General features: G+C 42.2%; 8 protein-coding genes and 3 pseudogenes across 16 annotated transcripts; 7 read left to right on the top strand and 4 right to left on the bottom strand.

Moving 5' to 3' along the window:
• Window positions 1–10154: 10154 nt before the first annotated feature.
• Window positions 10155–11873, bottom strand: LOC123458656 (ATP-dependent DNA helicase DDX11-like). Its single transcript, XM_045143505.1, has 3 exons — window positions 11726–11873; window positions 10380–10532; window positions 10155–10253 (listed from the first exon to the last, which is right to left on the bottom strand). Exons 1-3 carry the CDS (start codon window positions 11846–11848, stop codon window positions 10155–10157), a joined length of 375 nt encoding a protein of 124 aa, XP_044999440.1. The 5' UTR covers window positions 11849–11873.
• Window positions 11874–12281: 408 nt separating this feature from the next.
• On the bottom strand, window positions 12282–60407 carry LOC101595332 (putative sperm motility kinase W). Its single transcript, XM_045143504.1, has 8 exons — window positions 59334–60407; window positions 19661–19909; window positions 19143–19229; window positions 18673–18827; window positions 15432–15471; window positions 14398–14575; window positions 13163–13176; window positions 12282–12389 (listed from the first exon to the last, which is right to left on the bottom strand). The coding sequence occupies exons 1-8, from the start codon at window positions 60405–60407 to the stop codon at window positions 12282–12284; spliced, it is 1905 nt and encodes a 634-aa protein (XP_044999439.1).
• A 19585-nt stretch (window positions 60408–79992) lies between these two features.
• On the top strand, window positions 79993–106217 carry Ddx11 (DEAD/H-box helicase 11). 2 transcript variants are annotated; one of them, XM_045144120.1, is made up of 27 exons: window positions 79993–80232; window positions 81481–81628; window positions 84547–84795; window positions 85228–85314; window positions 85630–85784; window positions 89000–89039; window positions 89896–90003; window positions 91071–91158; window positions 91530–91738; window positions 92932–93084; window positions 93973–94019; window positions 94347–94426; window positions 95974–96018; window positions 96108–96175; window positions 98234–98272; window positions 98455–98575; window positions 98681–98812; window positions 99272–99384; window positions 102491–102563; window positions 102869–102972; window positions 103585–103734; window positions 103982–104050; window positions 104161–104261; window positions 104656–104740; window positions 104910–104988; window positions 105151–105305; window positions 105382–106217. In XM_045144120.1, exons 2-27 carry the CDS (start codon window positions 81485–81487, stop codon window positions 105412–105414), a joined length of 2727 nt encoding a protein of 908 aa, XP_045000055.1. In that variant the 5' UTR covers window positions 79993–80232; window positions 81481–81484; the 3' UTR covers window positions 105415–106217. The 2 variants fall into 2 exon arrangements, with proteins under 2 accessions (XP_045000055.1, XP_045000056.1); XM_045144121.1 differs by lacking the exons at window positions 104656–104740; window positions 105382–106217 and having other exon boundaries at window positions 105151–105292.
• A 26496-nt stretch (window positions 106218–132713) lies between these two features.
• Window positions 132714–172769, top strand: Ndufv2 (NADH:ubiquinone oxidoreductase core subunit V2). 2 transcript variants are annotated; one of them, XM_004656844.3, is made up of 8 exons: window positions 132714–132853; window positions 150913–150978; window positions 152492–152554; window positions 152633–152749; window positions 159840–160008; window positions 163789–163898; window positions 165248–165324; window positions 172622–172769. In XM_004656844.3, the coding sequence occupies exons 1-8, from the start codon at window positions 132803–132805 to the stop codon at window positions 172713–172715; spliced, it is 747 nt and encodes a 248-aa protein (XP_004656901.1). In that variant the 5' UTR covers window positions 132714–132802; the 3' UTR covers window positions 172716–172769. The 2 variants fall into 2 exon arrangements, with proteins under 2 accessions (XP_004656901.1, XP_044999662.1); XM_045143727.1 differs by lacking the exon at window positions 150913–150978 and having other exon boundaries at window positions 132750–132853.
• A 1818-nt stretch (window positions 172770–174587) lies between these two features.
• On the top strand, window positions 174588–369156 carry Ankrd12 (ankyrin repeat domain 12). Of its 4 annotated transcripts, none has more exons than XM_045142703.1 (13): window positions 174588–174913; window positions 247179–247313; window positions 256674–256821; window positions 263118–263186; window positions 267722–267868; window positions 276956–277156; window positions 289488–289630; window positions 297806–297953; window positions 343343–347748; window positions 356672–356770; window positions 359714–359857; window positions 364054–364149; window positions 365275–369156. In XM_045142703.1, exons 2-13 carry the CDS (start codon window positions 247227–247229, stop codon window positions 365458–365460), a joined length of 5874 nt encoding a protein of 1957 aa, XP_044998638.1. In that variant the 5' UTR covers window positions 174588–174913; window positions 247179–247226; the 3' UTR covers window positions 365461–369156. The 4 variants fall into 4 exon arrangements, with proteins under 4 accessions (XP_044998638.1, XP_044998635.1, XP_044998637.1 ...); XM_045142700.1 differs by having other exon boundaries at window positions 343343–348021; XM_045142701.1 differs by lacking the exon at window positions 174588–174913 and adding an exon at window positions 175423–175443 and having other exon boundaries at window positions 343343–348021.
• LOC101594751 lies at window positions 174665–192601 on the bottom strand (annotated as a pseudogene).
• LOC105943909 lies at window positions 336117–336898 on the top strand (annotated as a pseudogene).
• On the top strand, window positions 367753–377688 carry LOC123458655 (DAZ-associated protein 2-like). The gene is made up of 3 exons (XM_045143503.1): window positions 367753–367757; window positions 377169–377390; window positions 377448–377688. Exons 1-3 carry the CDS (start codon window positions 367753–367755, stop codon window positions 377686–377688), a joined length of 468 nt encoding a protein of 155 aa, XP_044999438.1.
• A 24004-nt stretch (window positions 377689–401692) lies between these two features.
• On the top strand, window positions 401693–447720 carry Twsg1 (twisted gastrulation BMP signaling modulator 1). 2 transcript variants are annotated; one of them, XM_045143957.1, is made up of 5 exons: window positions 401693–401830; window positions 404009–404164; window positions 429074–429173; window positions 444961–445227; window positions 446913–447720. In XM_045143957.1, the coding sequence occupies exons 2-5, from the start codon at window positions 404045–404047 to the stop codon at window positions 447092–447094; spliced, it is 669 nt and encodes a 222-aa protein (XP_044999892.1). In that variant the 5' UTR covers window positions 401693–401830; window positions 404009–404044; the 3' UTR covers window positions 447095–447720. The 2 variants fall into 2 exon arrangements, with proteins under 2 accessions (XP_044999892.1, XP_044999893.1); XM_045143958.1 differs by lacking the exon at window positions 401693–401830 and adding an exon at window positions 402116–402133.
• Window positions 447721–495616: 47896 nt separating this feature from the next.
• Ralbp1 (ralA binding protein 1) lies at window positions 495617–555680 on the top strand. Of its 3 annotated transcripts, none has more exons than XM_045143943.1 (10): window positions 495617–495676; window positions 533875–534174; window positions 535288–535746; window positions 541790–542139; window positions 545893–546054; window positions 547068–547199; window positions 550625–550732; window positions 552503–552624; window positions 552840–552963; window positions 554541–555680. In XM_045143943.1, exons 2-10 carry the CDS (start codon window positions 533931–533933, stop codon window positions 554805–554807), a joined length of 1968 nt encoding a protein of 655 aa, XP_044999878.1. In that variant the 5' UTR covers window positions 495617–495676; window positions 533875–533930; the 3' UTR covers window positions 554808–555680. The 3 variants fall into 3 exon arrangements, with proteins under 3 accessions (XP_044999878.1, XP_044999879.1, XP_004656897.1); XM_045143944.1 differs by lacking the exon at window positions 495617–495676 and adding an exon at window positions 496782–496909 and having other exon boundaries at window positions 535288–535683; XM_004656840.2 differs by lacking the exon at window positions 495617–495676 and adding an exon at window positions 496782–496909.
• On the bottom strand, window positions 517862–518427 carry LOC123458654 (annotated as a pseudogene).
• Window positions 555681–566671: the final 10991 nt, after the last annotated feature.

Below are 566671 nucleotides of genomic sequence, written 5' to 3'. Positions count from 1 at the left end.
GTCACTGCTCCCTGGGTTCCCACTCACTCAGGGATGCTGACACCGGTGGAATCTCAGCACAGCTCAAGTAAGAAACCACTCAGGTGACCACTTTGGGAGGTCCCTGCTTCCTCCTGGCTGTCTCCTTGGGAGCACACTGACCCACACCCCCACAAGCCTCTCTCCTATTGGACAGTCAACAGGGATCGATGGAGTTTGAAGGATCCTATCCCACTAGCAATAAATAGTTTGGGGAATAGTTTTGGGTTTGGCAATCCTCCTACCTCTACCTCCCGAGTACTGGGATTAAAGGCATGCACCTGAAATACTGGCTGGGACTTTCCCACTTGATTCAGACATGGATGTTTCACAATTTCATCCAAAATTATTTCTCCCCTGCATCAATGGTTAATATTTGACCCATGAGGTTTAATATATATTCATGCAGAAACTCAAAAAAGTTATTTGCAAGCAGATGGGGGGGGGGAGAGAGAATAGGTTTGCCAGGGTATCTGAACACTGCAAAGGCACTCCAGATGCATGAGCCACTTTGCACAACTGGCTTTATGTGCGTACTGGAGAACCAAACCCTGGTTATTAGGCTTTATGGGAAAGTACCTTAACCACTTAGCCATCTCTCCAGCCCCAGAAAGAAAATTTTGAACCTCAGCTATTCCCTGTAAGACCTGCTGCTCCTGCAGCTCTGGAAGGCTTTCCATTTTTCAGGGGTTCTCATTACCCAGTAATCATGACATGATAGCCATGCTGCACACGTCTACCTTATCACAGGGGCTGTAGAAGAGTTCCAGGGCACTTCATATATGCTCTACAGTGTATCTCCATTTCCTAGGATTACACATTTTTTGGGGGGGGGGTTCAGGGTAGAGTCTCACTGTAGTCCAGGCTGACCTAGAATTCACTATGTAGTCTCAGGGTGGCCTCAAACTCATGGCAATCCTCCTACCTCTACCTCCCGAGTACTGGGATTAAAGGCATGCACCACTCTGCCTGGCAGATTACATGTTTTTGCAAAGCCAGAACTATTCAATTTGACATGGCCTGCTCTAGTAATTTAGTAATACATTGTGAGGCTTTAAGTCACAGTGGACAATGCCACTTTGGTGGCACTAATGAATGGCAGTGGCTGTTTGTGTGTCCAAATTGTGAGGAAGCGGCAATTTAAATATGAGTGTTAAATATGACTGATAACCTGACAATCAGCTCCAGGGATCTGGCGACAGTCACTGAAGACACCCAAAACACAGCAAAGCAGGAAATGAGAGATTGCAGAGGGCTCCCCACTAAAGTAGACTTCTAGCACACCTTCCAAGGCTTAGGGACCATTGTGGAAGAGGAGTAGAACGATTGTAAGGGCCACAGACTGGGAGGGAGTATTCTGGGGCATTGTCCACTGCCCCCCACCAAGAGATTCACCATTACATTCATGACCCCACAGTGAATATCAATAGCTTCACTGAGGAGAACCCTCAGTGGAATGGGGAAAGGTGAGGGGGATGCTCCTTAACATTACACAACTGCTACAGAGTTCAGGATGCTCCTCTACAACCTATGGGCTACATAGAGTCAAGTAAGCCATCCAGTCCCACCCAGAAGCTTCCTCCCGGATGGCGGTATAAGAGGTCTGCCCACTATTCTCTAGCAACCCAGCCAGAATATATTTTTCTCTTTTATTTGCAAGCAGAGGAGAGAAAGAGAGAGAGAAAGTGAGACCCTCAAACTCCAGACACATTAGCCACTTCGTGCATATGACTTTACATGGGTACTGGGGAATCGTATCCAGGTTGTTAGGGTTTGAAAGCAAGTGCCTTAACTGCTGAGCCATCTTGCCAGGCCCCACCAGCATTTTTTTTTTTATATATAAGCCTTTCCCCCTGCTCTGGCTACATGAGCTTACAAGCAGATATAACCTGAAGACAAAGTCTGGATGATTCGAACTTCCCCACTAATGACCACCACTCCAGCCACTCTAAGAAAAAAAATATCCTGCCGGGCATAGTGGCGCACTTCTTTAATCCCAGCACTCGGGAGGCAGAGGTAGGAGGATCGTCATGAGTTTGAGGCCAGCCACGAACTCACTATGTAGTCTGTGTGCCCCAGGATATTTTTTTTTAATATTTTTATTTATTTATTGGTTTTTTTGAGATAGGGTCCTACAGACTCTAGCTTTTTGTCATAGGTACAAACTCCAGTCACACCTTCAGGCTGTCCAGTGGAACAGCTTGTGGTCTAGGGCTATAGGCCAGAAGATTGCTTTCCATCACACATATAGGTTAGTGGTAAGGATGGAGGTGGCGGCCACAGGCGGTAGAGGAGGTGCTGGTAGTCCTGCTGGCTCTTCTGCAGGCCTGCCTCAGGCGCTAATCAGTAAGTTGAGTCTCAGAGGACAGAGGGTGAAGACAAGGAAGGGCAAGCTCAGGTATAGCCCTATGGTGAGAGAGGGATTGTGGGTGGAACTTTAGGGGATGGGCAAGCCCTAACTGCCAAAGGCAGAAGTTTAACTGCCATGATAGAGTCCAAACCCTGAAAGGTAGAGTGCTGTAGCTTGCAATTATGATCTTTACCTCAAATTTTCAACAATTCAAGCTCTTGAGGTAGAAATTCCAGTGACCATTCTCAGGGGTCAGGGCAGTGGAGAGACGATGCCACAAAAGCCAGCTCTGTTGTTCATAGACACACAGCTCCAGATAGGCAGGAGGAATGTGTTCAGAGTTCAACAGGGCAACTGTCCTCAACAAAGGTGCTTACAGTGTGCCCTGAACCCTCTTCCTGGGCCTACTGCAGCCACAGTGGAGATGCACAGATTATGCCAAGAGGCTTTTTAGATTCCCTTAACCCACAAGTGCCCCTCAGTCATCACCCATGGATATGTTAGAGTCCTTATCCTAGGAGGTTTCCTTGCTTTTCAGTCTAGCTGCCAACCTAGTGTTGTGTCTTAGGCTCTCTGTTGGGGTCAGGGCCTGCAAATAATACCTAATGTGTAGGTAGTTCCCGCCACAATCAAGAAGCTACCAACCACTTGAAAAGCATGCACTAACATGCGTACCCACTTATTTCCAGCCAAGTTTGATGTTTGTTGGGGTGACTGGTATGATTTAGAGGGTGCCCATGTGGAAGAGGAGCATTTGATCACCCACTGTTTGATTGCTGTTCCACATTGTTTATTGCAGCCATATCAGCACTTTGGTTAAGTGGGTTCTTAGGGGGCCCCATTGTCTGGGCAGCAGAGGGCAATTACATGCATGGAGTCCTTTTGCCTGTGGGGTGGCGTTTCTTAGTTAGGCAAGCATTGATTGTTGTAATGACAGGGAGATGTTGTTCAGGGCTGGCCAACCTCAGATTTTTTTTTTTAAAGAGGAATAGTGAATGTTGGGGTGGGGCATGGCATAACCCAAGGGTACACAGGCTTCAGTGGTACCTCAAGCCAGAGCCTTTCTCTTTCCAGCTGCTTTAAACATGAGGTATGGCCCTTTGTATTCAGACTACTCTCTCTTATTCAACTATTGCAAATTTGCAAGGACCTATTTTAACTGGGGACCTTTTCCTGTGGCTCTGAACACTTTTTGCCTTTAAGGGGTGTTCTCTAGTGAGCATGACATATAGCATGATGCCCATATTCCACAGGGCCCAAGAGAGAGGAGTTCTAGGAAACCGTTCATGTAGGTTTCACTCTATATCTGCAGCCACTGCCCACGATTACACTTGTATGCCAAGCCAAAACAACTCAATGGGAATTGTGGGCTGGAGAGATTGCTCAGTGGTTAAGGTGCTTGCCTGTGAAGCCTAAGGACCCATGTCCAACTCTCCAGAGCCCACAGAAGCCAGATGCACAAAGGTCAGGCAAGCACAAGGTTGCACATGCCCACTAGGTAGCGCTAGCATCTGGAATTTGATTGCAGTAACTGAGTCCCGGGTGCACCAATTCTCTCTCTCTCTTTCAAAATAAAAAAAATAAAATAAATTAAAAGGCCATTAGTGAATATTGAGGTGGGACATGGCATAACCCAAGGGTACACAGGCTTAAATAGTACCTCAAGTTAGAGCCTTTCTCTTTCCAGCTGCTTTAAACATGAGGTATGTCTCTATGTGTTCAGACTACTCTCTCTCACTCAACTATTGATGGAACTTATGGATTCATATTTCATGAGTGGTAAATATTACTGGCAGTAACTTGGGGTTTGGTTGGTTGGTCCACTTCCTTAGGAATGCAGGCTGATTGTTTTCCTCCTGTAAAGCGTGTCCTCATCTTCTCATGGACTTGTTTCTAGGCAGGGCTGGCTTTTGGTGGGGTGGCTGGTGTTATTTTCTCTCCTGGGGGCAGCCTCATCCCCACTTTGGTTGGCTAGGCTATTAGTTGGGGGGGTGCAATTATAGGAATGGAGCCACATCTGTGATATTTGTGCCTGGCTGGTGGTGCTTCTTCTTTGAACGAGCATTGTTATTGCACTGTGATGTAATACAATTGTAGTGTAATGTTATTGCATGACATTGCCAGGGTGAATTTGTAAAGGCTGGCAAAGCTAAGGTCTCTTTAAGGGAGACAGTTGAAAAGCAGTGATTATCATGTAACCCTGGTGTGCATGGGCTTCATCTCCAGCCTTAAACCCTTTTCCTGTCCCCACATACCCATTTTACCCTCTCTTCTTCAAGGATAACTGGATTTTTAAGACCATATCCCATTAGTGTTGACTAAAAAGTTGGCGTTGGGGTTGGGGTTGCTTTGGCTGGGGTCCACATTCTTGGGAATGTTAGCTGACAGCTTCCCCCTTTAGGCAGCTAGGATGGTTTACGCAGTTTCATCAAAAGTGGGTCTCTCTCCTGCTCAATGGTTAATGATTGACATATGAGATTTTGTAGGTATCCACACAGCAAAATTTCAAGGTCACGTATTTTACCTGGGGGGCTTTTTCCTATGGCTCTGAACACTTTTTGCTTTTAAGAGGTGTTCCCCAGGGATCATGACATACAGCATGATGCCCATATTCCACAGGGCTTAGGAGAGAGGAGTTCTGAAACTGTTCATGTATATCTGCAGTCTATATCTTCAGTCACTGCCCACAATTACACCTGGATGCCAAGCCAATACAATTCATTCTCGCATTACCCTCTCTACCTAATAATACGTTGTAAGGTTTCGGTCACACAGCGCCACACTGCTGGCGGTAATTGGCGGCATGATGCTTTGATGGAAGGATCTTTGTACCTCCTCCTGCAGCAACCTGCCAGCCTGCTGGATCCTGTACATGAAATGTCTCCTCCTCCCACATACTCCATAATGAGATGAAAATGCTCAGAGGTCAAAACGATTTTTGCTGTGCTTGTATGTTTCATCTCCTTCGTGACAGTCGTGGCTTTCTAAAGAAACAGGAGGATCTTCTAGACGGTTTTCAGCCCCAACATCCTCATAAGACAGTGCCTCGCTACTCAGGCACATCTGTACTAACCCCATCTGAAACTACTGAGCCCTTATTCTTTCCTTAAAGGGGAAGCTGCCCACAAGGCCGCATCACGCTGTCACCATACCACTCTTCTGACAGGAAGAGGGAAAACCCCAAACCCAACAACCAGCAAACGTCTAGGAACCTGTGAGTCCTCTGGGTCACCAGAAAGCTCGGTGCTCAATAGGGACAAAATCCACCTCAACCAGGCCATTACATACATGGCACAGGGACTCACACAAGTGGCAAGAGTCCACTTTAATAATTATTCCTAATATTGTGTGACTTTCAGACAACTGAAACTTCTTGAAATGCACACAATGGCCTGGTTTTTGTGGTTAGCTCACCCCTCACACTGAGTGCCAGGGAAAGGGAAGTTGAGGTTGCAGTCATTAACTGAGCGGACACTGGGGAACTCCAGTCACAATGTCAACAAAACTGCCATCGCCATGGAAAATGGCCCTTCACTGGCCATGGACAAAGTCCCCTGATGCCCAGTTCCTAACTGGAGGATGACAGGCTATATGTAATTAAAACCTAACTTCATTGATTAAAGATTTCTGGAAACCTTTGTTCCTCCTGCTGATGAGTGAGGGGCTAATTCTTTTGCCCTTCAATCAGGACTAGGCTTGTTACTTGCTTGACCAACAGGGTGTGGTGGAAGTGGCCTGTTGGGACATTCAAGAATGCAAGGGAAAGTCACAAGCAATGTCACATGTCCTTCCTATGTCTTTAGCACTCTCATTCAGAATCTCCGGAATACCATGTGGGAAGCCCGATTCCTCTGAATTCATCATGCAGGAAAGGGTCCAGTCAGCAGCTCCAGCTGAGCCTGGCCTTCCACACACTTCCACGCATGTCAGCTTTCTGAATGAAGGCATTCTGGACCCTCAGACAACCCATTCTCCAGTCATCTACTTCTCTTGATAAGAAAGGCACAGCAGACCCAGCCCACTAGTCCTTCCTAAGAGTGTGTGAAATGATTGTTTTAAAATTAAATTTTAACTTAACTGCACAACAGATACAATTTTAGAGTGACTGGATACTGATTGAATGATTCACGGCATCAGGTGCTAAGGCACTTACGCACATCTCTCTTTTGAGAAATCCACACTCAGGCTTGGGTATGATTTCATTCTTTCCTGGAGAGCCTCTCCATTAAGTCCTATGCTGCAACCTTTGTTAAATTTGCTCCTTATAAACCCTGAAGCTGCTGCAAACTGGCTCCGTGTGACCCCCCCTTTCTGTGGCAAAGTTAAGCACCTGCATTTACCCTCATGGATTACCTGGGAACAAGCAAACCCTTGGGCTGCACTAACGAGTTTTGCTGAAATCCTTCTTTTGGTCTTCCCTAAGTACTGTACGTGTACCACACACTGGCTCACATCTCCCCCAACCAGTTAATGTGACAGTGGGGTGCAGTGAAAGAAACAACCAGTGACCCAGCACTGGGTCTGGGACAGAATATTGAAGTGAGGGGGGAAACCTAGGATTACTGAGGACCTCATGAGTCCTCATAAATAGTGTCCTTCAACAGGGCCCTAGACAGAAGACATAGTATCCAAGTAAAGGTTCTTTTTGCTGGTCTGAAGGAGAAAGTTCCAAGAGCACCAGGTATTTCATCCATTCTGTCCATGACTCTGTCCAGGGAAGGGCATTGGTCAATCAGTGGGGTTTGATTTAAACATTGAGGGTCTCCCCAATGTACTGTGGCTGCTCTGGTTCTGGTCTATTAACCTAAGAGTCATAGTATTTCTGCAAAACCAAGTCTTTGTGCTTTCCTGGGGTCTGAGCCCACCCAGTACCTTTCCCCCCAAGTATTCCAAGATGGTGACTGCTGACCTACCACCCTCCACCTGGGAAGCTGTGGGTGGCAGAAAACAGGAACCTGGTAACTTCACGTCCTGAGCACAGTCTGCTCTCAACTGGAATCTGCTGACTCCCATCCTGAGTAGGGGCAGGTAAACAAGCTTCGACCCATGTCATAGGTGGCCCTGTCTTGGACACTAATGCATGCCCACTAATGGGGTCACATGACCTTCCAAAAGTGTTTAGTAACTCTGGCCAGCTTCCTGTCATACGCCTTAGGATATTTCCATACCCAGGAGATCACACAATCACAGGAATAAATAACATCAATGACTGCCACATGTGTTAGGCTCTACCTCCTCTTGGAACAACACCTTACTGCTTTCAAACAATTAGTTTTGTTTGGGATCCCTCGCTTCCTGGAAATAGAAGCCTGGCACTCACAAAGAGCTCATCTGAGATGAGCCTCTTTCCAATGCAAAGCTGGCATGTCACCAGGCAAACCACATGTAAGGCGCTTATTGAAAATGTGCACCCCCTGCCCTCTTGCTTTAAAACTCAAAGTTATATTTTCAGACTCCAAAACTAAAGGACACCGGAGCATCCTGCTTGGCTGTAATATCTGCTAAGTAAATTGAAGTCTCCTTGGTTCCTTGAAACAAAAGGGAGAAAGTAGGGTCCATGACTGTAAATCTAGAGGGTGTCTGAGGCCCAATGTGAGAGCACCAGGGGATTACGCTCAGCTGTGATTGCTCGGTTTGTAGCTCTGACCTCACCATGAGCCCCTGTGAGGGAACAAGAAATTTTGTGTGTATATATTGGCTTGGCCAAGCTGTCTGTTGCCCATGTTGAGCAGGGAGCTATCTGGTGACCTATTGGATCCACAGGTCCCTTGCTTGATTTGTGGTTAGAGTGTTTGGAGATATTTTGTAAATCAAAAATAAAAGTAAGTGAAAAGTACAGCCAGTCTCATGGCCACCTTTGCCCTTGTGGAAAGCCTAATGACTCAGTACCTGGTCCATCATGCCACTGGACTGAACGCCACCTGCTATGTCAAATCGGCTGATCACCGCCTCACAGGAATGCTGGTGGCTGTGAAGATTATGACAAATGAAGCAAAGAATCTCTGCAACATTTATTCCAAAGTTGGGATAATGGAGATTTTGAGACACAGCAACATATAAAAGTTTTTCAGATTCTTGTAACACCTCATTACCTCCCTATCATCGTGGAATACATGGAGGGAGGAGAGCGAGACAGTGGATCAAAGGGGCTGGCAGGATACAGGAGGAAGAGGCACAGAGGATAATTAGACAAACTGCAGATGCTATGCATTACTGCCTGCACCAGGGCATTAACCACCATGACATAAAAACAAGCAAGGGCAATGCAAAAGTCAGTGATGTTGGCTTGACCACTAAGAGCAATCCTGATAAGGGGCTTCAGAGAAGCTGTGGAATTTGCTCATTTGGTGCCCCAGAGAACTCTTCTGTCTTGGTCCCTTCAAAGGGAAAAGTTTAGGCCAGGACGTGGTGGGACATGCCTTTAATCCCAAAGGTAGGAGGATCACTGTGAGTTTGAGGCCACCCTGAGACTACATAGTGAATTCCAGCTCAGCCTGAGCTAGACTGAAACCCTACCTCCAAAAACCAGTGGTGGGGGGGAAAGTTTCACTGAGCTAAAAAGAGCTGATCTGCACGGGAACCTATGAGCTTCCACATTTTGTTGCCAAAGATGTACAAGACATCATAGGTAAACTATTAACAGTTGATGCAGGGGAAAGACCCACCTTGTGTGAAATTATCAAACATCCCATAGGACCATGTGAAACAGACCTGAACCATCCTTACCCCAGCTTATTGCTTGCTGTATTATTATCATTCATGAAATATGACCTTAATAAGATCCAGAAGTTGTTGCCAAGAAGAGAGTATCATGGGGCTAGAGAGATGGCTTAGCCGTTAAGCGCTTGCCTGTGAAGCCTAAGGACCCTGGTTCGAGGCTTGATTCCCCAGGACCCACGTTAGCCAGATGCACAAGGGGGCGTATGCATCTGGAGTTCATGTGCAGGGGTTCTGGAGGCCCTGGTGCACCCATTCTCTCTCTATCTCTCTCTGTCTCTTTCTCTCTCTGTCTATTGCTCTCAAATAAATAAATAAAACTAAACAAAAAAATTAAAAAGAAAAAAAGAGAGACTATCATGAGTTCATGGGGACAAACCTGATGATAGATCTGCAGGCAGGAGAAGCACGTAGGCATGAGGTATCAGAGATGCCCAGGTACCATGTGGTGGCATGTCCCACTTCTGGTAATCACTACCCTGATCTTCTACCCCTTAAAAGGAGAGTAAGTTTGCCATCACTGAATTTCATCATCTTGTTTTTTGAAAAAATACATACCCAAGGAAGAAATATCATCAAGCAAATGTGTAGAATTACCTCCATGCCTGACATTGCCCTAGTCTGTCCAAAGAGTACAGAGAACCCAGCCAACACAAGTGGGGCCCGGGGAGAGCACTGCTCTCAGTAGAAATAACTCTCTACACTGGGTTACCCCGCAAAGGAACAATTGCAAGCCCACCAAACTTCACCCCTTGCTAGAAGTAACTGGGGAGGCAGATTAGGGCCTTCTCAAGCCTCCGCTGCTGCTTGTCAGGCCAGTAATCTCAGCCATGATACTGCAACCAGGTCACTCCCCTGAAAGCCTCAGAGATCAGCCTAAACTAGTCTCCAAACCCTCCTAGAATGACCATGAGGAGCAGAGGTTCCTCTCCTTCCCTCCCCTTCTCTTTTTAGAGATCATCCGTTATATATGATAAAGAGTAGGTAACAGACACTCTGAGCATTTCTCCATAAGAGCCCCCAAAGAGCATCAGTAATGAGATGCCACTCTGTGAGACTACTGCTGCCCTCAGCCACTCATAGGAAAGCATTTAACAACAGCCCGGCCGGACAAGAGGCAGGAAGAAACAGGGTCCACAGTTTTCACACCGTTGAGAAGCTGGTTGATCTGACATGACATGACAGGACTGTGGCCCTGGGCATTGTCTGGAGGAGTTCCAGGCCCAGGCATTTAAAGGGATGACTTATGCTGCTTGCCCCTATGGCAGGCCCAGGTATGGAGACCCCGACCCACCTGGGAACCGCTGACCTCAGCACTGTGGATGCCTGTGATGGTGTCGATCAGGTTGTGTGCCTCATCGATGATGACCACCTGGCCCTGCAGCCGGATGCCTGCAGCCTGTCGGGTGGCTGCGTGCAGCAGCATCGGGTAGGGCAGCACAACCAGCTGCAAGAAGGAAGGACCATAAGGCAGTGGGAGGCTCTGCAAGCAGATGGCGGAGGTCTTATCCTGCAGTGACCCTGGCCAGCCCATTGAGGTCTTATTAATTCTCTTTAAATTTTACTTATTTATTTGAGAGAGAAGGAGACAGAGGGAGAGAGAATGGGTGCACCAGGGCCTCCAGCCACTGCAAACCCCAGACTCATGTGTCACCTTGTGAATCTGGCTTATGTGGGTACTGGGGAATTGAACCTGGGTCCTTAAGCTTCGCAGGCAAATACCTTAACCACTGAACCATCTCTGCAGGCCCTCACTGAGTTCTGAAGGAGCTGTTTAATTTCCTGCACAGACCTCATGCAGGGGTACAGAAGCCAGAAAGCCAAAGTCTAGTGCCAGGCTTGAAGCAACAGACTTGGGAAAACTCAGATGTTCAATGTAGGATTTCAAGCATGGAAAACCTTACTAGAGCTGACTCAACTCTTAGAGGAACTGAGGGTGGGAGGGAGTGAAGCCCCTACAGGTGAGCCTCATCTCAGTCCCCACACTGGCCCTCTGCTCCCTGGTTCTTCTTGATGGTGAAAACCAGTGGACACCAGAAAGCAGCTCTGGCCTCTGGTCCTTGTGGGACTACTTCCAAGGCTCTGAGACTTTGCGGAGGTTGACTGGCCTCTGTCTCCCTCATTACCGCAGTGTCTGCCTCTGCTAAATGGGCTTGGCCAGCTCTCAGGTGATGAGTGAGCAGGGGAGGGGTGAGGGCAATATAAGTAAATAAGATACAAAAACTACTTGAGTTATGTTATCAGGATTTTCCAACTCAAAGAATGCTGATAAACAACACAAAAATAGAAAACTAGAAACCCAAAGCCCCAGTTCTAGGATGAGCTCCATCCCACACAATGAGGAAAGAGATAAATTGTTTGTCTGGTCCCCAGTATTCTCATACGGAGAGTGTGGCTATTTGAGTGGGCTGTATAAAGGCAAAAATAAGTTGAAAGGTACTTGACGATATCAAAGTCACAATTCCAACTCCCATATACTTCTCCATCAACAGTTATAGCACTAACTCACAGGCATCGTGAGAAGCCTGTGCCCAAGGGCACCTCCTCGCTTTCTCTGTGAGCTCCCAAACAGGACAGAGAGGTGTGTCATCAGCTCGCACAGACTGCAAGAGCTACTTCCCATCTCTCCGGAGCGCTCACCTGGGCTGCAGGGATGGCAAGGCGGCTCCCAAAATAGGGGCAGGCGCACGCCTCCTTCCCAAGGGTCACGAGCTGCTCCATGTCCTTCACCTCCACCAGGATCTCATCCCGGAGAAGCTGCATCTGTTCATGGTTGTAGAAAGGGCAGGTGGCCTGCTCTCTTGCCTCCTCTTCTTTGGCCTGTCTTCCTCAGCTCTGTTTTTCTTCTCTGTGGTGGTGGGGTTTGGGTAGCAAAGACAGGAAGGAACACGGCTGTCTCTGCCTCAGGAGTAGGTGCAGTGATGCACAGACCCATTCCCATGAAGAGGGTTAGCCCCTCAACACTGTCCATGCAGGCACAGGGAACACTCATGCTCTCAAAGACCCTGTACAAGCTTGGGCCTGGGCCTGATCCCGACTCAGGAAGGAAGAAAGTTCTTTTCCAAGGAGGGGCCTGAGGGAACCTGGTCTGCTTGGACACTGCTTCTGTTTAACACACAATCTTTATGAACATATTCCTGGTCTACTTCCCCTTTGCACCTCAGTCATTTCCTCCTGCCTGGCCCTGCCCAAGGCCTCACAGGGTCTGGTGTCTACCGTGTTTGCTTCTCTGCATCTCCATGCAATGGTCTTTGATAAGCTGCACAGAGCCCAGGTTCTTCACTTGTTCATTCACACAAAGGTTCTAAAAGGCAGAAGAAAAGAAGAGGCAAAGAAATGGCTCTGCCTTTTGTGCATGTAAGGGAGGCCTTCCTCTTCTGAGCATGTCTCAGGCAAACTGTCTCTCTCTAGTTGGAATAAAACTTAGTAGCAGAGGCCAGTAAGCTAGAAAAGTGATAGAATGGAAAAAGAAAGGGAAGAAGGGGGTTTTTAATAGGATAGCATTGTATGTATATAAGTGGAAGAACAGATTAATGTGGGTGGAAAGGCCTAAGTGAGGTCAGGGAAAGAGATTGAGTAAAAGAAAGGTGGGAGGAAGGCTAATGAAATTATAAGGGAGTATGAATAAGTTATATGGAAACCTACTTTTTTGGACAATGGAAAAACCATACACCATAGATTATTATTAGAAAATATTCAATGTCAGGGATGGGATAACTTCCAGTGAGCCAGGGAGGTCCCTGATGCCACCAAATCATTACAGGCTACAGCTGAGGCTTTTGGTTTCTCACATACTTGGGCTGCAAGGTCACTTAGAAATCCTGCTGGAGCTGAGCTGAAAACCTCCTCCATATAGACCAGCTGACAGATAGCTGGAAAAAGCTACACTGCATGCAGTTTAATGGGAGAGAGAGAGATTACCAGTGAAGATACTCAGCAGTGGACATTGCAAGCCTTAAATTGGCCAGCCAGGCCAAATGAGCCAACAGGTACAATAGTGGCATGTCTGTTATGGGAGAAACTAATCACTCCCTAATTGGATTGGTGGCCCATTCCATGGGGTAGGGGAATACATACCTGATACTGAAAATCTACAACAGGGGAAGTTATGAGCCTAGGGGTGTAATGTCTGCTGGTGTCTGACTAATTGTATATGCTATGCTCACCAAACTGCCTGGTGAGCATTTCTCTTAATGTTCATACCCATATATTAATGCTACTTTCACTTTTGGTTAGAGTAGCTTCTCTTTTCAGATGGCAGTGACCTTGGGATGACTCAGAAGACACCATAGTGCTGGAAAGAAGTGACAGAGGAGTGCTCAGCACTGAAACATCCTTAAGGTTCAGGGTCTATTGCAGAAGAGGTGGTGGAAAGAATGTAAGAGCCAAAGGAAGGGTAGGATTCCTTATAACGTGCTCCTCCAGACACAAAATGGCCTGGATATTCATGACCTCACAGTGCCTAACAACACCTATGTAAGACCATCACAATAGGAAAAAAAGATCATGACATCAAAATAAAAAAGAGATTCATTAAGTGAGGAAGGGGATATGATGGAGAGTGGAGTTTCAAAAGGGAAAGTGTGAGGAGAGAATTACCATGGGTTATTGTCTATAAATATGGAACTTGTCAGTAAAAAAAGTTTTAAAAACTTGCCTTGCCCTAGTCCCTTTCCACCTGCTCACAACATGGATCCTTACGGCTGAGGCAAACTAAACTACTCTGCTGCCTTCTTCCAATTATGAAAATTGTGTGTTTGATTTACTGCATGAAACTCATCTCAGCATCCTTTCTGGTCTGAACCTGCTGTCTCTACATGAATCATCTCACTCAATTTTCTGTCAGTCAGCACTGGGTCAAGAAGGAAAGGTTCTGTATAAATCCTTTACGTATTTATTGTATTATTTTGAAATTTTTCTACATTGAGTCAAGGGGATAATCATTAACCTATTTAACCATAAGATTTTGCTAGTCTGTGGGCTGGGAGTGCAGCATTCTGCATCTTTCCTACCTAACTGCCTGCTTTAGAGGATGTGTCTATGACATCTTTCAGGTCTGACAGCCTGCAGATTACTGGTTAAAACATGTTCTCCTCTTCTGTGGTCTCTAGGGCTGGTTGAGAGAAACAATGAGATGTGCAGCTATCTTAACAGAGCATATCGACAAGCGTCTTTCTGAAATGAAGGGATAAGGTAACAGTGCTGGTTAAGCACATGCAAGTGACCCAGGGTGCAGCCTGTCTCTCCTCCTTCCACAAACTAAGACCAGAGAAGGGACTATGTTCTCAATGTCCAGCCTGCCTCCACCTCACCATGTTTAAACTCCTGGGCCAGGAGACAGGTCAGGGAGCTGGGCAGCTTAGACATGTCACCTGCACTTGCCTTCTGGGAGCCAAGGGAGACTAGCTGGGTTTCTTTGCCAAAGGGGCTCTTCAGCACTTCATGCACAAACTGGGCCAGCTGTGAGTGGGTCCAACTACAGTAATAAATCTGGTCAGAAAAATGAACGAATATTCAGACAAGAGACTCGTCTCCACACACCCTGGCATACAGTGGCCTCAGAGAGTGCGGCAGAGGGAGCATGGCCCTGTGCGCACACCCGAGATGATGAGACATCAGCTCACATCAGGCCACACATAATGAAGGCTAGGGACTGCCCATGCCATCTGTGGTGCCATACCCAAGGTCCCACTCCTCCCACAGGCACACTCGGCCTCTAGTCCAACCACACAGGAGGGCTCGGGGACTTCAGGACAGCAAGTTTCTCTGAGTGATGATTCTTAGTGTGCCAAAGACCTACAACCCTAGAGAGCAGGTGGGTGGATGCTCACTAAGGGAAAGGTGAGGCTGAGCTGGGCAGTCTCTCTACACTTGATTCAGCAGAGTGAGAAGAAAAGAGAAAACCAGGGAAGACACCTATTTCCAACAGAAAAGACAAGTCTTGAAGGAAGCCATTATTTTTCAATTTGAGAAGTGCCACAGCCATAAGAAACTTGTGACTCTCCATGCAAATGAAAATATGAGCAAGCAGAGTAGAACAGCCTCGAGGGTACAAGAACAGGGGCCCCCTGCTTGGCCCTCTCTGGCCTTCTACCACTGTCCACTGGAGATGGAAACCCCGAGTCCTTGGTCCAGAATGGCTGTCCCATGTGGGCTTCAGAACAGGCCCGGGGCGTCCCTCAGCAGCCCCAGCCCTGTCTGTGGGTCTGCGAGCAGACTTCTCAGGTGAGGACGCCTCACGGACAGGAAGCTCAGGAGCGTGTGAAGCATCTCTCGACCTCTACTGGAGGCGGCCAATCCTGCGCTGAGACCCTTGCACACAAGTTCCCCAGTGTGGCCATCTTACCTTAGTCACATGCTCCTCCTCCAAGTCATCTTCATCCCCTCTGGAGGAGAGAGACAGGACACAAAGAAGCCGTCACCCAGCGAGCTCAACGCTGGGCCCATCTGAGCTGAGCGCTGAGCACGGGCTGAAGCAGCACGGCCCATTTCCCCAGAAGCCCACAGGGCTGACGGGGTAGCTTGATCCCCAAAGGCAACAGAGGGACACCCCACAGAGGAGGCTCTGCCAACACCTCACTCCTCAGTGCTCCCCAACAAAGTCTGCGCCCCGGCCTCCACTGCTACTCAGGTCTGGGAAATGTGAGAAGAAAGGAAGAAGGGGCACAGGGTCCCCAACCTACTTCTAAAGCAGGAAGCCTGGAATGAATGGCTGGCCCTGGACTGTCAGACTCCCCTCTACCACAGCCCGTCCTACCACAAAATGGCCCCTCTCCGTTTCCTAGGGGATTCCCCCCAAAATCACCTGGGGGCCTTGACACGCTCTGTCTGCACTGTTCCCTGTCCCACTGCTTTCTCAGCACAGAATCTTTACTCTCCACAGTCACTTCTAGTTGGTCTGCAGCCATGACACGCCCACTTGTTACTGCGACACCGGCTCAGGCTCACTCACAGTGGCTCGCTCCTGCTACGTCGCCTACTATGTGCACAAGGCAGGAAGCGAGCCTGTCAGCAGAACCTCCATGCTCACTGCCTGAGCCACGCCGCCCTGCCCAAGGTAACGAGATGATGTCACTTCTGACTAAAGCTCTTTCTTCTCAGTGCCTCAGCTGGCTCTCCCAGCACAAGGCAAGAGCCCATCACTGGGCTTGGAAGGGCAAGTTCAGCTAATGGTGTGCACCAAGGATCCAAGAATAGAAAAATAAATTGTTTGCCTTCTAGTTAATTTTTTAAAAATAAATATACAAGAGCTGCAGAGGTGGCTTAGCGGTTAAGGCATTTCCCTGCAAAGACAAAGGATCCGGGTTGTGGATTCTCCAGAACCCACGTTAGCCAGATGCACAAGGAAGCACACACATCTGGAGTTCCTTTGCAGTGGAGGGAGGCCCTGGCGCATCCATCTCCTCCTTCCCTCCCTCTTTGCCTCTTTCTCTCTCTCTCTCAAATAAGTAAATAAAATATATTTAAAAATAAATAAATAAATATGCAATTGTCTTGGTGTTTACCAAGGTTAATTACAGGGTTAACTTCATGGCTAGTAAATACTTTTATGATAAAAGGCTTGGATTTTAATCATTTCTCACAAACTGGACCAAATCAGCAGGATGTAGGTGAAAGGCCAGACATGTGGAAAAAATACACAGTGAATAAACTACTTTTTTTTTTCCATTTGAAACAGACCCTCATTATGTAGTCCAAGCTGGCCTTGAGCTCACAACTCTCCAGCCTCAGCTTCCCAGTTGCTAAGATTATAGGAGGGTAGTACTACTCCTCTGTAAGAGCAAAAGTTTGTATTTGGAATATGTGGTATCCATAGAGAGGCTCATGTCTCTCTGGAAATGCCGGGGAAGCTAGACTGCAGGATTCATGGTTCTTGCCCAGGCTATATAACACACTTGATTCCTCCAGCTTTAGAAAGCCACTTGAGTGCTTCACCTTGTGTGTGACCCCTGGGGACACTAGGGAGGAAATGAACACTGCAAAGCCACCTAGGAGGCAGCAGAGTTCAGGACCCCTCCACCACCTCAGGCAGGGAAAAGTGTTCTTGTCATGCCAGTCCTGACCTCTGTACACACAGGTGCCTCCTTCCCCGCCATCCTCCCCATCCTCCCTTCAGGGACATAGGACGGGTTTGCGTGATGGAAGAAAAGGCAGAGGAAACTTTATGAGAAAGGAAAAAGAGCTAATAATGGAAAGAATACACTCATGTAGCCAGATGTTCTCATCTCGAACATTTTGAGCAAAAACAGGAAAAACCAGCCCCTTCCAGTACCCTACCAGTCCAGCCCAGTGGTTCAGAGCTCAGCTCTTGACCTTGGCTGTCACTAGCAGTACTGAAGATGACATGGACAAACGCTGAGCACATTCTGGGTGCTCTGATGGCTGAAGGACCTTCCTAATGCCAGAACTGGAACATGTCACTTCCTAGCTTAATGCTTCCTCAGGGTCCAGCTGCACCATGACATCGGTCTTCAGTCAGACCAATAGAAAACTGCCTCCTGTCTTCACCCTGGCCTCTCTCTTTTCTTCCATCCCTCCTTTTGTTTTGGCATGTGGACCTTCATCCTCTCCCTCAAGCACATACCCATTCCTATTTGCAACCTGTCCTGCACATTTTGTCCCTGACTAGAATTCTCTTTCCCTTGGCTTTCCCATGGCTCTTTCTTAACATGTCCGTTCCTTTCTGACCTGCTCTGGGGAGTTACAACCTCACACACTACACACTGCACCATTTCATTTTCTCTGCAGCAAGCATGCTGGTTTCAAAGGGGGGCTCTACGCACAGTCACACTCACATTCTCACCGTGACAAGCAGAGCCGTGAGACCTGCCTAAGCAGAGTTTCTATAGACTCATCTCTCCAGGACCCCAGCTGGGAAGAGGTCTTTCCTACTTCCCCAGAGGCCATGCAAGGACATATGTCCAATACTCTCACTAAAACCTGTGGTCACAGCGACTGTCTGGAGTGTAACTTCAAGCCACAGCACCTGACTGAGGCTCAGCTGGAGCAAACATTCACGGGCACAGGGATTCACGTGGGAATGAGTCTTGGACCTTGGGAAGGGGTTAGGTGAGCCAACAGTGGCCACACTCTGCCTGCCTCCTTTCAGGGTTGTCTGGTTCCCAGGGTGCAGCTCATGAAGGAGAAATCTGCACGTCTGGATCAGTACAGCCTCACAGCGACAGGAGAGCTCAGGTCAGGGATTCCATGAGCTTGTATCACGCGCTTCACACGTGATAGGTTTGGTGATTGGGAACATAGGATCTAGAAGCAGACTGCGGGTATAGGCCCAGCTCCTTCCCTTGTGTGCCCATGGCCTTGACCACGGGCACAGCACCTGGCTGGGCCACAGGCTCCTCAGCTGCCATCACTGAGCTTCTGTGAGCAAAGTCAGTCAACGCACTCCAGAGGAAAGGGGCTGGCACAGAGTACAGCCAACCATGGTTGTCACCAGCATTTATGACTCCATGGACGACCCTGACTTAGAGCAAGGGGCAGGCGGGTGTCAGGTCCTCCCATCATGCTTCAAGGGGTCTCTGGCTGGGGAAGAGAGCATGGCTGTGCAGCGCCCCGCACAGCAGTCTCACCTGCCGGTTCTCCGCTCCTCGTCGCTCTCATATTCGGCCAGGAGCAGCTGCTCCTCCCCAGACTCCAGCTCTTCCCGCTGCTCGGCCCCTGCTCCCTCAGCCAGCATCTCCCTGCTGAGGCGCAGCAGAGCCTCGGTCTCCTCTTCTTCCCGCCTCTGAGGAGAAGGAGGGCATGTGGAGAGAGGAAGAGGTCTCAGCCCTGGAGCCCCCAGCTGACTGTGGCACAATGGCTCCCAGCAGAGCTGGTGCCAAGGAAGAACACCAGATTCGGCTGGGAGCGTGACCTCGCTACTTGTGTCAAGGAGGAATCACTTCCAGGCTCACAGCCTCTACCACTTAAGCTTCCTCACTACTGGATGAGGATGGCATGGCCAATGGGGCAAGAGAGGGGGATCTGGCACCCTGGTCACTCCCCTCCTTCTCAGGCACCAGCGCCCTGCCTCACGTGCCCCAGCCCCCGACACACTCACCTGGCGCTTGGCTGCATGCCTGAGCCTCGTGTCATGGCTGATCTGCTGCAGACGCTCCTCTCGCTGCCTTCGCTTCACCTGCTCCTCCTGAGGGGCAGAGAGAACAATGAAGGAAACTTCCACAGACAGAGACACCTCAAGCATTTTTCAGACAGCTGCCTGCTGAGCCAGTCCATTCCAGTTCACCTCTTCAGGCCTGACTTCACTGTTCAATGTGGGAGGTTCTGACCCTCCCCTTTCCAAAGGCACACAATTAAGAGCACCCCTCAATCGAGTCTACAGCCCCTAAGCCACACCACGAATGATGATGATGGCGTTTCTTCATCAGGTGAGTGACATATGGGGCCCCCAGTGAATATGAAATGGGGCAGGATTGCATGATCTGCCCAAAAGACAGCTAAGACACCACACCCCGAACTGAAGCTGACAGACACACAGAACCAGGGACACTTCAATCTTGGAATTAACCCAAGATCATCCCTGAAGCATGTTCCTCCTCCTCGCCTCCAATATCTCACCTTCAATCTCTCCATCAGGTCCCTCTCTTCTTTCTTCTGTACATACTGGGTGACCCAGTCAGGTTCCCCAGCAGCCTGGGGGGTGTTGCAGGGTTCTTGGCAGGAAGATGAGGGAGATTGGTGCAGGTCTTTCACACCACATGAGGGGCTAGCTCCAGATGCAAGGAGACATGTCTCTGCTTGCAATTTCTTCTGTTCAAAGTCACGGAGCCAGGAGAGGGCCCCACAAATAAGACTTAAGGACTTTCCCTACGGGGAGAAGAAAGTGCAGGACAGAAAGCAAAACTTCTCAGATGACTTTTCCTCAGTTTAGTAAGGACTTCACTGAAGCACTGGCTCTGAGCACTAGAGGGCGTTCTAAGACCATACAGGAAAGAAATGAAGAAATTAGTAATAAAATAACCAGTAAAACAGGAAGATGGCAGAGGTTTTGAACATTATGAGTTCTAAGCCAGCCTGCAACTACATAATGTATTCCAGGTCTACCTAGAAAAACAAAAACAAAACCCACTGGGCTTGGTGGTGCATACCTTTAATTTCAAAACTGGGGAGGCAGAGGAGCTCAAGGCCACCCTGAGACTATGTAGAGAATTCCAGTTTAGCCTGGGCTAGAGCCAGACCTTACCTCAAAAAACTAGAAAAAAAAGTGAATTCCAGGTAAGCCTGAGATAGAGTGAAACCCTACCTCAAAAAGGGGGGGTTAAAATTACCCCCCCCCAAAAAGCCTAGCTGAGGACCAGCATTCATCTCTTTCTGTTTCCTCGCTGTGGATGCAAAGTGACCAGAAGTTTCATGCTTCTGCTGCCATGATGTCCCTACCATAATGTACTATATCTTCTTTTTTTTAATAATTATATTTTAACTTTATTTCTTTGTTTGCAAGCAGAGAGAGAGAGAGAATGGGCATGCCAGGGCCTCTAGCCACCAAAAATGACCTCCAGATGCATGTGACCCTTGTGCATCTGGCTTACATGGGTCCTGGAGAATTGAGCCTGGGTCCTTTGGCTTCGTAGGCAAATGCCTTAACCACTAAGCCATTTCTCTAGCCCTATATCTTCTTTTTTTTAAAATCATTTTTATTTAGTTATTTGAGAGCGACAGACAGAAAGAGGAAGAGAGAGAGAGAGAATGAATAGGTGTGCCAGGGCCTCCAGCCACTGCAAACGAACTTCAGACGCGTGCGCCCCCATGTGCATCTGGCTAATGTGGGTCCTGGGGAATCGAGCCTCAAACCTGGGTCCTTAGGCCTCACAGGCAAGCGCTTAACCACTAAGCCATTTTTCCAGCCCCTACATCTTTTTAAAAGAATTTAATCGCATGTGTGCTCATGTGTGTGGCCATGGGTTCCTGTTACTGCAAAGAAGACCAGACAGATGCATCACTTTTTGTATCTGCCTTTGTGTAGGTACCATCTTCCTGCCTTCACACTGTATCCTCTTGAACTGTAAGTGAAAATAAACACTTCCTTTCTTAAACTTCTTCTGTTAGGCATTTGTCAAAGAAAAAAAAAAGCACAGGGTATAATAAAGCCATCTTACCCATCACAATAGGGAAGCATCAATAATAAAAAGACTTAAATGAAGACACAGTTGCTTAAGCTAAAACATAGAAACAGGCTCCACAAGTATAAAGAGCTAATGTGGATAAATTTGATTTTACGAATTCTCCATATTTTGCTGAGGAGTAGTTTTTACAGCATGGGTTGTTTCTCCTCAGGACTGGCTCTCTGTGCAAGGCAGGCATGCCTCGCTAGGGGTCATACTTCTGATAGTGAGTCTGTTCATAGAAGAGTGAAATCGTATGCTGGGATGACAGTCAGTACACTGCAGCCAAAGCTTATCAAATTTAACTCTCTTGGGCCCTGTTCAGAGGTGGCAAGGACCTTGCTGTGAGCCAAGCCTCCTGTGAGGCAAAAGCAGCCATCTTCTTAGGCTCGGGTGGCTCAGCACAGCCATCAGGCCCCAAATGACTTTCTCAGGGTCCTTAACTCTGTCTGGCTCTACCTACCTCCTTGGAGGACATGTGCATGATCAGAGTGTGAACTGATCAAGTTCTGTGAAAAAGGTACACCTGTGTCCTAGATCCTGCAGAAAGATTGACTGACTTCAAGTTCATGCCTGTGGAGAGCAGGATTGTTATAGATTCAGATCAAAACTGGATATCATTGACTGGGGTAAGTAGAGCTGTGTCAAACTAGATTAACACTGCCTCACAGGGATGCTGGTGGCTCGGAAGGGTCTAAATAATGTAGAAAGGAACTTCCATTTTATTGTTTTTATTCTTTTTTTATTTTTTTTTTCAGTCCTATTTACTAGAAAAAATGGGGTAGGTGAACAAACGAGTTTTTTTGGGGGGGGGTAAAGGTTGGGTTTCTGTGGTGGTTTGATTCAGGTGTCCCCCATAAACTTATGTATTCTGAATACTAGATTCTTAGCTGGTGGCAGTTTGGGAACTGACGCCTCCTGGAGGTGGTGTGTTGTTGGGGACAGGCTTATGAGTTTTATAGCTTCCTCTTGCCAATGTTTGGCACACTCTCATTGCTGTTGTCCATCTGAAGTTGGCTAGGATGTGATGTCCACCCTCTGCTCATACCATCATTTTCCCCAGCCATCATGGAGCTTCCCCTCAAGTCTGTAAGCCAAAATAAACCCTTCTTTCCAACAAGCTGCTCTTGGTTAGGTGTTTTCTGCCAGCAATGTGAACCTGACTGCAACAGTATAGTTGGTACCAAGAGTGGTGTCATTGCTGCTTGAAACCTGACTGTGTGGCTTTGGCCTTTTGGAGCTGATTTTCAAGAGGAATGTGGAAGGATTTGAAATCTTGGCTTAAGAGACACCTTACAGTGCTGTAAGTACATCTTGATGGACTATTCTGGTCAGAATTGAAAGACCTGCGTATAGTAAGAGATATGGACTATGAGGTTTGGCTTACAAGGGGAAGAAAGAGCTTTGCTTGGACTGGGCTAGAAGCAGTTTGTGTGAAAGGCTTGCTGTGATGACTGTGTCCTGAGAACTTGTGCAGGGTTGCATGGTATAGAAATGGACTGGTGTGAGCAAAGGGATATGGCACTGAAAAAATGAAATCTTTGGGCCAAAACTTCTGCTCTGTCAGCTGCAATTGTATGACAGAATACAACCATTGAGATTGGGCCAGCTGACCTGCACTGGAACAACAGAAAGAATGCAGTCTTTTGAGGGAGCCTGAATGCTCAAGGAGTGTCCTGTTCTTCAAAGTCTGATTTATTTCCCCCTGGATTAACAAATTGGCAGCCTACCTGGTATTATGGAGTATAAGAAAGGAAGGAGGGAGAGGGTCATTGAATTTGAAACACAGTCTTGTGTTTTGAAAATGGCCATGGGCAGTGTAAAGCAGGATTGCCTGCATAGAGACCCAAAGAAGCTATGAGGATGCACCATGGATTGCAGTGGAGACCCAGTGGAGAGGCCAGGACAATGATTTGGCTGCTAAGGAGGGCTACCAGCCCCAAATGAAGTTTTCCAGGACTGTGAGTAGCCTAGCTGGAGGAGCAGAATTGGAACTTTTTGCTAGTTAGAATTATCAGACTTGGAGATTTGTTACTGACTAGAGTTGTTAGACTTGGAGCTACAGAGTTTAGTGTTTCCCCTAGTTGTTTTAAATCTTGTATTGGCTGAATATTTCTTGTGCCCAATGCCATCTTTTGCAGTGTGTTTATTCTGTGCTGTTATGGGCTTGGGGAGGAATTTTTTGGTATTATGGCTCAGTTAAAAGATCTTGGACTATGAGGATGTTTGAACATCATTGGGATTGCTAAAACATGTGGGGACTTTCAAAGTTGGACTGAATGAATTGCATTTTATATCATGTATGGTTATTAGTTTCTGGGGGTCAGGGGCCATATGTGGTGGTTTAATTCAGGTGTCCCCCATAAATTTAGGTGTTCTGAACACCATGTCCCTAGCTGATGGAGATTTGGAAATTAAAGCCTCCTGGAGGCAGTGGACTTATGAATGTTATAGCCAGCTTCCCCTTGCCAGTGTTTGGTACATTCTCCTGTTGCTGTTGTCCACCTAATATTGGTGAGGAGGTGATGTCCACTCTCTGCTCATGTCTTCGTTTTCCCCTGCCATCATGGAGCTACACCTTGAGTCTGTAAGCCAAAATAAACCTTTTTTCCCACAAGCTCTTGGTCAGCTGTTTCCTGCCAGCAACGCAAGCCTGACTGCAGCAGCTTCACTCTAGCCCAGGGTGATCTGGAACTCAGTCTGTAGTCCTAGGCTAGCCTTTAACTCATAGACATCCTTATACCTCAACCTCTTGAGAGCTGGGATTTAAAGCATGTGCCACCATGCCTGACCAACAAGTACTTTTTAGTGAGTCATGCATCAGAGTTTTGCTCTAAATGAATAGGACTTTAGATGGTCCTTTCCTCCCAAAGAAATTATGTACAAAGGACTAAAGATTTATTTCTATTTTTTTCTTTTTCTTTTTTTTTAATTTTTATTTATTTATTTGAGAGTGACAGACACAGAGAGAAAGACAGGTAGAGGGAGAGAGAGAGAATGGGCGCGCCAGGGCTTCCAGCCTCTGCAAACAAACTCCAGACGCGTGCGCCCCCTTGTGCATCTGGCTAACGTGGGACCTGGGGAACCGAGCCTCGAACCGGGGTCCTTAGGCTTCATAGGCAAGCGCTTAACCGCTAAGCCATCTCTCCAGCCCTATTTTTTTATTTTTTATGAGAAAGAGAGAAGGAGAAGATTGGCATACCAGCGCCTTAGCCACTGCAATAGAACTCCAGACGCATGTGCCACCTTGTATACATGCATGACCTTGTGCGCATGTGTTGCCTTGTACGTCTGACTTATGTGGGTTCTGGGGAATCAAACCTGTGCCCTTAGGCTTTGCATGCAAGCACCTTCACTGCTAAACCATCTCTCTATCCATGGACTGAAGGTTTAAGACACCCATTTTACCTTTATACTTTGTCTCTACTAGAAAATGTTATCTCTGCTATTATATTAAGTAATCACTTAGGTAATTTTTAGTGATGTGGCATTGTGCTTGTGTGTGGTTCTTTCTTTTTTTAAAAAAAAAAAAAAGGTGCACGCAATTGAAATAAATGCTGTCTGGTTGACCTAGCTGGTCTCCGCCACTCAAGCTGAAGAGCAGAGGACAGACTTGATTAGCAGACTGTCGGAGCTTAGAACTTGTCTGTGAGGAGGAGGTCACTAAAGTCATGTCAGAAAACACCACGTATTACATAAAAAGTTAACTTGATACATCTTAGAAAGAAAAATGATTTTGTCAAGATTTTCCAAACGAACAGAATTACAAAGCTTTTCCCAGGTTGGAAATCCAGCCACTGTGCTGGCTTGGTTAGAAGCTTGTTGGTGCAGTGGGGTCAGGACCCTTCCCTGGACCATGGCCTGCTCCTGCGTGCTTAGTGTTTCATCCATGTTTCCTGAGCCTTCCCCTGTGTTGCTTAGGGGTTATCTGCTTACCCTTCCCTCTTCAAAAATAAAGACAAACTGTCAGGTGTGGTGGCGCACACCTTTAATCCCAGCACTCAGGAGGCAGAGGTAGGAGGATCTTTGTGAGTTCAAAGCCATCCTGAGACTTCTGAATGAATTCCAGGTCAGCTGGACTAGAGGGAGACCCTACTTCGAAAAACCAAAAAAAAAAAAAAAAAAAAAAAGATTTTCAGCTTCCTTATTTTGACCTTTGGTTCAAAAATATTAACTTTGGGATGGAGATATGGCTTAGCAGATAAGGTGCTTGTCTGCAAAGCCAAAGGACCCAAGTTCAATTCCCCAAAACCTAGATAAAGCCAGATGCACAAGGTGGCACATTCATCTGGTGTTCATTTGCAGTGGCTTGAGGACTGGGCATGCCCATTCTCCCCCAAATCTCTCTGTCTCTCAAATAAATAAATAAATAAAATATTTTTAAAAATAAAATACATTAGATAGATAGGTAGATAGATGATAGATAGATAGATAGATAGATAGATAGATAGATAGATAGATAGATATAAAGAGTAATGCCAGGTATGGTGGCTCATAAATCAGGCATGGTGCTGCACGCCTTTAATCCCAGCATTGGGAAGGCAGAGGTAGGGGGATCGCTGTGAGTTTGAGGCCATCCTGAGACTACATAGTGAATTCCGGGTCAGCCTCAGCTAGAGCAAGACCCTACCTCAAAAAAACAAAATAAATAGATAAATAAGGAGTCAAAAAAATTAATATTGAATTTATTAACTGACTCAACATTTCTTCCCTTAGCATTTAATCTGTGTGAGAGATGAGTATAGGCCAAAAGAAAACATAATAATACTCCAGTGGCTTCATCCCATCCTTATATGTTTGTTCCATACCAAACCCTAGTTCTATACTCACATGGCTTTAAGGAGATTCATTGGACTAGGTTGTAAAATGTGATTCAGGGTTGTGTACCTGGTTAGTACTCAGTACACAGTACTGGTAGGTAGAAGGTACTTATTTACTATTTGTTGACTTTCAAAACAAAGCCCTCAGTTCAATGCATAAATGCATTTATATGCATAAAGCCAAGCAGACCTGTTTTTAATCCTTCCAGAAGTCTGATAGGGCTACTCTACTTCGTTATGCTGCTGCAACGTGTTCCTGTGTCATTCTGTACTTCTTGAGGCTCATGTAATGCCACAATGAACTTTTTTTTCTAGCTATTTTGGTCATTCTCATTACCATCTTCCTTAATTATACTGATATTTTTTTAAAAAATTTTTATTTATTTATTTGAGAGTGACAGACACAGAGAGAAAGACAGATAGAGGGAGAGAGAGAGAATGGGCGCGCCAGGGCTTCCAGCCTCTGCAAACGAACTCCAGACGCGTGCGCCCCCTTGTGCATCTGGCTAACGTGGGACCTGGGGAAGCGAGCCTCCAACCGGGGTCCTTAGGCTTCACAGGCAAGTGCTTAACCGCTAAGCCATCTCTCCAGCCCTATACTGATAATTTTCAGAAACTAGATTGACAGCCCTAAATCCTTTTGATAGTAGCACGTAACTGTTTTGTGAACAGGTGCAGGCAGCTGTGTGAGGTTGGGGTGGCTCCGGCATTAATGTTCGACTCTTGGCTCTCCTTGGAATGCAGCTCTTAATGTTATTTCCATCAGCAATCAGGAACAACACCAGCAACTAGAGAAGCCTGCAAAGGTTACCATTCTGTTGCTGATGGGATGAGAAGACAGCTGACTATAGCATGGTCTCCACCGTATTTGAAAGAAAATGACTATCATGAAGGAGCCAACGCATACAAGCATCACTGGGCTGTTGCAGATTGTTACAACCTCAAAGAGCATTTATCTCATCATGGGCTCTGATGAAAGAGGACACCTGATGCACCAGATCGAGCAGCCTGGCAGGAGGCAGCAGGAAGCATCTAGGAGATGTTCAAAACCACCCATTACTGCCACCAGTATGGCATAGTCCACCGGGACTCACAGTCTCACCACCTGTTACTAAATAGAGAAGGCAATACAAATGTGAGCAATTTTGACTTAGCACCAAATGTAATCCTGGGAAACGGTTGTACATACATTGCAGACCACACATGTAGAGCACTGTGGAACTCTTCTCTTGAGGCCCCGATGGTGGTGTAAAGGTAGATGTGTGGCACGTATGTATCATGCTGTATGTGGTGATCTTCTTCAAACAACATGTGTTCCAGAGCTGCAGGAGAAGGTTTTTCAGGAAACACATGAGGATCAATTCTTTGGTCTGAAGATGTCCAAGACCTCGTAAGTCAGTACTAACAGTTGACCCAGGGAAGAGACCCACCTCGGATGAAATTATGAAACATCCCTGTGTTACTGAAGAGGAGGAGCAGCCAGCCACCTTTCTTACGAGGGTAGACCCTAAGTAACCAAACCCCAAATTATTAGCTGTACCATCATGCTTTTCATCCCAGCACTGGGGAGGCAAAGGTAGGTGGATCACCATGAGTTCAAGGCCACCCTGAGACAACAGAGTGTATTCTAGGTCAGCCTGGGCTAGACTCAACCTCAGAAAACCAATAAATGATGATAATAATAATTGAAGAAGAGAAAGTATAATGAGTACATGGGGACATACCTTGTGCTAAAGCAACTGTCAAGAAAAGTGCTCAGTACTAATGCAGCTCATGCAACCGGATATTATGCCATGCCCCACCCCCTATAATCACGACCCTCTCATATCTCCCTTACAAAGACCTTCTCTTTGTCTATCCTGGACACCACCACCTTGGCATCACAACAAGAAACCTCATCCAACAAAGAAACCTCAACCAGATAACAGGTTTGCAAAAGGGACTCCAAGTCTGTGATTGCCCTCTGCTGCCAGACAGTTGGACCCCTTCCCCCTCCTCACTAGCCCAGCCATGCACTTTTTGACAAGGAGTTAGAGTATGTTTAGGTTTTGTGGGCATAGAAATGAACAGAAACCATACAGCTGCCCAGAGACAATACACTGTCACCAGGGAAGGAAGGAATGAACATTGGACCCAACAGGATCCCATGGACCTGGAAGCACACCCCTTTTAGAAACAGTGTGGCCTTGGGCAAGTCACCTCTTGTCAATGCCTCAGCTCCTTCCTCTAAGCACACATGATTGCAACTAATGTATCATGGTGGGGCCATGAAGATTCTATAGTCACAGATGACCAGGGTTCCTGTCCTACCTTACATGCCTAAAGCTGCAATTCACATAAGCTGGAGGAGGACAGTGTGCCACAGGCATGTAGGGTAAATCATGCACTCCTGTGGGAGGGGACAAAGCAGGAGTGGCCAGTTTTCTACTTCAGTAGAATAGGGACATTGGATGCCAACAGCTCCAGCCAGAGTTGGGGAATGAGGCTTTAAGGAACCTTCTGCCCAGAAGAGGGAGCACCAGGATTGGGGTAGGACTCTCTGTCCTCCACTTCCAGACAGAACCAGTTCTTCTCAAAATATGCTTCTCAAGAGATCAGGCCAGCCCCAGCTCCTGTAGGGCTACACTGGCCCTGAACCCTCCATATTCTACTAGACCTCATCCTTCCCAGACCTTCCCATCTCCTTTCCCTCATCTCCCCCGCAGGTCCACTGCCAACTAGCCTGGAAAGGTCTCACCAATTACCTGTGATCCAGAGCAGGCAGCTCCATGGACACACCTCTGGTGGCAACTGCAAACTGCATGGTTATCTGCATACACCTACCTGATAATATCTGACCATTGAATTCTTCCTTCTAATCACTGGTTAGTGTTCCACTCTCAGTCCCCCTATGGCCAGCCATCCTTTTCAACACAGGTCCTCCCCATGGTCATGGGAGAGAGGGAGGTTTGTTGGGAACTTTTGCTTTGTAATGACAGGTATTGCAGTCAGGTTCCCATTGCTGGTAGAAATCACCCAACCAGGAGCAGCTTGTGGGAAAAAAAAGAGGTTTATTTTGCCTACGGGCCCAAGGGGAAGCTCCACGATAGCAGGGGAAAACAATGACATGAGCAGAGGATGGACATCACCCCCTGACCAACATAAGGTGGACAACAGCAACAGGAGAGTGTGCCAAACACTGGCAAGGAGACACTGGCTAACCCATAAGCCCACCCCCAACGGGAGGAGTTAATTCCCAAATCTCCATCAGCTGGGATCCTAGCATTCAGAACACCTAAGTTTATGGGGGACACTTGAATCAAACCACCACATTCTGCCCCTGGCCCTCATAAACTGATAACCATCCATGATGTAAAATGCAATACATTCAGTCCAATTTTAAACATCCCCATAGTTTTTATCAATGATGTTCAAACATTCCCATAGTCCAAGATTTTTTAACTGAGCCATAATACCAAAAAATCCCCCCAAAACCCATAATGGAACAATAAGCATTCATACTGCAAAAGATGGCATTGGGCATAACAAAGAAATACTCAAGCAATACATGATTTAAACAGGACAAACATCAAACTCTGTAACTTCAAGTCCAACAACTCTAGCCAGTGACAAATCTCCAAGTCCGATAATTCTAACCAGCAACAAGTCTCTGGCATTCCAATTCCACCCCTCCGGCTAGGCTACGCACAGTCCTGAAAAGCTTCATCAGGGCCGGCAGCTTTCCTTGGCAGCCATCTCATGGTCCCGGCATTTCCACTGTGTCTTCACTGCAATTCACGGTTCATCCTCATGGCTTCATCAGGTCTCCATGCAGGCATCCAGCAAACCTGCTTCACACTGCCCATGGCTATCTCCAGAACACAAGACCATGTTGCAAACTCAATGACCCTCTCTTTCATGCATTTCTTATACTCCACCATACCAGGTAGGGTGCCAATTTGTTAATCCAGCAGGGAATAAAGCAGACTTTGAAGAACAGGACACTCCTTGAGTACTGAGGCCCCTTCAAAAGAGTCTACAGTCTTTTGTTGCCCCAATACAGGTCAGCTGGCCCAGTCTCAAAGGTTGTAATCTCTCAATTGCAGCTGAACAGGGAACAGTTCACCAAGAGACTTGTTTTTTTCTGTGCCATATCCCTCTGCTCGTACCAGTCCATTTCTGTGCAAAGCAACCCTGCACAACTTCTCAGGACATGGGCATAACAACAAGCCTCACATAAACTGCTAGCCCAGTCCAAGCAAAGTTCTTTCTCACCCTTATAAGCCAAACCTCACTGCATTCAGGTCTTTCAACTCTGACCAGAATAGTCCATCAAGCTGTACTTACAGCACTACAAGGCATCTCTTAGGCCAAGGTTTCAAATCCTTCCACATTCCTCTTGAAAGTCAGCTCCAAAAGGCCAAAGCCACACAGTCAGATGTCTAGCAGCAATCCCACTCCTCAGTACCTTGTCACTGTTGCAGTTGGGTTTGCATTGCTGGTAGAAATCACCCAACCAAGAGAAGCTTCTGGGAAAAGGAAGTTTATTTTGGCTTACAGGCTCGAGGGGAAACACCACGATGGCAGGGGAAAATGAAAATATGAGCAGAGGATGGACATCACCTCCTGGCCAACATAAGGTGGACAATAGCAACAGAAAAATGTACCAAACACTGGCAAGGAGACACTGGCTATAACACCCATAAGCCCACCCCCATCAATATACCACCTCCAGGAGGCGTGAATTCCCAAATCTCCATCAGCTGGGAACCTAGCATTCAGAACATCTAAGTTTATGGGAGACACCTGAATCAAACCACCACAATAGACTTTGCAGTTTGGTCACCATTGTGTCCCTAATTCACATGACCACTCGGAGCCCAGTTTTGTTGATGTAACCGCCCTCTCTCAGGTCGTCATGTTGTTGTTGGATTTCAGACTTGCGGACAGCCAGGGGGTCCACCTAGTGAAAGAAGGACAGTGGGGGCCGGTCTGTCTTGCTCTTGTGCAGGTCTGCAGGACCTGGGAGCCCTCAGAGTCAACTGTGCTGAGCGACCAGAGCCATTTCAGCGTCTGAGTCCCCTGAACCTGCTTGAACACAGGGTGCCGCATCCCAGAATCCCACAGCTGCTTGTGCCAGAGGTGACAAGATTGTTCTCCTTGCAAAGACCCCTGTAACTACTTGTGCCCCAGGATATCGGACCTGGACCTGCACCCAGACCTGCTCTCTTAGTGCTTGACTCACTTCTTCCTGGGAGGGAGACTGGACAGTCTCAGCTATGAAAGTACGTGCCGTTGCTCAGACCATCGGGTCTCTGCCTCAGTAAGCTCTCAGCTGTCCTGAAACCTGTCAAGGTGAAGAGATGTAATGCTGTCCAGCCCTCTTGGGTGGCAACTCGTTGCCATCTAAATGTCACAGTTATAGCTAAACATGACCTTCCCTCTTACCGGCAAATGTCCCGCCAGCAAGATTCTTGCCTTGTCAGTTTTTGTTGTTGTCCCATGTTAATAAATCCTTGTTTCTTCACGCTTTGTCCGTTCTATTCTTTGGTGCAAAGCTAAGGGCTCAGGAGCAGAATGGACTGCTTCACCTCTAGCTATGCATATGTCCTGGCCCTCCGGAGAAGCAGGCTGACCCTTGGCTCTTCTCTTCAATGGATCTCCTCTACTCCGTGGCAATGTAATCTAAGATACTGTTTAGGTTAACCGACTGGTTATCTTGTAACCTTCGTGCTACAAGGGGCCAATCAGCAGTGAGAAACAGCAGGTAGTGAAGTGGCTAGGAAGTGAGGACAGGGGCAGGATGGGAAGGTGAGAAGGATGGCGGGAACAGGGTGGAGAATGGAAGAGGCAGGCAGAAGTAGACAAGGGGCCGGCTGTCCTTTCCCAGCAGAAAGAACAGCGCACACGGCTGCCTCGGGAAGACTTGGCTTGGGCAGCAGCTGATCTGCAGGGACTGGCCGGCGCGCACCATCCGCACACTGCCAAGCTTCTGGCTGTCGTTCACTCCAACTTCTTCTACCTGCCACCTAGTGTTAGGAAGCAGGGGACATTTTTGTCTGCATCTGCTGGGGTGTGTCCTTCCCTGGTTATGTTTGGGAGAAAGAACAACCCCCAAAGTAGCAAGTGGAGAAGCCACAGAGCTGCTGGTCCTTGTCTCCAATCTACAGTACACCTCCCGCACTGCCCATATGGGCACTCACTTGCTTGTGCTGGGCTGGGGTCCCACTGGTGCCAGGGTCCTGAGCAGACAGAAACTTGATAGGAGTGGGGTGGTCCAAGAGCCTCTTCTCTACTCACCGGATGTTTGGCAGGAGATCCCAGCATGTAGGACACATTTATAGAAGAGAGACTGGGATGGGGCCACAACCTCCTCCCAACCTTGGGGGTTGCTATGGGGTAGAGTACCTATACATGAAGCCAGTTTCTCATTCCCAGCCTCACCCACCTCAACCTGAACACTTCTTTTCCTAACATCCTGGAGTCTATCATCATAGACTACCTCTGTCTCCTTTATAAGGGTTCTTCTCTGTCCCTCCAACGACTGAGACCTCAGCCTTGCCCCTCTCAGGATCTGACTGGGCAAAGGTATAGGACGACCTTGGATGCACTCTCTCCCCTCCTTTCTTTCCTCAGCTTCTTTCTTGCTACAAGACTCCTGTGGACATAACCTCTCAGATGCCACCTTTTCATCACAGCCCTGCTCACTTACAATCTGGCTGCTGTAAGTCACCCCATAGCATGACAGACATGATAGACAAATTCCAGGTAACCTTCCCAAGGAGCAAACCCAAGGGAGAATGCAGGACCCACAGGCACATAAAATGTCATTTTTAAAAACAAATCTGTGTTCTCCAATGAAGGGGCTGACCATCTGCACAGTGTCAGCACTTCCAGTGCCAAGCACCCTCCCCCCCTCCCCACCGACACCCAGCTCTCCCTATCCCTACTACCAATAAAACCCCCTGCTTCAGGTCAGATAGCAGCTTCCCGTGCCATCCCTATTTCTAAATACCAGATGACTGGCATGTCCATACTCTAAACCCTATCCACAGAGAGTCCTTGTTTAGGGCTGCTTCATGTCCTTCCATCCAAAGCCCTGTCTAGCCATCTAGAGCTGCTTTTCATTTTCCTACTGACTCAAGTAAGAGGTCTATTCTTTAGGAAATTGAAGTTATTAGCCACATTCTCTTGATGCACGTGGGGTGATAAAAAGAGAGGGGTATGCCTAGCGTGATGGTGTGCACCTTTAATCCCACCACTCGTGAGGCTGAGGTTAAGCGGATAGCCTGAGACTATATAGTGAATTTCAGCTCAGCCTAGGGTAGAACAAGACCTTACCTTGAAAAATAAAGGGGGTGGGGGAGAAGGGTGAAAAATAGATGATGGGGCTAGGGAGATTGCTCAGTGGTTAAAGGCAACTACTTGCAAAAATAGAAAGTAATGGAATACTTATGACACAAAAACTGGAGACATGGCTGAACTGTTAAGGCACTTTCCTACAAAGCCTAAGGACCCAGGTTTGATTCCCCAGTACCCACGTGAGCCAGATGTACAAGGGGAAGATGTGTCTGGAGTTCATTTGCAGGGGCTGAAGACCCTGGCATGCCCATCCCCCCCATAAATAAATATTTAAAAGTGGGAAACACTTGAGGGCTAAAAGAGGACTAGCAAGAAGGGAGCAGGATAGGTGAGGAGGGGGGGAAGAGTGGGGGGTTAGAATAAGTACAATAGCATGTATGTATGAATATGCCAGCATCAAACCCATTACTGTGGCTACTGATGTTAAAAACTGCTCCTCAGAAACGTAGTGTTTAATTATGTTGATATCAAAGGCTCAGAGAAGGCACGCATTTATATATGTGTGTCTGTGTGTTAATGGAACATGGTTTGTATATGTGTGAGCAGGGTGTATATGGATGTGCTTTTGTGACACCCCATAAGCTCCCCTGCTGTGGGGTGTGCTCCCTTGTGGTAGAAGGAGCCTAATGGTGGATTAACTGCTGCACACTTCTTCTGCTTGTTGTTGACTAAAACAGAGAGTCTCGCTGATCCCGGAGATCGCCCTGTTTTGTTCCCATGAACTCCAGCAGTTCTCAAGTGTCTGCTCCTGCTCTTCTAAGATACTGAGGTTACTAGTGGACATGGCCAACCCCAGTTGTTTAAGGTGGGCTCTGGAGATCCAATCTCAGGTAGTCTCAGGTCCCGTCAATCCATCCACCCTCCCCCCAAATTAATCTTTTCAAAATTACTTCAAAATCTAAAGAAGACCATGATACCATGTAGAGGTGTTGGTTTCCTTTCTCTACCATGTAAAGAATTAAAGGTAGGGCTGGAGAGATGGCGTAGCGGTTAAGTGCTTGCCTGTGAAGCCTAAGGACCCCGGTTCGAGGCTCGGTTCCCCAGGTCCCACGTTAGCCAGATGCACAAGGGGGCGCACGCGTCTGGAGTTCGTTTGCAGTGGCTGGAGGCCCTGGTGCGCCCATTCTCTCTCTCTCTCTCCCTCTATCTGTCTTTCTCTCTGTGTCTGTCGCTCTCAAATAAATAAATAAAAAATTTAAAAAAAAAAAGAAGAATTAAAGGTAGAAAAGTATTCCAAAGAATAAGTTTATTTCAAAGTAAGAGGGACATGAGGCAGAGCATACAAGCTGCTCTGGAGGGAGGCGATTTCAGAGCAGGACAAAAGACGGTCCCAGTGGGAATTGAACTCTCATTGAATGGGGAAAGAGTTCATATAGAGTTCATACTGCTTGACTGAAGGTGGAGGGTCTTCTTGGTATACGAGGAGTCCAGTACTGCTCAGGTCCCAGAAAGTCCACTGAGCCACACTGTGAAGGCAGCCCACTTGTGTGACAAGTCATCAAGGAAGTTGGCCATCTTAGGTTAGAATACAGTTGCCCACCAAGGGCACATTTTCCCTGTCTGTGTGCCTAGGCAAGGAACTAGTCTAGCTCCAGTAGTGTTAGGATCTCCCCTGTCAGAAGCCACCTAACTTCTGCTAGGGAAATAGGGTGATGACCACACTTAACTGTTTCGAGCTGATAAGGGGGTAACATTAGGTTCCAGTAGTCAGGGATCCTCTGTAGGAAGGGCTTATCCAAGAGTGCAAGGTACAACATTCTGGCCTGATGTTTACCTTTCGGCTACTGCAGTGTCTTTTCATATTTTTGGCATTTGGAACTGTCCCTGAAGTAATATGAATGAATATTTGTTACTTAAGAGATTGAAATCCATATTGTGAGGAAACGGATAGTCTGTAGCCCTGTTAGGAATGGCAAGTGATCAGCATCTTTTGGCTTCATGTTCTTGTAAACACTCAGGATTTACAAGGTGAACACACAGACACAGGTAGATGGAGTTAGATATTTGCACAACCATCTGAAAGTAGACTGACTGTAAATGAGAGCAGATAATGTTGAAGCAGCAGTTTAATATATAAGGTGCAGAGTGACAGAATTACTATAACTATTATAATAGGTATAGTTGCCTTCCATCAACTTCCAGAACTGTTCAACCAATGACACAGGTTCTGAATCTATTCTTTTAGATTGTGTACAGCAGATGAGCCACTGACTGAAGTATCCATAATATATATACAACACTCAACCTGTATAGTTGCATAGGTATCACGGTGAGCTTCCTTGCTTTGGATCCATGGGTCCTATCTAACCTATCCAGACATCTCTAGCATTGCCTTGGCACTTGTACAAAAATATGTCCTATCAATAGGGGTAGGAGGATCACTGAGAATATGAGGCCACTCTGAGACTACATAGCGAATTCCAGGTCAGCCTGGGCTAGAGTGAGACCCTACCTCAAAAAAAAAAAAGTCTGTATAGGTTGGGGACGTACTAACATTGTGGCCTTGCACAGTTGAGACATTGGATTTAAAGTCTTACCAACTGGACTCTATAGATGCTATGCATTTAAATTCTTATAATGTGGCCTTAAATTGGCCCTATGGATTGAAATTATTACCAATATAATTCTAAATATCTGCCTGTCTGTATAGGTTCTATGACTGATCTCTACAATGCATTTAGTGTACATTAGCCTGAAGTGGTACTAACAAACAGACCAAAACAAAAACCTCTGGAGTAAATAAAAAGCAAGCAAAAACCCACAGAAAGCTTTAGTGTAATTCACCAGGTGCAATATAGAAATCTGTAGGAAAGGCATCTCATTTCCTCTAAAACTAGAAAAAAGACCCACAAACATCAGATAGACAGAACCCCAAGAAAGTTTCTCTATTTATCGTGCTATCTGTTCAGCCCCCAGGTAGCTAGCTCTAGGACCAAGTGGATGAGCCTATCTGTTGAGCAAGCCACACGGTCCTGCCTGTGTGGTATGGCTGTGGCTTCTCCAAGCCCACCCTGACACAGTGATTTGCCCCCTCGATTGGTGCACGCTCCTGCAGGGCCTGGGTGCCATGTGGAATTTCCTCTCCTGTGCAGAGTTTCACCCGAGTGCACCCCAGTCTGCGCACACAGCACCAATCCTGGAACACCAGCTGAACAATCAAATGTGTTTTAGCAAGTGTGCCTGCCACAGCCTTCTGCCGAGCTAGAGCCGCAGATCTGGGGGGCACTGGCAAAGCTATCAGTTCTTCCAGAGACAGTGAGAGCCATCACTCATACGTATAGAAGGGACCCTACCAAAAAAAGGAGAAAAAGACACCAAGCCCAGGAGTTCATCCATACTAAGCCAGGCTGGGTGTGTGTGTGGGAGGGGGTGGTATCCCCAGTCAGGGAGGCAAATATGATGATGCCTAATACTCCCAATGTTCATTTTTGGGCTCTTTCATCCCAGTATAGCTTGATTCATAGTGACCTTGAGGATTGGTGTGGTGGGATGACATGGTAGATCTACTTGTAGTTTTGGGAGGAACTATCACACAAACCTCCACAGTGGTTAAATCATTTACTTCCCAGTATTGGAGATCTCAGACCTTGGGGGAAGGATGGGCTAGAGAAGAACTCTCACAAGAGAAACAGAGGTAACATATAATAGCTAACTCCTGAAGGAAAGTTCGGAAATTAATGGTTCATATACAAGTAGGAGTAGGGAAGAGAGTGATAGAGACTGTCAGTCAAGAACAAGTCCAGCACCACAAAGAAATCCACAAGGTTGGAAGGAAGAGGTGGCCCCATCCTCCCCTGGCTTGGTGTTCTATGTGCTCGGGATCCTACTGCAAGAAGTCAGCTGAGGAGAGGAGAAGCTTTCTCAAGTTTCTGCACACTCGGGGCCCTGGCACTTGAAGAATCTCAGCACAGCACAAGAAGGTGAGCGCCCAGATTACCAGTATGGGAGGTGACCTCTTCCTCCTACCTGGCTCAGGGGGTGCACTTCAGACTGTAGACAAGCTCAGCAGCTCTGGAGCCCTCGCCACGTGCTACGTCTGGGGTTCCTCTTCACAACCTGCACTGCGGAGGACACCCACCAACATATGCAGAAAAAGAAGCCACCTGCCTGCCAAAGCCTAGGTGACAGGCAGAAGAGTTTGGCATGGATGGAAAGAGAAGCTGGACAGTGTGCGGATTGTGTGCGCCAGTCATTCGCTGCAAGCCTAGTGCTGCACAAGCCACATCTTCACAGATTCAGAAGGCGAGCCCTGTCCTTTCTGCATGGAGAGAATAACATAGCCCCATCATCCACTTCTTCCTGCTTCTGTTCAACGTTGCTCTCTACCTTCTGTCCTTCTCACCTACTCATCCTCCCCGCCTTTTCCTCTCTTCCTAAGTGCTTCACTTCCTGGCAGGCAAAAGATTATAATGCCATCTGTCAATTAACCTACTTAGTATGTTATTCTAAATTATAGGAGTAGAGGCACTCCAATGCAGAGAGGAGCCAAACTTCACGGCACTTCTGTGGGGAGGTGGATAAGGATGCAGAGGCAGTGGAGAATCAGTCCATTCCACTTCTGAGTCCTTGTCTCTGAACCAAAATGGAATGGTAAAAGCATGAAAAAAGGGAAAACAAGAATTCAAAAACGTCCTAATATAAGTAGCAGTAGGCTTGCCAGCTAAGAAGGAAGGAGCCCCTGTGAGGGAACAAGAACACCGATTTCCGTCCATACAGAACAGGAAGCACTCTAGAGACCTGTGTCACTCATAGGAACTTGGGCTGGTTGATGAGGCTGGGTTTTTTTTTCCACATCCTGTAATAAGAGTGGCAAGGTGCCAGCATCAGGCGACCTCCAGACCAGCTCCCACTTTAAGGAGAGCCTAAGGTCTCAGGTTATCATCTTGGATTTCATCAACTGTGGCTAAGTGTAGCTGTGTCAAACTAGCCAGTCATGGCCTCACAGGGATGCGGGTGACTGCGAAGATCCAGGAAAAAATAGAGACAAGCACCCACATGGTTCATCAGAAATCGTGTAGGATCTGAACATAAAGCGTCATAAGACACTTGACCAAAGAGCATTGTTTTCCGGTTGTGCAATATATGAAAAGGAAGAAACATGATGCACAGATTCAAACAGACGGGCAGCTGCGGGAGGAGACTAAGGAATTGTTCATACGTACAGCCAAGTGCCGCCACAGTTGTGGCCTTGTTCACCATAACTGAAAACCTCACTGTGTTCAGCTGTATAGATGAACGTGAAAATGAGTGAGGCATTGTGGCTTGACCACAAAGTGTGATCCCAGGACATGGCTGCAGACCCAGTGTGGGACAACAAGCACATCGGAAAGCTTCTCCTGTAGCTTCCATGACGGGAGGAAGGCATATGGGTGGCACATGCGCACCATGCTCTATATTACAAGGACTGAGGACACGCCTTTGTTTCAGAGCTGCAGGGGAAGTTCCTTTAGAACACTCAGGAGGTTACACTTTTCTTTCCCCCTGCTGGGAGGATCCTGGGATGCAGAGCAGCAGGGAGAAGCTGTGGGCTCAGTTTATGGTCCAAGATTTCATCTGTGTGTCAGACTAGTCAAGCGCTGCCTCACAGGCGTGCTGGTGGCTGGGAAGATCCATAAAAATGTAGAACAAAACCTCCCTTATATGTTATCTGAAATGACAATAATGAAGAGCTGTGACAGCCAGGCATTACATGACCATACCATGTCACGATGACCTCGGAGCATTTGTATCACATGATGGACTATGTGGAAGGAACAGACTGGATGCACACAATCAAAAAGCCTGGTAGGCTGAAGGTGGAAGAGGCTCAGAGATTGTTCAGACAAACAGTCAATGCCATCCATCGCTGCCACCATGGTGATGATCTTCACCACGACTTAAAGCCTCACTGTGTTCAACGAGGTAGGACAATGCAAGAAGAGAGTGATCTGAGCTTGGAAAGAATCCAGATTATGGCTGCAGATTCCTTGTGGAAGGTACGAGAATAGTGCCCCAGAACTCCTCTCTCATAGCCCTTACAATGCTGTGAACAAAGATGGGCAGGGCATGCGTACCATGCTCTATGTTATGAGCACCGAGGAATGCTCCTTTCAAAGGGAAGTGATGCAGAGCTTACAGGGACCATCTTTTAGGAAACACATGAGGCTAAAATTTTGTTTCTGAAGAGGTACAAAACTTCCCGTGTCAGTGACGAATTGTTGATGCAGAGGAGAGACCAGCTTGGATTTAAATGTGAAACATCCCTGGCTGAATCAAGAGGGAACCAGCATTCCCAGCGACCTGCAACTGCTGACCTCGCCCTCTTGGTTCTCAGCAGCCTCTACTCTCAAGGCTGAAAGGATCTGGGCCTCCTCCAGGGAAGGGGCTAGAATGTGACATGTAGCCCTGCCTCTGTGTCCAGCTGGAAGCATCTGCAGTTGACGCTGCTGCCAGGAGGCGTTTGTGAGTGTGTGAGGGACTGCGAGCCTGAGAGCTGGGTGGTCAGGAGCTGCTGGGAGGGTCCTGGGATGCAGAGCAGCAGGGGCAATCTGGAGAAGCACAGGAAGATGCCACCACCGACTTCCAGAAGTCAGAGACCAGGTCACCAGCTCCAGGGAGAATGTAGCGACAAAATGACCACTGCATCAGAAGAGAAGCAGAAAGTCACCAGACTGACGTTGAGGCTGGATTGTCCCTGAACATAAGGCCACCTTTGCAGTTCCTTCTGTGTGTATTCACGAGCCATAGCATGACAAGGTCATAAATGACTTGAATCTGTTGACTAGGCTCACTTGACTGTGGGCAACTGGTCTTCGAAGAGTTACTTAACTAGGAGTGTGCAACTCCTGTCCCTTCAGGAAAGCTGAGCAGAACCAGGCCTGGCAAGGATGACAGGTGTCCAGAGCATCAAGGAACAAAGCAGTAAATGCCACAGGTTTGCTTTGTCCCTGGTCAGCCTCACTGACATTTTTGTGGAAACTCATGTTTTACCACAGAAAACTTGTGATGCAGCTCAGCTAGCTCTCCTTCCCAGACCGGCCCACCAGTCTCTGCCATGTGAAGGGACAGAAAGTGTGATGTGGTCCATGAAGTCCATGCCGAGGGGTGAACTACCATGCTCTAGCTCTACCAGGGGCAGGAAGCTCACCACCACCCGAGGCACCCCACAGCGGTGGAACGTTAGCTTCCCGCTGACCCAGTTCTCCTTTTGGGATGCTGACCAAATCCAGGCCTCTGATGTAGCCTGGACACGGAGAGAGGTAGTGACAGGATTCCTGACCAGCCCATCTGGCTCCTCTGGCCTTTCTCCCACTGCTGCCACCCCCAGGGTCACCAGTGAGAGTGAAGTCATGTCATCAGACTTGCTGGATTACCTTGACCATTCAAATTCCAGCACATGCCAATGTCCAGTGTTGATGTCAGTGGTGACAGTGGTGTGTGCCTGTACTTTCAGGCACTTGGGAGGCTGAGGATGAAGAGGATCACTTGACCCCATCAGACTGAGACACGCCTGGGCAACATAGTAAGAATCCCTGTCTCAAAAAAGGAAACAATGTTAATATGAAAATATTGCTAGAGAAACACATCTCTTTTTCTTACCATAGATTCAACCTTGACCACATAGCCTTCACTGAGTCAGCAGAAAGGTGACTTCCCTTTTCTTTCTTTCTTTCTTTTTTGAGGCAAGCCCAACAGACTGCCTTTAAAAAAGAAATATTTTATTTATTTATTTGAGACAGAGAGAGAGAGAATGGGTGCACCAGGGCCTCCAGCCACTGCAATTGAACTCCAGATGCATGCACCATCTTGTGTGCATATGCAACCTTGTGCTTGTGTCTGGCTTAAGTGGGACCTGGATAGTCAAACATTAGTCTTTAGGCTTCACAGGCAAGCACCTTAACTGCTAAGCCATCTCTCCAGACCTGACTTCTCTTTCCTGAGGGAGGAAAGTGAGGTACAGGTACAAAAGAGGGCTGTTTTCTGACTTCCTTTCAGAACAGCCCCTGACACCCATCACTGGACTCTTCTCCTCTAGAAACTATTTATATTCTATGATCCTGTGAGTTCTGTATTTTGGGTTGTTTTGTTTGTTTGTTTCATTTTGTTTTTGTCTTTTGAAATGGAGTCTTGCTGTAGTCCAGGCTGACCTAGAATTCACTCTGTGGTCTCACGATGACATCAAACTCACAGCAATCTTCCTATCTGTGCCTCCCAAGTGCTTGGACTAAAGGTGTGTACCACCATACCTGACACGAGTTTTGTATTTTTGAAGGGAAGGAATGGTGTTGGCATGATCAAACCACTCCATGTCTGTTTATACATGAAAGCACTATAGAGGCCGATGAATGTTGCAGCTGTCATTTGCCAACAGAAAATTGATATTTATCAACAGACATCGCCCATGCACAAAACACAGCCTGAGAGCCTTTTCTAGCCCAGAGACCCTCATTAAAGAAGAGATTTTCCTTCTGAGTCAGTGTGTCTTCACAACAGCAACTGAAAGGTACTCACAGAGTCAAGGTGTCCGTCATCCTCGGCCCTCCTAATTTCCCTGGCTCTCGGTAGGAGTATAAGCTAGAGTCAGCTCTGGAGACTGCCCAGTGGTCTGGAGATATAGCCCCGAGTGTTGCCTTACCTCCACATGCTGGCTTGCTGTGGGAATGGAGGTGGTGGTCCCAGGGTTCTGCCGAGGACTGTGCCGTCGGGGCGGGGGGGGGGGTGTTGGCAGTCCTGTGGGCTACTCTGCTGTCCCGCCTCAGGTTGTCATCAGACAGTTGAATTCAGCACACAGAGGGTGAAGACAGGAAGGACACACTCTGGTCACATCCCTGTGGAGATAGAGGGAAGGTGGGTAGGAATGCAGGGGATGGACAAGGCCTAACTGCCACTGGCAGGAGTTTAACTGCCATGGTGGAGCCCAAACCCTGGGTGGTATAGTGCTGTAGCTTAAGATTGTGGTGTTTACCTAGAGTTTTCTACAGTTCACTCTCTTGATGTGGAAAGTCCAGTGGCCATTCCGAGCCCAGGGCTACACAATGCCAGAAAAGCAGGCTTTGCTTTGTAAAGACACACAGTACCGGGTGGCAGGAGGAATGAGTTCAGAGTTCAACAGTCCTCAGTTAAGATACTTGCAGTGTGCCCTGCACCCTCTTCCTGAGCCCACTGCAGCCTTGGTGGCGTTGCACAGATAATGCCAAAAGGCTTTTCTAGACTCCCTGAACCCTAAAGTGCTCCTCACTCAACACTCACAGCTACATTAGAGTGCCTGTCCTAGGGGGTTCCCTGCTTTTCAGCCCGGCTGCTCACCTCCCGTTGTGAACTGCCGTTCTCTGTTGTGCTCAGGCCTGCACATACAGCTAACTGATAGGTAGTTGCCGCCACAGTGAGTAAGCCACTAACCAGCTGTATCCACTCTCTAATTCTCCAGTGGACTTTGGGCATCCTTGTGTAGGGGATTCGTGCTTGTACCACCCTCAGACCTGTGTGCATGCACAACCACACCCATCCAGATGCAGCAGTGAGGGAGGAATTCATGTTAGGAAGTGATAGAAAGTGCCTTCTCTTTTCCCCTCCCAGTTTCAGAAATGGGAAACCTAATGCTTGGCGTTAAGTCAGGATGGCCAGTTCATGTCGTTGAAGAAATTCTCTGGAAAGATCACTCCAGCATGAGTGAAAGTAAAGGAGTTTATTTACACGGGGGGCAAAGAGCTTGAGATAGCTCTCCTCAGAAGCTCTGCTCCTGGCTGAGATTTTTTTTATTTTGTTTTGATTTCCGAGGTAGGGTCTCACTCTACTCCAGTTGACCTGGAACTCATGAAGTAGTCTTAGGGTGGCCCTGAACTCACAGTCTTCCTCCTACCTCTGCCTCCCAAGTGCTGGGACTAAAGGTGTGCATGACCACACCTGGCCCAAGCTGAGTTTTTATTTTCATTTTATACTTTTCATAGCTGAGGGGCTGGGTAAGTGAACAAGCAAGACATGGCAATTTGCATAACAATCATTTCTGTAGCCACCTAACAATGAAGTCCATTTACTTTGTTTTAGCCTAAACTGTCTTTCCCTCTTATTGTCCCTCTGGGCCCTTTCTGGACAGTTCTGTCTTTGGAATTGTCCCATCTGCTGAAAAAGATAAGTTTAACTCCTCAGCAAATAACTCTTACAGTAAATCAGTGAATCAGTTCAACTTTTAGCTTTTTTCTACCACAGTTTGACCCATGGTCTGTACAAGGGACAGAGGGAAGTCCTTGTAAGGGTCTGTTGACTCAGAGGGCTAGTAGGGCCTGGAATGGTTGGGGAACCACTGGTTCTATCTTGGTGGATCCTGACTCTGGAGGTGCGGGGCTCCTTCCCGCTCAGGTAGTGCCGAGGGAAGGACCAGGCCTGCTGGTTCCTCCCTAGGGGTTGAGGGGATGATGAGCGTCGGACGACTCAGAAACCTCTCGTGGCCACCAGAGAAAAACCACACTGAGTCGGGAGTCTCTTCCATGCAGAAACAACTCGCTTTATTACTCTCAGCAGTTGCCTATATCATGTTGGGGACGAAGGTGGGGATTTTAGGATGGGGGAAGAGGTAAGGGCCAATGGTATACTTTTACTATTGAAATGGTAATTACAATTAACACACGGAAGTAGCAGGCCAGAAGCCATTAGGCATCCTGCTGAGTCCTAGCTGGCCAGAGACAGGTCGCCAAACTTTAGCTAGGCTCAGGAAGTTCCACTAGACCTCACGCCTGGGCCTTTCAGGGACCAACATGGAGGTCATTTGCCCTGGCAGGAAACCCTGATGGGCTCATTCATTATCTTTCTCTCTCTAACAAATATTTTAAAACATAATGATGGAGCTGGAGAGATGGCTGAGCGGTTAAGGTGCTTGCCTACAAAGCTAAAAGACCCAGGTTCAAGTCCCCAGGACCCACATAAGCTAGAAACACAAGGTGGTGCATGCCTCTGGAGTTCATTTACAGTGGTTAGAGCCCTCGGTGTGCCCTTTCTCTCCCTTTCTTTCTCTCGCTCTCTCCCTCTTTCTTTTTCAAATAAATAAATAAAGATATTTTTAATTTTTTTGTTTATTTTTATTTATTTATTTGAGAGTGACAGATGGACAGATGGACAGACAGAGAAAGAGCCAGATAGAGAGAGAATGGGCACACCAGGGCCTCCAGCCATTGCAAACAAATTCCAGATGCATGTGCCCTCTTGTGCATCTGGCTGACCTGGGTCCTGGGGAATCAAGCCTCAAACCAGGGTCCTTGGGCTTCACAGGCAAGCGTTTAACCACTAAGCAATCTCTCCAGCCTCAATTTTTTTTAACATAATGATGGAAGGCATGTAAGAAAGCAAAACTCCCACAGAACTTTTAAGACAAAGTGAATCCTCTTAGGCCTTCCTCCAACAGAAGTGCTCTTCTATTTCAACTAAAGGGCCCTATATGGTGCCTGAGAAGAGGTGTGGATTGTGGAGGACTGTGCCAGACCTGAAGAGTGCCTGCATCACTCTATCACTGTCTAACAGCCAGGGGTTAGGGAAAAAAAATTTTTTTTTTCTTTTTCACCATAAATAAGACCTGGTGCATGTCTTATCAATCAAATCAGTGTCTGCAGGGTGCTTGCTACTTAAAGGTACTAGGTAGTAGAGTCATGAAAATAAGCCCAATATAAATAGACTCAGATCTCACTTTGGGATTTGGAGGTAATCTTTCCCTTTCTCTCATCAAACCACAAGCATTCCTCCTCCTTCCTGGCCACTTGTTCGTTGGCCTGAGTGAGCAAAGTCTTAACAGTCCTGTTCCTAGAAGCACTGGCTGGTGTCCCATCTGCCTCAGGAACAGCATCTGAGGTCCTCAGAAGCCCTCGTGCCCATGCTTCCTCTCCCCTTTCAGGTGTTCAACCAAGTAGCACTGCACTTGGGTGATGCCCCACTCATCTTTCTGCCTCCAGCCTGTTTGGTGCTCTGTATCTAGGGATTCCGTGGTGCTTGTCGCTGCGCAGGAGGTTGATCTGAAATAGCGTACCTAGAAAACGCTAATATGGTAACGAGCATTTTAGGGGAAAGGATCACAAAGTACCCACCTTTTCTGGCATCTTCTGTAAATCTTGCCAATTACAGGTCCATGTTGCTGCTTTCTCACTTCCCATTCCCCATGCAGTAGGCCTCTGCACAGTCCTGTCTCCTGAGAGCCCCTCCCCTAGGCTCCCAACGGATGTCCTCAGGCCTCCATGTCCCTTAAGTGGCTGAAGCTGTATGTTGCAATCAGGTTCGCATTGCTGGTAGAAATCACCCAACAAAGAGCAGCTTGTGGGAAAAAGAGGTTCATTTTGGCTTACAGGCTCGAGGGGAAGCTCCACAATGGCAGGGGAAATCGATGGCATGAGCAGAGGGTGGACATCACCCCCTGGCCAACATAGGGTGGACAATAGGAACAGGAAAGTATGCCAAACACTGGCATGGGAAAACTGGCTATAACACCCATAAGCCTGCCCCCAACAATACACTGCCTCCAGGAGGCGTTAATTCCCAAATCTTCATCAGCTGGGAACCTAGCATTCAGAACACCTAAATTTATGAGGAACACCTGAATCAGACCACCACACAGTGCAAACCACAGGTCCTATGCTTCACACCGCCTTGCCCTGCCATTGGTAGATTGGAAGGAAGGAGCCATAGTCCTGATAAACAAGTTTCCACCCACAGAGACCATAACTGCTGTAAAGATACAGCCCTCTTTGGTAGGTCAAGGTTATCATCCAGCCAGACGTACTGTGAGAAAAGATCATCGCACAGAGGGCTGATGTCTTGTCTGTATGTACAGAGTGTCTCTAGAGACACATTCAGTGCATAGGAGCCATCACCCATTCCATCTGGTAGAGTTCCACCCCTGGCCTATGGAGGGTTTTGAGAATGGTGCAAGGGAAGGACCCACCCTTTGGAACACTTTTCTTGAGTGCCTGCCAGCTTGCCATCTACTTACTGTTGTATGTACACCCTGGGCTTCCTGTGGTCCCACTGTCCCCAGGGACTGCCCAGTGTTCCTTCCCACCAGAACCTGTTCCTTCACTGAGCCCTGAAACCAGGCAGTGTTGACTCAGCAAAGCCACATTCTCAGCTCTACTTGCAATACTGAATAAGCTGCTGTCCCCTTGCAACTAGAGCATATGACCTCAGGGACATATGTAATCATACATGAAGTATGACTACATACATGTACAATCATGTAGTTCAGCTGGCCATGTTCTGAAAAATTCAGTACTAGATTGTTTCATCCTTGTGTAGACCAGATATTGTACCACACACAGTCACATAGTTTGGTCAAGCATTGTAGGTGGTCTCTTAATAAGGTCAAGACAGGCAGTAAATACGATGTGAATGGAACTATTGTTGGTTCAACTCATCCCACTTGCTGTAGTTACCCTCTCAGTACTGGAGCAAAACACATGACTAGGGCTGGAGAGATGATTTAGTAGTTAAGGAGTTTGCCTGTGAATCCTAAAGACCCAGGTTCTGGCACGTGTGTCTAGAGTTCCTTTGCAGTTGCTAGAGACCCTGGTGTGCCTATTCTCTCTCTATCTGCTGAAAGAAAGAAAGGAAGGAAGGAAGGAAGGAAGAAGAAAGAAAGAAAAGAAGAGGAAAAAGAAAGAAAGAAATCAGCTGACAAAAAGCAACTAATAGAAGGAAAATATTCTTTTTTTTTTTTTCATTTTTGAGGGGCAGCTTCATGATGGCATTGGAAAGTATTGTACAAGCTGAGGCTAAACATCTCCTCTACCACAAGAAGTGGAAAACAGCTTCAAGAATGTGAGCAGAAAAACAAACAAACAAAACAAAAAATACGAGACGAAGGTGAGCAGACATAACACCGTTAAGCTAGAGGCCAATAACCCTCAGACTCCACCCCGGAAGCACACCCCCAGCTCTGCCTCCTAAATTACAATCAGCTGGGGGCCAAGTACCCAGGGCAGAAAAGTTAATGGGGACATCTTATTCAAACCACCACACTGTTGCTTACAGTCGGCTTCAGATGGAAGATTCTCTAAGGAAACAATAGCAAGTACACAACAGTAAAGACATAAAGCAGTAAGAGTCATTCATTGTTATTACAAAGTATATAGTGTGCAAAAGTGCATGCGCTGGACTTTATATGACTGGGTGAAGGTAGGTTTCTTCTTACCAGCATCTCCTCCAACACAGGAGTTCTGTGCATCACTATGGGGCTGTTACTATGGCTGCATGGCATCACTGGTTAATTGGAGATTTTCTGCTCTACTGAAATCTTACAGGAGCTCATCACATCTATGCTTCTTTATTGGGTAAAATATGGTCATGCACCACATGAATGTGACCAATCATATGATTACATAGCCACAGTTTTGATAGGTCATTACATTTTGGGCTTGATTTGATCTAGGTTCACTAACTCATTTACTTAGCAGTTAAGCGCTTGCCTGTGAAGCCTAAGGACCCCAGTTTGAGGCTCGATTCCCCAGGTCCCACGTTAACCAGATGCACAAGGTGGTGCATGCATCTGGAGTTCGTTTGCAGTGGCTGGAGGCACTGGTGTGCCCATTCTCTCTCTATATATATATCTGCCTTTTTCTGTCTATCGCTTTCAAATAAATAAATAAGTTAATTAATTAATTAAATTTTAAAAGGCTCCAAATACACCTAGATACTTGTATAAATGGCAAATCCAGGCTTCAATTGCAGGGCCTGTGGCTCCAGACTCTGTTGGACAATTACCACCTCTGAGAAGGGAGATGGGGGCTGAGGTCATGTACTAAGCCTCCTGGCTTGATCTAGAGGAATCACAGAAAGGATGTGCAGGAGGTGCCATTTTAAGGTAAAATCTAGGAGGGGCAGGGATGGGGAGCAGGAATAATAGCCCAGAGACAAAGGCAATACTAGAGTGTCTGAGGTACAGACAAAAGGAGGCTGGTGTCTTTTTTTTTTTTTTTTGTATTTTTATTTATTTATTTATCAGAGAGAGAGGGACAGATAAAGAGAAAGAGAGAATGGGCATGTCAGGGCCTTCAGCCACTGCAAACAAACTCCAGTCACATGCGCCCCATTGTGCATCTGGCTTTCCTGAGTACTGAGGAATCAAACCGTGGTCCTTAGGCTTCACAGACAAATGCCTTAACCGCTAAGCCATTTCCCCAGCCCAAAGCTGGTGTATCTTGATCAAAGGTAGGTTGTGAGTGAAGCAGGGCCTTGTAGGTCTGAGGTTGTTTGGCAAAGGTCTACTTTCCGTCAAGGTGACAATATACCTGCAACCAGCAACTTCCAGTAAATATAGTTTACGTGCAAGTTCATGGCTGAAAAATCGGCTCACATCACTGAGACCAGAAAGTAAAGAGAGACAGGATGGGTCCAGGATTCATACCTTACTTTGAAGGTAGTGTCCCTGGAGCATGACTTTGTCTTGCCAGGCTGCACCACATAAAATGATTCTATCTCTCAACGGCTTCATGGGTTTGTCATAAAGCTTTCAACACATGGGCCTGCGACGGACACAATGAAACCATAGCCAAGCTGGAGAAGCACAGTTTGCTGAATCTCCAGGCAGAACATGTCTGTCACAGTCCTTTGGCCTCAGTGTCTTCTCATTTGTTAGTTAACACCGTTGAATAAATGGTGTCTTCTTTTGATTGCAAAGACGCAAGGTTTGTCTGCAATCCAGCTCTGGTCTTTGGTGGTAAATGAACTGATACAAGGCTTAGTTGAACTATCTGCTTCTCCACACCGTGCCCTCATATCACTGGACATTCTCTCCCTCCCCAAGTAGTATTTGACCGCCTGACTCACTCCCTCATAATTCAACTCTCCCTGCCCCCCCTACACAAACACCTAGTTTGAAGTCAGATTGTAATCCCTTCTTCTCCTTCCTCATGCAGTCTCTTCTTCCTTCAGCAGTTGGACATCACCCACTTCATGGAAGCACAGCTGACATGTGAGGAGACATGAGCACCGTTGCCCCGTTGGACTTAAAATACATCCTAGATTCTCTCCAGTCTTTTAACCCTTCGCTCCCCACTGACTTACCTGCCAGCCCAAAGCGTATGCAGACTTGTGTCCTTGGGAGCTTAGTCTGGGGCTGGAAAGCAAAGAACTGATTGATTCACAAGTGCCTGTCATGATGTCTGTGGGCATCCAGGGGTCTACAGAAGAGAAGATGGATTGCCTGAGCATTGGTCAATCAAAATTCCACAAACCAGGTTCAACCAAAAGGTACCGGTCCATAGAGCAGGGTTCAGAATAAAGCTGTCAAATAATATCAGGGACAGGTTTCTGTACTTGTTTCCAGAGGGGTTTTTCTTTTGAAAACTATACCTATATAAAGTTTTCCATACCTTGTAATTCATAAATGTGTAGAGTACAAATAGAGGCCTTTTAATATTTTCACACAGTTGTGTATCAATCTCCATTCAATTTCAAAATTAATTGTAGAAAGATTTAAGTGCCTCTGAAGAAACCTTGATCCACCTAAATCTCCACTCCCTCCCAAACACCCATTGCTAGGCAATCACTAAGGTATTTTCCATCTGAAGAAACTTGATTTTTCTGGGCCTTTTAAAAGAATGAAATCATTCCTTCTGAAGACCATTTTTGTTAGCTTTTTTAATTAGGGCCCAAAGGAATGGGTTTCATGATGGAATTTTCATAAATAAATACATACTATTGTACATTTCTAATTTCCCTCCACTTTACATTTCTAACTTCCTTGCCCATTTCACCTGCTCTCTTCTTGGTGGTTTCCTTTCTTCCCTCAAAGTGTTTTCTAGTTCTGCTTTTGTGTCATACATATGGAATCTATTATTCCCTCTCTCTCTCTCTCTCTCTCTCTCTCTCTCTCTCTCTCTCTCTCTCTCTCTCTCTTTCTCTCTCACTTTGTGGCTTCCAGCATCTTGAACTTTTATTTATTTATTGGTTTTTTTCAAGGTAAGGTCTTATTCTAGCCCAGGCTGACCTGGAATGCACTATGTTGTCTCAGGGTGGCCTTGAACTCATGGCAATCCTCTTAACCTCTGCCTCCCGAGTGCTGGGATTAAAGATGTGCACCACCACGCCTGGCTATTATCAACTCTTTTTGGTCCCTTATTCCCAGCTTGACATTTCTTTCTCCACTCAAACAGTTCCCTTTCTTATTTCATGACCTAAACACGCACACACCAGGAAGCAGCCCCTGGGTGCTGCTTGACACAGTCACCACTCCAGTCTATGAACACCATGAGACTCCACTCCAGGGATCCTTGATCTTGTTTGGCCTGGATCCAATGCTAGACACAGCTGTCTCAGGAGTAACTGGCTCTGGGCAGCTACGGGAGGGCTGGTAAGGAGGGTCATGACAGGCCCTGGTCTCCAGCTGTGACAGGTCTGGGCTCTTGCAAGTGGAGGCACCTGAATGGAATCTAATCTGTTCCCTAGCCCTCCTCTTCCTGGAGCCCTTGTTGTCTTGAGCAGTCCTAGATGAATCCCACCCCTACCCTGTCCCCTCAGCCTGATCACCCTGGCAATGGCCAAACAAAGAAGAGCAGGACACTTGGGAAAGGAACCCCAGCTATCCTGCCCCTCACATGCCTGGAAGTTGCAGCTGCAGGCAGTTTCAATAGCATGGCCATGGTCCTCCAGGGCCAGCTACAGCTACTTGGTACTGGAGCGTGGGTGCCCACTTGAAGGGACATCAGCTTCAGGCTGTGGGCCTGAGTAGTTTTGAACTAGGGTTTCTGAACAGTAGCTCAATCTTGCCACCACAATCTGCCTTCCCCATAGTTGAGACATAAGCCAAAGTGTATGTTATCTTGAAAATAAAGGGGAGCAAACATTGACATTTATGAAAGCAGGATGGGACCACACTGTCTTAGCTCCACGGTCTAGGTGCAGCACAGCTTCCACTCACCAGGAGTCTGTGTCACGGATTCTGACGGAAGGACTGGGGCAGGAGGGAAGTCTGCAACTATGCATGCTCTGGGACATCCCATGATATCAGTCCACAGATCACTCCTTGAGGAGCAAGGCTGGGAGGAACCAGCAGTAGAGCAGGAACCAAGGGTGCTCTTGGAGGTCAAGTACACCATCCATGTTCTTCTACCTCGGATTCATTTCGGAACATTTTGAGAAAGGGAATGCAGGGAGAGGGCATGTATAGAGCTCAGAGTGTGGACATTCAGGTCATCTGGTATTTAGGAATTGATGTGGTTGGGGAAACACAAACATGGCCTGAAGCCTGGTGTTTCATACGCTGTAGTTGCAGAGTGTCAGTGTAAGGAGGGAGCTTGGCACTGGAAGTGACGCTGCTGCCGGTATGCATGGTGGGCACCTTCACTGTAGAGCACAGGTGGAAAATGTGACCAGTGCTTTGCATTTGCCTTAGACTGGATTCCCTGGAATGTTGTCCAGCCTTGTCTGTGTCCTGTTTTGCTGTGAGAAGATCAGGCCGGAGGGGTGCCAGCGAGCAGGGCTGTGAGTGGAATGTTGGGGTCTATATGTGTTTACAGAAGTCTTGGAGCAGAACAGGAGTTTGAGGTTAACCCAGGAGGTCAAGGGTTCACTTGAATTCCCTGAACATGAAAGTGACAAGACAGCAGAACTTTTCTGGAGAGAGAAGAAGAATACAGAATGCAACCCAGGCTCACCCTGCACACTTCGAAGTCAGTTCCAGATAGGGAACAAGGCTGAGCTGTCTTGCAAGTGAGGGTGTCCCGCGGGAATCTGATGTGTTCTGTGACAGCCCTTGCCCCCTGCTCCCGGGAGGCGGCACTGTCTCCAGAGCAGCCCTTGGTGAATCTCCCCAACCTCTGCCACCTCATCCCAGGATCTCTTTGGATATTTCCCACCAGGGAAGAGGTGGGGGAGGAGATAAGGCTGGAGAACAAATCACTTAAATAAGCAACGGTAGCCTACAATGACTCCAGGACAGAGGTGTTAGGTAAAGAGGGTTTAGGTTGAGGTGGTTCTGGGGTCTCTGGCCTCTGGTACCCTTAGCTCAAGCAGGTCCAGAGGACTCAGATGCAGAAATTTCTCTGACTGCTCAAGCACAGGTGGCTGGGAGTGTCCTCGGGTCTTGCAGATATGTACAAGAGCAAGTGAGTCTGCCCCCCCCCCCCGACACACACACATTTTCCTTCTTCCACTAGTCATCTCCTTTGGCAGTCCAGCAAGTCTGAAGTCCCACAACGCTGAGCCTGAGTATATGGGAGAGGGAAATTACATTGAAAAACCTGGGTTCTTTGAGATGGGGAGGTAATATGATGGAGAATGGAATTTCAAAGCGGAAAGTGGGGGTGGGGAGGGAGGGAATTACCATGGGATATTTTTTATAATCATGGAAAATGCTAATAAAAATTTAAAAAAATAAAATAGATTCTCCCCTCCTTGGCCATGTAAATTTCAAAAAGAAAAAGAAAAACCTGGGTTCTGATGAGTTGTGTGAATTAGGGAAAATGATGGGAACCAATGAAAAACACCTGTCCACCCAAGAATCCAAAAGCTCCCATCAAGCAATCCCTCTCTCCTGTTACCATGGAGAACTCCAAGAGGGCCACCTGATTTCAACAAAATGGCACAGCATGGATTGGCTGAGTATGAGACACTGCCCAGCCATTAGCACAAAGAACTCAAGTGTCAGATTGCTGCATGCAACACAGCTATGCAGACTGAAGTCTGCACTAGAGGTTTCTCTATAGCGCTTCCTGCTCTGGGTCCTAGTCAACAGAGAGGTCTTTCCAGTCTCAATGGTGATTATCCTAGTGGATGGAACAGGGAGAGGAAATGAGAGGGTATGGACTGGGGATGTGGTCCACCAGCCTTAGGGTAGGGCGTACTGAGTGCATAAGGCCAGTGTAGCACTGTGGGGACTGTGGCTAGCTTGATTTTATTGACAAGTATTCCCATAAGGGAATGCTAATCCTCTTTGCAGGTATAAGACAGAGTCCAATTACAATCCTTACACTCCCACTTCCAGGCCCCAATGGAGACTTCTCCAGTCTTATGATCTAGCCAGAGGACCTGTGGTCTCCTACTTTACTTTTCTGTTCAAACCTGCTTCTACCAGAAACTGGGTAATTCCTACCTGGTCCCTTTCTGGAAGAGTCCCCTACATGACTGTGACACACCCTCTTCCTCTTATGAATTGAGGATTTGAACATGTCAGCTGGGAAAAGACAAGCAGACACCCATAAGCACCAAACCACCATGATCTCTCCAAGATACACGAGGTGCAATGCCATGTGCTCAGAGGAAGGAGCTGAGCCATCAATAAGGGGGGACTTGCCCAGGGTCACACTGCTTCTACAGAGATGTGCACCCAAGTCCCTGGGACGCTGTGGTGGATGGTGTACTTTCCTCCATCCATGGGCAGCTGTGACTGGACATGAACCCCAGCAGGGGGCTGTGAAGGCAAAGTGGCCTTTTCTCCAGGGAAGGAGTTGGCTGGCTAAGCAGTTTGTTTTAAGGGTGTGTGTGGAGTGCAGGTCAAGGGAAGTTCCAGGTTGCTAAACTATTGTGTCATATGCCTTTCTCTGTTCTAATAACAGGGTACCCTGGTTGCTTACAGGCTCCTATGTGAGGCTCCTCTCTCCGTGGTTATGGAGAATTCTCAGTATTTTGCTAAGGAATAGATTTTAGAGTATGTGCTATTTCTTCCTGGGAAGTGCCAGCCAGCATTCCCAGGGACATGGACCCCGAAAAACCAAACCCTAAATTATTAGCCATCATATCTATCAGTGATGGGATATGGTTCCCAAATCCATCAGCAACGGAAAAAGAGAGAGTAAGACAAGTACATGGGGAAAACATTATGTTTACGGCAACTAGCAGAAGGGCTCTGAACTGAGGTACCAGTAAAGGCCAAACACCCAGATATTATGCAAGCCCCACCCCTTATGATGACTATGCAGGACACCATACATCACGAGATATCAAACTTCTGAAAATGGTTCTGTATTTGCAGAGTAGAATTGTAGAGTTGGAGAGAGATGGCTTCGTTGTTAAGGCACTTGTCTGTTCGATTCTCCACGTCCCACATAAGCCAGATGCCCAAGGTGGCTCATGCGTCCGGAGTTCATTTGCAGTAGCTAGAGACCCTGGCATGCTCATTCTCTCTCTCTCTCTCTCTCTCTCTCTCTCTCTCTCTCTCTCTCTTTCTCTCTCACCGTCTCAAATTTTAAAAATACTTTTTTTAAAAAAGAATGGAATTGAACCGGGTGTGGTGGTGCACGCCTTTAATCCCAGCATTTGGGAGGCAGAGGTAGGAGGATCGCCATAAGTTCAAGGCCACCCTGAGACTACAGAGTTAATTCCAGGTCAGCCTGGACCAGAGTGAGACCCTACCTTGAAAAACCAAAAAAAAAAAAAAAAAATGGAATTGTATACCATAATGACAGGATGCCCTAAGAAAGATCACAGCAAAAAGCTTAATAAGTTAACTCTTTTGGGTACTGTTCAGAAGTGGCAAGGGCCTTGCTATGACCCAATCCTCCTTCAACACAAAAGCAGCCATCTTCTGAGTCTAGGATGGCTCAAGATAGCCATCAGTCCCCAAATGGCCTTCCCAATGTCCTTATTCTGCCTTCTCTGCAGAAGGTCATGCGCTGTGATCAGCGTGTGAACTGATCAAGTTTCCTGAAAGAGGGAAACTTTTGTCCTAGACCTGGCAGAACAGTTGACTGACTACAAGTTCACAATTATAGAGTGCTGGTTGTTGCTGATCAAGACCCAAAAGAGTCATGGAACAATTTTAGTCCCCGTCTATCTCTTCAACACTGACTTCCGTATCCCACTTAATCTCTCTTTGACTCGGGGAAAACCTGTAGACGGTGTTCATTCAGTCTCTAGGAGGCCAGTAAAATCCTCCAAGCCAACGTTATGAATGGCATCAGATCCCATCTGACCCACAACACAAATGTCCCTGATTTGCTATAATCAGCCTACATAGTGCCCTCACTAATCTATGTGGTAAAGTTGTTGCTTTGTAAATTTCTCTGGCTTTGTGACTATAGCTCATTCATGTAATTATATGCAGGATGGAAAATGCCACCTAGACAACTGAATCTGTAATCTTGGGCCATAATTATTCATATTTGGCTCAGAATAAACTATTGCTTATTCCCATTTGAGCAACAGTCATGGCTTATGTCAGTAAGAACAAGTAAGTGGATCCAGAAAAACTGGTAGCCAATCCCATCAGTACCAACTGCAGAAAGACTTCCATTCCCTTATGTAACCATCATGAGTAAAGGTGGGATCTGCAAGCCAATGTGGGGTAATAATACACACAAAGCACTTAGTAACTTTCCTGTGTGTTGGAAGGTTTCTAAGCTGGTAAGGACGAGAGGGTATGAAGGCAGGTTTTGGATGCCTTTGGGACTGTGTGAACCCATCATGTATAAAAGCATGGCACATGGTCAGCAACATCAACAGTCAACAAGGCAAGATTGTTGGATTTGTAAAGTTTGAATAACCCAGAATTTTAAGAATTGTTTCCAATGCATGACTAAGCCATGTCTTTGAACTAAAATGAGGAAAAGATCCAAGATCAATCAAATATCAGTGACCTCCAAACCCGAAGCTATTGCCATGGCTGTTGGTTTCATATCCCACAAAGCCAAGGCAGGAATGTTTCCCGGCAGACTCCAGTGTCTATGAGCCTTCAAAATATCTTTTCTGTTAGTCTCAGCTAGCACTTTATGGTGCAAGTTTGGGACACTCAGAGACATTTCTGCCCCTCACTTTCATCGTTTCTGAAGGGCTAATGGTCTTCCCTGAAAAACAAAAGGGAACTAAAGAGTTAATGGCTATCCCCAAGGCTCAGGGTATGAGTATAGTATGTAGATGAAAGTATGAGTAAACTTCAACAAAAAATTAAAGACAACATTGATTAAATCTTAAAGTATTTGATCAGATTACAGACTCCTTAAAATATATAAAATGACTATTAACCTAGGGCTTATATCACACTAATAAAGGATGGCCCAGCTGGTAGCAGGATGCTATAATATTCAGGTGGTAAACTTAAAAACTTTAACTCATTCACATTAATCTGGTCATGATAATGATTGTAAAAGATTTGCTTTAAAGTTCTCAACCAAGTTTACTTTGTTCCTGTATTCATCAACCTTTTACTATTTAATAAGATTATTATATCTAAAAACAAAAAATAACTGTAACCTTAACATGGTTCCTGTCTTATTCATGCTGTTTTACTGAATGATTATCACTGAGATTATTGTCTAAGTCTTATAAAAGGCAATTTAATCATTTACTTTATTCTTAGAGAAACTGAAAATACTCCTATCTAGGAAAGCCTACAATATAGAAACAATGTTAATATAGTTTGTCTAGGCTTCATATGTTCTACCATTCATAAATATTGCCTTATGTTAAACTGAAAAAAATGGTTCAACGATTAAAGGTAATTGATTAAAAAATCACTTTGTGTCTATCATCATGTCTTAGTGTATGTTAAAATCAGACTAATTTAGCTTAACAATGACCAGGCTTTATTCTTAAACTATGTATATTCAGTCAGTCAAGGTTTTACTTAAGTAATTGTCTCATTTCTTGTATCTTAAGTTCATTGCTTATAGATATATTAATACTTAAGACATGTTCCCTGCTCTAAAAAAAAGATCCTAAATGCTGCTGTTCTGCTTCCAGTTTGTGGGGTAATCGGTACCCACACAGGTATCTAAACTAATCTAAGATGTTACCAAATGCAAATGCCAAAACCTTATGCTGCCTTATTCGACATGTTCTGCCTGTCCTTATAACACTTATTACACATTTAAAGAATAAGATGCGTCTACCTTATAAAAAGCTGTTTCTTTGTATTTCTCTTGCCTTAATTGTTTACATAGTCCAAACAATTCTCTATAATAAGGTGATAAATTTATCTATAATGGTATACCTCATATTATGATAAAAGAAAAGTTAAGGGCCTCTGGCACAAAGTTATGTCTTGTCTGTAGAGATCAAGTCCAGTGATCTCTTTTGCTTTTCTCTTACACTCTCCTTACATTTTCCATATGTGATTCATGACTTGGCTCTACATACACTCAAAAATGTGGATGGTTTTGAAATTATGAAATTAAACCCATCATTTTCAGTGACTACTTTAGGGATCACTTGCATCTATATCAATATTTAGAGGCTCCCAAAATACAATGCCCTTGCTTCCCCTATTCAGAGAGCTCTGCTTTGGAAGTGGGTCCCAAGTGCTTCTCTCCTGCTCTGATCAAGATTTCTCTCAGCATGGTCTGTACATGATTCTCTGCCTGGGTAACAGGCTGCCCTGTCCCAAGGGTACACATGCCACCCACAAGGAATCACAGGACCATCCAAATGTATCCAGTGAGTCTGCCCAGATTTCTAGCCTCCAGATATTTCCATAACTTGAAAATCACACAATCATACAAATAAATATTAAAGGTGACTGATGCTCATGGTGTGGGTATCCACAATCTGGACAAAGGACTTCAGTCCTTTAAAATAATTAGTATTGCAGGAGGCCTCTATATTCTGGGAAACAATCACACACAGCTGAGCTCAGGTGAAGATCTTTCTGGTATAAAGCTGACATGTAACAAGTAACAAGGCAAATCTGTGGTAGGGTGCTTGATGAAAATACAATCTTGACCTCATCATTCAAAAACAAAAATTAATTGTGATGTCCAAATAAATGACTAAACAGCAAAAAAAAAAAAAAAAAAATTAAGGCTGGGCGTGATGGCACAGGCCTTTAACCCCAGCCCTCAGGAGGCAGAGGTAGGAGGATCACTGTAAGTTCGAGGCCACCCTGAGACTACATAGTGAATTTCAGGTCAGCCTGGGCTAGAGACCCTACCTCGAAAAACCAAAAAAAATTTTAAAAATTCGATTTTCATTCTTTTAGCAATTTAGTAACTTTTATTTTCATTTATGATCATAGATTTATGAATGTATGATTATAATTACGTTGCTCTTACGTTTCCTACAGATCTTGTTGCCGGTCGGGGTACTCTTGTTCCTCTCCTGTCATTCTTGCTGCCCTGTGCCTGTACTTCCTGCCCCTCCTCCTGTTCCTGTCGCCCTTCCTGCTGTTCTTGTGCCCCCGGCTTCTCTTTCTGCCACTACTCCTACTGCAGATCCTGCTGCCCCGTTGGCAGTCTTGGTTGTCTCTTCCTGGGTGTTCGGTGCGACTCCTCATGTTCTTGTCCTTATCCGCCTCCAAAGAGGAATGTTTGTCCTGGCAATCTAGGTAATATTTTAAAAAGACATAGTAGAACTATTAGATGATAATCACCCTGCTGGCAACAAGATCTCTATGGAGATCTCCTCCTATCGAAACCTTTGTTCCCAGTGACCCACGCTAATTTCCCTCTCATCCGACCCCTGCACCTTGGCCACATGTTCCTACCATCTACAATCATGTCACATTTACATTCGACATTCTGTGGCATTCCTGTATGAGCTCCTACACTAAGCAGCAGGACTTAGTCATGCCAGTGCCAGGATGGACATATCATGTTTTGGCCTAGAAAAAGTATAGACTTAGAAGGACACTACTAGAAAACTGTGCGGAATACACCCAGCTGGCCTCCACACCTACTTTGTTCCATGTGGGGCTCTGTACTATGAGATGTTCAAGGAAGTGACCTTCTTGCAGTAGCGTGGCTAAGACTTCAGGCTTGACAGGCAGCAGTAGAGGCTTGAGAAACAGGCCCTAATCCTCCTCCCTATTCGCTTCCAGCAAGGGATGGAGTTTGGCAGGCTAGCTGGCGTTCCTATGGGGAGTGACCCAGTGCAGAGGGACATTGCTTCTGAAGATGGTTGACTGCTGTCCCCGGGGCCAGCCACAGCACCGCTTCTGTTGGCTGGGCTCTTAGTGGGGGTCTCACTGTCTGGGCAGTCTAGAGCAATGTCAGGAATGGAGACACTTATTGTCTTTTGACTGGCTGTTTTTTCTTTAGGCAAGTGATGTTTCACAGACAAGGTGATGCGGTTCAGGGATAGAGAACTTACTAAACTTTTCAGGGGCACAGGGCCACTGTACTGATCATCAGGGGTGGGGCATGGTGCCACCACAGGGCACTTGAGCATCTCTGGTTCCTCGTGCCTGGGCTCTTCTTCTGCCTGCTGTTCTAGCATCAGGTATGTCCCCATGTACTCATCATACTCTCGTTTTTGCAAGGACTTCTGGATCTTTCGAAGGTCATATCCCATGAGGGACAGTACAGCTAATAAGCTGGGGTCAGGATGGTTCGTGTCGATCTCACTTGGTCCTCTGGCAGGCAGTTCCTTTCCTTGTTTTAGCCATGGGTACTCAATAATTTCACCCAAGGTGGGTCTCTCCCCTGCATCAATTGTTAGTAGTTTACCTATGAGGTCTTGTATGTCTTTGGAAACAAAAGTTGGAATCTCATAGGTTCCCTGGCAGATCTGCTGCTTCAGCTCTTTATAGCTTTTCCCTCTGAAGGGGCAGTACCCCGTGATGATGTGAAAGAGCACAACCCCCACGCTCCACACATCCACCTTCATGCCGTCGTAGGGGCCAGCGCAGAAGATTTCCGGGGGGATAAATGAGTAAGTTCCACAGCGCCTCTGCAGCCGCTTACCAGGTTTGCACTTGGTGGCCAGGCCAAAGTCACTGAGTTTTGCATTGCCCTCTCCATCAAGTAAAATATTGCTTGTTTTGATGTCACGATGCGCAATGCCACGTTGGTGGCAGTAATGCACGGCGTCGACGATTTGCCTAAATACCCTCTGCGCCTCTTGCTCCTGCAGCCTGCCAGTCAGCCTGATCCGACGTCTCAGGTCTCCTCCCTCCGCGTACTCCAGGACGATGTGAAGATGACGGGGCGTTACCAGAATCTGGAAGACCCTGACGATGTTGCTGTGTCTCAGCCCTTCCATTATCCCCACTTCGGAATAAATGTGGCGGAGGTTCTTTGCTTCGTTTGTCATAATCTTGACAGCCACCGGCATCCCTGTGAGGCGGTGTTCGGCCAGAATGACTTGGCTGGTGGCACCCTGCCCGATGGTTTGATGGACCAGGTACTGAGCCGTCAGGCTTTCCTCAAGAGGGAAGCTGAACATGAGGCCGGCTGCGCATTCCCCTTGCTAATTTGATGTTTTGATGTGAAACAATAAAGCACAAGCACAATAGCCACAAAATGAGTTAGAGCCTGTGGGTCCAACAGGTCTCTAGACCTCTCGTTGATCAATATGGACAAAAATCTGCCCTGGCCAAGCCATTATATACAGGAGGTTTCTTGTTCCCTCACAGGAACTAATTGTGAGGTCAGAGCTACAAACTGACCAATCACAGCTGAGTGGATCCCCCAGTGCTCTCTCGCACTGGACCTTAGGGACACTTATCACTCTCCCATAATGAACTCTTATCTCCTCTGTTTTGCTTCTGGGCACAATATGTACTTAGAAGAAATTATAGGCAGTATTGCCCCTTTGTTAACAAGCAGAGACCTTTGCAAGGGGGAGTTCTCTTTATAAATCTCTGAATTGAAGTCACAGTCCCAGTCCTCCTATACCCTAAGAAATGTCCAAGAGGAATAAAGAGGCTGAGGACACAGCCAGCAATTCAGTGGGAGCAGGCACCTCCTCGTCCACCTTCTGTGTGGGGACCTGGCCAGTGCCCCTCAAACAGATCGTTAGTGTAATTCTTATTTTTGCGTATTTGTTATATCGTGTGTGTGGTTGTTAAGAATGCTTGAGGAGTATGGGGCTGAAATGGGCACTGCAATACCGAGAAAAGGACTTCTTCACTAAGATCAAGGCTTCCTGGAAGGAACCATTGCAAAAAGGCCATCAGGCAAGTTTTCAGGTTATGTGACAGAGAGCAAAGATGGCCATAGGGTGCTCTGAGTTTGGGAATGGTCACATGACACAATCCAGCACTTGAACCTGGAAAAATTAAAATCAAAGAGTTTAGAAATTTTAAAAAAAGAAAAGAACTTATAGCCAGCATGATGCTCCAGTATCCTTCAGTTTGGGAGTCTTAAAATAATGAAATAATTTTTAGCTTTTTAGGTGGGTTTTTTTGTTGTTGTTTCTCTCTTTCTTCTTTCTTTCTTCATGGAAGTGTTTTGTTCTATCCCTGGCTGACCTGGAATTCACTATGGAGTCTAAGGTAGCCTACAACTCATTCTTGCATCTCTACCTCCCAAGTGCTGGTGTTAAAGGCATGCACCATACACCCAGCTAATTTTCAACAAGCCCCTTACATATGGTTTGCCTTGTGACATGTCAGTTTTGCCGAGAGGTTCATCTGAGGTGAGCTCTTTCTGAATGTCAGGCTTCCATTTCCAGGAAGTGGGAGATCCCAAACAAAATTAATTGCTTTGAAGCAGGAAGGTGTTTCACAGAGGAGGGAGGACCTACTACACAGGTGGAAGTCACTGATGCTATTTATTCCTGTGATTGTGTGATGCACGCATATCCTGAGGTGTGTACCAAGCAGCTGACCAGTCACTAAACACTTTTGGAAGGTCATGTGACCCCATTGGGGGTGTGCATTGGCGCCCATGAAACAGGACAGTCTATTGCACAGGTTGAGGCTGATTTTCTCATGACCTACTCAGGATGGGAGCCAGCAAAGGTTCCAGTTGAAAGCAGACTGCACTCAGAACATGAAGTTACCAGGTTCCTGTTTTCTGTCAACCCCAATTCCCAGGTCGAGGGTTGTAGGTCAGCAGTCACCATCTTGGAATAAAGGTACTGGGTGAGCTCAGACCCCAGAACACCACAAAAAAAGACTTGGTCCTGCAGAAATGCTAATACTCTTGGGTTAAAAGGCCAGATCCAGAGCAGCCACAGTACACTGGGGAGACCCTCTAGGAAGAAATCAGAGTCCATGACTTGCCCTTCCCTGGACAGAGTCATGGACAGAATGGATGAAATACCTGGTGCTCTTGGAACTTTCTCCTTCAGACCAGCAAAAAGAACCTTTACTTGGATACTATGTCTTCTGTCTAGGGCCCTGTTGAAGGACACTATTTATGAGGACTCATGAGGTCCTCAGTAATCCTAGGTTTCCCCCCTCACTTCAATATTCTGTCCCAGACCCAGTGCTGGGTCACTGGTTGTTTCTTTCACTGCACCCCACTGTCACATTAACTGGTTGGGGGAGATGTGAGCCAGTGTGTGGTACACGTACAGTACTTAGGGAAGACCAAAAGAAGGATTTCAGCAAAACTCGTTAGTGCAGCCCAAGGGTTTGCTTGTTCCCAGGTAATCCATGAGGGTAAATGCAGGTGCTTAACTTTGCCACAGAAAGGGGGGTCACACGGAGCCAGTTTGCAGCAGCTTCAGGGTTTATAAGGAGCAAGTTTTTTTTTTTAATTTTATTATTTATTTATTTGAGAGCGACAGACACAGAGAGAAAGACAGATAGAGGAAGAGAGAGAGAATGGGCGCGCCAGGGCTTCCAGCCTCTGCAAACGAACTCCAGACACGTGCACCCCCTTGTGCATCTGGCTAACGTGGGACCTGGGGAACCGAGCCTCGAACTGGGGTCCTTAGGCTTCACAGGCAAGCGCTTAACCGCTAAGCCATCTCTCCAGCCCCGGAGCAAGTTTAACAAAGGTTGCAGCATAGGGCTTAATAAAGAGGTCCTCCAGGAAAGAATGAAATCATACCCAAGCCTGAGTGTGGATTTCTCAGAGAGATGTGCGTGTCTTAGCACCTGATGCAGTGAATCATTCAATCAGTATCCAGTCACTCTAAAATCATATCTGTTGTGCAGTTAAGTTAAAATTTAATTTTAAAACAATCATTTCACACACTCTTTGGAAGGACTAGTGGGCTGGGTCTGCTGTGCCTTTCTTATCAAGAGAAGTAGATGACTGGAGAATGGGCTTGTCTGAGGGTCCAGAATGCCTTCATTCAGAAAGCTGACATGCGTGGAAGTGTGTGGAAGGCCAGGCTCAGCTGGAGCTGCTGACTGGACCCTTTTCTGCATGATGAATTCAGAGGAATCGGGCTTCCCACATGGTATTCCAGAGATTCTGAATGAGAGTGCTAAAGACATAGGGAGGACATGTGACATTGCTTGTGACTTTCCCTTGCATCCTTGAATGTCCCAACAGGCCACTTCCACCACACCCTGTTGGTCATGCAAGTAACAAGCCTAGTTCTGATTGAAGAGCAAAAGAATTAGCCCCTCACTCATCAGCAGAAGGAATGAAGGTTTACAGAAATCTTTAATCAATGAAGTTAGGTTTTAATTACATATAGCCTGTCATCCCCTTTCTTTCACGTTGATGGAGGTCCCACCTGCTTGCCCAGTGTTTGTCTGTATCGGTAAGGAACACACCACCCTCTTCCCTGTTGTGGGTACCTGTCTGAGTAGGGCAATATGTTAACTCTCTGTTCCTATCACAGAATATGAGAGATCATCAACTTCAAAACAGGAAAGGATTATGGTGGCTCATAGTTTTTCTGCCTTTATTTAATTGTTTGATCTTTCTTTCTTTCTTTCTTTATTTTGAAGGCAAGCCCAACAGACTGGCCTTTTTTAATATGAGAGAGCAAGAGTGAGAGAGAGAGAGAGAGAGAATTGGCATGCCAGGGCCTCCAGCAACTGCAGTTGAACTCCAGACGCGTGTGTGTGCTCCCTTGTGCACATGTGCGACTGTGTGTACTTGTGACCTTGCGCACACTTGCGTGATTTTGTGCATCTGGCTTATGCGGGAACCTGGAGAGTCAAATATGAATTCTTAGGCTTCACAGACAAGTGTCTTAACCACTAAGCCATCTCTCCAGCCCTATTTTTGAATTTTTTTATGAGAGAAAGAGAGAATTGGTGCTCCAGGGCCTCTAGCCATTGCAATCAACCTCCAGATGTGTGCTCCACCTTGTGCGCATGTGTCACCTTGTGCGTCTGGCTTATGTGGGTTTGGGGAGTCGAACCTGGGTCCTTAGGCTTCGCAGGCAAGCACCTTAACTGCTAAGCCATCTTTCCAGCCCATTTTCTTCCTTTTCAGTCCACAGTCACTTGCCTATTTCTTTGGGCCTCTAATGAAGCAGAATGTCAAGGTGGGAGTGTGTGGTGGAGGAAGTTACTCATTTCCTGACAGCAAAAACAGTGGGTGAGGACAGAGGACTCAGTCTCCTCCGGGGGCATGCCTGCCTTGGCATACAAGACCTCTTGCTAGGCCCTCCTTCTTAAAGGCTTCACTACCCCCGGATAGACTACAGGCTGGTGACCAGGCACAGGACCTTGTGGGGATGTTCCAGGTCTAAATGATGTCATCTACTCTCTGAGAATGGCCATGTTTCTGAAGTGACCAGTAGCCATGGAACCAAGGACACTCCCCAGTCCTGAGACGTAGTCAGTGCCTAAGGGGAGCCTAGCTGGAATAGGACAACATCCCCCACTCAGGAACTCTAAGAGCATTTTTCAACTCCTGTTCACAAGTTCCTCATTACGATTTTTTTTTAACTTTTGCAAAACTATGAAAGCAGTCATAACACCCCAAAGCAGTCAGTGGTACTGTGATAGTATGAATATAAAATATCCCTCAAGACTCATGAATTTGAATACTTAATTCTCAGTTGGTGGTGATATTTGGGAAGGTTGTACAAGCTCTAAGAAGCAGAACCAGCTGGGCGTGGTGGCCCACACCTTTAATTCCAGCACTTGGGAGGCACAGGTAGGAGGATCACCATGAGTTTGAGGCCACCCTGAGACTACATAGTGAATTCCAGGTCAGTCTGGACCAGAGAGAGACCCTACCTCAAAAAAACAAAAAACAAAATTTTTTTTTAAACAAAGATTCAGAACCTTGCTAAAGTGAGTGAGTCACTGGGGAAGGTCTTGAGCTTATATGATTCAGGCCCATTTACTATTTCCTGTCTCTCTTCTTCCTTGCTGGGCATGTGATAGCATGACTCTGGCTTCCTGCTCCCACCATTCTTTCCACACTATGATGAACTCCGCATATCTGTAAACTGACAATAAACCCTTTTCATCTTTAAGCTGCTTCTGGTCATTTTTTTTTTTCCATATGTTTACTAGAGAGGTTCAGAGTAGGTGTGCCAGGACCTATTGCTCCTGCGAGTGAAACTCCAGATGCACACACTGCTTTGTAAATTTAGCTTTACGTGGGTTCTGGGGAATCAAATCACAGCCGTGAGGCTTGGTAAGCAAGTGCGTTCATCTACTAAGCCATCTCCCCAGACCCTGGCTGTGTGTTTCAACCAGCAAGCAAAAGTAATGGATACGCACTCCCATGGATCCACTATTGACAGCGCAAGCTTTGAGACTCTTGCATTTCCACTCGGCCCTTTCCTACGCAGTAAGGACAGGAGGGGAGGCATCTCAGGCTCTGGGGGACTGTGATCCTGCTGGGAGGATGGGCCGTATCACATAGCCCCTGTTCTTGTGGTATAGGTGGAAACAAGCTGGCAGTGTAGAGGATTGTATTCGTTTTTTAAAAATGTGAATTCCAGGTCAGCCAGGGCTAGAACAAGACCCTACCTTGAAAAAATAAATTTTTTAATTATAAAGCTACGTTGCAAACTTTACATACAACTCTTTTGTACACAATGTGGCGCGTGGCATGTTGAGTGTAGTGTATGTGCGTGTACGGCCCCTGGCAGCCCCCCATGTGCTTGCCTGCAGCAGGGGGTGCTCATCTTGGGGGTGGGAGGCAAACATTGAGTCCTGCTCCCTTGCTCTTCCATTTGTTCCTATTGGAACTGAAGTCTGTTTACTGATACTAAAGTTTTTCATGAGTCCTGGCAGTTCCCTGATCTCTGCTCCCCTTTGCAAAGAACTGGGGTTTGCAGGCATGAGAGCTACACCCAGCTGTTCATGTGGGATCTGGAGATTTGGACTCTGGCTGTGTCGGTCCCCTCAAGTCCTCATGCTGATGTAGGAAGCACATTACACCGCTAAGCCCCCTCGCCGGGTCACTATTCCCTACTTTAAAGTGTGGAACTTCGTCCCTTATTCCCACGGTGCACCATCACCACCAGATCCACCTCCGGAGCCTCTCCATCTTCCAAACTTCCATCATCAAACATTGACTCCCCAAGCCCGCCTCTCAGCTCCTGGTAGCTACCATGCTAGTCACAGCAAACATGAGTCTAGGACCACACGTATATGGTATCCTGCAGCATTTGTCTTTTGTGAAGGATTTCTGTCACTCAGCAGGATGCCCTTGGGGTTTACCTTCATTGTGGCATGTCAGCATTTCCATCAGTTTAAACTGAATTATACCCTATGGCATGTATATGCCAAAATTCAGCCACCATCAATGGACACTGGGTGCTCATGCCTCGGGCCATGTTGAGTGCTGCAGCTGTGCAGTGGGGTGTACTGTTCCCCTTCTGTGGCCCTGCTTCCAGGACTTCAGGCTGTGTAGCATAGTGGGAGTTCTGTGTGAGGGGCGGGTGCCAGGTGTTATAAGATGTGTGAATTCACTTGTCCTCACTTATAATGCTCAAAGTAGGGGTTGTTATCTGCATTTGTGAATGAAGAAACAGATGCAATGGTGAGTCAAAGATAGGGGTGGCCTCAGGGTAGCTATTCCATTGGTCAGTGCATGGACTCTTACCCTGAGAAGCAAGCAGCTAATTCCTTCGCTTTATCAAAGGTAAGCTAGGGCTGGAGAGATGGCTTTGTGGTCATTGCCTGAAAAGCTTAAGGACCCAGGTTCAATTCCCCAGTACCCAGGTAAGACAGATGCACAAGGTGGCACATGCATACACAGTTTGTTTGCAGTGGCTGGAAGCCCTGGCATGCCATTCTCTCTGTTTCTCTTTTCCTCTTAAATACATAAATAATATAAAAAACTTTAAATATAATCTCACTATAATTTTTATTAAGAATATTTATTTTATGATAATAACTGTTGGTGGGGATGTGGAAAAAGAGGAACCCTCCTACACTGCTGGTGGGAATACAATCTGATCTAGCCATTGTGGAAATCAGTGTGGAGGTTCCTAAAACAGCTAAAGATTGATCTACCATATGACCCAGCTATAGCACTCCTAGGCATATATCCGAAGGAATCATCTCATTTCCTTAGAAGTACGTGCGCAACCATGTTTATTGCTGCTCAATTTATAATAGCTGGGAAATGGAACCAACCTAGATGTCCCTCAACTGATGAGTAGATAATGAAGAATTTATACAATGGAGTTCTACTCAGTGGTAAAGAAAAACAAAGTTATGAAATTTGCAGAAAAATGGATGGATCTGGAAAGGATTATACTAAGTGAGGTAACCCAGGCCCAGAAAGCCAAGTGCCACATGTTCCCCCTCACATGTGGATCCTAGCTACAGATGATTGGGCTTCTGCGTGAGAAGGAAAATACTTAGTAGCAGATGCCAGTAAGTTAAAAAGGAGATATAAAAGGAAGAGAAAGGAAGGGAGGAGGGTACTTAATAGTTTGGTATTGTATATATGTAAGTACAATGATTGAGATGGGGAGGTAATATGATGGCGAATGGAATTTTAAAGGGGAAAGTGGGGGGGAGAGGGAGGGTATTACCATAGGATATATTTTTTTAATTTTTTGTTCATTTTTATTTACTTAAGAGTGACAGAGAGAGAGAGAGAGAGAGGCAGATAGAGAGAGAGAGAGACAGAATGGGCGCACCAGGGCCTCCAACCACTGCAAATGAACTCCAGGTGCATGCGCCCCCTTGTGCATCTGGCTAATGTGGGTCCTGGGGAATCGAGCCTCGAACCAGGGTCCTTAGGCTTCACAGGCAAGCGCTTAACCGCTAAGCCATCTCTCCAGTCCCACCATGGGATATTTTTTTATAATCATGGAAAATATTAATTAAAATTGTGAAAAGAAAAAGAAAGAATACACACACACACACACACACACACACACACATATATATCGAAAAAAGGAATATTTATCTTAAATATTCTATTGATTGATTTGCAAGTAAGGAGAATGGGTATAATAAGGCCTCTTACCTCTGCAAATGAACTTCAGGTGTAGCACTGCCCCGTGCATCTGTCTTTATGTGGGTACTGGGGAATCAAATCAGGACCAGCAACCTTTACAAGCAAGAACTTTAACCACTGAGATATCCCACCTGCCCCAATACAACTTATTTTCAAGTTGGATAAAATTTCTGTGATTGGGGCTGGAGAGATGGCTTAGCGGTTAAGCGCTTGCCTGTGAAGCCTAAGGACCCCGGTTCAAGGCTCGGTTCCCCAGGTCCCACGTTAGCCAGATGCACAAGGGGGCACACGCATCTGGAGTTCGTTTGCAGAGTCTGGAAGCCCTGGCGCACCCATTCTCTCTCTTTCCCTCTATCTGTCTTTCTCTCTGTGTCTGTCGCTCTCAAATAAATAAATAAAAAATTTTTAAAAAAATTTCTGTAATTGTTGGGCTGGGGAGATGGCTTAGCAGTCAAAGGCATTTGCTTGCAAAGTCCGACAGCCTAGGCCTGATTCCCCAGTGCCCACATAAGCCAGGGCACACAAGATGATGCTTCATCTGGAGTCCATTTGCAGTGCAGAAGGCCTTGGCATGCTCTCTGTTCTCTCTCAAATAAATAATTTTTTAATATCTGTAATTTGGGCTGGAGAGATGGCTTTGTGATTAAGGCTTTTGCCTGCAAAGCCAAAGGACCCCAGTTCAATTCCCTAGTACTCATGTAAAGCCAGATACACAAGGTGGTACATATGTCTGGAGTTTGTTTGCAATGGCTAGAGGCCCTGGCACACCCAAATTCTCTCTTTCTCTCTCTCTTATAAATAAATAAAATAAATATTTTTAAATTTCTATAATTGTCACCCAGGCATATCCATTACCATAACTTTACCATTCTTATTTCACCAATTCCTTCTGATTCTTCCCTGTTCCTACTTTTCTCTCTCTCTCTCTTTTTTTTGTTTTGTTTTTCTGTAGGGGGGTAGTGTATCACCCTAGCCCAAGTTGACCTGGAATTTACTATGTAGTCTCAGGCTGGTCTCAAACCCACATTGATCATCCTACCTCAGCCTTCTGAGTGCTGAGATTCGAAGTGTGCACCACCACACCCGGCTCCAGTTCCTTCTTTTCCTGGTTCTCTGTGCATATGTTGCCTTCTCTGAAGACTTTCCCAGTCACCAGCTCTCACCATAGTTCCCTCCTTCCCTTACTTTTCTTCTTAGCACAAATTCCCTGTGCTGCGTGTGGATGTCTTTCCTTATTCAGTGACCTCGCCACAGGGTATGTGCTGCATGAGCTTAGAGGGTTTTATGGTTGGTCCTGCTAAACATTGTCTCAGCAGTTGGCAATTAGTAGGCCCCCAGAACATGGAACAAACAAGTACCTGGGACCAAATATCTGTGACTGCCATTCTCTCACTTTCTTCTAGTCCTGGGTGGCCTTGGTTCCTGTGACAACAGCCTTTCCCTCATGCACCTCTATATTTTTCCTGAGACTAGCCTCAGCCCATCCAAGGGACATCCCAGACATAGAGGGGTCCTCTCCAACCCTGCCATGCTTGAGCTCAGGGTAAACTGGAGCAAAGTCCTCTCTCATTTTCCAGTTTAGGAAGTGGGCATCAGGGGGCTTTTTGTCCATAGCCCGTGCAGGACCACCTTCCGTGGTGATGGTAGTTTTGTGGACATGGTGGCTGGAGTGTCTGTTTATAGGAATTCCCCACTGTGCCCACTGTTAATGACTGTAACCTCAACTTTCCTTTCCCTGGCCCTTAATGTGGAAGAATGAGGTAACCATAGTTTTGGCCCCTGGGACAGTATCCATTGCTGCCCAGCCCCACCCCTGGCCTTTCCAAGGTCTATCTGGTCATTTTTTTCTCATGCTCATATCCACCTGCTTTGCACCCATAGACACTGAGGTTTTCTTTTCTGTTGAACCAGTGTCCTCGTTCCTTGAATCCCCGGTCAGTGAATATCGTCACTTGTGTTACTCATATAAGCTAGATCCCTTTACCCACTCTTCCTCCCAGTGGCTGCCTGACTGTGCTCTTGCCTGATGGGGCCTTTGGTGTGAACAATTTCTGAGGAGACAGGAACAAACATCTAAGACTCAAATGATTTCCCCAAGTGTAGTGTGGTGAACCAATGAGTTTAATTGCAGTTACTTATTGCATGGGTCAGGGGTTTCTGACAGTAGAACAAGCAACCTATGCACAGCTACTGCACTGAACAAAATGTCTCTCCCTGTCTCAGCAACCATTAGCCACTCAGGGGACACATGATCGTGTGCCTTTAACTGTCTATAAAACCTTGTGGATGGGTGAGACCATGAGAAAACCTCCCCTCCATAATGACCCAGTCTTGTGCAGTTATCCTTTGGGTAATCCCATGAGTTGACAATTCAAAGGCAAAGACCATGTCATGCCTACAGGTCAGTATGGTAGTTTGATTCAAGTGTACCCCATTAACTTAGGTGTTCTGAATGCTAGGTTCCCAGCTGATGGATATTTGGGAATTAATGCCTCCTGGAGGCGGTGTATTGTTGGGGGCAGGCTTATGGATGCTATAGCCAGTTTCCCCATGCCAGTGTTTGACACACTATCCTGTTGCTATTGTCCATCTTATGTTAGCCAGGGGGTGACGTCCACCCTCTTGCTCATGCCATCGTTTCCCCCTGCCATCATGGAGCCTCCCCTCGAGCCTGTAAACCAAAATGAACCTCTTTTTCCCACAAGCTGCTCTTGGTTGGGTGATTTCTACCAGCAATGCGAACCCGACTGCAACAGTCAGTGTCTCCCACCAGGCCTTGCATAGCAAGTCTGCTTCTTGCACTCTTGTTGTAAGTACAAAGGAGTCAAGATGGAGCCATGGGAAATGGAGGCTTAGCTACGAGGCAGGACACCTCTACTGACCTTCCTTTCCAGCCCTGTGGATCAGAACTGGACAGAACCTCCCCAAAGCTCCCTTTCCTCTCCTGAGGCACTTCCTCCTTCTCCCCTGTATCATGCACTCAGGTCTGTGTAAGGTCCATCCTAACATTGCTCCACTCCCAGGCTCTGCTTCTCCCCATCATAGTGCAGGGAGGGTCTGTTCCGCAATCTGCTCTTTTGGGGATGGACATCCAGGGTTGCCTCCATTGTGGGTTTTACTCAGTGTCGGCATCTTCCAGAAGGCCAACCCAGGGACCTGGAAAAGGAGCCCACTGTGGCAAATGTTGACTTCAGCTGTTGGTCACCACTAGACCAAGCAGGGCAGATCATTTTCCTGAACTGTGGCGCTGCAGCCCACTGCTTCAGAAGGTTGTCTCCATGCCTATACTTGACACTGTCACATCAGGACACACCCCATTAAAGACAAGGTCTTGGCTTCTTAGCCCTTCAGGCTTTTGGTGGATCGTCCTGCTGCAGGCAGACTCCTACTCTTCATGCCTGGGCCTCTGAGGGCCTGTGCATCAGGTCATGACACTGTTAGCCACAGACAAGTAGGCTCACAGACTAAAATCCCCTCTCCCTGCTAGTGCTGTTGAGCAGGGGGAAAGAAAGCCCAGCTGTGATTTTCCAGGACTTCAAGGACATGTGAATTAGGGTCTTGGGTCCTGTCTAGTGCTTTCCTGATTCTTAGCTCATAGGCCAAGTCACATGGCATGCAACCTTCCCTTATTCGTGGAAACCTGTAAGTGTAAGGAATGCTCATTCTTCCTTGGGACTGACCTCTTCCCTCCTACCTTCCCCCCTCACTTCAGAATCTCATCATGCTACCTGAAGCAAGAGTCTAATAACTCGCCTAATAAAGTTCTCACCTATAAGGACAAGTCGTTGTTCCTCAATATGACCACTGTAGAATGCCATCAAAGTATCCTACAAGGAGGCCTGCACCACTGCCAGGTTGAGGTTAGGCCACACTAGCTTCTACTCCTCACCCTAGCTGTCCTTCAAGATTAAGAGAATGACTATTTCAAAATAATGAACTGCATCAACTACATAGTGAGTTAGGTCTTTCGACTTCCTGACTTGCTCTGACACTCATCACCGACATGCTACCTTTGTAACTTCTGCGTCTGCCCTTTGCCTACATTGGCAATTGCCTCATGGTTTCCTTTCCATCAGTCTGTCATTAGACTTTTATATCACAAAGAAACTTGCCTTTTTTTTCTTCTTCATCATGACCATCTTGACCGTCTACCTACTCTCGCAGACAGTGAAGTAACCAAGCTATTTGGCAGAGCTTTGAAGATGAAGTCTAGTCATTTTAAATGGGTTTCAGGGGCTGGAGAGATGGCTTAGCAGTTAAGCACTTGCCTGTGAAGCCTAAGGACCCCAGTTTGAGGCTCAACTCCCCAGGACCCACTTTAGCCAGATGCACAAGGGGGCGCACATGTCTGGAGTTCGTTTGCAGTGGCTGGAGGCCCTGGCACACCCATTATCTCTCTCTCTGACTCTTTCTGTCTGTTGCTCTCAAATAAATAAATAAATAAAAACTAAAAAAAAAAAACTTTAATGGGTTTCAGGCTGGAGAGATAGCTCAGTGCTTAAGGCTCTTGTTTGCAAAGCCTAATGGCCCAGGCTCAATTCCCTCATTACCCTTGTAAAGCCAGATGCACAAAGTGGTGCATGCATCTGGAGTTCATTTGCAGTGGCCAGAGATCCTGGCATGCCCATTCATTCTGTATGTGTGTGTCTCTATAGCTCTCTGCTTGCAAATAAATGAAGATGAAGTCTAAGTTGCAGCCAGGATGTTGGAGATGCCAGGAACACAATTGCATCTGTATGCACATTTATTCAATAACCTGAAATATTCAATAAAAGCGGGTCCAAGGAAACTTATAATAAATGTTAAAAAGCACAGGGAGGTTGCTGGGTGTGGTGGCGCACGCCTTTAATCCCAGCACTCGGGAGGCAGAGGTAGGAGGATTGCCATGAGTTCGAGGACAACCTGAGGCTACAGAATGAATTCCAGGTCAGCCTGGGCTACAGTGAGACCCTACCTCGAAAAACAAAGAGAGAAAAAAAAAAAGCACAGGGAGGTTAAAACCAAATGCAGTCTTGATGTTAATTAACAGTGCCAAGCTTTCATAATGTGGCATGCAATGTGTTACAGCCTTTTGTGTTGCCAGGACTTTTCATTTTATCTCACAAGAATCCTTTTGGTGGGCTGGGGTGATGGCTCTGCAGTTAAAGGTACTGGCTTACAAAGTCTGCTGGGTTGAGTTCAATTCCCTAACTGTTCATGTAAAGCCAGACAGGAATTCATTTGCAGTGGCAAGAAAACCTGGTACACTCCTCCTCTACCCACCTTCGACACATACACTCAGAAGTAATATCTTTTAAAATGAAAAAGAATATATAGGCTGAAAGGATGGCTGAGTTAAAGGCACTTGCCTACAAAATCTGCTGGCCTGGATTTGATGCCCCAGTACCCACATAAAGCCAGATGCACAAAGTGGTTCATGTGTCTGGAGTTTGCTTGCAGTAGCAGAGGCACTGTCATGCCAAACTCACTCTCTCATTCTCTCTTAAATAAATAAAAATATTTAAAATAAATAAAAATAAATCTTTTAAGGTAGGTCCTATGAGTAAAAAGACTGAGTCTCAGAGGGTTAAGATCACCCAGCTAGTTAACAGTAGAGTAGGGATTGGAATCCGGGCAGCCTGATGTTGTTAAAATAATAAGCAAGAAGTAGTGAGAATAAAAGAGTATAAAAATAAAATAGCCGGGCATGGTGGTGCACGCCTTTAATCCCAGCACTCGGGAGGCAGAGGTAGGAGGATCACTGTGAATTCGAGGCCACCCTGAGACTCCATAGTGAATTCCAGGTCAGCCTGGGCTAGAGTGAGACCCTACCTCGAAAAAACAACAACAAAAAAACCCCTTGACATTGACAAGATGGTTCAATGGTTAAACACACGCTTGCAAAGCCTACCAGCCTGGGTTGAGTTCCCAAGACACCCATGTAAGATGGATGCAAAAAAAAAGTATTACAAGTATATGGTGTTCACTTGCAGTAGCTAAAGGCCCTGACATTTACACACACACACCATACAGATAATGAAAATATTAAAAATTTTAAATACTGGCTAATGAAAACTAAAATCAGACATAATGTTTAGCTCTGAGACCGCTAGCAGTAAAGAAAAGGAACGATAGCTAATGGGCCCAAATAGCTGTCTGTAGAACTGGAGATCGCATATTTCTAAACTAGCATTTTTCCTCTAGGCCTGCTTTTAGAGGACTAGTCTTTGAGTTAATTCAATGGATGTCATTACATGAGGCTATTTAATAAGAAATATACAGGTGGTCCTCCCTGGGGCGTATTTTTTGACTTTACCTATGAGAAACTGGCTGTAGTGTAAAACTATAGTTCTCTAGGTATAAGCCTCAGAGAATGAGGGTAGGACAGAAGGATTCAGGTTTACAACCTAGCACGAGACACCCTCATCCTCATTCCTGTGGCCAATGTCAGGTCCAAGTCTCAAGAGCCTTGTCTGGTTTGCAGCATACCCTGCTAGCTTATTTCTTATCTCTCACACATGGCAACAAGAACTACTTCTGGGGCTGGAGAGATGGCATAGTGGTTAAGCACTTGCCTCTGAAGCCTAAGGACCCCGGTTCGAGGCTGAATTCCCCAGGACCCACATTAGCCAGATGCACAAGGGGGCACACGCATCTGGAGTTCATTTGCAGTAGCTGGAAGCCCTGGCGCGCCCATTCTCTCACTCTCTATCTGCGTCTTTCTCTCTCTGTCACTCTCAAATAAATAAATAAAAATCTTAAAAAAAAAAAAAAAAGAACTACTTCTGGCTCAGTGCTTCTAAAACAATGCTTTTGTGATTTGACATCTCTGTTCCAACGGTTTCAGTAGAGGCCTGGGAGATAGCTCAGTCAGTAAAGTTTGCCTTGTAAGTATGAGTGCCTGAGTTTGACCCTCAGAACCCATGTAACAATGGTGGGCACTTTGGTGTATGCCTATATTCCTAATGCTGGGGAGACAGACAAGAGAATTTCTGGGTTTCACTGGCCAGCCTCCTAGCCTAATTTGTAAGCTCCAGGTAAATGAGAAACCTGTCTCAAAGGAGATGTATCACATTTATGAGCATGATACACAAGGTTATCCTCTGGCCTCTACGTGCACGCACACACACATGTATACATATCTATGTACACATGCATCTGTACACAAACAAAAACATTGCATACACACAATTTTTGTTTATTTTTTTTAAACAAGCATGTTGTGTTATTTATTTGAGAGGCAGACAGACAATGGGTGTGCCAGGGTCTTTAGCCGCTATAAATGAACTCCAGACACATGTTTCATCTTGTGCATCTGGCTTACATGGGTCCTGGGAAATCAAACTGGGGTTCTTTGGCTTTGCAGGCAAACACCTTAACCACTAAACTATCTCTCCAGCAGTTTTTCTTTGTTGTTGTTGTTGTTGCTGTTAGCTCAGGCTCTTCTGGAATTCACTATGTAGTCTCAGGGTGGCCTTGAACTCACGGGATCCTCCTATCTCTGCCTCCAGAGTGCTGGGATTAAAGGCGTGTGCTACCACGCCCGGCTTCATTGTTTTTTGTCTTCTTTGAGGCAGTGTCTGATCTAGAACTTACTCTTGAACTCATGGTGATCCTCCAACATCAGCCACCTAAGTGCTTGGATTACAGGCATTAGCCACCATGCCAGGCTAACACACAACATATATGTGTGTGTGTGTGTGTGTGTGTGTGTGTGTGTGTGTATAATGTATATATAATGTATATATGCATATATATATATGTGCACACACACATATACACATACATACATCATACATGTATATAGAACTGAAGGTGTGTACCACCAAGCTTGGCTGATACACAAAATTTTTTAAAAAATAGTTTATTTACTCATGAGAGAGAGACAGATAGAAACAGAGAATGGGTGCACCAGGGCCTCTAGCCACTGCATATGAACTCCAGACCCATCTGCCCCCTTGTGCATCTGGCTTACGTGGGTCCTAGGGAATTGAACCTGGGTCCTTAGGCTTTGCAGGCAAATGCTGTAACCGCTAAGCCATTTCCCCAGCCCCGATATAAAAATTTTAAAAGTGCTTTAGTGACTTGTGCACAGCTTGCTGTATGAAATCCGAGCTCATCAGCTTGTACAGCCAAGCTGTGACTGAGCTTTCTGTTCTATCACCTATTCCTCTAATGGCTGTTCTTACGCTGGAAGACTCATATATACACTGATGTATGGGATGGACTGGGAGGAAATTTGAAGCCATGGGGTAAAACAACAGAGACGTAGATAGAATCCAATATTTACAGGAATTTTGGAGTCAGAACTTGAAAGATCTTTACAGGATTTTTGTGGACTGCATCCCATGACTCTGAAGCTATTAATTCATTCCCTCTCTCATAACTCTCCATCAGTGACTTCGGAAGAAGACAAGAAAACCCAACCATGCTGTAAATTCCTATTTCCAAACATTGATAGGTTCTGTACTGACTTCTCTCTCCAGAGTCCTCTCTTTTAGATCCCAGCAACTTTTCCTAAGGTTTCTGTCCTGTTGGGGAACACACCCCAATATTCAAGATCATGCATTAATACTCTCAATAACATCTCATAGAGCCATCCTTTCAGAAAAACTAAGGGAGGTCCAGCTCCACCCTCTTTGAACATAGATATGGAGGCCAAAAGGCAGCAGCAGGTGGGTTTTGTCCTAATCTGAAGGTGAGCTCCCTGGAAATCAGAGTGTGTTTCCCCTTCTTTAGTCCTTGCAGGGACAAGCCAGACACTGAGTCGAATCTTGACATCACAGTCCTCTAAAGATTATGCTCACTAAGACCCTCTAACAGTCATGGAGAGTGGACGTGGCAGACCTCTGCTTTGTAGGCTGAATAACTGAGGTTCAGGTGGACTACTTCTCAGAGACAGAGAGCTTCCTCCCTTGGGGGGATTGGATGAATAAGCAAGGCTCATCTCTTCATACAATGGGTGCTTAACTAGCACAGAATCATTCACTCTTGCACTTGGCAGGAAACTAGATGGAGGTAGGGCACCAAGCCTAGAAGCTGAGGTCAGGATTTGTAACAAAAGCCTTTGAAGGCTGGAACATCCCTTATGTCATAGGAAGAGATAAATAAGGACTGACGGCTGTACCTGTTCTGATGTGCATGCTTTCCAAATTAATGACATAAAACCAGCTTCAACAGATGTCTGCTCCTGCATGGCTGTCAGTCTTTTTCCTTTCTTCTTTTTTTTGGGGGGGGAGGGGGGTTTCGAGGTAGAGTCTCGCTCTAGCTCAGGCTGATCTGGAATTCACTATGTAGTCTCAGGGTGGCCTTGAACTCATGGTGATCCTCCTACCTCTGCCTCCGAGTGCTGGGGTTAAAGGTATGTGCCACCATGCCCAGCTTTCTCTTTTTGGCCTCGAACTCATGGCACTCACAGCAATCATCCTATGATCTCCTACCTCAGCCTCCTGAGTGCTGGGGATTAAAGGCTTGCACCATCACGCCCAGCACTGTCAGTCTTTTGTATGATGCAAATTCCTTTGGGGGAGAAATGTCTGGTTTATAAATAACTGTACTAGATAAAAGCTTTGTGGCTTGGTTGTTGTGAAACAGGTTCAATATCTACAGTAAGAATAAAACTTTCATACATATTTGCATTGATGACAACACAGAAAAACCCTAAAGATTTGTGAAGATTTCAGATACGGCAATTTTTTGCATTGAACACATAGTGAAAAGTCCCATTTAAAGACAATTAATTGTATCTCAAAATATGAAAACTGGGACTGGAGGGATGGCTTAGGTATTAAAGCGTTTGCTTGCAAAGCCAGTGGACCCAGGTTCTATTCCCTAGGACCTAGGTAAGCCAGATGCCCAATGTGGCACATGCGTCTGCAGTTCATTTGCAGACTGAAGGTCCTAGTGCACCCATTCTATCTGCTTCTTTCTCTCTCCCTCAAATAAATAAAAATTTAAAAATATATCCAAACCTGGGCGTAGCGGTGCATGCCTTTAATCCCAGCAATAAGGAGGCAGAGGTAGGAGGATTGTTGAGTTCAAGAACAACCTACATAGACTACATAGTGAGTTCCAGATCGGCCTGGGCTAGAGCGAAGACCCTTCCTCGAAAAACTGAAAACACACACACTGTAAGACCCCCAGAACGAGGACCCCACGCTCTGCCCGGAAATGGCGACACCCCAAATCACTCACGAGAAACGGTCTTGATGCAAACAGCAAGAGGATTTTTATTCCAAGCGTACTGGGGCCCACAGTCGTACACCACGCAGGGGTAGAGGACTGCAGAGCCCCGAATGCAGGAACTGGACAGTTTTTATTTATTTATTTATTTGAGAGCGACAGACACAGAGAGAAAGACAGATAGAGGGGGAGAGAGAGAGAATGGGCGCGCCAGGGCTTCCAGCCTCTGCAAACGAATTCCAGACGCGTGCGCCCCCTTGTGCATCTGGCTAACGTGAGACCTGGGGAACCGAGCCTCGAACTGGGGTCCTTAGGCTTCACAGGCAAGCGCTTAACCGCTACACCATCTCTCCAGCCCCGGGACAGTTTTTATAGGGTTCCCAACAAAGCCTGTGCATTAGACCAATCATTTTTTTAACATCAGGAGCCTGTGGGGTGCGAGCAAATCAGTTTGGGCCACTCCATAGTTTCTAAGCCAATTAGTTTAATTTGTTCAAGCCCCTCGTGGACCAATCAGTCTCCTATGAACTTGGTGGTCAGCATTTGTGCAGGTCCTTGGGTGGGAGTAGCAGAGTGTGGTATCAGTCTCCTGTGACCTTGGTGGTCTGAGGCAGGCTGCTACGGCTTATGGTGCGGGATACTAAGGCTTAAGGTGCAGGCTATTAGGGCTTATGGTGCAGGCTATTTACAGAAACCAAAGAAGTGGTTCACTTTATTATTCATTTCCCATCCTTAAGGGCTATCTCATGCCCTTTTTACCTAGTTTTATATTAGGAGCAGGCTCTGATATAATGAGAAAAGGGATTCTTTACTTGCTTCCAACAGAGAGTAAAGCCTGGAGTTTGAGGTATGCAGGGGCCCGCTTAAGCTCTTTGGAGCGTGATAGTATTGCTGGGCTTCTGAATTCTTGGGCCTAACACACACCCACACTTTTTTTTTTTTTTTTTTGAGATAGGGTCTCATTCTAGCCCAGGCTGACCTGGAATTCACTATGGAGTCTCAGGGTGACCTGGAACTCACAGCAATCCTCCTACCTCTGCCTCCCAAGTGCTGGGATTAAAAGCGTGTGCCACCACGCCCGGCTCTACACACATTTTTGTATAGATAGATATAGATCTATATATATAGGTACATATATATATATATATGTGCGTGTGTGTGTTGTGTGTATATATATATATATATATATGTTTGCATATATATATATATATATATGCCAAAAAAAATCTAACAAACCGCCAGGTCTAGGATTGCAGGGTAAACACAACAGATACAGACAACTCACGCAAATGGCTGTGGGGGGGGGTGTTAATTTTTGGTTTTTCGAGGTAGGGTCTCACTCTGGTCCAGGCTGACCTGGAATCATCTCTGTAGTCTCAGGGTGGCCTTGAACTCACGGCGATTCTCCTACCTCCGCCTCCCCGAGTGCTGGGATTGAAGGCCAGCGCCACCAAGCCCGGCTGAAAAAAAAATTTTTTTTAAAGGGGGGGGGGCTCTCAGTTTCGCGCATGCGCGCAGGCTCGCGTTGAGTCCTGCGCAGCCTCAGCGGCGCGGGGGCGGGCGTGCGTCTCTCCGCGCTGACGTTCACCGTTGAGCGGCGATTCAAATTCAGCCATGGCTGCCTGTCCTTGATGTGTTGCGGGTCTTACTTCAGAGAGGGGCCCTTGAAGAGAGCGAGGTCGGTGCTGCTCGGTGGCGGAGCAGAGCGGAGCGCGAGGGAAGCCCGACGACAAAAGAGGTCGATCCCTGCGAAGACCCGAACTCCTCAGCCTGCCCGCGGCGCGCGCCCCGGGACGCGAGGGAGCCCGGAAGTAAGGGGCGGGGAATGCATGTGATTGACTGGCCAGCAACCAATGCCAGGCAGAGGGCGGGCCGATGGTGGCGACACCTGTAGTACGGCAGTGAGGCAGTGGATGACGTGTTGGCGCCTAAAATTGGGCGCCGCGGTCCTGATTGCTTTTCTCGAATAATTTTGTACAGCGGCTCATCTCTTTGCAAATGAATCAGTCGGGTTTATGGCTGGGATCCAAAATGCTGGCGGCCACACCCTGGCTCCATACTGTTAAGGTCCCTGCTGTGCAGTCCCTCGGGGAATAAAAGCTGAGTAGGGCACGGTAAAGATGAGGAGAGGGGCTGGAGAGAGTGCTCAGCGGTTAAAGGCGCTTGTTTACAAAGCCTGTTCGTCCGGGTTCGATTACCCAGTACCCACGTAAAACCTGATGCACAAAGTGGCACCGGCATCCAGCGGGGTTCTTTTGCAGTAACAGGAGCCCCTGGTACACTCGTACTCTCGCTTTCTTTAATAAATTTAAAGTTGCTTTTTAAAAAGAAGACCGACATGTATGTAGTTACTAGATTGCTGAAGGAAGTGTCACAAAAGTGGAAGGAAATAGGAATAAGTAGCTGGTTGTGTCTAAACCATGTGAGATGTGGGAGGATAGAGATGAGGGAGAGGAGGTCAGAATGCTGAGTTCTAGGTTTAGTGAGAGATCCTGTCTCAAAAGAAAAGGGTGGGGGAGAGCAACTGAAGAAGACCTCTGGGATTGACCTCTAGCTCCCACATATACACACATAAGTAGCTGCCCACATACATGCACCCATTTACCTATGAACGCTCATACGCGCATAAAAAAGCGTTCTGGAGTGGAGCCAAACAGAAAGCTCTTTGAATCATTTTGGTGGGGAGGAGACAGTGTCACTGATCATGTCTAGGGCCTCACCTATGCAAAGCCAGCTCACTACCACCGAGCTACATTAACTATCTCCAGAGAACTTATTTCTTGAAACCAGAAAAATGACCAGGAGGTGGCTGGACCTGTGTGGCAATGACGGGTGTGATAAAGAAAGGCAGATGTAAGCTGTATGTAAAACGTAGCTGTGTCTCCAGACAAACTGTGCTGGTCATTCTCTGCTATGCCCCATGGGTTTACCAGCCTTCACTACTACAGAGGCAAAACAGCACCTTTTTTTTTTTTTTTAAGGTTTCTCTGCAGATTTCAAGCTACTTTTTGGATCGTTAAGGAGCTAGCAGATTTTTTTCTCTCCCCACCCCCGTTTAGGACAATGAGCAATGAAGGCCAGGAGGTTGGTGGCATCCATTTCCCTTTTCCATTCCCTCCATATTCTATCCAGAAGAAATTCATGGCAGAGCTGTACCAGGTTTTGGAGGCTGGCAAGATTGGGATATTTGAGAGTCCAACTGGCACGGTGAGTGTGAAAGCTGCAGGATTATCATTAAGATAATTTAGGACTGAAGAGATGGCTTAGCAGTTAATGTGCTTGCCTGTGGAGCCTGAGGACCCATGTTCGAATCCCCAGATCCCAAGTAAGCCGGAAGCTCAAGGTGACACATGTGCCCACACATTTGGAGTTCGATTGCAGTAGCTGGAGGCCCTGTTGCAACAATTCTCTCTCTTATAAAAGATGATAACTTGGAGGCTGCCTTACTCTCTTGCTGTTTATCTGTGCAGAGATTTTTGTCTTTTTGAGGAAGTTGGGCAGAGCAGTATTTCAGTTTATTTCTGTACAGGAGTCATTTCCTCAATTATTAAGCACAGTACCCAGGTCTGAGGGGGGAAAAGCTCAAGGACACCAAGAATTCAAATGGTAATGCAAACTCTGACCCATCCCTCCAGTACTTTCCTCTGGCATGCAACTGCTTTGATACTGAGGAACATTGAAATGGCTTGGGCATTTTCATAGAGTGACCTTATTGTTGTAGTCTGTAGGACTTAGGTTAGTGAGTGCCAGCGGGAGCCAACCAAAGACCCCTGGATTTTCCTTCTTGGCCCAGAATGAAGGAGGAATGTGTTAGAAGTTGGCTATTGAAGGTGGCCTTTGGGTCCTAGTGTCTCTCCTGCACTTGCTGTATATCCTAGCAAGTATTATATGATAGTGAGCTGTGTATATTAATGTGAAGGCCCTCAAACCAAGCTTCATCCTCCTGGAGGGTAAGTATCTGTGGTCCTTGTTGACTGTGTCTCTGGCATTTAGCAGAGACCAGCAAAGTTGGCTTGCAGAAGGCTCTTCAAAGGTATGTGCTGAATGAGCAAATAAAAGAAACTCGTTTATCCCATTCTCATGTGCTGAAGAGGTGCATCTCCAGGGGTGATACTTGTGTCATTGGGGACAGGAAACATGCACATTGGGATGTTCTGCTTTCTATTGTGTTCTGTCATATACAGTCAGTGGGAAAATAAGTGCTTCCATTTAGCAGAGTGCATATTTTTTTTAAAAAAGAAAGGATTCTCTTAGCATAATAAGAAACATACTTGTGAGCACAGTCTCCCTTTCCTGTTGTCCACCTGATGTTGGCCAGAAAGTGATGTCCACCCTTTACTCATGGCATTGTTTTCCCCTGCCATCGTGGAGCTTCCCCCAAGTCTATAAGCCAAAATAAACCTTTTTTTTTTCTCAAAAAGAAAGGAAGGAACTTATGTAGCCCATTTCTATGTTTTTAGCTTAAGCTACTGTGTCTTCAGTTATGTCTTTGTATTATTGATGCTTCCCTATTGTGACAGGTTAAATGGCTTTATTATTCTCTGTGTTTTTTTTTTCTTGTTTTAACAAATGTCGAACAGAAGTTTAAGAAAAGAAGAGTTTATTTTGACTTGCAATTCAAGAGGATATAGTCCACAGGCAGGAAAATGGTGCCTACATAAAGGCAGATACAAAAAGTGATGTATCTGTCTGGTCTTTGCAGTAACAGGAACCCATGGCACACACATGAGCACACATGTGATTAAATTCTTTTAAAAAGAAGATATAGTCCATTCTGGGAGGGACATGGCAGCAGAAGCATGAAACTTCTGGTCATATTGCACCCACAGTGAGGAAGCAAAGAGAGATGATGTTGACTTTAGTACACATGTACACATACCATGACCTCTTGCTGCTGCAAACCAACACCAGACACTTGCACCACATTCTTTCTTTCTGGCTTACAGGGGTAGCTTGGAAATTGAACCTGAGCTAGCAGGTTTTGCAAGCAAGAGCACATTGAGCCATCTTATCAACCCAGCTTGTATTCTTTTTTTTGAGGTAGGGTCTCACTCTAGCTCAGGCTGACCTGGAATTCACTATGTAGTTTCAGAGTGGCCTCAAATTCACGGCGATCCTCCTATTTCTGCCTCCCAAGTGCTGGGATTAAAGGCGTGCGCCACCACGCCCGGCCCATCTTGTATTCTTTTTGGAGGCTATTAACCTAATTTCCTTACTACTATGTAGTTATGCTAACTTGTAGTTTGTGTGTAGAACCTGGAAAAAAAAAAAAAAACACATTAAATTATCTTGGAAAAATTAGCTATATATATTTTTTTTTGAAAAAAAGCTCATTTTTATTTTTATTTTTTTTTAATTTTTATTTATTTATTTGAGAGCGACAGACAGAGAGAGAAGGACAGAGAGAGGGAGAGAGAGAGAATGGGCGCACCAGGGCTTCCAGCCTCTGCAAACGAACTCCAGACGCGTGCGCCCCCTTGTGCATCTGGCTAACGTGGGACCTGGGGAAGCGAGCCTCGAACCGGGGTCCTTAGGCTTCACAGGCAAGTGCTTAACCGCTAAGCCATCTCTCCAGCCCAAAAGCTCATTTTTAAAGGGAGGGGTGCTAATTTTTAATTTGTTTCCTGTTTTTTTGTTTCTTTATTTGATTTTTAGTTTTTTGAAGCAAGGTCTTACTGTAGTCTAGGCTAACATGGAATTCGTTATGTACTCTCACGGTGGCCTTGAACTCAAGGTGGTCTTCCTACCTCTCTAGTGTTGGGATTAAAGAAGGCATTTGCCACCATGACTTGTGGGGTTTTTTTGTTGTTCTTGCTTATGTTTTTTTGTTTTGTTTTGTTTCTCAAAGTAAGCTGACCTGTAATTCTCTGTGTAGTAGCAGGCTGGTGTGGAACTCAACAATCCTCCTACCTCTGCCTCCTGTGTTCTGGGATTAAAGAAAGACACTGGCCAACACCTTCCTGTTTTACTGGTTATTTTATTACTAATGCCTTCATTTCTTTCCTGGATTGTCTTAGAACGCCCTCTAGTGCTCAGAGCCAGAGCTTCAGTTAAGTCTTTACTAAACTAAGGAAAAGTCATCTGAGAAGTTTTGCTTTCTGTCCTGCACTTTCTTCTCCCCATAGGGAAAGTCCTTAAGTCTTATTTGTGGGGCCCTCTCCTGGCTCCGTGACTTTGAACAGAAGAAATTGCAAGCAGAGACATGTCTCCTTGCATCTGGAGCTAACCCCTCATGTGGTGTGAAAGACCTGCACCGATCTCCCTCATCTTCCTGCCAAGAACCCTGCAACACCCCCCAGGCTGCTGGGGAACCTGACTGGGTCACCCAGTATGTACAGAAGAAAGAAGAGAGGGACCTGATGGAGAGATTGAAGGTGAGATATTGCAGGTGAGGAGGGGGAACACGCTTCAGGGATGATCTTGGATTGATTCCAAGATTGAAGTGTCCCTGGTTCTGTGTGACTGTCAGCCCTTCAGTCCAGGGCCTGGCCTCTTTGCTCTCTTTTGAGCAGATCATGCAATCCTGTCCCATTTATTGTTTACCTGGGTCCCGATGTGTCATTCACCTGATAAAGAAACACCATCATCGTCATTCATGGTGTGGCTGAGGGGCTGTAGACTCTATTGAGGGGTGTCCTTAATTACGTGCTTTGGAAAGGGGAGGGTCAGAACCTCCCACATTGAACAGTGAAGCCAGGCCTGAAGAGGTGAACTGGAATGGACTGGCTCAGCAGGCAGCTGTCTGAAAAATGCTTGAGGTGTCTCTGTCTGTGGAAGTTTCCTTCATTGTTCTCTCTGCCCCTCAGGAGGAGCAGGTGAAGCGAAGGCAGCGAGAGGAGCGTCTGCAGCAGATCAGCCATGACACGAGGATCAGGCATGCAGCCAAGCGCCAGGTGAGTGTGTCGGGGACTGGGGCACGTGAGGCAGGGCGCTGGTGCCTGAGAAGGAGGGGAGTGACCAGGGTGCCAGATCCCCCTCTCTTGCCCCATTGGCCATGCCATCCTCATCCAGTAGTGAGGAAGCTTAAGTGGTAGAGGCTGTGAGCCTGGAAGTGATTCCTCCTTGACACAAGTAGCGAGGTCACGCTCCCAGCCGAATCTGGTGTTCTTCCTTGGCACCAGCTCTGCTGGGAGCCATTGTGCCACAGTCAGCTGGGGGCTCCAGGGCGGAGACCTCTTCCTCTCTCCACATGCCCTCCTTCTCCTCAGAGGCGGGAAGAAGAGGAGACCGAGGCTCTGCTGCGCCTCAGCAGGGAGATGCTGGCTGAGGGAGCAGGGGCCGAGCAGCAGGAAGAGCTGGAGTCTGGGGAGGAGCAGCTGCTCCTGGCCGAATATGAAAGCGACGAGGAGCGGAGAACCGGCAGGTGAGACTGCTGTGCGGGGCGCTGCACAGCCATGCTCTCTTCCCCAGCCAGAGACCCCTTGAAGCATGATGGGAGGACCTGACACCCGCCTGCCCCTTGCTCTAAGTCAGGGTTGTCCATGGAGTCATAAATGCTGGTGACAACCATGGTTGGCTGTACTCTGTGCCAGCCCCTTTCCTCTGGAGTGCGTTGACTGACTTTGCTCACAGAAGCTCAGTGATGGCAGCTGAGGAGCCTGTGGCCCAGCCAGGTGCTGTGCCCGTGGTCAAGGCCATGGGCACACAAGGGGAGGAGCTGGGCCTATACCCGCAGTCAGCTTCTAGATCCTGTGTTCCCAACCACCAAACCTATCACGTGTGAAGCGCGTGATACAAGCTCATGGAATCCCTGACCTGAGCTCTCCTGTCGCTGTGAGGCTGTACTGATCCAGACGTGCAGATTTCTCCTTCATGAGCTGCACCCCTGGGAACCAGACAACCCTGAAAGGAGGCAGGCAGAGTGTGGCCACTGTTGGCTCACCTAACCCCTTCCCAAGGTCCAAGACTCATTCCCACCTGAATTGGTGTGCCCCTGAATGTTTGCTCCAGCTGAGCCTCAGTCAGGTGCTGTGGCTTGAAGTTACACTCCAGACAGTCGCTGTGACCACAGGTTTCAGTGAGAGTATTGGACATATGTCCTCACATGGCCTCTGGGGAAGTAGGAAAGACCTCTTCCCAGCTGGGGTCCTGGGAGAGATGAGTCTATAGAAACTCTGCTTAGGCAGGTCTCACGGCTCTGCTTGTCACGGTGAGAATGTGAGTGTGACTGTGCGTAGAGCCCCCCTTTGAAACCAGCATGCTTGCTGCAGAGAAAATGAAATGGTGCAGTGTGTAGTGTGTGAGGTTGTAACTCCCCAGAGCAGGTCAGAAAGGAACGGACATGTTAAGAAAGAGCCATGGGAAAGCCAAGGGAAAGAGAATTCTAGTCAGGGACAAAATGTGCATGACAGGTTGCAAATAGGAATGGGTATGTGCTTGAGGGAGAGGAAGAAGGTCCACATGCCAAAACAAAAGGAGGGATGGAAGAAAAGAGAGAGGCCAGGGTGAAGACAGGAGGCAGTTTTCTATTGGTCTGACTGAAGACCGATGTCATGGTGCAGCTGGACCCTGAGGAAGCATTAAGCCAGGAAGTGACATGTTCCAGTTCTGGCATTAGGAAGGTCCTTCAGCAATCAGAACACCCAGAATGTGCTCAGCGTTTGTCCATGTCATCTTCAGTACTGCTAGTGACAGCCAAGGTCAAGAGCTGAGCTCTGAACCACTGGGCTGGACTGGTAGGGTACTGGAAGGGACTGGTTTCTCCTGTTTTTGCTCAAAATGTTCGAGATGAGAACATCTGGCTACTTGAGTGTATTCTTTCCATTATTAGCTCTTTTTCCTTTCTCATAAAGTTTCCTCTGCCTTTTCTTCCATCACGCAAACCCGTCCTATGTCCCTGAAGGGAGGATGGTGGGGATGGCGGGGAAGGAGGCACCTGTGTGTACAGAGGTCAGGACTGGCATGACAAGAACACTTTTCCCTGCCTGAGGTGGTGGAGGGGTCCTGAGTTCTAAACTGCTGCCTCCTAGGTGGCTTTGCAGTGTTCATTTCCTCCCTAGTGTCCCCAGGGATCACACACAAGGTGAAGCACTCAAGTGGCTTTCTAAAGCTGGAGGAATCAAGTGTGTTATATAGCCTGGGCAAGAACCATGAATCCTGCAGCCTGGCTTCCCCAGCATTGCCAGAGAGACATGAGCCTCTCTATGGATACCACATATTCCAAATACAAACTTTTGTTCCTTAATGGGAGTAATAGACTCTGCCTATAATCCTAGCAATTGGGAAGGTGAGGCAGGATAATTGTGGGTTTAAGGCCAACCTGGGCTATGTAATGAGGTTCTGTTTCAAATGAAAAAAATAAAAGTAGTTTTTTTTACTCTGTATTTTTCACATGTCTGACCTTTCACCTAATGATTTTTCCTAATGATTTTGTCCAATTCGTGAGAAATTATAAAATCCAAGTATTTATCATAAAAGTATTTACTGGCCATGAAGTTAACCCTGTAATTGCAAATTTATTGTTTAAAATTAACTAGAGGGCTGGAGAGATGGCTTAGCAGTTAAGGCACTTGCCAGCAAAGCCAAAGGACCTAGGTTCGATTCCTCAGAACTCAAGTAAGCCAGATGCACAAGGGTTGCATGTGTCTGGAATTCATTTGTAGCAGCTAGAGGCCCTGGCGCACTCAATCTTTCTCCCCATTCCCATGCCTATTTCTCTCTCCTTCTTTCTTCAATAAATAAGTAAATATTTTGAAAAGTAAATGGAAGGTCAACAATTCATTTTTTTGTTCTGTGTAATGCTGCAATAGTTCACATGTATAGGAAATTCTGTTTGCTAAGGCTCATTTACTGAAACCACTGGCTGAACTTGCCCTCCCGAGCCCAGTGATGGGCTCTTGCCTTGTGCTGGGAGAGCCAGCTGAGGCACTCAGAAGAAAGAGCTTTAGTCAGAAGTGACATCATCTCGTTACCTTGGGCAGGGCGGCGTGGCTCAGGCAGTGAGCATGGAGGTTCTGCTGACAGGCTTGCTTCCTGCCTTGTGCACATAGTAGGCGACGTAGCAGGAGCGAGCCACTGTGAGTGAGCCTGAGCCGGTGTCACAGTAACAAGTGGGCGTGTCATGGCTGCAGACCAACTAGAAGTGACTGTGGAGAGTAAAGATTCTGTGCTGAGAAAGCAGTGGGACAGGGAACAGTGCAGATAGAGCGTGTCAAGGCCCCCAGGTGATTGGGGGGAATCCCCTAGGAAACGGAGAGGGGCCATTTTGTGGTAGGACGGGCTGTGGTAGAGGGGAGTCTGACAGTCCAGGGCCAGCCATTCATTCCAGGCTTCCTGCTTTGGAAATAGATTGGGGGCCCTGTGCCCCTTCCTTTCCTTCTCACATTTCCCAGACCTGAGTAGCAGTGGAGGCCGGGGCATAGACTTTGTTGGGGAGCACTGAGGAGTGAGGTGTTGGCAGAGCCTCCTCTGTGGGGTGTCCCTCTGTGGCCTTTGGGGATCAAGGTACCCCATCAGCCCTGTGGGCTTCTGGGGAAATGGGCCGTGCTGCTTCAGCCCGTGCTCAGCGCTCATCTCAGATGGGCCCAGCGTTGAGCTCGCTGGGTGACGGCTTCTTTGTGTCCTGTCTCTCTCCTCCAGAGGGGATGAAGGTGACTTGGAGGAGGAGCATGTGACTAAGGTAAGATGGCCACACTGGGGAACTTGTGTGCAAGGGTCTCAGCGCAGGATTGGCCGCCTCCAGTAGAGGTCGAGAGATGCTTCACACGCTCCTGAGCTTCCTGTCCGTGAGGCGTCCTCACCTGAGAAGTCTGCTCGCAGACCCACAGACAGGGCTGGGGCTGCTGAGGGACGCCCCGGGCCTGTTCTGAAGCCCACATGGGACAGCCATTCTGGACCAAGGACTCAGGGTGTCCATCTCCAGTGGACAGTGGTAGAAGGCCAGGGAGGGCCAAGCAGGGGGCCCCTGTTCTTGTACCCTCGAGGCTGTTCTACTCTGCTTGCTCATATTTTCATTTGCATGGAGAGTCACAAGTTTCTTATGGCTGTGGCACTTCTCAAATTGAAAAATAATGGCTTCCTTCAAGACTTGTCTTTTCTGTTGGAAATAGGTGTCTTCCCTGGTTTTCTCTTTTCTTCTCACTCTGCTGAATCAAGTGCAGAGAGACTTCCCAGCTCAGCCTCACCTTTCCCTTAGTGAGCATCCACCCACCTGCTCTCTAGGGTTGTAGGTCTTTGGCACACTAAGAATCATCACTCAGAGAAACTTGCTGTCCTGAAGTCCCCGAGCCCTCCTGTGTGGTTGGACTAGAGGCCGAGTGTGCCTGTGGGAGGAGTGGGACCTTGGGTATGGCACCACAGATGGCATGGGCAGTCCCTAGCCTTCATTATGTGTGGCCTGATGTGAGCTGATGTCTCATCATCTCGGGTGTGCGCACAGGGCCATGCTCCCTCTGCCGCACTCTCTGAGGCCACTGTATGCCAGGGTGTGTGGAGACGAGTCTCTTGTCTGAATCTTCATTTGTTTTTCTGACTAGATTTATTACTGTAGTCGGACCCACTCACAGCTGGCTCAGTTTGTGCATGAAGTGCAGAAGAGCCCTTTTGGCAAAGAAACCCGGCTAGTCTCCCTTGGCTCCCGGCAGGTAAGCAAAGCTGCCTGGCTCCCTACCCTGTGTCTTTGTCTCCTGGCCCAGAAGGTTAAGCTTGGTAAGGTTAAGGCCGGCTGTATATTGAGAGCATAGCCCCTTCTCTGGTCTTAGTTTGTGGAAGGAGGAGAGACAGGCTGCGCCCTGGGTCACTTGCATGTGTTTAACTAGCACTGTTACTCTTATCCCTTCATTTCAGAAAGACGCTTGTCGATATGCACTGTTAAGATAGCTGCACATCTGGTTGTTTCTCTCAGCCAGCCCTAGAGACCACAGAAGAGGAGAACACATTTTTTGTTTTTGTTTATTTTTATTTATTTGAGAGTGGCAGAGAGAGAAGGGGGCAAATAGTGTGACAGGGAGGGACAGGGAGAGAGAGAGAATGGGCACGCCAGGTCCTCCAGCCCCTGCAAACGAACTCCAGATACATGTGCCACCATGTACATCTGGCTTGCATGGGTCCTGGGAAGTCAAGCATCAAACCAGGGTCCTTAGGCTTCACAGGCAAGTTCTTAACTACTAAGCCACTTCTGTAGCCTGGAAAGCATATTTTAACCAGTAAGCTGCAGGCTGTCAGACCTGACAGATATCACAGACACATCCCTTAAAGCAGGCAGCTAGGTGGGAAAGATGCACAATGACGCACTCCCAGCCCACACACTAGCACAACCTTAGTTAAATAGGGTAATGGGAACTCCTTTGCCCCAGTGAAGAAAAGTTTCAAAATAATACAATATGTGAAGGGTTTATGTAGAGCCTTTCAACCTTGACCCAGCATAGACTGACAGAAAATTGAGTGGGATGACTCATGTAGAGGCAGCAGGTTCAGACCAGAGTGTGCTGAGATGAGTTTCATGCAGTAAATCAAGTGCACACTTTCTGTTCTTGGAAGAAGGCAAGAGAGCAATTTAGTTTCCCTCAGCCTTAAGGATCCATGCTGTGAGCAGGTGGCAAGTGGCTAGAGCAAGACAGTTTGACTGAGACATGCTCAGCGGAGGAAAGCCTCCCTTACATGCACAAAGGCAGAGCCATTTCTTTCCCACTTCTTTTCTTCTGCCTTGTAGAACCTTTGTGTGAATGAACAAGTGAAGAACCTGGGCTCCGTGCAGCTTATCAACGACCGTTGCATGGAGATGCAGAGAAGCAAACACGGTAGACGGGGACCCCGTGTGGCCTTGGGCAGGGGCGGCAGGATGGAAGTGACTGAGGTGCAGTGGGGAGAGTGGACCAGGAGCATGTTCATAAAGATGGTGTGTTAAGCAGAAGCAGTGTCCAAGCAGACCCAGGTTCCCTCAGGCCCCTCCTTGGAAAAGAACTTTCTTCCTTCCTGAGTCGGGATCAGGCCCAGGCCCAAGCTTGTACAGGGTCTTTGAGAGCATGAGTGTTCCCTGTGCCCGCATGGACAGTGTTGGGAGGGGCTAACCCTCTTCATGGGAACGGGTCTGTGCACCACTGCACACACTCCTGAGGCAGAGACAGCCGTGTTCCTTCCTGTCTTTGCTCCCCAAACCCCACCACCACAGAGAAGAAGAACAGAGCTGAGGAAGACAGGCCAAAGAAGAGGAGGCAAGAGAGCCAGGCCACCTGCCCTTTCTACAACCATGAACAGATGCAGCTTCTCCGGGATGAGATCCTGGTGGAGGTGAAGGACATGGAGCAGCTCGTGACCCTTGGGAAGGAGGCGTGCGCCTGCCCCTATTTTGGGAGCCGCCTTGCCATCCCTGCAGCCCAGGTGAGCGCTCCGGAGAGATGGGAAGTAGCTCTTGCAGTCTGTGCGAGCTGATGACACACCTCTCTGTCCTGTTTGGGGGCTCACAGAGAAAGCGAGGAGGTGCCCTTGGGCACAGGCTTCTCACGATGCCTGTGAGTTAGTGCTATAGCTGTTGATGGAGAAGTATATGGGAGTTGGAATTGTGACTTTGATATCGTCAAGTACCTTTCAACTTATTTTTGCCTTTATACAGCCCACTCAAATAGCCACACTCTCTGTATGAGAATACTGGGGACCAGACAAACAATTTATCTCTTTCCTCACTGTATGGGATGGAGCTCATCTTAGAACTGGGGCTTTGGGTTTCTAGTTTTCTATTTTTGTGTTGTTTATCGGCATTCTTTGAGTTGGAAAATCCTGACAACATAACTCAAGTAGTTTTTGTATCTTATTTACTTATATTGCCCTCACCCCTCCCCTGCTCACTCATCACCTGAGAGCTGGCCAAGCCCATTTAGCAGAGGCAGACACTGCAGTAATGAGGGAGACAGAGGCCAGTCAACCTCCACAAAGTCTCAGAGCCTTGGAAGTAGTCCCACAAGGACCAGAGGCCAGAGCTGCTTTCTGGTGTCCATTGTTTTACACCATTGAGAAGAACCAGGGAGCAGAGGGCCAGCGTGGGGACTGAGACGAGGCTCACCTGTAGGGGCTTCACTCCCTCCCACCCTCAGTTCCTCTAAGAGTTGAGTCAGCTCTAGTAAGGTTTTCCATGCTTGAAATCCTACATTGAACATCTGAGTTTTCCCAAGTCTGTTGCTTCAAGCATGGTACTAGACTTTGGCTTTCTGGCTTCTGTACCCCTGCATGAGGTCTGTGCAGGAAATTAAACAGCTCCTTCAGAACTCAGTGGGGGCCTGCAGAGATGGTTTAGTGGTTAAGGCATTTGCCTGCAAAGCCTAAGGACCCAGGTTCAATTCCCCAGTACCCACGTAAGCCAGATTCGCAAGGTGACACATGAGTTTGGAGTTTGCAGTGGCTGGAGACCCTGGTGCACCCATTCTCTCTCCCTCTGTCTCCTTCTCTCTCAAATAAATAAGTAAAATTTAAGAAGAATTAATAAGATCTCAATGGGCTGGCCAGGGTCACTGCAGGATAAGACCTCCGCCATCTGCTTGCAGAGCCTCCCACTGCCTTATGGTCCTTCCTTCTTGCAGCTGGTCGTGCTGCCCTACCCGATGCTGCTGCACGCAGCCACCCGACAGGCTGCAGGCATCCGGCTGCAGGGCCAGGTGGTCATCATCGATGAGGCACACAACCTGATCGACACCATCACGGGCATCCACAGTGCTGAGGTCAGCGGTTCCCAGGTGGGTCGGGGTCTCCATGCCTGGGCCTGCCGTAGGGACAAGCAGCATAAGTCATCCCTTTAAATGCCTGGGCCTGGAACTCCTCCAGACAATGCCCAGGGCCACTGTCCTGTCATGTCATGTCAGATCAACCAGCTTCTCAACGGTGTGAAAACTGTGGACCCTGTTTCTTCCTGCCTCTTGTCCGGCCGGGCTGTTGTTAAATGCTTTCCTGTAAGTGCCTGAGGGCAGCAGTAGTCTCACAGAGTGGCATCTCATTACTGACACTGCTTTGGGGGCTTTTATGGAGAAATGCTCAGTGTGTCTGTTACCTACTCTTTATCATCTACAAAGGATGATCTCTAAAAAGAGAAGGGGAGGGAGGGAGAGGAACCTCTGCTCCTCATGGTCATTCTAGGAGGGTTTGGAGACTAGTTTAGGCTGCAAACTCAAGAGACTTAGAGAACATGCCCCATGGCCCATAGCATCTGAGTGGGGAGTATGGATGTGACCACTGGATTCTGGCCATGAAACCTACATGACAACTGCCTCCTGCTGAGCAGTTCCTGGGTTGACCTAAGGCCAAGGTGGATGGTTGCCTTGAACATCAGTTGTCTCCCAACCCCCTGAAAATGGGCAGGGAGAGAGCGACGGCCTGAGGCTTCATCCCCACGCTTCATCCTGGTTCAAAGCAGTGTGGAGCAGTACTTCTTCCCTTCCCCCTGCAGCTGTGGTCAGCCCCCGCCCCTACAGGCTTTGCCTTTGTGCATGTCCAGCCAGTTCCCTGTCTCCATGATGGCTCCCACGAGTCCTGAGTGCATTTCCTAGACATGAACTAAGGTTTTACTGCAGAGGTCCACTTGTCCAGAGCCTGGGCTGCCTTCATGCTATTCTCTGTTCGTTCTCCAGCTGTGCCAGGCCCATTCCCAGTTGCTCCAGTACATGGAACGTTATAGGTGAGACTTCACTCTGGAGGTGGAAGGACAAGTTCTGCTCAGCCTCAGACCAGGAAGTGGGGTTACCACCACTGGCCTGGACTCAGTGGGTTAACTTGGCGTCAGGTCCTTTTGCTATCTTGGAGTGTCTGCTGCAAGCTCTGGGCCACTTGAGACCGAGCAGCTAACTCTTTAAGAGCCTTGAACCTCAGCTGGTATTTTTTGGGGGGGAGGGATTTGCAGCTCGTGGCCCAGTTTGACAAGCAGAAAGGCCAGCTGGGGGCAGATAGAGAAAAGGTGTGCTAGAGGCATCTTACAGTTAGTTACATCTCTGCTGCTTTCCTTCAGGAAGCGCTTGAAGGCCAAGAACCTGATGTATATTAAGCAGATCCTGTACCTGCTGGAGAAGTTTGTGGCTATTTTGGGAGGTAGGAGCCCCATCCCGGTCCCCATCCCAGGATGCAAAGCATGCTGGTATTGCTTCTTATTTTTTCTTGCCCCTTGGTAAAGGCTTACTTTCATTTGCAATCAACCCCTTAAAACCATGTCAGACCTTGTGGATTGTCTTCATTTGTTGATTTATTTTTAGTTGGCATACAGTGACAGGTTTCATTCATCCTGGCATTTCAAAAGCAATTTGTTTTAGATGGTTCTCATTCTCCTGTACTCTCCCCCCCCCACACACACACACCAATCTTTTCTCCCCTCTCCCACCCTGCATATCCTTTCTCCTTCTGGTCACATGTCATGTGTATTCTTTTGCCCTTTTCCCAACCCCTTCTTGCTGATCTCTTTTTAATTGCTCTCAGTTACCATTCTTTCTTTATAGGTTTTATATATAATTGCCCCTTGAATGCATACTTAAAAATATTACAAGCTGGGATCCACATATCACAGCAAACATGAAGTTTTGGTCTTCCTGAGCTTGGGTTATTTCACTTAATATAATTCTTTCCAGGCTCATCCATTTTCCTGTAAATGCCATCATTTCATTTTCAGTACTGTGTCTGTGTACCACATTTTCATTATCTATTCTTCCGTCAGTGGGTACCTAGTCTGAATTCATGTCTTAGCTATTGTCAACAGAGCCACTATCAGCATGGATGTGCGAGTATCTCTGTAGTCGAGGTCTTGTTCCTTGGACAGAGTCAGACGCCTAGATTTTCATTGTCCTTAAGAATGCATTGTTCTTTAATTTAGCATGTTCTTGTTCTTTCTAGCTTAGGTAAGATACTTGGCCTTAGATTTTTGTTATTGTTACTTTACAATCCTAGTACGTTGTCCCACATGTTGCTCCATTTATCAAACTTTACTCTCTGGATGTAATAGCACACTGAGATTCAAATATATAATGTTTTGTGACATAGCTGGAGCCTTTTCAGAGCATTTGCACATGGGTGGGTTTATTTCCCCCGTGAAGAGGTCAGTTCAGGAAGCTTTATCTTCATTCATAAAGCAGTAACTAAAGCAGGACCTGCCTGTGCTGCATGAGATGAGAAGCTGTTGGCTTCAGCATCCATTCTTGCATAATTCTGTGCTAGGTCCCTTTCCTTTATTAAATGGCAAGTGTCATTAAAGGCTTCTGAAGAATTTGGTATTCCCGGTGGTCAGCACAGCATTTCTCAGAGGGATTCTATCCTCTTTGGTGCTCTTGTCCTGTCTTGCCACTGCACTGTGACCCAGAGCAGCTCCTGTTTGCTTCCACACCTGCACACAGTAGGGAGCATGCTCTGTCCCTGCAGGAGGCTCAAAAGAAAGAAATCCCAGGGCTTAGGGTTCTACATGTGCGCATGAGTCAGTTCTCTGAGGCCCTAGGAGTCCCTCCTTTCTCTGCGTTTTCTTTCCCTGCTGCAAATGAGCAGAAACCTGTTCAAGCATGAATGCTCCTCCCATTGCTGAGGACAGAGAAGTGTGTGGGGTGACAGAAGTAGAGGCTGGGGACACCACATTGATGTGTTTGGATTCTTTTTTTCAGGGAACATTAAGCAAAATCCCAGTACACAGAGCATCTCCCGGACAGGTGAGGGTACTGTCAGAGGACACCGGTGATCTGAGCCACTTGGGAGCTCAGAGCAAAGTGCCCAGGGCCCTTTGTTTGTCTCATCTTAGGGACTGAGCTGAAGAGCATCAATGACTTCCTCTTTCAGAGCCAGGTGGACAACATCAACCTCTTCAAGGTACAGACCTCTACCTTCTGCTGTGAGCACATTGGATTTCCTTAAGGCTGTGAAAGGAGCACTAGGGATGGAGCTTAACTCTAGAGAACGTGCCTACATGACGGCAGGCCTGAGTTCTGTTCGCACCCAGCATTTGGGGGTGGTGAACCAAGGTAGAACAAATACAGTGCAGACTCCTCCCTTCAAGCAAGACCTAAAGCAGTGCCTGTGCAATTACATGACCCTATCTCCCTTTAAGCAGTTTTTCACCAGAGAGTTTTGGGGATTGAGATCCAAGGTCTTTCTGATAGGGCTGAGTGGGGTGAATACATGCTGGGCCTGCCTGACCCCAGTCCTCCTGCTGGGGCCTTGGGTTGGATGGAAGTCTCATCTTTGATTACCTCGATCTTGCCTGTTGAGTTCTCTCCAGGTGGGGTGTAGCTACTGTCATTGAATCATAGCCTGCTGTAGTTACCTGCAGCTGATGGAGGGATAAGGTTTATTTTGGTTACAGTCTTGAGGGGCAGTTTGAGGGGCAGGGGAAAAAGTATGGTATGAGCAGAGGCTGGACATCATTTCTACTGCCACAGGTAGAAAACAGCAAGAGAATGAGCTGAGAGTTCTGACAAGTGGGAGCTGGCTACAACACCCCAAGGCCCACCTCCCAACAAGATACCGCCAGCAAGGCTGCATCTTTCCAACTGCCACCAGCTGGAGCCAAGCCTTCAAAACACATGATTTTAGGAGACCTCTGATTCAAACCACCACATAGACTTATGATTCTAAATTTTGTTTTGTTTTTTTGTTTCTTGAGTTAGGGTCTTGCTGTAGCCAGGCTGACCTGGAATTCACCGTGTAGTCTCAGGGTGGCCTTGAACTCACAGTGATCCACCTACCTCTGCATCCCGAGTATTGGGATTAAAGGTGTGTGCTGCATGCCTAGAACAAGTCTAAATATTTTTATTTATTTGCAAAAGAGAGAGACCGAAAGAGTGCCAGCACACTAAGGCCTTTTGCCACTACAAATGAACCCCAAACACATGCCTCACTTTGTACATCTGGATTTACATAGGTACTGGGGAATTAAACCCAGGTCGGCAGGCTTTGCAAGCAAGCACCTTCAACTGTGGGCCATGTCCCCAGCGCAGGTTGTTGATTCTGAATGAACCATCACTCCTTCCATGGGTGGAGTACTGAGTTTCGGATGCTCTGTCAGGGTCTGTGACTCACAGGAAGGCTATACTACAGCTGTTGGAGAAAGAAGGGAAGTGAGAGTCAGGAAGGTTGCCTTGAAGTAGGCTCACCTGAGCCACATTTCAGTTAAGCAAGGGTGGATAGAGCCAACATGCAAACCCAGCTAGAACCTAGTGGTGCAATGGGATCACATCTGACCACAGCTGAAGCCACTTCCAGCCCTGCATTCTTCCCTTCTTGCCTGCCTTTTCTCTGAGATGTACCATTTGGGTCATTGTCATTTTGGGGACTGTTCTGCCTTTTGTGTTCCACATTCCAATAGTTAACATATCCTGTGGCCTACAATAGCTCTTAAGTGACCCACCTCTTCACTCTCACAGCTAGGACTTTCGTGGCAGGCAGGCTTTTCCCTCCCCCTTCACAAACCTGTATCAGTTCCAACAGACTGGAGGCTGTCAGTCTTTGTAGCAATCTTCACAGACATCATCTTCCTCCTCTCAGCATTCCAAGCTGAGCAACTGCACACAGCTCTTAAAAACGCCTTTGCTTCCCTAGAACAGGCCCAGGCCTCCCTGCCTGCTTTTTACTCTGGAGATTGTTCTTACAATTTCATGTTGTCACTGAGAAGTAGAGCAGTGTTGGGAGACCTTCTCTTGAGTAGCTTTAGAGAGATCACAGCCATCAAGACACACATGTGGAGATGCCATGTCTGTGAGGTCCCATATGTTCTTAGGGGCAGTAGATCAGTGCTGTCAGAGAGAACAGACTTTCAGGCTCCTCTAAGCAACAAGCTGCGTCCCCTGAATGGCAAAGGGGGCTTTCTGAATGTTCGATTCCAGCTTTCCTCCTCCTCACATGTGCTTGTGCTGGCTTTGCTTTTTACAGGTGCAGCGGTACTGCGAGAAGAGTATGATCAGCAGAAAGGTACCCTTTTGCTTGGGCCTGGCAAGGAGCTGCTCACCCATGCCTGCTGCCCTGGAGCCCCCCAGCTCCTTGGGTTCCTCCCTCAGCGGGGAATGTTTCCGGGTGGGAAGGGAGTGGGCTGCAAGCCGGCTGGGTACTCTAGCTCAGTGATGCTACTCATAACTTTTCTCCTCCCTATCCAGCTCTTTGGCTTCACAGAACGCTATGGGGTTGTCGTTCCAGCCTTTCCATCCCCCAAGGAACATTCCAGACTGTCTGGCTTTCAGCACTTTCTGCAAAGTCTGCAGCCCGGTGCCATTGGGGGTGAGTACAGGTGAGAGGGAGAGTAGGCTGACTTGAGAGAGACCTCCTTCCTCACCCTGATCCCTCTCTCATTCTCTCTCTTTCTCGCTTTCTCTCTCTCTGCAGCTCCTGAAGACCCTGTAGGGGAGGACCAGCCCAGTGCTCCACGGCCTGCATCCCCACTGATGCACATTGAAGGCTTCCTTGCAGCTCTCACCACTGCCAACCAGGATGGCAGGGTCGTCCTGAGCCGCCAAGGTACTCAGCCACATGGCTGGTCAAAGATCTGGCCTGGAGTGAGGGAACCCTGCCTGAAAGGACTCTTCCCAGTCCTGCTCTTGCCTGTATTGGGAGAAGCAACACATCTTCCAGGCGGGGGGCACACAGTGGCCCTGGGGACTGGGACACAGAGGTGCTTGGGCAATGTCACTATAGAGTTCTCTAGACAAGTGTTGAGGTAAGCTACAATTGGGTTAGAGTCTTAGTTTTATCATTTATGTGCTGTGTGACTTCCAGCCAGTCTGTCTTGGTGCCTTAGTTTTCTCATGTGGAAGGAAGACAGATCATAGTACTTTTGACCTCCCAGTATTATCCCACAGAGGAAATGGGGTTTTCCTTAAAGGGAAAGTGCTAGATCACAGACCTCCCCCATGGGTCAACTGGAGATTTCCTCTTCACTGCCCCATTCCCTTCCCCACATGCTCATCTGTCTTTCAGGCAGCCTTGCTCAGAGCAGCCTCAAATTTCTGCTCCTGAATCCAGCTGTGCACTTTGCCCAGGTGGTAAAGGAATGCCGCGCAGTGGTCATCGCCGGCGGCACCATGCAGCCGGTAAGGGCTCTGCCCCAGCCTTTTGTGCCCAGGTGTTAGGGTGGTACCTGGAAGGACACATGACTCAGGCCTCTTCCCTGTCCCATGGGTCCCTAAACAAATGGACAACACACATAGGCCTTGCATTGTCTACTAGATAGCAGTGCTGAGCCATCTTGCTGGAGCCAGGGAGTCCTTTGCTCTGGTGGGGTGGGAGCATTGTGTCTCTTGTATTCCCGGGGCCTGTGGATTGGGCTTTCTGCAGGGAAAGCCCTTCTCTGGTCTCAGACTCTCTCTTAAGTGCCACACTGCCAGTTTCTTACTGCACCTACCACAGAGGAACACACCTTCTTAATGCAGGATTTTTAGAAAAGTATTTTCAGTGTGGAAAGCCAAATCAAGCAAACATGGGAGAAAACACATTTTCACCAATAGAAGATCCATGTTGCTATCTCATATACAAACATATTAAAAAAAAAAAAAAGAAACCATCCTTCTACATAATTGGTAGTATATGCTTTTTCTCTCAGCAAGAACTCCTTGCCAGCAAGTATAGATGTATTGGGCCATATTCCATTGTTCCATTGCTGTATTCTAATTACATGGATATTTTTATATTTCATGTAACTGCTCCTGTTCTCTTAGTTACTTACAATGGTATTTTCAGTATTTCTCTGTTCAAATAAGAACTGTGATAATGTGCCCAAATCTCTGTGCAGAGATTATTTCCTTAGCTTTTCCACCCTGGAGAGCACTCATGGTAATAGACTGTTGGGATCCTGGCACTGGTTCTAGCCTTGGCTGCCTGTTAGAATCTGCCTTGTAACTTTTTTCCTCCTGTGCCAGGGGTGGAACCTAGAACCTTGTATGTGCAGTGCAAGTGCTATATCATGGAATCACATTCCCGTACCCCGTATCTTTAAAAACAAACAAACTCTGTTAGATTGTGTGTCGTTTGTAGTCTTCTTAAAAAATTTTTGTTTATTTTTATTTACTTGTTTGAGAGCAACAGAGAGAAAGAGGTAGATAGAGAATGGGCACACCAGAACCTCCAGCCACTGCAAATGAACTCCAGATGTGTGCGCCCCCTTGTACATCTGGCTAACGTGGGTCCTGGGGAATCGTGGGCCCTGGGGAATTGAGCCTCGAATCTGGGTCCTTAGGCTGCACAGGCAAGAGCTTAACTGCTAAGCCATCTCTCCAGCCCTCATTTGTAGTCTTTATTCACTCATTGTGTTAAAGTTGTCCATGGTCAGTCTTACTGTTGAAGCTGTCTGTGGTCAGTCATTATTGTTCTTTTTTATTTTTAATTTATTTATTTGAGAGTGACAGACAGAGAAAGAGGGAAAGAGAGAGAGAGAGAATGGGCGCGCCAGGGCTTCCAGCCAATGCAAATGAACTCCAGATGTGTGCGCCCCCTTGTGCATCTGGCTAACGTGGGACCTGGAGAATCGAGCCTTGAACCGGGGTCCTTAGGCTTCACAGGCAAGCGCTTAACCAGTAAGCCATCTCTCCTGCCCTCATTATTGTTATGTTGAAATTGTCTTAGATTCCTATGGTGGAAGCCTCTCTCTGCCATTTCTCAATTTGTGGACAGGAGAACATCCATAGCCTTGGAATGTCTTCCTTCTGACTGCAGAGCTAGGTCATTTCTTTCTCCAGGGTACTTGGTTTCATTCACTAGAGGGTGACACATAGAAACCTAGGTGCCCACATGATCTTTGACTCCTCAGTTATCACTGTAACAGCAAATTTCAGTGGACACACCTCAAAAATATTTTCAAATACTGAAAATATGAATATGAAAGTATGAATCTATATTGATATATTTAAGTCAAAATCAAAGTATTAATTTATTTGACTTGTTTTTGTATCTCTCAGCACAATAATAATGTTTACTTATAAGAAAAAAGTGTTCAGGACATGTTGCTGAGTGATTACATTAACAAAACTACATGTTTCCTGTATCTAGCAATATTTGGCCATAGACTACTGTTTGAAAGCTTCATTTCTTTGCCTTTAATATTTTGCTCTGGGGTTGGAGCGATGGTTTAGTGGCTAAAGATGCTTGCACAGCCTGTCTGCTCAGGTTCAATTCCCTGGAATCCAGGTAAACCTGGATGCAAAAAGTGACACAAGCAACTGGTGTTTGCAGTGGAAAGAGATCCTGGGGCAAATACATACACACGTGCAAATACTTTGTCCTGTCAGGACTCAAGGGAGTCTGGAATGGACAGCTTTTCTCTGCGCTGTGTCCTAGTGGGAGTGGAGACCAGGCGTGCTTGTTGCTCTGCTGCACTCCACCTCAGAGAGTTGGCTTAATACTGGTTTGTAAATATGTGAACAGTCATGTAGTTCAAAGTTAAACTATATAGAAAACAAAAGATATTCTGGACAGTCTCACTGTCCTTTTCCCTTGCCAGCTACCTTGCCCTGCAGATAATTCTGTTCAGTAGCTGGTCTCTTATCTTTTCACTGTTTCCATTCAGTTGTTATCACCCCTGTGTTCTGGTGATCCCTTTCTGTTGGCGCCTATGTCCTTTGTGCTTTGGCTGGATGCCTAGTGCTCCTTTTTGCGCCCTCTGCTGGGCTCTCTTAGTATTGCAAGCAGCTGCTAAAAATGATCCTTGGGCACATAGTAGTATTTATGGGCAGGAACTTCAGAGCAAGAGTAAAATTGCTATATTTAATCTGTTAAATGCTATAAGATTCCCCTTCTAAGGAGTTATAAGTACATTGTCATCAGCAACATCTAAGAATACTTGATTCCCTAAATAGTTCTTAAATTTAGTGTGTTTACTTAGCTCACTAAGTAAAGACTAGAAAGTCTTATACATAGGACTGGGCTAGTAGGGTTTGGCAATGTGGATTTAAAAGACAGCAAACAAAACATGCACTGTTGATTTTGATGCATAGCCAGGATTGTTTTAAAGTAGGCTGTCAACTCTGATGTCATTACCAGTTGTTTTTCTTTTGCCTAATTTCTCATCAGCCTTTTCTGCCAGCTTCCTGTCCTCTTGTATAAACTTCCTGCCTCCTGGCCCAGACTTGTTTCTCCCCTCTCTGGAGAGCTCCCCTCTTCCCCTAACTCTAGGAGCTCACAAGGCCTTGATGTTGTGGCCTGCAGGTATCTGATTTTCGGGACCAGCTGCTGGCATGTGCTGGGGTGGAAGTGGAACGAGTGGTGGAGTTTTCCTGTGGTGAGGAGCTGTGTCCGTGGGGGAACGGGGCAAGTTCTCACACTCTGGGTCCTCCAGTCTTAGTTGAGTCGTGTCCTAGGCCTAGGACAGAGAATTCTAAGGGATGGGGGCCTCATCCTGAGCTACCTTGCTCAACCACACACTGTCTGCATTGCCCACATTTGTGTGGCGGTGTACGTGGAGAGAGTATGCATTATAAATTACTGTTCCTAGTTGGGGAAGTGGTGGGGGAAGCACCCTCCCTGTACTCTGCCTTGCAGAACATGTGGGCCTCTGGTTTTCATCCCTTCCGGGGCCCTCACCAGGTCACGTGATCCCTCCAGACAACATCCTGCCCCTTATCATCTGCAGCGGACCCTCCAACCAGCAGCTGGAATTCACATATCAGAAAAGAGAATTGCCTCAAATGGTTAGTGCCAGCCACAGGCCTTCCAGAGCCTCTTTAGGCCCTGGAAGGGAGCTTGGGCCAGTCCTGCCATTGGGGAAACTGGTCATAGCAGGGACAAGACAAGTAGCTTCCACTAGAGAGCTGTGCCCACCCCTTGCATTGCTAAAGCCCTCCAGACCTACTTTAAGGACCTGGCATGGGAGAAGATTAGAAGATTGCTCATTTCCTTTGGGGTTCTTGTCCCTTCCTCTGTCGTAGGAAGGGTACAGGTCTTGGGGTACAGTGGCATACCTGGGGTGTGGCATGCCTGCTTTGTCCTGGAGGGTGCCCATTAAGACATTGGGACTCGGGGCATAGGAACCAGTGACACAGCTACTGCTCTAGCTCTGGTGTGCCAACGTTTGTCTGTATGGAAGAAAAGCAGGCAGTCATCAGGAGCAAGTTGGGCATGTTTGTTAGGAGGCAGCACATGTCAAGCTGTGGTGGGAAGCCACTTGGCTTTGTCATCTTCCCTAGGTGAGTCAGCACGTGGGCCTCTGCCCCCTTGATTTTTGAACCCCAAGGAAGGGAAGCTGTAAGTGGGCATGGCTGCAGGAGCTGCCTCTCTAGGGGCTCCTTGTCTGCTTTCTGCAGATGGATGAGGTGGGCCGAATTCTCTGTAACCTGTGCAACGTGGTTCCTGGAGGGGTGGTGTGTTTCTTCCCCTCCTATGAGTACCAGCGCCAGGTCCATGCCCACTGGGAGAAGAGTGGTCTGCTCACACGCCTTGCTGTCAAGAAGGTGGTAAGTGGAGTGACAGCCAGACCCTTCAGTGTGCAGGGAGTGCTGTCCTCCAGGGCTCCTCCTGCTTATCAACTCAAGGTGATTTGCCTTCTTCTGACTCCTCATCCCGCCACCTCCAGGCCCTGAGCACTGGGCCACAGGGTTTCCAAAAGCTTGGCTCCATGAGGATCTGACCCCAGGAGGATCTTGAATTGTCTTGAGACTCAGTCTTAAGCCCTTTCCTTGGAGGTACTATCTTCTCCCCCAGATATTCCAGGAGCCCAAGAAAGCAAGCCAGGTGGAGCAGGTGCTGATGGCGTACTCCAAGTGCATTATGGTGAGAAGTGGAAGCCCGATGTGGTGCAGACATCATGTGGACCTGGCAGTTGGGAAGTCGGGGGCCTCCCAGCATCTCCTCAGCAGCTGTGGGCTGGGTCTCTCCTACAGCGCTGCAGCCAGGCAGGAGGCGCTCTGACAGGGGCCCTGCTCCTCTCTGTTGTTGGAGGGAAGATGAGTGAGGGGATCAACTTCTCCGACGACCTGGGCCGGTAGGTAGTGTCCTCTGCTCAGGGCTGAGGCCCCTGGGCCCTGCCTACAGTGTCATACCATTGGTTCTGCACTCAGGCTTTCTGCTTGGGGTCAGTGTACATGTGAGCAGGGGTTGTGGCACCTCTGCATGTGGCCCTTTGTTACAGAAAAGCAGGCAACCGAGACTTAGTCAGGATTCAGTTCCTTTGCCTGGGCAGGACCTTGGAACTGAGAAACTCCTTTCGAGTGATAGGTGCAAGGCAGGGCACGGTGAGCTACTGGGCACAGACCTTGAGGAAGGGAGACAGCCAGAGCACCATAACAGTGGGAGGAAACAGTAGTTGATGATATGTGGGTGAGGGCCCCAGGATGGCCCAACTGCATATGCCAACTGCCCCTGTGTCCCAACCACAGCTGTGTGGTGATGGTGGGCATGCCCTACCCCAACATCAAGTCTCCAGAACTACAAGAAAAGATGGCCTACTTGGATCAGACCCTTGTGAGTACCTACCGTGCTTCAGAGGACAGGGCTGAGGAGGAAGAGCCTGTCACTCCTATGTGGGATGTCAAGACCCTATGTTGTGACTTCTACCGTCTAGGTGTCTCCTATCCTCCCCGGAGGCCTTGGGGTACACTTCTATTCCCTTGATCTTCCGTGTCTTTCACAGCCTAGGATTCCAGGTCAGGTTCCTGCAGGGAGGGCACTCGTAGAAAATCTGTGTATGAAGGCTGTCAACCAGTCCATCGGTAAGTCTGTAGCTGGCACTGGCCTTTGAGATAACATAGCAGGCCAGTAGAAGGTGGGAGGTGGAGGGATCTTACCTATCATATCTCCCATCCGAGGCCAAGGAGACATGTGCTTTGGGTAGCCAGGTTTAACTCAGAGCCCTACCTGCTGTGCCTTCTCAGGCAGGGCCATTCGGCACCAGAGGGACTTTGCCAGCATTGTGCTGTTGGATCAGCGGTATGCCCGCCCTCCTGTCCTGGCTAAATTGCCAGCCTGGATTCGAGACCGTGTGGAGGTTAAGACCACCTTTGGCTCTGCCTTTGCTGCTATGCGGAAGGTAGGCTTATCTCTTCTTCCCGTGGAGCCTCTGTGGCCTGACATGCATCTTCTCATTGCCTTTCCTGTCTCTACAGTTTCATCGAGAGAAGTCTTCTGGCCCTGTCTGATGGCTGGACCCACCTCTATCTGTCACAGGCTGAGCTTTTATCCCTCCCTTGTGACCTGCCTGTGGTCTTGTTCCTAAGAAGGTTCAAGCCACATGCAGAGTGCTGAGGCCATGGCTGCTAGGCCCAGGTTTGCAGAGAAAAGCCAACAGAATAAAATCTGGATCATAGTGAAGAAACTGTGTGTCCTGGCTAGGCCCATTCAACTTGCTGCCTGGTCTTCATGGGGCACCGGGGAAGCATTAGCCTCTGTCCTTGTCAGAGGTGAGGTCCACCCTGCCACTATCCTTTCTAGGTAAAATGTGCTGTTCTGAACAGTTTACCCTGACATCTCCATTCCCAGGTGCTTGGCATCCACAGGGATCCCTCACCCCCACCACCTCATGTTCTAATTGTAAGCCTGACCCTGTTGTGTTATTTGGCCTTCCAAGGAGTTGGGCTTCTCTACCTTGGCTCCACATCCTACCTCATACTAGTAGCACCTCATTCCCTTAGTACCTGAGCAAATGCTAATGCTAACACACCCACATGACATCAGCCATTACACCAAGGGTTATGATTCTCAGCATGACTACATTTAGAGTTCCTGTGTCTGTAACAAGAATTTATTTTGTTGTGGAAAAGTATATCTCCACCTGGAGGAGTAATCCCTAATTGGCCAGTATCCCAGAGATCGTAAAGATTCCCTTGGCCATCCTGCCTTGTTGCTTGATACCACCTGAACAGAATGGTCATACTCAGCAGGAGCTGCCCTCTGCACCTGGCAAGGCAACATCCCTTTATTAAAGGTGCACTCTCTTCTTGGACTCAGATCTTGAGCTAGTTTATTTCTTCAACCTGCCGTTTTCTCTCACAGTCTCTTTAGGCAAGGCCTACTCAGGCAGGGCCATCTGGCACCAGAGGGGGTGGGGGCAGGTACGGCAGTCACATGAGACAGTGAAGCCCCACAGAGAGCACACACTGGCCCCCGTCCGAAAAGAACAGTCAGGCACAGAAATGGAGAAGACATTCAGCCCCCTTACCCCCCACCACCAGGCCTAGGATGATATCAGGAGCTGACAAACCCAACTGGCCAAGCAGCCTCTTCCGGCTAGTCCCTGGGGTTGGGAGGAGTTCCTGAGCCTCCCTGGGACTCCCCATCTGCATCCTTGTCTCCTGGTGGCGATTGTGGGAATGACAGAAGAGGGGTGGAGACTGACATTCAGGTAAAGGCTCTGCTTGGCCCGCCACTGGCCATGGATTCCAGGTCCTTTCCTGGAGATACCTGAGGAGAGACAGTGAGTTAGGGCCAATGGAGACCCACTTCCCCTGCCTTTGGAGACTTAAAGGCAGGAAAGGGCCCAGAAGGGTGTGTAGGATCACTGATTTTGTGCTTCATGACAGGCTCGTTAGAGCTGACCTCACATCCTGGCCTTGGCTTGTGCCATTAACTGCAGTAGGAAGGACAACCACTGGGGGCAATCACATGCTCTGGTATCATTGTTCACCCTTGCAGCACTCTCATCCTGCTCCCAGCCATGTGCTAGCCACAAGCTCTTGAAGGTTTGATCTGTTCATGAGCCCAGGCGGCCCTAGCACTGCCAAGATGGTTGTTACTTGAGATCTGAACCCTCCTACGTGGATGAGGATAGTACCAGAGAGGTCAGGTATTTTGCCTGGGTCACAATCACAGGTAGTAGGATGGGTATGCAGGACTGCTAAGTGCCAGAGGACTCTAGGTTGGTGGTAGTCTTTGCTTGGTCATTGGTCCTCTCATCCTGTTTTAGCTCCAGTTTCTTAAGCATGTGGACCTTGACACTCGGCTTGCCCTTGCCAATACCAACTTGGCAGTTGACTCAGGTAAAGTCGTCTGGTCACTGCAGGGATCACCCACTTCCTTGGTTGCTCACTGGACAGCAGTTAGGAGGAGGAGATGGATGCAAGGAGAAACAGTTGCTTGGATCTAACTAGAACAGGGATACCTGCCCAGCCTGTGTTCTGGGGTTAAATTGGGATCTTGACTGTGGGAGGCCTGGATTGTAGACTATGGAGCCTGGACTGTTATTGCAACTTAACTCAGGCAGGCCTGTGGCTAATATCTAGGCATATCTGGTACCTCTGCAAGCTCCCATGTGTGTGTCACCCTGCAAAGGTACTACTGCCCAGTTTGACATGAAGAGTCTGGAGATAAACAAGGAGATACATCAGTTGAAATTCTGTAATTTCAGTTTTTAGACCCTTTTCCCACTGGTTTACCTGGGAACAGAAGACACACAGCCCCATCTTTCCAGGATCCTTCTACCAGGGAAGTCAAACTTCCACAACTGCAAACCATGCAGAAACAGCTATTGAGTGACCCCAGTGGTATAAGGTAACTGACTAGTGTAGTAGATAGCTTCAGGTTCACTGAAATGAACTTTCAGACCAGACACAGTTATGGAGGAAGGGATATTTATTGAAGCTTACAGATCCAGGGGACATTCCACAATGGCAGAAGAAACTGGTCTGCCTTCACAGGACCAAGCAGAGGGAAGCATAAGCCTAAAAATCAAAAGCCACACAGCACAGCACACTTCAGGAACTCCAGCTAGGTACACTGCATATTTTAGATTGAAATCTGAAACCCACCACCACAACTTAAGATGTACCCAGTGACACTTCCTCCAGCCAGGTGACTGCAGATGCAAATTACAAACAACTGAATATATTGGGGGCCATCTATTCCAACTACTACATTCTACCCCTGGCCCCCAATAGATTTATAACCATCACACATTGTAAATTATACTCAGTTTAATTTCAAAGGTCCCCACAATCTTGACCAATTTAAGATATTAAGACCTGTAAAATGAAACAAGTTAAACAATTCTAACATAAAGGCACAGAGTAAACATTTTTCAACTGGTATAAGATATAGCAAGGAGGGACTAAAACAATGCAAACTCAACCACCATCAAACAAACATCAAGCTTTGGCAGCTCAAGTTCAATACAACCAGGAACTGACAGTCTCCAGATTTTCCAATTCTGCCCCTCCAGCTGGGCAGAGTAGCCAGGGAACACTTCCATCTTAGGCCAACAGTGCACACTATGGTAGCCCTTGCATTGTCCTGGTATATACAAAACATCTTCAGGTCTTCAAGCAAGTCACAGTCCATCTTCCAAAGGTTCTTTCAGCCTATCAGGGCATCATGCCCTACCTAATGCCGTAGCTCAGCAGTGGCTCCTGGAACTGTGTGCAATTCACAACCACTCCATGCATTTTTCATGCTTCTGAAACCAATACCAGTTGTGCAGGACATAGCCATATTCTTAATTCAGGGACTAAATAAATCATAGCCTTGAAAAGCAGGTTCCTTCTCCAGTCAACTCTTCCCAAAAGTGTATGCATTTCTATGATAGTCTTTCCTCAGGCATCCATTCCATGGTAAAGCAATTGGACCATCTTCCTTAAGATTGCTAATGTGTTTGACAATAGCAGATTCAGTAACCTAAAACCAGTGTCAGTGCCTATAATTTTAACTTGCTTGAGGTTTTCCAGCTTACAATCTTAAATCTCTCAGTCCAATATCTTCAGCCAAGCACATCCATTATAGATTTAACCTTAATCAAATTCTCTGGGCCTGGGCAGCAGGATGCAGCCAGCCCTTATGCCAGTAGCCCAGTTCCAACAAAGTCCTCTGTAGTCTTTCCTTTCCCTTAGAAAGCTCATAAAGCAAGCCTCGAAGTTCAATGCTGTCTACACTTAGCATTCTCAGATTCCCATCAGAATAGTCCATAAAACTTGGCTTACCACTCCAGAAGGCATCTTCAGTTGCAAGCACCAAATCCATGCCTTTTCCTCCAAAAGATCAACATCCACATGGTCAGGTTCATCTCAGTCCACTCCTGGTACCAAATTCTGTAGTACACAGCTTCAGGTTCACGGAGATGAACTTTCAGACCAGACACAGTTATGGGGGAAGGGATATTTATTGAAGCTTACAGATCCAGGGGGCATTCCATAATGACAGAAGAAACTGGTCTGCCTTCACAGGACCAAGCAGAGAGAAGCACAAGCCTAAAAATCAAAAGCCACAAAGCATAGCACATTTCAGGAACTCCAGCTAGGCACACTTAGCATATCTTCAGATTGAAATCTGAAACTCACCACCACAACTTAAAATCTACCCACTAACACTACCTCCAGCCAGGTGTCTGCAGATGCAAATTACAAACAACTGAATATGTTGGGGCCATCTATTCAAACTACCACAACTAGTGTCTGTAGATCTATGACTTGTGGGCACTTACTGTGCAGAAGATTGCAGGAATACAGACATGATATAATTGGAGGCACCATCAAGAAGAGTGCACCTCACCTTCCCTGCCTGGCAAGGTCCCTCAAAAATAGCACACTGCTGCCATTGTCATCCTCCCTGAAAACCTGGCCAACTTAGGTTGTCATTTGAAGGCATCTGTGATAGAGTGGGGTATTGGAACTGTCCACAAAGGCAACAGAGGGTACAGTTGTGGGTGCTGCCCAGCACTCCATCCTCTAGGTCTAGAAGAAAACTGTGAAAGGGAGAGCCTAGGAACAGAGTGCAGGGAGCGGCTACAGACGCCATTACAAGATGGCGCTGACTTCCTGCTGAGGGTTGTGACGAACAACTCCCTACTTGGTCATATCCTGGCGACAGTCTTGCTTGATGCTGCGTGTGCACATGATGTAATGCATCCTGGGCCTATCCCGTGGCCCTGGGTGGTGGGTGAGCAGGTGGCGGCCAATCTGTAGGTGTCTTGTAGTATTACACCCTATAAAAGCAGCTACACTCCTGCGCCCCGGCCCCTTCGCCATCAACTTTCCTGTTAACCAAGAGGCTCTCCAATAAAGTGTGATCAAGAAGGATCTTCGTTTGCTGGTCGTGCTTCTCCTGCGGGTCAGGGGGTTCGCCGCAACAGAGTTAAGCAGGTCCAACTCCAGCCTACCTCCCAGCTCACCTGGCTGGAAAGGCTGAACCCCTTCTGTGGAAAGTGGATAGTTCCAGAATGGTACCAGGAACAGGGCAGTGTCAGGATCCAGGTTGGCACTACATGGTGCAATGTTGAGCAGGTCACACTGGTTATATTAGTCATCCACCTCAGACACTTGGTCCATGTTTGACACACAGATGTGAGGATAGAGGCAAGGGCACAGGGATCCTTTGACCTTGGGCAGGTAGTGGGGCCTGTGCAGACCAAGATCACTGGACAGGAAGGGGAGATGGTGGAGCATACCCTGGGAGCTGCACTCTAGGAGGGGCTGACAAGATCCACACTTTGTGTTCCAGCTGCTCTGTTGCTGATGACATGGGCCACCAATATCTCTGCCCCCATCAGTACCTGGGTCTTTGTTACAGCCCATCCATGGGGTCCAGGCTCATGTGTGTCACACCTGTGTGCAGGTGTCTTGGGTCAGGAGGCCAACACCTGGCCTGGCCTGGCCTGTAATCCTACTGTCGTCCCATATAGTACACAGGAAGGAGTACTTTTTTCCCTCTGCATTCCCAAATCTTAGATGCCAAACCAAAACTGTCAGCTCTGACTATAGCACCAGTCCAAGGCCCCTGGAAGAGGAAATCTCAAGACAGAACGGCATTCAAATTGGTGCTGAGAAGGCAATGTAATTGCTAAAGAGATGGGCACCATTGAAGAGAAACCTGTGCTGCATTGGGACAACAGAAAAGTGCCTTGAGGTCACGACCCTGCCCATGAGAGGCTCAATTTTGTGGAAATCCAAGTTCACTTGAAGGAAGAAAGCATAAACTGAGGAGGTTCCCTACTCAAAAACAATTGCCTACAGAAAGAGCTCACCAGAGTCTTCCTGGACGGCATACCAAGAGTCCTCTACAGCTATGGCTGCCAAGTATGACCGTTCTGTTCAGGTGGTACCAGGATGGGCCAAAGAATCTAGTCCTATCTGTGGAGTATAGGCCCAGATAACTATTTCAAGTGGAAGGATACTTTTCCACAGCAAAATAAATTGTTACAGACACAGGGAGTCTAAGAGTAGTCATGCTGAGAATCTACTGACCCATGGTGTAATTGCTAATGTCATGTAGGTGTTTTGTCATTGGCATTTGCTCTAGTTGCAAGGGAGCACTGGCTTATTCAGTACTGCAGCTGGAGGTCCTGCTGAGTCAATACTGTCTGGCTTCAGGAGTAAGCTAAGGAATAGGCTGTGGTGGAAAGAAGCATTGAGTAGCTACTGGGGACAGTGGAATCACAGGAAGACCAGGGGCTACATGGGACAGTAAGTAGGTGGTGAGCTGTCAGTCACTTAAGAAAAAGCTTCCAGGGCTGGAGAGATGGCTTAGTGGTTAAGGCGCTTGCCTGAAAAGACTAAGGACCCAGGTTCAATTCCCCAGTACCCACGTAAGCCAGATGCACAAGATGGTGGTGCATCCATCTGGAGTTCATTTCCAGTGACTGGAGGCTCTTGTGTGCCATTCTTACTTTCTCTTTCTTTCCTCCTTTCTTTCCCTCCCTCCCTCTCAAATAAATAAAGGAAAAAAGCTTCCAAAGCCTGGGTCCTAACATTGCATCTTTCCCAAGCCCTTCCACAGGATAGGGGTGGCACTCTACCATATGGGATGGATGATACCTACAGTCTGAACTTGTCTCTGGGGACATTCTTCTTCTTCTTCTTTTTTTTTTTTTTTTTTGTTTTTTGGTTTTTTGGTTTTTTGAGGTAGGGTCTCACTCTAGTCCAGGCTGACCTGGAATTCACTATGTAGTCTCAGGGTGGCCTTGAACTCATGGCAATCCTCCTACCTCTGCCTCCCAAGTGCTGGGATTAAAGGCGTACGCCACCATGCCCGGCTTCTGAGTACATTCTGTATAAACATCTGGGCATCAGCCACCTGCTTGATGCCCTCTTGTCTTAGCAGGTCTGGCCAGATGAGGAGCACCAAAAAGTCTCACCTGCCAGGGAGGGTTGGGTCCTCACAGCAGTTATGGTGCCTGTGGTGGAAGCCAACTCATCAGGTCTATGGCTCCTCCATCCCATGCCCACCCACTGCAGGGAAAGGCAGTGTGAAGCACTGGACCCTAGGGTTTTCACAGCTTTATCCATGGAAGGGGCACGGAGGTCTGAGGACATCCACTGGGAGCCTGGTGGGGGTGGGGGTCCCCAAGAGACAAGACTGTGCAGAGGGGATGGGAAGTGAGAAAGCAGCAACATGGGCCTGTAATTGGCAAGAATTACAGAAGGTGCCAGAAAAGGTGGGGTGTTTTGTGATCCCCCCCCAAAAAAAGTGCTTTGTACCCTCCTAGCAGCCTCTCGGCACTCCACCTGAAATCACCCTCCAGGGATAAATATCACAAAAATCCCTGGATGTAAAGTACCAAACAGGCTGGAAGCAGACAGATAAGTGTGCATCACCCACATCCATTGCCACTTGGCTGGAATGCCTGACAAAGGGTGAGAAAACATGGGTACTCGGGCTCTTGAGGACCTGATGCTGTTCCTAAGACAGGTGAGATACTGGTCGGTGTCTCTAGGAACAGGACTTAGCAGGCCTTACTCACCTAGGCCAATGACAAGGTGGCCAGAGGGAAGGAGGTATACATGTGGTTTAATGACAGAAAAAAAAAAACAAAAAACCTCCAAATCACAAGGTGAGGTCAGAGTCTATTTATATTGGGATTATTTTCATGACTCGTGTACCTAAGTAGCAACCAGTTAGAAACTGAACTGGTTGACAAGAGGGGCACCAGGTTTTATTTATGATGACGTAAACATGTGTTGTCCCCGCCCCTCACTGTACAACAGTGAGGCAGGCATATGTCTAGTCTAGCAGTGTCCCCAGACCTCCTCTCAGACACCATTTTCAGGCCCTTGGTTGCAATGTAGGAGTACCTCAGTAGTAAGTATAACAGGAAAGGGTAGGAGGCTTCACTGGGTCTTAAACATCCTGTGGGAACTTCATACTTTGCTTGCCGTCTTTCGTTATGTTTTTTAATATTTGAGAGAATGAATGGGTACACCAGGGCCTCCTGCCAGTACAAGTGAACTCCAGACACGTGCCACACATGGGTACTGGGGGCTGGAACCAGACCCTATAGACTTGCAAGCAAGCACCTGTCACTGCAGAGCCATCTCTCCAACCGGCTTGCCGTCTCTCAATCTGCACACTGCTCTCTGAGAAGTAGCTCATCTTAGTAATAAACATGTCCACACTACCATACCTTACCCTAGCAGTACCCTCACCAAGCTGGGGCCTGGCTCCTGCTGCAGTTTTGCCAAGCTCTTCTGTGCTGTTGGCTGTCTCCCACTAGACTCCTTGGGCCTGCCTTTATCCAGAGCTGAGGTGATCAAGGCATCAGGCATGAGCTCCTCTGTATCAGTGCAGTCTAGGACACTGTCACTCCCAGCTATGTACTTGTCTGACTACTCACCTGGTCCAGAGTCACACACCTATTTCCCTTCCCACTTTCAATGTCACCAAGATAGAACCAGCTTCTCCTTAACTGTTCCAGGCCTCTGACCCTCTGAGTCAACAGACCCTTATGAGGACTTCCCTTGCCCCTTGTCAAGTGGGCTGGCCATCCTAATTCCAAGCATCGTTTCCCATTTCTGAAACCGGGAGGGGAAAAGAGAAGGCACTTTCTATCACTTCCTAACATGAATTCCTCCCTCACTGCTGCATCTGGATGGGTGTGGTTGTGCATGCACACAGGTCTGAGGGTGGTACAAGCACGAATCCCCTACACAAGGATGCCCAAAGTCCACTGGAGAATTAGAGAGTGGATACAGCTGGTTAGTGGCTTACTCACTGTGGCGGCAACTACCTATCAGTTAGCTGTATGTGCAGGCCTGAGCACAACAGAGAACGGCAGTTCACAACGTGAGGTGAGCAGCCGGGCTGAAAAGCAGGGAACCCCCTAGGACAGGCACTCTAATGTAGCTGTGAGTGTTGAGTGAGGAGCACTTTAGGGTTCAGGGAGTCTAGAAAAGCCTTTTGGCATTATCTGTGCAACGCCACCAAGGCTGCAGTGGGCTCAGGAAGAGGATGCAGGGCACACTGCAAGTATCTTAACTGAGGACTGTTGAACTCTGAACTCATTCCTCCTGCCACCCGGTACTGTGTGTCTTTACAAAGCAAAGCCTGCTTTTCTGGCATTGTCCCTCCACAGCCTTGGGCTCATGAAATGGCACTAGAACCTCCACCTCAAGAACATGAACTGTTAAAAATAAAGGTCACAGTCTTTTTTAAAAAAATGTTGGCTGGAGGGATGGCTTAGCAGTTAAGATGCTTGCCTATGAAGACTAAGGACTAGGTTCAACCCCCCAGAACCCACGAAAGCCAGATGCACAAGAGGGTGCATGTGTCTGGAGTTCCTTTGCAGTGGCTGGAGGGCCCTGATGCACCCATTCTATCTGCCTCTCTCTCTCTCCCACTCTTTCATAAGTAGATAAAATTTTAGAGAGAGAGAGAGGCAGATAGAAAGGACTGGCGCACCAGGGCCTCTAGCCATTGCAAACTCCAGACACATGTGCCACCTTGTGTATCTGGCTTTATGTGGGTACTGAGGAATTGAACCTGAGTCCTTAAGCTTTGCAATCAAGTGCCTTACCCACTGAGCAATCTCTCCAGCTCAAAACCACAATCTTATGCCAGAGCTCTATACTTCCCAGGGTTTGGGCTCCACCACGACAGTTAAACTCCTGCTTGTGACAGTTAGGCCTTGCCCATCCCCCGACTTTCCATTCACCTTCCCTTTCTCTCCACAGGGTTATAAACCTGAGCCTGCCTTTCTTGCCTTCACCCTCTGTTCTCTGAACTTCAACTGCCTGATGAGGACCTGAAGCAGGCCAGTAGACAAGCCATCAGGACTCCCAGCACCCCATTCTATCACAACAAAGACACCAGCCAAAATCCTGTGGCCACCATCACCATCTCCATCTCCATCACTGACCTGTATGTGGAGGGCAAAACAACCACCTGAGCTACATCCCTAGACCACAAGCTGCTCTACTGGACAACCTGAAGGTGTGACTGAAGTTCATACCCATGCCAAAAGCTGGGGACTGCAGGAGGGCATAGTAGGCTGGCCACTTTAACTCTCTGTAGAAGCTTTCAGTTGCTGTCCTGAAGGCACACTGACTAAGAAGGAAATTTTCATTTTTAATGAATATCTGTGGACTAGACAAGGCAGTAAGGCTGTGGTTCCTGCACATGGTTGTGTCTATTGGTTGGTAAATGTCATTTTTCAGTTGGCAAATGACAACTGCATATATTCATCAGCCTCCAGAGTGATTTTGTGTATAAACAGTCATGGAGTAGTTGAATCATGCCAATAACATTCCCTCCCTCCAAAAAGACAAAACTCACAGGATCAAAGAATGTAAATAGTTAATTTCTAGAGGAGAAGAGTCGAGAGAAGGGTGGTCAGAAGGGGTCTTTGGAAAGCAAGTCAGAAAAGATCCCTCTTTTTGCAACTATACCTCACTTTCATCCCTTAGAAAACATTTATACAATGTAGTTCTATTCAGTAGTGAAGAAAAATGAAATTTGCAGGGAAATGGATGGATCTGGAAAGGATTATACTAGATGAGGTAACCCAGGCTCAGAAAGTCAACTGCTGCATGTTCTCTCTCATATGTGGATCCTAGCCACAAATGTTTAGATTTGTATGTAACTTGGAGTAAAAAATGGTAGCAGAGGCCAGTAAGCTAGAAAGGGGCTATAAGGCAGGGAGGAGAGGGGAGGACTTAAGGACTTGGTACTGTATATATGTAAGTAGATGAACATATTACTTGGGGATGCAATGGCCAAAGTAAGGTCAGGAGAAGGCATTGAGTAAAGGAAGGGTGCAAGGAGGGTTAATCAAAATTTAAGATGTTATGAATAAGCTATATGGCAACCTACTTCTTTGGATAATGGCACACCCAGAAACCATAGATTGTTACTAGAAAAATTTCAGTGCCAGAGATGGAATATCTTCCAGTGAGTTGTTGGCCAGGGAGGTCTCTGATGCCCCCAAAACATTATAAGCCATTTCCAAGGCTCTTGGTTTCCCACCAGAAAGAGATGGTAAGACCCTACTGCTGAAGACTCTATATGCTTGAGCTAAAGGTCACTGAAAATTCAAGCTGGAACTGAGCTGAGAACCTCCTATGAACCAGCTACAGAAAGCTGGAAAAAAGCTATACTATATAGAGCCCTATAGGAGAGAGAAGTCATTAATGGTAATAAATGGCAGTGGACATTGCACGCCTTAAGAATGGCCAGCCAGACCAAATGTGTCAACTGGTGCAATAGTGGCATGTCTGTTATGGGGAAACCCAACTGCTCCATGGGAAGAAATGCATGCCTGGTACTGAAAACCTAGTCAAAAGTGTATTGAAAGGGAGGTCATGAGCCCTAGGGGACTAACACCTGCTGTTGTCTGGCTAAATGCATATATTATGCCCACCAAACTGCCCTGTAAGCACCCATATATTTTATACCCATATATTAATGCTACCCTCACTTTTGGTTAGAGAAGCTTCCCTTTTCAGATGGTGGTGACTGCTAGGATGACTCAAAAGGCACCTTAGTGCTGAGAAGAAGTAACGGAGGAGTGCTCAGCACTGAAACATCTCTACCACACCGTCCAAGGCTCAGGGTCCATTGTGGAAGAGGTGGCAGAAAGAATGTAAGAGCCAAAGGAAGGGTAGGACTGCTCACAATGCACTCTTTCAGACACAAAATGGCATGGATATTCATGACCTTGCACTGCCTGGCACTACCTACACAAGACCCTCATAATAGGAGGAAAAGATGATATCAAAATAGAGACTAATGGGGGGGTATTATGGAGAGTGGATTTGTGAAGGGGAAAGTAGGGGAGGGAATTATGGTGGTTTATTGTCAGAGTTAAAAATAAGAACTGGGTGTGGTGGTGTGTGCCTTTAATCCCAGAACTCGGAGGCAGAGGTAGGAGGATCACCATGAGTTTGAGGCCACCCTGAGACTACATAGTGAATTCCAGGTCAGCTTGAGCTAGAGTGAGACCTTATCTCAAAAAAAAAAAAAAAAAAAAAAAAAAGTTAAAAACAAACAAAACAGAAGTCACCTTTCTGCTGGCTAAGTGAAGGTCATGGGGTCAAAGTTAAAGCTGTCATAAAAAAGTGAGATGTGTTTCTCTAGCAATATTTTCATATTAATATTGTTTTCTTTTTTGAGACAGGGATTCTTACTATGTTGCCCAGGCGTGTCTCAGTCTGATGGGGTCAAGTGATCCTCTTCATCCTCAGCCTCCCAAGTGCCTGAAAGTACAGGCACACACCACTGTCACCACTGACATCAACACTGGACATTGGCATGTGCTGGAATTTGAATGGTCAAGGTAATCCGGCAAGTCTGATGACATGACTTCACTCTCACTGGTGACCCTGGGGGTGGCAGCAGTGGGAGAAAGGCCAGAGGAGCCAGATGGGCTGGTCAGGAATCCTGTCACTACCTCTCTCCATGTCCAGGCTACATCAGAGGCCTGGATTTGGTCAGCATCCCAAAAGGAGAACTGGGTCAGCGGGAAGCTAACGTTCCACCGCTGTGGGGTGCCTCGGGTGGTGGTGAGCTTCCTGCCCCTGGAGGAGCTAGAGCATGGTAGTTCACCCCTCGGCATGGACTTCATGGACCACATCACACTTTCTGTCCCTTCACATGGCAGAGACTGGTGGGCCGGTCTTGGAAGGAGAGCTAGCTGAGCTGCATTACAAGTTTTCTGTGGTAAAACATGAGTTTCCACAAAAATGCCAGTGAGGCTGACCAGGGACAGAGCAAACCTGTGGTATTTACTGCTTTGTTCCCTGATGCTCTGGACACCTGTCATCCTTGCCAGGCCTGGTTCTGCTCAGCCTTCCTGAAGGGACAGGAGTTGCACACACCTAGTTAAGTAACTCTTCAAAGACCAGTTGCCCACAGTCAAGTGAGCCTAGTCAACAGATTCAAGTCATTTATGACCTTGTCATGCTATGGCTCATGAATACACACAGAAGGAACTGCAAAGGTGGCCTTATGTTCAGGGACAATCCAGCCTCAACGTCAGTCTGGTGACTTTCTGCTTTTCGTCTGATGCAGTGGTCATTTTGTCGCTACATTCTCCCTGGAGCTGGTGACCTGGTCTCTGACTTCTGGAAGTCGGTGATGGCATCTTCCTGTGCTTCTCCAGATTGCCCCTGCTGCTCTGCATCCCAGGACCCTCCCAGCAGCTCCTGACCACCCAGCTCTCAGGCTCGCAGTCCCTCACACACTCACAAACGCCTCCTGGCAGCAGCATCAACTGCAGGTGCTTCCAGCTGGACACAGAGGCAAGGCTATAGGGGAATAGCTATCCCATTTACCTAAAGGATGCCCAGACCCAGTCAGATTTGGGAGAAGAGACTGCATGGGAAAAGGTGGGTGAGGGCAGGGTCTATCCTAGCTGGAAGGGGAAAGAAACTCTTAGAGGCCATAGTTGTCTTGGCCTATCTCGCAGGTCCTGTACTGGATGAAGGGCACTAAGGATGTGACTGGAGGTGTCTGATGGTGGCCTTCATAGAGCAGATCTGGGGGTCCTGTCTCTGTTCCACAAGGCTATGTGTAGGGCCAGGATAGGAGTCTGTAGTCTTGCCTGTCTCTTTTTAAATTTATTCTAAAAAGTAATATGGTCATTTGGTAAAAACTAAGCTTCCAAGGGGAACACCCAGGAAGAGTCAACTGTAGCCACTATGTACCAAATAGTACAAGCAGGAAAAAAAAAAAAAAAAAGCTGTAAGATCTGCATCTATGGGACACTGTCATATGGGAGCTGTGTGTGAGGCTTCTCACTCAGTGGTGATGACTGTGAGCCACAGTGACCCCAGAGGATAGTGGGAGGACACAATTGCCCGAAGTCCATCTGAGATCAAATTATAGTCAGAAAGGGAGTTCCAGGAAGGCATGAGTTCAGGACTTCTTGGTGGTAGCTTAGGGAAGAAATCTTAAATGTAGACTAAAGGGAGAATGAATGTACTTGTGGGGACTGCAGGGTCTCTCCCCAGTCACTAGAAAGCAGAGATGAGACTTGGTCAAGGTCCAAAGGGGATAGGTCCTATCACATGAAGAATGGGTTGCCTGGAGCCACAGAGGTTCCAGCCCATCTCACTCATTGGTCAGCTGAACCACTCCACCTCCTTGGTCATGTGTTTGTCTCTGCTTCCACTACTCTAATTGTAGTCACTTTGTTCTGGAGTAGCTTGGTGGCTGGAAGGAAGAAGTATGTTCTTGGCATATAGATAGCAATCCATCTAGTCACTCCCTTCCAGCCCTGCCTTTTGTGAAGCAGAGATGATGTGATCACACCATGGGGTTGCTCTGTGTGGAGGAGATTTTTGTTAGGCCATAATGTATTTGTTGTTTGCTGCTCCTACAGAAGATGTAGCAAGCAACCAGTCTACATACATTTGGGGATATGCTGAGAATGAAGGTCCTCCTCTTCTCTTAGAGGACAATGGCAGGCAGGCTGGCTCTTCTGTCGAATTTTATCCTGATGGTGTGTCACCCTCAGAGAGGTGCTATTCAGAGAATAAGAAGTTGGAGGCCCTAGAATAGGCCCACTGGCTCTCTTCTTTGTGGCATGGCTAAGGTAGAGGTATCAGTGGGGGATGAACACGTCATAAGCCAAGGATATATGGTTTTCCCCAAGGTGGTGTAGCCATACTCTGTTGTCTAATCCAACATTAGATCTAAAATGAGATAGGTACCCATCACTTCTTCAAATTTCTTCTTTTGACTCTACTTTTTTAAATTTTGTTTTTTAAGAGAGAGGGTCTCACTCTAGCCATCAAACTCATGGCAATCTCCCAAGTGCTAGGATTGAAAGTGTGTACCACCATGCTTGGCTCAAATTTCTTCTTTTGGAAAGAATGGTTTCTCATAGCAATTTTATCTCATGTAAGAAAGCACTGCCAAGGTGGGGTTCATGTGATTGGGGACTATCTCCATAGAACTAATTGATGAGAAGTCCGAACCTTGAATAGGTGACTCATGATGTTCTCAAGTATAGGCCTCTTCCTGGACTGGGCAGTCACTATACAATGATGTTTTGCATTTCTGGCAGAATCAGATGGAAATTCACCTTTCATAGAATGTCATACCTTCTGTTGCTGACCTCTGCCATTATAGCTGCTTCCAGAAAGGTTATTCCTTGGAATGGGAGGAACCCTGTGACCATGAAGTACAGAAGGAATTCCTGAATCCAGACATCCCTTTTGGGTCCATTGTATTTTTGGTTCTGGAAGAGCTCTAGGGGATATGAGGAAGTGTCCCAGAATGTGGCCACCTTTGTCCTGGCCATGGACTTGGACTGCATTCCAAAGTTGCTAGTCTTAATGTTGCCTCTGATATCCATTAAGGTATCATCTAGTTTGAGACATCTTTGCATGATGCCGTTCTAGTGACAATAGCTCATGGCATGATTTGTGGAATCCTCTCCAGATTTTTTCCTACACCTATAGGACACTATGCCCAAGCTGCCTCCCACTTTCCAGGTCACAGAGTTCTTTCCACTCACTAGATCTTCCATTGCAACCTGGAGCAGCCTATATTTCTATGGAACAAATCTTTCATTATGTCCACTTTGGTCTCTTCACGCCTCCCCGAGGAATTTGGAAGTCAAGAGGAAGCTACAAGAGTAGAAAACACCAGCAAGCCTTCACAAGAAGGACTATCCTGCAACCTGTCCTCTTCAGTTCTGTTGAGACTCCAGCTGACCAGCAAGAGCAGGCAGGTAGTGTCCACACATGGAAATGACACCCAGCTTATCTTTGTCTTGACTTAGGACCAAGATTCCATTGCAGCTTGAACGGCTGAAGGGAAACATCTGTGCAGTAAGTTTCTAGGTAATCTTTAGCATTAGTTCCAGGCTCAACTGTCAGTAGTGGGTATACTTTGAGAAATTTTTGGAAGCTGAGGGTCAACAGCCTCGTGGCCAAATGGGTGTGTCTCTTGCAGTGATGTACTGTCTAGAAGCACTCTGATGAAAGCATATGTGATGTGAAGTGGGTGAGTGTGTGTACCTGTGTCTGTTTGGATAAACATCCTACAGCACATAGATATTTCCTTCCATGTTCAAATAAACTCTGCAGATTACAGGAACTTCCATATGCTTTTGATATGGGAATTTGGGGTGTCTTTGAGAGCATTGGAGTCTTATCTTGGCTCTTGGATGGGCAATAACTCAAGACTTAAGAGTCCCAGAATCTCAGTGATCACCCAAAGCTTTCACTGAGTTGATAGCTTTCTGGATTCTTGTCTTATGAATTTTGAGGAATGAAACCAGAGGGTAAGGTTTAAAAGGTTTTGTTATACACCCCAAGGAATTCATTCCTTGGTGCAGTTACTTGCAAACCTTCACTGTTGAGCTTGCCTGCTTTTCTTAGTTCTAGCTCAAAAAAACATAACTTTTCTTTTTCCTCTTTCCCTTTGGAAGCCAGCTGAAATCCGAAGCCTATTTGTCTTGACAATCTGGGACTCTTCCACCTAGTTTTCAACAAATCTTTGCTTTATTCGCTCCTTGTCATACATGTGCCTAATTTTTCATGGTCATGATAGAAAAGATTTGATGGTATGAAAATCAGCAATACTCTGGACTAATGATTTAGTGGTCCAGCTAATAAAGTGCACTTCCCCATAAAGCCTTGGATTTGATCCCTGTACTGCATATGCCTCATGGGCTGGCACACACCTATTACCCCAGCACTTGGGGTGTGGAGGCAGAAGGATCATAAGTTCAGAGACATCCTTGCCTACATACTGAGTTTGAGGTCAGTCTGGGATACATGAAATCCTGTCTCAAAACAAAAAAGAAAAAAAGTACTTGTCCTGCCTTCTCTTGAGACAGCAGAAAAAGTGAGGCACTCTCAGATGTGAATCCTAGCAACAAATGTTTGAACTTGCATGTGAGCTGGAATAAAACTCGGTAGCAGAGACCAGTAAGCTAGAAAGGGGCTATAAAGGAGGGAAGAGAGGAGAGGATTTAAGGGTATGGCATTGTATATATAAGTAGAACAGATTACCCGGTGGGGGGGGGGGTGGAAAGGCCTGAGGTCAGGGGAAGAGATTGAGTAAAAGAAGGGTGGGGGGAGGGTTCTCAAAATCTAAGAGGGTATGAATAAGTTATATGTAACCCTACTTTTTTGGAGAACAGTGCACCCAAAAGCCATATTGTTACTAGAAAATTTTCAGTGCCAATGATGGGATACCTTCCAGTAAGTTGTTAGCCAGAGAAGTCTCTGATGTCTCCAAAACATTACCGTACCATTGTCGCGGCTCTTGGTTTCCCACCAGGAATAGATGGTAAGACCCTATTGCTGAAAACATGCTTGGGCTGTTAAGTCACTGAGGAATCTTGCTGGAGCTAAGCTGAAAACCTCCTCCGTGTTGACCAGCTGACAGAAAGCTGGAAAAAGCTATGCTGCATGCAGCTCCATGGGAGAGAGAGAAGTTATCAGTGGAAATAAACATCAGTGGACCCTTCAAGCCTTATGCTTGGCCAACAAGGCCAAATGAGTCATCAGGTACAGTAGTGGAATGTCTCCTATGGGGGAAACTAACCACTCTCTAATTGGACAGGAAGCCCATTCCACAGGAGGGAAAACATGTCTGATACTGAAAAACCTATGATGGGGAAGTCATGAGCCCTAGAGGTGTAACATCTGCTGATGTCTGGCTAAATGCATATATTATGCTCACTGAACTGCCCAGTAAGCACTTCTCTTAATGTTCATGCCCATATATTAATGCTACTCTCACTTTTGGCTAGAGAAGCTTCTCTTTTCAGATGGCAGTGACCTTGGGATGACCCAAAAGGCATCATGGTGCTGAGAAGAAGTGACAGGAGTGCTCAGCACTGCAATATCTCTATCAGACCTTCCCAGGCTCAGGGTCCCTTGCGGAAGAGGTGGCGGGAAGAATGTAAGAGCCAAAGGAAGAGCAGGACTCCTTACACAAAATAGCCTCGATATCCATGGCTTCACAGTGCCTGGCACTACCTATACAAGACAAGACCATCATAATAGGAAAAGATGATGACATGAAAATAAAAGAGAGACTGAGATGTGGAGGGGATATGGTGGAGAGTGGAGTTGTGAAGGGGAAAGTAAGGGAGGGAATTACCATGGTAATTATGGAAGTTGTTGATTTTTTTAAAAAGTTAAAAAAAAAAAAAGGCCAGTCTGTTGAGCTTGCCTCAAAATAAAAATTTTTTAAAGATTTTTTTTTTTCGGTCTTTTGAGGTAGGGTCTCACTGTAGGTTAGGCTGACCTAGAATTCACTATGTAGTCTCAGGGTGGCCTTGAACTCACAGCAATCCTCCTACCTCTGCCTCCAGAGTACTGGGATTAAAGGTGTGTGCCACCACACCTGGAAAGAAATTTAATTTTTAAAAAGTGAGGCAATTAGGGTGTCTAGCCCCTACCCCCCAAAGTAGAAATGAGGAATGTCTTTTCTATAGTGGGAGAATCTAGGTCATCCTTATCTCCTCCCCCTAAAGGAGAGCGGCTCCAACCAGTGCCACAGGGGGTGCACTCTATTTAGCTGGTGCACCGATTCATTTTCTACACCAGTAGGTAGAGATTCCAAAATCCAAGACCTGGTCTGGTCACACAGGTACTGGGAGGGGGAGGGGGACATGTCAGGAGTTGGGGGGTGGATAGAAACTCGAGACCAGTATGTGGGTTGATTATGAATATTTTATTTTTGGCTCCAAGTAGAGGAGAGGGGGAGCTTGAGGGTTGTGAGGATGGTCAGGAAGGCTGGGAAAGGGGCCTGTGGCCAAGCTGCCAGTGTGTTGTGCCAGCCCACAGCTATAGGCGACACAATGGCCAAAGACACAGAGGGATGGAGGAAAACAGAGGACGAGAAAGCAGGGGGAGAAATGATAATGTAAGGGGGAGAGTGACAGAGTAACAGAATAACAGAATAGGTAGGTGTATGAGCACAAAGGCTGAGGTGGGCAGCAGGAATATACACACCAGTGATGAAGAGGGTCAGAAAAAGGACAGAGAGCAGGGAAATGGTGCCACACCTTTTATGTCCATGCCCTTGGGGTGTGGCCTGGGACAGAAAGGGAAAACATTCACGATTTTGTTTAGACCAGGTAGCACATGGCTGGGCTCCCGGTGAAGCCCTCCCTGGTTTGCAGAGGCTGCCTTCCTTCTTTTAGGCCCTCACATCCTAAGGACTTCTTACTGTTCTTAGGAAGTGCATGCTGAAATCCTTACTGTCAAGACTTCATCTACCCTCCTTCATATCAAAGGCCTATCTCCAAATGCCTTCGCCAGGGATTAGCACTTCAACATGCCAATTCAGGGGGGATACAAGTATGCAGTGTATGACACACAAGAAAACTCTTTCCCACCACTGATGCCATTATATGCTGCAACCATGGAGCCTAAGGAATGCTCTTGTTCCCCCTCAACCCAACTCTGTCAGAAGAAGAGACACAGAAGGAGGACAAGGGGCTGGAGAGATGGCTTAGCGGTTAAGGTACTTGCCTGCAAAGTCAAAGGACCCAGGTTCGATTCCCCAGGACCCACATAAGCCAGATGCACAAGGGGGCACATGCATCTGGAATTCATTTGCAGTGGTGCACCCATTCTTTTTGCCTATTTCTGTATCTCTCAAATATTTTTAAAAAATTTTAAAAAGGAGTACAGGACTGAGAAGTGTTAAGAAATAAATTAGGCGGGGGGGATGGAGAGATGGCTTAGCTGTTAAGGCGCTTTGCAAAGTCAAAAGACCTAGGTTCAATTCCCCAGGACCCACATAAGCTATATGCACAAGGGAGCACAAGCATCTGGAATTCATTTACAGTGGCTGGAGGCCCTGGCATGCCCATTCTCTCTCAAATAAAAAAAATATTTAAAAATTTTTAAAAGGAAGACAGGACTGAGACATAAGTGTTAAGAAATAAATGGGGGGGGGGCCTGGAGAGATGGCTCAGCGGTAAAGGCACTTACCGTCAAAGCCAAAGGACCCAGGTTCAGTTCCCAGCACCCACATAAAGCCAGATGCACAAGGTAGCACATGCATCTTAAGTCTGTTTGCAGTGGCTGGAGGCCCTGGTGCACCCATTCTCTCTATGTCCCCCCCATAAATAAACATTTTAAAACAAGATGCATCTTTATATATAAAAAAAAAAAATGGGGCCTTCCCATCAAGACGGTGGCCTCCTAACCACATTTCATCTCCCAGGGTAATATCAGGCGAGATCTGTGGGGCTCCGGTGTGAGTAGGTCTTAGCAGACCTCCAGTGGGTGGGCACAGAGGGACACAGTTGGAAATATGCTGATTCCCATGCTCTCAGACCACTAGACCCTCGGGTATCCTCAACTACTTTCCCCAGCTGCCGCACCCCAAGTCCCTAATCAGATTTGCCACTGTGCGCATCTCCCTGTTTTCCCCACTGCTGCTTCCATCTGAGGCCCACATGCACCACTGTCTCCCACCATGCTCCTGCATGCTCCACCAACTGAGCCCATGGCCCACTCACACTCTTGTCTCCTGCGCCCTCGAAGGCTTCTCCACTGCCTGCGCACCCCTTCCTGTCTCTCCTCCTTGGCAGGCTGGCCTGCAGCTTCCTCCCTCCTCCTGCTTGCAGACCCTCCACACCCTGTGCTTCCTATAGGTGCCCTTGTGTGCACCCCTTGGCAGTGCTCCTGTCTCCCCCACACCAGCCAGCTCCCTGATTTCACCTGGGCTGTGGAACCCAGCGACCCCAACCATCTCTCCAATGCTCTGCCCTACTCCCAGTGATTACTTGGGGTATCATCTTATCCCCAGAAGGGGAACACAGGAATATCAGGCAATCACCTGCCCAGGGGAACCAATGAGTCCTCCATAACCTGCCCATGTGGTACAGTAGGAGAGCAAGGACAAGTGCTACAGCTCCTGAGCCAAAGGCAAGACACAGCTGAGACCAGGTCAAAGGGATTACAGACCTCTAATCCCACCTTTGGTAGTAAGCACCAGCCCAGAGCTACGGGTGCACTTACACCCTCCACAACCTGTGCATCGCAAAATACAAAGCCATCACAAGCCTGGAGAGGGTGGGATAAAGCCTAACCTTAAAAAAAATTTTGGCTCTGGCCTGTAATTCCCAGTACCAGAAAGCAGTTGCCACTTACAATGGGCTGTTGGTCAGAGAGACCTGTGAAGTCCCCAAAACAAGACAGGCTTCTGTCAAGGTACTTGATTACCCACCTGAGGTAAAAGGTAAGACCCTATTGCTGAAGACACCATATGCTGCTGGCACAGAACATGGAGAGATCTGGCTGGAATCTGGAAGACAACCAGTCCCCAGACAGCCCTTCTAGTGCTGGAAAGTGCTACATGAGCTACTGGGGAAAGTTGCCAACAAAGGTGTGAGCAAGCAGGAGTCTAAGCTACTCAGAAGCAAACATTCTAGCAAGATGTACACACCAATGTAATGGTGGCACACAGCCTTGGGAGGTAGTCAATAGCTTTCTGACTGGCTAAGAGATTCACTCTGTGGAAAGGAACCCATATCTGGAATTAGGAACCAGGTCAGAATCCTATGGAGATGAAGATTATGCTCTCCAATGACAAGCTCCCACTAGTCTTTGGCAAAAAGAGGGGCTATATATATCAAATTCTCCCTAAGTAATGCTTATTCTATTTTACTTATGCTTACTCCACTCTGTTGGAGAATCTGTTCTTTTTCAGAAGGTAGTGAGACCCAAGGAAATAAACCACCCTTAGCACTTCAGCCAAGACCCAGGAGAAAGCACAGAGGAAGTAGGGAGATGAGCAAGAGTACTGCTTCCATGGTGAACCTGACAATCAGTGCCAGGGTGAAGGAGACAGATGCTGGGGATATGCAACACCTCCCAAAGCAGACATACAGAGGCTCCTAAGAGCCCGTCACTGAAGTAGACTTAAAACACACCCACCACCTCAGAGAATTTTGCAGAAGAGGGGGCAGAAAGATTGTAAGAACCATAGTTTAGGACTTCATAGCTAGAGGCATTGCTCTGCCCCAAAATATCTGACTATCGACTGCTGCTCTCACAATTCATAACCCACACCCCATGGGGAATATCAGCAACTCCACTGAGGAAGGCCCTCTGTGGAATGGGGACAGGGACAAGGGAAAGGGTGGTCCCAACACATGATGTACCCATCCTAAGTATGTCTGTGATTTAAAAAAATGAATTAATGAAAAAAAGAAAGATATAGTGGACAGATGGCATTTATTTGTGAAGCCTCCTGCCCCAGGTTTAATTCCCTAGCAACCCATGCATCCTGGCATTCATTTGCAGTAGCAAGAGACTCTAGTGTGACCATATATAATTTTTTTTAAAAAAGAAATGAACAGGTGAGGCTGGAGAAGATGGCTGAGCTGTTAAGGTGCCTGCTTGCACAGCAAAACGAACCTGGTTTGATTCCCCAAGACCCACATAAGCCAGATACACAAGGAAGAGCATGTATCTGGAGTTCGTGGGGTGGCGGTGAAGCAAACAGATGTCATGAGGTCTCCTCCATTCAGGGAGTAGCCAGTAGGACTTCTTACTTTCATCACCAGCCTTCTCTAATTCTCTTCCTAGTTCTCTTGGTGTGCCTTCTCTCAATGGGTGGGGTGGGGAGCATACAGGAGCCTTTAAATCTGCAAGACGGTGAGAGGATGAGCTCAGCACAGGCTGTAGGAAAGAGGAGAGAAATGAGAAGTAGCTGAAAGAACTTTCCAGCACAATGGACACAGGGACTATGTCTTAGTACTGTTAGATGAGTTAGAGTGGAGGTGGAAGTGGTGGTTCCTACTTGGGTGGACAACGAAATGAGCAGACTGCTCAAGCCCGGCTGTCTCTTTGAGCCCAGCTCAGACTGAAGCAGGAAGGGTGGTTATGGAAGCTTATGACTGGAAATCCCCTCTTAGAGTAGCCCATTGTAGAGCAGGTCCTTGGGGATCCAGAGGCTTAAGGCACTGAACTTGCTGGAGTTGGGGAGAAGGGTTGTAGAATCTGCCAGCCTTAAGTCCCCTCCCTACTGTAGGGTGGGTCCTGGCTGAGACTGCCTGGGAGAAATCTTAGATTGAGGGGCAGCCCCCAGACACCCTAGCAACCTAACCCTTCATGAGTCTAGCATGAAGGCTCTGGTTCTCTGGTCTATGATTTTGAATGTTTCCTCTCCTCCACCACCTCTCACGCTTTGGAAGTCTTGGGGGGCTCTGTTTTTGTCCCTGAGTGTCTGGCTATTTACCTTTGCTATCTCAAGGTTCCATGCCCTTGGTTTCTTTCCTGGACTCAGATCTCCACCTTCCTGTGCCCTTCACCAGGCTCTGTTCAGAGACAGACCCCAGTCCTAGCACTTGGCTGTGCAGGTGTGACGGGATGGGAGGGAGGGAGGGAAGGAAGAGGGTGGGGCACTTGCTTTGCCCCTCTGAGAAGTCACCCGTTTTGGGTCAGTGTGTATGTGTATGAGACATGATGGAGGGGGGGGTATTGTACCTGCATTCCACTTCTAGGAACTGATGGTGGCTGGAAGGAGCAGGGAGGAGGAGCCTGGCTAAAGGCCGTCTACCCAGGGCTGCCAGGCCTGGACACTTTTAAGCATTAGCATTGTCCCGCCAGGACCATGATCCCTGATGTCCACTGTCTAGGGCTGGCTGCAGGAGTCACTCTTTGCTGCCAGTTGCTGAGCCTCAGAAAGGGAAGTATGGGCTTCCAGGCTCTCATGCCCTACCACAAAGGCAGTCCCTGCCTTGGAGCCTGGCAGTCAGTCCTGCCTCAGCGCCCCAGCATAGTCACATCCCAAGATGAAGGGTTGTTTTCTGACTATGTGCACTGTTGCAGTCAGGTTTGCATTGCTGGCAGAGAACACCTGACCAAGGGAAGCTAGTGGGAGAAAAGGTTTACTATGGCTTACAGACTCAAGGGGAAGCTCCACGATGGCAGGGGGAAACGACAGCATGAGCAGAGGGTGGATATCACCTTCTAGCCAACCTCAAGTGGACAACAGAAGAGTGTGCCAAACACTGGCAAGAGGAAGCTGGCTATAAAACTCATAAGCCCACTCCCAACAATACACTGCCTCCAGAAGGCGTTAATTGCCAAATCTCCATAAGCTGGTAACCTAGCATTCAGAACACCTAAGTTTATGGGGGACACCCAAATCAAACCCTGACAGGCACTAGGGAGTCCAGGTTGGGAAGAGTAACAGTCAGCCTCATGTAGCTAGGATGAACCCCCAAACCAGGCACAATTTATGGGAAGAAGGGAATTTATTGAAGCTTACAGATCCAGGGGATGTTCCACAATGGCAGAAGAAGTTGGCCCCCTTTCACAGGTCCACGCAGAGAGAAAAGCCACCACCAACACCATAAGCAAATGCCCTTCCAGGAACTCCAGACAAAGCTCAGCACTTTGCGTACCTTAGGCTGGGGTTCAGATCCACCCACCCCCCCGTGACACCTCCTCCATCCAGGTGGCTGGAGATCTAAAGTGCAAGCTTTAATAAATTCTTGAATGTATTGGGAGACATCCATTTAAACTACCATAGGGAGTCAAGGCCTCGGCCCAGGGTAGGGCTTAGGGACCCTCCACTCCAGCTCTGTCCTACGTTGACCCTGGGGATGGGCTCTTGTGAACCATTTCTGGGACTGCTGTTTCTTCTGGCTGTGGTCCATTCTCCCTTCAATCAAGTGTATTTCCTAATTATAACCTTGAAATTCAGGATGGAGGCCAGGAAGCATGGGCCTCTCAGATTCTTTCCCCACCAACTGCACAGACTTCATCTCTACCTCCTTATGCTTCTAGCCCCTCCCCGCTCCAGATGGCTGAGCTGGGGGTGGATGGCTTTTGATCCTGCCCCCTTCTCAAAAGTGGCCAGCAGGCAGCACAGATCCTACCACTGGAAGCTGAGACAGGAGAATAATGAATTTGAGGGCAGCCTCAAATAAAACCTGCCTCAAAAAAAAAAAAAAAAAGTATCAAACCCTCACTGAAATTGAGATGCAACTTGAATCTCCACTATGTAACCAATCTTTTTGCCTCTTAACACAGCCCTGGCCACCTCTTCCACATGCTCACAATGTAGTTGAGGTAGATTAGAATGACAGGAAAATTACAGGGATATGGGAAAGAAAGGAGCCTCTCACTACAGAGTGTGATTAAAGCCTCTTGCCAGCTGAGAATTAAGAATTCCAACGCAAAGGGCTGGAAAGACGCTGAGAGGTCTAAAGACGCTGCACAGGCTAATGTCCAGAATTCGATTTCCCAATACCCTCGTAGAGCCAGATGCACAGATGTCCGTTTATGGTGGCTTGAAGACCCAGAACGCCCATTCTCTCTATGTGTGTCTTCCCATTTATCTCTTCCTGCTTGCAAAATAAATAAAAAAAATTTTAAAGTTGATTAAAAAGAATTCCAGCACAACAATATTTGCTGTGAAGGCTCATGACATACAGACAAGATTAACTTAAAAAAAAAAAACTTTTATGAGCCAGAAATGGTGGTACACGCCTTTAATCCTAGCACTCTGGAAGCAGAGGTAGGAGGATCACCATAAATTCAAGGCCACCCTGAGACTACATAATGAATTCCAGGTCAATCTGAGCTGCAGTGAAACCCTATACCTCAAAAAAATTTTAATTTATTTATTAGAGAGAGGGGCCAGATAAGAGACAGAATAACCACTGCTAATGAACTCCAGTCACATGTACCACCTGTGCATCTGGCATTACATGGGTCTTGGAGAATCTAACCTGGGTTCTTTAGCTTTGCAGGATAGTACCTTGACTGCTAAGCCATCTCTCCAGGCCAACAATATTAATTCTATGTAGAAATATTTTCAAATAAGAATGTTAAAATAATCATTAACTAGGCGTAAAGCCTGAATGTATATAATTTGGGCAGGGCCTAAGTACAAAACTATTTTTGTTTACAATAGAGATATACTAATTTCCCTGTGATATAGAGTTATCAATTGTAATCCTGTCAGTTGCACCGTAGGGACCATCCCGTGACTCTTTTTTTTTTTTTTAATTTTTATTTATTTATTTATTTGAGAGCGACAGACACAGAGAGAAAGACAGATAGAGGGAGAGAGAGAATGGGCGCGCCAGGGCTTCCAGCCTCTGCAAACGAACTCCAGACGCGTGCGCCCCCTTGTGCATCTGGCTAACGTGGGACCTGGGGAACCGAGCCTCGAACCGGGGTCCTTAGGCTTCACAGACAAGCGCTTAACCGCTAAGCCATCTCTCCAGCCCCCGTGACTCTTCTTTTTTTTTTTTTTTTGAGGTAGGGTTGCTCTAGCCCAGGCTGACCTGGAATTCACTACATAGTCTCAGGGCAGCCTCGAACTCACTGCAATCCTCCTACTTCTGCCTCCCAAGTGCTGGGATTAAAGGCATGTGCCACTACATCAGGCTCAATTTAAGTTTCTTTAAAAAAAACTTTTTTAAAATTTTAATTTAACTTTTTTTTTCAAGGTAGGGTCTCACTGTAGCCCAGGCTGACCTAGAATTCACTATGTAATCTCAGGGTGGCCTCGAACTCACGGCGATCCTCCTACCTCTGCCTCCCAAGTGATAGGATTAAAGGCGTGCGCCACCACACCTGGCTGCCTAGCTTTTTGAAAAGTATGGCATATTATAATTTATCTGCGGTCCACTTCCTGTGCAACAACACACCAGAACTCATAACTCCTAAGTACAACTTCCTCCCTATGGCCCAACCTTTCATCACGTCTCCCGCCTCAATGACATTTTAAAGAGTAACTGCAGGGCTGGAGAGATGGCTTAGCGGTTAAGCGCTTGCCTGTGAAGCCTAAGGACCCCGGTTCGAGGCTCGCTTCCCCAGGTCCCACGTTAGCCAGATGCACAAGGGGGCGCACGCGTCTGGAGTTCGTTTGCAGAGGCTGGAAGCCCTGGCGCGCCCATTCTCTCTCTCTCCCTCTATCTGTCTTTCTCTCTGTGTCTGTCGCTCTTAAATAAATAATGAAAAAAAAAATGAAAGAAAAAAAGAGTAACTGCAATACAAGAGGAGGTCTTTAACGCACGGAGTCCCAAGACTCTCTCCAGGAGGGAGAAGCTCACCTCAGAAGCCAAGGTCGGCGCTTCGTCTTTCAGTAGACCCTAATGGACGCCTGGGGGCGCTGCTTTCCCACCTTGAGCCGCGGGGCCTCGCCCTGCTCCCCTAGGGAGTTTCCGCCCACGCGAGTTTCCGCCCACTGGTTCCAGCAGCCTCCGCGCGCCCCCGGCGGGGGAGGCGGGGTTGGCCGCACAAGCGCTTCCGCTTAGGCCGCGGCGCGGGAGCGCGCACGCCGCGCACCCCGGGGTCGGGAGCGCGCACGCCGTGCGTCCCGGGCTTGCCCTTGGAGTGTTGCCTGCTTACCGCGGCCGGGGAAAGGCGAAGTGTTTGGCCCGCCATGTTCTCCTTGGCGCTCCGGGCCCGGGCCGCGGGCCTCGCGGTGCAGTGGGTAAGGAGGCTTGGGGTGAGCCCCGGGCACCGCGGCCACGTTCTCCCAGTCTTCACGCCTCCTTTGGGTTTTGGAACCAGGAGAAGCCCGGGTTCGGGACGGGCGGCAAGGACGCTTGGGACGCTTGGGCCTTCGTCCTTTGCTCGGGGAGCCTCTCGGGTCTATGGCGTGTGAGGAGCCCCGGGGGAGGGTCGGGTGCATGGCCTTCCTCTCTAGACGGGGGAATTTTCTCCTAATTTAGTCAAGGACAGGAAGATGGAGCCTCCCGATGTTGTTTTTTTTTTTTTTTTTTTTCCTTATAATTTGTCCTGGCGCTGGACCTCGTCGTCCTGGGTTGGCCAGCTCGTTCCAGGATGCCCTGCAGCGAAGAAAGACGTCTTGCCCACCAGACATGGTGGCTATGCTGCTGCAAACTCAGAGCATGTTGGAGAAAATCCTGACTTGTTTGCGGAAGGCTTACTGAGTTGCTTCGGGCCTACATAAGGGTGACCAGTGTTTCATTTTACTGCAGTTCTCAGCATTTGAGAAATGCTTGGTAAATAATCAGATTAATGATCTGTGAAAGACTATACCAAACATAATTGCCCTCAGCTAAAGAATCGCTGGCGTTTTATGTCTTGTGAGTTTCAGGGGCATGTCATATAGACAAGGCCATCGGATTGCAGACGTTAAAACACTCAAAAATGGAGATTCCAGAAATGGACGATTATACCCAGACGCGGGGCATGCAGTGGAAAGAAGCCCAGTTTGTGTTTGATTGGTTTTGTTTTTCCTCTAGCAATAAAATATAAAAGGTTGGGTTAGTTCCCAATAACAAAAGAGTGAAATAGTACAGTATAAAATAGCTAAGGGCTTCAAAGTTAGACCCGAGTTTGGGTTGTTAGCTTCACTTTAAAAAATTTATTTTTATTTGTTTATTTGAGAGAAAGAGAGAATGGGCATGCCAGGGCTTCCAGCCACTGCAAAACTAACTTCAGATGCGTGCACCACCTTGTCCATCTTGCTTATGTGGTTCCTGGGGAATCTAACCTGGGTCCTTTGGCTTTGCAGGCCAGCATCGTAAAGCTAAGCCCTCTCTCCAGCCCTAGCTTCACTTTTTGTAATTATGTGATACAGAGCTATTTCCTCAGCTGTGAGATGGGAAGATTCCTACTTGCAGTTTGTGAGCAAACATTTGTGGTCCTACTGTGGGTCATGAACTGTTGGGTCCAAGTAATAGTATGAATTATAATGATTTTGCCTTGGGGTTTTTAATTTTATATCTTTGTGGGGTACTGCTTTTTTATTTACTACAAATTAGGAACCAACTTACTGACTTAATCCTTGCTCTTGTGGAGTTAATGTAAAAGCATCTTTAAGGTTAACATGAGCCCATTGCACCTGTAATCACAGCACTTGAAAGGTGGCGGGGAGAGGGCAGGAGGATCAGAAGTTCTAGAATCTAGGTCAGTATGTGGTATACAGTGAGTTTGAGGTCAGTCTGGGCTACCTGAGATCCTGTCTTAAGACAAAAGGAAAAAAAAGATAAAAATGAATCTTAAGACCTAAACAGGGCTATCCAATTTGAAGGTGGAATAAAATTTTTTTCCAAGCAGAAAACAGATTGCTGAAGGGATCAGAGGTATTCTAGGTTTATAGGACAATATGAAAAAAAGGCAATAGGTGTTGGCAAGGAAAAGACTGATGTGTAAGAGCAGCCAGCTCAACTGTGGGAGCTAAGGTGTGTTCCCAAATGAAAGAAGGGGGTGGAATTAGAACTTGGCACTCATTGCATGCATGGTAAGAAATTTGATTTTATCTTGTAGGTAGTAAGGAGGCATTGAAAAGTTTGAAAGTCTAGGCATTTGGTCAGGTTTCTGTTTGGGATATTCACGCCATGGGAGTGAGGGCAGAGCAAATTTGATCAGAGCCAGAGGCAGGAAGTCTTTATAAGAGGCTCTTGCAGAAACCCTAGATGAAGGGGAAAATGATGACATCAAAATAGAAGAGAGACTAGTTGGAAAAAAGAAGGGATTGAATGGAATGGAAATGGGAGTGGGGTAAGGGAGAATGGTGGGAGGGAAGTGTGATCATAGTATATTGTCTCTATATATGGAGGTTGTTAATAAAGGGTGAAAAAAGACCTAGATGAAAAATGATGAGGGTCAGGCTTTGTCTACTAAATAGTAAGGGTAAAACGAGTGCCCATAAATTTCTTTCTTTTTTTCCTGAGGCAAGATTACTGGAGGTAGAAATTGAAAAGTAGATTTATCAATGAAAAAAAGGAACCAGAAAATTTCTAAATTTTGTTTTTGCGTTATATATTTATTTTTTTATTAATTTTTTTTTGAGATAGGGTTTCACTCTGGCCCAGGCTGACATAGAATTCACTATGTAGTCTCAGGGTGGCCTTGAACTTAAGGCGATCCTCCTACCTCTGCCTCCCAAGTGCCGGGATTAAAGACGTGCACCACTACACCTGGTGGGTCTAGTTAATTTAAGCTTTTTTTTTTTTTTATTATATAAATAATATAGGAAAAACAGAATCTTGAGAACAGGAGCTACAATAAGGTCCAAAAATGTGAATCACTTAATGATTTACACTTACAGACCTTACGTATCTTGAAAAAAAATTGGAAGGCATTATTCATATGATTTTGTAACCACTTTTTCCTTTGTTTTGTTTTTTATTTGCATTTTGTCTTATACTAGCCCTAGACTGACCCGGAACTGACTGTGTTGCCCAGGCTGGCTGCCAACTTGTAGCAGTACTCCTGCCTCAAACTTCTAAATGTTGGTATTACAGGTATAAGCCATTGTGCCTGGCTTTACAATACATTTCAGTCAGCTTACCAGTAAGCATTTCTAGCTGCCATTTTAAAAAAAATACTTATTTATTTCAGAGAGAGAGGGAGGGAGGGGGGGGCAGAGGCAGATAGGGGAGGAGAGAGAATGGGTGCACCAGGGCCTCCAGCCACTACAAATGAATATCAGATGCATGTGAGACCTTGTGCATCTGGCTTATGTGGGTACTGGGGAATTGAACCTGGGTCCTTAGGTTTCACAGGCAAGCCCATTAACTGCTAAGCCATCTCTAGCCCTCTAGCTGCCATTTTTTAAAAATATTTTTTATTTATTTGCAAGCAGAAAGAAATACAGAGAAGAGAGACAGAATGGATGTGCCAGGGCCTTCAGTCACTGCAAATGAACTCCAGATCCATGTGTACTCTGAGTATCTGCCTTTACATGGGTACTGGAGAATTGAACATGTGTTGTTAGGCTTTGCAGGCACACACCTTAACTGCTAAGCCATCTCTCCAGCCCTATAGCTGTCATTTTTAAAAAATATTTTATTTTTACTTATTTGAGGGAGAGAGAGAGAGAATGAAAACACCAGGGCCTCTGGTCACTCACTGCACATGAACTCCAAATGCATGCGCCACCTTGTGCATCTACCTGGCTTACAAGGGTCCTGGTCAATCAAACCTAGGTCCTTTAGCTTTGCAGGCGTCTTAATCGCTAAGCCATCTCCCCAGCCCTCTAGCTGTCATTTTAATGCTGCACAGCATTGTATTGTGAGGCTGTTCATGATTTGAATGACCAGGCATGCCCTTTACCCATTCACAAATAGTGGGTCACCAGAATGAACCAAAACCAGGAAATATAAGATCTAATAAAGTTCGTTTTCTATGAGAAACCTTGATCATTTCCATTGTTTTCAGTGAAATTGCCTTTCAGTTATAATCTCTGCTTTATTGACTAGCTGCAGATCTTTTCAGCCCAAAATGTCTTTCAGTTTATCTTATCCTGACAAAGTGCGTTTGACTAGAAGGTGCTCATTGGTGACGCTTCTGTGTGTGGGACCCTTTGTTTGAACCCTAGCAGTACAAACAAAACAAAGCTCAGAACTTAGTATTAGTTGGGTTTAGGGTATTAAGATTAACTAAAGGGACTGGGAAGATGGCTCAGCAGCTAAAGGTGCTTGCTGTGTAGTCTGCTGACACAGGTTCAGTTCCCAAGTTACCCACCTAAACCTAATGTGAAAAAGTGGCACGACTGGTGTCCCTCCACCCCCTGCATAAATACGTGCAAATAAACATTAAAAAGAACTAAAGGAAAGTTGTTTAAAAATTGTTCTTGAGGCTTTTAGCCATGATTGAATCAATTCCTATTTTTATTCTTTTTTTCTTTGTGTTTTTTTTTTTTTTTTTTCCAAGGTAGGGTCTCACTCTAGTCCACGCTGACCTGGAATTCATTATGTAGTCTCAGGGTGGCCTTAAACTCATGGTGATCCTCCTTCTACCTCTGCCTCTCAAGTGCTGGTATTAAAGGTGTATGCCACCACACTTGGCCTCGAGTTAATTTTTGACCAAACATGAAGACTGGGACATGGGCTTAGTTGGTAAAGTGCTTGCCAGGCAAGCCAAGCATGTATACCTGAGTTTGGTTCCCCAGCTCCCTTATAAAAACTAGATGTAGTGTTGTATACTTACTACTCCCCCTAGCCCCCCATCCCAAGCTGGGAAGTTGAGAAAGGAGGATCCCTGGGGCCTACTGGCTAGCTAGTCTAGATGATTTGGTAACCTTGCAGTTCAGTTAAGACCCCGTCTCAAAAATATGGTGGAAGGGGCTGGAGAGATGGCTTAGCAGTTAAGTGCTTGCCTGTGAAGCCTAAGGACCTCGGTTCGAGGCTCAATTCGCCAGGACTCTTGTTAGCCAGATGCACAAGGGGGCATATGCGTCTGGAGTTCATTTGCAGTGCCTGGAGGCCCTGGCGTGCCCATTCTCTCTCTGTCACTCTCAAATAAATAAATAAAAATGAACAAAAATATTAAAAAAATATGGCGGAGGCAGTTACATAATTCATGGGGACAAAGGGATGAATATACTTGCTCTGTTTCCCTTACTAAGGACTGTGATCTTAAGCTACATAACTTTCAGAGCTTTGGTATACTCTTCTATGATGTCATTAGACTAGACTTTAAATGTCTGTCAGGCAATTATAGTTAAATTACCTATCTTTTGTTTGGTTTTAGGTTTTTCAAGGTTGAGTCTCACTCTAGCTCAGGAGGACCTGAAATTAGCTATGTAGTCTCATGGTGGCCTCGAACTCATGGTAATCCTCCTACCTCTGCCTCCCAAGTGCTGGGATTAAAGGTGTGCACCACCACGCCCAATTTAAATTTCCTATACCTTCCAAATGCTACTTGTACTTTGATATTAATATTTTTACATTCAAAAAATATTGTGGAGAAAGATTAAGGAAGACATCTAACATCAACCTCTTGCTCTGCACATGTGCCACATATGTGCCTCTACATGTACAAATGCACACACAAGCAAAACTGACTAAATATGCATTGCACAGTAATAAGACTTGGAATAGGCCTAAGTCTATTTTATTTTATTTTATTATTATTTTTTAAATTTTTTGTTTATTTTTATTTATTTATTTGACAGTGACAGACAGAGAGAGAGAGAGAGAGAGAGAGAGAGAATGGGCATGGCAGGGCTTCCAGCCAGTGCAAACGAACTCCAGACATGTGCGCCCCCTTGTGTATCTGGCTAATGTGGGTCCTGGGGAACTGAGCCTCGAACCGGGGTCCTTAGGCTTCACAGGCAAGTGCTTAATCACTAAGCCATCTCTCCAGCCCCTAAGTCTGTTTTAGTAATGAAGTGGCCTATAGTTTTCTGAAACATTGCCACCACTTTCCTATTCATCACTGCCTCAGCCCTGTACTACTTAAGTTTGGTAAGTGAGAGGGCTGTGATGGAATTTTTTAGTAGTATGTATTTTTTTCATTCCCCGAGGATATTTTCCTTCATGCCTTTAAGCATGGTTTTGAAATTGGTAATCTCCCTACTTCCTTGGCAATGGGTTGTTTTGTCCTACCCTTTCATGGTGAATAATGTTGACCTATGTCCTGCACATTGTGAATGATATGTTATTGAAGCTCTTCTGCATTCTGATTTGTTGCTTTAATGAGTGTTCAGTTTTTGCTTTCTGTCCTTCTGGTCGCAAGTGGCAGATAAAGTTCTTTTGGCTGGGCTGTTTGGAATTTGTTGTTTGCATAGGGGTCATCCAGAGATCTGGGTAGTTTCTGTACAGAAAGAGGTGCTTCCTCATTTTGGCACTTCCTTTGCTAGGATTTCCCACTTGCGCATGCCTGAGGTTGTCCCAGATTCTCTTTTGATTAGTCAGGCCACAAAAACTCCATGTGTTCTTTTAGGTTTAACTGCTCAGCATCTGGCAGACTGGGGTCTGCTGACAGGCGGAAAGGTAGAAAGAAGGAAACAAAAGCCTCTGTGTGCCTGATTTTGATTGGTTGGTCTCTAGTCTTCCACAAAGGTTGTTTGGTCATTTGTTATTAGTTTGTTTTTAAATGTTTATAGTTACAACCGCTGGTTATGTCTAATTTGCTATGCTAGATGTGTGCCACCTTCAGTGATGACACTTCTTTTTCCAGTTTTTAAGTTTTGTAGACTGGAATGTTTTCTCCATTCCGAGAGACGGTGGGGGGGGGGGGGGGGGGTGAGTGAGGGAGAAGGAGAGAGGGAGGGAAAGTAAGAGGGAGACAGAGATAGTTTTGAATCAGATTGGCTTCAGTGTTTATATATAGTCAAGGATGACCTTGAATCCTGATCTTCCTGCCTTCACCTCCCATGTGCTGAAATTGCAGGCATGTATCTTGCCCAGCTTTTTTATTTTCCCTTTAATTTTTTGAGACAGGGTCCTACTCTGTAACCTAGGCTGGCCTGGAACTAACTCACTGTCGACAAGGCTAGCCTCAGACTTAAGATAATCCTCTTGCCTTGGTTCCCCAAGTATTGTGATTGCAAGTGTGAGCCACCACACCTGGCTCACTCAAGGCACCTCCTAAGTTTTCTTTTTTGAATGTGTGTGTGTGGAGTGAAACTCCCAAGCACCAAAACATTGTATATACATGCTCCTTAGTTAATGATGGACTTATAGCCACTCCCTCATTGTAAATTGGAGACTTACTAAACCTACCTATTAAACACTATAGCCTTGCAATAATAGTACCTTGTAGAATATTGCTTGTTATCTTTAATTATTTGCAAGAAGAGAGAGGGAGAGAAAATGGGCACACCAGGGCCTCTTGCCACTGCAAACGAACTCCATACACATGTGCCACCTTGTGCATCTGGCTTACGTGGGTACTGAGGAATTGAACCTGTGTCCTTAAGCTTCACAGGCAAGCACCTTAACTGCTAAGCCATCCCCCCAGCCCTGCTTGTTCAGTTTTAGTTGAATAGCTGTGTTTACAGGTTGTTTTTAAAAATTTTCCTTTCTGAAGTTGCTTAGAAGAATTGGTGTATAATGAAGATCTAAATTTCATAAATGTTATCATAACAGAAGGATGTGGCAGTGTGAACAGAGGTAATGGAAGTGATGTTTCCTTGCCTGAGAAATAGAGGTGAAGGTGAAGGTTCATGGGCTATAAAGGGTTAAGAACAGGATGTTAACCTTGTCTTGATGGATGAGTGGGAGGTATAAAGTGAGATGTTGGTAGAGGGACCTTCATGTACAAGGAGATTGAAATTATGGTAGGATGAAGAAAAGATGACCAGAGTGGAAAATTAGGCTGGAAAGGGTCAAAAAGACCTTTTATATAACATACCACAGAGTTTGGATTTTATTCTGTAAGCAGCAAATACTCTTGAGTAGACAGGCAATATTCAGCTAGTGTTTCCACCCTCAACCCTCTTCCCTCATTAAAATTTTACTGAAAATCTTGGAGATATAGAAAAGAAGGCTGGAAGTTGGTGGAACAGTTTTTTTCAGTAGTACAGAAAAGAGGATAGACATGGTGACTTACATCTTTAATCCCAGCACTTGGGAGGCTGAGGTAGGAGGATGGCTATGAGTTCAAGGCCCCCCTGAGACTCCATAGTGAATTCCAAGGCTAGAGTAAGACCCTACCTCAAAAAATAAAAAGATAATGATAATATAGAAAAGAAATTAGGAGTTGAGCTGGAATAGTAACAGCAATAATAATTTAATTATACAGCTAGAATGGATGCGACTTGGCAATGAGAGAGAGAGAAACCTATAGTTCATGGCATTAGAGTATTATCTTTCAAGACCAATGTTAGTTAGATGTGGTGGTGCATACCTATAGTCTTGACACTTGGGAAGCTGAGACAGGAGGATTGAAAAGTTTGATTCCAGACTGGGCTGCATAGTGAGATCCAGTCTCAACAACAAAAACAAAAATTCCAAAAGACTAATGTTGAATTACCATGAATATTCTGCTATATTCTTTGAAGTCATGCCTAATTATTTTTGCATGTGTGTGTGGTTTGTGTGAGCACATATGTGTACAGATATGTGTGAAGACAGGAGGATGTCATTTGTTCCTTCGGTGTGCACTTCACTCTTTAAAATGAGATGTCATTGTTCTGGAGCTCACTAATTAGGCTAGACTGCCTAGCCAGGTAGTTGCCTATGTCTGCTATTGGGATTACAGGTGTACACCACTACACCAACACTTTTACTGGATCCAAGACACCAACTCAGGTTCTCTTGCTTGTGGGGCAAGCACTTCAACCCCCTTTCACTCTGCCCACTCCACTGAATGCCTTCTTTCCAACTATTTTCTCTTCTATTTTGATGTAATTGGGGTTTCCCCCTCCTATTATGCATCAGCCACCCTGAGGTTGTGTTTACTTTATATCTGGAAGACAGTATTATAAGCAGTTCTTCCCTTCCTTTGGCTCTTACATTCTTCCTGCCACCTCTTCCGAAATGGTCCCTGAGCCTTGGAGGGTATGATAGAGATGTCTCAGTGCTGAATGCTCCATTGTCCCTTTTCTACACTTTGGTGAGTTTTTGAGTCATCCCAGTGGTCACTGCCATGTGAAAAGAGAAGCTTCTGTAACTGAAAGTGAAAGTAGCATTAATATAGTGGCATAAACATAAGTATTTAGAGAGCAGTTCAGTGTGTGTAATATATCCATTTAGCCAGACAACAGTAGTAGTTTTACCACCTAGGGCTATGACTTCCCTGTCGGCTTTTCATTAGATTTTCAGTACCAGGCAGGAATTTTCTCCCGTGGAGCAGGCCTCAAGTCCAATCAGACAGCAGTTGGTTTCCCCCATCACAGACATGCCACCATTGCACCAGTTGGCACATTTGACCTGGATGACCAGCCATGAAGTTTGCAGGATCCATTGCTGCTTAATTGATAACTTTTATCCCCCAACAGGCTACATAGGTCTTTTTTAACATACTGACAGTCAACAGGGCTTCCAGCTCAGCTCCAGCTTGATTTCTCAGTGTCCTGCCGCCCAAGCATGTGGAGTCCTCAGCAATAGTCTTACCCTCTAGTTCTGGTGGGCAACCAAGAACCTTGGCAATAGCCTATAATGATTTGGGGCATCTGTGGCCTCCATGACCCACAACTCACTGGAAGGCATCCCACTCCTATTTTCAGTTGATTCTTTTTTTTTAATGTTTTATTTATTTATTTATTGGAGAGAGAACAAGAGGAAGAAGCAGATAAAGAGAAAGAGAGAATGCGCGTCCCAGGGTTTCCAGCCACTGCAGATGAACTCCAGATGTATGCACCCCCTTGTGCATCTGGCTTACATGGGTCCTGGGGAATCAAACCAGGGTCCATTGGCTTTGCAGGCAAACTTGCCTTAACCACTAAGACATTTCCCCAGCCCTTTCAGTTAATTCTTTAGGCCAGAAACTTTTGAAATCATTTAAAATCTTTTTTTTTTTTTTTTTTTTTTTTAAATTTGAGAGCAACAGAGAGAATGAGAATGGGTGCACCAGGGCCTTCAGCCACTGCAAACGAACTCCAGATGCATGTTCCACCTTGTGCATCTGGCTTATGTGGTGTGGTGGTTTGATTCAGGTGTCCCCCATAAATTTAGGTGTTCTGAATGCTAGGTTCCCAGCTGATGGAGATTTGGGAATTAACACCTCCTGGAGGCAGTTTATTGTTGGGGGCAGGCATATGGGTGTTATGGCCAGTTTCCCCTTGCCAGTGTTTGGCACACTCTCCTGTTCCTGTTGTCCACCTTATGTGGGCCAGGAGGTGATATATACCCTCTGCTCATGCCATTGGTTTCCCTGCCATCGTGGAGCATCCCCTTGAGCCTATAAGCCAAAATAAACTTTTTTTCCCCCCCCCAAAAGCTGCTCTTAGTTGGGTGATTGCTACTAGCAGTGTGAACCTGACTGCAACACGTGGGTACTGGGGAATAGAGCCTTGAACCAGGGTCCTTAGGCTTCACAAGCAAGTGCTTACCAGCTAAGCCATCTCTCCAGCCCTCATTTTCAATCTTGACTTTATAGTCAACTCTTCATTAGAGACCCATTTATTTCGTTTATGTTTATATTTATTTATTTGAGTTAGGGTCTTGCTGCCCTGGACCTTTGCTTTGTAAACCAGGCTGGCCTTGAACTTTTGGTGATCCTCCTGCCTCTGCCTCTCAAATGCTGGGATTATAGACATGTGCCACCTTCCCCAGCTTCCCATCAGCTTTTGAGATTGTTGAGGTCATTGCTTAATGAACTAATTCCTAAAGTAGTCATGATAGTAAAAAAGGTAAAAGACTGATGACTTTTAGTTTTTAAAAGCTTCAGTATATATGTAAACAGTAAAAAGTAATGTTGTCATAAATATGACACATTACAGAGCAGGTACATAAGTATGTATGTTGTGATACAAATATCTGTGTGATAGGGATAGGTGATGTATTACAGGAAAGAGATTTCTTTCTCCCGGTCCTTGGTTCCCTCCCTGGGAAGAAGTGCTACTGCCACTGGTTTCTTCTCTCTCCCCTTCCCCTAGCTCCTTGGACCTCACTATGTAAACCAAGCTGTCTTTAAATTTCCCATGATCCTCCAGCTTCAATTTCCTTAGTGCTAGGGTTACATTAGTATTATAATGCCTGCTTTGTTTTCTTTTATAATACCTATATTCTTGGAGGTATTTAAAAAAATATTTATTTATTTATTTAAGAGACAGAAAAGAGGCAGATAGAAAGAATGGGCATGCCAGGGCCTCTAGCCACTGCAAACAAACTCCAGATGCATGTGCCTTCTTGTGCATCTGGCTTACGTGGGTACTGGGGAATTGAACCGGGGTCCTTAGGCTTCATAGGCAAACGCCTTAACCAGAAGCCATTTCCCCAGCCCCCTTGGAGGTATATTTATAAAAGAGTAAATAGTATGTGAAAACTGGTACATTTCTAGATTTTATTGACATTCTTATTAAGAACTATAAAAGGGCTAAGAGTTTGTTTGCCATGTGTGCAAATTAAATTAACTAGTTAACTTGTCTCATTTCGTGAGTGCTGGCAGAAGACTTTTTGGGCCAGGGATAAAGGGTGCAGACAGCGTGAAGTTGTCATAGTGCCCCATAACACTCCAGTCCCATGAAAGTGAAATGCAGCAGCCCAGGTGAATACTGTGCATCATAGCTGAACCTTAAGTTTAGAGACCCCTAAGTGTAAGAAAGCTCACTGAACATTTGCAGGGTTGGGGGTGGGAATGTCTAGAACAATATGATGGTCTGGAGCAAAAGCTATGAATACCTTACAAGGTGTACAAAATCCCGAAATTCATAGAGGAATTTCTACCAGTGCTACTTTTTTCTCCTTTTCCACTTCCTTTAAGTGAAAAATAAATTTATTTATATGTTCATTTCAACAGAAAGGAAATAGTATTTTCAACTATCTGAAATAAAATTTCAGAATTAATGTAGATGCATATGAAAAGTAGCTATGTGCAAATGCTAGAAACTCACTAGGTTGTTTTGGTGGAGATTCTTTGATATCATTTAATAAAGTACAGTTCAACTGGCTTTAAGAATTCAGTTTAAATCCTTCTGTTACTCTGCTTTGTACTATGTCTAAGTAGATTATAATGCTTGTATAATTTTTTTAAGAGAACTTTCATTATCTTAAAACAGTCCAAGAAGAAAATACCCCTATTTTATGTATAGAAATGAAACCTTAAAAGTATTAAATGGGGATGGAGACTTAGCAGTTACAGCATTTACCTGTGAAGCCTATGGACCCAAATTTGATTTCCCAGTACCCCTATAAGCTAGATGTATATGGTGGCACATGCATGTACAGTTTGTTTGCAGTGGCTAGAGGCCCTGCTATGTGCCCCCCTCTCTCTCTCTCTCTCTCTCTCTCTCTCTCTCTCTCTCTCTCCCTCTCCCTCTCCCTCTCCCTCTCCCTCTCCCTCTCCCTCTCCCTCTCCCTCTCCCTCTCCCTCTCTCTGCCTCTTTCTCTCAAATAAATACATAAAAATAAAATATTTGGGTTGGAGAGGTGGCTTAGCGGCTAAGCGCTTGCCTGTGAAGCCTAAGGACCCCGGTTCGAGGCTCGCTTCCCCAGGTCCCATGTTAGCCAGATGCACAAGGGGGCTCACGCGTCTGGAGTTCATTTGCAGAGGCTGGAAGCCCTGGCGCGCCCATTCTTTCTCTCTCTCCCTCTATCTGTCTTTCTCTCTGTGTCTGTCGCTGTCAAATAAATAAATAAATAATTTAAAAAAATAAAATAAAATATTTAAAAAAATATTAAGTGAACCCAGGCATGATGGAACACGCCTCAGGAGGCAGAGGTAGAAGGATAACTGGGAGTTCAAGACCAGCCTGAGACTACATAATGAATTCCAGATTAGCCTGGCCTAGAGTAAGACCCTACCTCAAAATAGGGGGGGGAAAAAAGTGACTTGTGCAAGGTCATATATTAGGAAGTGACAGTGTGTTAATCTAGAACCACATCTGAGAAAAAGCAAAAGCAGAACATCTTGGGTTTTTATGTAGCTGATCTGTTTTTTCTGACCTTTCTTCTTCTGTCTTCAGTGATTGAAATTTTAAGCATTTTATTTTGGATAGAATTATATGTATCTAAACTCAACATGCATATCTAGAGTTCAGCAAGAGTGTGCATCAACAATGGATTTTCCAATATATAGCAACATACACCCAATAAACAGGTTTCAAGATTACCTCATATATATTTCTTTTCTATTTTTTTGTTTGCTTGTTTTGTTTTTCGAGTTAGGGTCTCACTCTGGTCCAGAGTGTCCTGGAATTAACTGTGTAGTCTCAGGGTATCCTTGAATTCACGGTGGTCATTAAAGGTGTGTGCCAGCATGCCCTGCTTATTTCTTTCCTTTTAAAAAATTTTTTTTTATATATATTTGCAAGTGGAGAGAGAGAGAGAGAGAAAGGACACTCCAAGGCCTCTTGCCACTGCAAACAAAGTCCAAATGCATGTACTACTTTGTGCATATGGCTTTACATGAGTACTAGGGAATTGAATCTGGGCCAACAAACAAGTGTCTTTAACTGCTGAGCCATTCTCCAGCTCTGTCTCCTATGTATTTTAAATGAAAATACATGATAGATCCTGAATTAATGAAAAAAGGATCAAAATTTTATTTAAGTATATAGCACTATTGCATTGTATTTTAACTCAGAGTTTGGTAGTGTTTCATTTGCAATATTAGAAGGTGATGGTTCATTTCGTACCTGAATTTTACTTATTTTTTTTGAGGCAGTGTCTCATCAGGCCCAAGTTGGCCTAAAATTCACTAGTGGCCAAGGATGACTTTGAATTCTTGGCCCTCCTGTGATGCTAGGATTGAACCCAGAGCTTTGTCCTGCTAGACAAGCACTCTGTCTGCCAGCTAACCTTCATCCTAAGCTTCTCAATGTTTTATCTTAAAATTTAAAAGATTTTTTTCCTTCCAGTTTGCATAGTGGTAAGTAGGAAATTTAGAAAAGAGAGAATAATATGAGTCCTTACAGTCTTTATTTTATTTAATTAATTAATTTATTTATTTTTGCTTAATTTGAATGTGTGTGCCTGCGTGTTTTTGTGTGCCAGGGGCTCATGACTGTGCAAAGGAATACCAGATTCTTTTTTTTTTTTTTTAATATTTTTTTTTGTTCAATTTTTATTTATTTATTTGAGAGTGACAGACAGAGAGAAAGACAGATAGAGGGAGAGAGAGAGAGAATGGGCGCGCCAGGGCCTCCAGCCTCTGCAAACGAACTCCAGACGCGTGCGCCCCCTTGTGCATCTGGCTAATGTGGGACCTGGGGAACCGAGCCTAGAACCGGGGTCCTTAGGCTTCACAGGCAAGCGCTTAACCGCTAAGCCATCTCTCCAGCCCGGAATACCAGATTCTTGTATCACATTTTGGGTCTGGTTTTACATGGGTGGCTGGGGAATTGAACCCAGGCCTGCAGGATTTACAAGCAAGCACCTTTAACTGCTGAGCCATCTCCTCAGCTCCAAGAGTCTTTATAATCTTAACATCACAGTAGCAATTATGAAGTTATTTATAGTGTTCCAATTTTTCATCAGTATCTATATTTAAAGTAATTGGGATGATAGTTTATGCTGGTTTCTTTTTTTAACACTTACTTGACACTTTCTGGATGTAACTGTGGCATCAATACTTTTTTCTGTGTCATTATTTTTAGGAAGTTTAACAGCTAATATTTAATACTCCAATTTGGGATTTTTGATGTTTAGAACTTCTTTTGCTGCTTGTATTTTTATAGTAAACATAATAGAAACAAAATGTTTTTATATATTTTATCCTTTTCTTTTTTTGTTTTTTCGAGGTAGGGTCTCACTCTAGCCCAGGCTGACCTGGAATTCACTATGTAGTCTCAGGTGGCCTCGAACTCACTTCAATCGTTCTACCTCTGCCTCCTGAGTGCTGGGATTAAAGGCGTGACCACCATGCCCCAGCCTCCCCCCCTTTTTTTGAGACAGGGTCTCTGCTAGCACAGGCTGGCATTGAGGTCACAACCATCTTTGCCTTTCAGCCTCCCTGGTACTGTGATTACAGGCAGGCACCAGTACCCTTGGCCATTATAATGTTCTTTAGAATAAGTTTCTAAAAGTGTTACTAGGTTAAAATATGGAAATTATTTTAGGCTTTCCATAAATCATGCTACTTTGTTTCCCTACAAGGCTTGTATGAATGTTTATCTAATGTATTAGCAAGCCCATTTCTCCCATTCTCTCAACAAAATGGAATGTCACCCTAAAAAAATAACTGCTAACATGCTAACTGGCAGTGTTATTTTGAATTGCATGCTTTTAATTACTAGTAAGTTTTTAAATGTTTATGACCTTTTTCTTTTTTTTTTTTTTTTTTTTTTGAGGCAAGCCCAACAGACTGGCCTTTTTTGTGTTTGTTTGTTTGTTTGTTTGTTTTTCTTTGAGGTAGGGTCTCATTCTAGCTTGGGCTGACCTGGAATTCACTATGTAGTCTCAGGGTGACTTCAAATTGGTAGCGATCCTCCTACCTCTGCCTCCTGGGTACTGGGATTAAAGGCATGTGCCACCAGGCCTGGCTCTGGCCTTCCTTTTACTTTCTTTTTTTTTTAATGTAAGTGTGAGAGAAAGAGAGAATTGGTGCATCAGGGCTGCACCCTCTGCAGTAGAACTCTAGATGTGTGCGCCCCCTTGTGCACATTATGCGACTCTGTGCCAGCATCACTGTGCATCTGGCTTACTTGGGACCTGGAGAGTCGAGCGTGAGCCTTAACCACTAAGCCATCTCTCCAGTGCCTTTTTCATTTTTCATGTTGATTTTATGCATTAATAATCTCTTCAGGATATTGTCCTTTTATTACCAAGTGTGTAAGATTTAAGAATCACCAACATGGAGTAAATTGAGAATATCAGAAGAAAAGGATTTGTAGAGAAAAGAACATAGGAGAACTGAGCCTAGAGGACAACCTACAAAGAGTTATTAAAATGACAGTACAATGAGTATGTTCGGGTTCAGCAGCTTCCTCTCCCCAAAAAATAAACATTAAAAAAATGTGTGTGTGTGTGTGTGTATGTGTGTGTGTGTGTGTGTGTGTGTGGCCAGTGCCACATGTGTGTGCATGTGTGTGGAGGCCAGAGTACAACTTTGGGTGTTCCTTTCAGGTGCCATCCATCCTTTTTGTTTTCAATTTTTTTGTAAACGTTCTCAAAGTGTTTGCAGTGGCTGCATTTTAAATTTAGTTTCAGTTAATATTTCAAAGCCTTATTGATTTGTGATGTTATTTGGGAACTATGATTTTAGTTTTATTTTTATCTTTGTGCAAGTTGTAGACAGTCAAGTTAGGGGTAGAGGTTACATTAAAACTTTCAAATGATAGTTTAAACTGATACTCATTTTCTCTCTACCTCTATTTATCTCTCAAGTTAGTAAATATTTTTTAAAACTTTAAAAATATATTAAAAAATAGTTTTAAAGGATACTTTGCACCTTACAGGATAAACTAAAATTTTGTATTTAATTCAAAGATTGATCCTGAAGAAGTTTGGGAGAATTTGAATGATAGTAAGACCATAAGTCCTTGAGTTTGTCAATTCTTTTTAAAATGATATATTTGAAACACAGAAAGCTGCCTCAGGGTAGAGGTGAAAATACAGTGGAAGCAAAGCCCCCTTTCTCTGATTGTACTCACCTCTCCTGATTATCCTGAAACTAATATTTTTAGCCACTTTTTTTTTTTTTTTTTTTTTTTTGAGGTAAGGTCTCACGTTAGCCTAGGCTTACCTGGAATTCACTGTGTAGTCTCAGGGTGGCCTCAAACTCACATTGATCCTCCTGCCTCTGCCTCCCGAGTGCTGGGATTAAAGACGTGTGCCTCCATGCTCAGCCTGTAACCACTATTTTTTGTACCTATGTTTTGTAACCTTTTAAAAAAAAATGATTTTTCCCCCGACATGGTGGCACACGCCTTTAATCCCAGCACTCAGGAGGCAGAGGTAGGAGGATAATGTGAGTTTGAGGCCACCCTGAAACTACATAGTGAAATTCTAGGTCAGCCTGGGCTAGAGTGAGACTCTACCTCAAAATACTTAAAAAAAAATTTTTTTTTAAAGAGGCAGATGGAGGGAGAGAGAATGGGCATGGCAGGGGCTCTAGCCTCTACAAACTCACTCCAGATGCATGCACTAACTTGTATATCTAGCTTACACGGATTCTGGGGAATCAGACCTGGGTCCTTAGGCTTATCAGGTAAGCACCTTAACTGCTAAACAATCTCTCCAGCCCCCAAAATCTTTTAAGTAGTTTTTTTCTTAATAATTAAGGCAAGTGTTCCTTGGAAATTTATTTCTTCAGCTGAATTATTATTTGGACCTATGGACAAGTAAAATATATTGTTATGTATTATTAACTCCTTTTACTTAATGTCCTTTGGTAACCATACTTGGTTTAATCTAGTGTTTTACCATTTGTGGCTCACAGAAGTCATATAAGTGGCTGGATTTTAGAATAATAGTTGAATTGTTTGCAGTGGAGTGGGCAGGAGTATGGGGAGGAACTGCAAGGAACAGAGACATGATCAAATGTCTCCAAAGCAGTTACACAACATTAGAAGTAGCTACCTGTTTGGTTAGAGTTCCTGAACTTAATTAAGAATTCAAACGTCCTGCCAGATATAATGAGACATGTCCTGAAGTCCCAGCACTAGGAAGGCTGGGGCAGGAAGAGTTCAAGGCTACCCTGTGCTATATATATAGCAAAACCCTGTCTCAAAACAGCAATAAAACTCAAAAAAAAGAATATTACCAAATGAGGATAGTGTTGACTCACTTGGACAGAGTATATGACTCATGTACAGAATAATCATTACACATTAGAGGTCTATATATTAAAAACTGGCTTGATCCAACTTGATTCAGACAAAAGTGAAAGGCAGTACGTTAATTGTCCAAATGCATGCCAGCAGAGTGTAAACAGAAAGCATATGTGTTGGGTCTAGATTGGTGCTCACATCTGGTTTGGGCTGTGATTGTGATTCTTTCACTGACTCCCTAGGAGAGTTAATAAACTGGCCTTTGGAGCTCTGTTTTGTAAGTCTTCTGAACTAGAGATGGGAAGAGGTACAGGGTAATCTCTTAAGATCTTTTGCTTTTATAACTTCTTTCTATTATTTTAAATTATTTTAATTTTAAAATTTTAATTTATTTAAAAATATTTCCTTATGAAAAAAATTTAAGGTGTGAAGCTTAAGAAGCTTTTTTTTTTTTTTTAAATAATTTTTAACTTTAGGGACGACATACAAGGAATTTGCATAAGACAGCTGCGCAGAATGGTGCTGGAGGAGCCTTATTTGTGGTAAGCATATAGAATTCTCCATAATGGGAGACAGCAATTTGAGTGAATTCACTTTAATATCCTAAAATGTTGGTGGAGTATCACACTTGCCTATAATATTCAAGGCTCTGAGTTTAACCCCCCACCCTCACCCCCAGTATTGCAAAGAAAAGAGAGGTTGAAATTTAAATATGGGCTAAAGAGATGGCTCAGCAGTTAAGGCACTTGCCTGCAAAACCTAACCACCCAAGTTCAGCTCCCCAGTACCCACATAAAACCAGATGCACAAAGTGGCATTTATATCTGGAATAGCTGAAGGCCCTGGCTCATTCTCACCCTCCCTCTCTCTTTCTCTCTGCTTGCAAATAAATAAATAAAAATATTTTTAAAATAAACTTAAATATTAGTGTTTTGGTATATACTAGCTGATATGAGGATTTAAATAGAGCTTATACTAAATTCACAACATTTCAAAAGATGTGTGGTTCTATTCTAACCTTTCAAATATAAACTGACACCCAGAATACTTGGAATAATTTGGATTTTCTTTGATGAAATTACTGTGCCCCAATCTAAATGTCAAACTTTAAGGTCTTGAAAGTCATACTGACTTGGAAACTCTAAAATGGCATTAGTAAAATTTCGAGGTTGTAGTAATGTAGTAAACACATTTCCACATATTGAAGTTGGCTTTTATATTTTTCTTTCCACAGTTTCACTCCAGGTGCATGCCTGTGGTCTCCCCAGCTTTGCAGCATGAATCAGAAAAGTTTAGATACTGTGTCTGTTTATTCTGACATGATGCAGTTTCTAGGAATTAACCCACTGTTTGAAGGAAATTTAGTAAGCGTGACGTGCATGATGATTTAGTTATTGTTAGTTTCCTGCTTTCTCAACTTTGCCTTAAAACATCAAATTAGCCACATACTTGAAACTATTGTTCAAAGTTTCCATTCTTTTTTTTTTCTTTTGGTTGATGTCCTTTAAAACTTAGCAGTGAATGTCACTTTGTTGACTCTAGAGTTTTGCGTTTAGCCTCCCAAGTTCTGAGATTCCCGGAAAAGGAAAGCCTGGTATTAGCTAGTTTCTCTTTGTAGAAAACTAGTGGGGGAACATGGTACTTTTGTACTCTTAAAAGCAGAATTTTGAGGGACAGTGTAATACCTGCTTTGGGGAAAGTGCAAACTAAGAATTTTGTGTTTTAATACCATAATTTGTAATATTTTAGTAAGTGATCTAGAATATTATTAATGAAGTTGGACAATACCTTTTTTTATTTTGGAACTACAAATATTTAAATGTCTTTAAAGGGTTGTTCTAAAATTGTAAACTTTTTAATTCTGCTAACTTAGTTAATATAACATAGTGATCAAGTATATCTCTAGTCATTCTTGCTGGAAAGATAAACCAATGTAGATAATGTGGAGGTTAAAATAGAGAGGTTGAATGATCAGTATTAGTAATAGACCGTGTCATTTACACTTTAGTGGAAATTTTGATAATTTTGGAAAACCTTTTTTTCTTGTTTTTGTAGCACAGAGATACTCCTGAGAATAACCCAGATACACCATTTGATTTCACACCAGAAAACTACAAGGTATGGCTAAATTAACAATGTAGTTTATATTTAGTGCCTTTCTGATATGTAAAACCAGGTGGTTTTCCTTTTATACAGAGGATAGAGGCAATTGTTAAGAACTACCCAGAAGGGCATAAAGCGGCAGCTGTGCTTCCGGTCCTGGATTTAGCCCAGAGGCAGAATGGATGGCTGCCCATCTCTGCTATGAACAAGGTACTCAATTCATTTTTCTTTTAGAAGAGTAGAGTGATTGTGTGTATTCACTTCCTTAGATAGAAATCACTGTGATAATCATTAGTGTTAGAATTTATATGTTTGGAGCCCTTCAGTAATTTGTATGTTTTTTGGAATGATATTTGTTTTTGTTGGTTCCTTTATACATCTCTGATTGCAGGAAATAGTGAAAGCATTGTGGTAAAAAAGGTGTTTTTTTTCTTTTTGGCAGAAATAGTCTTGATAAAAGTATAAGATTGCAAATGTATATAATTATGTGTTGAGATATTCTGATAATTAATGCAGTGTTTCAGCACTAAAATAACATGAAAAATCCAACATTAATATTTAATATTCTTACATGTTTAGCTCTAGGCTTTAACAAAAATCTATATGATTTGTGCTATTTGTGTCATTTGATTATTTCACAGTGGAATTAACCTTCAGAAGTGCTGTGAGTTAAAAAAAGATGTAAGTGACCCACTATATTCATACATGTATGAAGATTCTTTGATTTTTTTTTTTTTGAGATAAAATCTAGTTATGTAGCTCTGATTGTCCTGATATTCATTATCTAGCCTAGGTTGTCCTTGAACTTGCTGCAATTCTCCTACCTCAGCCTCTCAACTGCTTGGATTATGGGTTAAAATGACTCATATTTTTCTAATAGATTTCAGCAGGGCTATAAATTTCAAGATTACTCATTTCCTGTTAATACAATAATTACTTTACTGTGACAACACACTGTGTTATTTATAAAGTATCTTTAAAAACCAGGCCTGGAGAGATGGCTTAGTAGTTAAAGGCTTGTTTGCAAAGCCTGATGGCCAGGGTTCAGTTCCTACCCATGTAAAGCCAAATGCACAAAGTGGTATATACTTCTGGAGTTCGCTTGCAGTGGCAGGAGGCTGGTTTGTCCATACTCACTCTGTCTTCTCTGTGTCAAACAAATAAATAAAATAATTTTATAGAAACCAGTTCATTTCCAGGCATGGTGGCACACACGTCTTCAATCCCAGCACTTGGGAGGCAGAGGTGGGAGGATCACCATGAATTCTAGATCAGCTTGGAGCTACGGAGTGCATTCCAGTTAGCCTGGGTAGAGTGAGACTCTACCTCAGAAAACAAACAAAAAAGAAAAAAATTTCATTGTCAATTCATTTTGCTTTCTATTGGCCAACTATAATAGAGAGTCTAAAGATTATCCTTAGTAAATAGGAGGTATTTTTTAATAAATTTGTACACTGTTTTTAAATTCAGTGTAGACCAGGGTTTCTAAAAGTATTGCCACTTATGACTGTTTTTACTTGCAAAGTTTTTGTTACCCTGGGTATATTACTGATACATAAAATAGGTATATAAATCAAACATTTATTGATAAACATCAAAAAAGTTTAAAGCAATTTTGTGACATATATAATTTTTGCCATTTATTAAAGACTAAAAGCAAATTTATATCTAAATGAGATGAATGTGTGTATTTTTCATAAAGAAGTAAATCTTGACTAAATATTAGATGTTGCAGGACCACATTTTCAGAGTTGATAATATTTTGATTTTACAGTCGTCAGTGTTGACAGTGCTGTTTAGTACAAAGTGGAAGAAATGTGTTTACAGCCTTTTCAGAAATTCTTGGAAATTATGTCCTAATTCCAAGCCAAAATTCATTTAACAACTTTTTATGGAACTCAAATCTTCAAACAGCAAATTTTAAAATCAAGCATTCTATCACAACACAATCCAAAGATAATACTAATTTGATACATGCTGAGTAATGACAAGAAGCAAATACTGTCTTTGTTTCCCATAATTGATTGTGTTTCTGGAAGAGCAGAAAACTTTATATAATAAAACTGTAATTCATAACATGCACGAGCTGAGGTATTTTATTTTACTTTTTATTTATTTATTTTGAGAGTGACAGACAGAGAAATAGGCAGAGAGAGAGAGAGAGAGAGAGAGAGAGAGAGAGAGAGAGAGAGAGAATGGGCATGCCAGGGCCTCTAGCCACTGCAAACGAACTTCAGACACATACACCCCCTTGTGCATCTGGCTAAAGTGGGTCCTGGGGAATCGAGCCTCGAGCTGGTGTCCTTAGGCTTCACAGGCAAGCGCTTAACCGCTAAGCCATCTCTCCAGCCCAAGCTGAGGTACTTCAGACAGTGTTTATTAATGTATTCAATACTTTCTTGTTGCTGGACAAAATACCTGAGTAGAAGTAACTTAAGAAAGGAAAGGGTTTATTTTTGGCTTATAGTTTCAGGTTTAAGTTCCACATTGAGGAACTTGAGCAAAGCAAGGAATGCTTGAATGCTTAGCTAACTTGCTCCTTTTTATACAGTCCAGGACCCCAGCCGGTGCTTGGGTTGGTGTCTCCCAAAGTTAGGGTGAGTCCTCCCACCTCAACTAATCTAATATACCAAATCCTTCATAGAGCCAGGCAAGGTGGCACAGCACCTTTAATTCCAGCATTCTGGAGGCAGAGGTAGGAGGATCACTGAGTTCCAGGTCAGCCAGCCTATTATGACAGAGTGAGTTCTCCGTCAGCCAGAGCTAAAGTGTAACTGTACCTTGAAACCTGTACCCCCCCCCCGAAAAAGATATTTTTCTTTTGCTTTTTTTGGGGGGGGTTTCGAGGTAGGGTCTCACTCTAGCCTAGGCTGTCCTGGAATTCACTATGTAGTCTCAGGGTGGCCTCGAACTCTCGGTGATCCTCCTACCTCTGCCTCCCAAGTGCTGGGATTAAAGGCATGCATCACCACGCATGGCGATTTTTTTTTTTTAATTAAACAAAACCCTTCATAGAATCTGAGAGTTTTTTTCATCTTTTTATTTTGGAGGGTGGAGGGTTCGAGGTAGAGTCTCACTCTAGCTCATAGTGAATTCAGCCTGGGCTAGAGCGAGGAGGAGGAAAACAAGCAGATAAAGAGAATGACATGTCAGGGCCTTCGTAGCCACTGCAAACAAATTCCTGATGCATGCACCACCTTGTGCATCTGGCTTATGCCGTTATTGGGGAATCAAATTTGGGCCCTTCAGCTTAGCAGGCAAGTGCCTTAAACATTAAGCCATCTCTCCAGCCCAGGATCAGAAATTGTTCCCCCCATGGTAATCCTAAGTCCTGTCTAATTGACAACCATCACGGTTAGTGTTGGGAGCAGCACAGTGCAGTGTGTGCTATGTGTTCAGACTCAAGGCTGCAGTCAAATCCCATGATGCAACATGGGCAAATACTACTACAAACACCTTGGCTTCATTATGCATTTGAATTTGAATTTGAATTAAATTTTGGTGATTGCATGTTCCAAAACCTTTTAATTTTTTTAAAAATTTATTTATTTGAGAGAGTCGAGAGAGAGAGAGAGAATGGGCGCACCGGGGCCTCCAGCCACCGCAAATGAGCTCCAGATGCATGTATCACCTTGTGCCTCTGGCTTACTTAGGTACTGGGGAATCAAGTCTTAAACTGGGGTCCTTAGGTTTCACAGGCAAGTGCTTAACCACCCACCAAGCCATCTCTCCAACCCCCTTTAGTACTTTTTATTTATTTATTATTGATATTTTAGAAATCTTTTACTGTTGCCAAAATTTTCACAACCTGTGCATTCAGTTACAACCCCATATGCGGTCACAACACACAATTTAAGAAACTGGGATACAGATTATTTCTAAATAATGATCTAGGTATATATTTCTTCTTGGTGGGATTAAAGGTGTGCACCACCACACTGGCTCCACAGTTTTGTTTTTAATAATGTAAATGTATTAGAAGTATTGAGTGATGAATTTAGTACAGCAAAATAGAAGTAATTGGTATGAGAGCTTTTAAAACATTGTCCAATTCAGAGTTGGATGCCTAGGGTGTAGGGGAGACAGAAAATACATTCCAAAGAACAGAATCAAGATTCTTTCCACTTTACATTTGAAACTTTATTTTAATGTTTTTGTCTCCCAGTCTGAGAAATACCAATAAAAAGCCAAGAAGCTCATTTACTCACTACAGCTTTTAACAGTCACTGATGTGCAGTGAAATGTCTAGCAGAATTACTTAATAATTGTTTTATGTCAGCATAGATAAATTTTTAAATGCTCTTGCTTTTTTTTTTTTTTTTTTTGGTTTTTCGAGGTAGGGTCTTACTCCAGCCCAGGCTGACCTGGAATTCACTGTGGACTCTCAGGGTGGCCTCGAACTCAAGGCAATCCTCCTACCTTTGCCTCCCGAGTGCTGGTATCAAAGGCATGCGCCACCACGCCCAGCTTGCTCTTGCATTTAAAAAAAAAATTTTAAAACAAGTATTTTCTACCAGATTCCTTGATGTGAGGAGTTAGAGATGTCTTGGCTGGCCTTTAAGATCCAGCTGTTTAAAAAAGTATTGTGATATGAAATAGTGGTAGTATTCTGGATTATTCTGGAGAGAAGTATAAGTATTCACCTATGGTTGTAGAAATAAACTGACTGCATATCTAAATGTATGGCTATAAACAAATTGGCTAATAATAATTCTCAGTTCTATCTTTTCTCTGTTAGCTTACTGTTCAAATGCACCACACATCATCATTATTATCATTTTTCCCCCTCTCTAATGCTAGGGATTGAAACCATGGTTTTGGGCATGCTAGGCAAGTGCTCTATCACTAAACTATATCCCCAACCCACTTCAGGCTTTTTGGAAAAATCAGTGAAAGGCTAAAAAATGAAAAATTCAAAATGTTTTCCTTTATTGGGATTGTGAATATGAAATGATTATTTCAATTTTTTTAATTGACAGCTTCCATAATTATAAATAAACATGATAATTCCCTCCCCACCTCAACTTTTCCCCTCACAAATCCATAGTCTGTCATATCCCCTCCAACTCACATACAAATCTAAACATTATAACTAGGATCCACATATGACAGAGAACATGCACTGTTTAGCTTTCTGGGCCTGTGTTACCTCATTAAGTATAATCCTTTCCAAATCCATCCATTTCCCTGCAAATTTCACTATTTTATTTTTCTTTACTATTGAATAGAACTCCATTGTATAAATGTACCACATGTTCATTATCCATTTATCAGTTGAGGGACATCTAGGCTGGTTCCATTTTGTAGCTATTATGATAGAGTCAGAGTAAAAATGGTTGAGGAAGTATCTCTAAGGTAGTGAGTAGAGTCTTTAGTACATATGCTAATGAGTGGTATAGCTGGTTCATATGGTGAATCTATTTAGCTGTCTCAGGAACCTCCACAGTGATTTCCACAATGGCTGTACTAGGTTACTATCCCAGCAACAGTATAGGTCTGTTTTCCACACTGTGTAGTCTTGGTGGCCTTGAACTCATGGCAATCTTCCTACCTCTGCCTCCCAAGTGCTGGGATCAAAGGCATGTGCCCCCATGCCCAGCTTTCATTTGTTTTGTTTTGTTTTCTTTTTTTTTTTTTTGGTTTTTCGAGGTAGGGTCTCACTGTAGCCAAGGCTGACCTGGAATTCACTATATAGTCTCAGGGTGGCCTGGAACTCCCTGCAATCTCATTTGTTTTCTTGATGATAGGCATTCTGACAGGAGGGAGATGGAATCTCAAAGTAGTTTTAATTTGCATTTTCCTGATGGGTAAGGAAGTAGAACATATTTTTAGATGTTTATAGGCCATCTGTATTTCTCCTTTGGAAAACTTAATTTAGTTCCATAGCCCATTTTTTGATTTGGGTTGTTTGATTTCTTATTATTTAGGTTTTTCTGAGTTCCTTGTATATCAAAATGTTATTAAAGTATTTTTATTGGGCTGGAGAGCTCAGCAGTTAAGGCACTTACCTGCAAAGCCTAACAACCCAAGTTTGATTGTCTCATATCCAAGTAAAGCCAGATGCACAAAGTGACACATGCATCTGGAGTTCATTTGTGGTGGCTAGAAGCCCTGGTGTGCCCAGTGTCTTATCTCTCTCTGTGTGTGCAAATAAATAAATATTTTAAAAACATTTGGGGGCTGGAGACATGACTCAGTGGTTAGAGCATTTGCCTGCAAAGCTTAGCATAGCGATTTGGGTCTGATTTTCCAGTGCCCATCTGGCTTTTGCCAGATGCACAAAGTGGCATTTATATCTGGAGTTCCTTTGCAGTGGTTTGAGGCTCTGTAGCACCTATTCTATTTTGTTTCTCTTCTGTCTTTCTCTGCTTGCAATCAATCAATCTTATATGTATATATTTGAGAGACAGAGAAAGAGGCAGACAGTGAGTGAGTGACTATGGGCTCACCAGAGCTTCCTTCCCCTAAAAACTCCAGATACATGCCAAGTTTGTGTATCTGGCTTTCCATGAGTACTGGGGAGTCAAACCCAGGTCATTAGGCTTTGCAGGCAAGTGCCTTTAATCACTGAGAAATCTCTCCAGTCCTCGTTATGAAAATTTTGCCATTTAGACTATTTAAATTACAACATAGATAAGCTGAAGTAAAGTAGAAATCCATTGTGCTTTGAGATTTAGAGAAAGTACTCTTCGGGAATGTGAGAAGGGTGTGTGGAAGCAGGTGCTCCGAGGTTTGCATGGCATAAGTATAAGGTGGGTGTCAAATTTGAAGGCCTTCAGATTAGGCTGCGTAGTATCTAGGCCCAGCTAAGCTACTTGTTCACAGATAGCCATACCGAAAAGAAGAAGAGCCAGGTGTGGTGGCACATACTTTTAATCCCAGCACTTGGGAGGCACAGGTAGGAGGATTGCCATGAGTTCGAGGCCACCCTGAGACTACAGAGTAAATTCCAGGTCAACCTGTGTTAGAGTGAGACCCTACCTCAAAAAACTAAATAATAATAATAATAATAATAATAATAAAAGAAGAAAAGGCCTAATGAAATAATTATCAAATACAAGAATTGTTTTCTGCTCAACTGTTTTGTTTATATCAAGTTGAGGCAATATCGAAATTATGCCTGTTTTCTTTTCATAAATTTGTTTTTAATAGTGGGAAACCTATTGGAATTCTTGTTGAATGGGAAGCTTAAAAGAGTGAGTGAGTGTGAGAGCATTTAGAATAGACTCTACTATTTAGAGTTGGATACATTAAACCTCAGTTAATAAACAGTATAATTTACAGTGTTCTACTATCTTAGGTTGCAGAAGTCTTACAAGTACCTCCAATGAGAGTGTATGAAGTAGCGACTTTTTACACAATGTATAATCGGAAGCCAGTTGGAAAGTATCACATTCAGGTCTGCACTACTACACCTTGCATGCTTCGGAACTCTGACAGTATACTGGAGACCATTCAGCAAAAGCTTGGTATGGAATACATTATGTTTAGTGCTTTTACGAAATAAAAAAGAATTAACACAGGGCTGGAGAGTTGGCTCAGTGGTTAAGGTGCTTGCCTGCAGAGCCTAAATGAACCTAGGTTTGATTCCTCAGTACCCATGTAATGCCAGATGCACAAAGTGGTGTATCCATCTGGAGTTCATTTGCAGTGCCTGGAGGCCCTGGTGTGCTCTCTTCCCCCCTCTCTCTCTGCTTGCAATTAAATAAAAATATATTTTTTAAAAAGGAATTAATATAGTGAGGTGATGCACATATGTAATCCCAGAACTCAGAAACAGGAGGATCTCCTAGTTACAATCCCACCTGGGCTACATAGTAAGAACCTGTCTGAATAGTGCCCTTCCCACCCACCCCCAGGTAGAATTGTCTTCCTAGGTTTAACATATTTTCCACCCAGGTTTTCCAAGTTCTGTTTTTTTACTGGATTTGTACTTCCCTGTTAATTTTTTGTGTTATTTGCTTAAGAATTTTTCTTGTATTTTTGCCTTTTCAATTTTATTTTATTTTTATTTTTTTGAGGTAGGATCTCGCTGTAGCCCAGGCTGACCTGGAATTCACTATGTAGTCTCAGGATAGCCTCGAACTCACAGTGATCCTACTACCTCTGCCTACTAGGTGCCGGGATTTATTGATTGATTGGTGGGGGAGAATATGAGTGGGTACCCCAAGGCCTCCTGCCACTGCAAGGAAACTCCAAATAAATGTGCCACTTTGTGCATCTAATTTTACATGGGCACTTGGGAATTAAGACCAGGCCAGCAGGCTTTGTAAGAAAGTACCTTTTACCACTGAACTATTTCCCCAATCCACCATTTTAATTTTCAGTATGTTTGTAAAGCTTTTAGGACTTTGAAGCTTTTCACTGTTTAGAAAAAATGCTTATTTCATGTTACCATGTAGTCCATTAGAAAATTTATGTATTGTTCCAAAGAAGCTGTGAAATAAATAATAGCATAGGAAAACTGTTTATAATTTTTTTTTTCGGTGATTTTGAGATTGGGTCTCACTCTAGCCCAAGCTGGCCTGAAACTCACAGTGATCCTCTTACCTCTGCCTCCCAAGTGCTGGGTTTAAAAGTATGTGCCACCATGTTCAGCCCTTGACTTTATTTTGAGACATGGTCTCACTAAGTTGTCCAGACTTCCCTTGAATTTGTAATCTTCTTGCCTCAGTCTCCTGAAAGTAGCTGGAATTATAGGACTGTATCATCAGACCTGGCTTTTAAAAAAATATTTTAGGACTGGAGAGATGGCTTAGCTGTTAAGCGCTTGCCTGTGAAGCCTAAGGATCCCTGTTCAAGGCTCGGTTCCCTAGGTCCCACGTTAGCCAGATGCACAAGGGGGCACACGCGTCTGGAGTTCGTTTGCAGAGGCTGGAAGCCCTGGCGCGCCCTTTCTCTCTCTCTCTATCTGTCTTTCTCCCTGTGTCTATCGCTCTCAAATAAATAAATAAATAAATAATTTTTTTAAAAAGTTAAAAAAAATAAAAAAATATTTTATTTTTATTTATTTATTTGAGAGAGAGAGAATGAGAATGGGTGTGCCAGCCCCTCCAGCCATTGCAGACAAACTCCAGATGTATGCAGTGTCTTGTTCATCTGGCATACATGGGTACTGGGGAATGAAACCAAGGTTCTTTGGCTTAGCAGCCAAGCTAAACCATCTTTCCAGCCTTTGTTTTAAGTGTGAGTTTTTGCATGTTGCAAATGTATGTGAGCAGTACTGAAGTGTAAAAAGCAGAAAGCTCATATTGGCTCCAAATCCCATCATCAAGGTATAAATTCTGATAACTGTTTGGTATATTAGATTTTTTTTTCTTGGTTTTTCAAAGTAGGGTCTCCCTCTAGCCCAGGGTGACCTGGAATTCAGGGGTTCCTCAAACTTATAGCCTCTGCCTCTACCTCTATCCTCTTGTCTCCCAAGTGCTAGGATTAAAGGCATGCACCATCATGCCCAGCTATTTGGTATATTAGATTTTATATGCACCATTCCTGGGTTACACATTACCATGTTTTGCCAAAATGCCTTCTCTTAAGTATATTAGACTACTATTTATTTATTTATTATTTGAGAGAGGGAGAAGAAGAGACAGAGAATGGGCATGCCAGAGCCTCTAGCCACTGCAAGCAAACTTCAGACAAATGTGCCACCTTTTGCATCTGATTTATGTGGGTACTAGGGAATTGAACCTGGGTCCTTAGACTTCGTAGGCAAGTGCCTTAACCACTAAGCCATCTCTCTAGACCAAGATAACACTCTTTTTTCCTTGCCTCTTTAATAATTTTTGACAGAATTTTCTGAATTTTTGCCAATCTGTGATGTGGTTGATATTAGTGGCCCAGTCCCCCCCCCCCACCCCCACCATCCCAGGTAGGGTCTCACTCTAGTCCAGGCTGACCTGGAATTCACTATGGAATCTCAGGGTGGCCTCAAACTCATGACGATCCCCCTACCTCTGCCTCCTGAGTGCTGGGATTAATAGTGTGTGCCACCATGCCATGGCCTTGAACTCTAGGTCATCCTCCTACCTCTGCCTCCCTAGTGCTGAGATTAAAGGTGTGAGCCACCACACCCAGCTGTTTTTATTGATTTTTAAAGGAACAAGTCCATTGAAGAAATAGTTGAAGACAGGCATAGTGGCTTTTGTTTATAATCTCAGCGTTCAGGAGGCTGAGTAAGGAAAATTGCCATGAATTTGAGGCCAAGCCTGGGCTACAGAATGGGGGTTTTTAATCCCAGCACTTGGGAGGCAGAGTTAGGAGGGTCACTGTGAATTTGAGGCCAACCTGGGACTATAGAGTGAGTTTCAGGTTAGCTTGGGCTAGAGTGAGACCCTACTACAAAAAAAAAAAACAAAACAGAAAAGGGAGAGAAGAAAAAAGGAAAGATGTTAACACTAGTCTTTTATCATGTTATATCACAATTTTTCTCGGAGACAAGGACTCACTTTTAGCTGAACTTGTCTCTGCTGCTCAAATGCTGTGGTTACAGGTGTGCACCACCGTGGCCAGCTTTTCTTTTAAAATATTTATTTATTTATTTTAGTTTATTTTTGTTGTGTTTATTTATTTGAGAGACAGAGAAAGAGGTAGATAGAGAATGGGTGTGCTAAGGCTATAGCCACTACAGATGAACCCCAAATGCATATACCAAATACCAGATGCATGTGCCACCTTGTACATCTGGTTTACATGGGTACTGGAGAATCAAACCTGAGTCCTTAGGCTTCACAGGCAAGCATCTTAACCACTAAGCCATCTCTCCAGCCCAATATTTATTTTCAAGAATATAGAAATGTGCTAGTGCCTCCAGTGGCTGCAAATGAACTCCAGATGCATACACCTTTGTATCTGGCTTTGTGTAGGTACTGAGGAATCAAACCCAAGCCATCAGGCTTTGCAAGCAAGTCTTTTGAACTACTGAGTCATCTCTCCAGCCCTTCTTGGTTTATGTTGTTGTTGTTGTTTTTGTTTTTTGAGGTAGGGTGTTGCTATAGCCTAGGCTGACCTGGAATTCACTATGTAGTCTCAGGGTGGCCTCGAACTCATGGTGATCCTCCTACCTCTGCTTCCTAAGTGCTGGGACTAAAGGCATGTGTCACCACGCCCAGTCTTTGTTTTCTTTTTAAAAGAATTTGTAGATACCTATGGAATATATTGTGGATTTTTTGTTGTTGTTGTTTGTTTCCTTAAACCAAATTGTTGTTAAGCTATAACCTTGTGCTTACAGTGACCATTTGTGTTTTTAGGAATAAAAGTTGGAGAAACTACACCTGATAAACTTTTCACACTTATAGAGGTCGAATGCTTAGGAGCCTGTGTAAATGCACCAATGGTTCAAATAAATGACAACTACTATGTGAGTACTTTAACTTCATATAAGCTAAAGTTCTGTAAAGTATCATATTTGAAATATTTGATTTCATGTCATATATGTTGGTTTCTGAATTATCCATTAAGGGGAAACATTAATATGAATGTCTTGAAGGCTTAAAAATGATTTTTAAACATTTTGTATTTTTTTCCAGAAGATGACAGATTTTAAAGACTTTAATTATGACAAATTTAATCATTTACTTATAGAGAAAATAACCCTAGTGTAGAAATCAAGACTTACTAGCAACACTTGACCACATTTCCTTAGATGTTACTGTTTTGTATTTTAGAAATTTTGAAGTTCTTTGCCTTTGACCTATAAGGGTTTTGCTTAGAGACATTCTTAATCCACTTGCCTAGTTAGCATTTTTCAATTGTTTGCCCTTAATTATATCCTGGTTTCTATTTGTGCTATTTATGTTGGTTTATATTTCTTAGAAATTTTTTTGTGGAAACTCTCTGAGGTTTGTATTTAAACAGCTTTATTCAAGAATGGATTTGCTTTACTTCTCTCTTGCTTCTGGAAGTATAATATCTCCCTCAACCCCGCCAGAAAAAAAGCCCTTATCCTTTCCTCAATGCAAAAGGTTAAAAGATTCCAGACTAGAAATTTTCCTTGGAGGGTTTCATTTCTAGTTTATTCTTATGTAAAAGTTATAACTTTTAGGGATCTTTGTGTGGTTTTAGACATTTTTATGCTGGTTATAGGGTCTTGTCCCTCTAAACCTAAAGCCAAATTTGCTTGGTGTTCCACTTGCCTCCCTGAGTTTTTAAGCCTCTGGTATTTATTTTTTGAATTGGAAATAGTCAGGGCTAATAAGGCTTGTTATTCTAGGCTATGGGCATAGGTGTCTGAAGTAGTACCCCCCCCCCACTTAGTAGTAGTTAGATCTTTTGATTAGGGATAGATATTAGATATTTACTTATAAGGTACTACAACTATTGGTGCTAGTTACTTTTAGAAGTGTTTTTTCAAAGATAACAGGTTTTTTTTTTTTTTTTTCCAAAGAGATGCATTTGTTCAGCTTGTATTTTGGTGCAAATTCAACAGATTTATAAGTAATGAAACTTCAGGAGGCTCTAACATTACTAGCTAGTAAATGAGTGGTAGGAGAGGACTCACGTGGATGTTGCACTGCAAGCACACTTTGTATTGCCTCTTCAACTAAAGCTCTTGCTGCATGTTACATTATATATTAGTTATTCAACTGTTGCCACCTTGGTAACTATCTTGAGTGGAGACTGACAAGCAACCAAATGGCTTTAGGGATTTATACAGATTTTTCAGCAGTAAGGAGTTATTTTATGGACAATTGCAATTTTTTTCCCTAGGAGGATCTAACACCAAAGGATATCGAAGAAATTATTGATGAGCTCAAAGCTGGCAAAACCCCAAAACCTGGGCCAAGGTATACTTGTATTTATATAAGTTAAATTTTAATGGCTTAACCTATATTGAATTAATATTTCATATAACCTTAATTTTTAAAACCTTATACTGTTACATTCATAGGAGCTAACTAGAATTTGGATAATATCTAAATGTGTCACTGACAGCAAGATTTTTATTGTTGTTGTTTAGAATCCATTAGATAATCACTTGTATCCTACTTGAATATTTATAGAATAGTAAAACCTACTACAAATAGAAACTTATTCTGTTCTTTAAAAATTTATGCTTTTCCTATTTCTACCTAAAGATCCAATTCTAGGGGAGGGGGAGATGGCTTAGTAGTTGGAAGCTCTTGCTTAGAAGGCTTGCAAGCTCAGGTTCAATTCCTAAGCCACCCACATAAGCCAAACACAGATAGTGGCACAAGCATCTGCTGTACATTTGCAATGGCAAGAGCCCATAGTACAAAAAAAAATTTTTTTAATCAATCCAGTTACAAATTTTGAATCATTACAAGTTAATTTTACTACTTCTTCCAAGTAATTGCTGTTCAGTTTCTCGAAATAGCTATTTTGTCTTCTCCATATCTTGTCAGATTAAATATCTACAATCTTTCATTAGTTTTCCTTATGTAACATGGATTGGTCTCCCTCTGTGGGATTTCTAGTTGGATTGTGGCTTCATTATGATACTTAAAGCTAATCACACACAGTCATACTTTACATAATGGCATTTTAATTAACACAGACTACATACACAATGGTGGTTCCATAAGATTATAATAGAGCTGAAAATTTCTTCTATTAATGCTATTACTTTTTGAGACATGATCTTACTGTATAGTCTAGTATGGCCTCAAACTTTGCATCAATGCTGCTTTAGCCTCCCCAGTGCTAGGATTACAAATATAAGCCACCATGCCTGGCTTGAAAAATACTTCTTAATACACACACACACACACACACACACACACACACACACACACACACACACCTTGAGATTTAGATACAAAAATTTGACATTTTGTTAAAATCCCCTATTGTGTTCAATGTAGCTAATGTACAATGTGTAGGCTAGGATCAGTCACTGGTACTATGTACCAAGGTATTTTAGATGATCTGTTTGTTTAAGTTCACTCTATGATGTTTGTACGATGACAGAATTTCCCAGTAGTGTATTTTGTAGAACATTTCCTCATTGTTAAGTAACACACGGCTGTACTTGAGATATTACTGAGCAATGCAAAGCATTGTGAAACTGCCTCCTTTGTTCTAGATATACTTGTAATAATGCAGCCTAATTACAAGTCTTATTTTCAGGTAAATTACATGACTAATTGCACTTACAGTCAATCTATAACTTTTTCAGTTTATTCACTCTATCCAGATTGCTCTCTTCCTATACTTGTGTTATACTACTTTTAGTTATGCACTCGAACGTTTCCTTTTTTTGTTGTTGTTTGTTTGTTTTGAGGTAGAGTTTCATCCTAGCTCAGGCTGACCTAGAATTCACTATGTAGTCTCAGGGTGGCCTTGAACTCATGCTGGTCCTCCTACCTCTGCCTCCCGAGTGCTGGGACTAAAGGCATGTGCCACCACGCCCAGGGCTGAACATTTACCTTTTTTTTTTTTGTTTGTTTGTTTTTGAGGTAGAGTCTCACTCTGGTCCAGGCTGACCTGGAATTCACTATGTAGTCTCAGGATGGCCTCAAACTCAGGGTGATCCTCCCACCTCTGCTCCTAAGTGCTGGGATTAAAGTCGTGCACCACCACGCCCGCCTTTGAACATTTATTTTTAAACAAACTGTTATTCTAAAGTTAAGTTACTTAAAAGCTCTTTATTTAAAATTAAAAAAAAAAACTATTTGCATGTGTGTGCAAACACACATGTACATACAGCAGAGTTTCTTGCCACTGCAATGAATGCCTGTGAAGATTTACTTGGATGGCTAGAGAATTAAAACTGAGCTGCCAGGCCATATTTTATTTATTTAAGAGAGAGGAGGACAGAGAAAGAGAATGGGCATACTAGGGCCTCCAGTCACTGCAAATGAACTCCAGATGTATGTGCCACCTTGTGCAGCTGGCTTAGGTAGGTACTAGAGAATTGAACCTGGGTTCTTAGGTTTCACAGGCAAGTGCCTTTACCACTAAGCCTCAGAGTTCTCTTTTAGTACAAGCTTCTGCATATATCACACACATATTCTACACATATATGCCAAACACATACAACACCGGGGGGGGGGAATTCTTCCTAGTTTTTATTATAAACAACAGTTTCCTGAAGTCAAATTGCAAACTCAGAGGGTACAGAGTGTTTCCATAATTTTGCTTTATATAAGTACACATCCATTATTCTTGCTAATAACCCAATTTGGTGAGAAAGGAGGTAATTACTAGATGTTTAGTAAACACTAGTGGCCCTTATAACTTCTTTCAAGTAACCTATACTACTTTGAACATCCAGAGCCTGTATAGTTGTACTTTCTTAAAGAAGCTTGCAGTCATTCTCTTCCTTGTTCCTATTTTTCTTAAGCCACACTTGCTGTTTCAGGGGGTAAAATGTTTTTATTGTGAAAAAAAAAAAATCATTCTCCTTCATGGAGATAATGAAGTTAAACATTTTGTATCTTTCTGAGCCAGTGGTCCTAGATGTCCTATATCATCTTCTTCCTTTTTTAAAAAAACTTTTGTTTGAACTGAGGATTGAGCTCAGGGCAACCACTGTTACCACTAGTCATTCTTACTCTTTTTTTTTTTTTTTTTTTTTTTTTGATTTTCAAGGTAAGGTCTTACTCTAGTCCAGGCTGACCTGGAGTTCACTGTGTAGTCTCAGGGTGGCCTTGAACTCACAGTGATCCTCCCACCTCTGCCTCCCAAGTGCTGGGACTAAAGGCATACGCCACCACACTCAGCTTCCTCTTACTCGTTCTTGATTCAGACATTGACTTTCAGATACCACACTATCATACCCCCTTCTGCATTTCAGTGTTACACATAAGCCTCAGATCCCTTAGGACTCTGACTGCTTTTTAAAAAAAAAATTTTTGTTAATTTTTATTTATTTATTTGAGTGTGACAGAGAGAGAAAGAGACACACACAGAGAGAGAGAGAGAGAGAGAGAATGGGTGCACCAGGGCTTCCAGCCACTGCTAACAAACTCCAGACACATGCGCCCCCTTGTGCATCTGGCTAACGTGGGTCCTGAGGAATCGAGCCTCGAACCGGGGTCCTTAGGCTTCACAGGCAAGCGTTTAAGCGCTAAGCCATCTCTCCAGCCCCTGACTGCTTCTAAATATGGTTGTGACTTCTATATTTGCTGTCTTATACTCATAACATGTGTGTGCATGTATGTATTCCCAAGAACTAAACCCAGGGTCTCCTTCATGTTAACAGGTGCTCTACCATTTAGTTATAACCCCAGCCCTCTTTATACTTTGAAAAACATACTGTTTATGAGAATGAGAAGGGGGAGAGAAAAAAGGCATACCACAGTCTTTTGCCACTGCAAACAGAACTCCAGACACATGCCACTTTGTGAGTTGTAGGTCTGGCTTTATGTGGGTACTGGGTTACCAAACTCAGGCTGGCAGATTTTGCAAGCAAGTGCCTTTAACTGCTGAGACATCTCTCCAGCCCCTCTTTACTTTTTGAGATAAGGTTTCAGTAAGTTACTTTTGCTACCCTTGAACTTGCAATCTTCTTGCCTTGGCCTATTTAGTAGTGGGGATTACAGGTCTACACCACTGAGATCAGCTTAAACCATAATTTCTTTCAAGTTTTGAGTACTTTAAAAAGTTTCCTAGCTAGGCCTTGTGCACATAGGAGGTTGAGGTAGGAGAACTAAGTTTGAGATCAGCCTGAGATACATTGATATATATCCATTGATTCATATTGATGTCTTGTCTCAACCCCAAAATCTCAAGTACCTCTTCTGATATAATTCCAAACTACTAATTATGTTTAGAACCTGCTACTTCTCATGATCCCTGATTTAGATGATTCACAACATTAATTCAAGATTTTTTTTTCTTGCCATACAATAGGCAGATACTTTGTCCATTTTCCTGTGATACATTTCTCAGCCTTTATTTTGCAATTTATTTTGAATGCTTCCTGTGTGTTTGCTAGGCATTATGTTCGGTTGTACATAGTTATGAACAAAATGAAGTTTTCATAAATCTTATATAACTAATGTCTGAATGATGGTATGAAGAAAACTGAAGCAGAACTAGGAAACAGAAGAGAATGACTGGAAGTAAGATTAAATCAGGAGAGTCCTTACTGGAGTAGTATCATCTGAGTGTCATGGCCTGACTGATGAATTAATGTAAAGATCTGGAGGTTACAGAAGGGGGAAAAGATGTATCAACATATTGAATAAAACAGTATGGTTGCATTGAAATGAGTTGAGAGGAGGTATGGAAGGTAACAGAATAAGTCTGCATTAAGTAATCTGAAATGAATCTTGTATACAGTAAAAAGCTGCAGTTGGAATAGTTTCAGTAGGGAATAAGAAAAAATGATCCTGTTAAAAATAGTGGCTTAGCTGAGCATGGTGGTGCATGCCTTTAATCCCAGAATTTGGGAAGCAGAGGTATGAGGATTGCTGAAAGTTCGAGGCCACCGTGAGACTACGTAGTGATCCAGGTCAGTCGGGGTTAGAGTGAGACCCTACATCAAAAAACCAAAAAAAAAAAAAAAAAAAAGTGGCTTAAGGTGCTAGGGGGATGGGTCAGTTATGAAAGTGCTTGTTCAATCCCTCAGAAACCATCTTTTTTTTTTTTTTTGGAGGTGGGGGCGGAGGTTGGTTAGTTTTCAAGGTAGCCCAGGCTGACCTGGAATTCATTATGTAGTCTCAGGGTGGCCTTGAACTCATGGCAATTCTCTTACCTCTTCCTCCTGGGTGCTGGGATTAAAGGCATACACCACTACTCCCAGCCATCTTTCTTTTTCTTTTTTTTTTTTTTTAAGTATTTTATTCACTTATTTGAGAGAGATATGAGGAGGGAAAGAAAGGGCATGCCAGGGCCTCTAGCCACTGCAAACACTGCAAATGAACTTCAGACGTATGGACCACCCTGTGCATGTGGCTTTTTTGGGTAATAAAAAAGTTTGGTGGGCTGGAGAGATGGCTTAGCGGTTAAGCGCTTACCTGTGAAGCCTAAGGACCCCGGTTCAAGGCTCGGTTCCCCAGGTCCCACGTTAGCCAGATGCACAAGGGGGCGCACGCGTCTGGAGTTCGTTAGCAGCGGCTGGAAGCCCTGGCGCGCCCATTCTCTCTCTCTCCCTCTATCTGTCTTTCTCTCTGTGTCTGTTGCTCTCAAACAAAATAAATTTAAAAAAAAATTTTTTTTAAAAAAGCTTGGCATGGTGGTGCATGCATCTGTATTAAGAGTGCTAAAGGAGGAGCCGGGCGGGGTCAGCCTGAGCTAGAGTTAGACCCTGCCTCGAAAACTCAAAAATAAATTAATTAATTAAATTAAAAAAAATTAAGCCGGGTATGGTGGCACATGACTTTAATCCCAGCCCTTTGAAGGCAGAGGTAGGAGGATTGCTGTGAGTTTGAAGCCACTCTGAGACTACATAGTGAATTCTTGGTCAGCCTGGGCTGAAGCGAGATCCTACCTCGAAAAGAGTGTAGGGAAGTTGAGAAAGAATACTCAAGGTTGTCCTCTGGACTCTATGCACATGCCCATGTGCAGCTGGATACATGAACATGCATGTGTGCACATAAACACACAAAATACTGTCTTGAGTTGGGTGGGTATAGTGACATAAGCTGTATTCCTAGCCACTATAGTGCAGTGACAGAAGGACAACTCAAGTTTGAGGACAGCCTGGTCACATAGCAAGTTACAGGCCAATTAAGGCTACAAGTTAGGCCCTGCCTCAAACAGATCAAACAAAGAACCATTCTTAGAATCTGGGCATGGTGCTGGGCAGTACTAAAGAGGAAGTGCTGAGCTGGGCCGCAGTATCAGAGGCCAGACAGGGCACAGGTAAGCAGTTAGCTACATAAATATATATGGGAGTGAAACAAGACAGGATTTTCCACCTAGCCTCATAATTTACATTTAGAACCTGTTTGTTTTCTTCGGTTTGTGTTACCGTGTCCAATGTCCACCATGATCTAAAGCCTTAAAAAAATACGAGTGTTATTAATATAATTTAAAATTAGCAAACACAATACATTTAAGAGTTTACTTCTATGGGGTATCTAAAGGAAATTCCAGATACAGAGTGCATGTGACTTTTTCCCCCTTAAACTGTGACAGTGAATTTCACTCTAATAAATTCACAGGGAAAAAGTAAAAAATACAGCTTTAAAGGGGCTGGGGAGATGGCTCAGCAGTTAAAGGTGCTTGCTTCCAAAGCCTGCCACTGATTCAATTCCCAAGCCACCCACATGAGCCAGTTGCAGAAATGTGGTACAAGTATCTGGTGTTCGTTTACAGTGGCGAAGGGCCTGGTGTACCCGTAACACACATGTACAAATTAATTTTTAAAAAGAACATATATAGAACAAATACATCCTCTGGAGTTGGCAAGTTTTGCTGAAATTCTCAGCTTCTAGTGCTTAGGCAGATGCTTATTTCTCACAACGCTGCTTCATTGTAGAATAAAGCCACTGTTGCTTGTCTCATGGTATTGATGTAAACATGATAACAGCTATTAAGTACACTGATTTAAAAATTATAACTATTTATTTTGTCTTGTTATTTCTACTTTTATGATTTTTAAAATATTTTATTTTTCATTTATTTATGACACAGAGAGAGAGAGAGAGAATGGGAGTGCCAGGGTCCATAGCCACTGCAAATTAACACCAGAAACATGTGCCACCATGTGCATTTGGCTTATGTGGGTTCTGGGAAACCATACTTGGGTCCTTAGGCTTTGTAAGCAAGCACCTTAACCACTAAGCCATCTCTCCAGCATGTTTTGATGCATCCTTTCACATTTAACCTTGGGAAGAGAAAATCTTGAGGTTTAGAGTATGAATTGAATACGTCATGCTGATTCTTGTGGTGGGGAGGGAATCTTTTCTTAATTGGATGTTGTGAGGAACCAATCATAAATTTTTTAATGTAAAAATTTACAAATGTGAAGCCAGGTATGGCACACCTCTTTCATCCCAGCACTCGGGAGGCAGAGGTAGGAGGATCACTGAGTTCAAGGCCACCCTGAGACTACATAGTGAATTCCAGGTCAGCTTGGGCTACAGCGAGACCCTACTTCAAAAAAAAAACAAAAAATTACAAATGTGAATCATTAGTAGTTAATTTAATGTTGCTTATTTTTCTTTTCAGGAGTGGACGTTTCTCTTGTGAGCCAGCTGGAGGTCTTACCTCCTTGACTGAACCACCCAAAGGACCCGGCTTTGGTGTGCAAGCAGGCCTTTAATTTATATACAATTGTAAACATGTTACTGGAGAAATAAAATATGAACCTTCTGTATATAGGCTTTGTATTTGCTTATTCCAATCTGTGTTTCTTGAGAGTAATTTAGCAACTTACATCTGTAAATAGTCAACAGACTATGATTGAAGACTATTATATAATCAAGTTAACAATAATTACTTCAGTGTCACCTTTTTTAAAATTTTCGTTTACTTTTATTTATTTGAGAGAGTATTATGGTTGCACCAGGGCCCCTTGTAACTGCACATGATTTTGAGACATGTGCCACTTTGATCATCTGGCTTTATGTAGGGTACTCGGTGATCAAACTCCCAGCAAACAGGCTTTGCAAAAGTGGCTTTAACTGCTCTCCATTGTTACCTGTTTTCAACTGCCAGGGTCCTGATGTTACTGTGAGTTATGCATAAGTCCAGCCAAATTTTATTTAACATATTTCTATAAGCTTTCCTTATTCAGTAAGTACTATAATTACTTATTTTTTGCTGGAGCTATAATTTCAGTGGGAGTCTTCAAGAACGGAAATGGTTTTTCAAGACCCACAAAAAGAAAAGCATTTTCCTTCCACCCTGGAGCTCTCTTGACCTTCTCATAAGCAACTGTTTCTGCATTTCCCATCACACTCAAATGTAACATTATTCCATAAAGTGCTCTTGTACTGTTCATAGGGAACTTTATTTATTTGCATGTATGTGTACCCGGTTCACCAGGGTGTCTTGTCGCTGCAATCAAATGTGTCTCGTTTTATGTAGGTGCCTGGGGAACTGAACCGGGGCCGCTTTTATCCTCTGAGCCATCTCCCCACGCCCTTGAATCTGTTTTATAGGTGGGAGAGATCAGGAGCCCAGAAAAGTAAAAATAACCTTGATTTTTTTTTTAATGCAGGTTTATGTTTCATGTAATTTGTTAGGGCTTAATTTTCCCTGTCAAGTGCAAATGTCACATCAGAACCTTCAGCTTTTTAGTTACATAAAGGACAGTCTCAAATTCTATTGATTACGGTACGAATATATATATTGAGTTTAGAGGTCCCAACGATGAAGAAGATGGTGGCCCGCAAAGTATGTTAACCTGGGTGGTTAAGGCACAAATTGTTGCAGACTAACCGCTGTAGCATTTAGAAAGAATACAGGCTGTGGCTGATGAGGTAAATGTTCCTCACACACTTCTCCAGGACCTGAGCAATTTCCCTCTGAGAATCCTCAATGCCTCCTGTGGGGCGGGGGGAGGTCACTGAAATTTTGTTTAAAATGGCCAAAGCACTGCTGATGGGCGTTCCTCGCTCCAAGAGCGTTCGGCTACGCTTTCGGGGCGGGCGCAGCGAGGGCCTCGCCAGCGCCCCGTGGCTGGCACGCGCCGCGCACACCCGCCTCTCAAAACCGTGGGACCCGCCGGCAGGCAGGTGCCACCGCCACCAGCAAGCCCCGCCCACGGCCCGCTGCAAACACCCCGCCTCAACACCCTACACGGCGCCTCTCCATCGCCGCCGCCATTTACAGAGGTTTCTCGCCAGCCACCGACACCGCAGTCATTTGCGGTAACCAGCGACGGTGGAGTCCATCGGCGCGCGGGGCTCCTCGCGGAGGCCGTGCGGTGCCGTCTCGGAGCCGGGTCTCGGCTCATCCTAACCTCCCCAGCCGAGCACTTCCGGCCCACGCCCCACAGCGCCCGGCCCGGCACGTTCCGCCTCCCCGCCCGCTCGCTCGCTCGCTCCCTCGCTCGCTGACAAGATTCTCTCCGGAGAAGCCGCGGGAGGGGCGCGCGTCGGGGGCGGGGCGGGGCGCGGCGGTCACGCCGTCCGTCCCGTGCTCGCGATGGTCACGTGCCCGCGCCGCAGCCAATCAGCGTGGACGCTGTCCGGGGGAAGCCAAGGAGGCTTGTGGTGAGAGACAGACCGAGACCGGAGATGTTTTCAAGCCCGGCCCCGGCGGCCTTTAAAGGGTTGGTGCCGCGGAGACGGAGATCCTGACGGCGACGGCCACGCGATTAGGGGACTGGTGGAGCGTATAAAGCCTTTCAGGCGCCCGCTGTGCCCCGGGTCCGAGCGGGCGAAGGGGGGCGTGGCGACCGCAGGGGAGGAAGGAGGGCGCGGTTTCGAGTGTGGTCCGGGGACGCCCGGGAAGAGGAGGAGGAGGAGAACCCCCTCTGTGCTGCGCGGCTCGCGTCTCCTTCTCCAGAACCAGGTAGGGGTTCGCGACGCCCCTCTCTCTGCCGACCCCGTCCCCGCCGGAGCCTCCGCGCGCCGCCCGGCCCCCTCGCCTTGCTGCCGCCTGAGGGGGGCCTTGACAGTGACAGGCCGTTACGCGGCCCGGCTCGGTTCTACCGGGACCGCCGCCACCCCGCCTCGGCATCCCGAAAGAGCCGCAGCGCAGGTGGAACTGTCGCCGGAGGAGGGCCGGGATGGGGAGGGGAGGACGGGAACGAGGCGCGGGCGGTGGCTGGCTGGCTGGCTGGCTGTCGCGAACCGTCTCCGGCCGCCGCCTACCGGAACATGGCGCGGCTGGCAGCGAGCGAGCGAGCGCGGCCGAGAAGGGCGCCGCCAGCGCACCGGGACGGATGGCAGGGCGGGGGCGCGCCCGGCCGCCGCGCGCTCCCGGCGCAAGCCGCGCGACGCTACGGTGCGGTGTGGTGCGGTGCGGTGCGGTGCGGTGCACGGTCGCCGAGGACTCGGTGCGGGCTGTGGGGCGTCGGAGGCTCCGCGGTCCTGGGAGAGGTGGGTGAGAACGAGAAGGCGGGAGTGGGGGGGGGGAGCTGGTGGATCGATCATCGCTCCCGGAGCTTAGTGAGAAAGGAATACAGCCGTGCGGGGCAGTTCCGTCTCGAAATGCCAGTGTGACCCTTGCATGGCCGTCGGTGGGGCCATCAGGTCCCTCATTGCTGTTCCCAGTGCGGGTTCCGGTGATGTCCTGGAGCGCGTTGCAATCCCAGATCTGATGTGGAAGAGTAATGTGGGGTGTGTATGTGTCGGGGTGGGGGGGGGGTGACGCATCCTCGAGGATGGGAAGCGTTGAATAAACGGTTGTACAAAGAGATCACCGAAGCCCAGCTGACAGCTGTTTTCATAATCACAGTGAGAAACTGTTTAGGGACAGGAAGTTAAACAATTTTTTGCACTAGTTTGAAATCGTAGGAAACATTTTTGAAGCCGTGCGGTTATGGGGGTTGTAATTTCCCCTTGGACACCCCGCAGACTGGGGTTGAAAGTATGTTGCAAATCCAGCGGATCTGTAACGCTTTGGGATTATCGCTAATCCTCTAGTTGAAATGAACTTGTTTTTTCAGTCCCCATGTTTGTTATTTTTTTAAGGGTCTGTGTAATTTATAAATTTATAATATAAACCATAAGCGAAAGATGGACTACTGAAATAGCTGTTTTTGAGTAAGCTGTTTATTAAAAACATATGCCCAAATATGCCGTTAATCTTGGGCACTGATCTTTTTCATTTTCTTCAATCCTTACACAAAGGCTTTCTTGGAGATTAGCTCAGAACTGGCAAGACATAAGCTCTGTTGGTGCCAAGTAGCTTAAAAGCAAAAGGAGATAGTGTCGACTATGTAAGATGAAGACGTTATATTCAGATTTTGAGAAGACTTTCATTTCACTGAAAAGCGAAAATATATAAAGGTTCTGAAATGCTTCCCCCAGAGATTATAGATAACCCGAGAAAGATCTTAATGCTTAAGAATCTTTTATACTTGATAGAAGCAGTAGTTAAATTTCCAATGCTCTACAAGACAGCCTGACTCAGGTCAAAATTAACAGTTCAGTGTGTGTTCTGTGTTGTTTGGGAGACTGGCAATGTTTTCTGGAAAGAGAACCAGGATTCGTGGAAGCTAAATTGAGTTCAAGTATGATGCCTTTATTAAATTCATAGTTTCTGTAGTCGTCGTTAAAATAGTTTCATGAAGTAAGCAGATCTGGAAAAGTGGAAATCTATGGGTGTATTCCATGAATATTTGAGGCGGATTTAAGAGAACAAAAATATTGAGGAAAGAACACACTGTAGCTGAAAATATGTTTTGCAGTCATTCATATTGGTTCTTTAATATCCAAAAGAAAATGTTTGAAATTTTTTTGTATGCAAGTGTCCAAGCAGTGAAGTAAACTGAAATGGAAGATGCCTTTATCAAGATGACAATGTTTCTTCCTTATAGAAGTTGCTGGAAAATGTGACTGATAGTCTCAGAGATTGGTTGAAGAAATGGTAATTGATTAGGATATTTGGAAAAGGTACTTTTATTTTTAAAATTGTGAAGAATCGTTGCAAAAATATTTCAGGCTTTCTGTGTTGCTGACTAGTTAACTTTTCTGTTAATTTTGTTTGTTTACTTAAGATAGGGTCTCTTATGTATCTTTTAGCCTTGAACTTGCTGCATAGCTTGAGGATAACCTACTGCCTCTGCCCCATACTCAAGTGCTGGGATTACAGGCATGCACTTTTTGTTGATTTCTTTTTATGTAGTACTGGGCTCGAACCCAAGGCTTCATATATGCTAAGGAAACACTCTTCCAACTGAGCATCTCCAGCCTCTTTAAACCAGACTTGAAGTTTTTTGTTTGTGGCTCTAGGATTGAATCTCGGCTATTGCGTCTGCCAGTCAAGCCCTCTGCCACTGTTCTACATCCCCGCTTCCCCCCCCCCCCTTTTTTTTTCTTGAGACTAGGTCTTAGTAAGTCGACCAGGAAGGCCATAATTTTTCCATCCTTCCTGCCCAAGTAGCTGGAGTTATAGGTCTGCGCCAGTAGTCTCAGCTTCTTATGTTATTAGGAGCATTATTTTAATCTAAAAAGAGAACAGTGAGATTAAAGCTAGTCTCCCTCTAGTTAATTTGTGATTTAGCCTAGAAGTTTATGTGAGATACTGATTTTCCTGTTTTTTTAGTAATAGCCTTATAGGGTAATAGTAATTCTTTAGTAATAGCTTTAGTGGGGAGAACATTGAAATGTAATTGAGAAGGACTTAATGTTTTTGTCATGTTCTATTTTTTGTTTGTTTGTTTGCCAAATCACATTAACACTAAGAACCTTGGCTTCTCTAATCTACAAAATTTTCTGGGGATGTAGCAATGTGGTAGAGTGCTTGGTTAGCATGTGTAAGCCTCTCACTCAAGTCTCAGCATTTTTATTTTATTTTTTAAAGGTAGGGTCTCACTCTAGCCCAGGCTGACCTGGAATTCACTCTGTAGTCTCAGGATGCCTTTGAACTCATGCAGTCCTCCTACCTCTGCCTCAGTGCTGGGATTAAAGGCATACAGCACCACGCCCGGCAAGCCTCAGCATTAAAAAAAAAAAAAAAAAAAAAAAAAAACTTTTTTTTTATTTATTTATTTGAGAGAGACAGAGAGAAAGAGGGAGAGAGAGAACAGGCACTCCAGGTCCTCCAGCTACTGCAAACAAACTTCATAAGCATGCGCCTCCTTGTGCCTCTGGCTTACATGGGTCCTGGGGAATTGAACGGGGGTCCGTAGCTTTGCAGGCAAATGCCTTAACTGCTAAGCTATCCCTCTAGCCCTTTCCTTTTTTTAGTTTTTCGAGTTAGGGTCTCACGGTAGCCCATGCTGACCTGGAATTCATTATGTAGTCTCAGGGTGGCCTCGAACTCATCGTGATCCTCCTACCTCTGCCTCCCAAGTGCTGGGATTAAAGGCGTGTGCCACTATGCCCTGCTAAGCCTCAGCATTATTACTAATGGTAATAATCATTTAATTTTTATGCATAATTTGCAGAGCTGTTGGGCGGAAAAGTGAAACATTATATAGAAAACTTTATGTGGTTGTTAATTTTTTAGATCTTTGTGTGTATTCATGAAGGTCAGAGGACAACACCAGGTGTCGGTCCTTACCATCCACCTTGTTTGAGACAGGATGTCTGGTTTGGCTGGCCTAAGAGCTTTTGAGGATTCTCCTTCCTATCTTGTGCCTTAGGAGTGCTGAGATTACAGGTGCATACCGTCAGGTCAGGTGTTATGTGGGTTCTGGGAATCTGATCTGAGGTCTTCCCGTGTACAGCATATATTTTCCCCACTGAGCCATCCCCTAAACCCTAAGAAACTTTCATACAGATAAAATGTGGTAATGCTGTTTGTAAAAAAAAATGTAATTCCTTAAGTGTAACAAGGTGTCTTTAGGTTTTTCATTAGCCTTAGCTTTATTGTTTTCCACGCCTGCTGTTTTGGCAGATTATAACTCCTTGTAGGTAGATTTTTCTGGTCCTCACTTAATTCTAATCTTAGTAAAGCAGTTTACAAATATTTAAAATATTACCTTAGCCCTCTGATTTCCCCTGGAAAATATAAAGTTACTTCATCCGACATTTGAAAACATTTTTGTAAAAAAAAAAACACTCGGGCTGCAGAGATGGCTTAGCAGTTAAGCGCTTGCCTGTGAAGCCTAAGGACCCCGGTTCGAGGCTCGGTTCCCCAGGTCCCACGATAGCTAGATACACAAGGGGGCGCACGCATCTGGAGTTCATTTGCAGTGGCTGGAGGCCCTGGGCCCATTCTGTCTCTCCACCCCCACCCCCGCCTCTTTTCCTCTGTTGCTCTCAAATAAATAAATAAAAATAAACAAAAAAATTTTTAAAAACACTCATGCATGCATAATCTGCTTCCTTGACAGTGGCTTTTTAAAAGTAATAGGGCTGGAGAGATGGCTTAGCGGTTAAGCGCTTGCCTGTGAAGCCTAAGGACCCTGGTTCGAGGCTCGATTCCCCAGGTCCCACGTTAGCCAGATGCACAAGGGGGCACACGCATCTGGAGTTCGTTTGCAGTGGCTGGAAGCCCTGGCGTGCCCATTCTCTCTCTCTCCCTCTATCTGTCTTTCTCTCTGTGTCTGTAGCTCTCAAATAAATAAATAAATAATAAAAATTAAAAAAAAAAAGTAATAGTGAAAGCATATAGTAGCGATGTTAACTTGTCTCTTGCTAGCTTCCAAGTAGGGCAGAAGCAGGAAATAATTTTCTTTATAAACTCAATTTTCAATAGTTCTTGTCTGGGTCATCTGAGTGACTGAAAATATATAGAAATGCTGAGATGTTGGTCATGTCTGTAGTTTTAGCACTTGGGAGGCTGAAGTAGGAAGAGTACCACAGACTACAAGTGAGCCTGGACTAAACTGAGAACTTGCCTCAAAAAAAAAACAAAACAAAACAAACAAAAAAACAAACAGCACTTGGGAGGCTGTTAGGAGGATCACTCTGAGTTCTAGGCCATTCTGTGCTAGAGAGTGTGTTCCAGGCCAGCCTGGAGTAGAGTGAGGCTTTCCTTTGAAAAGCCCAACTAAGCAACAACAACAAAAAATCAAGGTTGGAGAGATGGCTTAGTTGTTAAGGGGCTTACCTGCGAAGCCTAAAGACCCAGGTTCGATTCCCTAGTACCCACATAAGCCAGATGCACAAGGTGGCACATGCATCATGAGTTTGTTTACAGTGGCTAGACGCCCTGGCGCCCTTTCTTTTCCTCTTTGTCTCTCTTTTTCAAATAAATAAATAAAACATTAAAAAAAATTATATATGTGTGTGTGTGTATATATATATACGTATATATATATTTTATATACATACACACACACACACACACACACACACATACATACATACATATAGTGAGAAAGTTTTTAGGGCTGGAGAAGTGGATTTAGTGGTTAAGGTACTTGCCTGCAAAGTCTAAGGATCCAGGTTCTATTCCCTAGTATCCTCTGGAGTTCGCTTGCATTGACTAGAGGCCCTAGCACTCCCATATTCTTATCTGCACAGACCTCTCTCTCTCCAATAAATAAAACCAGGCATGGTGGAGACGCCTTTAATCCCAGCACTTGGGAGGCAGAGGTAGGTGGATTGCGTGAGTTCGAGGCCACCCTGAGACTACAGAGTGAATTCCAGGTCAGCCTGAGCTAGAGTGAGACCCTACCTCAAAAATTAAAAAAAAAAAAAAAAAAAATTCGAAGTAGCCAGGTGTGGTGGTGCACACCTTTAATCCCAGCACTCGGGATGCAGAGGTAGGAGGAGCATTGATTGCTCAAGGCTACCCTGAGACTACAGAGTGAGTTCCAGGTCAGCCTGGGCTAGAGTGTGACCCTACCTCCTACCTCAAAAGGGAAAACCATATATATAAATCAAAGTAAGAAAGATATGTGTGTGTGTATATATACACATATATAATGAAAATGTTTTTAAAAGTTTGTGTTGGTTTTTGTGTAAAGTTTAAAAACCTCTTGTACATTCATTTGATAAAAATGAAAACAAAGGAATGTTACAGCATTGCATAAATTGCCAGAGTATTTATAACCTTGAACACAAAAAGCAATAATAATCATAGGTAGCATTTGCTGAGTACTAAGAATGAGTCTGTAGTCAGAATTTTAAGTACAGTATTTCAGATAATTTTTATAATCCTATAAAACAGATAATGTTCTAACATGCATGGCAAAAGCAAACTGAAGCTGTAAACAGTTGTGAAGGTAGGTGTTCACCAGTTAAGTAGTAATAATTTCCTTTTTCTGCCGGGCACAGTGATACATACCTTTAATCCCAGCACTTGGGAGGCAAAGGTGGGAGGAGTCCCATGCGTTCCAGACCACCTTGAGACTATATAATGAATTCCAGGTCAGCCTGGGCTAGAGCAAGACCCTACTGTGAAGCCCCCCCCCCAAAAAAAAAGGAACTTCCCTTTTTCTTAACTATTTCTCTGCTCTAACTTTAAGTGGTTAGTTGTTTTTTAAAGCATTTTTTTTCTCATTTTTTATTGACAACTTCCATACTTACAGTCAATAAACCATGACAATTCCATCCCTTCCCCCACATTCCCCTTCACAAATCCACACTCCATCATATCCCCTCCCTCTTTCCATTAGTCTCTCACTTTGATGTCATCATCTTTTCCTCCTATTATGAGGGTTTTGTGAAGGTAGTGCTAGGCACTGCATGCAAAGTCATGAATATCAAGGCCAGTTTCTGTCTGGACAATTGCCTTGTAAGCATTCCTACACTTCATTAGGCTCTTATATTTTTTCCGCCACCTCTTCTGCAATAGATTGACCCTGAGCCTTGGAAGTGTGATAAAGATGTTTTGGTGCTGAACATTACTTGATCATGTCTTCTCAGTACTATGGTGCCTTTTGGGTCATCCCAGAGGTCACCACCATCTGAAAAGAGAAGCTTCTGTAACCAAAAGTGAGAATATCATTAATATATAAGTGTGAATGTTAAGTAAAATGCTTACAGGGCAGTTTGGTGGGCATAATATATGTAGTTAGCCAGATAACAGCAGGCGTTACACTCTTAATGCTCATGATCTTCTCCACCAAATGCTTTGGATTAAGTTTTCAGTACCAGGCTTGTATTCCCTCCCATAGAGTGGATCTCTAGCCCAATTAGAGAGCAGTTGGTTTCCCCCATAACAGACATGCCACTATTGCGCCCATTAGCTCATTTGGCCTGGTTGGCCTAACTTGAGGCTTGTAGTGTCCACTGTCTTCACCACTGATGGCTTCTGTCTCCCATAGGACATGCAGCTTTTTCTACCTTTCTGTCAGCTGGTCTACAGGGAGGAGATTTTTAGCTCAGCTCCAGTTTGATTTCTCAGTGACCTTGCAGCCCAGGTCTGTGGAGTCCAAAGAAATACAGTCTTATTATCTATTCCTGGTGGGAAACCAAGATCCTTGGCAATAACCTAGAATATTTTGGGGGCATCAGAGACCTCCCTGGCCAACAACTCACTAGAAGGTATCCCATCACTGGCACTGAAATTTTTTCTAGTAAAAATGCCTTCTAGGTGTGCCATTATCCAAAAAGATAGGTTATCATATGGCTTATTCATAATAGCCTGAATTTTTTTAAATTTACTTTATTTTGAGAAAATGAGGGGGGGGGAATGGGTGTGCCAGGGCCTTCAGCCACAGTAAACGAACTCCATATGCATGAGCCACCTGCATCTGGCTTACATGGGTACTGGGAAATTGAACCTGGGTCCTTTGGCTTTGTAGGCACATGTGTTAATCACTAATCTATCTCTCCAGCTCCAATATCCTGAATTTTGATTAACCCTTCCACCACCCTTCTTTTACTCAATCTCTTTCTCTGACCTCCCTTAAGCTATCCCACCTGCAGTAATGTGTTCTTCTACTTACATATATACAATACCATCCCCTTAAGTCCACCCCTGTCCTTCCTCCCTTATAGCCCTTTTCTAGCTTACTGGCCTCTGCTACCAATTTTTACTCCAAACTCACACAAAAGTTTGAACATTTGTAACTAGGATCCACATATGAGAGAGAACATGCAACATTTGGCTTTCTGGGTCTAGGTTTCCTCACTAAGCATAATCCTTTCCAGATCCATCCATTTCCCTGCAAATTTAATTTTTCTTTACTGCTGAATAGAATTCCATTGTATAAATGTACCATATCTTCACAGTTCATTTATCAGTTGAGGGACCCCTAGGCTAGTTCCATTTCCTAGCTACTGTGAAGAAAGTAATGATAAACACAGTTGTGCAAGAATCTCTAAGGTAGTGAGAAGAGTCCTTGGGATATATGCCTAGGAGTTGTATAGCTGGGTCATATGGTAAATCTAATTTTAGCTGTCTCAAGAACCTCCACACCGATTTCCACAGTGGCTCTACCAGACTGTATTCGTACCAGCAGTGTAGAAGGGTTCCTCATTTTTACATACTCGCCAATATTTATTGTCTTTTGCTGTACAAACACTTTATAATTTCACAAGGTTCCAGTGTTGATCAGTGGTTTTATTTCCTGAGTTACTGGGGTTATATTCAGAAAGCCATTGCCTATGACAAAATGTTGAAGGGTTTCACCTACTTTTTCCTCTAGCAGTTTCAGATTTTCAGGTCTAATATTAAGGTCTGTGATCCATTTGGACTTGATTCTTGCGCCTGGAGAGAGATAAGGATCTGTTTTCATTCTTGTACATCCAGATACCTAGTTTTCCCGGCACCATTTGTTAAAGAGGCTATCTTTTCTCCAGTACGTGTTTTTGGCATTTTTGTCAAAAATCAAATGGCTGTAGCAGCCTGAATTTATTTCAGGGTCCTCTGTTTTGTTCAACTGATCTATGTGTCTGTCTTTGTGCTGTTACCATGCTGGTTTTGTTACTGTGACTTTAGTATAGCTTAAAATCGGATATGGTGATAATGTAAGACTTATTTTTTGTTGTTGTCATTTGTTTTTCGAGGTAGGGTCTCAACTCTAGTCGAGGCTGACCTGGAATTCACTATATAGTCTCAGGGTGGCCTCAAACTCATGGCAATCCTCCTACCTCTGCCTACCAAGTGCTGGGATTAAAGTTAAAGGCATGCGCCACCACACCTGGCAGCCTTATTTTTCTTGGTCAAAATTGTTTTGGATATTCAATGTTTTTTGTGTTTCCAAATTAATTTTAGGATTTTTTTTGTATTTCCATGAAGAATATCATTGGAATTTTAGTAGGGATTGCATTAAATTTGTATTACTTTTGGTAAGATTAACTTTAACAATATTGGTTCTTCCAATCCAAGAATAAGGGATGTCTTTCGATTTCCTAATGACTTCTGCAGTATCTTGCTTGGTGTTTCAAAGTTTTCATTGTAGAGATTTTCACTTCCTTAGACTTATTCCAAGATAATTTTCTTATTGTTTTTGGTTTTTTGAAGTAGGGGCTCAAACTTGGTACTTTTTTTTTTTTTTGAGGCAATTGTGAATGGGAGTGATTCCCAGATTTCATCCTCTGCATTTTTGTTGTTAGTGTATAGAAGAGCTACTGATTTCTGTGTATTTATTTTGTATCCTGTTATATTGGTCTGTCTTGTTCTTCTTTTTCCAAGACCTTAAGGTGAAGCATTAAGTTGTTTACTTGTGGGAGGGAATATGATGGAGAGTGGAATTTCAAAGGGGAAAGTAGGGGGAGAGAGGGAATTACCATGGGATATTTTCACAATCATAGACGTTAATTATAAAAATAAAAAGAAATAAAAAATTGTTTACTTGTGAACTTTCTAATTTTTTTCTAATTTCTTGTTTTTTTATTTTTTAAATACCTCATTTTATTCAGATTTTACAAAGGAGTGTAAAAGGGAAGGCTGGGAGGTGAGGGGAGATAAAGTAGGGAGAAGGGAAGTACACCACGTAGAGCCCAAAAAGCCCACGTGTAGTTCAGGAGTCCACGTGACCAGATACGAATCAGAGGGGGAAAGTATGGAAAGAAAAGAAAAAAAAAAGTTCAAGGAGCAACTGTCATGTAGGGAGCTGGAGGGATAACGGAGCCCATGTAGAGAGTTCCCAAGTGATATGAGAGAAAGAGAGAACATTGAACGAACGAACTCTTAATTTCTTAATATAGGCACTTAAAGCTATAAATTTCCCTTTAGGATTGCCTTCATTGTGTCCCAATAGTTTTGATATGTTGTATTCTCATTACCATTTTGGTTCTATGAATTTATTGATTTCCTTTTTGGTTTCTTTAATGACCCATTGATCAACAGTCTACTGTTTAGTCTCCATGAATTTGTGTATGCTCTGTAATTTTTTTTTTTTGTCATTGCTTTTGTAGTCTAATTCCATTGTGATCAGATAGAGTACCAGGAATTATTTCAGTTTTCCTGTATTTGTTAAGATTTGCTTTGTATCCTAATAATATGGTCTATTTTAGAGATTGTTCTATTGCTGCTTAGAAAAATATGTATTCTGCAGCATTTGGATGGAATGTTCCTTAGAAATGTTAGGTCCATTTGTTCCATGACATCATTTTATCCAGATGTTTCTCTGTATTATCTTAATCCTTTGTGTTGTATTATAATGTAGAGATTTTTGCATCCTGAGTTAATCTTGTGCTTGGGTTTCCTAATTACCTGCAGTGTTCTTAGCTGTGTAAATCTGACTTTATATACCTTCAGGGTAGGAGTTTAAGGTGCCAAGTGTAGCTCTTGTACTTCAAGACAACAGCAGAAGTAATTCTAGGTGTTGAGTTTGCCTGCTATTCAAGTATTCTAGTGGGCTGGGTGGAGCAATTTACTGGCAAATTCTAAAATTCAATTGAATAATATACACATTCAATAAAAACCAGCAGAGATTTTATGCAAGAGTGGTGATTAAAGCAAACAGATAACCTTATAAAGCCAAAGTCCCCAAGGGTGTGTGTTGCTCAACACCCTCAATCCTGTCAGCTGGGAGGTTGAGATTTCTGTTCTGAAATGGGTTCTAGGTTAGCCTGGGTCTGAATGAGACCCTGCCCCAGTAATGACAGAAGAAAAAAGACAAAGGCCGTATAAATCTGAAAGCATCAAAGGCAACAATAGCCAGCCCCCAAATGCAGCTTAATTGAGAATGGTAAAGCCAGTACAAATATGTAACCCATAACCTGCCCTTACCTGGAAAGAGTGATTAGCACTTCCAGTGCAGGCCTGTGTACCTGCTTTTTTGTCAGTCAGCCACATTACCTTTTGGGGTGCCTTCCAACCTCACCAATGCTGAGTTCCCACCTTGATTACTTTGTGTTGCACTGTGGATCTGGTGCTCTGATCAGCTGGGCTGGATGCCATGCCACCCGGAGTTGAATGAGTTCTCCAGTGGTTTCCAGCCTTGGTGGTTGGGGGATGGCAGACTTTGTAGGAAGCCTGGAGTTGTACAGAAACTGCTCAGCTAGTCCACTTTGTATTTCTTTCAGCAGCTGTTCTTCTAGCCCCTGCTTTATACCCCCTCAGGTTTCTTGACTTTGCCAGGAGGCTGATGCAAGTGGAAAATCCCCTCGCCTGGTTCGTGCTCCTGCAGCTTGGTGCCGGGCTGGGCTTGTGTGCAGATGGGGACACAGGTGCCTTGGCAGGGTTCTGGACATTTTCCTCCTTTTCTGGAAGATCTTGGTTTCTTCTGCTTCTCTGCTGTGGCCCATAATAACTTATACATCTTCACTTTTTGGAAGAAGAGTGTTATTTTGCTGTGGTTTTGCTTAAATCCTTCCCTAGGCTGGTTTGGTGTGGCTCCTATGCCCCCATCCTACCCAGAAGTCCTGCTATTGATGAATTTTTAAGGCAGTGTTTCTTAAATCAGACTTCATGAAAAATCCTTAGGGGCTGGTAGTGATTCCACTGTCTACTGGGTGGTCAGGAAGAACAATAAAAATTATTTCATGGTAATCAAGAAGCATAAGTCAGGAAGAAAGCTTTTTGTGAGATGCTGATACATTTATGTGGGAGGGTTTTTTTGTTTTTGTTTTTTTGGCTTAGTACTAGGGATAGATGGAACCCATTGTCTTGAAGATGCTAGTCAAGCACTCTTATCACTGAGCTCTACATATCTAAATTTCTAAAGATACACTGTAATCATGGTGATAAAAGGGGTACAGATAGATAACTGGACACATGTAGCACTTTATAAAGGTGTAGATTCAGCTGTGGAAAACTTAAAATGGCATCCAAGATTAGGCTTTCATACTGGTGAGACTCTCCAAAATTCTACCAAATATAAATTTAACTTGAGTCTCTAGAAAGTTAAGTTTAAATATAGAAGTCCTTTAAAACTAAGACAAATAGAATAAATTGTAAAGGCACAAGTTGTATGGTAGAAATAATTTCATTTTCTTTGGTTTATAAAATTTCTGAAATTTTAAAAGTTGTATAATCTGTAGCTAGTTCCTGGCACCTTATTGTTTTGTTTTTCCAGGTAGAGTCTTGCCCAGGCTGCCCTGGAATTCATTATGTAGTCTCAGGGTGGCCTCCAACTCACGGTGCTCCTCTTACGTCTGCCTCCTGAGTGCTGGGATTAAAGTCATGTGCCACCATGCCTGGCCCTAGTCCTTTTTTTTTTTTTTTTTCTTTTTTCTGTTTTGTTTTTTCAAAGTAGTGTTTGGCTTTAGCCCAAGCTGACCTGGAATTCACTATGTAGTCTCAGGGTGGCCTCAAGCTCATGGCGATCCTCCTACCTGTGCCTCCCAAGTGCTGGGATTAAAGGTGTAAACCACCACGCTCGGCTAGTCCCACTTTTTTTTTTTTAAGTTTGAGACAAATTTACTTTATTTTTGTTAAATTGAATACACACATTTTTTGTACGCTAAATCACAGACTTTTACTTGTAACTTATATTAATAAAAACAGAAGATGAAAAGGAAGTTTTTGATGGTGAAGATGAGTTTACAAGAAAGATGGTTTGTTGTTGTGTGGCTTTTATGGAATAGTCATGTCTGTTAGAGCCCTAGAAGCTTGTTTTGGATTAAATCAAACATGGCTCTTGATTTCTTTTTGTTACAGAAGAGAAGTTTGCTTTGAAAATTACCTGAGAAAAAGAAAAGTTAGATTCAGTGCCTGTCAGATAATGCACACTAAGTAAATGACAAACTGTAAAATGCCCTCAACTGTTGTCTGGTTTGTTTCCTTAGCAAGCCATGTAACAAGCACTCATTATATTAAACACAGGAAAAATTACCTCTTTGTCCACTTAATTTTACTTCATAGTGTTAACTAAATACTAATGACTAGCTTATGTGTAGGGAGAGAAAACTATTTGGATGTGGATATGTTGCTACTCTTATTGTTATTTCATTTGAGCCTAACAAAACTACTCTACATTTTCTTGGGTCTTTAATGTGTTTTCTCTTTATTCCCTCCCAACTCCGCTCCCACTGCCAGTGATAGGTTAAACCAATAGCAAGGGCCACAGACGTGCCATCCATGTCTTACTGTATGCCATATTCTGGTCAGGTCTCAAACTAAGCTTTGTGAAAGGGCTCACCAATAAACACTAGACTATGCTCATAGGACTTTTCAGAAATGTAATCAGTGCTCTTGGGTTTGGATGGAGTGTCATTTCTGATCTGTAGAGAGGAATATCACTCCTCTTAGGCTTTGGTAATTTTAAAACTTCACAGTAGGGCTGGTCAATGAAAATCCTCCCTTATACACAAAAGAAATGGGATCTGTGCAACTAAAGGGCCCATACTCACCTCTTATGCACACTCTAATACCACTTGCCTTCAGATAGTATACTCAGAAGGAGGAAAAAACTCATAGTAACAATAGTGATCATGGCGCATAAACACTGTAGCTATGTAAGAACCACAGAAATGGTTAGTGAAACCATTTGAGGGTGGTTCTTTCTTCTCCTGAGACATTGTAATAAGAGTTTAGATTCTTTCCATGAACTTGTTTCTAAAGACTAGTAGAGACTGTTTACCAAATCCACAATATCCTTTGAGTTTAAAGAAATAGCATTGCTTAAAGGTGATCCATTGGTCATTGACCTTTGTGGTGTTGGTTTACAGGATCTGTTCCTGTTGTCCAAAGTAAGGTAGAGTAGATATGAATAGCATAGGGTGCCTAGATAAGGCCATGAAGAGCAGGAACAGTAAGGATCTTTTGCAGTCACGTTTGGATTGCTGTCAGAAATCACTCCATCAAGAAAAAAGGGTTTATTTTGGCTTACAGGCTTGAGGAGAAGCTCCATGATGGCAGGGGGAAATGATGGTATGAACAGAGGGTGGGCATCACCCCCTGGCCAACATAGGTAAACAATAGCAATGGGAGACTGTGCCAAACACTAGAAAGGGGATACTGGCTATAATACCCATAGGCCTGCCCCCAACAATGCAGTGCGTCCAGGAGGCATTAATTTCCAAATTGCCATTAGCTGGAGGCATGGCATTCAGAACACCTTGGTTTATGGGGGGTGCCTCATTCAAGCCACCACATCCTGTCCCAGGCACCCATAAACTGTTAACTATACATGATGTAAATTACAATGCATTCAGTCCAACTTTAAAAGTCCCCATAGTTTTTATCAGTCCTAATGATGTTCAAACATTCCCATAGCCTGAGATCTTTTAACTGAACCATAATACCAAAAAGGTCCCCCTGAAACACATAATGGCACAGAATAAACACACAACAAAAGATGGCATTGGGCATGCCAGAGAAATATTCAACCAATACCAGGTTTAAACTAGGGCAAACATCAGACTGTAGCTCCAGCTCCAACAACTCTAGTCAGTGACAAGTCTCCAAGCCCAGTAATTCTAAACAGCAACAAATCTCTGGAGTTCCAATTCTGTCCCTCTAGCCAGGCTACTCACAGTCCTATAAAACTTCATCTGGGGCAGGCAGCTTTCCTTAGCAACCTTCTTGTGGTCCCAGCAACACCACTTGATCTCTTCTGCAATCCATGGTTCATCTTCACAGCTCCATCAGGTCTCCATGCAGGCATCCAGCAAACCTGCTTCACACTGCCCATGGCCAAACATTTCCAAAACATAAGACCTTGTTGTATATTCAATGATCCTGTCTTTTCTGCATTTATTGTACACCATAATACCAGGTAGGGTGCTAATTTGTAAATCCATTGAGGAATAAAGCAAACTTTGAAGAACAGGACACTCCTTCAGCATTCAGGCCCCTTCAATACAGTCTATATTATTTCTGTTGCCCCAATACAAGTCAGCTGACCCAATCTCAAAGGTTGTAATCTCTCACATAATTGCAGCTGAACAGGCAGAAGTTTCAGCCCAAAGATTTCAGTTTTTCTGTGCCATATCCCTCTGCTCATACCAGTACATCTGTACGCAATGCAGCCCTGTACAGCTTATCAGGACAGGGGCATAACAGGAAGCCTGTCACACAAACTGCTTCTGGCAACAGTCCAAATAAGGCTCTTTCTCACCCTCATAAGCCAAACCTCACAGTCCATAGTTCTTACTGCATTCAGGTCTTTCAACTCTGACCAGAATAGTCCATCAAGCTGTACTTAACAGCACTACAAGGCATCTCGTAGGCTGAGGTTTCAAATCCTTTCACATTCCTCTTGAAAACCAGCTACAAAAGGCCAAAGCTATACAGTCAGGTTTCTAGCAACAATCCCACTCCTCTGGTACCAACTTTACTGTTGCAGTCAGGTTAACATTTCTGGCAGAAATCACCCACCAAGAGCTGCTTATGGGAAAATAGGTTTATTTTTGCTTACAGGCTCAAGGGGAAGCTCCATGATGGCCGGGGAAAACAATGGCATGAGCAGAGGGTAGACATCATCTCTTGGCCAACATCAGGTAGACAGCACGAACAGAAGAGTGTGCTAAAACTGGCAGGAAGAAACTGGCTATAATACACATAAGCCCTCCCTCAATAATGCACTGTCTCCAGGAGGCCTTAAATCCCAAATCTCCATCAACTGGGAATCTAGCATTCAGACCACCTAAGTTTATGGGGGACACCTGAATCAAACCACTACAGTATTATTTAGTCATCAAGTCTTTGATGAAGTAGTTCCACGATGAGATGGCAGGAAACTCATTTTGCAGTACCATATGCACTGGCTAAATCACAGGGTGATTCTCCTTGCTTAAGGTCACTGTCAGCGATTGCTTCCTGTGTTCTGATCATCAGTTCTGTGCTTCCTCTGTTCTGATGCATCAGTTCTGTACTTTGTTGGTCACTGAATTGAGGCCCAGAGCATGCTGAATGAATGATGTCTATAACATCAACTTCGGCTGATGAATGTCATCTGGGAACCTGTTTGCTCTGAGTGCATCAGGAGGCTCAGGAAAATCAGTAGAACTATTATCACCTGTTGGCATTTTGCTTGTCAAATGGAAGGAGGAACTTGCTCTGCAGCAACAGTCAGAATGAGGACATGGAGTGTGTGACACTGCACTGTGACATTGTCACTTGTGTTCAGCAGCTATTCTGTGGATAAAGCATGAGCAACAGTGGTCTGAGAAGAAGGAGGAGCAGCAGCTGTGGAGTTACTGAGGAGCTAGCATGAAGAGTTAGGGGAAAGTCTCTTCTGGAGCTTGTTTGAAGGAAGGAAGGTCCATGGAGTTGGCAGTGTACTATAACTGGAAGGATGGGAGAATCCTAAGTGTCTATTGCATTTCACTGCTGCGTGCTACTGGTACTAAGTCAACAGAAGCAAAAGGGAAGTCTGGTGAAGACATATCCAGGAACTGGTGTGGAATTTTCAATGTTTCTGTGGAGACTGGCCCAAGGGCTGAATGATCTTATAAGCCAGATCTGACCATGCTGTACATTGGCAGTCAAATTGCTATTTGGAACTCCAGATTTTGATTTATTCTCCAAAACACTTTTTTCTTTTTGTCCTTTTACTGTTGGATTTTTTTAAATTAACACTTCTACTTCGAAGCCTTTGGTGTGAACAGGCACTGCTCCATCCCTGAGCTAAGAGATCCCAGTGAATGTCATTTCCATCAGTGACATCAAGCTCTGCTAGCTTGAGGATGAGAGTAGCTTCATCCTTCTTGGTCTACTTAGTACATCCACTCTGTTGTCACCTGGCTCTGTGTTTGTCAAATCATTGACAACCTTTGCCAGTTTGTGTTCTTTTTTTTGTCTATTTCCCTCTGTTGGAAGTATCCACAACCATTCAGCACTGATCTTTAACAGAAAAGGCACTTCTACCTAGTGCTGCCCCTATTTTCACCCAGTCACTGACATGCTCTTTCTGGAGCTTCTTGAGTTTTTTAGATTCTTCAAGGGTATACTTTCCCATGTGGTTTCTGTCGTCATAGATGTAAAGGATTCTTCTACCAAAGGAAAACAATGTCCGCTTTATGCCCCATCCTACAGCATTGTAGAAATAGAATCTGTCACCTTTTGTCTTCTCAAAGATGAATTCTTGAGGATCTTTATTTGCTCTATGTATCTTAATATAGGATTCAATATTTTTCCTCAAGATACTGGCTTTTTCCTTGGACCACATCCCCAACTTCCATTTATGTCCTTGACTTGTTAGACATTCTTCATAAACCATCCTTGGTTGACTACTGCCACACCCTCATCATCATCTAAGGAAGGTGTTTCATCCACTTGCTCATTCTGTAGAATCTGGAACTGCATCCTGAATGCCCCAGCAAGCTCATCATCATCCCTTTCTGTGGTTGTGGCCATGGTCACTTCAAAGCTCTGATCATTTTACAGTAGTGGCAGTGAATGGACTGGCATCTGAGAATAGAACTGTCCCAAGTTCTGATCATCCTCATTGGAGAAACAAGACCTCATAAGCAGAAGCTACAAACTGCTTACATCTGCTTACACCTTCTTTTCAAGGGTAGGGGATATAATTCCCTTATTCATCCTGCATAAGCACCACAGACCTATCCAGTTCTGTTGCTGTTGTTTCAGAGTCTCCCTTAACTGTGCTCATTTTTGCAATGGGAGGATCACCTTTGTACTCCCCAAAGAATCAAGTCACCCTCACTTTGACAGATGTACCACTCCCACGTTATCTAGCTTTTTTTTTTCTCTTCCATGTTCCTTCTAATACAGCACTTGCCACTTTTGAATCTTAAAAGCAACAAAGGAGATTCAAAAGAAGAATACCAAGATGTGCCGGGTATGGGGGCGCACGCCTTTAATCCCAGCACTCGGGAAGCAGTGGTGGGAGGATCGCCATGAGTTCCAGGCCACCCTGAGACTACATAGTGAGTTCCAGGTCAGCCAGGACTAGAGTGAGACCCTACCTTGAAAAACCAAAAAATAAAAAAATAAAGAATACCAGGATGTAGGAAGCAGGTGATGAGGGCCAAGCTGAGTCAGTAGAAATGCAGTTGTCCTTAAAGATGTTAGAAATGTGATCTCCTAGTCTAGTTAGAAGTGACTGGTCAATGACAGGCATGTCTCTCAGGAAACAAACTTAGTCCAAAGAACTACAACATTTGTACTCCTGGAGTCTTCACAGAATTGTTGTGCCTCAGTATTTAAGTGACATGCTACTGTGTAATTGGAGGATGTCCAAACCACATAGGTGGTAATGGGATTTGACACCTCACAGTGAAAAGGCCACCTCAGATGGACACAAGTGCATCTTTACAGGATGGGCCAATTCCAGTTTGCAGGAATGAAGGCCACGCCTACCTGGACCCTGTAGTTGCTTCTCCAGTCAGTTCTTTCCAAAAGTGTTTGCAGTTTCTTTTCTAACAGTCTTTGCTCAGGCAGCTTCAACAACTGTTGCAGTCAGATTCATATAGCTAGTAGAAATCACCCAACCAAGAGAAGCTTGTGGGAAAAAGAAGTTTATTTTGGCTTATAGGCTTGAGGGGGAAGCTCCATTATGTCAGGGAAAGCGAGGCCATGAGCAGAGGGTGGACAATACCTCCTGGCCAACATAAGGTAGACCATAGCAACAGGAGAGAGTGCCAAGCGCTGGCTTGGGGAAACTTGCTATAATACCCATAAGCCTACCCCCAACAATGTGCTCCCTTCATGAGGCATTAATTCCCAAATCTCCATCAGCTGAGAACCTAGCATTCAGAACACCTAAAGCTTATGGGGGACACCTGAGTCAAACCACCACAGTAGCCTAAAAGCATTCTCAGTGCCAGTAATTTTAACTTGCTTAGGTTTTCCAACTTAAAATCTTAAATCTCTCAATCCAATAACTTTAGCCAAGCACATCAGTCCATTACAAATTTAACCTTGATCAACCTCTGGGCATAGGTGGATGAATGCAGCCAGCCCTTATGCCAGTAGCCTATTTCCTACAAAGTCCTCTGGCATCTTTCCTTCCCCTTAGAAAGTTCATAAGCCAAGCTTCCAAGTTCACTTCTCTCTGCACTTAGCATTCTCAAATTCTCATCAGAATAGTCCTCAATACTTGGCTTACTACTCTAGAAGATGTCTTCAGTTGCAAGCACCAAGTCCATGCCCATTTCACCAAAACAAAGGTTCCAAAAGACCAAAATCCACATGGTCAGATTCATCTCATCCCAGTACTGGTATCAATTTCTGTAGTAGACAGCTTCAGGTTTGGTAAGATGAACTTCCAGACCAGATACAGTTATGGAGAAAGGGATATTCATTGACGCTTACAGATCCAGGTGAAGTTCCGTAATGGCAGAAGCTGGCCTGCTTTCATATGACCAACCACAAAGAGAAAAGCCACAAGCCAGAACTTACACCATGCAGCACATTTAGGAACTCTAAGCAGACTAGGAATTTTGCATATCTTTGGATTGGAATGTGAAATCTATCACCACACCTTAGGGCTGGAAGTCCCAAGTTTTAATAAACTCCTTATCTATTGCAGGGCATTTATTCAAAGTACCACAGACCCAGACCTGTAGTTAAGTTCTAAATTGGACATCAGTGGTAGAGCTCTTGTTTATTAGGGATGAGCACCTTCCTGAGACAAAGCTTAAGGGCACCTGAGAGCAGAGCCAGGTCCTGTGGTCTGTGACATCTGGGAACTTCAGGGGGCTCCTGGTTGGTCAGCCTGTAGCTACAGCCAGAACTTTTGGCAAGGCCCTGTAGACATCCTGGGACTCTGGTAGCATCAAGGCCTGAGCTGATGAGAAGACCATACAGATACCCAGGGGCAATGGTAGAGTCTGTGGGGTCACCCTGCAGTCTCAGATCAGTGATGGCCACAAGACATGGCAAATTCCTGGGGACTCTGGCAGGGGTAGAGGATCAACCTTGCTGCCCAGGCCAATTATAGTGGGAAGGCCATACAGATACATGAGGACAATGGTGAGGTCTGAAGGGCATCCATGCAGGCAAGGCCAGCAGTGGTGGAAAGACCTTGCAGACAACTAGGAACTATGGCAGGGCCTGAGGGGTTGTCCTGCAGGGCTCACAGAAGGTTGCCAGAAACCCCTGCAGACACCTGGGGACTCCTTCGTGGTCTGGGGATTAGCCCTGTGGCCCAGGCCAGCGATGGCTGGAATACCTGGCCAGTAACCAGGGAATCTGGCAAACTCTGAGTGATTTCACTGCAGCCCAGGCCTATTCTAAAGGGAGGGCTGGAGAAGTGGCTTAACCATTAAAGTGCCTGACTATGAAGGTGAAGGACTCATGTTTGACTCCCCAGGTCCCATGTAAGTTAGACACATAGTGACACAAGCATGCAATAATCCCATATGCACACAAGGGAGCACACATGTCTGGAGTTGTATTGCAGTGGCTGGAGGCCCTTGCATGTCAGTATTTATATTCTCTCTCTCTCGCATAAAAAATGCCAGTCTGTTGGGCTTGTCTGAAAAAAAAAATGAATAAAGGTAAGGCTGCATAGACATCTGGGAACTCAGGCCCACACCAGCGATGGCATACTGTAACCCAGACCCACTGTAAAGGGATGGCTGCACAGACATTGGGAACTCTGGCGTGACCTGAGTGGTTTCTCTGCAGCCCAGGCCTGCTTTGAAGGGAAGACTGTGCACACACCCAGGGGCTGTGAGGGGTTTCTTTTCTGCCCAGGCCTGTGATGGCAGCAATACCTTGCAGACACTCAGGAACTCAAGCAGAAGCTCAGAGGTTTACCACCAATCCACACCAGCATTGGCAGGAAGTCTGTGCGCACACCCAGAGACTCTGGCAGGGCTCCCTAGTACCTTTATAATGCTTTAAAGTTTATTCAAATATGTAGTAGTTTACCCTTCTCGTTAATCAATTTGTATTTAGGCTCCATTGGAAGAGCTATTACTAATACTAGAAACCAATATGTTTTTCTAACTACTTCACTAAAAGTTAATAAGTACATGCTGTACCGTTTCAGATTTCAAATTGATCCTCTTAAGCCAAGCATTGTGGAGCACATCTTTACTCCCAGCACTCAGAAGGCAGAGGTAAGAAGATTGCTATGACATCAAGGCCAGAGTGAGTTCCAGGTCAACCTGGGTTACAGTGAAACTCTACCTTGGGGGAAAAAACAAGGGGAAAAAAAAGGTCAGAATGGTTCTCCTATCTAAGAGTTGCTTTTTTTGGTTGTTTTTGTTTGTTTGTTTGTTTTTTAAGGTAGAGTCTCACTGTAGCCCAGGCTGACCTGGAATTCAGTATGTAAGTCTCAGGATGGCCTTGAACTCATGACAATCCTCCAGCCTCCCAAGTGCTGAGATTAAAGGTGTGCACCACCACACCCAGATCAGAGTTGCTTTTTAAAAAATATTTGAGAGAGAAAAAGGGAGGGAGAGAGACACAGAGAGAGAATAGGCATGCCAGGGCTTCCAGCCACTGCAGATGAACTCCAGATGCATGCGCCTCCTTGTGCATCTAGCTTATGTGTGTTCTGGAGAATCAAACCAGGATTCTTTGGCTTTGCAAGAAAATGCCTTAATTACTAAGCCCCAGAGTTGCTTTTTTTTTTTTTTTTAACTTCTTTTTTTTTTTTTTTTTTAAGGTAGATTCTCACTCTAGTGATCTGGAGTTCACTACATAGTCTCAGACTGGCCTCAAACTCATGGTGATCCTCCTACCTCTGCCTCCCAAGTGCTGGGATTAAAGGTGTGTACCACCATGCCCAGATTTAACTGAGCTTTTAAATAAAAAGGTAATACTTTTATATCCTCTTTTCCCTCTCCCTATTCTTTTGAGGGTTCTCCTCTGTGGAGTTATTGGTATTCATTTTGGAGTCCTAAAGGCCTCAGTAGGTCTCTAGGGGTGGGGATAGTACTGCAGGCTAATCCCACCCACCCTGAGGCTCTTATAATTTGTTCTGCTGCTCCTTCCACAACGTTCCCAAAGCCCTGGCAGGTATATTAGAGATCTGATTTAGTGTTGAGTTCTCTGTAGCCTCTAGATGTCTGTTTTTCTGAGTTTTGAGTAACCACGTTGTCTGTTGCGCTCTCTCTTGGATTGGTTGTCAGGCTAGCAGTGATAGCAGTACTTGTGTCACTATTTCCTTACAACAACTCCTGGACCCAGGCTGATGAGGTGGAGGTGAACCATTTTGTGGTAGGCAGTCTGCTGTCTATTCTTGATGTATTGGCGTATGCTGGGTTTCCCTAGTATTTTCTACCACCTGTAAGATAGAACATATTCTCTAGCCAAAAGTGAGAGCAGTTTGAATTAAAGAGGATAAGCCTAATTGCTAGAGAAACTAACAGATATATATATATGCCCACTCTTCGTAGCCAAAACACAGTGGAGATGTCTTTTGAGTCTACCCTTGGGAATCTACTTGGTTTCCAGTACTAGATATGAGTTCTTAACTCACACTCACCTCCCCCCAAACAGGTCTCATGTCTAATCTGAGAACAGTTGGTTACCCCCATAGGCTGTGTGCCACTATTGCACAGATGTGTATTTCTAGCTCTGCTGATTGATTTTTTTTTTTTTGTCTGGCTGGATCTCCTGCTTATTCACTCTGTTGGCAACTGTTATTCTCCAGCAGCTCCCACAGCACTTTCCAGTGCTATGAGGACTAGCCAGGAAGGATCTGGTTTCCCTTTTAGATCCAGTATAGTCTCTCACTGTCCTGTGATCTTAAGCTATGGTGTCTTCAACAATAGGGTCTTAACCTTTAGCTCTGGTAGGTAAAGAAATGTTTTGGCAGTGGCCTGTATTGTTTGGGGGACTTTATATGTCTCCCTAACCAACAGTGCACTGTGGGGCGATAACCTAATTCTGGCCCTGGGATTTACCAGCCAAAGCCTGTGGTTTTAGGGTTTTCTTCACCTTCTATTCAGGTCTCCCATCACCTTTATTGAGGGTTATAGCTTGTTAGAATGCTGTTCAGGAGGAAGGTTTCTATGAAACTGACTCATATTAACAGTTTTGTGTAACTCCCCCCCCACGCCCTCCCTTCCTCCTAACCTCAAAGACCTTTCTACCCTCTGCTTGCTTGCTTGCTTGCACTCTCTCTCCCTCCTTCCTTCTTTTCTTCTGCCCTTCAACTTGTTTGTCAACTATCCCTCCCTCCCCTTTTTTCTGGCTTCATTCTACTTCCATGTCAATACCCTTGATGATTACTAATTACCACTTACTGTCGACTGAAGCTGATCCACATTACTGTGTAAGAGTTTCATCAGTATTCTGCCTTCTTTCTTTTTGTTGTTGTGTTTGTTTGTTTTTGAGACAAGGTCTCATTCTATAGTTCAAGGTGATCTGGAACTCACTTTGTAGACAAGGCTGAGCTCATACTCATGGTGATACTCTCAGCTCATCCTCCCAAGAGCTAAAGTAACAGGTGGGCACTACAACACCTGGCTTCTAAATTATAAAGAAAAGAAAAATATGGTTTCCTGTTCTGCTAAGAAACAGCTATATTGACTGAAAACAAAACAATAATGTGCCGGTCGAGGTGGCACATATCTTTAATCCCAGCACTCAGGAGGCAGAGGTAGGTGGATCACTGTGAGTTTGAGGCCACCCTGAGACTACATAGTGAATTCCAGGTCAGCCTGAGCTAGAGTGAGACCCTACCTAGAAAAAAAAAACATTAATAATGATACCTTGACAATTAATGGCTTATAGCTCACAACATGTGTTATGCATCTGATCTCTTGTTAAAATTTTACAACTCTGTGAGATAAACCAAACAAGATTTTCAGCTACCCTATGATACTGATCCCTTAGGGCTCAGGAGATGGCTCATCAGAGTTTTTGTTTAGAATTTTTTCTTTTTATTTATTTGCTTGTACATCTGGCTATCCCAGGGCTTCTTGCTGCTGCAAATAAATGCCAGGTGCTTGTGCCCCTTTTGTGACTAGTTTATGTAGATAGCTTGGGAACTGAACTCTAGCCACAAGCTTTGCATGTGAGTACTTTTAACCAGTGAGCCATCTTGCCAGCCCTAGGATCTCTTGGTGTTGTTTCTTCCTCTTCTTCTTTCTTCTTTCTTCTTCTTCACTTCCTCTTCCCCCTTCTTCCCTCCATCCCTCCTCTCCTTCCTCTTCCTCCTCCTCCTTTTCTTTTTCTTCTTCTTCTTATTACTACTAGGAACACCAGAGTAACTGGTCCACAACCTTTTCAATTCTCTTGACTTGCACAGCAAGCTCTTCTAATCACTGCATCTCTCTGCCCCATATTATAGGTTTTTTTAATACACAGAATTACTAATTAGTGGTTAAAGAAAATTAAGAATTCATAGAATTATTATTACTAGGAATGATGTCTTACTTTCTAGTGTTCAGTACTAAAGTCTTTTCTTTCTCTCTTTGATTTTTCAAGGTAGGGTCTCACTCTACCCCAGGTTGACCTGGAATTCACTTTTTGGTTCCAGGCTAACCTTGAACTCACTACCTCTGCCTCTAAGTGCTGGGATTAAAGGCATGAGCCACCCTGCCTAACAGTACTAAAATGTTTTAACCTGAGTTAAAATAGCTTCTGGCTGGCCTCAAACTCAAAGCAGTCCTCCTGCCTCTGCCTTTCACATGTTAGAGAAGTAGCTTCCTTCCCCCTCCCCATCAGAGTTTAACTCTCACTGTTTGTTTGGTGGAAACAAAGAGCTTCTGAATACTTCAAAAAGCTGTGAAACTAGGAAGGGGCTATAAAGGGAATAGAAAGAGAGGGAGGGGGCCCTTAGAGGATGATATTGTATATATGTAAGTAGAACAGATAAATGGGAGTGGAATGACCTAAGTGTAGTCAGAGGGAAAGATTGAGTAAAGGAAAGGTGGGAGGGGCTAATCAAAATCTAAGAGGGTATGAATAAATCATATGGAAACCTACTTTTTTGGACAATGGCATACCCAGAAGCCATAGATTGTTATTAGAAAATTTTCAGTGCCAGGGATGGGAAACCTTCCAGTGAGTTGTTGGCCAAGGAGGTCCCTGATAACCCCAGAACATTACTGGCCATTGCCGAGGCTCTTAGTTTCCCACCAGAAATAGATGATAAGGTCCTGTTGCTGAAGACTCCACATACTTGTGCTTCAAAGTCACTGAGAAATACTGCTGGAGCTGAGCTGAAAACCTCCTCCATGTAGACCAGCTGACAGAAAGCTGGAAAGTTACACTGCATGCAGTTCCATGGGGGAGAGAAATCACCACTGGAGATAAACAACAGTGGACATTGTGAGCCTTAAATTTGGCCAGCCAGGCCAAGTGAGCCAGCAGGTGCGATAGTGGCACATCTGTTATGGGGCAAACCATTCTTTCTCTAATTGGACTGGAGGCCTGCTTCATGGAAGTGAATACATGCCTGATACTGAAAACCTACAATAGGAAAAGTCACGAGCCCTAGGGGTGTAACATCTGCTGGTGTCTGGCTAAATGTATATACTATGCTCACCAAACTTCCAAGTAAGCACGTCTGTTAATGTTCATACCCATATATTAATGCTACTCTCACTTTTGGTTAGAGAAGTTTCTCTTTTCAGATGGTGACCTTGGGATGACTCAGAAGGCACCATAGTGCTGAGAAGAAGTGACAGGAGTGCCCAGCACTGAAACATACCTATCATACCTTCTAAGGCTTAGAGTCCTTTGCAGAAGAGGTGGCAGAAAGAATGTAAGAGCCAAAGGAAGGGTAGGACTCCTTACAACGTGCTCCTCCAGACACAAAATGGCCTGGATATCCATGACCTCACAGTGTCTGACACTTCCTACACAAGACTGTCATAATAGGAAGAAAAGATCATGACATCAAAATAAAACAGACTAAGAGGGGGAAGGGGTATGATGGAGAGTGGAGTTGGAATGGGAAAGTGGGGGAGGGAATTATCATAGTAAATTGTCTATAATTATGGAAGCTGTCAACAAAAAATCAAAAATAAATTTTAAAAAAAGCTGTCAGGGAGCTGGACAGATGGCTTAGCAGTTAAGTGCTTACCTGTGAAGCCTAAGGATCCCAATTTGAGGCTCGATTCCCTAGTACCTACGTAAGCCAGATGCACAAGGGGGCTCACGTGTCAGGAGTTTGTTTGCAGTGGCAGGTGGCCCTGATGCACCCATTCTTCCCCCCCCCTCTCGCTTGCTCTCAAATAAATAAAAATAAACAAAAAATGTTATTAAAAAGCTGTCAGGAGCAAGGCTTGGTGGTGCATGCCTTCAATCCAGGCACTTGGAGACAGAGGTCAGAGGGTTACTGAGTTTAGGCCAGCTTGGGACTATAGAGTGAGTTTCAGGTTGGGGTAAAGTGAGACTCTACCTTGAAAAAAAAAAGCCAAAGAAATTAAAGTTAAAATGTAAGATGTCATCTCTAGACCTTACTACTCAAAAACTGATTAAGTCATGGTATATCTTAAGTTCCATTCTGCTACTTTGAGAATTTCTTTTTTTTTTGCTATACTAATGATTGAACCAGGGACCTATGATATGCTAGACAAGTGCTTACTACTGAGCAACACTCTCAGCCTGAGCTATTTTTCTGGGTTAAGATCAACATTCATATATTAAACTTTGTGCAAAAGTAGTAAAATAGCCAATGAGGTTTATCTGAGACATAGTTATTGCTTTGTAGTGGAGATGATGATCCAGTTGGGATGATTCAAACTCCAGACATTACCAACTTCCAGGACTTGTAAAAGCACCTGACGCGAGAGTATTCTGTGTAAGTTATAGTTTGAACAGGACCAAAATTCCCTCTTTGTTAGGTTTCTGTTTGCCTTCATGTTATTGAAAGTAAGCAAGAATGGTTAGCAGGTGATTGGCTTATTCTTTTTTGTTTTGTCCCTTCCTCTCTTTGTGGCCTTTCCTCCTCTTCCTTCCTTTCTGGCATTAGTCCTCTCTTGCTTTACAAATATCCATTAAAATAAACCTGTACTGGGCTGGATAGATGGCTTAGTAGTCAAGGCACTTGCTTGGGAAGCCTGAGGACTCAGGTTCCATTCTGCAATACCCACATAAGCCAGATGCACCAAGGTGGCACATTCATCTGGAATTTATTTGCAGTGACTAGAGGCCCTGATGTACCCATTCTCTCTCTCTCTCTCTCCCCCCCCCCTTCTCTCTCTGCCTCGCTAAATAAATAAATTTTTTTTAACAAAAGGCCTGCACCACCATGCCAGACTCTTTCAAAAATAAATAAGTAAATCTGTACTTACAGCCCGGTGTGGTAGTGCATGCCTTTAATTCCAGCACTCGGGAGGCAGAGGTAGGATGATCATAGTGAATTCAAGGCCATCCTGAGACTGCATAGTGAATTCCAGATCAGCCTGAGTGGGAATGAGACCCTACCTCGAAAAACTAAAATTAATCAATCAATAAAAAATCTATATTTATATGGTATTTACACAGACATTTGTGTTATAAAATAGAAGTCATATCACTACTTTCATTTTATATTGTAAGGCTTTTTTTCTGTAGTGATACGTTTTTACTCAGCTGCAGGACTGAATCATTAGCTAATACAAAGGGAAATCATCATTTACATTTTTTCTTTTGTAAATTAGTACTTCCTATCTATTGCAGTCAGATTTGCATTGCTGGCAGAAATCGCCTGACCAAGAGCAGCTTTTGGAATAAAAGGGTTAATTTTGGTTTACACACTTAAGGGGATGCTCCATGATGGCATGAACAGAGTGTGGACATCACACCCTGGACAACATAAGGTGGACAATAGCAACAGAAGAGTGTGCCAAACACTGGCATGGGGAAACTGGCTATAACACCTGTTGCAGTCCGGTTCGCATTGCTGGTAGAAATCACCCAACAAAGAGCAGCTTCTGGGAAAAAGAGATTTATTTTGGCTTACAGGCTCAAGGGGAAGCTCCACGATGGCAGGGGAAAACGATGGCATGAGCAGAGGGTGGACATCACCCCCTGGCCGACAGAAGGTGGACCACAGCAACAGGAGGGTGTGCCAAACACTGGCATGGGGAAACTGGCTATAAACCCATAAGCCCGCCCCCAACAATACACTCCCTCCAGGAGGCATTAATTCCCAAATCACCATCAGCTGGGAACCTAGCATTCAGAACACCTAAGTTTATGGGGGACACCTGAATCAAACCACCACAACACCCATAAGCCCGCCCCCACCAATACACTGCCTCCAGGAGGCGTTAATTTCCAAGTCTCCATCAGCTGGAGTCATGGCATCCAGAACACCTAGGTTTATGGGGTACACCTTAATTAGACCAGCACATTCCACCCCTCACCCAATAAACTGATAACCATACGTGATTTAAAATGTAATGCATTTATCCAACATTAAAACTCCCCATAGTTTTTATCAATCCCAATAATGTTCAAACATTCCCGTAGTCCAAGGTCTTTTAACTGAGCCATAGTTCCAAAAATCTCCCCCAAACCCATAATGGTACAGAATAAACACACTTGAAAAGATGGCATTGGGCATAGCAAAGAAATATTCAACCAATACAAGAGTTAAAACAACCAGGGCAAACATTAAACTCTGTAGCTCTAAGTCCAGCAATCAGTCACAAATCTCCAAGTCCAATAATTCTAACTAGGAACAAGTCTCTAGAGTTCCAATTCTGCCCCTCTACTAGGCTACTCATAGTTCTGGAAAACTTCATCCAAGACTGGCAGCTCTCCTTAACAGCTATCTCCTGGTCCTGACATCTCTGCTGGGTCTACATTGCAATCCAAGATTCATCCTCACAGTTCCATCGGGTTTCCTTGCAGGCATCCTTCAAACCTGCTACACGCTGTCTATGGTCATTTCCAAAAAAGACCGTGTTGCAAATCCAGTGACCTTCTCTTTCCTGCATTTCTTATACTCCACAATACCAGATAGAGTGCCAATTTGTTAATGGGGGAGAGGGTATAAAACAGACTTTTTGAAGACGAGGACACTCCTTGAGCAATCAAACCCCTTTAAAAGAGTCAACATTCTTTCTTTTGCCCCAGTGCAGGTCAGCTGGCCTAATCTCAAAGGTTGTCATTTCTATGCCATATCCCTCGACTCACTCCAGTCCATTTCTATGCAAAGTGACCCTGTACAAGTTCTCAGACACAAGCATAATAGCAAGCCTGGCTTGCTTTCTCTTCTGGCTGGAGGCCAAGATCACTATCTGGTTAAACTGAGGGGAATGAATGGCATTGGCCAGGCAGGCAAATAGGTCTCCTTTCGGACTGTCACCTACCCTCTGAGGCTTCAAGACCTGGCCTGTTCCACCCGCCTTGGATTGGAGCCCAGTTGAAATGCTCTATTGCCTGAGACCAAACTGGATGGGGCCAAGCAGGGCTCTTGTAAAGGTGACAACTTTTGTGGGGAGATGCACTTGGTTGAGCTCCTCTGACCCTAAAGCTGAACTCCAGAGCTTGCAAGCTGGTTCTGTTGAGCTGAGGGGGAGGGACCTGGTGGCTACATGGAGGCTCCAGGAACCAAAGATTCTTGGTCTGAATGTCTTACTGGTTTGTTGTTTTGTTTTTTTTTTTTCCTTTTTCCATTACAAGCCACTGTGTCACAGACTCATGGCTACCTATGGGAAGCGGGGTGGAAAGATGGAGCTCGGACCCCTGCTCTGAGCTCTGCCCATCCTGCAGCATGGGCCCTTACCCAACTTAATTGGAGCCGCCAGCCAGAGACTAGGATTCTCTTGCCATCTAAATGAGGGAGAGACTGAAAATGCACCAGCCAACCCCAAGCCTAGGCACTTGGCTAGAAAGGTATTTTTCAACCGGCCTGGCTCCCAACCACATGCTCTTACCTGCTATCGAGCTGAGGCCGGCTATTAAGTCAGCTGGGTGGGGGAGGTAACCATGCTGTCTCTCAGGAAATACAGAGACAAAAGGGGAAAGACATGCCTGATGGTGTTTGCTAACTGCCATGGTTTTCTGCCAAAATGTTCTATGACAAACACATCTTTACCATTTATTCATACAGGTATTATAAAAAGTAAAGTGTGCTAGACCTGATAGCACACATCTATTATCCTAGATACTTGGGAACCTGAGACAGGAAGATCACCAATTCAAGGTTCCAGTGTGGTAGCCTGATTCCATATTTTTAAACCACGTGACTTTTAAATTGCTTGGTAAAAATAAGTACATAATTCTAACTTGAACTATGTCTGATATTTTCTCTTTTGCTTAGGCTTTAAACAAATGTTGATAGACTCCTTTTGGTTTTCTCTCTTTAAAGATTTTGTTGGCACTTGATTTATTTCAAGGTTTTGTTGGTTTTTGTCTTTAAAAGTCAGGTTTAACTAGAACCTACAGTGAGCTAAAATTTTATATAAACAGACTTTGTTACATGGTATCATAAATATAATTACTAAGTTCATGTTCTAGGTCATCTTCAGCTTATATAGGAGATTATTGAAAACTACAAAATTCTCTCAGGTGGTGGCTCATAATTTGCCAGATATTTTATTTTGTGCCACATATTTTAAAATATTGTAGTGTCCTGTTACTTAAAAGGAGGAGGCAATTAGCTTGAGTTACAAGTCAGCCTGCCTCAAGACAAAAACAACAGTTTGTCTTAGTTACTCCTAATAAAAGCATTTTCAAGTGTGTTAGAGGTATTGAACAAGATTATCCCCAGAATGGTTGTCATATTTGCCTGTATTTATAGACTTATAACTTTAAAAGTATATTTCATGGAATTTATTAATAGGAGATCTCTCAAATCAATGGGTTATATACAATCTGTAGGTATATATATTGGTATTATAAAACAAGTCTGGTTGTCTGATAGAGTTTTTTGGTGACATAAATACTAAAGAAGCTGTAAGTTTTTCTGTTAAGGCTTTTTCTTTACAAATTTCCAACTGTAAGATGGTTAACTCTGAAGCTAGACTATTTGCTTCTTTGTCAGTAGGTGTAAGAACAATCAATATGGTGTAGTTTCTCTTAATAGTCATATTAGAAAGATGTGTTGAGATGAGATGATTGAAGGAACTGGGAGGAGTTTTTTATTGCTGGACATAGAATACTTGTTAAAAATGCTGTGGGGGAGCTGGAGGGATGGCTTAGCAGTTAAGGCATTTGCCTGTAACACCGAAGGACCCAGGTTTGATTCCCTAGCACCCGTGTTAGCCAGATGCACAAGGGGGCACATGTGTCTGGAGTTAGTTTGCAGTGGCTGGAGGCCCTGGCATACCCATTCTCTCTCCCTCTTTCTCTATCAAATAAATACATAAATATAAATATTTAAAAAATGCTTTTGGGGCCCTGGAGAGATGGGTTAACAGTTAATTCATTTGCCTGCAAAGCCAAAGGACCCTGATTCAATTCCCCAGGACCCATGTAAGCCAGATGCACAAGAGAGCGCATGTGTCTGGAGTTCATTTGCAGTGGCTGGAGATCCTGGCGTGCCCATTCTTTTCTCTAACTCTCCCTCCCTCTCCCTGTCTCTCTTTCCCAAATAAATAAGTTAAAATAAAAAAAGAGGAAAATAAGACAATGCTTTTTTGAATGGAACTTAGATCAGAATGTTAAAATATGTGGATGAAGGTGTGCATATATAGAAAGGATATAGGGACTCTCTAAAAAGATCAAATTTAGCCTAAAATTAATTTCCTTTTATAGGGAACAGAAAGCTGATTTTCAGGTTAAACCTAAACACTGTGCTCAAAGTAAAGATTTTTCAGTTGTTTACAGACTCTTAAGGATACTCTAAAAATTTTATATAGGAACATAGACTCAATCTAAATTCAGCTTACATTAGACACAGGTGATGTCCTATGCTAGGTGGGTCACAAAGTCATAAGCACAGATGTAATTCATATTCTTTGGTTAGACATAAATAAGATCCTATCACATTATGTATTACAAATGGGTAAAATTAATTTCCTAGGTAAAGACAACTTCAGAGTAAGACAAGGAATATCAGGATGCTTAGCTCTCTGCTCTGTTATTTCCTTTTGCTCTTGCTTACTGTTACATACTATTTAAAGTCATGGCAAGTTTAAGCCATGTGTTCCCCAGACCCTGTTCGAGGCAAAATGGACAATTGTCTCTAACAAGGAAAAAAGAATGACAAACAGCATATAACCCTTGTTCTTTTTATAGTTCTTCTCTTTTGAACACCTAAAGTCACATCTGTTAGATGCAATTTCTCACTAAACAAAGAGGTTAAATAGGTAAACTGAGTCAAGGTATTTGAGGTTACAAACTCTTTACAGCTTCAAGCTTGTCTTATGTAAAGTGCATCTCAAGGTAAAAATGTGATAAAAAGACAAGTAAAACATCTCATCTATCTCTCCAATATCAACAAAGTGTAGGATCCCTGTATTTAAGGTAATCACACCAGATATTATAAAACACTAACAACAACCCATTAGTCCCCAGCATTCACTGACCAGTGGGGGAGACGCATATCCCAGACTCCCACAGAGCAGAGAAGGGAAAGTGGTCCCAGGGAACCCTCCTCCCCAATATGGCATCTAAGGCACGAAGACAGGAGTAAGGGCAGAAATCTCCACACTTGGCGTTTAGCATGACCAGTGGCTAACCTTCTATGGCATGATGTAAAGCACATGCTTGGGACTGGGGGAAAGTGTAGAGGAATCTGAGTTTGAAAGCCAGCCTTGTGGACGAGCATGGATACCTATCTTGGACCTTCCTTGCTCCAAGAGGTACATAGACTGCACTGTGTGTCCCCTTTTGATTGGGGAGAAATCAGAGAAAGGTTTCAGCTAGACATGCCAGTGCATGCCTTTGAAGCTCCCAGCACTCGGGAGGCTGAACTAGGAGGATGGCCATGAATTTGAGGCCACCTTGAATTCCAGATCAGCTTAGGCTAAAGCAAGACCTTACCTCAAGTGAAATTTCTTCTCCTTAATCAGCTGGAGGGATGCCCCCCTCCAACAAGAAGATTCAAATCAGGATGGAGCATAACCTGACTACAGATAATTCTTTTCACTTTCCTTCATTTCATTTCAAATGGACAGTTGGCATCCAAGATACCTCAAATGTCTCTGCTACCTGGTCTCCTTAAAAACTGGGCTCATTTAAATAATATGGGGATAACAGGAATTATTCATTACTTCGATTCAGAGACTTAAGGAAATGATTAAAAAATACTACTGTTGCCGGGCTTGATGGCGCATGCCTTTAATCCCAGCAGTCGGGAGGCAGGGGTAGGATTGTGATGAGTTAAAGACCCCGGAGACCACATAGTGAATTCAAGGTCAGCTTAAGCTAGAGTGAAACCTACGTCAAAAAATAAAATTAAAAATAAAAATAAAACTACTGTAACTCTTAAGTACCATAGTGGAGGAAATTCTTCTAAAAGATAAATTCTTAACTCAGCCAACACCTGGTATTTGTAAAAAAAAAAAAAAAAAAAAAAATTGGTAGCCAAACCAGATAAAAGCTTAAAACAGTTGTTCCTGGTGGCAACTTCTGTTTTATTATTATTGGGAAGCCAAGAGAAAGAAAAGGGGACCAGAAGGGAAGATAACAAAAAAAGTATAGACATCACTAGGACATCATAATGGTAACAGAAGTTGCTCAGGCAGGGACCTTTAGTTGGATAAAATGAAAATATGTTACTTGATGTCAAGGTTTTAACTAGTTGAGTAACTGAGTCTTATAGTTAAGTCCTCACTCATTGACAGCTCATTGGTGCTAATTTGTAATAGCTTAAGGATTATAAAAAGTGGCTTTAAGACTCAGTAAAGTAAATTAGGTCCCTCTGTTTGTCAAGGTTCCAGCTATTGGAGAACCTGAGTCTTAAAGATGAGTTACTGATACCTAAAGACATTGTGACTTTAAAGATAGCCTTTTTTTTAAAAAAAATTATGGTAATTCTATTGAATGGTCATCATTAGGTTTAATCATTTAGATTTAAGTGATTTCAGTCAATGTAACCTTTTATCCTCCTGTTAGATAAAATATGTTGGTATAGCTTGCCTAAGCTTTATCAATTTAAAGTCATAGATAAGACAAAATTGTTTTATGTTAATAAAAATTCTTATTTTACCTAAAAATCAATCACTATCAAGACTAAGCTAAAAACATTGATTGTCAGATAGTGTTTTCTGTTTCTCAACAGCTTTGTCGGTGGTTGTACTTGAGCTTAGCTGTTTTGTCTCATCATTGACCAGATTGTGCTCTATTACATATAAAGTAACTGTCTCATTTCTGGCATCTCAAGTCCAGTACTTATAACAAAATTAACTCTTGGGACATTCTCTGCTTTAGGGTACTGCCTCATGCTCAACAATGATCCTCATCTGAGAGAAATAATTTCAAGCTATGGTTCTGTTGCCAATGTTCTCTGGGTAATTTGTACCAACACCGGTGTCTGAACTAAGTAAAGATGTTTTCCCAACACAGGTGGCAAGACTTTATACTGTCTTACTTGTCCTTTTGCTGACAGTTTCTAGGTTAAATTAATTGGTTTAGATGTGTATTATTTTCAAGACTGGTAGCAGGTTCTGCCTGTATTATAGCCATTAATTATTAAAGGATAAGATATGCCTACTTTCTATGTGTCAGATATGGCCCATGCTGCCAAAAAAAACAATCAAACTTAAGTAGACTGGACAAAATAACTTTCAGCTCTTGTGCCATTCTTTAACTAGATGCATTTCAGTAATCAAATGTGCTGTATATGTACATACATACAGGTTGGTGTAACTTCCTTTCTAAGTGTATTAATAACCTATGTAGAAGCCAAAGCCAATTGGAATCATCAGACCTAAAAAGGCCAATATTTTGTCCTGTGCTCCCATGTCATGAGGCCATTGGAGAGGATGGGACACTTCTACACTGGCCCCCTGGTAAGTCACCTGTCTTCTAATCAGGGAGGATATGAAGACCCAAAAACAAAACAATCCATGTGGACTGTCTGAAACATGAGAGTCACAACTGAGGAAAAAGTAGTCCTCCTGGATTCCCAAAGAAGGGAAAACTACTTGGCCAGCATGGCCCTGACTTATCCTAACAGCCAGCAAACAGTAGTATTGGAGAAGCTATAGAGCTACTCCCAGGTCCCTAAAGTCTCCTTGGAGAGCAATTAGTGACCTACAGAATTAATCCTTGATTAAGTTTTGGCTGTCTGCTTGGTCTTAAACACTCAGAGAGAAAAGTATAACCAAAGATAAAGAGATACCTCAAATATATGAATGGCCTATTAAGTAACACAACAAGAGCTTTCAAAAAGGGGAAACAAACAGGCTTTAAGACATGTTGTCCCCATCTCTAATAGTTGTAATTCTGTAATAAGGAAAAACAACCATAGATGTCAAAAGGGTCATTTTTTAAATCTAGAATATATATATCTATATGAGTCTGACCAAAGGTTTCTTAATTCAAAAGACTTCTTTATACTGGGAACAATGGTGAATCTCTTCTAACTTATGCGAGGACATCCTTAAATAAGTCCTGAGACCAAAAATATGTTTGTACAGCCTTTAATGGCATCCAGTGGTTCTATGGTACCAACCTTTGGTTACCCTGGTTAGGTTACCCTCAGGTCAAATTTTAAAAGGTACACTATGGAAGGTTATATACAAAATATGGTATCAAAGTTACGTACCTGATAACTGTGCTAATATCTCATCTGTTTTACAAGCCACACAGAAACAGATTCAGGTCATGTCAGATACAACTGTGCCGTTCAGTGAATGGCTCTGGAAGAAAATATCAGCCACCTCATGCTCAGATGGTCCTGAGACAATCCAACTCAATCTACTTTGTTTCCCTTGAATGCTCCCCAAGGCCTACAGGTCCACAAGGCCTACAGGTCCACAAGGACAACCCTGAAGGCAACCAGTTTGCTGTGTCCTCACTCCTCATTAACTCCTTACTTTTATTCTTTTTCCCCAACATTTTCTTACAAGACTATATTCCTGCACTCCATCAACACACTTTCTAGGTCCTTTAGAGTAAGTAGTTCCCCTCTCTGGGAGAGACTCCCTAACTGCCACAAACAACTTCGTGTCCTATTCAGCAGGAAATAGTTCATGATCTGACATCATCACCCCTTATCCTTTAACAGCAGTTAGAGTGTCTTCTCATGAGAGGGGGAAATGAAAAGGGGATAGAGTTAGGGTGACTGGACCCCTAAAGGTGTAAAGTGCAGGAAGGTATGAACTTGCTAAAAATAAAAGATAATCTGACTTACCTCTTGCCTTGTTCCCCAGACCTATTTTTCCACAAACAGCCAGGACCCCTCCTGGGTGGGAGGTTTTTCATAGGATTTAAACATTGTGGTTGGTCAAGTTCAGCCCCTAGAACTTGGTGTCAGGGCTCACTTCTTCCTGAGACAGCCTTAGCAAACCAGCTGTCCTTCTAGTTCACCTGAGCTGGAAGACAGCCCACTTCCACTAAAAGGTTATAGATACCTTTGCAAGGGGCGGGGGGTGGGGGGGGTTGGGGGAGACAGGCTCTCTGATCAGTTGGGAACTTCCAGCTGTGGGTGAGTTTTTCCCTCAGCTAGGCCTGGGGTCCAGCCAAGAGGGGCTCAGACTAGGCCCTAGCCCTTACTCTCTGCATGGGTTTATCCCCTACAGCTCCCACATGGCAGGACCTCCTTGAACTTTCTTTTCTCTTTTCTGTCCACAATTTTTTCCCCAGGTCCTCCACGGGGATATCTAGCCATGTGGGAGCCTTTCCTTGGCTCTATTTCCCTCAATAAATATAATAATTTAATAATTATCCTTCTCAGTCTCTTTTTTATTCAATTCTTTAACTAAAATTAGAAATGAACATAGGGTTTGGGGTGCAAGAACTTTCTTGGACCCTTAACACCCCGTTACAATGTGTGTGTGTGTGTGTGTGTGTGTGTGCACGCGCACATGCCATGGCGTGCATGTGGAGGTCAAAGGACAACTCTGGGTGTCTCTACTCACTTCCCACCTTGTTTTAGGTACGATCTCTTGGTTGTTCACTGCTGTGAACGCCAGGCTAGCTGGCCCATGAACTTCCAGGTGTTTCTCCTATCTTTCTCCTATCTCCTTGTAGGAGGGCTGTGATTACAGAAGCTTCCTCCTTTGTGTGTGGATTAGTTCTGGGGATCCAAACTCAAGTAGTCACATTTGAGCAGCAATCATTTTCCCACTGAACCATCTTCCCAACTTGTATCTGATTATTTTCTTTTTTCATTTTTTAAAAAATTTTTATGTATTTATTTGAGAGTGACAGACAGAGAGAGAAAGAGGCAGATAGAGACAAACTGGGTGCACCAGGGCCTCCAGCCACTGCAAACAAACTCCAGAGGCATGCGCCCCTTTGTACAACTGGCTAATGTGGGTTCTGGGGAATTGAGCCTCTAACTGGGGTCCTTAGGCTTCACAGGCAAGCGCTTAACCCCTAAGCCATCTCTCCAGCCCTTATGTGCTTATTTTCAAAGAAAGCGGTAAAAGTGACAATAAGTCCTATTCGGGATTAAGGTGTGAGCAGTTCTTAGAATGTCAGCTAGCTTATTCATAATTCATGAACAGAATGATATGTTGAAAAGATGGGTCATAATAGCATGTTTGGGGGGAGATGACAAAATAAAAATACTAATTTTTGAAATATTCAAAGTTATTTACATGGTATAAGCAGTATAATGAGTTTAAGGATTTCTATTACAAATTCAGTTGAAGCTGTCCCTATACTTACCATGTATATTCTTACTACACTGTACAACTTTTCCTATCATGGCTTGTCTTCACCCAATTCTTCATGAATCTCTTGGTAAATTCATGCTAAGTATGACCTGTTCAATGAGTCCTGCCTTCTTAAGTCTAATGCACATTGTATGTAAAAGCTGAGAGTATCTGACAAGGACAGTTTAAAGATTGTTATATGAGGTGGATGTTTACTTTGAAAAAGCATTGAATGTTTGACTTCAGCTCAGAGCTAAATGTAGAACAGATTTGATAGATAAAGTATATGTGAATCACTTTGGAGGATTACTCTGGTAACAGCATGGAGTAAGGTGTCTGTCTATAAGGAAGTAGTGAATTGCTAACTCATTTTGATTGACTCTCCTGTCCCAACAATTACTCTGTGTTACTGAAATTTTGCTTGGCCTTTAATGAGTTTACCATTTTGCAAAAGGAGAAAGGAAGTGGTGACAATTATTTATTACTGTTTCTAGTTTTTAGGATTTAGGGAGTTGATACCAAACCTTATTGGAATCTTAAGTTTTCCTCATTTATTCATGAGGTTAATATAGTGCATACTAGATTTCTACTTTCAGAACTGGTTAAAAAAATTCTTTTTCTTAAGCTTCCATTGCCACAAATGCAAGAAATCTACCATTTTTTCTAAACTGTTGCAGCCCTCTACTGGTGTATGAAGGTTACAACAATTTTAGAAGCTTTTGGGGATAAGTCAGTAAAGTCAGCAACTTTACTTTTGATCTTAGCCTCTTATTAGTCATCATTGCTATTGCAGATTAATACTTTACATACTCACTGAATTTACACTAGCTGTGTATCTGAGGATGACGTCCTCATTGCTCTGTTTCTCATGTTCTGGGATTATCAGCCTGTGCCACCATGCCTAGTAGTTCCCCCCCGCCCCCGCCAGCTTGGGTATTGAATCCAGGGCCTTATGCATGCTAGGCAAGCATACTGCCAATGAACTTGATCCCTAGCTACTAAAGCTTGTGTTCTATACATTTCACTTTATATATGGTTTCTCACTTGAGTTTAATTTTCCTAACTTTTTTTTTATTAACATTGACAATGTATCATGATCCTATATCTCCTCCTCAACATTACCCTTTTCCCTCTCCAAAATTCTCCCTCCAGTGAATCCCTCTTCTTTCCAACTAGTCTCTCTTCTATTTTAATGCTCTCATTTCCCCCTCCTGTTGTGCAGGTCTTGTGTAGGTAGCATTAGCCACTGTGAGGTCATGATTATCAAGGCTACTTTATGTCTGGATGACAGTATTGTAAGCAGTCCTCCCCTTCCTTTGGCTCTTACATTCTTTCTACCACCTCTTCCATAATGGTTCCTGAGCCTTGGAGGGTGTAATAGAGACATCTCACTTAATGCTGAACACTACACTGTCACTTCTTCTCAGCACCTTGGCTATTTTTTAAATGACTTCAGTGTCAGTGGTCTCCGACATCTGAAAAGGGACTTTCTCTAACCAAAAGTGAGTGTGGCATTAGTGCATAAACATAAACATAAATGTTAAGAGAGCAGTTTGGTGGGCCTAATATATCCATTTAGTTTATGACCTCTTTAGCCATAGGCTTGTTGTTGTTTTGTTTTGTTTTCAAGGTAGGGTGTCACTTTAGCCCAGGCTGACCTGGAACTCACTGTAGTCTCAGGGTGACCTTGAACTCACAGTGATCCTACCTTGGCCTCACAAGTGCTAGGATTAAACGTGTGCACCACCATGCACATCATGCTTGAATTTTATAAATTGCTTTCACACTGAACTTAAAATTTAAATTCAAAGGGGGAACAGTGGGACTGGAGAGATGCCTTAGTGGTTAAAGCACTTGCCAGCAAAGAACTCATGTTCAAATCTCTGGGTCCCACATAGCCAGGTGCACAGTGATGGCAAGTGCACAATGCACCACAAGGGAGCACATGCATTGGGAGTTTTTTCCCCCAGCTGCCTACAAAGCCAGAGAACCCAGGTTTAATTACCCAAGACCCACATAAGCCAGATGCACGAGGTGGCACATGCATCTGGAGTTTGTTTGCAACATCTGGAGGCCCTGGCATGCCCATTCTCTCTCCCCCCCCCTCCACTCTCTCTCTCTCTCAAATAAGACATTTAAAAATATTTTTTAAAGGGGGAGGGCCCCAGATCCATATTGGTCACATGGTCTCCTGAGCTACATGTGACCCACATGGGCTTTTGGCCTCCACGTGGTGTACTTCTCCCCACTTTATTTCCTCTTACCTCCCAGCCTTCCCTTTTCTGCACTTCTTTGTAAAATCTGAATAGAATATGATATTTTAAAACTCAAAAAAGGGGGAGGAGGGATAGGGAAAAAGTTAATCAAAATTAAGATGTTATGAATAAGCCATGTGGAAACCTATCTCAGTAGCTAATAACATATATGTTTAAAAACGAGTTTAGGAGGAAGTAGTTTATAAAGATGGATGATGGTGTGCCCAATAGCCATATATTGTTATGAGAAAAATTTTAATGTTCAGTGAAAGCCTTCTTATTAACTAGCTGTCAGGATGTTAGAAAGAGCTTTGAGAAGAGAAAAAGTCATCAACAATTTTAACTAGTAGTAGACCCTGGAAGCCAGGCCAAATGTACCAACTGGTGCAATGGTGGCATTTCTGTTTGGGGGAAGCCAATTGCTTTCTGATTTTATTTGAGGCCCACTCTAAGGGAGGGAATTCCTGCTTTATACTGAAAACCTAGTCAGAAGCATATGGCTAGCCAGAGGCATATGGCACATGCTTTTAATTCTTGCACTCCCAGTAATGGGAGGCAGAGTTAGGAGGATTTCCCATGAGTTCAAGCCAGCTTGTCAACACATCCTAATCTTGTCATATTTCTTTTAATATTTATTTATTTATGAGATATAAAGAGACAGAGAGAAAGAGAATGAGTATGCCAGAGCCTCTAGCCACTGCATATGAACTCCAGACACATGCCTCCCTGTGCATCTGGCTTATGTGGGTCTTGGGGAAACAAACCCAGGTCCTTAGGCTTTGCAGGCAAATGCCATAACTGCTAAACCATTCCCCCAGTCCCTTTTGTCAGATTTTTTTAAATGTATGTTTATTTATTTGAGAGTGACGGAGAGAGAAGGAGGCAGATAGAGAGAGAATGGGCATGCCAGGGCCTCCAGCCACAGCAAACAAACTCCAGATGTGTGCGCCCCCTTGTGCATGTGGCTAATGGGGTCCTTAGGCTTCACAGGCAAGCACTTAACCACTAAGCCATCTCTCCAGCCCCCTTTGTCAGATTTTTAATTGAGAAGTTGTGTCATTATTTTATGGCTTTAAAGTTTTGAATAAGTCTGATACTTATTTATATAACATTTCAAGAGGTGGGGTTTTTGAGGTAGGGTCTCACTCTAGCCCAGACTGACTTGGAATTCAATATGTAGTTTCAGGGTGGCCTTGAACTCACTGCAGTTCTCCTACCTCTGCCTCTTGAGTACTGGGATTAAAGGTGTGCACCACCACACTTGTCTGTATACCTGTTTTGTTTTGTTTTGTTTTGTTTTCTTCGAGGTAGGGTCTCACTCTAGCTCAGGTTGACATGGAATTCACTATGTAGTCTCAGGATGGCCTCAAACTTACAGAAATCCTCCTACCTCTGCCTCCCAAGTGCTGGAATTAAAGGAATGTTGCCACTACGTCAGGCTCTGTATAACATTTTTATTTCTTGTCCTTTCAACTGCCTCTTCATTCTTTTTTTTAAAAAATATTTATTTATTTACTTGAAAGAGGGAGGGGAGGAGGGAGAGAGAAGAAATGGCAGATACACAGAGAATGTACATGCCAAGGCCTCTATCCACTGCAAATGAACTCCAGATGCATTGGGAAACATGTTTCTTCCACAGTGTCAGAGTTTGTTCAACAACAGTAAATTTGCAAGCAATATCAGTTTCACGGGCCTTATATTACTGAGTAATTAGTTTTACTTGACAATCATGACCACATAGTATTACATATTAGTAATTATTGCTAACCTATAAATACCAAAACCACATGTCATGAAAAGGCTGGGAAAGGTTTCTTAAAGTGGCCACAAGTGGCCTGAAGAAATGACCCAGAGATTACTTGCAACGCCTACTGGCCTGGGTTCAATTCCCTAGCACCCATGTAGAAACTGGATGCAAAGTGGCACTTGCATCTGGGATGTCAATGTTCTTGTGATAGTGGGGGATAGAGCCAGGAGAATCCAAAGGCAAAGGACTGGCTAATGTGATGTTCACTCTTTTGTAGTCTTGCAGTTAGCAAGAGACTCTATCTGAAAGAAGGTGGAGCAAATACCCTAAAAATGTTCTCTCACCTCTATACATGTCTGTGTACACACACTACTACTATTACTACATTTTAAAAGTCCATTTCCCCTTAAAAAGTAGCCACAGGGTTTAAAAAATCTGTACTAGCTGCTCATGATGGCTTACGCCTTTAATCCTAGCACTCAGGAGGCAGAGATAAGAGGATTTCTGTGAGTTCAAGGCCAAACTGAGACTACATAGTGAATTCCAAGTCAACCTAAGCTAGAGCAAGACCCTACCTCCAAAAAAAAAGCAACAAAAATCTACTAGAGTAAAAATAGCCTATACAAATGTAAAAGCATCTCTGTCTTGGCAGGAGGAGGTATGTCAGATAGTGAGCTCAAAAAGAATTGCTCCCTGAACTGTTATGGACCAAGCTATCTAAATGAGACTCTGGGTTTGAAGAGAGCAATAAGAAGTCTGGGATAAGGGTTGGAGAAGGAACTAAGCTGAGCTGAAAGTGGATGAACTGTCTAAAGTTAGTAGACTGGACAGAGGCCATGACATATACACTGGGTGATCTGAAAGGTGAAGGGTTGATATGTGCTTGTATGCCACAGTTTTATGTGTTCTTCTGTGTGTTTTGGTAAGGGGGTTGCATCATTTGTTTTTCTGATGGGTTTGATAAGCATATGTGCCTGGAATTTCTGATATGACTTAATGCATATGTATGATTTTTATTAGCATGAATATTTATCATTCTGTACCTTATGATTCTGCTGTGCAGCTGAGGGTTGTCATCTGGTGTTTATCTACTTGCACAGAGAAGTTACCAGATCATTCTCTTTTGCCTTAGCATTTGCATCAGTATGGAGTAGGGCAAACTGTTGCATCATAAAAATGAAATAACTCAAAAGCCAGCTTATGTGTGGTGTTCATGCCTATTATCCCAGCACCTCGGAAGCTGGGGCAGGAGCATCACTGTGAGTTCAAGGTTTGAGACCTGCCTGGGCTACAGAATGAGTTCTAGGTCAGCCTGGGCTAAAATGAGACATATGCATATGTACACATGTACATATACATACATGTACACATACATGCACACATATATGTACACAAGTGTGCACATACACATATATAAACAATGAAGTAACTCATGACAAGGTGCAGCCTGCTTTTGACATATATAGTAAAACTAGTATAGTGTTGACACAAGAACATAAAGACAAAGTACTAGTGGTGGAATAGCCTAAAAACATATCAAATATTGTTATTAAGGGGCTGGCGAGGTGGCCTGGTGCTTTCTTGCAAAACCTGCTGGCCCAAAGTTCAGTTCCCCAGTCACCTATTTGCAGCAGGCCCTGACCCACCCATAGAAATAGAAACACATAAACAAACAAACAAACAAACAAGCGCTGTTATATAAAGAAACTATATTGTGATTCTTTTAAATATTTATTTGACAGAGGTGGTCCCAGATAGAGAGAATGGATGTGCCAGGGCTCCCAGCCACTGCAAATTAGTTCTAGATGCATGTACCACCTAGGGACTTACATGAGTACTGGGGAATTGAACCTGGGTCCTTAGGCTTCCTAGGCAAGGGCCTTAACTTCTAACCCATCTCTCCAGCTCTGTGTTAGATTTTTGAAAAACAAAATGGTGTTACATACAAAGAAATTTGTGGGAAGAGATAAATATCAAAAGAAATTCAAAGTAAGATATTTTCTGATGGGGGGGAGGGAGGGTATTACTATGGGATATTTTTTATAATCATGGAAAATGTTAAAAATTGAGAAAAAAAAGATATTTTCTGATACCGAGGTGGAGAAGGTTTAAACCTAAAATCAGAAGGAAGGTTAATAAAAGAAATTATAGGCTTTGAAAATATGTTTGCAAGTGCAATTTTAACAGAGTAACCACTCTCAGCATTCCATCATGTGAGGTCTGGCCACTTGGCCAAGAGAAAGCAAACAGAAATAATGGTGAAAAATGAGGAAAGGATTTGACTCAGCATAGCTATGCTGGGAAGACCAACAAGATTATGGCCCTTAGCCCATCTTCTGGATGCTGATAAGAGTTTATGTTTAAGTAGAGGAAAAGTTAGGGCAGAATGCAAGAGGGATGCATAATTAAGTAGTCTTGGTCAAATTGCTCTAGTTGTTTATTACCTCAGCTCTGTGGCTTCTGGCATTATCCACCCATGCTGGATACTAATGTACAGACTCTTTTTAAAAATTGCATGTTTATTAATCCCAGCAATCTGGAGGCAGAGGTAGGAAGATTGCCATGAGTTCGAGGCCACCCTGAGAATACAGAGTGAATTCCAGGTCAGCCTGGACTAGAGTGAAACCCTACCTCCAAAAACAAAAAAAATTGCATTTTTAGCAGCTTATCGTGGTGCACGCCTTTAATCCCAGCATTAGGTAGGCAGATTGCTGTAAGTTCAAGGCCTCCTGAGACTACCACATCAGCCTGGACTAGAGCAAGACCCTACCTCAAAAAAACAAAAAAATTGCATTTTTATTTAACTTAAGAAGTGGGTTTCCATATGGCTTTTTTTTTCTATTTTTTTGTTTTATTTTTATTTATTTATTTGAAAGTGACAGAGAAAGTGGCGGGGGTGGGGGGTAATGGGCACACCAGGGCCTCCAGCCACTGCAAACAAACTCCAGACGCATGCGCCCCCTTGTGCATCTGGCTAATGTGGGTCCTGGGGAATTGAGCCTTGAACCGGGGTCCTTAGCCTTCATAGGCAAGCGCTTAACCGCTAAGTCATCTTCCAGCCCAGGCTTTTTTTTTTTTTTTTTTCTGGAGGTAGGGTCTAACTCTAGCTCAGGCTGTCCTGGAATTCACTCTGTAGTCTCAGGGTGGCCTCAAACTCACAGCGATTCTCCTACCTCTGCCTCCTGAGTGCTGGGATTAAAGGCGTGCACCACCATGCCCAGCTCCATATGGCTTTTTCATATGTCTTTAGTTTGGGTTAGTCCATCCCTCACCCCTCCTGCCTCCATCCCCTTGGCTCCTTCTCTCCACTGTCGCCTTTGTCCCACCCCCCAGTTCAGCCTTATTCTACCCTTTTACATTTTTGTGTTGTGTTATTCTCTCCCCTTAAGCCTTCTCCCTCTTTCTCCACTCTCATGACCCTTTCTAGCTTCTACTAACTCTCACTCTTAGATGCAAATGTAGTAATTTATAGATAGGATTTGCATATGAAAGAAAACATGGTGTTTGTCTTTCTGGGCCTGGGTTACCTCACTTAGTATATTTCAGTTTTATATTATTACATTTGTACACCCATTTTTCTGCAAATTTCAGAATTTCATTTTTCTTTACAGCTGAATAAAACTCCTTTTGTATGTATATACCACATCTTCTTTATCCATTCAGCAGTTGACAAGCATCTAAGCTGATTCCATTTCCTTGCTATTGTGAATAGGGTAGCAATAAATACTGATAAGTAAGTGTCTCTGTAGCAGGGTGTAGAGTCCTTAGGGCATATGCCCAGGACTGGTATAGCTAGGTCATATGGTAGTTGTATTTTTAGTACTTTGAAAGTCCCACACTGATGTTGGTAATGACTGCACAACTTTTCTTTCCTCTTTCTCCACAGTCTCATCTCATTTGTCATTTGATTTGTTGTTGTTGCTGCTGCTGCTGCTGCTGTTGTCACTTTTTTTTTTTTTTTTTTTTTTTTTTTTGGTGGTTGTTTTTGAGATAGAGTCTCACTCTAGCCCAGGACGACTTAGAACTCACCCTGTAGTCCCATGCTGGTCTTGAACTCATTGCAATCTTCGAAACGGGGTCCTTAGGCTTCACAGACAAGTGCTTAACCCCTAAGCCATCTCTCCAGCCCCCACCCTTTTTTTAATGACAGTGAGAGAAGTCCAGCCACTGTAATCAAACTCCAGACATGTGTGCCACCTTGTGTTTTATGTGTGACCTTGTGTATGTGTCACCATGTGCGTCTGACTTATGTGGGATCTGGAAAGTCAAACATGGGTCCTTAGACTTCATAGGCAAGCTCCTTAACTGCTAAGCCATCTCTCAAGCCCCTCAGTTGTTTTAACTTGCACTCCCTGATGGCTAAATATGTTGAATGAACCCTTTTAAAAATATTTATTGACCATTTGTGTTTCTTCTACTGAGAATTCTCTCTTCAGTTTCATAACCTATTCTTTATTGGGTTGTTTCATTCCTTATTGTTTAGTATTTTGAGTTCTTTTTATTTATTTTTATTCATTTATTTATTTATTTGACAGAGAAAGAGAATGAGCACTCAGGGCCTCCAGCCACTACAAATGAACTCCAGGACACATGTGTCCACTTGTGCATCTGGCTAATGTGGGTCCTGGGGAATTGAACCTAGGTCCTTGGGCTTTGCAGGCAAACGCCTTAACCACTAAGCCATTCCTCTGGCCCTAGTTTTTTTTCAGTTCTTTTTATGTTTTAGATATCAATCCTCTGTCAGGTGTTAGCTGGCAAAGATTTTTTTCCCCACTCTATAGACTGCTGCTTCACTAAGTTAAGGTTTTGCCATATAAGAGCTTTTTTTATTCATGAGGTTCAATTTGTTGATTATTGGCCTTATTTCTTAAGTGACTGAAGTCCTATTCAGAAAGTCTGTCTATTCCTATTTCCTGAAGTGTTTCCCTTGATTTTTTTCTCTAGAAATTTCAGAGTTTCAGGGCTTATGCTAAGGTCTTTCATTGTTCTGTTTGGAGTCGATTCTTGTGTATAGAGAGAAATAAGAATGTAGTTCATTCATCTTCATATCCATTTTTGTCAGCAGTATTTGTTAAATAGTCTGTCCTTTCTCCAGGGAGTATTTTTGGAATTTTGGTATTTTGTCAAAAATCAGAGAAAAATCAACTCCTACCAAATCAGAGAGCCAGAGCTTCAGAGGCCCCCAACACCTCAGCACTGAAACAGACCAAAAATGAACCCAACATGGCTCAGGGAAATTTTGCTGAAGAGGGGGCGGAAAGAATGTCAGAGTCACATGTTGGGTCATGATTTGCACAGACATTTATCATACCAATAACTGTGGGCTAACTCCACAATGCACGACCCATTTACATCAACAAGGAGGGTGCAATGGGAGGGGGTAGATCATAGATGAGCCTAAACAATGGTACCAAACTGCCTGTATTTGCTGAAAAGAAAACTAATAAATTAAATTTTAAAAAAATCAGCTATAGTTTATATCTGGATCTTTTATTCTGTTCCATTGAGCTAAATGTCTTTTGTTTGTTTGTTTGTTTGTTTTCCGAGTTTTCCGAGGTAGGGTCTCACTCTAACTCATGCTGACCTCAAACTCACGGCAATCCTCCTACCTCTGCCTCCCTAGTGCTGGGATTAAAGGTGTATGCTGCCATGCCCAACTAAGTGTCTGTTTTAAAAAAAATTATGTTTATTTACTTATTTGCGTAGATGTATGCCTGCAAATGAACATCAGATGTATGTGCCACTTTAAAAATATTTATTTGAGAGAGAGAGAGGATGGGCATGCCAGAGCCTCTAGTCAGTGCAACTGAACTCCAGACACATGCACCACCTTGTGCATCTGGCTTACCTGGGTATTGGGAAATTGCATCTGGGTCCTTAGGCTTCACAGGCACGCCTTAACCACTAAACCATCTGTACAATCCTTATGCACCACTTTTTTTTTTTATTGGATAAAACCTTTATTTTGATAGGTTACAGGAAACAGATATAGAACTTCCCCAGCCCCCCAGGAGCACATATAACAGTACAGGAGTAAGAAGGCCTTTCTAACAGCTTTATGTATGGTTATGTATGGTTGTGTAACTTGTCTCTTGTGAATAAGGAACATGGATGTGCAGGTGTCTGTGACATGTCACCTTCTCCCTCAGGTGTATGTCCGGAAGTACTGTAGCTGGGTCATCTGTTACGTCTATTTTTTAACTTCAGTTCTTTCACTGATTCTATAGAATAAGTAATATTAGTAGATGTGTTTATGATGAGGAAACCAAGAGATAAAGTGAGTAAAATTATAGTGCTAGTTTTCCTGAAAGGCAAAAGTGTCTTGGAAGCTGACTCCTCACCTCCGTGCTGTGCTACCCCCATGAAGTGGGACCTCCCCTCCTACAGTCATGAACCGAGTGGATGGAACGAGTATTTGCCAAAGGTCCTTCCACAAGGAAAAAGAACGGGGAGTCAACTTAGGTCTTCTTTGTTGCCAAAGGCTGATGCACCACTTTTTACATCTGGCTTTACATGGGTGCTGGGGAATAGAACCCCAATCAACAGTCTTTGCAAGCAAGCACTTTTAACCACTGAGCCATTGCTCCATTCCTGCACGTTTTGTTATTGTGGTCTGTAGTACACCTTGAAATCAGGTATGGTGATACCTCCAGCCTTGTTATGTTCTTCTATTTTAGTTTAGTTTATTTTCTTCCTCTCCTCCTCTTCCTCCTTTGTTCTTCCTTCTTCCCCCCTTTCCCTCCTCCCCCTCCTCCCTCCTTTTTTCTTCTTCTCCTTTCCCTCCTTCCCCTTCTTTCTCCTTCCTCCTCTCTCCTTCATAGGCTGTCATCTTGATCATCTGCAAAAGATTCTGACAAAGATGAGAACAGAACTAATTTATGGGCGTAAACATTATTTAAAGGGCAAGTTGATGGGCACAACATATCCATTTAGCTAAACAACAGTCATACATAGCTTCATCAGTAGTGCCTATGACTTCCTAGCTATAGAATTCTGACTAGGTTTTCAGTACTAGGCTTGGATGTATCTCAGCCTTTCTCTTCATCCCCAGTGTTCTTTCTTATGCTTGGTTTAATTTATTGACTATGCTTTCCACTTCATTTTTGTTTGATTCCTTGAAGTTTCACTTTCAACATAAATTTGCTTTTGTTTTTGTAAAATGTCAGTTTCCTTTCAGACTCATTCATGTTACTTCTCCAAATCTTGAATTTATTTCTTTACTTTATCCATCTTGTTTGTATCTTTATGAGTAAACTTGATTCATCTTCCAGAATTTTACCCATACTTCTGAATTCAGAAGTTTTAAAGTTATGATTTTTTTTTTTTTTTTTGAGGTAGGTTCTTGCTATAGCCCAAGCTGGCCTGGAATTCACTGTAGTTTCAGGCTGGCCTCAGACCTGCAGCCATCCTCCTACCTCTGCCTCTGTAGTGCTGGCTGGAGTGTGGGGTGCTGGGATTAAAGGTGTTTGCCAACATGCCTGGTTTCTTTTTTTTCTTTTCACAATTTTTATTAACATTTTCCATGATTATAAAAAATATCCCATGGTAATACCCTCTCTTCCCCGCCCCACACTTTCCCCTTTGAAATTCCATTCTCTATCATATTGCCTCCCCATCTCAATCATTGTACTTACATATATACAACACCAACCTATTAAGTTCCCTCCTTCCTTCCTTTCTCTTCCCTTTATTTTTACCTTACTGGCCTCTGCTACTAAGTATTTTCCTTGTCATGCAGAATTTTTTTATTTTTATTTATTTATTTGAGAGCAAGACAGAGTCAGAGAGAGAGAGAGAGAATGAGTGCTACAGGGCTTCCATCCACTGCAAACAAACTCCAGACATGTGTGCCCACCCCTTTGTGCATCTGGCTAACATGGGTCCTGGGGAATCGAGTCTTGAGCCAAGGTCCTTAGGCTTTACAGGCAAGCACTTAACCGCTAAGCCATCTCTCTAGCCCTCCTTTTTTTTTTTTTTTTTTTGGAAGCTATGATCTTTACTAAGAGTCATATTGTTTTGCTTTCTCATGTTTTTCTCATTCATTTTGCTATTTTAATGTTTTTAGCATATACTCATAATAAGCAATAATGGGTTTTAGTATGACATCTTCATAGTTGTGCATAATTTATTTCAGTCATATTCATCACCTATTATCCTCTCTTTTGTACTCCCACTAATTCCCTTCCTCTTCCCAAGTTGCCCTTTTCTATTGCCCCCTTCCTTTGGTGACTCAGTTGTTTTCACTGAGGTTGCTTAGAGGAACATGAGTGAGAGTTTGTTTCCAGGAACATGGGCACCTGAAAAAGTCTTTTCCTTTCCTATCAACCATTTCCTGCGTACAAATCCTCAGGTAGGAGTTGGTTCCCCTGTGACCCTTCCCCTTCTCACATTTCTTTATTTCTGTGTTAAGATTTGTACATTTGTTCATTTGGGTAGCACTTATGATTTTATTTGGTGACCTTGATAAAGAGTATATTTTTGAGGGCTCGATTGTGAGTATCACTTCCAGAGGCATAAACAGTCATGTTATAACTGCAACAGCAACAAACGAAGCAAGATATAAACATGCATTCAAACTTGATTGAAGCCAAGTAACATTCCACCAATAACCTTAGAACAGAAAGTAACAGAAATAATATAATGTGTGCTATGAAGATAAAAATTATTCAGGGTAAATATGGAAGTAAAACATGAATAATTTTAAAGACAAGAGTAAGGAAAGGAGAAAAATACAAGAGAAACTTGGTGTCATAGTTACCTTCACACTGCTGGGATGAACCTCCAAACCATAGACAGTATATGAGAGGAAGGAATTTATTTGAGACTTGCAGCAGCACTTCATGATGGTAAAAGAAGCTGGCCCCTTTCACAGATCCTTGCAGAGAGAAAAGGCCATCACCAGCACCACGAAAGGCAAGCACATACTGGGAACCCCTGGTAGAGCTCAAGCATTCTGCATACTTTCAGATTGGAAGCAAATTTACCCCAGTAACACCTTAATAGGGCTGGGCCACAGAATCCACTCACAGTGACACCTCTTCCAGCCAGGCAGCTAGAAATCCAAGTTATGAGATTTAATAAAACATTTGAGTCTATTGGGGGACATTAATTCAAACTACCACACATGGTTAAATAAAAGAAGCAAGAGGATGGCAATGAATATTATGAAGAGGAAGAAATTACAAAATGATTGCAAGCCAGGCGTGGTGGCTCATGCCTTTAATCCCAGCAATCGGGTGGCAGAGGTAGGAGGATCACCGTGAGTTCGAGGCCACCCTGAGACTACATAGTGAGTTCTCGGTCAGCCTGGGCTAGAGTGAGACCCTACTTTGAAAAAATAAAATTAAAATAATTAAAAAAGTATTGCATGATAATGAGAAATGCTATTAATAAATATAGTTAAATATCAGGCATTATGCCATACATCTGTAATCTCAGCACACTGGAGTAGTACAGGTAGGTGAATCAGAAGTTCAGCTTTTAAACCAGCCTAAGCTACATGCAGTCTTTTTTGAAAACAATAAAAATTCATATAAATGTAAGAAGAATTAAAAAACAAAACGTGGGCTACGTTAGATGACTCAAGTTAGCAAAATGTTTGTCATGAATGCATGGGGACCTGAGTTTGGGCCCTAAGTATCAGTTAAAATACTGGGCATTGGTACTGTGTGCCTGTAATCCCAAATGCTAGGGAAGTGATGACAGATACCTTGGAGCTCTCTGGTCAGCTAGTCTAGCTGAATTGGTAAACTCTAGGCTTAGCAAGAGACCCTGTCTCAAAGACTAAAGTGGAGAGTGACTGAGGAAAACACAAGACATAAGCCTCTAATCTCCACACACATACATGTGCACACACACCCATGCAGATATATTTGCCCACATGCATATGAACACATGCACTGACACTACATACACCTGCAAAAAAAAAGCATCTTTATAAAAGGAAAATAAAGTCAAAATACTACTAAAAGTAGAATAAAAAGGAGTCATAAAAGAGGAAGTTCTTGGAGTTACTTCCTGAGCCCTCTAAGATCGGGATCTGCCAGTGGGTGCAGCCAAATGGGAAATTTGTCAGTTGACTATGGAGACTCTTGTCTTTCATAAATCTAGCCTGGAGAAATGTCAGATGTCAGAGTTGTTTTCACTTTAGTAGCTTTTCTTTTTGTGCCATGAACCTCTGCTGCCCACACTTAGTGGGCACATTTATAGTTTGTGGCCTGGCAGCTTTCCCCACATTCCAAGTACTCCCCACTTCATATACCCTGGCATGACTAATGTTCTCGTCAGGGTCTGTCTCCTTGTATTTGGAGTAAGGTAATCAAAGAATAATGCCCTGCTAGAGGTATGAGGCAGTAGATGTCTGGTAGTGTGCTGAAGCTTCACAGTTGTTAGGATCACATTCCAGTTACCCTCAGGTGACAAGTCAGTTCCTAGCCAACCAGATGGAGGCTACCTTCCCCAGTACACTTTGCTACCATAGCCAAACCTCTTGAACTTTGAAGTTTGTCACTTTCTGGCCCTCCCTCTGTCTACTTTCCACAACTACTCCCACAGCTAACTTCAATCCTGGGACTGTGTCAGGTTGATTTCAGCTTCCCTGCCTTGTGATTGTTCCTTGTTCTCAAGGCTGAGTGGTAGCTCAGTTTTAAACAACAGGTTCTCTTGGAATGGCACCTGGCTTCAGCCCTCTGCGCCATATAGTATCAAAATGGACACCTTCACTATTGACCATCCACTGGAGAAATTGCTCTTCTACCAAAATCTGCAGCTGAATTTGTCTTCCTGAGTCTGGCCTCTTTCACTTACCTTGAGAATCAGTTCCATCAGTTTTTCTCCAAATGACATAATTTTTATCTTTTTTTGCTATATAAAATTCCTATGTGTGTACACATGTGCATGTGTATATATTAAATTTTCTTTTTTTTCATTCAATAAATATTTATTGTTCTGGGCAATGGAGACATGGCTGTGAACAAAATAGGCAAAAATCTCTGCTTTCATGTAACTTTGGTTCCAGAGGAGAACAATAATAAGCAAGTTAAGGCTGACTGCAAGAAAGTTAGTGCTTGGGGAAGAAATAGAAGGAAGCCTCAGGGGCGCCCATTTCAAATACAGCAGTGACCAGAACAAAGGCTTGGAGCTGGGTAAGAGCTCTGGAGGTAGGAGAATGGTTTTCCTAGCCGAGGGGACAGTTGGTACAGAGGCCCAAAGGCTCGAGAGATAAAAGGTTTGCCCAGGGTCAGTAGCCAGTTAGCATTCAGCCAGCCTGCTGCTGGCTTGGCACTTATACCTTCTCTTCCCTAAGAAAGTCCTAGTCCTGGGCACCCAAGACTAGGAGGTTGGGCTGCCCATTTTGCCTTCCCTCAAAGCTAACAGCTGCTGTATTCACATTTTCTTTATCCATTCTTACCTGTAAAAACTATTTGTATTATTTTGTTTTCCTTTTTAAAAGAACTTTGTTTTTATTTATTTGAGAGAGAGAAAGAGGCAGAGAGAGGGAGAGATAATGTGGGCTCTAGGGCCTCTAGTCATTACAAACAAGCTCCATATATGTACGCCCCCCTTGTGCATCTGGTTTACATGGGTTCAGGGGAGTTGAACCAAGGTCCTTTGGCTTTACAGGCATATGCCTTAACTGCTAAGCCATCTCTCCAGCCCGCTTATTTTCCTTTCCTTTTTTGTTTTTCAAGGTAGGGTCTTGCTCTAGCTCACACTGACCTGGAATTCGCTATGTAGTCTCAAGATGGCCTTGAACTCATGGTGGTCCTCCTATGTCTGCCTCTCAAGTTCTGGGATTAAAGGCATGTACCACCATGCCTCAGCCTTTACTTGTATTTCTTCATGGGAGATTTATCTGTTCTCTCCATTTACTTATTCATTTATATCAGTATAGACTCATAGATGTTTATGCCTTTGGTTGTAATCCAATTTTTGTTTCAAGGTAGGATTTCACTCTAGCCAAGGAATTCACTATGTAGTCTCGTGGTGATCCTCCTGCCTCTGCCTCCTGAATGCTGGAATGGGACTAAATGCATATGCCGCCACACCTGGCTTATAATCCATTTTTTATTTATTCTGTTCTAATTTTTCTAGATTTGCCCATTGAGACACCTATATGCTTCTGACATGTTGCCATTTTTATGTTTATTTATTTATGTATATCTGTTCAAATTCTTCCTTTATAGCAAGGAAGCTTTTTTGAAATAAAATTCACATAATACATGTAACTATTTAAAAGTGTAAAAATATGTTTTTGCATATTCTCAGTAATTCTAGAATATTTTTATCACCCCAAAAGAACTGCTGTACACATCAAGTAGCCACTGTGTTTTAACACAGATATATATATATATATATATATATTTTTTTTTTTTTCTGATTCTGCAACTAGAAATCTGAAATGTGTTAGAAAACATACTTGCTCTTGTAACCAGGTAAATTTGACTTATCAAGTGACATGAGCCCAACAGAACATGTTTTTTGTTTGTTTGGGGGCCTTAAATTTTTTACTTTTATTTTGAGAGCAAGATTGGGCATGCCAGGGCTTCCAGCAGCTGCAAATGAATTCCAGTTGCATGTACTACCTTGTGCCTCTGGCTTATATGGGTCATGGGAAATCGAACCTGGATCCTTTGGCTTTGCAGGCCAGTGCCTTAACCACTAATCCCTGGGCTGTTTTTGTTTTTTGTTTTTGTTTTTAATTTGAGAGTAAATGGAAATGATTCAAGGAGCACTTCTTGTACTCAAAACAATGTTGATACAGGGCTGAAGAGATGGCTTAGTAGTTAAGGTGCTTGCCTGTGAAGCCTAAGGACCTCTGTTCTACTATCCAGATCCTGCATTATCCAGACACACAAAGGTAAGGCAAGCACAAGGTCGCATATGCCCACTAAGTGGCACAAGCTTCTGGAGTTCGAATACAGTAGCATAGGCCTTGGCACACCAATTCTCTTTCTCGTGCTCTCTAAAATAAAACATAAATAAAAATAAAATCAATGTTGATATAGTATCTTTGTATCTTACTGAGTATAAAGCAAAAACAAAGATATCCAAGAAATAAGACTTGAAATTTATTATAGTAGGTAAGGAATGTGAATAATTTCCAAAGCATTCCCTCTATGAATAAAAATTCTGGGGATTTTATCCAGGGAGCCTACCTGTATTCCTGTGGAAAAGCCCTTTGGGAGCAGGCACATTTCCTAGCTTGCTCTGTTTGAGTGGTATATTACTGAGCTTGCAAAACTGAAATCATAATTAAAGAAGGAAAGATAGTGGATACATTCTTGAGCCTGTGTAGCTCATGTTCATATATGTTTGAGATATTAAAATGACTAACAGTAATATAAACAGACACTTAAAAACTATTTGGTGGGCTGGAGAGATGGCTTAGCAGTTAAGCGCTTGCCTGCAAAACCTAAGAACCCATGTTCAGCTCTCTAAATCCCACATTATCCAGACACACAAAGGTAAGGCAAGCTCAAATTCACATATGCTCACTAGAAAGCACAGGCATCTAGAGTGTGATTGCAGTGGCTGAGGCCCTAGCATGCCAATTCTCTCTCTCTAAAATTAAAAAAAAAATAGCCAGGCTTGGTGCCGCACGCCTTTAATCCCAGCACTTAAGAGGCAGAAGTAGGAGGATAACCATGAGTTCAAGGCCACCCTGAGACTACATAGTTAATTCCAGGTCATCCTGAACCAGAGTGAGACCCTACCTCAAAAAAACAAAAATAAATAAATAAACTAGTTGGCTAAAAGGTATTAATCTCTAACTTAGGACCAAAGGTAACTAAAAATAGGATGGAATTATGGTGCCTCTGCCTTCATTTTGCATCTGTCACCTTTACTTTGGGTTATTGCTTGATTTTGAATAGACATGTTAATCACTCAAAAAGTATCTGTCATCAAAACCTGTCATGTCCTTCTTCAGGGTTGAAGACATAAAGATAAGTCATTGTCTTAAAGCTACAGTTGCCCCAGGTTCCAGGAACAGCAAAGTCTCACAGAAACTTAGTGATTTTGCTAAAGTCATGACTTTGGCTTAAATTAATAATGTCAGTGAAACAGAAATGGTTATTTTGATGGCTAATCTTCATTGTTGACTGAATTTAGGATAACCTAGGGGCATCATTTCTGAGTGTGTCTGAGAGTATTTCTGAAGTAGTAGTTTAAGGAATGAAGGCCAACTCTGAAAGTGGGACTATAATACCAAATTGACTAAAAAGAGGGAAAGGAGAAAGTAGGCCTAACAACAGCATTTATCTCTCTCTGTTTCCTTGCTATGAATGTGATGTGACAAGCCATTTTATGTTCCTGCTGCTATGCCTTCCCCATCAGAATGAACTAAAATAAATAAATAAATATACTAAAAAAAAACTGTAAAAATAAATCAACCCTTCTGTCTTTATGTTACTTTTTGTCAAACATATGGTCACAAAACAAGAAGAGTAACTAATATAATCACCCATCTGTGATTTCCACTATGATAGAAACTTGTAGCTATAATTTTGACGTAAGAAACATTTCTGGGGCTGGAGAGATTGCTTAGCAGTTAAGGCACTCGACTGTGAAGCCTAAGGACCAAGGTTTGATTCCCCAGTACTCACACAAGGCCAGATGTACAGGATGGTGCATGTATTTGGAATTCTTTTCCAGTGGCTAGAGGCCTTGACATGCCCATTTTCTCTCTTTATCTGCCCCCCATTTTTCCCCCTCATAAATACATGAAATATTAAAGAAACATTTGTTCCTAAGATGTTTGGAATAGTGATAGCACTGATATGATACTCACACTGGAGTGTTCCTATTTATATGTACTTGGGTTTGATGCATTTCTCTATTAGCTTAGTATCTCACAGTACAGACCAGAATATTTTATGTCCATTATAAAAATTCAAGTGCTGGAAAGATAGCTTAGTGGTTAATGTAAGGGTCCTAAAATCGCTGAAGAAAGACCCCCGGCTCAAATAGTATGTAAAAACAAAGAGTGTTTTATTCTGCAGAATCAGCCAGCATGCAAGGTCAAACATTCATATAAAATGGTGATCCCGAAAGGAGCATGCAGTCTCTTTTAAGCACAACTAGGGGAATTCCAGGCAGGGTTAGTTAGATAATCTTCTGACGCAATTGGCTAGGCAAACAGCAATTACAGTTATACATCTCTGATTGTTTGGGGTAAAAGGGACAGTTTGGACATGTCTGGACATGTCTCCAAGAACTGACTCAGTCCCTGAGCACAAAATGGTGGCTATCTTCCCCGGCCACATGTCAGGGTCACTGTTAACAGCCCGCCCTTTGTTCATGGTTTTTCCCAGAAATCTTGTCTGCCTCTCTGGAAACTGAAACTTAGGCCTACCTGTAAACTGGAGCAAATTTGATCCTCTCATTCCCTCTTGAGATAGGTTCCATCTCAAATTCTTGAGAGGGGTCTGGGGGCTGATATTAGGACTTTAATATCAGAAGCTGAACAGTAGATGACCATTTTTTGACAAACCTTGTGAGAGTGTTAAGGATATAGGGCTCACAGATGAGGGCGAGTAGCAACAACATCAGGGGCCCTGTCACCGCTGAAAGGAGGGTAGTGAGCCAAAGGCACCAAGTTTCAATAGGGTCTGAGTGGGACGTGCAATTAATATTCCTGCAGCCGTGTTAGTAACTACCCATGTGAGGTTATATGGCTCATGAGGGTTAGGTTCAGTAAGGGCCAAATCCATAGCAGAGATCAAGATTGGGATTTGTAAAGTCTTAACATCAGTGGATCCAGTGGGTGGGGCTGAATCTTCCATCCTTCTGGAGTCAAGTCATCAGAAGGCCTCTCCCATCAGTGTTGCAACTGTTGAGTGGTCTTTTGTCCTGCAGCTTTGACATGGGAGGGATATATCCAGGATCTGACTCCATCAACCTTCTTGGCTGTGGGTGTCGTCAAGATTACCATGTGAGGGCCTTTCCAGAGTGGCTCAAGAGTCTTGTGATTATGTCTCTTAATCCAGACTTCATAACCTGCAGGAAAGTTCAATTGTCTCTGGAGAGATTCGAGGCTGTTGGTCACCAGAGGCACCCAGAGACAGGTCATGTCAAAGCCCGCCAACAGAGGGATGAAGATCTCTTTCAGTTGGTGCTTGCAGTTGGCGCAGGCGAAATTTGTAGATTTTTTTCTTGTAGAGACACCTGTGAAGCAATCAATACTGGGGAACAACAAGTGGGAGAGGAAATATTTATGCATGGGGTGATTACTCCTTTTGTACCAAAGGAGAGCAGGTGTCTTGACACAACTGGTCCTGAGTATGGAAATACTAAGCAGGTATTCAGCCCTGTTCGGCTTAGAGCTGAATGGGCAGAGAGAGATAACTTGCCTCAACGAGGGCAAGGCCTTACCTTTGCAGAGCCAGGGACTCAGCACACATGGAAAAACAGTTCTTTGGAACTGGGCAAGAGGTAAGAAAGTTTTTTTAGCCCTTTTTACGTTCAGAGGTCCAGTCACCGTAATTCTATCCCCCTTCATTTCTCCCTCTCATAAGAAGACACTCTAACTGCTATTAGATGGCAAAGGACGAAAACTCAGCTCCTTACTACTTTCTGCTGAATGGGACATGAAGTGATGACTTGTTGCAGTTAGAGAGTCTCACCCAGAGAGGGGAACTATTCTAATGGACCCCAGAGTGCTAGTCTTGGAAGAGAGCTTTAGGGAGAAAGAATAAAAGTAAGGAGTTAATGAGAAGTCAGCACAAAGCAAACTGGTCCTTTTTTGTGGTCAAGGGAATTCAGACAGATGGGCTTGGATCATCTCAGGACCATCTGAGGATGAGCTGGCTGAGATTTTCTTCCAGAACTGTACATTAAATGGCACAGTAGTATTTGACATGGCTTTAAAACAGATGAGATATTAGCAGAGTTATCAGAAACATATACACAATGTTTAATCGTGATCATAGAGAGCCATTGGGTGTCAAAGGCTGTACAAATACATTTTTTGGGGTCTCAGGACTTATTTATATATCCTAGATTTGAAAATAAAATAACCCTTTTGATATCTATAGTTATTTTTTTTAATTATTTTTGGTTCATTTTTTATTGATTTATTTGAGAGTGACAGACACAGAGAGAAAGACAGATAGAGGGAGAGAGAGAGAATGGGCGCGCCAGGGCTTCCAGCCTCTGCAAACGAACTCCAGACGCGTGCGCCCCCTTGTGCATCTGGCTAATGTGGGACCTGGGGAACCGAGCCTCGAACCGGGGTCCTTAGGCTTCACAGGCAAGCGCTTAACCGCTAAGCCATCTCTCCAGCCCAGTTGTTTTTTTTTTTATTATAGAATTAGAACTATGGGAAAAGATGTCTTACTGTTTGTTTCTCTTCTTGGAAAGCTCTTGTATTACTTAATAGGCCATTCATATATTTAATGTATTGTTATCTTTGGCTATACATTTCTGTCTGAGTGTTTAAGACCATAAAGATAGCCAAAATTTAATTAAGGATTAATTTTGGAGGTCACTAGTGGCTCTCCAAAGAGATTTTAGGGATCCAGGAGTAATCCTATAATAGCTTACTGATATTTTCAGTAGTATTCCTTTCTTTGGGAAGTTAGGAGGAGTGACTGCTCCTCAAATGTGATTCTCCTGTTTCAGACTGTACACCAGTTTTGTTTGAGCCTCCATATCCTCCCTGCTCAGGAAGACAGGTGACTTAACCCTTAATAAATATTTTTTTGAAAGAAAAAGACACCATTTGGCAACTAATGATTTTGGCTTAATCTTGATAGTTACTGGTTTTATGTACAATAGAAATTTTTATTAACATGAAGCAATTTTATGTTTTACCCATGACTTAAATTTGATAAAGCTTACACAACCTATCCCAACATATTTTAGCCTGAAATTTAGTTTTTTGTTCCTTAAAGAGTTTGTAAACAATTGAGAAATCTCTTTAGGCATGGTGTTTACGTTTAGCCTGAAAATTCATTCCTGCACACGCACATCTTTATCCACATACTTTAACATTCTGATCTGAGTACCACTCAAAAAGCATTTTTAACAAGGATTCTATGTCCCAGCATTGAAAAATTCCTTCCCAGCTCCTTGAATCAATTCATCTCACCCCATTATTAACCATCTTTCTCATAAGGCTATTAAGAAAAATTACACCAAATTGATTAAGCCTATTACTCACTGACAAGTAGTCTAAAGACAAGTTCATGTCATTAATACCAATAACACACTTGGAAAGATTTTATTAGGAGTAACTAAGGCAAATTTTGTTACTATCTTGAGGCAGGCTGGCCTAGAAGTCAGGTTAGTTGCCTCCTCCTTTTTAAGTAACAGGACATTACAATCTCTTATTATTATTATTCTTAAATACCTGACAAATTATAAGTTATCATTAGAGAGAATTCTGTTGTTTTCAATAATCCTCTATGTAAGTTGAAGTTGACCTAGAATATAAACTCAGTAATTATATTTATGATAGCATGTAACAAAGTATGGCGTTGTTATGTAAAACTTCAGTTAACCATAAGCTTTAGTTAAAAGTGCCCTTTTTTTTCTTTCTTGCTGCTTCCTGGTGCCAGCACTGTGGCGGCTGGGCAGGGCTTGCATACACCTTAGATCATCCCTGCCCAGTTTCAGCCCCACCCTGCTCCCAGGCACTAACCCAGGGTCTGGTCTAGTACATGTGGAGGTAATGGCCGAGACTGGCGGAGATGACTGCCAGAGTCCAAGTCTAGCTACGTGAAGGGAAAAGACGGGAGGGGAGCCCTGGGAACATTGGGATAAAGAGGGGATCCACAGGGGGCCACTGGGAGAGGAGGCAGAGAGGTGACGCATGCATGGGCCCAGACGTGTCACTATTGCACCCACTGGCTCATTTGGCCTAGCTGGCCAAATACAAGGCTTGTAGTGTCCACTGTTGAGTATCTTCACTGGTGATTTCTTGCTCTCCCATTGAACTGCATGAAGAATGGCTTCTTCCAGCTTTCTGTCAGTTAGTCTACATGGAGGAGGTTATCAGCTCAGTTCCAGCAGGATTTCTCAGTGGCCTTCCAGCCCAAGTATGTAGAGTCTTCAGCAGTAGGGTCTTACCATCTATTCCTGGTGGGAAACCATGGGCCTCAGCATTGGCTTATAATGTTTTAGGATCATGAGGGACCTCCCTGGCCAACAACTCACTGGAAGGTATCCCATTCCTGCCATCCAGGAACAAGGGATGTTTTTCCATTTGCTAGTGTCTTCTGCAATTTCTCACTTGAGTGTTTTAAAGTTTTCATTGTAGAGATCCTTCACTTCCTTGGTTAGATTTATTCCAAGGTACTTTATTTATATTTATTTATTTATTGATGCAGTTGTGAATGGAAGTGATTCTCTGATTTCATCCTCTGCGTGTTTGCTGTTAGCATATAGGAAGGGTACTGATTTCTCTGTATTTATTTTGTATCCTGCTGCATGGCTTTAGGTGTCTATCAGCTTTAATAGTTTGCTGGTAGAATCTTTAAGGTCCTTCATGTATAGAATCATGTCATCTGCAAATGATAACTTGATTCCTTTCTAATTTGTATCCCGTTTATGTGCATCTCTTGCCTTATTGCTATGGCTAAGACTTCCAGTAACTATATTAAATAAAAGTGGGAACAGTGGACATCTTTGTCTTGTTCCTGATTTTAGTGGAAAAGCTTCCAGTTTTCCCCCATTTAGTAATATGTTGGCTGTAGGCTTGTCATAAATAGCCTTTATTATTGTGAGATATGGTCCATCTATTCCCAGTCTCTGTAGGACTTTTATCATGAAAGATGTTGGGTTTTGTCGAATGCTTTTTCTGCATCTAATGAGATAATGTGATTTTTTTTTTCTAGTCAAATAAATCAGTGTTATTCTGAAGAAACAAACTTTGCACAGCCAAATGACAAACCTAGTTTTTTTTTAATTTAATTTTTATTAACATTTTCCATGATTATAAAAAAAAAATCCCATGGTAATACCCCCCCACACACTTTCCCCTTTGAAATTCCATTCTCCATCATATTACCTCCCCATCTCAATCATTGTACTTACATATATACAATACCAACCTATTAAGTATCCTCCTCCCTTCCTTTCTCTTCCCTGTATGTCTCCTTTTTAACTTACTGGCCTCTGCTACTAAGTATTTTCCTTCTCATGCAGAAGCCCAATCATCTGTAGCTAGGATCCACATATGAGGGAGAACATGTGGCACTTGACTTTCTGGGCCTGGGTTACCTCACTTAGTATAATCCTTTCCAGATCCATCCATTTTTCTGCAAATTTCATAACTTCATTTTTCTTTACCGCTGAGTAGAACTCCATTGTATAAATGTGCCACATCTTCATTATCCACTCATCAGTTGAGGGACATCTAGGCTGGTTTCATTTCCCAGCTAGTATAAATTGAGCAGCAATAAACATGGTTGAGCACATACTTCTAAGGAAATGAGATGATTCCTTCGGATATATGCCTAGGAGTGCTATAGCTGGGTCATATGGTAGATGAATCTTTAGCTGTTTTAGGAACCTCCACACTGATTTCCACAAGGGCTGGACCAGATTGCATTCCCACCAGCAGTGTAGAAGGGTTCCTCTTCTTCCACATCCCCGCCAACATTTATGATCATCTGTTTTCATGATGGTGGCCAATCTGACAGGAGTGAGATGGAATCTCAATGTAGTTTTAATCTGCATTTCCCTGACGACTAGTGATGTAGAACATTTTTTTAGATGCTTATATGCCATTCATATTTCTTCCTTTGAAAATGCTCTATTTAGCTCCAAAACAATCATGTGATTTTTGTCCTTCAGTCCCTTTATATAATGTATTACATTTATCAATTTGTGTATGTTGAACCATCCCTGCATCTCTGGGATAAAGCCTACTTGGTCGGGGTGAATGATCTTTCTGATATATTCTTGTATTCTGTTTGCCAATATTTTGTTGAGAATTTCTGCATCTATGTTCATGAGGGAGATTGGTCAGTTATTTCCTTTTTTTGTTCTATCTTTGCCTGGTCTTGGTATCTAGGTGATGCTGGCTTTGTACAAGGAGCTTGGTAGGGTTCCTCCTTTTTCTATTTTATGTAAGAGCTTAAGAAGCATGGTGTTAGTTCTTCTCTGAAGGTCTGGTAAAATTCACCAATGAATCCATCTGGGCCTGGACTTTTTTTTAGTTGGGAGATTTTTTTTAAATTTTTATTTATTTATTTGAGAGTGACAGACACAGAGAGAAAGACAGATAGAGGGAGAGAGAGAATGGGCGCGCCAGGGCTTCCAGCCTCTGCAAACGAACTCCAGACACATGCGCCCCCTTGTGTATCTGGCTAACGTGGGACCTGGGGAACCAAGCCTCGAACCGGGGTCCTTAGGCTTCATAGGCAAGCGCTTAACCGCTAAGCTATCTCTCCAGCCCTAGTTGGGAGATTTTTGATAACTGCTTGGATCTCTGTACTTGTTATAGGTCTATTTAAGTGATTAATCTCATCTTAGTTTAATTTAGGTAGGTTTTATGAATCAAGGAAATCATCTATTTCTTTCAGATTTTTATACTTTGTGGAATATTTGTTTTTTATAGTATGTCCCTATGATTTTTTTGAATTTCTATGGTGTTTGTTGTGATGTTGCCTTTTTCATCTCTAATTTTATTAATTTGTGTCTCTATTTCTTTTGGTCAGATTTGCTAAGAGTTTATCAGTCTTGTTTATCCTTTCAAAGAACTCTTTGTTTCATTTATTCATTGGAGATATATATATATATGTGTTTCTTGTTCATTAATTTCTGCCCTAATCTTTATTATTTCTTCCTGTCTACTGATTTTTGGTTTGCCTTGTTCTTCTTTTCCCAAGGCTTTAAGGTGAAACATTAGGTCATTTACTTGAAACCTTTCTAATTTCTTAATATAGGTACTTAAACCTATAAATTTATCTCTTAGGACTAACTTCATTGTGTCCCAGTGATTTTGGTATGTTGTGTTCTCATTATCATTTGACTCTATGAATTGTTTGATTTCCTTCTTGATTTCCTCATTGACCCACTCATCATTAAGTAGTATATTGTTTAGTTTCCATGATTTTTGTGTATGCTTTATAGCTTTTCTTTCTATTAATTTGTAGTTTGATTCCATTGTGATCAGGGAGAATGCAAGGAATTAATACAGTTTTCCTGTATTTATTAAGATTTGCTTTGTGTCCTAATATATGGTCTATTTTAGGGAATGTTCCATGTGCTGCTGAAAATAATGTATATTCTGTTATGTCCATTTCTTCTATGACATCATTTAATACAGATGCCTCTCTGTTTACTTTTTGCCAGCATGATCTGTCAATTGATGAGAGTGGGGTGTAGAAGTCACCCACTACAACTGTGTTTGGTGTTATTTGTGACCTTAGTTCTAATAGTGTTTGTTTGATGAAGTTGGGAGACCCCATGTTAGATGCATATATGTTTAGGATTTTAATGTCCTCCTTTTGGAGAGTGCGTTTAATCAACATAAAGTGACCTTCCTTATCTTTCCTAACTAATTTTGGACTGAAATCTACCTTGTCAGATATTAAGATAGCAACCCCTGCTTGTTTTCTAGGCCCATTTGCTTAAAACACTGTTTTCCTTCCAACCTTTCATTCTAAGATTGTGCCCATCCTTTGTAGAAAGGTGAGTTTCTTGGAGGCAACAGATTGAAGTATCCTGCTTTTTAACCCAGTTTGCAAACCTATGTCTTTTGGTTGGGGCCTTGAGGCCATTGATATTAAGAGATATTGAAAGTTGTGCATTTATTTTTGCCCTTTTTTAAACTTTTTTTTACTTCTACACTCCTGTATTAACCAGTATTTGAGTATTGTTTGTATGTTCTAGGTTCCTTATATGTGGGCTTTTCTTTATCTTCAGCATGGAGGATTCTTTCAAGTATTTTCTCTAGAGCTGGTTTTGTCTTCATTTACCCTGCTTTTGTTGTGGAATGTCTTTATTTCTCCTTCTACTTGAATGGATAACTTTGTAGGATAAAGTAACCTTGGTTGACAGTTTTTATCTTTCAGAACTTAGAATACATCATTCTAAGCCTTCTGTCTTTTAAAGTTTGTGTTGAGTAATCTGCTGTGATACTGATGGGCTTGCCTTTGTAGGTTACTTGATTTTTCTCTCTAACTGCTTTCAATATTTTTTCTTTGGCTTGTGTGTGGTAGTTTAATTATAATTTGGCAAGGAGAGGTTCTTTCCAGGTTTTGTCTTGTTGGTGTTCTAATGGATTCCTGTATCTGCCTTGGCACCCCTTTCACAATTTGAGGGAAGTTTTCTTTTATGATTTTTTCAAAACACCTACTGTGCCTTTGGCGTGAAATTCTTCTACTATGCCCTGAATTCTTATGTTTGATCTTTTCATAGTGTCCGAATATCTTGAAATTTCCATTCATATTTTCTTGTTTGTCTTTCTCTTTGTTGGACTGTATTAGATCTGCCACCTGGTCTTGTAGTTCAGATATTCTGCCCTCTCTTTCATCCATTCTACTGTTGAGATCTTCTACATAGTTTTTCATTTCATTAACTGTGTTCTTCATTGCTTGTAATTCTGCTGGTTTTTCTTTATTATTTCTATTTCCTTTTTTGGGGGGTGGTTTCAAGGTAGGGTCTCACTCTGGTCCAGGCTGACCTGGAATTAACTCTATCATCTCAGGGTGGCCTTGAACTCATGGCAATCCTCCTACCTCTGTCTCCCAAGTGCTGGGATTAAAGGCATGCGCCATCACGCCCGGCTCTGTTTCCTTTTTTATGTCTTGTATTGACCTCTTTATTTCATTAGTTTCCTGTGTCTTCTTTGAGTCCTTTGATTTCCTCTTTGATTTCTTTGAGCATATTTATAATTATTCTTTTGAAATCTTTCTCAGGCATTTCTTCTAACTCATACTCACTGGAGGTCATTTCTGATGCATTAATACTTTTTGTTGGATTTATATTGTCTTGATTTTGATTTTGATGTTTCTTGTGTTATAATGTATATATTTTTGCATCTTGGATTAATTTAATGCTTAGATTTTCTAGTTAGCTGCAGTATTACTAGATGTTTTAATCAATCTGATGTTATATATCTTCAGGGTAGATGCTTAAGGTGTTAGGTGTGGCTCTCAAGACTCTCAGAGTATCTACAAAAGTTATGCTAGGTGTTGGTTTTGCCTGCTATGAGAGTATTCAAGTAGGCTGAGTGGAACAAAACATAGGAAGATTCTAAAATTTAATTTAATAATGTATACATTCAATGAAAAGCAGCACAGAGTATTTATGCAAGAGTAGGTATTATGACAACCAGATCCTCTAACAAAGTCACTGTCCCTTAGGGTGTGTGGTGTCCCACACCCTTAATCCTGTCAACTAGGAGGTTATGATTGCTTGTCTGTTGAGTGTTCCAAGTCAGCTTGTGACCAAGTGAGACCCTTCCCTAATGAACAACAAAAGAGGAAACAAAGCCATTATAAATCAAGAAGCAACAAATGACAAGCCCAAAATATAGCTTATTTAAGAATGGCAAATTCCACCATCCTTCAGATTTAACATATAATTTATCCTCATATGGAAGGTGCAATTAGCACTTCCAGTTCAGGCCTGTATACCAGGCTTATTTGGTGGATACTGACCTGGTATAATCCCAATTAACTTTTGGGATGATTTTGATGTGTTATGCTGTGCTTCTGCTTGGGTCCTTCTTTGGTGCACTGTGAGTTGAAGTAGGCTGGCTGGGCAGTACTGCTCTGGTCACTGTATCGCTGTTCTGGTCACTGGTCACTGGTGCTGGGTGCTGTGAGCTCCCTTCTCCTGTTTCTGGTGCTTGCTGGCACTTGTGCTGGTGGTGGAGGAGGGTAGGCTGTGGATGGTGGCCCTAGTTCTCCCTCTGGTCCACATGATACAATATCTTGTAATCTGCTCCTCTGTTGTTTGCTGTTGTTTCTCCCTTCACGTTTCTTGAGTTTGGGAAGAACTCAGGTTTGAGTGGAAAAATCCCCTCACCTGTCTTTTCCTGTGGCTCAAGCCGAGCCTTGCAGCTGTGGCCCCATGGACCTGGTGCTGCCGCTCTTGGAGCCGTTTCTGCCTGCCTGTGTGGGCTCTGGATGCTATGGATCTCTCTTACTTCTCTGCTGCCATTGGTAATTTCTTGAACACCTCACTTTTTAGTAGAAGAGTGTATTTTGCTAGGTTTTGTGGGGTTTTTTTGTTTTTTGTTTTTTGTTTTTTTTACTTTTTATCTCCTAAGCTGCTTTGGTGTGGTTTCAATGCCACCATCTTAACCAGGAGTCCAGCTTTTTTTTTTTTTTTTTGTAATTTTGTTTTTTGTTTATTTTTATTTATTTATTGGAAAACAACAGACAGACAGAAAGAGGCAAATAGATATGAGAGAGAATAGTTGGGCCAGGGCCTCGAACTCATGACAGTTCTACCTCTGCCTCCCAAGTGGTGGGTTTAAAGGCATGCCCCAACACACCTGGCTTAAAATATACTGTTTTAAAGAGAAAATGTTTATTTTGTTGTAGGGTTTCAGGCCTGTGGCAGCATGTCATGGCAGAACCTCACAGTGTTTCAAACTACTTGGCAACAGAAGAGAAAGAAGAAATGAAAGAAGCCAGGGTCCCACAGTACCCTTCAAGGGTATATCTCCATTAACTTAAAAACCTCTCACTAGTTCTTACCTCCTAAAGGTTCCACCTTTTGCCAACAGAGTTTCTCATTTGAGAGATTGCCTTGAGACTCTAACCAGACTTTGGACTTTTGAATACTGTTGAAACTATTAAGATTGTGGACAGTTTTGAAGTTGGGTTGAATATGTTTTGCATTGTGAGATTAGTATGAACCTATGGGAGTCAGGTGGAATGCTATGGCTTAGATCTAAAATACCTTCCACAACCTCATTCATAGTTTGAACATTTGTTTCCTAGCTTGTGGAATTTTGGAGGTTGTGGAACCTTTAGGAAGTGGGACCTAACTAGATGTGGATGGCTTACAGACAGATCTTAATATCTCGGTCCTACTTCCTGTTGGGTCTGTCTGCCTCCTGACTCCTACATGATATAACCAGCTGCCTTATGCTCCTTCAGTTACAGATGCTGCATTGTGCCTTCCCTGCCATGATAGACTGCACTGAAACCATGTGCCAAAGTAAACCCCTCCTTTAAAAACATTTCTCAAGGCTGGAAAGATGCTTCAGTGGTTAAGGTTCTTGCCTACAAAGCATAATGACCCAGATTCCGTTCCCCAGTACCCCATAAACCCAGATGCACAAGATGGGCATGCATCTGCAGTTTGCAGTGGCTGGAGGCCCTGACACATCCATATTTGTTCATGCATTCAACTCTTTCTTCTCTGACTCTCTCTCTGCATGCAAATAAAGAAATAAAAAAAATTTTTTTAAATTTCCGCAGAGATATTTGTACTTCAGGTAACTATTGATATGCTTATGTTAGATCCTCCGTTTTATAGTTTTACCTTGGTATTTTATTTCTCAGATTTTCTTTGCCCCTTACTTGGCCATTTATAATTTTTCTTTCTTTTTTATTTTTCTTTATTTATTTGAGAGAGAGAAATAGGGGGAGAGAGAAAGAGAGAATGGGCTCACCAGGGCTTCCAGCCACTGCAAATGAACTCCAGATGCATGCGCCCCCTTGTGCATCTGGCTAACGTGGGTCCTGGTGAATTGAACCTGGGTCCTTTGGCTTTGTAGGCAAGCACCTTAACCACTAAGCCATTTCTCCAGCCCCATTTATACATTTTTAAATAATCCATTTTAGTTATGTAGTATACCTTTTGTTTATCTTTGTATATTCTGTGGTTACTCTAGTAATTAAAATTTACATCATGTGTGGAACTAACTATATATTAGGTATTTAATATTTGTTGAGTGAAGTAATATTTTTAGAAAATAGTGATTTTCATTAGGTTTGTGCTTTATTTTTTCTATATAAGGTATTTTAAGATACTATACAACTTTCTCTAAGACACAATCCAGTGAATATTATTATTACCCTGTAGTGTTTTCTCAAAAAATATTCATGACACTTCTTTAGGTCACTGATAACTTGCCTTGATTTATCTAAAAGAGGTGTTTTGTCTTGACAGTCTCAATTAGGCTTATGTATGTTATTCAGCTTGGGTTTTCTGTTTTGGTTTTTGGAGGTAGGGTTTCACTCTAGGCTGACCTGGAATTCACTTTGTATTCTCAGGGTGGTCTCGAACTCTCGGTAGTCCTCCTACATCTGCCTCCAGAATGCTGGGATTAAAGGCATGCACTACCACACCTGGCTAGGTTTTCTATTTTTATATGATTTGTAACTCTTAACTCTAAACTTTACATATGGCCAGCTTTTTGGAAAGTGCTATTTTAAATACTTCATTTTAAATAGTAATACTATAAGCAGTTTGATGGTCCCAAGATATACTCTCTTCTTACCTGTAATGTCAAGAAAAGAAAAAGGAGAAAAAAAGCCAGGCATGGTGGTTTATGTCTGTAATCCCTGAAGTAGGAGGATCACAGTGAGTTCAAGGCTAGCCTGAGATAGAGTGAGACCCTGCCTCAAAATTTTTTTTCCTAAAAACAAAGTAAGGGGCTGGAGAGATGCATTAGTGGTTATGGCATTTACCTGTGAAGCCTAAGAACTCAGGTTTGACTACCCAGTACCCACATAAACCAGATGCACAAAGTGGCACATGGATCTGGAGTTTGTTTGCAGTGGCTGGAGGCCCTGGCACTCCCATTTTCTTTCTCTCTATCTCTATCTCTATCTCTCAAATAATAAATAAAGCCACAGTAAGTTGATCTTCTCTCTTCTTTGAAAGGGAATATTTGAACTATGGCAGTTTTGTTTGTTTATATGTTTATTTGGATTATGATTGTTATGAGTTGTAGGTAATATATGCTAGGCAAAGGTTTTAAGTGACCAAATCCCTGGCCCTTTAAAGTTTTTTTTTTTTTTTTTTAAATTTTGTGGGGTTTTTTGTAATTGAAAAACTATACACATGCACAACATACTCTGGTCATAACAATTTTTTAATGTTTTGAATATTTCATTTTATTTATCTAGTGTACTTTTGATTTTCCTTTTTATAGTTTGTATGGTGGTTACTCTAGTGATTAGTTTACATTGGGCCAAGAACTAACTATATTCTACTTGGGCTCTATGCAGATCAATTTATTGGTGATTTTGGAAATTTAGTTCAGTTCATTAAGGATTTTTTTTCTACCAAAACCAAATGAATTTTCAGGCATCAGTAGAACAATTTGGAGAGCATAGCTGATTTTATTTCAATTGAAGGTGTCTAAGTTTTAGTAATTTACATAAGCACTAGAATGACAGGTTACTTAAGACCTGTGATGCCCATTTACAGGAAAATTGTAGCATGAAGAAACTATAAATAAGCTTGTCTGGCTGGGCATGGTAGTACATGCCATTAATCCTAGCACTCGGGAGGCAAAGGTAAGAATATCACCATGAGTTTGATGCCAGCCTGTGACTACATAGTGAGTTCCACATCAGCCTGGAGTAGAGCAAGACCCTGCCTCAAAAAAGCAAAGAAACAAACAACAAAAATAGGCAAGAGCTCAGCCTCTGAGGTTAGTGCTGCTTGGTTTTGTTTTAAATTTTTTTTTAATTTAAGAGAGAGGCTGATAGAGAGAATGGGTGCATCAGAGCCTTCAGCCACTGCAAATGGACTCCAGATGTGTACACCCCCTTGTGCTTATATAAGACCTTGCATACTTGCATCACTGTGAGTCTGGCTTAAGTAGTACTTGGCGATTTGAACATAAGTTTTTAAAGGCTTTGCAGGCAAGCACCTTAACCATTAAGCAATCCCTCCAACTCTGTTTTTTTCTTAAAAGTAAGCTTGTCCGTCATTGTGTTTCTCATTCTCTTGTAGTTTAAGTAGTGCTCCTGTTGTCCAGGAGCCTTAACCTAGCTCAGTTGTAGTCAGTAAAACTTTCTGCGATGATATAAATGTATGTCTGCACTTTATGGTATAGTAGCTACTGTAATTTTGTCTAATTTTTATTATTTTAAATAACTATTTGTGGCTCTTAGGTCATCAGACAGCAAAGCATGTCTAGACTAAGAGCTTCTTGTTTTATATGTAAAGCCTCCGTAGAAATTTTGCTAGATCTCTCAAACCCATGTTTGACACAAGCATAAGTTTATGTCCTTATTTGAGGACAGTTCAGCTTTCAGTAAGAGAGAGAAGGTTGAACAAATGGGGAAAATGATATATAAAGTGATTGTTACAGTTCAACACAAACTTCTCAGTAAATAAGCCAATAAAGTTACTAAATGACTATGTTCAGCAAAGGAAATAAAACTACTCCAAGGGGGCTGGAGAGATGGCTTAGCGGTTAAGCGCTTGCCTGTGAAGCCTAAGCACCCCGGTTCGAGGCTCGGTTCCCCAGGTCCCACATTAGCCAGATGCACAAGGGGGCACACGCGTCTGGAGTTCATTTGCAGAGGCTGGAAGCCCTGGCGCGCCCATTCTCTCTCTCCCTCTATCTGTCTTTCTCTCTGTGTCTGTCACTCTCAAATAAATAAATAAATAAAAATTAAAAAAAAAAACTACTCCAAGGATTTTACATAGGAAGAGTTTAATATAGGGAATTAGATACAAAACTACTGACCTTACTTGTTTGAGTCTATGGATTCTGTTTGAAGCTCTCATCTCTGCCTCCATCTGGAACAAGAAGCTTCTTGCTACTGACTCTGCTACTACTCTTTGTGGATATCCAGAAGCTAAAGACATTACTTGTTTACAGAAGGTGGAAAGAAGTATAAAAGTAATTCTCTTCTTTCCATTGACGTTCTGTGTGAATTTAAACAAGAGAACTTTAAAGCTTAGATTGTTAGGTGAAACTTTAGGTTGGGTTAGGAAGGCCTTTCTTGTTTGTTTTGTTTTTAGGCTCTAGCTCAGGCTGACTTGATACTCACTCTATTGCAACAGGCTGGTCTTGAACTCACAGCACTCCTCTTCCCTCAGCCTCCTAAGTACTGGGACTATAGGAATGAATACTATATCTGCTTAGAATAGCCTTTATGGTTTATTTATTTATTTATTTTTGTTTTTTCAAGGTAGGTCTCACTCTGGTCCAGGTTGACCTGGCATTAACTATGTAGTCTCAGGGTGACCTCGAACTCATGGCAGTCCTCCTATCTCTGCCTCCAGAGTGTTGGGATTAAAGGCATGCGTCATCACTCCCGGCTAAGTAGAATAGCCTTTCTAAGAAATTAAATTATTTTACAGAAACAACAAAAGAAAAAACCCAAGGTATACAAATTGTATAGCACAGAAACTTTTAAGTAGACTTTGTTTTGTGTGTATATAAATAACACTTGTCTATCTGTTCTTTACAGAACCAGGATGAGAAGACTGATAAAAGAAGCTAGCTGAACAGCTATAAAATGCCCAAATCTGGGTTCACAAAACCAGTTCAGGGTGAAAATTCTGACAGCGACAGCAATATGGTAGAGAAACCATATGGAAGAAAGGTATATGATTATAACTAAAGGGGTTTTTGATTACTCTTTTGGAACTGGAAAAAACAGACTCCCAATTTGGTATCTTTAGTAATTAATCATTAAAAAGGCAACAGGGATGTGAAATGTGTTACTCAGCTTTTCATTATCATAACAAATATTGGAGATAATTTATAAAGAAGAAACTTGGTTCATTTTGACTTAAGGTTTTGAAGCTTTTAGTCCTTAGGCACGTGAGCCTTCTGCTTTGGGTATGTGGTAAAGTAGCATGTCATATTACAAAGCACTTGCCAGAGCAAAGTCAATTGCTTCTTGGCTAACATCTGGAAAAAGATGGAAAGGACTAGATTCCTACCAGTCTCTACAAATGAACCACAGGACCCATCTTCTTAAAGGTTCTATGGCTTAGTAGTAGTATCAGTCTTGTAGCCAAGTCTTTAACATGGATTTTTAAGGGACATTCTGAATTCAAGCTAAATTATCACATAAATCCAAATCATTTATCCAAGCTTTTTATTTATTTTTAATTTTTATTTATTTATTTATTTATTTTGGGTTTTTTTGAGGGTCTCACTCTGGCCCAGGCTGACCTGGAATTAACTATGTAGTCTCAGGGTGGCCTCAAACTTGCTACAATCCTCCTACCTTTTCCTCCTAAGTGCTGGGATTAAAGGTATGTACCACCACACTTGGCTTATCCAAGCCTTTTAGAAGTAAATTAGTTTTCAGAGAATAGAATTCTTTTTCATTTCCTGATGAACACAGTTACTAAGTAAAATAGAAGATAGTACAATTAAGGGAAAATGTCCCACCCATTTGATATTTCTTCACCCATTCCCTGAGCTTTTGTGGCATGGCACCCATATATAGTAGCTGTTCTAATGCTAAACTCTTGAGTAAAATTATATATATAACTTCTCCATTCTTATTGTTTCTCATAATAGAAGGCAGTGTTATTTTAAAGAATTGTTGGGACAGAGAAATGGCACAATGCTTTGAATGTTATATGTGTAAGCAGTTTTTGACTGCTCATTGCCAGTGGCCCATGGTTTTTTCTACAATTATTCTTCTCTATTCCTTTTCAATTTAGCTACTCAAAGCCTTCATTTGGACTTCTGTGCTTGTCATATCATTGTCTATAATTTTTTTCTTTGTTTTTTTAATTACTGTCCTTTTTTATTTTAAAGGAAATCTCAGCTGTTCTCAGTTTTTAGCTAATAGATTTGTGTAGCCATTATCATAATCCAGTTTTAGGACATTTGCATCATTGTGAGAAGAACCTTGTTAACCACTTGTAGCTACAACTTTAATTTTAAAACCTAAGAAATGAATTTTCAGTGTTCTTTTAAAAATTATTTTAACTTCTCAGAGACCTTAAAATTTTCATGTAAATTTTAGATTAGCTTGTCAATTTCTGAAATCTCCTGCTGGGATTTTGGTAGGAATCTGATTGGGTCTGTACACTGGGTCTGTAGATCACATTGTGTAAGATTGCTATCTTTCAATACACAAGTATAGAATTTCCATTTATTTGAATCTTTTCAGTTTCTCTCAGTAGTAGCTTAACAGTTTTTAATGTATAAGTGTTAGGCTTTTGGAGTTACATAATTTGTAAATGTTTTATTATTTTCAATGGTATCATAGATAATTTCACTTTGGATTTTATCACTAATATAGAAATAATTGACTTTTATATAATGAACCACCTAAATAGAGCTTAAGCTGCATTCTCAAGGATAAGTATTTGGCACATAGGAAAATGGAAATAAAGGGTAGACTAAGCAAAAGAAATAGCAGTTCATTTTTTCCTTGTATTCCTTGCTAAAGATCTTGGATTTTGTCATTGAACTAGACAGTAAGGGCCTAGACTAGACCAATCATGATGCTATTTTTTTTTTTTAAATCTAAGCAAGAGGCAGCAAGGATAATGGCCTTTTGTTTGTTTGTTTGTTTGTTGTTTTTTTCAAGGTAGGATCTCCCTGTAGCCCATACTGACCTAGAATTCATTATGTAGTCTCAGGTTAGCCTTGAATTAAAGGTGTGCACCACCGTACTTGAATGAATAATGGCTTTTGAGCTGGATAGAAATGGCCAGTGTACAAGTGTTGAATGAATATAAACTTACATGTGTAGAAAAAGTGTCCTGAGTATGTTCTGAAATTTCTTTTTTTTTTTTAACCTTTTTTTTTTTTTTTTTTAATTTGAGAAAGAGGAAAATAGAATGGGTGCACTAGGGCCTATAGTCACTGCAAATGAATTCCAAACACATGTGCCACCTTGTACATCTGGCTTACATGTGTACCAGGGAATTGAACCTGGGTCCTTAGGCTTTGCAGGCAAGCACCTTAACCACTAAGCCTTCTCTCCAGCCCTGTTCCGAAATTTCTGTTTTGAACAACTAAGTTCTTAATGGGCTGTTGCTTGTGAGGGAATTCTGGAGAAAGAACAGGTTGTTTTGAAATTATTTAGCTTGTATTTGTTGAATTGAGGTGGCCACCAGAACATCAACATAGAAGTTGTTAACAGACATCAGACTGAAATCCAAACGCTCTGAACAGAAGCCTAGATTTAAAATATGAGGATTTGTGGGAAAGTAAGCTGGGGTATGGAACTCAAAGCATATATGAAATGGAACAAGAATGAAGGAAGGTACACTCAGGAATATTTTGAGAGAGGCAGGTGCTGGGAAGAAGATGACAGAGAGAACCCAGAGAGGTTTTGGATTTCAGGAGGAAAAAAATGATGGCATCAAAATAGAAGAGATTATTTTGAGGGGGAAAAAAAAAAAGAAGGATTCTGTGAAAAAGAGATTGGGAAGAAGGAAAAGGAGGGTGTCAGGAGGGGATTGTGAACATGGTTATTATATATATTTCTAAAAGCTGTTAAAAAAAAGTTTAAAAAACCTGCCTGGATCTTCTGGCTAATACCTGTTGTCATTCCTGTAGTGATCATTTGGATTTTTCTGCTCTTTCCCTTGTTTTCTTGGTTTTTCAGGTCCTGAAATATAGAACCATCATTTTTTCCCTCCTATTATGCAGGTCTTACGCAGGTAGCATCAGCCACTGTGAGGTCATGAATAATAATTATCAAGGCCACTTTATATCTGGATGACAGCATTGTAAAAAGTCCTCCCCCTCCTTTGGCTGTTATACTCTTTTAGGTTATTATTGTTGGTTTTTCAGGTCTTGCTGTAGCCCAGGCTAACCTAGAATTCACTATGTAGTGCCAGGGTGGCCTCAAACTCATCGTGATCTTCCTACCTCTGGATTAAAGGCATTTGCCACCACGCCTGGCTTCTTACATTCTTTGTGCCACCTCTTGTCCTGAGCCTTGGAAGTTATGATAGAGATAATTTCACTTAGTGCTGAACACTTCACTGTCACCACTTCTCAGCACTTTGACCATTTATAAATCACCCTAGTAGTCACCACGATCAGAAAAGAGAAGCTTCTCTAACCCAAAGTGAGAGTAGCATTAATATATGGGCATAAACCTAAGTGTTTAAAGGGCAGTTTAGTGGTCATAATATATCCATTTAGCCTGACCGCAGTTGTAATCTCTCCCCCTAGGACTTATTACCTCCTCAGCCATAGGCTTTTGACTAGGTTTTGAGTACCAGGTAGGAATTCCTTCCCCTGAAGTCATGGTAAACCAATTTTTAGCTGTCTCGGGAACCTCCACACTTATTTTCACCCTGGGTATATCAGTTTATATTCCCACCAACCATGGAAAAGGGTTCCTCTTTTCCCACACCCTCACTAGCATTTTTGTCATTTGGTTTCTTGTTTTTTTGTTTTTGTTTTTGAGGTAGGGTCCCACTCTAGCCCAGGATGACCTATAATTCACTATGTAGTCTCAGGGTGGCCTCATAGTGATCTTCCTACCTCTGCCTCCCAAGTGCTGGGATTAAAGTTACGCACCACCATGCCTGGCTCATTTGATTTTTTGATAATAGTCACTCTGACAGGAATGAGATGGAATCTCAAAGGAGTTTTGTTGTTTGTTTTTTAATTTTGGGGGGTTTTGTTTGTTTGTTTGTTGGGGGTATAGTCTTGCTCTAGTCCAGACTGACCTGGAATTCACTATGTAGTTTCAGGGTGGCCTCGAACTCTCAACAATCCTACCTCTGCCTCCCCAGTGCTGGAATTAAAGGCATGTGCCACCATGCTTGGTTCAGAGTAGTTTTAATTTTCATCTCCCTGATGACTACAGATGTAGAGCATAGTTTTACATGGTTATTGGTTTTTAAAATATATATTTTCTCTCTGTGTCTCTTTCTCTCGAATAAAATAAAACTTTAAAAATTTAATTTATTTTTAGAGGGAACAAGAGAGGCACAAAGAATTGACACACTAGGGCTTTAGCCTTGGCAATCAAATTACAGACATTTGTACCATCTAGAAGGCATGTGTGACTTTGCACTTGCCTCACATTTGTGCATCTGGCTTACATGGAATCTGGAGAGTCAAACACATTAGGCTTCGCAGCCAAGCACCTTAACTGCTAAGCCATTTCTCCAGCTTCAAAAAAAATTTTTTTTATAAAAAGGGCTGGAGAGATGGTATATTAGTCAGGGTTCTCTAGAGGAACAGAACCAATAGAACAAATTGCATTAAAAGGTAATTTATTGGATTAGTTTATAGCAGTCCAAAAATAGCAGTTTGCAGGCCTGAGAGTCAAGGAACCTGCTCAGTACATGAGGCTGGATTCCTCAGCAGTCCCAACCTGGCCCGGAGGCTTCTTGGAGTACCACTGTTCTTCAGTCCACACTGGCCTTAAGCCCACACTGGTCTTCATTCCACAGTGGAAAACAGCAAGCAGCACCTGCAGCCAGGTGTGAAGAGGGAATACTTTCCTTCCTTGAGCTTCCTTAGATAAAGCACCCCACCTCCAAGAGTATCCGCTCACTCTGGGGTAAGGGTTCATTCTGGGAGAAGGATTCCTCCTTTAGATAATCCTTCATGGAAGCAATCTCAGACACCCACTTATGAGGAATGTCTGGATTCCTAAACAGATCAAGTTGACACAAAACCATCACAGATAGCTTAGTGGTTAAGGCTCTTGACTATGAAGCTTAAGGATTCAGGTTTGATTCCCCAGTACTCATGTGAGCCAGATGCACAGGGTGGCACATGCACCTGAAGTTTGATATTAATTATATTTTTAAATTTTTATTTATAAGAGAATGAGAATGAATGTGAGTGTGCCAATACTTCTTTTTTTTCTTTCTTTTTCTTTTTTCTCAATTTTTATTAACATTTTCCATGATTATAACAATATCCCATGGTACTACCCTCTCTCCCCCCACTTTCCCCTTTGAAATTCCATTCTCCATTGTATCCCTTCCTCATCTCAATCAGTCTCTCTTTTATTTTGATGTCATGATCTTTTCCTCCTCTTGTGATGGTCTTGTTTAGGTAGTGTCGGGCACTATGAGGTCATGGATATCCAGACCATTTTATGTCTGGAGGGAGCACGTTGTAAGGAGTCCTACCCTTCCTTTGGCTCTTACATTCTTTCTGCCATCTCTTCCGCATTAGGCCCTGAGCCTTGGAAGGTGTGATCGAGATGTTAGTCAGTACTCCAGTCACTTCTTTCTAGCACTATGATACCTTCTGAGTCGTCCCAAGGTCACTGCCATCTGAGAAGAGAAGATTCTCTACCCAAAGTGAAGAGTAGCATTAATATGAGGGTATGAATATTAAGAAAAGTGCTTACTGGGCAGTTTGATAAGCATAGTATATACATTTATCCAGACATCAGCAGATGTAACACCCCTAGGGCTCATGACTACCCCTGTTTTAAGTTTTCAGTATCAGGGATATATTCCTTCCCATGGAGAGGGCCTCCAGTTCCAATTGGAGGGCAGTTGGTTTCTACCATGACAGATGTGCCACTATTGCACCCGTTGGCTCATATGTCCTAGCTGGCCAATTATAAGGCTTGCAATGTCCACTGTTGAGTATCTTCACTGGTGGTATCTCTTTCTCCCATTGAACTGTATGTAGAATGGCTTCTTCCAGCTTTCTGTCAGCTGGTCTATATGGAGGAGGTTTTCAGCTCAGTTCCAGCAGGATTTCTCAGTGGCCTTGCAGCCCAAGTATGTGGAGTCTTCAGCAATAAGGTCTTACCATCTATTCCTGATGGGAAACCAAGAGCCTCGGCAATGGCCTATAATGTTTTGGGGGCATCAGGGATCTCCCTGGCCAACAACTCACTGGAGGTATCCCATCCCATGCCAGGACTTCTTGCTGCTACAAGCAAACTCCACTTGGATGCACCATTTTGTGCATTTGGCTTTCTTTACATGGGTATTGGGGAAATTGAACCTGGGCCATGAGCCTTTATACGGAAGCAACTTTAGCCACTGAGCCATGTCTCTAGCCCAAGCTGTCTATTTCAGAAGGCTAATATAGCCCAAAATAATTTAGACTGTAGACTTGGAGCATTAATTCTTCTTAATTGCTGCAGTCATTGAAGTTCACAGGCAAGGACCTTAAAAGACCCCTCTCCAGCTCCAAAACAGATTCTTCTTTTTAAAAATATTTTATATTTATTTATTTGACAGAGTGAAAGCGGGGGAGAGAGAATGAGCACATCAGGGCCTTCTTCCACTGCAAAAGAACTCCAAACCACTAAGCCATCTGTCCAGCCCTTAAAAATATTTATTTATTTGTAAGCAGAAAAAAATAAAAGAAAGACAGAGAGAATGGTGTGCCAAGGCCTCTAGCCTCTGTAGACAATCTCCAGATGGATGTGCTACTGTGCATCTGGCTTTATGTGGGTCCTGGGAATCAAACTCAGGCCTTTAGGCTTTGCAGGCAAGTGACTTAACCACCGAGCCATTTCTGCGATAAAATCAAATATTCTAACAAAATGTAATTCAAAGCTATACTAATTTGATGCTTACATACTGAGGAATGGTGGTGGGAAAACATTAAAATTTTGTTTTCTATAATTAAACCATTATGTTTCTTTCAGGACAGAATCTTTGTATGTACAGTAAAACATCATACATGCGTTCATACATACATTAATCTCAGATTTGAGCCAAGGTGTTTCAGACAGTGTTTGTTGGCATTGCATGTTGTAAAGTGTTGCAATGCAACATGCATGCTGTTTGTTCAAAATCAAGTCAGCAGTGAAATTGCATAATGCAGCATGGGTGAGTGCTGCCAGACTGATTATATCTTTATATTGCAGCATTGTTTATATAAAGTGGGAAGTATCTGTTCCTTTAATTGTGTGTTAAAACTCTTTAGTACATTGGCCTGGAGAGATAACTTAGCAGTTAAGGAGCTTGTCTGCAAAGCCTAAGGAACCATGTTCCACTCTCCAGATTTCATGTAAGTCAGGCACACAAGATGGTGAACACATGTGGAGTTCAATTGCAGAGGTTGGAGGCCCTGGCATGCCAATTTTCTTTCCCTCCCTCCCCCCTTCATTAAAAAAAAAAAACAACTTACTAAATCATCTAGGGCCCGTGCCACCTTCTTTTTTTAAAAATTTTTTTGTTTGTTTTTATTTATTTATTTGAGAGCGACAGACAGAGAAAGAGGCAGAGAGAGGGAGAGAGAGAGAATGGGTGTGCCAAGGCCTCCAGCCACTGCAGATGAACTCCAGATGCATGTGCCCCCTTGTGCATCTGGCTAACGTGGGTCCTTAGGCTTTACAGGCAAGTACTTAACTGCTAAGCCATCTCTCCAGCCCCCATGCCTTCTTAAACCTAAAATCTTTTATTGTTATCAATGATCATGAGCTACTTGGGATTTCTCTTTCTATATATATATGTGTGTGTGTGTGTGTGTGTGTATATTTGTTGTTTTGGTTTTTTTGTTTTATTTTGTTTTTGTTTTTCAAGGCAGGGTCTCACTCTAGCCCATGCTGACCTGGAATTCACTATGTAGTCTCAGGGTGGCTTCGAACTCAAAGCAATCCTCCTACCTCTGCCTCCCAACTGCTGGGATTGAAGGCATGCGCCACCATACCTGGCTTGTTAATGTAATTTTTAGTGATGCATGTTTCATAGAAAATCTTAAATTCTTTCAAGGTTTAAATTTCTTCCATTGGTGTAAAAATGAAATGATGATCTTTTGTAATATCCTCTCTGGAGTTCTATTTAAGCTCGATTCCAATGGTTCTAATGTTCTTTTCTCCTGTATGTGAGTGATATATAGTTTTGGATGTTGAACTTAGCCTCATGTGTGCTAGTCAAGCCTTCTACTTTGAAATACATCCCTAGCCTTTCTTTCCCTTTTCTTTTTCAAAATTAGAGCATATTCATGATACAGAATATTGGGTGTTTCCTTTTGACATTTTCATGTAAGTATATAGTTCACTTTGATAATACTCATCATCCTTTATTCTCTTATCACCCTTTCCCCCATCCTTTTTCTTCCCCAATATTTCTCCTTCTACTTCTATGTCTCTCTGTGCCCCCTCCCCTTCTTTCCTTTCTGTCCTCCTTCCTCCTTCTTCTTCTCTTTTTCCTGGATTCCATATATCCCCTCTCAAGTTTTTTTTTTTTTATTTTTGAGACTCTACATAACTTCTAAAATGATATTGATATTGTTAACCCAGTTATTACCAGTTTTGAGGACCATAGAATCTTTGGCTCTGGGGAGGTGTAGCTTAGTGCCAAACACTCAATGGTCACTAAAACTCTGTCTTGAGTTCATGGCTTTGCAACTTGCAAAGACTTGACAAATTCAGACATGGCAAAAGGGCAAGTCAAGCAAGATTTATTTTAGAAAAGAAAGTAAAGCAAGAAGCCCCTGAGTTGGAAGTGGACCACAATGGCGAATCTGCATGATGACTTGGATCCAGTTTTGAGGGGACTATAAATGAAGCATTGAGTTGGGGTGAGCTTTACAGGTTAAGTTTAAATATATATGGAGGAACTTGATTGGTTGGTGGGTCAAAGAGAAGAACAGACACAGAATGAGCCCACTAGTGGCAAAGCAAAACAAGCTAGCAAACAAATCCAGCAAACAATTCCTAGGAGGAAGAACCAGGAAGTAAAACAGGGTTACCACTAATTAGCATCTTTGATGAGTCAGGTTTAGATTCAGACTGGAGGGGAGTTCTCTTAGTCACACAGGGACAAGCTGGCATCTATGTTCTTTAGGGCCTGTGTCCCTAACTACATACCTACAAAAGAAGGCTACCTTGCTTCTAATCCTTATCACAGCAATCACTTAAGTATTCCAAGTATAGATAATTGTATAATCAAGGCACCTGCAGGGGTTACTGTATTGTAAAATCCTTCTTTATTTTTGCATTTGAAATTTCCTTAAGAAAGAGGGCTTCTTATGTACCCATATACTTTAGTTAATATTGATATACTTTTATTGATATTTGACTTTTTAATAGAGTAAAGACAAGATTGCATCTTACAGCAAAACCCCCAAAATTGACAGAAGTGATCCAAGCAAGGAGATGAAAGAGAAATCATCCATGAAGCGTAAACTTCCTTTTACCATCAGCCCATCGAGAAATGAAGAACGAGATTCAGACACAGGTAGGGGACATTACATCCCAGTAAACCTTAATTATTTCCTTACTGTGATATTTTTTTCTTTTATGTGTACCACTCCTTTTGACATTAGGTTTACAGAGAAATAGTTGTATTTTAATACTTCAGATTTATCATTTGGGGACAGAAATGCATCTGTTTTTTAACCAGATATTGAAAAAACATTTTGTTTTTTCTCTAATCTTAATATTCATTAAAAATTTCTTGCCCTTTTTAGAATATAATTTTCTAGGGATCATTCCAGGGATGAAAATTTGCTCAATAACAAGTATCACTAGGATTTTGTATATTTGTGAAAAAGTTCTTGAATTTTTGTGGCACTTTGGTCACACCATAGAAGTTTAGACATTTTAAAAATATTTTTTTTTATTTATTAGAGAGAGAGGCAGGTAGAGAGAGAATGGGCACATCAGAGTTTCTAGCCACTGCAAATGAAAATATGTATGTGCAACATTGTACATTGGCTTATGTGGGTCCTAGGGAATCAAACCTGGGTCCTTTGGCTTTGCATGCAAGCACCTTAACCATTAAGCCATCTCTCCAGCCCATGTTCAGGCATTTTAGATTAACAATAAATTAGAAATACGTACTACCACCAAAAAAAAGATAACAACACCTTAGGCTATGACTTAGTGTTCCTATTCATACTACTTTTGTTTCTTAAAACTCTTTAATTTTTTTTTTTTTGTGTGTGTGTGTGCATATATGTGTTTGTATGCACACACTCATGGGTGTGCATGTACACGATATGTAAGGACCTCCGACCACTGCAAAACACCAGATACTTTTGTCATTTTTGGGGTCTGGCTTATATAGGTAGCTAGGGAATTGAATCTGGGCTGGCAAGCTTTGCAAGAAAGCACTTTAACCACTGAGCCAACTTCTCAGCCCCTTAATTAAAATTTGGTATTTAAAGTTAGCCAGTTCTGGCTATTCATAATAAGTGAGAGTCTTCTTGCCGCTATCTGATTATTTCTAGGTTGTACTTTAGCCCTGAACAAGTCATTTCTTACAACTTACATAAACTTGAATGTTTGATATAGATTTGTGACAAATTTTTTTTCTTGTACAAAATATTAATAATAGTAAGCTGTTAATAAAAATATTTGACCCAGAAAATTGTTTATTCTGAGTTTACATACAGAGATTTATATCTCACTTGTATATTTTTAGTTTGTTTTGAGGTATGGTCTCACTGTTGCCCAGGCTGACCTGGAACTCATTTTGTAGCCCATGCTGTCCTTGAACTCACACTGATCCTCCCACCTCAGCCTCTAGAGAGCTGGGACTAAAGTGTTCTTCACCACACCTGCCTTTAGCAAATTTTAATAATACCAATATGATTTTCACTCTGAAAACTTAAAATACTCAACTTTCCCCCTATACTAGTAGGGATCAAATCTAGGGCCTCACACATGCTTGGCAAATACTCTATCATAGTACATCCCCAGCCCAGTACTTATATTTGTGTGTTTCTTTGTTTTGTGTATTTTGTGTACATAGAATATGTGGTATTATGGTGTGTGTATATATCATTAAGCATGTGTATATACAGATAAACATGTACCACAAGAGTATATGTGGAAGCTAGAGGAGGACTTGTGTTCCCTTCTCTATCTTCTGCACATTTCCTTGAGACTGAGTCTCTCTCTTTCTCAACCTGCAGTTATGGGATTGTTTGCTTGGTTTTTTGTTTTTTAGTTTTTCGAGATAGGGTCTCACTCTAGTCCAGGCTGACCTGCAATTCACTGTGTCATCTCAGGGTGACCTTGAACTCACTGCAGTTCTCCTGCTCTGCCTCTCTAGTTCTGGAATTAAAGGCATGTGCTACACCCCCCACCTGCTTGTTTTTGTTTTTGTTTTTTTTTTGTGGTCAGTGAGCCCTAGATACATCAGTCTCCAACCCCACCCCCCACCCCCAAGGACTAGGTTACAGATATATGTGGCCATACCTAGCTTCTAATACGGCTTTTGAACTCAATAGGTCATCTTGCTTAAGCAGCAACCACTCTAACTGCTGAGCCATCTCCCCAGCCCCAGAACTTAAGATTCTGAAATATCCTTTGTTAATACAACCTTAGAAAAACCTCACTTCTTTTCAAGATAGGGTCTCACGCTAGCCCAGGCTGACCTGGAATTCTCAGGATAACCTTGAACTCATAGCAACCCTTCTACCTCTGCCCTCCAAGTGCTGGAATTAAAGGTGCCACCACACATGATGAAAAACCTTAGTTTATTTTAATTTTTTTTGTTGTTTATTTTTATTTATTTATTTGAGAGTGACAAACAGAGAAAGAGGCAGAGAGAGAGAGAATGGGTGCACCAGGGCTTTCAGCCACTGCAGACGATTTCCAGATGCATGTGCCCCATTGTGCATCTGGCTAACATGGGTCCTGGGGAATCAAACCTCGGACCGGGGTCCTTAGGCTTCAGAGGCAAGTGCTTAACTGCTAAGCCATCTCTCCAGCCCAAGCCTTAGTTTTTAATGTACACATTTAGTAGACCTTTTGTGCATTTTTTGTTTCAGTTTACATTAGAAAATGGTTTTAAACAAATCTGTGGTATTTTTTAAACCAAGATTATTATTTCTTGGAGTGATTAAGAAATTTTATGCTTTATTTTAAGTTATACTTTTGCTTTTCTAGAGAGTCCCTTCTAAAGCATGACTTTCCTCATCCTTAAGTGATATTCCGAAACCATTACTTAGCTGATAAGAACTGTGATTAGAGTCATGTGCTAGATAATAATAATGTAAACAAAAACAAACTACATATTCAGTGGTGGTCTCTAAGATGATATCACATAGCTAGATGTTGTGGTTTATGCCTTTAATCCCAGCACTGTGGAGGCAGAGGTAGGAGAATCACCATGAGTTTGAGGCCACCCTGTGGACACAGTAAGTTCCACATCATCCTGGGCTAGAGTGAGACCCTGCTTCAAAACAAAGGATTATAACACAGAGAGAGCTACTACTGTGACCATCTTTGTTTGTGTAAGTACACTCTCTGATGACTGCATAGCAGTGGATCAGCCAGTTGCTCAGAGCATCCTTATTGTTGAGTAATGTACAAGTACATGTGACTTTAGATACATAGCCAAGAGGCCTTTCTCGTGATTTTTTTTTTCTTGGAAGTCCCTTTACATTACCCAATTTTATTTTATAGTGACAGAAATATTTCCTTTTTTAAAAAATATATTTTATTTATTTGAGACAAAGAAAAACCGAGAGAATGGGCACGCCAGGGCCTCTAGCCACTGTAAATGAACTTCAGACACATGTGCCCCCTTGTGCATCTGGCTTACCTGGGTCCTAGAGAGTCGAACTGGGATCCTTTAGCTTTTTAGGCAAAGGCCTTAACCACTAAGCCCAACAGAAATATTTCTAATCGTAGTTTGAAGTAGAGATTTTTTTTTTTTGTCAAGGTAGGGTCTCATTCTAGTCTAGACTGACATAGAACTTACTCCGTAGCCCTGGCTGGCCTCAAGTTCGCAGTGATCCTCCAATCTCAGACTCCTGAGTGCTGGCATTAAAGGCATAAACCACCATGCCCAGCCAAGATTTTGATAAATCAAATATCGTTGACATTTTTGTTGTTGTTGTTGTTGACATTTTTTAGGAATAAAGTTTCAAAAAAGTTCATGAGGCATGGTGTCTCATGCCTGTAAACCCAGCACTCAGGAAGCTGAGGTAAGAGGATCAATGTGAGGTCCTACCCTACAGTGAGACCTGGCCTCCAAAATAAACTATAATTTGTATGTTTCTGTCTATATGTGCATGCACATGATACTAACAGATACAAACAGATAAAACTTGACAATAACAGGACTTTTTCACTGTAGGAACTACTAAACCTGGTAGATGTATTTTTGATTCATAACAAGTAAATTTTGTAAATCCTGAGCTAGGGGAAAAAAGACAGGCAGGGGAAAAAGAGAGCATGATAATAGTATTATTCTGTTTATATTCTCTCTGAGCAGGGAAGTTCTAGTACTGTCTGAGCTGAAATGTGTAGTTTTTAAAATTATTACTGTTGCATGACTTTTTCAGTTAGATGAAAAATTAACATCTCCCAAAGTGGGATTCTATAGCATGAGTGACTCATTCTTGATGAGTCAAGTCAGTTTATTAGGGGCTATTTACAGAGTTATGGACAATAACAGGCAGTTACATCTTCTTGAAGTGTCCTGTCTCCCAATACATACTAAGCTCTCTTTCATATGGCTTTAAGTCTACAGTAAAATAGATGAGTGTCTAGGTTTAAAACATTTCCTAGTACAGGTTCAGATAATACCACACACAGACAAAAACAGACTTAGAAAACCATTACTTACTACTGTTTGTTTTTTTTTTAATAAACACTATACTTTCTTAAATAAAAGTAACTGGCTCACTGTTCAGATAAGACTTGGAAATTAAAAGGCCTAATTTGAAGTGATGCTAGTGGGTCCTTGTAACTGCCTCATCAGACTGTTCATTCTGAATTTCTGTTATTTCAATGAATCATTCTTACATCATTCCAGTATCAATTCCATGTTGTCTATCCTGTCAGAAAATTTCCCAACTTATGTCCTACAAAATAGTAAGAAGCCAATATGTACACTGATGCATTGATTTCCCCCCCCCCCCCATGGAGGCATAAAAGCAACTACTTACCTAAAATACATTTCTGGGCTGGAAAGATGACTCAGCATTTAAAGGAACTTGCTTGAAAGCCTGACAGCTTAGGTTACATTCCCCAGTACCCACATAAAGCCCGATGCACAAAGTGGCACATGCATCTAAGAGTTTGTTTGCAGTGGCCAGAGGTCCTGGTATGCCCATTCTCAGTCTCTTATATTCATTCTTTGTCTCTGCTTACAAATCAATAAATAAAATTTTAAAGGGATGTCTTATACCTACTACATTAATTGTCTTTATCTCATATTTTTAGCTTTAACAATTAGCTGAGCAATAGAAGAGGACAGCTAAAGTTCTCCCATGGCCTTCTACATGAATACATAGGGTGCCTACATAACATACATGTATATACCACACAACATATACTATACACACATGCAACAACAACAACAAAAAAATCCCCCCAGGCGTGGTGGTGCACACCTTTAATCCCAACACTCAGGAGGCAGAGGCAGGAGGATTGCCGTAAGTTCAAGGCCACCCTGAGGCTACATAGTGAATTTCAGGTCAGCCTGGGCTAGAGTGAGACCCTACCACAAAAAAAAAAAAAAAAATCAAGAAAGCCAGCCAGCCAAGCATGGTAGCACACACCTTTAATCCTAGCACACTCAGGAGGCAGAGGTAGGATTGCCATGAATTGAAGGCCACCCTTAGACTACATATTGAATTCCAGATCAGCCTGGTCTAGAGCGAGACCCTACTTCAAAAAACCAAATAAATAAATAAGAACCCCTGAGCTTTTTAGACCTATCTTTAAAATATTGAGTAGTGTGTTTTGAGAGTACTTGTTCTCTAATTTGTTACTTTTTTCTCCCAAGACTTGATTACTTATAGCCAACTAAAATCATGAATATTGTATATAGTAATGTTTCTAGAGAGTAAAATTATGTGTCACTAAATTGAGACTGTGAAGATGAGAATAAATATTGTGAGTTAAAATGGCATATTGTTTAAAAGTAAAAATTGCTGATCTGACCATATTACCAAAGTGAGCTCTCCATATTCTTGTTTCTGTCATGAGTCGTTGGGTGAAAATCCATATTCTTAAGTGGTAAACTTGACTTAGGCTATTTGTTTGCTAAGATATCTTTAGTTATGATCACAGTAGTAATTCATACCACTTGAAATGTATGTAGGTTATAGAGAGGTCTGGTCTAGGATGATACTACAGTCCTAAATGGGTTCTGTGTTCAGAATTCATTCAGCCCTCATACAACAATAAGCTTGATTCAAGTTTTCAAAATAATTTTTTATGTGGAAACCAGTGATATTTCCTCTTTTAACATTATTGAGAAATTGAAAAAGAGATATATCATCAAAAGAGATGGTATATTTTAATAAGAAACATATTATCTGTTATTGAAACTACATGGTTATATTTCTCAACTTTAAGATATTCTAATTGAAGAAACAAGCATATTAAGTGTTGGCCAAACCTTTCTTTTAAATGTCCTTTGGCTTTGCTTTAAAGTTAATCTTTTGGGAAACCATTGATAGGTCATTGCCTAACTTACTAGTGATCTTTTGAAAAATGTTGATTTGTTGAATTCTGCAATTCCCTTCGTATGCCTTGTCTTTTTTCCTGTCTCTTCTCATTCTGTAGATTCAGACCCAGGACATACAAGTGAAAATTGGGGGGAGAGACTTATATCTTCTTACAGGACATACTCAGGTAATTAGATTATTGGGTGTTCCTTTTCAACCAGTGGTTTTTGTCACATTTACATTTGAGTAGCATACAAGTAACTTTTTTTTTCAAACTAGCTTATATAGGTATCTTTGGTAGAATGAATGAATTATTTGAGTTCACCAAAATGTTGAGTTACCCACTGTATCCAACATACACTGTCTGTGAACATAGTAAGAAGGATTGCTGTAAACCTCCATATAATGTTTTGTGTAGTATAATATGGGGATACTATTAAGTTAAAAAGTAACTTGAAAGTCAGCCGGGCGTGGTGGCACACGCCTTTAATCCCAGCACTTGGGAGGCAGAGGTAGGAGGATTGCTGTGAGTTCGAGGCCACCCTGAGACTCCATAGCGAATTCCAGGTCAGCCTGGGCTAGAGTGAGACCCTACCTCAAAAAACAACAACAACAACAAAAAAAGTAATTTGAAAGTCAACACCTTCTCTGGCATTGCACCTTAATATGATCCCTATAGGAAGAGTCCTCAGGTCCTTAGTCTATTTTATTGTAACTCCTTTTATACCAGATGTACTGGTTTTGACAGAGTGTCATCTTAATCCTCAGTCATGTGATTTCTTTTTTAAAACACATTTTTTTCTCACTGAATTCTTTCATCTTCATTAACTGTTGCCCAGATTTAATTTAACCATAAATAAATTACAATACCAGGTTACCTGGAAAAATGTCCTTACCATCAATTGAGACTTCATTTGGCTATGGTGCTAGTTGTTAGTAGTTCATAATTGCCTTAAGTAAAAGAATACATGAAAAGATACAAGCACTGTCCTTCTAAGACTATTTTCTAGTATATGAAAACTAGGTATTTTGATTGCACTTTTTGGAAATTGAGCTGACATTCTTATCTCTGAAGTTATGAAAATGAAAATATATATAATAATATAATATATATATATATATATATGTATATATATAGTATAGTCCTTGGATATTTGTGTCTAGTTTTCAGCATATTGCTATGAAACTATTTCAGTTTCATAGAGGTTGGGGAGATGGCTCATGGGTAAGAGCTTTTGCTATGCTAGCATTACAACCTAGGTTTTATCCTCAGCACCCACATAAAAAGCCAGGCATGACCATGCATGCCTGTAACCCCAGCACTGAGGTGAGCAGAGACAGGAGTATCACTGAGACTCACTGGTTAGCCAGTCTAACTGAAAAATGAAAACCTCCCAGTTCAGTGAGAGACTCTGTCTCAGGGAAATACAGGGCAAAAAAGCAATAGATGGATGTCCTCTGGCCTTTGCATGTATGCTCGTGGAGCACACATGTCTGCACACACATACACATATACTGCTTGTGTGCATGCATGTATGCAAACACACACGTACACCAAAAAACCCTGAAGTAACCTTCTGTTTGGGATATACTTCTTATTTACTTTATAAATTTATGGAGCTGTGTGGTAGTGATGTTTTTGGTTTTATGAGATAGGATCTAGGTCTAGCCCAGGCTGACCTGGAAATCACTGTGTAGACTCAGGCTGGCCTCCTAGGCCTGGGATTAAAGGCATGCACCATTTTTTTCATTTCTTATGTTAAACCATTTTGTTGGGAAATGTCTGTTCTTTAACTTTGAGACTCTGATAGGTTAATGAACTAAATACCCCAAGAAAAACTTTTGTCTCTTTTCTATAATATACTCTACACTTAATTGGGAAGTAACAATTTTCATTTTTGGTTTTGTGTTCTTTGAGGTAGGGTCTCACTCTAGTCCAGGCTAACCTTGAATTCAAGAGTCGCCTGAGTGCTGGTATTACAGGTGTGAGGTATCACATAGGACTGGAAAGTTACAATTTTTAGTGTTGTGTTTATTCTGGCAAGAGCTGAACAGAAAGCATTAGGTTTTCTAAATTGTAAGACTGGGACATCTGTGTTTCTGAAGCTCCAAATATTGTTTGGTTGATGTAAAGTCCATTACACTTTTTACTTTGAATAGTGTTAAATGAATCTCTTGGACTTTTCCTTAAAAATCTTTAAATAAGCTAAGTGGAGTTTAAGGTCTGTGTTAGACTGTAATCAGTGTTCATATTTGTTAGTATGTCTGTGCTTACATTGTTAGGACAAAAAAGTAGGGTTTTAGTTACTAGAAACTGGACGTTGGCTAACTTTTCCAGCTATATAGTATGTAATAAATTTTTTTAAACGGGATGGATCAGAAGAAAGTTTTTCACAGGATAGATCACAAATGTTCTTGTTGATTGCTCTAAGTTTGAAGAGTAGACAGGTTTGGTATACCTAAAGTCCTAGTGAAGACCAGAGGATTTCTACTTCAAGACAACTAGGCTACATTTCAGTTTTCAGGCCAGTCTGGGCTATCTAGCAAGACCCGGTTGTCATACCCACCCCACCCTACCTAAAGTTAAGGTAATAAATAAATAAATTTGAAGAAATAAACTTTGGAATATGGTAGTCTTTTGAAGAATGATATAATTATCTCAAACTAGCTGCTTTAAACCAGCCACTATTTATTTAACTTCATCTCATGGAAAACATGAATGGTCACTCAAAAAAAAAAAACTAAATACATATTGGGTACAGAAATACAATTTAAATTTGTTTTAAATATTTGAAATACTCCACTCCGTTCTTTTCTGAGATGTCATAACATTTTATTTGATTATTTAGCAGTATGTCTTTTTTTTTTTTTTTTTTTTTGCTTTTGCTTTTTGCTTTTTGCTTTTGCTTTTGCTTTTTCAAGATATGGTCTCACTCTAGGCCAAGCTGACCTGCAATTCACTATCTAATCTCAGGGTGGCCTCGAACACAAGGCTATCCTCCTACCTCTGCCTTCCGAATACTGGGATTACAGGTGTGTGCCACGGTGCCCAGTTTTCTTTTCTTTTTTTTTTAAATCTGTAACCAGGGTATATGTCACTTTAGAGCTTAACTTTCTTCCTTTTTAAAACATTGTATTAAAATACACTTGGAGGGGGGGTAGTAAGTTTTGTGAAAAGAAAAATAATGCATCTGGATGTTGTAGTCCATTTCTGTAATCCCAGTATTCCAAAGGCTGAGGCAGGAATATCACAAGTTTGAAGCCAGTCTACATTACAACCCTGTCTCACCCAAGAGAATGGAAGGGATATTGTTTTCTATTTACACATACTAGCAGATTTTACTTCTTTTCCTTGAAAAAATTTGTTTTTATTTTCTCTAAAATGCTCATAATGTTTAGGCTATGCTGGCTAACCAGTGAGCCCCAAAGATCTTTCTGTCTCCATCTCCCCAGTCTGGTGCTGCTCACCACCATACCCAGAATTTCTGTTTTTACACAGATACTGGTGATTAAGCTCAGATCCTCATGCTTGCAATGCCAGCACTTTACTGACTCAACTGTCTCTCCAGTCCCTATTTTTACTAATTTTTAAATGGTGCTTCTTTGCATGTATTCCTAAACCTGAACATAAAATTCGAGAAATAGATGTCTAGATTGGCAATAACCAGATCTCTGCATTTGCTTGCATTAGGTATCTTCATTGACTCCAATGGATTCCTCAAGGAAAACGAAAACGTATTTTGTATCTCTTACCTGAATAATCCAGTGTAGTCTGAGTTCTTTGGAAGTGCTCTTTGTGATAAAACAGACTTCTCTGAAAAAGGCTTTGAAAATTTTGGATCTTTTCAGGATCTCTGTTAACCCACACAGAATCTTCATCCATTTTAATGTTGATTAATATCATCCCATGTTCAAATATTTGACCAATCACTGCAATAAAAATGATTCAGAATTTTCTTTTCAGTACCTATTCTGTGTGATGAGACTTGAATTTAGCCTCTTGAAAGATTATAAACATCATTACTAGGATTAGGGGAATAATTTGAAGGAATATTAGTATTTAGGTTTCGCACTAATGCTAATAAAATAGATGTTTGAAAGTTAAAATACAGTTGGATTTATCTACAGGTTCAACCAGTCTCAGATCAAAAATACTCAGGAAAAAAATCTGCATTTGTACAAAGCAAGTGCAGAATTTTTTTCTTGTTAGCATTTCCTAAATAGTGCAACATGACAACTATTTATATAGCATTAATATTATTAACTATTGTAAGTAATCTAGAGACATTTAAAGCATAGGGGAGGATTTGCACAGGTTATATGTAAATACCATACAATTTTATCTAAGAGACTTGAACATTTGCAGATTTTGTTACCCAAGGGGGTTCTAGAACAGATCCCTTATGTATGACAAAGTACAATTGTACTAAGGAATATTTGAATTGTTATTTTAAAAGTTAACTTTTAATAAAACAAATACTTAAAACACAGATACTACTAGTAACAAGTTTCCAAGTGCCTGAAAACAGTAGAATCAGGAATCTATTTTTCTAATGCATTCAGGGAAACAATTGCTTCTATAAGTCCAGCATTCTTTTCTGGCTACTTCTAACTCATACATCATACACATTTCCCATTGAATACCTAGCATCCACCAAAATGTTGTCTTATTTTGAGTAATTACATTTGTTTTATAGTCTTCATATTTATTAATAATTTCAGAGAAAGAAGGTCCAGAAAAGAAGAAAACAAAAAAGGAAGCTGGAAATAAGAAGTCTACCCCAGTTAGCATCCTTTTTGGTTATCCACTCTCAGAGCGAAAGCAGATGGCACTTCTTATGCAGATGACAGCAAGAGACAACAGTCCAGGTGATTGGTGTCTACCATCATTGAGTCTGTGTGTAGTTTTACTTTACCTTGGCTCAGTGTAGTCTTGTGTTTAACAGTTAATGTTTGACTAGTTCCTATTACCTTTTCTTGGATCTAATCAGAATTACTCAGAGTATCTGTTTGTAACTTTCTGATTATTTGTGTGGCAGTATATTGAATACTCTATTGGGTTACAGGCTACATAGGAGCATGGCTCTTTACCCTGATTAGGAATTAAGTAAATAATTGTTTAAAAAATAAATAAAGCTGGGCATGGTGGCACACGCCTTTAATCCCAGCACTTGGAAGGCAGAAGTAGGAGAATCGCCTGTGAATTCAAGACCACTCTGAGACTACCTAGTGAATTCCAGGCCAGTCTGGCCTAGAGAGAGACCCTATCTTTAAAAAAAAAAAAAAAAAATTTAAATGAGTAGCTGGGTATGTTGTGCACACCTTTAATCCCAGCACTTGGGAGGCTGGGGTAGGAGGATGGTTGTGAGTTTGAGATCACCCTGAGACAACATAGTGAATTCCAGGTCAGCCTGGGCTAGAATAAGACCCTCCCTCCAAAAATAAAAACAAAAACAAAATATTGTTTGTTTATTCTCCCTGTCTCTATCAGTAACCTGGGCAAAGCCTGTAGTTAAATTAAAGATGTTTACAAAATAAAGATATTTCATAAGTGAAAATGTTTCTTAATCTTTCCCTATAGGTAATCACTGTTGAGAGTCTCTTGTTACTTTCAGGGATTTTCTAGGCATAGACATACTGATGTCTTTTGTTTATTTCCTTTTGCATGCTAGGCAGGTATTGTAATAGTGAGCTACATCTCCAGCCCTCTGCTTGCTTACTTTGAGACAGCTCTCATTAAGTTGCTCAGCCTAACCTTGAACTAAATAGCCCTGAACTTGCAATTCTCTTTGAGTAGCTAGGATTACAGGCCTATACTGCTGGGTCCAGCTGAGATTTATATTTGTTGTTGTTACAGGGTTTTTCCATGTAAATAAGATTATACTGTAATGTTAGTCTACAGTTGGTTCTTTTCATGTAAGAATAATTCCTAGTTAATTTATAAATATGTACAGAACTAATAAAAAAAATTAGAAATAGCAAGTCATTGTGCAGATGTAAAGTTTAGGGTTGTTTTACCCATTTCATTAGTCTTTCAATTTTTAATAAGATCAACAACCTATGTTTTCTTAAGTAATTTTACTACCAAAAATATAAAATTCATTCAATGGATATTTTTGGTTTCACTGTATATCAAGAAATCTTTTAGGGGCTGGAGAGATGGCTTAGTGGTTAAGCACTTGCCAGTGAAACCTAAGGACCCCGGTTTGAGGCTTGGTTCCCCAGGACCCACGTTAGCCAGATGCACAAGGGGCCACATGCATCTGGAATTCGTTAGCAGTGGCTGGAAGCCCTAGCGCACCCATCCTCTGTGTGTGTGTGTGTGTGTGTGTGTGTGTGTCTGTCACACTCAAATAAATAAATAAAAATGAACAAAAAATTAAAAAAAAAATCTTTTAGGCACTTCCTTGCCAAGCCTGCTGGCCCAGGTTCAATACTTACATTAGTTGGATGCACAAAGTAGTACATGCAGAGTTGTTTATCTCAACAAGCACCCATATTCCCCTCCATAAAGAAAGCTAAGCAGAGCTGGGCGTTGTGGTGCATGCCTTTAATCCCAGCACTTAGGAGGCAAAGATAGCAGGAGTGCCAAGAATTCAAGGTCAACCTGTGACTACCAAGTAAATTCTAGGACAGCCTGGGCTAGAGCAAGACCCTACCTCAAAAAAAAAAAAAAAAATCTAAGCAGTTGAGATATGGTACTGAAGAAGATAAGTCTAAGTAAAATAGAGTGTGTATTTTATTTTTTTAATGTTTTATTTTTATAGTTGAGACAGAGAAAGATACAGAACTACACAAGTAGAGAGAGAGAGTGGGTGCGCCAGGGCCTCCAGCCACTGCAAACGAACTCCAGGTGCATGTAGTGTCCCCCTGTACATCTGGATTATGTGGGTCCTGAGGAATCGAACCTGAGTCCTTTGGCTTTGCAGGGAAATGCCTTATTTGCCAAACCATTCCTCCAGCCTGAGTGTGCATTTTAAAGAGCAAATTTACTGAGATAGTATACTTGAAAATCTAAAAGGTCAACCTTTAATAATGCAATATGTCATTTTGCAAGACTGGTGACAGAAAATTACATTCCATAGGTTTATTTATTTTTCTTAGAGTAATTGTTTCCTTCATATACTTGTAAATTTTTAGAATTTATTGGCTAAGAAAAGATCCCACCTCAGTGGTTCTCAAATTAGGGAGAGGATTCTGGATAGCATCTAGTTTAACTTTCTTGGGATTTTTTTTTTTTTTGTCCCTCCCTTTATCCCTCACTCCCTTCTTTCTTCCTTACCTTCGTTTGCCTTCCTACCCTTCCTTTCTTTTCCTTTTTTTTTTTTTTTTTTTTTTTAAAGTAGGATCTCACTCTAGCCCAGGTTGATTTGGAACTCATTCTCAACCTGTAGGCTTGCCTCAAACTCAATGTACTACCATACCCAGCTACTTTTTTGGGTTTTATTTATCTTTTTTTTTGTTTGTTTGTTTGTTTGGTTTTTGTTTTTCGAGGCAGGGTCTCCGGCCCAGGCTGACCTGGAATTCACTATTTAGTCTCAGAGTGGCCTCGAACTCTTGCTGATCATCCTACTTCTGCCTCCCGAGTGCTGGGATGAAAGGCGTGCGCCACTGCGCCCAGCTGTTACTTACTTACTTACTTACTTACTGACAAGCAGACAGAGAATGGGTGTGCTGGGGCCTCTTGCCACTATAAATGAATTCCAGATGCATGTACCACTTTGTGCAAATGGCTTTACATATGAACTGGGGAATTGAACAGGGGCTACCTGGCTTTGCAAGCAAGTACCTTTAAATGCTGACCCATCTCTCCAGACCACTTTCTTGTTTTGAATGTAGAAACCAGAACAAGAATCAAAAGATGGGAATCACCACTCAGCCTACTTTTGAATACTCCCATAGCAGGGAAACTCAACCCCCAGGAACACCTTTGTAGATACTGTGAGAGTCTTAAGAGCCACACCTAACACCTCAAGCCCCTACCCTGAAAATATATAACATCAAATCAATTGATACAGCTAAGAATACCCAGCTAGCTAGAAAATCCAAGCATTAACTTAATCCAAGATGCAAAAACATATACATTATAACACAAGAAACACTAAAAAGCAAGATGATATAAATCCACCTAAAAGTATTAATGCATCAGAAATGACCTCCAGTGAGAATGAGTTAGAGGAAATGCCTGAGAAAGATTTCAAAAGAATGATTGTAAATATGTTCAAAGAGGTCAAAGAACAAATCAAAGGAATCAAAGAGGAAATCAAAAAAGAAACAGGACACCAATTTAATGAAATAAAGAAAGCAATACAAGACATAAATAAAGAAATAGAAAAACCAGTCAGAATTACTAGCAATGAAGAACACAGTTAATGAAATAAAAAACTCTGTAGAAAATCTCACCAGTAGAATGGATGGAGGACAGAATATCTAAGCTAGAAGACCAGGTGGCAGATTTAATACAGTCCAACAATGAGAAAGACAAACTTACAGAAAAGTATGAGTGGGAATTTCAAGATATTTGGGACACTATGACAAGATCAAATACAAGAATTCAGGGCATAGTAGAAGGAAAAGAATTCCACTCCAAAGGCATAGTAGGCATCCTCAACAAAATCATAGAAGAAAATTTCCCGCAAATTGGGAAAGAGGTACCAATGCAGATGTAGCAAGCCTTTAGAACCCCAGCCACACAAAACCTGGAAAGAACCTCTCCTCGCCATATGATAATCAAACTTCCAAACACAAAAACCAAAGAAAAAATATTGAAAGCAGTTAGAGAGAAAAATCAAGTTACCTACAAAAGCAAGCCCATCAGGATTACAGCAGATTATTCAACACAAACTTTTAAAGCCAGAAGGGCTTGGAGTGATATATTCCAAGTTCTGAAAGATAACAACTGTCAACCAAGGTTACTTTATCCTGCAAAGTTATCCATTCAAATAGACGGAGAAATAAGGACATTACATGACAAAAGCAGGTTAAAGGAGTATTTGAAGACAAAACCAGCTGTACAAAAAATACTTGATAGAATCCTCCATGCTGAAGAAAAGGAAAAGCACACATATAAGGAACCTAGAAAAAACAAGCAAGACTCAAATACTAGTTAACACAAGAGAGCAAAGGTAGAACCGGAACCGTAAAGAAAAAGGCAAACATAAATTCACACCTTTCAATAATATCTCTTAATATCAACGGCCTATATGCCCCAACCAAGAGACATACGTTTCCAGACTGGGTTAAAAAGCAGGATCCTACAACTTGTCGTCTCCAAGAAACTCACCTTTCTACAAAGGATAGACATTATCTTAGGGTGAAAGGTTGGAAGACGGTGTTTCAAGCAAATGGGCCTAGAAAACAAGCAGGGGTTGCTATCCTAATATCTGACAAGGTGACTTTAGTCCAACGTTAGTCAAGAAAGATAAGGAAGGGCACTTTATATTGATTAAGGGAACACTCCAACAGGAGGACATTACAATCCTAAACATATATGCACCTAACATGGGGGCTCCCAAATTCATCAAACAAACACTATTAGAATGAAGGTCACAGATAACACCAAACACAGTGGTGGTGGGTGAATTTAACATCCCACTCTCATCAATTGACAGGTCATCCCGGGAAAAAAATAAACAGAGAGGCATCTGGACTAAATGAGGTCATAGAAGGAGTGGACCTAACAGATAATATACAGGACATTTCATCCAAAGGCTGCAGAATATACATTCTTTTCAGCAGCACATGGAACATTTTCTAAAATAGACCATATATTAGGACACAAAGCAAATCTTAACAAAATCAGGAAAATTGAAATAATTTCTTGCATTCTATCTGACCACAATGGAATTAAACTACAAATCAGTAGCAAGAAAGGCTATAGAGCATACAAAGTCATGGAAACTAAACAATACACTACTAAATGATGAATGGGTCAATGAAGAAATTAAGAAGGATATCAAAAAATTTATAGAGTCAAATGACAATGAGAACACAACATATCAAAATCTCTGGGACACAATGAAGGCAGTTCTAAGAGGTAAATTTATATCCTTAAGTGCCTATATTAAGAAATTAGAAAGGTCACAAGTAAACGATCTAACACTTCACCTTAAAGCCTTGGAAAAAGAAGAACAAGGCAAACCAAAAATCAGTAGACGGGAAGGAATAATAAAGATTAGGGCAGAAATTAATGAAATAGAAACAAAAAAACATCCAAAGAATTAATGAAACAAAGAGTTGGTTCTTTAAAAGGATAAATAAGATTGATAAACCCTTAGCAAATCTGACCAAAAGAAAGAAGAGACACAAATTAATAAAATCAGAGATGAAAAAGGTAACAATACAACAGATTTCAGAGAAATTCAAAAAATCATAGGGACATACTATAAAAGCATATATTCCACAAAGTATGAAAATCTGAAAGAAATGGATGATTTCCTTGATTTATATGACCTACCTAAATTAAATCAAAATGAGATTAATCACTTAAATAGACTTATAACAAACATGGAGATCCTAACGGTTATCAATAATCTCCCAACTAACAAAAGCCCAGGCCCAGATGGATTCACTGCTGAATTTTACCAGACCTTTAAGGAAGAGCTAACACCATTTCTTCTTAAGCTTTTCCAGGAAATAGAAAAAGAAGGAATTCTATCAAACTCCTTCTATGAGGCCAGCATCACCCTGATACCAAAACCAGACAAAGACACAACAAAAAAAGAAAATTACAGACCAATCTCCCTCATGAACATAGATGCAAAAGTTCTCAACAAAATGTTGGCAAACAGAATACAAGAGTATATCAAAAAGATCATTCACCTTGACCAAGTAGGCTTTATCCTAGGGATGCAGGGATGGTTCAATATACACAAATCTATAAATGTAATACATTATATAAATGGGTTGAAGGACAAAAATCACATGATCATCTCATTAGACGCAGGGAAAGCATTTGACAAAATCCAACATCCCTTCATGATAAAAGTCCTACAGAGACTGGGAATAAAAGGAACATATCTCAATATAATAAAAGCTATTTATGACAAGCCTACAGCCAACATATTACTAAATAGGGAAAACCCGGAAGCTTTTCCACTAAAATCAGGAACAAGACAAGGGTGTCCACTGTCCCCACTTTTATTTAATATAGTTCTGGAAGTCTTAGCCATAGCAATAAGGCAAGAGACACACATAAAAGGGATACAAATTGGAAAGGAAGAGATCAAGTTATCATTATTTGCAGATGACATGATTTTATACATAAAGGACCCTAAAAACTCTACTAGCAAACTGTTAGAGCTGATCAAAACCTACAGCCATGTAGCAGGATACAAAATAAATACACAGAAATCAGTAGCCTTCATAAAAGCTAACAACAAACACACAGAGGATGAAATCAGAGAATCACTCCCATTCACAATTGCATCAAAAAAAAAAAAAGTACCTTGGAATAAACCTGACCAAGGAAGTAAAGAATCTCTACAATGAGAACTTTAAAACACTCAAGCGAGAACTTGCAGAAGACACTAGAAAGTGGAGAAACATCCCTTGTTCCTGGATTGGAAGAATCAATATCGTGAAAATGACAATCTTACCTAAAGCAATCTACACAGTTAATGCAATCCACATCAAAATTCCAAAGGCTTTCTTCACAGAAATAGAAAAAACAATCCAAAAATTCATTTGGAAGCACAAAAAACCTCAAATATCTAAAATAATACTGAGCAACAAAAATAAGGCTGGTGGTATCACCATACCTGATTTTAACCTATACTACAGAGCCATAGTAACAAAAACAGTGTGGTACTGGCACAAAGACAGACACATAGATCAGTGGAACAGAATAGAGGACCCAGATGTAAATCCCAAGAAGCTATAGCCACCTGACATTCGATAAAAATGCCAAAAATACTCATTGGAGAAAAGACAGCCTCTTCAGCCAATGGTGTTGCAAAAACTGGATATATATCTGCAGAAGGATGAAAATAGATTCTTCTCTCTTGCCATGCACAAGAATTAAGTCCAAATGGATTAAAGACCTGAAACTGAAACTGCTAGAGGAAAAAGTAGGGGAAACCCTTCAACATATTGGTCTTGGCAAAGACTTTCTGAATATAACCCCAATTGCTCAGGCAATAAAACCACAGATTCATCACTGGGACCTCATGAAATTACAAAGATTTTGCACTGCAAAGGACACATTGAAAAAGCAAAGAGGCAACCTACAGAATGGGAAAAAATCTTTGCCAGCTATATATCTGATAGAGGATTAATATCTAGGATATACAAAGAACTCAAAAAGTTAAATAATAAGGAATCAAACAAGCCAATCAAAAAATGGGCTATGGAGCTAAATAGAGAGTTCTCAAAGGAAGAAATACGAATGGCATATAAGCATCTAAAAAATGTTCTACGTCACTAGTCATCAGGGAAATGCAGATTAAAACTACATTGAGATTCCATCTCACTCCTGTCAGATTGGCCACCATCATGAAAACAAATGATCATAAATGTTGGCGGGGATGTGGAAGAAGAGGAACCCTTCTACACTGCTGGTGGGAATGCAATCTAGTCCAGCCATTGTGGAAAACAGAGTGGAGGTTCCTAAAACAGCTAGAGATTGATCTACCATATGACCCAGCTATAGCACTCCTAGGCATATATCCTAAGGAATCATCTCATTTCCTTAGAAGTATGTGCTCAACCATGTTTATTGCTGCTCAATTTATACTAGCTAGGAAATGGAACCAGCCTAGATGTCCCTCAACTGATGAGCAGATAATGAAGATGTGGCACATTTATACAATGGAGTTCTACTCAGCGGTAAAGAAAAATGAAGTTATGAAATTTGCAGAAAAATGGATGGATCTGGAAAGGATTATACTAAGTGAGGTAACCCAGGCCCAGAAAGCCAAGTGCCACATGTTCTCTCTCATATGTGGATCCTAGCTACAGATGATTGGGCTTCTGCATGAGAAGGAAAATACTTAGTAGCAGAGGCCAGTAAGTTAAAAAGGAGACATACAGGGAAGAGAAAGGAAGGGAGGAGGATACTTAATAGGTTGATATTGTATATATGTAAGTACAGTGATTGAGATGGGGAGGTAATAATGATGGAGAATGTAATTTCAAAGGGGAAATGGGGGGGGTGGAATTACCATGGGATATTTTTTTATAATCCTGGAAAATGTTAATAAAAATTTTTTTAAAAGATGAGAGTCATAACAAAGCATACTTTGATAGACCTCTCTTTAGTTGCCCTTGTTTCTCATTAGGTTAATTGTCACAGTAACATTGTCTATGAGTTGAATTTATACTTATTAATGCCTTTAATCCCAGCACTCGGGAGGCAGAGGCAGGAGGATCACTGTGAGTTCAAGGTCCCCCTGACACTACATAGTGAATTCCAGGTCAGCCTGGGCTAGAGCGAGACCCTACCTTCAGGAAAAAAAAAAAAAAAAGAAAAAATTTCAAAATAGAATTCCAGGGCTGGAGAGATGGCTTAGTAATTAAGATGCTTGTCTGCAAAGCTTAAGGACGTAGGATTAATTCGCCAGTACTCATATAAGCCAGATGCACAAAGTGATACATGCATCTGGATGCCCAATCTCCCCCCCCCTTTCTCTCTCTCTGTCCCTCTTCCTCTCAAATAAATAAATAAAATATTTTAAAAAATAGAAATCCAGTGCTTTGTCTAAATCAGAGGTGTGAACTTTGGTCTTCAGTGTGTTTTCATTTAAGTCTTAGTAAAATATTATAACATGCCCAGGAAAAAAAAAATTGTTTGCAGTTCATCAAATTAGTCATTTCTTTTTCTTATAATAGCTTGCGTTTTTTGATAATCTTAATGGAAGATGTCCATATTTTTGTGTGAAGTTATCAACCTATCATTCAAGTCAATTTTGGAGTTACTAGAATGAGAAGGTTTCTTGTTAACTGTCTTCTTTCTTGTAGATTCCACACCAAATCATCCATCACAAACAGCCCCAGCCCAAAAGAAAACTCCTAGTTCTTCATCTCGACAAAAAGATAAAGTGAATAAGAGAAATGAACGTGGTGAGACTCCTTTACACATGGCAGCGATTCGAGGAGATGTGAAGCAAGTCAAGGAATTGATAAGCATGGGGGCAAATGTGAACGTGAAAGACTTTGCAGGTGAGACTCATGACTCAATACTGATTCCTAGCAACTTAAATGAAAATATCCTGGGTACAATATTAAAACTATATTTAAAGTTTATGGAGTGTGTGTGATGCATATTGCATTTCCAGGGAAGAAACTACTCTTTTTTTTTTTTTTTTTTTTTTTGGTTTTTAAGGTAGGGTCTCGCTTTAGCTCAGGCTGACCTGGAATTCACTATGTAGTCTCAGGGTGGCTTCGAACACTTGGCAATCCTCCTACTTTTGCTTCCCAAGTACTGAGATTAAAGGCATGCACCACCACGCCCAGATGTAAATTACTCAAATTTTAAAACTAATATATACTAGTATATAATTCTTTATCCAAATGAGTTTCTAGTATAGGCAAATTTGAGTATATAACCTTTTCTTGTGTGTGTGTATGCATGGGGAATATGGTATAAGCTCACGTGTGTGTATATATGTGCATGCATGTGTGCAGGCCAGAGGAGAACATAGAAGGTCCTTCTTTATCACTCATCCACATGTTTCCATGAGGTGAAATCTCTTACTGAACCTAGGACTGCCTTTTTTGGTCAGCTCCAGTGATTATCTGATCTCAACGCCCAACAGGACTAGGGTTACAGGCATGTGTGGCCATGGCTAGCTGTTTTATGCAGATACTGGGAAATCAAACTCTGGGTGAATCAGGCCCTTTCAGGCCCTCATGCTTGCTTGGCAAGTGTTCTTACACACTGAGCCATCTCTCCAGCCCTAACATTGTTAGTTCATTCATAATTCCTTCCATAATATTTGTTAACTTGAACATTAGAATTCAGAGTGGTTTATTTTCATTTTAATTCTGCAAATAATATAACAGTACATTCGTTCTACTAGGAACGATTTAAAGGGTGGGAGTATGCAAGAACAATGTAGAAATTGCCCTTAATTTTATTATACTGTTCTTTTCCCCTTCCTGATTTTGGTTTTTTGAGGTAGGGTTTCACTCTAGTCCAGGTTGACCTGGAATTCACTATGTAGCCTCAGGGTATCCTCGAACTCATGGTGATCCTCCTACCTCTGCCTCCCAAGTGCTGGGATTGCCCTTCCTGTTTTTTATGACACACACAAACACACACATACAAAATGGGTGAGCCAGGGCATAGTGGCACACACCTTTAATCCCAACACTAAGGAGGCACTAAGAGGATCACCATGAACTCAAGGCCAGCCTGAGACTACATTGTTTTATAGGTCAGCCTAGACTAAAGTGAAAACCTACCTCCAAAAAATAAGAAATAAAGTAAAATAATAAAATAAAGAAAAGAAACTGCTCCATTTAGATAGATAGATAGATAGATAGATAGATAGATAGATAGATAGATAGATAGATAGATAGATAGATATGACTATAAGCAGAGTCTATAACTCTGCTTCCTGCCTGTGTCTGACAGCTATCTCTATCAAAATCTGTAGATTATACAGAAAAGTCTTATTTCATTTTTTTGCATGTGCATGTATCAGGTATCAGGTATCTGCCTCATTCACTATTTTACTAAGTAGAGTGTCTCACTTGAACCCAGAGTTTACCAATCCAGTTAGTTTAGCTAGACTGGCTTGCCTTGGGAGTCCTGTCTTCACCTCCTGAATGGCAGAATTGCAGGTGACTCATCATGCTCACCCAGTGTTCATGTGGGTGCTGAAGATCTCAACTCTGATCCTTGCAAGGCAGGTACTTTATCTACTGGTCTTTCTCTCTAGTCCCCAAACCTACTTCCTTTTTAAAATCTTTGTAATATTTTACAGGGTAGCTTCCTATGAATAATACTGTAGTAAATATCTTCATAGAAATGTACATGTATACAGTTATAGAAGTCTTTCAGTAGAAATAAAATTGCTATATTAAAGGAGATGCATATTAAGCAATTTTGAAACAGTGACACTCTACCAAAGATTTTTATCTAAATTTACATCACCATCAAGAGTATATAAAATCCAGGGTTGGAGGAATGGCTTAGTGGTTAAGGCATTTGCCTGCAAAGCCGAAGGACCCAGGTTTGATTCCCTAGGACCCATGTTAGCCAGACGCACAAGGGGGCCCCCATGTCTGGAGTTCATTTGCAGTGGCTGGAGGCCCTGGTATGTCCATTCTCTTAATCTTTCTCCCTCTTTCTCTGTCCAATAAATAAGTAAAAATTTTAAAAAGAAAGAGTATATGAAATCCAAACTAAGTGGCATATACCTGTAATCCCAGAGACACCAAGGCAGGAGGATTGCAATTTCAAGGCCAGCCTTTGCTACATAGTGAGTTCAAGGTCAACCTAAACTATAAAGAAGCTCTGTCTCAACAACAACAACAAAAACCCTTTCTCACATCTTCATTAGAAGTGGATACTATCAACTTAATTATTTATAGTCTTTAAATATTTATTTATTTATTTGAGAGAGAGAGAGAGAATGGGTGTGTCAGGGCCTCTTAGTCACTGCAAACAAACTCCAGACGATGTGCACCTTGTGTATACAGCTTTACGTGGGTACTGGGAAGTTGAACCTGGGTCCTTTGGATTTGCCAACAAGCATCTTAACCACTAAGCCACTCCAGCCATTTTTTTAAAAAAATTTTTTATAGAATTTTTTGTTAAAGACTATAAATAGGGCTGGAGAGATGGCTTAACAGTTAAGGCACTTACTTACAAAGCCAAAGGACCCAGGTTCAATTCAGCAGTGCCCATGTAAGCCAGATACACAAGGTGGCACATGCAGCTAGAGTTCATTTGCAATAGCTATAGACCCTGGCATGCCCATTCATTCATTCATTCTCTTTCTTTCTCTCTTCTCTATTAAATAAAAATATATTTTTAAATATTTTAATTTAGATTTCCATAATCAGTAGAAGCAGTACATATTTTTTCTTGTGCTTATAAATTTATATGTATTCTATAGATTGCAGATCCAGTCTTTGATGTAGGTGTATCTTAAACCCGAATGCTAAGACTACAGGAGGACTCCAGTATGTCTATCTCTTTGTTCATTTTCTTTTGCTTTAGAATTGCTCTGAGCAGAGTCATTTAGGTTAGATTTTATTTCTCTATTATATATGTTAGAATTGTGCTGAGGCAATGGCTCAGTTGGTAAAGTACTTGCCTTACAAACACTGTGAATTGAGTTCAGTCCCCAGAGCTTAGGTAAAAATGCTGGGGAGAGTAATGGTTTTTATAATCAATCCTAACACTGGAGCAGCAGAGATAAGTGGACATGAAACTTGTTAGCCAGCCAGTGTAGCCTAATTGGGCAAATGAGAGTCCTGCATCAAAAAGAGTTGAGTATCAACACCTGAGATGAACAACACACAAGGTTGTCTGCTGCCATTTTACACAGAGAGAGAGAGAAAGGGAGAGGGGGGAAGAGAGGGAGAGAGGGAGGGAGGGAAGGAGGGAGGGAGGGAGGGAGGGAGGGAGGGAGGGAGGGAGGGAGGGAGGGAGAGAGAGAAGGCACAAATATTTTCACTAGAGGCTAAAGAAATAGCTTAGTGGTTAAGGCACTTGCCTGCGAAGCCAAAGGACCCAGGTTCGACTCCCCAGTACCCATGTAAGCCAGATGCACAAGGAGGCACACACATCTGGAGTTCGTTAGCAGTGGCTGGAGGCCCTGGCACACACATTCTCTCTCTCACACACACACACTGCCTATTTCTGTTTCTCTCAAATAAAGAAAAATAAAATATTTTTAATTTTTTTCACTGTATCTTATACTAAAGTGTCTTTTCATATACAACTTTTAGCTTTGATATTTTACCTGAGAAAGCCATTGCTGTTTCAATTACATAAAGCTATATTCTTTTTTCTTTTTTGGTTTTTCAAGGTTAGGTCTCACTATAGCTCAGGTTGACCTGAAATTCACTTTTAGGTAGTCTCAGAGTGGCCTTGAACTGACAGCAATCCTCCTTCCTCTGCCTCCCAAGTGCTGGAGTCAAAGACATGTGCCACCATGCCCAGCTAAAGCTATATTCTTGATTTTGTTTCTTCAAATTTTTTTTTAATTTCTTAATTGTTTTATTTTTTAAATTTCTATTTTTTTATTGACAACTTCCATAATTGTAGACAGTATTCCACGGTAATTCCCTCCCCCTTCCCACTTTTTGCTTGAAACTTCACTCTCCATCATATCTCCCCCTGCTCTCAATCATTCTCTCTTTTATTTTGATGTCATGATCTTTCCTCCTATTATGATGCTCTTATGTAGGTAGTATCAGGCACTGTGAGATCATGGATACCCAGGGCATTTTGTGTCTGGAAGACCACGTTGTAAGGAGTCCTACCCTTCCTTTGGCTCTTACATTCTTTCTGCCACCTCTTCTGCAATGGACCCTGATCCTTGGAAGATGTGATAGTGATGTTTCAGTGCTGAGCACTCCTCTTTCAATTCATCTCAGCACCATGGTGTCTTCTGAGTCATCCCAAGATCACCACCATCTGAAAAGAGAAGCTTCTCTAACCAAAATTAATTAATATATGAGTATGAACATTAAGAGAAGTGCTTACTGGGCAGTTTGGTGAGCATAGTATACATTTAGCCAGACACCAGCAGATATTACACCCTAAGGGTTCATGACCACCCCTGTTGTAGGTTTTCACTATCAGGGTTGTATTCCTTCCCATGGTGAGGGTCTCCAGTAAAATTAGAGGGTGGCTGGTTTCCCCCATAACAGATGTGCTACTATTGTACCCATTGGCTCATTTGGCCTGGCTCACCAAATGTAAGGCCAGCAGTGTCTACTGTTGGGTATCTTCACTGGTGATTTCTCTCTCTTTCCCATTGAACTCCATGCAGTGTGGCTTTTTCCACCTTTCTGTCAGCTGGGCTACACAGAGGAGTTTTATCAACTCAGTTCCAGCAGGATTTCTCAGTGGCCTTGCATCCCAAGTATGTGGAGTCTTCAGCAGCAGGTTCTTACCATCTACTCCTGGTGGAAAACCAAGGGCCTCAGCAATGGCCTATAATGTTTTGGGGGCATCAGGGATCTCCCTGGCCAACAACTCACTGGAAGATATCCCATCTCTGGTACTGAAAATTTTCTAGTAGCAATCTATGGCTTCTGAGTGTTTCATTGTCCAAAAAAGTAGGTTATTAATATCTTCGTAGATATTGATTAGCCCTCCTTCCACCTTTCCTTTACTTAGTCTCTTCCCCTGACTTCACTTAGGCCTTTTTCACCACTATTAATCTGTTCTTCTACTTACGTATATATAATATCATCTTATTGAGACCCCCTCTCTCCCTCTGTATTCCCTTTATATCTCCCTTCCAGCTTACTGGCCTGTGCTACTGAGTTTTATTCCTACTCACATAGAAGTCTAATCATTTGTAGCTAGGATGTTAGAGAGAGCATGTGATGTTTGGCCTTCTGGGCCTGGGTTACCTCACTTAGTATAATCCTTTCCAGATCCATTCCATTTTCCTGCAAATTTCTTAACTTCATTTTTTTTTTTACTGCTAAGTAGAACTCCATTGTGTAAATGTGCCATATCTTCATTATCCGCTCATTAGTTGAGGGACATCTAAGCTCGTTCCATTTCCCAGCTATTGTGAATAGAGTGGCAATAAACATGGTTGTGCAAGTATTTCTAAGGTAGTGAGACAACACCTTAGGATATATGCTTAGGAGTAGTATAGCTAGGTCATATGGTAAATCTATTTTTATCTGTCTCAGGAACCTCCATGCCTGATTTCCACAATGGCTGTACCAGACTACATTCCCAGAAACAGTGTAGAAGGGTTCCTCTTTTTCCACATATTCATGAGCATTTATGGTCCTTTGTTTTCATGATGGCAGCCAATCTGAAAGGAAGGAGATGGAATCTCAACGTAGTTTTAATCAGAATTTTGCTGTTGGCTAGGGATGTACAACATTTTTTAGATGTTTATATGCTATCTGTATTTCTTCTTTTGAGAACTCTCTATTTAGTTTCATAGCCCATTTTTTAATTGGCTTGTTTGATTTCTTATTGTTCTGTTGTTTTGAGTTCTTTGTATATCCTAGATATTAGTCTTCTGTCAGACGTATAGCTGACTCATATTTTCTTCGATGCTGTAGGCTGCCTCTTTGCTCTATTCACACTGTCCTTTACTGTAGAAAAGCTTTGTAATTTCATGAGGTCCCAGGGGTTGATATGTGGTTTTATTTCCTAAGCAATTGGAGTTGTATTCAGAAAGTCTTTGCCAATACCAATATGTTGAAAGGTTTTCCCTAATTTTTCCTCTGGCAGTTTCAGAGTTTCAGGTCTGATATTAAGGTCTTTGATCCATTTGGACTTAATTCTTGTGCATGGAAAGAGAGAAGGATCTATTTTCATCCTTCTACAGATACATATCCAGTTTTCCCAGCACCATTTGCTGAAGAGGCTGTCTTTTCTTGAATGAGTATTTTTGTCAAAAATCAGGTGGCTATAGCTATCCATACTTACATCTGGGTCCTCTATTTTGTTCCATTGATCTACATGGCTGTTTTTGTGCCAGTACCATGCTGTTTTTGTTACTATGGCTCTGTAATATAGGTTAAAATCAGATATGGTGATACCACCAGTCTTATTTTTGTTGCTCAGAATTGTTTTAGATATTTGAGGGGTTTTTGTGCTTCCAAATGAATTTTTGTATTGTTTTTTTCTATTTCTGTGAAGAATGCCTTTGGAATTGTGATGGGGATAGCATTAAATTTGTAGATTGCCATTTCCACAATATTGATTCTTCTGATCCAAGAGCAAGGGATGTTTTTCCATTTCCTAGTATCTTCTACAATTTCTAGCTTGAGTGTTTTAAAGTTTTTATCATAGAGTTCCTTCACTTCCTTGCTTAGGTTTATTCCAAGGTACTGTATTTTTTTTTATGCAGTTGTGAATTGTAATGCTTCTCTGATTTCATCCTCTTGTGTGTTTGTTGTTGGCATATAGGAAGGATATTGATTTCTGTGTGTTTATTTTGTATCTTGCTACATGGCTATAAGTGTTTATCAGCTCTAACAGTTTGCTGGTAGCCTTTAGGGTTCTTTATGTAGAGAATCATGTCATCTGCAAATGATAACTTGATCTCTTCCTTTCCAATATGTATCCCTTTTATGTGCATCTCTTGCCTTATTGCTATGGCTAAGACTTCCACTACTAAATAGAAGTCGAGAGAGTGGACACCCTTGTCTTGTTCCTGATTTTAGTGGAAAATCTTCAAGTTTGTCTCCATTTAGTATTATGTTGGCTATAGGTTTGTCATAAATAACCTTTATTATGTTGAGATATGTTCCTTCTATTCCCAGTCTCTGTAGGACTTTTATCATGAAGGGGTGTTACATTTTGTCAAATGCTTTTACTGCATCTAATGAGATTATCATGTGATTTTTGTACTTCAGTCCCTTTATATAACGTATTATGTTTATTGATTTGCCGTATGTTGAACCATCTCTGCATCTCTTGGATAAAGCTTCTTGGTCAGGGCAAATGATCTTTATGTTCTTATATTCTGTTTGCCAGTATTTTGTGGAGAATTTTTCATCTGTGCTCATGAGGGAGATTGGTCAGTTATTTCCTTTTTTTGTTCTATCTTTGCCTGATTTTGGTATCAGGGTGATGCTGGCTTCATAGAAGGAGTTTGATAGGGTTCCTTTTTCTATTTTATGGAAAAGTTTAAGAAGCATTGGTGTTAGTTCTTCCATGAAGGTCTGGTAAAAATCATCAGTGAATCCATCTGGGCCTAGACTTTTTTAGTTGAGAGATTTTTGATAACTGCTTGGATCTCCATACTTGTTATACATCTATTTAATTGGTTAATCTCATCTTGTTTTAATTTAGGTAGGTCATATAAATCAAAGAAATTGTCCATTTCTTTTCAGATTTTCAAACTTAGTGGAGTATATATTCTTATAGTATGTTCCAATGGTTTTGTTTCACATTTCTCTGTTATCTGTTTTGATGCTGCCTTTTTCATCTCTGATTTTATTAATTTGTGTCTCTTCTCTCTTTCTTTTGGTCAGATTTGCTAAGGGTTTATCAATCTTGTTTATCCTTTCAAAGAACCAACTCTTTGTTTCCTTGATTCTTTGGAGTGTTTTTTTTTTTTTGGTTTCTATTTTATTAATTTCTGCCCTAATCTTTATTATTTCTTCCAATCTACTGATTTTGGTTTGCCTTGTTCTTCTTTGTCCAGGGCTTTAAGGTGAAGCATTAAGTTGTTTACTTGTGACCTCTTGAATTTCTTAATATAGGCCCTTAGAGCTACAAATTTCCCTCTTATGACTGCCTTCATTGTGTCCCAAAGGTTTTTTTTGTTTTGTTTTTTGTTTTGTTTTTCGAGGTAAGGTCTCACTCTAGCCCAGGCTGACCTGGAATTCACTATGGAGTCTCAGGGTGGCCTCGAACTCACGGTGATCCTCCTACCTCTGCCTCCCGAGTGCTGGGATTAAAGGCGTGCGCCACCACGCCCGGCTCATCCCAAAGGTTTTGATATGGTGTGTTCTCATTATCATTTGACTCTATGATTTTTTTTTCTTTTCTGAAGTAGGGTCTCTAGCTCAGGCTGACCTGTGATTCACTCTGTAGTCTCAGGGTGTCCTTGAACTCACAGCAATCCTCCTACCTGTCTCTCGAATGCTGGGATTAAAGTTGTGCACCACCATGCCCAGCCTTTGACTCTACGAAGTTTTTGATTTCCTTCTTGATTTCTTCATTGACCCATTCATCATTTAGTAGTGTATGGTTTAAATTCCATGATTTTGTATATGCTCTATAGTTTTCCTTGCTATTGATTTGTAGTTTGATTCCATTGTGATTAGATAGAGTGCAAGGAATTATTTTAATTTTGCTGTATTAAGATTTGCTTAGTGTCCTAATATATGGTGTATTTTAGAGAATGTTCCATATGCTGCTGAAAAGAATGTGTATTCTGCAGCATTTGGATGAAATGTCCTGTATATATCTGTTAGGTCCATTTGTTCCATGACCTCATTTAATCCAGATCTATCTCTGTTTATTTTTTTTGCCAGCATGACCTGTCAATTGATGAGAGTGGGGTGTAGAAGTCACCCACTACAACTGTGTTTGGTGTTATCTGTGACCTTAGTTCTAATAGTGTTTGATTGATGAAGTTTGGAGCCCCCACCTTAGGTGCATATATGTATAGGATTATAATGTCCTCCTGTTGGAGTGTTCTTTAATTAATATAAAGTGACCTTCCTTATCTTTCATAACTAATGTTGGACTGAAGTCTACCTTGTCAGATATTAGGATGGCAACACCTGCTTGTTTTCTAGGCCCTTTTGCCTAAAAGGCCATTTTCCAGCCTTTCACCCTAAGATAGTATCCATCCTTTATAGAAAGGTGGGTTTCTTGGAGGCAACAAATTGAAGGATCCTGCTTTTTAACCCAATCTGCAAACCTATGTTTTTTGGCTGGGATATTGAGGCCATTGATATTGAGAGTTATTATTGAAAGATGTGTATTTATTTTTACCATTTTTTTGTTGTGTAGTTCTTCCAGTTTTGCCTTTGCTCTCTTGTATTAACTGTATTTGAGTATGGTTTGTTTTTCCCAGGTTCCTTATATGTGTACTTTTCTTTCTCTGCAGCATGGAGTATCCTGTCAAGTACTTTCTGTAGAGTTGGTTTTGTCTTCAAATATTCCTTTAGCCTGCTTTTGTTGTGGAATGTCCTTATTTCTCCGTCTATTTGAATGGATATCTTTGCAGGATAAAGTAACCTTGGTTAACAGTTGTTATCTTTCAGAACTTGGAATACATCATTCCAAGCAAGCCCTTCTGGCTTTTAAAGTTTGTGTTGAGTGATCTGCTGTTATGCTGATAGGCTCTCCTTTGTATGTGACTTATTTTTCTCTCTAACTGCTTTCAATATATTTTCTTTGGTTTGTATGTTTGGTAGTTTAATTATAATATGATAAGGTGAAGTTCTTTCCAGGTTTTGTCTGTTTGTGTTATAAAGGCTTCCTGTATCTGCATTGGCATCTCTTTCCCAATTTGGGAGAAGTTTTCTTGAGTTTTTTGAAGATGCCTACTATGCCTTTGAAGTGAAATTCTTCTCCTTCTACTATACCCTGAGTTCTTATGTGTGATCTTTTTATAGTGTCCCAAATATCTTGAAATTCCCATTCATATCTCATGTTAGTTTGTCTTTCTCTTTGTTGGACTGTATTATATATGCCACCTGGTCTTCTAGTTTAGATATTCTGTTCTCTCCTTCATCCATTCTATTGGTGTAATTTTCTACAGAGTTTTTATTTTACTAACTGTGTTCTTCGTTGCTAGTATTTCTGACTAGTTTTTCTTTTTTATTTTTATATCCTTATTTATGTCTTATATTGACCTCCTTATTTCATTAAATTGGTTTCCTGTGTCTTCATTAATTCCTTTGATTTCCTCAGCGAAGGACAGAAGAAGCAGCAAAGGCACTATAAATCAGGAAGCAACAAATGACATGCCCAAAATATAGCTTATTTAAGAATGGCAAGCCAGGCATGGTAGCATACACCTTTAACCCTAGCACTCAGGAGGTAGGAGGATCGCCAAGAATTTGAGGCCACCCTAAAACTACATAGTGAATTCCATCAGTCAGCCTGGGCTAGCATGAGACCCTACCTTGTTAAACCAAAAATAAAGTTAAAAAAAAAATAAAGAATGGCAAATCCGACCATCTATCATAGTTAACATATAATTTACCCTGATATGGAAGCTGCAATTAGCACTTCCGATTTAAGCCTATATACCAGGCTTATTTGGCGGGTACTGACCTGGTGTAATCCCAGTAACCTTTTGGGATGGTTTTGGTCTCGATTATGCTGTGCGCCCACTTGGGTCCCTCTTTGCTGCGCTGTGGGCTCAGGTAGACTGGCTGGGACACAGTCACTGTTCTGATGTCTTGGGCTGGATGCTGTGTAGGTGAGCTCCCTACCCTCTGGTGCTTGCTGGCAGTGGGGTAGGGGAGGCTGTGAATGGTGGTTGAAGTTCTCCCACTGGTCCTTATGATCCTCTTCCTCATGAGCTACTTTGTTGGTCCTTGCCGTCCTCTCAACATTTCTTGAGTTTGCGAGGAGGCTAGTGAGAGTGGAGAATTTCCTCACCTTGGTTTTCCTGAGGCTTAGGCCAAGCCTTGTGGCTGTGGCCACTCAGACCAGGTGCTGCTGCTGCTGCTGCTGCTGCTGCTGCTGCTGCTGCTGCTTCTGCCTGCTTCTGTGGGCTCTACATGCTCTGAATCTCTCCTACTTCTCTGCTACAGTTGATAATTTCTTATACACTTCACATTTTAGTAGAAGAGTATATTTTGCTGGTTTTTTTTTTTGGCTTTTTCTCCCTTAGGCCACTTTTGTGTGGGTGGTGCCTACACAGCCATCTTAAGTGGAAGTCAGAATTTAATTATCTGTATTTTCTAATTATTTTCTGTTTTTTAATTTACATGCAATTCTATTATATTGCACTTACAAGGCAGGGAATATGTTTTTCCGTTATTTTAATATCTGGTTGATAGGATTATGAATACTACTAGTTCCTGTGTTTTTTCATGTTTCCTAATATTTCTTTTGCATACACTTTTTAAAAAGTATTTTATTATTTATTTATTTGACAAAGAAAGAGGAAGAGCGAGAGAGAAAATGGGTGCACCAGGGTCTCCAGCCATTGCAAACAAACTCCAGACATGCGCGCCCCCTTGTGTATCTGCCTAATGTGGGTCCTCGGGAATCGAACCTGGGTCCTTTGGCTTTGCAGACAAATGCCTTAACTGCTAGGCATCCCTCCATCCCTACTTTTAACTTTTTAATTATAAAAATAAGTAAAGGGCCAGGCGTAGTGGTGTATACCTTTAATCCCAGCACTTGGGAGGCAGAAGTAGGAATTTCACCGTAAGTTCAAGGCCACTCTGAGACTACATAGTGACTTACAGGTCAGCCTGAGCTAAAGCAAAACCCAACTCAGCAGAAAGAATAAAGCCTGTTTAACTTTTTTTTTTTTATTAACTAAAAGACTCTAATTAAGCTTATTTATATTTTGCCTTCTTTTTCCATAATTTAGATGATTGTTATGAATTAAACCATTTATGCTTATTAGATAAGTTTAATATCTTGTTTAATAATTTGGTCCCAGTTAAACTGATGTCTCTTTAAGTGGTCTACGAAATTTGTATCATACTTGTTTAATTTTCATACTTTCTTCCTCATTCCTCTTTTATTTTGTACTAAGTTTGGTTTAGTATATATGTTGTCGACATAAGCACCTATGCCTGATTTAAAATTGGTATGTTACACGTAAGTATGTATATAAAAAATATATATATCTTGAATTAGTTCACATGACCCATACATATGTTAATATTGTAACTTTAGGTTGGACACCACTGCATGAAGCTTGCAATGTTGGATATTATGATGTGGCTAAAATACTTATAGCTGCTGGAGCAGATGTTAACACACAAGGATTGGATGATGACACTCCACTTCATGACTCTGCTAGCAGTGGACATAGAGATGTAAGTTTAATAGAACAAGTCACTGATAATGTGTCGTCAAAATAAAAATGCAACCACCAGGCATGGTGGTGCATGCCTTTAATCCCAGCCCTTGGGAGGCAGAGGTAGGAGGATCACTGTCAGTTTGAAGCCACCCTGAGACTACGTAGTGAATTCCAGGTCAGCCTGAGCCAGAGTAAGACCCTAGCTTGAATAACCAAAAAATAAAAAATAAAATAAAAATGCAACCCAAGCTGGGCGTGGTGGCACACGCCTTTAATCCCAGCACTAGGGAGGCAGAGATAGGAGGATCACCATGAGTTTGAGGCCACCCTGAGACTACAGAGTGAATTCCAGGTCAGCCTGAGCTAGAGTGAGACCCTACTTCAAAAGAGAAAAAAAAAAATGCAACCCAGAGTAATTGAGCACACTTCTTAGTTGTATGATCTTATGTTGTATTTTATTCATGGCTTGATAAACTCGTGTATAATTTGTTTTCTTTTTTTTTTTTTTTTACTCTTTGCTAATATATATTTAGATCTAATATTAACTTTTTGTTAATTAATCCATTTAGTTGGTAATTGATTAGGAATTTACAAAAAAATTTTTCGGGGTATTCTTCTGTCAGATAACTAGATGTTATTTGGTTAAAGCATATTTTAATAATGGTAAAAAAAAATGAACAGTATTATGCTGTGCTTATCTTTTAGCTAAAACAGATGTGGAATCTGGAGTGAAAAAAGATGAGTTCACTTCTTGCATGGCCAGTTTACTATGATCTTGAACAAGTTTACTTGTCTTCTTTGAACCTCCATTCCTTCTTCTTAAAGTTATACTACCTGTAGACATGGCTCAGCGGTTAAGGCACTTGCCTGCAAAGCCTAGTGACCTGAGTTTATTTCCTGGTACCCACATGAAGCTAGATGCCTAGACTGGAACATAAGTCTGGAGTTCATTTGCAGTGACTGGACGCTCTGGCAGGCTCATTCTCTCTGTTCCTCTGCTGGGCGTGATGATGCACGCCTTGCTTTTTTTTTTTTTTTTTTTTCTTCCAATCCTAGCACTTGGGAGGCAGAGATTCACTATAAGTTCAGTGCTAGCTTGAGAGCACATAGTGAATTTCAGGTTAGCTTGTGCTAGGGTAAGACACTACCTCATAAATAAGTAGTATTAAGGCAACTACAGAATTGAAAAAAACATATACTACCTTTCTTAGAGACCTATTATGAATGAAAAAAATTTTTTACATGTAGGCATATCTTGAAATCCGGTGTTACAGAAATACCAATAAGAAAGATTAAAAACTATTTCTGGATTGCTGTTTTCTACAAACGTTGTAGTCAGCTTTACATTGCTAGGACGAACATCCAAACCACAGTTATGAGAGGAAGGGGGTTATTTCAAGCCTTACATATCCAGAGGAAGTTTCATTAGTGGTGGAAGAAGCTGCCATCCCCAGCCAGCAAACACCAAAATTTACAAACACGAAACTGGCAGCAAGCCCCAGCAGAGTTCAGACTACTCTGCATATCTTTGTACTGGAAATCAGATCTGCCCCAAAACACACCTTAGGGCTGGACCCCAGGATCTGTCCCCAGTGGCACCTCCTCCTGCCAGGCGGCTGAGAATCCAAGTTATAAGCTTAATAAAACACTTGAGTCTATGGGGGGGGACACACATTCAAACTACCACAACATATATCCACAATAGTTTAGAAACCAAAATTTAAAAATTAGGAGTGCTAAAATTTTTTTAAAAAATTTAATTTTGGTTTTGTTTTTTTTTTGAAGTAGGGTCTCACTCTGACCCAGGCTGACCTGGAATTCAGTATGTATTCTCAGGGTGGCCTTGAACTCACAGTGATCCTCCTGCCTTTGCCTCCCGAGTGCTGGGATTAAAGGTGTGTGCCACTACACCTGGCTAAATTTGTTAAAGGTCTGGAGAGATGGCTTAGTGGTTAAGGCACTTGCCTGCAAAGTCTAAGGACCCATGTTCGACTCTCCAGATCCCACATAAGCTAGACGCACAAAGGTGAAACAAATGCAAGGTCACATATGCCCACTAAGTGGCACAAGCACCTGGAATTCAACTGTAGTGGCTGAGGCCCTGGTGTGCCAATTCACTCTCTCTTACCCGCCCCCAAGATAAAAGATTATTTTTAATTATTATTTTGGGTTTTTTGTTTTGTTTTGTTTTTCGAGGTAGGGTCTCACTGTAGCCTGGACTGACCTGGAATTCACTATGGAGTCTCAGGGTGGCTTTGAACTCACAGCAATCCTCCTACCTCTGCCTCCTGAGTGCTGGGATCAAAGGCGTGCACCACCACACCCGGCTATTTTTAATTTTTTCAAAAGCGCTATTATTTCACTTATTTTCTGTAAAAGATTTGCTCATTAAAGTAGTTGTAGTGTTGAAGAGAACCTTTAAATACTATGTTTCCTAAACTGGTCTTGATTATCGTTGAACCTTCACCAATTTGCATATACGCATATGATAACAGTACATTATCTTGTACTATTTGTTTGCATACTGTTTATTTTCTGCACCAAGCTGTGAGTACCATGCTTATGGGCATTCTGAGTCATTTTCTATAATTAATACTGGAAATGCATATCACATAAGAAATACTCAGAAGTTTGACATGGATGTATTTGTGGGTGGGTATGTAGATAAATAGATACTAAGGACAGGGAGAAGAATGTCAGACTTAATCCATAAGGCCTGACAACACATAGGGTACGTTGCCTGCTCTTAATTTATTGGAAATATATTAATTTTTATGGATGCATTTTCTTAAAGTATTATTAATAGCTTACCAAAATTAATAATTTTATTTTTAATTATGATATACAATGTTTTTCTGATTTCTGAATGATCTTAAAGAATTAAACCTTATAACTAAGACATATTTCTGTAATGCAAGTTTTGGATATGCACAGAGCTGTAAAGTATTTCCAGGGCTGATCTTTGAGCTCACATGCTTACAAGGACCCAGACACTCTTTGTAGTTTCTCTCCAGGAGACTGGCATGCTATTTTCTAGACTGCTTTTCCTCTTGCCAACATGCCTAGGTCAGTAGGAGTCACACTTCAAGAGATTTGGGGGAGATATTTTCTCCTTGTTCTGTATGTGTACACACGTGTGCACATGCACAAGGAAAAGAAAAAAAAAGAGCTGCCACAAATTTTCATATCTGTATGTCTATACCATGGCTTATGAAAACTGAACTAGGAATATTGTTTCACTTAGTAATAGTCATGACATTTTCAGTAATCTTTAAAACATTTCTAAGGTGGGAGAATCTGAGAGTACTGTTATAACCAGATCCAAATTTTTTTTGAATTTTTATTATTTATTCATTTATTTGAGAGGATGAAAGAGGCAGAGAAGGAGAGAGAGAATGGGAGCTCCAGGGCCTTCAGTGCTAGAAACGAACTCCAGATGCATGCACCACCTCATGCATCTGGCTTACATGTGTTGTGGAGAACTGATCCTGGGTCCTTTGACTTTGCAAGCAGGCACCTTAACTGCTAAGCCATCTCTAGCCCCAGATAGAAATTATTAGGGTTAGGGCTGGAAAGATGGCTTAGTGGTTAAAGCACTTGCCTGCAAAGCTAATGGACCCAGGTTCAATTCCTCAGGACCCATGTAAGCCAGATGCATGAGGTGGCACATGCATCTGGAGTTTATTTGCAGCAGCTGGAGGCCCTGGCCAACCCATTCTCTCCCTCTCTCTCTTTCTCTTTTTCTCTATTTCTCTGTATCAAATAAATAAAAATTTAAAAAAAAAAAAAGCAATTATTAGGGTTAAAGAGGATTAGCATAGTTTTTCAGTCTGTGACCTGCCAGATACTTATTCTAACTCATATATTTTTATGCTGCCTTATGCCTAGTTCTATTTTAGATACCTTTTGTTTTTGGCTTATCGGTTTTCTTTTCCTTTTATTATTTTTTTCCCCCAAGGTAGAGTCTCACACTAGCCCAGGCTGACCTAGAATTCACTATGTAGTCTCAGGGTGGCCTTGAACTCGTGGCAATCCTCCTACCTCTGCCTCCACACTGCTGGGAATAAAGGTGTGCACCACCATGCCTAGCGGGCTTATCATGTCTACCTAATTCTATTTTATTGCCTACTAAGTTTTTAAGCATCTTTAAGGTACCTTTATTCCTTTTTTTGAATAAATATTTGTATATGAGGAATATCTGTAAAATGTTTATTGCTTCGGTTACAAATTTTTTGGCACTTTTCTCTCCTTTCCCCCCCTATTAAAGTGAGGGTCTCTAGTGCAGGCTGAACTGGAATTCATTCTGTAGTCCCAGACTGGTCTCAAACAAAGTGATCTTACTTCAGTCTCCTGAGAGCTGGGATTAAAGGCATGTGCCACTATGCTCAACTCTGTGAAACATTTGAATAAACCACATGTACCTACCATCATATGCAAATAATATTTATCAGTTGCTTCCTGATTAGCCTAGAAAGCTTTCTGTAGTATCAAGATCCTTTATCCTATTTTCTTACTTAGCTAAGGAAATAAGGCCAAAAATGGAAAGTGCTTCAACTCATAGAGGAATTCACTTCTGTATATTTTATAATGACTAAAACTCTTTGACTTCCACTGATCTTCTCAGGCCCCTAAAACAATAAGAGAAATTTTATGAAGTAGACCTTCTGGACAAAAAGCAACAGAAATAAAAAATTGAGATTCTTAAAGATAGAGGTCACAGGAACAAGCAGTTTCTGACCTAGAATAAGATATAGCAAGCTTTTCTCTACAGGCCAAATGGCAGATATTTTAAGCTACAGGCCACTTCTGTCTCCTTTTCCTCCTACTTGTCACCTCATTTCTTCTCCTTGTCTGTTAATAATTCTTAAAAATATAAAAGCTATTATTAGCTGGCAGGCCAGAGCTGGCCCTCAGGCCATGATTTGCCTATCTCTGATTCAGAAGAAGCAAGAAAATTAAAACCAGAGATGTTACAGCATAGAATTCCAAGAGAAATGAAACTGAAGAACTGCTGGCTATCTTAAGCCAGCTGTAACCTCTGGAAATATGTGTTATATTTGATCTATGGCAAAACATACTGATTGATTTAAAATCTTTTTTTCTCTCAGCCCCACCCTAACCCACATAACCATGTGTCTACTTCATCCACTAAGTAGGTGCCTGAGTATGTAGATGAAAATCAAGAACTTTTGTTCAGAGATGGAGAGATGGGTTAACAGCTGGCTTACTTCCTTGTGAAGCCTAAGGACCCAGGTTCAATTCTCCAGTACTAGTATAAAGCCAGATGCACAAGGTGACACATACATCTGAAGTTCGTTTGCAATGGCTAGAGGCCCTGGTATGCCCATTTAAAAAAGAAAAAGGGAAACAAAAAACGAACTGTAGTTCTTTAGTAGCAGCCCTGCAGAGCAAGTTGAGATTCTGAAATCATAAGCCTCATAATTTGGTTTTAAAAAAAAAGAATAAGGGGCTAGAGAGATGGTGGTTAAGGTGCTTGCCTGTAAATCCTAAGGATCCAGGTTTGATTCCCCAGTACCCACATAAGTCAGATGTACAAGGTGGCACATGTGTCTGGAGTTCATTTGCAGCGGCTAAAGGCCCTCGCATGCCCATTCTTTCTTTTTCTCTATGTGCCCCTCTCTCTCTTTCTGTAATAAATACAGAATAAAATATTAACAGCATCATAAGTAATTTTTTTCATTTTTACATTTCTAAATTCCTACAATAATAACATAGGAAGTTTTATTAATTATTGTGAATTTTCATTTCCAAATACTTGAATTTGTTAGGAATTTTTAATATCCCCTCTCTAGAATTGTCCTTCAGCAGTAAATGCAGTTAATATTCATGCTATTTGTTTAAATATTTGAAAGTCTTGATCCCATATGAAGCTTATAGTCTATAATAAGGGAGAATGTGTTCATTATTTAAATACTTATGTATAAGGATATACTAACACATATGTAATACACTGATGTCAGTAGGAATAAAAGAGCATAACAAAAGAGATAAAGAGGTAAAATTGGTAACACCTGGCTACTCCTCATGTGTAGAGTATGAATAGGAAAGACCATAATGACTCCCAGGATTGTGGCTTAAATGACTGGGGAGGTTTCAAAGCCAAATGGAAATGAAATGAATATTTAGACAATAGGTGAAGCTACAAGGTTAACCAACTCTGTTTAGGACCTATTGAGTTTATGCTTTTTTAAATATTTTATTTTTATTTATTTATTTGAGAAAGAGAAAGAGATGGGGGGGGGGAATGGGCACACCAGGGCCTCCAGCCATAGCAAACAAACTCCAGATGCATCCTCCACCATGTGCATCTGGCTTACATGGATCCTGGGAAACTGAACCGAGGTCCTTTGACTTTGCAGGCAAGCGCCTTAACTGCTAAGCCATCTCTTCAGTCCCGAGTTTATGCTTTTGTGTTAAAGCACACACATATTTGTCAGGCATCGTAACATCTGCCTATAATCTTGTACTTGGAAGGCAGAGGCAGGAGGATGGTGAGTTGCATTCCAGCCTAGGAAACATAGTAAAGTCCTGTCTCATAAAACCAAGAAATAAAAATTTAAAAAAAAAAAATATTCAACTCATTTGGAGCTCAAGAAAGGGGAGCAAAAAAGAGAGCATGAAAGTGAATGAATGAATGAATTACATAAGTATCACCACATTTAAATGAAGTAAGTCAGTCCTCTAAAGGTGATACATTAAAAAGCATGAAAAAAGCCACGTGTGGTGGTACATACTTTTAATCCTAGCAATCAGGAGGTGAAAATAGGAGGATTGCTGTGAGTTTGAAGCCAGCCTGTGTCAGCCTATACTAGAGTGAGACCCTACCTTGGACAAAAAAAAAAAAAAGCATGTAAAAAGTTAAATCACAGAACTATCAGAAAACAATGACTGCTTTAGATCTTTACAGACTTAGAAGAGGTATGTCCTAGGACATGGTAACATACTTAGTGGTAAAAAAGTAAAGGGGTCAGTTTAAAAAAAAAAATCAGGCTGCAAGAGTAAACATTTTTTCGGGAACTTGACTATGAAGATTTAGTGAAAGGAGAATCAATGCCTTTTTACCTTCTAAGCCCCTCCCCATCCCGACACAGCCATATTTCTTTATTGCTACTATTTTTTTTAAGTTAAAGAGCCATGAATGAACTGTAAAGATCTGTCTTTTAAATAGAAACCAGTAAAGCCGGGTGTGGTGGCATATGCCTTAAATCCCAGCACTCAGGAGGCAGAGGCTCACCATGAGACCACCCTGAGACTACATAGTGAGGCTACATAGGTCAGCCTGGACTAGAGTGAAACCCTACCTCGAGAAAAAAAGAAAAGAAAGAAACCGATGAAAAAGGAGCTTAAAATATCAAAAGGAAGATAATTCAAAATGAAATTGACAACTGACTAAGAGGATAAATCTTAGTTTGAGGGATCCTGAAGTTTTTATTAATTTTGTGCATAATAAGAGAAATGAGTAAAAATTATATTGAAGGATTTTTGAGTAGTCAATGGAAATGAGGGCCTTCATTAGTTCTGGAGGATGGAGAAGACAGTAAGATGCAAAGCATTGGTAGTGAGTAAATATTAGCCTTAATCAGAAGGTTAATGAAGAGACTAGAGATCTTGTTCTTGTATTGTGGTTTGTCAGAAGGTAGAAAAGCTTTATAATAGATATTTAGTAAATATTTGTCAACTTTATGATGAAACAAACAAAAATAGTAACATTTAAGACTGAAATATTCCAGTTTAAATTTTAAGGAAGAGAACTGGAGGGATGGCTTAATGGTTAAGGCATTTGCCTACAAAGTCAAAGGACCCCGGTTTGATTCCCCAGACCCACGTTAGCCAGATGCACAAGGTGGTGCATGTGTCTAGAGTTTGTTTACAGTGGCTGGAGGCTAGGTGCACCCATTATCTCTCTCTCTCCCTTTCTGTCTGTCAAATAAATAAAATATTTTTTAAAACTTTTAAGGAGGATATTTTTTTACAGTAGATTGAGTCATTACATGAGGTGAAATTTAATGAAAATGAAACTGGAAGATAGTAACAATGAGTTAGAGTTTACTATGTGTAATAGGGGCAGAGTGGATGAAATAGCATTGAGAAGATATGATGTTATCAGGAGAATGATTGAAATTATATGATTTATGAATGAACTAAATCTTCCTACTATTTAATGTTGCAGATAGTGAAATTGTTACTTCGTCATGGTGGGAATCCATTTCAAGCTAATAAACATGGAGAGCGTCCAGTGGATGTAGCAGAAACAGAGGAGTTGGAGTTGCTACTCAAAAGAGAGGTGCCCTTGTCTGGTGATGATGAAAGTTATACAGGTTTGTTTTGTTGGTGGTGGTTTGATTTATTTCTTTATTTGTTTTTGTAGATAGAGTCTCACTATACAACATTGGCTGCCTCAAACTTGGCAGTCTTGCCTTAGTCTCCTGAGTGCTGAGCTGTAAGTTTGTTTCAGATAACCTATACCTGACCTGAAAGTTGATAGAAATGTCTAGATTAGTATATGATTCATAAAATGGGTACCTTAGAATAAAGCAGGCTATATTAGAAAAATTCTCAGTTAGCTATGAGTGGGATGATCAGCAACCTAGGTATGTGCTGTACATGACTGTGTTATTACCCTATTTCAATATTTCTCCCCATAAATTGCTTAACTGTACCTTTATTACATTTAGTCTTACTTCAGAACCTCTCCCCATACATAGCTACCAACACTGCTCCTCTGACTCCTCTTCATCCTATGATGTGTCATGGAATTACTAATAAGAAGTTGCATGTTCTTTCCTGACATGAATAAGTTGTCTACATTTATGCTTTTGTGACTTGGGTAGTTGAGTTCTATATGTTGTTGCAAAGAAGATGGCACTTGCTTGACAGTTTATAAAAGGAGAGATCCAAATGAATATTTTATGCAGTGCTTAGCATATTTAGAACAAAAAATAAACAATTTAAATATATATCACAGAAATGATTTCTATGTTGAAGAAAATTTTTGTATAAATTGGAAGAGTTTGTTCAAAAATTTAAAAAATATGACAAATGGCCATATCCTCATAAAACCTTAATTCCGAAAGGAGTTAGGTACATGGATTATTTTTTGTTTTTTGTTTTTTTTGGCTTTTTGAGGTAGTGTCTCACTCTACCCCAGGCTAACCTGGAATTCGCTATGTAGTTCAGGGTGGCCTCAAACTCACGGCAATCCACCTACCTCTGCCTCCTGAGTGCTAGGATTAAAGGCATGCACCACCACGCCTAGCTGGTATGTGGCTTTTATGTTCTATTACATATGAAGGAATAAAACCATGCTGTACTTACTTAATTTTAACCATTTTCAGAAAGTCATAGGAAGACATCTATAGCAGAAAGTTTTATGTAACAGCCTAATTATTGTTCATGTGGAAGGACAGCTAAAAGAACACACCTTTTGAATACTATATCCCTATTGCCTAGTTGAACACAAGTAATTATAAATATATTCTTGACTTATTAAAGGTGGTGCCAAAAGATGAATAATTGAATAAAGAAATCATGGACTAAAGTCTAGCATTGATCACTGGCACTGATGTGTAAATAACTTGTAAATATTATCAACTGGCTTGTAATGAAATCATGCCTAAAAACAAAAGTAATGTAGAATTTAAGTAACAAACAAAACTAAAAAACATTTGAGAAGAGGACTGATAATACTAACATAATAAACTTGTGCTTCTAAAGGGAAAAGTTATATGATAACTGTTTTGCTTTATAACGCTTTTTTGGCACGTGTATGTGCATTTGTGATATATGCACATGTGTGCAGATGTGTGTGCTCTGTAACACATGAATGCGGAGGCCAGAGAAGGATGCTAGGTGTCCTCTTACCACTCTTCCATTTTCTGTCCTTGAGACAAGTCTCTCACTGAACCTGAAGCTCTTCATTTCTTATTTGATCAGTCATCTCAGAGATCCTCCTATTTCTACCCCCTCCATACCACCTGTCTTTTTACATGTATGCTGAGGGTCAAACTCAGGTCTTCATGTTTTTGCAGCAAGTAAACTTATCCTGTGAGCTCTCTCTCCAGCTCATTTCGATGTTTGAAACAGGGACTCACTATGTAGCCCAGGCTGACATTGAACTCAAAGCAATCCTGCTGCCTCCATCTCACAAGTACTGGGATTACAAGCTTGTGTTACTATGCCTGGCTCATGATAACTATTTTTCTGATAGTAGAAAAAACTAGCAGTTAGAGAATACTCTCAGAGCTGGGAAAGATTGCTCACCAGTTATAGACACTTGCAAAGTGTGCCAACTTGGGTTTAATTCCCTAGTCACCCAAGTAAAGCAAGATGGATATTCATTTGCAGAGACCTGTCATGCTCACTCCCCCACCCCCCATATACACACATGTGTGCCCACAAATAAATAATTTTTAAAAGAATATTTTAAAATAAAAAGAATTGCAGTACTAACAGTCAAATTTTAAAACATTGTATCACAAAAAGAATAATTTTGTAACAATAAAAGGAATATAATATGAGGTAAACATTAAATTTAGTATTGCCCTCATAAATACTAAGTTAAATTGTCCAAATACTTAAAGTAAAAAGTGTTAGAAATATATGATAACATTGATAGAAACACACTACTATTTGGAAATTTGAGCAGTTTTCGTAACATACACATTCCCTTAAGAAAATCTTAAAATTGGAGACATTATATATATGTTAGCCTGACATAATTCAAACCTTCCTGGATGCTTGGATTATACAGGTGTACAAAATATACTTTTCCTTGTATTTCTAAACAAAATTATAGTCAGAAACTGTGAGTTACTTGTCTGGTGCAATGAATTAAATAGAAAAATATCTAGCCTGTCTAATCAAGGAAAAATGGGTGAAATTCATACATATAACTGTAGAGCAAGAAAACTAATTGTAGGCTGGGAGATGGTTAAGGGTGCTTCCCTGAAGAACCTGCCTTCCCAGCCTTGATTCCGTAGCACCCACATAAAGCTGCACCCAAGGTGGCACATGTGACAGGAGTTCATTTTCAATGGCAAGAGACCCTGGATAGCTCACATGTGCACATGTCCAAATAAATAAAAATTTAAAAAAGAAAATATATTGATTGTTCCCCAAAATCTAAAAGATATTTTTAAACTTTTACAGAAGGTTATATAGAGATATTATCTAAACTAAAAACTTTTAAGAATAATAAATACAGATACAAGGCAGAAACCGAAGACATGAAGAGAATGTGTTCCCCAGGGAAATAGACACAGACTGAAAGATAAGAAAGGGTAAAGCCATAGTCCTCATCAAATGTCCTTGCTACACTAACCTGTGGAAGCCTATCAAGGCATAAACAGCTGCTTTCTTTTTCTAAGTGAGCAAAATTCTGATAATTGACTTGGGAAGGTAAGGGGGAGCTACAAAGTAGGCACAATAAAACAGTGCCCAGCATTCAGAGATGCTCATAAAAACTTTTCTGTAATTACAGTACATAAAGTTCTGTTTTGTTGTTCATACACACACACACACACACACACATATATATAATTATGTATATGTATGTATGTACCTGTGTGTGTGTGTGTATCTCACACACACACACACACACACACACACTCATTTTGTTTTCCTAGACAAGGTCTTACTGTGTAACTCAAGCTGGCAGCAAACCCATGATCTTCTTGCCCCTGCCTCTCCTGAGTGCTGGGATTCCAGGTGTGAGCCACCATGCCTATGCTATTTCTTTACTTTGCTTTTCTTTTTTTGGTTTTTGGTTTTTTTTTTTAATAGAGTTCATAGGTTGGCAAGCTTACAATGGAGCTGATATCTTACACTGTTATCAAGAGCACATTCTGGAAACTTTTGTTAATATTTATGTAAAATTTATATACATACCCAAAAATGTGTATAATATAGATGTGTAAAACTATTAGTGTAGTAATGTCTATAATAATTGTGAAAGTCCATGTAAAATACTGTTTAGAAGTTCCAGAATGACATATTGCCTTCCATATACAGTATGTATAAAAATACAAGCTTTTAATACATTTCCTCCAGAACAGTTTAAAAATAGAGTTGGGCAGTGGCTCAGCAGGTAAAAGGATACTGTTTAAAACTGGGCACATAGTAAGCCCTCTGGGCCAGAAGATCTGGGGATGGAAACCCTGAACTGGTATGTGTCAGCAGAAGACAGTCACCCACCCCCACCTTACTACAATTGGAGCAGAGCCCAGTACCTCCAGCCAATACAATAAGAGCTACTCAGGTAGGCAAAACTTTCTCATTCCTCCAGCCCACAGAATTCCCTGCCTTTGGGAGTTCTAATCTTATACCCACATAGAGCTGGATTACATCTGGTCTAGGGAGTAGGGCAGGTTAGGCTAGCGAACACTGACAGGAAAACAATTATTAATATACAACAACACTCTTTTGACATGAATGTCTGTACACAGCCTTAATCTGACTAAAGAAAATGAATTAGAGAGAGAGAGTGTGTGTGTGTGTATGTGTACACACCATACCTGTATCCCTTGAGGGTCTTTATTTTTTTATGTTAAATTATTTTATTTTATTTTATTTTTGGTTTTTTGAGGTAGGGTCTCACTGTAGCCCAGGCTGACCTGGACTTCACTGTGGAGTTTCAGGGTGGCCTGAACTCACGGTGACCCTTCTACCTCTTCCTCCCAAGTGCTGGGATGGTGGTATTTGTTTTTATTGACAACTTCTTTTTTTTTTTTAATTTTTTTTTTTAATTTATTTATTTGAGAGCGACAGACACAGAGAGAAAGACAGACAGAGGGAGAGAGAGAGAATGGGCACACCAGGGCTTCCAGCCTGTGCAAATGAACTCCAGACGCGTGCGCCCCCTTGTGCACTGGCTAACGTGGGACCTGGGGAACCGAGCCTCGAACTGGGGCCCTTAGGCTTCACAGGCAAGCGCTTAACCGCTAAGCCATCTCTCCAGCCCAACAACTTCTTTACTTACAGACAATAAGCCATGATATTTCCTCCCTCCCCCATTTTTCCCTTCACAACTCTGCTCTCCATCATATCCCCTCCTTCTCTCTGTTAGTCTCTCTTTTATTTTGATGTCATCATCTTTTTCTCCTTTTATGAGGGTCTTGTGAAAGTATTGCTAGGCACTGCGAGGTTATGGGTATCGAGACCAATTTCTGTCTGGAGAGTTGCATTGTAAAGAGTGATACCCTTCCTTTGCCTCTTACATTCGTTTGGCCACTTCTTCCACCATGGATCCTGAGCCTTGGATGGCATGACAGAGATGTTTCAGTTCTGGACACTCTTCCATCCCTTCTCCTCAGCACTATATTGCCTTTTGGGTCATCCCAGTGGTCACCACTATCTAAAAAGACAAGCTTCTCTAACAAAAGTGAGAGTAGCATTAATATATGAATATGAATATTAAATGTAGTGCTTTCAGGGAAGTTTGGTGGGAATAATATATGCATTTAGCCAGACAAGAGCAGGCTTTATACCCCTAAGGCTCATGACCTCCCCTGCCATAGGCTCTTTTGATTAGGTTTTCAGTACCAGGCATGTATTCCCTCCCATAGAGCAGGCCTCCAGTCCAATTAGAGAGCAGTTGGTTTCCCCCAGAGCAGACATGCCACTGTTGCACCCATTCGGTCATTTGGCCTGTCTGGCCAAACTTGAGGCTTCCAGTGTCCACTGTTTACACCACTGATGACTTCTCTCTCCCATAGGGCTGCATACAGTGCAGCTTTTTCCACCTAGTTGGCTAGTCTGCAGGAAGAAGGTTTTCAGCTTAGCACCAACTTAATTTTTCAGTGATCTTGCTGCCCATGCATGTGAATTCTTCAGCAATAGGGTCTTACCTTCTGTTACTCGTGGGAAACCAAGGGCCTTAGCAATAACCTATAATGTTTTGGAGGCAGTAGGACCTCCCTGGCCAACAACTCACTGGTGGGTATCCCATCCCTGGCACTGGAAATTTTCTAGTAACAGTCTATGGCTTCTATATGTACCATTATCCAAAGAAGTATGCTTTCGTATGTCTTACTCAGGAAATCTTGACTTTTGACTGACTCTGCCCCCACTCTTTTCTTACTCAGTCTTTCTCCTGGCCTCACTTAGGCTATTCCCCTCCCTGTAATCTGTTCTTCTACTTACATATATACAATGGCATCCCATAAAGTCCTTCCTTCTCCTCCCTCCCTTATAGCCTTTTTTCCAGATTACTGGCCTCTGCTACCAATCTTTTGGTTCCAGCTCACCCACAAAGCTAAACATTTGTAGCTAGGATTGACATATGAGAGAGAACATGAGACAGTTGGCTTTCTGGGCCTAGGTTACCTCACTTACTACAATCCTTTCCAGATCCATCCATTTCCCTGCAAATTTCATAATTTCATTACCACTGAACAGAATTCCATTGTGTAGCTATACCATATCTTTATTATCCATCCATATGTGGATGGACATCTAGGCTGGTCTCATTTCTGAGCTCTTATGAATAGAGCAGCAATAAACATGGTGGTGCAAGTATCTCTAAGGTAGTGAGAAGAGTCATTAGGATACATGCCTAGGAGTGCTATAGCTGGATCATATGGCAAATCTATTTTTAGCTGTCTCAAGAACCTCCACAGTGATTTCCACAATGGCTGTACCAGATTATGTTCCCACTAACAGTGTAGAAGGGTTCCCCTTTTGTCACATCCTCGCCAACATTTATTATCATTTGTTTTCTTGATGGTAGCCATTCTAACAGGAGAGAGATGGAATCTCAAAGTAGGTTTAATTTGCATTTCCCTGATGGCTAATGATGTAGAACACTTTTTTAGACATTTATATGCCATCTATATTTCTTCCCTTGAAAACTCTATTTAGTTCCATAGCCCAATTTTGTTTATTTTTATTTATTTATTTGAGAGTGGCAGAGAAAGAGACAGAGAGAGAGAGAATGGGCATGCCAGGGCCTCCAGCCACTGCAAACGAACTCCAGACGCATGCGCCCCCTTGTGCATCTGGCTAACATGGGTCCTGGGGAATCAAGCCTCGAACCGGGGTCCTTATAGGCTTCACAGGCAAGCGCTTAACCACTAAGCCATCTCTCCAGCCCCATAGCCCATTTTTTAATTGGGTTATTTGAGTTCTTATTGTTCTGTTTTTTTTGGTTCTTTGTATATTCTCGATATTAATCCTCTGTCAGATATATAGCTGGCAAAGATTTTCTCCCATTGTATAGCTTGTCTCTTTGCTCTATTCACAGTGTCCTTTGCTGTACAAAAGCTTTGTAATTTTAAGAGATCCCAGTGATTGATTAGAGTTTTTATTTCCTGAGCAATTGGGGTTATACTCAGAAAGTCATTGCCTATGCCAATATGTTGAAGGGCCCTGCCTTTTCCTCTACCAGTTACAGAGCTTCAGGTCTGATATTAAGGTCTCTGATCCATTTGGACTTCATTCTTGTGCATGGAGAGAGACAAGGATCTATTTTCACATTTCTACATATAGATACCCAGTTTTCCCAGCACCACTTGTTGAAGAGGCTGTCTTTTCTCCAGTGAATATTTTTGGAATTTTTGTCCAAAACCAGATGGTTATAGCTGTCTGGATTAACATCTGGGTCCTCTATTCTGTTCCATTGATCTGCGTGTCTGTTTTTATGCCAGTACCATGCTGCTTTTGTTACTATGGCATTGTAATATAGCAATCTGGTATGGTGATACCATCAGCCTTATTTTTGTTGCACAAAACTGTTTTGGGCCAGGAATGGTGGCACACATCTTTAATCCCAGTCCTCAGGAGGCAGAGGTAGGAGGATTGCCATGAGTTCGAGGCCACCCTGAGACTACATAGTGAATCCCGGTCAGCCTGGGCTAGAGTGAAACCCTACCTCAAAAAAAAAAAAAAAAAACCCACCTGTTTTGGATTTTTTTGTTTTTGTCTGTTTCTGTGAAGAACATCATTTGAATTTTGATGAGGATTGCATTAAATGTATAGGTTGCTTTTGGCAAGATTGACATTTTCACAATATTGATTCTTCCAATTCAAAAACATGGGAGTCTTTTCATTTCCTAGTGTCTTCTGCAATTTCTTGCTGAAGTGTTTTAAAATTCTTCTTGTAGAGATCCTTCACTTCCTTGTTTAGGTTTATTCCAAGATTTTTTTTTTTTTTGAAGCAATTGTGAATGGGAGAGATTCCCTGATTTCATCTTCTGCATGTTTGTTATTAGCATATAGGAAAGCTACTGATATCTTTGTGTTTATTTTATGTCCTGATACATTGCTAAAAGTGTTTGTCAGCTCCAATATTTTGCTGGTAGAGTCTGTAGGGTCCTTTATGTATAGAATCATTATCTGCAAATATAATTTTATCTCTTCCTATCCAATTTGTATCCCTTTTATGAGTGTCTCTTGCCTCATTCCTATAGCTAGGACTTCCAGCACTATATTAAATAAAAGTGTGGGCAGTGGACACCCTTGTCTTATTCCTGAATTTAGTGAAAAATTGTCACTTTTTTTCCATTTAGTATTATGTTGGCTGTTGGTTTGTCATAAATAGCCATTATTATGTTAAGATATGTTCCTTCTATTCCCAGTCTCTGTAGGACTTTTACCATGAAAGTATGTTGGATTTTGTCGAATGCCTTTTCTGCATCTATGTGATTTTTGTCCTCCAGTCCATTTATGTAGTGTATTACTTTCGTCAATTTGAGTATGTTGAACTATCACTGCATCTCAGGGATAAAGCCTACTTGGTTGGAGTGAATAATCTTTCTGATATACTCTTGTATTCTGTTTGCCAATATTTTGTTGAAAATTCTTGCATCTATGTTCATGAGGGAGATTGGTCTGTAATTTTCTTTTTCTTTTTTTTTTTCTGTCTTTGTCTTGTTTTAGTATCAGGGAGATGCTGGCTTCATTGGGTCGAAGTCCTTCCTTTTCTATTTTATGGAAAGGTTAGAGAAGAAGTAGTGTTAGTTTTTCCATGAAGGTCTGGTAAAATTCACCAGTGAATCCATCTGGGCCTGGACTTTCAGTTGGGAGAATTTTTATAACTGCTTGGCTCTCCATACTTGTTATAGTTCTATTTAATTGGTTTATCTCATCTTGATTTAATTTTGGTAGGTCATATGAATCAATGAAATCATCCATTTCCTTCAGATTTTCAAACTTAAGGGGCACATATATTCTTTTTTTTTTTTTTTTTTTTTTGGTTTTTCGAGGTAGGGTCTCACTCTAGCCCAGGCTGACCTGAAATTCACTATGGAGTCTCAGGGTGGCCTCGAACTCATGGCGATCCTCCTACCTCTGCCTCCTGAGTGCTGGGATTAAAGACGCACGCCACCACGCCCGGCTAAGGGGCACATATATTCTTAAAGTATGTCCTTATGATTTTCTAAATTTCTTTGGTGTCTATTGTAATGGTGCCTTTTTCATCTCTAATTTGACTGATTTATGTCTCTTCTCTCTTTCTTCTGGTCAGATTAGCTAAGGGTTTATAAATCTTATTTATCCTTTCAAAGAACCAACTCTCTGTTTCATTGATTCTTTGGATTTTTTGTTTCTATTTCATTAATTTCTGTCCTAATATTTATTATTTCTTCCAATCTACTGATTTTTGGTTTGCTTTGTTCTTCTTTTTCCAAGGCCTTAAGGTGAAGCAGTAACTTGATTACTTGTGAACTCTATCAAAATTCTTAATATAGGCACTTAGAGCTATAAATTTCCCTCTTAGGACTGCCTTCATTGTGTCCCAAAGGTTTTGGTATGCTGTATTCTATTCATCATTTGATTCTATGAATTTATTGACTTCCTTTTTTATTTCTTCGATGACTCATTCAAATTAAATAGTGTACTGTTTAGTCTCCATGAATTTGTGTATACTCTGTAGTGTTTCTTGTTGCTGATTTATAGTTATTGTGGTCAGATAGAGTACAAGGGATTATGTCAATTTTCCTGTATTTGTTAAAATTTGCTTTTTGTCCTAATATATGATCTATTTTAGAGAATGTTCCATGTGCTGCTGAGAAAAATGTATATTCTGCAGCCTTTAGAAGGACTGTTCTGTAAATTTCTGTTAGGTCCATTTCTTCCATGACATCATTTAATCTAGATGTCTCTCTGTTTATTTTTTGCTGAGATGACCTTTCAATTGATGAGAGTGGGGTATTCTGCTTACAATTGTGTTTGGTGTTATCTGTGACCTTAAGTCTAATAGTGTTTGATGAAACTGGGAGCCCCCATGTTAGATGCATATACATTTAGGATCATAATGTCCTCCTGTTGGAGTGTTCCTTTGATCAGTATAAAGTTACCTTCTTTATCTTTACTCACTAATGTTGGTTTGAAGTCTATCCTGTCAGATATTAGGATAGCAACCCCTGCTTGTTTCCTAGGCCCATTTGCTTGAAATACTGTTTTCCATCCTTTCACCCTAAGACGGTGTATCTTTTATTGAGAGATGAGTTTTCTGGAGGCAACAAGTGGCAGGATCTTCCCTTTTTTTAAATTTTTTGTTTATTTTTATTTATTTGAGAGCAACAGACAGAGAAAGAGGCAGATAGAGAGAGAGAATGGACATGTCAGGGCCTCCAGCTAACTTGCTAACAAACTCCAGATGCATGCGCCTCCTTGTGCATCTGGCTAACATGGGTCCTGGAGAATTGAGCCTCTAACCGGGGTCCTTAGGCTTCACAGGCAAGTGCTTAACCACTAAGCCATCTCTCCAACCCAGGATCTCACCTTTTAATCCAGTCTGCAAGCCTGTGTCTTTTGGTTGGGGCATTGAGACCATTGATAATAAGAATTATTATTGAAAGATACGTGCTTATTCTCATCATTCTTGTTTTGTAGTGCTTCCTATTTTCCCTTTACTTGCTTTTTTAAAACTGTTATTTGAGTGTGGTTTATGTTTTCTCATGTGTATGCTTTGCTTTCTCTTCAGCATGAAGGATTCCTTCAAGTTTTTTCTATAGAGCTGGTTTAGTTGTCATAAATTCCTTTAGCCTGTTTTTGTTCTGGAATGTCGTCATTTTTCCACCAATTTGGATAGACAACTCTGCAGGATAAAGTAATCTTGGCTGACAGTTTTGTCTTTCAGAAGTTGGAATACATCATTCCAAGCCCTTCTGGCTTTTAAAGTTTGTGTTGCGTAATCTGCTGTGATCCTGGTGGGCTTGCCTTTGTAGGTGACTTGCTTTTTCTCTCTAACTGCTTTTAATATATTTTCTTTGGTTTGTATGGTTAGTAGTTTAATTGTAACAGCGAGGAGAGGTTCTTTCCAACTTTTGTCTGTTTGGTGTTCTAAAGGCTCCCTGTATCTGCAATGGCATTTCCTTCCCAATTTGGGGAAATTTTTCTTCTATGATTTTTGATGGAAATTCCTACTAAGCCTCTGGATTGAAGTTCTTCTTGTCCTATACCCTGAATGCTTGTGATTGATCTATTCTTAGTGTCCAAGATACCTTGGAATTCTCATTCATACCTTCCTATAAGCTTGTCTTTCTCTTTTTTGGATTGTATTAGATCTGCCACCTGGTCTTCTGGTTTAGATACTCTGTTCTTTCCTTCATCTATTCTATTGATGTGACTTTCCACAGAGGTTTTTTTAGTTGACTAACTGTTTTTCAAAGCTATAATTTCTGCCTGGTTTTTCTTCAGTATTTCTATTTCCTTACTCATGTCTTGTAATGCCCTCTTTATTTCATTAAACTAGCATCCTGTGTTCTCTTGGAATTCCTTCAGGAGTATGTTTTCTTCTTTAATTCCTTTTTTGTTTTAATTCTTCTTTAGTTCCTTCTTTGTTTTCTCCGAGTCCTTTGATTTCTTTGAGTATAGATCAAATCATCTTTTTGAAACCTTTGTCAGGCATTTCACCTAAAACAGTCTCATTGGGGGCTATTTCATTTGGCGGGATTGTATTATTTTGGTTCTTTGTGCTTCTTATATTGTAATATTGTGATTTTTGCATCCTGAGTTGATTTGACGCTTGTGTTTTCTAATCTGCAGTGCTTTTAGATTTGGAAATCCAACTTTATGTACCTTCGCAATAGGAGTTTAAGGTGTCAAGTGTAGCTCTTGTACTGTAGACCAACCGTGGGAATAATCCTAGGTATTGAGTTTTCCTGCTAATCAAGTATTCTAGTGGGCTGGGTGGAACAATTTACTGGCAAATTATAAATTTCAACTGATCAATATACATATTCAATAAAAATCAGCTGAGTGTGCAAATGTGGAGAATAAAAGAAACAGATGGCCTTATAAAGCCAAAATCCCTAAGGGTATGTTTTGCTTTATACCCTTAATCTTGTCAGCTGGGAGTTTGAAATTTCTGTTCTGAACTGGGTTCCAGGTCAGCCTGGATCTGAATCAGGCCCTGCCTCCAATAATGACAGAATCAAAATACAAGGGCCCCAAGAATCTAAAAGCATCAAAGGCAACAGTAGTCAACCCCCAAATATAGCTTAATTGAAAATGGTAAAGCCAACCAAGATTGTATAACCCATAACCTGCCCTGACATGGAGAGCAAGGTTAATACTTCCAAAGCAGGCCTATGTACTTGCTTTTTTGTCAGTTGGCCTTCTTATCTTTTGGGGTGCTTTCCAAACTCACCAATACTGAGTGCCCACCTCAGTCCCTTGTGTTGTGCTATGAAGCTGGTGTTCTGATCAGCTATGCTGGATGTCCTGCCGCAGGGGCTGAGAGTGCTGGAAGCCTGTAGTTATACTGGAACTGCTCAGCTGGACCCACCTGTATCTCTTTCAACAGCTCCTTAGTTGATCTATGCTGTCTCCCATTTAGGTTTCTTGGCTTTTTAAGGAGGCTGATGAGGTTAGAGAGTCTCCTTGTTTGGTGTCTACTCCTGTAGCTAGGCGCTGAGCAGGTTTATAGGGGCCACAAGTGCCTCAGTGGAATTCTGGCCATTTTACTCCTTTCTGGGAATCTTAGTCTCTCCTGTTTCTCTGCTATGGCTAATTTAAAAAAAAAAAACCTATACACCCCTCTTCCTTTTTTTAAAATATATTTTATTTATTTATATATTTGAGAGAGAGAAAGAGGCAGAGAGAGAGGGAGAGAATGGGCATGCCAGGGCCTCCAGCCACTGCAAACGAGCTCTAGATGCATGCACCCTCTTATACATCTGGCATACGTGAGTCTTGGAGAATCAAACCAAGATCCTTTGGCTTTGCAGGCAAACACCTTAACCATCTTAAGCCATCTCTCTAGCCTCACCTTCACTTTTCAGGAGAAGAATATATTTTGCTGTGGTTTTGCTTAAATCCCTCACAAGGCTGGTTTGGTGTTGCTCCTATGCCACCATCTTACCTGGAAGTCCAAGGCTTTTGTTCTAATTTTTATTCTTTTTGTGGGTTTGCTGTCTGTTTCCTTCTTCTTTGCTTATTTATTTATTTATTTTTATTAAGCATCAACTTTGTATGTACATATAATGTGGTGGTACCACTATTTCCCTTCTCTCTACTCCCATTCTTCTGAGGGTCCTCCTCAGTGGGATTGCTAGTATTCACCATGGAATTGTGGTTTATGACTTAATAAGATTAGCCATCAGTCATTGTGGGGAGGGCAATGCCCCTGGTTATTCCCTCCTATCCTGGAGCTGTTACAATCTGTCTGCTCACTCTTTCACAAAATTTTCTCAGCCCTTGTGGATGTGTTTTAATTCTGAGCCCTAGCTGATAGTTGAGGGGTAGTTCATATCCTGCCGTGGACTCAGCTATCTTTTCTTGTCTTTTTGATAGATTTTAGTTGTCCTTTGTTCTTGCTGCCTTCTCATTTCACCCCCCAGAGCTCCAGCATGGTTAAAAGTCCACCATCTTGACCAGAAGTCCTCTTCCTTCCCTCCTTCTTTGTTCTTACTTTCTCACTTTGTTCTTAGGTTTACTGTTTTTGCCTCTGCACTTGTTCATTTTTATTATTGATGCACTGCATTTCATTTCTCTTTATTGATGTTAGCACCTTTGTAGTGTAGCCACCCTAGTTCATATTTGTATTGATGCCTGAAATTTTATACATTGTTAATCTACTGTATTTAAAAATCTCTCACTCACCAGAAGAAATCTCCATGACTTCTTTTTTATAAAAATCTACTTCTCTAGCCTGGCATGGTGGCACATGCCTTTAATCCCAGCTCTTGGGAGGCAGAGATAGGATCACCAAGAATTCGAGGCCACCCTGAGACTACATAGTTAATTCCAGGTCAGCCTGGACCAAGGTGAGACCCTACCTTGAAAAAAAAAAAAAAAGCTACTTCTCTACATTTTTATAGATATAACAGTTTCTTTGCTTCCTTGCATATCTCCAATCCATATACTTACCTACTCATTGGAATATCACCTCTTCTTTCCTTCTCCCATCCCTTATTTACTGTAGCAGTTACGTTCTTGTTGGTGGGACAGAACACCTGACCTCAAGTGGCTTATAGGAGGAAATTGTTTATTTCAGCCTACAATCTCAAGGGGAAGTTTCATCATGATGAGAAAAGCATGGCAAGAAAAGACAGCTGGGCTTCACCTCAGCAGAGTTGAAACAGCTAGCTAGTACTGGTAAGTGGGGCTGGATTATAAAATCCCAAAGCTCCTACACACATCTTCCAGCTAGACTCCATCAACTCTGGATCAACTATGAGGCCTAATTACAAATAAATGTGTCTATACTACAGAGCCATAGTAACAAAAACAGCATGGTACTGGCACAAAAACAGGCCTGTAGATCAGTGGAACAGAATAGAGGACCCAGATGTAGGCCCAAGTAGCTATAGCCACCTGATATTCAATAAAAATGCCAAAAATACTCATTGGAGAAGAGACAGCCTCTTCAGCAAATGGTGTTTTGAAAACTGGATATATATCTGCAGAAGGATGAAAATAGATTCTTCTCTCTCGCCATGCACAAGAATTAAGTCCAAATGGATTAAAGACCTTAACATCAGACCGGAAACTCTGAAACTGCTAGAGGAAAAAGTAGGGGAAACCCTTCAACATATTGGTCTTGGCAAAGACTTTCTGAATACAACCGCAACTGCTCAAGCAATAAAACCACAGATTCATCACTGGGACCTAATGAAATTACAAAGATTTTGCACCACAAAGGACACAGTGAAAAAAGCAAAGAGGCAACCTACAGAATGGGAAAAAATCTTCGCCAGCTATATATCTGATAAAGGATTAATATCTAGGATATACAAATAACTCAAAAAGTTAAATAATAAGGAATCAAACAAGCCAATCAAAAAATGGGCTATGGAGCTAAATAGAGAGTTCTCAAAGGAAGAAATACGAATGGCATATAAGCATCTAAAAAAATGTTCTACGTCACTAGTCATCAGGGAAATGCAGATTAAAACTACATTGAGATTTCATCTCACTCCTGTCAGATTGGCCACCATCATGAAAACAAATGATCATAAATGTTGGCAGGGATGTGGAAAAAAAGGAACCCTTCTGCACTGCTGGTGGGAATGCAATCTGGTCCAGCCATTGTGGAAAACAGTGTGGAGGTTCCTAAAACAGCTAGAGATTGATCTACCGTATGACCCAGCTACAGCACTCCTAGGCATATATCCAAAGGACTCATCTCATTTCCTTAGAAGTATGTGCTCAACCATGTTTATTGCTGCTCAATTTATAATAGCTGGGAAATGGAACCAGCCTAGATGTCCCTCAACAGATGAGTGAATAATGAAGATGTGGCACATTTATACAATGGAGTTCTACTCAGCGGTAAAGAAAAATGAAGTTATGAAATTTGCAGAAAAATGGATGGATCTGGAAAGGATTATACTAAGTGAGGTAACCCAGACCCAGAAAGCCAAGCGCCACATGTTCTCTCTCATGTGTGGATCCTAGCTACAGATGACTGGGCTTCTGCGTGAGAATGAAAATACTTAGTAGCAGAGGCCAGTAAGTTAAAAAGGAGACATAAAGGGTAGAGAAAGGAAGGGAGGAGGATACTTAATAGGTTGATATTGTATATATGTAATTACAATGATTGTAATGGGGAGGTAATATGATGGAGAATGGAATTTCAAATGGGAAAGTGTGGGGGTGGGGAGGGAGGGAATTATCATGGGATATATTTTATAATCATGGAAAATGTTAATAAAAATTTTTTAAAAAAGACTAAAAAGTTAAGCATGTTCTTAGTAAGTGATTTAATTCCTCTCAAGGAAATTTTATGTAAAACTCAGTTAAGGTAAATGGCATATGTATGATTTAGGATGCTGATAACTCATTTTTTATTGAGAGCCATAATATATGAACATAGAGCAATTTGATAATGTTCCCATCCCTTTAACCATTTTTTTGTCCCCTGTCCTCCACCCCCTATGCCCTGAGGACCCTCCTCTTTCAAGGTAGTTCTTCTGTGTTTTGTTGTCTTGTTCCTTTTGTCCTCTTTTGTTGTCCTTGTCAAAATTGTGAAGGGCTCAACCACTGTGAGATGATGAATTCACTAGTAGGTTTATGTCAGGACGACAATGCCCCAAAGTATATCTACACATACTGTGGCCCTACATTCTTTCTGCCTCCTTTCCACATTGATAGAAATACCCTTTAGTGTTGAATTCTCAGCAGCCACTTATTTTCTGTTTTGATGAGTTTTGGGTCTCCTCAGAGTCTACCTCCATCTCCATAGAGATGGCTAGCAGTGAGAACAGCACTCATCTTTAATCCACCATTTTCTCTGTAATGTTTTCTGAGCCTTGGCAGATGTGGTAGAGATGATTTGTCCCTTGCTAAGCCCTGGACTTTTTCTTGTCATTTGATAAGTCTTGAGTCTCCCACTGTTTGTTCCATCTGTAAAAAGAAGTTTCTCTAACCATAAGTGAGGTCAGCATTAATCTAAGGACTTAAACATATACCTTTACAAGGTTTTTTTGGTGGGCATAATGTCTCTGTTTAGCCAAAAGACATTGGAAGCTTTCCTCTGGGGTCTGTGACCTTTCAAGCCATAGGTTTTTGACTCAATTCTCATTATCAGGTGTGAAGACCCTCCCATTGAAAAGAGCCTTTTAGCCAATCAGAGAGTATTTGATTACCCCTATAACTGGATACATCTTGCCTCGCTGGTTGATCATGTAGCTTGTTCATACTGTTGATAGCTTTTCTTCTCCAGCAGCTTGCATAACACCTTCTAGTACTTCAACAGTTATGTTATTACAGGAAATAAATTGAGTCAGCAAGAGTAATCCAGCAAATCCACTTCAGAGAGAAGGAGAGAGAGTTGAAATCTTTTACACACAATCCTCTGTTAGCTAGTGCCAGGACAAAGGCCCTGATCACTGATGGTGTTGGAGTTTTATATCTTTATAATCCTTTGTTTGAATTTTCCCACACTGCAGAGGAGAGAGATTTACAGTCTGCAAGTATAGAGATAGACATTACTCTCTGTCAAATAAGATCAAGTGCAGGTTACTGCCTCCCCAAGATAAGGTAGTCATATATTGTAGTTTGGTCTAAAAGGGGTCAGGCCTATGAGCCAGTTCCTTTCTGTTCAATTTCAGCTGTATAGTCACAGAATTCTCCTTATTGGTTAGCATATTGACTTTTACAATAAATTATTTATAGGAACCTTCCCAGCTACAATTCCAAAAAGGAGAAGTACAAGATTCATTGTTTATTGAAGGTCTTAGGTGCATTTATGTAGTTTTGTTTTGTTTTGTTTCAAGGTAGGGTCTCACTCTGGTCCAGGCTGACCTGGAATTCACTATGAAGTCTCAGAGTGTCCTCGAACTCACAGTGATCCTCCTACTGCTGCTTCCCAAGTGCTGGGATTAAAGGCGTGCACCACCACACCTGGCTACATTTATGTATTTCTTACACATATGTTGATTATATTCCATTCTGACTAATATAGATTGGGAACACTAGTAATATGATATTTCCTCAATAATGTGGCTGGGAGACGGCTTCCATTCTCAGTTCCAGCTTTATTTCTCAGTGACCTGAGACCACAGCCTATGCAGTCTATAGCAGTGAGTTCTTACCGTATAATTTTAGTGGATAACAAAGCATGTTGGCAATGGCCAGCATTGTGGGGTGGGGGCATTAGTCTCCCTGACAAACAGCTCACTGGGGTGGGAGTGAACAGTTTCCAGCACTGGGATTCACCTGAAACAACCCAAAGCTTCAGAGTAAAGCTTTCTCCACCCCAGCAGGGTACTTTTGTCCATGTTATCATTCTCTCTTCTTCCTTCCTCTTTCCCTCCCTTCTTTCCCCCTCCTCCCTCCTTCCTTTCCTTCTTCTCTCCCTCATTTTCTTCCTCTTCCCCCCTCCTTTTTTTCCTCTTCCCTTCCTGCTTTTCTTCCTTCTTCCTTCCACTCCTCTTTCTTTTTTAATGTATTTCATTTGGCTAATAGAGTAGGTTTCTTTGGTGCTTAGTCATATATCCCTCCCTTTCCCCCTGAGCCCATTATCCCTTTCCACCCCTTATATTCTCTCTCATACTTGCCTGTCTACTTAATCCTTCTCCACTTCTCTCTCCATGCCTCATTCTTGCTTCCTGACCACTATTACTGATGCTTATTACAACACAGGGACAAAGCTAGGAGTCACATATGAGAGAACTTACAGTGTCTTTCTTTCTAGTCCTGAGTTATCTCACTTAGTGTAATTTTTCCTGGGTCCATCCAATTTCCTGCAAATAATTTCATTTTTCTTATCACTAAATAGAACTCCATTGTTTATATATACCACATCTTCATTATTCATTCATCAGTTGAGCATATTTCCTAGCTATTTTGAATGTAGTAACAATAAACATGGCTGAACAAGTATCTCTGTAGTAAGGTGCAGTCTTTAGGTTTATGGCCAGGAATGGTAGAGTTGGATCATAAAATAGATATATTTTTAGGTTTTTGAGAAATTTCTTGATTTCCATAGAGAGTGTAACAGTTTACAATTTGCAGTCTAGCAGTGGGTAAGTGGTCCTTTTCCCCACATCCTTGCCAGTATTTATTTAATTTTTTTGATGATAGCTATTATTACAAGAGTGAGGTGGAATCTCATAGTAGTTTAGTAGTTTTAATTTGTATTTCCCTGATGGCAAAAGATGTTGGACATAGTTTTATATGTTTATTGTCCATTTACATTTCTTCTTCTGAGAACCCTCTGTTCAGTTCTCTGCTACATTTTTGACTGGGTTGATTGGTTATTTTTTATTGCTTAGTTTTTTGAGTTCTTCATATATTTAGATATTTAACCTGTACTGTATGAAAAGCTGGTGAAGATTTTCTCCCATGCTGTATGCTGTCTATTGGCTCTGCTGACAGTTTGTTTAGCTGTACAACAGCTTTTTAGTTTCACAAAATTTCATCACTGGTTTGTCTTCCTGGGCTACAGGGGTCTTATTCAAAATCTTTCCCTATGCTTATAGCTTAGAGTGTTCTTCCTACTTTTTCTTCTAGTCAATTTAAAGTTTCAGGTCTCACATTGAGGCCCTTGGTTCATTGAGTTGATTTTTGTATAGGATTAGAAAGAAGGGTCTAGATTCATTCTTCTACATGTAGCCCTCCAGTTCTTTCAGCATTATTTGTTGGAAATGTCTTTTCTCCAGTTTGTCTTCATGTGGCTATAGTTACTTGAACTTACACTGGGATGTTTTATTCCATTGATCCCTGTGTTTGTTTTTGTGCCAGTTTTTATCACTATGGTTTTGTAATATAACTTGAAATCAGATACGGTGATTTCATCAGCAGTATTCTTTTGCTGAGGATATTGTTAGCTGAGGCCTTTTGTGCTTCCATATGAAGTTTTAGATTGTTTTTTCAGGGATGGAGAGATGGCTCAGCAGTTAAAGGCACTTGCTTGCAAAGCCTGACAGCCCAAGTTCAATTTCCCAATACCCATGTAAAGCCAAATACACAGAATAGCTCATGCATCTAGAGTTCATTTGTAGTACTTAGAAGCCCTGGCACACTCATTCATTATTTATATCTTCTCCCCTTCCCCCCCCCCACAAATAAACATACTTTAAAAGATGATTTTTTTCTGTGATGAATTACGCTTTTTTTCATTTTTTAAATTTTTTTATTAACAACTTCCATGATTGTAAACAATATCCCATGGTGATGTCCTCCCTCCCCCGACTTTGCCCTTTGAAACTCTATTCTCCATCATATCCCCACCCCCCTCAATCAGTGTCTCTTTTTATTTTGATATCATGATCTTTTCCTCCTACTATGATGGTCTTGTATAGGTAGAGGCAGTGTGAGGTCATAGATATCCAGGCCATTTTGTGTCTGACGGGAGCACGTTGTACCTACCCTTCCTTTGGCTCTTACATTCTTTCCATCACCTCTTCCACAATGGACCCTGAGCCTAGGAAGGTGTGATGCAGTTAGTGCAGTCCTGAGCACTCCTGTCACTTCTTTCCAGCAACATGATGCCTTCTGAGTCATCCTAAGGTCACTGCCATCTGAAAAGAGAAGCTTCTGTACCAAAAGTGAGAGTAACATTAATATAAGGGTATGAACATTAAGAGAAGTGCTTACTGGGCAGTTTGATGAGCATAGTATATACATTTAGCCTGATAGCAGCAAACGTTACACCCCGAGGGCTCATGACTACCCCTGTTTTAAGTTTTCAGTATCAGGGATGTATTCCCTCCAATGGAGCAGGCCTCCAGTCCAATTAGAGGGCCGTTGGTTTCCCCCATAACAGATGTGCCACTGTTGCATCCATTGGCTCATTTGGCCTGGCTGGCAAAATACAAGGCTTTTAGTGTCTGCTGTTGAGTATCTTCACTGATGATTTCTCTGTCTCCCATTGAACTGCATGCAGAATGGCTTCTTCCAGCTTTCTGTCAGCTGGTCTACATGGAGGAGGTTTTCAGCTCAGTTCCAGCAAGATTTCTCAGTGGCCTTGCAGCCCAAGTATGTGGAGTCTTCAGCAATAGGGTCTTATCATCTATTCCTGGTGGGAAACCAAGGGCCTTGGCAATGGCCTGTAATGTTTTGGGAACATCAGGGATCTCCCTGGCCAACAACTCACACTGGAAGGTATCCCATCCCTGACGCTGAAAATTTTCTAGCAACAATCTACAGCTCCTGAGTGTTCCATTGTCCAAAATGTAGGTTTCCATATGATTATATGTCATTTATTTATTTATTTATTTGAGAGAGAGAGAGAGAATGAATGGGCACATCCAGCCACTGCAAACAAACTCCAGTTGGATACGCTCCCTTGTGCATGTGACTTACATGAGTCCTGGAGAATCAAACCGGGATTCTTTGGCTTTGCAGGCAGATGCCTTAACCACTAAGCCATCTCTCCAGCCCCAAATTATGCTTTAATATTGATTGGAATTGCTTTGAATCTGTATATTGCTTTTGGTCAGATGTCTGTTTTCATTATATTAATTTTTCCAATCTATGCACATAGGAGATCTTCAGTTTTTTTCCTTCAGTGTTTTAATGTTTTCATTGTATACATCTTTCACTTTCTTGGTAAGGATATCCTGAGAAATTTAGGGGGGTTTCTGGCTATTGTAAATGGGGCTGTTTCCCTAATTTTTTTTCTCAGTATTTTTGTCATTGGTATATATGAAAGCTACTGATTTTTGTGTGTTAATTTGTATATCCTGCTACTTTGCTGAAAGAGATTATCAGCTCCAGGAGTTTTTTTAATAGTCTTTTGGGTCTCAAATACAGAATTATGTCATGCGCAGATAAGGCTAGTTTGACTTCTTCCTTTCCAATTTGAATCTCTTTTGTTTCTTCCTCTTGTCTTAGCTCTAGATAAGTCTGAAGTCTGTTGTAATATCTCTTTTTCATCTCTAAAATTATTGACCAGGGTCTTTTCTCTTTTTTGGCCAATTTGGCTATGAACTTATCTTATTTATCTTTTCAAAGAACCACCTCTTTTTTCATTATTTTTATAATTATTTTCTTCATTTCTAATCATTCATTCCTACCCTGATCCTGATTCTTTCCATCTGGAGCACTTAGGTTTAGATTGTTGTTTTTTTTCCAAGGCCTTCAAATGTATCATTAAGTTACTTGTTTGAGGTTTCTGGGGGTTTTTTGTTGTTTGTTTTTGGTGGGTTTTTGAGGTAGGGTCTTGCTCTAGCCCAGGCTGACCTGGAATTCACTGTGTAGTCTCAGGGTGGCCTCAAACTCATGGCAATCCTCCTCCCTCTGCTTCCCAAGTGCTGGGATTAAAGGTGTGCACCACCACGCCAGAGGAAAATGTAACTTAAGTGTTGGCTAAAGAGAAATTGCTCAATAATTATTTACTGAGGTACTTAAAGATTAGTCTTGCAAATTATGTTAGGGTTTTCCATCACCGTAAATCTAAGATATACCTGAACCCATATGTTGGCTATGTTAGTCCATCATAACTGGGGAAGTACAAGACTTATCAAACGACAGACAAACTTCTTCCTGCTGCTTCAGCTGCTGATTACACAAAGGTTATCTTTCCTTTCATTTCTTGCCATAGAGCTTCTACTTCTTGGACCATTCCAAATTAGGTTACAGTGAGGTAGCAAAAAAACCTATAACTAGCCTGTAAGATTTCCTGGAAATATGAGGGAATAGTCAGTTTAAAGGAATACATTGTTAACTCATCAAATAAAAGAACTGGAGGAAACCTAACTTAAACAACAAAAATGTTCATTTGCAGCAATTCAGATGCCACCTAAGAAGTCTTAGAACTTACCAGTAATCCCAGCACTTCACAGTCACAGGCCTCAGGATCACAAGTTCAAGGGCAACCTGGACTACTGGCAAGATGCATCTAAAAATGAAAATTTGGGCTAGGAATATTTATTGCCCAGCTGGCAGAGCATTATGGGGCTGTAAGTTCATTCCCAAGAGACAGAGGGGAGGAAGGGAAGGAAGGGAGAGAGAGAAAAGGGGGGAGAGAGACAGACACATACACACACACAACAACTTTCTAAAACTAAAAGACTTTTAGGAGCTAAGAAAACATGACTAGACAGCCAAACAGCTTGGAAAATGAGACTTAAACTAGTACATTGCAAATTGAAGTAAAAAAAAATAAAATAAAATAAGTTTGTTTTTATATAACACGTCAAAGTACAAAGAGAAAAAATTATGTAAGAAAAAAATTAAAGATTTAGGGAATTGTGGTCAGCTTCACAGTGCTGGGATGAACATCCAACCAGACAGTTATTAGAGCAGGAAGGGATTTATTTCACATCCTGGGGAAGTTCCATCAATGATGGAAGAAGCCGACTTCCTTTCACAGATCCAAACAGAGAGAAACCTATCAAATAGCCAACAAATACCAAAAGCAGCAAGTTCACACATGCCACAGCTCAGTCTGTTCTCTTACACTTTTGGGCTAGAATTCAGATGCACCCCCTGTGACACCTTAGGGCTGGGCTTCAGGAAACCTCCTCCAACTAGGTGGCTGGAGATCCAAGTTACAAGTTTAATTTTAACATCTGAGTCAATGGGGCCCATACATTCAGACCACCACAGGACTGGACCCAGGAAACCTAACAAACTTAACATGGAATACTAAATAGAAGGAGAAAAGAAACAAGTCATTGCTAGGCAATGAGATCCAGGTGGATTGATAAAAATGTGCATAATCAAGGGGGCGCACGCGTCTGGAGTTTGTTTGCAGAGGCTGGAAGCCCTGGCGCGCCCATTCTCTTTCTCTCCCTCTATCTGTCTTTCTCTCTGTGTCTGTCGCTCTCAAATAAATAAATTAATTAATTAATTTTTAAAAAACGTGCATAATGTACGACCTATATGACATTGACCAAATTCCTTCATTCTAAATTTTATGAAGAATTGGGGTTTTTGGTTTTTTTGGCTTTTTTTTGTTATTGTTGTTTGTTGTTGTTGTTTTGGTTTTTCGAGGTAGGGTATCACTCTAGCCCAGGCTGACCTGATAGTCACTATGGAGTCTCAGGGTGGCCTCGAACTCATGGCAATCCTCCTACCTCTGCCTCTGGAGTGCTGGGATTAAAGGCGTGTGCCACCACGCCCGGCTCAAGTTGTTGTTGTTTTTTGAGGTAGGGTCTCCCTCTAGCCCAGGCTGATCTGGAATTTACTATGTAGCTTCAGGGTGGCCTCAAACTCATGGCAGTCCTCCTACCTCTGCCTCTTAAGTGCTGGAATTAAAGATATGCACCACCACACCCAGCTCAGGAGTTAGGTTTCTAATTTACAACAGTAGAAAACAGATTACTGAGAGAAAAGAACTTAAATGTAAAAATATTGTGCCTGTCCAGGATATGATTTCACTGTAAGGTTATAAAAAGAGATCTGTAAGCATTTAAAAACCTTAAATTTACAACATATATTCATAATTTTAAAAATTTGCTGATACCATTCAGGTCAGAGATAGAATTGCCTGAACAAAATTATTAAAAATATCTAAGCTGGGCTGGAGAGATGCTTAGCAGGTAAGCACTTGCCTGTGAAGCCTAAGGACCCCGGTTCGAAGCTCAATTCCCCAGGACCACGTTAGCCAGATGCACAAGGGGGCACACACGTCTATAGTTTGTTTGCAGTGGCTAGAAGCCCTGGCGCGCCCATTCTCCCCTCTCTCTCTCTCTCTCTCCCTCTCTCTCTCTCTCTCTTTCTCTCTGTCTGTTGCTCTCAAATAAATAAATAAAAATAAACAAAAAATTTAAAAAATATATCTAAGCTAGGCGTGGTGGCACACACCTTTAATCCCAGCACTTCAGAGGCAGAGGAAGGAGGATTGCCATGAGTTCAAGGCCACTCTGAGACTGCATAGTATGTTCCAGGTCAGCCTGGGGTAGAGCAAGACCCTACTTCAAAAATCCACCCCCCAAAATAAATAAATAAGTGTGTGTGTGTGTGTGTGTGTGTGTGTCTGTGTGTGTCTGTGTGTGTGTGTGTGTGTGTGTGTATCTTAAGTGGGGTATGGTGGCATATGCCTTTTATCTCAGCACTTGGGAGGCAGAGGTAGAATGATCACTGTGAATTAGAGGCCAGCCTGGGGCTGCAGAGTGAGTTCCAGTTCAACCTGGGCTAGAGTGAGACCCTGCCTTGAACAAAAACGAACAAAAACACCTAAGACTTATCAAGCAGTCACACTTCTGGGGAATATCTTATGGCTATTACAGTGCTCTATAGTGAAAAAAAGTATATAAATGTCACTAGGAAATTGATTGAATAAGAATAGCTGGATATAGCCATACCATGTTACAATTACTTGGAAAGATTTTCATAAAGCATAGACGTAGAAAAACCAAGATAAGCAATTATAGCTTTTAATTTGATTTGTTCTTATTGAATGAACAATGCTATTTGGTATTTTGGGTTGTTTTGCAGTGCTAGGGCTCAAACCCAGAACTTCACACATGCTAAGCAATGAGCTACCTCCCCAGCCAAAACAATGCTTTGAAAACCCATATGTGTTTAAGATGTACATATAGCATGTCTGTGTAAAATTTTATCAGTACGGAGGAGAACCTAGTAAGGATATGTAACAGACTGCTAATGAGTCAGTATAGGGAGGATGGCAGAGGAGGTAATGGTTTGGAGGGAAGGAAAAGTGGTAGAAGTAGGCCGGACATAATCGTGTGATATTTTGTGTATATAAATAAATACACAAAACTTAAAAGAATCTTCTCTTGACCTGTGACCCTATTTATTTTTAATTATCTATGTCTCCTTTACCGCTAAGCTTAAGTACAGTAGAGACTAATCCTTACTAAGATCTCACATTGTCTCACTGCTAGGTTCTCTAGTAATATTTACTTTTTGTCCTTTCAAACTCTGTGTCAAATTCGACAGTGTTGACAATGTTTTTTCAAAAATGTTCTTACCTTGGTTTCTGGGACATTATTTTATTTGAATTTCTACAAGCTTCCTAGACTGTTTCTTCAAAGTTTATAGAATCTCATCTTCATTTCCTCCCTTTACACCCATGTCAGTTTTCTCAAAGATTTCACTTATTGAACACTCTTTTCTTGCTGCACATAGTCTGCAAACAAGTTTAACACACCCTCAACATTTTAACTATCATTTATTTATATGGTGAAGACTTTCAAAAATTTCTCTCAACCCCAGACTCAAAAATCAACATGCACAAATAAAACTTTTTCTCCATTTGAACTCTTTGTGGGTTTTTTTTTTTTTTTTCCCTATCTGAATAGTAACATCACACATCTGTTTGTCAGTCATATGCTTGGGAGCACCCTAAGCACCTTTCCCCTGTTTTCCTTCATCTCATTATTCTACCTTATTTTGGAGTACTTTTTATATAGTAGACATTGTTTAAGCACTGAAAGTAGAGCTGATTGAGACAATGGAGATACTAACTCCTATCAGTTTCTACTGCTAATAGATTTATAAATATATACATACATATATATATATATATATATATATATATATATATATATATATATATATATATATATAAACTAAAAGTAGTTTCAGATCTTTTGTACTGTCAGGATTTTAGTGTGTGGTCTTTCATGAGGAAGGAAGATTGAAAAACAGAACACTTTGATACTGTTATTTCTATTATGGCTGAAAACTCTTCAATTTTTATTCTTCAGAAAACTTTAGCTGCTGAAAAGTAGCTTTTGTTAAACTTTCCAATAGAACAGCTTACTGCAACAAGTTTTCTCCATGGAAGATACTTTATTTGAACTTACATGTTTCATTAGAGTAAAACAAATCCTCTGGGACCTTTTTGATTTCTCACTAATACTATCTCATGTGTATATAGCTATTTCATCAGCTATGTATTGATTTTTCAGAATATTTATTTTCCACATGGTGAATGTGCCTGAATTATTGCTTGATCAAAGTGCCTCAAGGGATGATGCAAAAATTATCAGTAAGTATCATACAAAGATTTTGGAGTTGCTGAAAAGACTGATGAAAATACCCAAATTTATTCTTTAATTCACATGAGGTCCTTATTAAACAAAACCTTATCAGACTTAAGCCAATATAAATTTGGAACATGTTAACTTCCCAGAGATGTTTACATGTGCAAATTCCCATAGAATCCATACCTATCTGATACATCATCATCTATGTGACAGATACACTTTAAGTATTGCAAAGTTAGAGATTAACTAAGACTGAATTTCATAATTTAGTAACCTTGGGGTAAATAAAACAGTATCATATATGTGTGTATGTATATGTGTATATATATTCCTATATGTGTATGTGTGTATCTATATTCCATATAGGATTTATTCCATTAGGCATGGTATTATATGTCAGTGCTGCTCAGAGAAGCTAGGCTATAAACTCTTTACCAGTCCTTAGGTTAAGGAACTCATGCCAGATTGTAAATCAGTGGACGGCTTTCTTTCTCATTAGGGAAAAAATGCTATGGAAAAATGTCAGCTGATAGAAGCTGTGTGCATAATGACATATTGATTTCTGCTTTTGGTGCAAGGTCCTCATTCATAAGACTTTAATAAACATACTGGCTTTCCTTAGTGGAGTAATACACTTTGAGTAGCACTTTTATGTCATTTTTAGCAGAAATTCATGGCATTGTTGCAGAAGTAGATACCCTACTTCCTCAGCTTATTTGTATATAAATGTGTGATTCCTCTAAATTTGCATAATTCTTTAGTGCTTATGTCTCCTAATTTCTGCCCCTTTTTCAGTCTTACTCAACATTATCATCCTATACAAAAATCTTGCCTAATTAATGATAGTGTTTGCTACAAATAATTGTTTCATGCTGTCATGCTGAGACTTCAGTCCGATTCAAAGCTAGATCTTCATAAACCATAGTTATAATATTGGAGAAGTGTGCTGCACAGGGCTCCCTCCATTCTTTCTAAGACTCACTAAATGCCAAAGTAGAGATTTTGTTAACAACTTTGTTATGTCTGGTTTTATCATTTTAGAAGAGCCATATACTGGACAAATTTTAACATACCAGCCATTGTTATAAAAGCTACTTTCTTTTATCCGGTCTTTACTGGTAATTTAGCCTTGTTTTTAAGCTACTACAAACTTTACTCACCTATATGCTTCAACTTAGCCTAAATAATGCTCTTTTGTAATAAAGTACTTTTAGAGTCTGTTATATTACAAATTAGGGAACTTTTGAAAAAATAAACTATCACTAAGTAGTTTTTACTTTAGTGCATTTTCTTTATCATTAAATATACAAAAGCAACCAGTATTTAGAATCTTTGTCTCAATGTTAGAATAGTAAATTAATATTATTATATCATAAAGATATTGTTACAATTTGTGACACTCATTCCCTCAGTTTATATTTCAAGAACTGTGCTTACATAAATTTATAACAATTAAAAATGAGATCCAAATAAATATTTAAGTCATAATGTATCAGATTTTTAATGAAATGGATTATGTGATGTTAACAGTTTAACATAAATAGGAAGAAATTTAAAAGAAAACCTTTAACCTTAAAGTATAAGAACTACTGGAAGAGTGTTTTTAGAGTATCTAAATATATATCAACATATTTGGCTAAAAGCCAAAGAAATTTTAATTCCAGATGAAGTATTTGTTAATGAAAAATTTATATAAAATTTTAAGTGAAGGTTAAAAAATTACGAATGCCTAAATTACCTAACTTTGCAAAATTTTACTATTTAGTAGTGTCTATAAAATAATGTTTTGTATTTTTAATTTGTTAATTTTATGTGCATGAACACATACATACACATATATATGAAAATAAATATGTGCTTAAATAGTTGCAAAGCAGTATAACATAAGTCTTTATTTTTTGCTATATAGAGTAATAGTCTGCAGAGTGCTCTGTTTAAAGCACATGTTAATATAGTAGTTAAGAAATTTAAAGTGCCAGGCATAGTGGTGCACACCTTTCATCCCAGCACTTGGGAGGCAGAGGTAGGAGAATTACCATGAGTTCAGGGCCACCCTGAGACTCCATAGTGAATTCCAGGTCAGCCTGAGCTAGAGGGAGACCCTACCTTGTAAAACCAAAAAAAAAAAAAAAAATTAAAGTCATATGCCTAGAAAGTGTAACATTATTGCAAATTCCAAACCTAACTAGGTTTTTTTTTTTTTTTGATGTTTAAAAATGCTATCTTGATGATTTTCTTTAGAAACTGAATTTCTGCCACTGCCTGACAACTTAAAGTGAGTCTGTCACATAATTATAGTAGTGAGATATTACTAAATGTTTAAGATTTAAACTATATAAAACATACATTTGGGCAAAACCCTATAAGAAGAATTTTCACTTAAAATATTAATTATAAGCCATGTGTGATGGTGCACGCCTTTAATCCCAGCACTCAGGAGGCAGAGTTAGGAGAATTACCATGAGTTCAAGTCCACCGGCTAAGATTACATAGTGAATTTCAGGTCCACCTGAGCTAGAGTGAGACCTTATCTCGGAAAAAAAAATTATATATGCATGCATTTAAATGAGCTCAACTTAAGTTATCTTGCCTGAAGAAAAATGTTTTATCCAGTTATCATTAAAGGACCTCCATGTAGCTGGGCATGATGGCACACATCTTTAATCCCAGCACTTGGGAGGCAGAGGTAGGAGGATTACCATGAGTTCAAGGCCACCCTGAGACTACATAGTGAATTCCAGGTCAGCCTGGGCTTAGAGTGAGACCCTACCTCGGAAAAAAATTAAAAAGGACCTCCATGTAATGTGTATATTTATGATGGAGTATTTGACACTGGGTAATTTTGTCAGTTTCCTTTAGTGACGTCAAAATTTTTGTGCTGATACTTATTTTCAGACAAAGAAATTTATAAAATCAATTTCTGTGTCACCATTTAGTAAAAAGGAATTGTATGATGATTAATTGAGGGACATATGTAAAGTTCTATGGTCCTTGATTTTATTATGATTAGAACAACTGTTATACTTGATCTTAGTCAAAAGTCCAAGAAGCAGTTGATTTCTAATATAGATTTTACTTTTAAACTTAGCATTCTTAGCAGTTGATCATATTCTTTTCCCTCTTTAGTTCACCAAAACTCTTAATAATAGTTCTGTTATCAGTATCTATTTTGTAGAAATAAAGTAAAAGAAAATAAATTCTTATTGGTGTATTTCCAAATAGATATGTGACTACTTTCCTATTACAAAGTAGAACTAAAACACTTAACATTTACTTTAGAAAACTGAGGTTTAGAAATGTGAGTTTAGAAGAGATTGTGAAGGGCTGGCTGTGTAGTTTAGTTGGTAACATGCAAGACATCCAGGTTCAATCCCCAGCACCTAGTAAACCAGGTGTGGTAGGAACACACCTGTAATCTTAGCAGTTGGCAAGTATAGGCAGGATGATTAGAAATTAAAAGTCATCTTGGCTACAAAAACAGCCTGTGATGCATGAACCCAGTTTGAAAAGAAAAAAAAAAGTGACTGCATGAAATTACCAAATACTGTAAACTACGTTTCTTGTTCAATTTAAGTTATAAAAGCCATCAAAATTTGTTTCCTAAAACAAGCATTTTTTTCCTAATGTTAGATAAATAAGTTGTATGTACATAAATAATTCTTACATACATTGGTTGTGGTTGGTAAATTATTGCAGAACAAAGGAGACACTCAAAATAGGCATTGAAGAGATCTGCCGCAGTTCTGAAACATTCTATTTAAGAAGGGCCCGGAGTGTCTCTGAATCTCAGATCCTTAGGTAGTGTTTCAGCCACAAGAATGATGTTAGAGATCTCCACAGATAATTCAGCTAGACCTCTCCACAAAACTATTCAATAAATAGCTTTTCCCTTTCTCTATCTGAAAAGGAATGTAGAGATTTGAGGAAAAACACTTGAATGAAAGAGAAGGTCCAAGATGAGCAGACAGAACAGTTGATCCTGAAGATTACTTGTAACATTGGAAGAAGGGTACTTCTCAGTGTCCTGGGAAAACAGAACAATGGCACCACCAATCATAGCAACAAAAAGTGACATTAAAGAAAAAGAAAAAAAGCTTGGGGCTGACAAAATTTCTCAGTGGTTAAAGGCCCTGACTTACAAAGCCTACCTGCCTGGGTTCAGTTACCCAGTACCCATGTAAGGGTCGATGCATAAAGTGGTGTTGCATACATCTGGAGTTCGCTTTCAATGGCAAGAGGCCCTGGCATGCCCAGACTCATTCTCTCTCTCAAGTAAATAATAATTTTTTAAAAAAATGAGCAGGACTTACATTATTGTATTGCAAAAAAAGGAAAAAAAAAGAACAACTGTGGAAAGAAAATACTCTTTAATTGAAGAAAGACTTCTGTGTTTAGGTCAAAGGGCTTTTCTCTGTTTTGTTGGTTTTCTTGGAAACAAGGTCTCAAATAGAGAATGGCTTTGAATTCCTGATCCACTTCTCAAATGCTGGAATTATAGACCTGTGCCATCATGCTCAGCTTGTAAATGCTTTGTCTATGTTTGTTTGTGTAATTATTTTTATTTCCTAGTTAGAAAGAGAGGGCTCACCAGGGCCTCTAGCCACTGCAAACGAACTCCAGACACACAAGCCACTCTGCAGCTGGCTTTATGTGGATACTGGGGAATTAAACCTGGGCTTTAAGGCTTTGTAGCAAGCACCTAAATCAATGAGTTATCTCTTAGTCCCTCTGCATGTGTTTCAACTTCTCTTTACTTCCATTAAAAAATAAATTACTAAGTTGGGTGTGGTGGCTCACGCTTGTAATTCCAGCACTTAGGACACAGGAGGATTACTGCAAATTCAAGGCTGCCTGGGCTACAGAGAGATCTGTTTCAAAAAACCATACACCAACATAAAGCCAGATGCACAAAGTGGGACTAAGAGATAGCTCAGTGATTTAGGTGCTTGCTGCAAAGCCTTAAAGCCCAGGTTTAATTCCCCAGTATCCACATAAAGCCAGCTGCAGAGTGGCTCATGTGTCTGGAGTTCGTTTGCAGTGGCAAGGGGCCCTTGCGCATCCCTTTCAGCTCTGTCTCTTTATGTCTTTCCCACTCTCTCTGTCTGCTTATAAATAAATAATTTTTACAATATTTTTCAATATTTTATTTTTATTTATTTATTTGAGAGAGGGAAAGAGGCTGAGAGAATGGGCACGCCAGGGCTTCCACCCACTGCAAATGAACTTCAGATGCATTTGCCACCTTGTGCATTTGGCTAACGTGGTTCCTAGGGAATTGAACCGAGGTCCTTTGGCTTTGCAGGCAAATACCTTAACCACTAAGCCATCTCTCCAGCCACTAAATAAGTATTTTTAAAAATAGTTGCAGAGAGAGAGAGAGAGCACGTGAACTAGACACATCACAAAATCAAGGATGAAGATTTTTTTTGTTTGTTTACTTGCTTTTGATTTCTTTTTGTTTTTTAAGGTAGGCCAGGTCTAGACCAGGTCTGCTAGTAAAGACCTGAAATTCACTATGTAGTCTCAGGCTGGCCTCAAACTCAGCAATCCTACTTCTGACTCCCGAGGGTTGGGAAGACTTTTTTTTGTTTTTTGTTTTTTGTTTTTTCAAGGTAGGGTCTCACTCTGGCCCAGGCTGACCTGGAATTAACTATGTACTCTCAGGGTGGCCTCAAACTCACGGTGATCCTCCTACCTCTGCCTCCCGAGTGCTGGAATTAAAGGCATGAGCCACCACGCCCGGCTCTTTTTTTTTTTTTTTCTAATATCCTGTAAACTTCCTGAAATAAGGAAACATCACTGGAAAATGTATGTATGTATTACGTGTTGTAGTCAGGTTCACATTGCTGGCAGAAATCACCCAACCAAGAACAGCTATTGGGGAAAAAGGGTTTATTTTGGCTTATAGACTCAAGGGAATGCTCCATGATGGCAGGGGAAAACAATGGCATGAGCAGAGGGTGGGTATCGCCTCCTGGCCAACATAAGGTGATCAATGCAACAAGAGAGTATGCCAAACACTGGCATGAGGAAACTGGCAATAACACCTGTAAGCCCGCCCCCAACAATACACCACTTCCAGGAGGCTTTAATTTCCAATTGCCATAAGTTGGGGAGACTAGCATTCAGAACATCTAAGTTTATGGGGAACACCTGAATCAAATCACCATAGTATGTATGTATGTATGTGTGTGTGCCTAAATCAGATTTTCATGGGAAAAAAAAAAAAAAACAGAATGATAGCAAGAAGCATTTGGCATATCCTAGAAGAGAACATCAGAGAATTGTTTGGGAAATGTTATCAAGAAAATTTCTGTCAGATGTGATTGCAGTCAGCTTTAATCCCAGCTCTTGGGAAACAGGAAGATTACATGTTCAAGGCCAGCCTGGGCTACATAGTAAGACCCTGTTTCACAAATGAAAACAAGGTGAGGGAATCTTGGGGCTGTGGAGATGTCTCTTAAAGGTGCTTGCTTGCAAAACCTGTTGGTCCAGGTTCAGTTTCCCAGCACCCATGTAAAGACAGATGTAAAAAGTGGCTCATGGGCTAGAGGGATGGCTTAGTGCTTAAGGCGTTTGCCTACAAAGCCAAAGGACCCTCATTCAATTCCCTAGGACCCATATAAGCCAGATGCGCAAGGGGGCACATGCGTCTGGAGCTCGTTTGCAGTAGCTGGAGGCTCTGGCATGCCCAATTATCTCTGTCTCTGTCTCTGTCTCAAATAAATAAAACTTAAAAAAAAAAAAGTAGCTCATCAGGCTGGAGAGATGGCTTAGAGGTTAAGTGCTTGCCTGTGAAGCCTAAGGACCTCGGTTCAAGGCTCAGTTCCCCAGGACCCACGATAGCCAGATGCACTAGGGGGCGCACACCTGTCTGGAATTCATTTGCAGTGGCTGGAGGCCCTGGCGTGCCTATTCATTCATTCTCTCTCTCTCTCTTTCTCCTTGTCACTCTCAAATAAATAAAAGATTTTTTTAAAAAGTAGCTCATGCATTGGGCATGGGTTTGCAGTGGCAAGAGACCCTTAAATGGATCCTAATAGGTAATATATAATTAAATTCTTACCAGAGTTTACTGTGTTGTGTTAATAATAATATGAAGGTATTTTTGTCCCAACGAACAAGGAAAAAGACAAAAATTACAGGAGTTGTTATAGATTAGGTATGCAGGAAATTAAATACAGCATGATTTTAGGCTATTCATAGAGTATATGGACATGATTTCTTAAATGATAATAATAAGTTTGTAATTTATAAGGATGGGGAGGACAGATCTGAAGTTTAGAAACTTACTTCATTAGCTTTACCTTAATTAAAATCAAATAAATAAAATTTAATGTTTTAAATTTTTTTATATAATTTATTTGAGAGAGACAGAAAAAGACAGATAGAGAGAAAATGGTATGCTAGGGCCTCTAGCCACTATAAATGAACTCCGGACACATGTGCCATCTTGTGTTTCTGGCTTTACATGGATACTGGGGAATTAAACATGGGGCCTTAGGCTTTACAGGCAAGCTCCTTAACTGCTAAGTCAATCTCTCCAGCACAATTTTAATACTTTATTAAATAAACTATAAATATGGTTCTCTTGGGTTTTGGGATTATTTTAGAGTGACTTTTTTCTCAATTTTTATTAACATTTTCCATAATTATAAAAAATATCCCATGGTAATACCCTCCCTCCCCCCCCCCCACTTTTCCCTTTGAAATTCCATTCTCCATCATATCCCCTCCCCATTAGAGTGACTTTTTATTCTCTTTACCTATCTCTCTATTTTTCTGGTTTTAATTTTTTTGGGGGAGGGATTCAAGGCAGGGTCTACCTATAGCCCAGGTTGATCTGGAGTTTACTATGTAGTTTCAGGGTGGCCTCGAACTCACAGCTGTCCTCCTACCTCTGCCTCCCAAGTGCTAGGATTAAAGGCATGTGCCACCATGCCCTGCTGTTTATTTATTTGAGAGCAACAGAGAGAGACAGGGAGAGAGAGAGAGAGAGAGAGAATGGGCACACCAGGGCTTCCAGCCACAGCAGACGAACTCCAGATGCATGTGCTACCTTGTGTATCTGGCTTATGTGGGTACTGGGGAATTGAGCCTCAAACTGGGGTCCTTAGGCTTCACAGGCAAATGCTTAACTGCTAAGCCATCTCTCCAGCCCCCCAATAAATATTTTTAAATGAAACTATTAATGACCACTAAAGTATTGCTTCATATCTTTTTTATATACCTAGTCCATCTCTGAATTTAAAAATGACTTATAGGGCTGGAGAGATGGCTTAGCGGTTAAGCGCTTGCCTGTGAAGCCTAAGGATCCCGGTTCAAGGCTCAATTCCCTAGGACCCATGTTAGCCAGATGCCCAAGGGGTCGCACACATCTGGAGTTTGTTTGCAGTGGCTAGAGGCCCTGGCGTACCCATTCTCTCTCCCTCTCCCTCTCTCCCTCTCTCCCCCTCTCTCTCCCTCTCTCTCCCTCTCCCTCCCTCCCTCTCTCTCTCTCTCTGCCTCTTTCTCTCTGTTGCTCTCAAATAAAGCACTGGGATTTCATGTGTGCACCAGTATGCCCAGCCTTGGTTCTTTTCCCTTCCCCTCCCTGCTTTGCTTGTAAATGAATTTTTAAAACATCTCATTAAAAAATACTTTCCTAGGGCTAGAGAGATGGCCAAGGCTTTTGCCTGTGAAGCCTAAGGTTTGATTCCCCAGTACCTACATAAGACAGATACACAAGGTGGGGCATGTGTATGGAATCCATTCATGGTGGCTGAAGGTCCTGGTGCACCCATACACATTCTTTCATTCATATGTGTCTCTCTGTTTTTCTCAAATAAAATAATACTTTTCTAGAGCCTAAATTTTTGTGGCAGAATTGTTTTTTTCAATACTCATCATGAAATGAAGATAAGATACTTATTGAAGTGCTTACAGAAAGGGCACAAAGTTTGACATTGATTGTTAGATACTTGTGTCTATAGCCAGTGCTTCTTATAAATAATGTAGCATGACAAGTGTGTGAGTACCAGCTTTAGAGTAACAGAAGTTTGGGTTTGAAGACTTGCTATGCCAATTACTAACTTTAAAAAACTATGTCTATTAATACATATTTTTTAAATTTATTTGAGAAAGGGAGAGAGAGAGAGAGAAAGAGGCAGAGAGAGAGAGAATGGGTGCATCAAGGCCTCCAGCCGCTCAAAACAAACTAGACACATGTGCCACCTTGTGCATCTGGGTCCTGGGGAGTTAAACCTGGTTCCTTTGGCTTTGCAAGCAAGAACCTTAATCTCTAAGCCATCTCTCCAGCCCAACAACTATATTATTTGAGAGAGAAAGAGCCAGAAAGAAAGAGAGAGAGGAAGAGAAAATGTTTGTGTCAGAGTCTCTAAGCACTGCAGATGAACTCCAGACACATGTACCACCTTGTGCATCTGGCTTTATGTGGGTAGTAGGGGAGTTGAATCTGGGTCTTTTGGCTTTGCAAGCAAGTGCCATCTCTCTGGCCCCAATTACTAACTTTTTGGTCTTGGACAAATATATTAGCATTAACATCACTATGTAGTAGTTTCCTGAACATTAAAAATGGACACAGTGATAAGGGAGATGGTTCATATACTTTCATGAATATCAATAAAAATTTCCTTATTTAGTTGTAAACTTGTCATTACATGCTAGCATTAAATTACGTTTAGCAAATGAAAGCATGTAATGTTGTTGCTCCTGCCTTCCCTTCCTTATTCTGTGAGGAGTACTAAAATAACTTTTTACACAAATGGTGGCCCATTATGATTAATATGTTAATTTTTTATTTCATTAATGTTTTCATGTATGGAAATACGAGTTTGGCTATATTGACAGTGCATTCCTATAATCCAGATACTCAGATGCCTGAGGATGGTAAATTTGAAGCCAGTATGAACTACAGTGTAGCAAGACCCTATCTCAAAACAAGAATGAAACTAACATATATTTAAGGTAGATGTGCTAGTAGCTTGGTGGTAGAGCTCGTCCTAGCATGTGAGGCCCTGGGCTCCATCTCTATCACTATAATAAATAATAATGAAAAGTCTCAATTCCTCCAAACAGTAATTCATGGGATATTGGTGTCCCCAAAATAGATTTTTTTGTTGTTCTTGTTTTTTCTGTCCTCTCACTAACTTATACTTGTGGAAGAAGTCTATATGTGCATATATTTATTATATCTAGTGGTTTCTATTGCCCCATTATATCCTTTTGTTATGCAAAATAAGTACCTGGAGGCAGCTTGTATTATTCTCCCCCCCCCCCATCTTAAAGTATAAAGTTAAACAAATATGAAGTTAGCAATTGGACTTCAGGATCTTTAAAAAAACATATTTTATTTATTTGAGTGAGAGAGACTAAAAAGCAGACACAGAGAGAATGGGTGTGCTAGGGCCTCCTGCCACTGCAAATGAACTCCAGACACATGCACCACTTTGTACATGTGGTTTTGCACAAGTACTGGGGAACTGAATCCAGGCCTTCAGGAGAATTTGCAAGCAAATGCCTTTAACCACTGGAGCTATCTCTCCAGCCCAGATTTCAGGCTTTTTAAATTAGCATATGTTTTATTCAATTCTGCACTAGGTGGTATTAAGTTTATATGATACATTATTTTTTCATGAGCAGTGAGTTAATATGACATGCATAAGTGCCAAACACTTGACATAAATTAGTTCATTTGATCCTCATAACAACCTTGTTGAGTATTACTCCCTAATAATAAGTTACTGATCTACTAAATAGCAAAGCAAACATCTGTACCTTCTGCCAGAACTTATGTACTTTATCTTTACCTAGGGTAAACTGTTAAAGAGTTTGAGAAGTTCAGAATCACTGATCTTCACGTCACTGGACTACATATATATATAATTTAACTTAGTTCTCTTAATTTTCTTTTCCTTTATAACTGAACAATCTTCAGGTTCAGTTCAGTGAGCTGCTGAAGGAGGATTAATATTTTGTTGTTGTTGTTTTTTGTTTTTTGTTTTTTGTTTCTTGTTTTTTGTTTTCCAAGGTAGGATTTCAGTTTAGCTCAGCTGACCTACAATTCACTAGGGAGTCTCAGGGTGGCCTCAAACTCACAGCGATCCTCCTGCCTCTGCCTCCCGAGTGCTGGAAATACATGCATGCACCACCATGCCCGGCTCAAGAATCAAGGTTTTATTTTATTTTTTAATATTTATTTATTTATTTGAGAGACAGACAGAATGGGCATGTCAGGGCCTTCAGTCTGCAAACAAACTCCAGACACATGTGTCACTTTGTGCATCTGGTTTTTGTAAGTCCTAGGGAATCGAACCTGGGTCCTTTGGCTTTGTAGGCAGGTGCCTTAATGGCTAAGCAATCTCTCCAGCCCAAGATTTTATTATTTTATATAAGTTTCCATTTTTATCTTAGTAATGAGTATAAGGAAATTTTCACTTTCATAAAATATAAAATATATTCAAATAATTACAAACACTACTAAATAAAAATAGTGTTGCTATATAAAATAAACTTTGACTTACTAAAAGGTTCAGCAACCTACGTGTAAAAAGGACTCAGTCTAGCATGTCTGTGGACCTGCTCTGTGGACCCTGAAGGGCAGGTTGTGAAATAACAAACATCAGCTCAGTATACTATACAACAGAAGGGCCTCACCTGCTCAGTGTTTGCTGTTGGAAAGGTTAACTCATTAAATGTGGAACATTCGGTGTAGCATTTTTACAGCAGATAGTCGTTGAAGATTTTGATGAAAGCCTTCACATAGGGAATTTGAACCAGATTATATAAAGGACCACAAAGAACTTAGAAATATTATAGATGGTATAGTATAGGTGGACTAAGATTCAGGGAAAGAGCATCTGAGATTGTGACTGGCAGCTGAGATGAAGGTATTGGACTCAAGACAAAAAGATGATCCTGTTGCTAACATGGGACACAGGGAGAAAATGAGACTGTTGGACTGTGGTATTTGGCAGTGTTAATAATCAAGAAGGGTGTGTTTTTGTGCTGGCTATGTGTATAGTGGGGATATCAAATTTCTTGATCTCAGAAACATGTCACTGCAGTAGGAAACAAATATTAAAATGGGATGTATAGCTTAGAGTTTGACAGAAAAGACTTAAGTATGAATAAGGTAGTAGTTACATCTCTGGAAGAAAAGTTCCATGTCTTTGACATGAGAACACAGCATGCAACCAAAAGTTTTGCTTCTGTTTCAAAAAAGACTTCGTAAATCTACAGTATGGCAGATCAACACCTGCCACAGAACAGAAAGCTCTTTTTAACTGCTGGAAGTAACAGCAGCTTCACTTCTGGAAGTATCAATACTCTATTCCATGGTCAAAGAAAGATTCTGAGGGAGTAGAAATGGGAGTAGCAGGTTCTGTCAGCCTTCTGCAGAATGTGATATTTCTACCCAGCCCATTTCAGGTTTGATCTGGAGTCCTGATAAAAAAAGGTTCTGTATCTGTAGTTAACTTGACCAACCCAGAGGGATACTCACAATTGAAGGTATGTTCTGGGATCCTCTGGACACAAAGTTCACTTTCTGTGGACATGTTGAGTTACCTGACTAGACATAGGCTCTGCTGCATGTGAAGGGACTTATCTCCAGGACAGCTTTGATCATCTTCCCTCCATGTCTGGAGCTAGGTAGTAGCATGTGCCCAGAGGTTCAGCTTGTTAGTGGGTTGAGAAAAGAGGATCACTGAGCTCACAAGTTCAAGACCAGCCTGGAAAACATGTTTAAAAACAAAAGTCTTTGATGGGCATGGTAGTGTACACCTTTAATCCCAGCACTTGGGAGGCAGAGGTAGGAGGATCACCATGAGTTCAAAGCCATCTTGAAACTACATACTGAATTCCAGGTCAGCCTGGGCTAGAGCAAGACCCTACCTTGAAAGCCCCCCCCCAAAAAAAAGTCTTTTTGAATTAAATTTTAAAACTAAAAAAAGTCATTAGCTGTTGATATTGGAACGTATTTTAGACTTGCTTCGTATCTACAAAGTTTCATATTTTATCTTCACATTTAACTGTTTTCAGCAATATAACTGATAAAATACCATGATTTATAATGTCTTTTTTTTTTTTTTTTTTTACTTAAAATACAAGAGTTAGACTTAGTTGTTGACTGTGATAAGTGATGACAAGATGTTAAAGGGTGTAGTGTTTTTTAACCTTTTCATCAAAACTTTATATTTTTTAAATTCTGTGTTTAAAGTCTAAAATAAATTAGGGGCTGGAGAGATGGCTTAGCGGTTAAGCGCTTGCCTGTGAAGCCTAAGGACCCCGGTTCGAGGCTCGGTTCCCCAGGTCCCACGTTAGCCAGATGCACAAGGGGGCGCACGCGTCTGGAGTTTGTTTGCAGAGGCTGGAAGCCCTGGCATGCCCATTCTCTCTCTCTCCCTCTATCTGTCTTTCTCTCTGTGTCTGTCACTCTCAAATAAAATAAAAAAAAAATCTTGTATAAAATAAATCAAACTAGTGTTATTTTATAGCTATTCGTGAACATTAACACAATTTTTAGTGACAAAAATAATAACACCTGCTGTGCTAAGAACTTAAAAAATGTAACAACATACAAACAAAATGAAAATCATCTAATTCCTTCAACAGTTACTTACAAACACTATTTTGGTATTTTCTTTGCTGTTTGTTTGTTTGTTTTTACCACACACATACACATGTTGATAACTGCTAATTCTAAGGAGTAATAGCTACCAGAATTGTTTTACATTACTAACTGTCAGTAATATTGAGTAGTCAGAAGCACTCTGAACCCTCAGGCTAGAAATTAGCTTAACTGTTTGTGTACTAAGTTCTTTCAATAAACAGCCAATAAAAATAGTAATGAAAGCTGGAGAGATGGCTTAGCTGTTAAGGCATTTGCCTGCAAAGCCAAAAGGACTCATGTTCCATTCCCCAGGACCCACGTTAGCCAGATGCACAAGGGGGCACAAGTGTCTGGAGTTCATCTGCAGTGGTTTGAAGCCCTGGCATGCCCGTATTTTCCCTCTCTCCCTCCTCCTCTCTGTCAATAAATAAATAATAAAATGTTTTTTAAAAAATAGTAATGAAGGGCTGGAAAGATGGCTTAATGGCTAAGCACTTGGCTGCAAAGCCAAAGGACCCAGGTTCGATTCCCCAGGACCCATATAAACCAGATGTACAAGGTGGCCCATGTGTCTGGAGTTCATTTGCAGCAGTTCTCATGCACACGTGCTCTCTCTCTCTCCCTCTCTCTCTCTCTCCCCCCCCACCCCTTCCCTTTCCCTCTCCCTCTCAAATAAGTTAAAATAAAATATTTTTTAACATAAGCCAGTTTAGGGCTGGAGAGATGGCCTAGCGGTTAAGCGCTTGCCTGTGAAGCCTAAGGACCCCGGTTCAACGAGGCTCGGTTCCCCAGGTCCCACGTTAGCCAGATGCACAAGGGGGCGCACGCATCTGGAGTTCGTATGCAGAGGCTGGAATCCCTGGCGCGCCCATTCTCTCTCTCTCCCTCTATCTGTCTTTCTCTCTGTGTCTGTTGCTCTCAAAATAAATAAATAAAATTAAAAAAAAATATTTAAAATAAGCCAGTTTAATCCCAGCCCTCGAGAGGCAGAAGTAGGAGGATCACTATGAATTTGAGGCCAGCCTGAGACTATAGAGTGAATTAAAGGTCAGCCTAGGCTGCAGTGAGATGCTACCTCAAAGAAAAAAAAGTAGTAATGAAGGGTTAAAGAAATGGTTTCTCAGTTAAGACACTTGCCTGCAAAGCCTAACGACCTGAATTCCATTCTCCAGTACCCAGTAAAGCCAGATACACAAAGTGGTACATATGTCTGAAGTTCATTTACAGTGGCTGGAGGCTCTGGCATACCCTATTTCTCTTTCTCTGCTTGCAAATAAATAAAAATGTATAAATAGTAATGAGGGGCTGGAGAGATGGTTTAGTGTTTAAGGCGCCTGCCTGCAAGTGTAAGGACTCAGGTTTGATTCCCCAGTACCCAAGTAAGCCAGATGCCCAAGGTAGTAACATGTGTCTGGAGTTCATTTGCAGTGGCTAGAGGTCCAGGTACTCCAATTCTCTTCTCTCTCTATCTGCCTCTTTCTCACTGTCTCTTAAATAAATAAATAGTAATGGGGCCGGAGAGTTGACTTAAGACAGTGGTTAAGGCACTTGCCTGCAAAGCCTAAGGACCCATGTTCTCTCCAGTTCCCACGTTTGCCACATGTGCAAAGGTGAGGCAAACGCAAGGTCACACATGCCCACTAGGTGGTGCAAGTGTCTGTCGTATCATTGCAGTGGCTGATGCTCTGGTGCTCCAGTTCTCTCTTGCTCACTTGCCTGCTCGCTCTGTCTGAAATAAAATAAAAATTTTTTAAAATAGTAATGAAAGGCTAAAGTGCAGTTAAATGGCAGAGCACTTTCCTAGTACACCCAAAGCTTTATGGTTGACCCCTAGCACAACCAAAACAAGGTGAAAATACAGAGTCAAATGTGAAAGAATTTGTTAAATGGGGGAAGAGGGGAGCGAAATGTAAAACACCTTGTTTGACCTGCTTGTCTATATCATATATTTTCATGGCCTTAAACTCTAACTGAAATTCTTACACACTGTTCATGTCTCACTTCTGTGCTGCTTCTCTGAGAAACCTTCATTATTTCAGTAACTCCCCCAAGGTGATACTCCTCAAGTGCACCCTGTAGTATCTCATTCACAGTTACCATGTTGTTTAACTGCTAGAGTGCGGTTGCCTTATGGGTGGGCGGGCGTGTGTGTGTGTGTGTGTTATCAAAATCTGGATTCTAAGTATAGAAGATAACACTGGGGATTTATAGGACATGTAAAAGTTCTAGTAAAACTCATAATGCAAACAAAAACAGACTATAAATAGAAGCCATTAAAAGCTGAAAACTGGGCCCAGGTGTGGTGGTGAATGCCTTTAATCCCAGCCCTGGGGAGGCAGAGGTAGGGAGATTGCTGTGAGTTTGAGGCCAGCCTGAGACTACATACTGATTTCCAGGTCAGCCTTGGCTAGCGTGAGACCCTACCTTGAACAACCAAAAGTAAATATATAACTAAGGTGTTAAGCGAGTGTCAATGGAAACAGCACCAGAAACAGAGTGGAGAATCAAAAGTAATGTTTATTTTCATACTACCATGGGCCCAACAGAATCTTTTCCAAAGCCTGAGCACTGAGCTCTAATGGCTCATAAGTTTTATAGGCAATATGGCAGGCAATTTGATATCACCTTGAGTTCTTTTCTTTACAGTATTAGTTTACAAATGGAAAATTACAGAAGTTTAGGGGAGTTTGCCTATGCTTGTACTATTCAAATAACATATTACAAGGAGGGTGCAGCTGCACAGATTGGAAGGAGACTTGGGGTCATGCTGTCTCCTGGTAAAAGCTTACACAGTAGAAACTGCTTTAGAGCATCATCTGGCTCTGGTTTTGCTTTCAAATTTCTTCTACAACAAGAGAATAGGACCTGTTGTGTAAGAATATATTCTTTGCTGGATGTGATTGGCACATACTTGTAAATCCAACACTCCAGAGATGGAAAGAAGAGAATCTGGAGTTCAGTTTGAGGCCAGTCTCAACTGTATACAAAGTTCAAGGCCAGCCTGGGCTACATGAGACCTTCTCTCAAAAATTTAATAGAATGAATTTTTTATTTTTATTTATTTATTTTGGTTTTTCAAGGTAGGGTTTCTCTAGCCCAGGCTTCTCTGGAATTCACTATGTAGTCTCAGGGTGACCTCAAAGTCACAATGATTCCTCCTACCTCTGCCTCCCGAAGTTGGGATTAAAGATGTGTGCCACCACACCCAGGTTATTTTTATTTTTTTATAATTGTTTTTACATAGGTTTGAGTTTTTTTAACCCCTCTCTCCTATCCCCATTTCCCAGAGAGTCCTCCTCAGTAGGATTATTGGTATTCACTGTAGGGTAATTAGGACCTCAAAAAGAAATGTATTTTTGTTTCATTTAATCAAGGACCAAAGCAAATATTGGCTCCAAAATAGGTATTCCTTTTGATGGCATGAAATTCTATAGTTTGATGCTGTACATAGCAATATTGGCAACTGCACATAGGATTTTTAAGCAAATTTATAGGTAGTGACAATTCCAGAATTGTTCTTCTGATATCATATTTTTGAAACTATTACCATTTAGTGGCATTTATAATGTTATTGTCTTGGGACATTGCCTTCACCTGCCTTCCCCCCAAAATTGTACCAGGTGTCTCACAGGTGTGTATGCTTCTGGAATTTGATGTTTCATATGAAGAGAATATTTGAGAGATTAGAGGATACTTGACATACTTAAATAAGTACATATTCTTTTTGTTTGTTCATTTTTGTTTTTGTTTTTTGAGGTAGGGTCTCACTGTAGTCCAAACTGACCTGGAATTCACTCTGTATTCTCAGGGTGGCCTCAAATTCATGGCAATCCTCCTACCTCTGCCTCCTGAGTGCTGGGATTAAAGGCGTGCACCACCACACCTGACAATATGCTTCATATTATTGAATAGCCAGTAAAGCATTTAATTGTTGCTGCAATTGACTTGGGGTCTTTTCCCCCCTGAGGCAGGTGCCTCAGTTTTCTTGAACAGTCTTAAGTATTCCTTTTAGTGAGAGGCCCAGAATGGTCAACATTTCACATATGAAAAAAGGTCAGCCAGGGAAGAAGAAGAACAGGTGTTTTGTTTTGTTTTGTTTCTGTTTTTGAGACAGGGTCTTGCTAGGTAGCTAAAGTCAGTAGTCTTAAACTCCTGAACCACCTCCCTCATTCTCACAAGTGCAATTACAGGAGTTATAAAAGTGTGCTACCATGCCTAGCTAAGAGCTGCTTCTTTTTTTTATCTTTAAATTTTCTGGTGGTTTCCTCTTTATTGATGTGTTGATTTAAAAAAAAAAAAAAAGGAGACCTGAAAAAGATACAGAGCTGGGAGATGTCTCAGCAGTTGAAGGCATTTACTTGCAAAGCCTGCCAGCCCAAACTCATTTTCCCATCATAAATCCAGATGCATAAAAGGGTGTGCATCTGTGATCTCATTGCTTTAGACAATGGGAAGTGGAACCAGGAGACTCTAAAGTTTGTGAGCCAGCTGGTCTGGAGTTCCTTTGTAGTCTGGCAGTTTGTTTGCAGCAAGCAGCAAAAGCCCTAGTCACAAAGAAAGTGGAGCACAGATACCTCTAAGCTGTCCTTTGACTGCTACATGTATACCATGGCACACGTACTCACATACACATGAACACTAAAACATACAGATAAATAAATGTTTAAAAGATATTGTTAACTGGAATCTAGCAAGGCTATATTTACAAAGCAGATTGGCTTTAAATATTCATGTACTGAATAATACATAGGTCTTGAGACTAAAAATATATTAGTATCAGGTCTAAATTGTAGATAACTAAAGAATATTAGGGATTCTTTGCAACTTACATACCGTCCTTATTACTATCTTATTTATGTGATTGGGGTAATACTTTATTTTTTCAGATTTTCTTCCCCATATCATCATGTTTCTTGTATAGTAAAAGCTATTCACCTTTGTTTAAATTACTGATCTTTACGTTAAATGTGTCATATCATACAATTCTGCTAATAATTTTTACATATGTGTTGTTAGAATTTTTATCATATTTCAATAGCTAATGTTTCCCCCAAATCCGGATGCCTGAGCTATAAACCACTACTCCATGCTCTCTGTTTGTGGATATATTATTATATACATGCTGTGTTTCACTGCATTCTTAGAACCATCAAGTGTTCATTATAAAGGAGAGTTTTCTGTGAAGCTATTATAGAAAGCTGGCAGAACTCATAGTCTGCTACTTTAGTAACATGTAAGTCTGAAATTATTTGAATGAATTGTTTGATATATTTACTACATAAGGCATATTTTTCTTTTCTTATTTTAGATTCAGAAGAGGCTCAGTCTGTAAATCCTTCTAGTGTTGATGAAAATATTGACTCTGAAACAGAAAAAGACTCTCTCTGTGAAAGTAAACAAATTCTTCCAAGTAAAGCACCTCTTCCATCTGCTCTTGATGAATACGAGTTCAAAGATGATGATGAGGAAGAAATAAATAAAATGATTGATGATAGACATATTCTTAGGAAAGAACAACGAAAAGAGAATGAAACTGAAGCAGAAAAGAGTGGTTTATTTGCAAAGCAAGAGAAAGCCTTCTATTCTAAGTCATTTAAGAATAAAAAACAAAAGCCTTCTAGAGTTCTGTACTCAAGTACTGAGAGTTCTGATGATGAAGTTCTTCAGAACAAAAAGGTTTCAACTTCATGTTCTGTCCCTGAAACCTCAAATTCTGATATACAAACGAAAAAGGAATATGAATATAAACAGAGAGGCAAAGTCAAAAGAAAATTAAAAAACCAGAATAAAAACAAAGAGAACCAAGAGTTGAAGCAAGAAAAAGAGGGGAAAGAAAATACTAGAATAACAAACTCAACAGTTAGTACTTCACTAGATTGTTCAGAAAAGACCAGAGAGGAGGGGACTTTTAGGAAATCTTTTAGCCCAAAAGATGATACTTCATTACATTTATTTCATATTTCCACTGGCAAATCTCCCAAACATTCTTGTGGATTAAGTGAAAAGCAGTCAACACCACTAAAGCAAGAGCATAGTAAAGTATGCTTATCACCAGGAAGCTCTGAAATGTCGTTGCAACCTGATCTTGCTCGGTATGATAACACAGAATCTGAATTCTTGCCAGAAAGTTCAAATGTGAAATCTTACAAGCATAAGGAAAAAAGTAAGCAAAAAGATTTCCACTTAGAATTTGGTGAAAAATCACATACCAAAATAAAGGATGAAGAACACAGTCCAGCTTTTGAAAACTCAGACTGCTCACTGAAAAAAATGGATAAGGAGGGAAAGACATTTAAAAAACATAAGTTGAAACATAAGGAGAGGGATAAAGAAAAACACAAAAAAGAAGCTGAAGGTGAAAAGGAGAAATACAGAAAGGATGGCACTAAGGAGCTGCAGCGGAGCATTGAGTTTGACAGAGAGTTCTGGAAAGAGAACTTTTTCAAAACCGATGAAACTGAAGATCTCTTTTTAAATATGGAACATGAGTCCCTAACATTAGAAAAAAAATCAAAATTGGAAAAAAGTATGAGAGATGATAAATCAGCTAAGGAAAAACATGTCTCAAAAGAGAAGAACTTTAAAGAAGAACGGGAAAGGTTTAAAAGAGAAAATGATAAATCGTTTAGGGAAGAAAAGCTAAGAGATGTAAAAGAAGAAAGAGAGAGTTTATCCACAGATAAAGAAACAGAGTTCAGTTCTTTGGCTATAAGCTTAAATCAGGAATCAATAGGTCTGCATTCAATGGAAAAGGAAATAGACATTGAAAAACAAGAAAAGTATTTAAAAGAAAGAGAAAAATCTGACAAACGATTTCAGACCAAAGAAAAAGAGATTGATAAGACTGAAAGAAAAATTTCTGAAAAAGAAAAGAAAAAACATGAGTATAAGTTAGAAAAGGAGAAATTAGAGTTTAGTGAATGTATTGATAGAATAAAAGAAAAAGACAAGCTATATTCACATCAATCAGAGAAATGTCATAAAGAAAATGAGAAGACAAAAAATACTATTAAAAAAACTGATGACAGAGAAAAAAACAGAGAAAAAGTAGATAGAAAGCATGACAAAGAGAAACCTGAAAAAGAGAGGTGTCTAGCAGAAAGCAAAGAAAAGCACTTTGTGGAGAAAAAGAACAAACAGTCAGAAAATAGTGAATATACTAAATCAGAAAAAGGCAGAAATAAAGAAAAAGATAGAGAAGGAGATAAGAAGGAAAAATTTAGAGATAAAGAAAGTATAAATGTAACTAGCTCCAAACAATTACAGGAAGAGAAAAGGTCAAATATAGGAGACAGTAGTGGCAAAGCACAGCATGAAAAAACAGTATCCCTTAAGGAAAAAGCAAAGGATGAACCTTTGAAAACTCCAGATGGAAAAGAGAAAGATAAAAAAGATATAGATAGATACAAAGAACGAGACAAACGTAAAGATAAAATCCAACTGAATACTTTGCTCAAACTAAAACCTGAAGCAGATAAGCCTAAACCCAAGTCCTCACCAGCACCAAAAGACACTCGGCCTAAAGAAAAGAGACTGGTGAATGATGATCTGATGCAAACGAGTTTTGAACGGATGCTCAGCTTGAAAGACCTAGAAATAGAACAGTGGCACAGAAAACATAAGGAAAAAATTAAACAAAAAGAAAAAGAACGATTAAGAAATCGTAATTGTGTAGAACTTAAAATAAAAGATAAAGAAAAAACAAAACACACACCAGCTGAATCCAAAAATAAAGAACTTACTAAGTCCAAAAGCTCAGACTTGGCTGATGCTTATACCAAGGACAAGCAATCTAAAGATGTTGGAAGTAGTAGATCACAATCTGTTGACACTAAAAATACAATGAATTTTGGGAAGTCATCCTTTATTTCAGATAATAGCTTAACCAGATCTCCTAGATCAGAAAATGAAAAGCCAGGTCTTAGCTCCAGGTCTGTATCCATGATCTCCGTTGCTAGTTCAGAAGATTCCTGCCATACTACAGTAACAACCCCAAGGCCTCTGGTTGAATATGACTCTGACTTTATGTTGGAGGGTTCAGAATCCCAGATGTCGTTTTCCCAATCACCTTTTTTATCCGTTGCCAAATCTCCAGCTCTTCATGAAAGGGAGCTGGAGAGCCTGGCTGAAATGCCAGAGCGACTGAAGCCTTCATATGCAAACAAACTCCCAGCATCCCATCTTAGGTCATCTTCTGTAGAAGACGTCAAACTAATTATTAGTGAGGTAAGACCTACTGTAGAAATTCGAAGATGTAGCATGCCATCAGTCATTTGTGAGCCCACAAAACAGTTCCAAGTATCAGAAGAAAGCAATCAAGGTAGCTTATTAACTGTGCCAAGAGATATTTGTCCTTCTCCCAAGCCTGAGGTGTCTTCATCTGTTCCTGAAAGAGACCTTTCAAATATGTCTAACATCCATCCCAGTTTTACATCCTCTCCAACTAGATCTGTAAACAGCAAATACATTTCATCTGATACAAATATAATCAAGAGTACTGCTCCAACAGGTACTTCATTGGACAGTCCTGTGCACTTAGAAGCTGCTCATCAAGTTGGAGTGATCCAAAGTAAATCATGGGAGATGCCTGTTGATAAGCTAGAGTCATTAAATACCAATGACTTTATCTGCTCAAATTCTGTTACTCCTGATCAAGATTCCAATGCTAACAACTTTTGTAATTCAGAAAACAAAGTAATGAGAGAACAGAATGTGGATTGTTTATCCCTACACCAGACTGAACTGCCAGGAAACTCTTGTGTTCAGGATCCAGCAGCCTTTCTGCCTTCACAGCAACCCTGCTCTTTCCCCAGCCAATCACTTTTAGATACTGAATCTGCCTCTAATCCTATGTCTTTGTCATATGTTGCCAATCAAGAACCAGGTGTTTTACCACAGAGAAATGTTAATATGATCAGTTCTGCTTTGGAGACTGATAATAACTTTACAAAAGACATGGAAAATACTTTTGTTCTAGCAGATATTCAGAAGACAGATACCTTTGTTCCAGTTTACACTGAGAGCACTATTCAAGAAGCACTCCCAAACTATGAGAAAGCTAACACTATGCTTGTATTACCATCAGAAAAGGACTTTAGTGGAAGTGATGCCTCCTCTCAGCTAAATGCACACTATGCATTTAACAAATTAGCTTACAAGTCTTCCAGTAACCATGAGGTTGAGAGGAGCACAACTGATACTCAGGTTCTTTTACATGAAAAAGAAAACAAACTGCAAAGTTTGGTCTTAACTCACTTGAGTAAATGTGATTCTGATTTGTATGAAATGAATGCAGGGATGCCAAAAGGAAACCTCAGTGAACAGGATAATCCCAAACATGGTCCTGAAAGTGAAAAGTGTTCACTTTCCATTGAGGATGAAGAATCTCAGCAAAGCACTTTATCAAGTCTGGAAAACCACCCACAGCAGACAGTTCAACCAGAGATGCATAAATATGACCAGTTAGTTAAAGCAGAGTTGGAAGAAAATGCTGATGACGACAAAACTGAAAGCCAAGTTCCTCAAAAAATGACCAGAAACAAAGCAAGTACAATGGCAAATCAAAACAAACAGATTCCTGCTGGCTGCACACTCTTACCAGAAAAAGACAGTGAATCTTCTCCTAGGGCAAGAATAAGACTGACTGAAGAAGATGATCCTCAGATTCACCATCCACGGAAAAGGAAAGTGTCACGAGTACCTCAGCCTGTGCAAGTGAGTCCCTCTTTACTACAAGCAAAGGAGAAAACTCAGCAATCTCTAGCAGCCATCGTAGATTCTCTGAAACTAGATGAGATTCAGCCATACAGTTCTGAGAGAGCAAATCCATATTTTGAATATTTGCACATAAGGAAAAAAATTGAAGAAAAACGCAAATTATTGTGTAGTGTTATTCCTCAAGCTCCTCAGTATTATGATGAATATGTAACATTTAATGGATCGTATCTCCTGGATGGAAACCCCTTAAGCAAGATTTGTATTCCCACAGTAAGTAAGATTGTCACTTGGTACACATCTGCAACCCTACCCAGTAGAAGTCTAATGCAGGGGCTGGGGGTGTAGCTCCATTATAGAGAACCCATGTAGAATGCACAGGCTCTGCATTCAAACCCCAGCTCTGAAGAAAGTGAAATGATGCAAACTGCACATATAATTTTGTATTTTCTAATAATTAATATTTTAAAAGTAAAAAGGAATAGGTATATTCATTGTAAAGTATTTACTATATCAGCATATTCACCAATGTAAAATGCTATTAATGAGGTATTTTACTTTATCACTGAGTCTTTGAAATCTGACTTGCTTATAACACATCGCAATATAGACTAACACCTTGTCAGAAAATGCTCCGTAGCATATTACTACTGTATTTTCTAGGTAAGAATTTCAGAGGGACATGTGGATGCCTGCTTGAACTCACAGAAGATAAATTTCACACTTGGAGAGCAAAGTTAACTATCTTTAGATAATCAGATAGATAGATAGATAGATAATCAGAGAACTCATACTTAAAGGGCTGGTAGAGGAAAGGAGTCATTAAAAGGGACAGAAGATGATTAGCCAGTAAGGTAGAGAAACCAGAAAAAAAGCATACTTATTAAAGGACAGTGGAGGACTTAATGAAGATAAAAGATGGTCACAATATCAAATGTGACCAAACAGAACAAAGGCAATGAACCTGACAAATATGAGTTTAGTGGTGACCTTTACCATGGTATAATGGTTAAGGTGATTAGATGGGGAAAGAAACCACACAGATTATTCTGCATGAGTATGGCAGTGAAGTGGACAGACGGGGTAAGCTTGCCAAGTTAGAATAGTCAAAGGAGAACATTTTCTCCCCCCAGGATAGAAGTGACCTAAATATATTCTGTGTAAGAAAGGCCAATCGAGAGAGGAGACTGACAAAATACTAGTGAGAACAGTGTTTAATAAGAGGAAGGTTCCAGATAAGACTGCTAAGAATGGGATCAAAAGCACATGGAGAGGCTAAGCCTTCAAAGAAATGAAAATGCATGCTTTAAAACAGAGGGAAAGGCAGGTACAAAAAAGCAAAGAATTGTTTATATCTTGCTTATGTTTTCCCTATAATGCCATGATTGTTAACATGTCTACCTTTGAGTTTGCATGCCACCTTTTAGTTTAATTTTATAAAGGGCTAGATCACCATCTCTTACAGAATGAATGTCAAACTTATCTTCAACCTTGAATGAACTACTGATGTCATAAACATTTTCAGCTCCCACTGTACCTCTAACCCCCAAGACCTTAGGATCATCGTGTCCATTACCAAGTCCATTTATCATTTCTCAGAAGTGCTTCTTTTTTAATTATTAAATTATTATATGTACTTAAGAAAGCACAGAGCCAAGAAAAGGCACCCATATGGCTAGAGATACCTCCTGGAGGGCCTGATCCAAACAGACATAGTTTAGGGGAAGTTTGCAGATTCAGGAGAAAGTTCCATCAGTGGGTGAAAAAGCTGTTTCTGTAATCCAAGCAGAGAGCAACAACCAAATAAATAGCCAGCAAAACCCAAAAGCAGCAAGCACAAACTGGCAGCAAGCAGCAGAGGCCCTGCCATGGCTCAGACTGCTCTGCTTACCTTTGGGCTGGAAATCAGATCTGGCCCCAAGCACACCCTGGGGCTAGACCCCAGCAGCTGCCCTCAGTGACACTTCCTCTAGTCAGGCAGCTGGAGACCCAAATTATAAGCTTTAATAAAACACCTGAGCCAGGCATGGTGGCACATGCCTTGGATCCCAGCACTTGGGAGGCATAGGTAGGAGGATCGCTGTGAGTTCAAGGCCACCCTGAGAGTACTTAGTGAGTTCCAGGTCCACCTGGACTAGAGCGAAAGAAAAGAAAAATCCCCAGTCTATGCGGAACACACATTCAAATTACCACAGAACTAGATACCAGAGATGGGCAAGATGGGCATTGCAAACTGCTGCTATAGTTCCTTCATTCTCATCTAATCTTTCATCTTTTGATGGTCTGGGTTTCATTATGAAACACATCAAAGGGCTGGGGAGATGGCTTAGAAGTTAGATACTTGCTTGCAAAGTTGGCTAGGTCAGGCATGACTCCAGTACCTATGTAAGTTGAATGCAATGCAGTACAGGTGATCCCAGTGCGCCTATGACAACAGGAGGCAGGGCCAGGAGAACCCAAAGCTGTCAGGCCAGCTAGTCTGATGTTTGTTTGCAGTCTGGCCATTTGTTTTCAGTGTCAAGAGCCTGAAACAAAGTGGAACACAAACACTTTGAAAATGTCCTCTAACTTCCACACACACATCAGCATGCATGCATGCACACACACACACACATATATATAAACAAAAATAAAGTAAATAAAAACATCTAATATGACTGCCAGACTAAACATCTCAAGTAACTCTGCTTTCTATAGGGTAAACAATCTGTTCCTTATTTTTGTATACAAAGTGCTTATACTTCTCTAGGCTTAACCAAGGTTATTACCACTAGTATACATGGGGGCTTTGTCTGGAGTTCTCACTAATGTTTTGCATCATGCCTTTTCTCATACATGTTTCATTTTTCAAATCCCAATTCATAAAAAGTCAATAAATGATAAGAGAAATGGTTTTATAGTCTCATAGCCACATGATGTTTCTGATGACAGTACCTTTTTAAAATCTTAAAAATATATTTATATTTAGTTGTCATTAGTAATAGACTGAAAGAAATGAATAGGGCTGAGAAGATGGCTTAGCAGTTAAGGTGCTTGCCTATTAAACCTAAGAACCCAGGTTCATTTCACAAGTACACATGTAAAGCCAGATGGACAAGGTGGCTCATGTGTCTGGAGTTGGTTTGCAGTGGCTAGAGGCCCTGGCATACCCATATTCATTCTCTATCTGCCTCTTTTTCTCTTTCTCAAATACATAAAAATAAACAAATAATAAATGATTTGCCATTGATACACTTTCAGCAAGATTATTGTTAATTATTAAAAGAATATTAACTTTTGTATGTTTTATTGCTCAATATTATTTCCCCTTAGAGGATAAAAAAAAATGTAACTGAGGGCTGGAGAGATGGCTTAGTGGTTAAGGCACTTGCCTATGAAACCTAAGGACCCATGTTCAACTCTCCAGATCCCACATAAGCCAGATGCACAAAAGGGAGGCAAGCACAAGGTCACACATGCCCACTAGGTGCCACAAGCATCTGGAGTTTGATTACAGTGGCTGAGGCCCTGGCATGCCAATTCCCTCCCTCCCTTCTTCCCTCCCTCCCTCTCTCTGAAATTTAAAAAAAATAAAAATTGTTTTTGTTTTTCCGAAGAAGGGTGTCACTCTAGCATAGGCTGACCTGGAATTCACTATGTAGTCTCAGGGTGGCCTTAAACTCTCAGCGATACTCCTATCTCTCCCCCCTGAGTGCTGGGATTAAAGGAGTACACCACCACACCTGGCCTAAAATAATTTTTAAAACATTTTTAAAGAAAAATAAAAGGGCTGGACAATAGCTTAGTGGTTAAGGTGTATGCCTGCAAAGCCAAAGGATCCCGGTTCATTTCTCCAGGACCCATGTAAGCCAGATGCACAAGGGGCGCATGCATCTGGAGTTCATTTGCAGTGCACCCATTCTCATTCTGTCTGTCTGTCTCTCTGCCTCTTTCTGTCTCTCAAATAAATAAATAAATAATTTTTTAAAGAAAAAATATTTAACTAAAGTGATATAGGCTTGAAGTGTAATTATAGCTATAAAGAGCATATTAGAACTTTGTGCAAGCTAAAAAATAATTTTAAATAAACTGTCAGGTTGTCTTCTGTCTGCCCATATTGAGGGAGGGCAAAGAGAGAATGTTATGATGTACACTATAATCTTATTCCTACAAAGATGATGGAATTCAAGTTGATTCCTTTGGAGCATTGCTGGAGAAGTGTCTTTGTTAGATTATAATTTAATCATATCAGATGTTTCAAATCACAGCTGAGAAACTGAATGTAGTGTGGATTTTTGTTTGATTTTTTCTTTAATGAGAATCATTAAAGAAATATAATATTACCATAGAACAAACTTACTTAGCATACATAAGCTAAAAGACAAAGTTATGCTACATACCAGCTATGTGATGATTGACTTCTTTTATCCCTAGCTTCCACGTGTGTTAAACAGGAATACTGCTTACCAACTTGCCCAAAAACAGGTTGAAATACTGTATACCAGAATCTATCAACAGCTTTTAAAGCACTGTATGGATTTAGTAGACTAAATCTGTGGTATCTAGTTATAAGTGACTTTAAGGTTTGTATTTACTAGAGCTAATATATGAACTCCAGCCTTTTTGAAGTTACTATTTATTTGCTTGTGACTATACACACATGCAGGTGCACTTGGGTTTCTTGCCATTACAAACATAAGCTGATTTTGCTTTTTATGAGTAGCTGTGGAATTGAACCTGGTCATCAGGCTTTGCAAGCATGTCCCTTTAACCACTGAGCAATCTCTCCAGCCCCCCAACCCCATCTTACTCCTCTTAAACAGCAGTACTTTCAGAAATGCTGAACTAAAGCTCATTTGATCAAAGTTTTGTTTTGTTTTGGGTTTTTTGTTGTTGTTTGGTTTTTCAAGGTAGCATCTTGATCTAGCCCAGACTGACCTGGAATTCACTGTGTAGTCTCAGGGTGGCCTCGAACTCAAGGCAGTCCTCCTACCTCTGCTTCCCAAGCGCTGGGATTAAAGGCATGTGCCACCACACCTGGCTATAAGTTTGGTTTTTAAAAATTAATAGGGCTACAGAGATGGCTTTGTGGTTAAGGCATTTGCCTGTGAAGCCTAAGGACCCAGGTTTGATTCCCCAGCACCCACATAAGTTAGATGCACAAGGGGGTGTATGCGTTGAGTTTGCTTTCAGTAGCTAGATGCTCTGGCATGCCCATTCTATCTGCCTCTCTCTCTTTATCTCTCACTCTGTCTCAAAATGGATAAATAACATAAAAAATTTAAATTAATAAAGCTGGAAGTGGTGGTGCACGCTTGTAATCCCAGCACTTGGAAGGTAGAGGTAGGAGCATCAGTAAATCTAAGTCATCCTCATCTATGTAATGAATTCAAGGCTTCCTGTCTCATAAAATCATTTTGACAGCACATTTTTTATATTTTCCAATGTTTGGGCCATTTGTTTTCCCCCAGACTATGAATTGCTGTTTTTATCAAGGTAGCCTTCACATAGATTTAATTTTTGTACTCTGGTTATAAAACCTACTAGAAAAGTATTATAAAAATCCTCAAAGTCAGTGTTTATTACTCTTCCATTAAATGTGTTCTTCACAACTTAATACTACCATTTTCCCTAGGAAATCAAGAGAGAGGGAAAAAAAAAAAAAAACACTACAGGTCAAGTTCCAAAAATCAAATGATAAAGGAGAAAAATGACACAATTTGGTATCTACAATGACCCACTGATAACAAAATTTTATAGAAATCCTACAGAAGTATTCAAAAAGTAGGTGATGGGAGAAAAGTATATCCCTGAGAACCTTTCAAGAGAATAACTATTTCCAAGGCTCTTGTCAATAGACATCTCTTAAAGGTGTATAATCAAACCAGCAAAGATAATCTTCAGAAAAATCTCCATAGGTTACCTCGATCATGTATTAATTGCCAAATTTATATATTTTACCCAAACCTCTTTCATTTCTATTTTACTAATGTCCCCTAAGCCTCAAAAACTCCTGCATATCAACACATAATTGAATTTACCTAGAAACCTTTGTCCTCTCTTCTCTATGGTTTCTGCCTCCATTATGAGCCTCCAGTTCTCATGCTGAAAACATGTGACTCCTCCTTAGCTTTTCTATCCTTTGATCTTACTCAGTCACCAGCACTTTTAGGCCCTGACCTCTCCACTCCCATACTCATCTTTTCAGCATGACAGCAATGTGCTTCCTTTATACTATTCTGTAGTCTTTTACCTGTAATATCTGTTCTGCAGACACAGCAGCAAGCTGTGATACCATTCAGTGGCTCCCCATTACAAAGTCTGTCCTGTCATGTTCTACATAACATCTGTTGCATGTTAATTAAATACTGTCTGTGTGGGTGGGAGAAGGCATTTATAGTAGAAAAGTTTGGGAAGTGCCCTGTTAGCTAAAAGTAATACGTTGCTTCACTATTGGACTTTGCAGAACTTCTAGTCTGTTGGAGACTCCTACAAAAATATACAGCGTTACACCATTTCTTAGAGATCATGGATGCATGTTCTGTGGTACATACTTAAAGAAAAACTGGGCTACAGAGATGGCTTAGTGGGGCTGGAGAGATGTCTTAGCAATTAAGGTACTTGCCTGTGAAACCTAAGGACCCAGGTTCAACTCCCCAGAACCCATGTAATCCAGATGCACAAGGTGTGGCACATGCATCTGGAGTTTGTTCATTGCAATGAATAGAGACCCTGGCAGGCCTATGCTCCTTCTTTTTCCCTCTCCCCCTCAAATATATTTATATTTGAAAAAAAAAAAAAGAAGAAAAGCTGATTCACAGTCTTGTCTGCAGCTTCCATTGCTTTGCCTGTACTGATCTTTTCACCCTCATATCCCACCCTTTTTTTGCCCAATTTTGACATTCCTGTAATTTGATTCGGTCTGCAGATACTACCATATTTCTTTGCTCAATGCCTTTAATCATTCATGCTGTTTTCCAAGTACATCTCCATTCCCCCTTTTCCTTCCCCCTTTTTCCACTACAGCTAACTTCTCTAATTTACTCAGCCTTCCTTTAAGATACAGTGCAGACACTATCCTTTTAGGAAGCTTTCTCTGGCACCATAGCCTTAGATGAACAGTCTTCCTCTGTGAGCTAACCTTGTTCCTATATGATATTACAACTTTTAAACAATTCTACCAAACTCATTCTTGTTAAACTTAAAAGAGTTCACAGGACACAAAAAGTAAATGTACTACTATAGCAGTTAGAGACCTGAAAAAATTACCCCCCCCCACCCGTAACTTATTTGTCCTGAAGAAATTTCCACATTCTGATTTGGTTGAATCCTTATGCTGTTATCTAACATGTTTTTGCTTCCACATAATTCCTGTTATAGAAACATCATCTTACTAAATCTAGCTTTGAATCTTTTGTAAGAATTTTTTATATATGTTGTCAGGTGAGTCTTGGGGCACCTACAACAAGAATCCAGTGTACTCCTTTCGATTGGAGTTGAGAAATTATCAAATATCATAAAATACCTTTATTTGCCATAATCTTAAAACCATAATCATAAACACGGATTATGTGCAGGAATTCAGATACCCTAAGAGGAAGAGAGACTATTAAGGCTCACAGTTGTTGCCAGACTTGCCTGTCTTTTTACTTTTGGAGTAGAAGTTAAGGGCATTGACTGCAAAAGACCTGCTCACAGGGTCAAAGACCCAAAGAGAGGAAAATAGTGAAACTGAAATAAACTAAGAGATAAGAATTTAGTGCAAGTTGAGGTCAAGGGACTTCATTTTCTAATGGCAGTGGAGTCCTGAGATTCTGTAGCTCTTCATATTTATTCACAGGAGGTGTAATGCTTAAGGAAGATGTTACTGTATGCACTGTGGTTTAAAAAAAAAAAAACAGCATTGGGATGGAGAGATTGCTTAGTGGTTAAGGTGCTTGCCTGCAAAGCCTAAAGACCCAGGTTTGATTCCCCAGAACCCACATAAGCCAGATGTACCAAAGTGTGGCGCATTTTGTCTATAGTTCATTTACAGTGGCTATAGGTCCTGGTATACCCATTCTCCCTCCTCCCTATCTGTGTGTCTCTGTAATAAATAAAGATAAAATCCTTTAAAAGAAAATGGAATTGGTCATGGGACATCAAGATTAGAACTGTGGTATGAAGGACTTGAAATAATATGAGGGTTAGGTCATGGAACACTGCAGTCCTGACATTTATTTTTTTGTTTTGCTTGCCAGCACATACAGCTCCATGAGTCAACAGCTTGCTGTTTCCTTGTGTTAGAAGCTAATGTCTGGCTTCAGATAGTCCCTAACAATTGACTCGTTCTTCCTTAACCTCCAGAATTTACCAGAAAGCTTAGTTCAGTATTATATCAAATTAGAAATAAATCAATAAATAGGCAAAGTCATATGGCATATCACATATAAAAAACAGTTTGAAACTGGACATAGAAGTACATGCCTTTAATACCAGCTCTCAGGAGGCTGAGGTAGGAAGAACAGTGTGAATTTGGGGACAGCCTAGTACTCCAAAGTGTGTTCCAGGTCAGCCTAAGCTAAAGTGAGACAACCTCAAAAAGAAAAAAAAAGTTTGAAAATAAGTTTATTACATGATTTCACCTACTTTCCTATAAGGTAGTTCACGGTAGAAATATTTTAAATGTTTGATTTTTATGACATCTACAAAGAAGCTTATTACACTCAAGCACCTGGACTGCTGTTTTCTTTAGGAATGTGTCCTCTTTTACACTAGCTTTTCCATTTTGGTAGCTCCTCTATTTTCTAAGAGTCTCAGTCTAATCAAGGTGACAAGATTAACCATCACAGTACTGTAATGTTTCATGGAATGTCAGAACCTAAGTTATGTACTAAAGATGTTAATTTTCAAAGAATGTTAATAATAAAAACCCAATAGGTTTAACTGTATGTTTCCTAATTAGATCACACCACCGCCTTCACTGTCAGATCCACTTAAAGAGCTTTTTCGGCAACAGGAAGTTGTAAGGATGAAACTGCGTTTGCAACACAGCATTGAAAGGGTAAGATACCCTTAAATATAAATCTATGCCAAAAAAATTTTTTAACACTATCTAAAAATGACCTACAGTTTTTTCGTTAATAGATTTTTCTTATTTACAGCCATTTTGGGAAATGATTTGAGTTTGTTACCTTATACTTACCCAATTAAAGGGAGAATTTTTACCTAATTTAGGATATCTTCTCCCATGTTACAGTTCATGTTGAAGTATATTGTGGGCAAATAAAAGTCTCTGATAATATCTCACTTATCTGTTAACTTTTTAGAATTACAGCATTAGACTCCTAATAGGACATTCAGAATTCTAAGTTCTTGAATGGTTGCTCAGTGTACCAGCTTTTAAGGATTATGTGTAAAGATTATGTTTAGTTATCCTTTTGGGTATGTCTGAGTATCTGGTTTTCAGGGGTTAGTCCTGGCATGAAGTGACAGGGGAGGAGAAAAAAGCCATCTCTTCATAGGAATCATGAAAGTCATTTTACTTAGATTTATTAAAAAATATATATATACAGTATTTTAAAGACCAGGCACGGTGACGCACACATTTAATCCCAGCACTCAGGAGGCAGACGTAGGGTCACCATGAGTTCAAGGCCACCCTGAGACTACAATAGTTAATTCCAGGTCAGCCTGAGCTAGAGTGAAACCCTACCTCAAAAAACCCAAAACTACTAATAATAATAACACTTCAATATTATGAGAGACTTTGAGGATCTCTGGAAAATTTAAGTTACGATATTTCACAAAAATATACAAGTGCTTGTTTTATATTTGGTAGGTTTCCCAGGGCAGATTTGTTTTGTGGACCAATTTGATAAATGGGGAACCTCTTCTTAAAGTTTTTAAAGGAATAAAGAGTCACAGGATTACAGAGAGAAGCAACAAATAAAAGAAAACACTTAGCACCCTCTGCTACCCCCAAAACTGAGGGACTACTACTTGGGAACACCCATGGCCTCTCCTCATGAGACATTGCTTGAGAGGCTTTGCTCTTGACCTCCTCCCTAGCCACAGGTCTCAGAGTTAGCACCACTAATCTTTAGCCCCAAAAATGTAGTTATCACCATTGGTAAACTTCTGTAGCCAGGATTAGGATGGGCTGCAATATGCAGCTGGACCACCAAAATTCCCAGGCTGCTAAAGATTGCTTACTTTATTAACTCTTAAGATTCTACCTGTAACATATTTGGAAGTTTTATGTCCCCCTTGATTTACTAAGCAGGGTATGTTTATTTCTGTGAAAAACTTCACTATAAAAGAAAAGCTGATTCCCTAAGTGCATACTATCACACATCTGGTAATATAGTTATAACTAAAAAGACAATGTGGAGCTGGGAGAAATGGCTCAACAGTTAAGGTGCTGCCTGCAAAACCTAAAGACCTGGGTTCAAATCTCAAGTACCCACGTAAAGCCTGATTCACAAAGTGGCACATGCATCTAGAGTTTGGTTGTAGTGGCTGGAGGCCCTGACATGCCCATCCTCTGTATGTCTTTCTCTCTCTTCCCCACCACTGCTTGAAAATAAATTATTTTTTAAAAACACTTAAAAATAAAGTAAAAAAGACATAATGACAAGCATTAAGAAGGATGTAAGGAATTGGGAATTTTCATACATTATTGTTCAGAATGCAAATAATACCAGTTTCTGTGGAAAACATTGACTGTTCCTCAACAAATTAAGCATCTCCTGTGACCAAGTAATTCCACTCCTGGTTTTCTCATGAAAAAATAAAATGTGGAGCTACGCATGATGGTACACGCCTTTAATCCCAGCACTCAGAAAGCAGAGGTAGGAGTGTCATTGTGAGTTCAAGGCCACCCTGAGAGTACATAATGAATTCCAAGTCAGCCTGGGCTAAAGAGAGACCCTACCACAAAAAAAAAAAAAAAAGAAAGGAAGGAAGGGAGGGAGGGAGGGAGGAAGAAAGAAAAGAAAAGAAAAGAAAAGAAAAGAAAAGAAAAGAAAAGAAAAGAAAAGAAAAGAAAAAGAAAATGTGTATGTGTTCAAACAAAAGTGCTCATAACAGCATTTTCTTAAGAGTGTAAAGGATAACAACCTATAGAATAGGCAAAACATTATCTTTGCCTTTGGAAGGCTTCTATTTGGGCTTGAGAATTAAAATGGTATAAGGCAAATAACAAAAGAAAGGCATATAAATGTATATGCTGATGTAAGTTTCAACACAAGCACCTTTACACTGTTTTTTTAATTACTTCAACTAAAAATAATCTTTTATGTCAAAAGTAGCATATTTTGAAGTAACATATTCTGCCAGCCTTCAAATTCAAATTATCTACTCAAGAGTGGGATAAATAAAAATTTGTATATCTGTACAGTAGAATATTAGTTCTCTAGAGAAAGGAATGAGATACCTGGTACATACTACAGTGTGGATGAACCTTGAAAATATGCTAAGTGAAACTGAACTAGTCAGTCCCAAGAGACCATATATCATGTAATTGTACTTAGGAATAATTAAAATGTTCAGAACAAGTAAATTCAAGAAGACAAACTTTACAATAGAAGGGGGTATGACTGCTAACGGATATAAGATCTCTTTTCAGTGTGATTTGAATTAGAAAGTGAGAAATTAGAAATTCTTGGTGAGTATAATAAAAGTTACCATATACTTCATGAAACAATTTTAAGGCCAGATGTAAGGAATAATGCCTATAATTCCAGCAGTTTGGAAGCTAAGGTAGGAGTTCAAGGTCAGCCTGGGCTATATTGAGGTTCTGCTTCGAAACAACAGAATTTTTTAAGAAAAATAAACTTCCAACTTTGGAATAAGAATTTTTACTTACACTTTTAGGACCCTAGAAATTTTTCCATTAGTGAAGAAAATTTTATTATAATATTATGTAATATATCTTAAGTGAATTCATCTACTTTCAAAAACAAATTGGTGAAGAATTGATTTTTTTAATTCTTTGTTGTGCTAGGAAAAACTTATTGTATCCAATGAACAAGAAGTCCTGCGAGTTCATTACAGAGCTGCAAGAACATTGGCAAATCAAACATTGCCATTTAGTGCTTGCACAGTCTTACTGGATGCAGAAGTGTACAATGTGCCATTGGACTCCCAGGTAAAGTGCTCATTGACTCAGAGTGTTCCCAAGAAAAACAACATGGCTCTTGTTAGACTTGGTTTCCATAGAGGAACATCATCCTTAAAGCTCAGAGAAGAAGCTGGGTGTGGTGGTGCACGCCTTTAATCCCAGCACTCAAGAGGCAAACGTAGGGGGATTGCCATGAGTTCAAGGCCACCCTGAGACTACATAATGAATACCAGGTCAGCCTGAGCTAGAATGAGACTCTACCTCAAAAAAAAAAAAAAGAATATAGGGGATATGCTAGAGAATGGTACAAAGCCCTTTCTGGGCTTTACTCTTCTCATCAGTTAAATAAAAAGGATATTGGGGGGGGGGGTGGAGAAATGGCTTAGTGTTTAAGGCACTTGCCAGCAAAACCAAGGGATCAAGGTTCAATTCCCCAGTAACCACATAAAGCCAGATGCACGAGTGACACATGCTTCTGGAGTTTTTTTGCAATGGCTAGAGGTGCTGGCATGCCCATTCTCTCTGTCTGTCTGTCTGTCTGTCTGTCTCTCTAATAAATAAATTAGTAAAAGGATACTGACTAAATTAGATGTACATGTGTGTAGAATTCGTTTGCAGAAGCAAAAGGCCCTGACATGCCTATTCTGTCTCTCTCACCCAAAAATAAATAATCAAAAATATTTTTTTAAAAATACAAACCAGTTGTGGTGGTACATACCTTTAATCTCAGCACTTAGAAGGCAGAGGTAAGAGGATCATTGTCAGAGGCCATCCTGAGACTACATAGTGAATTCCAGGTCAGCCTGTGCTAGAGTGAGACTCTACCTCAAAAAAAGAAAAGAAAAGAAAGAAAATACAAGTGGCTGGAGTGATGACTTAGTGGTTAAAGTGCTTGCCTGCAAAGTCAAAGAACTCAGGTTCACTTCCCTAGTACCTACGTAAGCCAGATGCTGAACGTGGCACATGTGTCTGAAGTTCATTTGCAGTGGCTGGAAGCCCTGGCATGCCCATTTTCTCCCTCCCCCTCCCTCCCCCTCTTTCCTCCTTCCGCTCTCTCTCTCTCTAAGAAATAAATAAAAGTTAAAAAAGAAATACAACTCCTAAAGTACTTTCAAAGCAGCTCATCCTCTGTTTTCTGATTTATATTATAAAACCAGGTAATCAGCTGAGCATGGTAGTACATGCCTATTATCCCAGTACTTGAGAGAATGTAGAGCAAGTTGCATAGCCAGTTCCAGGCTGCCCTGGCCTACAAACATAACCCTACCTCAAAATATAAACAAAACAATATATAAGACCAGAGAATCACAGTATATACATATTTTTTCCTTTTTTTGTCTTTTTTGTTTTGTTTTGTTTTGTTTGGTTGGTTGTTTGGTTTTTCAAAGGGTTTCACTCCAGCCCAGGCTGACCTGGAATTCACTATGTAGTCTCAGGGTGGCTTCAAACTCACAGTGATCCTCCTACCTTTGCCTCTGAAGTCCTGGGATTAAAGCGTGTGCCACCACACCCAGCTCACACATACATATTGAATAATTTGTTTCTAAAGTACATGTTTATATGTTTAGTTCTAACCTTTATAAAAAGCTATTTTACATTAAACACTACAGGTTTGTGGAACTTTTGGGTGTGCCAAAGCTAAGACAAGGTCAGATTCCTATTCTGATCTTCAGTGTTGGTAGAATAAATTAATTGGGAATAACTTGAGCTATATATCTTTTTGTTGGCTTTTTTTTTTTTTTTTCTTCACGGTAGGGTCTCACTCTAGCCCAGACTGACCTGATGTTTACTGGCACATACATATTACACAAGCTTAGAACCAACCATATCCATTGTCAGAACTTTCTGTGCCTAAGCCATGAAAGAAAATCTGATCTGAAGAGAAAATAATTAAAATTTAAAAATAGAAATATAGGCAATGTGAGCCAGGAGTAGTAGCACACGCCTTGAATCCCAGCACTTGGGAGGCAGAGGTTGGAGGGTCGCTTTGAGTTCAAGGCCACCCTGAGAGAATACATAGTGAATTCCTGGGCTAGAGTGAAACCCTCCCTCAAAAAAAAAAAAAAAAAAAAGAAGAAGAAGAAAGAAAGAAAGAAAACAAAACAAAACAAAAATATAGGCAATAAAAGATAACACCCCAAGTCAGAATATAAATGCTGTTTTATAATAGAGTTAAGGCTGGGGAGATAACTCAGTCAGTAAAGTGCTTGCTTCACAAACATTTAGACCTGAGTTCAATCCCCAGTACCATATAAAGAAAATCAGATGTAAAAGGAAGCTGACTACCTACCATGAGATGAATCACCTCTACCACATCTGCTGGGACAGGAAGTAGCAACGTGAGTACTGTCCTCACTGCTAACCTGACAGCCAGTCTCAGAATGATGGTTACTGACACTGTGGTCACCCAAATCTCATCAAAACAAATTCAGAGGCTACAGAGAATTCAACACTAATTCAGATTTCTAACATGCCTGCTAAGGCTTGGGGAACATTGTGGAAGAAGTGTGGAAAGAGGAGTATAAGAGCCATGGAGGGTGGGACCAGCCTGAGGCACTGCTTTCCCCCCATCACCACCGCACTGAGACTGACTTGAGGAATGTATATCTGGAGTTCGTTTGCAGTGGCTGAAGGCTCTGGTGTGCCCATTCTCTATCTGCCTCTCTACCACACATAAATAATAAAATAATTTTTTAAAAAAGCATTTCAATGGTAAATGGATTTTAATAATTTAAGTAATGTAGTAAACTTTGTCTCAAATATTCCTAATGATCCAGATCACAAGATTCTTAAGTTTTTTTTTAAATTATTTATTTATTTATTTATTTGAGAGCGACAGACACAGAGAGAAAGACAGATAGAGGGAGAGAGAGGGAATGGGTGCGCCAGGGCTTCCAGCCTCTGCAAACGAACTCCAGATGCGTGCGCCCCCTTATGCATCTGGCTAACGTGGGACCTGGGGAACCAAGCCTCGAACTGGGGTCCTTAGGCTTCACAGGCAAGCGCTTAACTGCTAAGCCATCTCTCCAGCCCTTAAGTTTTTTTTAACATTTATATACTTGAGAGAGAGTGTGAGAGTGAATATGGGCATGACAGGGCCTCTTATTACTACCAACTCCAGACACATGTGCCATTTTGTATATCTGGTTTCCCATGGCCACTGGAGAATTGAACTTGGGCTGGCACGCTTTGCAAGCAAGTATGTTCAACCGCTGAGCTGTCTCCTCAGCCCCAGATACCAGATTTTAAAATTTAAGCTTCATGCAAAACCAAAATGTGAAGCTTATTCTTTTGACAAGGAAACTTAAATAGTTCTGCATTTTTGAGGACTTAATTACAGAACCCTTTTAGAACTGGCTTTAGGGTGTGTCACCTTTCCTGGGTAGAGGCATCGTTCATTCACTAGCCTACTTTGTCATACTTCTTTTCAAAACAAACTTGTAATATTACACAATAAGATTTAAAGTAGCCAAAATGTCGTCTTTGTCACCAAAGAGAAAGTGATAGTTGCTGAGAATGTGGGTAGGGGCTGTAAGGGCTTCCTGATGCTCAAATGTCACTTCACAGTGCTTGGTAGTGGTAGTAGTGCTTTGGCAGGTAAAGTAGTGCCAGAAGTGTTAAATTGACACTATGTGTACAGTGTGTCTTGCCAGCACTTTTAACTCAAGAAAAAGCTTTTATCATATTATATGGAATAGAAAATTGAGAGTGTGTGATAATTCACAGTTACACAGAAAGATGCAGAGCTCAAATTTGAATATAGCCTACCTTAGTTCCAAAAGTAATAATCTATAAGAATTGGTGAAGAATTTCTTTATAAGTACTCCAAAAGATTGGTTCTGAAGGAAATGTTGCCTCCAGTGACAGCTGTCTTCCACTGAATACCTTTTCTCCCTATAGGCATGTGTAGTTCAACATGAGAATTATGTCTGAAACTAATTCAATAAGGTTATCACAGGCACAATACTTCACACATCTTGCCTTTTTAATCAAATCAGAGCAGTAAGGCTCTATTTTAATTAGTAACTAAGAACAGCATCTTCGGAATTCTGAGGACATCTCATTATTGAAATAAAAGCTTTACTGAATTTTGTATTTTCAGAAAGGTATTTTTGTCATTAATAAAAACAGATCATAGACAAAAATGTTGTTATAATGACATAAAGGTTTTTTTAAGTGGCTTAATGTTTCAGTATTCAGCTACTTTTAATGTTCTCTTTCAGTCTGATGACAGTAAAACCTCTGTGAGAGATCGTTTTAATGCAAGACAGTTCATGTCCTGGTTACAAGATGTGGACGATAAATTCGACAAATTAAAGGTAGGTATGTTTACTAATCTGTCTGTTTTTGAGGCAGAATCTTATACATACCAATCTGGCCTTAAGCTCACTTTGTAGCCCAGGATAACTTCAAACTTCCACTCTTCTGCCTCTACTTCCCAAGTGCTAAGGTTCCAAATGTGTACCAATAGGCTTGAGTTTATGTAATGCTGAGGATTGAATCCAATCATTTGTGTTAGGCAAGTACTCTGTCAACTGAGCTTCCTCCCAACAAGTCAGTTTGAATGTTGCCCTGTTCTTAAACAGAAATTGCCTCACTATTAGAAATAATTAGTAAATTAAATACTGATCATTAATGAATATTCTCACAGAACCACAATTGGAAAGATAAAGGGGAGGAAAAAACACATCTGGCCGGGTGTGGTGGCAAACACCCAGCAAAGGAGACAGAGGTAGAAGGATCTCTGTGAGTGTGAAGCTTCTCTGACTGAGACTACATAGCCAATTCCAGGTCAGCCTGGGCAAGACCCTACCTTGGAAACAAGCGAACAAAACCCGTAAATCTGTTTTAAGACACAACACAGTAAAAAAAGATCATGTTGCCACAGAAAAAACAGTTTCCATTCTGGGATTTATGCTTATTATTGAGTATACTTATCTGGTTATAGTGTAACATATGAGATAGAATTATAAGAAAAGGAATATATTTTGCAGATCTATCAGTATAATTATGTGCTAGGTATGGTGATACTGACTATAATCCCAGCACTTGAGTATTAGGGAGGGTAGGGAGGGAACTAAAACAAGAGGATCTCTAGATTTCTATGAGTTTGAGGCCAGCCTGGGCTTCAGAGTATAACCATGGATCAAACAAAATAAAAAATTATTTGATTTGAGATTTTGAATCATTTCTCCATACATTTCACAATACCCTTTGATATTTGGAATCTCATAAATTGAAAGCATAATATCAGATCAAAGGTTCTAAGATAAATATGAGACAGCAAACCCAGCAATATTGTTGACATGCAGATACGACAGGGTAAAACAGAAGTAGACTTGTAATTTGAATGCTTTTACTCCTACTGTATCATAGTTCAGAAGCAAACTGTGATAAGATTAATTTAAAACAAGTTTAACATAAAAATCAACTCTTTTTTTTAGACATGTCTTTTAATGAGACAACAGCATGAAGCTGCAGCTTTAAATGCCGTCCAGAGATTAGAATGGCAGCTCAAACTCCAGGAACTCGATCCTGCCACCTATAAGTCTATCAGTATTTACGAAATCCAGGAGTTTTATGTTCCCCTTGTTGATGTTAATGATGACTTTGAATTGACTCCTATATAGCAGTTGTACATCTGTGGTGTCATCTTCAATGGATAAATGCTCAAGTGTTACACATAGGATATTGCCTTCCATCACAAAGCTGATGTTTTGCCTTCACAGTTAGTAAAGTTTGATTAAAGCTGGCTAGATAGTAAACACTGTTGTTTTATTTAAAAGTGAAAAGATATTTGGATCTTAGGTCCAAAACTAGTTTCTAATAGAAAACTATTATTTATATTGGTGAACGTTAACTGTTGAATTAGAGCATGTTGGCAGACTGAGTAGCTATTTAAGAAGCTGAGACTCTGTTAACAGCGCTGGAAGTTGTTAGCATTCTAAGTAATGAGATAACCACTAGTATTCAAGTCTCTTTCAGATTTTATTAAAAATATATCAATAAACTAAAATATTCAATTCCTACAAAATAGTTTCTAATGTAGAAGAAAATCTTGGCACAAAATTCTTCAGTTTATTATATCTGTAAATTAATTGTACAGTTTTCTTTTTGAAAGTTTTAATATTGTCTTCCTTTTTAATAACTTATTTTATACATATTGTGCAGATGTACATCTTGTAATTAATGGTCAAAATGTATACAAAGGGATTGGTAGTCAAAACATGTACAAAGAATTACCTGTAAAACTGTTTTGTCTGTTCTATTGGACCAAAGTTGTTGTTTTGTCGGAGTGTATTAGCAGTGTGTTGAGGTAGCGAAATTTTTAAATAAGGCATGCATGTGTTTTTGAGTTAGCTTGTGTTCATCCCATAACTGTAAAAAGTGGCTTAGTTGTATGGCATGCTTCCTATAATTTAACTCTTCCCATAACTGATGCCTGAGACAATGTGAGGCGTTTCATACCAACTAGTCTCCTGTGAGAGAACCTGTGACTTCCTGTGTTGGACACATTATTTAAAATTAGTCATACAAAGAAACTAGCTCTTTTTTCATCTCACTGGAAAGTCTGTTTCCCTCTAAAACAACAATAACAAAAATGCCTTTGAATGGAAATTCTGAAATTGTAAATGTCTATTTTAATATTCAACTATGAAAGAACCTGTGAATATATGTAAATATGTTTAATAAATTTTATTGGTCATGTTAAATCATTGTAAAACTTTTTTACACTGTTGAAATTAAATCTTTTAAGCTTAATAACCTTTGCACTTTTAAAATAAAACTGAATACTCCAAAAAGATATTTGGTAGTCAAAATAGGTTTAAAAAAAAAGACAGGAATATTCCAGTCAATCTCTGAAATGTTTATGAAAATTTTAATATGTTGTATTTTTCCTTGTATCAAGATGCAAAACTTATAATTTGCAAAATTTTATAATTGAAATAAGATTTGGTATGCTTTTTTAGTAAAATAATGAGCAATATACTTAGTAAAAGTACAGTTTCTCTAATAGCAGGAAGTAGATTAAAAATTCAGGAAAATTTCAGATCTAAACCTGCAGCTGAACTTGTGAGATATTTTTGAAAGAAAAGTAGGGCTAATATGATATTCATTGTAAGTAAATGGGATAAATATTTATGAAACTTGCCACAGTACTTTCATAATTATAAAATAATACTGGTTTATTTCCTATTCTGATAAAGATGAAAAGACTATATATGAGAAATGAAGTGGTTTAAATTCAAAGTTGGAAATCCCAGCTAATGAGAAAGAATATAAAAGGGTTTGAGTGCAAAGGTGCATATTAAGCTTAGAGATTTTTTTTAATTTTTACATCAATATATTTTCATTCTTACTGTACTTGGCATGCGCAATAAAGCTGCACATGTGCAAAATACACAGTGCAAGGATTTACTATAAAGGTTGGAAGTAGTTTTCCTTAAAAATTTATGTGAGACACTTTTGGCCTTTTCATTGGATAAATGGGGCCAGAAAGGCAGGGTAGATCTTGAAGCACTGGTTTTGTTGATGTTAAGTTTATTAAGGCTGGGAACATTAAAAGCTAATTTATAAAAGCAATACTTTTAATACAAAATACTTAATGCAAAGTTTGTTTATACATTAGCCTAGAAAGGAAATTTGATGGGAACATGTGACAAATCATAAAAATAAAACAGATTGTTGGACACAGAGAAAATAAGACAGGGACAAATTTATAGAGCATTTTGTTCTGATAGCCCAACCAGAAAAAGACTAACCAAGCAGAGCAAGCTATTGCAAATGCAAGCAGGAGTCTGGCAACTGTCAGTCATCCCAGCTTTTTAGTCACCCATGGTCCTGACCCTCTTCCATGGTACCTCAGAAAGCTGGAGCCTCTGCCATGATTCTGCTTCTACACATTTCCTCTGTACAGCGACATGACGTAAAGTTTATCAGGATAGCGTGAAAGTTACTGCCTTCTCATTGGAAATGTGTGATTAAGTAGTTAAGGACTCTCATATGAAAAATACTATACAACTCTGAAATGCTAGGGAAAAAAAACATGAAGTGGAGTATATACCTAGAAAGGTTTTGGATTCTCAAAAAAATAAAGGATGGTTAGTTTAATCAGTGATTCTTTTTAAACTATTCAAACATCATGAACAAGATACTAAACTGTACCTAAGGATTTGTGTTTCTTTAAATCTTGTTCTAAATCATATCTGTTTAATAAATGACTAGTTGATATTTGTGCATGTTATTTAATAAAGAGTTATATTTTTATAGAAAAAAATAAGACTGAAATGTGTGCTAAATGTTTTGTTTTGTTTTGTTTTGTTTACTTAATTTTCCACTGCTATACAACTAAGTGATACACCAATGTTTACTAGGGCCTCTAGCAAGATTGCAGAAATACTTATCCTAAAAAAAGTCTTTGAAGAAATAGCCACTCATGTTCAAATCTATTCAATACTCAATAGTGAGAAGTCTTACTAATGAATTTTTAAGTTGTATACAAGCTGCAACTTTCATAACTACAAAATTCTTCAAGACCCTTTGAACATTAGCTCATTGGAATTACACTTAAGAACTCTACAGTTATTTGAAAAATTGAATACAGTGTGAAACATTTTTCTTTTCCTTTTTCCAGAAAGTTAGCAATATTTTTAATTCTACCTCTTATGACCTGACAATGGATAAGGCAAACATTTTCACCACTAAATATATATATACCTTTAATCCCAGCACTTGGGAGGCAGAGGTAGGAGGATCGCCTTGAGTTCAAGGCCACCCTGAGACTACATAGCGAATACGAGGTTAGCCTGAGCTAGAGTGAGACCCTACCTCAAAAAACCAAAACAAACAAACAAAAAAAGATACTTTTGCACCAGAAGTGGTGATTCACACCCAGAACCCCAGCACCCAGGAGTCTGAGGCAAGAAAATTGCCACAGGCTCAAGGCCAGCCTGGGCTACATAGTTCCACAGTACCTTTGGCTACAGTGTGAGACCATCTCAATAAAAGTTTTCAAACATTTAAGGCAAAATGTTTAAAAAGAGATTAATCTTTGAGAGCTTGTGTGATGTTTAATTGTCAAAATATCTTGTAATTCATCATCTCAGTGGCTTCTTCAAAGTCTTGTTTGTACCTAATAGGGAATTTCAAACTCCATAGAAATAGTCATCTAGTATATGTCCAGTCAAAACCAGGCTTCATAAACAAAACAGGCAGATAAAGTGTAAACAATTCTGCTAGTTCAAACTGCTTAAATACATAGAATTATAAATATTACCATAAAAGGGACAAAAAAAAAAACCCACAACTAAAAGCTAGGCTTCCCAGTGACTAAATGCTATGTACTACCTACAAATAATGCATGAGCCATATCTCCATTAGAAGTAGTATTTGCCTAAGGCAGTCTTTGCTCATGCAAGGAATTGGTACTATTTCATGAATTACTCAACAAACCTAAGAATTAATATGAAACACATTTGTTGATTGGTTTTTTTTTGTATACATTTATAAACAATTTGGTTGCCATATCCAAATCCTTAAATAGTACTAGATTTAAAAGGGTTTAGGTAACTTTTTACCCTTGCTTTCTAAAATAATAATGTTGTTGATATATGAAGCATGCCTAGCATATATATGCTTATAAGTTCAAAAGCACCACCTATAAATCTATCATTTCACTTAATAGAATATTTGGTCTGCACATTGACTTACTATTTTTAGTAGTTATCATTACTATACAATTTTTTAAATACTGAGATCTTAAGAAGGCAGTTTGATAAATCCTTGACAAATGTAGTCATTGTCACCATTACTCAAAATATAAAATATTTCTCTCACCCCAGAAAAGTCCCTCATGCTTCAGTCAATGCTCCTTTCCCCCAAAGACAAACACCAGGCTAATGGCCTTCACACCATGTACTGTTATTAGTTGTACCTAGTCTTGAACTTCATAAAAACAGAATCATGTAGTATATATGTATATGTTTTCCTACTTTCTCAACGAAGTTTTGGAATTACTGTTTCATATACCAGTAACAAGAAGGAATTGTTTTTTTTTTTTTTTTTTTAAATAAGGAGTAGTACATTGTATAAGTTTGTTGGTAGTGTTTGGATTGTTTGGTTTGAGATTACTGTGAATAAACCTATGGACATGGATACCTTTTTTGTGGAACTTTTTCTTTTCATTTTTTTAGGTCTTTACTGTCAAGTACATGTCATAAAGTGTTTACTTTCATTAGAAAACTAAATTCTCCAAAGTAATTATACCATTTTATGCCCCTACCAGCATTGTATGAAGGATACAGCTTCTCTGGACTGTCACTGATACTTTGTGTGACTGGTCTGGAGTCCCATTGTTAACTTGCTGCGCATTAATGATGCCCCAGGTTCACTTCTGGCACTGCCCTCCCCTACAAAAAAAAAAAAAAGCAGTTTTAGGCATCCTAGTGGATGTGTGTGATTATCTTGTGGTTTCATTTGCATTTCTCCAGAGACAAGTGAGATTGAACGTACCTTCTCATGTGTTTACTGAAGCTAGTTATGTGTGTTGCTTTGTTTAAAAAAAAAAATCCTCAAAAGCCGTGCATGGTGGCCCACGCCTTTAATCCCAGCACTCTGGAGGCAGAGAGTGGTAGGAGCATCACTGTGAGTTCAAGGCCACCCTGAAACTACATAGTGAATTCCAGGTCAGCCTGAACCAGGGTGAGACCCTACCTCGAAAAACAAAAACAAACAAAAAAAGTCCTTTGTCAAATACAGTCCCTGTGGGTGTTTTTTATCCAGTAGATGGCTTGCCCTTCCACTTTTCTTAGTGATGGGTTCCTCACTTCTTCCCCTGTGCTGTTATCACTACCATTGCAGGTCGTGCTTTAGTCAGCCCTTGCATCAACTGTTGCTACAGCCTGGTGTCCTCCCTCCTGTCTTTTTTCCTTCCTCTGAACCCATCCACCAAGTTACTGCCAAATTAGTCTTATCAAACACTTCCATCACAAGTAAACTAACCAAAACTGTTCAGTCATGGTTTCTGTGCCATGGACTTGCTTTTTCTTTTACCTCTTCTTTCAGTTTCTCTCCACCCAACAACATGGGAGGGAGTGTCTTTCCTCATTTCTCATCTCTCTACATGTGTGTGTAGGCCTAAGAGTTTGTCAGAGATAAATAGCTAAGGTTCAAAGTATGGATAGAAATTTGGGAGGAGCTTTGAGCAAAAGAAATCAGAGAGGAGAGGGAATTTAAATCAAAGAAAGAGGCAAACCAATGTAATGAATGGCTGGAGCCCTAGTCAACAAGATGAACATGGAAAAGAGATAGTTTCCTCACTTTTTGTTTTGTTTTGGGTTTTTATTTTTTTTTTTAAGGTAGGGTCTCTCTCTAGCCCAGACTGACCTGGAATTCACTGTCGAGTCTCAGAGTGGCCTTGAACTCCCAGCAGTCTTCCTACCTCTGCCTCCCAAGTGCTAGGATAAAAGGCGTGTCGCCATCCTTGGCTGTTTCTTCACGTTAAAAAAAAAAATGTGATTTGTGTGTGTGTTTATGTGTGTGCCAGGGCCTCTTGCCACTGAAAACTGAACTACTTTTTTACTCCAGTTTATGCAGTTGGCTCAGGAATTGAACTTCAGGCTATCAAGCTTTGCAACCAAGTACCATAGCCCCCTTCCTCACTTTTTACTAATACATTTATACTGATAAGATTTTCTCTAAATGTTTAGTGGACTTTTAATATGTTTTTTAATATTTTATTTTTTATTGGAGGGAGAGAAAGAGGCAGATAGAGAGAATGGGCATGGCCGGGCCTCCAGCCACTGCAAACAAACTCCAGATGCAGGTGCTACTTTGTGCATCTGGCTTTACGTGGGAACTGGGGAATTGAACCTGGATACTTTGGCTTTGCTGACAAGCACCTTAAACACCAAGGCATCTCTCTAGCCCACTTAATTGACTTAACTCTTCCCAATATGATTTTCCCTTTAATAATTAGCAACTGTGAGGCCATATGGAATGCATAAGCATATCGTTAGGTTTTTTAATTTGCCACCTCCATTCATTTCAAGATATTAGTATGTGGCTATAAGTTTTAAACCTCCACCCCAACTTTTTTTTTTTAATTTATTTGAGAGCGACAGACACAGAGAGAAGACAGAGGGAGAGAGAGAGAATGGGCACGCCAGGGCTTCCAGCCTCTGCAAACGAACTCCAGACATGTGCGCCCCCTTGTGCATCTGGCTAACGTGGGACCTGGGGAACCGAGCCTCGAACCGGGGTCGTTAGGCTTCACAGGCAAGCGCTTAAGCGCAAAGCCATCTCTCCAGCCCTTTTCAGTTTTTTGAGGTAGGGTTTCATTGCAGCCCAGGCTGACCTGGAATTCACTATGTAGTCTCAAGGTGGCCTCAAACTCACAGTGATCCTACTACCTCTGCCTCCCAAGTGCTGGGACTAAAGGCATGCACCTCCCCGCCCAGCATAAACCACCTAGAATGAACCTGATACTGACGCTTTTCGTGTATTGCTTACAAATAGTGTTGGGCAGAGAAAGGATGGTCATGAAAAACCCAAGTATCAGGGCTAGCGAGATGGCTTAGCAATTGCTTGCAGAACCTGATGACCCAGGTTCAATTCCCCATTTTCTCCCTCCCTCTCTCTGTCTTCTTTCTCCCTCCCTGTCACTCTTACCTCTTTCCTTATAGATATCAAATAAATAAATAACCCAAGTCTCTAGGGCTGAAGAGATAGCTTAACAGTTAAGGCACTTGCAGGTGAAGCCTAAGGATCCAGATTCGAGTACCCAGAACCCATATAAGCTCGATGCACAACATGGCATATGCGTCTGAATTTGTTTGCAGTGGCTGGAGGCCCTGGCACGCCTGTGTCTCTCTTTCTCAAGTAAATAAAATATATTTTAATTAATGTATTTAATAATTTATATAAATATTAATTTTAAATTAATTTACACCTTCCATGATTGTAAACAATACCCATGGTAATGCCCTCCCCCCCACTTTCCCTTTGAAACTGCATTCTCCATCACATCCCCTCCCTCTCTCAAACTGTCTCATTTATTTTGATGTCATCATCTTTTCCTCCTATTATGATGGTCTTGTAGGTAGTGTCAGGTACTGTGAGGTCATGGATATCCAGGCTGTTTTGTGTCTGGAGGAGCATGTTGTAAGGAGTCCTACCCTTCTTTTCTTTACTGCTGAGTAGAACTCCATTGTATAAATGTGCCACATCTTCATTATCCACTCATCTGTTCTACCCTTCTTTTGACTCTTACATTCTTTCCACCACTTCTTCCGCAATGGACCCTGAGCCTTGGAAGGTGTGATAGAGATATTGCAGTGCTGAGCACTCCTCTGTCACTTCTTCCCAGCACCATGATACCTTCTGAAACATCCCAAGGTCACTGCCATCTGAAAAGAGAAGATTCTCTACCAAAAGTGAGAGTAGTGTTAATATATGGGTATAGTATATACATTTAGCCAGACAACAACAGATGTTACAACCTTAGGGCTCATGACTACACCTGTTTTAAGTTTTCAGTATCAAGGATATATTCCCTCCAATGGAGCGGGCCTCCAGTCCAAGTAGAGGGCAGGTGGTTTCCACCATGACAGATGTGCCACTATTGCACCTGTTGGCTCATTTGGCTTGGATGGGAAAATATAAGGCTTGCAGTGTCCACTGTTGAGTATCTTCACTGGTGATTTCTCTTTCTCCCATTGAACTGCATGCAGAATGGCTTCTTCCAGCTTTCTGTCAGCTGGTCTACATGGAGGAGGTTATCAGCTCAGTTCCAGCAGGATTTCTCAGTGGCCTTGCTGCCCAAGTATGTGTAGTCTTCAGCACTAGGGTTGTACCATCTATTCCTGGAGGGAAACCAAGGGCCTTGGCAATGGCCTGTAATGTTTTGGGGGCGTCAGGGACCTCCCTGGCCAACAACTCACTGGAAGGCACCCCATCCCTGGCACTGAAAATTTTCAAGTAACAATCTATGGCTCCTGAGTGCTCCATTGTCCAAAAAAGTAGGTTTCCATATGGTTTATTTATATCCTCTTAGATTTTGATTAGCCCTCCCTCCACCTTTCCTTTACTCAGTCTCTTCCCCTGACATCACTTAGGCCTTTTCACCCCCATTAGTGTATTCTTCTTCTTACATATATACAATACCATCCTATTAAGTACCCTCTCCTTTCCTTTCTATTCCCTTTTATATCTCCTTTCTAGCTTACTGGCCTATGCTACTGAGTTTTCTTCCTACTCACACAGAAGCCTAATCATCTATAGCTAGGATCCACATATGAGAGAGAACAGAAGACATTTGGCTTCCTGGGCCTGGGTTATCTCACTTAGGATAATCCTTTCCAGATCCATCCATTTTCCTGCAAAATTAATAACTTCATTTTTCTTTACTGCTGAGTAGAACTCCATTGTGTAAATGTGCCATAAATTCATTATCCACTCATTAGTTGAGGGACATCTAGGCTGGTTGCATTTCCCAGCTATTTTGAATAGAGTGGCAATAAACATGGTTGAGCAAGTATCTCTAAGGTAGAGAGAAGAGTCCTTAGAATATATGCCTAGGAGTGCTATAGCTGGGTCATATGGTATATCTACTTTTAGCTGTTCTAGGAACCTCCATACTTATTTCCACAATGGTTGGACCAGATTGCATTCCTGCCAACCATGTAGAAGGGTTCCTCTTTTTCCACATCCTTGTCAGCATTTATGGTCATTTGTTTTCATGATGGTAGCCAATCGGACAGGAGTGATGGAATTTCAATGTAGTTTTAATCTGACTTTCCCTATGATTAGGGATGTAGAACATTTTTTTAGATGTTTATATGCCATCTGTATTTCTTCTTTTGAGAACTCTCTATTTGGTTCCATAGCCCATTTTCTTTTCTTTTTTAAATTTTTATTAGCATTTTCCATGATTATAAAAAAAAAATCCCATGGTAATTCCCCCCCCCCACTTTCCCCTTTGAAATTCCATTCTCCATCATATTACCTCCCCTTTACAATCATTATAATTACATATATACAATATCAACCTATTAAGTACCCTCCTCCCTTCCTTTCTCTTCCCTTTATGTCTCCTTTTTAACTTACTGGCCTCTGCTACTAAGTATTTTCCTTCTCACGCAGAAGCCCAATCATCTATAGCTAGGATCCACATATGAAAGAGAACATGTGGCGCTTGGCTTTCTGCATAGCCCATTTTTTAATTGGGTTGTTTGATTTCTTATTATTTAATTTTCTGAGTTCTTTGTATATCCTAGATATTAATCCTCTATCATATGTATAGCTGGCAAAGATTTTTCCCCTTCTATAGGTTGCCTCTTTACTTTATTTACGGTGTCCTTTGCCATACAGAGTCTTTGTAATTTCATGAGGTCCAAGCAGATAATCTGTGGCTTTATTGCCTGAGCAATTGGGGTTACATTCAGAAAGTCTTTGTGAAGACCAATGTGTTGAAGGGTAATATGATGGAGAATGGAATTTCAAATGGGAAAGTGTGGGGGTGGGGAGGGAGGGAATTACCATGGGATATATTTTATAATCATGGAAAATGTTAATAAAAATTTTTAAAAAAAGACAGCATTATAATGTTGACCACATATCTATGAGCAACCAGGGGCTGTGACCATGCCTCTGTTCCCTGCAGAAAGTATCCCCAGTCTCATGATTATCCCATTAGTTTGATAAGTAGTGTTGTTTAAGTTCTTGTCTGGGCTGCTGGACAAGCTCTCTAGTCAGTCATCAAGGCAGGTTCTGACTCAAATGCCCATGGTCATGGCAGGGCTGAAGGCCTAGAGAACCAGTTTTTTTCCAAAGAATTTTTGTTATTGTTTGTGTACCATTGTGTGATTTTGTTGTTGTTGTTTGTTGGTTTTTCTGAGGTAGGGTCTCACTCTAGTCCAGGCTCACCTGGAATTCATTATGTAGTCTCAGGGTGTCCTTGAACTCACAGCAATCCTCTTACCTCTGCCTCCAAAGGGCTGGGATTAAAGGCGTGTGCCATCACACGCAGCTTGATTTTTTTTTTTTTAATGCATGTGTCTGTGTTTGTGTATGAATGCGGGCAAGCCTACCAGTGTGCCATGCACACGCATGTGTGCATGGAGGTCAGAGGACAACTTTGGGGTTGGTCCTCATCTTCTGCCCTGCTTGAGGCAGGTTCTTTCTCAGCCTCTCTGTTGTTAAGCTTCCAAGAAATTGTCCTCTCACCATCTGTGTGCTGGGGTTACAGAAGCCCATCATGACTTGCAGGTTTTTACATGGAGGTCTGGAGCTCAAATTGGATACTCAGGCTCGAGCAGCTAGTGTCCTATCCACTGAGCCCTCTCCCCAGCTCCCCTAATGACGTGATTTTTGTAACATCACTGATCTTTTGGCGTATTCTGGTTCACTGAAGTATATATATCCAAATCCTGACACATTTTCCTCTACAGCATCAAAACATTCACACTTGTTAAGTGATAGCAAAATACAGCTCTACTCCAAAGTGAGTAAGAGCTAGTTTTATGTGAACCAAATGTGAGTGACTGTGTTCTGGGAACCCTGATTCAGGTTGTCCCAAATGACACACTTCACTGTGGAATTATTATGAGTGTGAACTTTTTATAACCACATAACAAAAGCCATAAATCAATGCATTCACCACGTACGTTGGTGTGGATATCAGGTAGGCCACTTACAAGTGTGAAAGTCTTTGCTATTGATTCCAGCTACAGCTGTCTGATGACATTCTTAGCTTTGGAGTTGATGGAAGGTAATATCTGTTAATACATTCTGAAGGTTTTATCTGGTAGTCCAAAGGTGTTGGATCTTGGCCAGGTGTGCTGGTGCACGCCTTTAATTCCAGTACTCAGGAGGTAGAAGAGTGAGTTCAAGGTCAGCCTGTGACTATAGCATGAGATCCAGGTCAGTAGGGGCTAGAGGGAGACCTTACCTCAAAATAAATAAATACTGTTGGGTCTTATACAGAGGTGGGCAATAAATGACTATTAAGAAGATTAAAGGGGGCTGGAGAGATGACTTAGCGGTTAAGCGCTTGCCTGTGAAGCCTAAGGACCCTGGTTCGAGGCTCGATTCCCCAGGACCCACGTTAGCCAGATGCACCAGGGGGCGCACGTGTCTGGAGTTCGTTTGCAGTGGCTGGAGGCCCTGGCGCGCGCATTCTCTCCCTCCCTCCCCTTCCCTGTCTCTCTCTCTCTCTCCCTCTGTCAGTCACTCTCAAATAAATAAATAATAAACAAAAAAAAATTTAAAGATAGGACACAGAAGTGACTCCGAACAGGAAGAGGACGAAAAAAAATAACCGTCCGCTATCCCGTCCGAGACCCGCAGCCACCGTGAACAGCAAAGGCCAATATCCAACACAGCCTACCTGCCCCGTGCAACCTCCTGGGAATCCGGTGTATCCTCAGGCCTTGCATCTTCCTCAGGCTCCACCCTATACAGATGCTCCACCTGCACACTCAGAGCTCTATCGTCCGAGCTTTGTGCACCCGGGGGCTGCCCCAGTCCCCACCAGGTCAGCTGCATTTCCTGGCGCCTCTCTGTATCTCCCCATGGCCCAGTCTGTGGCTGTTGGACCTCTAGGTTCCGCCATCCCCAGGGCTTACGATCCCATTGGTCCCATCAATCCACCTGGCTCCACAGTGCTGGTGGAAGGAGGGTATGATGCAGGCGCCAGATTTGGAGCTGGGGCTACCGCTGGCTACATTCCTCCCCCACCTCCTGGACGCCCTCCCGACGCCGCTCAGCTCGCAGTCACGCGGGGAGCCAAAGTCCTTGTAACTCAGCCGAAGGGAAGCTGCTTCACGGGTGGCTCGGATGGTGGCCACACCATTTGGTGAGGCATCAAGGCCACTTCTGTGCCGGGAAAAACATCACATACCTTCAGCACTTCTCACAAAGTAACTGCTTTAGTCAGATTAACCTGAAGTTGCAGTTTAGACGCATGTTGTTGGGGTGTCTTTCTGGTGCCCAAATTCTGAGGCACTTTTCAAATTTAATAAGAAACCAGCCGGGCGTGGTGGCGCACGCCTTTAATCCCAGCACTTGGGAGGCAGAGGTAGGAGGATCGCCGTGAGTTCAAGGCCACCCTGAGACTCCATAGTGAATTCCAGGTCAGCCTGGGCTAGAGTGAGACCCTACCTCAAAAAACAAACAAAGAAAAAACCACTACTTTAATAAGGAACCATGTGAGGATAGCAGTACTCCCCTAGAGCGTTTGAGATAGGGAGGCATCCATTCAAGAAACGAATGTGGAGGCAGCCCCGAGGACCTTCCTTTAGTTCCTCCAGAGTATGCTGTACCATGCCGGTCTTCGCTTTTAGTAATACGTCATCAAATTAGGTTTGGAGGGAACTTTGCTCTTCCCAAGAATTAAAGTTGCCAAATTTTTTGATTGGTCTTTAATCTCCTTTAAGTCCTTGATTTATATTGTTAAATGAACGCATTAGTTGTCTGCCTTTTCCTTTCCATCCGCAGCCCACATCTCTCCGTCCCTGTCTCCCATGCCCTTCTGCCAATCTCCGTTGAATCAGTGGTGCAGGACAGAAAGCCAGGGAGAATAATTTCTCCTCTCCTTGCACTTCTCCCACTTGTTATCGATGGTTTAACTCGTTCACAAGGATCCTTTGAGGCCCCTTTCCCCCCTCCTGTGTCCCAAGCACAGGCCCTAGATCGCTTTTGTACCTCTTCAGGCAAAAATGAAGGGTGCCGTTTGGACCCTCTTGGGCAGTCTGTGCAAACATGAATCTAACCCAAATTTGCTTTGGTGCCAGAAAAAAACAAACTCTGAACAATGAATTACCAGTGTAAAGTGTCCTGTAAAATAATTTCTTTAAAATATGATGGGCAAGCTAGAGGATACATTTCAAAAATAACTGGGGGCTAACTCCACAATGCACGACCCATTTTCATTAACAAGGAGGGTCTAATGGGAGGGGGTAGATCACAGATGAGCCTAAATAATGGTACCAAACTGCCTGTATTCACTGAAATGAAAACTAATAAATTAAATTAAAAAAAAAAAAGCTTGACTTTGGCCATTTTAAGGGTAGTTTTCAGCCACTCCTAAGAATTTCTAAACTGGGTTAATAGGGTCACATTGTGAATGCCTCACTGTAAAATGACTTGAGTCCAGCAGAATCTCATTAGGGTTAAGACTATTTCAGGGATCCTTAATATTTAAATTTTTATTTTCTGAAGTTAGATTTTTATTTTATAATTTCAGTTCATTTGTGTTCTGTACATGTGATGTTTGACTGTACCATTGACTGTTATGGAAGTTCAGCATCTCTCTCTACACTGTGGTGCACTTAACTTGTGGATTTTTTTATACTAAAAATGTAGAATAAAGACTATTTTGAAGATTTGAATAAAGAGATGAAGTTGCATTTAAAAAAAAAAGATAACCCAAGATAATGTTGGCTCTTGATCTGTAATATTCCAACTCTCCACAATCATGGAAGTTCTAACCACTCAGTGTAGAATCTTCACTTCAGCCCACATTGGTATGACTGCTCATGGCATCAGAAAGGCCTCTGAAGGGCCGAGAGATGGTTTAGTGGTTAAGGTGATTACCTGTGAAGCCTAAGGACTCAGGTTCAACTCCCCATAACTCATGTAAGTCAGATGACATGGTAGTGCATGCATCTGGAGTTCGTTTGCAATGGCTAGAGGCCCTGGCATGGCTGTTCTCTCTATCTGCATCTCTCTCTCTCTCTCTCTCTTAAATAAATAAATAAGCAAATAAATAAAATTTTTTGAGTCTTTCCAGTGCAGACTTAAGATTTGAGAGGCTTTTGTGATTACGTCATGCACTCTGGACAATTGCACCAATGAATGGTGGCTGCACACCACTACACCTGACTTCTTTTCCCCTGTTTATGGTGCCAGTCAAACCCTATAAATCCTCCCAGGGCTGGATAGTTAAGAATGTACTTGAGGGTTGGAGAGGTTGCTTGCAAAGCCTAAGGTCCCATATAAGCCAGACGCACAAAGTAATGTGTACAAGGTCACACATGCACACAAGATGGCACCTGCATCTGGAGTTTGATTATAGTGGCTGGAGGCCCTGGAATGCCAATTCTTTCTCTCTCATAAAAACAAAAGCAGGGCTGGAAAGATGGCTTAGCAGTTAAGGCATTTGCCTATAAAGCCAAAGGATCAAGGTTCAACTCCCCAGGACCCACATTAGCCAGATGCACAAGGGGGTGCATGCATCTGGAGTTTGTTTGTAGTGCCTGGAGACCCTGGCATGCCCATTCTCCCTCTCTCTCCCTTTCTCATTCTCTCTCTCTCTCTCTCTCTCTCTCTCTCTCTCTGCCTCTTTCTCTGTCAAATAAATAAATAAAAATAAAATATTAAAATAATTTTTTAAAGCCAGTCTGTTGGGCTTGCTTCAAAACAAACAAACAAACAAAGAAGAATGTACTTGAAGGCTGGAGAGATGGCTTAGTAGTTAAGGCACTTGCTGGCAAAGCCAAAGGACCCAGGTTCAATTCCCACAGTACCCATGTAAAGGCAGATGCATAAGAAGGCACATACATCTGGAGTTCTTTTGCAGTGGCTAGGAGGCCTGGCACTCCCATTCTCTCTTTATCTGCCTCTGCCTCTCTCTCTCTCTCTCTCTCTCCCTCAAATTTAATTTAAAAAATAATGTACTTGAGCAAAAATGAAAAGTGGAGAGATTGTACAAGTATCTTCCAAAATAAAATAAGCATGTATCATAATGCACTGTGCAGTGGAGAAAGACATGGGATCAGCTGGAGGTGTAGCTCAGTGGTGAGCACTTGTCTTGTATGCACTTAGCCCTGGGTTTCATCCCAGCATGGAAGAAAGAAAAAAAGGAGTAAGGGCGGAAAGGAAGGAGAGAAGAAAAGAAGGAAGTTTATTTTTTCTCATTCCTCTCTCTCTCTCTCTCTCTCTCTCTCTCTCTCTCTCTCTCTCTCTCTCTCTGTGTGTGTGTGTGTGTGTGTGTGTGTGTGTGTGTGTGTGTGGCACAGATGCAGGTGCACCTGTGTGTTGAGGTCAAGAGGTTAATATCAGGTATTTTCTTCAGTTGCTGTCCATCTGATTCTTTGAATCTGGGTCTCTCAAGTCAACCCAGAGCTTGCCAATTGAGCTTGTCTAGCTAGCCAGCTGACTTTGGAGTTCCCCTGGTCTCCACTTTTGGTGTGCTGGGGTCACAGATGGGGCATTATACTTGTCCTATATGTATGTGAGTGCTGGGCATCCAAAATCAGGTCCTAATGATGAGTCAAAATAAGTCCTGAAGCAAAGTGTCTTTTCTGTCCATTCATTTTGAACAACATATAAAGGCGCCAGTGTTTTTCGCTAATGAACCATAAAATCTGGCTGCAGTTTTTGGTGGAAATTTGTTAATGTTCTATCCCTCCTCCCATCAGGTCATGCTCAGATTAAGTCTGGGATTCTGGAACCACTTCCTGTTGTGGTAATTGAGGACATCTCTGGACTGAGAGAATGCCACCTTCCCTCAGCTGCCACCTCAGCACGTCACTCAAGACCCTTCCCTTGAAGGGCAGTTCCCTGTCCTCTTCCTATAACCCTGAAAACTCTGCTCTAGTGTCCTGCCCCCTCTTGCGTGCTCCCCCTCTCTCCCTCTTGCTCTTTCCCTGGCCTGGCACACACCTCCTACCATCGCTTCTCTCCCTCTCGCCCCTGTGTTTGTCCCCAGGGTCTGATGCCTATCTCTCCCTGTGGCTTTGGATCCTTCCAGTTTTTCCCGATATTAAAATCATCTTGAACTCAAGAAACAGTTTGTCTTGGTGCCTCTGTCCTGAACTCAAAATCTAAGGCATGCTGGTGAAGAACTTTCTATGTCAGAAAAACAAAGACTAACAATGAAAAGACTGCAAGGATCTACATTAGAATGTGTTTTGAGGTAAGAGGGCAGATGGAAGCTATTCGAGTGATGGTGATTATAGTTAAGGGAAGGAGAAAGATTAGGGCTACTATGTCCCTGTGTCAAATTATTCTTACTGTGTATTGGAACTGAAGCCGGGCGTGGTGGTGCATGCCTTTAATCCCTGCACTTGGGAGGCAGAGTTAGTAGGATCCTCATGAGTTCGAGGCCACCCTGAGACTACATAGTGAATTACAGGTCAGCCTAGACTAGAGTGAGACCCTACTCAGAAAAAAAGAAAGAAAGAGAGAAAGAAAGAAAGAAAGAAAGAAAGAAAGAAAGAAAGAAAGAAAGAAAGAGAAAGGAAATGTGTATGTGTGTGCGTGTGCATATAACAGGGGAGTTCTTAGATTATAATATTTGTTTTCATGATATGAGCTGGGTAGTCCATCATTGGCTATCCACAGGCTGGAGATACTGGGAACTAGGTAGCGGTTCAGGCTGGGAGGCTCAGCAATCCCAGTCTGGCACTGAAGGCCGGGAGGATTTCCGGAGAGCTGCTGGGTTGTGATGTCAGAGAAGGATGGCAGCAGCAGGGTGAATGCACTCATCAGCAAAGAGTGAAGGGGGGCAGACCTCTCCATAGCTGGGCCCTTAACCCTTCCTGGAAATGCCCTCACAGAGGTGTGGTGTAGAGCTCAGTTGTTTTTTTTTTGTTGTTGTTTTTGTTTTGTTTTTTTTTTACGTAGGGTCTCACTCTAGCCCAGGCTGACCTGGAATTCACTACGGAGTCTCAGGGTGGCCTTGAACTCACGGCAATCCTCCTACCTCTGCCTCCCAAGTGCTGGGATTAAAGGTGTGCGCCACCACACCTGGCTAGAGCTCAGTTTTGATCCAATCCAGTTGACATGATTAGCCACCACATGCTTACTCCCAGATACTCCAACTACCATTTCTTGTACATGCCAGCGAACTTCTCCCATGAAGGGACTGGGCATCCCCACCGCTGCTGCCACCACTGGGGTGGTGGCCATCACAACCACCCTGCTGATGATGCTCACGGAAACTGCATTAGAAGTTTCCAGAAAGAGGTGCAGGGGCTGGAGAGATGGCTCAGCGTTTAAGGCCTTTGCCTGCAAAGCCTAACAACCTTGATTCAATTCCCCAGTACCCGTGTAAAGCAGATGCACAAGGTGGCATATGCATCTGGAGTCCATTTGCAGTGGTCAGAGGCCTTGGCATGCCTATTCTCTCTCTCTCTATTTACTTCTTTCTCTCTCACTCAAATAATAAATAAAATATTAAAATTTTAAAATAAAAGAAGCAAACACAGAAAGCTGACTACAGCAAGGTAAGCAGGCAAGTACATGGCTAAAGTGTGGCCAGGGTATTGATCCTGAGATACCCAGTCAGAGGGGGGAAAAAAAGCCCTGAGCCCCAGGGGAGCCACAAGAGCATCGTTGGAAATGTGTTATGGAACCCAAAACAGCACACAAAGATAATTCATGTAGCTGGGCCTTCTGTATCCCTTCAGACTCAGAGAAAGCCCTGCCTGTGAAATGTTCTATTTCTCATTAACTAGGAGCAAGGCTACCACTTGGTAGGGGAGGTGCAGGGGATTCGGGAAGAGAGTAGACTATGCACACAGAAATCCTTTTCATCTGAAAGGGCACCCTGACTTGTCTGAATTCCTGGGAACAGCAATCACCTCCCCAACCTGTGGAAACTGATAACAAATGATGATGCAAGGAGCAGGAGGAATCATAGCATCCCAGTGAGTAAGAAACAGCAAGGGCCGGGCGTGGTGGCGCATGCCTTTAATCCCAGCACTCGGGAGGCAAAGGTAGGAGGATCGCTGTGAGTTCGAGGCCACCCTGAGATTCCATAGTGAATTCCAGGTCAGCCTGGACTAGAGTGAGACCCTACCTCGAAAAACCAAAAAAAAAAAAAAAAGAAAAAAAAAAGAAACAGCAAGGGCACTCACCAGGCCTTCTTTTCATTCATTCATTCATTGACTAATTTTATTTTTGTAATACTTAGTTTTCTTTCATTCAATTTATATTATTATTTATATTTTTGCTTTAATTATTGAAAAGTATTTTATTTATTCACAAGCAGAGAGAGAGAGAGAAGAAAGGCAGAGGTTGCACCAGGCCCTCCAACCACTGCAAACAAACTCCACATGAATATAACACTTTGTGCATTTGGCTTTATATGCGTGCTGGGGAATCAAACATAGGTCATTAGGCTTTGCAGGCAAGAGTCGTTAACTGTTGAACCATGTCTCAAGCCCTACTTTAACTTTTAATCAACTAGATTTTTTTTTTGTTGTTTGTTTGTTTATTTTTGAGGTAGGGTCTCCCTCTAGTCCAGGCTGATCTAGAATTCACTGTGTAGTCTCAGGATGGCCTCAACCTCACAGTGATCCTCCTACCTCTGCCTCCCTAGTGCTGGGATTAAAGGCATGCACTACCACTTAATTTACTGTTGTAACTTCTATGTCACCAGAAAATATTTTCATGACTGCCCTTTCTCTATACCTATAAAATTATTTTCTACATGTCTACATCTACAATAAGAGTGTCTCTATGGCCTCTGACACCTCCAACTCCTATACTTTCCTTCTCACTCATAGTTCACCCCATGCTGCCCCCTTTCCTCATTTTACTACTTAATATTGACACCCTTAGCTCTGGGGGGAGAAAATAGTCTATGAAGTACATTTTTCCAGATCTGTACGCTAACATTACTGTCCCTGAACCCACCTCACTGGGGTCACAAGCCAGCTGCACAAGTGTCTCCACTGCAAGTCAATGGCGAGACTGCAGTCCTCTCCCCTCTAACCAGCACCAGGAGTAATTCCTGATGGAGGCAACCCACCAGGAAGACTCTCATAAAGCAAAGTAAAGCCAAAAGAACGAGAAACAGGAGAAAACTTGAAAGACAGTATCCATCACAACAAAGAATATGAAACAACAGCCTCCATGACACATGTCCAACCTCACAACTCCCCAGCACCAGAAACCAGACACGCAGAGCCAAAATGTAGATGAAAAGAATTCAGGGACTGGAGAGATGGCTTAGCGGTTAAGCGCTTGCCTGTGAAGCCTAAGGACCCCGGTTCGAGGCTCGCTTCCCCAGGTCCCACGTTAGCCAGATGCACAAGGGGGCGCACGCGTCTGGAGTTCGGTTGCAGTGGCTGGAAGCCCTGGCGCGCCCATTCTCTCTCTCTCCCTCTACCTGTCTTTCTCTCTCTGTCTGTCGCTCTCAAATAAATAAATAAATAAAAATTTAAAAAAAAAAAAAAAGAAAAGAATTCAGAGTCCCATTTGTAAAAGGCCAGTCTAAGGGCTGGAAAGATGGTATAGTCAGGTTCGCATTGCTGGTAGAAATCACCCAACCAAGAGCAGCATGTGGGGAAAAAGAGGTTTACTTTGGCTTGCAGGCTCTAGGGGGAAGCTCCATGATGGCAGGGAAAATGATGGCATGAACAGAGGGTGGACATCACCCCCTGGCCTCCATAAAGTGAACCATAGCAACAAGAGAGTGTACCAAACATCGGCTTGGGGAGACTGGCTGTAACACCTCTAGGCCCACCCCCAACAATACACTGCCTCCAGGAGGCGTTAATTCCCAAATCTCCATCAGCTGGGAACCTAGCATTCTGAGCACTAGGTTTATGGGGGACACCTGACTCAAACCACCACACATGGTTTAGCCATTAAGGCATTTACCTGCAAAGCCTAAGGGCTCAGGTTTGATTTCCCCAGAACCCACATAAGCCAGATACACAAGGTGACACCTAAGTCTGGAGTTTGTTTGCAGTGGCTAGAGGCCCTGGTACACCCATTCTCTCTTTCTCTCTCTTAGAAGTAAATAGATAAAAATAAAATAGTTTTTAAAGACGAACCTTTTTTGTTTATTTTTATTTATTTATTTGACAGCAACAGACAGACACAGAGAGAAAGAGGCAGAGAGAATGGGAGGGAGAGAGAGAGAGAGAGAGAATGGGTGCACCAGGGCCTCCAGCCACTGCAAATGAACTCCAGATGCATGTGCCACCTTGTGCATCTGGCTAATTTGGGTCCTGGGGAATCAAGTCTCAAACCAGGGTCCTTAGGCTTCACAGCCAAGCACTTAACTGCTAAGCCATCTCCCCAGCCCAAAAATAAAACATTTTTTAAAAAGCCAGTCTGGGGCCAGGAATGGTATGGGAGGCCTACGTAGGAGGATCCCTGTGAGTTTGAGGCCAGCCTGAGACTACATAGTGAAAACCAGGCCAGCTAGAGCAAAACCCTACCTTGTTTTATATATATATATATATATATATATATATATATATATATATATATATATATATATATATATAAGCAAGCTGACTGTGATGGTACATTCCTTTAATTCCAGCATTCAGGAGGCAGAGGTAGGAGGGCCATGAGTTTGAGACCACTCTGAGACTACATAGTGAATTTCAGGTCAGCCTGAGCTAGAGTGAGACCCTATCTTGAAAAAACCCAAAATAATAATAATAAAGAAAAAGCTGGGAGATGGTTCAGTGGATAAAGCACTTGCTGCACAAGCTAGCGTACCCTAGTTTGATCCCCAGGCCCCACATAAAAAGTGGGGAGCTATGGTAGGCTTCTGTAATCCTAGCATGCTATCAACTGATGGGGAGGTGGGAGGCAGAGATAGGAGGATTCAGCTGGGCATGGTGGCACACGCCTTTAATCCCAGCACTCAGAAGGCAGAGGTAGGAGGATCGCTGTGAGTTCAAGGCCATCCTGAGACTACAGAGTGAATCCCAGGTCAGCCTGAGTTAGAGTGAAATCCTACCTCAAAAAAAAGAAAGAAGGGAAGAAAGAAAGAAAGAGAAAAAAGAGAAGAAAGAAAGAGGATCCCAGAAGCTCATGGTAAGAACAGTAAAGAATGGTAGAGCTAGAATTAAGAGAGAGAAACTTTGCCTCAAATGAGATGGACAGGTAAGGTCCAGCCTGAAAATTGTCCTCTGACCTCCACACGTGTATCATGGCGTACACACACACACACACACACACACACACACACTAATAATAATTTAAAGCCAGTCTGAAAAAAAGCTGTTCTTTCTTTCTATTTCCTCACTGTTGATGTGATGATGTGTCACCAGTTTCCTGTTCCTGCCATGTTGATTGCAGGACATTGAAAAATCAAGCTGGGACTGAGCTGGAAGCTGCTCTCTGCTGGCTAGCAGTCATAGTGCTGGAAAGTGCTCTGTAGCCTGTTCCAGGAGAAGAAAAGTCATCCACAGTCTTAACCAGTAGTAGACAATGCAAGCTACAGAACTGGTCAGCCAGGCAAGTTATGCCTAGCAGTGAACAGTAGTATGACTGTTATGAAAGTAAACAACTGCTCTGATTGGTTTTGAGGCCTGCTTCATGAAAGGGAATTCCTGCATGGTACTGAAAACCTAGTCAAAATCCTATGGATGGGGAGCTCATAGGCCCTGGAGAGAAAGCTACTACTGTTGTTTGGCTAAACGGATATATTATACCCACCAATTTGCCCTCTAAATATTTACATTTACACTCACATATCACTTTTGGTTAGAGAAGCATCTTTTTATTTATTTATTTGAGAGAGAGAAAGAAGCAGACAGAGAGAGAATAGGTGTGCCAGGGCCTCCAGCCACTGCAAACAAACTCCATATGCATGCACCACATTGTATATCTGGCTTACGTGGGTCCTGGAGAGTCGAACTGGGATACTTTGGCTTTGCAGTCATCCTTTGCCTTAACCACTAAGCCATCTATCCAGCCCTGTTTTTTTTTTGGATGGCCATACCTACTAGGGTGGGGAGGGGGTACTCAAAGCTCATCAGTGTGTTCAGAAGAAATGACATTGGAGTACTTAGCACTAACTAAGACATTGATATCAGACTCTCCAAGGCTCAGGGAACATTGCAGATGTCAGAAAGAGTGTAAGAGCCAGTGGATGGGGAACAGTGCTTTGGAACATGTCTTTCCGACACAAAGTAGTTGATACATTCATCACCTCACAGTGGCTCTTTCCTGCAAAAGAGCCCATCAATGTGTGGTCATGAATGACGGAGGAGGGGATAAAATGACAACCAAACAGAAGACAGACTGGTTAGAAAGAAGAAGGGGTTCAGTGGACAGGACATGGGAGGATAAACGAAAGTAATGGGAGAGGATTACAATCAAAGTGCATTATATGCTTGAAAACTGTCAAAAAGAAGTTTTAAAATGCACACTGGAGGCTGAGGAGCCTGAGAATAATTATGAACACATATGGTACCATTACATTAACAAAGGGAGAAGGTTTTATCTCTAGCTTTGGAGGGGACAAGGTCAAATCAGGGGGTAGGTTCTATAACACTGCCTTTTCAGTCTGCCAATCTTTTTTTTTAAATAAATTTTATGTATTTATTTTATTTAAGAGAGAGAGAGAGAGAGAAAGAGGTAGAAAGACAGAGAATGAGCACACCAGGGTCTTCAGCTGCTGTAAACAAACTTCAGACACATGTGAGATCTCGTGCATCTGGCTTATGTGGGTGTTGGGGAATCGGACCTGGGTCCTTTGGCTTCGCAGGCAAATGCCTTAACCGCTAAGCCATCTCTCCAGCCCTGCCAATCTCTTTCATGGGCACCTTTAGCCCCTTGTAAGGTAGTCATGTCAGGAGTTGATCACTTCTTCAAATCTCAATTTTTGAACACCAAGAAGGTAGGTTGTAGGGGTGTAATGTCTGCTGGTGTCTGGCTATATGTATATACTATGCTCACCAAACTGACAAGGTAATAAGCACTTCTCTTAATGTTCATACCCATATATTAATGCTACTTTCACTTTTGGTTACAGAAGCTTCTCTTTTCAGAAGGCAGTGACCGTGGGATGACTCAGAAGGCACCATGGTGCTGAGAAGAAGTAACAGAGGAGTGCTCAGCACTGAAACATCTCTACCACAGCTTCCAAGGCTCAGAGACCATTGCAGAAGAGGTGGCAGAAAGGATGTAATAGCCAAAGGAAGGGTAGGACTCCTTACAATGTGCTCCTCCAGACACAAAATGACCTGGAGATCCATGACCTCACAGTGCCTGACACTACCTACACAAGGCCATCATAATAGGAGGAAAAGATCATGATATCAAAATAAAAGACATTGATTTAGAGAGGGAGGGGATATGATGGAGAGTGGATTTCAAAGGGCAAAGTGAGGGGAGGGAGGGAAATACCATGGGATATTGTCTACAATTATGGAAGTTGTCAATCAAAAATAAGATTAAGAAAGAAAAAAGGAAAAAAGAAGGTAGGCTGTAGGACCTGAAGTTCCATCTGTAGTTTCAGGAACTTTCTAGAAATGTCAGTGGCTAAGTGGCTAATCAAATATTGGCCCAGAAGAGCTTGTCCTTTGGAAGATTAGGGAGGGTTTAATTTCCTAAAAGCTTCAGTCACCTTGCTGAGAAACATGGCAGGGGCTGAAGAGATCGCTCAGTGGTTCAGGTGCTTGCCTGCAAAGCCTAAAGACTCAGGTTTGAGTCCCCAGTATCCACGTAAAGCCAGATAAACAAGGTGGCTCATGCACCTGGAGTTCATTTGCAGTGGCAAGAGGCTCTGGCACACTCATTCTCTCTGTGTATCTCTCTACTTGCAAATAAAGTAAATAAATTTTTAAAAAAGAAACAAGGCAGAATTTTCTTCCCTTCCTTGACTAACTTTTCTGATCTTATTATAGTTAACAGATGTGTTAAGACCATTTTTAATTCCTGCAATGAAGCTTGATTTATTTTATTTTATTGCTGTGTGTTGCAGTCAGGTGCACATTGCTGGCAGAAAACACCCGTCCAATAACAGCCTGTGGGAGAAAAAAAAAAAAGGTTTATTTTGGCTTACTGACTCAAGGGAGGAAGTTCCATGATGGCAGGGGAAAATGATGGCATGAACAGAGGGTGAACATCACCTCCTGGGCAACATCAGATGGACAACAGCAACAGGAGAGTGTGCCAAACACTGACAAGAGGAAGCTGGTTAAAATATCCATAAACCTGGCCTGGAGAGATGGCTTAGCAGTTAAGCGCTTGCCTGTGAAGCCTAAGGACCCCGGTTCAAGGCTCGGTTCCCCAGGTCCCACGTTAGCCAGATGCACAAGGGGGCGCACGCGTCTGGAGTTCGTTTGCAGAGGCTGGAAGCGCCCATTCTCTTTCTCTCTCCCTCTATCTGTCTTTCTCTCTGTGTCTCTCGCTCTCAAATAAAATAAATTTTAAAAAAATTAAAAAATATCCATAAACCTGTCCCCAACAATACACTGCCTCCAGGAGGGTTTAATTTCCAAATTGCCATCAGCTGGGGACATGGCATTCAGAACACTTAAAGTTTATGGGGGACACCTGAATCAAACCACCACACTGTGCTTGATTGATTTTTGCTTGTTTGTGGAATGTGGTGTGCATTGTATGTGTGGTGCATGCATGTGCATGTGCACATCACCTGTGGTAGGATGCACTCACCTGAAGTGTCCAGAGTAGAACAGTAGGTGTCCCCATTTGTCACTTTCTGCCCATTCTTTTTTTTTTTATTAACAACTTCCATGATTATAAAAAATATCCCATGGTAATGTCCTCCCCCCACTTTCCCCTTTGGAACTCTATTCTCCATCATATCCCCTCCCCCTCTCAACCGGTCTCTTATTTTGATATCATGATCCTTTCCCCTATTATGATGGTCTTGTATAGGTAGTGTCAGGCATTGTGAGGTCAATGATATCCAGGCCATTTTGTGTCTGGAGGAGCATGTTGTATGGAGTCCTACCCTTCCTTTGGCTCTCACATTCTTTCCACCACCTCTTCCACAATAGACCCTGAGCCTTGGAAGGTGTGATAGATATATTTCAGTGCTGAGCACTCCTCTGTTACTTCTTCTCAGCACCATGATACCTTCTGAGTCATCCCAAGGTCACTGCCATCTGAAAAGAGAATATTCTCTACCAAAAGTGAGAATAGCATTAATATAAGGGTATGAACATTAGCAGTAGTGCTCACTGAGCAGTTTGATGAGCATAGTATATACATATAGCCAGACAACAGCAGATGTTACACCCCTAGGGCTTATGACTACCCCTGTTTTAGGTTTTCAGTAACAGGTATGTATTCCCTCCCATGGAGCGGGCCTCCAGTCCAATTGGAGGGCAGTTGGTTTCCACCATGATAGATGTGCCACTATTGCACCTGTTGGCTCATTTGGCCTGGCTTCTGCCCATTCTTATTTGAGCTGGAGTCTATTACTGATCCCAGAGCTTGCTGGGTTTTGTTTGTTTGTTTGTTTGTTTTCACAAACTCTGGAAATTCTTTACTTATTTATTTGGGAGAGAGAATGGATGCGCCAGGGCCTCCAGCCACTGCAAACAAACTCCAGATGCACGCGCCACCTTATGCATCTGGCTTACATGGGCCCTGGGGAATTGAACTGAGGTTCTTTGGCTTTGTAGGCAAGCACCTTAACCGCTAAGCCATCTCAACTCTGACAATTGTTAGGTCTCTGTTTTTCTATAGGACTGGAGTTACAGGTGTGTAGAGCCACATCCAGCCATGTATGTGGGTGCTGGGGATCTAATTCAAGGGATCTCTCAGGCCCTCATGCTTGGACTAGAAGGTTATAACTGCTGAGTCCTCCCTCCAGCCCTACAATGAGGCTTTCTGGCATCACTCTATGCTTGTGGATCCCTGCTGGAGTGTTTAATTCCAATCAATGGGTTTCCAATATGGAAAGATCTGTGCATCAGGCAGATGGTCATCGGGACTTTGATCAGTTTACTATTTTGTGGCTTCCTCTCACATCCTCTGCTTTTCCCTTGGGGTATGGCATATAGTCAAGACTTGGGTATGTCTTCCCAAGTAAGATTACAAGCAAAAGTTAAGGTCTGGTCAGAACAGCTTTCTAACTTTTCATTGTCGAAGGCCTGTAATTGAAAAAGAGATATGGAGTTAGATTGTCCCCAAAGATCCAAGCAATTTCCTTAAGGGGGAAAAAGGGATGCTGTAAACATAGGAGAGGATAGCTGATAGGCTACAGGCTTTGCATGCCCTGTAGGACTGAGTTTTTTTGTTTGTTTGTTTGTTTGTTTTTGAGGTAGGATCTCATTCTCACCCAGGCTGACCTGGAATTCAACTACATAACCTCAGAGTGATCTTGAACTCATGGCAATCCTCCTATCTCTGCCTCGTAAATGCTGGGATTAAAGGCATGTGCCACCACGCCGGGCTGGTTACCTTTTTGTCTGGTAACTTGGGACCAATGGAGGTGGGTTAGAGCTCTGCAGAGTGGGAAGAGATATTTTACCTGAGCCCTGCTGTCCATTGTCCCCTCTTTGAAAAGTAAGGTTTGGACATAGACAGGGACTGTCCAAGATATCAGAAAATTTCTCTTTTGTTTTTGCATGGATTCCTATTCCTTGTAGATAGCCCATGAAGGCCCTAACATGAGACACTTCAGACCACTTCCCTTAATTTCCACAAGTCCAATACAAGCTGGTGTTGTAGCTCATGATCTAATTGTTTCTTAAAATGCCCTGACAAATTCATGCAGAGATGTGCTCCACTAATATACACATCTCTCATTGATTGGCTGGCAAGATTAATAATTACACAATTGGAGAATTTCTTTTTTTAAAAAATTATTTATTTATTTGAGAGGAAAAGAGAGAGAGAGAGAGAATGAATGAGAATGGGCATGCCAGGGCTTCCAGCCACTGCAAACGAACTCCAGATGTGTGTGGCACTGTTGCAGTCAGGTTCGCATTGCTGGTAGAAATCACCCAACAAAGAGAAGCTTCTGGGAAAAAGAGGTTTATTTTGGCATACAAACTCAAGGGGAAGCTCCACGGTGGCAGGGGAAAACGATGGCATGAGCAGAGGGTGGACATCACCCCCTGGCCCATGTAAGGTGGACAATAGGAACAGGAGAGTGTGCCAAACACTGGCATGGGGAAACTGGCTATAACACCGATAAGCCCACCCCCAACAATACACTCCCCCAGGAGCCACTAATTCCCAAATCTCCATCAGCTGGGGATCTAGCATTCAAAACACCTAAGTTTATGGGGGATACCTGACTCAAACCACCACATTCTACCCCTGGTCCCCATAAAATGATAACCATATGTGATATAAAATGCAATGCATTTATCCAACTTTAAAATTCCCCATAGTTTTTTTTTTAACAATTCCAATGATGTTCATACATCCCCACATTCCAAGATCTTCTAACTGAGCCATAATACCAAAAAATCCCCCCAAGAATCATAATGGCACAGAATAAACATTCACACTGCAAAAGATGGCATTGGGCGTAGCAAATAAACATTTAACCAATACAAGCTTTAAAACAATCAGGGCAATCATCAAACTCTATAGCTCTAAGTCCAACAGCTCTAGCCAGTGACAAATCTCCAAGTATGATAATTCTAACCAGGAACAAGTCTCTGGTATTCCAATTCCACCCTCCAGCTAGGCTACTCATAGTCCTGGAAAATACCATCAGGGCCGGCAGCTTTCGTTAGCAGCCATCTCATGGTCTCAGCATCTCCACTGGGTTTCCAATGCAATCCATGGTTCATCGTACGGCTCAATTGGGTCTCCATGCAGACATCCAGCAAACCTGCTTCACACTACCCATGGACATTTCCAAAACATAAGACCATGTTGCAAACTCAATGACCCTCTCTTTCCTGCATTTCTTATACTCCACAATACCAGGTAGGGTGCCAATTTGTTAATCTGGGGGTGGGGGGAGTAAAGCAGACTTTGAAGAACAAGACACTCCTGGAGCACTCAGGCCCCTTCAAGAGTCTACATTCTTCCTGTTGCCCCAGTACAGGTCAGCTGGCCCAATCTCAAAGGTGTAATATCTCAAACAATTTGCAGGTGAATGGGCAGCAATTTAGGCCCAAAGATTTTATTTTTTTCTGTGCCACATCTCTCTGCTCACACCAGTTCTCATTTCTTTGCAAAGTAACCCTGCACAATTTCTCAAGACACAGGCATAACAGCAAGCCTCACACAAACTCTAGCCCAGTCCAAGCAAAGCTCTTTCTCACTCTCATAAGCCAAACCTCACTGCATTCAAGTCTTTCAACTCTGACCAGAATAGTCCATCAAGCTGTACTTACAGCATTGCAAGGCATCTCTTAGGCCAAGGTTTCAAATCCTTCCACATTTCTCTTGAAAATCAGCTCCAAAAGGCCAAAGCCACAGTCAGGTATCTAGCAGCAATCCCACTCCTCAGTACCATTTCACTGTTGCAGTCGGGTTTGCATTGCTGGTAGAAATCACCCAACCAAGAGAAGCTTCTGGGAAAAAGAGGTTTATTTTGGCTTACAGGCTCAAGGGGAAGCTCCACGGTGGCAGGGGAAAACGGCATGAGCAGAGGGTAGACATCACCCCCTGGCCCACAGAAGGTGGACAATAGGAACAGGAGAGTGTGCCAAATACTGGCATGGGGAAACTGGCTATAACACCCATAAGCCCGCCCCCAACAATACACTCCCTCCAGGAGGTGTTAATTCCCAAATCTCCATCAGTTGGGGATCAGAACACCTAAGTTTATGGGGGACACCTGGATCAAACCACCACAGCCGCCTTGTGCATCTGGCTTATGTGAGTCCTGGGGCAAGCACCTTAACTGCTAAGCTATCTCCCCAGCCCCTGGAGAATTTCTTCTAAATATCACTATTATGAACAGTAATACTCGTAGTCAGTTTTTATAATACATGGGGATATTGAGGATTGTGTTTTCTATAATTTTTGTAAATATGTGACTGTAAGGTCTGAAGAACATAGCAGGAATATACCCAAAACTTAAAGAAAATTGAAATGTTTTATTTTGGTGTGTATATATAATGTATGTGTATTGTATGTTTGTGTTCATGTGTGAGTGCAGGCATGTGAATACCAAATCATGGGTGGAGGTCAGATGTCAGTCCTCATCTGCCACCTTTTTTGAGGCAGTCACCCTCTTTTAAAAAAAAAAAAAAAAAAAAAACCTTTTTATTTTATTTTATTTTTTTTTTAATTTTTATTAACATTTTCCATGATTATAAAATATATCCCATGGTAATTCCCTCCCTCCCCACCCCCACACTTTCCCGTTTGAAATTCCATTCTCAATCATATTACCTCCCCATTACAATCATTGTAATTACATATATACAATATCAACCTATTAAGTATCCTCCTCCCTTCCTTTCTCCACCCTTTATGTCTCCTTTTCAACTTACTGGCCTCTGCTACTAAGTATTTTCATTCTCACACAGAAGCCCAGTCATCTGTAGCTAGGATCCCCATATGAGAGAGAACATGTGGCACTTGGCTTTCTGGGCCTGGGTTACCTGACTTAGTATAATACTTTCCAGGTCCATCCATTTTTCTGCAAATTTCATAACTTCATTTTTCTTTACCGCTGAGTAGAACTCCATTGTATAAATGTACCACATCTTCATTATCCACTCATCTGTTGAGGGACATCTAGGCTGGTTCCATTTCCCAGCTATTATAAATTGAGCAGCAATAAACATGGTTGAGCACATACTTCTAAGGAAATGAGATGAGTCCTTTGGATATATGCCTAGGAGTGCTATAGCTGGGTCATATGGTAGATCAATCTCTAGCTGCTTTAGGAACCTCCACACTGTTTTCCACAATGGCTGGACCAGATTGCATTCCCACCAGCAGTGCAGAAGGGTTCCTTTTTTTCCACATCCCCGCCAACATTTATGATCATTTGTTTTCATGATGGTGGCCAATCTGACAGGAGTGAGATGGAATCTCAATGTAGTTTTAATCTGCATTTCCCTGATGACTAGTGACGTAAAACATTTTTTTAGGTGCTTATATGCCATTCGTATTTCTTCCTTTGAGAACTCTCTATTTAGCTCCTTAGCCCATTTTTTGATTGGCTTGTTTGATTCCTTATTGGTTAACTTTTTGAGTTCTTTGTATATCCTAGATATTAATCCTCTATCAGATATATAGCTGGCGAAGATTTTTTCCCATTCTGTAGGTTGCCTCTTTGCTTTTTTCACTGTGTCCTTTGCGGTGCAAAATCTTTGTAATTTCATTAGGTCCCAGTGGTTAATCTGTGGTTTTATTGCCTGAGCAATTGGGGTTGTATTCATAAAGTCTTTGCCAAGACCAATATGTTGAAGGGTTTCCCCTACTTTTTCCTCTAGCAGTTTCAAAGTTTCCCGTCTGATGTTAAGGTCTTTAATCCATTTGGACTTAATTCTTGTGCATGGCGAGAGAGAAGAATCTATTTTCATCCTTCTGCAGATATTTATCCAGTTTTCAAAACACCATTTGCTGAAGAGGCTGTCTCTTCTCCAATGAGTATTTTTGGCATTTTTATCGAATATCAGGTGGCTATATTTTATTTTATTTTATTTTTTTTTTTTTAAAGGTAGGAACCACCACGTCCTGACCTTTTATTTATTTATTTATTTATTTATTTATTTATTTATTTATTTATTTATTTATTTATTTATTTGAGAGCGACAGACACAGAGAGAAAGACAGATAGAGGGAGAGAGAGAGAATGGGCGCGCCAGGGCTTCCAGCCTCTGCAAACGAACTCCAGACGCGTGCGCCCCCTTGTGCATCTGGCTAACGTGGGACCTGGGGAACCGAGCCTCGAACCGGGGTCCTTAGGCTTCACAGGCAAGCGCTTAACCGCTAAGCCATCTCTCCAGCCCATATTTTATTTTATTTTATTTTATTTTATTTTATTTGGTAGAGAGAGAGAAACAGGCAGATAGTGAGAGAACGGGTGAGCTATACTTCAGCTGCTACAAAAGAACTCTAGACGCATGTGTCACCTTGTGCATTTGGCTTACGTGGGTCCTGGGGAATCAAACCTGAGTTCTTCGGCTTATCTCTCCAGCCTGAGGTAGTCTCTTGTTTTGAAGAATAAGGGACAGAAACTGGCTAGGCATCTTAGGATAATCAGACCCCAAAGGGAACAGCTTTTTTCCTTGACTAAATGTGAAAGTGTCATTAAGCCTGCAAGGAGAACCTATTCCCCCCCCCATCTCTCTCTCTCTCTCTCTCCCCCCACACTCATTTCTATATCTCCTGGAAAGTAGCCCATTTCTGAGAAAGATTCCTAGAGGATTAAGTTGCATCCTTCCTAGAGAATTAAGATTTCTGGGAAGATTGCCCTCCCCCAGAACTTGATCCCAGACACCTGTCATCCGAAGCAAACTGACCAGTCCAGTCGCTCATGCAGGGGCCCCACATCAAAGACACTCTCAAAGGCCTGGGAATGGGCATCCCCATTCCTGCAACCCCCCTCCTGCCTCTTTGGGCAAGAGCCCTGCCTTTCTTCCTTTCTTCTTGTAAGTTCTATCTGTAATCTAATGAAATCTTTCTGAACCTTATCCTCTGATCTGTAGATTTCAATTCTTTGAATTCATAAGACAACAATCCAGAGCCACTGACTCAGTGAGAGCTTTGTGTGACAGCCTAGTTTTCCCAGGTCTTAGTTCCTGAGTCATTGCTCACCCAAGAGCTGAGATAAGGCGCCAATGCTCTCAAGACATCCCCCCAATTCCCATATTCATTCACCCCTGCATACACCAAGCTAACTGGCCTGTGAACTTCCAGGGATTCTCCTGTCTCTGCTTCCCTTCTGGCCATAGGAACACTGGGATTATAGACCCATGTTACCTTGTCTGGCTTTGCATGAATTCTGGGACCTTGACTAAGGTCCTCATGCTTGTATGCATAAAGTGCTTTACTCAGTGAGCCATCACCCAAGCACCCCCTTTTTTATGTGGGTGTGTGCTGGTAGGAGTAATGCAGTATGTCTGTGTGGTGTCAGTATGCGGGGTACGTGTGCAGATGCAGTGGCCTGGTGCTCACAGAGGCCAGAGGACAATGCCCGCTGACCCTCTCCTTGCTTATCTGCTTGTTTCATTGAGATGGAATCTCTTCACTGACTCCAGAGCTTGCCATTGTCGTGAACCTCAGTGGTTCTCTGGTCTCTGCTCCCACATGACTGGGATTACAGACGTGCATGACCATGCCTAGCTATTTACATGGGTTCTGGGAGAATTGAACTCAGCAGAGTCAGACCCCCCTCAGGCCCTTCATGCTTGCGCAGGAAGCACTCTTAACCGCTGGGCCATCTCTGCAGCCCATCAACCTCCCCCACCTCTTTTTTTGAGGTAGGATTTCACTCTATAGCCCATACTAAGCCTAATACTTGTGATCCTCCTGCCTCCGTCTTACTACTGATATTACAGATATTACAGATATATAATAGCAAGCTATAGGAACCTCTTACAGGAAGCAGTCTCTAAAGAATGGTATTAAAAAGGGTCTCATCATCAAGCTTCATCATCTTTCAGGTTTCCCCAGCCATGCATATATTACTTTTTCGATAAAATGTGTGTGTGTGCGGGGGGGGGGGAACCTAAAGTGGAAATAAATGAATATGTTAAATAAATAAATGTTTGCACCCACTTTGGTAGGCAACAGTGAGCTGTGAAAAATCTTGAATTGTGTGAAGAATTGGAGGCTTCTGAGAACATGTCTAAATATCTCAATAGCTCTTGATAGTCCTTTACAGATATTCTTTGCCAAAAGAACATTTGTTGGGGATGGAGAGATGGCTTAGTGGTTAAGGCATTTGTCTGCAAAGCCAAAGTACCCTGGTTCAATTCTCCAGGATCTACGTAAGCCAGATGCCCAAGGGGCACAAGTGTCTGGAGTTCGTTTGCAGTGGCTAGAGGCCCTGGCATGCCCATTCTCTCTCTGTCTCTTTCCTCTCTCTCTCTCTCTCTGATTGCAAATTTTTTTTTTTTTTTCAAAACAAGACCATTTGTTGCTCAGTAGATGGGCCTGAGTAGTTCCCCCCCTACCCCTGCCAGGCTTAGCTGGCAATCCTACAGCCTCTAGGTGCCTAGGTCTTGAAGTTGCTTGGCTTATTCACAACTCAAGTGCATTACAGAGGGAATTACAAAGGGTGTTGGTATTCAGAACTAAACAAGTCTAAAAATCCTCAATGATTTATATATTTCTTCTTGTTTAAAACCAGAAGAGTTGAGAGATTCATGAAGGTTATTTTTTGTGGCTTTATACTTATTTTTTTTAGGCTATTGAAGGTGAAAGCTTTGGTCAAGGTCATACTTTTTATTCATTTATTTATTTACATTTATTGGAGTGAGCTAGAGAGGGAAAGAAGCAGACAGACAAAGAGAGAAAGAGAGAGAGAGAAGGAGAGAGAGAGCCAGGGCCTCCAGCCATTTCAAACGAACTCCAGATGCATAGCCACCTTGTGCATTTTGTGCATGTGGGTCCTGGGGAATCAAACTGAGGTCTTTGGCTTTGCAGGAAAACACCTTAACTGCTAAGCCATCTCTCCAGTGTGCATTTTTGGTATTTCAAGGTAGAATCTCATTCTCTCCTAGGCTGACCTGGAACTTAATATTAAATCTCGGGCAGGCAACTCCAAGACATATGCTTCAGTGAGTTTTGTATATCTATAGGTGTAAGTTTACAGTTTTTTTTTTCTGTTTTAAAAATATTTAATTTTTTTTAATTTAAGAGAGAAAGAGACAGATAGAGAAAAAGAGAGAATAGGTACACCAGGGACTCTATCCACTGCATACGAACTCCAGACACATGTGCCCCCTTGTGCATCATCTGGTTTACATGGGTCCTGGGGACTCGAACCCAGGTCCTTTGTCTTCTTAGGGAAATGACATAACTGCTAAGCCATTTCCTCTGTTCCCATTTCTTTCTCTCTTTTTTTCCAGCCCAAGATTTTATTTATTATTTTTTTTATTAACAACTTTCATGATTATAAACAATATCCCATGGTAATGGCCTCCCTCCCACACTTTCCCCTTTGAAACTCCACTCTCCATCATATCCCCTCCTCCTCTTAATCAGCCTCTCTTTTATTTTGATGTCATGATCTTTTCCTTCTATTATGATGGTCTTGTGTAGGTAGTGTCAGGCACTGTGAGGTCATGGATATCCAGGCCATTTTGTGTCTGAAGGAGCACGTTGTAAGGAGTCCTACCATTCCTTTGGCTCTTATGTTTTTTTCTGCCACCTCTTCCGCAATAGACCCTGAGCCTTGGAAGGTGTGATAGAGATATTGTAGTGCTGAGCACTATACTTTTTATTTATTTATTAGAGAGAAAGAGGGAGGGAGAGAGAGAGAGGCCACAACAGGGCCTCTAGCCACTGCAAATGAACTTTAGACACATGTGCCACCATGTGCATTGGGCTTATGTGGGTCCTGGGAAATCGAACCTGGGCCCTTGGGCTTTGCAGACAAACGCTCTAACCACTAAGCAATCTCTCCAGCCCTTATACTTTTGATATCTTTGTGGTGATTGGCACAGTATGACAGGGAACAGAGAACAGAGGAAGAGAGAAAGCTTCTTCTTACAGGGCCTCCTATCGCCAATAGATCTTCTCTGACCCACAGGCAGGTTGAGAGGCTGAGAAACCACAACTCCTTTGATCCCAAATTTGTACAAGCATCTGACTTCATTTAAGTGTAAGAGTTCCAAAGACAAAGTGGCCAGGGTATTCATGACCTCACAGTGATATGGATTAGGAGCAAGGTAGCCTTTTTTTTTGCAGGTAGTCAGCTAGGGACTGGCCCCAAAAGGCCCTGGTGTACCTGAACTCTCTGTCTCTCTTTTCTCCATCTTTCTCTGCTTGCAAATAAATACAAATTTTAAAAAATAGTAAAATTTTAGCTGGATGTGGTGGCACGCGCCTTTAGTTCCAACATTCAGGAAGCAGAGGTAGGAGGATTGCCATGAGTTCAAGGCCACCCTGAGATTACAAAGTGAATTCCAGGTCAGCCTGAGCTAGAGTGAGACCCTACCTCAAAAATAAATAAAATAATATAAAAAATTTAAAGACCTATTTAATATTGGACACATCAACATGTCATGGATGATGGAAGAGGACAAAAATGCCTGATGACATCAAAATAGAAGAGAAACTAGTTGGAAAAAAGAGTGAATGCCATGGAAAGTGATGGGGACAAAGGAAGGTGATGGGAGGGATTATGATCAGCGTACATTGTGTATATACAGAAGGAGTTTATCAATAAATCGTTTTGGGCTGGAGAGATGGCTTAGCAGTTAGGGTGCTTCCCTGCAAAGCCCAACAACTCAGGTTTGATTCCCCAGGATCCACATAAGCCAGGTGCAGAAGGTGGCGCATGCGTCTGAAGTTCATTTGCAGCAGCTGGAGGCCCTGACACGCTCATTCTCTCCCTCTCTATCTCTATCTGTCTCTCTCATAAATAAATAAATTTTTTAAAAAAAAAAAACAGGGTAAACTGAATGTCCAAGTGAGCATCGCTCATCTCTCCAGTGCGGACTTCAGGTTAGTCCCCTTCCCAGGCCCAGCAACCTTGGAGGCCAGCAGGCACTGCTGCATCATCATATCAAGGCCAAGAGTAGTGTCAGCCGCTCAGAAGAACTTTGCAAAAGGGGCCTCTTCGCAGGGCTGCTGTGAGGACTATGGCAGCTGCTGATGGCAACAGCTGGAGAGAGACATGTTGGAGGCATGAGGAGAGAGAGGGAGATGCATGAGGCATGGGCGGGGGTGGGGGGGCGGGGAAGAGATGTGCTGGAAGCATGAGGAGAGAGAGAGAGAAAGAGAGAGAGAGAGAGAGAGAGAGAGAGAGGGAGGTGCTTGAGGCATGAGAAGAGAGAGTTATGAGGGGAGAGAAAGAGAGACTGCTTGAGGCATGAGGAGAGAGACTGCTTGAGGCATGAGGGGAGGGAGGCCGGAGGAGGGAGGGCAGGGGAGAGGCGCTGGAGGCACTGCAGCTGGCCGAGGCCAGGGAGCGCGCACCTGGGGGGCGTGGCCCGGGGGCGTGGCCTGGACGGGGGCCCGCGCTGGGCGTGGCCCGGCCGGCGGCCAGGTGGGAGGGAGCGGCCTGCGGTAGGCGCGCGCGGCCGGGCGTCCCGGGGCACTAGAGACGCCTCCCGACTGGAGCTGGCGGCGGGCGGGCCTGTCTTTTGCCGGCGGCTCGCTGGAGTTGCTTGGAGGACCCGGGGGACTCGGTCGGCCGCCGAGGCACTCGAAGGCGCCGCGGCCACGGTGAGTGAGCAGAGCGGGCCGGGGCGGCCGCCGTGTTCGGGCCTCCGTCGAGCCCGAGAAGCCTGGGCCCGGTGCTCGGAGAGGACGGAGCAGGACGCCGGGGGCGGCGGGGGGGGGGGTTGCGGGGCAGCATCCAGGCCCTGCATCCGGGTCTTCGGTAGCCTCTCGGCGCTCCCCCGCATCCTCTGCATCCTGCAACGAGAGGGAGGACCCCGGTTCGGCGTCACCCCCCGCCCATCCCGCCCGGGCCCTTCACCGCGCCGGGCTCTGTCAGCCATAGACAAAGGGACCATTTCTGCCCAGGTCTGCCAGCACCCCCTCCCCAGAGACCCCCAGGTGGCCTGGCTGAGGACTGGGGGAAATCTGCGTGGAAACCATTGATGCGTGATTATGCCTCAACTCCTTTATTTAAACGTGTTGAGAGCACTGACTGGTGTTTGCACCTGGTCTCTCAATGTTAATTTATTTTATTTTACTTTTTCCAGAAAGGTTTTGGGCGTGAGATGAATGTGTGAAACACCTGGGAAGATAACTGGGGAAGGCGGGGAGTGTGCAGTTTTTGGTGGTGGTGAGAGGAAAATGAGTTCTGGATCAGTCGGTTTTGAAATGCCTTTGATTTTCCACAGTATTTGTGTCCTGCTGACTCTTGACATCATCCTACTTGGTATTGTGGGGTTAAGTGAATGAGAAAAATGGGATGACTAACGGTTTGGGGGGAATGTTTTGTGTCCTCGGTAGAGATCGCCCGGACTTTGTGTTTTAAAACTGAGTCATACCACATACAGAGGCCTTGATTGAAGCCATCATCTTATTACTTTTCCTTGATTGTACTTTGTAATAATTAAAACTGTAATCAGTCAGGGTCTTGCTTCATAGCTGAGGGTGGCTTTGAGCTCAGGATTCTCTTGTTAGGCCTCTCAAACGCTGCAATTACAGGTGTGCCCGGCCATGCATGCCAGACTAGTATTTATTTTGATTGATTGTATTGGGAGTGTGTGTTTTTAACCTCATGAAACAAACGTTTAATCAAGTTGGCTGTTTAATCCTTAGGAGAATTTGTGCTGGTGTGTTGTCAGGCTGCCCCTTCCTCCCTCAGCCTTTCTTTTTCTTTTTTTTGAGGCAGGTCTTACTAGCCCAGGCTGACCTGGGACTCACTGTGTAGCCCATGCTGGCCTCCAACTAATTGCAATCTTCCTACCTCAGCTTCCTGAGTGCTTAAGGTAGATCAAAGGCATGAACCACCATGCCCAGCTCTTAATAATTGTCTTAATAATTCTGAAAAATTTACGGTTCTAACAGAATTAGAAGAATATCTTCATATTAACCCCACCATTCCTTTTTTTGTAAATATTTGTTTATTTGGGGGAGGGAGATAGAAAGGGACAGAAAGAATGGATGCACCAGGGCCCCTAGCTACTACAAATGAACTCCAGACACATGTGCCACCTTGTATATCTGGCTTACATGGGTACTGGGGAATCAAACCTGGGTCTTAAGGCTTCATAAGCAAGTGTCTTAACCACTAAGCTATTTCTCCAGTTCTCCCCCTTCATTACTTAATGCAATTAATAATTTACTACACTTTATTATTGGTTCAGTCAATTGAATGACTGTGGGTTCTGCACCTTTCTTTGAGCTACTTACTATATTGTGTTAAGAGACAAAGTGAGATAATCACTGAAATAATTTTCACTTACAAATTTGTTTTGATTCCAAGATTTAAAAAGTTGGGGCTCAGTTGTAGAGTGCTTCCCTTACATGCATGAAGAATTAGATTTAATCTTGGGGTGAGGAGAAGAGAAGGAGGATATTTTTGAAAAGTACATAAAAATAGCAGTATTAATAGTTCAGAAATAGGCTTAAAGTTAAATAATGAATACTGCATCAAAAATTAAGATTTACTATTAGCAGCGCAATTGGTATGTCTTCAGGGTATTGTTGGTTTGCTTTAGACATGTCCATTATAGTTTTCATGGTTCCCGGTTCTAATCTTTCAAAGTGGTCATCCCTAGCTTAATGTTTGAATAAGGAATTATTCATTGAGAATATTCTTTAAGTGCTCCCTCAAAGTTTTTGACACAGTGAATCTTGATTTCTTGGAGTTCATGTTTATATTTGTTCTAACCCTACTACTTGCTTTTGAACTAAAGAAGTTTCTCTTTCTTTTCTTTATTTTAGCTTCCTGGGATTACTGAGTGGCTCCCTTGAAAAATCATGAAGTCACACTATACTCTGCTTACTTTAGCTTTTCTGATGTTCCTGATGTGTCTTCCTGTATCACTCAGCTGTAACAAAGCCCTTTGTGCTAGTGATGTGAGCAAATGCCTCATTCAGGTAGGCTTAAGGGTTCATTTATTAGTATTAAAATATATTATGGAACTCATCAATCCTATAGAGATACAAAAAGCTAATGTGTAATCTTGTCTAAGGCCATTAGGTGAGGCCTGAGGTGCTAAACTATGATGCATTTTGGAATTTAACCCTTAAAGTTCTTATGTATACAGCCAAGGTTGGATTCAAGAACTTTATTACTGAGTATACCACCCTGCTGGATAAGCATAACAAGGTGATGAGCACCCGGTTGTGTTTTTTCAAGTGTTTGTTTATGAGCAGAGAGATTGGGAGAGAGAGTATGGGTGTGCCATAGCCTCTTGCCACTGCAAACAAACTCCAGATGTATGTACCACTTGGTGTATCTGGTTTTAAGTGGGTGCTGTGGAACCAGGGCTGGCAGGTTTTGCAAGCAAGTGTCTTTAACTGCTGAGCCATCTCCCATCCCCATGAACATTGTTTTATATAATTTAGCTTATATAGCCAAGAGTTTTTTTTTCCCCCAAGGTAGGGTCTCACTCTAGCCCAGGTTGACCTGGAATTCACTATGTAGTTTCAGAGTGGCCTCAAATGCATGGTGATCCTCCTACTTCTGCCTCCCAAGTGCTGGGATTAAAGGCATACACCACCATGCCTAGCTTTTTTTTTTTAAACTTTTAAAAAATATATTTATTTATTGTTTATTTATTTGAGAGAAAAAGAGAAAGAGGCAGATAGACAAAGGCAGAGAGAGACAGGGAGGAGGGAGGGAGAGGGAGGAGGGAGGGAGAGAGAGGGAGGGAGAGGGAGGGAGGGAGAGGGAGGGAGGGAGGGAATGGGCATACCTGGGCCTTCAGTCTCTGCAAACTCCAGATGCATCTGGCTTACGTGGATCCTGGGGAATCGAACCTGGGTCCTTTGGCTTTGTAGGTAAGCACCTAAAGCACTAAGCCAACTCTCCAGCCCCCCTTTTTTGTTATTTATTTATTTATTTTTAACAACTTCCATGAATATAAAAAATACCCCATGGTAATACCCTTCCTCCCCCCACTTACCCCTTTGAAACTCCATTCTCCATCCTACCCCCTCCCCATCTCAATCAGTCTCTTTTACTTTTGATGCCATGATCTTTTCTACCTCTTATGCAGGTAGTGTCAGGCACTGTGAGGCCATGTATATCCAGGCCATTTTGTGTCTGGTGGGAGCATGTTGTATGGATTCCTGCCCGCCCTTTGGCTCTTACATTTTCTCCATCACCTCTTCCACATTAGACCCTGAGCCTTTGAAGGTGTGATAGAGATACTACAGTACTGAGCACTGTGGTCATTTCTTTCCATCACCATGATACAATACTTTGAGTCGTCACAAGGTCACTGCCATCTGAAAAGAGAAGATTCTCTACCAAAAGTGAGAGTAGCATTAATATAAGGGTGTGAACATTAACAGAAGTGTTTACTGGGCAGTTTGATAAGCATAGTATATACATTTAGCCAGATAGCAGCATACATTACACCCCTAGGGCTCATGACTACCTCTGATTTAAGTTTTCAGTATCAGATGTATTCCCTCCCATGGAGCGGGCCTCCAGTCCAATTAGAGGGCAGTTGCTTTCCCCCATAACAGACGTGCCACTATTGCACCTGTTGGCTCATTTGGCCTGATTGGCCAAATATAAGGCTTGCAGTGTCCACTGTTCAGTATCTTTACTGGTGATTTCTCTTTCTCCCATTGAATTGCATGCACAATGGTTTCTCAAGCTTTCTGTCAGCTGGTCTACATGGAGGAGGTTATCAGCTCAGATCCAGCAGGATTTCTCAGTGGTCTTGTAGCCCAAGTATGTGGAGTCTTCAGCAATAGGGTCTTACCATCTATTGCTGGTGGGAAACCAAGGGCCTTGGCAATGGCCTGTAATGTTTTGGGGGCATCAGGGATCTCCCTGGCCAGCAACTCACTGGAAGATATCCCATCCCTGGCACTGAAAATTTTCTAGCAACAATCTACGGCTCTTGAGTGTTCCATTATCCAAAAAAGTAGGATTACATATGATTTATTTATATCCTCTTAGATTTTGATTTGCTGTCCCTCCAACTTTCCTTTACTCAATCTCTTCCCTAGACCTCATTTTGGGCCTTTTCACCCCCATTAATCTATTCTTCTACTTTTAACTATTTATTTATGCACCGGAGAGATGGCTTGGCAGTTAAGGCATTTGCCTGCAAAGTCAGTGGACCTCGGTTCGATTTCCTAGGACTCCACATAAACCACATGCACAAGGTGGCGCATGTGTCTAGAGTTCATTTGCAGTGGCTGGAGACCCTGGCATGCCCATTCTCTCTCTCTGTGCTTCTTTCTCTATCAAATAAAATTATTTATTTGCTAGCAGAGAGAGCAAGAAGAGATAGACAAGACAGAAAGAATGGGCATGCCAGGGCTTCCACCACTGCAAATGGACTCTAGATGCATATGCTACTTTGTGTGTCTGGCTTTATATGGGTACTGTATAATCAAACCAGGTAGGCTTTGCAGGCAAGCACTTTAACCACTGAGCCATCTCTCCAGCCCCAACAAGAGGTTTTTTTAAAAAATATATTTATTGGGGACTGAAGAGATGGCTTAGCGGTTAAGCACTTGCCTTGAAGCCTAAGGACCCCGGTTCAAGACTTGATTCCCCAGGACCCACGTTAGCTAGATGCACAAGGGGGCGTACGCATCTGGAGTTCGTTTGCAGTGGCTGAGAAGCTCTAAGCTCTGGCGTGCCCACTCTCCCCTCTCCCTCTCTCTCTCTCGCTCTCTCTCTGCCTCTTTCTCTCTCTGTTGCTCTCAAATAAATAAATAAAAATAAACAACAAAAATAATTTAAAAATAAAAATTTATTTATTGGGCTGGAGAGATGGTTTAGTGGTTCAGCGCTTGCCTGTGAAGCCTAAGGACCCCAGTTCAAGGCTCGCTTCCTCAGGACCCACGTTAGCCAGGTGCACAAGGTGGCTTACATATCTGGAGTTCGTTTGCAGTGGCTGGAAGCCCTGGCGTGCCCATTCTCTCTCTCTCTCTCTCTGTCTGTGTCTCTCTCTCTCTGCCTCTTTCTCTCTCTGTCTGTTGCTCTCAAATAAATTATATATATATATGTCAGGATAGAGAGGGAGGGTGGAGAGAATGGGCATGTCAGAGCCTCCTGTCATTGCAAATGAATTCCAGATGCATGTGCATCTGGCTTTATATGGTTATTGGGGAATCAAACCCAGGCCGTTAGGCTTTATAAGCAAGCACCTTAACCACTAAGCCATCTGTCCAGTCCCCCAAGAGATTTTTCTTAATTTCATTTTTTTATTTTAAAAAAAATATATTTTTTTTATTTGCGAGGGAGAGAGAAAGACTGGACATGTCAGGGCCTCCAAGCACCGCAAACAAACTCCAGATGCACGCACCACCTTGTGCATCTGGCTTACGTGGGTCTGGGGAATCCTATGTCCTTTGGTTTATAGGAAAGAGCCTTAACCACCACTAAGTCATTTCTCCAGCCCCTTAAAATTTATTTTTATTTGTGTGTTGGTGTGCATGCCATGATAGCCATGTGGAAGTCCGAGAACAACTTTGAGATCTCTGTGTTCCACCTTCTTTGTGATAAAGTCTCTTGACACTATAAAGGAATTGTCAGACTGACTGCAAATGAATGTCAGACTAGCTGGCCCACAAGCTTTGGATTCACTTGGCTCTGTCTTCTGTTGTCATAGGTTCATTGGGACCACAGATACATATACCACTTTGCATCCAGTTTTATGTAGGTAATAGGAAATTGATTAACCAACCCTGGCCAGCAGGCTTTCCAAGCACACAACTTTAACATGTTAGCCTCCTAACCAAGAGTCCTAATGGCCATAGTTAGAAATAAGTTAAGTGAGGGCTGGAGAGATGGCTAAGCAATTAAGCGCTTGCCTGTGAAGCCTAAGGACCCCGGTTAGAGGCTCGATTGCCCAGGACCCACGTAAGCCAGATGCAGAAAGTGGCACATGCATCTGGAGTTTGTTCGCAGTGGCTGGAGGCCCTGGAGTGCCCATTCTCTCTCTCTTTCAAATACATAAATAAATAAATATTTTTTTAAAAAGTTAAGTGATAAGTTAATGTACAAATTGTGTTCTATGTATAATGTATTTTTTGTTTTGTTTTTCGAGGTAGGGTTTCACTCTAGCCCAGGCTGACCTGGAATTCACTAGGTAGTCTCAGGGTGGCCCTGAACTCATGGTGATCCTCTTACTTCTGCCTCTCAAGTGCTAGGATTAAAGGCGTGTTGCCACCAGCCCAACTTGTACAATGTATTATTAACAAATTATACCAAAAGTTAGCAATAAATGTTATCTTGTGAAACTTCTGAGGGGCTTGAATTTGGAAGCCATTTAGCGGGATGGCTCCAGTTTAGGGTCTTTCAGAAGGAGGCAGGCAAATTGTTGACAGGAATTGTAGAATCTGCTCCCAAGATTCTTGAAAATTATCTGTTTCAACCAAGGTAAATCTACTGATCACTATCATTTTTATGAGAAGAAAAGTACAAGTAAGTATAATTTGGCCGTGTTCATAGGGCTACTGAGTAGCTGTGGAAGTTCATCTATGTTTGACTCTAAAACCTGTGAGTGTTCCAGTGAATATACTGTTACTGCTCCCCATAAAGTTGTGGTAAGTGGTGGTAAATTTCCTATCTTCCATAACTTTGGGTGTCTGTCCTTGGTAGCCTCCCTTCTGGTTATTGGCTGTCAGCTAAGAAATTCAGTAACCACACATTCAGGTTGAGTACCCTTTGTGTAAAATGCTTTTGGAGTTTGTCAGCTTTTGAAGTATTTGCATATACATAATGAGATATCTTAGTAATAGGACCCAAATCTAAAGACAAAATTCCTTTGTTTCATATGTGCTTCATACATATTGAAAGCGATCTTATATATAATATTTTTGTTGTACTCATATCTTGAGGTCAGGTGTAGAGTTTTCCACTTGTCATATTGGCGCTTCGAAAGGTCTGAAGTTTTGAGCATTGCTGCTTTCACACTTGAGGAGTAGAACACCTCAGGCCATATTAGCCTTCTGTGTAAGGTATGAGTCAGCCAACATTGACTGTAATTCTCACCTGAGAATAATTACATGTATGTCTTAGAGTGATGACTATTTCTAGAGATCAGATGCAGTTGTGCTTATTCTTGATATTTTGTTCTTTCCCAATAATAACTGAAATTCTAGTTATCCCTATCTAATAATCTGATAACTTTTGCTTTGCCTTTCAAGCTCAAACATTTAACTAGAGAGCTTGTTGGTCGATTTTAACTTTTTTGTGTGCACATTTTCAAGTATGACTAGCAAGGAGGAAAACAAACCACCATCCATGTAACAGTTGCTGCAGGCCAGTCCTGAATACTATTTAATTCTAATCTGTATGTCTCACAGATCCTCTTTAATATGTAGCTATTAAACCCATTTAACAATTAAAATTCATAGCAATTCTTTAGTAAATCTCATTGCAGACATAGAAATTCCAACATGCATGTGTGGCTTCATTGTTCATTATTAAAAATAAGTTATATATCTTAAGATTTGGCATATGTGAGTAAGTGGAAATTCTTTTAATCCCAAGTTCTTTTCTTTCTTTCTTTTTTTTCCAAGGTAGGGTCTTGCTGTAGCTCAGGCTGACCTGGAATTCACTATGGAGTCTCAGGGTGGTCTCGAACTCTTGGAGATCCTCCTACTTCTGTCTTCTGAGTGCTGAGATTAAAGGTGTGCACCACCATGCCTGGCCCCCAAGTTATTTTCTTTTAAAAAAATTTTTTTTTTATTTATTTGAGAGTAACAGAGAATGGGAAAGAATGAGAATAAGAATGGGTGTGCCAGGGCTTCCAGCCACTGCAAACGAACTCCAGATGCATGCACCACCTTGTTCATCTGGTTTACGTGGGTCCTGGGAAATCAATCTAAGGTCTTCTGGTTTTACCACTAAGCCATCTCTCCAGCATACCCCCCCCCCAGTTCTTTTCTTAATTTTCCAAGATTGTAACCTCTATTAGTTCCAGTATTTAAAACTGATACTTCATTTAAAATGCTTTCATCAGGCCTGGGGAAATGACTTACTGGTTAAGGCGTTTGCCTGCAAATCCTTAAGAACCCCAGTTCAATTCCCTAGGACCCACATAAGCCAGATGCACAAGGGGGTGCATGCATCTGGAGTTTGTTTTCAGTGGCCCGAGGCCCTGATGTGCCCATTCTTTCTCTCCATTTGCCCCCCCCCAAACAAACAAATAAATAAATAAAATATTTTAAAATGCTTTCATTGCAGTCAGCTTTGCGTCTCTGGCAGAAAACACCCAACCAAGAGCAGCTTGTGGGAGGAAAGGATTTATTTTGGCTTACAGACTTGATGGGAAGCTCCATCATGGCTGGGGAAAACAATGGCAGGAATAGAGGGTGAACATCACCTCCTGGCCAACATTATTAGGTGGATAACAGCGCAAGAGAATAAGCCAAACACTAGCAAGGGGAAGCTGCTTATATCACCTGTTAAGGCCGCCCCCAGCAATACACTGCCTCCAGGATGATCCAGTTCCCAAATTGTCACCAGCTGTGACCTAGCATTCAGAACACATAAATTTATGGGGAATACCTGAATCAAACCACCACAACTTTGCTGTGTTTAGAAGAAAGAGCTTTATTGATGATAAATACTCAAGGGCTTTTTATTTGTTTAAAAACATTTTTAGTTTTGAAAAATAGTAAAACTAACTCAGTATAGTAGCCCATGTGCATAACCCCAGCATTTGGAAAGCTGAGGCAGGAGTATTGCTATGAATTTAGGCCACAGAGTGAGACCATGTCTCAGAAATCCAAAAACTAAAGTCTAACTCAATGCCCTCTGCCATTGTCCACTCTCACAGCAACAGTGTTTTCCTCCACAGTGGCCTCCTCCTCAGCTGTTGTTTAGTCTCATCCTTGAGAGTATTTCATATAATTCTGTAGTAATTTTGCCTGTCTTCTATACCAAAAAATAAAAAATAAGGTAAAATACATAAAAAATTGGATTGGAGAGATGGCGTAGCAGTTAAGGCACTTGCCTGCAAAGCCTAAGGACCTAGGTTGGATTCCCCAGTACCCATGTAAACTGGATACACAAGATGGTGCATGTATCTGGACTTTGTTTGCAGTTGTTGTGGGCCCTGGTACACCTATTCTCTATCTGCCTTGTTCTCTTCTCTTTCTCTGCCTCTCTCAAAATAAGTAAATAAATAAAATATCAAAATGACTTTAGGGCTGGAGAGATGGCTTAGCAGTTAAGGCACTTGCCTGCAAGCCAAAGGATCCAGCTTCAATGCCCCAGGACCCACATAAGCCACATACATGAGGTGACACATGAGTCTGGAGTTTGCAGTGGCTGAAGACCCTGGCACACCCATTCTCTATCTGTACCTCTCTCTCTCAAATAAATAAAAATCTTTGTTTAAAGAAGAAAAATTAAAAAAAAACTTCCAGGACTGGACAGATGGCTTAGCTGTTAAGGCATTTGCCTTCAAAGCCTAAGTTCCCAGGTTGGATTCCCCAGTACCCATGTAAGCTAGATGCACAAGGTGGCACATGCATCTGGAGTTCATATGCAGTGGCTAGAGGCCCTGGGGTGCCCATTCTCTTTCTTTATCTACCTCTCTCTCTCAAATTAATAAACTTAAAAAAATTAAAAATCAATAACTGGGTATGATGGTGCACACCTTTTAATCTGACACTCAGTAGGCAGAGGTAGGAGGATCACAGTGAGTTCAAAGCCATTCTGAGACTACATAGTGAATTCCAGGTCAGCCTAGTCTGGAGCAAGACCCTACCTCTAAAACCAAAACAAAAGGGCTGGAGAGATGGCTTAGCAGTTAAGGCGTCAAAGAACCTCGGTTCAATTCCCCAGTACCCACATAAGCCAGATGTACAAGGTGGCACATGCATCTGGAGTTTGTTTGCAGTGGCTAGAGACTATGACACACCCATTCTTTTTCTCTCCCTCTTTCTCTCTCTCTCAAATAACGACAAAACTTAGAAAATACTTCTATTAGTGAAAATTAGTTTGTAAGTAGAAAAACTAGAAAAGCAAAGGAATCTTCACCTACTGAAATCAGCTAGGCTTTGTTTACCCAGTCATTTATTTTGGTCAATGAGTCTTGATAGTAATGTTCTGAAATTCTTGGGTTGCTTCAGGGCCAGGAAGTGTCAGCCCTTTTTCTAGAGTAGTAGTCAACTTGTTGTTGTTGTTGTTGTTGTTGTTGTTGTTGTTGTTTGAGGTAGGATCTTACTCTGGCTCAGGCTGACCTGGAAGTTACTTTGCAGTCTCAGGGTAGCCTTGAACTCACAGCCATCCTCCTACCTCTGCCTCCCAAATGTTGGGATTAAAGGCATGTGCCACCACACCTGGCTAGTCAACTCTTTTTAATGCAAGGTTACATGGGGTTAAAGGTATTGAGGGCTTGAGTTTTTAATGTTTCTTTGTGTTTTACAAACACTGATTGGACATTAGCATGAAATGTGATTGGCTTCACCTTTTAGCTGGTATCATGGACTCCAGAGCTGTAGTAGATGACTTCACATTCCAAGCTTTCATTTCTACCATGACTACAGCAACCCCCTCCCCAACTCCTTTGTTCCTACCAGTGGCTGAAAACCTATATTTCACTCATGGATTTGCATTCTGAGCAGGGTTCAGTAGGATAATCAGTTTTTGTTCTACGTAGCATTAGCTGGGGTGGGCTGGGGACTCGGACTAGAGTTTTCTGAAATAGTTCTGTATACTTCAGTTTTCTGTGGTAATGGAAAAAAATCTACATCTTTCCTGTCTGATTCAGTAGAAACTGTTAGCCCTGTACAGTTATTAGGCATTTGATTTACTCATATTTTCTTCAGAGAATGTTAGTTTTACATTTAAGTTTATGATGAGTAATGAGTAATAATCCAACTCCATTATTTTGTGTATGGATGTCTAGTCCCAGTAACTTTTTGGTTTTCTGAGGTAGGGTCTCACTCTAGCTCAGGCTGACCTGGAATTCACTATGCAGTCTCAGGGTGGCCTTGAACTCACAACAGTCCTCCTACCTCTGCCTCCCAAGGGCTGGGATTAAAGGCGTGTGCCACCACACCCTGCTCCAGTAATATTTTTTTTTCTTTCCCCATTTAACTTTACTGGCTTTTACATGGGTGTTGGGGATCTGAACTCAGGTCCTCATACTTGCAGGGCAAGTACTTTACCAACTGAGCCATCTCCTCGGCCCTCTTCTTTTTTCTTTTCTTTTTCTCTTTGTTTGCTTGTACTATGGGGTGTGAGTATGTGTTTGTGCTTGTATATGCATGTATGTGTACAGTTGCATTTGCCCTATGTGCATCCATGCAGAAGCTGGAGGAAGATGTTGGATGTCCTCTTCTTTTACTTTTCTGCCTTATTTTCCTGAGACAGTCCTTCACTGCACCAGGAGCTCTCTGTTTTTCTGTTAGACTGCCTGGCCCGATAATGTAGCAATCTTCTTGCATGCGCCTGAAACTGCTGAGCCATCTCTGCAACTCTCATACACTGCTTTTTTTTTTTTAAAAAAAAAATTTATTCATTTATAAGTGGAGAGGGAGATATATAGACAGAGAGAGTAGCCTCCAGCCACTGCAAACAAATTCTAGACACATGTGCTACTTTGTACATCTAGCTTTACGTGGGCACTAGGGAATTGAACCAGGGTTGTTAGGCTTTGCAGGCAAGTGCCTTAATCACTAAGCCATCTCTCCAGCCCATACACTGCTCTTTTTATTGAAATTTAAAATTAAGCAGTACCTTTTTTTTAAAATTTTATTTATTTATTTGAGAGTGACGGACACAGAGAGAAAGACAGATAGAGGGAGAGAGAGAGAATGGGCACGCCAGGGCTTCCAGCCTCTGCAAACGAACTCCAGACGCGTGCGCCCCCTTGTGCATCTGGCTAACGTGGGACCTGGGGAACCGAGCCTCGAACCGGGGTCCTTAGGCTTCACAGGCAAGCGCTTAACCGCTAAGCCATCTCTCCAGCCCTAAGCAGTACCTTTTAAATTTAAAGAGCTCCTACTCATTGCTTCTTAATTTCTTTTTATCATAATACTGTTCATTTGTTTGGGCACATTATTTTCTTAGACATTTCTGTGAGTTATTGATGACAAGAATTGTGTGCCCCTCCCCCATACTTGGTAACTCTTTCATGAGGCAATTTCCCTCTGATGTGCAGTGTTCCTTAGGGGAATGAGGTATAGCCAGGTGTGGTGGTGCATGCCTTTAATCCCAACACAGAGGTAGGAGGATCATCTTGAGCTCAAGGCCACCCTGAGACTACATAGTGAATTCCAGGTCAGCCTGGGCTATGTGAGACCCTACTTTGAAAAACCAAAAATAACAATAAAAGAATGAGATATGATAACCTGCCTGGAGAACAGTGTGATTGGGTGGGGCTTTACTGGGCTGGAGTGTTTCACTTGGGTGGTAGGCATGTGTTCTTCTTTGAGGCTGGTCAGATCCCTGAAGAAAAGTTTCGGTTGATTAGCTTGTTTTGATTGATGGATTTTATAATTGATGGTGAAAAGATGGTCTGCAGACAGTCAGTACTTGTCTTTGGCTGTATGGTGGGAGTAGCCAACTGGAGTGATAGAAATTTGAGCCTTCATACGTGCATGCATGCGTGCCCTTATAGGGGGAGAGGGACCTTGTGTATGGCTAGACTTGAGCACTGAGCTATATTTATCAGCTGTCATCTAAAAAAAAATATTTGCTTATTTGAGAGATAAAGAATGGGCATACCAGGGCCTCTAGCTGCTACAAACGAACTCCAGGCACACGTGGCACCATATGCATCTGGCTCACATAGGTACTGGGGAATTGAACCTGAGACCTCAGGCTTTGCAGGCAAGTACCTTAACTGCTAAGCCATCTTACCAGCCCTTTTTATCTTCTTCTTGTGAGATAGTATTTTGCTAAGTTGTCCCTGTTCTGTAATTCATGCTAGACTTGCCGTTGCAATCCTCTTGACTCAGACTCTACAGTAGATGGGATACCAGGCCTAGTGAAAACTTGAACCATTTTAGCCTTGTTTTCTTTGGTTCAACATTGGTTACTTGTATTTCACATGCCAGTAGTTGTTACCAGGGTCCTTGAGCCTCTCAATACCTTCAGGGACCTCTGGGACTGTGTTCAAATTGTGTACATACAGTTTTCTGTCAGAAAGGCCATCAGTTTCAAGAGATCCTTGAAGTGGGTGATAGTCCTGAAAAGTTAAAGATTGCCGTGGCTTTGTTTTACTTGGCAGCATCCTGAATTATCATGAATTTCCACCGAGCACAAGCACACTGTTATTCTCTTTTCCCTTTAAATATTTTATTTTTTATTTATTTGAGAGAGAGAAAATGGGCACACCAGGGCCTCTAGCCAGTGTAAACAAACTCAATGCATGTGTCACCTTGTGCATCTCTCCTCAGGTTCTGGGGACTCAAACCTGGGTCCTTGGGGTTTGCATGCAAGTGCCTTAACCTCAGCTAGCCATCTTTCCATCCACACATTGTCATTTTACATGAAGATAATCGCTCTTTCTTTTAATTCACCAAGGAATGTTTGTATAGAAATGATTAACATAAGATGAGGTGGGATAGCAAGAACTTTCAGAAAGCAAGGAGGAGAGGGCAGAGAGCTTGCCTAGTATGTGCAAAGTTCTGGGTTCAATTCTTAACACTCATAAAACAACAACAAAAAAATACAGTGCTCTAGAAGTACAACAAAGATAGTACTTAGAGAACATAGTATTTCTTTTTGTTAGTTTGGCTTAGTGTGGACATCTGCAGTGATACACTGTCAGGATGTTAGCACACTTGTTTATGCTTAGCCTCTACATTCAGAAGTAGCTAAATATAAAAACTTTTCCTTGGAAGCTAACTCATGTAAATATTTTTTTTACCAGCATGGTTGCAAAGCAATGTAGTCATTCCTGCCACTCCTACAAGTTGCTATGCATAAGGGTGGTCCCTACATAAATATTTATTTTGTGCTTTTGACTGGAAACAAATCCAACTTTAAACATCAAAAAAGCAAAATGGTTGTATGAGTGTACTTCCTTGCTCATATAATGAGTGCTTTAGCTGTTCTGTTTCAGTTTTTAAATAAGGAATATAGGATTTTGCTTTTAAATACATCTTTGTTATTTTGCACCTTTTATAAAATGAACTTTTAAATTTTAGGTCAATAAGTAAGAATAAGATTTAGATCAATATCATGTGTACTATGATCTGTTACAAAACCCAAGATAATTAGGGAATGTGGTGGTTAATCTTCATTATTAGCTTGAATGGATTTAGGATCACATAGGAGACACATCTCTGACCATATCTTTTAGAGCATTTCTAGACAGGATCACCTGAGAAGGAAAGATCCATTCTAAAGGTAAGTTGTGGGCTAGAGAGATGGCTTAGTGGTTAAGCACTTGCCTGTTAAGCCTAAGAACCCTGGTTTGAGGCTTGATTCCCCAGGACCCATGTTAGCCAGATGCACAAGGGGCGCATGCATCTGGAGTTTGTTTGCAGTGTCTGGAAGCCTTGGTGCGCCCATTCTCTCCCCCGCCCCCGTCTGTGTGTGTGTGTGTGTGTGTGTGTGTGTGTGTGTGTGTGTGTGTGTGTTGCTCTCAAATAACTAAATAAAAATAAACAAAAAAAATTTTAAAGGTATGTTGCACTATCCAATGGGCTGGGGGCCCAGACTGAATAAAAGGGAGAAAGGAGAGCTGAAGGGATGGCTTAGTGGTGAAGGAGCTTGCCTACAAAGCCAAAGGACCCAGGTTTGATTCCTCAGGACCCACGTAAGCCAGATGCACAAGGTGGCACATGCATCTGGAGTTCTTTTGCAGTAGTTGGAGGCATTGGTGTGCCAATTCATCCCCCCCCCACCTCTTTCTCTCTGTCGAATAAGTAAAATAAATAAAAAATGTTTTAAAAGGGAGGAAGGAGCAAGCCCAAGTGTCAGCATTGCCCTCGGTGCCGCCTCTTCCACTGAGTGAGGAGATGAGGAGCATACTCCTGCTGCCACAGAGCTGCCTGTCACCATGCCTTCCCTACCCTGATGGAAACTGAGCCAAAATAACCCTGTCCTCTCCTGAGTTACTTTTTGTCAGATAATTGGTCACAGCAGTGAGAAAAGGAGCTAATACACAGAGGAGAGATTTATTTTGTCTCATGGTTTCAGTACATGGTAGTTTAGCCATGCTATTTTGGGCCTGTGGTAACACAGTACATTATGGTGAAACCATGAGGTTGGAGGAAACCTATTTATTTTTATGGTGGTTGGGAAGCAAAGAGACAGGGAAGAACTGGAGTTCCTTTCAGACCATGCCCTGCAGTGATCTGACTTATTTCCACTGTGCTTCACTTCCTAAAGGTTCTATCACCTAGTGGTAGCTCCATGGGCTAGTGAGCAAGCCTTCAATACATTGGCCTTTGTGGGGGCATTCAGATTCTAACTATAACACCCTGAAAGCTCAAGGTTCATTCTGAATTAAGAATTAAGTTGGGTGTGGTTGTGTACACCTTTAATACAGCACTGGGGAGGCAGAGGTAGGAGGATCACTGTGAGTTTGAGGCCAGAACTCAGTCTGTAGCCCTAGGCTGGCTTCAAACTCAGAGTGAATTTCCTACCTCTGCCTCCCCAGTGCTAAGTTAAAAGTGTGTGCCACCATGTCTGGCTTGATGATACCTTTATTTTAATACTTTGCTGGTTATATGAAACTTTATTTAGCACTTCTTTATGCTAAATTAATGGTTTGTTTTTTATTATTTTTGTTTATTTTGTTTTTTATTCTAATACTTTGGTTATCAAATCAATTTTATTTTTCTGAAACAAGTTAGAATATCAACTTTTTAATTGGAAATTCTAGCTGTTAGGTGCTGGGGTTATAGGTCATTGAGCGCTTTCCTGACATGCAGAAGGCTCTGGGTTCCATCCCTATCACTACACACATAAAAAAGGTCCTAGGAGGGCTGGAAAGGTGGCCTAGAGGTTAAGGCACTTACCTACAAAGCCTAAGGATCCATATTCAGTTCTCCAGTACCCATGTAAGCCAGATGCAGAAGGTGGTGCATTGCATCTGAAGTTTATTTGCAGTGGCTAGAGGTTCTAGTATGTCCATTCATGCTCTTTCTGCCTCCCCTCCAAATAAATTAAAATAAAATAAAATATTTTTAAAAAAACTTTTTTTAAAAAAAAGTTCCAAGGGGCTGGGGAGATATCTCAGCAATTATAGGTGCTTGCTTGCAAAGCTTACTGGTCCAGGTTCAATTCCCAAGCCACTCACATAAGCCAGATGCAAAAAGTGGTGTAAGCAACTGACATTCGTTTGCAGTGGCAAGAGATCTTGGAGCACCCATATACATACTGAAATGCATGCACACATGTCTAAATAAGAAAAAAATTTAAAGTATACTTTGTTTCAAGTTAAAAATACAAGTAGTTTAGATGTAGATGACTTTAAAGTTTTGTTAATTACAATAGATTAAAATATAACTTTCTCTTCTTTTTTCCCTAATACAAATTAGATTCTGCATTAGCCTGTTGCTACATTTGCACTGCTTGTTACTGTGTTAGTATTATTTTGCTTGCACTAAGAAATGCTTTTTTCCTTTTCAACTGTTTCCTAATTTTCATTCATGTGCATAGTATGGTATGTAAGGTATATGCACATGTATGTGCTGATGCAGTGTCTCCACTCCATTACTCACCCACCTGTTTTTCCTTGCAGTTCACTTGCCCCAGGGAGTCTCCAGTTTCTGCTCCCCACAGGACTGGAGTTGCAGATGTGCAGCATTCATTTGCCAGCTGTTTACATGGGTTCTGGAGATTGGAACTTCAGTGGTCGTAGGATCTCTCAGGCCCTCATGCTTATGCAGGACACATGCTTGACCACTGAGCTATATTTCCAGCCCTGAGACAAGAGTTTCATGTGCACAGGCTAGTCTTGAACTTGCTATTTAGCCACTGCTGTTCTTGAACTCCTGCTCCTCCTACCTCTACTTTCCAGGTTCTGGTATTATCAGAATACCAGTATATACCACCAAGCCTTTTCCTATCTCCCCACTATTAAAAGTTGTGCCTCTAAGGCTAGGGAGATGGCTCAGTGGATAAAGGCACTTGCTGTGCAAGCCAGATGACCTGACTTTATATTCCCAAAACCCATGCAAAGTTGGACCCAGTAGAATCTGTAATCCCAGCCCTCCTGTGCCTCCTGTGAGATGGAGGCAGAGACAAGAGAACCCTGGTAGCTTGTGGGCCAGCTGGTGTGTACGCAGTGGTGAGCAAGAGACCCTGCCTCAAACATAAGGTGGAAAGCAAGGATAGGACAGCCACTTAAATTGTTCTCTGCCTCCCACACATGCACCGTAGCATTTGTGTGCATGCACATGCACACACATGGATTTTTTTTTAAAATTTTTATTTATTTATTTATTTGAGAGCGACAGACACAGAGAGAAAGACAGATAGAGGGGAAGAGAGAGAATGGGCGTGCCAGGGCTTCCAGCCTCTGCAAACGAACTCCAGATGCATGCGCCCCCTTGTGCATCTGGCTAACGTGGGACCTGGGGAACCGAGCCTCGAACCGGGGTCCTTAGGCTTCACAGGCAAGCACTTAACCGCTAAGCCATCTCTCTAGCCCACATGGATTTTTTTAAAGTCATGTTTCTAACCTATTTTGTTTTATTTAACACCCATTCAAATTGGTGTCTAATGTTAGGACTAATGTAACTTAAAGGAAAGAGTCAGTTATTGCTTTTCCCCAAATGTTGAATGCAGCTGTAATACCTGTTAAGGTGTATGTGGAAATTAAAATGTGTTTTCACTGGTTGTTTCACTTGTTGAATTATTATGTTGGCACAAAGATGAAGACTTCATTGGATACTTGGAGATGCCCAAAATTACATAATAGAGGGGAATAGTAAAATAGTCCCCCTGCTCACCCCTCACTCCACTTCAGCAATGATTGTTTTATGACCAGTCTCATGTATACCTACTCCTAGCTCACTTCAGCTAGATAATTTTAAAGGAATACATAAGATAATTTTACAGTGAGTAGGATCATATCATTAATTTTTTTTGTTTTGTTTTTTTGAGATAGGGTCTCACTCTAGCCCAGGGTGACCTGGAATTCACTATGGAGTCTCAGGATGGCCTCGAACTCATGCTAATCCTCTTACCTGTGCCTCCCAGTGCTGGGATTAAAGGTGTGTGCCACCATGTCTGGCTCATTAAATTTTTGTTACTAGGTTTATATATAAAAAAATGGGTGCCATTTGGTAGTTTGTGTATGTATATAAACTTGCATGTTGATTTATTTAGCCTAATAGCCTATTCATCTAAGGTCATGTTATTTTTCAGGTTAAAAATTTACTAATCAGAATTTATGAAGAATGACATGATGAGTTTGAGTTGTATTTCTGTTCCAAGATTAAAGATTTTTGTGTGCTACCCTTCCCAGAGTACTATTATGCCTAAAATAATGTAATGATTTGTGTTCATTCCTTTATATAAGGGTGAATTATTTGAGCATGTTTTGTTTTAGGTATTTGTTTTTAAATGCCTATTTGACCTAAGGAAATGTTGTAAAGATAATGTCAGCATAGGTGTGCTCTGATCATATGTTGGTGACTGATGTTTGCACAGTGCACATTTATTTTAGTATGTCTATTCTTTTTCTTAAAATTTTTATTTTCATTTATTTGTAAGCAGAGAGAGAATGAGTGCACCAGGGCCCCTTTCACTGCAAACATATTCCAGATGTACACCTTACTTTGTGCATCTGGCTCTATATAGGTACCGAATAAGTGAACCAAGGCTGTTCAGTTTTGCAAGCAAGTGCCTTTAGCTACTGAGCCATCTCTCCAGCTCTATATTTGTTCTTCCATTCCTGTTTATTTTAGATCGTATATTATAAATACTTAGGGTTTGCTTAGCAATATTTAGGAACTTCAGTTCAGAATTTTGTCTTTTTATTCATAAAACCATGCTATACAGATAAATATTTATTTGCCATTTCAAAATAATTTTCTGCTAAAAATTAAGAAAATACATAGAAGTAAAGAAAGGAAATTAAACCACTTATCATCCTATATTCAAATGCAGGTTATTCTTACTATTAGAGACCATCCCTTCTAGTTCTTTGTTCTGTATTTAGGTGATTTTTAATGCTTGTATTGTGTGTACAAACTTCTAGTTTTTTTTTGTTTGTTTGGTTGGTTTTTGGTTTTTTTGGGGGGAGGGTTATGGTCTTGCTGTAGCCCAGGCTGACATGGAATTCACTATGTAGTCTCAGGTGGCCTCAAACTCATGACAATTCTCCTAACTCTGCCTCTCAAGTACTGTGATTAAAGGCGTGTGCCACCGTGCCTGGCTAAACTTCCAGGTTTTTAAAAAATATTTTTTTTATTTACTTACTTACTTGAAAGAGAGAGGCAGATAGAGAATGGATGCACCAGGGCCTGGAGCCACTGCATATAAACTCCAGACACATGCGCCACTGTGTATACATCTGGCTTATGTGGGTTCTTGGACTTGAACCTGGGTTCTTAGACTTTGTAAGCAAGTCTTATCTGGTAAGCCATCTCTTCAACCCAACTTCCATGTTTTTTTTCGAGGTAGGGTCTCTCTCTAGCTCAGGCTGACCTGGAATTCACTGTGTAGTCTCAGGGTGGCCTTAAACTCACAGTGATCCTCCTACCTTTGCCTCCTGTGTGCTGGGATTAAAGGTGTGCACCACCACATCTGGCAACAACAACAACTTCCGTATTTTGATTTTGTTTGTGTATAGACATTGTGTGTGTGTGTGTGTGTGTGTGTGTGTGTGTGTGTGTGTGTGTAGAAGTGTGTACATGTGGAGGCCAGAGTTCATTGTAGATGTCTTCCATGATCACTCTTCCACCTTATTTTTTCATCTTATTTTTTTAAATTAACTAGAAAGTTGTATGGATACATTATATGTTAGTACCATAATTTCCCTCCTCCCTGCCCCCATTTCCTGAGGGCCCTCCTCAGTGGGATTGCTGGTATTCCCCTTAGGTTTGTGGGTTATGAGCTGTGAGAGCATCAGTCAGTCATTGTAAGGAGCAGGGGCAGTGCCTCTGGACATTCCCTTCTACTCTGTGGCTCTTACAGCCTTTCCACCCCTTCTTGCAAAATTCCTTGAGCCATGGTGGGTGTGTTTCAAGTCTACTTTAGTGTGCTCTCAGCTGATTTTCTGTTCTGGTGTGTTTTGAGGATCCTCATTGTTTGTCTCTATGACCCTGGCACTGGTTGACAGGCTTGCTGTTGAAGCAGCACACTTGTGCCTGTCAGCAATTCCTCTGTGGCTTCACCTGGGCCCTGGCTGGTGTGCAAGGGGTAATTCATCTCCTCATTCTAGCCGCCTTCTGAAAAAGAAAACCAGATTCTCCAAAGGAGACTGAGGTCAGCATAGGATCAATGAGATAAGCGTTATTAAGATTTTGGTGGGTGTAACCTTTCTTTTGGCTAAATACTAGTGAGAACTTCTTGTTGGACTCCATGATTTTGCTCTCCATAGGATTCTGACTCTGTTTCCAGTTACAGCTAAGAGTTCTTTCAGGTAAGCAAATCCCTTAGTCAATCAAAGAGATGTTGGTTAACCACCTAGTCTGAGTGCTGTTATTGCACAGGTATGTCCATCTTGTCAGGCTGGTTGCTTTTGTATAGCAGTGTTCCAGTAGCGCACAAGGTTTTTGGCCATTTTCCCTCAGCAGCTCAAGTAGTGCTTTCCAGCACTATACAGGCAGACCATCTGAGGACTGGCCTCCTTCCAGAGTCCATCCGGGTCTCTTGATGTTCTGTGTTTGTAGCATGTTCCACCTTATTTTTTGAAACAAGGTCTCTCATTGAACCCAGTACTGACTGACTGAGCTAGACTAAGTCACCAGCAAGCCTCAGGGATCCTACTGTTTCTGCCTCTCTATGACTAGGGTTACAGGCAGGTGCTGCTATGCCCAGCTTTTACATGGGAATGGGGGATCTGAACTCAGAACCTCATGTTTCTATGGCAAGCATTTTACCCACTGAGCCTCTATGTTTTGCCTTTCTTTTCTTTTTCTTTTTCTTTCTTTTTTTTTTTTTTTTTTTTTTTTGGTTTTTCAAGGTAGGGTCTCACTCTAGCCCAGGCTGACCTGGAATTCACTATGTTGTCTCAGGGTGGCCTCAAACTCACGGTGATCCTCCTACCTCTGCCTCCCGAGTGCTGGGATTAAAGGCATGTGCCACCATGCCTGGCTCACCTTCCTTTTTTTTTTTTTTTTTAATTTATTTTCTTTATATACTTGAGAGAGAATGGGCTCACCAGGGCCTCCAACCACTGCAGACACCTTGTGCATCTGGCTTATGTGGGCCCTGGAGAGTCGAACCGGGATCCTTTGGCTTTGCAGGCAAGCACCTTAACCACTAAGCCATCTCTCCAACCTTTGTTTTGCCTTTCTTACTAGCATTATTTTACATTTATTTGTTTAAAAAGCATTTGTGTTCACTTAGAAAAGCTCCGTCTTACCTGGAAAGTTAGAGAAATGTGTTTTCAGAGTTAGAACTGTTATCTGCCAGTTTACATTTTGATAAGCTTGAGATTTTAAATTTTAGATTCATTTTTAAATAGAAACTAATGAAACCATAGGGTGTCATATAGATTTTGAAGAGAAAATGAAATTATTTCCTGATGTCCTAAAGCATTTTTTAGATCAGGTTTACTGAGGTATAGTTCACATTCTGTACAATTCACATTTTTGTTATTTTATTTCTTGTTAATTACTTACTTTGTGTGTATGTGGGAATCAAATCCAGGGCTTTGTGCATGGGAGGCAAGCACTCTGCACTGACCTGCCTCCTCAGTCCCACTGCTTCTACTTGCGCAGTTTGATGATTTTGACAAATATATTCAAGTAGCTGCTGCCACAATCTAAACAGTGTTCTCATCACCCTAAAAAGTTGTCTAGTATCTTTTTATTAGGGGGCCTTTGCTGTCTCATTCCCTAACCTCCAACCCTAACAACCACTGACTGATGTCTGTCCCTATAGTTTTGCCTTTGCCAGAATGTCTCATAAATGAAGTCATGCAGTATGAACTTGTCCCTGTCTGGCTTCTCTCACTTAATATAAAGCATGGAGACTCATGCATATTAATGCATGTGTCCTTTTTATTGATCCTGTTGTGTGGGCATACCATTCTATTCACTTTCCAGTCAGTGGACCTTGGATTGTGTCCAGTTTTGGAAATGAAATTGGTACTTATTTTTCTTTTTTATTTTATTTTTTTGTTTTGGTACTTATTTTTCTATTCAGGTCTTTGTTTTGAGCTATGTTCATTTCTTTTTCTTCTTTTATTATTTTATTTGTTATTTATTTGAGAGAGAGAATATGGGCATGCCAAGGGCCTCTACTCACTGCAAACAAACTCCAGACATAAGTGTCACCTTGTACATCTGGTTTATGTAGGTGCTGGGGAATTGAGCCTGGGTCTTTAGGCTTTGCAGGCAAGTGTTTGCCCTAACAGCCAAGCCATCCCACCAGCCTGATTTTTTTTTTTTCCTTTTTCTGTTTTTTTTTTCAAGGTAGGGTCTCACTCTAGTCTAGGCTGACCTGGAATTCACTCTGTAGTCTCAGGATGGCCTCTGCCTCCCGAGTACTGGGATTAAAGGTGTGTACCACCACACCCATCTTTTTTTTTTTTTTTTTTTTTTGAGAAACACTCTAGCCCAAGGCTAGCCTTGAACTCATGGCAATCCTCCTACCTCAGTTTCCCAAGTGCTAGAATTGTAGGCATGAGCCACTGTGCCTGGCTTGTGTGTTCATATTTCTTAAATACCTAGGAATTGGATTGCTGGGTCACCAAAGGATATTTTTCCTCCTCTTTACCTCCCTCCCTCCTTTTTTTTTTTTCTTCGATGTAGGGTCTCACTCTAGCCCAGGCTGACCTGGAATTCACTATGTAGTCTCAGGGTGGCCTCGAACTCATGGCAATCCTCCTACCTCTGCCTCCCGAGTGCTGGGATTAAAGGTGGGCATCACCACGCCTGGCTCCTTCCTTCTTTTTGATTTGCTGTCCTCTGAGTATCCCAGACTGGTTTTGAATTTATTTCATTATCTCATTTAGATGTCAAAATCTGTAAGGGAATATTCAGCAATGCCATTCTTTTTTATGATGGATCTACTGAAACTCAATGTCATGCTGTAGTTTCTGGGCTGCTTAAAACCAGAGCCAAAAATCCAAGCCATTTCTGTTTACTAGATGGCACTATTGCAGGTCTAACCAATCTCTCAGATCTTGGCCACAGGTAGAGAATAAAACATTTCTCAGTAACTAAGCATCAGAATATAAATGAGATTCTTCCTTGGATTATACGTTTCATTCTTTGGCCTGGAAATCTGGAAGTTCATACGATATTAATTCTTCTAATTTGATTTTAAGCCAAGCGTGATGGCTCACACCTATAATCCTAGCATTCAGGAAGTTGAGGTAGAGGATTGCTGTACATTCAAGGTCACCCGTAGTGACTACGTAGTGAATTCCAGGTCAACCTGGGCTACAGCAAGACCCTACCTCAGGAAAAAAAAAAAAATATATATATATATATATATATATACACACATATATATATGTATGTATGTGTGTATATATATATACATATATATATATATATATATATATATACACACACACACATATATATATATATGAAATTTTCTGTTGCACTATAGGTATGTATTCCCTAATACGAACATAGTATACATTTTAAATGTTGAGGCTTTGTGTGTGTGTGTGTGTGTGTGTGTGTTGTGTGGTGTGATATATTCATGTGTGCAAGTGCATGTACCCCATGTGAATGTGGTGGGCGTTGCAGAAGAGACCATCCATTGTCCTCCTCTATTGCTCATGGGTGTTTCCTTGAGATGGGTTTTCTTTTTTTTCTCAATTTTTATTAACATTTTCCATGATTATAAAAAGTATCCCATGGTAATACCCTCCCCCCCCCCCACTTTCCCCTTTGAAATTCCATTCTGGAGATGGGGTTTCTCATTGCACCTGGACTGCCATTTTCAGTCACCAGTGAGTCCAGTGATTCGTCAGTCCCCACAGGACTGGTGTCACAGGTGTGTGTGGCCACACCCAGCTAGTTGTTCATGCAGTTGTTGTGAGTCAAACTCAGAGTGCATCAGGCCCGCTCAGACCCTCACACTTCGGTGCAGCACTCTTTCTTTCTGCTGAGCCATCTCCCCAGACCTAGGTCTGTTTTAAACAGTAAATTCCTTTCAAGATGGTTCTTTGCCACAGCCCTCTGATACTTGGGAAGTGACAGAATGGGCCAGGTCTCCTTCTGGCTGCTGACTTGTGTGGGAGGTGTCATCATCTCACTGAAATCCCCAAGTGGATTCAGGGCTGGTGAGAACTGGGGCTTGTCCTGGGAGTTGAGTTGCCATCTCTTCACTGGCAATGCCTGGCTTACCTTTTGGGGGCTTCTGTGTTTCTTTCCTTGGTAGGAAGCCACAGCTGGAGATGGGTGGTTTCTTTCCTCTGAGTTGCTTTTCTGTTTCTCATGCTTTTCAGCTGTCCTGTCATGCCCTTTGTTATTTCTGATGCTCTTCCACTCTTTGTCTTTTTGGAAGAGAGTCTGTTCTTTGTCCTGCTATTCTCATCCACCACATCGCAGGGAGACTCTGATTCACCCTTCTATCCCAGAAGATGATGTGAATTTAAAGTCTGATCCTAACCAGAAGAAGTGGAAAGTTACAGTCCAAAGAGTGAAGATTAAGGCCAGAGAATATTTGCCGCTGTCTTTGTATACAGTGTACCACAGCCAGCACACTGTTTTAATGTCTCATGCCTTAAGTACGTAGCACTTTGCATATGTGTGTGGTGCTAGACAAGCACTCTTCCACTGAGTTACACCTTTAGGTCCAAGAAAGTATTTTTGGTTTTGCAAACTGTAGATTACACCCAGGGCCTTGAACATGCTAGAAAAATGTTTTAATTACTGAGCTACTTGTCTTTTTGCTTTGTTTTAAGATATAGTCTTGCTTCTGTAGCCCAGGCTGCCCTTCAGATTGAAGTACTTCAGCCTCAGAAGTACTGGGGTTAAAGCTTTAACCACCAGGCCAGACTCCAAATGAGCAATTTTTTTTTTTTTTAGAATGGTTCTCAGTTTGTTTTGTTTTTGTTTTTGTTTTGTTTTTTTTTTTTTTTTTTGGTTTTTCGAGGTAGGGTCTCACTCTGGCTCAGGCTGACCTGGAATTCACTATGGAGTCTCAGGGTGGCCTCGAACTCTCGGAGATCCTCCTACCTCTGCCTCCCGAGTGCTGGGATTAAAGGCGTGCGCCACCATGCCCGGCTCCTCAGTTTTTTTTTTTAACTTAATTTTTAAAAAGTTTTTTATTTTTATTTATTTGAGAGTGACAGAGAGAGAAAGAGGCAGATAGAGGGAATGGGCACGCCAGGGCCTCCAGCCACTATAAACGAACTCCAGTTGCATGTGCTACCTTGTGCATCTGGCTTACATGGGTCCTGGGGAATCAAGCCTCGAACCAGGGTCCTTAGGCTTCACAGGCAAATGGTTAACTGCTAAGCCATCTCTTCAGACCCAAATGAGCAATTTTTAAAAAGATATTTTTATCCAGGTTTTATAAAATCAATTAGACTTTGGCTATTATTATTATTACTACTTTGGGTTTTTTTTTTTTTTTTTTTTTTTTTTTTTTTTAGGCAGAGTCTTGCTCTAGCCCAGGCTGACCTGGAATGCACTTTGTAGTTCTCAGGGTGGCCTTGAACTCATGGTGATCTTCCTACCTCTGCCTCCCAAGTGCTGGGATTAAAGGCATGTGCCACCATGCCTGGCTGTACTTCAGCTATTCTTTTGGGTTATTTTGGTCAGTGAATCAATCCAGTGGCTGAAAAGCAAGTTTTATTCTTATTCCGAATTATGTGATGAGATGCTATGAAGGTTATAGTTGCAAGTTACAAAGTAACCTTACAAAGTAAGGTAAAAGCATTTAATAGGTGCTTATTGAGTACATCTCAAGAAAAAAACATTCTGGGGATGGAAGGATGGCTAAGTGGTTAAGGTACTTGCCTATGAAGTCTAAGGGCTTCATGTTCAACTCTCCATATCCCATGTAAGCCGGGCATGAGAGCGAGGCAAGCACAAGGTCGCCCATGCCCACTGGGTGGCACAAGCATCTGGACTTTAGATTGCAGTGGCTGAGGCCCTGGAGTACTCTCTCTTTCTCTAAAATAACAACAAAAAACATTCTGCTGGACATTGTAGGTAGGTAGGTTCCTACAAATAATAATGTTGAATGAAACTTTGCATCAAGAGTAAAGTATTGCTGGGGCTAGAGAGATGGGGTAGTGGTTAATTCATTTGCCTGCGAAGCCTAAGGACCCAGTTTTGATTCCTCAGTGCCCATGTAAGCCAGATGCACAAGGTAGCACATGCATCTGGAGTTTGTTTGCACTGGCTAGAGGCCCTAGTGCACCCATACTCTTCCTCTGTATCTACCTGCCTCTCTCTTTCAAATAAATAAATTTTTAAAAAATTTAAAAAAGAAAGTAAAGTATTATAAATGAAAATACTGGGAGGATATTCATTTGCTTAAAAGTTTTTGTTTTTCTTTAACTTCAACCTTTTTCTTTATGAGAGAGAGAGAGCACGTGCCCCAGGGCCTCTAGCCACTACAAACTCTAGGTGCATGTTCTACTTTGTGCATCTGGCTTACATGGATCCTAGGGAATCAAACCTGGGTTCTTAGGCTTCACAGGCGAGCACCTTAGCCACTAAGCCATCTCTCCAACCTGTTTAGAAGTTTTTAGATATAATTATTTGGATTTTAACTGTAAATATCTGTCTTGTTCTCAGGAGCTCTGCCAGTGCCGGCCTGGAGAGGGAAATTGTTCCTGCTGCAAGGAGTGTATGCTGTGTCTGGGAGCCCTTTGGGATGAGTGCTGTGATTGTGTTGGTAAGCTGACAGCAGTGCAGTTTAACACAGAATCCTTGACTTTAAAATACATGTATTGTCATGTATATAAGCAAGTATGTAAAATGCAGTAAGCATATGGAGCACTGTGTTTTATATTGCTTATACTGAATTATGTTAGCATTTATTTGGTTTATAGAAAAAAGGTCTGGGAAGAATTTTACAGTACTTAGGATTTAGGAGTGCTGGAAAAAAACATTTTTTAAAGCTGTTATGTCATCTACTTTTTAGAAGAAAAACATTTTTTTTGGTTTTTAGTAGGAAGCGTCTGAAGTATTCTCTAATGTGTATCAAGTAAAGAGAGCCAGGTGCACAAGTGTGTATAGAATAGAATTATTTGTGATGTTGAGAAGAAAATTTACATACAGAGCCAACCAAGTGTGGTGATGTGTGTTTGTCATACTAGTTTTAAGGAGGCTGAGGCAGGAGGATTGTGAGTTCAAGTCCAGCTTGCGGATCAAAGTAGGACCCTGTCTCAAAAAAAGAAAAAAGAAGCTGGGTGTGGTGGCATACGCCTTTAATTCCAGCACTTGGGAGGCAGAAATAGGAGGACTACCATGAGTTTGGGGCCACCCTGAGACTACATAGTGAATTGCTGGTCAGCCTGGGCTAGACTGAGGCACTATGTCAAAAAAAAAAAGAAAAGAAAAGAAAAGAAAAAGAAAAAGAAAGGAAAAAAACCTCAAGTCTGTTGACTATTGTTTGAAAACAAACACCTACCATTCATTCCTCTCTGACCAATTAACTCTGCTCACCTTCTAAGGTCCTGCTCTAGGTAAGCCCTCTTCCTCAGAAACCTGTGACAGGAGCCTCTATGCTTTGTCAAGGTCACATTCCATACTCATAGTTGTTTTCAAGGAAATTATTGTATTGATCTTTTACATTGCTTTCTGTTTTTAGCAGAGTGAAATCTATTTGGGTACTTCAGAAATCAGGCAGTGCTGAAATACTCCTTACTTCCTGTCTAGACTATTATCATCACCTTTAACTTCAGCAGTATTTCTTCCATGGTCCTAAATAATACTCTTTCGTTTTGTTTTAGTTTGGTTTGGTTTTGGCATTTTGAGACAGGGTGATTGCCGCCCCTCCACCCCCCCCCCCCCCCCCCGGGTCGGGTTTTGCTCTAGCTCAGTCTGACCTGGAATTCACTATGCAGTTTCAGGGTAGTCTTGAACTCACTGTGATTCTCCTGCCTCTGCCTCCCAAGTGCTGGGATTAAAGGCATGCACCGCCTCACCCAGCCAGAGTTTTGCTTTTTATATAAGCGCTAGTCTTAAGCTTGCAGTCTTTCTGTCTCCATCTCCTGGAATTACAGATATGGGCTCCAGCACCCTGACTGACTAATAACATCTTACTATTCTCTTGATTCTTTCATTTTAGAAACTATCACTGAATTGTTATGTAGACAAGAAATTTATTTTTTTAAAACTTTTCCCAATATTATTGTATTACTACTAGTCAGTTTAATAAGTCAGTTTTACCGGCTGGTTTGATAGAAAATGATTTGTAATGCTAAAGATTGTAGTACTGTAGAATACTGAAGCTGTGAGCCCAAATACTGTGTCCTGAGGTCAAGTTTTCAGTTTTATCATTTACACAGTCACAAAGACAGATGTATATAACAGTGAACACTGCCACACTGCTTCTGCCCTCAACTACAGTTAACACTTGGAGAGGGATACCAGAAGAGTGGGCTGAGCCTGAACCATCACCTAATTTACTGAAGAAACTGGATCTGTGACCACTTCTTAAAACTTCAGTACCACTTATATTTGCTGTAAGATACTTCCTACACAAAAATTATGTTACTATGGTCTCATTTCTTTTCAAACTAATTTGAGTGTCCTAGAGATTTTTCCATTAAATATTATTTTTTAAATATTTATTTATTTGAGAGAGGCAGAGAAAGAGAGAGAGAATGGACAAGCCAGGGTCTCTAGCCACTGTAAACAAACTCCAGACACATGCGCCACCTTGTGCATTTGGCTTACATGGGTCCTTAGGTATCACAGGCAAGCGCCTTCACCACTAAGCCACCTCTCCATCCCTAAATATCTCTTTTTATGATAGTTACAAAGAATCCTGTTGATAAAGTAGTTTATGTGCTCATTCATCGACACATACATTTAAGTTATTTTCCATCTTTTACTATAATCAATAATGCTACAGTGAAAAACCTTGTTTAGTCAGTCTGTCCACTATTACTAGATATTGTCAGATTCTGTATCAAAAGGGTCGTGTCACCTACATTATCATCAAATATGCAATGTGCCTATTCCCTATAACATTAATGAGAAATTATATTGCCAAAAAGCTAAACTTAGGGATTTTTAAAAAATCTAATAGGTAAGAAATGGTGTGATTTTAGTATTTCTTAATTCTTTTGCTTTTTTGAAGTAGAGTCTCCCTCTAGCTCAGGCTTATTTAGAACTCACTCTGTAGTCCCAGACTAGCCTCAAACACACTGCTATCCTCCTTCCTCAGCCTCCCAAGTGCTGGAATTAAAGGCGTGTGTCACCACACCTGGCAGTATTTCTTATTACCAGTGTTTTTGAACATCTGTCCATATGCTTAAAGGCTATATTTTAATGAATTATTTGTTCCTATATTGTGTCCCATTTCTACTCTTTAAAATTAGTTTTAAAAATTCATTTGTGTATGTGTGTATATGGAGAGGTCAGAGAAGAAACTTGGGATGCTGGTCCTTGCCCTCCACCTTGTTTAAGACAATCTCTGTTGTTCAGCTGCTGGAAAGCCAGAGTAGTTGACTCCGCAAGCTTTGGGATTCCCCTGGCTTCACCTCCAGTTGCTGTAAGCCCATTGGGATTGCAGGTGTATGTGCCACTTTGTGTTCAGCTTTATATCGGTGCTGGGATCTGAACTCAGCAGGCTGTGGGGAAAGTACCTTTAGCTACTGAGCCATCTTCCTATCTCTAATTTTTGGGAGTTTTAAAGAGTATTTATTGAGGCAATAGTATCATAAGTATTTCTTCACCAATGGTCATTTGGATTTTTGATACTGGAACTATGGGCTTCCTCACCAATACACAAGTATAATAATATACCAACACACTGATAATTTTGGGGTGTCTCTGGATTATTGTTGTGAATGCAAAGAATGAAATCTACACACCAGAGGATAAGGTTCAGAAAGTTTTATTATAGCTTAGAGCTTTAAAGAGGGAGAACTTTAAAAGAAGGGGTGTGTGGCTCACACATCTGGAGTTTGTAGTGGCTGGAGGCCCTGGCGTGCCCATTCTCTCTTCCTCCCTTCCTCTCTTCCCCTCCTCTCTCCTTCCCTCCCTCCCCCTGCCTATTTCACTCTCTCAAATAAATAAAGAAAAATAATTTCTTTTTTCAAAAAAAAGAGAGAGAGAGAAGGAGCATTTAAGAGAAGGAAGCAAAGGCTGGAGAGATGGCTTAGCTATTAAGGTGCTTGCTGGCAAAGCCAAAGGATTTAGGTTCATTTCCCCAGGACCCACATGATATGTACAAAATGGGGCATGTGCCTGGAGTTTGTTGGCAGTGGCTAGAGGCTCTGATGTGCTCATTGATTTGTATTCTCTCTCTTTCTTACTCAAATAAATAAATAAATAGAGGGTTTTTTTTATTTTTTATTTTTTTTAGAATGAGAGAGAAGGAGGCAAGGCAGAGCTCTCACCAAGGGCAGCATGATAAGGCTTGGGGGGAGGAGTTGAGAAATGTAGAACTTAAGGAAGGAAGCAGAACTCTTAGCCAGGAAGGCAAGAGGGAGTTTGAGAAGCCCACCTTGAGACTCAGGTTGGGGTTTTTAATAAGCCCCATGGATGGGTGGCTGGTTTAGCCAGTCTAGTCATAATGTCAGGCGCTGGAATCAGGATTTCTAGAATAGGGCAATCTTCCAGAAGTTTTAATTCTCTAGGGAGGGCCTGCTTAGCAGGGAGTAGAGCAGTTCCCTAATATGGCAGAGACAAGGAAAGCCAAAACTTCCTGAAGTTTCTGATCTGTAGTAAAATGTAATGATAGGCCCAAGGACAATTCCCTCATTTAGTCAAGATGAAAGCTATTTGCTTTGGGGATCTTCTTACCCTTAAACTGGCTCAAAGATGGCAAATGATAATCAGGTATGGTCTATCAGAGTCCTCAGGAATAAGCTGGGGAAAGCTGAGTATTAACTATCATGATAGGTGAGTCATGCTCCAGTATTTCTAGCTTGAATAGCAAAGCAAAACATGGAACTTTTCAAAACAGGAAAGAAAGTCCATCCAGGAGGAATTGGTTCACTTTGGGGAGCCTCCTCACACCGCAGTAAAAGTGACTGCAAATAGCAGTCAATGGGAACCAGAAAAGCTAAGAAAATCTGCACTGTACTTTTAAACAGCAATGGATATTTTAAAGAGCAGGAGAAGAGAACAGACCCAGTGCAGCAGCATTGGCAGAAGGAGACACTTGGAAAACCCTGTCAGTACTGAGTACCCCACTCTCCACAGAGCACAGCCAGACACCACTTCAAAAAGACCCCTGCTTCTTTAGTGGCCCATAGCCTGAAACCCTCTGTGAACCAGAGTCTTGGAAAACTCAGCGAAAGTGTCACCAGATTGGATGCTGGAACCTGGCCCACAAATCACACCAGACTGAATCAGAACCACAGCATTCAAGGAACTGGAAACCTGCTCAGAGCTGGAGGACAGGGAAACTTTCACATGTCCCAACTGGGCAGCTTCTGTAACCTGATCCCCCAAAGAAAGACCTCCAGGTGAAACCAGGTGGCCCAGGGGTATGACCAGTGTCTGAGACCTGACAGCACAACAGAACCTCCAGGAATAAGACAACCTTTAGGGAGCTAAAGTAGGAACACCAAGAAACTTGAGACTGGATCTAGCATCAGGCCAGTCAGCATCCGTATGCTGTATTCCCATGCAGCTCTCTACCCTCACATTTATTTCTCCATTATTTCATACCAATGTCAGTTTAGCAGTTTAGCACAGACCTCCTCCCCTCGCCACCTTTTTTTCACTTTCCTCTCCCAAATAACAGACTGTCCAGGTTTGCAGCATCCGTATGAGCCTCCTGAGAACAGGGACTATTCTCTGTGGTGCCTTTACTTCACTCTTTCCAACCCACCTGTAGCTAAAACTGACTTGCCTCCCCCACCATCTATTCCTTCCACTCCTCCTTCCTATTTATGTTTCCCTTCTCTACTTTTTTTTGGGGGGGTGGGGCTTTCAAGGTAGGGCCCCACTCTACCTCACGCTGACCTGGAATTCACTATGTAGTCTCAGGGTGGCTGCAAACTCAGCAATCCTTCTACCCCTGGGATTAAAGGTGGGTACCACCACACTCAGCTCTCTCTTCTCTTTCTCTCTACCAGCCTTATACTAGCTATAAGATTTAATTCTACTTTTTTTTTCCTTTCCACTCATACCTGCAGTAACTAATATATTAGTACTCATAGTATTATCAGTACCCCTTCACATCCTAAAATAAATGGTGCTTAATGGATGATTAGTTATTTAATTATTACCATATTTTCACCCTTGCTAGTAGTGATTGTTGTTGCAGACAGCATGAGTCATCGTGTGTGCATGTGTGACCTTGCACACTTGTCACCTTGTGCATTTGCATCACCTTGTGTGTCTGGCTTACATGTATCCTTAGGCTTTGCAGGCAAGCGCCTTAACCACTAAGCCATCTCTCCAGCCCTGCTTAACATCTTTAGACATCAGAGGAATGCACATCAAAACTACACTGAGATTCTATCTTTACTGGCTCAGAATGGCAATCATTAAGAAAAAAAAAGCCGGGCATGGTGGTGCATGCCTTTAATCCCAGCACTCGGGAGGCAGAGGTAGGAGTTCTAGGCCACCCTGAGACTCCATAGTGAATTCCAGGTCAGCCTGGGCTAGAGTGAAACCCTACCTCCAAAAACCAAAAAAAAAGAAAGAAAGAAAGAAAGAAAGAAGAAAAAAAATGGGGGGGGGAGCTGGAAAGTTGGCTCAATAGTTAAAAATACTTCCTTGCAAGCCAGGCGAGGTGGCACACGCCTTTAATCCCAGCACTCGGGAGGCAGAGATAGGAGGATTACTGTGAGTTTGAGGCCACCCTACCTCGAAAAATCAAAAAACAACAACAACAAAAAAAATACTTCCTTGCAAAACCAGCCTGCTGGGTTCAGTTTCAAGCCACCAATGTAAGCCCAATGCAAAAAAAAAAAAAAAAAAAGGCAGCACTAGGTCCTGGTGTTCCCATGCAGTGTAAGAGGCCCTGGTGCCTGTGTTTACATGTGCTCATGTGTATGCACACAACAGACACACGCACAGATTCACATGCTCAGATAAATAAAAATTAGAGCTGGGGGTTGGAAAGATTGCTTAGTTATTAAGGAGCTTGCCTGCAAAGCCTAAGGACCCAGGTTCAATTCCCCAGTACCTACGTAAGCCAAATGCACAAGGTAGCACATGTGTCCGGAGTTCCTTTGCAGTGGCTAGATGCCCTGGCACACCTATTCTGTCTACCTCTTTCTCTCCCTCTTTCTTCCCCCCTCAATAAATAAATAAATAAAATATTAAATAAATAAAGCTTGGTGTGGATGGTGCACACCTTTTCTCCTAGGCTGAGGTAGGAGGATCACTGTGAGTTAGAGGCTGGCCTGGGCTACAGTGAACCCTGCCTCAAAACCAAATGAAGCTGGGCATAGTGGCTCAAACCTTGAGTTCTGTTCCCCAGCACATATGTATAGTTTGACTTACAAGAAACACAAACATGGGCTGGAGAGATGGCTTAGCGGTTAAGTGCTTGCCTGTGAAGCCTAAGGACCCCGGTTCGAGGCTCAGTTCCCCAGGTCCCACGTTAGCCAGATGCACAAGGGGGCGCACGCGTCTGGAGTTCGTTTGCAGAGGCTGGAAGCCCTGGCGCGCCCATTCTCTCTCTCTCCCTCTATCTGTCTTTCTCTCTATGTCTGTCGCTCTCAAATAAATAAATAAATAATGAACCAAAAAAAATTTTTAAAAAAAGAAACACAAACATCTGGCATTCATTTACAGTGGCAAAAGACTTTGGTACACATACATGTACACACACACACACACACAAATATTTCTGTGTGTTGTGTGCTGGAAAGATGGCTTATCAGTTAAGATGTGTGCCTGCAAAGGCAAAGGACCCAGGTTTGATACCACAGTACTCACATAAATCCAGATGTGTCTGGAGTTCGTTTGCAGTGGTTAGAGGCCCTGGCATGCCCATTCATATTCTTTCTTTCTCTCTCTCACAAATAAGATATTTAAAATATTTTTTTAAAAAAGAAAACTAGGGCTGGAGGGATGGGTTAGCAATTAAAGGCATTCGCCTACAAAGCCAAAGGACCCAGATTCAACTCTCCAGGACCCATGTTAGCCAGATGCACAAGGTGGCACATGTGTCTAGAGTTCCTTTGCAGTGGCTAGAGGCCCTGGTGTGCCCATTTTCTCTCTCTCCCTCTGTCAAATAAATAAAAATAAATATTAAAAAAAAAGAAAACTGGGACTAGCAGGAGAGGTTAGGGGTAAGAAAAATGAGGGTAGGGAGAATGAAGAGGAATACACTCAGCATATATACATGTATGAAAACCTTTAAAAATATAAAAACTGCAAAAAGAATCAACAAAATGTTAAATAAGAAAAATAACTTACGCCAATGAAGAAAAAAATGGAGCAGTCATCAGCTGTTTCATCTTGGATCATTTGTTTATCATTTCATGGAATACCAGAATCCGCTGTTACACTAAGTACATGATGTTTCTTTATCTGGAAACATTAGATTATTTCTGATACCAAGGTCATTTCCAGGTTGTATGTGAGTGAAAGCATTGTAAATTCCAAGACTGTGAAGCAAGGCTGGGAAGCCAGCTGAAAACCTGTTAAACTACCACACCTTGTTGACTAAAGTGGTAGTTAATCCTGTTTGTCACTTTAAGGAGATTTAGAGTCACCATGGAAACAAACATTAGGATGTTTCAGAGAGGGAATTTCTAGATTAGGTTAGTGGAGATTAATATTTCTATTTCATGGGGCAGGCTCCATGAATGAAACTGAATGAAAAGGACAAAGTGAGCTGAGCACCAGCATCCATTACTCTCTTCCTTCCCGACTATGGATGCAAAGAAGGTAGTGTCAAGCAGTGGGCAGTGCCAGAAAAACCCAGGGAAACCAGGACAGAGAGCTCTGCAATTGATGCCTTGAACCTAGCCCAGAGCCTTAGGCTGTGCCACACAATATTACTTCATTAGTTGTGACAGATGAGATGTTAGTAGTTAAAATTAAGGTGGGTGTGGTGGTGCACGCTTTAATCTCAGCACTAGGGAGGCAGAGGTAGGTGGATTGACATGAGTTCAAGGCTACCCTGAGACTACATAATGAATTCCAGGTCAGTCTGTGCTAGAGCACGACTGTACCTAAAAAGAAAAAAAAAATTAAGTGTTGGGATACAGAGTTTAGTTGCATAAAACTATTATAAAAATGCCTATTAAAAGTAAATTGAATGCCGTGAGTGGTAGTGCACGCCTTTAATCCCAGCACTCGGGAGGCAGAGGTAGGAGGATTGCCGTGAGTTCAAGGCCACCCTGAGAGTACATAGTGAATTCCAGGTCAGCCTGGACTAGAGTGAAACCCCTACCACAAAAAAAGAAAAGGCTGGAGAGATGGCTTAGCAGTTAAGCACTTGCCTGTGAAGCTTAAGGACCCTGGTTTGAGGCTCAATTCCCCAGGACCCATGTTAGCCATATGCACAAGTGGGTGCACGCGTCTGGAGTTCGCCTGCAGTGGCTGGAGGCCCTGGCACGCCCCTTCTCTCTCTCTCTCTCTCTCTCTGCCTCTTTCTCTGTCTCTTGCTCTCAAATAAGTTAATATAAAATGAAAACCAAAAAAAAAAAAAAAAAAAGTAAATTGAGGGCTAGAGTGATGGCTTATGGTTAAGGCATTTGCCTGCAAAGCCAAAGGACCCAGGTTTGATTCCCCAGGACTCACATTAGCCAGATGCACAAGGGAGCACATGCATCTGGAGTTCTTTTGCAGTGGCTGAAGGCCATGGCATGCCCATTCTCTCTCTCCTTCTTTTTCTGTCAAATAAATAAATATTTTTTAAAAGGTAGATTGAGGGCTGGAGAGATGGTTTAGTAGTTAAGGAACTTACCTGCAAAGCCTAAGACCCAGGTTTGATTCCCCAGGACCAAGGTAAACCAGATGCACAAGGTGGTACATACTTCTCCAGCTTGTTTTCAGTGACTAGGGGCCCTGGTGCATGCATTCTCTATCTGCTTCTCCCCCTCAAATAAACAAATTTTTTTAAGAAAAAGTAGGCTGGGCATGGTGGCACACACCTTTAATCCCAGCACTCAGGAGGCAGAGGTAGAAGGATTACTGTGAGTTTGAGGCCATCCTAAGACTACTACATAGTAGCTTTCAGAATAGCCTAGGCTAGAGTGAGACCCTACCTCAGAAAACAACAACAAAAAAAAGTAGATAGGTTTTGAAGGCAAATACCTTAACTGCTAAGCCATCTCTCCACCTCCAAATGACCCAAGTTCAATTCCCTAGTACTCATGTAAAGCCAGATGCAGTGGTGCATGCATCTGAAGTTTGCAGCAGCTGGAGACCCTGGCGTGCCCATTATCTCTCTCTCCTGCCTTTCTATATATCTCTGCTTGCAAATAAGTTAAAATATTTTTTTTAATCTATAGGGCTGAAGAGATGGCTTAGCAGTGAAGGTTTGATTCTCCAGTACCCATGTAAGCCAGATGCATAAGGTAGCACATGTTACTGGAGTTTGTTTGCAGCAGCTAGAGGTCCTGGTGCACCCAATCTCTCTAAAATACGTAAAAAATAACAAACTTTTCTTTTTTTTTATTTTTAGAAAGATTGAATTGTCATGCCAGGGCCTCAGCACTGCAATTGGACTCCAGACGCTTGTGCCACCTAGTGGGCATGTGCGGCCTTATACTTGCTTCATCTTTGTGCATCTGGCTTACATGGGACCTGGAGAGTCAAACTTGGGTCCATAGGCTTTGCAGGCAAGCACCTTAACCACAAAGCCATCTCTCCAGCCCAAAATAAAATATTTTTTAACAGATGACTTTAAAAAAGAAAGCCAGGTGTGTGCGCTTATAATCCTAGCACTGGAGAAGTGGACAAGTCAGGCAGATCCCTGGGGTTTACTGACCATCCAGTCTACCTAATTAGATGAGTTCTGGGCCAGTGAGAAACCCTCTCTCGAAAAAATAAATGTAATGGCACCAAAGGAGGAATGACCTTTAAGGCTCTCTGGCCTCTACACATGCATCTGCATGCATGGCACATACACACACACACTTAGTAGTTGGCACATACCTGTAATCCCACTATTCTGGAGGCTGTGGCAAGAGCATGAGATATTCAAAAACAGCCTGAACTACATAGCAAGTATCTATTAAAAAGAAGAAAAGAGAGGGCTGGAGAGATGGCTTAGCAGTTAAGTTCTTGCCTGTGAAGCCTAAGGACCTGGTTCAAGGCTCGATTTCCCCAGGACCCATGTAAGCCAGATGCACAAGGGGACACATGCATCTAGAGTTCATTTGCAATGGCTGGAGGCCCTGGCATGCCCATTCTCTCTCTCTATCTGCCTCTTTCTCTCTCTGTCACTCTCAAATAAATAAATAAATAAAAATAATTACAAAAAAGAAGACCTTTACAGATGAAAAACAAGTACAGTTCCTATATAAAAGAAATATGTCCTAATGTCAAAATGTATTTTTTAAAAGATTATTATATATAAGCATGTTTTTACTATAAAAATATTTATTTATTTGAAAGAGAAAGAGGGAAAGAGAGTGAGTATGGGCATGCCGGGGCATCCTGCTGCTGTAGATGAACTCCATATACATGTGCTACTTTCTGCACCTGGCTTTATGTGGGCACTGGGGAATTGAACCCGGTTAAAGTTGCCTTTAGCCACTGAGCCATATCTCCAGCCCAGTCTTTACTTTTTTGTTTATTCATTTTATTATATATTTATTATTTACTTATTAATGTCTTTCCATAAGTAAAAGATAAAATGACACTACCATCAAACTACTCATCAGTACTGTTGGATCCCTGGCCACTTTATTCCCTTATGTAATCAGTGGGATAATTAATATGACCTGCCAAAAATGTGATTGTTTAATAAAAACAGTTTCTGATGAAGAACTCAGTTTTCTTCTCACACATCATTTTTCCTCTTTTAAAAAAATAACATATAGCTGGGTGTGGTGGCGCATGCCTTTAATCCCAGCATTCAGGAGGCAGAGGTAGGAGGATCTCCATGAGTTTGAGGCTAACCTGACACTACATAGTGAAATCTAGGTCAGCCTGGGCTAGAGAGAGATCCTTCTTCAAAAAAAAGTAAAAATAAAAAATAACATATATTAATAATATAATGGGTTTTCATTGTATAAAAACAAAATGTACTTTGGGCACTTTTACGACTTGTTACCCTCTCTTGTCCTTGCTCGTCCTAGAAGTCCCCTTTCTGTTCTTAAGCAGTCTTCTTTCTGCTTTTATGTCTTTTTTTTTTAATCTAAAATGTTCATTTGAGAGAAAACATGTCATGCACATTTTTTTTAAAAGTCTCATAGAGAACCAGTTAAACAAAATAGGGCACAAAAGCAAGAAAGAAAAACATGAGTTTAAGGAAAACAGTAGCTTGAACTGGGAGTTCAGTTAAGGACAGTGGGAGAGTAGCTGTGCAGCAGGCCTGGGAGACAGCCAGTCCTGACTGAAGCAGTGAGCAAGGGCTCCGACAAGCACTTCTCTGAGAAGACACCAGGCACAGCTTTGGATTTCAAGCATATATTTCAGAAAATGAATAAGTTTTCAAGACAGAAAAAAAAAATTCTAATCTTAGAAATGTTAATACTACACACAGCCATGGGTAGGGAACCATCATGTGCTCATCAGGAGATCAGTGGATGAAGAATTGTGTTATATACCCACAATGAAGGTTTTTTTTTTTTTTAAATGTATTTCCAAGAGCTGGGTATGGTGGCACACACCTTTAATCCCAGCACTGGGGAGGCAGAGGTAGGAGGATCACTGTGAGTTCGAAGCCACCCTGAGACTACATAGTGAATTCCAGGTCAGCCTGAGCTAGAGTGAGACCCTACCTCGGGGGAAAAAAAAAAAAAAAGGTACTTCCAAGGAGAGAGACAGAAGAGTAAGGAAGGGTGAATAAGTACACCAGGGCCTCTGGCCATTGCAAACCAACTCCAGATACATAAAGAACTTTGTGCATCTGGCTTTATGTAGGTAATAGGAAATTGGATCTGGACCATCAGGCTTTGCAAGCAAGCTCCTTTAACTGCTAAATCATCTCCCCAGCCACAGAATGAAGTTTCGTTCAATCATAAAGAATGAAATTATGTCACTAAGTTGGGTGGGGTGGTGCACGCCTTTAATCCCAGCACTTGGGAGTCAGAGGTAGAAGGATCACCTTGAGTTCAAGGCCACCCAGAAACTACATAATGAATTCCAGGACAGCCTAGGCTAGAGTGAGACTCTACCTTAAAAAAAAACAAAGCCAGGGGTGGTGGCACACAATTTAATCCCGGCACTGGGGAGGCAGAGGTAGGTTGATCGCTGTGAGTTCAAAGCCACCCTGAGACTCCATAGTGACCCAGGTCATCCTGGGTTAGAGTGAGACCCTCCCTTGAAAAACCAAAAAACAAAACAAAACAAAATCTATGTCGTTAATTTGCAAGAAAATAGATACCGCATGCTTTCTTTCATGCAGAATCAAGATGTGTGTGTGTGTCTGTGTATATGAACTTATAGAAGCAGTCATATATGACATGAAAGCAGAATAAGGGACTGTTTGAGGGGCAATTTGGGGGGGAGAAAGAGGACCAGTTGGAGGGGGATAGAGTAGTAAGAGGGGGCAAATGTGAGCAAAGTCTTATACACACACACACACGACATCATGTGTGTATGTCATTTTCATATATATGAAAATTTCATTCTCTCTCTGCTCACTAATCATTTTTTTAAAACCCTTCAAATTTATACAGAAATGGAGAATACAGCACAATAGCCTGTGGGTGTCCATCACTCAGATTCAGAATGATTGAAAATGTGCCACATTTACTTCATTCTGTTTTTCTTTCTTTGCTAAAGTGTTACAGATAATAGCAAATTAATTTTTATCCATACATTCTTCATGGTCAATCTCTTTAAAAAAAAAAAAAGTTTGGGCTGGAAAGATGGCTTAGCAGTTAAGGTGTATGCCTGTGAAGCCTAAGGACCCAGATTCGATTGTGCAGGTTCCACATAAGCCAGATGTACATGGTGGCACATGTGTCTGGAGTTTGTTTGCAATAGCTAGAGGCCCTGGCATGCCCATTATCTCTCTCTCTCTGTCTCAAATAAATAAATAAATAAATCTTTTTTTAAAAAAAGGATGTGTGTTCATCTGATCAAAATACCATTATGATACCTACCAGAAGTAACAATTTCTTTGTTTAATATAAAATTCAGTTGTTGCTCAAGTTTCTCCAAATGTCTCAAAATATGTTTATTTTGTTACATGTATTGCAAAATGATCCTCCTCTTTCCTTTCCTATGTTACTTGACATTGAACTATACCAGGTTGCACACACCTTTAATCCCAGCACTTGGGAGGCAGTGGTAAAAGGATCATCATGAGTTTGAGGCCACCCTGAGACTCCATAGTGAATTCCAGCCTGGACTAGAGTGAGATCCTACCTCAGAAAACCAAAAATAAGGCTGAGAGATGGCTTAGCGGTTAAGTGTTTGCCTGTGGAGCCTAAGGTCCCCAATTCAAGGCTCGATTCCTCAGAACCCATGTTAGCCAGATGCACAAGGGGGTGCACGCATCTGGAGTTCATTTGTCGTGGCTGGAGGCCCTGGCACACACATTCTCTCTCTCTGCCTCTTTCTCTCTCTGTCACTCTCAAATAAATAAAAATAAACAAAAATAAATTTTTTTAAAAGTTCCTGTATTCATGACTTGAATACTTCCCATGCTATACTTTTAACTGCTTTTCTGTACCTTTGTCTTTCTCATCATTTAAAACTATAAAGCTTGATTAGATTAAAAGTTAATATTTCTTAGTGAAAAGACTAAACAGGCTGTACTATACAAAATGTAGCATGGTTTTCAATATTTTACAGAATTCAAGGGAAAGTTCATTCCATCATATTTATTTACTAAAATAAGTGTGTCTGGCCTTGTGTGTGCCACAGCATGCGTGTAGAAATCAGAGGACAGCTTCAAGGTGTCCATCCTCTCCTTCTACCTTTTTTGAGAGACAGGGACTTTCTTGCTTTTACCTCTGCTTGCATCAGACTAGCTGACCTGTGAGCCTCCAGATTCTTCTGGCTCCATCTACCATTGCTGTAGTTATGTTCAGAACACAGGTGCTACTTTGTGTCCAGTTTTGTGTGGTGATAAGGAGGCTTGAACTTGGGTCAACAGGCTTTTGCAAGCAAGACCTTTAACTGGTGAACCATCTCCCCAGCTCTCTCTTTTTATCTTAAAATCAGAAAGCTTGTTCCTTGACAATATGGCATCAGTTAAGGAAATCAGTCGTACTTCTTGTTGTGGTGAGCAGAACTCAGAGGGTTTTACTACAGTAGCTGCTGTTTACTTATTTTTCTACTTTTAGAATCAAAATACAAGGCAAGTCCTTATTAGGCATTTTCAACAGAGTGTCATATTTTTTAGAGGAGTTGGGTCAGGAATGAAGAATTGGCCTGAGTACTCTTATCTGCAAATCAGGGAAAAGTCTATTTAAGACTATAGCTGAAAAAATGGCTCAGTTGTTAAAGGCATTTGCTTGCAAAGCCTTCCAGCCCAAGTTCTATTCCCAAGCCACCCATGTAAGCACCTGGTGTTCTTTGCAGTGACAGGAGACTCTGGCATTCATACACACCCATACACACACACTCACACATGCAAATAAATAAAGCCCAGTGTTCTTTAGTGTTGGGGAGATGACTTAGTGGTTTAAGGTATTTGCTTACAAAATCTGCTGGCCTAAGTTTAATTCTCCAGTACCCATGTAAAACTGGATACACAAAGTGGCACATGCATCTGAACTTTGTTTGCAGAGGTTCTGGTGAACCCATATTCTCTCTGTCCTCACAAATAAATAAAACAACCCAGGTTCCCCAGTACCCACATAAAGCCAAATGCACTAAGTGGCACATACATCTGGAGTTTGTTTGCAGCAGGGCTGATGGCCCTGACATATACTTGCTTTCTCTCTCTCTCTCTCTCATCACATATAAATTTAAAAAAAAAAAAAAAAAAAAAAAGGACTGGAGAAATGGCTCTGCAGTTAAGGCCCTGGCCTGCAAAGTGTGAGACTTGGGTTCCATTCCCCAGGACTCACATAAAGCTAGATGCACAAGGTGCTGCATGCATCTAGAGTTTGTTTACAGTGCTAGAGGCCCTGGCGTGCCCATAGTCTCCTCTTCCCCTCTCTATCAATAAAATATTTTTTAAATATTTTATTTATTATTTATTTGAGAGAGAGACAGAGAAAGAGGCAGATATTAAGTGAATGGGTACACCAGGGCCTTCAGCCACTACAAACGAACTCCAGATGCATGCTCCACCTTGTATATCTGGCTTACGTGATTCCTGGGGAATCAAACCTGGGTCCATGGGCTCTGTAGGCCAGTGCCTTAACTGCTGAGCCATCTCTTCAGCCCAATAAAGTATTTTTTAATTTTAAAAGATTAAAAAAAAATAATAAACTTTTATCCTTTGTCTCTCCCAGGTATGTGTAATCCTCGAAATTACAGTGACACACCTCCCACTTCAAAGAGCACGGTGGAGGAGCTGCATGAGCCCATCCCTTCTCTCTTCCGAGCTCTCACAGAAGGAGATACCCAGTTGAATTGGAATATCGTTTCCTTCCCTGTTGCAGAAGAACTTTCACATCATGAGAATCTAGTTTCATTTTTAGAAACTGTGAACCAGCCACACCACCAAAATGTGTCTGTTCCCAGCAATAATGTTCACACACCTTATTCCAGTGACAAAGGTACCTGCCACAGTTGACTGTTCCTCTCATTTGTGGTCTGCCCTGTGATCCATGAAACTGACATTAGGGTTATCTTTTGGAGCAGCTTGTTTTGTTGTGAATTTGTATAAACTAGATTCTAAATTTCAGTAGCTGAGTAAATGAGGACATATGTCAGCATATCAAAAAAAACTCCTACCTACTCCTTGCCATAGAGGCTGTGGTAGAAAAAATAGGTAACTTTCTAATTCTAGTAATTATTTGTTTTATTTGTTTGTTTTGCCTTTTTGAGGTAGGGTCTCACTCTGGTCCAGGCTGACCTGGAATTGCTGGGATTAAAGGCGTGCACCACCACGCCCGGCCTGTTTGTTTGTTTTTGAAGCAGGTTCTCATTCTACCCAGGCTGACCTGAAACTCGCTTTGTAGCCCAGGCTGTCCTCAAGCTCATGGTGATCCTCTTACCACAGCCACCTGAGTGCAGGGATTATAGGCAAGAGCCACCAAAGTTGGCTTGCATTAGGCTTGCGCTATTCTTTTTTTTTTTTTTTTTTCATAAGGTAGCATCTTCACTGCTTTTCTAAGACAGATGCTGTGAGGTCATAACCTAGTTGGTCACTTTGTGTCTAGAAGATAGTGTCCCAAAGTTCTCCTCATTCTCTTCTTTCTATCTGCTGTTCTGTGGTATTCCCTGAGCTTTGGAGGGAATGTTACAGATGTCTCAATTAGCACCGAGCATTCAACCTTCACTTATGCTCAGCACTTTGGCAAGTTTTGAGTCTCCCCAGTAGTCACTACCATCTGCCAAAAGAAGCTTCTCTGACCAGTCAGCGCAGTCAGCACTATCTAAATATTTGATGGGCACAGCATATCCATTTGGTCAGTTAACAGCACTGGCTTTCCCTTCAGGGTTATAAACTTTGCAACCATAGGGTGTTTTTATTTTTAGATTATGTTTTATATTATTTTTAATTTATTTGAGATAGAATGGGCACACCAGGGCCTCCAGCCACTGCAAACCAACTCCAGACACATGTGCCACAATACCAGGCATGTATTCGTTCCCTTGGAGCCAGCTCTCAGATCCAGTGAGAGAGCATTTGGCTGCCCCCATATCAGTCATGCCACTATTACATCCATGGCACCTCTTGGCTTACTAGTCAGTTGTGTAGCCTGCAAGATTGTTCAGAAGGTGGGTAAGGCTGTTGATGAATTTCTCAGCCAGCAGCCTAAATAGCACTATGCCATCTAGCCAGGAGGGAGGAGGCTTCCAGCTCACTTGTAGCTTGATAATACTAATGCAAATTATTAATCATCTTGCATAATTTAAATTACTTGTTTAATTTCATTACAAATGCTTAATCCTACCTTAGAACAGTATTTTACAACCTCTTTTTGGGGCTGGAGAATTATCTCATCAAAGGAAACATCACAAATACTTAGTTTAAAAAAAACACAGCTGTATAGTTTAGCAAATATTTTTTAAGCCAAATAATCTAACCTTCAGGTCTTTTACTTTCCTCATCTGGAATGCAAGAATGTCAACATAATTAGCAAATGAAGGTCTTTCTTCCTTTAAACATCTTTGTTCTGAGCTGGCCAACAATAAAAGAACTAAGACAAATAGCTTAATAATATTCAACTGGGTAGTAAAACATTTCCTGTTTTTCCATCTTCTTTTGCTAAGATTTAATTGTTTTGTTTTTCAGAGCACATGTGCACTGTGGTTTATTTTGATGACTGCATGTCCATACATCAGTGTAAAATATCCTGTGAATCCATGGGAGCATCCAAATATCGCTGGTTTCATAATGCCTGCTGTGAGTGTATTGGTCCAGAATGTATTGACTATGGTAGTAAAACTGTCAAATGTATGAACTGCATGTTTTAAAGAAGGAACAGAAATGTTAAAGCAATTTAGCCAAAAAAGATGACATAAAAAGCTCTTCAGTGAGTTGACTAGTTGCATTGGAATGCCAGTAAGTTAGGAAGTTGTAAAGTATTTGTAGTGAGTTACCTTTTAAAGAATGAAATATGCAGGAATGTGTTAAATTATATTATTAGAACTGTTCTTTTTGAGCTTATTGCCCACTAGCAATATGTCTTTTCCTTTGGATACATGTAGAACTTTAGTCATAAGAGAAGCCAGTATACAGAGGATTCCTGGGAAGATCTGAGGATCCTTTTTATACCTAAGTCTGATACTACTTTCTTCTAGCATTCCAAAAGATTTCTGATTTGAAAGTGATGGTAGAAGACTGTTAACAAGAGTTATGGTTTTACACGTGCTACTTTCAGGATGTCAAGTTTCATAGTTGTATGTCATTCTACACTGTGCCTTGTAGTATTTACCTGTTTTATATAGAGTAAGTATATCACTCTGACAACTCATAAAAATCACTATTACAAGCTTAATTTCAAACCTTTATACATTGGCTTCAGAAAGTAAATACTATATTTTACAGTCAAAAACTCTTACGTAGTTGGCACCATCCTATAATACACGTGTTGACAATATTTTAGGGTTTTTCTCATTCTTTCTCATCCCCCTGCCAAGTGCTGATGATGTGTAGGCAGTAAGGTCATCTTGTTCAAGAATTTCAGAATTACCTTTGGACATCATTGAATTCACTGTGAGGTCCAGGTACATAAGTAGCAAGTTCAGGCATTTTTGTAACCTAAAGTACCCGTACAAAGAGCCACCAGGGCTGGGGAATGACCACCAAATCAGAGCACCTGGAAAGTAGTTGTCCCTTTATAGGGATCAGGGTAGCTAAGAGCAAGGCTTTCTCGCAAGAGAAGAAGCCAGACAGAGCCAAGTTCTTGAGGAGGTGCGGGATTGGAGGGCAGTGGAGAAGAACACATATGAGCAGCAAAGGGCAAAAATGCTGCAATTATTTATGTTCATTATTTTTGTTACTAGCTGGAATAATGTTTTTATTTAACAAACACCCTATTGTGGGAGGTTAGGTTTCTGAAACTGAAATCTGTCCAAGATGATGTTTACTCCAAATATACCACAGAAATGACCTACTTAGCTTCTATGTTTCAGTAGAGGTAAGCTTAAGTACTGATAAAATTACATCTTCAAACATAAATCTAAAATATTTATAATACTATCCACATTTATAAAATTGATAATTCCTCTAGTGCAAAGCTAAAAGCAGCTTTTTAGGAATATCTATATGTCTACATATTTTCATATGTAAAATTAGATAATGTTCTTAGATACATTTTTTATTGTGATTTGAACTATACTTAGTTACAAGATCATTTGTGATACTATGATTAACTATTACACAGTTTAAAGCCTTTGATACCTTTCTTACTCTTAGATAACTAATGAACACACAAGGTACTTTAGCCTTTTCAGAATCCAAGTTAGCTAAGGGGTGCATTTGATAGCTAAACATTGAGGTGTCCTTTCTTAGTTTTACAGAGTGCCTCTGTCTTAAAGTGCCTTGAAAACAATTTAGCTCCCCTCTTTATATAGAGTTGAGAGTTTTCTTGAACTTAAGAGGAAGTTTTAAAGGAATTTGTAGCTAGCTACTTCATTTCGACTTTGTTAATTTCTAAGTAATTTCATACCCATGAATGGAAGGATGCTTTATTTATTGGCAACATGCTTCATGTTTTCTTAGTGATGACCACACAAATATTTTCAAATTACATTAATCATCTTTTTAGCTTTTTGTTATTAAATTTTAAAATGTGTTATTTCTTTCCTATTCCCTACATTTCTCAGTGAATAATTTCTTAAAACATATTGCCGGGCGTGGTGGCGCACGCCTTTAATCCCAGCACTCGGGAGGCAGAGGTAGGAGGATTGCCATGAGTTCAAGGCCACCCTGAGAAGACAGAGTTAATTCCAGGTCAGCCTGGACCAGAGTGAGACCCTACCTCGAAAAACAAAAAAAAAAAAAAAAAATATTGCTTCAACTGATTTTTCCCAGTAGAAAGTGGGATAATTCTTACATTCACTTATTGTTTATTTCTTCTGATTTACCAAGGCCTTATGAGAAGGACAGATTTCATCTAAAAGATTCTATTTTCCGAGCTGGATGTGGTGACACACACCTTTAATCCCAGTATTTGGGAGGCTAAGGTAGGAGGAGGATTGCTGTGAGTTCAAGGTTAGGCTGGGCTACAGAGTGAGATCCAGGTCAGCCTGGGCTAGAATGAGACACTACCTCAGAAAAAAACAAGAAAGGAAAAAGTGATTCCATTTTTTCAGAGCCAGGCATGGTGTACATAACTGTAGTCCTACCAGTTGGAAGGCTGAGACAGGAGAATCATGAGATCAAGGTCAGCCTAGGATACATAGGAGACACTTTCTCAAAAAAAGAAAAAAGAATCCATTTCCAGTTCTGTAATGCATTCAAGGTTTTAAATAATAGTGCTTTTTCCAAATTGAAATGACAGCATTTGAGAAGTCGGAAGCTTCATAAAAATGGAGACCCTCTGCACCATTCTAGCCTAGTCAGTCACCCTTACATTGACACTTTGGAAAAAGTTAACTTTTGTTATCTTTTTTATAACCAAGTCAAAAAGCCCTAGATTTTAAGAGCTGGGAATATATAGCTCAGTGGTAAAGTACTTACTTAGCAGGTGTGAGGAGGCCCTTGGGTTCTGTCTTGAGTACCACAAAACAACAACAACAAAATCCACTAGAAATCAGAGGGTATTATCAAAGCCATGTTAATGTGTGTAGACATGTGCTTTCTAGCAAGTTTTTCTGTTGTTTCCCTAGAACATTTAATTGTTACTGTATTGTGGTACCAAAGTTAAGTAAAAATTAGTGTTTGGTTACATAGGATTCTGTAAAAGAGGTCTTCTGAAAAATAAGGTAATTATAAATTAGCCACATTTTAGATATCTATTTTCATGACAGCTTCTTTAAAGATTTGAAATTCTGTTCGACATTCCCAAGAGTCTATGCTTACTGCATTTTACATGGTCTTAAACATATACAGTTGCATATTTTTTCCTTTGGTTGCCCCTATCTTTAAAAATATTTTAATAAAAAATTGAAATGAATGTGAGTCATGTTTTTTGTTAATTTCCAAAGAGACATTTCTGTCTACTAAAGTTAATGTTTTAAGGATCAGCAATACAAGTTTTTTTTCTCTGGATATACACAGATTCTTATATTTTTTTAAACATTTAAAAATTTTTATTTATTTATTTGAGAGAGAGAGAGAGAGTGGGTACGCTAGGGTCTCCAGCCACTGAAAATGAGCAGGTGACACATACGCCACCTTGTGCATCTGGTTTTATGTGGGTACTGGGGAATTGAACCTGGGTCCTTAGACTTTGCAGGCAAGTGCCTTAACTGCTAAGCTATCTCTCCAGCCCCCCCTTTTTTTTTTTTTTTACTTTTTATTGACAACGTCTGTACATATAGACAATATACCCTGGTCATAATCCCCTCTTACCACCTTCCCTGCTCCCCCTTCTGTAACCCCACTTCACTGAATCCCATCTTCTTTTCAGCTAGTGTCTTCTATTTTAGTGTCATCATTTTTTCCCTCCTATTGTGCAATTTTTGTGTTGGTAGCATCAGCCCCTGTGAGGTCATGAAAATCAGGTCCACTTTATGTATGGATGATGGTATTGTAAGCACTCCTATCCTTCCCTTGGCTCTTACATCCTTTGGGGCCCTTCTTCCACAGTTGTCCCTGCGCCTTGAAGAGTGAATCCCCATACATTCTTTTGGAAAGGAGATTTTTGCAGCTTGTTCTGTGTGGCCTCCATGCTTTATTCTCACATGGGGGAGCCTGTAAAACAAATGCTTCCCCACTGTCCTGCTTGCCAGCCAGCTTTGTGTGAATGACCTAGGGATTACAAAGACATATAGAAAGAATGAGGCAGGAGGATGACCTTCCTAGCTCTGCCACAACGACGCTCACTGGCTCACTTGACTGTTAGAAATGAGAGAGCAAGAGGCTGTCCTGGCATAGAACTGTCAATACAGAATCTGCATAGGTGTGAACAGGATCTTAGAGAGAGGAATAATACAAAAGGTTGTCCAGGTGGCACACATATCTGGAGTTCAACTGCAGTGGCTGGAGGTCCTAGCGTGCCAATTCTTTCTCTTCCCCCTCCCCCTCATAAAAATTTTTTAAAAATTTAGCTGGGTGTGGTGGTGCATGTCTTTAATCCCAGCACTTGGGAGGCAGTGGTAGGAGGATTGCCTTGAGTTTAAGGCCAACCTGAAACTACATAGTGAATTCCAGGTCAGCCTGGGCTAGAGCAAAACCCGACCTCGAAAAATAGAAGAAAAAGAAAAAACAAGGATGTCCAGGGCTGGAGCAACAGCTCAGTGACTAAATGCACTTGCTTGCAAAGCCTGCTGGCCCAGGTTCAGTTCCACAGAATCAATGTAAAGCCAGATGCAAAGTGGCACATGCATCTGTAATTTGTTTGCAGTGGCAAGAGGCACTGGTATACCCATTTCACTCTATTTCTCTTTTTCTGCTTGCAAATAAATATTTTTTTAAAAAGGATGTCCAAATAATTCTATTTATTTTAATTTTGTGGGATCTTCAAGGCTAGTGTCTCTAGCCTAGGCTGACCTGGCATTCACTATAGTCTCAGGCTGGCCTTGAATTCACAGTGATTCTCCTACCTCTGTCTCTCAAGGGCTGGGATTAAAGGTTTGCGCCACTACGCCTGGCTTGTTATCATTCTTTTACTTTCCTGTGTGTGTGAGTGGTATGTGGTGTATGATATATGCATATGTATGTGCCCGTGCAGTGCCCCATGCACTTGCCTACAGTGTATTGCCCTTGTCTGCAGTGGTTGGAGAGAATGTTGGATAACTTGCTCCATTGCTGTATTGGCCATTCTTATTTTGAGCTAAAGTATCTTAACCATCCCAGAGCCTGCCATTTTTTTTCAGGAACTCTGGAAATTCTTGGATCTCTACTGTACTGCCCTGCAGGACTGCGGTTACAGATGTATGTGGCCACACCCAGCTTTTTATGTAGATCCTGGGGATTAAATTCAAAGACCTGGTTTCTTATGTTCATCACTGCCTTAAGCCCCTCCCAAACACCCAGAAGCATCTCACACATAAAGGCAAAGGTTTTTTTTTGGGGGGGGGGTTCCTAGGTAGGGTCTCATTGTAGCTCAGGCTGACCTGGAATTCCCTTTGTAGTCACAGGGTGGCCTCAAACTCATAGTGGTCGTCCTACCTCTGCCTCCCAAGTGCTGGGATTAAAGGTGTGCACCACCATGTCTAGTTTAAGGCATAGACTTTTAAGATGACTGAATGTTGGTAGTTCTTATGAACCTAATTTATAGCATTACTTCCTCATTGCCCTCAGAAAAGTCCCAACTCCACTGCAGAACTCTCAGGACCTGTAGCCAGGACCTAGTATACCCATTCTAGTAATTCCTTTTTGTAAAAAAAATTTTTTTTGGTTTATTTTTATTTACTTATTTGAGAGCGACAGAGAAAGAGGTAGAGAGAGAGAGAGAATGGGCGTGCCAGGGCCTCCAGCCACTGCAGACGAATTCCAGATGCGTGCGCCCCCTTGTGCATCTGGCTAATGTGGGACCTGGGGAATGGAGCCTTGAACCGGGGTCCTTAGGCTTCACAGGCAAGCACTTAACCACTAAGCCATCTCTCCAGCCCTAGTAATTCCCTTTTTGTTGCGGGGACAAAACTCCTGACTGAAAATAGCTTTTGGAAAGAAAGATTTTATTTATGAGAAGCTTTATTATGGCAGAAGCAGCTGGCTGACTTCATTCTACATCTCCAAAGAGAGAAAGGGAGAAAGCACCCTGAGCTAGCTGGCTCTGAACATACAGTGAACTAGATTAATCAATTCCAAGGCCCAACCCAGCAACATAACTCTTCTAGCAAGGCTCCACCTGCCTATAAATGCTATTCTGCAGCTTGAGACACTTCTCCCTCTACATCTGCCATGCTCCCCCCCCCCGCCCCTGCCAACACATACACAATACACAGACTGACCCGCAACAGTTTCAATAGCCTGACCCAAGGAATCCCTAACAATATCTTATCCTAGGTCATCATCCTGCCTAGGAAAGCCATGCCTATGAACTGTCACTCTTAATGTCTAGTTCTGAGTGGGCCATTTGCTGATGTTCTGAATATGCCTTTAGTCATGTGGCATAGAATATTTCCAGACTGATGACCCATGAGGGATTTAGGGGAGACAGGGGTTTCATAAGTGACCATGTATATTATTGATGTGAATTTTTTTTTTTTTTGAAGTAGACTCCTGCTGACCTGGAATTCACTATTCTCAGGATGGCCTTGAACTCATAGTAATCCAAGTGCTGGGATTAAAGATGTGTATTTTTTTTAATGTCCTTAAGAGCAACTTTTGTTTCTAGAAAAGATGATCATAAGCTACTATTCATTTAAAAAAATATTGTTCAATTATTTTGTGGAGATGGTTCAATGGATAAAGTGCTGTGTCAGCATGAGTACAAGAGTTAAGACCCATAGACCTCCCCCCAAATAAAAGCTGGAAGCTGGGGTGAGCATCTGTAGTCTCAGTATACTTATGATGAAATGGGAGGCAGAGAATTTCTGGAAGCTCACAGACCAGGTAGTTATTAGCAAGTGCAGTGGCAAACAATGAGAGACCTGCTTTAAATGAGGTAAAAAGGACCAAGACTGACACCCAAAAAGTTTTCCTCTGACATCTGCACACCTGTCATGCCATACACATGCCCCTCCCCCTTCATACAAACATGAATAAACACATGCACACTGTATTTGTCATGGATTATTAGTGGCCTCCTTATTACCAGTAGAGCCTTTACGGGCGCAGAAGTTGGAGAACCTACTCCAGAGAGCATCAGCCCACTAGGGAAATCTATCCTTACAATTCTGTTTCTCTAGAACCACTCTTGGTACCAAAATTTGTATTAGTCAGGGCTCTCTAGAGGAACAGAACCAATAGAATGAATTGTATTAAAAGGTAATTTATTGGATTAGTTTACGACAGTCCAACAATAGCAGATGACAGGTCTGAGAGTCAAGGAACCTGGTGGCTGCGCAGTCCACGAGGCTGGATGCCTCAGCAGTCCCAATCCGGCACTGAAGGCCTGGAGGTGTCTTGGAGAAGCTCTTCAGTCCACGCTGGTTTTTGGTCCACGCTGGAATGCCGCAAAACAGCAAGCAGCAAGCAGCACTGGCAGCCAGGTGGGGGGGGGGGGTGGAGAAAACCTTTCTTCCCAGAGCTTCTTTTGATAAAGCCTTTCCTCCTACAGGGGCCTCCCACTCTGGGGGAAGGGCTCACCCTGGGGGAAGCATTCCTCCTTTAGTTAATCCTTCCTGGAAGCAACCTCAGAGACCCACTTATGAGGAATGTCTATGGATTCCTAAACAGATCAAGTTGACACAAACTTAACATCACACATACCATGCACACATACACAAGAAAAATACTCATGTGGATGTGGTGACATAACTAATCCTAGCACTTGGGAGATTAACGTAGGAAGCTCATGAGTTCCAACCTGGGCTACATAGTAAGATTCTGTCTAATACTAGTGCAACTTTTAAAAAAAATATTTTTTATTCATTTTTATTTATTTGAGAGTGACAGAGAGAGAGAATGGGTGTACCAGGGCCTCCAGCCACTGCAAATGAACTCCAGACACGTGCACCCCTTGTGCATCTGGCTAACGTGGGTCCTGGGGAATCAAGCTTCGAACTGGGGTCCTTAGGCTTCACAGGCAAGTACTTAACCGCTAAGCCATCTCTCCAGCCCTAGTGCAACTTTTTAAACTTATGAAATCATAAACTATTTTTTCCATAAGTTTATTTTTCTTTTTAGAGCAAGCAAGACACAGAGAGAATTGGTGTGCTAGGGCCTCTGCCACTGAAATCGAACTCCAGACACTTGCCCTTGTGCTTGCCTCACCTTTGTGCAACTGGCTAATGTGGGAACTGAATAGTTGAACATGGGTCCTTAGGCTTCACAGGCAGGCAAGCACCTTAACTGCTAAGCCATCTCTCCAGCCCCTCCATAAGTTTATTAAAAAGTGTTCAGAGTGAGCCGGGCATGGTGGCGCACACCTTTAATCCCAGTACTTGGGAGGCAGAGGTAGGAGGATCACTAAGTTTGAGGCCACCCTGAGACTACATAGTGAATTCCAGGTCAACCTGGACCAGAGAGACCTTACCTCAAAAAAAAAAAAAAAAAAAAACAAAGTGTTCAGAATACTTCAGCCAAGAAGCTGATATTCAAACATGAAGTACTGCCACTTGCTAAGGTACCATTCTTCAAACTGGGCATGATGGCTTACACCTTTACTCCCAATACTCAAGTAGTTAAGGCAGGAGGATAAAGAGTTTAATCCAACCTGGACTCCTTGAGATCTTATCTCAAAAAGAAAAAAAAAAAGGTATTTCTATATCCCTTTACCTTTTCAATTTAATACTTGAAGTTAAATGTTTATCATATCCACTCCAATATTTATCTTTTCCCCCAATATTTATCTTATAGAAGTACTAAATAAGTGTCTGAGAAACTTGTCACTTGATTTTATAATACACACATGCATTCAGTTATATTGTCTAAGGCAACTAGCTAGATAGGACCAAATTAATTTATTATTCCACAAATTATATTAAACATTTTAAGTGAAACATTATATGGCCTTATAAAGCATAAACTATCAACCCTCTCTCCCTCCAGTTTACAAATATCTGTTTTGGGTTTTGTTTTTTTTTTTTGGTTTCATTTTTTGAGATGGGTTCTGTGTAGCCCACCCAAGCTGGCCATGAACTTCATATGTAGTTGGGGATGACCTTGAACTTGAGTCCTTTAGCCTCTACCTCCTGAGTGCTGGGATTACAGACATGTGACACCATGCCCAGTTAAGCAGTGCTGGGGATCCAACTCAGGGTTTCAGGTATCCTAATCTACCCACTGAACCACATCATTAAACCAAAAACCTCGTTTTTTAAAACTTTATTTATTTTAAAATCTTTTATTTATCTATTTTATTTATTTATTTGAGACAGAGAGAGAGAGAGTTAGAATGGCCATGCCAGGACCTCCAGCCACTGCAAATGACATACGCCAGAGACATACGCCATCTTATGCATCTGGCTTACATGGGACCTGGAGAATCAAACCTGGGTCCTTAGGCTTTGCAGGCATATGCCTTAACCACTGAGCAATCTCTCTAGCCCGTATTTATTTGAATGAGAGAAAGAAGAAGGGGGGGGAGAGAGAATGGGTGCACCAGGGCCTCCAGCCACTGCAAACAAACTCCAGATGTGTGTGTCCCCTTGTGCATCTGGTTTACATGAGTCCTGGGGAATTAAACCAACATCCTTTGGCTTTGCAGGCAAATGCCTTAACTGCTAAGCCATTTCTCCAGCTCTACAAACATCATTCTTATATAACAGTCTACCACTTTATATCTGTGTCTGGCCACTATTTTTTTTTGAGGTAGGTTCTCAATTGGCCTTAAATTCAAAATCATCTTGTCTGAGCCTCTAAGTGCTAGCATTACAGGTGCATGCCACCATACCCAGCTGACAGTCATTTTTACTATGCCATCATTTGGTATTTGCTGGGTACTTCAACAACTAATAAACCTACCATTAAAATAAACATCCTTGGGCATGATGTATCAACCTGTGGCTCTTACATTTTTCTGCCCCCTATTCCACAAAATTCCCTGAGCTGTGGTGGATGAGTTTTAAGTCTACTTCAGTGGTGAGCTCTGAATCTCTGCTTTGGTAGGTGTAATAACTGCAACCCCACTGATGAGCGTCCCCAACAGAATGGGGCCAGGGATGAGGGGAAAGATACACATGATGTATCCATAAGAGACATCTTGTTAATAATAAAAATAGTAAACATTAAAAAAATACATGGGGCTGGAGGGATGGCTTAGCATTTAAGGCATTTGCCTGCAAAGCCAAAGGACCCAGGTTTGATTCCCCAGGACCCACCTTAGACAGATGCATAAGGGGGCTCATGCATCTGGAATTCATTTGCAGTGGCTAAAGGCCCTGGTGTGCCCATTCTCTGTCTCTTTCTCTCTTTCTCCCTCTCCCTCTTTCTCTGTCAAATAAATTAAATAATTTTTAAAAAGCATGGACTGGAGAGATGGCTTAGCAGTTAAGGCGCTTGCCTGTAAAACCAAAGGACCCCAGTTTGAATTCCCTAGGACCCACATAAGCCAGATGCACAAGACAATGCATGCATCTGGAGTTTGTTTGCAGTGGCTGGAAGCCTTGGCACACCCATTCTCTCTCTCTCTATCTCTATCTCTCTCTCTGCCTCTTTCTCTCAAATAAATATTTTTGAAACAAATAAAAATTTAAAAAGTCATAATTTTCAGCTGAACATGTAACATAGGAAGATTTCAACTTAAAATCAACTGTAATTCAATTTGTTTGTTGTGTGTGTTTTGGTTTTTTGACATAGGGTCTCCCTCTAGCCCAGGCTGACCTGGAATTCACTATGTACTCTCAGGTTGGCCTCAAGCTCTCAGCCACCCTCCTATCTCAGCTTCCCAAGAGCTGGGATCAAAGGCATGCGCCACCATGCTGGGCTCTAATTCAATTTTTTGTTGCTGTTGTTTTTGTTTTTCAAGGTAGGGTCTCACTCTAGTGCAGGCTGACCTGGAATTCACTATGCGGTCTCAGGGTGGACTTGAACTTATGGCGATCCTCCTACCTCTGCCTCCCGAGTGCTGGGATTAAAGGCCTGTGCCACCACGCCCAGTTTTAATTCAATTTCTTTAAAAAAAAAAAAAACTTATTTGAGCTGGGTGTGGTGGCACACACCTTTAATCCTAGCACTCGGGAGGCAGAGGTAGGAGAATCGTCATGAGTTCGAAGCCACCCTAAGACCGCATAGTGAATTCCAGGTCAGCCTGCACTAGAGTGAGACCCTACCTCAAAAAAAAAAAAAAAAAAAAGAAAAAAAGAAAAAAGAAAAAATATTTAAGAAAGAGAGGGAGGGGAGAGAATGGGTGCACCATGGCCTGTTGCCACTGCAAGTGAACTTCAGATGCATGTGCCACTGTACATGTGGTTTTACATGGATATTGAGGATTTGAACCAGGGCTGCAGGCTTTTGCAAGCAAGTGCCTTTAACCACTGAATCATCTCCCCAGCCCTCTAACTTAGTTTTATTTTTTTTAGCATATTTTATTTATTTATTTGAGAGAGAGAGAGAATGGGCGTGCCAGGGTCTCCAGCCACTGCAAATGAACTCCAAATGCGTGTGCCCTCTTATGCATCTGGCTTGTGTGGGTCCTGGAGAATCAAACTGGGATCCTTTGGCTTTGCAGGCAAATGCCTTAACCACTAAGCAATTACTCCAGCCCCTTCAGTTTCTTTCTTTTTTTTTTTTTAATTGTTTAAATTTATTCTGAAGCACAAAGAGAGAGATAATGGGCATATCAGGGACTCTAGCTGTTGCAAACACATTCCAGATGCATGCCCCACTTTGTGCATCTGGCTTTACATAGGTACTGGGGAATTGAACTCCGATTGTTAGGTTTTTGAAGACAAGCACCTTAACTACTGAACCATATCTCCAGCCCCTCAATATCTTTTTAAAAATTAAATATTAGCTGGGCATGGTGGTGCACACCTTTAATCCCAGCACTCGGGAGGCAGAGGTAGTACAATCACCGAGAGTTTGACACCATCTTCAGACTACATAGTGAATTCCAGGTCCTGGTAAGCCTGGGCTAGAGCAAGACCCTACCTCAAAAAACCAAAAATAAGTTAAATATTGTTGGGACTGGAAAGATGGCTTAACGGTTAAGGTACTTGCCAGCAAAGTCAAAGGACCCAGGCTTGCTTTCCCAGTACTCACATAAGCGCCAGAGATGTGAGGTGGCACATGTGTCTGTAGTTCATTTGCAATGGCTAGAGGCCCTGCTGTGCCCATTCTTTCTCTCTGTTTCTTTTCTCTGTGTGTCTCTCAAAAATATTTTTAAAAATTAAATGTTGAGGGGCTGGATGAACAAGGTAGCACATGCATCTGGTCGTTTGCAGTAGCTGGAGGTCCTGGCATGCCCATTCTGTTTCTCTCTCTGCCTCTTTCTCTCCTTCCCTTCCTCCAACAAATATGTTTAAAAAACAAACACATTAGCAAAAGGCTTGCCTGTCCTATACATTTGTAATCTCTAAAAGTACTACTTTTTGCAGCTTTTCTACATCTCCTGGTCCTCTTGCAGCAGTACTGGGGCCTCCATTACAAGGACTTGGAACATCCTTGCCATTGCGGTTATATAAAGAATTCGGGGGCTGGAGAGATGGCTTAGCGGTTAAGCGCTTGCCTGGAAGCCTAAGGACGCCGGTTCAAGGCTCCGTTCCCCAGGACGCACGGGTCTGGAGTTCTTTTGCAGTGGCTGGAGGCCCTGGTGTGCCCATTCCCTCCCTCTCTCCCTCTCCCTCCCTTCTTCTCTCTCTGTCTGTTACTCTCTAATAAATAAATAAAAATAATTTAAAAAAAAAGTAAAGAATTCGGTGCACTTGGCCCAGACTCCTAAGAGGAGGGAGCACTGGAGTGTACTCATGTGAAGGTAATAGTTCATTTACTAGAGTAAGCCTTGTCTACGCGAGTGTTTACATCTCATTCTGAGTTGCTTTGAATAGATTTTCTAGATTTTTCCGAGCTTGCACTCCTTCTGCACAATAGCTTCTGTAGCACGAAACTCCTCCAGGCCCCCAAAACACGTCCTGGCCTGATTCCTGGTGTCATGGCAGGGGGCCTGACATGTGGATACTCTGAGACTTCAAAAATGATCTGATCCATTGAGAGAATATGTTCTTTTCATTATGTATTAGGAATATGGACTGAAATTCAAGAGGTGCAGGTAAATGTTCTCAAGGTGAAATTCAAACAGCTGAGTTGCTGCCTGCTGCAGAGGGTGGGTCCTTCCTCTACACGTTAGTTTCTAAGTATCCCTGTCCTGTTCAGACATTTTCCTCTTCTTGCTATTGTTAATTGCTGAAGGGGAAGAGGAAGACCTGTTTCTCCGGCAATGCTTGATTCTCTTGATATGGGTATGTGGATGGATTGAAAAGAAAAAAAAAAACAGCCATAGTCCAGTGGTTAGATTCAGATGGCTCTGCTGGAGCAGTAAGCAGCCAGGCCTGGCAGCAATGAGACTCTTCTCCAGGGAAGCACAGACAGCAGGGGACAGAGCACGTGCGTGTTCCGCCAGCCATGGGCTGCAGGGGCGCACAGCTCCTGGATCTCCTGTCCTCAAGAATACCCCAAGCCAAGGCACTGTTCCCATCCTGCACACCAGCTGTGGTGCATGCTGTGCCCAGTGTCCCTATAGTGCTTGGTGGTCACACCTTCTCCTTTCTTTATGAAGTTCCTCCACTGGCCACCAGCACAAAGTCTACAGAGGAGAACTATTTCAAAGCAACGACCATAGGCTGTGCTGATAGCAAAGTTGGGTACAGACAAGGGAGGGCTAGGGATGTCCTGTCCAGGGCATTAACCCCAGAAGACTCCAAAGGAATGAAGCAGCCAGCAGTGGGAATGTGCTTGAAGGATTCTAATTACTTGGGGCAAGGTGCGGTGCAGACGGGCCTGATAGGCTGTGCAGGTCACAAGTGAAGGAAAGAACAGCCGAGAAGAGGCTGTGAGAGCAGGGAAGCTGCTTGGTCACAATGATGGAGCAAAGCTGTAGCCTGGGCCCTTTTACTGAGGCCAGGTCTGTCTGGATTCCAGAATAATCCTCAGTCTTGAGGGCTCATGGCTATGTCTTTATCCACCAGTAGGTGTTCCTTGCCAGAATTCTCTTAGTTCCTGAGACATTTCATTGAGTGTCTACTGCCGAAAATCCTAGGATACGGTATTCTCTAAGTGTCTCATCTCTGCATGAATGTAGATACGAGTTCTTTGTTTTAAAATGAGATCACAGCCGGGCGTGGTGGCGCACGCCTTTAATCCCAGCACTCGGGAGGCAGAGGTAGGAGGATCGCTGTGAGTTCAAGGCCACCCTGAGACTACATAGTGAATTCCAGGTCAGCCTGGACCAGAGTGAGACCCTACCTCGAAAAACCAAAAATAAAATAAAATAAAATAAAATGAGGTCACAGGCTGGGGAGATGACGCAGCACTTAAAGGCACCTGCTCACAAAGCCTGTCCACTTGGGTTCAGTTTCCCAACACTCAGGTAAAGCTGAACACAAAGTGGCACGTGTGTCTGTGATCACAATGCACCTATGACAATGGGAGCAGAGCCACAAGAATCCAGAATTTGTGGTTTACAGTAGCAAGAGACCCTGTCTCCAAAAAGGTAGAGGGCACAGACACCTTGAGGTAGTCCTCTGACCTCCACATGTGCATATTACAAATAAATAAAAGTGAGATCACATCAAAATGATATATTGTATCATATTCCTCTTATTTATTTATTTATTTAGGTTTTTCAAGATAGGGTCTCGCTGTAGCCTACGCTGACCTGGAATTCACTATGTAGTCTCAGGGTGACCTTGAACTCATGGTGATGCTCCTACCTCTGCCTTCCAGGTGTTGGGATTGACGCATGTGCCACCACGCCTGGCTCCCTTTCATAACATGATAGTATATTATGAGCATTCTCTAATATCATCATAACTTTATAGGATTTTCTTGCAAGGTATCCAAAGCTCTAAACAGCTGGCATCAACATAGTCCAGTGTGCTGCCATGCTACTGAAAATGTATCATGTGTCATGGAAACCCACTACAAAATAGAGGGAATGCTTTCCAGGTCAAGTCTGCTTTCCAAATGAGCCTGGGCAAACATAGCCCTTGGGTTTGGTTTGCCTTAGTAGGCCCTTAGTGATTTCTGGCAGGAGTCCACAGGCACTTTTTCATAGCAGAAACATATTGAAGCTATCAAAAGAGCCAAAAAAGGGAAACCCAAAAAAGAAAGAAAGAAAAAAAGGCATGGTAGCTCATGCCTTTTAATCCCAGCATTCAGGAAGCTAAGGTAGGATCACCATAAATTCAAGGCCAGTATGGACTATATAGTGAATTTCAGGTCAACTTGGGCTAGTGTGAGACCTTGTCCAAAAAAAAAAAAAAAAAGATTGGGGCTGGAGAGATGGCTTAGTGGTTATGTGCTTGCCTGTGAAGCCTAAGGACCCCAGTTCGAGGCTCGATTCCCCAGGACCCATGTTACCAGATGCACAAGGGGGCACACGCGTCTGGAGTTCATTTGCAGTGGCTGGAAGCCCTGGCGTACCCATTCTTTCTTTCTCTCTCTCTTCCTCTCTTTCTCTGTCACTCTCAAATAAAACAAAAAATAATTTTAAAAAATTGGTGCTGGACAGATGACTTAGCAGTTAAGGTACTTGCCTACAAAGCCAAAGGAGCCCAGTTCAATTCCTCAGGACCCATATAGCCCAGATGCACAAGGTGATAAATGCATCTGGAGTTTGTTTGCAGTGACTAGAGGCCCTGGTGAGCTTATTCTATCGGCTCCTATCTCTCTCCATCTCTCTCTCAAATAAAAATAAAATTTATGAAGTAGGAGGATTGCTGTTAGTTCAAGGCCAGCTTGAGACTACATAGTCAGGTCAACTTGGGCTAGAGCTAGGCCCTACCTCAAATACATTTTTTTTAAAAGCAGGAAGCAGGCTGGAAGGATGGCTTAGCAGTTAAGGACCCACATTCGGTTCCCCAGAACATGCGTAAACCAGATGCACAGGTGGCACACGCTTCTAGAGTTCGTTTGCAGCAGCTGAAGGCCCTGGTGTGCCCATTCTCTCTCTCCCCACCCCCAGATAAAATAAAATGTCACCTTTAAAAAAAAAAAAACAGGAAGCCAGGTGTGGTGGCGCACACCTTTAATTCCAGCACTTGGGAGGCAGAGGTAGGAGGATCACTGTGAGGCCACCCTGAGTCTACATAGTGAATTCCAGGTCAGCCTGGGCTAGAGTGAGACCCTACCTCAAAAAAAAAAAGAAAAAGAAAAGAAAAAAGAAAAAGAAAAGCAGGAAGCACAATTTATGGTTCTTTTTGAGACATTTTAAGAGCAGCAAATCTGTCATCAAGACCAAGAACCAAAGCAATAAGTGTGCCAATAACTGTCACTGAAGATGGTCCTCAGGACTACGGGCCTTTCAGTGATGCATCAGTCCCCTTAACTTGCCTCACTTGTCATTCTCCTGTGACTTTCATTGCCTGCATGTATGAAGGCAGCAGTAACCTCCAGGTACACTAGAATCCTCCAGCCTGGGAACCAGAGACCCTGATGTAGGGAGCCCTTTAGGAGGCATCATCAGTACAAGGAGCCTTCTGCAGCCTCGGGTGGTCCTCCAGCAAGTTGAGTTAGTATTGGTCTCTCGTTCCCCTCTTCTGTTGACCTTGGTCCAGCTATCTAAAGCCATGTGGCTAGCCTCCATCCTGGTCACTGGACTTGTTAGATGTAACTGGTATTGTAAGTCACTAGAGGGCTCACAGGGTGAACACGATGGAACCAAGAGTTTCTAAGAAATGTCCTTTTGGCACTGAGTTCTTGCTCTTCATTTCTGATTGTCAATTCAATTTTCTTTTTCTTTTTTTTTTTTTTTTTTTTTTTGGTTTTTCGAGGGAGGTCTCACTGTAGCCCAGGCTGACCTGGAATTCACTCTGTATTCTCAGGGTGGCTGTCAAACTCATGGCAATCCTCCTACCTCTGCCTCTCAAGTACTGGGATTAAAGGCGTGTGCCACCATGCCCAGCTGTCAATTTACTTTTTAAAAAAAAAAAGTATTTATTTATTTATTTGACAGAGAAAGAGGGAGGGAGGGAGAGAGAGAGAATGGGTGCACCAGGGCCTCCAGCTACTGCAAATGAACTCCAGACACGTGTGTATCTGGCTAATGTGGGTCCTGGGGAATCGAACCAGGGTCCTTTGGCTTTGCAGGCAAACACCTTAACCGCTAAGCCATCCTTCCAGCCCCTGTCATTTTTATTTTTATTTATTTGAGAGTGACAGAGAGAGAAAGAGGCCGAGAGAGAGAGAGAGAGAGAGAGAGAGAGAGAGGGAGGGAGGGAGAATGGACATACCAGGGCCTCCAGCCATTGCAAATGAACTTCAGACACATGTGCCCCTTTGTGCATCTGGCTAACATGGGAAGCGCTTAACCGCTAAGCCATCTCTCTAGCCCCCGTCACTTTTTAAAGATACTCACTTTTAAAAAGATATTTTAGGGGTGCTTCCAGTTAAGATGGTGGCATAGGAACTACACCAAAGCAGCCTAAGGGGAAAAAAGTCCCCACCCATCCCCAACAAACAGCAAAATACACTCTTCTACTAAAAAGTGAGGTGTATAAGAAATTCCCAACGGCAGCAGGGAAGTAGGAGAGATCCAGACCATCGAGAACCCACAAGGGCAGGCAGAAACGGCTCCAGCAGCAATGGCACTAGGTCCATGGCAGTAGCAGGTCCGCGGGCCACAGCTACAAGGCTCGGCTTGAACACAGGAAAAGCCAGGGGAGGGGATTTTCCACTCACACTGGAGCTCCTTGCAAACTCAAGAAACGTGAAGGGAGGACCGCTGCGACCAACAAAGGAATAGATCATGAGGTAGAGGATCACGTGGACCAGCAGCAGAACTAGAGCCACCATCCACAGCCTCCCCCCCCCCCTGCCAGCACAAGTTCCCACAGGCACCAGAGACCTGGGGGAGGGAGCTCACACCACCTGGCGCCATTGACCAGAGCAGTGATCCAGTGACCCAGCCAACCTACTTGAACCCGCAGTGCACCAAAGAGGGACCCAAGCAGGAGCACAGCATAACTGAGACTCAAATCATCCCAAAAGATAACTGGGATTACACCAGGTAAGTACCTGCCAAATAAGCCTGGTATATAGCCCTTAACCGGAAGTACTAATTGCATCTTCCATATCAGGATAAATTATATGTTAAATCTGATGGATGGTCGGATTTGACATTCTTAAGCTATATTTTGGGCTTGTTATTTGTTGTTTCTTGATTTATAGGGCCTTTGTTTCCTCTTCTGTTGTTCATTAGGGAAGGGTCTCACTTGGTCACAAGTATGAGTGGGAATTTCAAGATATTTGGGACACTACGAAAAGATCAAATGTAAGAATTCAGGGCATAGTAGAAGGAGAAGAATTTCACTCCAAAGGCATAGTAGGCATTTTCAACAAAATCATAGAAGAAATCTTCCCCCAAATTGGGAAAGAGGTGCCAATGCAGATACAGGAATCCTTCAGAACACCAACCAGACAAAACCTGGAAAAAACCTCTCCTCACCATATTAAAATCAAACTACCAAACATACAAACCAAAGAAAAAATATTTAAAGCAGTTAGAAAAACCAAGTTACCTACAAAGGCAATCACATCAGGATCACAGCAGATTACTCAACACAAACTTTAAAAGCCAGAAGGGCTTGGAATGATGTATTCCAAGTTCTGAAAGATAACAACTGTCAACCAAGGTTACTTTATCCTGCAAAGTTATCCATTCAAATAGATGGAGAAATAAGGACATTCCACAACAAAAGCAGGCTAAAGGAGTATTTGAAGACAAAACCAGCTCTATAGAAAATACTTGAAAGAATCCTTCATGCTGAATAAAAAGAAAAGCACACATATAAGGAACCAGGAAAAAACAAACAATACTCAAATACTAGTTAACACGAGAGCAAAGGTAAAACCGGAAGAACTACAAAAAATAGCAAAAATAAATACACACCTTTCAATAATATCTCCTAATATCAATGAACTCAATGTCCCAACCAAAAGACATAGGTTTGCAGACTGGGTTAAAAAGCAATATCCTCTAATTTGTTGCCTCCAAAAAACTCACCTTTATACAAAGGATGGACACTATCTTAGGGTGAAAGGTTGAAAAACAGTGTTTCAAGCAAAAGGGCCTAGAAAACAAGCAGGGGTTGCTATCCTAATATCTGACAAGGTAGACTTCAGTCCAACATTAGTTAGGAAAGATAAGGAAGGTCACTTTATATTGATTAAAGGCACCCTCCAACAGGAGGACATTACAGTCCTAAACATATATGCATCTAACATGGGGGCTCCCAACTTCATCAAACAAACACTATTAGAACTAAGGTCACAGATAACACCAAACACAGTGGTAGTGGGTGACTTTAACACCCCACTCTCATCAATTGACAGGTCATCCTGGGAAAAAATAAACAGGCATCTGGACTAAATGAGATCATAGAAGAAATGGACCTAACAGATATATACAGGATATTTCATCCAAATGCTGCAAAATACACATTATTTTCAGCAGCACATGGAACATTCTCTAAAATAGACCATATATTAGGACACAAAGATATTTTAGGGCTGGAGAGATGGCTTATCGTTTAAGTGCTTGCCTACAAAGCCAAAGGACCCAGGTTTGATTCTCCAGGACCCACTTAAGCCAGTTGTACAAGGGGGCGCACATGTCTGGAGTTCGTTTGCAATGGCTGGAGGCCCTGGCACCCTATTTATCTCTCTCTCTCTCCCTGCCTATTTCTGTATCTCTCTCTCAAATGAATAAATAAAAATATTTAAAAATATATTTTATTTGACAGAGAGGTGGGGAAGAGGCAGATAGAATGGGTGTGCCAGGTTCTCCAAGTACTGCAAACAAACTCCAGACACCAAATGCATCTGGCTTACATGGGTACTGGGGAATCAAACCTGGGTCTTTAGGCTTTGCAGGCAAGCCCTTGACAACTAAGCTATCTCTCCAGCCCTTAGGTCACCTTTTTTAATTTTAAATTTTTTTCCTGTGCTTGATGAGGTGGTTTCATAGGTTTCCCCCATAACATATGTGTTCGAATGCTAGGTCCCAACTGGTGTCAATTTGGGAATTGAGCTTCCTGGAAGTGATGTAGTGTTGGGAGTGAGCTTATGGGTGTTACAGCCAGCTTCCCCTTGCCAGTGTTTGACACACTCTTCTGTTGTCTAATAAGAAAGCTAAACCAGGAAACAAGTTACAGTTCTTTTTTTATTTTTTATTTCTTTGAAAGCAGAGGGACAGAAGAGAGACAGACTGAATGGGTGTGTCAGGGCTTCCAGCCATCACAAATGGAGCTCCAGATACATTGGCCACTTTGTACATCTGGCTTTACATGGGTATGGGGAATCAAAACCAGGTTGTTAGGCTTTGCAGGCAAGCGCCTTAAACTACCGAGCCATCTCTCCAACCCCAAGTTACATTTCTTGATTAGCATCCATTGAGCTTTGTGAACATGCAAATATTTTCTTGTTACTACTCTCTTAAAAGCACTTCTTAGCCGGGTCTGATGGCACACGCCTTTAATCCCAGCACTCGGGAGGCAGAGGTAGGAGGATTGCCATGAGTTCAAGGCCATCCTGAGACTACATAATGAATTCCAAGTCAACCTGGACTACAGCGAGACTCTACCTCAAAAAACAAAAGCAAAACAAAACAACAAAAAGCAATTCTTCAGATAGGCATAATGGTGCATGCCTTTAATTCAGCACTCAGGATGCTTAGGCAGGAGGATTGCTGAGCGTTCGAGGCCAACCTGGGACTACTTCCAAGTCAGCCTGGGCTACCTACCCCAGGAAAAAAGCCAAAAGCAGTCCTTCAGACTGGATGCAGTGGCACACACGTGTGACAGCATGTACTGTAGTCCCAGCTACTTAAGAGGTTTTTTGCACGATCTTTTGAGCCCAGCAGTTTGGGACTGGCCTGGAAAAAAAAAAAAAAAGGCAAAAATCCCATTCTTCTCTCCAAAAGCAGCCCCTTAATCACTTTCCATTTTCGCCCAGAGTACCACACAGCCCTCTGCAGTTCCTTCCCTTGACACTGCCTGTCTCTCAACTCATGCTTCAGAAATAGGAGCTGCCAGTGTTTGGGGAGAGCGGCCAGTGGTTAAAGGTGCTTGCTTGCAAAGTCTGTTGGCCTGGATTCAATTCCCCAGACCCTGTTTAAAGCCAAACACAAAAAAAGTGACAAAGCATCTGGCATTTGTAGCAGCAAGAGACCCTACTGGCATGTCCATACACAGAAAATGTTCAAATGTGTACGTGTGTATGTTTTTTTCAAGGTAAGGTCCTGCTCTAGCCCAAGCTGACCTGTAGTTGACTATGTAGTCTCAGGATGGCCTTGAACTCACAGTAATCCTCCTACCTCTGCCTCCCAAGTGCTGGGATTAAAGGCATGCTCCACCTTGCCCAGCTAAGTACTTTTTAAAAATAGGAGCTGCCTCCAGTTCCCCACATACTCAGGACATTCCCTCTACCTGAAATACCCTTTCCAAATGACTACAGCAAAATTGGTACCAGGACAAACACATACTGTGCTATAGTACTATAATACAGTACTATAATATAGTACTATAATGCTATAATACTGTGCTTTTAATACAGAGGACCCATGGTTGAAGGTGTGGCTCAGAGGTAGAATGTCTGCCTAGCATGCAAAAGGCCCTGGGCCAATCTCCAGCACACACACACACACACACACACACACACACACACACACACAAATGGACAAAGAGTGATCTCATTTTTCCAATTTTCATTCAGTAGGGACCTTCATCCAGTTTTGTACTTGGCCAGCTGGGCTCAAGGAGACCATGGATAAAGTTCTAGCTTTGTACCTTAATTGCTACAAGATGTCTGAGTCTCCTTTTATTTTATGTCAGCTGAAGATTATGAATATTCTTCTTGAAGGAGGAGGAACATACGAGCCGGCTGGCTGGACAGAAGTGTCTACACTTGGCTGTGTGCTGGGCATGTGAGGGTCACATGAAGCTGAGTTCATTCATTTGGTTGGGAAGGTTCTGTTTGAGAAAGTCTTGAATCCTGGGAATAATTTTCTACAGTCAGCTCCGTCACAGAAAACATTATTGCCTATCTCATCAAATGCCACAAAGATTCCTTCACCAAGGGCAAATGGAAATAAAGCAACATCTGCCCTCAATTACGAATAATGCTGATGCATAAAACCCTGCACACATGCTCCAGTGTAGGAAGAATGCTGGGGGAAATTAGCACTCAGAGTGCTGAGTGTGGGAGAGTTAGAATTTGATCTGGTCTCTTCTATTTGACTTTTGCCTAGCTTCTCATTCTTTGAGATAAGGTCCCTGTTGTCCTTATCAGTGGCCAAGAGTTGTGCAGCAAGTGTGCACTTTAAAAATTGAGGTTGGGATGGGCTGGAGGGGTGGCTTAGCAATTAAGGCATTTGCTTGCAAAGCCAGAGGACCCAAGTTCCATTTCTCAGGACCCATGTTAACCAGAGGCACAGGGGGCACACGCATCTGGAGTTCATTTGCAGTGGCTGGAGGCCCTGGTGTGCCCATCCTCTCTCTCCCTCCCTCCCTCCCTCTTTCTCTGTCAAATAAATAAATTTTAATTTTAATTTTAAAAAATTGAGCTTTGGGCCGGGTGTGGTGACGCATGCCTTTAATCCCAGCACTTGGGAGGCAGGAGGATCACCATGAGTTCGAGGCCACCCTGAGGCTACAAAGTGAATTCCAGGTCAGCCTGGGCTAGAGTGAGCTCCTACCTTGAAAAACGCAAAAACAAAACAAAAGTTGAGCTTGGGCCAGGCATGGTGGCACATGCCTTTAATCACAGCATTTGGGAGGAAGAAGGATCACCATGAGTTCAAGGACACCCTGAGACTAATTCTAGGTCAGCCTGAGCTACAGTGAGACCTTGCCTTGAAACACTCCCCCCCAAAAAAATTGAGCTTGGGGCCTAGAGATGGCTTAGTGGTTAAGGCGCTTGCCTGTGAAGACCAAGGACCCAGGTTCAATTCCCCAGTACACACGTAAGCCAGATGCACAAGGTGGCACATGCTTCTGGAGTTCATATGCAGTAACTGGAGGCCCTAGCATGCCCATTCATGCTCTCTTTCTCTCTCTGCCTTTCTCTCGTCTCTCAAATAAATAAATAAAATTGAGAAATAATTGAGCTTGGAGTAATCCATCTCTAGGAAGCTCTGTGTTGCAGTCAGATTCACATTGCTGGCATAAATCACCCAACCAAGAGCAGCTCGTGGGGGGGCGGGGGGAATGGGCTTATAGACTTGAAGGGAAGCTCCATAATGGCAGGGAAAATCGATGGCATAAGCAGAGGGTGGACAATAGCAACAAGAAAGTATGCCAAACCCTGGCAAGAGGGAACTGCTCCTGACAGTACACTGCTGCCAGGAGGTGTTAATTCCCAAATCTCCATCAGCTGGGAACCTGGCATTCAGAACATTTATGGAGGACACCTGAATCAAACCACCACACTCTGGAATCAGCCAACCCACACATAACTAACTGACCCACATGTGTTTCCACATCATCCAAGCTGGTGGTTCTTGCCAAAGCTGCTGTCTCTGATGAACAATGAGCTAAAGGGTTATGTACACAGATGCTGATTTCTTTCTTTTAAAGTTTTTTTTTTGTTGTTGTTATTTATTTACAAGCAGAGAGAGAAAGAGGGTGTGTATGTGAATGGGTGTGCTAGAGCCTCGTGCCATTGCAGACAGACTCCAGATGCATGTGCCACGTCACGCACTTGGATTTACGTGGGTCCTGGGAAATCAATGCTGGGCTGGCAGGCTTTGGAAGCAAGTGCCTTTTAACCTCTGAGCTCCAGCTCAGATACTCATTTCTTAGAAGAAATTTCACTTTTTGTGGCACTAACAAATGTTTCACTGAATGCCTACTTATATCCATCACCTCTTAAGAAGGAGAAAAGAATTGGGGAAACAACTTTCCCCTCTTTTTAAAATTTTGTGCTGTTTTTTGTTTGTTTTTCGAGGTAGGGTCTCACTCTAGCTCAGGCTGAATTGGAATTCACTATGTAGTCTCAGGGTGGCCTTGAACTCATGGGGATCCTCCTGCTTCTGCCTCCCAAGTGCTGAGATTAAAGGTGTGAGCTGCCACGCCCCGCCTGCATTTTTTTTTTTTATAATTATTACTTAAAATCATCCATGAAGTAGTCACCAATGAGATGATTGGGTGTCTTGGACTTGCTTTCAACCCCTCCAGGGACATTCCTTACACTGTTCTACCTACTTTCAAAAATGCCCAAAGTGTTCCATATGATAATTCAAATAATAAACAGGCTAATTTTTATTTTTTGGGTTTTTTTAAGGTAGGGTCTTGTTCTAGCCCAGGCTGACCTGGAATTCACTATGTAGTCTCAGGGTGGCCTTGAACTCACCAAAATCTTCCAACTTCTGCACCCTGAGTGCTGGGATTAAAGGCATGAGCTACCATGCCCAGCTTTCAAGTACACTTGAAATAGTCATAAATTAAAGATTCTTGATTTGTCTTTTGAAAATTTTGTTTCTGTAATGAAAACAAAAGGGAAGGGCCCTTTACAGAATCAGGCACATTTTCCCAAGAAGATTCAGGGGGAAAATCCAGCAGAGACTGGACCCAGAGGTTAGCCCTGATTCCTACAGAGTAGCAAAGCTAGTGAAGGAGAAGCCAAGAAGAAGAAAAAAAAAGTTGCCTCTTAGAAACTGGTCTCCCTGCAAATAAATAAATAAATTTTAAAAATATAATTTTTTAAAAGCCAGATGCCCAAAGTGACCCATGTTTTGAGTTTTTTTCAATGGCAGGAAGGCCCTGGCACACCCATATTTGTGCTCTCTCTCATACACATGCAAACAGAAAAACAAAAATATTGCTAGGCGTGATAGTGCACACCTTTAATTCTAGCACTCATGAAGCCAAGGTAGGAGGATCATTGTGAGTTCAAGGCCAGCCTGAGCGTACATAGTAAACTCCAGGTTAGAGTGAGACCCTTCCTTAGGAGGGAAAAAAAGAGGCTGAAGAAATGGTGTAATGGTTAAGACACTTACTTGCTTGTGAAGCCTAACGACCGAGGTTCGATTCCCCAGTACCACATAAGCCAGATGCACAACGTGTGTATTGTCTGGAGTTCATTTGCAGTGACTAGAGGCCTTGGAGCACCCATTCTCTATCTACCATTTCTCTCTCTCAGTCTTTCTCAAATAAATAAAATATTTTTTTTTTAAAAAAAGGAAATGATCTCTTCCCTAGCCAGGTCAGAATCAAGAGAAAACAGGCTAGGCTGCCAGAGGCTATGGGCTGCCCTAGTACCTTCCTATGACTCATTTCCTTGCTTTAAAAAAATATTTTTAAAAAAATTATTTATTTGAGAGAGAGACAGAAAGGCAGACAGAGAATGGGTTCACCAGGGCCTCTTGACCCTGCAAACTAACCCTAGATGCATACACCATTTTATGCATCTGGCTTTACATGGATGTCAGGGAATTAAACCTTTAGCCACTGAGCCATCTCTCCAGCCCCTTCCTTGACTCTTCTTTTAGGTGAAAAGTGAAAAATGCACAGGCCAGTGGCAGAAAAGGGGTCTGTGAGCAAGACTGTTTGGGCAAAAAGTGTCTTGTTTTTCTCTGCTTTTGCACAAGCAGCAGTCTTCTGACACCCAGGTTCAGTGCCCCAGCACCCACATAAAAGCCAGATGCACAAAATGGGGCATGCTTGTGGAGTTGGTTTGCAGCAGCTGGAGACCCTGGCATGCTCATTATCTTTCTTCCTCTTTTCTCTATCTCTCTCTGCTTACAAACAAATAAATGCAAACATTTTTTTAAAAAGAGTATTATGCTGTGGACAAGAAATACAGTGGGCAAATTCTCAGAGAAAATCATACATCTGAAAGGGAATATTTTAATACTTTACATTTTAAATATTTAAATACTTTTATCTAAATATTAAAACATTTAAAAATATATTTTTATTTACTTATTTGAGAGAGAGCAAGAAAGAGGCAGATATAGAGAGAGAGAGAGAGAGAGAGAGAGAGAGAGAGAGAGAGAGAGAGAATGGGCACACCAGGGCCCCCAGCTCTAAATGCATGTGCCACCTTGTGCATCTAGCTGATGTGGGTCCTGGGGAATCAAACCTGGGTCCTTTGGCTTTGTAGACAAGCGCCTTAACTGCTAAACCATTTCTCCAATCAAATAGGGTCCTTTTATAGCAATTGTCTCATGGGCCATTCATATGAAGTTGTCTTTGAATAAATAAGAGATGCTTGTATCTTTTTAGATTGTATTTTTATTTTTATTTATTTACTTTTTAGTTTCTGGTGTTCGAACCAAACTCAGGGCTTTGAGTTTGCTATGCAAGCACTCTACCACTGAGCTAAATTCCCTCATCCTGAGATTGTAAATTTTATAGCACCAATTATCCTTCCTGAGAGTGGCCATTTGGGGTGAGGTGCCAGGAGTCACTACTAGTTAGATTCTAATGTTTGTATGACTAACATCACAAGACATGGGGTCAGGCTCCAAACAGTTAGGGGTCTGACTGTTAGGCAGTGAGGAATTTTACTTTCATTTTTGGCCCTTTATTTTTGGCCTTTATGTCTCTGCATTTCCCCTCCCCACTCCCCTTGACAGATCCCAGGGTTAGATCATTGACGAGATTAAGATCTCCTCTTTTATTATTTATTTATTTATTATTGCTGTGATTATTATTAGTTTTTCAACTTGGAGTTTATTATGTAGTCTCAGGCTGGCCTCAAGTTCATAGTGATCCTCCTACCTCTGCCTGAGATTAAAGGCCTGTGCCATCACACCTGACAGAGAATGGACATACTAGGGGCTCCCGCCACTGCAAACAAACTCCAAACTAATGCCTCATTTTTTGCATCTGGCTTTACATGGGTACTGGGGAATCAAATTCAGGTCATTAGGCTTTATAGGCAAGCACCTTAACCACTGGGCCATCTCTCCAGTCCCTTCTTTCTTTTGGAACTATTTCAAAGGTGAGCAGGGGTGTGGGGAGGGGCCATGTTGGCATTGGTGATTTGTCACAGGGTGTAGGGTCACAGGGCTAAAAGGTCTTAAGTCTCATTGTGGAAAGGGAAAGGCACAGTTAAAGCAGGAGAAGGCCCACTGTGACATTACTCAGAGTTCAAGAAGTTCTCTGATATGGGACACAGGTGTTGATAGTAATGATTAATATTCCTGAGACAATACCAGTGACATTACAATGACTTTTCTGGAAGATATCAATCATACCAAAAGTATGTAAGTAGAAAGTACGTAATTAAAGCTGGGCATGGTGGTGCACGCCTTTAATCCCAGCACTCAACAGGCAGAGATGGAAGGATCACCATGAGTTCAATGGCAGTCTGAGACTACATAGTGAATTCCAAGTCAGCTTGAGCTACAGCAAGACCCTACCTTGATAAAACCCCAAAACAAAACAACCCCCCCCAAATATGTCATTAAGTAAGCAGGGGATGAGGAAACAGACATGGCAGAAACATAGTTATCTTGATTGAACATGTTATGAGAAGATCAATATCTGAGCTGAATTTTAATCTTGATACCATGAGACATGTCAGTCAGGCAGCCAGCCTACCTAGGACAAAGGTCTTGGAGGAACCACAAAATAAATCTGTATAATCTGAAATAGGGGAGTGCTCAACCTGTTCTCAGAGCCAGCTCTCAACAAGTTTAAACAGCACACAACAACTTAGTAATATAATTCACATTATCATGAACAAGAAAAAGCGGGAGGACATGTACAGAGAGCCAAAAACCTCAATATGTAAGGTAACCCTATAACTGCAGTTTGAACACAAAAGGCATTTGTTCTCCTGAAGAACTGGAAAAGATGGCAAACAGATACTTATTTGTTAGTTGTTCACTGTATCGTATAATTTGTAGGCCAGCCAAGCACTGGAGTAAAGATTGGATGTTTTTTTCTTTAGACTCTGGGGATCAAAGGAGTCTAGGTTTCTCAGGATGCACTCACTCTATTTATTTGAGTGAGTGAGTGAGTGAGAGAGAGAGAAAGAGGCAGAGACAGACAGAATGGTGCTGGGTGTGGTGGCACACGCCTTTAATCCCAGCACTTGGGAGGCAGAAGTAGGAGGATCACCGTGAGTTCAAGGCCACCCTGAGACTATGTAGTGAGTATCAGGTCAGCCTGGGCTAAAGACCCTACCTCGAAAAACAAAAAAGAGAGAGAGAGAGAGAGAGAGAGAGAATGGACACAGCAGGGCTTCCAGCCACTGCAAATAAACTCCAGACACGTGCACCACCTTGTGCATCTGGCTTACATGGGTCCTGGGGAATCAAACCTGGGTCTTTAGGCCTCACAGACAAGCACCTTAACTGCTAAACCATCTCTCCAGCCCTCAGGATGCGCTCTAGAGGTGTGCATGTGGCTGTGGGCCAGTTACAAACACTGAAAGAAAGGAAGCAATGAGAGATATCTCTGTTTCCTTGTTCTCTGTCACTCTTTGGGGCACCTTGGCCAACTGGTACTTACCTGACAATTACCAGACACCAAGGAAGAAAAACTGATCCAAGTATCCCAGGCTTGCTGGTGCCTGACCTTTTTCTCCCTTGCTCTGAGATTTCTTTTGTTTAATCCAAAGTCAATACCCCAAGATTAATTTGCCAACACTGGCTCACTTCTCAAAAGTGGCACAGGAGTCAGGCTTGGTGGCACACACCTTTAATCCCAGCACTTGGGAGGCAGAAGTAGGAGGATTGCTGTGAGTTCAAGGCCACCCTGAGACTACATAGTGAATTCCAGGTCAGCCTGGGCTCAAGCAAGACCCTACCTCGAAAACCAAAACGAAACAAAACAAAAAAAAGTGGCACAGGGCTTTTCCCATAACAACCTACAGCTTCTGGGAGAAGTATTACTCACCATGCAGGGTGTTTCTACTCAAACTGTCTTTTCATTTTATTTTTAAATTTTTTACTTTTTAAAATTTATTCATTTATTTGGTTTTTCAAGGTAGGGTCTCACTCTACCCCTGGCTGACCTAGAATTCAGTATGTAGTATCAGGCTGGCCTTGAACTCACAGCAATCCTCCTACCTCTGTCTCCAGAGTGCTGGGATTAAAGGTGTGCACCATCATGCCTGGCTTCTTTTTTTATTTTTTTAAGGCAGGGTCTCTCTCTAGCTCAGGTTGACCTGGAATTCACTGTATTGTCCAGCTTGGCCTTGGACTCATGATGATCCTCCCACCTCAGCCTAGAAGCTAAGTGCTGGGATTATAGGTATGAGTCACCATACCTGGCTTCAAACTTTTTTTTAAAACTTGATATGCATTTTTTTTTAATTAGATAGATACAAAGGGTTAGTAAATGACCATTTATCTAGACATAGAAGCAAGGATTGAACAGACTTAAAGACAGTAAATCACAGAGTGGTTCTTGTGTGCTAATGCTGAATGTGTAAATTGCTACCTGGATGATCACAGATAATCCTGAAGAACTACTCTTTCCTCACAATAGCAGAAGAGATAATTTTTGAAAGCTTAAAAACCTTATTATTTTCAATTAAAGTTAGATTTATAGAACAGTTTTTTGTTTATTTTATTTTATTTTTGCATTTTTTTCCTTTTCACAATTTTTATTAACATTTTCCATGATTATAAAAAATATCCCATGGTAATACCCTCCCTTCCCCAGCTTCAAACTTTTATTGTTTTTACTTTTTATTTATTTTAGAGAGGAAAGACACACAGAGAATGGGCAAAGCAAGGCCTCCAATCCCTGCAAATGAACTCCAGACACATTCACTGCCTTGTGCATCTGGCTTATGTGCGTCCTGGGAAATCAAGGCTGGGTCCTTTGGCTTTGCAGGCAAGTGCCTTTGCTAAACCATCCCTTCAGCCCCAATTAAAAAAAAAAAAATCTACTTTTATGTGTATGTGTATTTCTGTTTGAGGTAGAGTCTCAGTCTAGCCCAGGTTGACCTGGAATTCACCATGTAGTTTAAGGGTGGCCTCGAACTCATAGCAATCCTCCTACCTCTGCCTCCCAAGTGGGACTAAAGGTATGGGCCACCACACCTGGCTTTAATGCTAGTTTTAATCAGCTAACAAAAAAGTAGGTTTCTATAGGTCGTTTTCATGTCTTTAGTTGCTTTGTTTGTTTGTTTTTGCAAGGAAGGGACTCACTGTATCCCAGGCTGACCTGGAATTCACTATGTAATCTAAGGGTGGCCTTGAACTCATGGCAATCCTACCTCTGCCTCTCCAGGACACTACCTCAAAAAACTGAAAAAAAAAAAGCTAAATAAATAAAAATGGGGGCTTAATCCATAGCAACCCCCCCCACACACACACACAGAACTGGAAATGTAACTCTGTGGAAAAACATTTGCCTACTATGCATGAGGGCTGGGTTTCATCTCCAGCATTACACACACACAAACACACATGCACACACGAAAGCACACATGCATGCACACCTGTTATATGTGGGGCTCATTTAATGAACTTGAAAGATAAGAGTCTACTGCTTTTGCAGGTGCATGTGTGCAGTATATGTGATGTGATGTGATGTGTGGTGTATGCTTGTGTGTATATAGATGCTTGACCTGTGTACAGATAGTTGGGTGTCCACCTCCATCACTCATGTACTTGTTTTCTTGAGAAAACGTCTCTTTGCTGATTCACTTCAGCAGTTTCATGAGCCCCAGTGGTTCTCCAGTCTCTGGACTGGAATTATAGATATGTGTGGCCATGCCTAGTTATTTATGTAGGTTCTGGGAAACTGAACTCAGTGGTCTCAGACCCTCTTGGGCGCTCATGTTTGAGCAGGAAATGCTTCTAACCACTTAGCAATCTTCCCAGCCTGCCATTTATTGATTTTTCAATTATGTATGCTAACACACATACAATTTTTAAAACTTTAAGTGGAGTTTATTGTGGTGGTACACACCTATAATACCAGCACTTGGGTGGATGAAGCAGGAGGATTGTTAATTGGAGGCCAGTTTAGGTCACACAGCTACTGGGCACAGTGCTTGCTTCACAAGCATGAGGACATGAGTTCGGGTCCTCAGAACCCATATTTCGCTGGCCATGGTAGTGTGTAAATCTAATCCCAGTATTCTTGTGACAAGATGCGAGGTGGAGACAAGTGAATCCCTAGAAGCTTGAAGACCAGCTAGCCCAGCATATACAGCAGCAAGGGAGAGACCTTGCTTCAAATAAGGTGGGAGGGAAGGACTGCCAACCTGACATTGTTCTCTGATCTCCACATGTGTATGGGAGCATGCTCACTCATGCATGCACCCACCCATCCACACTCACACACATGCACACGCAAATAGAAAAAAAAAAAAAAAAAAAAGAGGGCTGTTGCAGTATCTCATTTAGGATTAGGCCCAGGTAATAAAAGTACAGCAAGAGGAGGCCCGGGGAGAGACCACTTGCCAGGACTGGTAGTGACTTGTCTGAAAGTCCCTTCACTGCTAACTAACCCAAGTCATGTTATGTTGCCTCCGGCTTCTAATCTCTGTGAAGAAAAGGGGAAAAAGCTGAGGGAAATCCCCAAAGTCCATCATGTTGAAACAGGGACCATGCCATTTTAGATTTACATAGCATAAGACTTTCAAACTTTCAAAGATATTTTAGCAATATTAAATTCCCTTCCTCCACCTGGCATGGTGGCTCATCCCTGTGATCCTAGCACTCATGAAGGATTGAGACAAAAGGATTGCCATGAGTTTTAGGCCAGTTTGGGCTACATACATAGTAAGTTCCAGGCCAGTTGGGGCTACAGTGTGATAAGACTCTGTCCTCCCCAAAACAAATAAACTTAATCAGTCAGGAGCTGGATAGATGGCTTAGCCATTAAGGCACTTGCCTGCAAAGCCCAAGGACTCAGGTTCAACTCCCCAGAACCCACATAAACCAGATGTACAGGATGATGCATGCACACAAGGTGGCACACATGTCTGGAGTTCAACTGCAATAGCTAGAGGCCCTGGCGTCTAATTCTCTCTCATTAAAAAATAAAATAAAATCAGGGCTGGAGAGATGGCTTGGCAGTTAAGCACTTGCCCATGAAGCCTAAGGACCCTGGTCAAGGCTCGATTCCCCAGGACCCACATTAGCCAGATGCACAAGGGGGTGCACGCGTCTGGAGTTCGTTTGCAGTGGCTGGAGGCCCGGGCATGCCCATTCTTTCTCTCTCTCTCTCTCTCTCTCTCTCTCTCTCTCTCTGCCTCTTTCTCTCTCTATCTGTCACTCTCGAATAAATAAATAAATAAAATAAAATCAGTCAGTTCTCTTCTTCTCTTTTATTTCCATTACTCTTTAAAAAAAAAAAAAAAAAAAAAAGAACTCAAAGGCAAACTTCAAATGCTGCCAGCACAATATCTTCTTCCTAATAGACTTTTTGGTCACTTTTTTTTTTTTTTTTTGAGGTAGGATCTCGCTGTAGCCCAGGCTGACCTGGAATTCACTATGTAGTCTCAGGGTGGCCTCAAACTCATGGCGATCCCTCTACCTCTGCCTCCCTGGCACACCCATTCTCTCTGTCTCTCCCTCTCTCTCTCCCTCTCTCTCTCTCTCCCTCTCTCTCTCTCCTTCTCTCTCTCTCTCTCTGCCTCTTCTTCTCTATGCCTGTCACTCTCAAATAAATATAAAATAAACAAAAAAAAATTTTTAAATCTCCAGATAAGTAAGAAAATAAGCAGCAAAAGGGAAATTGCTAAGATAAACTCATTTTGAAGCATGACTTAGCAATTCAAGGTTATTTTCAAGTTAAAATGACAATTACAATCAACTTGTTAATTGAGAAACTAAAAAGGAGATATTTGCACTCATATAGAACTCAGAGTATACCTCCCACATATTCTTTTTTATGAAATTCTTTAAGATTTTCATTTTGAGGCTGGAGAGATAGTTCAGCAGTTAAAAGCACCTGCAAAGCCTACTGACTCAGTTAATTCCCCAGCACCCACATAAAGCCAGACCAAAGATAAAAGTGGTACATGCATCTGACATTCATTTGCAGTGGTAAGAGACCATGGTACCCTCTCCCATGGAAATAAATAAATAAATATTTTTAAAAAGACAGGGCTGGAGGGATGGCTTAGCAGTTAAGGCATTTGCCTGCAAAGCCAAAGGGCTCTGGTTCGATTCCCCAGGACCCACGTTAGTCAGATGCACAAGGGGTCACATGCATCTGGAGTTTGTTTGCAGTGGCTGCAGGCCCTGGCACGCCTATTCTCTCTCTCAAATAAATAAATAAATAAAAATATTTAAGATTATTAGGCTGGAGAGATGGCTTAGCAGGTAAGGCACTTGGCTGTGAAGCCTAAGGACCCAGGTTTAGTTCTCCAGGTCCCACATAAGCCAGATGCACAATGGTGGCACATGCATCTGGAGTTCATTTGCAGTGGCTGGAAGCCCTGGAGCACCCATTCTCTCTCTCTTTCACCCTCCTCTGTCTCTAATAAATAAATAAATCAATAAAATATCTTTTTAAAAATATTTAAGATTATTAACAATAACAACAAAAAAGACAAAGTGATTTCCTGTGCCCCCACCTTCCCTTCCAATGCACTCCTCTCCATGTAACCCTGTGAGAATCTGGGCATAATGTTCACAAATAGTTCAGACAGTATAGACACAGTGAGAATTTTCTCATGCATACTATGTGTAGAAAAATAACGGTTCCCTGTTTGTTGTATATAATGAATACCTTTCATTCCAAAGGAACGCTTTAACATGCACTAGATGTGCACTTCTCAACATTTATGGTTCAGAAATACTCCTAGCTACGTAATAAACCATTCTAGGAATGCCATTTCAAGTGATACTTATGTCGTAATTAGAACTCTACACATAGTTCTAGGACAATGGTAACCTAAGGTATTTTTATAAGCCTGTCTAGCTTGAAAACTTCCAAAAGCCACTAGAAAATCCTTTGATATCAGACTACAAAGCCTTGTTTTGGTTAAGGCTCTTTTCTTTCTTTCTTTCTTTTTTCTTTCAATTTAGTAAAAGATAGAATATTTGATTCCTTGACTTGAAAACAAGAAATTAGGTTAAGAGCATGTGTGCACAAGCAAAAGCTGACTCCAGCAAGACTGGGAACTGTTCATTACACAAGGACAGATTTCTATCATCCTGCTTGACAATATCCACCCTAGGTAGGAAAGGGAAAGGTGGGGGACAAGATGGAGAGAGAGAGGTTATGAAATGACTAAATTAGACTATTGTGTGACTTCTCCAGAGGGGCTGTGAGGCAAAACCCAAAGAAAGAATTCCACCCAAGACGAACTTAGTGAACTAATGAGTGTAATGGGGTTTCTAAAGAGGTTTCCCTTAAGAGGCTGAGATAGGAGGATTGCAGCAAGTTTCAGACAGCCTGGGTTGCAGAGCAACATAGCAAGTACCAGACCATCCAGGGCTACTTAACAAGACCCTGTTTTAAAAAACAAACAAAAAATGAGTGGAGAGATGGCTTAGTGGTTAAGGTGCTTGCCTGTGAAGGCTAAAGACCCAGGTTTGATTCCCCAGCACCCACATAAGCCAGATGTACAAGGTGGCACATGTGTCTGGAGTTTGTTTGCAGTGGCTAGAGGTCTTGGTGTACTCATTCTCTATATCTGCCTCTTTCTCTCTCAGATAAATAAATAAAAATTAAAACAAACAACCAAAAATGTTCTCCCTACCCAGATGTTCCCCATCTGGAAGCCTACACAAAGCAGACATAATCATGTGCCAGTCAACAGAAGCTATGCAACAGCTGCAGTGCTGGGCTGTCTTGAAATGTTTTGAAATTTCCTCCACCAAATAAATTGGGCCATTATCATTAAATTCAATCTCACTCAGGTTCCCAGGACATGTGCAGAATTCAGCCAGTTTATTTGCCAGAATATCATATGACAGCCTTTCTTACCCAGTTCCTGATAGTGTCCCTGTTCCTTTCTGCAGCCTAACCGCCAGTGAACAGGTTTCTCTCAACATTCTGATCTTCCAAATGCTACCAGAATAGCTCCTTCAGTTCTACCTATAGAGTTGGAAGGTTTCCCTAGCCCAAAGTTCCCAACTCTTCCATATTCCTCCTGCAAACCAGTTCCAAAGGTTTGTGAGCCACATAAGGTAGCACAGCAATAGCCCCTTTATTTAGTACCATTTTTCTAAATCAGTTACTTTCTCATTCTTGTGACCAAATATCTAGCCTTGTGGAGGGAAAGGCTATAATGTATTTGGTTTACAGTTCCAAGGGAATACATTCCATCATGGTAGGGAGGGCATGGCAGCAGATGATGGAACTAGCCAGGAAGCAGAGGGAGAATAAGAAATGAGGTCAGGGACTTCCAGTTAAGATGGCGGCGTAGGCACCACACCAAAGCAGCCTGGGGGGGGGAAAGACAAAAAAAAACTCAGCAAAATACACACTTTTACCAAAAAGCGAGGTGTATAGGAAATGGAAACGTCAGTGGAGAAGTAGAAGAGATCCAGAGCATCCAGAGCCCGCACAGGCTGGCAAAAGCGGCCCAGGCAGGTCCGCCAACCGAGGTGGCAGTGTCAGCGGCGGCGCACCAGAAAGCCGCCAGGCTCGGCTTGAGCCGCAGGAAAAGCCAGGTGCGGGATTTTCCCCTCACACCGCGCTCTCCACAACTCGGGACATGTGAGGGGAGAGCGGCAGTGAACAAGGGAGGAGCAGATCACAAGGTAGAAGAACAAGTGGAACAGCTAGAGAACTAGATTAGCTGCGGCTTCCTCCCCTCCCCCACGGACTGTGCCCAGCTCCAGTGAACAGAGCAGCAGTCCCAGGACTTGGCCATGCCAACTTGAGACAACAGCAGGACCCAAGCAGGAGCAGAGTCTGGCAGCAACACCAGCAGTTCCAGTACCAGCAACAGCAGCCCCAGCAATGGCAGATCCAGCAAGCAGCTTCAGCAGCAGCAGCGGTTCCAGCAGTGGCAGCTTCAGAGGCAGCGGCAGCTTCAGAGGCAGCTGCTGTGGATCCAGCAGTGGCAGCTTCAGCACCAGCAGTGGCAGGGGCAGCAGCAGCAGTGGATCCAGCAACAGCAGCTTTAGCAGTAGCAGTTCCAACAGTAGGGGTGCTGATCTGCAGGGCCACAGTTGCCAGGCTCGGTTTGCCCCGCAGGAAAAGCCAGTGCCCAGCTCCAGAAATCAGAACAGTGGCCCAACGACCCAGCCAGCAACTTGACTGAGACCAAATTCATCCAAAAAGGTAACTGGGATTGCACCAGGGAAGGGTCTCACTTGGTCACAAGCTGACTTGGATCCCTCAACGGACCAGAAATCTTAACCTCTTTGTTGCTAGAGGATCTGGTTGTTATAATACCTACTCTTACATAAATACTTGGTGTTATTTTTGATTGTATACAGTGTTTAGTTAAATTTTAGTATCTACCTGTTTTTTATTCCACTCAGCCTACTTGAATACTCCCATAGCAGGTAAATTCAACCCCTAGGAACACCTTTGTAGATACTCTGAGAGTCTTAAAAGCCACACCTAACACCTTAAGCTCCTACCCTAAAGATATATAACGTCAGATCAATTGATACAGCTAAGAATGCCCAGCTTACTAGAAAATCCAAGCATTAACTTAATCCAAGATGCAAAAATATATACATTATAACACAAGAAACACTAAAAAGCAGGACAATATAAATCCACCTAAAAGTATTAATACATCAGAAATGACCTCAAGTGAGAATGAGTTAGAGTAAATGCCTAAGAAAGATTTCAAAAGAATGATTGTAAATATGTTCAAAGAAGTCAAAGAACAAATCAAAGGAGTCAAAAAGGAACTCAGAGAGGAAATCAAAGGAATCAAAGAAGATGCAAGACACCAATTTAATGAAATAAAGAAGGCAATACAAGACATAAATAAGGAAATAGAAATAATAAAGAAAAATCAGTCAGAATTACTAGCAATAAAGAACACAGTTAATGAAATAAAAAACTCTGTAGAAAATCTCACCAATACAATGGATGAAGGAGAGGACAGAATATCTAAGCTAGAATACCATGTGGCAGATCTAATACAGTCCAACAAAGAGAAAGACAAACTTATAGAAAAGTATGAGTGGGAATTTCAAGATATTTAGGACACTATGAAAAGATCAAATGTAAGAATTCATGGCATAGTAGAAGGAGAAGAATTTCACTCAAAAGGCATAGTAGGTGTCTTCAACAAAATCATAGAAGAAAACTTCCCCCAAATTGGGAAAGAGGTGCCAATGCAGATACAGGAAGCCTTTAGAACCCCAGCCACACAAAACCTGGAAAGAACCTCTCCTTGCCATGTAATAATCAAAGTACAGAACACACAAACCAAAGAAAAATTATTGAAGGCAGTTAGAGAGAAAAATCAAGTTACCTACAAAGGCAAGCCCATCAGGATTACACCAGATTATTCAACACAAACTTTAAAAGCCAGAAGAGCTTTTAGTGATGTATTCCAAGTTCTGAAAGATAACAACTGTAAACCAAGGTTACTTTATCCTGCAAAGCTATCCACTCAAATAGATGGAGAAATAAGGACATTCCAAAACAAAAGCAGGCTAAAGGAGTATTTGAAGAGAAAACCAGCTCTACAGAAAATACTAGAAAGAATCCTCCATGCTGAAGAAAAGGAAAAGCACACATATAAGGAACCTAGAAAAAACAAGCAATACTCCAATACTAGTTAACACAAGAGAGCAAAGGTAAAACTGGAACCACACAAAAAAAATGGCAAACATAAATACACACCTTTCAATAATATCTCTTAATATCAATGGCCTCAATGCCCCAACCAAAAGACATAGGGTTGCTGACTGGATTAAAAACCAGGATCCTACAATTTGTTGTCTCCAAGAAACTCACCTTTCTACAAAGTATAGACATTATCTTAGGGTGAAAGGTTGGAAAATGAATGGTGTTTCAAACAAATGGGCCTAGAAACCAAGCAGGGGCTGCTATGTTAATATCTGACAAGGTAGACTTCAGTCTAACATTAGTCAAGAAAGATAAGGATGGACACTTTATATTGACTAAGGGCACACTCCAACAGGAGGACATTACAATCCTAAACATATATGCACCTAAAATGGGGGCTCCCAAATTCATCAAACAAACACTATTAGAACTTAGGTTGCAGATAACACCAAACACAGTGGTGGTGGGTAATTTTAACACCCCACTCTCATCAATTGACAGGTCATCCTGGGAAAAAATAAACAGAGAGGCATCTGGACTAAATGAGGTCATAGAAGAAATGGACTTAACAGATATATACAGGACATTTCATCCAAATGCTGCAGAATACACATTCTTTTCAGCAGCATATGGAACATTCTCTAAAATAGATCATATATTAAGACAAAAAGCAAATCTTAACAAATTCAGGAAAACTGAAATAATTCCTTGCATTCTATCTGACCACAATGGAATTAAACTACAAATCAATAGCAAGAAAGGCTATAGAGCATACACAAAATCATGGAAACTAAACAATACACTACTAAATGATGAGTGGGTCAATGAAGAAATCAAGAAGGAAATCAAAAAATTTATAGAGTCAAATGATAATGAGAACACAACATACCAAAATCTCTGGGACACAATGAAGGCAATCCTAAGAGGGAAACTTATAGCTTTAAGTGCCTATGTTAAGAAATTAGAAAGGTTGCAAGTAAACGACCTAATGCTTCACCTTAAAACCTTGGTAAAAGAAGAACTAGGCAAACCAAAAATCAGTAGATGGGAAGAAATAATAAAGATTACGGCAGAAATTAATGAAATAGAAACAAAAAAAAATCCAAAGAATTAATGAAACAAAGATTTGGTTCTTTGAAAGGATAAACAAGATTGATAAACCCTTAGCAAATCTGACCAAAAGAAAGAGAGAAGAGACACAAATTAATAAATATAGAGATGAAAAAGGTAACATCACAACAGATTTCAGAGAAATTTAAAAAATCATAGGGACATACTATAAAAGCATATACTCCACAAAGTATGATATTTTGAAAGAAATGGATGATTTCCTTGATTTATATGACCTACCTAAATTAAATCAAGATGAGATTAATCACTTGAATAGACCTATAACAAGCATGGAGATCTGAACAGTTATCAATAATCTCCCAACTAAAAAAAGCCCAGGCCCAGATGGATTCACTGCTGAATTTTACCAGACCTTCAAGGAAGAGCTAACACCATTGCTTCTTCAGCTTCTCCAGGAAATTGAAAAAGAAGGAGTTCTACCAATTTCCTTCTATGAAGCCAGCATCACCCTGAACCCAAACCAGGCAAAGATAGAGCAAAAAAAGAAAATTACAGACCAATCTCCCTCATGAACATAGATGCAAAAATTCTCAACAAAATATTGGCAAACAGAATACAAGAATATGTCAGAAAGATCATTCATCCTGATCAAGTAGGCTTTATCCAAGAGATGCAGGGATGGTTCAACATACACAAATCTATAAATGTAATACATTATATAAATGGATTGAAGGACAAAAATCACATGATAATCTCATTAGACGCAGGGAAAGCATTTGACAAAATCCAACATCCCTTCATGGTAAAAGTCCTACAGAGACTGGGAATAGAAGGAACATATCTCAATATAATAAAAGCTATTTATGACAAGCCTACAGCCAACATATTACTAAATGGGGAAAACCTGGAAGCTTTTCCATTAAAATCAGGAACAAGACAAGGGTGTCCACTGTCTCCACTTTTATTTAATATAGTTCTGGAAGTCTTAGCCATAGCAATAAGGCAAGAGACACACATAAAAAGGATACAAATTGGAAAGGAAGAAATCAAGTTATCATTATTTGCAGATGACATGATTCTATACATAAAGAGCCCTAAAGACTCTACTGGCAAGCTGATAAAAACTTACAGCCATGTAGCAGGATACAAAATAAATACACAGAAATCAGTAGCCTTCATATATGCTAACAACAAACACACAGAGGATGAAATCAGAGAATCACTCCCATTCATGATTGCATAAAAAAATAAAGTATCTTGGAATAAACCTAACCAAGGAAGTAAAGAATCCTTACAATGAGAACTTTAAAACTCTCAAGCGAGAAATTGCAGAAGACACTAGAAAGTAGAAAAACATCCCTTGTTCCTGGATTGGAAGAATCAATATTGTGAAAATGGTAATCTTACCAAAAGCAATCTACACATTTAATGCAATCCCTATCAAAATTCCAAAGGCATTCTTCATGGAAATAGAAAAACAATCCAAAAATTCATTTTGAAGCACAAAAAACCTCGAATATCTAAAATAATACTGAGCAACAAAATAAGGCTGGTGGTATCACCATACCTGATTTTAACCTATACTACAGAGCCATAGTAACAAAAACAGCGTGGTGCTGGCACAAAAAACAGACATGTAGATCAATGGAACAGAATAGAGGACCCAGATGTAAGCCCATGTAGCTATAGCCACCTGATATTCGATAAAAATGCCAAAAATACTCATTGGAGAAAAGACAGCCTCTTCAGCAAATGGTGTTTTGAAAACTGGATATGTATCTGTAGAAGGATGAAAATAGATCCTTCTATCTCTCCATGTACAAGAATTAAGTCTAAATGGATTAAAGACCTTCACATCAGACCTGAAACTCTGAAACTGCTAGAGGAAAAAGTAATGGAAACCCTTCAACATATTGGTCTTGGCAAAGACTTTATGAATACAACCCCAATTGCCCAGGCAATAAAACCACAGATTAATCACTGGGACCTCATGAAATTACAAAGATTTTGCACTGAAAAGGACACAGGGAATAAAGCAAAGAGGCAACCTACAGAATGGAAAAAAATCTTCGCCAGCTATATATCTGATAGAGGATTAATATCTAGGATATACAAAGAACTCAAAAAGTTATATAATAAGGAATCAAACAAGCCAATCAAAAAATGGGCTATGGAGCTAAATAGAGCATTCTCAAAGGAAGAAATACGAATGGCATATAAGCATCTAAAAAATGTTCTACGTCACTAGTCATCAGGGAAATGCAGATTAAAACTACATTGAGGTTCCATCTCACTCCTGTCAGATTGGCCACCCTCATGAAAACAAATGATCATAAATGTTGGCAGGGATGTGGAAAAAGAGGAACCCTTCTACACTGCTGGTGGGAATGCAATCTGGTCCAGCCATTGTGGAAAACAGTGTGGAGGTTCCTAAAACAGCTAGAGACTGATTTACCATATGACCCAGCTATAGCGCTCCTAGGTATATATCCTAAGGATTCATCACATTTCCTTAGAAGTACGTGCTCAAACATGTTTATTGCTGCTCAATTTATAATAGCTGGAAAATGGAACCAGCCTAGATGTCCCTCAACTAATGAGTGGATAATGAAGATGTGGCACATTTATACAATGGAGTTCTACTCAGCGGTAAAGAAAAATGAAGTTATGAAATTTGCAGAAAAATGGATGGATCTGGAAAGGATTATACTAAGTGAGGTAACCCAGGCCCAGAAAGCCAGGCGCCACATGTTCTCCCTTATATGTGGATCCTAGCTACAGATGATTGGGCTTCTGTGTGAGAATGAAAATACTTAGTAGCAGAGGCTCATAAGGTAAAAAGGAGATATAAAGGGAAGAGAAAGGAAGGAGGAGTGTACTTAATAGGTGGTATTGTATATATGTAAGTAGAATGATTGAGATGGGGAGGTAATATGATGGAGAATGGAATTTCAAAGGGGAAAGTGTGGGAGGGAGGGTATTACCATGGGATATTTTTTTATAATGATGGAAAATGTTAATAAAAATTATGAAAAGATTAAAAAAAAAAAGAAATGAGGTCAGAGCACTTAAGTGCTCCAGTACTCGGGAGGCAGAAGTAGGAAGATCGTTGTTGTGAGTTCAAGATCACCCTGAGACTACAGAGTGAATCCCAGGTCAGCCTGGTCAGCCTGGGCTAGAGCAAGACCCTATCTCAAAAAGCCCCCCAAACCCTTATGTCCAGCCCCCCAGTCATCCACTCCGACCAATAAGACTCCATCTCCTAAAGGTTCTACAGCCTTGGAGACCAGGTGTTCAAACCCCATGAGCCTATGAAGGACATTTTACATTCAAACCCAACAGCATATAACCTAATAAAGGATGATTATCTGTGCTTCAAAAAATGAAAAGTTATGTCAGAAAGGAAGGGGAATCATTAGCGTGTTACATGATACACATGTGAATGAGGGTGGAGCTAAACAGTTGATGCTAGTATCTACAAGGCAAGTCAGGTGTAGCGGCACATACCTGTAATTGCAGTGCACGTCATGTGTCCTGTTCCATAGCTCTTCCCCATTCTTATTTGAGCTGGAGTCTCTTATTTATTTAATAATTAATTTATTTTGATTTTTCATGGTAGGGTCTTGCTGCAACCCAGGCTGGCCTGGAATTCACTATGTAGTCTGAAGGTGGCTTCAAACTCACAGCGATCTTCCTACCTCTGCTTCCTGAGTGCTGTGTGCCACTATACCTGGCTTTTAGAAAAGATATCTTAAAAAATATTTTATTTATTTGACAGAGAAAGAGGGAGAGAGATAATGGGTGCGCCAGGACCTCCAGCCACTGCAAATGAATTCCAGACACATGAGCCCCTTTGTGCATCTGGCTAATGTGGATCCTGGGGAATTGAACCTGGGTCATTTGGCTTTCCAGGCAAATGCCTTGACCACTAAGCAATCCCTCCAGTCCTTAGAAAAGATTTTATTTATTTGCAAGGAGAGAGAGAAAGAGAGAGAGAGAGAGAGAGAGGAGGGGATGGGTTGCCAGGGCCTCTTCCCCTGAAAATGAACTCCAGACCCATGCACCACTTTGTGCATCTAGCTTTAAGTAGGTACTGGGAAAATGAACCCACACCATCAGGCTTTGCAAGTGTGCGTGGGTGTGTGCCAGATGCTTGAGCTACAAAATCTAGTATCTGGGCCCTCTGAACCATTTTCTATTGATTGTTTTTCTGAGGTAGGGTCTCACTGTGGCCTAAGCTGACTTGGAATTCCCTATGTAGTCTCATGGTGGCCTTGAATTCATGGTGTTCCTCCCACCACTGCTTCCCAAGTGGGATTAAAGGTGTGTACTACCATGCCCAGCTTGACTTTTTTTTTTTTCTTCCTGAGTGGGTGACATTTTGTTGTTTTGCTCCATAACTGCTATTTTTGGTTGAAGTGTGGGCATTTTACATAATGTGACAATTCTTGATGCAGTTTTAGTTTTCTTAGTGTTTTAGTTATCTACCTCGCTGACCTGGAGTTTACTATGTAGTCTCAGGGTGGCCTTGAACTCACCACAATCCTACCTCTGCCTCCTGAGTGCTGGGATTACAGGTGTGCACCACCATGCCAGGCTCTCTACCTCGTTTTAAACATAATTAAAGTGTTTCTTCCCCAGTGTGTTGCTACTAGTATCTCTATTGTTTATAAATTCTCATGTTTTACTTTAGCCTGACTGTCTGGGGGTTGCTCCCTAACTGCATAAGTGAAGTAAGTGGTCAACCAATGCTGTGAGCAGAGGTTATACTCAAAACACCTTCAGACTGAGTCTTGCTCCTTCTGGCAATCAATCAAGTGTGTGGATTGAGAAATGCATTGAGTTGCCATTAGTTTCTAAGTCTCCCACGATCTTTACTTAAAAAAATTGAGAGTTGGACATGGTGGCACACGCCTTTAATCCCAACACTCAGGAGGCAGAGGTAGTAGAATCTCCATAAATTTGAGGCTATCCTGAGAATAGACAGTGAATTCCAGGTCAGCCTGAGCTACAGTAAGACCTTGCCTTGGGGAAAACACACACACACACATATGAGAGACAGAGAAAGGTAGGTAGAGAAAGAATGGGTGCCCTAGTGCCTTCAGCCACTGCAAATGAACTCCAGACACGTATTCTAACATCTGCAACTGGTTTACAGTTGGGTACTGGGAATTGAACCTGCGTCCTTACACTTCTCAGGCAAGAGCCTTAACTGCTAAGCCATTTCTCCAGCCCTGATCTTTACTTTTAAATGAGTCTCCTGGTTGAACCCAGTAAAAAAGCAGTATTTTCCAGCTGGGCAGAGATGTACAGAGGGTCATCTTTAGCCTCTGTATGACCCTGTTATTCCAGAATCTCTATGTTATATATATGGCTGGTTTGCCATTTGTCCCACCTGGGACTGCAACCTTTGATAAACAAATGCATGGATTTTCTCTGCCTTTTTCATAAGTTTGTCACTGTTATTTCATAAAGCCTTTCTTTTTCCTCCTGCCACAAATTCAGTGCCTTCCTCAGGCAGCAGTGCTGATAATTTCCATGGGAGCCCCACCGACACTGGGAAAACTAGTTTTGGGGTAATAGAGTGTGAGAGAAGCCATGTCAGGTAAGAAGCCCACAGATACTGATGGTTATATGGTTCTTACTGCAAATTCTAGAACCTTTTTTTTTTTTTTAAAAAAGAAATAGATGTTACCCACACTAAGACTATATAGTGAATTCTAGATCAGCCTGAGCTAGAGTGAGACTGTACCTTAACCCCCGCAAAAAAGCAAAAGATATTTTGCTGTTTAGTTTCTGTATGTTTGATTTCCAGTGCTCTGAAATGATTGTTTTGACCATTTTTGCCCAGTTTGTACTTGTTTTGTGTGCAGAGAATTACTGACCACAGTTCATGTCTGCAGCTGCAAGTTCCTTTGACAGTTTTGTCATTTGGTGCTGGGGAATGAACCCAAGGCCTTGAGTTGCAATTTCTTTTTAAACAGGGGCTTGTGTTATAACCTTTCAGTTACGTAAAAAAGAAAAAAAATTAGCTTGGTGTGGTGGCACACACATTTAATCGCAGCACTCAGTAGGCTTCAGAAGTAGGAGGATCAGGCTGGAGAGATGACTTAGCGGTTAAGGTGCTTGCCTGCAATGTCTAAAGATCCAGGTTTGTTTCTCCAAGTCCCATGTAGGCCAGATGTACAAGGTGGTGCATGTGTCTGGAGTTCGTTTGCAGGGCTACAGGTCCTGGCACACCCATTCTCCCCTCTCTCTATCTGCTTCTCTCTCAAATAAATAAAGTATTAAAAATATAAGAAGTAGGGGGATCACTCTAAGTTCCAGGCCAGCCTGGAATGTCAGAGTGAATTCCAGGTCAGCCTGAACTAGAGTGAGACCCTTCCTCGGAAAAAAAGATCTGATAATTAGGCGTTTAATTTAATCAGTATTTCAATGATAACTGGCTTAACTATGGCCTACACTTCTGAAGAATCTATAAATAGACCTGAAAAGCAACCAAGAGTCTTATGTATATGGCTTAGGTGGCCTGGAATCTCTGATGCTGATGCTACTGCCTCCATCTCTCAAGCTGGCATCCTCAAACCTAGCCTGCCACACACAGTTCACTGTCTAAACCAAGATTGAGTTCTCATCCTTTTAGTTTCTCCATAATAGGGGCAGAATAGTTTCATTTGTAGATTTCGTGTACTGCACTGTACCATTAAAGCAAGGGAGATGCACTTTGGTTGAAGCCCTGACCTGTCTTTGTGGCATTCACTGGTTCCAGTTGGGTCGCCTGATGATGGTTTCTGAAACTTTTAGTTGCCAGAAGGGGTGGCTATGCTGCATAGATTAACCGAAAGGTAAGAATGCTAAGGAAGGAGCCAACAAATACGTTTATATCTGCATTTCCATTACCACAGGAAAATCAATGTATGCACAATTATTCTTGTATGGCTCCACAGCACTTACAGATCTCCAAAAAAGATGGCTACTAAAATGGAAATCAGTCTTCATTCTGTCTGTCAGCTCTTGTTTTATGTTCTCCCACCCCTCCACTCTTGGCCTCATTCATTCCTTCCAAGAACAGGCCACTTGATGTTGCAGGAAATATGACCATCAGCAATTATCTTAGGAAAAAATTCCCCCTCTCATTTCTCTTCATCAACACTACCCCCTCCCCACCGCCCCAAACCCTTGGTCAGTACCCGTCTCTTGGCTACATCGGTGTTGATAGTAGGAGAGTATTATAACTGCCACACTCACAAAGCCATGCCCTAGACTGTTCCAGTGCTACAGCAACTGGTTCAGGGATCTGGGTGGCCCAGGGGGGAGGCTGAGGGGGCTCTTTTAGTACAAGGGATAACCATTTCTGCATTTGAGGAAACATCTAGGTGGACTGCAGTGACCAACCTACACAGGCAATGAAGTTCTAGAATGTGGTTGGTTCTTGGGAGTGGAAGTGATCATGAAGAACCATTTATTAGAAATTTTATTCTTGGGCTGGAGATAAGGCTTAGCAGTTAAAGCACTTGCCTGAAAAGCCAAAGGACCAAGGTTTGATTCCCCAGTACCCACATAAAGCCAGATGCACAAGCAGGCACATGCGTCTTGAGTTCATTTGCAGTAGTATATATGTAGTAGCATATATGTAGATATATAGATATGGAGAATATACACATATATATTCTGCCTCTGTCTCTCTCAAATAAATGAAAATAAAATACAAATAAAAATCTTTTTCTTCAGCTGGAGAGCCGGCTCAGTGGTCAAGGTGCTTGCCTGCAAACCCTAACTACTGGAGTTTGATTCGCCAGTTTGCATGTAAAGCCAGATGTACAGAGACACACATACATCTGGAGCTCCTTTGCAGCAGCCAGAGGCCCTGGCACACTCATTCCCTGTCTATCTTCTATCTCTCTTTGCTTGCAAATAAATAAAAACGTAAAGAAGTCTTATCCTTTCTCTAAACCCAATATTAATTTTTTTAAAATATTTTTATTTATTTGCAAAAAGAGAGAAGAGAATGACAGGGCCTTCTGCCATTGTAAACAAACTCTAGACACATGCACAACTTTGTGCTTCTGGTTTTACGTGGGTCCTGGGGATCTGAACCCAGGCCCTTAGGTTTTGCAAACAAGCAGGGATCTTAACTGCTGAGCCATCTCTCCAGGCCCCAATACTATTTTTTTTTTTTTTTTGAGGTAGGGTCTCACTGTAGCCCAGGCTGACCTGGAATTCACTATGTAGTCTCAAGGTGGCCTTGAACTCATGGCAATCCTCTCTGCCTCCCAAATGCTGGGATTAAAGGCGTACACCACCACACCCGGCACCAATATTAATTTTTTTTTAAAATAATTTTTATTTCTGGGCTGGAGGGAGATGGCTTAGCTGTTAAGGTGGTTGTCTGCCAAGCCTAAGAATCCAGGTTCAATTCCTCAGTACATGGTGCACATGTATCTGGAGTTCGTTTGCAGTGGCTAGAGTGCCCTGGCACGCCCCTTCCCTCTCTCTCTCTCTCTCTCTCTCTCTCTAATAAATAAAAATAAAATACAGAGAGTGAATGAAAGAATAGGCACACCAGGGCCTTTTGGCATTGCAAACAAACTTCAGACACATGTGCCGCTTCGTGCATTTGGGTTTATGTGGATGCTAGAGTTGAACCCAGGCCATTAGGCTTGGCAAGCGCGCCTTAACCGCCAAATTGTGTCTCCAGCTCCTAACTCCATTAAAAAAAATTAAAAAAAAATTTATTTGAGAACAACAGAGAGAAAGAGGCAGATAGAGAGAGAATGGGCACGCCAGGGCCTTCAGCTACTGCAGACGAACTCCAGATTCGTGCGCCCCCTTGTACATCTGGTTAACATGGGTCCTCGAACCGGGATTCTTAGGTTTCACAGGCAAGTGCTTAACCGCTAAGCCATCTCTCCAGCCCTCCTAACTCCATTTTTATAAAGCCAGAAATTTCAAAAGATCGCTGTGTTCCATCTACCTTTTGGGATAAATTTGTGGCACAATTGCTCTGGCCTTTGTGAAGAATTTCTGGAAGCAATTCAGCGTTTTCTTGTTACGAGCTAAACATGCCCTAATTAGGTTCTAATTCAGACGTTATTTTGCAAATACTCAACTTAGCCAAACTGGCTGGAAAACAGCACTCCTGCCATTTGAAGCAAGCTTCTCTGCAGGCCCAGGCGTGCGTCTCCTATTCTCCAATCGTCCCCTGCCCCAGATCCTCCACCCAGCAGAGGTCAAGAAGGTGCCCCACCCAGAAGCGGGCTGGGCCCGAACTCCCCAGGCTGGTTTGTCTAGTTCAAATTTACGGAAATGCGCTGGCCAGAGAAAAGGCATCGACTTCCAGGGCTGGGGGCCGCTGGACAGAGCGTGAAGATGAAAGCTCCTTTCCTGCAGACTGCTCCCAAAGTATATTTTGACCGGGATTTGCTTAGGCTAAGTGGGCATCCCACCCACTCGCCCCAACCCCCCACCAACCCCAAGACAGTGCGCAGGCGCCTGCAGAGCACTAACTAGTGCTTGGCGCGTCGTCTCGCGCGCTCCTCGTCTCGTATCCTCTGCTAAACCCGATCTGGGGAAGCAGGGTGCTTTCTGGGTGTTGTAGTTTGTTTTCTTGGACATGAGGCCTCAGAGAACTGAGTTTTGTGGTTACAAGAACTACAACTCCCGGCGTGCCCCGCGCTAGGGCAAGGGCGTTTGCCCTCGTCAGCCTTAGCCGTCAGAGCGTAGGAGCGCAGAGGTCCGGGGAAGCCTACTGCGGCGGGAGGAGGGAATGCGCGTGCGCTCTGGGGCCGGCTCGTCCTGTTCCGTCCCAATCATTGTAAACAGGCGGAGGCTGGGCGGGGTGGGAATGGGGCGCCCGAGGCCGGCCAGGGGGGCAGTGCTGGAGGCGGCGGTCGGGGCCGTGGTGGCAGCGTGAGCGCGAGGAGGAGGCGGCGGCGGTGGCTGCAGGGGCGGGTGGTCGCGCGGCGGCAGGCGCAGGTCAGTGGCGGGAAGCGGTCGCGTGCGGGGGTCGCGGGCAATGCGCCTCGGTGCCCCGCGGAGCCTCCTCTTGTCCCGGCCTGGCGCCCGCGCCTGACTCAAGGAGGCGTGTGGGGCCGGGCACCCCGTGGGCTGGGATTTGGAGTGGAGGGTTGGGGGGGCGTGGCTGCCTGGCTGTCTGGTCCTCCCGGGAAGGCTACAGCAACCCCCCGAGTTTGCTCCTTGGACCCGGGCTTGCGGGTCAGGCCTCCCGCGGGGTGCGTGGTGGACCGCTCTCCTGGCTGCGGTGGGGTGCGCGGAACCCACCCTCTCACCGAACCTCCCCCTCCTCTCCAGGCCGCGGGGGAGGGAGCCATGGGGACTGTCCTTATTCACTGTTGGGGAGTCCGCACCCGGCATGCTGCCTGCCTGCCTGCCTGCCTGATGGGCCAGGGACCGGCTCTGGATGCTGCCCACGGGCTGGCATGGAGCAGGGGGCGTCCTTGGTCGCCCTCAGGTTTCAGTGGGAAGAAATGGGCGGGCAGATCTGGAGTTGAGAACTCCTTTTTTTCCCCAGTACATTTTCAAGTATGTTTGTGTCACAGTGCTCCTTTCACTGAGGTCAGCTTTCTCCCCTTTTCTTCTTGCAAATTTAACATTGTGAAACAGGTTGGACAAAATGTTCCAACACCTCCAGCCGTCCCGGAAGTTATTAATGCTGGCTTAAGTTTTGCGATTCGTTATGACAGAGTTCTTTCCCGAAGAAGCAGCATGTGTGTCCTAAGGCCTAGTAACGTTCTTGGAGCTCATTAAAATTTCATGGGAGGTATTTTGAACGTGCATGTGACAGACGTACAGCCCTTTGGACACTCGGTTCCTGTGCCGCCCAGCCTCAGTGGAGAGGCTTTCACTGAATATTTTGTTTAACCGAATGGGCGTTTTTCTAATGCTACAGTGCTTTGGGTTGCATTCCATCATAGTTGGCAGTTATTCACAAAATATTTAAGTGGTGATAAGAAATAGGCCCATCATTGACTTAGTGTTCAGGACGACTTCTGCAGGGAGAAATGAGACTGGTAACATCCGAAATGAGAAAGGTAACATCACTTTCTGTTTTAGGAATTGTCGTGGTGGTTTCTTTCATACTTCCTTTCTGAGTATCTTCCTCAAGATGAACAATCATTGGGAGTTGTGTTGGCAGTAGTAGGGTATAGTGGTTTCCCCTGTTAATGAAAAGTGTCGCACAGATCTAAGGTAAGTTAGTTGCTGCTAAGTAATCCCTCCCCTTTTTCTTACTTTAGTTATATTTTTGACACTTTCATACATGTATGTGGTATATTTTAATCTTATTTCTCCCAGTTACTCTCTTACACTAAAACTCTTTCCAACTAATCCCCTTTCTACTTTTTTTTTTGTTTTTGTTTTTCAAGGTAAGGTCTCTTGCCCCATGCTGACCTTCAGGGTGGCCTTGAATTCAAGGCAATCCTCCTACCTCTGCCTCCAAAGTGCTGGGATTACAGGTGTGTGCCACCACACCTGGCTTATTTTAATTTTTTTGACAATTTTATACATGTGTATATTTTCTGCATTTTATACATATATATTTTAGTCATGTGCACCCCCATTACCCTCTCATATCTGATTCCCAGTCCAGTTGCACCTTCTTCCTACAACTTACCAGTAGCTCTAACCACATAAGAGAATGACTCTCCCTTCCCCAGCCATTAGCTCCTCGGAGAGGGGTGCGGCCTCATGAGCCTTTCCATCCCTGGGAGAAATGCTGACTGGCCCTATCTGGTGCAGGTAACCACAGCTACTGGGAGTTCTTGAGTGCAGTGTCCATGTCATTCATGGCCACATGACAGCGTTCCACAACACTCCTTTCCATTCTCCAGTGCTTACATTAATTCTTTCCACCCCCTTTTTGGCAGTGCTCTCTGAGCCTTGTAAGGGTGTGATACAAATGTCTCGTTTAGTGCTGAGCCCTCAACAGTCACTTATTCTCAGCACTCTGACCAGTTCTGAGTCTGCCCCAAACTTGCTGCCAATTGCAAAAAGAAATGTCTTTGGTCAAGGGTGAGATACTGCTAAGTAATTGTTAAAAGAAAGTATCTAGAAATGGTGTAAGATATCTTTACAAAATAATTTTCTTTTTTGAGGTAGGGTCTTGCTGTAGCCCAGGCTGACTTGGAATTCATCTCGTAGTCTCAGGCTGGCCTCAAACTCACAGTGATTCTATTACCTCTGCTTCTCAAGTGCTGAGATTAAACGTGTGCAACACCACACTTGGCAATTTTTTTTTTTATTATTGTAGTTCTTATAAGAATGATTTCCAGTCTAATTTAGAAAGGTAGAAATGGCTGGTTGTGGTGGCACATGCCTTTAACCCCAGCACTCAGGAGGCAGAGGTAGGTGGATTTGAGTTCAAGGCCATCCTGAGACTATATAGTGAATTCCATGTCAGCCTGGGCTAGAGCGACACTATACCTCAAAAAACCAAAAAAAAAAAAAAAAAAAAGTAGAAATGATATCAAAAAGCGCTTATTAATTTCATTTTTTCCCCCAGTTTTATATGCGTTGTTGGTTTCTGGGCAAGGAGAGCTTAGATCCAGAACATAATCCAAAAGTATATATTTTTCTTTTCAAATGAAAGTACCTGATAGAACCTTATGTTAGTGTGTGCAAGGGCTGTGGAGGGGAATACAAGAATTACTGGCCGGGTGTGGTGGCGCACGCCTTTAATCCCAGCACTCAGGAGGCAGAGGTAGGAGGATTGCTGTGAGTTCAAGGCCACCCTGAGAGTACATAGTGAATTCCAGGTAAGCCTGAGCCAGAGTGGGACCCTACCTCGGAAAAAAAAAAAAAAATTGTATGGCAGGTTCTGTGCAAGGAGAAGGGGACTTGAAGATGGATGGGACAACCTGCCTTCAGGTGTGATCAAGCCTTTGTCCCCTGAAATGTCAACAAGTTTTACACATACACTCACACACAGACCAAACCCAGTAATGGGGTCTTGGGAATGTTACGAAAGTGCTAGACCACTGAGTAAAATCCCACAGCCACAAGCACAAAATTAAGATTGGGTTGATTGGAGAAAGGATAGGCATTCTACAGATGTACGCAGGTACTAATACTACATTATTTGAGGGAGAGGTTGTGGAAGAAGGCAGTGGTTAGGAAAAAAAAAACTATAAATAAAACTCGAAGAAAAATATAAATAAATAAAAAAAACTCGATTTAAAGGGGACAAGACAAAACAAGGTGTGAGGATACTCAGTGGTAGATTACGTGCCTAGATGTGCAAGGCGCTGGGTGCAATCCCCAACACTACAAAAAACAAAAATCCCCAACTTTCTGTATCTGTTGATTTGCCTGTTTTGAAAATTTCATATGAAGGGAGTCATATGTGGTCTTTCGTGGATTTCTTCTTACCTAGCATAAGGTTTTCAGGGAGCATTAATACCATAACATATAGCAGTACTTCTTTCTTTTTTGGTTTTTCGAGGTAAGGTCTCAGTCTGGCCCAGGCTGACCAAGAATTCACTATGGAGTCTCAGGGTGGCCTTGAACTCACATTGATCCCTTCTACCTCTGCCTCCCAAGTGCTGGGATTAAAGGTGTGCGCCACCATGCCCAGCATAGCAGTACTTTTTTTTTTTTTTAATTTGTTTATTTGAGAGAGAAGAAAGAAAGCGGCAGATAGAGAGGAAGAATGGGCACGCCAGGGCCTTTAGCCATTGCACATGAACTCCAGATACATGCGCCTCCTTGTGCAACTGGTTTACATGTGTCCTGGGGAATGGAACCTGGGTCCTTTGGTTTTTCAGGCAAGTGCTGTAACTGCTAAGCCATGTCTCCAGCCCCTATAGTAGTACTTTTTATTTCTGAATAATACTCCAGCATTCCTGATTCCAAAATCCTAAATCTGAAGTGCTTCATAGCTTTAAGAATTTGGAGAGTTTGGGATTCCAGATTTTTATTTTTTAAAAATTTTTTATTTATTTATTTGAAAGCAACAGACACAGAGAGAAAGACAGATAGAGGGAGAGAGAGAGAATGGGCGCGCCAGGGCTTCCAGCCTCTGCAAATGAACTCCAGACGCGTGCGCCCCCTTGTGCATCTGGCTAACGTGGGACCTGGGGAACCGAGCCTCGAACCGGGGTCCTTAGGCTTCACAGGCAAGCGCTTAACCGCTAAGCCATCTCTCCAGCCCAGGATTTCAGATTTTTAGATTGGGGTGCCCATTCCCCTTGAGTCTAGGCAAGTATTCCAGGATCCAAAATGCTCCAAAGTCAAACACCTTTGGTCCCAAGTACTTTGGATAAGGGCTATGCAAATCATTTTGTTTATTCATTCAGTTAATGGACATTTAAGTTGTTTCAACTTTAAATTTTTATTTATTTATTTATTATTAAAATTTTTTATTTTTTAATTTTTATTAACATTTTCCATGATTATAAAATATATCCCATGGTAATTCCCTCCCTCCCCACCCCCACACTTTCCCATTTGAAATTCCATTCTCCATCATATTACCTCCCCATTACAGTCATTGTAATTACATATATACAATATCAACCTGTTAAGTATCATCCTCCCTTCCTTTCTCTTCCTTTTATGTCTCTCCTTTTTAACTTACTGGCCTCTGCTACTAAGTATTTTCATTCTCACTCAGAAGCCCAATCATCTGTAGCTAGTATCCACATATGAGAGAGAACATGTGGCGCTTGGCTTTCTGGGTCTGGGTTACCTCACTTAGTATAATCCTTTCCAGGTCCATCCATTTTTCTGCAAATTCATAACTTCATTTTTCTTTACCGCTGAGTAGAACTCCATTGTATAAATGTGCCACATCTTCATTATCCACTCATCAGTTGAGGGACATCTAGGCTGGTTCCATTTCCCAGCTATTATAAATTGAGCAGCAATAAACATGGTTGAGCACGTACTTCTAAGGAAATGAGATGAGTCCTTTGGATATATGCCTAGGAGTGCTATAGCTGGGTCATCTGGTAGATGAATCTTTAGCTGTTTTAGGAACCTCCACACTGTTTTCCACAATGGCTGGACCAGATTGCATTCCCACCAGCAGTGTAGAAGGGTTCCTGTTTTTCCACATCCCCACCAACATTTATGATCATTTGTTTTCATGAGGGTGGCCAATCTGGCAGGAGTGAGATGGAATCTCAATGTAGTTTTAATCTGCATTTCCCTGATGACTAGTGACGTAGAACATTTTTTAGATGCTTATATGCCATTCGTATTTCTTCCTTTGAGAATGCTCTATTTAGCTCCATAGCCCATTTTTTGATTGGCTTGTTTGATTCCTTATTTAACTTTTGAGTTCTTTGTACATCCTAGATATTAATCCTCTGTCAGAGATATAGCTGGCGAAGATTTTTTCGCATTCTGTAGGTTGCCTCTTTGCTTTTTTCACTGTGTCCTTTGCAGTGCAAAATCTTTGTAATTTCATGAGGTCCCAGTGATGAATCTGTAGTTTTATTGCCTGAGCAATTGGTGTTGTATTCAGAAAGTCTTTGCCAAGACCAATATGTTGAAGGGTTTCCCCTACTTTTTCCTCTAGCAGTTTCAGAGTTTCAGGTCTGATGTTAAACATTTAAAAAAATTTCCAACAACATTCTTTTTTAAATTTTAATTTATTTATTTGAGAGAGGGAAAGAGGCTGAAAGAGAGAGAGAGAGATAATGGGTGTGCCAGGGCTTCCAGGCACTGCAAACGAACTCCAGATGTATGTGCCACCTTGTGCATCTGGCTTACATGGGTCCTGGGGAATCGAACTAAGGTCCTTTGGCTTTGGAGTCAAGTACCTTAACCACTGAGCCATCTCTCCAGCTCTTGTTTATTTTTTAAGATATTTATTTGAGAGACAGAGAGAAAGAGGCAGATAGAAAATGGGCTCACTAAGGCATGTACCACGTAGTGCATCTGTCTTTTACATGGGTGCTGGGGAATCTAACCTGTGTTCTTAGGCTTTGCAGGTAAGTGCCTTAACTACTGAGCCTTCTCTCTGGCTCTGTTTCTAGTTTTGTTTTTTTTTTTTTTTTGTTGTTGTTTTGAGGTAGGGTCTTGCTCTGGCCCAGGCTGACCTGTAATTCACTATGTTCTTTCAGGCTGGCTTCAAACTCACAGCGATCCTCCCATGTCTACCGAGTGCTGGGATTAAAGGTGTGTGCCACCACACCTGGTTCTGGTTCTGGTTCTTTTTTTTTGGGCTGTTGGATATAATGCTGGTATGGGATTTGATGTGCAAGCTTTGGTGTTGGCATGTTTTATTTAATAAAGGCTATATTATCTGATTATAGAGTTGCTGGTTGTGGTGGTTTGATTCAGGTGTCCCCCATAAACTTAGGCATTCTGAATGCTAGGTTCCCAGCTGATGGAGATTTGGGAATTTCCACTTCCTGGAGGCAGTGTATTGTTGGGGGCAGGCTTATGGGTGTTATATCCAGTGTTGCCTTGCCACTTGCTGTTCGTGTTGAACACCTGAATTTGGCCAGGAGGTGATGTCCACCCTCTGCTCATGTCATCGTTTTCCCCTGTCATCATGGATGGAGCTTCCCCTCGAGTCTGTAAGCCAAAATAAACCCCCCCGTTTTTTTCCCCTCAAAATTGCTCTTGGTCTGGTGATTTCTGCCAGCAGTGTGAACCTGACTGCAACACTGGGTGTAATATAATAAGGAAGACATGTTCAGTCTTCGTCCTTAGCTCCTCATTCAGAACTCTACTATACTTACGTCCACAATTTTGTTTTTAGAAGTTTCAGTTACCTGTGTTCAACTGAAATGTGAAAATACTAAATAAAAATTCCGGAATAAGCATTTCATATCTTTTTGCATGTGTATGGTTTGTATGGTGTGCATGTTCATGTGTGTGTAGGTGTGTGTACACGTGTGTATGTGGAGGTCAGAGGTTAAGGTCTACCTTATTTTGAGACCAGGTTTTTCACTGAACTCATAGCTCACCGATTTGGTTAGACAAATTAGCTCCAAGCTCCTCCTATCTGCCTCCCCAGCACCAGGAGTACAGGTGCAGGCCACAGGGTCTAGCATTTTCCGTGAGCTCTGTGAATCCAAACTCAGGACATCATGCTTGCATAGCAAGGGCTTTACTGACTGAACCATCTCCCCAACACCAATTGGTGGATTTTTAAATTACATGTCATTTTAAGTAGTATGATGAACTTTTGTTGTGGCATGCTTGGGATGTCCATAGTATCAGCTGAATGTACTATCTGCATGTTAGTTATCAGATGGACTACTATGGTACTGCACTTATTTTTTTTTGTGGTTTGTCCAGGTAGGGTCTCACTCTGGCTCAGGCTGACCTGGAATTCACCATGTAGTCTCAGGGTAGCCTTGAGCTCACAGCGATCCTCCTACCTCTGCCTCTTGAGTGCTGGGATTAAAGGTGTGCGCCACCACGCCTGGCTGGTACTTCACTTGTTATGTTAAGTAGCCCTCACATCAGAGCTTGGTGCTGTTAGCTCATGCCTCCTTTATTATTGACTTCACTCCCTCTCATCACTTAGTCCTTGTATCGTTTCATAGCATCTCAAATTGGAGGAGTAAAGCGCAGTTTTGAGAAATCTTGCTCATGCCACTCTTACTACAGTATATTGTTATAATTGCTGTATTAGTTCTTGTTACTCTTCGCATAATTTATCAGTTAAACTTTGTTATAGGTATATTTGTATCATTAAAAAATAGAATATGTAGGTATCGATTGTATTCTTTTTAAAAATATTTTATTTATTTATTTGAGAGAGTAAAAGAGAGATGTACGCACACAGTGAAGGGAAGCACCAGGGTCTCTAGCCAGTGCAAATTCCAGACTCATGTGCCACCTTGTGCATCTGGCTTATGTGGGTTCTGGGGAGTCAAACCTGGGTCCTTGGGCTTCATAGGCAAGCACCTTAACTGCTAAGCCATTTCTCCATTCTGGTGTTGGTAGTATTCTTTATTTTAGGCATCCACTGGGGGTCTGTGTTATCCCTCCAAAAATAAGAGGGGTGCACATTTTATAACATTTTTAACACAGTGTCTCTAGCCCAGGCTAACCTGGAACTCACTCTGTAGCTATAGGCTAGCCTTGAGTTCATGGTGATCCTCCTGCCTCAGCCTCCTGAGTGCTGGGACTAAAGGCATGTGCATATTTTATAACTTTTTAAATATCTTAAAAATTTTATTTTTAGAGACAGAATTGGCATGCAAGGGCCTCAGCCATTGCAATAAAACTCCAGATGCTTGTGCCACCTTGTGGGCATGTGTGACCTTGTGCTTGCCTCACCTTTGTGCTTAAGTGGGATCTGGAGAGTAGTACATGGGTCCCTAGGCTTTATAGGCAAGTGCCTTAACTGCTAAGCCATCTCTTCATCCCACATTGTATAACTCTTAATAAGATCAGGTCATGCTTGGCTGGGCGTGGTGCTACACACCTTTAATCCTAGCACTTGAGGTTGGCAAGGTGAGAGGTGGGCTGAAGTAGGAAGATGCCTGTGAGATCGAGGCCAGCCTGAAGTTACAGAGTGAGTCCCAGGCCATCTTGGGCTATAATGAGACCCTGTCTCAAACAAAAAAGAATGAGTTATAAGCTGGGCATGGTGGTGCACACCTTTCTTTAATCCTAGCACTTGGGAGGCAGAAGTAGAAGGATGGCCATGGGTTCAAGGCCACCCTGAGACTACAGAGTTAATTCTAGGTCAGCCTGGACCAGAGTGAGACCCTACCTCGAAAAACCAAAAAAAAAAAAAAAAAAAAAAAAAAAAAAAAGTTATATAAATAGTGACTCTTTGGGGAAGGGGTTAAATATCTTCAGAATGGGAGCCATTTTGCCAAAGAATCAAGTATGATTTATGGTTAGAACTTTCTGTTCTAGTTGGGAGTAGGGTGGGAGAGGGAAACTGCAAATTGAGTTCAGTTATTCACAGCAAAGACCATGCTTTTAAGATGGAGCTGTTGTAAAAACCCCTGAACAGTGGAGTGTAGGGAGTATCTGGGTTGATGAATATATTCTTGTACTGGGGGTGCGCTGTTTCATCGTTTCACAGGGCAGAAACTACTTTTCATTTGACTGTTTATATACTTTTTATAATATCCTGTATCTTTTTTTTTTTTTTTTTTTGAGGTAGGGTCTTGCTCTAGCACAGGCTGACCTGGAATTCACTCTTTAGTCTCAGGGTGACCTTGAGCTCACAGTGATCTACTACCACTGCCTCCCAATTGCTGGGCCTAAAGACGTGGGCCACCATGCCTGATTTATTTAACTTTTTTTAATGTTGTTGTTGTTTTGTTTTTTTGAGGTAGGGTCTCACTCCTGGAATTCACTGTGTAGTCTGTAGTTTCAGGGTGGCTTTGAACTCATGGCGCTCCTCCTACCTCTGCCTCCCGAGTGCTGGGATTAAAGGTGTGTGCCACCACTCCTGCCTTATTTTAATTGTATCTTTCAAGATTTATTGTTTACTTATTTATTTATTAGAAATAGAGAGAGGTAAAGAGAGAGAGGTGGTTTATGTGGGACCTGGAGAATCGAACCTGGGTCCTTAGGCTTCACAGGCATGCGCCTTAACCACTAAGCCATCTCTCCAGCCCTTGTTTTAATATATTGACAGTTTTCACACATGAACATAATGTATTTTGATCATAATCTCCCTGTCTTCTTCTCACTGAACCCCTTCCTCTTTCTGACTAGTTCTTCTATTTTTGTGTCTTTTGTTGTTTCATTTTTGCTCTCTGTCATCATCCATAACAGTCAAATATTGTGCAGATCTTGTGTAGTTAACCATATCCACTGTGAGGTCATGAGTGCTCCAGTCACCTTGTTTCCAAACATTCCAAAGCACTCCTCCCCATCCACTGGCGCTTAAATTCTTTCTGCCGCTTCTTCAGCAGTGTTCCCTGAACCTTGGAGGATGTGGTAGAGACATCTGGTTTAGTGCTGAGCACTCACTATTCACTTATTCTCAGCATTTTGATGACTTTTGAGTCACTGCCATCTGCAAAAAGAAGGTTTTCTATAAATAATTTAAAGGACAATTTGATGGACACAATATATCAGTTTAACAAAACAACAGTGGTACTTTCTACCCTAGGGCCTATGTCCTTGCCATAGGATTTTGACTGGGTTTTCAGTACCAGGTATAAATTCTTTCCCATGAAGTAGGCCTCAAATTTAATCAAAGAGCAGTTTATTATTCCCATAACAGACATGCCACCATTTTACCAGTGGGTACTTCTTGCCTCCCTGGCCATTTGTGTAGATCATAGTGTTCCTTGCTGGTGTAAACTGTTGCTGTCTTTTCTAACTCAGCAGACTTACATAGCATTTTCTAGCACTGTAACAGCTATCCAGCAGAAGGATTCTAGCTCAGTTCCAGCTTGATTTCTCAGTGTCCTACAACTGAAGCACATGGTACCTTCAGCAATAGGATCTTACTGTTGGCAACCAAGAGTATTAGATGTAGCCTGTATTATATGGGGTCCCCCAGCATTCTTCTTACCTTGTCCATTTTTTAAAAAGATTTTATTTATTAGAGAGAGAAAGAGAGAGAGAATGTGTGTGCCAGGGCCTCTAGCCACTGCAGACGAACTCCAGATGCATGTGCCACCATGTGCATCTGGCTTACATGGGACCGGGAGAATTGAACCTGGGTCCTTAGGCTTTGCAGGCATGCACCTTAACTGCCAAGCCATCTCTCCAGCCCCACTTTGTCCATTTTTAAGTTGGGTTTGTCTTTTTGTTAAATGGTGAGCGCTTGTGTGCATGTGTGTTTATAATTATATGGGTGTTTCAGTTGTATTTAAATTTTCAATAATGTTTTATAGTTACCATTGTGCAAACCTTTCACTTTCTTTGATAAATTTATTCCTACTTATTCTTTTGGGTACTATTGCAGATGAAACTTTTTCTTTCTTTCTTTCTTTCTTTCTTTCTTTTTTTTTTTTTTGTTTTTGAGGTAGGGTCTCGCTCTAGCCTAGGTTGACCTGGAATTCAACTATGTAGTCTCAGGCTAGCCTTGAACTCACAGTGGTTCTTCTACTGCTGCCTCCCAAGTGCTGAGATTAAAGGTGTGCATCACAACACCCAGTTTTAGTTTTCATTTTTGCAGTGTTCATAGTTCAGTGTTTATACATTGTATAGATACACAACTTGTTTCTGTCTTCCTTTATCTTTAAGCTTTATTAGCTCTTCTGGTTCTAGTGTGGCCTCTTCTCTTTTTTTCTTTTGACCTTTCAAGGTAGGGTCTTACCCTAGCCCAGACTACCTGTAATTCACTATGTATTCTCAGGGTGGACCCAAATTTACTGTAATCCTCCTACCACTGCCTCTCAGGTGCCAGGATTAAAGGTGTGCATCACCATGCTTGCTAGAGTATCTTTTTAAAAATATATATAAAACAGTACCATCTGTAAATAGAGGTGGTTTTTCTTCCTTCCAATATCTATTTATTTTGATCTTTTTGTTCCTAATTCCAGGCTAAAACTTCTGGCATTATCTTGAATGGAAGTGGCAAGAGCAGGCCAGACCTCGTTCTAGTCTTTCACCATTAAGTATGATATTAACTAAGGGTTCTTTTAAACAATATTCTTTTTTATCAGTTTGAGGAAGTCTTTTGTATTCCTATTTGTTAAATATGTGGCTTTATTTCTACACATTTTGAAGTACTATGTATTGTTTTTTAAATTTTTTTGTTTATTTTTATTTATTTATTTGAGAACAACAGAGAGAGAAAGAGGCAGAGAGAGAGAGACAGAGAGAGAGAGAGAGAGAGAGAATGAGAATATGTGTGTGCCAGGGCCTCCAGCCACTGCAAACAAACTCCAGACGCATGCACCCCCTTGTGCATTTGGCTAATGTGGGTCCTGGGGAATCAAACCTCGAATGGGGTCCTTAGGCTTCACAGGCAAACTCTTAACCACTAAGCCATCTCTCCAGCCCAAAGTTCTATGTATTTTCTAATGTTCTGTCTGTTACCAATACCCACTTTTAAAAAAAAAAATATTTTATTTATTTGATACAGAGAAAGAGGAAGAGAGAGAGAGAGGGAGGGAGGGAGGGAGGGAGGGAGGGAGGGAGGGAGGGAGGGAGGGATTGAGAATGGGCATGCCAGGGCCTTCAGCCACTGTAAATGAACACCAGATGAGTGCCCCCCCTTGTGCATCTGGCTAATGTGGGTCCTGCGGAATTGAACCTGCGTCCTTTGGCTTTTGCAGGCAAATGCCTTAACTGCTAAGCCATCTCTCCAGCCCCTGTGTGCATTCTTTAGAGCACACACTTTGGAGAATGACTACCTTTAAACCTTTACCAAAAATCCAGCGCCTGGCTGGCCCTGTGTTCTTTCTCTGACAGACCTGCTGACCTGTCTTCCTTGTCAGAAATGCTTACTTCTTGCTTCTTTGAGAGGACACAGACTACTGCTTTCAACCTAATATACTTTAATTTTTTTAAAAAAATTGTATTTTGGGCTGGAGAGATGGCTTAGCGGTTAAGCGCTTGCCTGTGAAGCCTAAGGACCCCGGTTCGAGGCTTGGTTCCCCAGGTCCCATGTTAGCCAGATGCACAAGGGGGCGCACGCGTCTGGAGTTCGTTTGCAGAGGCTGGAAGCCCTGGCGTGCCCATTCTCTCTCTCTCCCTCTGTCTTTCTCTCTGTGTCTGTCATTCTCAAATAAATAAATAAATAAAATTAAAAAAAATTGTATTTTATTTATTTATTTGAGAGAGAAAGAGGGAGGGAGAGAGAATGGGTACACCAGGGCCTCCAGCCACTGCAAAGGAACTCCAGATGCATGTGCCCCCTTGTGCTTCTGGCTTATGTGGATCTTGGAGAGTCGAACTGGGGTCCTTTGGCTTTGCAGGCAAACGCCTTAACTGCTAAGCCATCTCTCCAGCCTGCAATACTTTAAATTTTTGTTTTTGTTTGTTGAGGCAAGTCTGACAGACTGGCCTTTTTAAAATTATTTTTTTGATAAGAGAGGGAGAAAGGAAGAGAATTGGCATGTCAGGGCCTCCAGCCACTACTGTCCAACTCCAGATGCGTGTGCCCCCTTGTGCACATGTGTGGCCTTGCGTGCTTGTGTTGCCTTCTGCGTCTGGCTGACACCAATACCCACTTTTATTGATTATGGTCAGACAGCATCCTTTGTCTGATTTCAAAGTTTATTGACATTTGTTTGTGGCCTAATGTCTCCTAGAGAATGTTCTGTGTGCACTTGAGATAGACGTGTGCTGTGGTTGGGTGGCCTATTCTGTGTTTTGGGTTATAGGATTTTTCAGGTGTCCTGTTTTCTCTCTCTAGTTGGCCTATCCATTACTCCAGTTGTTGATTTTCCTTTTAAATGTGTCATCTTTGTTTTGTATCTTCAGGTGAATATATATTTTTATGATTTTGTTCTTAGGATGGATTTGGTGGCTTGATTTAGTTGTCTCCCTTAAACTTAGGTGTTCTGAATTCTGGGTCCCCAGCTGGTGGCAATTTTGGAATTGAAGCCTTCTGGAGGCTGTGCATTGTTGGGAGTGGGCTTATGGATATTATAGCCAGCTTCCCCTTGCCAGTGTTTGCTGCTGCTATTGCCACCCTCTGCTCATGATGTTGGCCAGGAGATGATGTCCACCCTCTGTTCATGCCATTGTTCCCCCTGCCATCATGGAGCTTCCCCTAAAGTCTGAAAGCCAAAATAAACCTTTTCATCCCACAAGCTACTGTTGGTCAGATGTTTTCTGCCAGTAACACAAAACTAGCTACAACAGTAAAGTTGGTACTGAGAAGTAGGGTTGGTGCTGCTAGGAATCTGATTCTGTAATTTTGGCTTTTTGGAACTGCTTTGCAGGAGGAATGTGGGTGAACTTGAAATCTTGGCTTAAGAGATGCCTTGCAGTGCTATAAGTACAGTTTGATGGATTACTCTGGTCAGAGTTGAAAGACCTGAATGGATTAAGAAGTATGGAGGGCTAGAGAGATGGCATAATGGTTTAAGCCCTTGCCTGCCCCAGGTTTGGCTCCCCAGATGCACAAGGTGATAACATGCATATAACATGGTGCACTTGTCTGGAGCTCCGTTGTAGTGGCTAGAGGCCCCGAAATGCTTATTCTCTCTCATGCTTTCTCTTTCTCTCTCTCACTGTCTATCTCATAAATAAATAAATAAATAACAATAATAATATAAAGCAAAACCCAAGAAGTATGGAATGTGAGGTTTGGCTTATTAAGGTGAGAAAGAGTTTTTTGCCTGGACTGGGCTAGAAGCAGTTTGTGTGAGAGGCCTGAGAACTTGTGCAGGGTTGCATTGTGCCTGAAATGGACTGATTTGAGCAGAGGGATATGGCACAGAAAAAAATGAAATCTTTGGGCCAAAACTGCTGCCCATTCAGCTGAGATTGGGCCAGCTGACCTGCATTGGGACGGCAGGAAGAATGTAGAGACTTTTGAAGGGGTCTGAATGCTGAAGGGGTGTCCTGTTCTTCATAGTCTTCTTTGTTCCCCCCTCCCCTTCCTGGATTAACAAGTAGGTAGACCACCTGGTATCAATGGAGTATAACAAATGCAAGAAAGGGAGTGGGTCATTGAATTTGCAACTTGGTTTTGTACTTGGGAAATGGCCTTGAGCAGTGTGAAGCAGGCTTGTTGGATTACCTTTGTGGAGACCCCATGGAGCAATGACAACTGTGAGTTGCAATGGAGACCCAATAGATGTCAGGACTATGGGATGGCTGTCAATTGCTGCTAGCTCTGGATAAAGTTTTCCGGGACTATGTAACTTACCTAGAGGGGTGGAATTAGAACTCCAGAGATTTGTCACTGGTTAGAATTAATGGACTTAGAGACTTGACTAGAGTTGTGGGACTTGGAGCTACAGAGTTTGATATTTTTCCTGTTTGTTTTAAATCTTGTATTGGTTGAATATTTCTTTGCTATGCCCAATGCCATCTTTTGCAGTGTGAATGTTTATTCTGTGCCATTATTATTATTATTTTGTATTACAGCTCAGTTAAAAGACCTTGGACTATGGGGATATTTGAAAAGCATTGGAATTGATAAAAAACTAAAAAAAAAAAGTTGTACTGAATGTAAAATGTATCATGTATGGCTAACAGTTTATTGGGGCCAGGGTGGAGTGTGGTTTGATTCAGAGGTTGGCCATAAATTTATGTGTTCTGAATGCTGCCACCTAGTGGGCATATATGACCTTGCACTTGCCTTAGTTTTGTGTGTCTGGCTTTTGTGGGATCTGGAGAGTCGAACAAGAATCCTTGGGCTTCGCAGGCAAGCACCTTAACTGCAAAGCCATCTCTCCTGCCCCCAGCCGCTTTTTATGAGACATGATCTGGTTGTGTTGTCCAGGCAGGTTGGCTTCAAACTTATACTCCTGTCTCAGCTTCCTGTGTGTTGACACTACAGAAGTAAGCCACCATGATGAGCTTAACAGTTTTTTTTTTTTTTTCCAAATTTTGTGTCATTCTTTCCCATTCTGGTTTCCATGGGATCTGATGAGAAGTCAGTTGTCATTGTTATCATAAAGTGATTCTTGCTTCTTTGGATGTTCTGACTTTCAGCTATTCAGCTAAGATGTGTCTCGATATGTATCTATGCTTGAGTTTGTTGAGCATACTTATCAGTTGGGTCATTCTTTCTTTCTTTTTTTTTTTTTTTTTAAGTTTGTGTCTCTCTGTGTGAATGTCTATGTTTGTATGTGTATATGCCATGATGCTTATATGGAGGTCAGAAGACAACCTTGGGTGTCTCACTCTTTCTCTTCTACTTTCATTTGAGATGGGGTCTTTTCTTTAAAATAATTTTTGTTTTAATTATTTATTTTTAAGCAGAGACAGAAAGAAGAGAGAGAATGGGTGTGCCAGGGCCTCCTGCTACTGCAAAGGAACTCCAGGTGCATGTGCCACTTTGTACATCTGTCTCTGTGGGTCCTGGGGAATCAGATCCAGGTCTTTAGTCTTTGCAGGCAAGAGCCTTAACCACTGAGCCATCTGTCCAGCCTGAAAACAGTTTATTTATTTATTTATTTTATTGCTTTGGTGTTTTTGGTGCTGGGTAGGGTAGGCTACCATGAGCCTCCGTACCTCCTGGGTGGACCTTCCATTGTCATAGACACTAGGTTTACAGATGTGCCCCACTTTGTATCCAGCTTCATGTGTGGGTGCTGGGGAATCATATTAAAGTGAATTTCTGGAATAGGCACCTTTAACCCCTGAGCCAGGGTAAGAGCATAGTGCCTTGTCCGGTCTTTGGTGTCATGCATGTACACAGCTATGTGCATGCACATTGCCTTCTAAATTCACAGGAATATATTGAAGCTGATCAAGGTCCTTATTCACAAGATTTTTGTTCAGTATTTTGCTCTATTACCCATCACTTTAGGTGACAAGAAGTTAAAGTTTCTCTTATCAGTGCTTTGACAATATTCCTTATATTCCAAATATTTTGCTCTGAGTGGAATTCCAGGTTAGCTGCACAGGTAAAATAAAAACCAACCTTTTAAATAGCTGTTTTGGGGATTCACTGTGAGACCCAGACGACTGCTATGGTGTGCTTGATGGTGAGGTTTGTTTGGTAGCAGTACTGAGAGGATAGGAGGTGGTTTTCCAGGCTGCTCTGTCTAAGGAGCACACAGTGGGGCGTGGAGCTTTAGGAAGCACCCCATTCTGATCATGATTTGGCTGCTTTTCCTGAGTAAGCACTGTCTGGGGCCCTGTGAGCATTTTTGGTTACTTTTTGACAAATTTTACTTGCTGTTATAGAAGAGGTAGACTTCTATATTTTTTTTTTTTTGTTTTGTTTTGTTTTGAGGTAGGGTCCCTATGTGTAGCCCAGGCTGACCTGGAATTCTCAGGGTGGCCTTCAAACTTATTCCCTGGAATTGGTTTTCAGGCTAGCCATGAGGGCAGTGTTTATGTCACTGCTTCCTCTGTAATGAATTCTGGGTCCTGGCAGATGAGGTGGAAGTGAGCCATCTCATGGTAGCCAGGCGGCTCTCTCTTCTTTTTTTTAAATTTATTTATTTGAGAGCGACAGACACAGAGAGAAAGACAGATAGAGGGAGAGAGAGAGAATGGGCACGCCAGGGCTTCCAGCCTCTGCAAACGAACTCCAGACGCGTGCGCCCCCTTGTGCATCTGGCTAACGTGGGACCTGGGGAACCGAGCCTCGAACTGGGGTCCTTAGGCTTCACAGGCAAGCGCTTAACCGCTAAGCCATCTCTCCAGCCCGGCTCTCTCTTCTTGATGTATCCTTGTTCTCTCCTGTATTCTCCTCAAACTATTAAGACAGAACAGATTCTTCAACCAAAAGTGAGAACAGTTTGAATAAAAGGGGATAAGCCTAGTCATTAGAAAGGTAAGTTGATGTGTATATCCACTCTTCTTACTTAAGAGCAGTGGAGGTTGTCCTGATCTAAGAAATCTGGCTTGGTTCTCAGACCCATATATGAGTTCTCTCCCACTGAGTGGGTCTCATGTCCAATCTATGAGCAGTTTGTTATCCACATTGGCTGTGTGCCACTATTGCATGAGTGTATATTTCTTGCTCAGCTAGCTGATTTTGTAATTGGCAGGATCTCCTGCTTATTCAGTCTATTGGCAACCATTCTCTAGCAGCTCTCATAGCACTTTCCAGCACTATGAGAGGCTAGCTGGGAGGGAACTGGATTCCTTCTCAGTGACTTTTGTATTCTTTTTTTTTTTCCAAGGTAGGGTGTCACTCTGGTCCAGGCTGACCTGGAATTAACTATGTAGTGTCAGGGTGGCCTCGAACTCATGGCTATCCTCCTACCTCTGCCTCCTGAGTGTTGGGATTAAAGGTGTACACCACCACGCCCAGCTGACTTTTGTAATCTTCTACTATTTTCACTATCACTCTTCCATCTATTTTTTATTTATTATATCTCCATCTAAGGTCTAGATGCCTGCATCATTATAATTCAGTGAGCTTTTTGTGGATTCAGTGAACTTTTTGTGGATATTATTAGTACTTTCTCTGTTTTGCTTTTAAAAGCTTTTTAGGTTGCTAATGAAGATAAAAGATAATGAATTTTTTTTTTCACTGTTACTAATAGTGCTTTAATAAGTAACATTTTACTTACGTCTTTCTTTACTTTTGTGCATCTGAGGGCTGTGGTTCTAACACTGGAGCTGTTAGGTCAAAATTTCAACCATTAAGACAGGTGTGTTTCCTACAGGGCATCACTCCGCAGCCAAGGCTCATGATCTTCCTTCCTGTTTCCTGAGCCATCACTGCACCTGAGCAAAACATTAATTTTTTATAGTGCTTCATTGCTCTCTTGTCTGTCACATTTCCTTCTTCATGCCCTCCCTAATACTGGTAATAATAGTAATAATTATTATTTTCAAGTGGAAAATTAGGGAAAGAACAATAAAGCTCTTTCCTTTTCAGAGTTGTAGATGGGGGATATATTTTCCCAGTTACTTTAATACAACTTGCCTTTTGTTTGGATAAGAACACAGAGTTTGGGGCACTTTGAGCTACAGCCATGTTCTAGCTAAGATATAAATCATGGTCATCTGTCAGCCTCCAAAACATATACACTTTTTGTTTACCAAACATTGTACATATTGCTGTATAAGTAGATGTAATACTGTTGTATTTTTAGTTGAAAACTTTTAAAATTTAGCTTAATTTTTGGAAAAAACAATGCTCATGGTACGTAAGAATGAAAAGTATGTCTCCCCTCTTTTCCTTTTCATTAGCTATCAAGATCAAGATGCCTTAATTTTTCCTTGCATTTTTCAGAGGTGTTTTGTACACATAAGCCAAGAGATGTGTATTAGTGTGAATGTATTCTATTCTAATGGTTCCAATGTAATATATGTTATTTTCCTGTTAAGTACTTGGTAATCTATATATTTATTGATTGATTGATTCCAAGGTAGGGTCTCACTCTAGCCCAGTCTGATCTGGGTCTCACTCTGTAGTCCTGGGTTGGTCTTGAACTTGAAGCAGTCCTCCTACCTTTCCTGAGTGCTGAGATTAAAGGCACGCACCACTATGCTTAGAGATAGATAAATAGATACATATAATTATTTTTTATTTGCAAGTAGAGAGAGAGAGAGTCTCAGAGAGAGAATGGGCGCACCAGGGTCTCCAGCTGCTGCAAGTGAGCTACAGATGTATGTGCCACTTTTTGCATCTGGTTTTACGTGGGTACTGGAGAATCGAACTTGGATTGTTAGGCTTTGCAGGCAAGTACCTTAACTGCTGAGCCATCTCTCCAGCCCTCTATTACAATTTTTTTTTTTTGTAAGAAAACTTTAAAGAAAGTTGCTTTTTCTGTCTTCCTTTATCACAGGTATGATAACACTTTTGGCTGTGTTTAAAGGCAAATGTCCAGTATGGGTGTCTACAGTAGTGAATTGTTCCTTCCCAAGCCTTTCACCTTATAGATGACAGTTTGAATTACTCAGTTGAATTACTTCAGTTGTTCATTTAAAAAATATTTATTTAGGGGGTTGGAGGGGAAGGTATTACCATGGGATATTTTTTATAATCATGGAAAAAAGATTGCATGTCAAAAAATAAATAAATAAAAATTAAAAAAATTTATTTATTTGAGAGAGAGGCAGATAGAGAGAGAATGGTTGTGCCAGGGCCTCTAGCCACTGCAAACAGAATCCAGACACCTGCACTACCTTGTGCATCTGGCTCATGTTGGTATTGGGGAGTTGAACCTAGGCTTTGCAGGCAAGCATCTTAACCAGTAAGCCATCACTCTAGCAATTACTCACTGCAAAGTAAAGAAAAATAAACTTCTATCTTTCAGTGAAATACATATATAATATACTTTAAAAACAAAGGCAACTTTTTTAACCAATTCCATATTTTGTGAAAAACAGCAAGACTAACTATAAGGTTCTATGTTTACTTAATATGTTTCTATTACTGAAAAATATCTGAAGTTTTGGGTCTTAATTATCTATTATACTTCTGATTTACCATTGATTGACCTTAAAATAGCAGACATTAGCATATATGTCCTTTTACATTTAAAAAAATCTGTAAAACTTAAGTAATATAATTATTAAAGTATATGTGCCTTGCCATTCATTCAATATGCATGACTTACTTTAATATAGTCACAAGAGTTCAATTAAATAACCAGAACTCTGTATCGATTTTCTGCTTGCATGGTTCAACTTTAAATCTAGTAGTATATCAAAAACACTAGTGAAGAATTTATTTACTATGAACCCCAAAAGTTACTGGTAGCTTGTAAACTATTTCATTATTCACAAATATAAATCACTAATATAGAGATGGTTCAGCAGTTAAGATGCTTGCCTGCAAAGCCTAAGGACTCAGGTTTGATTCCCCAGTACCGATGTAAAGCCAGATGCACAAGGTGACATATGTGTCTGGAGTTTGTTTGCAGTGGCAACAGGCGGAGGCATGCCCATTCTCTCTCTCTCCCTACCTGCCTCTTTCTCTTCATAAAAATAAATATTTTTTAAAAACAACTGAAAATGTCTAGGGTTTTTTTTGAGCCACAGTCTCACTCTCACCCAGGCTCACTTGGGTCTCACTGCAGCCCTTGAAACTCATGGCAGTTCTCCTACCTCAGCCTCCCAACTGTTGGGATTAAAGGCATGCACCACTACATCCAGCTTATGTCTGCATTTTGTTAAAGTTCCTAGGTGAAACAGCTTAGTATAGAGAGTCTTGACCTGGGCTACTCAGACCTATGGGCCTCATCTATTAAGGTGCAGCAGAATCACTAAGAGAAACTTCAAAAATATAAAAATAAAACAAAAACATGCTTCTTCAATAGAGTAGTTCTAGCAATTAGAATTTGAAACAACCCTTACAAGTAGTTGAAAACCATTCTGAGAAGCAATGCACAGACTTTGTCAGATTACATTACATATTTTTTTTATCATATTGTATTATGAGTACATTCTGAAACTTCATGATATTGTCCTGCAAGTCCTAGTGAATCCTGTCCTAAGGAGTTTTAGCAAGTGACTGAGTACAAAACCTAGCCTTTTCATATAAATAATTTATATTCTTAAATATAAGGCCAAAATCAAGTGACTTGTGGGACCATGATTGATTTTGATTTTTTTCAAGGAAAGTATTTCAGCCTTTAAATAGACCAGTTCTTAGTACTCAACTTAAGGCTTTCTCTACTATTAGCCTGATAGGTAATCAGAGGTAGTAATTCCAGCTTACTGAAAATGTAGCATGGATTATAAAAGACATACATTCCAATCATATCCCTTTATAAGTTCTGTACTATCCACACATGATAGGGATTGGAGACCAGTCAGACATTAAATACTAAAATAGGAGACCATAAAAGTATGCTTGATTTGAAACAATGAAATCTGTATTTCCCTGACAGGATAAGCTTCTACATACAGTATCAGGGAAAAATTCTAGAAAAATAATAGTATCATGCTGTCTCTTTTGTGGAATTATTTACTAACTCCCCACCAATCCCTATCATTACCTATGAAGTGGATAATGATATGTTTTATTCTACTTTAAAAGAGCAGACACTGTATCTCAACTGTATGGTGACTAACCATAAATACAGAAACACCTTTAAGTACTGACATCTCCACTACCCCTGCCAAACATTAGGAAAGGATGGAATTCTACCTTGAAACCAGAATCTAACATTAAGCAGCAATACCAGAAAGCAGTGAATCATGTCTGAAACAATCTGTCTGCTCCCCTAGCATATGTCTAAGTGCTAGTATTTTCTGCTTATACACCTCCTCACGATATTCTTCAACTGGCTAAATCCTCTCTTCTTATGAGATCTATGATGAGAAGACTAGCAGTTTTCTCTTTAAGCATGGAGAAGGCAAATAACAAAAATCAGTGTTGCACTGCAGAAAAGGCATGTCAGAGTACACACTGAGAAACTGAAATTGTGAAACCTACACTCAAGAAGCTAAAACATTAATTTTGAACTAGACACCAGACTCTTAAAGCAATTGGAGCATTTGTCTCAAAATCAAAATACAGTTTAAAATTAAGCAAAAGATGAAAATATTACATATGAAAATCAAACAAGTGACAATGTGTCCATTACATAGAAAGAAAATCTTCTTGAGTAACTGAAATGAAAATATACAGACACAGCAATCCTGGGATAAGGATTTCACGACACATGTAATGGCATAAGGCACTATCTCAACCCAACTTTCCACTTACATAACTTAAATCCAGAGAGTATAGGACAGGGAAAGAAAACACACAAACACAATTTCTCGTGTCCTTTTGGCTAGTTTGGCTGTCAATTGCTTTTCTCTTTCAAATTCCTTCTCCTGTTGCTGCGGCCTTTCCAGCTCTTCTTTTTGCCTCTTCTGCTGCAATTTGAGTGCTCTTTTTTTCAACTTCAAGGTCTTCTCATGAAGCATCATCATCTCCTTCCTTATATTCACCTACTTGGTATGATAGTGCTTGGCTTCAGTGAACAAAGCACTGATACCCAATCAGAATGACATTCTTTAAATTTTGAAATCTCTTGTTCCAGTGTATCTAATATAGCTTGGTTCTGTGTAAGTTCCTGCAAGGCTTGTTTTGATCTCTGCAGATCTGGCGAGTAGTGGGAAAGCAATCCTTCTGCCAGCTGCTTCCCAGCTCTGTCATCTGCAGGCAGGTCCTCTGCTAGTCCTTCATCTGGAGAAGTGTCACTTAAACCCAGCGTCGGCTCGCCGGCCTCCGGCCTGCCAGGTGGCCCTGTCGGGACCCCATCCGGGGCCGGTGGCACAGAAACACTCATGTCCCCCACACTGGGCACAGCGGCAATCGTTCTGACCATCGGAAAAAGGACCCCCCCCCCTTTTTTTTAAGCAAGAGAGAGAATGAATTGGCGTGCCAGAGCATCCAGCCATTGCATTCAAACCGTGTGCCCCCTTGTACACATGTACAACCTTGCACACTTGTGTCATCTCGTACATCTGCTTATGTGGGATCTGGAGAGTTGAACATGAGTCCTTAGGCTTCACAGGCAAGCGCCTTAACTGCTAAACCATCTCTCCAGCCCTCAGTTGTTCTTTTCTTTTTCTTTCTTTTTTTTCCTTTATTTTAAAACTACTACATTTTATTCATATTTTACAAAGGAGTTCAGAAAAGGGAAGGCTGGGAGGTAAGGGGAAACAAAGTGGGGAGAAGAGAAGTACACCAGGTGGAGCCCAAAAGCCCGTGTGGGCCACGTGTAGCTCAGGAGTCCATGTGACCAGATAGAGAACTGGGAAAAAAGCATGGGAAGAAAAGAGAAGTAAAGTTCAAGGAGCTCCTGCCATGTGGGAAGCTGGAGAGGATAAAGAACCCATGTGTAGAGTAAGTGCTAGGGGAGCCTCCTGGCTGGGGCTGGGCTAGGGCCTAGGCTGAGCTGAGCCATCTCAGGCCCAGCTGAGGGAAGAACCCATACCTGGAAGTTCCCAAGTGATCAGAGAGTGAGAGCCTGCGCTCCCCTTGCAAAGGTATTTATAACCTTAGGGTAGTGGGCTGTCTTTGGGCCCAGGTGAGTCAGAGGGTCAGCTGATTGGTTAGGACTAGGGGCAATCTCAGCAAGAGATGAGCTCTGGCACAGAGTTTTGGGGGCTGAACTTCACCAACCACAATGTTTAAATCCTATGAAAGACCTCCCTCCCAGGAGGGTGGTCCTGACTGTTTGTGGGGAAACAGTTCTTTGGAACTAGGCAAGAGGTAAGAAAAATTCTACCCCCCCCTCACTCTCCCCTCTCATGAGAGGGCACTTTAACTGCTGTTAGAGGGCAAGGGGCCAGTGATGTCGGATCAACTATTTTCTGTTGAATGGGGTACAGGGTTTTGGCAGTTAGAGGGTCTCTCCCAGAAAGGGGAACTATTCCAAAGGACCCTGGAAGTGTATTGATGCAGGGTAGGAAGATAGTCTTGGAAGAAAATGTTGGGGAGAAAGAATAAAAGTAAGGAGTTAATGAGAAGTGAGCACATAGAAAACTGGTCACCTTCAGGGTTGTCCTTTTTTTAAAAAAATATTTATTTATTTATTTGAGAGCAACAGACATAGAGAGAAGACAGAGGGAGAGAGAGAGAATGGGCGCGCCAGGGCTTCCAGCCTCTGCAAACGAACTCCAGACGCGTGCACCCCCTTGTGCATCTGGCTAACGTGGGACCTGGGGAACTGAGCCTCGAACCGGGGTCCTTAGGCTTCACAGGCAAGTGCTTAACCACTAAGCCATCTCTCCAGCCCAGGGTTGTCCTTCTTGTGGACTTGTAGGCCTTGGGGAGCATTCAAGGGGGAACCGAAGTAGATGGAGTTGGATTGTTTTAGGACCATGTGAGCATGAGCTGGCTGAAATTTTCTTCCAGAACTAGTCATCAAATGGCACAGTAGTGTCTGACATAGTCTGAATCTGTTTCCATATGGCTTGTAAAACAGATGAGATATTAGCAGTTATGAGAAACATTCATACAACATTTAACTTTGATACCATATTTTGTATAACAGTCTTCCAGAGTGTACCTTTTAAAATTTGTCCTGGGGATAGTCAGGGTGAAAGGTTGTTACCATAGAGCCATTGGGTGCCATTAAAGGCTGTACAAATACATTTTTGGCCTCAGGACTTATTTAAGGATGTCCTGGCACAAGTTAGAAGAGATTCACCATTGTTCCCAGTATAAGGAAGTCTTTTGAATTAAGTGACCTTTGGGGGGTGGTGTGTGTGTGTGTGTGTATAATTGTTTTGATATATATGGTTGTTTTTCCTTATTATTGAATTAGAACTATTAGAGATGGGGACATGTCTTAATGCCTTGTTTATTTCCCCTTGGCCAGCTCTTGTTGTATTACTTAGTGGGCCATTCATATATTTGAGGTATCCCTTTATCTTTGGTTGTACATTTCTCTCTGAATGTTTAAGACCAAACAGATAGCCAAAATTTAATCAAGGTTTAATTTTGGAAGTCACTAATGGCTCTTCAAAGGAGACTTTAGCAACCCAGGAGTAGCCCTATAAGTTACTGGTGTTTGCTGTCTGTTAGGAGGAGTCAGGGCTCTGCTGGCCAAATAGTTTTCCCTTTGGGAACCCAGGAGAACTGATTGCTCCTCAGTTGTGACTTTCCTGTTTCAGACAGTACACCAACTTTTTGTTTGGGTCTCCATGTCCTCCCTGCTCTTGAAGATAAGTGACTTACCAGGGGACCAGTATAGAAGTGTCCCATCATCTCTAGTGGCCTCATGACCTGGGAGCACAGGCCAAAATATTGGCCCCTTTTGCTCCAATGATTCTAGTTGGCCTTGGCTTTTACATAGATGATTAACACACTTAGAAAGGAAGTTACACTTGCCTGGATGTATGTACATATAGATCACGTTTGATTACTGAAATAGATTTAGTTAAAGAATGGCACCAAGAGCTTAAAGTCATTTTGTCCAACCTTTTAAAATTTGGTTGTCTTGTGGCAGCATCAGCCATATCCAAGGCATAGAAAGTAGGCATGTAGCCTTTAAATATCTAATAGTTACAACTACAGGCAGGACCTGCTATCAGTCTGGAAAATAATACAAATCAATTTATTTACAAACCAATTAATATAATACAAACCAATTAATTTAACCTAGAAATTTTCAGGAAAGGACAAGTAAGACAGTATAAAGTCTTAGCATCTGTGTTTGAAAACATCTTTGATTAGTCCAGATAGTCCTGAGGAAACATTGGAAACAGAACCACAGAGCTTGAAATTATTTCTCTCAGATGAGAGGACCATTGTTTGAGTATGAGGCTGTAGCCTAAAGTAAGGAATATGTCTTAAGAGTTAATTTTGTTATAAGCACTGGACTTGAGATGCTAGAAACAAGACAGTTACTTTACATATAATAGAACAAAATCTAATCTTTATTGAGTCAAAACAGCTAAGCTGTAATACAACCCTTGACAAATCTGTTTAGAAAGAGAAAACACCACTTGACAACCAATGTTTTTAGTTTAATTTTGATAGCAATTGATTTTATGTACCATAGAATTTTTTATTAACATGAAACAATTTTATGTCTTACCCAGACTTAAGATTAATAAAGCTTAGAAAGCTATCCCAATGTATACCTAACAGGAGCATAAAAGTTATAGTGACTGAAATTAAATAACTTAAACCTAAGTGATTTAAACTAGTGATGGCCATTAAGTAGAATTAGCATAAATAAAACGGAAGCTATCTTTAAAGTCATAACATCTTTAGGTATGAGTACCTCATCTTTGGAAATTAAACACTTACACGTGAACCTTTATCTTAAGACTCAGTTTGTCCAGTAGTTAAAACCTTGACAAATAGAGTAACCTAATTTACTTTACTGAAAGTCTTAAAGCCAGTTTTTATAACCCTTAAACTATTACAAATTAGAATCAGTAAGCAGTTAATGAGTGAGGCCTTAACCATAAGACTCAGTTTTTGTACTGGTTAAAGCCTTTGCATCAAGGTAACAGACTTTAGATTTTATCCAATTAGGTGTTTCAATGACCCTGAGCAAGCTTCATTACTGTTATAACATGCTGGTGACATTTGTCCTTTTTTTCATCTCTCTTTCTGGTCCTTTTTTATTCTTGGTTTCCTGATTGGAGCAACTGTTTTAAAGTTCTTATCTGGTTTGGTTATCAATTTTTTATAATTTGTTACAAATATAAGATGTTGGTTGAGTTAAAAATTTATAAGAAGAATTTCCTTCTCCATGGTGTCTGGAGTTACATTAGTATGTTTTCTGATTGTTTTTTTAAGTCTCGGGAGAGAAGTAATGGACAATTTCTGTTCTCCCTGTATTATCTAAATGAGCCCAGTTTTCAAGGAACAGGCTACAGAGACTTTTGGGCTGTCTTGGAAGCCAATTGTCCCATTAGAAACAAAGTGAAGGAAAGTGAAAAGAAGAGTCTAGAGCCAGGTTATGCCCAATCCTGACTGGCATCTTCTCGAAGAAGGGGTAGCATCCATCCGGACCAGATTTGGGAGAAGAAATTAGGGCTTCACAGGAGCTTTCACCCAAATTTCCTTGTTTTCTCCCCAACCAAATGGGGACACATAGTACAGTTTATGTGCCTCTTGGAGCAAGGAAAGTCCAGGAGAAGATACCCATGCTCGGCTTGCCTGGCCAGGTTCTAAGTCCGAGTACCCGCAGCAGTCCCCCAGCCCTGCACATGCCTTCCATCATGGCATTAAAGCAGGGCCATTGGCAAGAAGGGCACAAGTCTGAAGACTTCCTCATTTACTACTGTCTTGACAGCCTATATGCCCTTCTGGGGGAGGGGGTTTCCTGGGACCACTTTCCCTTCTCTGCACTGTGGGAACCTGGGATATGGGTCCCCCCATTTACAAATGTTTCAGAATGGTCTAGGGACTAAAGATCATTTTAAAGGTAATCTTTGATTTTATTACCGTAAATACAGGGATCCTACCCTTTGTTGATATTAGGGGAGGGGGCGACACAGATGACAAATAGCGTGCTAGGGTTTCTGGCCACTGTAAACAAACTTAATGACACATGTGCCATCATGTGCATCTGGTTTACATGGATGCTGGGGAATCGAACCTAGGTCTTTAGGCTTCCTAGGCAAGCACCTTAACTGTTAAGCCATCATTTACTCGATGCCTTTTTTTTTTTTAATCATATGTTTATACCCTGATAGACATTTTAGCTAAGTCTGATGTTTGCTGTATGTAAGGAGTTTGTAACTTTATCAAGTACTTTTACTCAGTTTACCTATCTAACCTTTTTGTCTCCTGAAAAATTTTATGTAACAGATGTTACTTTAGGTGTTCAAAGGAAAAGAACTATAAAGAGAAACAAAGTTACATGCAGTTTGTCATTCCCTTTTCCTTGTCAGAGACAATTGACCATTTTGTCTCTGGACAGGGTCTGGGGGACACATGGCTTAAACTTGCAAGGGATGTGAGATAAAGGGAGTACCATCCCTTTCTCCAGAGTCCACTTTGCCATGCCTTTAAGTAGCATATAACAGTAAGCAAGAGCAAAAGGAAATGACATAGCAAAGAGCTAAGCATCCTGACATTCCTTGTCTTTACTCTGAAGTTGTTTGTTTTCACCGAGGAAACTTATTTTACTCATTTGCAATACATAGCATGATAGGGTTTTGTCTATGTCTAACCTGGTTAGACCTCCAAGAAATGTGAATTTCATGTGTGCTTATGACTTTGTGACCCACCTAGCATAGGACATCACCTGTGTCTAATGTAAGCTGAATGTACATTAAGTCTATGTCCCTATATAAAACTTTTAGAGCATCCTTAAGATGCTCTAAAAAATCCTTAACAGTTGAAAAAAATCTTCAATTTTAGGCATGGTGTTTAGGTTTAGCCTGAAAATTAGCTTTCTGTTCCTTATTAAAGGAATGGATTTTAGGCAAAATTTGGTCTTTTTAGATCTCCTGTATCTTTCCGACATACCCACACCTTCATCCACATACCTTAACATTCTAGCCTGGGCTGACCGGGAATTCATTATGTAGCCTCACAGTGGCCTCGAACTCACAGCCATCCTCCTGCCTCCCGAGTGCTGGGATTAAAGGCATGTGCCACCAAGCCTGGCTCAAAAAGCATTTTAAACAAGTATTCTATGTCCAACGTTGAAAAATTCCTTTCTAATACCTTCAATCATTTCATCTCAATTCATAATTAACCATCTTTATTGTATAAGACTATTAAGAGAAACTACACTAAATTGATTAATCTAATTATACCACTGACAAAGAAACAAGTAGACTAGCTTCAAAGATTTAACCATCTTAATGTTGGAAATTTGTAGAGAAAAAGCCTTAGCAGAAAAACTTAGTTTCCTTAGTATTTATTGTCATCAAATCTCTACCTGACAACCAACCTTGTTTTTTTTTTTTTTATTGACAACTTCCATGATTATAAAACAATATCCCATGGTAATTCCCTCCCTCCCCCCACTTTCCCCTTTGCAACTCCACTCTCCATCATACCCCTTTCCCCTCTCTTTTATTTTGATGTCATCATCTTTTCCTCCTGTTAGGATAGTCTTGTCTAGGTAGTGTCAGGCACTGTGAGGTCATGGATATCCAGGCCATTTTGTGGCTGGAGGAGCACTTTGTAAGGAGTCCTACCCTTCCTTTGGCTCTTCCATTCTTTCCACCACCTCTTCCACAATGGATCCTGAGCCATGGAAGGTGTGATAGAGATGTTTCAGTGCTCTGCACTCCTCTGTCACTTCTTCTCAGCACCATGATGCCTTCTGAATCATCCCAAGGTGACTGCCATCTGAAAAGAGAAGCTTCTGTAACCGCAAGTGAGAGTAGCATTAATATATGGGTATGAACATTAAGAGAAGTGCTTACTGGGCAGTTTTATGAGCATAGTATATATATTTAGTCAGACAGCAGCAGACATTACACCCCCAGGTCTCATGACTACCCCTGTTGTAGGTTTTCAGTATCAGGGATATATTCACTCTCATGGAGCTGGCCTCCAGTCAAATTATAGGGCGGTTGGTTTCCCCATAATGGACATGCCACTATTGCACCCATTGGCTCTAACACACTTGGGAATGCTTTTATTAAGAGTAACTAAGGCAAATTTTTATTATTTATTTATTTATTTTGTTTTAAAACAGTTTTATTAAATAATACTTGGACAATAATTACAAAAGCTTTAAACAGTAATTCCAGGTAGTGAAAGACAATTCCTTTTTTTGTTTATTTTTATTTATTAATTTGAGAACGACAGAGAGAGAAAGAGGCAGAGAGAGAGAGAGAGAGAAAGAGAGAGAGAGAGAGAGAGAATGGGTGCGCCGGGGCTTCCAGCGACTGCAAACGAACTCCAGATGGTGCACCCCTTTGTGCATCTGGTTAACGTGGGTCCTGGGGAATTGAGACTCGAAAAATATTATGTCTTGATACAAAGGAATGATTTACTTTACATGCTCACCATTTGCAACATTAGCCTGTAAGATTGAAACCACTTCCTAGTATGTCTCCAAGGCTGAGTGAACTCCACAGTGATATGCTTTTACATTAATCAGTAGGTCAAAGAAACCATTTTTTTTTTTTTTTTGGTCTTGAGGCAGGCTAGCCTAGAACTCCAGCCAGTTGTCTCCTCCTTTACAAGACATTACACTCTTCAAAATACCTGGCAAATTATGAGCCACTACCTCAGAGAGAATTTTGTTGTTTTCAATAATCCTCTACGTCAATTGAAGTTGATCTAGAACATAAACTCAGTAATTATATTTATGATATCATGTGACAAAGTATGGCTTTGTTTACATGAAATTTTAGCTCACCATATGTTTTAGTTAAATCCAACTTTTAAAAATAAAAAATAAAAAAAAAGTCTGAGCTGGGTGTGTTGGTGCATGCCTTTAATCCCAGCACTTGGGAGGCAGAGGTAGATGGATTTCTGTGAGTTCAAGGCCACCCTGAGACTACAGAGTGAATTCCAGGTCAGCCTGGGCTAGAGTGGAAACCCTACCTCAAAAAAATCAAAACAAAACACGACAAGAAAAAAAAAAACAAACCTTGAGGTAAGTGGAGTGTGGTGGTGCAAACCTTTGGAGGCAGAGGTAGGAGGATCACCTTGAGTTCGAGGCCACCCTGAGACTACATAGTGAATTCCAGGTTAGCCTGGGCTAGAGTGAGATCCTACCTCGAAAAACAAAACAAAACAAACAAAAACAACCAAAAAAACCTTGATGTAAATCAGTTAAAATTATATACTACTTGAAGCCGGCGTGGTGGCGCACGCCTTTAATTCCAGCACTCAGGAGGCAGAGGTAGGAGGATTGCCATGAGTTCAAGGGCACCCTGAGACTCCATAGTGAATTCCAGCTCAGCTTGGGCTAGAGTGAGACCCTACCTCGAAAATAAACAAATAAATAAATAAATTATGTTACTTGTTTTAATCAAGCAATTTAAAAGTTACATGGTTTGAAAATGTGGAGTCAGGCTATCATTAATGAGCCTCCTGTTTCAGCTTCCCAAGTAGCTAGGATAATAGGCCTAACTCATTTTACTGTTCATAATACCTGCATGAATAATTAATTTACAGTTATATAAAGGTATGTTTGTCATAGAGCAATGTGGCAGAAAATCACAGCAGGTAATAAGCACCATCAGGCATGTCTTTTCCATTGTGTTTCTGTAGCTTTTGAGAGAGAGTGGTTACTTTCCACACCCAATTGACATAGCCACAGGCCTCAGCTCCATAGGAGGAAGGAAGCAATGTGGTCAGGACCCAGGCCTGTTAAAAACCCTTTCCAGCCAAGCACTTAGGCTCAGTCTTCCCCTCATTTAGGGGGCCAGAGACACAGTCTGTGGTTGGGGTCTCCTTGCATTCTGGAGCTGAGGTCTGAAATCTCCAATTGAATTGGGTAGAGGCTGTAGCTGCAGGATGGGCAGACCCCAGACCCAGAGCAGGATTTGAGCTCCATCCTTCTGTCCCCTCATCCCTTACAGGTAACCATGTGTCTTGTGGCACAGAGGCTTGTAATGGGTGGAAAAAAACACAACAAACAAACCTAGAAGACATTCAGGTCAGGGGTCTTTGGTTCTGGAGCCTCCATGTGGCCATGAGGCCCCTCCCCCTCAGCTCAGCAGAACCAGCTCCCACAGGACTTCAGCCTTGGGGTCTGATCTCAACCCAGTGGATCTCTCTACAAAAGTTGTTCCCTTAAAAAAGAGCCCTGCCTGGCTTTATGCCAGTTTGGTCTCAGATGATAGCACATTTCAATAGGGCTCCAATCCCAGCAGGGTGGAGCAGGACAGGCCAAGAAGCCATGGCAGAGTTAGGTGGGGGAGAGAGAGAGGGAGGGAGGGAGGGAGGGAGGGAGGGCGGGCGGGCGGGCGGGCGGGCGGGCGGGCACGAGCAAAGTACAAACCACAAATCAGATAAACACACACACACATTACTGACAACTTTTATACTTGTAGACAACAAACCATGGTATTTCCTTCCCCTTCCCCACTTTCCCCTTCATAACTCTGCTCTCCATCATATCCTCTCTGTCTATTAGTCTCTCTTTTAATTTGATGTCATCTTTTTCTCCTATTATGAGGGTTTTGTGTAGGTATTGCTAGGTGCTGTGAGGTCTTAATCAAGGTCAATTTCTGTGCAGACAGTTGTATGTAAGGATTGGTACCTTTCCTATGGCTCTTACATTCTTTCTGTCACCTCTTCTGCAATGGACCCTGAGCCTTGGAGAGTGTGAGATGTTTCAGTGCTGGACACTCTTCCGTCCCTTCTTCTCAGCACTGTGTTGCCTTTTGGGTCATCCCAGTGGTTATCGCCATCTGAAAAGAGAAGCTTTTCTAACCAGAAGTGTGAGTAGCGCTAATATATGAATATGAACATTACATGTAGTGCTTTCACAGCAATTTGGTAAGAGTAATATGTGCATTTATCCAGACAAGACCAGGCTTTATACCCCTAAGGCTCATGACCTCCCCTGCTATAGGCTTATGATTAGGTTTTCAATACCAGGCATGTATTCCCTCCCATAGAGCAGATCTTCAATCTAATTAGAGAGTAGTTGGTTTCCCCCAGAGCAGATATGCCACTATTGCACTTGTTCAGTCATTTGGCCTGTCTGGTCAAATTTGCTAAGGGTTTATCAATCTTGTTTATCCTTTCAAAGAACCAACTCTTTGATAATTCTTTGGATTTTTTTTTTTTTGTTTCTATTTCATTAATTTCTGCCCTAATCTTTATTATTTCTTCTTGTCTACTGATTTTTGGTTTGCTTTGTTCTTCCTTTTCCACCTTTCCTTAAGGTGAAGCATTAAGTTGTTTGTTTGTGAACTCTCTAATTTCTTAATATAGGCACTTAGAGCTGTAAATTTCCCTCTTAGGACTGCCTTCATTGTGTCCCAAGAATTTTGGTGTGTTGTATTATCATCATCATTTGATTCTATGAACTTATTGATTTCCTTTTTTCTTTAATGACCCATTGATCATTCAGTACTGTACTGTTTAATCTCTGTGAATTTCTGTATGCTCTGTAGCTTTTCTTATCACTGATTTGTAGTTTAATCCCATTGTGGTCAGATATATTAGAAGGGATTATTTCAGTTTTACTGTATTTGTTGAGATTTGCTCTGTGTCCTAATATATGGTCTATTTTAGAGAATGTTCCATGTGTTGCTGTGAAAAATATATATTCTGCAGCATTTGGATGGAATGTTGTGTAGATATGTGTTTGGTCCATTTGTTCCATGACATCATTTAATTCAGCTGTCTCTCTATTTATCATTTCCAGGATGACCTGTCAATTGATGAGAGTGGGGTATTGAAGTAACCCACTATAATTGTGTTTGATGTTATCTGTGACCTTAAGTCTAATAGTGTGTGTTTGATGAAACTGGGAGCCCCTCGGTTAGGTGCATATATGTTTAGGATTGTAATGGCCTCCTGTTGGAGTGTTCCTTTAGTCAATATAAAATGACCTTCTTTATCTTTCCTCACTAATGTTGGTTTGAAGTCTATTCTGTCAGATACGAGGATAGCAACCCCTGCTTGTTTCCTAGGCCCATTTGCAAGCCTATGTCTTTTGGTTGGTGCATTGAGGCCATTGATACTAAGATTTTTTTTATTGAAAGTACGCATTTATTCTCGATATTCTTATTTTGTAGTGTTTTCTGTTTTCCCTTTACTCATTTGTTTTAACTGTTCAGAGTGGTTTATTTTTTCCTATTTCCTCCCGTGTGTTTTGCTTTCTCTTCAGCTTGAAGAATTCCTTCAAGTACTTTCTGTACAGCTGGTTTAGTTGTCATAAATTCCTTTAGCCTGTTTTTGTTGTGGAAAAACTCACCCACAGCTAGAAGTTCCCAAGTGATCAGAAAGTGAGCTCAGTTCTTCATTTTTAACACCTAGCATTTTAACCTTAAGAGTCAAAACTTTTCACATAACACACTGGACAAAATGTATGTTCTTTAGATTTGAGCTTCTTCAAATTTATTTTGCACTGTCAGCTTTTTAAAAAACTTTATTTGAGAGAGAAAGTCAGAGAGAGGAAGAGAGGAAATGGGTGTGCCAGGGCCTCCAGCCATTGCAAACGAACCCCAGATGTATGCACCCCTTTGGCATCTGGCTTACATGGGTCCTGGAGATTCAAATTGGGATCCTTTGGTTTTGTAGTCAAATACCTTAACTGTTAAGCCATCTCTCCAGCCCCAGATTTTTTTTTTTTTCTTTTTAATTTTTTGGTTTTTTGAGGTAGGGTCTCACTCTAGCTTAGGCTGACCTGGAATTCACTTTGTAGTCACGGAGTGACCTCAAACTCACAGTGATCCTCCTACTTCTGTCTCTCAAGTGCTGGGATTAAAGGCGTGTGCCACTAAGCCTGACCAATGTCTGCTTCCGAAGGTGATTTTTCTATGTTCTTGTCATCAATTCCTTAATAGTTGTCAACATGTAAATGCATACATTAATATCCATTATGATATAATTGTAGAATTTTATATTTTTAAAGATAACTACATCTGCATGTCTTGCTTCAGGCATATTATTTTAATCTGTGACATTGTTGGAAAGCTGTGTGGGAAAGAAATCATGTAGTCAGTGAATTTCTCTGAGGCACATGTGGGATTCTAATTAAAAGTTTATTTGTTTGGATATGCACCCGGGGGTAGAGGAAAAGCTAAATAAACAATTAGGTCTGATGATGTATAAAGGTTGCTGGGAAAATAGACCCAAATAAAGAGTAAAGTCTCTATTAAGTATAACCTAAACAATGCTAGGAGATTTGAAAGGATTAATTACACAGTAACTAAATTAGATAATAATTGGCCTCTGGGGATGTGCATGAGGACTTATTTTCACACATTTCAATGTGAATCCTTACTTGCATTTATTGGTATTGCCATAAGCCTTAAACATATTATCATGGGAAGAACTTGACTGTTAATAATATGAAACCTTATAAATCTGATCTACTCAGTCTAAAGGATTATTTTTGTCCTTCACCTCATCAATCTAAAGTAAGAATATATTTTAATAACAACTTTCTCCTTTTACTTTAAAAGATTTGTACATTTAAAAAATATTTTATTAAAGCCAGGTATGATGGTACATGCCTTTAATCCCAGCACTCAGGTGGCAGAACTAGGAGTATCGCCATGAGTTTGAGGCCACCCTGCAACTACAGAGTGAATTCCAGGTCAGCCTGGGCTAGAGTGAGACCCTACCTTGAAAAATCAAAAATAAATAAATAATAATAATATTATTTAAGACACATGTGCATGTGTGTATACACCCACCTACCCATCCATCCCAAGGCCTCCTGCCATGCAAACTCCAGACACATATGCCATGCCACTTTGTGCATCTGGCTTTACATGGGTACATGCCATTTTTTTGAGATACATATTTTATAAAAAAATATGTGTGTGTGTATATATATGTGTGTATATATATATGTGTGTGTGTGTGTTTGTATATATATACATATATAAGTATATATATATATATATATATATATATATATATATAGCTTTTTGCAGAGAAACCATGACCTTGTGTGTGAATGCACACCTTTAAAATTGTTTTTAAACATTTATTTATTTGAGAAAGCAAGAGAAAGAGAAAGAGGCAGATGAATAGAAAGAGAATGGGCATGTCAGGGCCTCCAGCTGCTGCAAATGAATTCTAGATGCATGTGCCACCTTGTGCTTGAGGCTTTGCAGACAAGCGCCTTAACCGCTAAGCCATCTCTCCAGCCCTGAATGCACACCTTTAATCCCAGCACTCAAGAGGCAGGAGGATCACTGTAAATTCAAGGCCACCCTGAGACTACATAGTGAATTCTAGGTCAGCCTGGACTAGAGCAAGACACTACCTTGAAAAATTTAAAAAAAACATCAACCAACCAAACAAACAAAAAACCCAACCAAATAAATAAAATTAAATTAAAATTAAAAAAAAGAAAGAAAAGAACAGCAAAATGTATACGTAGGCAGGGATCTGGCCCAATGGGTAGAGTGACTGCCTGACATGCATAAAACCTTGAGTTTGATACCCAGCACCAGCATAAAACTGGGTGGGGTAGCACAGGCTTGTAAATCTAGCACTTGGGATGTGGAGACAGGAAGAGCTGAAGTTCATGGTCATCCTTAGTCACAGGGAATTATAGGCCCTTCAGAGCTGCATGAGACCCTTCTCAAAAAACAAAACAAAAAACCTTCAAAAATTATGCCAGATCAATTCTTATATTAGAAATACGAATTAGTGATTTTTATTCTTTTCTTACTGTTGTATACAGCTGGAATGAACATGTGAACCAGACATAGTTTATAGGAGGAAGGGGCTTATTTCAAGCTTACAGATCCAAGGGGAAGTTCTGTCTATGGTGGAAGAAGTTAGCTCCCATTCATAAATTCAAGCAGAGAGAAAAACTGAAGGAAATAACAAAACTGTATTCTACAGTGGAACAGGCAAACTCTGGTCTCTTCAATCGCACATGAAGGTGCGATCCATCCCTATTTGTGTGGGTTCTGATGAAGTAGGCACATCCAAAGACCCACCTCCTAACTGAAACCACTACTTTGGGGATTAAGTTTCCACATAGGAATTCAAGACAGACATATTTAGACCATAGCATGATTACATATTTCTTTGGAGTAGTTATTTGTTACTGAGTGTTTTATAAACAAAACTCTAACCTAGAATGAAAACTGAATAAAAATGGTAGAAAAGCTGGGCTGTAATCTCAGCACTAGGGAGGCTGAGGTAGGAAGATCACAGTGAGTTTGAGGCCAGCTTGGGCCTACAGAGTGAGTTCCAGATCAGACTGGACTAGAATGAGACTGTACCTGGGAAAAATCAGTAGTAATAATAATAATATAATACAATATAATAAGCCAAGAGAACATCTACATGTATGTGTAACTTTAAAATGCTATAGAAACACTGGGAAGTGAATGACAGAAACTGGCCTTTTGCTGCCAGTATTCCTGCCCTTATGCTACAGTCACTGTTTGTCACTGCTCCGCTTTGGAATCAGTTAAATGAGAGTTCCTTTGTTTCTTTCAATATAACTGTCGTACAACATATCCTAGTGATTACCAACACTTGAACTATCTAATTATCTGCAACATAGAATTACAGTTAGTGATCTGTTGCGTGAATCCTTAAGTATATCATTATGTGAACCATTAGGCATAATTTTAGCTGTTGTAAATTTCAGTAATGATATATATGAACTGCTCCTGTATCATTAAATTGTATTAGTTTTTTTATTGATGGTCATAACTTTAAAATGCTAATATTTGGGGCTGAGGAGATGGCTTGGTGGATGAAGCACTTACTGCACAAGTGTGTGGCCCTGAGACTAGACTCACAGCACCCAGGTCAATTCTGTATGCCTGTAACCCTAGTGCTTTAGAGACAGGCAGGCAAGATCCCTGAGGCAGGCTGGCTGAGCTCTGGGGCCAAGTGAGAGGCCCTGTCTCAGTAAATAAGGTGGGAGTGATGGAGGAAGACAACCAACATTAGCTTCTGGTCTTCTCATACCACACAGATCTACTCATACATGTGCTAACACACGTACACATGATGAAATAAGAGTTTACATTAGGTGACTACATTTTTGTCGTTATTGTTTTGTTTGAGAAAAGGTTTCACTGTATAGGCTAAGATGGCCTGGAACTCGCTGTGTAGCCTGAAGTGGCCTCAAGCCTGTGCCTCAGCCTTGCGATGCTGGGATTTCAGGTGCATATCCCCACTGCTGGCAGGAAGTCTGTGTTCTGCCTTGAGAACTCTGACTTAGATTAGTATTCCTTCCTAACACCCGATGATCCCAGTGCATTCGGCTGTGAGAGCTAAAACATGTGATACCTGGAATGTAATGTGATAATAAAATAAAAAGCTTTTTTTTAAAAAAATTTTATTCATTTATTTTTGAGATAGAAAGGGGGAAAGCAAGGGGGAGGGAGAGGTAGAGAATGGGTGCACCAGGGCCTCTAGCCATTGCAAATGAGCTCCAGACACATGCACCACCTTGTGCATCTGGCTTATGTGGGACCTTAAAAATTGAACCTGGGTCCTCAGGCTTCACAGGCAAGTGCCTTTACCATTAAGCCCTCAAAAACTTATTTTTTTTTTTTTTTGAAGGTGAGGATGTTGTGGGGAAACTTTTTGATTTGTAAATGTGATGTGAGTTACTCTGCTGTCTTTGGTGTTTCTGACCCTTGGTTGCTATGCAGTGACTGCTGATGTTTTTTCCATGCAGGTGTAATGGATAGGTAACAGAGAAGACCGCTTCCCTTTCTCAGTCAGGGCTTCAGCATGACTGAGTGCTTCCTGCCCCCCACCAGCAGCCCTAGTGAACACCGCAGGGCTGAGCATGGCAGCGGGTTAACCCGGACCCCGAGCTCTGAAGAGATCAGCCCTACAAAGTTTCCTGGGTTATATCGCACGGGTGAGCCCTCGCCTCCCCATGACATCCTCCACGAGCCTCCTGATATAGTGTCTGATGATGAGAAAGACCATGGGAAGAAAAAAGGAAAATTCAAAAAAAAGGAAAAAAGGAGTAAGTACTGTTTTTCTTTTTGTTTTGACACAGTCAATTTAGGTGAGATAGTCTCACTATACAGCCCAGGATGGCCCAGAACTCAGGATTTTCCTGTCTCCCCCTCTCCAGGGCTGGGAGCACACAGGCTTGTGCCACCACATCTGGCTGGATATATTTCACTTAAACTTTCCCCAGTCATATGCACTACCTGTGTTCTGCAAATGTCCAGTGAATGTCTCTCATTTGGCATTTTCTGTTCCTTTATGTTTTCAGGTTTTGTATTTTGGAGTTACATTTTAGAGTTTTCTTACAAATAAAGATAACCAAATTTCCAGAATGCTAAAAGTTTTCTAGTAGATAATTTTGAATTTTCAGTTTCAACCATTGTGAGTAGTGCCTGTATGAATAATGTCATAGCCTTCTATTTATACATTTAAGCAATTCTGTTGTGTGTGTCTGCACAGTTAGGCTATTTGTCTTCCTTCAGTAAACTGTGCAAAAGAAATTTCTAGGGTAGTGGTACAAGTTTACATCCACTGGCAATGTATATGAACTCCAGTTGCTATACGTCATAGCATTTTGCCCTTAAAATTGCCTTTCTGATTAGTGCAGGGGTCATGGTGCTTTAGTGAGAGGGTAACTTGTGAAATGTTTTTAATCTTTGTTATAAAACAGCCTGTGAGGTAGCTAAGGAGTGAATACAGTTGTGGGTGTTGAAAATAACAACAAACGTGTGTCTGTAGCTCCCGCCACTTTGAAGGATGAGTCAGGAGGATCACCTGAACCCAGTTGGGGCCTAGCCTGGGCAATATAGGATTAATACAAATTATTCTTCTGTGTAGAACCTTTCATGTGTGTTTATGGTTAGTTTTCCAGAACTCCACTTAAGTACATATTGTGTCATAGAAAACTATTCTCTTCTAATCTATTACAAGGACAACTGCTATTTGTTGCCCTCTTGTGGCCAGAAGATGTTACTGCAACATCGTTCTTTATCTGGTTTGCTGGGAGTGCCAGCGCAGTGGGTGACCAGTGCTAGATGGCATCTTTTCATTGTTCTCATCTGGAAAGCATCTGAAAAGTTCGCATTTCACAGACATGTAACATATATTCCCTAATATTTTTTTGTAGCGGAAGGCTATGCTGCTTTCCAGGAAGATAGCTCTGGAGATGAAGCTGAAAGTCCTTCCAAGATGAAAAGGTCCAAGGGAATCCATGTGTTCAAGAAGCCCAGCTTCTCTAAAAAGAAGGAGAAGGATTTTAAAATAAAAGAGAAACCCAAAGAAGAAAAGCATAAAGAAGAAAAGCACAAAGAAGAAAAGCATAAAGAGAAGAAGTCAAAAGACTTGACAGCAGCTGATGTTGTTAAACAGTGGAAGGAAAAGAAGAAAAAGAAAAAGCCAATTCAGGAGCCAGAGGTGCCTCAGGTTGACGTTCCAAGTCTCAAGCCCATTTTTGGAATTCCTTTGGCTGATGCAGTGGAGAGGACCATGATGTACGATGGCATTCGCTTGCCAGCTGTCTTCCGTGAGTGTATAGATTACATGGAGAAGCATGGCATGAAATGTGAAGGCATCTACAGAGTTTCAGGTATCAGGGCCATGAACTTCACGTTTTTGTTTTTTTTTTTTAATTTTTTTGCTTATTTGAGAGAGAAAAAGAGAGAGACAAAGAAAACGCAGTAGACCAAAAGATTGAGTATGGGAGTGTCAGAGCCTCCTGCCACTGCAAACAAACTCCAGACACGTCAAGCACCACTTTGTGCATCTGGCTTTACTTGGGTAATTGAACCTAGGACATCTGGCTTTCAGGCTTGGCAAACAAGTAAATACCTTTAACCAGCAAGCCATCTCTCCAGCCAACATGGTTGCTTTTAAAAATTAACTTCACTTTCACTTTTTAAAGGAAAGAAAGAATATTAAGTTGTGAGGAACCTTGTGGCTTGGATCCTTATCCTTAATCATTTCTTTGAACTTTCCAGTTGCGCAACTCCATACCTTTGTATTGTGTTTGGTTTTTCTGTTTCTTTCCATTAGGAGGGCTGACCCTTGAGTTGTTCATAGCTTACAGTAGCCGGGAAAAGATGAAAATGGAAGCTTAGGGGTAGCATCACTTAACAGGGCTGTGTGCAGAGCCCTGTCTCCCCTTCTTCCCTCTTAAGTATAGGCTCAGTGGGGTGAGATGCTCAGGACAGACAGAGAAGTCTTTGTGAAGGAAACTTTCCAGTCAAGAGATGGGGTTAATGATAGAGCCTTATAATGTGTTTCCTGCATTTGGCTAAGAGACATGAAGTATTATTTTCGAAGTGGTTAGGCTCCCAATATGAATTCTTCTGTCTGCTATGTACGCCTCTTGCAGATAACAGGGAGACTTATTTTCCATTTATTTGCATCCAGTATGTACGTAGTTTGTATTTCACACTTAGCAGGACTATTCCATATTAGGTATGTTATTTAAAGTAATATGTATATTTAAAAGTCAAAGGATTTCTTTCTTTCAAACACCATTACTTGTATGAGATTATAGGATGAAAGTCTTGAGCTGGCCCAGTCATTGTGTTCTCTTGAATAATGTACTTTCTTGTTATATTACCTACTTTTGTTTAAAGATTTATTTTATAAAATCAGTTGTTAGTCACACATGTTTTTTGGATAGGTAAGTCATACACATTTAGAATATAAGGATTAAACTAGTTTTCCACTTAATTGGTTCATACAAATTTCTAGCAGGTAGTTTCCCCCCCTCAGCAGGTAGAAAAAGTTTTATTTGCATATGTGTGTATATGTATATGGTTTTGACAAGGTCTCTCTAGCACCTTTAACTACGGAGTTATTTCTGCTCATCCAGCAGGTAATTTTGATACTTGGGATAACTTTACATGATAATATCATTCAAGAGTATTTTGGCTATTTGCTACTATTTTATAAAAAGAAAATAGAATATAATTGAATTTAAAGTTCCTTACTACTGTATAAAATATAACACATTCAGACTTGCAAGTTTGGCTTTAAAGAATAATTATATATTATATGTTGAATTAAAGATTTAAACAGTGTTTCTCTCACATGATCTTGATAGGCCTGAGAACTTTTGTTTTGGGTAAATTATCTCTGAGAAGTTTCTTTGCTCTGTTCAAAGGGTTATTTTGTCTCTAACCTATTTTTTTTTAAATTTTTTATTTATTTGAGAGCGACAGACACAGAGAGAAAGACAGATAGAGGGAGAGGGAGAGAATGGGCGCGCCAGGGCTTCCAGCCTCTGCAAATGAACTCCAGACGCGTGCGCCCCCTTGTGCATCTGGCTAACGTGGGACCTGGGGAACCGAGCCTCGAACCGGGGTCCTTAGGCTTCACAGGCAAGCGCTTAACCGCTAAGCCATCTCTCCAGCCCTCTAACCTATTTTTTAAAATTATTTTTTATTGACAATTCCATGATTGTAAACAATATCCCATGGTAATTCCCTCCCTCCCCCCACTTTCCCCTTTGCAACTCCACTCTCCATCATACCCCTTTCCCCTCTCTTTTATTTTGATGTCATCATCTTTTCCTCCTGTTAGGATAGTCTTGTCTAGGTAGTGTCAGGCACTGTGAGGTCATGGATATCCAGGCCATTTTGTGGCTGGAGGAGCACTTTGTAAGGAGTCCTACCCTTCCTTTGGCTCTTCCATTCTTTCCACCACCTCTTCCACAATGGATCCTGAGCCATGGAAGGTGTGATAGAGATGTTTCAGTGCTCTGCACTCCTCTGTCACTTCTTCTCAGCACCATGATGCCTTCTGAATCATCCCAAGGTGACTGCCATCTGAAAAGAGAAGCTTCTGTAACCACAAGTGAGAGTAGCATTAATATATGGGTATGAACGTTAAGAGAAGTGCTTACTGGGCAGTTTGAGGAGCATAGTATATATATTTAGCCAGACAGCAGCAGACATTACACTCCTAGGGCTCGTGACTACCTCTTTTAAGTTTTCAGTTTCAGAGATGTATTCCCTCCCATGGAGCAGGTCTCCAGTCCAATCAGAGGGCAGTTGATTTCCCCCATAACAGATGTGCCATTATTCACCCATTGGCTCATTTGGCCTAGCTGGTCAAATCTAAGGCTTGCAGTGTCCACTTTTGAGTTTCTTCACTGGTGATTTCTCTTTCTTCCATTGAATTGCATACAGTGTGGCTTTCCCCACTTTTCTGTCAGCTGGTTTACATGGAGGAGGTTTTCAGCTTAGATCCAGCAGGATTTTTCAGTGACCTTGTAGCTCAAGTATGTGGAGTCTTCAGCAGTAGGGTCTTACCATCTATTCCTGGTGGGAAACCAAGTGCCTTGGCAATGGCCTGTAATGCTTTGGGGTCATTAGGGATCTTCATGGCCAACAACTCTCTGGAAGGTATCCCATCCCTTGCACTGAAAATTTTCTAGTAACAGTATATGGCTCCTTAGTATTCCATTGTTCAAAAAAGTTGGTTTCTATATGATTTACTTATATTCTCTTGGATTTTCATTAATCCTCCCTCCACCTTTCCTTTACTCCCTTCCCCTGACCTCACTTAGGTCTTTCACCCCCATTAATCTGTTCTTCTACTTACATATATATGATACCATTCTATTAAATCCCCCTCTCCCTTCCTTTCTATTCCCTTTATATCTATTTCCTTTCTAGCTTACTGACCTCTGCTACTGAGTTTTCTTTCACTCACATGGAAGTCCAGTCATCTACAGCTAGGATCCACATATGGGAGAGAGAAAATAACCTTTTTTTTTTTTTTTACTTAAACGTTTCATTGACACTTTCTATAAGTATAGACAATAAAACCATGATGATTCCTCCCTTCCGTTCCCCCCCCCCAGATCCATTTTCCATCAAATCCCTTTCTCCTTCCAATTAGTCTCTCTTTGATTTTGATGCCATCATTTTTTCTTCCTATTATTAAGGTTTAACTTTTTAAAATATTTTGTTTATTTGAGAGAGAGGGAGGGGGAGCAAGTTATGATAAAGAGAATGGGTGCACTAGGACCTCTAGCCTTGAAAACAAGCAACAGATGCATGAGCCACTGTGTGCATCTGGCTTATGTGGGTATTGGAGAATCAAACCTGAGTCCTTGGGCTTTGCAGGCAAGCACCTTAACTGCTAAGCCATCTCTCCAGCCCTTGATCTCCATATTTGGTGACTTCTTTAGGCTGCTGATGCTGCTCACTCCTGACCAACAGGTCCCCAGAATGGCAGGAACATGCCAGCTCCTCGGGGCTTCAAAGGGAACCCCTTCCCCATCCTTCCCAGGTGACCTGTAGATCGCTGTTGCATCCCAATAAAATTTGATTCACAAGTTGTGAGCTGGATTTCATCAATTTCAGGGCTGGCGTTCAGCTCTAGCTCTGTGCAGGGGCCAGGTGATACCTACAGGCTCATCAGGGCAACTCTTCCCCTTCCCCTCCTGCCCTCTGGTCTTCTTGCCTCTCATTTCTCCTTCCTCCTCCTCCATTTCCACCTCTCCCTTTCTTCACCTATTTTTGATTTTGCATTCTTTTGGAGACTCAAAGTTGAGGAATTCTTCTCTCTGTGTGAAAGTATTCAAATTGAGCTGTTCCTCATCACCAAGCTCATCTTGAGTTTTTTTCTATCTTGTTTTGATCTTTTTGAGGTAGGGTCTCATGCTAGGCTCTGAGTTTTTATATGGACTTTATAACCTGTGACAGCATGCTGCAATCAACACTCTAGGCACTACAGGATGTCACTGTGACTTTGTCCTTTTTTCTTCTGTGCTGGGGACTGACCTCATGACTTTCCACATGCTAGGCAAGTGCTTTACCACTGAGCACTCTATCCCTGACTTTACTAATTGAATGCCAATAATACTTTTTGCTGGTGGTTTCTGATTCTTACTCATTTGTAAGTCAGTTCTAATTTCAAAACTAATTTGAAAGATAAACAGTTTTATATATTTTATCTTACTTGCTTACATCTTACCCAAATCATTGGCATTAAAGCATACCTTTTTTTCTCTGGAATTCCTTATTTTAACTTTTTAGTTTTTAAAAGGAAACATTTTTAGAACATTTTGAAGAGCAATAGCAAACCAAGCACATATCTTATTCACCTGTGGGGGAGAGTAGATGTATATAAAATGTACATTTGAAAGTGCATGCCTATAATCCCAACACTGTGGAGGCCGAGTCAGGAAGATGGTTGAGTGAAGCCCCCTGCCTGGTCTACATAGTAACACCCTGTCTCCAAAAACCACAGAAGCATATAAGAGAGTGAGAGATGCTCTTTACCAAGAATTTCCATGTTATTGTTCATCTTGTTCTATATATTTAACCATAAAAGTGAGAAAAGGGAAATTATCTTTCTCAAAATAAAGGTTATGCAAATGAGATTCATATTATTCATATTTGATGCTATTGCTTTTATTTTGTCAATGCTGGATAAGGTACAGATTTAATATAATGCCAGTTAACATAAGATGAAGAATGTCAAATCCTAAAAGTAATAAGTACTATATTGGTTATAAAATGCTGTTCAGATTAGAGGACAGTTAACATTAGAAACAGTCTTCATTTGTGGCTTGTTTCATATAACTGGCCTGTAGTTTAAGTCTTAAAAATGCTTGAAGCTGCTTTGATGACTGTCACTTAATGCAGATGGGACTAAAGACAAAATCTGTTGCAGTGTTTGAAGCACATTCACTTTATGTTAGAATTTTTTTCTGGCCAGTAAGAAAAATCAAACTATTTGATTTTAGAAACACAATTTTTTTTGTTCCAGCTCTGTTCAGATTAAGAAAATGCCTAAAGCATTCAAACTTTAAAGTAGAAATTAGATGGAGATTATTTAGTAGAAAATAATTTTCAATGAATTTGTTTAAATAGGTAATTCATCTTTTGTATTTATAATTTTTACTTACAAAAAAGCAGTAACTTTGGGACTTATTTAGGTAAGCCAATTTTCATTTTATGTTGTCAATCTTGTGAAGCATTATATAAAAAAACAATTGATTGTCTGAGTAGAACAGTACTTGGGCTTGTGTTTAGATTATTTTTCCTTGAGTTTTTACCTAGCTACCATTAAATAAGAATTTCTTTCTGGGACTGGAGAGATAGCTTAGTGGTTAAGGCACTTGTCTGCAAAGTCCAAGGACTCATGTTCGACTCTTCAGGTCCCATGTAAGTCAGATGTAAGCATGCAATATTGTACATGTGCACAAGGGGGCACACGTGTTTGGAGTTAAATTGCAGTGCTGGAGCCCCTGGCACACCAATTTTCTCCCTCCCTCCCCCGCTCCACCCTCATAAAAAAGAAAGGCCACGGCTGGAGGGAAGGCTTAGCAGTTATGGCATTTGTCTGCAAGACCAAAGGACCCAGGTTCATTTCCCCAGGACCCACGTTAGCCAGATGCACAAGGGGGCACACACATCTGGAGTTCATTTGCAGTGGCTGGAGGCCCTGGCACGCCCATTCTCTCCCTCTCCCTCTGTCTAAATAAATAAAATATTTTTTTAAAAAAGAAAGGCCAGTCTATTGTATTTGCCTCAAAAAATTTTTTTTCTGAATTGATTAGTATATTAACTTACTATATCTGTGGTTACTCAGACTGCTATGTATTTCAGTTTTTACTTACTTTTTAAACTTAATGTTTTAAGGAATCAAATCTAAAGTGGATGAGCTAAAAGCAGCCTATGACCGAGAGGAGTCTCCAAACTTGGAAGAATATGAGCCTAACACTGTAGCTAGTTTGCTGAAGCAGTATTTGCGTGACCTTCCAGAGAATTTGCTTACCAAAGAGCTTATGCCCCGATTTGAAGAGGCTTGTGGGAGGACCACAGAGATGGAGAAGATGCAAGAATTCCAGCGCTTGCTCAAGGAGCTGCCAGAATGTAACCACCTTCTGATTTCGTGGCTCATCGTGCACATGGACCATGTCATTGCAAAGGAACTGGAAACAAAGATGAACATACAGAACATCTCTATAGTGCTTAGCCCAACTGTCCAGGTATGGGTCTTCTCCACATGGTCCCTTGTGGGACTGGGTCCTGAGGAAATGTCTGTTGCTGAGTGCATGGAAGGCAGTGAAGCTGAGGAGGTGGATAATGGATGAGCTTCACTCTAGATCTCATTCTTTTCATAATGTGCACAGGGTTTGCAAGTAAGAATATGAACATATTTGTCCTTGTACTTAGTTGTGAAATTAAATACATAGTCTGTGATGTGGGTTTATCCAGTCTTTTTTTATTTTTTTGAGGTAGGGTCTTGCTCTAGCCCAGGCTGACCTGGAATTCAACACCTGGCTAATAAACCAGTTTTCTTTTTTTTTAATTTTTAAAACTAATTTATTTTTTAGTTTTTCGAGGTAGAATCTCACTCTAGCTCAGGCTGACCCAGAATTCATGATGTAGTCTCAGGGTGGCCAGAACTCATGGTGATCCTCCTACCTTTGCCTCCCAAGTGCTAAGATTAAAGGCATGTGCCACCACACCTGGCTTTTATTTTTTTTTTAATATTTTTATTTATTTATGAAAAAGGCAGATTGAGAAAAAGAATGGGCATGCCAGGGCCTTCTGCCGCTATAAATGAACTTCAAAGATATGCACCACCATGTGCATCTGGCTTATGTGGGTCCTGGGAAGTTGAACCTAGATCCTTATGCTTCAAAGGCAAGTGCCTTAACTTGCCAAGCCATTTCTCCAGCCCGTTATCCAGTTTTTAATGATAGTAGTCTGTTATTTGTAGAGTCGGAACCCATGGTCCTATCGTTACAGTTCTATAATGTTAATCTGTAAAATGTTAAAGATTTTAGAAGGCACTGTGGCACATGCTTGTAATACCAGTACTGTAGAGGTAGAAGCAGGAGGATTTGGAATTCAAGACCAGCCTGGGTTACATGAGGCCTATTTTTTTTAATTATATTTTTATTTATTTGACAGAGAAAGAGGGAAAAAGAGTGAGAGAATGGGCATTCCAGGACTTCCAGCCACTGCAAATGAACTCCAGACATGTGCGCCCCCTTGTGCATCTGGCTAACGTGGGTCCTGGGGAATTGAACCTGGGTCCTTTGGCTTTGCAGGCAATGCTTTAACCACTAAGCCATCCCTCCAGCCCCTATTTTTTTTTTTTCTTTCTCTTAAGTCTTAGATATAACAGGCTACATTGTGGTTTCCCCCTCTCTTGCCCCTGCTCCATTTTCCTGGGGCCCTCCTCAGTGGAGTTACGATATTCACTGTGGGGTCATGAAGGCCTCAGTCATTCCCTATAGGATAGTGGGGGAATGGTTCCTTAGGGTATTTCTACCTACTCTGTGGCTCTTATAATCTTTCTGCCTCCTCTTCTGCAGTGTTCCCTGAGCCATGGCAGGCCTGTTGGCAGCCTGACTTAGCATTTAGTTCTCTATAGCCTCTAGATTTCTGCTTTGATAGGTTGTGCTTGATCACTGTGTCTCTCCCCATTGTTCTGGAGCCGGTTGTTTGGCAAGTTGTAAAAGCAGTACTCAGTTTCTCTGCTATTTCTCCTGGGCCCTGGCAGATATGGTAGAGGAGGCATGTTGTATGGTGGGAAGTCAGCTATCTTTTTCTATGTTTTCTCTGTTTTCTGTAAAATAAAACAGATTCTCTAACTGACTGTGAGCACAGCTTGGGTTAGAAAGGATAGATTTAAAAAAGAGCCAGAGGGCTGGAGAGATGGCTTAGCGGTTAAGCACTTGCTTGTGAAGCCTAAGGACCCTGGTTCAAGGCTTGATTCCCCCGGACCCACATAAGCCAGATGCACAAGATGGCACATGCATCTGGAGTTTGTTTGCAGTGGCTAGAAGCCCTGATGTGCCTATTCTCTGTCTGTCGCTCTCAAATAAATAAAAAAAAAAAATATTAAAAAAAAAATAAAAAAGAGCCAGAGAGAGAGAGCGAGAGAGAGAGAGAGAATGTGAGAGAGTGAGTGTGGGTACACCAGGGTCTCGTGCCACTGCAAGCAAACTCCTGACACATGAGCTACTTTGTGCATTTGGCTTTATGTGGGTACTGGGGAATTGAACCCAGACCAGTCAGGCTTTGCAAGCAAGTGCCTTTAACTGCTGAGCTCTCTCTCCAGCCCCCTACCCAGCATTTCTGCCAGGGCTGAGTCCTAACTCTGGTCCTTATGCTTATGTAGCAAGCCTTTTATTCACTGATCCATCTTCCCAACCCATATATGGGTTCTTTTTTTTTTTTTTTCATGTATGGGTTCTTATCTGAGAGACACTTAAGGAATTGGGTAGTGTTGATTGGTTTGTTTTTACATACATACATATTTGACCTCCCTCTATTGTTTCTTGTTTGTTTTTCAAGTTATAATCTTGCTATCTAGCCCAGGCTGACCTGGAATTCACTATGTAGTCTCAAGGTAGCCTTGAACACACAGTAATCCACCAACTTCTGCCTTCCAAATGCTGGGATTAAAGGCATGTGCCACCATGCCTGGCTCCCTCTATTGTTTTGATGCTGCCATAGAGTCTTTGTTTGCCTCTAGAGTCACTGATAATCTACTGTGGTTAAAAAGAAAAGGAGACACCGACTGTATTTTTTATTTGAAGCCTACTTTATGGATAGAATATGAGGTCCTGACTGTATGATCATTGTTTCTGTTATAGGAATGTGTTATTTTTTACTAAATTCTTTTAATATTTATTGGTTATATTTTGCAAATGTGTTTAAATTTCTCAAATATAATGATCATTCATATTAGTATGATTTCAGTAAACACTATGTTGTTACTGATATGACATAATGTGGATGGTAGTATCACAGAAGATCCAAGTGTGTTGTAAGAGAAAGCTGGAGATAGGAAAAGACTTTCTTTTATTAGTTCTTAGGTAGCCTGAGTCTTGGCTTCCTGACATGATAACATCACCTTGGAACACTGGTGTATGTTTCAGAAACTGGCCTCTGCCTTGCCAGCTGTAGACCTGAAGTTGCTTGACCCCATCCTCAGGAACACCATTTGTGTATGTGTGGCAAGGTCTCAGAATATGCTAGAAATAAAGAACATTAGATATTTTATTTTTTAAAAGGTTTTAACATTTTTTATATTTTTAAATTTTTCTGTATTTACTTGAGAGAAAGAGGCAGGTAGAGAGAGAGAGAGAGAGATTAGGTGCCCTGGGGCCCTCAGTCACTACAAACGAACTCCAGATGCATGCACCACCTTGTGCATCTGGCTTTACATGGGTACTGGGGAATCGAACCTGGGTCCTTAGGCTTTGCACGCAAGTGCCTTAACCACTGAGCCATCTCTCCAACCTTCCTATTAGCTTCTTAAGGTGCTTTAGTAACATGACTTAATTCAGCTTTTTGCCATTTTCTTCTTAAATTAGTCATTATTTAACAATGCCTCCCTTGTACCTCCTGTGAAGAATTTTCTTATTTAAAAAGAACAAAAAGTTCACAAAAGCAAAGTAGAGAGGTGGCTTAATGGTTAAGGTTAAGGTTATGGTTAAGGCCTGCGAAGCCTAAGGACCCGGGTTCGATTCCCCGTACGCATATAAGCCAGATACACATGGCACATGCATCTGGAGTTCATTTGCAGTGGCTGGAGGCCTTGGCACACCCATTCTTTCACTTTTTCTTTGCCTCTTTCTCTCTCTCAAATAAATAAACTAAAATTGTTTAAAAAAGAAAAAAAAAACTACTTTTTCTTTCATGTGTCTCAGATGAAAGGGGATGAAAGGCAGGTTGTAAATAAGAATTTGTCATGTGCATCTCAATATATTTTTCCATAGATCAGCAATCGAGTCTTGTATGTGCTTTTCACACACGTTCAAGAGTTCTTTGGAAATGTGGTACTAAAGCAAGTGACAAGACCTCTGCGTTGGTCCAACATGGCCACCATGCCCACGCTGCCAGAGACCCAGGCAGGCATCAAGGAGGAGATCAGGAGACAGGTGATGTGCCTTGCCCATGCCCATGTCCATGGCCTCTGGCTCTGTACTGGCCTCTGGGTTGTGGAGATGCTGCCTTCATGTGTGTCTGGAGCCTGATCCTCCTGTCTCCATATCCTGAGTTCTGGGTTACAGACATGTGCCTCCATGCCTAGTTTTATATAGAGGTGGGGTGCTGGGGATCGAACCCAGGGTCTCATGCATGTTAAGCGAGCACTCTACCAACAGAGCTACACCCCCAGCCCTGGGAGCACCTTCATGCAGTATTCCCAGCTGGCACTAGTTGATGCCACAGATGTCAGAATATCATGCTATAAAGACCCTGGGGTGTTATAAAACAAAAGGATTTGCTTTAAATTCCTGTTCTGCTCCTTTTTGGCACATTAATTTTAGGCAAATGGAGTTTACAAGTGAGGATAATGCATGGATTCAGCCCTGGGTCAGGTATCTTCTTAAATGTCCAAAAATGTTTGCTTATCTTGATAAGGGTGGTGTTGGTAGCCATATTTTACAGATAAGAAACTGGAATATAGGGGCAGTAAATAATTTACTCTGTTACTTGATTACTTGGATATGCAACCAAGATTTAGCTCTAATCATGGGCTCTTCCATGATGCCACTTTGAAATATAAGACTGCATTTGTATGTCAACTTGAACGAGAAATTCAAGAAATAAGTTACATATTTATCTGTTTGCCTGCACATGATTAAATTCATGCTTGTCTTTCTGCTCTGAGCTCTCAGGTGTTTGAGGTAGGTAGTTCATGATGGGGGTGGGAAGAGTGGGGAGGGAAGGGTAGAGCAAGGGAAGTAAATGAGTGAGAGTATGTTCCCAGCGGAAACAAACAAGGACTCGGTACTACCCAAATCAGTGGCATCCTTAAAAAAATAGTGTTATTATTTCACTTATTTGGTGATAATTAAAAAATAGTTGATGCTCCATATTTAGAAATTCCTTGTTATTTTTAGATAATAAGACATAAAATTCTACCATGTGTGTACTGTTGTTTTTTTAGGAGTTTCTTTTGAATTGTTTACATCGAGATCTGCAGGGTGGGATAAAGGATTTATCTAAAGAAGAAAGATTGTGGGAAGTACAAAGAATTCTGACAGCCCTCAAAAGAAAACTGAGAGAAGCTAAAAGACAAGTGAGTTCTTATTTTAGTATACCATGTTTATAGTAAAAATAAAAAGAATGCGCTGTAGTCTTTTATGTACTACTGTGTTAATATCTTTAAAAACATCTAGTAGTTAGCATCATATGCCTTTAATCCCAGCACTCTGGAGGTTAAGGTAGTTTGAGGCCAACCTGGACTATGGAGTGAGTTTCAGGTCAGCCTGGGCTAGAGTGAGAACCCTGTCTTAACCCTACCCTGCTCCAACCAATACAATACTACATGCTTCTTAAAGTACAATTCTCTGGTGAGAAATACCTTGTTCTAGATTATTCATACTTTTGCCTGGTTGAGTCAACTGTTTCATTTAATTTAGAAAATTATTTTGTTTTTTTTGCTTGTGTGTGTCTGTGTCCTTGAGATACTCCATGTTCTCAGCTGCTGTGGGATCTTCCCCTATAGTGGCCGGAGTGGAATGTTGCATATCCTGTTCCATCACTTTTCTACCTGTTTTTGTTTGAGCCAGAGTTTCTTACTGATTCCAGAGCTTGCTGGATTTTTTTTTTTTTTTTTTTCTTTCATGAGCTATGGTGATTTCTAGGTTTCGGGTTCCCTGTAGGACTGGGGTTACAGGCTGTGTGACTACACCCAGCAGTTTATATGGGTTTTGGAGATTTGAACTTGAGTGGTCTCAGGCCCCTTCAGGCCCTCATGCTTGCTCAAGAAGTGCGCTTAAGGGCTGGAGAGATGGTTTAGTTGTTAAGGTGCCTGCCTGCAAAGCCTGAGGATGCAGGTTCGATTCTCCAGGTCCCATGTAAGCTAGATGCACAAGGTGGCACATGCATCTGTAGTTTGTTTACAGTGGCTAGAGGCCCTGGCATACCCATTCTATCCCCCTCTCTTTCTCTGTCTCTAGTAAATAAATAAATACATAAATAAATAAATAAATAAATAATATTTTTAAAAGAGAAGTGTGCAAGCCAGGCGTGGTGGTGCATGCCTTTAATCCCAGCACTTGGGAGGCAGAGGTAGGAGGATCATCATGAGTTCAAGGCCACCCTGAGACTACATAGTGAATTCCAGGTCAGCTTGAGCTAGAGTGAGAGCTTACCTCTAAAAACCAAAAAGAAAAAAAAGAAGTGCATTTAACTGCTAAGCCATGCCTCCAAGTCCAAGTGTGTGTGTGTGTGTGTGTGTGTGTGTGTGTGTGTTTGGTTTTTTTTTTTTCAAGTTAAAAAGGTGATTTTGGTTTTTTGAGGTAGGGTCTGTCTCTAGCCCAGGTTGACCTGGAATTTACTATGTAGTCTCAGGGTGGCCTTGAACTCATGGTGATTTTCCTATATCTGTCTCCGGAGTGCTGAAAAAGGTGATTTTTGTCATTTTGTGTTTGATTGTATCAGTAGACAGCTTTGTGAAGATGAGAAATAGGCTGGATTATATGACAGCTTCAGGATAGCTGGGACATTTGAATGTTTAGAATGAGTCTGCTTTTTGGAAATGTAGTGAGGAAAGTCCCCTGGGATTCTCTTTGCTCAGACCACGCACTTTGCAGTTGCTGTTGTGCAGAGCATCCAAATCTTACAAATCACACTTTGGATCTTTTTGGGATGTGTTGTTTGGTTCTGGATTGTGCATTTTCTAGTCTCTGAAATCCCACATCTCTGAAATGTCTTACAATCAGTGTGCAGGTTTCATAGCAGTATCCAAATAGCACCCCAGTAGACTTGTATGGGATGGTGGGGGCCACTGTCAGGACTGTGTTTAAAGATAAAGTCACCTAAGTCCTTTTTTTGCTTTGAGGTTAGGGACTTGTGTCTAAGGAGGACTGCTTTCCTAGGAGGAGCACACTTGTGTGATTTTACTATTTATTTATTTTTAATTTTTCTATTTTATGTATTTGTTTTTTTTGGGGGGTTTCGAGGTAGGGTTTCACTCTAGTCCAGGCTGACCTAGAATTCACTATGTAGTCTCAGGGTGGCCTCAAACTCATGGTGGTCCTCCTACTTCTGCCTCAGTGCTGGGGTTAAAGGCGTGTGCCACCATGCCTGGCTCTTGTGGGATTTTTAAAAAAATATTTTATTTATTTATTTATTTGAGAGAGAGAGAGAGAGAGAGACTGAGGCTGGAGAGATGGCTTAGTGGTCAAGGCACTTGTTCCAAAGCCAAAGGACCCAGGCTCAAATTCCCCAGTACCCAGATATACAAGGTGGCACATGTATCTTGAGTTTATAGTGGCTAGCCCCTGGCATGCCCATTCTCTCTCTCTCTCTCTCTACTTTCTTCTTTCTCTCTCTGTCTCAAAATAAGTAAATAAAAGATGAGAGAGAGAATGAGCACACCAGAACCTCTGGCCACTGCAAACGAACTCCAGACTTGTGCACCACCTTGTGTATCTGTCTTACATGGGTACTAGGGAATCAAACCTGGGTTCTTAGGCTTTGTAGGCAAGAGCCTTAACCTCTAAGCCATCTCTCCAGCCTGCCCTCCCCCCTTTTTTTTTGGTTTTTCAAGGTAGGGTCTCACTCTAGCCCAGACTCACCTGGAATTCAGAATATAGTCTCAGGTTGGCCTTGAACTCATGGCGATCCTCCCAAGTGCTGGGATTGAAGGCGTACACCACCACACCTGGCTAAATTGTTCCACTGAGCTCTATACCCAGGTTCCATTATGTTGACTTCATCTTTGAGGGATAAATGACTTGAAGACAGAAGTAATAATAATCGTCATATTAACAGACTGAAAATAAGCCATAATATCAGTTTGGCACTTTCATATAAAGTTAAGCATAGTTACTTAATCATATGGCTTAGTCATTCCGCTGCTAGCCATTTATGTAAGAGAAACACAAAAGCAAACAACCCTTCACAAAGCAAATGCAAAATGTTCATAACAACAGCTAAAAGCAGAAAGAAATGACCCACCAAAACCCAAAGCCCTTCATTTAGTGAGGGGATAAATAAGTTGGGGTGCATTCATTACAGAGGAATCCTACTTAATGGTTTATATGAAACTCCAGAGAAAAAGAGCAGTGACAGTAAGTAAGCAGGTTCGTGATTCGTGGTTGCTAGAAGCCAGCAGATGGTGGGGAAGCCCAAGGGGATGTTCCATAGCATGAGGGTGGTGGTGGATACTTGACTGTATACATTTGGAAAAATAATTAAATCACATAGTTAAAATTGACACCTTCAACAGCTCTGCAGACAGCAACTTACATGGAAAGGTTCCAGAGATGGTGAACCATTCATCATGAACCAGAGTTGAACATTTTTCACAGTGGCACTGCAGACCAAGGCCCCACTTCATGTTCTAAGCCCAGTTAGAAAATGCCCATCTTGACAGTTCACCTGACAGTAGCAGGATTGTTTTCACTTCTGGGAAACATTCTTGGTCACGATGTGTGTTTCCTGAATGTGTGTTGCACATGGGCTGAGCAGTTCTTCATTTGTCTTCTTTGACAGGAGTGTGAAACTAAGATTGCACAGGAGATCGCTAGTCTTTCCAAGGAGGATGTTTCCAAAGAAGAGATGAATGATAATGAAGAAGTTATAAACATCCTTCTTGCTCAGGTACATTAAACTCTTAGTCGATACTGTGTAAGTAATTTAATGGTCATTTAAAAATAGAAGCACATCTGTAGAATTTTTTTTCTTTTTTAACCACAATTGTGATGTGATTCTGAAGGACTGTGCCTATTTTATCTGGCCTGATTCCTGTCTTGTGTTTGCTAAAATGCTCACTACAGAGATAGAAGCTGCCTTCTGCTAAGGGCTTTCTCTTTACCTAGTTTCATTTAGTCCACACCTAATTCTACATTCTTGGCATCTTCTGATTTACAGATTCATAGCAATAAGAGAAGTTTTAAATAAGTATTTTAAAACTCATTTCTAACTTCTCAAAAATTAGGATCCTTGAATTGGAAGGATGCGGAATTTACTGATAGCTGTTGCTAATATTTTTTAGATTTTTTGATTTATTCTTTGCAGATAAAATTGTTGGGGGCAGATTGCTTGTCATTACCTCACTGATTCAACAGACATCTGCTGTGGAGAATACCACTGTATCTCAGGCATAGAGCGAAAATTGAACTCCTCCCTCCCAAGTCAACCGTTCTTTGTTCTGGAAATTCTCAGAGTTTCACCTTGAAGGAGTAAAGTTCTAGTTCTGACATGTCTGTCTGGACTTCCAGAAACTCTTGTATGTGGGTCATATAAAGTCCTAGAGATTTCAGTCCTTTCCCATCTCTTCAAAAAATAAGTTGTTTTGCCCAGCAGGGATACAAAACTTTCCCTCAGGAGAGGGTGAAGCTCCCGTTCTGTTATTTCAGGCTTTCACAGTCTGAGTTTCCTGGCCTGGTAGCTCCACCGAGGGAGACGCTTAGGAAGCACTGTGCTCTGAGTGTTGTGCTTGTGGGAGCGGGAGAGGGAGCATGGCGGTCTTCACAGTTGACCAGGGCTCTTTCTCTGCCCACCTGTGTGGGAAGGAAATGCTGAAGCTATGTGTATGCCTCGCCTAGACTTGGCTGCCCCTAAGTGTCATCTCACTGCTTCCTTCCTTCCTTCCTCTCAGTTGCAGGGCTCCGCGGGCTTGTGCAGAGTGATTCTTGCCATTACTTCCTAAGATTGTTTCTCAGTCAGGTTAGGAATAGATAAGCTTGTTAAAGCAGAATTGTATCTTTTATCTTTGGGAATGTGGGTTGAGGACAGTGACTTGGGAGGAAAGATTTCTGTAACCATTCCTTCATGCTGATATGTCTAAAGTGTGACACATCAGCCACACATTTGTCCCCTGGGTTCTTCTTTTCCTCGCGACACTATTGAAAGTCATTGTGCTTCTGAATAGACTTTCACTTTCCTGAGAGACAGGAAGCCAAAGGAGATTTTGTTATTTAACCTCAACTTTGTCCTGATGTGGGAGGCTAGGGAACTTGCACAAAGGCACATGGGGTTCCTACATGGCAGCTCATAATTACTTTTTCTTAAAGAAACCTTTCTTGACTCTGAAGAAAGTATTTTTTTATATTTATTTCATTTATTTGAGAGAAAGAGAATGGGTGTGCCAGGGTCTTCAGCTGCTATAAACGAATACCAGACGCATGGGCCACCTTGTGCATCTGTCTTACATGGGTCCTGGGGAATTGAACCTGGGTCCTTTGGCTTCATGGGCCTTACCTGCTAAGCCATCTCTCCAGACTGAAACTGTTTTTTTGATTTGTGTATATGTAACACGTTTTCAACACTGAACAGGGCTGTAACAGTTCAGGCAACATGAGAGATTAGGAAAGTGGCACTTCCTAGGCTAAAGCTCTGAAAGGTGTTCACCAGTGATTATCCTTGTAGGAGAATGAGATCCTGACTGAACAGGAGGAGCTCCTGGCCATGGAGCAGTTTCTGCGCCGGCAAATTGCCACAGAGAAAGAAGAGATCGAGCGCCTCCGAGCTGAGATCGCGGAGATCCAGAGGTAACGGAGAGCAAGGGGATTTGAACTGTCCACCAGTGTTTTGTTTAAATATAAAGGTCACTGTTTCAGCTCTCAAACTTTCCTATAGAAGAATTGGGCTTTCTTATTAGATCCTAAAAAGCCACTGGATTAGGTAGATCCATGATCAGGGGCAGCTCTTGAGTGGTGGGAACTAGCAGCCAAGCACCCTGGTGAAGCTCCCCTGTCCCCCACAGTCGCCAACAACATGGCCGGAGCGAGACTGAGGAGTGCTCCTCTGAGAGTGAGAGTGAGAGTGAGGACGAAGAAGAGCTTCAAGTGATTCTGGAAGACCTACAAAGACAGAATGAAGAGCTGGAAGTAAGTTTGGGAGAAACCCAGAAATCTAAACTGTGGAGATCACCTACTCTCCCTCTGGAGTTTACTTAGTGGCCAACTGGGAGGGTAGTAGAGAAGAATTTAGGGGGCCTCTCACCCAGGTTGGCATGATGTGAATATGTTCTCGGCTGTCTAAAGTGTGATAGCACGTGTTACTAGACGCTCATTTTTAGTACGCTTGCATGATCTGGTCTCTCTTAGAGGTGAACTGAAAAAGAAAGGCTAGTGAAAGAATGAACATCTCTTGAACCTCCCTGGAGTGAGTGAGGGAGGAAGAGAGGAACAAAAGCAGAAAGTGAAGCAGAGAGGCTGCTCTACAGTGAAAGCAAAGCAGTGGATTTAAGTGATCAAAATGTCCCTTCTTGCCCCAAAGGAAACATTGTCTCCAGATGACATTTTGCCCAAGGTTTCAGAGAAAACATTGTCTTCACAGGAGGGAATCTGAGAACAAAGGGACAAGCTTTGCTTCCCTCATTCCAGTTCACTCAACTGCTGCGGGAAGCATAGCAACATGCACCTCAGGGACTAGAGCTCCGCACAGAATTCCTGCTCACAGAAGTCTCTCTGCAGAGACACTGTCCTCCCCCTGGCCTGAGGCTGAGACACTGGGTGCAGCAGGAGTGAGATCTGGGCATTTTGCCACAGAAATGGAGGCTGGCAGGAGTTTGGAATTAGCTTTGATGATTGAGGTCATATAATTTAGAATCTAGTGGTTTTCTAAAGATTGACTAAATAGCACATTCAAATTTCAAGAAATGAAACTCATAGAAAGATTTTCACATTGAGATGAATTTAGGTTTTTAATTCTAGCTCTAATTTTTCTCTCTAATTGCTACTAAAATTACTTTTATATTCTTGAAGGCTGTTCAGAAACCAGCTTATAAAAAGTGTATTTGGAACCCTAAAATAATTTTTTTGTTTTGTTTTTGTTTTTTTGAGGTATGGTCTCACTCTAGCCCAGGCTGACCTGGAATTGACTATGGAGTCTCAGGGTGGCCTCAAACTCACAGTGATCCTCCTACCTCTGCCTCCGGAGGGCTGGGATTAAAGGCGTGTGCCACTACACCCAGTTCCTAATATAATTATTGAAACAATTGTTTTTTTTTTAATTAATTAATTTATTTGAGAGCGACAGACACAGAGAGAAAGACAGAGGGAGAGAGAGGGAATGGGCGCACCAGGGCTTCCAGCCTCTGCAAACGAACTCCAGATGCCTGCGCCCCCTTGTGCATCTGGCTAACGCGGGACCTGGGGAACCCAGCCTCGAACCGGGGTCCTTGGGCTTCACAGGCAAGCGCTTAACCGCTAAGCCATCTCTCCAGCCCGAAACAATTGTTTTCTGTTGGTACTGTTTTCCAGATGTGTTTACTCTTCCCTAACTCTACATGTAGTTTCTTCTAGTCTTACCCATTGAAGTTGAGGTATTTCGGTGGCTCATTTGCATATTCTTAAGCTATATTGACTAAAACAGAACTAGGTTCCTGTATAGGATGCCTCCCTTGCTTGCAGACTGCTCTCGCTGGAGTGGTAACTAACGACCCCTTCTGTCATTCCTCAAGATCAAGAACAATCACTTGAACCAAGCAGTTCACGAGGAGCGCGAGGCCATCATTGAGCTGCGAGTGCAGCTTCGGCTGCTCCAAATGCAGCGAGCCAAGTCTGAGCAGCAGGTGCAAGAGGACGAGGAGCCCGAGAAGCGAGGGGGCGCGGGCCCACCACCCCGTGATGGCATCCTCGAGGTGAAAGCAGCCAAAGAGCAGCCAAAGGCAGGCAAGGAGCAGGCGAAGCCCTCGCCCAGCAAGGACCGGAAGGAGACCCCTATCTGAGCCGAGCCGCCAAGGCCGGACTGCAAAGCCCTGTGCATCTTACTGTAATCTGAGAGTCGTGGGCTCTCCTGCTGTACATTCTGTAAAGGTTCTTCTCAGACTCGCTTCCTCTTCCCACGTCTGACTTCTCCTCAGGCTCGGGTCCTGCTTGGGTGAAGCAGTGGACACATGGGGGCGTGTAGGGGGCACAAGAGTTTTCCAGATAGTGTCAGCTTATTTGAAAATTAATTTTGTTAAAATAACTATTTTAACCCTTGAGTGGCTTCTTTTTAAACCAAAAATCATCTTTCCTTTTTTTTTTTTTTTTTTTTTTTGATAATCACAGCAGAATCAGGATCTCTTTCTCTTCCAAGGTGGGGAACCCACACCAGGGCACTGCTGTGCCTGCCTTGGGGACACTGGTTGCCAGCCCCATAGGATCTCTGCCACTCTTGCTTGTGCCTTTCATACCTACTTGGTGCAGGTTGTTCAGTGGGGAGCTGCCTCATATTTTCTGACTGGCCAAAATGGCTCTCACTGGGTGTTTCCTTGACCTGCCCTGTAACACTCTCCTTCTACAATCGTAAACCAACTCTGTCAGCTTGAGTCCCCAAGATGGCCCAGTATGGTTGCAGACAGAGGCTGCCCGTGGAGCTTGCTCCCAGCCCCAGCATGCAGGCCCCAGTCACTCACTGCCAGGGAGCAGCACAGGCCTTCCACTGGGTGGTCCGAGGTGGCCACTCTGACCCCAGGCATCTACACAAAAGATGCTTGTCAAATCAGAAATCTTTTACACAGCTGACCTTCCAGTATAAACAGAATGACTTTAATTGCTTGCTTGGGCTAGAATGTACATGTGTTTTTGCCTGAATAAGCCATATGTGTGCTTTTAAACAGAAGTTTTAAATGATCTTTATCTCAAGGAACCTACTTAGGGACTTCCATTGATAAGACTGAGCAGTAGAAGCTGTGGTTCACCCCACCCAGCCCGTGTTTTGCTTCTGACCCATCAGCTCATGACTGCTCTAAGGTTTCTGGGAGGCCTGACTCTCAGGCAGCTGAGTGGTCCCCACGAGAGGTCAGACCTGTGTTCTGAAGACAAACTCCACACACTAAGGTGATGAAACAAACCCACACGAGGGCTCTATCCTCCTCCTCCTAGGTAGTATTTATTTTCAGCACCTGTTTGATGCGATTTTTTTTTTTATCCTCTAACTATTGCACTGTTGTGACTTGTTGGCCATTATTTGATTTTTGTACGAAAAAAGCTTTGTTATAGAAAATCAGCATACTATTTTTTTAAATCTGGAGAGAAGATAATATGGTGGCTGAAAATATGGTCAGGTGTCAAATATAAATGTATAAACACTTTCTGTCCTGTCAGATATATATATATATATACATATATATATAAATATATATATTCATTTTATATTTGCTGGCAATACTGAAGGTTTCTTTTTTGTTTGTGTAAACTCTAATTTCTATCAAGATGTCATGGGTTTTTAAAATTAGTATTTCATTACAAATGTCTCAACATTGGTTAATTTTTTCCAGGACCATTATTGATCAAGCAAATAAATTCAACAGCCATTTGGGGGAGAAAAAAAAGCTCTGGCCTTTCTTTATTTTTATTAATTTGACAGGGAAAGAGGGAGGGAGGAAGGGAGGGAGAGAGAGGGAGAATGGGTGCGCCAGAGCCTCCAGCCACTGCAAATCAACTCCAAATGCATGCGCCCCCTTGTGCATCTGGCTAACATGGGTCCTGGGGAATTGAACCTGGGTCCTTTGGCTTTGCAGGCAAACACCTTAACCTCTAAGCCTTTTTTTATTTTTTTAAATATTTTTATTTTTATTTATATGAGAGAGGGCAGGAAGAAGAGAGAGAGAGAAAGAGAAAGAGAAAGAGAATAGGCACACCAGGGCCTCCAGCCAATGCAAACAAACACCAGACCCATGCGCCACCTTGTGTATCTTGTTTATGTGAGTATTGGAGAATTGAACAAAGGCCTTTGGCTTTGCAGACAAGCGTCTTAACTGCTAAGCCATCCCTGGCATTTCTTCTTGTACACATTCCCTCTTTGATTCTTTAACATGCTTGTGTATCCTGTGGCTGATATGGAATTGGTGGGGTGCTTCTTTTTCTGGGCCACAAATGGATGTTTTGTTTTTCCTTCACATGTGACACACACATGTGAAGACCAATCTTTGTATCTTCTACCCTTTTTCACACCCATGCTTCCTGCCAAGTAAGCCTGTCTGCAAAGCAAACCCAGCTGAGTAGGGTTGGGTCTGTAGTTAACCTCTGAACAACTTTGTGGTTCTGCTGGGAAAGAAAGCTTTGTCTTCTAGGTCAAGTTGTCTTGGCTTCAGGTATTGGAGTTCACAGTAATTTTCATTTTACATGTGAAATTGAGTACTCAGTATCATTTAACAGGTTAGGGGTGGACTGGTCTAGAATAAGTGACTTTAAACCTTTTTATTTATTTATTACAATGAGAGAGAGAGAGGGAAGGAGGGAGGGAGAGGGGGAGAATGGTCACACCAGGTCCTCTAGCCACTGTAAATGAACTCCAGATGCATGTGGCATCTGGCTTACATGGGTACTAGGGAATCGAGCCTGGGTCCTTAGGCTTCACAGGCAAGTTTCTTAACTGCTAAGCCATCTCTCCAGCCCTAAAATGTCTTACTTATTTACTTGAGAGAGAGAGGTGGAGGAGGCAGATAGACAGAATGGGTGGGCCAGGGCCTCTAGCTGCTACAACTGAACTCCATATGCATGCACCACCTTGTGCATCTGGCTTACATAGGTCCTGGGAATTGAACCTGGGCCCTTTGGCTCTGCAGGCAAGCACCTTAACCACTAAGCCATCTCTCTAGCCCATAGAATAAGTGATTTTGTTTGTTTGTTTTAAGGCAGGGTCTCACTGTAGCTCAGGGTGGCCTTGAACTCACAGTGATCCTCCTACCTCTGCCTCCCGAGTGCTGGGATTAAAGGTGTGCGCCACCACGCCCGGCTTGAATAAGTGATTTTTAAATTTGCTGATGTATATGTATGAGTGAGTAATATGATCTGTATGCACATGTGTTTGCAGTTTTGGTTGTCCTATGCGCCTTCCTGTGGGGCCAGAGAATGTTGGGTATCCTCCTACTGCTCATCCATGTATGTCCTTGATGAGGTCTCTACCTCAACCATTTCAGTGAGCCCCAGCAATTCTCCATTGTTTACCTCTTCTCCTGACTGTGTCCCCCTCCACTCTAGACCGGGGTTATAGACATGTGGGGTATTCCTCATGCTTAAACAGCAAGTGCTACTGAGTAATCTTCATATACACATTTGCCTTTTTATTTTTAGTAAATAATTTTATTTATTTTTACTTTTTGTTCATTATTTATTTGAGAAAGGCAGAAAGAGAGAAAGAGAGAGGGAGGGAGAGAAAGGGCATGCCAGAGCCTCCAGCTACTACAAACAAACTCGAGAAGCATGTGCCTCCTTGTGCATCTGGCTTACGTGGGTCCTGGGGAATGGAGCCTTGAACTGGGGTCCTTAGACTTCACATGCAAGTGCTTAACTGCTAAGCCATCTCTTCAGCCTGTTTGTTTGTTTTTTGAGGTAGGGTCTCACTCCAGGTCCAAGCTGACCTGGAATTAACTATGTAGTCTCAGGGTGGCCTTGAACTCTCAGCGATCCTCCTATCTCTGCCTCCTGAGTGCTGTGATTAAAGGTGTGTGACCCACCTTTTTTTTTTTTAATTTTTACTTTTTGAGTGAAAGAGGCAGAGAGAGAGAGCGAATGGGCATGCCAGGGCCTTTCAACTGCTTTGAACAAACTCCAGATGCACATGTGCAATATTGCATGCTTGTGCCATGGTCTGACTACATGGGACATGGAGATTTGAACATGCCTTCTTAGGCCTCTTAGGCAAGAGCCTTAACTACTAAGCCATCTCTCCAGCCCATTTGCCTTTGTAAAACATTTATTTTAAACAAAAAGGAAGCAAATATGAAGGCCTGAGTTCAGTCCCTAGTACCCTTGTAAAGGCTGGGTGTCATGCCTGTAATCTGAGATCTGGGAAGATAGAGACAGGCAGATCTTTAGTTAGCCAGTTTACCTTAATTGGTGAGCTCCAGGCCAGTGAAGGAGATCTTTTCTTAAAGAAAGTGGAAGATAGTTCATGAGGACAACACTACAGGTTTTGTCGGGCCTCCATACACATGCAAAAGAAATCTGAGGTTTACAGTGTTGACAAACACTGGCTTCTCTATTTTGTAGTGTCAAATTCAATCAAATTTATGCTGAGTTTTGGTTAAGAGAAGGTTCCAAACACCCTGGTGTGACTATGTGCCACATCAGGGATCTTCAGATAAAGAGGTTTGAAGACTAGGATCAGTTTCCAACCCAAGATTTAATGTAGTATCTTTTCACTATAGCTATTTCTGTGCCAACGAATGTTTCTTTTAATGATCCTTATTGCGTCAGCCAGCTTGGGCTTTCTAGAGCTCTCTTCCAGGGTGTGATGCAGACAAACTAACTAGTCGTCACTCTTAATGGAGGCACAGGTGTAAGAGCCTGAGCCAAGTAGATGAAGGGTTCATAAGATTATCTACTTGTGGGTTTTGTCCTGGGGGGCAGAGTTGGAAAGTGGTTCTAGGGCTGGAGAGATAGGTTAGTGCTTAAGGTGCTTGCCTGCAAAATTGAAGGTCCTAGGTTCAATTCCTCAGTGCCCACGTGAACCAGATGCACAAGGTGGCACATGTGTTTGTAATTCATTTGCAGTGGCTAGAGGCCCTGATGTGCCCAATCTTTATCTGCCTTTCTCTCTGAAATAAAACATGAAAAAAAGGTGGTTCTGCATTAAACTCAGGAGACCCTGGAAGTGTGGAGGAAGGGGCAGGAGGAGCCTTAACTTCCATACACAGGCTTCTTTTGCAGAGTACCAAGAAGGCGCCTACATTCCTGGCCCCCAAGCCTGCTTTAGTGGTTCCTTACTGTAGTGTTGGGACTTTGCCATCACTAGATTCCTAGCATAGTCTGTAAGGAGGTATTCCGTTTCAGGGGACTGACTTCCCTTACAGCGAGCTCTACTTTTTTTTCTGAAGTACTACTTTGCCTCTGCTCAGTCTCATGTGCTTGCTGGTGCCTCTTTGCTGCGTGCTGTCTTACAGGCTCCGTCCTCTGCTCCCAGCACGGCTAGCTTGGCACTTGGCAGTACCATGACTTTGAGTCCTTGGCTTTGTGCAGGTCTCCTACTCAGACTGGCTTCCAGAGGGATGCCTGGGGTGAACTGGAAAGGTGGTGGGTTCACACAGGAAACACCCAATTCTGCCCCTTTCTTCAACATGTTTAGGAGGCAGCTTTATCTTGTGGAACTTCAGTTTTCTCATTAGCAACATGATGACAATTCTGACTTTCGAAGGGTCAGATTAATAGATGATCCAGCCTCTAATATGGGGATTTTTAGCCTTATACTCATTTTCCCCACACAGGTCATGCTCTGCACCTTATTGTATTAAGCCTCATGGTGCAGAGCCAGTGGCAAATACAGCTTTAGACAATGGCTTGTTCCTAACCTCGTGGCTAGCCACACTGAGCCTGTCTGTTGGTCCTTTTCCAGTGGCCATATCTTCTGTAGTCACTGCACACACACAGCCTGGGATGCAAAGGGAACTGTGTGTGCGCACTTGTGCATGTGGTAATCAGTTCAGAGACTGCAGAAGTCAGAACACATAGGAAGGGGAAACAGATTGAATTTTGGAACCATTTGCACCTGCTCCTGCCTGCTGAACATTCCAGCTACAAGCAGAGGCATTAACTTGGGAACTTTGGGAAGTATCACTCGTCTTGAGTTTCTTACAGTTTTTTTAAAAAGTTACCAGTTTCTGTCAGACTTTGTTCATAGAAGGAATGGTTACAGGTCCTGTGGAGTGAAACCATTAGCTTGGTCCAGAGGCTGGGGTCAGGTCAGGCACATTGTTGGCTGGCTGTCACCTGGGCATCTGTCTGGGAGGACAGGTGCCCTGAAAGGCTATGATGGCATTCCTGGACTTTATTAACTTAGGTTCACCCTGATATAGGCTTGCCATGTATTGCAGCTAACCTTCATGTTGCTGGCACAAAGCAGTCAACCAAGAGCTGCTTGTGGGAGGAAAGGGTTGGTTTTGGCTTACAGACTTGAGGGGAAGCTCCATGATGGCAGGGAAAATGATGGCACGAGCAGAGGGTGGACATCACCTGGCCAACATCAGGTGGACAACAGCAACAGGAGAGTGTGCCAAACACTGGCAAGAGGAAGCTGGCTAGGACACCCATAAGCCCATCCTCAACAACATATCTCTAGTAAGGCTTCAATTCCTAAATTGCCACCTGCTGGGAACCTAGCATTCAGAACACGAGTTTATGGGGAGCACCTAATTCAAACCACACTGTATATAAGATAGAATACCCCTTTATGTTTGAATTTCGGACCAGAAATGAGTGTGGTTGTGGTGTTTGTGCCATGTGACTCCCAAGTATCCTATATTTTGATTCTGACTGGCTATCCCATTGGACAATAAATGATAAGGGATATATGCATCCACTACAGAGGTTACTGGTCCTAAGTGCTGCACAATAGAGGCTTTTATTATTTGAAACGATCACCCCCCCCCAACAACCAAATGAAGGGCAAAGTGCATGTAATGCTAAAGGAATCAAGTATGTCAGACTGGAATTGGGAAGCCTGAAGGACTTTGAATTGAGAAGGCCTGACACCTTGCCTCCAGTTTTAAATGCTAAATAGATTTAACTAGTCTGTGATCTGTAGGCTAGCCCAGGATTCTGGTGTAAAGGGAGCAGCTACCTAATAACGGAACCAAATGAGATAGTCCCGAGCACTGGTGGTATTGCTAGAACCTGACCAGCTCTCGCTGTGCCCAAGGTACCTACCTTCCTAGGTGTAGGTTTGCCTCTGCCTGTTGTGGTCATGCCAGCCAAATGGCCTGTGGTCCTCAAGACAATGCCTTTGAAAAGCATGATTTACTTGGAGAATATAAAATACCAAGAGTGAGAGGCTGGGGTGATGGCTCAGCAGGCGAAGCTCTTGCTTGCAAAGCTGTCGGTCTGGGTTCAATTCCCAAGTCATCTATGTAAAGCCAGAGGCAAAAAGTGGCACAAGTATCTGGTGTTCCATTTGCAGTGGCAAAAGACCCTGGCATGTACACACACACACACACACACACACACACACACACACACACGTGCGCGCTACTAAATGGATAAATAAAAACATTCAAAGGGTAAATGTTTAACAGACCACTGCAAGATATCAATTATGTGGAGTTAGTGTGGAGGTAAAGCCTTGCACCAACAAATCCTCATGTATCACCAATTCTTTTTTTTCTTTTTCTTTTTGGTGTGTGTGGTAGGGTCTCACTCTAGCCCAGGCTGACCTGGAGTTCACTATGGAGTCTCAGGGTGGCCTCGAACTCACAGCGATTCCTCCTACCTCTGCCTCCCAAGTGCTGGGATTAAAGGTGTGCACCACCATGCCCAGCTTTTTTTGTTTATTTTTATTTGAGAGCGACAGGCAGAGAGAGAGAGAGGGAAGGAGGGAGGGAGAGAGGGAAAGTATGGGTGCGCTAGGTCCTCCAGTCACTGGGAACGCACTCCAGACGCATTCACCACCTTGTACATCTGGCTTACGTGGGTCCTGGGGAATCGAGCCTCAAACCCAGGTCCTTAGTTGTCACAGGAAAGCGTTTTAACTGCTAAGCCATCTCTCCAGCCCTCACCATTTAATTCTTGTTAAGAATTTGGTCTTAGGTTGGAGAGATGGCTTAGCAGTTAAGGCGCTTGCCTGCGAAGCCTAGGAACTCACGTTCAAATCTCCAGGTCCCATGTAAGCCAGTCACACAATGATGCAAGCAAATGTCACACATGCGCCACAAGGGGGCACATGCTTCTGCAGTTCGTTCTCAGCAGCTGAAGGCCCTGGTGCACCCATTCTTTTTTAAAACAAAAAAAAATGTCACAGTGGTTCTCTTGGCTTTTCATTCTCCTGACCCTTGCTTTGTTAAGCTCTCTCTCCCTTCTTAGCCTGGCTGGGAAGTGGGGCCATTTCTTCTTGTCCAGGTACCTTCCTGCTTTTTGGGGGGGTGCTTTCTCGTTTTGTTACATGTGTGATTTGTCCTTAAGCTCTTGACTCCTTCACTGTCTTGTCTTAGCCTTCTCTGACCCCTGTGTGAAGGTGAAGGCTTTGTGCTCCTGAATCTTTTGGCCTGGGCTCTGGAGTGTGTGTCCTCTCCAGAGGCCTCTTCCTTGTAGCTTTCTCCATCTGAAGAGATTCTATTCTCCCCTCTCCCTTTCCAGGTGGGAAAAGGAGGAAATGCCCCTTTGGTTTCTTTCTTTCTTTTTTTTTTTAATTAATTTATTTATTTGAGAGCAACAGAGAGAAAGACAGATAGAGGGGGAGAGAGAGAGAATGGGCGCGCCAGGGCTTCCAGCCTCTGTAAACGAACTCCAGACGTGTGCGCCCCCTTGTGCATCTGGCTAACGTGGGACCTGGGGAACCGAGCCTTGAACCGGGGTACTTAGGCTTCACAGGCGAGCGCTTAACTGCTAAGCCATCTCTCCAGCCCCCCTTTGGTTTCTTTCAGCTAGCCTTTCCCCCAGATCCCAGTGTCCTCCCTAAAATAAACCTCATAATTAGTAATTTTAAAAGGGAGAGTGTGGAGAGATGGCTCAGCAGTTAAGCTTGCAAAGCTTGATGGCCTGAGTACCCACATGAAGCCAGATGTGGAAAGCAGCTCATGCATCTGGAGTTTGTCTGCAGTGGAGAGAGGCCCTGGTATCCCCATTCTCTCTCTGCTTACAAATAAAATATTTTTTTTCTTGCTTTGTCTTTTTTTAAAGATACTTTATTTATTTATTTAAAAAATTTGGTTTATTTATTTGAGAGTGACAGCGAGAGAAAGAGGCAGATAGAAAGAGAGAGAATGGGTGTGCCAGGGCCTCCAACCACTGCAAATGAATTCCAGATGCGTGCGCCCCCTTGTGCATCTGGCTAACATGGCTCCTAAGGAATCGAGCCTTGAACCGTGGTCCTTAGGCCTCACAGGCAAGCGCTTAACTGCTAAGCCATCTCCAGCCCAAGAGAAAATATTTTCTAAAGAATATAAGAGCCAAGGGATGGTGAGAAATGCTGTCAGCCGTCCTCTCCCCCTGCTGGGCCAGTCTGCTAGGGTTGGACGACTTGAGAGGGACACCCACTCTTGAAAGGCACGTCAGGGTCTCTATCCCAGGATAACTTGAAACTCACTGTGTAGTCCAGGATGGCTGCTGACTCACTCATGGAGATCCTCCTACTATCTCTGGCTCACTAGTGCTGAATTAAGCACCACCATGTCCCACTAAAAGGCCAATCCATGCAAAAAAGCCAGCCAGTGGCCTCTGGGACACAACCCCTATAGAACTTCCTTTGCCTTCATCTCTCAGGGACAGGCAGGTGCTGGGACTTATCTTTGCTGCCCAAGGTTGTGCGTCTGCTAGGGGTTCAAATCCTAGGAGGGCCTTCTGGGCTGCAGGTATCTCTCTCCAGAACTGCCCTGAGTTTTCTCTGGAAACATTTAAAAACACTGTTCAATAGTTACCCTGTAATCAATTAATTAAGGGTGGCATTAACACTAGATAAAGCTATCAGGGTGCAATAGTCACATGGTTAAGATTCCTAAAGTTGCCAAATTTAAATCAACAAAATTTGACCTCAAAGTGAAGACTTGTTAAAAATAATTCCACTGTAGTACTCTGAAACATAGCCATTCTAGGAAGGAGTTCTAGGAAAAGCATTTATTTGGGAGGTTTTATTGGGAAAATAATTTTTAAATTATTTCTTTTACAGTGCTAGGAATAGAACCCAGGGAACGTACAAGAGCCATGCATTCTACTACTGAGCTACATATCCCCAGCCCCTAGAACTCTTTAAGGAACATAATTTCTGTGAAACAAAAGCAATTTTCTGTAGGAGACAGTGGAGTTAAATGGCTCAATGGAGTTCACTTCAGAAAACTACTTTAACAAAATGTTTGTTAGTGTTGGGAGTTTTGGATACAGTTATGTGTTCTCAAGGTCAAAGCTGCCATTGGGTTAAAACATTTAAGAATCACAAAGCGGGCTGGAGAGATGGCTTAGTGGTTAAGCGCTTGCCTGTGAAGCCTAAGGACCCCGGTTTGAGGCTCGGTTCCCCAGGTCCCACGTTAGCCAGATGCACAAGGGGGCGCACGCGTCTGGAGTTCGTTTGCAGAGGCTGGAAGCCCTGGCGCGCCCATTCTCTCTCTCCCTCTATCTGTCTTTCTCTCTGTGTCTGTCACTCTCAAATATATAAATAATTAAAAAAAAAAAAGAATCACAAAGCTACCTGCTTTGCAGTTCTGGCAAGGGTAGGAAAGCTGAACCACTCCTCCCCTTCGCACAAGTCAGGATCTGGTCTACAGAGAAGTGATCTGTGCAGACTTAACAAGGTTGCATTCAACCACATCAGGGTGCCCTGGGGGAACCACAGCCCTGCTCTTGAATGCACTGGAGTAGCCTACAGACACCATTTATTTGCTACTGTGAGCCAGATGACGTATCCCCCAGCGAGGAGAGAAGAGAATTGGCGCACCAGGGCCTCAGGCACTGCAAACAAACTCCACAACTTTCGGCACCTAGTGAGCATGTGCAATCTTGTGCTTGCCTCACCGTTGTGTGTTTGGCTAACGTGGGATCTGGAGGGAGATCGAACAAAGGTCCTTAGGCTTCACAGGCAAGCACTCTCTCCAGCCCAGGTGACAGATTTTTAAAGAGGCCATTGCTCCACTTTGAATTGCTAGTTCCCACCCCTCACTCCCTCGATAACTGAACTTAGCTTTGTGCTAAGTTCAGTACTCTTCCTCTGAGCTGAAATCTCCAGTCCACCTCTCTCCCTTTGCTCGTTGCTTCTGTCTTCTGGAACATTGCATAGAAGGGGCACACTGTGTGTTGGGGACACTTCCTCTGAGTTAACCCGCAGTCTTGCCACCTTTAGGCCAGCCCCTGTGTTGGGATGCTTGCTAGACATTGTCCCTACCATTCCTGATCTACTTAGCATGCCTGGCAGTTCAGGTGGCCCATGCTCACCCAGAAACTGACTAGATGGCAATCAGCCTTAAGGAGAGTTGAGGCCAAGCTGCCTCAGTGCCTGCCTCGCAGCCCGAAAAACCACAGAAGGCAGATGTTCCCTGACAACGGTGGCCAATCTCAGACACATGCTGACCCACTAGCATAGCTGCTCTCTCAGGACTCAGAGGGTTCTAACAAAACTAAAGTAATTAGAGTTCACAGCTAACTTCAAGATTTTAGAAATAAACAAATCACATGCAAAGCAACAGGAACCTTAGTATGCTGGGCATTAGGAGAAGGGGGCGCAGCCAAGGACACAGGAAATAAGTGTCTGAGTTTCCCCAAGTCAGAAGCTGCACACACTTCCAGACAAGGGGATGGTGGCAGGGATCACTGAGCTCTAAGCCAGCTGGTCAGGAGCAGCCCGTGTGCTGGAAGGGGACAGTGGAGATCGCCTGTTAGGGCAGAGGTGACTAAGAAGTGACGCCTTACCTACTTAGCAGTCCTATAAGTTCTCAGCCACACAGAATGGCCACAAGGCATTTAGTACCACTTCATATATTTGTCTATTACTTTTACTATGGTAATACATTATCATTTTCCTCACTTTTACATAATAAAATCAAAAGTTCAAGTACTGGGCTGGGGACATGGTCAGTAAAGGTATTTGCTTGCAGAGCCTTCTGGCCCAGTTTCAATCCCAGCACTCATGCGAAGCCAGATGCAAAGAAGTGCATGCACCTGTGATCTCAGCACACTTAAGGCAAGGGAG

Source organism: Jaculus jaculus, chromosome 2, assembly GCF_020740685.1.
Source record: "Jaculus jaculus isolate mJacJac1 chromosome 2, mJacJac1.mat.Y.cur, whole genome shotgun sequence".
NCBI lineage: Eukaryota > Metazoa > Chordata > Mammalia > Rodentia > Dipodidae > Jaculus > Jaculus jaculus.
This window is presented reverse-complemented; position numbering and strand designations above follow the sequence as displayed.

Bases quoted from the DNA above. Each gene is read 5' to 3' on its own strand.
- LOC123458656 (XM_045143505.1), bottom strand. From the start codon at position 11,848: ATGCAGCTTCTCCGGGATGAGATCCTGGTGGAGGTGAAGGACATGGAG. The intron at 10,533-11,725 runs GTGAGCGCTCCG...TCCTTCTTGCAG, and splicing joins TTGCCATCCCTGCAGCCCAG to CTGGTTGTGCTGCCCTACCC. The intron at 10,254-10,379 runs GTGGGTCGGGGT...ATGTCATGTCAG, and splicing joins CTGAGGTCAGCGGTTCCCAG to ATCAACCAGCTTCTCAACGG.
- LOC101595332 (XM_045143504.1), bottom strand. From the start codon at position 60,407: ATGTTCAGCTTCCCTCTTGAGGAAAGCCTGACGGCTCAGTACCTGGTC. The intron at 19,910-59,333 runs GTAAGTTCTCTA...TTCTCCCCGTAG, and splicing joins CTGTGCCCCTGAAAAGTTTA to GGAAAGTCCTTAAGTCTTAT. The intron at 14,576-15,431 runs GTAAGATGGCCA...TTTTCTGACCAG, and splicing joins AGGAGGAGCATGTGACTAAG to ATTTATTACTGTAGTTGGAC.
- Ddx11 (XM_045144120.1), top strand. From the start codon at position 81,485: ATGAGCAATGAAGGCCAGGAGGTTGGTGGCATCCATTTCCCTTTTCCA. The intron at 84,796-85,227 runs GTGAGATATTGC...TCTGCCCCTCAG, and splicing joins ACCTGATGGAGAGATTGAAG to GAGGAGCAGGTGAAGCGAAG. The intron at 105,306-105,381 runs GTAGGCTTATCT...CTGTCTCTACAG, and splicing joins CCTTTGCTGCTATGCGGAAG to TTTCATCGAGAGAAGTCTTC.
- Ndufv2 (XM_004656844.3), top strand. From the start codon at position 132,803: ATGTTCTCCTTGGCGCTCCGGGCCCGGGCCGCGGGCCTCGCGGTGCAG. The intron at 150,979-152,491 runs GTAAGCATATAG...TTGTTTTTGTAG, and splicing joins CTGGAGGAGCCTTATTTGTG to CACAGAGATACTCCTGAGAA. The intron at 152,555-152,632 runs GTATGGCTAAAT...CCTTTTATACAG, and splicing joins TCACACCAGAAAACTACAAG to AGGATAGAGGCAATTGTTAA.
- Ankrd12 (XM_045142700.1), top strand. From the start codon at position 247,227: ATGCCCAAATCTGGGTTCACAAAACCAGTTCAGGGTGAAAATTCTGAC. The intron at 267,869-276,955 runs GTGATTGGTGTC...TCTTTCTTGTAG, and splicing joins AGCAAGAGACAACAGTCCAG to ATTCCACACCAAATCATCCA. The intron at 359,858-364,053 runs GTAAAGTGCTCA...GTTCTCTTTCAG, and splicing joins ATGTGCCATTGGACTCCCAG to TCTGATGACAGTAAAACCTC.
- LOC123458655 (XM_045143503.1), top strand. The intron at 377,391-377,447 runs GTATCTCCCCAT...CGCCATCCCCAG, and splicing joins GCATTTCCTGGCGCCTCTCT to GGCTTACGATCCCATTGGTC.
- Twsg1 (XM_045143957.1), top strand. From the start codon at position 404,045: ATGAAGTCACACTATACTCTGCTTACTTTAGCTTTTCTGATGTTCCTG. The intron at 404,165-429,073 runs GTAGGCTTAAGG...TCTTGTTCTCAG, and splicing joins TGAGCAAATGCCTCATTCAG to GAGCTCTGCCAGTGCCGGCC. The intron at 445,228-446,912 runs GTACCTGCCACA...TTTGTTTTTCAG, and splicing joins ACCTTATTCCAGTGACAAAG to AGCACATGTGCACTGTGGTT.
- Ralbp1 (XM_045143943.1), top strand. From the start codon at position 533,931: ATGACTGAGTGCTTCCTGCCCCCCACCAGCAGCCCTAGTGAACACCGC. The intron at 550,733-552,502 runs GTACATTAAACT...TTATCCTTGTAG, and splicing joins TAAACATCCTTCTTGCTCAG to GAGAATGAGATCCTGACTGA. The intron at 552,625-552,839 runs GTAACGGAGAGC...TGTCCCCCACAG, and splicing joins GAGATCGCGGAGATCCAGAG to TCGCCAACAACATGGCCGGA.